Source organism: Nothobranchius furzeri, chromosome 14 (assembly GCF_043380555.1).
Source record: "Nothobranchius furzeri strain GRZ-AD chromosome 14, NfurGRZ-RIMD1, whole genome shotgun sequence".
Taxonomy (NCBI): domain Eukaryota; kingdom Metazoa; phylum Chordata; class Actinopteri; order Cyprinodontiformes; family Nothobranchiidae; genus Nothobranchius; species Nothobranchius furzeri.
Window position 1 is genome coordinate 35989405 of NC_091754.1, and position 445000 is coordinate 36434404.

The 445000-nt window shown below is 44.5% G+C and overlaps 10 protein-coding genes and 2 long non-coding RNA genes across 30 annotated transcripts in view; 6 read left to right on the forward strand and 6 right to left on the reverse strand.

The window, feature by feature from the left end:
* Positions 1-500, forward strand: part of dbr1 (debranching RNA lariats 1) — a 10180-nt gene extending 9680 nt beyond the window's left edge. For all 3 annotated transcript variants that reach the window (XM_015965783.3, XM_015965781.3, XM_054746572.2), the window contains exon 9: positions 1-500. This exon is cut by the window's left edge and continues 405 nt beyond it. In XM_015965783.3, the coding sequence (XP_015821269.1) occupies positions 1-310 (310 nt within the window). In that variant the 3' untranslated portion in view covers positions 311-500.
* Positions 501-1859: 1359 nt separating this feature from the next.
* rab5b (RAB5B, member RAS oncogene family) lies at positions 1860-11210 on the reverse strand. 2 transcript variants are annotated; one of them, XM_070544089.1, is made up of 6 exons: positions 11132-11210; positions 4291-4588; positions 4064-4215; positions 3790-3912; positions 2329-2422; positions 1860-2247 (listed from the first exon to the last, which is right to left on the reverse strand). In XM_070544089.1, exons 2-6 carry the CDS (start codon positions 4454-4456, stop codon positions 2132-2134), a joined length of 651 nt encoding a protein of 216 aa, XP_070400190.1. In that variant the 5' UTR covers positions 4457-4588; positions 11132-11210; the 3' UTR covers positions 1860-2131. The 2 variants fall into 2 exon arrangements, with proteins under 2 accessions (XP_070400190.1, XP_054602552.1); XM_054746577.2 differs by lacking the exon at positions 11132-11210 and adding an exon at positions 6204-6296.
* On the forward strand, positions 6290-15421 carry lcmt2 (leucine carboxyl methyltransferase 2). 5 transcript variants are annotated; one of them, XM_015965775.3, is made up of 15 exons: positions 6290-6429; positions 11694-11794; positions 12289-12413; positions 12521-12602; positions 12674-12854; positions 12926-13082; positions 13147-13336; positions 13519-13626; positions 13720-13807; positions 13878-14144; positions 14215-14424; positions 14530-14627; positions 14745-14932; positions 15005-15140; positions 15208-15421. In XM_015965775.3, the coding sequence occupies exons 2-15, from the start codon at positions 11744-11746 to the stop codon at positions 15400-15402; spliced, it is 2076 nt and encodes a 691-aa protein (XP_015821261.1). In that variant the 5' UTR covers positions 6290-6429; positions 11694-11743; the 3' UTR covers positions 15403-15421. The 5 variants fall into 5 exon arrangements, with proteins under 5 accessions (XP_015821261.1, XP_015821262.1, XP_054602545.1 ...); XM_015965776.2 differs by having other exon boundaries at positions 6291-6429; positions 11691-11794; XM_054746570.2 differs by lacking the exon at positions 6290-6429 and having other exon boundaries at positions 11600-11794.
* A 2976-nt stretch (positions 15422-18397) lies between these two features.
* On the reverse strand, positions 18398-38280 carry ankrd44 (ankyrin repeat domain 44). Of its 3 annotated transcripts, none has more exons than XM_015965773.3 (28): positions 38052-38280; positions 35075-35158; positions 30065-30143; positions 29770-29840; positions 29430-29630; positions 29030-29117; positions 28727-28869; positions 27119-27331; positions 26941-27019; positions 26748-26862; positions 26589-26671; positions 26177-26240; positions 25907-25975; positions 25695-25835; positions 25444-25509; positions 25110-25221; positions 23638-23709; positions 23347-23548; positions 21579-21666; positions 21374-21491; positions 21067-21289; positions 20868-20955; positions 20710-20793; positions 20488-20633; positions 20328-20410; positions 20152-20234; positions 19988-20079; positions 18398-19017 (listed from the first exon to the last, which is right to left on the reverse strand). In XM_015965773.3, exons 1-28 carry the CDS (start codon positions 38076-38078, stop codon positions 18758-18760), a joined length of 3174 nt encoding a protein of 1057 aa, XP_015821259.1. In that variant the 5' UTR covers positions 38079-38280; the 3' UTR covers positions 18398-18757. The 3 variants fall into 3 exon arrangements, with proteins under 3 accessions (XP_015821259.1, XP_054602544.1, XP_015821260.1); XM_054746569.2 differs by having other exon boundaries at positions 26177-26285; XM_015965774.3 differs by having other exon boundaries at positions 18660-18920; positions 26177-26285.
* A 2947-nt stretch (positions 38281-41227) lies between these two features.
* sf3b1 (splicing factor 3b, subunit 1) lies at positions 41228-57433 on the reverse strand. Of its 4 annotated transcripts, XM_015965769.3 has the most exons (24): positions 57190-57433; positions 56087-56259; positions 55845-55946; positions 55622-55736; positions 53613-53692; positions 52599-52778; positions 52048-52510; positions 51854-51975; positions 51561-51758; positions 51366-51467; positions 50522-50701; positions 50364-50450; positions 49759-50029; positions 46493-46638; positions 46096-46242; positions 45799-45924; positions 45452-45673; positions 45194-45376; positions 45009-45120; positions 44483-44603; positions 44281-44412; positions 43890-44162; positions 43331-43547; positions 41228-41740 (listed from the first exon to the last, which is right to left on the reverse strand). In XM_015965769.3, exons 1-24 carry the CDS (start codon positions 57215-57217, stop codon positions 41582-41584), a joined length of 3939 nt encoding a protein of 1312 aa, XP_015821255.1. In that variant the 5' UTR covers positions 57218-57433; the 3' UTR covers positions 41228-41581. The 4 variants fall into 4 exon arrangements, 3 of the variants coding, with proteins under 3 accessions (XP_015821255.1, XP_015821256.1, XP_054602541.1); XM_015965770.3 differs by lacking the exons at positions 55622-55736; positions 55845-55946; positions 56087-56259; positions 57190-57433 and adding an exon at positions 53997-54170; XR_008564379.2 differs by lacking the exons at positions 41228-41740; positions 43331-43547; positions 43890-44162; ... (13 more) ...; positions 51854-51975; positions 52048-52510 and adding an exon at positions 53997-54051 and having other exon boundaries at positions 52606-52778.
* A 3001-nt stretch (positions 57434-60434) lies between these two features.
* LOC139062640 (uncharacterized) lies at positions 60435-60724 on the reverse strand. The gene is made up of 2 exons (XR_011516211.1): positions 60606-60724; positions 60435-60517 (listed from the first exon to the last, which is right to left on the reverse strand). It is a non-coding gene; the product is annotated as an uncharacterized lncRNA (long non-coding RNA).
* A 1929-nt stretch (positions 60725-62653) lies between these two features.
* On the forward strand, positions 62654-104310 carry coq10b (coenzyme Q10B). The gene is made up of 5 exons (XM_015965768.3): positions 62654-62821; positions 91359-91514; positions 97008-97200; positions 103695-103796; positions 103913-104310. The coding sequence occupies exons 1-5, from the start codon at positions 62724-62726 to the stop codon at positions 104078-104080; spliced, it is 717 nt and encodes a 238-aa protein (XP_015821254.1). The 5' UTR covers positions 62654-62723; the 3' UTR covers positions 104081-104310.
* A 3135-nt stretch (positions 104311-107445) lies between these two features.
* Positions 107446-111591, reverse strand: hspd1 (heat shock 60 protein 1). Its single transcript, XM_015965762.3, has 11 exons — positions 111458-111591; positions 110335-110510; positions 109570-109905; positions 109388-109483; positions 109208-109301; positions 108962-109130; positions 108754-108853; positions 108420-108665; positions 108173-108347; positions 107921-108099; positions 107446-107832 (listed from the first exon to the last, which is right to left on the reverse strand). The coding sequence occupies exons 2-11, from the start codon at positions 110506-110508 to the stop codon at positions 107674-107676; spliced, it is 1728 nt and encodes a 575-aa protein (XP_015821248.1). The 5' UTR covers positions 110509-110510; positions 111458-111591; the 3' UTR covers positions 107446-107673.
* Positions 111592-111985: 394 nt separating this feature from the next.
* On the forward strand, positions 111986-128046 carry LOC107389570 (MOB-like protein phocein). 4 transcript variants are annotated; one of them, XM_015965767.3, is made up of 9 exons: positions 111986-112124; positions 115404-115559; positions 118016-118078; positions 120221-120321; positions 123105-123147; positions 124172-124258; positions 124354-124433; positions 126685-126796; positions 127213-128046. In XM_015965767.3, the coding sequence occupies exons 1-9, from the start codon at positions 112122-112124 to the stop codon at positions 127345-127347; spliced, it is 780 nt and encodes a 259-aa protein (XP_015821253.1). In that variant the 5' UTR covers positions 111986-112121; the 3' UTR covers positions 127348-128046. The 4 variants fall into 4 exon arrangements, with proteins under 4 accessions (XP_015821253.1, XP_015821252.1, XP_015821251.1 ...); XM_015965765.3 differs by lacking the exons at positions 111986-112124; positions 115404-115559 and adding an exon at positions 117139-117428; XM_070544092.1 differs by lacking the exons at positions 111986-112124; positions 115404-115559 and adding an exon at positions 117139-117428 and having other exon boundaries at positions 123105-123141; positions 124166-124258.
* Positions 128047-129135: 1089 nt separating this feature from the next.
* On the reverse strand, positions 129136-144478 carry rftn2 (raftlin family member 2). 3 transcript variants are annotated; one of them, XR_011516209.1, is made up of 10 exons: positions 144158-144478; positions 134741-134921; positions 133990-134098; positions 133736-133910; positions 131318-131536; positions 130154-130260; positions 129954-130057; positions 129794-129875; positions 129633-129696; positions 129422-129547 (listed from the first exon to the last, which is right to left on the reverse strand). XR_011516209.1 is itself a non-coding variant. In XM_015965764.3 (9 exons), the coding sequence occupies exons 1-9, from the start codon at positions 144294-144296 to the stop codon at positions 129350-129352; spliced, it is 1314 nt and encodes a 437-aa protein (XP_015821250.1). In that variant the 5' UTR covers positions 144297-144478; the 3' UTR covers positions 129136-129349. The 3 variants fall into 3 exon arrangements, 2 of the variants coding, with proteins under 2 accessions (XP_015821250.1, XP_070400192.1); XM_015965764.3 differs by lacking the exon at positions 129633-129696 and having other exon boundaries at positions 129136-129547; XM_070544091.1 differs by having other exon boundaries at positions 129545-129696.
* Positions 144479-145542: 1064 nt separating this feature from the next.
* On the forward strand, positions 145543-147094 carry LOC107389445 (uncharacterized). 2 transcript variants are annotated; one of them, XR_001573431.3, is made up of 6 exons: positions 145543-145681; positions 146208-146300; positions 146433-146596; positions 146671-146742; positions 146817-146885; positions 146981-147094. It is a non-coding gene; the product is annotated as an uncharacterized lncRNA (long non-coding RNA). The 2 variants fall into 2 exon arrangements; XR_011516210.1 differs by lacking the exon at positions 145543-145681 and having other exon boundaries at positions 146117-146300.
* Positions 147095-183164: 36070 nt separating this feature from the next.
* Positions 183165-411281, forward strand: plcl1 (phospholipase C like 1). The gene is made up of 12 exons (XM_054746563.2): positions 183165-184157; positions 342141-342215; positions 342794-343081; positions 343173-343469; positions 358206-358597; positions 384271-385375; positions 385706-385882; positions 388975-389337; positions 392299-392502; positions 396517-396592; positions 400802-400911; positions 406305-411281. The coding sequence occupies exons 1-12, from the start codon at positions 183768-183770 to the stop codon at positions 406491-406493; spliced, it is 3666 nt and encodes a 1221-aa protein (XP_054602538.1). The 5' UTR covers positions 183165-183767; the 3' UTR covers positions 406494-411281.
* Positions 411282-445000: the final 33719 nt, after the last annotated feature.

Here is a 445000-nt window from a genome sequence, read left to right on the forward strand (position 1 = left end):
CTCCAAAGTAGTCACGGAGGCAGATAAACCTTCTGACCTACATACGCCCAGCCGATTAGTTCTCCCTGAACCCAAATCTGGTATCTCACCCACACCTCCCTCCCACTCAACCCCAAAGTCCCACGAATATCGGTCAGATGAACAGAAAGGAAGGTGCGACAGTGGTGATGAAGATGTCACATCTCCACGCATTCTGAAACGAGGCGTCACTGAAAGCGAGGAGAAGGGTGGCAGAAGCACGACGCTTAAGATCAAACGCAGGAATCAGGTGATCTACCAGAGCCATGATGATGATGAGTGTGATGCGTAAAGCTGAGGAAGAGGCAGCAGGTCCGCGTGGACTCCCGTAGCTCCTTGTGGTCAGTAGAACATCACTTTGGTTTTACTACAAACGCCGTCTCAAGGGAGGCTCCGTACTACAAATGAACCCAACAAAGGGTCACAGTGACGTTTCTGTCAAGTTTCATTTTTTAGAATTTTTATCAACTCGACCTTTTTTAAACCGAATGATTTTTTTGTATATTTGGGTTTTATTGCATTGTTTAATGAAGCTTGAATATAAGCAGCTTTTCCTAAATCAACTGTCATTTCAGTTGTTCGAGCAAATATGCAAACGTAGCTCCACTCTCACGACCCGGCCCGTGTTCGTCTCCTTGAATGGGAGCAGTCGGAGGCTGTCGACCCCCGCCGAGGCTTCATAGGGTCTAAACTTCAGCGTTATGGTTCAGACCGGGCTTTTCTTCACAGGGCATCCTCCATTCATATAAACATATTTTTTTGTAAAAGTGTTATTTTCCAGTTTTTTCTCCTGTAAATTTTATGTACTTTTGCTAAAAAAAAAATCCTCTGGACACAAATATTTGTTTAAATCAAATAAATTTATAACACTGATTAGAGTCCTTTAAATGATCCATTCCAGGGTCACAGGTGTGCTCTGCTAGAACAAACATACATTTGTTAAATTAAGACAATATATTACAGTGTTTGACAACATCTGTTCACATCCACAGAGCCAGCGCGGCGTAGCCCGACGTCAGGGCATCATGTTCATGTCTACAGAGCTAGAGAAAACTGGGAGTAGGCACTTCTGTTTTTCTCTTTCGTTTTCTTCGGCCGAGCCTTCTGACAGCTACACCACACCGCCAACGAACACCTAACCCATCCAACATCACCACAGCAACCCGGCCTTTGGACGCAGAGTTAGAGACATTAACCAAAACAAGAACAGAAGAGATCCAACGGGTTTATTGTGAGCCTGGAGTTTGAGTCTTTTGTGCACCAACAAAACCTCTGAGCCTCAGAAAATCAGTATTCTGATCCTTTACATGCAAAAGAAATAGGATCTTACCTGCAATAAAACCACTCACTTCAACTTGTAACCTGCCAGATCAGGACGTCCACTTAAAGTAGGAAACCAGATGTTCACACACTTCATATCTATAGTGTTTCTGTACAAGAAGCCCTCATCAACACTCATGCAGCATTCCCAACTGTTTAAATCTGGACTACAGGGCAGGCTCTAGGGATGCTGGAACACCTCACAGACAGGCCAGAGAGTCTAAGCTGTACATATTCACCACCCGGCGTGATCGACAAACTGAGCTTTAGTTCTGGGAAGGTCGAGTGTGACAGGGGAATCCCAGAAGTGCAAATGTGGCATTGTTCACAGCGAGTGAGGCAAAGCCAGCTTCAAGACGCCAAAAGCAACCTTCATGTTGGGTTCTGTTCCTACTTTCTGTCCACTCGCCAACACGCGCTGTTCAGTCGGTTCTTTATGCAACACGGCTGTAACTAAAATAATGCAAGGCTGACAGGAACAGAAATTTCACAACCGGTACTAAATACTACAACAGGCTTGCCACCATCTCCCATGTTCTTTATTTTCCATCTCCGTCTTTGCTTGGTTTTTAAATGCACACACGCACCATGTCTCTGTCCTCCAGCTGCCTCATCTTTCTCCCTCCTTTGGGTGTCAGTGTGCTCGGACAGAAGGATGAACCCAGTGTACAGGGGTGAGAGGACGCCAGGTTTCCCCCTCATACGGCTCACCCCGGTGCACGGGTTGAAGGAGAAAGATGACGGAGGAGCTGTGGCTTTGTGGATGGGGAAAGCAGGCAGAGCTTGTAGAGGTCTAGTTCCCTCCGCAGCAGGCTCGGGTGGATTGAGCATCTGGGTCCTGCAGGTTGACTCCGCGATGCCGCGCTGCATGTGTTGGGTTCTGGGTGTCTGTTTTAGGCATCTTTTTAGCTGAAGAAGAGAAAAGGAAGTGTGATTAAAGAAAGACTCGTCTCCCCTCAGAGCAAACAAATGACACTCAAAGAGTCTCACCAATAGCCAAGAAGATCTCGTTCACATTCATGGCCGTCTTGGCGGATGTCTCCATGAACAGTAAACTGGTGTCCTCAGCGTATGCCTGAGCTTCCTGCATCACATGTTCATTGGAAAAAGCATGAAATGCTTCCTGGGGCTGGCAACTCTCCTATTCAAATAACCCCGCCCCCTGAGAATTCCAAACAAGCCAATCGGCACTGAGCAGCATACGTCACACACCTCGACCCTCAAAGATGGCGTCTGAAGTGGAGTTCGCTGCGGCTCTTTCCTCTGCTCTAAATGACTCGGATGTCTTTAAAACCACAACAAGAAGAAGCGCTAAAAGACTCTTTTAAAGAAAGATGTTTGCGGCTTTGCGCCACCGCCAGATGCCAAAAACTACAGTGTGGCACGGTTCAGTCGGCATTTCTGCCTTTTTTCTGATTGGTTATTTTTGAGCTGGCTAGTCCCGCCCCTCATGTGCCTCTCTGCCTGTGAGTTACCAGACTCGTCTCTGTGTAGGTGAAGATCAGCACCTCCAAATCGGAGACCATGGTTCTCAACCGGAAAAGGTGGCTTGCCAACTCCGGGTCGGGAGAGAGGTCCTACCTCAAGGGGAGGAGTTTAAGTATCTCGGGGTCTTGTTCACGAGTGAGGGTAGGAGGGATCGGGAGATCGACAGGCGGATTGGTTCGGCGTCTGCAGTGATGCGGACGCTGAGCTGATCTGTCGTGAAGAGGGAGCTGAGCCAGAAAGCCAGGCTCTCGATTTACCGGTCGATCTACGTCCCAATCCTCACCTATGGTCATGAGCTTTGGGTAATGACCGAAAGAACGAGATCGCGGATACAAGTGGCCGAAATGAGTTTCCTCCGTAGGGTGACCGGGCTCAGCCTTAGAGATAAGGTGAGAAGCTCGGACATTCGGGAGGGACTCGGAGTAGAACCGCTGCTCCTCCGGATCGAAAGGAGCCAGTTGAGGTGGTTTTGGCATCTGGTCAGGATGCCTCCTGGACGCCTCCCTGGGGAGGTGTTTCGGGCATGTCCTGCCGGCAGGAGACCCCCGGGTCGACCCAGGACACGTTGGAGAGGTTACATCTCCAATCTGGTCCGGGAACGCCTTGGGGTCCTGCTGGTGGAGCTGGTGGAGGTGGCTGGGGAGAGGACGGTCTGGAACTCCCTAGTTGGGATGCTGCCCCCCGCGACCCGGATAAGCAGAGGAAGACGACGACAACGTCTCTGTGTAGAACAGACGAGTCTGGCAGGCCAGTGCTCTTTATGCACAAATACAATTTCTCCAACTTGTCATGGAGTGGGAGGTTATTGCACAGTTTCCCTTTTACAGAGAATAATACGAGAAGAACTTCAGTACGTGGAAGAACCAGCCATAGCCGGCCTGACAGCACAGTCCTTGAGCTTTAAAAAGATGTAATCTGCAAAACAACCAAGCTAAGATCTGATGGGGTTTAGGAGTGTGTTACCTCATACTCCACAAGTCTCTTCTCAGCCAGGTCGGCTTTGTTTCCAGCCAGGGCGATAACAATGTTAGGACTAGCCTGTCTCTGCAGCTCCTTAACCCAGGCCTTGGCTCTCTCAAAGGTCTCCTGCACAAACACATCCAGAGGTCAAAGATGCCCAGTGTGAACTGTTCATACGTGTAGTATCATAACACTGTCTAGAATTGGTTTTCCCAGCATAAATTCACTAAGAATTTCATCTGTGGAAGGTAGGCATCAGTCTCAGTCTGACCCGTACCGGTTTGGTGATGTCAAACACAACGATGGCAGCCTGAGCTCCACGGTAGTACATAGGAGCCAGGCTGTGGTACCGCTCCTGGCCTGCAGTGTCCCAGATCTCAAACTTCACTGTGGTATCATCTAGACACACCGACTGAGCCAAGAACGCAGCTGGACACGTGGAAAAGAGCAGCAGGTCAACATGTTTCTATAAACTAGACAATAATCACCTGATCAAACTCTCACCTCCTATGGTCGTCTCCTGAAACTCATCAAACTGTCCCTTGACGAAGCGAAGGACCAGGCTGGACTTGCCCACGGCCATGTCTCCAAGCAGCACCAGCTTGAACTGGCAGATCTTGGTCTGCGGTAATGCGCCGTTGGAGCGGCCACCACTCCCTCTGGAGCTCATACTGACCTGTGCAGGAGACGGCTGGGGAGATGGGCCTCCTCCCTCAAATGGGGGGGGGGGGGGGGGTGATTGGTCACTCAAGTAGCCCCCCAAAGCTGGGCTGTGTTAATGGAGACTCGACTTCTGTTGTCTCTGGTTGGAAACAAAGGAAGCTACATGATATCTGAAATGCAGTGAATAAACGCTGCGGATCCAGCTGTCCCTGTGCGGACATCACACTTCCTTTCCAACTCTTACATCTGTGCAAACTGCTTTCTTCATCTGCAGTCATGATACAGCTATAGCTTAAAAACAAAAGCACAAGTTGATTGTTCAGCTTTAGAGCTGCTTTATTTAAAGGTGATGTGAGGCAAGGTCCAAATGTTGTTAAACACAGTCCAAGGTCTGTTCTCAGAATTTAGCAGGTTTATAAACAACAACCAAAACTTTCAGCTGCCTTCAAAAAATCACATAAGAGCCGGCCCTGCAAGTCATACCTGCTCAGCCAGGTCTCTGCAGCTTTATTCGACTGCTCTTCCTAGAACTACCAATCAAACATAAACTGTACTGCAGTATTTATGTGGATGTTGTTTAATTTCTTTACTTCCAGTAGGATTAAGCCTTTCACAAACACCCAGAGAAATCAGTTTCAGTATGTGCTTGTTTTGCTTTTTAGCTTCTCTAGACTTTTTAGCCTGAAGTTCAGCAAACAGTCAGATTACAGTCACCTGTTCTCACAATGTGCAGGAATTCCAACTCTCTTATTCTTATCCAAACAACAGAAGCCGATTTCTGTGCACCTCTGGTTCGGTTCTGGACTCTGACTCTCCGATGACAACACCTCAAATCTTTTTTCCAACCATTCTGTTATAGACTTGCCTCTTTCTGTGATTGAGTCACTGTCCTGCTGCTTAACCCACATTGGTCTGAGCTTTAGTGATTTGACTTTAGTATTAAGAGGCAGTCATGGTTGACTCAGGCTAGGTTGCCAGGTTGTGTCTGTAAACAGGCCCAAATCATTAGCCCTCCACCACCTTGCTGTAAGCTGGCATGTACTAGTTTTATTCAGACTTGGTGTTGTATTAATGGACAAACATTCCCAGTTTACCCCAGTCTGTTCAGAGAATAACATTTAGAAATCTCGCAGTTTGTTTAAAGTCTAAAGAAATCTAGGCCAAACTACTGAGAACTTATTCAGGAAGAAGGACCCTGCACCTTCAGCCCTTACATGTCCTGTAACGGTATGGGCATGCTACCTGGGCTGTAAAGTCTGGATGGCTTTTCACCCCAACCAGACCTTGATCTCATCCACTCGTGAGAAGGCTGGGAAGCAATCGTTAATGACATCACTCCTCCTTACTGTTAACACACGCATGTTCCGTAGGAGTCCACCAAAGCTTGTACCGATTACCTGTGTGTCAGTAAATGCGTGTGATTAGCAGCTCCATAACCAAAACACGGAGCGAGAATCTCGGTCCGTAGGTAAAGGCTAAATGTTTAATAAAAGTCAGAAAACAGCAAAGGTCGGACATGGTCGCTTTAGATGTACCGTTGAGACGTGTGCGGGACTACGGGCCCAACACCACGGTTCCTCTGTCAATGATCGGTATCGTATCTGTCACAGAGAGCTAGCTAGTCTCCGCCGGTGGCTTTACACAAGACGACATTTAAAATTACGCTTTATGTTTCGACGCCCAGTGAAACACACCGATCTCGGACGGTTTACCGGAATAACATGCTCCCCTTAAGGGAAAAACGTGAGTTTTACCGTCCGAGGAGCTGTTCCAGCGGTAGCAGGTGTCGCAGCCTCTCTGTTGACTATCAGCTGGTTACACTTCCGGTACCGCGGCGCATGCGCTCTGAGTGCTTCATTGTCAAAACCAGGCGCAGCAAACGTCAATAATGGTTGACTTTTGGATTTTTATGTCGACGTGCGCATCATGGGGTGGAGGGATCCTCGCGTGTGTAAACTCCATCCACCCGGTTCTCAGCAAGTATGTGTTCGTTTCCAGACATTGTTTTAACACTGTTAGCTCTAATTGTTGCTCATCACCACGAACTTCAGTCTGCTGGAGAGAGAACCTGAACACTGCCGTCTGCTTTATTCTAGTAGTAAAACGCGTTTCTGTAGCTAGTGGGCAATATGAAGAAGATCAGACAAGTAGTAAAATATCAACTAATTAAAGTAAAAAAAAATAAGCCCAGTCTGCTGCTGCTCTGTTATTTCTAGACGAAATTCCTCAGGATTTCGCCTTAAAACTCGGCATATTTAGCAATATGGACATTGAGAAAGCAGATTACCTCGTCCGGTACTTACAGATGTTTATCGCGGATATTAGTTTTTTTTCCAGTTCGGAAGTTGTTTTAAGTGTTGCTATTTGTCTTAAACGTTCACAATGAGGATATATTAATCCTTTTTGCAATATTTGCGATTGAAAGATGGTTTGTGGTAAGAACTGGCTATCTTTATGTTACAGCCTTGATACTGAAAAATTAATAAACAGTGTAAAATGACGTCCTGTATTGAATGTAAAGTCAAACGTTGTATAAATGGAAATAACCATCGATTAGATTTTTTTTTCCCCTTCCTTTCTTTAGTCCACATGACATGGAGCCACAGTTAACTAGTTTGGGGCACATTTTTACTTGATTTAACTGATCAAGCTTTGGCTTTATAATGACGCTGTGTAATCAAATCAAATCAACTTTATTTATATAGCACTTTTCATACAAAAATATGCAACTCAAAGTGCTTCACAGATTAAAATGGCCCCATTGATCCCATATTCCCATCCCAGCCCCCCTCCCCAAGTATAAAACAATTGACAATTACGGTTCCCCTCCCGCACCCAACTTCCAAAGTGGACATACAATCACCCGCACACTCGTCCAAGCACGCACGCACACACACGTGAACAACAGAGGAAACAATAGGCTGAGTTCAGATGGGTCAGGTAATGAACGACACATCATCAGCGGAGCCATCTGCCCTGACAGCAACAGATCCACGGCAGCAGCCAAGACACCGGCCCATGGCGCCCCGGCCGCCGCCGCCGACCACCGGCCCCAAGGCAAAGGGCTCCGCAGAGGAAACACTGGAGGATTAAAATATATAACTGTAAAATAACAAAAGCTAATATGGATAAAAAGTAACTGATAAAAAGTGATTATAAAGATAGTAAAAGAAAACAATCATGTAAAAACACTAAGATGTAAATAAAATGATTAATTAAAAGAGATAAATATGTATGTGTGTGTATATATATATATATATATATATATATATATATATATATATATATATATATGACAGATGATGCAGTTAAACAGACTAGATAAATGTAATCAGTTACAAGCTAAGCTAAAAAGGTGGGTCTTGAGCCTATTCTTAAAAGCCTGGACGTTCCCTTCGGCCCTGAGGTCCTCCGGCAAACCGTTTCAAAGGCGAGGGCCGTAGTACTTGAAGGACGCCTCGCCATGGGTGTGAGTCTTAACTTTAGGGATAACTAGGAGACAGCTGCCAGAGGAGCGCAGAGACAGTGAGGGTTAAAAGCATTTCTGAAAGATAAGAAGGCCCAAGACCATTAAGACACTTAAAAACCATTAAAAGAACCTTAAAATCGATCCTGAAACATACGGGGAGCCAGTGCAGTGATTGTAAAACCGGAGTGATGTGCTCCCGCTTCCTGGTCTTCATCAGGACACGTGCTGCTGAGTTTTGTAAGAGTTGTAAAACTGAGATGCTCTTTTTGGGAAGACCAGAAAGCAGGGCATTGCAGTAATCAATTCTACTGGTTATAAAAGCATGCATCAACGTCTCCGTATTGGCCCGAGAGAGAATGGGGCGGACTCTGGCGATATTCTTAAGATGGTAAAAACCTATTTTTGTGATGTTTTTAATGTGGGGGATAAAAGTCAGTTCAGAGTCGAAAATAACGCCCAGATTCTTCACTTGTAGTGATGGATAAAAAGACATTGATTGTAGTTTAGGTAAAAGTTTCTCTCTCTGGGCCTCAGGACCGATAACTAAAACTTCAGTTTTGCCCTGGTTGAGCTGGAGAAAGTTTTCAGTCATCCATGATTTAATACCTAAAATGCAGTTAAAAAGTGTTTCCATTGGCTGTGCGTCATCAGGAGACACGGAGATGTACAACTGTGTATCGTCAGCGTAACTGTGGAAATTCACCCCATGTCTCCTGATGACGCTGCCCAGAGGGAGCATATAGAGTTTAAAAAGCACTGGGCCTAGAATTGAACCCTGAGGCACACCGCATGTGATGCTTTGGACTCCAGAGGAACAGGTATCCAAACTCACGATAAAAGTCCTATCTGTGAGGTAGGAAGTGAACCGCACCAGAGAGGCCGATCTGTTTTAAACGGGTTAAAAGAATAGTGTGGTCTACTGTATCAAAGGCAGCGCTTAGATCCAGCAGAACCAACACTGTTGCCCTCCGAGCATCATAATTTGTTCTACAATCATTTAAAATCTTCAGAAGGGCCGTCTCAGTGCTGTGGTTCACCCTAAAACCAGACTGAAATTTCTCTAGGACATGTTGGTGGTTGATAAAATCATTAAGTTGTATTAAAACAAGCTTCTCTAAAATTTTGCTTAAAAATGGTAAGTTGGATACCGGACGAAAATTGTTAAAGTCATTAAAATCTAAATTGCTCTTCTTCAACAGGGGTCTGACCACCGCCCGTTTAAAAGCAGCAGGAAAGACCCCCGTCTGAAGGGAACAGTTCAAAGTTTAAATCTCATTTCTAAAAGAGTCATAAAATTGTTTAAAAAACCTTGTGGGAATAGGGTCCAGAACACATGTGGTGGGCCTCACTGAGGAGAAAACTTTATCAATAATCTCAACCAAGACAAAACTGTCCAGTGTTTCCTCAGGTAGACACACACTCTCAGATTGATCGGGAGTAGCATGACATTGGGAGGATAAAATGTTACGTCTGATGGTGTCTACCTTCCCTCTGAAGTGGGCTGCACACTCCTCACACAGAGCATCCGAGGGGGTTTTCTGGAGAGAACTAAATTCACGACCCAAAATATTTGTAATTGTAGAAAACAGAATTTTGGGATTATTTTTGTGTTCAGAGATGATTTTAGAAAAGTAATTATTTCTGGAATTTCTAACTGCTTTGTTATATGATTTTAGGTTACTATCTATACATTACTTTGCTCTATTTAAAAGAAACAAGATAAAAGCACTTCAGCACATAAAATTAAGATTGTCACCTGCCAAATAGAGACTACACCCTCCTGTTTACCTATAAGAAATGCCTCAAAATATCTTTAAATTCTTTATTGATGGTTTAATTGTAGACACCAAAAATGGCATTTTACTTGCCAAAAAGTGATTGAATCGCTCAGTTTTTCATGGAGGCTAAAATTGACCAAATAAGGGTTTTATGTATTATCTGTTTATTGTACTCATACTGTCTACTGTAAGCAAGTTCCTAGTTTGTGAATTGTTTGTTCACTGACAATGGCAATAAGCCTAATGTGATTCTGATTCTGATTGTGATAAACACCCCAAAAATGGCAAAAAAATAATAATAATAATTTTCCTTGCCAATAATTGATTACAGGGTCTTGGTCACCTGCAATGTGTTAAATTAAATGGTAAATGGCCTGTATTTGATATAGTGCCTTCTAGACTCCTGGAACCCCCCAAGGCGCTTTACAACACAATCATTCACCCATTCACACACACATTCACACCCTGGTGGGGATGAGCTACGATGTAGCCACAGCTACCCTGGGGCACACTGACAGAGGCAAGGCTGCCGAGCACTCGCGCCACCGGTCCCTCCGACCACCACTAGCAGGCAACGTGGGTTATCAACTCAAATCAAATCAACTTTATTTATATAGCACTTTTCATACAAAAATATGCAACTCAAAGTGATTTACAGATTAAAATGGCCCCATAGATCCCATATTCCCATCCCAGCCCCCCTCCCCAAGTATAAAACAATTAAAAATTTCAGTTCCCCTCCCGCACCCAACTTCCAAAGTGGACATACAATCACCCGCACACTCGTCCATGCACACACACACGCACACACCCACACACACACACTCGTGAACACCAGAGGAAACAATAGGCTGAGTTCAGATGTGTCAGGTAATTGCCCAAGAACATAACGACAGCGACAGACTGAGTGGGGCTCGAACCTGCAACCTTCCGATTACGGGGCGAGAACTTAACTCCTGTGCCACCGTCACCCTCATTATTAACCTAAATATTACTTTATTTATTATCTCTTGATGTTATTAGTCACATCACAGGATGCTGGGTGTCTTCCACATAGGAAACTTTAACTGATTGGCTTAATGAACTGACCTGTATTGGAATGTTTACTGTGTGAAGTGCCTTGAGACTACTTGACGTGATTTGGCGCTATATAAGTAAACTTGTATTGAATTGAATTGGATAGAATTGAATTGAATTGGATAGAATTGAACATATTCAGCCTGAGCCTTTGGTTGGAGCAGGTCCCCATCCTGTGGAGGACCACTATAGACCAGTCGCCTTAACCTCCCATCTGATGAAGACAATGGAAAAAAATCACCCTTACCCATCTACGTTCAGTCGTGACCCCCGAAATAGACCCACTGCATTTAGCATATAAACCAAATATGGGGTGGAGGACGTGCTCATCTACCTGCAGCACCGGGCACTGACTCACCTCGAGATGCAAAAAAGCACTGTGAGAATCGTGTTCTTCAACTTAAGTGCCTTAAAAACCATCCAGCCATGTTTACTGCAGCAGACGATGAGGGGTGCAGGGGTGAACATACATCTGACTGCATGAGCCATCAACTACCTCACCAACAGGCCACAGTATGTGAGGCTGCATTACTGTACATCTGAGGTGGCTGTGTGAGGTACTGGAGCTCCACAGGGTACGGTGCTCTCTCCCTTTCTCTTCACCTTCCACACCTCAGACACCAGCAGCTGTCACCTCCAGAAGTTCTCTGACTCGGCCGTTGTTGGGTGTGTGTCTGGAGGGAATGTACATGGTCGTGAAATTAAGTTTTTTGATTATTTCACTGTGCAATTATTACATATTGTACCCTTGATATTGTCTTTACTTCTTCTTCTATTACTATTATTATTATTATTATTATTATTATTATTATTATTTCGCCTCCAGGCCACCAGAGGGCGCCCAAGACTGGCACGTTAACAACCCGGAAGTTTAAGCGCACGTAAAGGGTTTTAATTTATGTTGATTTTCCCACCAGCAGAAAAATAACGGACGTTTTTGTTCTGCTGTGTGTGATAACTCGTCTACAACATGCCAAGAACGAAGACAAAACAGCAGCATAAGAAGGGGAGCGACACGGCGGTAAGTTGTAGTTCCGTTCAGTTCAAATAAAAATCTCAGTAGAAATCTTCTACTCTTTCCTGAAGTAGAAAGTAAAGGTGTTTAAAGTTATTCAACCCGGAACCTCTTTTATTCGAGACTATGTTTACATCATCACTAATGCAAACAGCCCAGCACAGTTCAGATTAACCTAAACCAGGGGTCTAGTTTAAATAAACTACTTGCGATCACTAGTAAGTAGTTCTGATTCGTTCCCTCCTGACTGCCAGTGGCAGTAAACAGAGTGGATGTATCTCCTCGCGCTCTGCGCAGGTCGAGTACTAATGTAAACAAAGTCACGCACCTGGTCGCGAGTCTTTAAATTACGAGCCAATAGTTTCGTTCGGGTCTCCCGGGATCTTCTCGCCCGAGAAGTTCCGAGTGACCCCTGTGACTGGCAGTCATCCAGGAACTCACAGAACCATAGTTACACCGTAACTTCCGTTTTCATCTGTGTTGTTCCTGGTTTGTTGCAGGTGCAGGGAACCAACGACAGCAGTGTGGTGAGCAAGGCTTCTGCTGCAGCTCGGGGCTACTTCAGGGACGCCTTCCTCCAGCATTTTGTGTGCAGGGTGGCCAGAAGGGCGCCTCTCATCAACAGGTGATCACTGACTGTTGTGCACCACTAAATCTAAATGCTTCGGAGTTGTGAGTCCTGTCATGCACAAGCATTAAAAAAGCAGACGAGTTTCTGTTGGAATGTTTTAGGGGCTACTATGTCCGCTGGAGAGCTGTGGACCACTGTGTCAGAAGGTTCCTGCAGGTCACTGCAGGCTGCCCTAAGAGACAGGTGAGCCGAGGTCAGGCTGCACTTTGTTGTCTCTGGAGCTTCTCTAGGACTTCCTGTGTGATGTGCTGCAGATCTTGTCGCTGGGTGCTGGGTTCGACTCGCTGTATTTCCGCCTGCGTGCAGATGGAGACTTGGATAGAGCTGTCGTGTATGAGCTGGATTTTGCAGATGTGGCTCAGCGTAAAGCTGCTCTGATAGCTGCTAATGAAACTCTGGGAGGAATGTTAGATTCTTGTCTGCCTTCATCTCCAGGTTTGTCACAGCGCAGCTCAACATAAATAGCTCTTTAATATACACAAGTGGATAACTGATTGTGTCCTCAGGGCCCGTTTATGTGTCCAGCAGCATGTACCAGCTGCTAGGGGTGGACATTAGAGAGGAGGCCCAGGTAGAGGATGCTCTGAGTGCAGCCGGACTGCACTGGGCTGCCCCTACCCTGGTTCTCTCTGAAGTGGTGCTCACCTACATGGAAACAGACAGGTACAGCCGATTACAGCACTTACAGGTGAGTGAGTGGTTCAACCTTCTGTGGCTGCTCCTGCAGGTCCGACGCCACAATCAGCTGGGCAGCAAAGCTCCTGCCACAGTCCGTCTTTGTGATGTACGAGCAGATCTGTCCACACGATCCGTTCGGTCGCATCATGCAGGAACACTTCCTGAAGCTGAATTCAACTCTGCACGCCCTCCGACAGTACCCGGACACGAGAGCGCAGAGACACCGGTTCCTTACCAAGGCCAGTCAGATTTACTGTCCAGCAGTCCCCGGTTCTGTTTCATGAACGTAAAAGTCCTCCTTCGCATCAGATCTCAGCTTTTATTACGTATTTGTCATCACTTTCATAAGTAAACTGGTGCAGTCGTTTTAGATACGGTTAGGGCATGTTACTGACGCGTGTGTGTGTGTGTGTGATCTCAGGGCTGGGACTGCTGTGTGTGTCTGGACATGAATGACTTCTACTTGAGGCTAATCCCAAAGGAGGAGCGGGATCGTGTGGAGAGCTTGGAGCCGTTTGATGAGCACGAGGTGTGCCGGCCTGTGGATGCTGTGTTTTTCGTGACGTCCAGGTTTTAAGGTCGTAACGGAAAAGCAGAATAATTCTGATGTGTCCACCTTTAGGAGTGGCACGAGAAGTGTTGCCACTACTTCATCCTTACGGCATCTCGAGGCTTACTGATGGAACAGGCTCTGCTTCCTGCTCCTCCAGGTAGTAAAACCACAGCATCCGCCTCAGCCTGTCCTTTACCGCCGTGTGTCTGACCTGCTTCTCGTCTCAGTGTCCTCGGCGCCGGTCATCAGCTGGAGTCCCACAGTGCTGCCGGTACGCCCTATTCCCGTGAGTTTAGAGGGGTTGGGGATGGCTTCCACTCGGCTGGGACCTGAACAGGTGATGCTAACTGGAGGCTCCAGCAAAGGAGGCCGGCTGGCAGAGACCAGAGCGCTCCTCAGAGGTCAGGAGGGCTGGAGGGCTGTCGTGGAACCATTCGTCGATCTGGGTCAGATAATTTCCTCCACGTCAAATGGAAGTGTTAGAAGATTTACTGGTAAAGAATCAAGTGTTTCCTTTATCAATGGCAGGCGTGCGACTCCATCACACAGTCACCTGTGTTCCAGGAGGAGGAGTGGTGATATACGGAGGTCGCTCCTCACCACTCAACCCCATCAGGGACATTTTCAGAGTGACCTTTAACCCCGGTGGTGTGTCTCCAGCTGCAGACCCACAGAGCCAAGCAGCAGAAACGATTCATGTGGAGTCGATGATCTGCTCAGGAGATCCGCCTCCACCAAGATGGAGGCACACTGCCTCTGTGGTCAGTCTCAGAGGTGACGAGCAACACCAGCGGTGTTAGCGCTGAAATGATTTATTCTATCTTTACCATCTTTTCTTTTTCCAGTATTCAGTAAATCTGTTTCTGTTCCTGCCTGTAGGCCGAGACTTCCTGTTTGTGTTTGGTGGAAAGAACCAATCAGAATCTGCTCTGGGTGACGGTCACTTCCTGAATCTGGGCCAGCAGATCTGGACTGAGGTGTGCGTGTGTGTGTGTGTGTGTGTGTGTGTGTGTGTGTGTGTGTGTGTGTGTGCGTGCGTGCGTGTGTGTGTGCGTGCGTGTGTGCGCCTCAGGTTCACGTTTGTGTCATCATAGATGCCAGTAGAGGGCGCAGCACCACCAGCTCGTCACTCTCACTCAGCGTGTCCCTATCAGGGGGGGGTGCTGCTGTTCGGGGGACTGAGCAGAGAGGGGTGGCCCCTGGGGGACACGGTGCTGCTGAGGCCGACTGAAAGAGGCTTCTGCTGGGAGAAGCTAGACGTTCAACCCCTTCCTGTTCCCAGGTCAGTTGGTGCTCAAGTTTAAAGTTTTCTAAGTAACTGTGATGGTGATCTGTGTGTGTGTGTGTGTGTCAGATACGGTCACCGTGCCCATGTGGTCGGGGAGTGGCTAGTTGTGGTGGGTGGAGTCTGGATGCACGCAGAGGGGGTGCCAGGCGTTGTCGTGATCAGCCTCACCTCCTACAGCAGCTTGGAGATCCGTTTGGACACGGTCAGGTTCTGATTTACTGTGGCTGTCGTGGTTCTGCCGGGTTCATTGACATCTAGTTGTGTTGTAGAGCTCCGTGCCCTGGCCTTTGATGCTGCACTCCTTCTGCTCTGAGCTGATGAACACAGAGGAACCACAGCTGCTCTTGATTGGAGGAGGAGGAAACTGTTTCTCCTTCGGGACTCATCTGAACCCCCAGCCGGTCTCTGTAGACCTCAGACCGGTGCTGGACTCAAAACTCCTCTGGTGTACCCAGGTGTCATAATAAAATGTGTATTCAGAAAGGGTCCGTCTCTGGGCTGTCGTCTCTCTCTCGACCAATCAGAGGGCTGGAAGCATCAACGCTCCGCTTTAGGTCATCAGCAGATGATTTTGATTTAAAACGGTTAAAAATAAGCAGCCGAGAGTTTTAGTTGTTTTTATTGTACAGCTTTTATAAAAGGTGACAAGCAGCCCTCGGCTTGTGGCGCTGCGTCAGGAGCGGGTCTGGAATCCAGACACCAGATTGTCAGGACTGCTGAAGCTCAGAGTCGGGCAGAAGGATAATACTGGCAGACTTTACTGTGTGCTTATGAGACCGGTTCAGTTCAGCAGCGTGCACGCCTCACGCCAACAAACCCTCCACAGCGTCACCCACGCTGACCTGCCTTTACCACCCGTTCATAGTTCAGTTCTGAAAACGGTCGGTGACGAATACGAAAAGGAAAAGTGTCCAACCTCGACATTAACGGGCCAGTTCACACAATAATGTTCTGATGGCAGTTTGTTTCCCAGCGAGTCGTTTTCTATCAGTCATTATAATGTTAACAGTTAAAACGGGGTATCTGCAGGTTTACGGGCGCCAAATGTAAGACTTTTTAAGACCTTTTTTAAGGCCACTTTGACCAAATTTAAGCTATTTTTAAAATTAAATTTAAGCTATAATTTCCAGCTATTGCCTGGAACCGGCGCTAACCACGTCGCGAACGTGAGATTAGCCATCCAGTTACCATTAAACTTGCCCTTCCCCACTAGCTTAACCAGCTAATGTGCTCATCTAAAAATAGCCCCCTTTAACAACCAACTGCATGTGTACGGTTCCGCTTTTGCCAATATCATACACAAAAAACGCTGAACACTTAACTAGAAATTCACGAAAATTTTATAGAAATAAAATCTTGTTTATTGGGTCGTTGGCAGTGTTGGGTAAGGCAAGTTACTTCAAAACTATAATGCATTATTTATTACTTGTTACCCTCATTTTAATTTAGTTGATTACATTACAATATTACTGATTTCAAAATGTAAGGCATTACACTACTTTTGCATTACTTTAAGTTACTTTCACCAAAACAACTTCAATATGAATTAGGTCATGTGACGCTCAGTGAGCTCATGACACATCCAGATTAAGGTGATGTGGTGTCTGAGCTAGGATTGCTGTTAAAAACAGTCAGATATAATAACAGTGCTTTAAAATGATTGTTTATTAAATAAAAGCAACAACAATCTGTACTCTCAGCACGCTGCCATCTTATATTAACTGAGCAGGGAGTGAGGTGGTGGGGGCTCCAAGCCTATATTTGCCTTGGTCCCCAAATGCCTTGATACGGCCCTGGATGTGGGACTGGCTTCTGGGGTGATCTGATTCTATCACATGTATAAATATTAAATGCTTATATATTATTGCTTTTCACTGGTAAAAATGTGTATTGGGGATAAATCTATCTACTTTTTTCTTTTCAAGCACTTTGTTTTGTTTTCTTTATTTTGTTTGAATAATTTCCTGCCCTTTCTCTCTTTCTTTCCTAGATTACCTACTTTCCAACTAATCAGCCAAAGGGATCTACCGAACGCAAAAAAAAAAAAAAGCTTAATATGCGGCAATGAGTTGAAATAACCGGGGCACAGATTATGAACTCAGCTGAGGCAAAGCACGTCAGAAAAGTACACAAAGTACCAGAGAATATGGGCTGATATGACCAATCACAAGTGAATTATTTGGTTTTGGTGGAGCGATTTTGTGGATATAACAGCGGCCGCGCGCAGGACGCAGCTGGAGTATTTGAGCCGTTACCGCTGCGTCCTCTCTGCTCATAGAATGCCCGCAAAGCTGAGTCTATAAATGACGTCATATATGTGGATACTGGACCTTTTCTTGGGCTTCCCGTAATTTTAATTTTTAGGAAAGCCACATCTTGATTCTGGGTTTAAAAATGCATTGTAATTACCGCGTTACTGACAATTGTACCGAGTAAATATTACCATTTTCTTTCCCTGTAATGCCTTACATTACCACATTATAGCAAAAAGCAATGCAGTACAGTAATTAATTACTTTTGTATCACATTACTCCCAACACAGGTCGTTGGTAATTTAAGACCTTTGGAAACTGTATTAAAGGATTGTCATTTTTAAGGATTTTTAAGGCCTTAAATTTGGAAAAGCCAATTTAAGACTTTTTAAGGACCTGCAGATACCCTGTAAAATGGCAGAAGGTGAACATGTTCAGGAACTTGCTGGGTAACTTTTGGGCATTGACACTAGATCTTCCACAGAAACAACAAATGAAGACAAATAATCACCCCAGAGCAACAAATAAACTCATCTGTACCTTCTCCAGTAAACCATGGTTTCTGATGAGTCATCAGCAACCCTCCATCTGGTCCGAGGTTCGTTTTTAATAACCGAACAAACCTCCACGTTATTCTGTGAACAAATCCTTTAGAAATCTGGATATCAAAACACACGTGGAAAATGTTAAACGTCATCATCAAGGCACTGGACATGTTCGTTAGATGTTGGCACGGCGCAGGGCTTGGTGGTGGGGGTGGGAAGGTAGTTTAAATTGAAGTGCTGGAAGTACTGGTACCATCAATAAATAAAGAAGTGAGCTCTTCACCACAGGGCGCCTAAGACCTGCTGCTCTGGGCTGCAGGGTGAGAACGTGCACCACAGAGGAGAAGAAAAAGTGCAGGAAAACATTTCACATCTCATAATCTCCTAAAATACTGCGTTGACCCAACGGCTCCAGACCCCGCCCATCGCCATCACCCCAGTGGGAGGATGTGCGTGGGGCAGAGATGTCCCCGCTGGACCACATGGTGAACCTCTACACTAGTGAACATCTCTGTGACTCACACTCCAGGACCAGTTCCATCAGCTTTTCCAACCGTGTAAAATGTTCCTGTCCGTGTTCCGGTACAGGGTGGTACAACACCAGGAAGTCGGACGTTTGGTGAAACAATGCAAACGTTAAAAAGTCGAAAATTACACGCAGCTTTCTAAATTATCTTCATTTTGTACAAACGGGTAAAAATGGCTTTTAAAAAGGAAACTTGAGCATTAGAGCGGCGATGCTAGTACCAAGGTGGGCCTGGGTATGACCAGTACCAGTACCCATCAGTGAGCCGTCTACAGCCACTGCTCCAGGACAGTACAAGGGGGGGGGGGTCCTTGTTACCCAAACTTGTTTGTTATTTAAAGATTTTTTTTATGTTCTGGAGAATTTATTTATTTGATTTGAATCCTGAATCCCCCAGAGCTCCAGGAGCCACTTCCCACCCGCCTCCACGCAGACGAGCATCCTTTCAGGAGGAAGTTCTGTGCTTGAGGTAATCGACCAGAGTTTGTTGTGGAGGTCAAAAGGTTTCAGAGTCCTCTGAGTCATTTTCAGTGGTTCCTTCGCTGGAGGGTCCTGAGGGGTTCCTGGGGCTGCGTGGCCCACGGGGCTCAGAGGCCACGCCTTTACTGCCCTGGTGGGGCAGCTGCCTCAGCAGGGAGCCTGGGGAGGGAGCTCCGGAGCTGCAAGGGGAGCAGAAAGGCATCATGGTAGCCAGAATGAGAGCCAGACAGTCAGCCACCTCTCTGCTAGGAGCACAAGCCAGAGCAGGGGTCAGTCCTGAGGCAGAGAGACAGAACAAGGCGGGGGAGGGAGAAGACGGGGACACGGAGGACGCAGGGAAGGTGACGCAGAAAACAAAGACGGAGCAGCATTCCATTAGTTTTCAGCCAGCTGACAGTTCAAACACGAGGAGAGACACATCAGGCACAAAGACCAGTCAGGGCTGGAGACAGTCACCAAAATAAAAGTCTGCGCTGAATCGGGACCTGATCCTGTTTTACTGAAGCAGCGAGCGGGTCGAATCCTGAGATAAATATCACCAGCAGCCCTTCCAGTTCATCCAGGGCTCAGGTCTGTTAGTTCATCAGAGCTACAACTCTATTTCTCCAAACAGAGGCTGTTCAGGACGAACGGCAGTGACTATTAAACTTTACACAGAAATTAACTTAAAAGCACGCTTTAGAGGAGTCGGGTGAAGCTTATCGCACTGTTTATCTCCTGGTTAATTAGGCTAACCAGGCTAATTAAGCTAATTTGTCGGCTTCAGTGAACTTTGGGCTTTTTTTTATTTCAAAATGACATCCAGCCCTGAGTTTAATGAACACACAGAAAGTAAACAGTCAGCATGAATAGTGAAGAGCAGCTCCAGCTGTGAGCCTCATAGGTCTCTAGTAGACATAATACAAAAGGCAGAACATTTACATAAAACTCCTGTCCTAAAGCCTAGTTTATGCATCTGGAGCTGCGGTGCAGACGTGCACCACCATGATGCATCTACACAAGACCGGTCTGAAGGGGAAACGCCTCCATCGGTGCATGTGCACGACTCACCCGGATGGAGATGTTTAAACTAGGCTTTAAAGTCTCAACACTGATGCAAGCATAGAGATGCACGTTTCAGTTCAACTCCACGTTGGCTGTGACCAGTGGGAATCGCTTAACGGGCCCACGGCTGATGTCCCAGCACCAGCGCGGCGTTGACGCTGCAGCAGAGAAAGCATTCATGCAGGAGGCAGGCCTGTCCTACCGTTCTCGTCCACCGTCTGAACGCTGGCTCCTCGAGACAGCAGCTCCTGGACGACTTTCTTCAACCCGCTTCGGGCCGCCAGGTGGAGCGGACTGAGGAACAGTGGGTTTTAGATGTTTGTTCTTATCAAATGAAAGCCCTAATGTTCAGATTCAGAAACTCACGTTTGCAGAGCTGCATTAGTGGCGTTTATGAGGGACGCATCGGACAGCTTCTCCAGGATCAGCAACACACACTCTTCTTTTCCCTAAAGCAGGAACAAACTTCAGCTCAGCCACACAATCCGGATACTTCAGTTAAATAAGAGGCCAAAAGGCACTGCCCTGTCACGGCCACCTACATTACTGCAGGCCAGATGTAGAGCCGTGTTGCCATCTTGGTCTGCGAGACTGAGGCTGGCACCGGCGCTGGTCAACAGCACCTCTGGAGCACAAGAACACACTCAGAAACGTACAGCGGGCACAAGAAACAGCCTGCAGCAGATCTACTTCCCACCGTACCGACAGTCTCCGCCCGACCCTTTTCTGCTGCCATCATCAGTGCTGAGCGGCCCGACTGGTCCACCGAGTCCACAGGTGCATCATGGGAAAGGAGCAGGTTGACGCAATCCACATGTCCAGCGAACGCTGCGGCATGAAGAGGCGTCCTGCAAGAACAAAACCTGATAATGCGGTGGAGACCAACAGCTGCAGACTCAAACCGCCAAAGTGACAGTGTCGCACCTGCCCTTGGCGTCCCCACAGCCTGCGATATCTGAGCCCATGGCCTCCAGCAGAAGCGACGCACACGGCTCATGATCATTCAGCCTGACAGGTAAGCACAAACGGAAATTCAGCTATCTGCTGTCAAAAAGACTCGTCTGAGACCCAGAGGGACTTACACGGCGCAGTGCAGAGGGGTGAAGGGATTCCCATCAATACAGCGACAGCCCTTCTGCTCCAACAGGACCTCAACACATCCCTCATGGCCTGCACAGACAAACCATTTTACTGAGACCCAGCGTGCTTCGAGTTCAGTTTGGCTCTTGAATACAAAACTAATCAGTGAAAGCATGTCTGATGGGTTGTGCTGCCACGGACCGTAATAGCAGGCCCAGTGCAGCGGCGTGTATCCACCGTGGTCCCTCAGAGGCGGAAGAGAGGGCGACTCGGAGCAGGCGATGCTCAGGAGCTCGCTAAGCCAGGAGGCGTGGCCTCGTGAAGCAGCCAGGTGGATGGCTGTGCGACCCCGAGAGTCACCGAGCAAAACCGAAGCTTCGTGCTCCAGCAAGCACTGAACGCACTCTTCCTGACCACACAGCAGCTGGTGCAGACACGGCATTCAGATCCAACCAGGTGAGTTCACACACGATCAACAACAACTCAAAACAACCGATTAGGGCCTCACCCCCAGGTGCAGCGCAGTAAGGCCGTGGCTGTTGGCCATGTTGACATGAGCGTCCCGCTCCAGCAGCAGTGACACAGTGTCTAGGTGACCTCCCGCCACGGCCAGCATCAGAGGAGTCCTGCAGAGGATGAAGGCGTAGTTTTATAGCATAAACACAAAGAATCGTTGAGATAAGAAAACAGCAAGGAGAGAAAAAAAAACTCACTGTCCCTGAAAATCTGCAGCATCTATGAGGTCTGAGCTGTCGGACTCCTCCAGCAGGAGACGCACACATGTCGTATGGCCGTTCATCACTGAGCACACAGACAGAAGTGTGTTTATGTGGTTGGATAAATGAAAATGTGACAACTACTTCACATCAGCAAACAGCAGAATAACCACCTACAGGTGTTCACTACACAGTAGTCAGAGGAGGAGTGCGAGTCATGAAGGAAAGCTGTCCTTTTCAGAGGGCTACAGTAAGTTTTTATACACCAGTGTTTAAAGTCATTCAGTCTGAGTGACCCGCTATCTGAATAACACACATTATGACATTAGTTGTTCCAGAAGACATTTCAAGGCATCCTAAAGGTTTTTTGGGTTGGTTGTGGAGCGTGGTTATGCAGACAAACCAGGAAATGGACAAGGGCTTCAAGCTGTGGATCTATCTGGAATTAATTCATGGATAATCCCAGTACATCCTGGAATGTCAGTGGTGCTCCAATATTCTTTCTTTGTTTCCGGTCATCCAACAAGGACATTAGCAGAAGCTTGGATTAGCACTGGCAGTGACGTAGGCTAATGTTAGCAGTAGCTTGGGAAAGCGTTGGCAGCAAGCCCCCACAATGCGGGTGAAAAATTGAGGCAAACCCGGAAATGAAATGAATTGCAGTTCCACCGTCATCCACTAGGGGGCTGGTGTCAGAAGCGAGCAAATCCTCATTGACTCCCATGTTAAAAATACCAATTTCACAGCAGAAATAAACATGTTTACAGCCTGTTACCAAAACATGTTTTTGGTTTAAATGATCTAGTTTACACTCATGACAACTCTGAGGGGGGTGAATTTTTTTCTCACTCTTCTGTTTAAGTGTATTAAAAGCCTAAAATTCTGTATACTTAATGAGCATTAGACCCACGAGACCACAGAGCTAGCTCCGTGGAAAGGCCTCAGTAGAGCCTCGGTCTCGCCTGAAAACTGTTCCAGGATTTTGAGTCTCTGTGATTGTGTATTCTTTTTTGGATATTATTTGTGCAATTGTTGGACAAAATGACTTGCTGTGGCATTAATTGCACTAATAGAGCGTCCAAGGAGTCTCCACTTCATTTTGCATTTAACACAATGCTGCACTTTAGAAAATGGGTTGAAATATAACATGTTGGTGGAGCTGGGTTCCGACTATCGGCTTGTGGAGCTCTCGGGAGACCGATGTTTTCCACCCTTATCCCCCCCCCCCCTTGCATTAGCAATAGCTGGCCAGCATTAGCAGTAGCTGGGGTTAGCATCAGGAGTAGCTTGAGACAGCATTAGCAGTAGCTGGGGTTAGCATCAGGAGTAGCTTGAGACAGCATTAGCAGTAGCTGGGGTTAGCATCAGGAGTAGCTATAGATAGCTTTAGCAGTAGCTCAGGCTAGCATTGTTCTGCAGTTTGCAAGGCCATGACCAGTGTTATAAAGTACTTAAGCTGAAATGAGACATGCAAATGTAAGGAGGTGTGTTTTACATATTACATACTCATGATGAAGTGCTTCTCCCTCTCCTTTACAACAGACTTTTGGTATGCTACATTTGACCACCCTCGATGCCTATATTCTCTATACTGCTTATCTCTTATTTTTATCTTTCTTTTTGCACCAAGTACCGCAGCAATGTCGTAATGTGATCTCTCACACATATGGCAATAAAACCCTTCTGATTTTGATTCTATATTCAACAAGGTAAATGTGGATTCAAATTCTAGGACCGCTTCAAAACGTCAAGTCTCTGTGCCCACCTGCCAGATGCACAGGCGTGCGTCCATACTGCTTATCGGTGGAGTGTGGTGACGCCCCCTGGCTGAGGAGTGTGTGAACGCAGTCAGTGTGGCCCCGTAAGGCTGCCAAGGCCAGAGGGGTCCTCCCGGCCTCATCCCCCTGATCCACCTCTCTCTGACCCTGCAAGAGCACCTCCAGAGCCTGAGCATCACCGTGGTACGCCTGAGGAGAAACAAGCAAGTGTGTAACCGACCCCTAACAGACGAATAAATCCAGAATGAGGTCACATTCGTCTGCATGTTTGGACTCACAGCGAGATGCAGCGGGCTCCTGGATTTAGGAGATTCAGAATCGTCATGGTGACAATCCTCTCTGTTTAAGAGCTGCAGGTCACAACAAAACCAACAAGACAGGGATGATAGGGATGAGACAAGGATCAGATGGGGATTTTCTACATCACATGTTTTTGCCCCACTGCAAAACTTTAGGAATAGAACATAGCAACACATTCTTTAGGTGTTTATTATCTTTTATGTTGTTTTCTCTCTCTATTTATGTCATTTCTACATTCATCTGCATAAAACATTGCATGTTCAGGAAGTACATTGATAATAAACAATGTAATGAATGTATTTAAAAGTAGCCTCATCGCTCTCATTTCAGATCATTTACTCAATGTCAAGTTTATTTATATAGAACATTTCCAACGATGAAATCAGTTAAAAGCAAGGGTAAAAAGGTAGGTTTTTAAAAGCGACTTAAAGGCAGAAAGACTGTTAGCAGACCTAATCTGTAGGGGAAGGCTGTTCCAGAGCTTGGGAGCGGCCACAGAAAAAGCTCTGTTGCCTTTGGACTTCAGCCTAGACTTGGGAACAGATAATAGATGTAGAGAGGATGATCGGAGGTTTCGTTTGGGGACATGAGTGTTTAAGAGTTCGGACAGATATGGAGGGGCCAAATTGTGTTGTGCCTTAAAACAGATCAGTAGCATTTTAAATTGAATCCTGTAAGTGATCGGGAGCCAGTGAAGAGCTTGTAAGACCGGCGTTATGTGATCACTGCGCCTCCTACCTGTCAGCAAGTGAGCTGCCGCATTCTGAGCCAGCTGCAAGCGGTGAACTGATGACTGCTCCAGTCCATGGTAAAGAGAGTTGCAGTAGTCGAGTCTCGACATGATTAGCAGGTGTACTCAGGGTCCCCAAAAATGACAATTTCCATCTTTTTGTCATTTAAATTGAGAATGTTCAGTTGTAGCCAGTTTTTAACATCTTTTAGACAATTCAGTAATTTGTCAAATGATGAACGATGGCCTTCGAGAATGTAGTGGGATATATATCTGCACATCGTCCGCAAAGAAGTGATACGAGATGTCATGCTTATGAAAGATGGCGCCAAGAGGCAACGTATACAGCGAGAACAAGAGCGGGCCCAAAACTGAACCTTGAGGGATACCACAACTAAGTTTCGCTGGAGACGAACAGCACTGCCCCATATTTACAGTAAAGGTCCTGTCTGACAGGTAGGACTTAAACCACGGCAACACTGAGCCCCGGATGCCAACGTCATGCTCTAGGCGTGATAAAAGGATCTGATGGTCCACTCAGTATGTGGCTGTGATTGGTGATGTGCGTTCCCGCGACAGGGCAAGCACGTCTAGGCTGGTGATGTCATCCTACTGCAGCTATGCATCATTCAAGAGAATAAAAACTTACACACTTAATACAAGCTCGATCTTCACATGCGGTGTGTGTGTGTGTGTGTGTGTGTGTGTTAGGGAGCTAACCAGTTCCAGACAGTGCCTGTGCCCAAAGGCAGCAGCGTAGTGGACCGGACTGTAGCCCTGCTTGTCCTTCAGCGAGGCCGTCGCTCCGCTCTGAAGCAGGAACTCTAAACATCTGCAATGCAAACAAAACTCTGACTGACATGACCGCCATGCAGGTGAGGCCAGATGTGGTGGCACGCTCAACTGGAGCAGTTCTGCAGATTTTAAGTGAATCTGGTGTTTTCCAGAGTCCGCGGGCTGCTTGTACTGTTCCAAGGACCACACTGCATCAGCGGTTATACTAGGTCTGTGAGGGTCTGACCCAAACGTTCCCTGTTTATTTTGATGAACTTACAGCGCTGCCTCCTTCTCCCTCTCAGCCTGGACTCCTTCACTTTCTGGCTCCAGAGCAACGCGACGCCTGTTGGAATGAAGAAGAGGAGGGTTTAAAAGTGGAGCAGTGCAGCTGCACAGATATTATGTCTCCAGTTCACCAGAATCACCCCTCGGTCCAAACACCTGTTCAGTCTGGTGACCTGCCAGGGTCATGTGTATTGGCTCTGTATGCATAGCTAAAGAGGAAAGGCCCAACAGCTCCGGTCTCACCTCCTGTCCAGGTCTGAGGCTGCAGCGTAGTGCAGGGCAGAGCGCCCCCACTGGTCAGTTGCATTGATATCAGTGCCACAAGCCACCAGAGTCTCCAGACACTGGTAGTGACGGCTGGCAGCAGCATAATGGAGAGGAGTCCTGAAGCAGAGGCCGGGATAATCAGCATAAATAATAAACCCTACAGGTTCTTAGCAGACTCGAGTCTTTACCTGCCACACTTGTCTGCCTTGTTGTGTTCTCCTCCACTACTCAGGAGCAGTTTGACACAGTCCACATTGCTGCACAGGGACAAGAGGAGGAGACATGAGCAGGGTAATTATTACAATAGTGTTTGTGAAATCCTCTGAGCTACACCTGCTAAACTCAGAGTGGGCATGTCTCAGGCTCATGAATCGTGTAGGACAACGTCCTCGTGGGCTGCAGGTTAATGTGTATTGTCACCTCTGACATGTCATGTATAACGTAAGAGTGGGACAAACCCTCCAGCAGCCGCAGCGTGCAGGCACGTCCTCCCGAGGCTGTCTGGGGTGTCTATCTGGAAGCCTGCGGACAGGACCGAGTCGTTACACATTATGCTAAACCTCCGACCTGAAGAGGGCAGCACAGGGAGATGGAGGGAGGCCAGACAAGACACAGCAACAGCCACCACGGAGGGAAGTGTGGAGAGAAAGACAGGTTTTAGTGCGACAGGTGAGGGGAAACGAGGGTCAGATCAAACACAAACGGATAAAAGCTGCCGACACAGAAAGCCAGGTACGTTGCTATAGAGACAGGAGTCAAACAGGCTGCTAAACCTTTTAAGTTTAAACTAAGACCATCTCATGCATAAAGACAGCAGCTAGAACAGCTTGTGTTGTGAAGTCTTCCCGTTACGGACTGGTGCTGGGTTACCTGAGGACAGAAGCTTCCTGCAGCAGTCAGAATGAGCATTCAAGGCAGCCAGATGGAGAGGAAACATGCCATGGATTCCTCGTCTTTAGAGAAAAATGTAGAAGTTTAGCCTCTGGTTAAATGTTGCATCTGTCACGAGTAATCAGGTGAAGGCCACACCTTGTGCAGTCTGCTCCACTTGTGATGAGCGTGTTGATGAGGAGCTCGTGGCCGTAGCGGGCAGCAACGTGGAGAGGAGTGTTGCCATCTTTATCCATGCTGTCGATCTCTCCACCTGAAACAAAACGTGAACGCATGAAGACGGCACGTAGCGTTAAAAGACCAGGAGACAGCAGCAGCACAGGAGACCCACCGTTCTGGATGAGGGTCTGCGAGCGGGTAAAGCGCCCGTGAACGGCCGTCATGTGGAGAGGGCTCTTCCCATCTCGACTCTGACAGACGCAGAGTCAAAAAGATGATCAGGATTTGGGTCTAAATCAGACCTCAGGTCAGTTTTTAGTCACCTCCCTGAACTGTCAACACTCCTGTACCTGAACGTTGACGTCTGCCCCGTTGTTGACCAGGAACTCCAGACAGAGGGCTCCGTGGGTGGAGGCAGCAGCAAAGTGCAGCGGTGTGAAGCCTTTGTTGTTGGACTGGCTGACGTTGGCGCCATAGTCGATGAGTTCACTGACGACGGCGTCCTGACCGTTGAAACAGGCCACGTGGAGCGCCGTGTTCCCAAACGCGTTGGGCTCGTCGATCTGTCACCATGGAGAGTGATGCATGACAGTGGGAGAATGTGTGTGTCAGAGCTGTGTGTGTGACTCAACGTTGGATTAAGATCCCCTGGGTAGAGATTTCCAACTAGATACCGCCACAAAAACTCACACTCCACTTGTATTTCTATACTTGTGGGGACCCTTTGGTGACTTCTACTAATTTTAGTGACTGCCCTAACCCTAACCCCAACCACACGGTCATTCACACCAAACTTCTGAAACCAATATTAGAGCTTTTTGCACAGTGGGGACCAGGACTGTCATCACGATGTGGAAATGTTCATGTTAAGTCAAAAATGTATTACCCCTCTATGTACTACACACACCCACACCCACACCCACACACACATACACACACACACGGACACAGGAGAGTCTGTACATCAGATTTGTCTTGCTCGGCTGCTGCGCATCTCCCTGGCCTGTGACTTTTCATAATGTCTCTTATCACCTATATGCAGATGACATTCAGCTGTACTGCTCCTTTAAGGATTCTGAGTTCTATAAACTGTCTGAATTACTGGAGTGTCTATCAGCGATCACCAGCTGGCTAGAAGAAAACTTCCTTCAGTTAAACTCTGAAAAGACTGAATGTCTGATCATTGCCCCTGAGAGCACGGTTCCCCTGATTAGTCTAAAACTTAATAATAATAATACATTTTATTTCAACAGCACCTTTCTCAACACTCAAGGACACTTTACAGACAGAGATAAAATACACAACAATAAAAGATAGAACAGCATAAAACAAACAGACGGATTGGAGCAAAGAGAGTAACTATTGGAATGCTAGACGGAACAGGTGGGTTTTGAGTCTGGTTTTGCTGTGTGTCTTTGAATGTCTCCGTGTGTCTTATATGTCTCATGTCTTTGTGTGTCTCTGTGTGTCTCTGTGTGTCTTTGTGTGTCTCCCTGTGTCTTTGTGTGTCTATGTGTCTCCCTGTGTCTTTGTGTGTCTCCCTGTGTCTCCGTGTGTCTCTGTGTGTCTCCGTGTGTCTCCGTGTGTCTCCGTGTGTCTCCCTGTGTCTCTGTGTGTCTCCCTGTGTCTTTGTGTGTCTCCCTGTGTCTCCGTGTGTCTTTGTGTGTCTCTGTGTGTCTTTGTGTGTCTCCCTGTGTCTCCGTGTGTCTTTGTGTCTCTCTGTGTGTCTTTGAATGTCTCCATGTGTCTTATATGTCTCATGTCTTTGTGCGTCTTCCTGTGTCCCGTGTCTCTGTGTGTCTTTGTGTGCCTTTGTGTGTCTTTGTGTGCCTCTGTGTGCCTCTGTGTGCCTCTGTGTGTCTCTGTGTGTCTCCCTGTGTCTTTGTGTGTCTTTGTGTGTCTTTGTGTGTCTCCCTGTGTCTTTGTGTGTCTCCATATGCCTTCCTGTGTCTCCTCACCTCCACAGCCAGGTTGAGGAGATGCTTGACCACGGTGATCTCCCCCCTGGCGGCTGCGGCGTGGAGCGGTGTGTATCCTCGTTTGTCCTTACAGCTGACCTCGGCGCCCTGACTCAACAGCAGACACACCACATCCAAGTGTCCTGCAGGGGGCAGCAGCACACCAACAGTCACGAAGATCTTAGCACAACACCAGTGTGAACGACCCTCACATAGCTGTGCTGTAGTCTACCCGGGCTTCGCAGCAAGCATGCACTGTGGGTTGTAATCTGTGATAATCTCTGTTGTTGTTTTGTGTCTCACCCATGAAAGAAGCCCAGTGCAGCGCCCGGCCGTCCTTCTTATCAAAGGCATTGATATTTGCTCCTTTAGCGAGCAGAAGGCTCACCATCTGACAGACACAAGAGGAGGAGGAATTAGAGGAGTTATGGGGGTGTCTCCTGTGTCAGCAGCAGGACCGGTGAGTGGGACGGCCTTTATGCAACGGAACGTTAAACCCAGCTCAGCTCTTGTTGCATAAAGAGTGTGGAGCACAGAGTCGGAGAGCTGCCCATTCATCTGTTGCTCTTTATGATAATTTTAGATCTGGCACTGTTGTGAATGATTGTGTCAGCTTCAAACTGCACAGCCCACTAACAGCTGCGCCTGCCCACCCGTTTCCTCCCGTTACATCACCCAGCAGAACCCGTCCTGTCTGCAGTACCTCAGTGTGGCCGTTGAGAGCAGCGTGGTGCAGGGCCGTGCGTCCACCGCGGTCCGACACGTTCACGCTGCTTAGCAGAGGAATGATGACCTCAGCGCATCGGATTGCGTTATTTGCTGCAGCCACATGCAGCGGCGTCTGCCAGTTCTTGTCCCGGGCATTCACATCCGCTGAGTGGCGGATCAAAACCCGCACAGCATCCTGGGAAAGAAGGTCAGAAAGCACCTTTAGGAGGGCGCCCAGCAAGGCTGTGTGCCGCCTGCAGGAGCCGCTGCTAAAGACTAGAAGCTTTAGTGTTTAATACTCAAGGAATAAAGAACGGAAGTCTCAGTGGGATTACCTCGCTCCGGGACGCCACGGCGCGGTGCAGAGGGGTGAGCCACATGTTGTCTTTGGCATTGACCCGGGCTCCTGCAGCGTGGAGACAGCAGCGTGGACGTGTGTGTGATACAAGCTACTAAACCAGACTGTTCACCAGCAAACAGCACAGATCATACACTCAGAAAACCTCAACACTGAGCAGATATACAGTTAAAATGATCTCCACGAGGATGAACTTCTTATTAGTTTTGTGATTTATTCACATCCAGAGTCTCCATCTTGGCTCTGCTTGTGAAGAAAACAGATTATTTTACCGGAGAGGATGAGGAGTTCGGTGATCTCTGCGTCTCCCAGGAAGGCTGCTGCATGCAGCGGGGTGCGCTTCTCTGCATCCTGCAGGAGAAAGAACCAAACATCTGTCCCATCAGCAGGAATGATCTCAGACCAGAACCAGAGCTGTTGTTCTTCTGGACTTTAGACTGAACCAGCTGTTGCGTTTCTTCCTAAAGCAGTTGTGCACCTCTTTGGTTTGTTTGAGTTTCACTAATGCTAGACTGCTCTCCATCCTCATCCTCCTCGACTTGAGTTCGGCCTTCGATACCATCTCTCACACCATCCTCCTCCATAGATTGTCTTCCCTTGGCATTTCTCATACCCCGCTTGATTGGTTCCGTTCATATCTCTCTGGCCGTACTCAGTTTATTCAACTCAAATCCTTCACTTCCCATCCTTCCCCTGTCACTACCGGCATCCCCCAAGGCTCTGTTCTCGGTCCACTCCTTTTCATCACTTACCTTCTTCCCCTGGGAAATATTTTCCGTAAATCTGACATCCATTTTCATTGTTACGCGGATGACACACAGCTCTATGTATCCTCCAAACCCTCCTCTTCACTCCCTCCTTCCTCCCTCACCAATTGTTTACCTGAAATCAAAGACTGGTTCACATCAAACTTCCTCAAACTTAACAGTGATAAAACAGAAATGTTACTTGTCGGCACTAAATCCTTACTATCCAAAATCCACAGCTTTACACTTCCTGTCGACAACTCCTTAGTTTCCCCCTCCCCTCTGGTCAAGAGTCTGGGTGTCATCCTCGACTCCTCACTATCCTTCCAGTCCCACATAAACAATATCACCCGGTCTGCCTACTTCCATCTACGTAACATTAACCACCTACGCCCCTCCCTCACTACTCACTCGGTCGCCATCCTTGTCCACAGCCTCATCACTTCCCGTATTGACTACTGCAACGCTCTCCTCTTCGGTCTTCCTCACAAATCCCTCCGTAAACTCCAACTTCTCCAGAACTCGGCAGCCCGCATCATTACCAGAACTCCCTCCTTCCACCACATCACCCCTGTTCTTCAGCAGCTCCACTGGCTCCCAGTCACTTCCAGAATCCAATTCAAAATTCTGCTATATACATTCAAAGCCATCCATAACCTAGCTCCCCCGTACCTCTCACACCTCCTTCATCCTTCAACTTCAACCCGTTCCCTCAGGTCCTCCTCCTCCATCTACCTCTCTGTCGCACCTTTCCGTCTGGTCACTATGGGGAGCAGGGCCTTCAGTCGCTCTGCTCCCCAGCTCTGGAACTCACTCCCTTCTGACCTCCGTAACACTGACTCCCTCACTCTCTTTAAAACCAGACTCAAAACCCACCTGTTCCGTCTAGCATTCCAATAGTTACTCTCTTTGCTCCAATCCGTCTGTTTGTTTTATGCTGTTCTTTTATTGTTGTGTATTTTATCTCTGTCTGTTAAGTGTCCTTGAGTGTTTAGAAAGGCGCTGTTGAAATAAAATGTATTATTATTATTATTATTATTAAAGTTGTGCTGATGCTCTCTACACCGTTTTTAACCCCATTGCACTTCCTCATGCGGCCGTTGTGTCTCGTGTACGTGAGCACTTCGTGATTGGTCTCTGTTGTTGGTTTGATTTGTTTTAAATCCCTTTGTTTAAATAAAGGTTGGTTCATTATTCCAAGGGCTTCATGGGAGCACTTTTGCCTCACAGCGAGAAGGTTGCAGGTTTGAATCCCAGCAGAAGCCTTTCTGTGTGGAGACGGCACGTTCCCCATGCATGTGTGGGTTTCCTAGCTTAGCCACGAGTCAACCGAGTTGTGGGGGGAAATCTATGGGTGTCTTTCAAACTGTCTGCACACGGCACTTAGACCATTCAGAGCAACAAACATCGTGTTGTACTCATCGCCATTGAGTCAGTAAACAGGGCAGTCCACCATATGCTGTAGAAGAAGACACAAGTGCATCCTTTAGCTAAATAAAGATACCTCCATGAGCTACGGACTCATCCAAAGTTGATGCCAAAGCCGTTCCTGAGCCGACACCATCTTTGTTGTTTTTCTCCATTGCAGCTCTAGCGGAGAAAACACCCCGCTGAGCTTTCTCCGCGGGGTGGCCGGGCTCAGCCTTAGGGATAGGGTGAGGAGCTCGGACATTCGGGAGAGACTCAAGAGTAGAGCCGCTGCTCCTCCATATCGAGGACGAGGAGAGTCAGTTGAGGTGGTTTGGGAATCTTGTTAGGATGTCTCCTGGACGCCTCCCCAGGGAGGTGATCCAGGCATGTCCTGCCGGCAGGAGGTCCCCTGGTCGACCCAGGACACGTTGGAGAAAGTACATCTCTGAACTGGCCCAGGAACGCCTTGAGGTCCTACTGGAGGAGCTGGTGGAGGTGACAGGGGAGAGGACGGTCTGGAACTCCCTAGTTGGGATGCTGCCCCTGCGACCCGGACCCGGATAGGCAGAAGAAGACAAGACGAGGCAGCTCTAGCATTAAACCCCCCTAACAAACATAGAGCGCTGTGATTGGCCAGACCTAAAACAGTTTGGGTCAATGGTAGACCTGCTGAGGTGGACCGTGGCTAAACCGACCTGCAGAGCTAAGTCTAGCCTAGTTGTTTCCACCCTAAACCAAAACATGAGTGTTGGGTTGGAAAAGCTAACTTGTCCTATGCATGAGTGACAGCTAGATGTCTTGCTGTGTCCCTGTGGTGGAGTCCTGTGCATGGTGTCACCTGGTGACTGATGGAGATGGACACCGTCTCCATCAGGAGGATTTGTGATCTACCCACAGGTAGGAGGTGTGTGAGGTTTTGTGGTTAGAATTTGAAACTCCTTCATGGTTCAAAGAGATGGAGCCGGACCTAAATGTAAGGTTAGTCAGCTGTTGAGATGTTCCTCTGCCGCAGAAGCCCAGCGGAGAACAGGGACGTCTCCATTCCCACGTAAGTATGGCGCGGTATGGGGGCCAAAATCCTATGGTGCGGTATGGGGGCCAAAATTAAGACTACTGCCCAGCAGCAGGAGGCCATATAAATTCCGAAGCAAACTACTGATCTGATTAATGATAAGCTGGTGCCGGTAACTAAGAGGCTGGCGCTGCTTACTGAGGAATAGCACCTTTACTGGCGTTACTAATAGATACGCTAGGGACTAGCAGCCCTCGGCTGGTTATTGACTGGTTCACACACTCCCTCTGCTGTCTATTAGCATGGATAGGCTAACGTTAGCCTGGACGGGCTGGTGTTAGCATTGGAGAGCTTTGCCATTAGCGTGCCTAGACTGGCCACTAGACGGATTTCCTACCTCCTCGATGGACCATTAGCATGGATAGTCTGGTGTTAGCATCAGAGAGGCTAGCCATTAGCTTGCCTAGGCATGCCACTAGCTGGATTTCCTATGCCCTTGACGGACCTTAAGCATGGATAGGCTGGCATTAGCATAGGAGAGGCTAGCCATTAGCATGTCTCGGAGAGTCACTAGTCAGCTAGTGGCCAGCCTAGGCACGCTAATGGCTAGCCTCTCCGATGCTAATGTCAGCCTATCCATGCTAATGGTCTGTCAAGGGGGTAGGAAATCCAGCTAGTGGCCAGCCTAGGCACGCTTATGGCTAGCCTCTCCAATGCTAACACCAGCCCGTCCTGGCTAACGCTAGCCTATCCATGCTAATAGACAGCAGAGGGAGTGTGTGAACCAGTCAATGACCAGCCGAGGGCTGCTAGTCCCTAGCATATCTATTAGTAACGCCAGTAAAGGTGCTATTTCTCAGTAAGCAGCGCCAACCTCTTAGTTACTGGCGCCAGCTTATCATTAATCAGGTCGGTAGTTTGCTTCGGAATTTATATAGCCTACTGCTGCTGGGCAGTAGTCTTAATTTTGGCCCCCATACCGTGCCATAAAATTCAGACTACTGTCCAGCAGCAGGAGGCTATATAAATTCTGAAGCAAACTACCAACCTGATTAATGATAAGCTGCCACCGGTAACTGAGAGGCTGGCGCTGCTTACTGAGGAATAGCACCTTTACCGGCGTTACTACTAGATACGCTAGGGACTAGCAGCCCTCGGCTAGTAATTGACTGGTTCACACACTCCCTCTGCTGTCTATTAGCATGGATAGGCTAGCGTTAGCCTGGACGGGCTGGAGAGGCTAGCCATTAGCGTGCCTAGGCTGGCCACTAGCTGACTAGTGACTCTCCGAGACATGCTAGTTGCTAGCCTCTCTGATGCTAATGCCAGCCTTTCTATGCTTAAGGTCCGTCAAAGGGGTAGGAAATCCAGCTAGTGGCATGCCTAGGCATGCTAATGGCTAGCCTCTCTGATGCTAATGCCAGCCTATCCATGCTAATAGACAGCAGAGGGAGTATCTGAACCAGTCAATGACCAGCCGAGGGCTGCTAGTCCCTAGTGTATCTAGTAGTAATGCCGGTAAAGGTGCTATTTCTCAGTAAGCAGCGCCAGCCTCTCAGTTACCGGCGCCAGCTTATCATTAATCAGGTCGGTAGTTTGCTTCAGAATTTATATAGCCTCCTGCTGTTGGGCAGTCGTCTTAATTTTGGCCCCCATACCGCGCCACACATAAGCACATATGTAAATAAACACACCAGATGGAGGCTCCACTGACTCTTGACCTGCAGTCCTGAAACAGGAAGCAAAGGCTGAACTATTTTATACGTACAGCTGAGAAAGACAGAGTATTGATGCTGCAGCTTTCCAGACAGAAAGTGTGTAAACTTTCTCCAGTTTCTGTCTCAAGCACGGTTCTCCCACATGAGTTCACATCTTCCCCGATAATGACGGACTCTAGCAAGGTTTACAGGGTGCTGGTTTGACGGGTGCAACTGTGTGTTTATGTGGACATCAGATGAATCGGGAACAATCTTGATACAGTAAGCAACATGTAAGTCAGCATCAGTGGCCATTAAATGTGTAAATAGTAAGACTGAGGGGCTGAGTTTGCAGCCTACTTCAGGGACTGATGAAGTCAAAAGTTTCTTTGCAAGAACAAAAGTTTGTGTCCTCACCAGAGCATTGATGTCTTCAGACTTGTAGATGAGCATACGGATCTCCTCGGGGTCTCCGCTAAAGATCGCCTGGATGAGAGGAGGCTGGGGAGAAGTAAGTAAAGTTAGAAAAGACAAAGCGTGACAGTATTTCATCAACAGTTCCCTGGGGCTTCATTCCTTTCATGATCTGAAGTGCTGCCTGAGCACAACTTGAAGCTGCAATGTTCACAAAAGCATCAGACTCAGTTTTATCTGTTGCTACACAGACAAGCAGCTCTGGAAAAATCTTGTTAGATACCGATCACCTTTGTGCAGAGAACCGGGCCCAGCATGGAGGTCACCCTTACTGATGTTTCTACCATCACACACACGAGATAAATACGGGATCTGGGTTTCTTGCACCAGTCAGAAACCATGGTTAGTGTTAGGATGATAGAGCATCATCATCATCTCACCCTGACCAGATCTGACCATCACCACCACCGGGATGGCTCAGGACAGTGGGACGACCACACAGGAGATGGTTTGGGACATTTGGGTCAACATCCTGGTAGTTTTAACACAAATCTGTCCATTTATAACAAACTGGACAAAGATCATGAGAATAACCCTTATCTCAGATCAGAGGAGTGTTGAGGCTGCTGAGCAGAACCTGGGAGGCTGGAAGATCAGATTGTGCAGAGCAAGCCACACTGCACTTCCTGTCGAGTTTCTGCTACCTCCTGCCTCACTTCCTGTTGCAGTCTCTCCTTCTCAGAAACACAAGAGAGGAACCAACCACAGAGCAGCGTTTCACTTCTGCTTTACAAACACGGCGTAACTTCCTCATCGGACCAATCCTGTTATAAGAAACCATCATCGGCCTCTTATCTGAACGCAAATGTGCAAAAAGCCTAAATCAGGTTAACAAGCACGACAATGATGCTGCCAACTCCGTGCTTCACAGCAGGGGACGTTCATCACCAGCAGTTTCTGTTTCATCAAGTCGGAGAAGAAGGGAGCGGTTTGGTGCAGCTCAAACAGCGTTTAACTGTCCAGACTGGGTCAGTGCCGCCACAGGGAAACAGGAAGCCAAACACACCAATAACGAAAGAGTCAGAAACTATTCGGATCTACAGCTGCAGTTTCATAAGCAAACAAAATGCTTGATGTGAGGGAGAGCAGAGGCCAGGCAGGAAGTGACATTTGGTCTTTCTGCTGGTCGTCCTGGAGTCTGATCCCTGCAGGGAAACTCAAGCATAACCAGTCTTTGTTAGAGCACAGACACACGCACGCACACACACACACACTGTGACCCAGATCCACGAGAAACCACAACAATGAGAAAGTGTTCTTCGGGTCATTAGAATCGGGCTAAAGTCAATAAGTGAGTTTACTTCAAATTCCTCGATAAGTCTAAACTATGCTGGCCGCATTTAAAATACCTCTTTAAATTAGATGAACCACAAAATGGGAATATAAAGTGAGTACTGAGAGGACCGGGGCAGACGAAGTAGAAACTGTTGAGAACTAGAACCATAAATCAGTTCAAATGTCAGGATTTGTCTTTTCTCCATTCATGTGTAACATGAAGGTTCACCTGCTGACATAAAAGGAGTTCAGCCCTCGTTTAATCTCTGGAGTAGTTTAAAACATGATCCTTCAGGGGAATACGTTAGTGCTCCGAGAAGCTGCTAGTCGTGACTCTCAGCTGCAAACGTGTGAAATATTACATCCAAGTCTGTACGTCCAGCCGAGCCAGAGCCCTGGGATGTGTCTTCTACGGTTAGATGGCCGTGGAAGCCATCAGGTATGTGGTCAAGGACCAGAAACCAAAGTTATTCTACACAATCCTCCCACATGAGATTAAATCTGCTGTCATTCCTCAGGCATGCAGTAAACACACACACACACACAGAGAGAGCCAGGAGACATGGCTCTGTGACACGCCTCACAGAAACATGAAAGGCTCAGCTTTAAAATGGTGAATGAAGTTGTCCAGAAATTGCTGTAAATATAATCTGTTGGTGCTCTCCTCCGGTAAAATAAATCTGTTATAAACCAGAGGGTTCTGTGCTGAGTGGAGGCATCCAGTTATCAGTCATCGTCAGCGTGTTGTCTGAAAATAACAGGAAGTCCTATAGTTGTGGGACACACACACACACACACACACACACACACACACACACATCTGATACAGACTGAAGTTTCTCTAGCCAGGAGAGATGTCTGCTCGACAACAGAACATTAAGGTGGTCCAGATTAGACGCCATAAACCTATTAAACAGCTGTGGTATTAAAAACCAACAACTTCGTCAAATCCCAGAGTTCAGAAGCTCCAGAGCAGAGCAGAATGAAATGTTTTAGCGAGGCTGGTGGCAAAGTATTTCTCCTTGAGACCAACATCTTATCAGAACAGGATCTTTGTTGCATTTCTCTGGTTTTAAAGGTGAACACTTGTGCTGTAAGAATATTCACATTTAACATGGTCCCGGCTGGGCCCCACCTGGCTGTGTACTATCCCACTGCAGGTCACCACGAGAGGATGCCAACAGAACCACATCATCTGCAAAAAAGCAAAGGTCTCCAACCCAAACCCTCCCCTCCAGGCTGAGACCTTGTCCCTGGATCGGGACTGGACAGGGACAGCCCAGACCCCCTACAGACCCGGTCCAGGGCTTCAGAAGAGACCAGACTGTGGTTCATGAGAGGAAAGGCTCTCATTCAGGTGAGCTACAGTTAAAACAAACGCTGCTAAATGTGCGTAAAGCTGAATGAGATTGAACACGGTGAAGAACTCCCTAACCGTTAGCTCTAGTGGAGGTGAGACACGTCTGCTTCCTCCTCTGAGCTGAGGAGCAAGCATCAGAGTCCTGCTTTAGACACAAAACCCACTCGTGTTTGCAGCTTTGGGGCAGCGGAGCTCGTGTGAATGCGCTCTCTGCTGTTATTACGACAAAAACACATTTAGAGCAGGGATGCTGATGCTAAGCTAACAGCGGCTAGCGGCTCCTACCTGGTCGGCCAGCTTCAGAACAGCCATCTCCGGGTCTGCACATCCACTCTGCGCGTCACCGCAGCACGGTGCACGGTGCGCGCCTTTCCCGTCTCCTCTCCCCGCAGCTCTACGCGCGACTGGGCGGAGAGGCTTTAGCGCTGGAAGATGCACACAGGCGGGTGATGAAGGCCGGGCCGTGCACAGCGGCCATCAGCCCCGCTTCACTGACGCGATCCGGGGCGACGCTGCTCAGCTGAGGCAGCCGCGCGGAGTCGCTAAGAACCGGAGAAACAGGAAAAGCTGGACCCGCCGGTGTAAACAATGCGCACTGATGGCTGCTGCTCCTACACGGAGGTTCCCGGCGCCTTTTGGAGCTCCACACCACCCCCAGAAGCCTCTCCTTTCCCCGGTCCGCAGAAGCAGGGATCTCCCGGAGAGGCAGGCAGGCTGAAGTCAGCTGAGCAGAGATCACACAGGAAGTCGCGGCTTCTCTCCTCCTTTCCGATGTGCGGAGGACAGAGCGAAGCATCACTATTGATCCATCTGCCTCCGTCGGTGCCACCTAGTGTTCACACCACACACTGCAAAGTGCGCACGCTAGAGCAGTGTTTCCCAATGGGGTCGGGGGCCCCTAAGGGGGTCAGAGGTTAGAAAAAGTGTATTTGTAAAAAAAGAAATTATGATTTATAAAATCTCAATAACACAGTGTAATTAAAACTTCATATAAAAGTTATAACTGCATAAAGATTGCAAAAGATCACACTTAACATGTGCATGTGTGTAGGAGTTGGGGTCCTGGCTCCTGGCTTATGTTGGACATGGGCAAGGGGGTCCTCAAGGAAAAAGGTTAGGTAACCAGTGCTCTAGCAGGGTGCAAGGAAAATACCGCTGGTCCAAACAGCACCAGATGTGTCTGAATGATGTCTGCATCCAGTGGCGCCCCCAGAACACTTTCATTGGGGGCCCACATGAACGTTTTAAGGTAACTCTGGGGGTGTTTAGGCTTTAGCTGTGCTTTTTGTAAACTCCTTTGTCATTAAAAAAGCTGCATTCAAAACATTTACTTCAAATTTTAGAAACTAAAGTTTCTCTGAAAATAAAGCATTTCAGTTATTTTGATCATTTCAACACGTTTTACAATTTAGGACTAAAGTTGCCATCGTAAAAACATGTTTGTACCTTTTTCTGAAAATGGTGAGCAGCAGCAACATATTTTTAAACTGTGATTTCTTTATTTACTCATTAAGTCTTACATTTATGTCTTGAGTAAATGAGATGTGAGATTTAAGAGAACATGAAGTTGTATTCAAGTGGGAGAGGTCTTCCCCTGAGGCACTGAGGTGGCCACCCCTCTAAGGCTCCAGTTGTCAGCGATCCCACTGGGTTTAGATTCACATCTGCCTCTTGTTCTTTACCCAGCTGGACCAAAGCCACAGAAAATAAACAAGAAATCAGAATCAAAACAAGCCCACAACCCCAGAAAGAAAAAGAATACCATCCATCCATTTTCTTCCGCTCCTCTGGAATTGGGTCTGAGAGACCCGGCGCAGCTGAGAGACATTGTCCTTCCAGTGTGTCCTGGGTCTTCCTTTAGGTCTCCTCCTGGTTGGACGTGCCCAGAAAACTTCACCAATAAGGCATCCAGACCAGATGCCCAGACTGGCTTCTCCTGATGTAGAATAGCAGCAGATCTACTCCGAGCCCCTCCCGGATGACCGAGCTTCTCACCTCAACTCTAAGGGAGAGCTCATTTCTGCCGCTTTTACCTTTGCCTTCCGGCTCAGCTCTCTTCACCACGACCCGCAGACACAGCACCAATCCACCTGTCGATCTCACGCTTCATCTTTCCATCACTTGTGAACAAGTACCGGAGATACTTAAACTCCTCCACTTGGGGCAGGACCTTATCCCTGACCTGGACGAAGGCATTCTACCCTTTTCTGACTCATAGCCAAATAACACCACCAGAGCCTAAATCTACACTGGTAAATCGTAAACCTACACATGCTAACTCGAGTGCAATAATCACTGTGTATTTGCTGTACTTGTGCAATACTCAGATGTACGTTTTGTCTGTATCTTTTACGCATTATTTTGGTTTTTGTAGTCTCTTTAAACTTGACTCAAGTTTACATTAATGGCCTTTTTTCCTATTCTCTCTTATGGGCTGGCTAAACTAGTTCTTTTTCCCACGGTGAGATTCTCTTTTCATTCATTACTTCTCCACATAGCTGTGTACCTGCTCCCTGTTCACAGGTGTAAAAAACCCTTTTGTCTGGATAATTATCCAAACCCTTCCTGTGTCTCCTTCCATCACACACCCATAAGGATCTACCGTACGGGGCTTTGGTCTCCAGCATCGGTGTGTTCCTTCCGTCTTCATTGTGCATTCCAAAGTTTATTAAGGAGGGAAACAATTGCAAGGGTTTACCAGTGTAGTATGTTTGTGGATTGCTGGAGTTAAGATGGATCCTAAATGCCCCAGAGCAGCTGTGCCTACACCACCAGAGGCTAGCGTGTGCCTCGGGAAGGTGGTATACAATACGGGCCATTCTTAAAGAGCAAGTCACCCCCAAATCAACCTTTTTTGGCAGATAAACTGTATAAATTAGTGTCTAATCGTGCTGCAGACACGTGTGGTCAATAATTTTGCACTTTAGTGCATCTTAGTTAAAATAAAAATTTTCTGCCTAAAACTGTCAGTGATGTGCCGTCGTTAGGTGAAAACTACACTGCATTTGAATTTAAATCCGCCATCGCTATTGGCCAACAGGTTCACTATGACTTAAGCTGGTACATTATGATGTCACAATGTCGTGAGTCTGTTTGTATTTGTTAGCAGCTCCGCCCTCTCGGTCTGCCAGGCAACAGCATTTGTTGCATTTTTCAAACAGGAAGTGGGAGTGGGGTAAGACTCTGGTAGGGGGTGACTTGCTCTTTGAATCTAAAGCAGCGCTACATGTTTATACGAAAGCTAATCAAGTGCGACTATGAAGAATCCTTTAGCCCAGCAGCTTGCTGGAGAATCTGGGTCAGAAGATCTGCTGAGCAGCACTGAGCTGAGTGCAGGTTTGTCTCTGCTTTCCTCTTAATGACGTTAAATTTCCTACAGAAAGAGGGTCGGGACATGAAAGTCCTTCTAGAAGAAAGGAAGCATTAGAATGCTTGAATAAAGAAAAGCTTGCACAACAACGGTCTATACACAAACCTTTTATTTGGTTAAATAAAGCATTGATCCAATAAGAACAGGGATGGTGTGAAAAAAGGAGATGTGGGCGATACAGAGGTCTACAGGTGATCATTCACTCAAACAAACGGATGCAAATATTTAAAAGGGATTGTGATGATAGCTCTGCTTTTCTAAATCATCCGACATCAACTGCTTCTTACAGCAAACACAAAGTAAATAGTAAAAAATACATACAGACTCTACAGGCTCATTTATGCTCCCACGGAGAAGCTGGGTGTGAGCGACACACTGCCACTAAATGAAAATGGACTCGGAGGCGATAGAGAAACAATAAGAAGGGGAAATGATCTGTGTGTATTTACAGGACATACTCGAGCTCGTAGCGGACGTACACATTCTTCTCATCGTTGTAGACTTGTGGGTAATGAGCAATCAGGGCATCCTGAGAGCCGATGTAGATGGAGTTGTAAATCTTCCAGTAGACATCCCTCACCTTCCTGGCAGGGTGAAACAGGCCCTGTGCAGATCAAACAAAATGTAAATGTTGGGATTTCTCTGAGATGATTTGGAGGAAGAGTAGAATGTACAAAGTGTGCAGCTGTGTGTAGGCGGTGTGTCACAGGTTCAAAAATCACTTTACACATGTAAGCAGTTCATTTACCGAGCTTAAAGCTGCTATAGCGAATCTACATAACAAGCTAGGTTTCAAACGCAAACATGGTCACAGAACAGTCGTTCCTCCCTTGGTGAGATGCTTCTGCCAGAACTGGAAACCTGCGATTCCCGTGTGGTCAGAGGAAACGAGATGGTGCTAAACACCAGTCTAGGGCTGCAGTTACAGAATATTTCAGTATTGGAATATTGGTAACGCTTCCTTTTACAGTTCCCTAATTACTAAGTACATACATGGTAATTACATAGTAAGTAAAAGTGTATTATTGTTTCTGAGTTCTTAAACAGTTATTACCATGCAACTCAGACTTAATTCTAGTTTTTATTTTATTAATCTATCAAGTGACTACTGCTTTATACAATAACTACACCTTAGTACAATTATACGCTTTAATTACAAAATAACACACTTTAACTTACTGTGTAATTACCATGTAAGTACTTAGTAAGTAGGGGACTGTAAAAGGAAGTGTTACCACATTATTTTATCGAGCCCTCCATCGATTAATGGAATATTCTGTTTGACGACAGTTCAAGTGGAACGAGACAGTGGTCTGCTGCTAAGAATATGAAAATAAAACAACTAAGCTATAAAAGGCTCAATAATGTGTATTAAATTTGTGTTGTCTAGTTCCGTTTTTCCCCAGCTGATATTTATAATCTTCTTCTGCTTGTAGAGTTTAGTCATCCAAAACCAACGTGTTTTTCTGAACCCCACTTGATCACGATCATGCTACGCACTAGCTTAGCATTAGAAATTCTGCTCATAGTTCAACTCGATCCCAAACTTTGGGAGCGTTTCTGCCTTTGCTGATTATCCATTTCCCTCCACTGCACCTAGATTACCACATTGTACACTAGTAACATGTGTTCAGACTGTGGTGCGCACATTTAACGAAGCTTCGAATTAGTATAAAAAAAATAAATAAAAAAGAATTGAGGATTTCAATGAACTGAACCATTGAAAGATTCATGTAAGCCTATACCTGTCACCCTTTTCTAGGTCCAAATGCCTTTTGTTGTCCGTGACTTTAAATGGTGCTTTTTTCCTTTTTGGGACTCTGGTAGTTTGTCCTAAAGGTGAAGTGGTAGCAGCTGGCCGTTTCTCTTTCTCTGATATTAATGAGCGGAGAGCGTCTCACACCAGTGGTGTTCTGCTGCTAAATATGAGAGTGTGTGATGAGTGGAGGACCCAGGGAAGTGTGGCGGATTGGTGAGACCAACAACCAGATGGTCCAATAGTTGTTTTCAGTCTGAGCCGTGTTATTGGTGGAGGTTTTTAGACAAAAGACAGAACCGCTTTACCATTTTTAATGTCTACAATATATTTCTCGTTAAACTATGTTAGATCGTTGTTAAGAGACATGAATAAACCAACTTAAGTTTGAGTAAAGATTCTATGCATAGTTCTGTAACTGAAGCCCCTCCTCCTTACCTGTAAGCAGTACTGCAACATGCGGCAGGGTCCGATGGCGACTCTCAGCCCCTCCAGGGCACCCATGACAGCCTGGATGACATGAGGTGATGTCTCAAAGACGTTGGGCCACACGTAGTTTAGTAAATGGTTAAGAGAGTCCTCACAACCAAAACCGTAGACACCCAGAGACATGTGCTGAACCACAGCACTGGCGGTCTGTCTGTGGACCAGGTCCCTGCAGGGTGAAGAACAGAAACTGGTGAGATTGCAACTCCACAGTGAGGCCCTCAGCCGTCCCGGTTCTCTGATTAACTTTACATTCGTTTTCAGTGTTTCTATTAGCAACTACTTCTTTTCAGTAACATGAAACGTCACTGATCAGAATTCTAGAAAACAGATTTTGTTCCTCATACTTCTCAGAGTAACTTAAGTTCAAAGTAATGTCTAGTGTCTCAGAACAGAGCTGCTGCTGCGTGGCATTAAGCACTTCAGGATGAGGATCAGGCTCCAGCGCTGGATCAACCAGCTCCTAACCTTCAAACAATCATTAAGTTTTTCCCAGAACGCGGGGTCTTACCTGTCCATGAGAGCATCCTCCAGCAGTGGTGTGACAGCGTAGATGTAGTCTTTGCCCATTTCACCAATGTACTCAAACAGGAATGAGAGAGACTTGAGAACACCGTTTTGCACATTGAGCTCAGGCACTCTGTATTCATTCATCAACGCTGGCAGCACAGTGAAAGGAGAGCAGGTCTCTGCAACAATGGCAATGGCCACAGTCGTGCACACTCTGTTCTGACGCTCCTGAACCTTCAGGTTGTTGAGCAGAGTGGCCAACACGTCATGAGGCCTGCAAAGAGACGGGACCAAAGATCAGCCATGTTTGTTCATTTAGCAGACACTTTTGCCTGAAGACTAAATTGCATGTTGTGGGACTCAAATGCATCTCCAAAATTTCATGTTCTCACCCAATGGCTTTGGCGATGTAACCAAACGTGTTGACGGTGGCTCTGCGAATAGCTTTTTTGTGAGCTTTGAGTAGCTCCAGCAGTTCAAAGCAAATCCTCATCCACTCCCTGGCTGACACATATTCAGCTCCCCTTGAAAAACAATCAAGAAGCAATGAGACTCAGTGGTGGACCAGCTGCTCAAGCCTGAAACTCCACTGACCTGTCGGCGATCCTGCCCACCAGATCGATGCAGTTCTCCTGCACTTTCTCATGTCTGTTCTTTAGGATGGGGGTCAAACGTGGAAGCAAGTCTTTGATTGGGGGAGTCATCTTGTGCATACCTGCAAAAACATCAGTGCAAATGCATCATGTTCCACGGCCCAAACAGCAGCAACCAAACACCAAACACTGAGCTGGAAGGCAGTGAGTCTAGGGATGGGTACCTTTGACATTTGAATCGATTCGGTACTAATTCCCGGTACCTAGGAATCTCATCTCTTATGAAGGATGGGTACCGAAACGAGGCACCGTTTCAAATGACGGGAATCGGTGCTCAGTCGGTACTATGGAATTCGGTTGGTACCTTAAAAAGTACAGAATTCGGTACCCATCGCTAACAGTGACACACATTTCTCTAACGTGAATTTGTGTCTAATGAACCGGTTTGAATGAAAGAAAAAAAAAAGAAACCAAAAACTAGAACCAAATATGAACTTCTGGCTATGGCAGAAGTATTCCCAACATACCAATAACGTTAACGATGGCCTTCAGAGCTCCCAGGATGCTGCCCAGCACCTCCGGGTACTCCTCTCCCAGGTACTCGTACAGCACCACACCCAAGTGACCCATGAGTTTCTCCTGCAGAAACAGAAACAAGGGTCAGTCTGTGTGCCACGTCACATGTGGCTCTTTGATGTCCAGTGTAGCCCACCTCCTGACAAGTCTTCATCACCACTGCGGTGCGAGAGATGAGGTCTGCTGCCTGCTGACGAACTTTGGCTGACTTGTTGTTGAGACGCCACAAGACTGTACCGCAGATCTGAGGCAGGTATGGCTTGACACGCTTCCCGAGGGCATTCACAACCGTACCAAAACCATTCAGCATCACAGAGTCCTGCAGACAGAAATGGAGGTATTTAACTACTCATGTTTGGAAAGAAAACTTTCCCACGACGGCGCTTTGTCCTACCTCTGTGGTCTGTTCCTGGAAAGCGTACAGAATCCCATCAATCAGCTGCTCCTCCAGTTTGTGGTCGATGTCAGCTGCACCCAGGTTTCCCATGATCTTTTCAATAGTCTCCATCACCATCTTCCTGTACTGCTCTGCCTCATCCTTCAGGTCATCAACAATGCGAGAGATGATCTCCGCTGCTCCAACTTTGTTAGCCAGCTCCACAGTGGTGTCCACCAGCTGAAAAAAGGTCAAGTAAAGCTCTAATGATTTCACAAGTTCCAATGCTACCGATGCTAAACTGCAGAGAAACTTTGGCATCTGCTCTCAGACGAACTACATCTAGTTTACTACCACTCACTGACCTGTCTATAGTTGCGTCTGTCGAGAGCCATCCTGTGCTGCCAGAAGTGCTTAAAGAAAGGGGGAAGGATCTCGGTCTTGATGTAGTTAGCTTCCACACCATCAGTGCCACAGCACTGCTTCACCACCTAGGAGACAACAAAGCATCGTTAGAAATGCATTTAGACATCCTTCAGTTTTAGACTGTCCACGGTGAGTAGGGCTCAAGAAGGTGCTTTACAAATACATTCAGCACTTTTCATCTGGACCAATAGCCCTGCGACGAGCTCGACAGGCAATAATAAAGAACTGCTCATTACCTTGAGTACGATCTTCTTCATCTCCTCATCTGGAGACTGGAACTCTCTGATAAGGATCAGCATCACCTCCCTTGTGTAGTAGTTGGCATACTCAGCATCCATCAGTGGGATCAGGTACCCGATAGCTTTGAGGAAAGCAGCCAGACCCTGATGACCAAACAAGCAGTTTACACTCTGAACTTGTTCACAAGTTCTTGTTTGTAAATATTAACGTTGGATTTTTTTGTCTGCTGCTCCCAGTTGTGAGGGGTCTTCTACTGGACCTAAACTGGGAGCAGCAGCTCCTACTGGGAGATGATTTAGCAAGCAAGTATTCACACTGCAGCCACGAGCAGACTCAGTGCTGGGTGTTGATCTTGCAGAGGACTTTTGATACTCTCCTGAGTGAGCTTCTTACCTTTCCTCTGTGCTGCCGGATACCCTTCCACAGAGGCTTCAGCACCGAGTCAAAGGACTCGATACCGTAGGGTGTAGCAGCTTCAGCCAGGGCAGCTATGGCCAAAGCACTGATGGTCCTCACCTTCTGCTGCTCATCCACCAGACCTGATAATCAAAAGAACTCAATGATCAGTACCCGGTATGAGAAAAGAGTAATGTTCCTAAAAGAGCACGTCTAACAGAATCAAACAGGACTCTAAAACCCAAATGTAATAAGATGATAAACATGTAGAAAAATAAAATCTCACTGCTGCCTCCTCTACGTCTGTAGACTCTACGGCTGAAATGTAGTTTTTCCTCCAGAAAGAGGACCCGCTACAGCACCACTCGGTGGTGGTGCGAGTTCCTGAGCTAAACTTTCTCTAGAGAAATGGACATGTTTGACCCAAAACAAGCGTCACCTTTCAGATGTTTGCTCTGACCTCCACTAGAGCTGAAGCGTCAGATCCGGTAGTCGACGCACCACACCCACTTGTTGCATCCCCAGGAGTTTGTAAATAGAGGAGGAATCTGCCTGTTTTTCCTCTAGCTCGCCCTCTTCTTCGCCTTCACTAACATCTCCACCAAATACTGAAGACCCGGAACAATGTCCGTCTGCTACTAGATTCCTTTCCTGTTTTGCCCGCCTTCGTTTCACGGCAACGGACAACAACTTCCGGGGTCAGATGCGCTGCTTCGTGTCTACCGCAGATGTAGAAAATCACCGGGAGCGTTTCTCCCTTCATAAAGGAGCGTCTTTCAGACATTAGGAGAGCTGTTTTGGTGGTAGCAGTCTCTCCTCCATGCTGGTCTGTTTGCCGCTGGGTGTTTTTGGTTTATTTAAACTTGGTAACTTGAGCTTAACGTTGGTAAAGCTACTGTTAGCATTTTCGCTAACAGCTTCTTGCGTTTGGATAAGCCGTTACGTTTTGGTTTAGAGTTCATCGTTTTTGTGGTGTAGATCTCCCTTTTATTACATTTAGAGTGTTGTGGGTTTTTGGTTTAGTTTAAGATATCACCGTGAGTTTGGTTTAACCGCCCAGTTTAGAGTTTGGACCTTTGCAGATCCTTATTTTGGTCCAGAACCCTGTAATCTTTGCCCAGTGGGACATCCCTACTTATTTGTACTTTTGTTTTAATTCCCCACGGGCAGAATTAGTTTTATTATTCCCAACCTGTGGATGGAAAGATTTATGTTTTTTTGTAGTTGTAAAGAACCCTGATCATCATTTTAACTTTTAAATCCCGCTATTGTCCCTTCCTTTTTGCACACGAGCCAAACTCCCCAGGAAGGGTCATAACACCACTCGCCTCACACACATAAGTGACCAAAACAAAGCAGCATGGAGACACTCCTTCTCCAACCACCTCTCAGGCAGCAGGCTGCATTCCCAAGTTCTACACGTCACCAGAACATAACCAACCGCAACACAATAAAAGCAGTGTTATACAAAATGGAAGGTCTGTAGCGTTTATTCTATTACAGTAACAATTGATCAATTTCTTGGAGGAATTTATTAAGAGATTTTCTTGTTTTTATTAATTATGCAATAAGAAAATAATTACTAGATTAATTGTCTAAATCGGGGGTCGGCAACCCGCGGCTCTGGAGCCACATGTGGCTCTTCCATCCATCTGATGCGGCTCTCTATGCTTGTAAAATAATGAATGGATATTTAAATAAAATGCTTTATATTTTACTGCATTAATTTTACATCTGTAAGCTAATTCTAAATGTAAAGGTTGTCTGCGTAAACCTGAACAGGTCCAACCCAGTCTTACTGTGAGACCGGGTTGACGCGTCACGCTTGTGCGTAATCATAGGCACTTTCCGAGCTGAAGAGGATGTGAGATTCTGGGATTCTCCTCAGACAGGCTCCTGGATGTGTCGCCACATTGGAGACAGGAACAAGCGCTATTCAGCCAAAGTTTCATAATCAGGGAACATTTTCTAAGTGACAAGTCTCGCTTCAGTGGGAGGAATCTTCACGCATGCGCTCTGGTTCTGCGACGCGCTCCAAGCCCCTCTCCACATCTTCAGCTCGCTGTGTACCATACGTATGCGCTGACAGTGAGCTGCGCTGAGCAATGTCCAGCTCAGATGTTCAGATGGGAATCTTTTCTTGAGTGATTTAGCTACATCTGCGATGTGTGTAGAATAAAATGTCAGTTTGTCTGCATGCGTCGGGGTAATTCTTTCTATTCTTTCTCCGTCAAAATAAACGGTCAAATACGGGAACTGTCCGGTCAACACAACACAAGCCCTGCTTTTAACTGTTTTGTTTTCTTGTGAAAATTGTTGCAAAGAGATATAATTTAACTTGATTAACACCAGAGCCAGGCGCACTGCGTCGTTATCTCCGCTGCTGTAAATGAGGGAAAAACAAACTGATCGGATCCTTTTCTGACCTTCCCCACCTACAAAGTTTAATTACAACAATCAAACGTGACAGAGCCTGGATTTGTATTCTGAACAGTCTAAACATGTTGTAAAAAGAAACGTATGACAAAAGTGGCACCTGCTCAGTAAAACCAACAGGGTGAAAAATATCAAAATATTGTAGGCAGAGACGGGCTACAACTTCTGGATCCACTTTATATAAATCATTTTATTGATTATCTTTTTTATGAAAGATAACTTTGACGTACACGAGCGACCGGTACCGACTGCTGTCACCTGTTGTGATTGGTTAAGGCAGCGCTCTGCTGTCTGAGGGTAGGCCCCGCCCACAACGCCGCGGCTGCTGTGGCTCCCAGTGTTTTCTTTACTGTGGGAAACGGGTAATAATGGCTCTTTGATGGGAACAGGTTGTCGACCCCTGCTCTAGTCACTAGAATAGTTGACTATTCGATAAAAAATCGTCAGGATAATCGTTTTAAAAATAATCGTTTACCCCCAGCCCTAACCTCCACAGAAACTACTGCAGATCGTTATGGTTACCGTTTTGGTAAGAGGACTGTATTTACAGAGTTCCAGAACCTCACAAGGCGCTTGACAACAGTCTTTCACCTAAATCTCAGGGTTAGTTTAAAAGGTTATGCTTGCTGATTTATAAGGTTGTATCTGATCCTTTTCACCCAATGTGATGGAACGTCCCCACTAATAATAATAATGTCATTTATAAAGGATTAAACCTTTTCTTTTTTACTCAGTGTAAAACACACCGAGTCATGGCTTTAACGCGATCACCTGTAACAGAACGTGATTGGTGCTTTAAAAGATTTGTGGATGAGGGTCCGACTGACCGTGTTCGATAATCTCCACCAAGCTACGCAGATGAGGCAGAATGGCGCAGCCCATCAGGATGGCGATCTGCTGTACTATCTTGATGCCCGTGTGTCGCGCCTGCCACGACTTCTTGCTTTTGCACACAGCTTTGAGGAAGGGCAGGAGGGAGGGGATACCAAGAGCCGAGGCCACCACCGCGAAGGCTCGAGCAGTCGTGTTTCTGACATACTCATCCATGTTGTCAATATCAGGTCGCATTGTGGAAATCATTGTAGCCAAACCAGCAGCCTTAAAAACATGAGAAAAACAAGTTCACAGGTTACTCTGATTACCACTGAAAGCCCAAACACAGCATCAGTCAGCAGAACAAACACTTTATAACTATGACTGTGCACTCATGCTGAAGTATTTAACAGATGCTGCTTCTTTGCAGAGGAACTGTAACCAACGGGTGCAGGTTGAGAACAGACTAGGCATTAAGGTCAGGTCTGCATGCTCTCATGTTGGTATCAATCTGGCGAACAACTAGCCCTGATCAGACCACAAACTGGTCAACCAGGCGAGAAAGGTTCGCGTCATTTCTCTGTTACATCAACAAAAGCAAATGGCAGCTAAACAATACCTTCGCTAAATTAGAGATGATCTCTCTGCCTTCAACTCGAGCATAGTAGTCCTCATCAATGAGCAGAGGCTCAATCACCACGAGAATCTGAAGAGAAAAGCTCAGGTTAGAGCGCCAACATCCATAGAGACAAATGCACGTCTCCGCAGTGAACCCACCTTGTGCACATACGGCCGAACCAGGTCATCCAGTTTGTAGAGAATCCTGTCGATAACTTTCACCAGCAGGTGGCGCTCCTGGTCTTCCAAGGTAGGCGACATGAGCAGCGGCAGGATCTGATTGAACAGGGGACCAGCTCCAAACTCACGGGCTTTGTCTGTGATTTGACGCAGAGCCGCCTGATAAAGAAAAGAGACGCGTCAGATAAAAGCCTCACAAACACACAGAAGTACTTTGGTTTAGCGGTTGCACCAACTGCCTGCTGAAGCAGACCTTTTCTCTGCTACGTGGAACAAACTGGCACCTGCTGATCTTTTTATTTGCACTTTGTGAAAAAAAAATACTAGCTGTAGTTTATAAACCTAAACAAACGAACATCACTATACAGAAGGTCACAGCAAAAAGTCTGTGGGGGTCAAAGGTCACTGTCCGATTTGTTGTTAGACGCAAAAGCATCAGGACAACAAGAACCAGTAGGCATTTCCCTCTGGTGTTCACCAATAAATGGACATTTGTTTAAGTAGTGTGCTGCTTGTGCACGCGCGAGGGAATGAGCTGAGGCGTAACGAAAGTGAAACAAGGAAAAGCTGTGTGTAGCCAGAGTAAATAAAAGATATGGGAGCACATCATGTCTGCACTGCTCCATGCTAAAGCATGAGGGCAGGTATCTTTACAACAGGGAGATGATGGGATGAGCCTGAAACTGCTCCCAGGTCAGCAGCTGAGCTTAAGGACATAACTCCTGGGGAGGAGCAGATATGCATTCAGGTTCAACCACAGGTACCTTTATCGTCTCACGGATTAGCAACAACAAGCTCCAACAGAACAAACACCAACACTAACCTTCCTCATGGGAGGGGTTCCATTTTTTATCTTCAGCAGCAGCTTCATGATCTTTCTTTCCTTCTGCTCCTCAGGGCTCAGCGTCGACTCGTCCACCTCAACCTAATGGGACCACAGCGGGGTGCAGGCACATTTAGCTCCAGACATGACGTGCTAGTGTGACTGCTCTAGAACCTGTACAGATGCACGGCTCACCAGCAGTTTGTCAAAGTACTGGATGTCATCTGGTTTGAGGAAGGGCAGGTTTCCTGAGGGCTGGTCGTTCATCTGTTTGGTGGTGCGGTCCTCGGCCTGCATGTGGAAGCCCGTCATACCCCCAATAGGAGTGGGAGTGGCTGACAGCTTACGGGCCGGAGTACGGATCGGGACGTAGCCTGCTGGAGGAGGCAAGACCTGCGGACAGAGCGAACAAAAGGTCAAATGGAAAATGAGTCTTTTTTTTTACTCAACGTGTTAAAACTAGAAAATGAAGCATTAAAGCATCACACCTTGTATCCCTCTGGAAACATGGCATCGAGCTCGTCGTCGGTAAGAGGCCGGTTCCTCTCATCAATCTCTCTCTCCCATCTCCATGCTTGGAGCTGCTCAGGAGTCATGCTCATCAGATGCCCTGAGGAGAACATCAGCTCAGTCTGTGCAACAAGAGCCCCAAGACAACAGGTTCAACAACACGAGTTATTACCAGGTGTTGGTGTAGCCATGTTCATTGCTGGTGTTCCCAGTGGCGTTTTTCCTGGAGTCAGTAGTGGGGTTGAAGATCCCATCTGACTGGCGGGGGTTTCGTCCCACCGAGACTTCCTCTTACTGGCTCCTGGGGTTGGGGTCTCACCCACCGACTCTTCTCCTCTGTCTGTTCGCGGGGTTTCGGCCCAGCCACTCCCGTGTCCTGGCGTCTCCCTCTCTGTCTTTGGGGTTTCATCCCAGCGGTTCTTGCGAACACTTCCTGTGGCTCCACCATGACCAGGTGTGGCATGACCAGGTGTGTCTCTGCCAGGAGTGGCAGCACCAGCGGGGGTGTGGCTGGGAGTAGGGTCCCACATACGGGTACTGGGAGTGGCTCCTGGGGTTTCACTGCCTTTGGGGCGACCAGGAGTTTCATCCCACCGGCTGTTTGATGGTGTGTGTGCAGGGGTGTGTCCTGGAGTCTGACCGCAACAAAAACAATCTATGAATTAAAACACTTGTTCTGAAACATCACCCAAGGGTTCCCACCAGTCAAACCCAGTGGCTCACCTCGGCACTGGCGTCAGCTTGGTCCCAGCTGGAGATCTTTTTGGGTGTGGCGTTGGATGGGGTCTGGTCAGCTGTCTGGTCCCAGCGACGCTTGCGTTTAGCTTGAGCAGCAGCAGAGCCATTAACAGCTTTCAGATCCCCTGATTTGGCCTTCTCTGCCAACTGCTGACGAATCTCTCTCTGCAAACAGAAACACGCCACGGTCAGGATTAATGTAGACTGTGTGTAAAAACACAGCAGCTTTCTGTTCACTGAACATCCAACAATTGCTTCCTTTCAGTCTATTCACTCCGTACACACACATCCTGAGCTCTCACGCTCTTGCTTGGTCCGACTGAAGACACCTTCATTCACGCCTTTAGGATACATCATCTGTGACATAGGAGGCAGGCTCCGCCTTCAGCTCGTATGGTCTGTCCCTCGCTGATGCATGCCCAGAAACCCAAAACCTTGTGCTACCTAGCTGCTGCTGGTTCGCACTGCCTCTTTTGATCCTCTAATCAGAGCTAGCTTAACGGCTCACGTTGGGAGTCAGCTCGCTGCCTGTTGGTTAGCATGCCTGCCCACCAGGCGCTAGTTTTGCTGCTATCATATCATCTGCTTTTATAGCCAAGCAAAAAGCAGCAGCTCAGAAGGATGGCTTCTTCATGAACAGGCTCTTGGGACAGGCTACTGTCTGACAGCAGAACCTCCTGTGCTCCGGCACTAGAGCCGCTGGGTGGACCGCATGGATTCTAAGAACAGTTTAGCCAAGGCACAACACCTTCTCACCCTGCCTCAGCTCTAACTGGGCCCTCAGGACAAAGGCGACCAGGTGGACATCAGTCTGGGAGGTCAGTTTGTCCAGGGATGAGCATTTTTCATTGGATTCGACCACCTACACTGCCCAGTGCACCAGGACGGGTTCTCTTTGAGTGTTCTTGCTACTTGGCTTTCTATAGAAATCTCAGTTTGTCACTTTAGGTTGAACATTACAGACTAATACCATCTGGACACCAGATAACAGAATTTTACCTCCTCTTTAGACAGGTTCTGCTCCATCATGACGTCCACATATGACCTGACCTGGATCTTAGGGTCCGGAGTTTTGCCCCCTGCGCGAAAGAGCACCAACAAGAACAAAGAAGACACATCAGAATACAGAAATCCAAGCTACAATACACAGAAAGCTCAATCACAAAGGCTAACTGTTTACTTTTTTCCTGCTAAGTTTAAGTTTTAAAACAAACTCCTACTGTATTACATACATAAATATACAGTTTGTTACATAGAATCATAGCAGTCTAATGAAAAGCAAGCAGATACATAAAGAGCTGAGGTTGTGGTGCTTTAAGTGGATTAAGAAGTATAGCCATCACTGATGCAGGGCTCCTGGGCTGTGCTCCTCAGAATACGTACACTTTCAGTGCCAAGGGTCCATCTGCAGTCAGACTTCAACCGGCAGAAAAGAAGCCTAGAAAATTTCTCTTTACCATTAGTAACACTTTGGAAAAGGGTTTTAAGTCACACACAACAGTATACCACCTGTGTAGTAACGATTCCCAACGCTCAAAAGCACAATGCATCTTCTTGGGGCACAACCACTAAAATAGGAATAATTTCATCTAGTTCTGGAGTGCACTTTCCCCAAACGTTTATTTTAGCTGAAAGGTTGAGATTTCCAGGTTAGGTTTTGTAAAGTAAACTACATTCCAATATAAATCTGCATAAACAAGCATGAATAGATGCTACAGAGAAAACGTCTGTTGCACTGACAGCACAGATCATGATCTTTTCTTATTTAGATCTCAACTTCCTTGCAAGTACAAAAGTAAAAACATGTAATCATGAGACTGTATTTTTGATGATAGGAAATAAAAGAGGCTCTTTAGGTTTAGGATTACGGTAGCTGTGCTGCATCCCACCCCCAAACAAGCAGCCAGTGGGCCCTGACCAAACTGACAAGTGCACTGTGTTCCCCATAACCTACACAGGATGAGTTGCTGCACCCTTAACAGAGTGCAGTACAGGACTGGCAAAGCAGTACTGCTGTAGGAGAGAAATTAAGGACAGTTAGTATGGGCCTGTGGTATTTTGGCACACAACTTTTCTTTGATAACATATTTCTATTTTACAGAGAGAGCTGTAAAATAAAAATATATTTACACAACAACTATGTACAAAGAGCTCTCTCTACATGCAGGTTTCAGATAAACCCTGGAGCTGTCAGCCTATCTCAGCTGTTATCATCAAGGGAAGTAAAGAGGCAAGTACCACTAAAGCATACGCCTTCTGGGCATTGCCACTGGTGGGTTACTTCCAGCAGCAGAAAATTACAACAAGCTACAGATGTTTAAATGTTGTTTAAAGTAAAAATTATTCAGCTAGCCTACTCAGCCCGGAGGCTGCAGATTATTTCAAATCTAACGAGCTAGCAGGTGACAAACGCAGCGCCAGACACTAAAGTGTGATCATTTACAACAGGGTTCCTGAGGGCTTTTATGAAGCCCAAATCCACCAAGTTTCTGTGACTCTAAAATGCTGATCACATCTTCATGCCTCTGATTATTTATCCTTCTCAGTCTGCCTGAGGATCTACAGCTGCTGTGCCTAGTATGAAAAAGCACAGTGCATCAGCAGGCCAGTTGAACCATAACTAAGTCATATTTTTATGTTTGCCGTCAAGGATCTGCCAACCCTTCGACCTACACACAACCCATCTGCAACCCACGCATGTTAGGACACACCCAACAACCTCTCCCACTCAACAGGATGGTTAACCCTACAATGGTTTTCAGCACAAATCCAGACTTCCCAATGAGCCCACACTGACGTTTGTAGAAAAATTGTAAAACAATGAGGAAAAATGTTTTTTTTGGCCACAGAGGATTTACCACAGGGAAGGTATCAAGTCTGGGAGGCAATCTATTGCACTGTGGTCGAAGGGTTCAAAAATAAAGCTAGAAACACTCATGGGGTGGCATCTTAACAACAGTAACAATGGGGGAAAGTGGAACTAGGACAAAAAATAAGACAATTTTTACCATCTGCAAAAGGGTCAAGACGCTCAGGTGAGATGATCCTCTGTCTGCGTCGGCCTTTGTAATCATCCTCCCGCTCTGCAATCTTCTGTGGACGATGCTCAGCAAACGGGTCGTACTATAAATCCAAAAACCAAGCAGATTTTAGGTTAATGTCTGTATGTAAAAACATTTTCTAGACAATGTTAAAAAGTTTATATCTGTGACAATTTAAATGAACACATACTTGCTCATCTGACTGAGGAATGGCGTTGAGTATCGCTACTGGAGCGTGGTAACCTTGTTTCTTTTGTCCCAACAAGCTTGTTGATGTATCCTCATCATCGTCCTGTGGAAGAAAGGAGAAACACGAGTCTAGTCAAGTCCTGCTAATCCAGCAAGACTCTCCTAGCTCATACACAAAACACAAACACATAGGAGTACTCAAACTCCACAAAAAAGCTTGACTCAAGTCTAATAAAAACTTACATCCTCTTGCTCATTGGCGGCGATAGAGGTGACATAACCAGCAAAACGGCTGTCACTGCCTCCGTAGATCTCCTGGTCATAAAAGCCAGTGGAGTCCAATCCCACCCCCTGATCTCCATTGTCCACCAGGGAGGCCTTCATCCCCTGGATCTCGAGGATCTGGGCCTCGATATCTGAAACGAACAAGAACAAACAGGATAAGATACATTCCTCCCAGGAATTCTAATGAACCTAAATCTGGGCAGGCACATCAGGCATCAAACAGGAGATAATGAATGGTAGAATAATTGGCTAATCTCTATCCGCCCCATGCTAAACTTTTCTCAGTTTAGAAAAAGTTTAGAAAGGTGATATCTACGCATGCGTCATCTGATACGCTTGTACCAATGTTCAGTAAAACGTTTTGATTCTTGATATTGTTGGAAGGCGGCATTCTTGATAACGAAACATTAACATGGTCATAATAAAGGCCAAACAAAATACATTTAAAAAATGGCCTAAAGGTTCCAGATGGGATTCGAATAAATAACGTAGCACTTTTCGTAACGTTAATTTAAAGTTACAACCCCCGATAGTACACTTATCTCAGAAGCAGCTTTTAACCTCATCTGCAAACAGGTTTTTCTTTATTACAGCCGCGATGTTTACCCACACAATCTACGCGATTCCTTACCGGTGGTTGGGCTTTGTAGCATGGGGATGGTGTTAAAAGTGCTAGTTGCGTCATACGACGGCCAAAATCACGTATTATTATCCGAACAAAAACACATGATTAAGACAATAGAGCACAGTACAACACTTAATTGCGATTAACTAAAACTCATTAGTACGTCTAATATCATTTGCTGAAGTGTATACATCGTCAAAAGGAAGACAGTCTAAGCTAACAAGCTAGCAGCAGCGCTAGCAGCAGCGCCATTATGTAAACGGCCCGCGTTGTGTCGCCGCAGCAGGCCTGCTACTTCTCCCCTTTAAAACCATACATTCATACAGGAATACGCGCTGTCCACATTATAGTTACATAGTAAAAACATGTCTCGACACAACAACACAAACAAAACAATAAAATATAGAACTGATATGAGATTTCTCCAATAATCTACCTTCGTGGGTTTTGGCGATCTTCGCCATTTTGATGGTGGTTGTTGAAGACTAACACCGGAAGTGTGTTTATTCACTGTTCTTCTTCTTCCTCTTCTTCTTCTGAGTTTTACGGTGGTTGGTAAGCAACTTTAAGGTGCATTACCGACACTTACTGGGCCTGGACCGGGAAACTAACCACCAACAAATCCCAAAAGAATCCCCCTTACCAACAGCTACAAAAAACCCGAAACAATAATAATAATAAAATAGAACAATAGAATAGAACAGAATAAAATAGAACATTCTAGAATAGAAAAGAATAGAATAGACGTTAAGAAAGCAAGAAAGCAGGAAAGCAAGAAAGAAAGAAAGAAAGCAGGAAAGCAAGAAAGAAAGAAAGAAAGAAAGAAAGAAAGAAAGAAAGAAAGAAAGAAAAAGAAAGAAAGAAAGTTATCTTTTGTATAGAGCCTCTCAAGATAAACATTATGAGGCACTTCAAAAGAACAAAACATTCAAAATACAAAAAATCTTCAAAAAGTCATTAAAAATATGATGAAAATTAGAAAAAATAAATTACATTCCGATCACGATGGGGAACTCATGTCACTTCCTGGGCACCACCATCACCCAAGACCTCAAGTGGGAGCCCACCATCACCTCTATCATAAAAAGGCCCAGCAGGATGAACTTACCGAGGCAGCCGAACAAATTCAACCTGCCAGCACAGTTGATGAGGCAGTTCCACACCGTAGTCATTGAGTCCATCCTCACTTCAATCACTGTGTGGTACACTGGAGCTACCATCAGGAACAAGAAGAAGCTGCAGCATGTTGTGTGATCTGCTGAGAAGGTGTTCCTGAAGTGCCGGGTGATTACAACGCCAAGCTTCACAAAACCCAAAATCCTTTATACATTATCAGCTGACTGACAAATATGAAAGTTTGAGCATCTGTTAGATTTGTCTAAGTCAGGATTAGGGACCTGGTTGAAATCCCCTCCTACCATGTGTGAGAGTGAGCTGAAAGTGTTGTAAAAACCTGTCCTCAGTGTTTGGACCAAACATTAGCAATACTTAATTTTATATTTCTTAATGTAATTGTAAATCTTCCATCTGGATCTGAAACAGTTTCCTTACGTGTAAAATGTAACGTCTATAAAATAATTTCAGCAGGGATGAGTAATAAGTGGAGGGTTGCAAAGAGAAAACAGAATGCAGCATAAAAGGAATGAAAATCCTGATACTTCTAAATCTGTTGTTATGAACGTAATTTGGTCTATCAAAGTTGGAAAACTATTCTCTCAAATGTTTAATATTTATTAGTTTATGTGTGTTAAGTGTAATGTGGTAAGGACAAAGGACTAGCAAACATCCAACCATTCTCTTCCGCTTATCTAGAGTCGAGTCGCGGGGGCAACAACCTAAGACGAGAAGCCCAGACTTCCCTCTTCCCACCCACTTGGACCAGCTCTTCCGGGGGAATCCCAAGGCATTCCCTGGCCAGGTGAGACATAGTCCCTCCAGCGTGTCCTGGGTCTTCCTTTAAGTCTCCTCCTGGTTGGACGTGCCCAGAAAACCTCACCAGGGAGGCGTCCAGGAGGCATCCTAACCAGATGCCCGAGCCACCTCAACTGGCTCCTCTCAACGTGGAGGAGCAGCGGGTCTACTCTGAGCCCCTCCCGGATGACCAAGCTTTTCACCCTATCTCTAAGAGAGAGCCCAGAAACTCTTTCGGTCACTACCCAAAGCTTGTGACCATAGGTGAGGGTAGGAATGTAGATCGACCTGTAAATCGGGAGCTTTGCCTACTGGCTCAGCTCTCTTTTCACCTCGACAGATCAGTACAACACCCGCATTACTGCAGATTCAGCAACAATCCGCCAGTCGATATCGCGCTCCAGTTTTCCCTCACTCGTGAACAAGACCCAGAGATACTTAAACTCCTCCACCTGGGGCAGGATCTCATCCCTGACCCGTAGAAGGCATTCTACCTTTTTCCGACTCAAGTCCATGGTCTCGGATTTAGAGGAGCTGATTCTCATCCCAGCTGCTTCACACTTGGCCGTGAATCGCTCCAGCCAGAGATTGTGTTCTGATGAAGCCAACAGGATGACATTCTCTGCAAAAAGCAGAGACTCAATCCTTGGGCCACCAAAGCAGATCCCCTCCACACCTTGGCTGTGCCTAGAAATCTAAAAGTTATGAACAGAATCGGTGATAAAATTGAGCCTTGGTGGAGTCCAACTCTCACTGGAAACAAGCTCGACTTACCGTTGGCAATGCGGATCAAGCTCTGACACCGGCCCTACAGGGACCTATCAGAGGGCCTGGTACCCAATAGGGAGCCTAAGTCATGCCCATACTTCCAGTCCATGGGTCCTCAGAAGAACAAAAAAATGAATGCAAGTCAATGGAGCTAAAAACGCTATTTTCTAATTCCGCTTGTTATGTGACACGAATTTCACATATGATGTCCGTGAATTTTAAAAACGCATTTTGATACCAAGAAAGCACTTATTTTCGAACAGGTGGAAACATTTTAGGTTTTGTGTGAAAATAAGTCCAGGACTACAAATGCGCATCATGAAAGTGATGCCATCAAACCAGACACGGAGAAAACTGAGGGAAAATGGCTGTAAAATAAGCAAACTTCAAAATCCTTCCTTCAGGAGGAAAGAACCACCATTTATCTGGCCATGTGTTAAGTAGCAGCTATGCTAGGGGAGAGGAAATTATGTGATGACATCATATATGAGACGTGCTGACATCTGATTTGTATTCATGCCAACTACCAATGTTTACAAGCTGATTAATCTCAAAGTACATGACTGGCGTGGTCGAAACACCCATCATTAGTTTTCATTGAAATTGCAGTACAACATATGCGATTCAGCGCATAAAGCAAAGCGGATTAGCCCCGTTGATTTGCACTCATTTTTTGTTCTTCCGGGGACCCATGAGCCGACAGAAAACGGAGACTTAGGCTCCCTCTATTCCCACAGTACCCAACACAGGGCCCACTAAGGGATGCGGTCAAACGCCTTCTCCAAATCCACAAAACACGTGTAGATTGGTTGGGTGAACTCCCACGCACCCTCCAGGACCCTCCTAAGGGTACAGAGCTGGTCCAGTGTTCCACTGCATGGACGAAACCACATTGTTCCTCCTGAATCCGAGTTTTGACAATCTGATGGACCCTCCTCTTGTCATGTTGTGGGCAAGCCGTTTAACCCAGGACATGAAGAACCACACGACAAAACAGGTAAGTAAAATAGTAAAATTATTTATTAACCGAGAAGGAAAACTAAAGGCGCTGCTCCAGAAAAACAGGAACAGGACGGGACTGGATTCTAAAACGAAAGAATGAACAATTGTGAAACTTGTGCCAGAACCAGATGACCAAGAGAATAATCCATTTCTGGGTAGAATTGTTCTTACGGTCATAGACCAGGGCTTGGCGGTGGTGGACTGGGTGAAGATCAGTTGAGGAGAGGCAAGAGGACCGATGACTGAAGAGGAGGTGGTCAGGAGATGGTTGTATGAGTCCAGGGTGTAGGTTGGCAGGCAGGCGAGCGATGGAGAGTGGAGGCCAGAGGATCCTGAACGGCGGGACGAGGAATACAACTCAAGGCGTGGTTAGAGGATGCGAGGCCAGATACTGGAACAAGAACACACAGGATTTCATAGGACAAGTTCGCAGGAATTTCAGGAGATATACTGGGCTAGAAGCTACCCTTGGTGAGAGTATCAACCAGCACTGGAGTTGTGTCACACCGCTCCTTAAATCCCCTGGCCCTCTGATTAGCAGGATCAGGATCAGCTGGAGCTCGTTGCCACGCCCACCTGCAACACAAACAGCTGACTGCCAGGTCTCCTCTCCTGCTGATTGAGGCAGACCGTGACACCTCTCCAGGACCCCTAAATAGACCTTACCTGTACTTGCAACACACTCTGTGGTCCCCCTTTTTTTAAATAGGGGGACCCCCCCCCCCAGTCTGCCAGTCCAGTGGATCTGCCTCTGATCACGCAATATTGCAGAGCGGCGTCAGTCATCCCAGCCCTATGACATCCAGAGCCTTAAGGACCTGGGCGGATTTCATCCACCCCGGAGCCTTACCACTGAGGAGCTTTTTGACCACCTCAGTGACCTCAGCCCCAGAGATAGCAGAGTCCAGCCAAAAGTCCCCAAGCTCTGCTTCCTCACTGGAAGACGGCATTGACATTGACAAGGTCTTCGAAGTATTGCACCCACCGATCCACAACTTCCCAAGTAGAGGTCAGCAGCACACCATCCCCACTATAAATAGTGTTGGTAGTGCACTGCTTTCCCCTCCTGAGGTGCTGGATGGTGGACCAGAATCTCCTCAAAGCCACGTGGAATTCTTGCTCCATGGTCTCCCCAAACTCCTCCCATGCCCGTTTTTTTTCCTCCGCGACCACCCGGGCTGCACTAGCAAACATTATGTCTTTTTAAAAAGATCTAAAAACAGAAATACACCAATATCCATAAGATAATTCAACAAACATTAACTTGGTGTATTATGCCCACAAAGATACTGTTATCTGAGCACTCTGATATTTCCTGTCCAAACGCAGACTAGAATTGAACCTGAGCCACATGGTGATAACTGTTTAAGAACTCAGAAAAAATAATACACTTTAACTTACTATGTAATCACTATGTAAGTACTTAGTAATTAGGAGACTGTAAAAGGAAGTGTTACCAATACTTCTCTACATTTATTTTACGTATATGCAGACATCATACATACACCGAATAACAACAACAGCAATAAAAAAATATTGATAATAATAATAAAAATCACTTATGTGCACCTTTCACACCCAGTTGTTATAGATTAGAAAAAACATGATGGCATGTAACTTTTTTCAATGATTTCTTGTTTTCACAGGTAGAATTTTAAAAAACATTTTGCTTTGAAAAAGAAAAACAAAGAAAGAAAATTAAAATACGCCTACGGTAGCATAAGGTTACATGAATAACTTTAAGTTAATCAGTTTCCATTGAAGTAATAAAATACGTGGGAAATTAAATTACTGCTTTTTTACTGAATTTTTTTACTGAATTTCCCTCTGGGATTAATAAAGTGTTTTTGAATTCGAATTGAATTTAATTGAATTGAAATGAGCCCCTTTGAACCGCAGTTCCAAGATGCGCACTAAAACGTCAGCTAACAGCTGTTTTTGTACCAATGCAGACATCATTAACTGCAGTAGAAGGTGGGAAACGCACCAGCGTAGCGTATGGGTATGCGTAGTTTTAAAAACAGCCTGTGAACCTGCGCGTGAGGACCACGGTGAGGACACAGAAACCGAAGCCAACATCTCGTGACTGCTCTGCGCGCGCACAAGCGCGTGCTCAGACGTCAGTATTCGGTTGATGAGCATTCGGACTAGCCAATGAATACTCACACTGGAAGTCAATCGACCAATTGCAGGCATGAAAAGAAGTGACGTAAGCGTGGCCAGCATACCAAAGCTGTCTTCCAGTGAATTTGTAGCAACCAACGAAAGAAGAAACCGTCAAAAGAGAAGATGGCGAGGGGTGGTCGCAGCTTGAGGAGAGTAGCAGATTACCTGAAGCAGTTACCAACCACAGCCAGCTGGGAAATAAAGAACAGGAACGCCGTCAGGTACAGAAGTTACCTTTTTACTGTCGACCAAACCTGAGAGATGAATAAAAACACCCACAGGCATCAACCAAGATATTTACAAGGGCTGTACCGAAATGTTCCGGTTACATTAGTTAACGGACGAATTGTTCGGTGTTGTATTATTTAAATGCTTCAGGATTAAACCCGTCGCACACTTTACGTCCCTGACCCGCTTTGGACTTGGTTTGATTACAGGGAACTTGTGTTTTGAAAGGTTAAAACCCAGGGGCGTAGCTTACCGTAGAGCAGAGTGGGGCCCAGCTCTGAATTACCTAAACCAGTCTGATGATATCTAGCTAGGTTTGGTATGACATGAGTTATGTGTATGCACATGATGTATGTTCTGTATTTAAGTTGTGTTACTTCTGCTAAAACACAATTAATACCAGGAGTTTAACTGGCACAGTATAATGTGGTCATACATAAATAGTAGCTACTATTTATGAATGACCACATTCTGAAATATTACCTTTACTGTACTAGTACAGTAATAGCTATAATAGATAGTATTTTAAAGAAAAATGTCAGTAAAGAAAAATGTCAGTAAAGTTGCAATTGGTGATAAAAATAGAGTTAAGTGTGAGATTTTTTTCTGGAACTTTTTGCCAAATTGCTTGAAATGCTATTCACATACCAGTGGCAACCCAAAAATTCAATGTTTTGTCAGAAGAAAAAAGAAAAGAAACATTTTGATCACCTCTGAAACGTACAAGATTGCAGAAATTCATCCAATCCAGCGCTGGTCCCCCTTGTAAACGATTGGAGTATGACCCGTCCATCAAATTACTCCTCTGAACGTCTCACCCTGCTGCACATAACACCATCTGAGCTCTAAAACCTTGTTCTGGGCCGAGCAGCCAAACAGAAAGTGAAACCAGAGCTAAGCTACCTTGTGTCATGGATTGAATGTCCTGTTTGGTTTGCAAATGTCATTTTAAGGAGTAGCTTTACATGTTCTGTTTAGAGTCAGATGCTGTTCTTGTTGGGAAATGTTTAGGTGACAGAGTTATTGTCTTAGAATGCTAGACTAGAAATCTAGACAGACAGTAGCACAACCAAAAGGTCTTTCCTCTGCATGTCAGTCTAGCCACGCACCATTAGAGTCCCAGCTGCCCTCTATCGATTTGGTGGGCATGATATTACTGGCACTGAGCAACAAAGCAAAGATGATCAACTTTGAATAATTTAGACTTTTGACTCAAGAGCAGATAGAGGTACTTAAGCCTTTTATTTAGAAAAAGGCTGTATTTGGCATGGTGGACTACTTCGTTGGTTAACAGTGTTATCAGTAGTGGTGAGTTCGGCACGTTGTTTGTTTTCCAATAGCATGTAGAGACCGTTTGAAAGACAACCATATATCCCACCCCACAACTGAACTTTGTTCATGGGTGGTGGCCAGACTATATATTCACGGATATAGGACAGCTTGCCATGCTATGGGAATGCAGCTAACTCTCAGCTCTGTTGGTAATGCAAGAATGAGTGTGTAAAGCCGGGCGTGCACTGTGCGACTTTTTCACTTTTTTGAGCCGATTTTCCACTCGTGCGAGAATCCACGAGATCGGGGCGAGTTTTGCGCCGAGCGTGGTGTAGTATACAGGGGGTTATGAGAGGCGATTAACACCATGTGACCAGCTACCGATCAGCAATCGTGAGCTCGCACAAACTTCTGGCGTGTTTGAAATTTTGCTCGTTCCTCGTGAGGGTATCGCCCTGTTGAAGCGGCGCTGCAAGCAGCTGCGACCCAAAAAGTACCAGAACCGCTCACGGCGCATGCGCAATCCTGCATCAACACCGCTCGCCCGCTATTTCCCTAATAACTCACGTTGTTCGTTTTTGTTTCTACATGTTTTTTTTTTACTCACAAAGATTGTCAAGAAAGCGTGTTTGTCGTGTTCATGTCAAATTAAACTGGTCACTGTCACGCGAGGGTACACAGGAATAAACCCAAATGCAGGAGACAGGATGACCAGATCCGATACTGATTACTTTTAATAACAAAAAGTCACCACATAAGTGGGAAAAGGACTTCACGGGTAATACAAAACAAAACTACCACAGACTCGAAACAAAGCTATGCTCTGAACACCAGAAACTCTTCACAACAACGCCACACCATGCACAGGAAGCAGCTGCTTAAATACATGGTGTGGCAATCAGGAAATTGCAGTCAGCTGTGGCATTCCCCGATGCTCCAAAGAGGGGCAGGAACAGCAGGAAGAGCCACAGCCAACCTACACAGAGAAAGAAAAACACGCATTACAACAATCAGGAGGAGTAACCCATAACATAACCCCCCTCACAAGGTCCGGCTTCCAGACGGACGACGAGGCTGATCAGGGTTGTCCCGGTGAAAACGGGTGATCAGGTCACGGCACAGGACGTGGCGTTCGGGGACCCACTGGCGGTCCGCCGGGCCATAACCCTCCCAATCCACCAGGTACTGGATGCCCCCGACCCACCCTCCGAGAGGCCAGGAGCTTGTTCACCTTGAAGACCGGGCCACCTTCCACAAGGCGAGGAGCAGGTGGAGCCGCAGGGGGCGGATGCAAGGGGCTAGTCACAAAGGGCTTAAGCTTGCTCACGTGGAAAACAGGGTGGATCCGCAGGGAGCGAGGAAGGTCCAACCTGACCGCCACCGGGTTGATGACCCTGGACACTGAATAGGGGCCGATGTACCGAGGAAGGAGCTTTCTCAAACCCCCTTTCAATGGCACATCTGTCGAGGCAAGCCAAACCTTGTCTCCCACCTTGTAGTCGGGTGCGGCTGATCTCCGACGGTTCGCCACTGCGGTGAACCGTTCCTGATTCTGGACCAGACGAGAGCGGTAATCCACCCAAGTGCGCCGACAGCGTCGTACAAACGCGGCGGGGCCGGAGGCCGATGCAGACCTCTCCTGATGGGGGAAAAGTGGGGGCTGATAACCATAGGCAGCCTGAAAAGGGGAGAAACCGGTAGAGTTCACAAGAGAATTATGGGAATATTCTGCCCAAGGGAGCTGTGAGGACCAGGTCGGGGGGTTCTTAGAGCACATAGCTCGTAGGGTGGTCTCCAAGTCCTGATTAAACCGCTCCACTTGCCCGTTGGTCTGAGGATGGAAACCAGAACTTAAACTGACCGTTATCCCGAGGAGCTTGCAGAATTCCCTCCAGAATGCTGCCACGAACTGTGGACCCCGATCAGAGGTAATGTTCTCAGGAAGCCCGTGCAGTCGAAACACATGTCGTGCCACTATCTCGGCCAGTTGTTTTGCCGAAGGCAGTTTCTGTAGGGGCACAGCATGAACCAACTTCGAAAACCTGTCCACGATAGTCAGAATGACAGTGTTACCTCTTGAACGGGGCAGACCCGTGATGAAGTCCATGGCTATGTGGGACCATGGTCTTGAGGGGATAGGTAAAGGCTGTAGGAGACCTGCAGCAGGGGTTCTGGGCACTTTAGCACTGGCACACACAGGGCACGAGGAGACGAAAGCTCGTATGTCAGAGGACATGGTGGGCCACCAGAAACGCTGAGCCACCAGGAAGGCAGTCCTTGTCATCCCGGGATGGCAAGCCAGGCGTGACGAGTGCCCCCACTTCAGCACCGTGGGGCGTAGACTCGAAGGTACAAACAAGCAGTTAGGGGGGCATCCATCAGGGATTGGGACCGTGCCTGACACTGCAGACTTGACCCTATGTTCCAAGGCCCAGCGGTTAGCCCCAAGTACCAGGACAGGAGGAACGATGGTGGTGGTACCCGGGACCTCTGTCGACCTGCAGTCCTGCTGATATTGTCGGGACAAGGCGTCAGGTTTGATGTTTTTGCTGCCAGGGCGATAAGAGAGGGTGAAGTTGAAACGGTCAAAAAACAGAGCCCACCGGGCTTGGCGTGGATTAAGTCGCTTAGCCGTGCGAATGTACTCTAGGTTCTTGTGGTCTGTCCACACCAGAAAAGGCTGTCTTGCACCCTCCAGCCAGTGGCGCCATTCATCAAGGGCTAGCTTAACAGCTAGCAATTCTCTGTTCCCTATGTCGTAGTTTCTCTCTGCAGGATTGAGCTTGCAGGAGAAATACGCGCAGGGATGAACTTTGTTATCAGACGCTCTCTGTGACAACACGGCCCCCACCCCAGACTCAGACGCATCGACCTCCACAATAAACTGTTTGGAGGGGTCAGGCTGTGTCAGGATAGGAGCCGTAGAGAAACGTCTTTTAAGCTCAGTAAAAGCCCTATTGGCTCCAACGTCCCAGACAAAACGTACCTGAGCTGAGGTGAGTTTATGGAGAGGTGCAGCCACGCCACTGAACCCTTTGATGAAACGTCTGTAGAAGTTAGCAAACCCCAAGAAGCGCTGGAGTTGCTTACGATCCGCGGGGACAGGCCAATCGAGAACAGCTTGTACCTTAGCCTCGTCCATCTGCACTGAACCAGGAGAAACCACATGCCCAAGGAACTTGGTTTGTGTTGTGTGGAACTCACATTTCTCCGCCTTGCAGAACAGCTGGTTCTCGAGAAGACGCTGCAATACGGCTCTGACGTGCTGCACATGAGTGTCTCGGTCTGGGGAAAATATCAAGATATCATCCAAATAAACAAACACAAATTTGTTGATCATGTCCTTGAGAACGTCATTTATGAGGCATTGGAAAACTGCGGGCGCATTGGTGAGACCAAACGGCATGACCAAATACTCAAAATGGCCATTGGGAGTATTGAAAGCAGTCTTCCACTCATCTCCCTCACGGATACGAACCAAATGGTAAGCGCTCCGCAGGTCCAGCTTTGTGAAGATCTGAGCCCCCCTGAGAAGATCAAAAGCAGACTGTAACAGAGGCAAAGGGTAAGTGTTCCGGACTGTAATACCATTCAGCCCTCTGTAGTCAATGCAGGGCCGTAAGCCCCCATCCCGCTTGCCCACAAAGAAGAATCCCGCCCCAGCTGGCGATGAGGAAGGGCGAATGATCCCAGCCTGCAGGCTCTCCTGTAGGTACTCCTCCATGGCTGCACGCTCAGGGATGGCGAGGGGGTAGATGTGGCCCTTAGGAGGCTGCGTTCCAGGCAGGAGGTCAATGGCGCAGTCATAAGGACGATGAGGGGGCAGGGCCTTGGCTCGCACCTTGCAAAACACAGCGGCCAAGTCTGCATACTCGGGGGGCACCGAACTTAAGTCTGGAGGTTCAACAGGAGGGTTAGAGACAGAGGAGCGTGTAGCAGCAGCCGTTAAACAGTTCAGCAAACAGAAAGAGCTCCAGGAGAGCACACGGCCTGAACACCAGTCAATGTGAAGAGAATGTTTACACAACCAAGGAAAACCTAAAATAACCGGAGGCCTCAGGGAGTCCACTACATAAAAATCCATAAGTTCAGAATGGTTTCCAGAAACAGTTACCTTAATAGGAACCGTGCGTGCTGTTACTCTGTGGATGATGGAACCGTTTATGGCACGGATGAGCAAGGCAGGGGATAAGGGTATTACTGGAATAAAAAGTGCGCTTACCACTTCCTGGGATATCAGATCACCATCTGAACCAGAGTCAATCAAAGTCTCATAAGCATTCTGCATCTGGCCATAGGTCACCAGCACATTGACAGGGGGTCGAGAGGGTGGGGAGGAAGATGAAAACCGATTCACTAGGTGCCCCCCCCGCTAGTGAGCCCCCCCGTTTCCCGGACAGTGACGCACCTGGTGACCGGGACGAGCACAGTACAGACACAGCCCCTCCCTCATCCGTCTCCGTCGTTCAGATGCAGGGAGCCGTCCCACTCCCAGCTGCATGGGTTCCACAGGAGACGGAGCCTCACGAGCGACTGGAGGCTGTGACAAGGCCCTGAGGGGTGCGTGGTTAAAATCCGGTAGACGGTGTTCCTCTCTGCTTCGCTCCATCCTCCGACGATCGATGCGGGTAGCCAGCTCGATTAGCTCCTCCAGATCCTCCGGAACCTCCCGTGCAGCCAGCTCGTCCTTCAGAGTGCTGGAGAGACCTCGAAGGAAGACGTCGATCTGCGCCTCTTCCGGCCAGCGAGTGTTAGCTGCCAAGGTACGGAACTCCACTGCATAGGCAGAGACGCTACGTCCGCCCTGCCTAAGGCAGAGTAAGTCAGCAGCAGCAGTTCGGTGAGGAGTGGATGGATCGAACACCATGAGCAGCTGGCGAGAGAATTCCCGAAAAGAGCGGCGGAGGTCCGAGCCTCGGTCCCATTCCGCCAGGCCCCACCTCTTAGCTTGTCCAGTTAAAAAGCTCATGGCGAAGGCTACTTTACTTTCTTCAGAGGGGAACTCACCGGGGTTAAAGTCAAAATGCAGCCTGCAGGAGGCGAGGAACGGCCGGCAGTCCACAGCCGTGCCATTGAAGAGCTCGGGGGAATCCAGGCGGACCTGACGAGGCGGAGTGGGAGCCTGTGGAGTGGGAGCCTGCTCCAGCCTAGAGAGGCGTCCATGGAGTTGTTGCATTCCGGACAGGCAGCCGCGTAACTCCCGAGCCAATACAGCAAGTTCACCTCCACTTGCCGCGTCCTCATCTGACCAGGTAAGGGAACGTTGGCAGCTGGTATTCCTTCTGCTGGGTTGGTCATGGTGGCGTTGTAATGTCACGCGAGGGTACACAGGAATAAACCCAAATGCAGGAGACAGGATGACCAGATCCGATACTGATTACTTTTAATAACAAAAAGTCACCACATAAGTGGGAAAAGGACTTCACGGGTAATACAAAACAAAACTACCACAGACTCGAAACAAAGCTATGCTCTAAACACCAGAAACTCTTCACAACAACGCCACACCATGCACAGGAAGTAGCTGCTTAAATACATGGTGTGGCAATCAGGAAATTGCAGTCAGCTGCGGCATTCCCCGATGCTCCAAAGAGGGGCAGGAACAGCAGGAAGAGCCACAGCCAACCTACACAGAGAAAGAAAAACACGCATTACAACAATCAGGAGGAATAACCCATAACAGTCACAAAACACAGATTTACTTTCTTTATTTTGTTTTCCTCATTCAACCCCCGTAAATCCCTGTGTGTCCTCCTGCAGCACTCCTGAAGGACAACAGGCAAAACAAGACAAAAAAGTCTGACGTGTTGTGTAAAAACCGCTCTATTTAGCATATTTTTAGGGCCGACGTGTTGCTATCAGACGTACAGTGTGAGCAGTCAGGTCGCAACCGAGAACTGGGTCGTACAGTGTGAGCACATGACTCGTGAGATCTGCCCTGCGAGGAAGTCGTACAGTTTGAGCTGAAGCTGAGTGCTACGAGTGAAAAAGTCGCACAGTGTCCGCCCAGCTTAAGTGTGTGTGCGAGCGTGTCATTGTGAGCAGGCAGAAAGGAGAGTTCAGTTGCTGGTGTTACCCCAGATAATCAGTGCTCTTGTGATTGTATAATTAGAAATAAACCAAGAAAGCTAAAAACTGCCTAGTTTTTCCACCATTAAAACAAAACATGCTATATATGCTAGCAAGCTACGTAAGGGGGTGAGGGTTTGGGTTGTTTCTGGAAATCTTGATTGTAGCAGCTCAGCAGAGCTGTGTTTTTGCTTGTGCGAGCAGGTGTTGTACCATATTCTGCAGCCATCAGATTCTGTGACTTTAGAGCAGAGGTAGACAACTCCCTCTCCCAAGGGTCTGTATCCAGCATGTTTTAGTTGTTTTTCTGCTGCAACACAATTGATTCACATGTTCAGCAGCTCATCAAGCTCTGCAGAAGCTCCTGCTGATTCAGATGTGTTGAAGTAGGGAAACAACTAAAACATGCTGTATGCCAGCCCTAGGGGGAGGGAATTTTCTAAGGCAGGGAAGGGGGAAGGGGAGGACATACCAGTGCACCAGTGGAAGGAATTTGAAGTTGGCCACATCAGAGGAGATCTTCAGACAACAGGATTTGGACTCCTTTTTCATGATATATGGACATCTCTGCACTCATCACAGAAAGAGAATCACATAGTGCTTCACAGAGATCAAAAACAAAACAAATCACAAGGTCATAAAATCATAATGAAACTAAACATAACAGAAGTAAATACCCTACCACTGACCCTGTTTACTCTGCATCACTGATGTTTATCTCCACAAATACAACCCAGAAGGAGTTCTGCTGTGTGGTGGAGTTGCTAATGCTAACGGTTAGCTTCTAATAGCAGAGATGTTCTCTGCAGTTTCCTGGACGCTAAAGAGTGCTCAGTGCAGAATACAGTCAGTAAAGACGGCTCTCCCTTAATCTGTCTCCAACATGCATCCATCTAAAAGGCTAGGTTATCCAGAGTTATCTCTGTAGTTATGCTGCTATAGGCTTAGACTGCTGGAGGACATACTGACCACTTTCCACACACACACACACACACACACACACACACACACACACACACACACACACACACACACACACACACACACACACACACACACACACACACACACACACACACACACACACACACACACCCACACACACCCACCATATATACCAAGTAATGTTTCTATGGTTACATTGGGATTTCATTGTAAATATTCTATTTGGTGAGAGATAAACTTTATTGTATTTGTCCTAGTGAATCTATAATTAAACAGGTAAACTTGTAGTAGCGCATTCAGTGTCAAAGAAAGTAAAATGTTATTATCAGGAGAGGGAGAATGTTTAAGTGGTTAGCAGCAGTGTTCAAGCCGATAGCCCCCTCCATGAGGCCACTAGCCTGGCAAGCCAGACTAAATAAATGTATTATTTAGTCTGGCCACGCTCCATTGACGGCTCTCCGTTGTGGGGCGGGTTCTACCGTTGTCTTTCAAATGATCTCCGCATTCCACTGGACAATGAATGTGACATACTCTTGTTTCATTCTGTTGCATCATCCCACCCACCAGGCTTATAGAGTGCCCTGATTGGCCTACAAAGTGGATAAAGCTCTGTGATTTGTTCACTAAGCAGATGGAGCACTATGATTGGCCCACCAGTATGGACCAATCACAGCTCTTAATGTGTTTGAAACTAGGATGAGCCGGATACTCGTTTCAGACGAGTATCCGGTAAACGAGTATCCGGTAGAGTATCCGGTACGGATAAAGCATTTTTGACGAATACGAGCATGAAACGAGTAAACCTCGTAAATATCTGTAATCGTGCTGAAGGAAAATCCTCATTGGGTAACTGACTGTCTTCACGCTCTGTGATTGGCCAGGCACATAGAGCGCCCGCCCCTCCCTACACGCAAAACTCTCTAGCCGGCCGGGAGCGCAGTCCGTCCGGCTCATCCATGCACACACACAGATAGTAACGGATCTCGCTGTGATTGCTTCACTGTTGCTCACGTTTCTTCAGTTTTCCCTAGGTTTTCTTCAGCTCGCCTCTTTTTCGGTTGAATATTTAAAGTGCCTTTTTCGTAACTTACATGGTGCATTTGACAAGACAGAGCTGGCGTGCTGCATCAGTCACTCACTATCTCCGCTCTGGTCGGGTTTTTATTTTTTTAACTCCATCTCTCTCCCTCTCACCCTCTCTATCTCTCTCAGACACACACACACCTTAATCAACATTGTTTTGTTTAACTTTGTGTGGGGCAAAATGCCAAGAACGTTATGAAAAAAAATCAGTTTAATCAAATTAAAATAAAAAAATATACATAAAGTTGTGTCTGGTTCTAGCATTTCATATTTCCTAGTTCGTACTGCACTAGTTAGATGCATTAATTCATGCACTTAAATATTAATGTTCTGATTTTATTGAAACACTTGTTCTGTAATAGTTCCTTTACTATTGTGATCAAAAATATTTAATCTCTATTCTGAGGCTGCACTGTAAATATTTTTCAAACAAACAATACACATAACTTCTGATCATTCCATATCAATTTCAGACTTAAAATAATATATTGATGTAAACCACACCCACTTCCGGTTAAACCACGCCCACTTCCGGGTTATGCCACGCCCATTCAGAGTACAGATACAGATACAGATAATTTAGTTGGTTGAACAGATACAGATACAGATACAGATAGTGGTGTACTCGCTCATCCCTATTTGAAACCCCTCTAGAGAGCTGTGATTGGCCAGCCAGAGTCCTGGTAGGAGCTGCGGAGGTTCCAATGGAGCATGCCTAGACCAAACTTTGCAAAGCAAGAATTTGATCTAGTTCACTAGGCTATGAGGCCACCACAGCTCAGCGGAACATCATTGTAGCTTCTTCTGGGGAGAAAAAACACTTAGAGAAAAAATAAGCTGAATAGCAGGAAATATTACAGTTAAAGAGCAGATTGTAGAAGAAGACGAAAATATAATTTAATAGCGCCTCTCAAGATAAAAATCACGAGGTGCTTCACAAAAACAAAAAATGTAAAAATTTTAAACAGTAATTTAGAAAATGGTTAAAAATATATTTAAAATGAGCAAAAAATAGACAATTGTGATTAAAAACAAAATGTTAAGAAAGAGAGATAGTGAGTAGGAAAGAGGGAAATCAGTGGATCCTGAGGAAGGTGGAATAGGTGGGGAGAGCAGAATAAAGAGAGAGTGGTGAAGAAGGTCATACAAAAGCCATTTTGAACAAGTGAGTCATCAGCTGCTTTTTAAAGAAGTCCACTGAGTCCACTGATCTCAGGCTCAGGGGGAGAGAGTTCCAGAGTCTGGGGGCCACAGCAGCAAATGATCAGTCACCTTTGGTCTTTAGCCTGGTGCTGCACAACCAGTAGGCTTTGATCACTGGACCTCAGGGACCTGCTGGGGGTGTAGGGACTAAGAAGATCACCAATATATGGTGGTGCTTGTCCATGTAAGGCCCTATAGACCAGAACCAGGATCTTGAAATGAACCCTGAAGTTGACTGGCAGCCAGTGAAGCTGGAGGAGAAGCGGGGTGATGTGTGTGTGTTTTGCGGACTTAGTCAGAAGCTGAGCACAGGCATTCTGAACGACCTGCAGATGGTTCAGGGAGGTTTTGCTCAGACACGTGAAAAGAGAGTTGCAGTAGTCTAAGCGTGAGGAGATGAAGGTGTGGATAACTGTCTCAAGTTCAGAGCGAGACAGAATGGGACTCAGCTTAGCAATGTTCCTGAGATGGAAGAAGGAAGAGCGAACAAGAGAACTGACATGAGAATCCAGGGCGAGAGCTGGGTCAAAGGTCACGCCAAGATTCTTGATGGAAGGTTTGGTGTGAGAAGCAAGCTGACCAAGAGAGTCTCTGACTTTGGGAACCAGCTTGTCCAGGGCACAGATTAGGATCTCAGTCTTATCTTCATTCAGCTGTAGAAAGTTCCCAGCTATCCAGGTTTTGATAAGAGTCTAAGCAGGTGTGTAACTGCTGCAGCCTAGACATCTCATTGGGCTTAAAGTAGATGTACAGTTGGATGTCATCTGCATAAAGATGGTAGGAGATTCCTTTGAAGGAGCTCAGGATGTGCTGAAGAGGAAGCAGATAGAGGAGGAAGAGCAGAGCCCCCAGCACAGAACCTTGTGGGACACCATGGGTAAGGGAGGTGGTGGAGGACCTACACTTGGAGACGGCCACAGAAAAGGAGCGCTCAGAGAGATAAGAGGAGAACCACTCCAGAGCAGTTCCTGATAGGCCTACCCAGTCTCTCAGCCTCTCCAGTAGCAGGTGATGGTCAACAGTGTCAAAGGTTGCAGTCAGGTCCAGCAGGACCAGAACAGAACAGTCCCCTGCATCACTGTGACTCATAAGGTCATTAGAGACCCTAAAGCCGGGCGTACACTGTGCGACTTTTTCACTTTTTTGAGCCGATTTTCCAGTCGTGCGAGAAGCCACGACATCGGGGCGAGTTTTGTGCCGAGCGGTCGTGTAGTGTACAGGGGGTTACGAGAGGCGATTAACACCACGTGACCAGCCGCCGATCAGCAGTCGTGAGGTCGCAGGGACTTCTGGTGTGTTTAATATTTCGCTCGTCCCTCGTGAGGGTATCGCACTGTTGAAGCGGCGCTGCGAGCAGCTGCGAGCAGCTACGATCCAAAAAGTATCAGAACCGCTCACGGCGCATGCGCACGCAATCCTGCATCAACGCCGGCCGGTCGCTCGCTATTTCCCTAATAACACACGCTGTTCGTTTTTGTTTCTACACGTTTTTTTACTCACAAAGATTGTCAAGAAAGCGTGTTTGTCGTGTTCATGTCAAATTAAACTGATCACAAAACACAGATTCACTTTCTTTATTTCGTTTTCCTCATCCAACCCCCATAAATCCCTGTGTGTCCTCCTGCAGCATGCCCGAAGGACAACAGGCAAGACAAAAAAGTCTGACGTGTTGAGTAAAAACTGCTATTTTTAGCACATTTTTAGGGCCGACATGTTGCTACCAGACGTACAGTGTGAGCAGTCAGGTCGCATGCGAGAACTGGGTCGTGCAGTGTGAGCACATGACTCGTGAGATCTGCTCTGCGAGGAAGTCGTACAGTTTGAGCTGAAGCTGAACGCTGCGAGTGAAAAAGTCGCACAGTGTACGCCCGGCTTAAGAAGAGCTGTTTCAGTAGAATGAGCTCTACGAAAACCTGACTGGAAGCTATCATAGATGTTATGTTCATCAAGAGCAGCTGTGAGTTGTTTAGCCACAACATTTTCCAAGATCTTGGAGATGAACGGAAGTTTAGAGATGGGTCTGAAGCTGCTATGGAGAGAGGGGTCGAGACTCAGTTTTTTAAGAAGCGGGTGGATTAAAGCAATCTTAAAGTAAGCAGGGACCTGTCCGGAAACCAGAGAAGCATTAATTATAGAGAGCACGCTGGGACAGATGGACTGAAAAGCACTTTTAAACAAAGATGAGGGAAAGATGTCGAGGGGGCATGCAGAGGTCTTCATAGAGTTAACTATAGGGCTGGGGGTAAACGATTATTTTTAAAACGATTATTCTGACGATTATTTTATCAAATAGTCGACTATTCTAATGACTATTTAGAAAATTAATCTAATGATTATTTTTCTATTGCACAATTAACAAAAACCAGAAAATCTCAAATAAATTCCTCAAAAAAATTGATAAATTCTTACTGTAAGAGAATAAACACTACAGGCCTTCCATTTTGTATAACACTGCTTTTATTGTGTTGCGGTTGGTTATGTTCTGGTGACATGAAGAACTTGGGAGTGCAGGCTGCTGCCTGAGAGGTGATCGAAGATGGAGTGTCTCCATGCTGCTTTGTTTTGGTCACTTATGTGCGTGAGGCGAGTGGTGTTACGGGTTAAACCAAACTCAGGTGATATTTTACACTAAACCGAAAACCCACAACACTCTAAATGTAATAAAAGGGAGATCTACACCACAAAAAAGATGAACTCTAAACCAAAACGTAACAGCTTATCCCAACGCAAGAAGCTGTTAGCGAAGATGCTAACAGTAGCTTTACCAACGTTAAGTTCAAGTTACCAAGTTTAAATAAACCAAAAACACCCAGCAGCAAACAGACCAGCACGGAGGAGAGACTGCTACCACCAAAACAGCTCTCCTCATGTCTGAAAGAAGCTCCTTTATGAAGGGAGAAACGCTCCCGGTGATTTTCTACATCTGCGATAGACACGAAGCAGCGCATCTGACCCCGGAAGTTGTTGTCCGTTGCCGGGAGACGAAGGCGGGCAAAACAGGAAAGGAATCTAGTAGTGGACGGACATTGTTCCGGGTCTTCGGTATTTGGCGGAGATGTTAGTGAAGGCGGAGAAGAGGGCGAACTAGAGGAAAAACGGGCAGATTCCTCCTCTATTTACAAACTCCTGGGGATGCAACAAGTGGGCGCGGTGCGTCGACTTCCGGATCTGACGTCGACAAATTTTTAGAATCGAGCCGTCGACTTCGTCGAGGCTTCGCTACAGCCCTAGTTAACTAGTTTGGTTAACTCAGGCAAAGAAACAGGAGCAAAGCTATCTAGGATGATGGGCCTGGTTGGAGTCGGGAGAGGCAGCGATAAGGCTGAAGGAGAGATGCTAGATCTAACCTTATTGACTTTGTCCACAAAGAAAGACAGAAAGTTCTCACAGTCTGCAACAGAGTGGATGGAGGCTGTAGGAGAGGCAGGAGAGACGATGCTGCTGATGGTATTAAACAGCACCTTGGGGTTCCCTTTGCTCTGGGACACCAGGTTGGAGAAATAGGAAACCCTAGCGTCTCTGACTGCAGAGTTAAAGGATGTCAGAAGATCATTTAGGTGCAGCAGATGGACGTGGAGATGGGTTTCCTTCCACAAGCTCTCTATTTTTCTACATTGGCGCTTTAGGCTGCGAAGGCTGTCATTAAACCAGGGAGTAGGGTTCACTGCAGGAACTGATCTGGTTCTGACAGGACAGTAGAGGTGTGAATCTTCACTTGTCTCCCGATTCGATTCGATTACGATTATTGGGTCAACGATTCAATTCGATTCGATATCCCAATGCATCCCGATGCATCCCGATTATTTCATATGGATTTGTTTTCATCGATAAATAGAAGATGTCAGATAATTGCTTTTTATTTTTTATCAAAAATGTAAATGACACAACCTGCCATCCCTCAAAAGCTCTCCATCCACAACAGGTTAGGACAAAACATTTAAACATTTAAGTAGATTTAACTAAGTAAAACATCTGTTTCCTCGTTCAACACCACACCTCAGGCTGAGAAAAACACGCTTTGCAAAAACTCACAAAATGTAAAAAAGTACCGAAAACCTACAGGACACATAATGTAATAATAAAATCCATAATGGGTTCATATATGAGTGTTTAATGTCTCTGAGCAGCTCTAGAGTCAAATATTTATGCCACAGTTGAAGGGTGTCAGAAATAACACCAAATGAAATGTTTGACTTAGTTTATTTTATTTGAACCCAGTGGTTCATTTGTGATATGTTGGAGAATGAATCAAGTTCTGTTTGATGCAGAAAATAAAAAAACATAAAACTAATTCTACACTTCCAATAATATTAAAGATGTGTGCTTTATTCTTTCTGATAATAACACCAGCAGAAGGCTGTGGGCTGGATTAGGATTAAATTACCCAGCTGATGGATCTCTTTCACTAACCAGCTAACTACAAACCTTTCCACTAACCTGTCCTGTGGGACCCTCACCATGTGACCCTCATGTCCATGCTGTCTCTGGAGGAGCAGATAGGAGACGAGATCTCCTGTAACCTAAAATGAACCAAAGCTTCCTCCCAGCTTCTTTTTAAGATGAATTTAACATCAGTTTATTATCATGAAACAAAAGAATAAAGTGGAACAAGAACTTCTATCATCTATTTCTCTCTCCTTTTAACTTATCTGTGTCCCTAAATAAAAGAGACAGACGATCACGCTGCAGCCGTCGTCACTGACCCCGCCCCCTCCCCAAGACCGGATCTCCCTACATTACAACAAGCAGTCTGACTGAGCACTTCCAGGAGAAATAATAATTGAATTATGAAAATAACGCGTGTTTGGAGGACCGTCCTCCGATCGTCTCTCTTGTGTGAGCAGACAGTCTCTCTCTCTCTCTCTCTCTCTCTCTCTCTCTCTCTCTCTCTCTCTCTCTCCTCTCTCTCTCCTCTCTCTCGCTCTCTCTCTCTCTCTCTCTCTCTCTCTCTCTCTCTCTGTGTCGCTGATCGAGCGAGCGGAGCGCGCTGCACGACAACCCGCTCAATTAACTTAATTCACGGCCCAAATCCAACAGAACCGGTCGGGCTGATTCGGTTCTCTCTCTCTGTCGCTGATCGAGCGAGCGGAGCGCGCCGCACGACAACCCGCTCAATTAACTTAATTCACGGCCCAAATCCAACAGAACCGGTCGGGCTGATTCGGTTCCGGTTTGGTCTCGGGTGACAACTCCAGCGCTCAGCCCTGCAGTACCACATTAAGGCGGAAGTAAATGTGGAGGACGCTCACTCTGACAGATTTGGATGCAGCGCTGGTGCTGCTGTTAAAAAAAAACAAAACTACATTCCACTATAATTGTGGCGTACTCTTCTACGATGCAGAATCGTTTGTGTCCGCATCCCAATGCATCGATTATTTGATTATTTTCCTCAGCTCTACAGGACAGATATTGTCCAGAATGGCAGTGCTTGTTAAACTGAGAAATTAAGGAATCTGGGTCGTTATCAGAAGAACAGGGTGGATCAAAAGCAGCAAAAAAAAAAAAAAAAATGCTAGCTGTGCTCTCATTAACAAAATGAGAACTGACCACACGGCGAGCAGGAGGTGGGGACGCAGAAACTGACAAGTTGAAGAAAATGCAATGGTGATTTGAAACATAAACGTCCTCAGGACAAACACTGTCAGCATTTAGACTCAGGGTAAAAACAAGGTCTAGAGTGTGCCCCCTGGTGTGTGTGGGGCCAGAAACATGCTGGGTAAAGCTGAAGGAGTCCATAAGGCTCGAGAAATTCATGGCAAAGTGATCAGAGGGATCATCGACGTGGATGTTAAAGTCATCCACAATCACCAGTCTGGACAGCTTCACAGAGGAGGATAGAAAGTCACTAAACTCCTGAAGGAAAGAACTGTTTGGACCAGGTGGACGATAGACCACAGCACAGTAGAACGGGTCCTTACGCCCGACTTTAATCAGCTGCAGTTCAAAGGATGCAAAGTGACCAGAGGTTGTAGAGCTACATGGAAGATGGTCTCTGTAAACAACAGCTAGGCCTCCACCACGACCAGAACCCCAGGGCTGGCTAAGAAAAGAATAACCACTCGGGCAGAGTTCAGTCAGACCAGAATAATCAGATGTTTGCTGCCAAACTTCAGTCAGAAACAGAAAATCCAGATTTTTAGAGAGAATTAAATCACTGAGCAGAAAGGACTTATTGTTAACAGAGCAGGTACCATGCTGAGTGAGGTGGAGGAATCAGAAATTACAGAAACAGCTGGAGTTAGTGGGCATAAATTAGCAGGGTTAGATCCACGGTGTTTATAAAAACCACTTATGGAGGGAACAGGAGGAGAAACCACTGAGTAATGAGGATATACCGACCTTAAAATACTTGGACGGAGAAACCGCACCACAACGCGGCCTGGCAGGAATGCAGAAGTGGTGCTCAAGTCGCCAAATAAAGGACAAGAAGCTAGAAGGTCACGCCGATGTTCACTAGATAAACCACGCTTTAAGAGAAGTCTTATTCTCACATGGATTCCTTCTTGTTTACCTCTTTTCCTCCGACGTTTTCCTGGGACCGGATAAACAACGCTGGAAGCGCCATGATTGGAATCGTTATTTGTCTCCGGGCCAGTGTGCCACTCAGGTAAACAAACAGGAATGTACGTCCTCGGTGCATCTTGGGCGATCGTGAACGAACGGAAGGACAAAAGAGTCTGACGATCATAGGAGATGGTAGCAGGGACACCACTGAAGAGGATCGCAGACAGGAGCAAGGTGGAAAAGAGGAGGTTAGTGAAGAAAAGTTTGAAAAAGTGGCCAAGCACAGGCGCCATCTTGTTACCCACCGCCAAGAAGAAGAAGAAAGTAGTAGAGTGTGGAAAGTGGTCAGTGTGTGCTCCAGCAGTCTAAGCCTACAATATAGTAGCATAACTACAAAGATAACTCTGGATAACCTAACCTTTTAGATGGAGGCATGTCAGAGGCAGGGCAAGGGAGAGTCGTCTTTACCGACTGTACACTCCACCTCCCTCTACTCCCCCACTTGTCCAGATCTGGGCTAACATCAGATTTTAACCATAGGCCCTATCAAATAAAAATGATTCAAGCCTAGTCTTAAAAGTAGACTAGAGGTGCTTTTATAAGACACACCATGCCGGCACATCGGCGTAATTTTACCGCAATGGTATGTCTATAAATGCGCCATGCCGGCATGGCGTTGCGCGAATATTGCGGCATTCGTTCCGCCTCGCTTGGTAGTAATTTTGCCGCATCATCCCCTCGCCTCTGACTGCTAAACGCGTGTCAGCCCCGCTAATCCATTTGGAGCGACGGTGGGAGCAACACCCCCACCCCCCACAAAAGAGGGTGGTCGCGTTAGTCATGTATACTGCGCGTTGGGTGCCGGCCAGAAGGAAAGCTGGCTAGACTCCCGCGGAGACCATGGAGCTTTTGGCCGTGCGAGCGGACGAACAGATTAGTCGCCTTTTTATGGGGCAGAGTGGTGAAAACACTGGCTGAGCGGGGCATCAAGCGGGACAAAAAACAGGTCACATCAAAGCTAAATATCCTGAAAAAAAAATTCATCAGTCTGTAGAGCTGTAGCGAAGCGTCGGTGACGTCGACGGCTTGATTCTAAAAATTCGTCGACGTCAGATCCGGTAGTCGACACACCACGCCCACTTGTTGCATCCCCAGGAGTTTGTAAATGAAGGAGGAATCTGCCTGTTTTTACTCTAGTTCGCCCTCTTCTCCGCCTTCTCTAACATCTCCGCCAAATACCGAAGACCCGGAATAATGTCTTAGGTGTGTTCTTGCTGTGTCATATCTCTAATTCCATGCTGTAGTTATTTTTTAAAACACAGAACAGTTTTGTTACCTGTTTTCCCGCTACGTTTCGTTTGCGGCTGCAAACTTCCTCAGGCTGACGCTGATGGTGGCGTCACTTGATAAATGGAGAAGGAAGTGACGCCACCATCAGCGTCAGCCTGAGGAAGTTTGCAACCCAGCGACCTTCCTATATCCCGTCTTGGTTGGAGAGGTGTCCGATGGCAGCATATTCTAGCTTCAGCTTTGCTACTATAAATGCCAAAATCCTCCCCAGGGTGCCACGGCAAATCCCGTTTTGAAAACGCTTTGGTCCTATAAAAACAGCTAAGGTGATTGCCTCACGGACTAAAGCTGGGAGTTGGTTCCACAAGAGAGGAGCCTGATAGCCAAAAGATCTGCCTCCCATCCTATTTTTAGATATTCTGGGAACCACCAGTAAACCTGCAGTCAGAGCGAAGTGCTCGGTTAGGAACGTATGGAACAATCAGATCACTGATGTATGATGGAGCTTGATTATTAAGAGCTTTATATGCGAGAAGCAGGATCTTAAAATCTATTCTGAATTTAACAGGTAGCCAATGTAGGGAAGCTAAGACAGGAGAGATATGATCTCTCTTTTTAATTCTCATCAGAGCTCTAGCTGCAGCATTTTGGACAAGCTGAAGACTTTTAACTACATTCTGTGGACTTCCTGAGAGTAATGAATTACAGTAATCCAGTCTTGATGTAATAAATGCATGAACTAGTTTTTCAGCATCACTCCTGGAGAGGATGCTTCTAATCTTAGCAATATTCCAAAGGTGGAAAAAGGAAATCCTACAAACCTGTTTAACGTGGGATTTGAATGACATGTCCTGGTCAAAGATAACACCAAGGTTCCTTACTTTGTTCTCGGAGACTAATTTAATGCCGTTCAGGTCAGGTGGTTGACTAAGCAATTTCCTTTTCTGAATTTCAGGTCCAAAGATGAGAACTTCAGTCTTGTCAATATACTGAGCCAGGATCCTCTGGAGGTTTCTTCCTCTTAAAAGGGAGTTTTCCTCTCCACTGTCGCTAAATGCTTGCTTAGTATGAGGATTGCTGTAAAGTATGGAATTTGCTGGGTTCTTCATATAGGAAACATTTTACTGATTGGCTTAACCTCCTGAGATCTGGACCTGTATTTGATGTGATTTAAAAGAAAAAATACATCTAAATATTACAGAGTAGTCTACTCTCATTAATGGAAACAAAATTACAAATATTACAATAAAATGAAAATTAAATTAAATTATAAATTTGTCTAATTTCCTATAAAAAAGATAGAAAACAAAAACATTTAAGTCAATATCATGTGTCTATAAATAATAACAAAAAGGTCAAAGATGATAAAATTTTAAAAGTGCAAGGAGCCAATGTCCACATATGTGGGCACAGGGCCCTAGGAGGTTAATGAACTGACCTGTACGGGAATGTTTACTGTGTGAAGTGCCTTGAGACGACTTGCTGTGATTTGGCGCTTTATAAATAAACTTGAATTGAATTGAATTAAACCAACCACAGTCTTCCCCGTCATGAGTCAAGATGGGTGAGTCCATGAATGTTAAGTGACAGTGTGACGTAGATCTGTCAGGCTTTTCAACTCTTAGCGTTTCACCGCCCATTTCCTATCAGAGGCTAATGCAGGAGATAGGTGTAGGAGACTATTTTCATGTTCAGCCTTCATGAAAAACTCAGAGTGACCTGTTAGAATCAGAAATGATCATTATTTATTTGCAGTGTTCCACACCTTTAAGAATGCTCCCCCTGAGTTTGGACACAGCTTGTTTTTGTGACTCCATCTTGTTCTCTGTGGTGTAATGGTGGTATATTCTCAGCAGTAACACCAACTGCATGGAAGAAAGACTGCGGTGAATGTAGAATACACTGATAGATCACAGATTGCTTGTCATGACCAGTGAAACACTTAAGTCATGTAATTGGATACATAAGCAGATCTCCTTCGTCTACAACATGTATGAGATTTCTCGGTTCTTTGGTGAAGTGGATGGTTGCTGCTACACTGCCTTACCAGTTTTCTTGTTCTGTGCGAGTTCCCAGTGTGAAGTCCAAATAAAGCATCCGTTGTACACGTTCAATAGGGACTCTGCCCCTGTTGAATCCAGGAATGGGTCAGGAGTTCCAAACAGCACATCGCCGAAGCACAGGCAGTTCAAGCTGATAAGAACATAATAATGTTGTTTTAATAATTCCATATCTAATGAATTATTGACCCATTCTAAGAAAATTATGTGCAGGGAAGGTTAGTTTCTGAGGCCCTAAAGCTACAGATCAGGTTCTCTCTGTGAGGCTTGGAGAATCTCAGCTTGTCATGTTTTTCAGGCTTTTGTTTTGTTTGCTTTGTTCCTGGTTTCTACCTTTTCTAACAACTTTTTCATGTCTTTATGTTAAGTTTCTTTTTTCTATTTGCAGTAATTTTATGTCTTTATTTTCAGTTAATGTTTTATTTTGTATTTCTTTCCATTTGTTGCTGTTTTGTTGGTTTGATAGTTTTCTGTTGCTGATGTTTGCTGTCATTGTAAGTTGTTTTGTCTTTGAGTTTTCTCTGATCTTTTAAACATCTTCCAACCATCAGCTTAACCTCTGGTGCCAGGGCCATTGTAGAACGGGGAACCACAGGTGGTGGGGTGACTGCCAGACCGCGCAAGCCAAAAAAGGCATCAGACACATCCCTCAGCAGCGACCAATCACAGCAGCCCTCCTGACCTCCCCCGTCACGAGTAGCAGGATACGGTTTAAGTTGCCAGTAGCCATATGAATTGCGAGTCCCCATTCATGGTGTCAGGAGGAATCCCAGTATGCGTTAATCCCACATGGGAACTTAGTTTTGTCAGTACTGTAGATGGATTTAAGGCTACCCAGTTGTTAGTAATCACATTACACATGGATCAAATCAGGTAATCAACACATCCTTGAAAATGTCCGACATGCTGAAAAAATACTCTCAAAGTCCTGTAAGCATGACGATGTGAAGCAGTTTGAATAGATCGTGGTCCGTGATGACCATCTCACATGCTGTTGCATTATAAAAGAAAAAATGTGGAAACTCATTGAGCGTGTTTGATGTTATCGTAGTGGGTTGTTCTTCTTTTGTGTGAACATTTTTGTCATTACTTAGCTAGTCACCTTTTGACCATGCAGATCAGGAGCTGACGTTCACAAACTAAAACGATCAGTGTGCCTGGGAGTTGGGACTCTAGAAAAATCAGAATTATCTTAGCTAAAACTTTGAATAGTCTCTGTGGAGCTCAGCCTCTCAAACCTGGTTTTAAACTGTGGTCAGTTTTGAGTTATTATATATATATATATTATGTTTGCAGTTAGCCAAAGCCCAATTATTAATCCACCATTTAACCTTCCAGGTCAGGCAGAGCACAGCAACTGTATGGAAAAGCTGTCTGGTGTTGAGAATAGTGCTGTGCTTCACAGGGCTGCCACGCTGTTGCTGCTTAATTTACAAGAATTACACGATCATCTCTGTAGGCTGTATGAATGTGAAAGGGGGGCAACATGTCTTAACTTCGGAAACAGATTAGAATGGATGTGAGGACCAACAGTTCCTAGAGGAGAACACAAATGGAAACACAAACATCAGAAACAATTCTAGTCATTGTGACACTAATGCTTTGTGTCTTCTGGAGATGTACAGTTCCTGTCGCAGGTCTGTTTATGCTGACATTCCCACTTCCTAGAGGACAAGTTCTGGTAGTTACACCTGAATGGTTTAGTTGGTTGTATGCAGACTGCTGCATGGGTTCTGGGCCTACATCAGGACCACACACACATTCAGTAGTTGTTCAGGGTAATCTGCACTCCACAGTTCTCTTTACTGGCCTTTGGACCGAAATTTCAGCCACCAAAATGTTTCAGCCCAAAACGACCCAAAAATGCATTTTCAGTTTTTGGACGAAAGAAAAAAAGCACCAAAACAGCACGCCCTAAACAGGCCACCAGTTTTCGGTTCACCCCGCTCTGCCCTCGTGTGGCAGTTTGGCCTTTGCTTCATATAAACGGTACATTCTGATTTCAGAAGTAAAGTTTGCCCCCGTTTAGTCACGCTGTTTTATTACGGTCGCTGTTCATATCAATCATGAAACACGTTTTCTTCTTTTACATTCCTGCTACGTCTGTCACTATTAGCAGTGTTTTTACCATCTTTTCTACACCCTCCATGTCCTGAACACGGTGAAATAAGCTTTGGATCACGCGTGTGAGGCGTGTTTACTCTCAGGAAGCACACAGACCCTGTTGCTGCTGCAGCGTCACCTTCTTCCTCACTGGATGAGTGAATATCTTCAACAGAGGGTGAATATTACTCTTCAGAATCAGAGTCAGCCTTACCAGACAAACAGCTTTGATGAACAGACCTGTCAGCATTGTCAGTTTCTCCTCTCTAATATGTAATAATAATCTCCCTCTGTGAGCTCCACTCATCTCCTCTCATCAGTTAGGAGCCTCCCGACGAGGGGCAGTTTCAATAAACTCCGGAAATGTCCATAGAAACACCAAAAGTGTTGCTCTCATCTCCACTATCTTCTGGTGTAAAATAATAATTTTATGAGGAATTATATTTGCAGCTGTAGCTCATTAAACGCAATATTGAGACTTTGGGGTTAATTTTGCAGTCCTCAGCAGGTATTTCAGTTAAAAGCCTGTGCATTTATAATTAATTAATTATTATTTAGTGAACAGGAGTGGGGTCAAGAGAAACATTTTATTTTTGGTTGATTTACCGTAATTTCCGGACTATAGAGCGCACCTCAATTTAAGCCGCACCGGGGTAAAAGCCGCAGATGTCTACTGAATTGAAAACGTAGTTTAACTGAACGTAACTGAGCTGGTCAGTATCTAACAAAACAGAAAAGTTATTGATTAGTTTATTCATCGTCCTCCTGCGCACTGAAACCACTGAAGTAATCTTCTCCAGTGTCGGAGTCGAACAGCCTCAGAAGAGCTTCGTCACACACCTTTTCTATGGCGATGTCAGTGTCGCTATCCGTGTTGCTGTCGTCATCCCGGGGTGAAGCTGGGAAAACAAGCAGCGCCGTTTTAATGTGAAAAAAATCCTCCTGGGCGCTTTCCGTAGCACTCCTTAAACCATTCCTTCATTAGACTTTCCAGCATCCATCCTTTCTGGTTGACTAAAGCCGCACCTCATTATAAGCCGCATGGTTCAAAGCGTGGGGAAAAAGTAGCGGCTTATAGTCCGGAAAATACGGTATATTCTGTAGGGCTGTAGCGAATCCTCAATGACGTCGACGGCTCGATTCTAAAAATTTGTCGACGTCAGATCTGGTAGTCGACGCACCACGCCCACTTGTTGCAATCCCAGGAGTTTGTAAATAGAGGAGGAATCTGCCTGTTTTTCCTCTAGCTCGCCCTCTTCTCCGCCTTCACTAACATCTCCACCAAATACCGAAGACCCGGAACAATGTCCGTCCGCTACTAGATTCCTTTCCTGTTTTGCCCGCCTTCGTCTCCCAGCAACAGACAACAACTTCCGGGGTCAGATGCGCTGCTCCGTCTCTACCGCAGATGTAGGAAATCACCGGGAGCGTTTCTCCCTTCATAAAGGAGCGTCTTTCAGACATGGGAGAGCTGTTTTGGTGGTAGCAGTCTCTCCTCCGTGCTGGTCTGTGTGCTGGGTGTTTTTGGTTTATTTAAACTTGGTAACTTGAACTTAACGTCGGTAAAGCTACTGTTAGCATTTTCGCTAACAGCTTCTTGCGTTTGGATAAGCTGTTACGTTTTGGTTTAGAGTTCATCATTTTTGTGGTGCAGATCTCCCTTTTATTACATTTCGAGTGTTGTGGGTTTTCGGTTTAGTTTAAAATATCACCGTGAGTTTGGTTTAACCACCCAGTGTAGAGTTTGGACCTTTGGAGATCCTTATTTTGGTCCAGAACCCTGTAATCTTTGCCCAGTGGGACATCCCTACTTATTTATACTTTTGTTTTAATTCCCCACAGGCAGAATTAGTTTTATTATTCCTAACCTGTGGATGGAAAGATTTGTGTTTTTTGTAGTTGTAAAGAACCCTGATCATCATTGTAACTTTTAAATCCCGCTATTGTCCCTTCCTTTTTGCACACTAGCCAAACTCCCCAGGAAGGGTCGTAACACCACTCGCCTCACGCACATAAGTGACCAAAACAAAGCAGCATGGAGACACCGTCTCCAACCACCTCTCAGGCAGCAGCCTGCACTCCCAAGTTCTACACTTCACCAGAACATAACCAACCGCAACACAATAAAAGCAGTGTTATACAAAATGGTAGGTCTGTAGTGTTTATTCTCTTACAGTAACAATTTATCTTTTTTTTTTGAGGAATTAGAGATTTTTTGGTTTTTATTAACTGTGCAATAGAAAAATAATCATTAGATTAATTGTCTAAATAGTCATTAGAATAGTCGACTATTCGATAAAATAATCATCAGAATAATCGTTTTAAAAATAATCGTTTACCCCCAGCCCTAATATTCTGTATTGTTGTGTCAGTGATACATCAATCTTGTGATGGTTTTGTAATTGATTACAATTACACTTTCTTGGTTTTAGTGAGGTTTGTGCACATCATAGCCATAAATGCTTTGGTTCTAATTATTGACAAAGAAGTTTATTTCTGTGTTTCAGTTTTCAGCCAAGAATTTCATTTGGGTGCTTCCCTAAATTATACAGATGTAAGTTAAGGCACCGCATGTGGTTGTTAGAGGATGTTTATGTTAACCATGTACAGGGTAGATTTATCATGGAGGACTCCTGTTGGTTACCACTAATGATGGAGTTACTGCCACCTAGGCGTCATGGCTGAGGCGATGCTGAAACTGTGACCTGAAATGAGAGCCGACAGGTTCTTCTGAGCCTTCTCTCTCACGCTTGTCTTCATGTTGCACAGTGGCGGACGTGAGGGCTGTTTCCTATGTAACGTGATGAAGGTGCTATTCCTCCGAAGGTTATTTAACCTCTCTCCACAGATGCCTCTGACACAGTTCTAAGTGCATGAGACTGCCTCAAGGTCATGCATTCGCTTCTAAAACTCCTTTCTTTCCAGCTCAAGAGCAGATTGAAGAAAGAACTCTTTCCTCTTAATAAATCAAAGAACTCTATTTTTAATTAAGCTAATCAAACAAAGTGTTAGTCAATAATATGTTGACCGATCTGTGAAATGACAATGTTATGATTAAATGTTTGAACCAAACATTTATCGCTGTTTTTGCCGTGTTTTGCGATGGGCCTATCGCACGTCCTGTTATCGCGATGACGATAATTTTTCGATATATTGTGCAGCCCTAATTAATATGCTTTAATAAGTAATATGACTTTAATCTAGTGCACTAGACATGCTGACTACACGTAATGTAAACACACAACACATTGCTGTCACTGATCCAATCAGAACCTTCCTAGTCTGAAGCGTGGCATAGTCTCTATGGTGTTTATAAATCTGCCAACTTTGATTCGACCAGAAATCAAAACATTCAGATTAATAAAACCAGTCCCCACGCCATCTTAAGTTCAGTTCTCAAGATCTCACTGGAGTTCACCGCATGCTAAGCGAAGTATCGGACCGGCCATCTGGACTTCCTTTTTAAGCTGAGAACCAATAAGCTGGATAAAATCTGTTGCATTTTACCAACCAAGCAACAGTTCCTTTCAGAATAAAAGCTGAACTCACTGACCCAAGGGGGGTCTATCTGACGCTGTGAACCACCTGTCGCTTTTTACCTGGAGACAATCCAAAGACTAGTTTGTCGTACTGCTGACGCTGTTTCACCGGCTCCGGTACCGAAAGGGGAATCAGAGGACCTGGCATTCTGGATCTGTACTGAGGTCTCATCAAGGGTATGTGTGGAGCGACAAAATGGCGTCTCATGTGTTTATGAAACTCTGATCATAGCTTAAGAGCAAAACATTACAACATCATTCAGACTTGCTTCTCCGGATACGAGAGTTCTGATGACAACATCACTCACTCATACACCATCCATCTCACGTCTCATTACACCAGATCCATCCATCATTTAGAGTTAGTCTTGTTTAAAATTGTTTGAATTGTTAAGAAATAAATCATCTTAAACGTTTTAAAGGACTCACTCTTCTCTTCTCTTGTCTCTCAGTTAATACAAGTGTTGCATAATCCCTGCAATAAAAAGTTCCAATCTTCTGGTTGATTTCATATTCACTATGGAGTCTTACGTCTCACGGGTCGTTAATTAGATGTAAATTAACTTCTTTTACACCTACTTTTAAAACACGTTTCATTCAGATGTAACTTTTGTATGGTTCCTTCCTTCTTGGGCTTTGACTTTGTCTAGTCTATACTTCTATAACTGGTTGTAGACTTTTGCCCAGCCCGCTTGCTCATTGGCTAGTCTCAGTGTCAGAAAGCATTCATACATTGGGATCCACACTCAGTGTCTTTGGTCTGGGTCGTTTGTCAACTACTTTTTAAAGATGTTCTCTGTCTCTTTTCTAAAAGGTTTGTGGTGTGAAACAGACATTATTTACAGAACAAGAGTCCACATTTGCAAGGGTTTGATTTTAATGTTGCTGGGAAATAACTTGTGGTTTGAAAATTGCTGGGGACAACTATTATTAATAATTCATATATAAGTGTTCGCCCATTTAATGTTTCATTACGATATGCACGTGTGTTAATTCAATTAAATTCAAAGATACTTTATTAATCCCAGTTTCAGTACACACAATTCAGAGATCAGACATACATGGGCAAGACACATGACAAGAATTGGTGACTGTGGTCTTTCGCAACCCTGAGTCGCGCTACCTTAATAGAGATAAGAGGGTTATATGAGGATCGGTTCAGGTGGAGGGAAAAAAAGGCACTTCAGAGTTAGGGGCTCGACACACGGGAGGCGAAAAATGACCGCGTTCAGCGAAATTTGTCACCGTCGCTTTTATTACCTGACACACGCGAGGCGATCCGCGGCAGCGGCCAGCGGCAAAGCGGTCTATGTGTTCTGTTCCATGGCGAAATCGAAACTTCCGTTGTTTTGTTTGTCTGTGTCAGGTTGGAGGGAATTAAGGTTATTTAAACGGTTCAGAGTTAATAAAGCGGTAGATATGACGTTTCACAAGGTGCTGCTAGAGTTATGTGAAATTTTACTTCTGATTTTACTATATAAAACATAATAATAATCAACTTCTCCTTCATGTTTGCTCGGAGATGTACGGAGCATCCTGTCCGCTCATTGGTCAGTGAATGAAACCTCCGTTGATTGGTCCTCGTCCGAGCGACAGCGATGAAAAGTTGAAAATGTTTCAACTTTCTGGGATTGCATCGCTGGGTCGCCTGTGCACGACACGTGCACGAGCGCAAAATTTCACACGCATGTTTTTCACGTTTCGCTTAGGAGGGAGACCCGCGATTATCGCTTCGTTGCGTATGTCTCATTGAAAATGAATGGAGGAGAGGCGATGTCGCCTCCTGTGTGTCGAGCCCATTACCCTCCACCGGGAGGGCAGCTTTGCTCTGCAAAAAACCTCTAAATAAACCTCAACTTCAAAATCTGAGATTTTTTCACTAAATAAAAGTAAAATTTGGGGTTCAGTCTCGCAAACCATTGATTAAGGGAGCAGAGCGGCTCGTTAACACGGTCATTTTACTGGGAAAGTATTGAAATTTCCCACCAGTGCCAGTTCCTACTCAGTGCTTTCATTTTCGGTCCCCAGCCCTAGTGAATCTGTTGACCTCTCACACAAAAGGATGTAAAGTTCAACTTTGCTTTCTGACAAACCTTCAAACTGTGTTAGAGTGACAAAGGTGATGCTTGTACTGCAGCCAGCATCATATTAAACCTCCTTCCAGCTGCTTGTGGCTTTACAGCTCTACTAAAAAAAGGAAACAAAACCTATTCAAAGATGATTTGGATAGATGCAAAAGCAACAATAATGCTCCTCCATAAACGGTGATTGTGCAACAGTGGAGTTTATGATGGAATGAAACTTGAGTTTCCACTACTTGTTTTAGCTGGACGGACATTGATTTGTCTGCCGCTGGACCGGGGTCAAATCAAACAAGGTTTGCCGACTGTCACTGTCAGCAGCTTTGTGCATCAGCTCTGAGCCTCATCTTGTGCCCTTGTTGTGTTTCTGCTGGTGATCAGATACCTGTCGTCATGTGGGATCCTGATGACGCGTGTGCCCCCCATGCTGGGTGCAGCCATGCCAGGGCGCGCTGTCGTACTTCCTACGCGCAACTTCTTCAACCTCACCGACTCTTTCTCCAAAAGGAAGGAGTACTCAGAGAGACGCATCATTGGGTATGTCCAGCTTTCAGTTGTTATGAATGTGATGTCTGGGAGGACTTAGCCATCATCAGGTGTAATCTGATTACACGCGGACAGCTCTGAGTACACGTAAAGGGGTTTTATTAACACTCGGACTCCCAGAGGCACAGTGGTTAGAGCTGTTGCCTTGCAGCACGAAGGTCCTGGGTTCGCTTCTCATCCTGGGGTCTTTCTGCATGGAGTTTGCATGTTCTCCCTGTGCATGCGTGGGTTCTCTCTGGGTTCCTCTCACAGTCCAAAAACATGACTGTTAGGTTGATTGGTCTGTCTAAATTGTCCTTAGACGTGTATGTGTGTGTGTGTGTGCGTGCGCATGATTGTTTGTCCTGTGTGTCTCTGTGTTGCTGTGTGATGGACTGGCACTCTGTCCAAGGTGTACCCCGCCTGATTGCCTATAGACCGCCGGAGATAGGCACCAGCCCCCCCCCCCCCCCGCGACCCTATGTGGATGGATGGGTTGTGAGAGCTAAAGGTAGAAAATAACCACATTTTGGCATTCAGACTAGGGCCGGCCGATATTATCGGCCGATATAGGGGTCATTAACACTATCGGCTATCGGCCAAAAAGACGGCCGATATGGCCGATATTGCGCTACCTATCCAGCAGATGGCGCCAGCTTTATAAACTCATGTTGTGTGGCTCCACTCCTCGGGGGGTGGAGCCACCGTCACAGCACACATGCAGCGGAGCAGCAGAAGCAATTCAGTCAATCAGAGACGACGGTGATGAGGAAGTAGGAGGTAAGTCATCAGTTTTAAGCATATTTGTTGTGTCAGTGGTAAGTTGAACGGTAAAATAAGCAATGACAAAAGTATGTTTCCCCTCAACATGCTTCCTAAGTTTATTGTGTGCCTCGTGGCCTCGGATTGAAAAGTTAAACTGAAAAAATAAAATAAAACTGCCGCAGCATTACGCTCTATGCAGAGCTCACGCTGCTTCCCCTTTTTCTGCTGGCCTTTTTCTGGTAGACATTCTGGAATATTCTCAGACAATTCCCTCCGCTCTTCAGCAGTCTTTTCAAACTCACGCGGTTCACCCGCGGCTCGCGAAAAAAATATTGCAGACGCCGAAACGATCGCTGCACGGCACGGGCTGGAGCGCCGAAGCCCTGCAGAATAGGATAAAAAGGGTGACGAATGAAGGCGGCCCCCGTTTCGCGGCGCTTCGGTGGCACACGACCATTGTCGCAGCTGAGGATGGGCGAGGGGGGGTTGGCAACAAAGCAGTGAAACACTTTGCAGGGAGTCCCCCCTCCTCTCCCTAGCTGGGAGAGGAGGGGGGGCGGTAATACGAGAAAAGAAACATTCCTCTCTACAATAGAATAAATCTATTGTATTTTTCAGCCTTATATTTTACATAAGGCTTATACATTGCCACATACTAGTCATTTAACGTATCTTATTTTTATTTTCCTAATACTGTCGGCTTTGGAAAGGATCAAAACACAAAAGTATTTTAATGCCAAAAATCAGGTAGCTAGGACGGTGAAACCAGCAGAGTATGACTGAAACTGAACCGTATGCACTGAGGAGTGAGAGATGAGAGGACTAGTTATGAGGAGGAGCTGTGAGTGGGAGCAGAGGACAGCAGGGGAACATAGGAGGAACTATAAATGAAAATATTTTTAAAGAAGAAAGAATCCTAAAAGGGAAAGAAGAATAACTAGAAAAAAAACCTGACAACAAACGGAGTAGAAAATTCAGTGGAAGGAAAAAAAAAAGACTTGAATACTAAATGAGAAAACCTTAACAGCTGGGGAACCAAACAAAAACAGAGCCATTGGTTTTGAGCCACAATGTCTGATATCATTTATTTACATGATCATTTTAAAACTTTTAAGTATAAAAATGCCACATTTAATGTATTTTACTTTGTCTTGGTATCAACAGATATATAACTGTACTTTTATGCTGATTAATTTATTACAGATGGAAAAAGAGGGTCGTAGTAAGGTGTGGGCCTACTTCACTAAAGATCCATCTGGTGATGTCATCTGCAGCATCTGCTCATCTTCAGTAGTAGTTTGTGTGTTCTGTTGTTTTTGAGATTGCTAAATAAATCTTATTTACATTACTTGGAAACCCTAGTGAGTTATTGAGACAGTTCTTTGGTGTGTAATATAGAAATAAGTTAGCATCAAAAAGGCAGAGAATGAAGGGTTTAATCTTAAAAACATTTGTATTTATTTTTTTGTGAGGGAGATTTATCGGCCATTATGTCGGCCTTTGTTAAAAGTTTTATATCGTATCGGTCCCAAAAAAAGCATATCGGTCGGGCCCTATTTCAGACATCATAATGCAGCAGTATGGAGGAGAACAAGCACGCATTTGGACTGCTATTCAAGCAACACGTTTAATTCAACATTTCCTTGGTTTTTCCTTCTTAAAATCACGTTTAACACAAGTAAGACTGTTTTTTTTGACTGAACAGTGGTGAGAAGATGTTTGTGTCATTGGCTTGCTGTTGATAACATCTGGAAATGACCATAAACAGGCACAGGTTTACTGAGGAAACAGACTCCATTTATATTTGTATGACGCACACGCACGCACGCACGCGCGCACACACACACACACACACACACACACACACAAACACACACAAAAGTTTAAAAAAACATCTGCTCACAATAAATAGGGACTATGGTGGCTGTTGTCTGGTTTTATAGTGCTGTAAAGGTTTACTGCTGTCCTGACGACGTCTTTGCTCCCCTCTAGCTTTACCATACATTCTTCTGCAGCAGGGCACTGGATTGTGACCAGTTTGTTTGCAAATGCAACCCAATTTCTCAGTAGTGCACCTGGAAAAATGTTTGAGGTTGCACCAGTGGGGCTGTTCGTTCGAGGTAACATAAGCAGTAACACTGTGGTGGTCTAAGCCAATCAGAGGTGGTAAAGGGCTGGACAACAGCCAGCCCTGTGCGTGCTTATGTTTGTGTGTTAGGCTACGCTAGTTAGGTAAACAGAGTGGGCGTAGCATGGACGAGCTTTCTTGTCAAGTTATGGCCCGAGCTGCCAGTAACCCACTGCCAGAGCTGTGACACAGAACCATCAGCCGATACGGCACCAGACAATGAGCTGCATACGAGAGAGCCCCAGAGCTGCTGATAATAAACAGTAAATGTGTTCATTTCAAATGAGAAGCTGGAAAAGCACAATAAACATATAAAACATGTCACATGCTGTGATAAGTGTCCCCTCTCCCACCGCTGCCTCTCAGGGGCGGGTAGCAGGAAATATCATCAGCCAAGCCCCAAATAATTCTTCAGAATTTAATATTTAATAATAATAATAATAATAATACACGACGTGCAGCAGTGATTACACACTTAACTCCAACGCAGTGGCGCGTCTGGTCTTCAATCAGCCAAAAAGAGCACACGTCACCCTTCTGTTCATTGAGCTCCACTGGCTACCGCTAGCAGCGCGCATCAAATTCAAATTGCTAACACTAGCATAAAAAGTCAGAGATGGTACGGCTCCCATCTACCTGAATCCTCTTGCAAAGGCTTACGTCTCGGCCCGGCCGCTCCGGTCATCACAGGATTGTCGGCTAGCAGTGCCTACACCACGCTCAGGACAATCCAGACTCTTCTCTTGCATCGTTCCACAAATGTGGAATGACCTACCAAGCACTACCAGAACAGGGGCTTCCTTTTCAATTTTCAAGAAACTCCTGAAGACCCTGCTCTTCAGAGAGCATCTTCTAAACTAGCACCCTCCCTGCACCCGTCCCCCCTCTCTACTGTCCACTCCTTGTTCCCTCCTCTCCATGACTGATGTCAAGTTGTTGTTATTGTTGTTGTTGTTAGCCTCAAGGGCAACATGCCGATTATCACTTGTAAGTCGCTTTGGACAAAAGCGTCTGCTAAATACATAAACATAAACATTACGTCTGTGTGTAAACTGGTATTCCTGATCAACAGACTCGGGAATTATTTAAGCGGATAAATAAATAAAGCAGATGAAAGCACTCTGTGTTTTTGTCTGAAGCCTCACTGCTGCATTCACCGTATGTAATATTCTCATTGAAAAGAAAAAACAAATGGAAAGATCTAGAAGACCAAACTACAGGGGTCAGCCATCTGAGGGACAAGTGGCTACCATAGGTGATGGTCCATAAGACACTTCTACTTAGAATAATATTATATTACGATCTTTAATTCAGATTTCTTATTTTTCATTTATCTTTGACTTTAAGCTTCAGCTCTTAAAAGCACTTAAAACACTTTCTTTAGTTGTACAATTCAGCCTCATATGAGGAACTTAGTTTATTAGATGGTTAATCAATCGTTTACAAGTCAATGTTGCCTGCAAGGATCGTGAAAGGTGGGCTAGTAAAACTGGAACCAGTGATAACAGTTAAGCCTAGTTTATGCTTCTGCATCAGCTCCACGAGGGAGAGACACGCACTGACAGATGTGTTACTCTCGGACTTCCCCGTCTCCCGGGGAGTGTTGCAAAGCAGTTCCCCGCCAGGACAACAGAGGGCGTAGCGCTGTCCTGTGGTATCCTGTCGTCCGGTCCAAGATGGTGTGTTTATATTGTGTCTTTTGTATTTCAGAGACTTTTTACACAGATAAATGTGTCCCTCATCCTCCTCCACCTTCACGCACTCACCACCTCTAAACCCACGTTTCCCATCATTTCCGTCCACGAATAAAACGCTTGCTGCGTCTCTTTTTACTCAAGTTACACGTGAATAAAACATTCATATTTTTAGTTCTTCCATGAGGTATTCTTCAAGCCGCCATGTCTGCTGCTAGATATCTTCGTCTCTCTTTATGTTTTTGAGGACGCAGTGGTGGTGCTGTTGACAACAGCGGCGTCCTGACCAATCACAAGCTTGCGTCCTCCGTCTAGTTGGATGGATGTTTAGAAAAGTGGGCTCTGGAATAATGGCATTGCAGACGTCCGTCCCGACGCTGGGCTTTAGTCCAGAGTCCTGCAGCGCTGTGTTCAGGCACCGGTTCAGAGGGAAGGACACGTGTGTGGCTTGCCTCCAAACATTTGGAGGGACGGTGACTCCAAGGACGGGGCAGATCTGAGGAACATTCAGATCCGGAATGTTTGATCCTTTCAGGCACATTATTCACCCTGAATATTAAGTCCTGTGCACGTGTCTGAGTGACGCAGTTAATGTCCTCCAGTGTTCCACAGAGAGGTCATAATCACTAAATCTGCAGGTATAAATAGATTCAAGAGGTGGCAGCTGTTTTCTCTCAGCTGGAGGTCAGCAGTCTCCATCTGACCCTCACTCGGCATGTCCTACCTCTGCTGCCCAAGTGTTTTTGTGGAGCCTCAACATGATTGGTTTTATTGGTGTTCAGTGTGTGTTGTCCCACTCTCCTCTGAACTCATTCAGAGATCTGAGTCATGAGTCTTGCTCTGTGACAGTTCTGTTTAGTGTTGCGTCACATGCGACCTGGTCTCTGACCTTCAGTGCCTCCCCTCCCTGTTCTGCAGGTATTCCATGCAGGAGATCTATGACGTGGTAGCTGGTGTGGAAAACTACCGCGACTTTGTTCCCTGGTGCAAGAAATCTGACGTAGTGTTCAGGCGTTCTGGTTTCTGTAAGGCCAAGCTAACGGTGGGCTTTCCCCCTGTGGTGGAGAACTACACATCCCTCATCACGACAGTACGACCTCACCTGGTCAAGGTAACCCACCGCTTCCATCTCACTGAGGCCAAGGGAAACTCTTCTGAATCAATGTTAATAAATGATTTCAGAGTTTTGTTTGTTTCTATAATGTGAAAAAGGTGTTTAAAAGCAAACAAATAGATAAAGTTCCACAATCACTATAAGAAGAAAAGTACTTGTCCCAGCGTCTGTTCACAGGATAAACAAACTGTGTTTAGTTCTCCATGTGCAAATGTTGACACTTCATTAGACCATGAAGGCTCAAACACTAAATCAGGGGTAGATCGTTTAGTTAGGCCTTAGGATAATAACAGCGCCACTTTGAATTCTGTTAACATAAATCTCAGATGATGATATTCTGTCTGCCTCTAATAAACTTCAAAAATCACAGAAAAGTAAAGCAGACGGGCTGAAACACTAAAAAGAGCAATGGTGCAGCAGGTGGTGACACCACTGAAGGAGGAGCTGGCCACCTGACTGGTTGTAGTGGAGAACCACCATGCTAATGCTAATGCTAGTGCTAGTCTGGAACCAGTGATTGTTCAGCTCCTTTGTTTTGACCAAAGCACTGACTGTCACTAAAACAATAGCCCTGCCTCCATTAAAGGACTTCTGGGAAACCTCTGGGAGGGGAAAACTGATTGGGACTCTGTCCTCTCAGCTGTTGTGTGTCTGTCAGGACTTTGCTCAGACTTCAGCATATCACGACTGTTTCTGCGTTAAAAATGTTATTCTGCCAAAGTACACCATGCTTTAATCCATTTCAGGAGTAGCTGTGCGATGTGAAATGTGGTGTTTAAAGGGACACTTTGCCACTTTTTCATATTTTTCAATCGTTTTCTTGAGCCAGTGTGTGCAAAAATAACCCTTTACAACAGGGGCGTCAAACTCAAATTCACACTGGGCTGGAATGAAAATCTGGGACGAAGTCGCGGGCCGAACTTCATATATTTTTTTAAAATGACGGCAAATTTGCACATTTTCTTTATCAACATATATGCAATTTTGAATCTTTTAATTTGGAAACAAACTTATTTTTGCAGTAACACTGAATGTGGAATAACTAAATTACACACGATCAAGTCCAGTTTAAATAAAAGGCATCAGTGGTATTCATTACTTGTGGACTATTCAGCATTTTTAAAATCTATTCAGGATTTATGTTTTCTTGTTGTTTATTAATTTTTCTTTTTTTTTATTCTCCTTTTTTCTCCTGTAATAAGTGTCATCGCTGCTGTGACGTCTAGCTTTCCCCACTGAGGAACAATAAAGGGATTTTCTATTCTATTCATCTATCTGCAGCCTTTCCACTTCCTGTTTTACTGTAGGTTAAATCTTTTCTCACGTGCCAACAACAAAATAAAATATCATTTTATCTTAAATGAAAATGCAACATCTCACCTGTTAACTTTCATGTTTTGGAGCAGAAAAAGAGCATAAAACCAACATATTTAAAGCTCAGTTTGCTCCACTGGTTTACTGTGATGCTCACCTGTTCCAGCCAGATACCTGCATCATGGGGTTGATCTGAGCTGAGGAGGAGACTCCTGTTGTTTTGTTCATCTTCATCATAATAATGACAACATTAGATGACAACAGGTGCTCACATAGGTTTGTGCTGCTGAACATGTCTGAGCAGCTTGACCACGTTGTTGTGTGTCAGGGAGGAAAAATAACAATTACAGCAGCCACAGAGTCGTGCTGGTTTGAGCGTGTTGCTGCTCGCTGGAGTTATACCAGCTCTGTCTGGATGTTAGTTGGAAAACTTTTTCTTTCAGTCGTGAACACGTTACTGAGCGGTTAAAATCTCCGTTTCTGGGCTTCAACGTTGGCAAATAGCTGAGTGAACTCGGCGCTGAGTGAGAGAAGTGTTTAGTTTGTCCGAGACAGCAGAGCTGCAGACACCGGCAGCAGACGCTGGAAAAAACACAAAGGAGGGGGCGCTTAGGCTCAACGCTAACGCCGCAAAGCATCATGGGAGTTGTAGTCTTTGCTGTAAAATCGGCCAGCGGGTCAGATTTCATATATTTTTGATATTTATCTCACGGCCCACATAAAAATGCCCCTTGTGTCTGTCACATGTGCTTTACAGGCTAAATGAAAGGCCACCTAGCCCCTATCACCCCATGTGGCCAGAATATTCCACTTGCAACTTCAGAGTGCCGGTCCGGTATGTTGGACTTGAGCTGACGTACCTGGTGCTGCAGTCTAGTTGCAGCACATTTCCTGCATGTTAAAGGTCATGAACACAGCTGATTTGATTTTGGTGATGAATCGCTCCTGTAGAGACTAAGGAAGGCTGGGAGATGTTTCAGCTGTTGGATCAAGGCAGAAGGATTCAATTCCGGACCTGGAGGGCCGGTACACAGCTTGCTTTAGTTTTAACTTTGTTTCAACACACCTGAGTTCAATCAGCACTGCAGGTAATTAGCAGGCTTCTGCAGAGCCTGATGAGCTGCTGCACAGGTGTATCAACCACTGAATCAAGTGTGTTGGAGCAGAGAAACCACTAAAACCTGCTGGATAGCGGCCCTCCAGGACCCGGGATTAAGGTGTTAAAAAGACGAACGCACAACAAGGAGATAGATTTTGCTTTTGGTTCTACAAATGAGCACTGGGGGTGCTAAAAGCAAACCAAAGCTGCCTAGTCCCCCTTTAATGTCCAGAAGTGCTGCTTTTACAGGGTTAGGTTTCGGCCCTGTGTAGACACGCACAGACTGTAAAGTTTTAAATGGTAAAATGGTAAATGGCCTGTATTTGATATAGCACCTTCTAGAGTCCTGGAACCCCTCAAGGCGCTTTACAACACAATCAGTCATTCACCCATTCACACACACATTCACACACTGGTGGGGATGAGCTACGATGTAGCCACAGCTGCCCTGGGGTGCACTGACAGAGGTGAGGCTGCCGAGCACAGGCGCCACCGGTCCCTCCGACCACCACCAGCAGGCAATGTGGGTTAAGTGTCTTGCCCAAGGACACAACGACAGCGACAGACTGAGCGGGGCTCGAACCTGCAACCTTCCAATTACGGGGCCTGCATTTAACTCCTGAGCCACCGTCGCCGTTTTAGTAAAATTTCCCAGAAGTTCCTCAAGTGGAATGGTGCCTTATTCTCCACTGAGCCAGAATAAAGAAGCACATTTCTCAGGGCTGGAGGCGGGCTCATGAAGACCAACAACCAATAGAAACGTTTTGCTCTCAGGGGGAGCACAAAGTGAATTCACACACCGCTATTGAACGTGCCACAGCTGGGACACCACGGACAGAGTTAGGGTGGTTCTGTTTTAGCATGTAGCATTTAGCTCTGTCAACTACTGTATGTGATTTGAAAACACTTTCTAGCTTTAGTCTTATGAATAACTTTATCTATCCTGCTGCTGTGGAAAACTTAATAAACCTGTATTTTATTACATGAAAACAGGTATACTGCATAATTAACAAGGTGTGTAAAGCCTGGGGCACACAGAAGACACATGCGCTGCACCACATCACGCCTGCGCCGTCATTTTAGAATGAAGACATTATAGTTACTGAGGGTAGCTACAAGGGGAGCTACAAGGGGAGTGCAACGCCACGTCACAGAAACACCGGTCCACACGGAGGTGCTGATTGTCGGTGCCAGTTTTATTTCAAGCGCAGCTGTTTACAACATTGTGGAGTACTTTACAACAGACGTTGCAACGCAGAACGGCTCTACGGCACAAACCCAGCTGTCAAAAACTGATGAGGAGCTTATAAATGCTACTTGATTACAGTATTGATAACTTTAAAATACTACTACAGTCTTAACATATTCTAATAAATGGCGTACTTGCCCATTTTTAATGAATTAGAGTTTCAAAAAACATGACGGCAAGTCTGATCCTGTTCTCAAGTCCCACGTGATGTTGTGACTATCGTGCAATTTTCCAAGAAGCACTCAGCTGCCTAGCGAGCCCGGTGCGACCATTTCACTTCCCAAAACCGTGATGCTTCCGTGGTGCAGCACATCTGTCTTCTGTGTGCCCCAGGCTTACAGCTCCTGTTTATCGTTGGAAACAGTCAATCCACTGCCACAAAGCTGTGTCAGATGCATGAAGAGTCAGCATGCTGACCTGTACCGTTAAACAACAGCAACAATATACCAGCTCAGTGACCTAGTGGTAGAGTGTCCGCCCTGAGACTGGGAGATCAGGGTTCGATTCCTGATCGGGTCATACCAAAGACTTTGAAAAAATGGGACCCAATGCCTCCCTGCTTGACACTCAGCATTAAGGGGTTGGATTGGGGGGCGTTAAACCACCAAATGGTTCCCGAGCGCGGCTGTGTCTGCAGCTGTGTCCCCCAGGGGATGGGTCAAATGCGGAGAGCAAATTTCGCACACACATCAGTGTGTGTGACAACTAATGGGACTTTAACTTTTTTAACTTTAATTTCTCACTTCGTTTTTCTTAGTTTAATGCTGCAACATGAGGTCAATAGATCCTACCAGAAACGGTGTGTGTGGTGGTGTTTTCCAGGCTGGTTACCATCCACAGGTCTGAGAGAGCGTAAAGAGCCCTCGCACACATGGTTTATAACGCTGTTTATAAACTACGCACAGGTTGGCCTTAAAACATTACAAACTACGTAATCTGTGTAGATGAGCTGTCTTCCTGCAGAACATCAGAAAACAGGAAGCCATTGTGTTTTTGCACAACACTGATAACAAGTTACACATGATCTATAAACTCCAGAGAAACCAGTTTCTGGGATGTCCGCTGCACTGGAGTTCTGGGTGAACAGCTCGCTGTTAGCAAAGCTGGAGGCATTAAGGAACTTTATTATCATTTAAAAAGGAGCTTGTTTTCCCGACAGGCTTCACAAGGAAAACTGAGATTGCTGAGTCACAGTGTTTGTGCAACAGCGAGAAAAGAGACCCTGGGAAGGGAAACTGTTCTGCATGTCATCCCAGCTCAGCAGGAAAGTCCTACAGGGGCGGAGAATGTTTTCCTATGCTCACAGCTGACATGCTATGAGATATCCTAACGCTGAAGCCCAGCATGTTTCTGTTTACAGCCTGATGAATACCACATGATGCTAAAGGAGCACTAAAAAGTGCTGCATTAAATAAATGTTATGGCTGTTGGAACACTCCACCTGTTAGTGCAACTGTGTTTACACTCTTATCTTATTTTGTGTGTATTTATTATTCTTCTGTGTGTGATTGACACCAACGGTGCTACAGATGGAAATCCCGACATGCTCTCCTGTGGTTTCATATTACAACATTAATGTGTGTTGTCTGGTTTTTATAAATAAAACTGATGCAGCAGTTTAGGATCTGCGCACAGAGCGTGATGCTGGAGCACATGTGGGTCATAAAACATGTCTGTTGTCCTGTTGAGTAGACGTTTAAGTTTTCCCAGTGTTAAAGGGGTATTCCACCCAAAAATTAAATTTTGTCTGTTGACGAATTTCCCAGCATTTGGTAAGTGGGGAAAAAGTCATTTTAACCAGCCCAGTCATTCTCCTGACCCGGTGTCGGTACAGGGTCGACCCGGGGTCCTTCGACTGCCGATGACGTCAAAGTAGTTGATTGGCTGAACATGAAGCTTACGGAAGTGACGTTATCACGTTATGATTTTGATTGGTCAGAACAAATTTGCGGTTGTATTAGCGGTTGTAGTCCTGTAGTCCAAAATCAACACTTTTTGGAGGAAATATGTTTGAATTTCTAAATGAAATGTAAAATATAAGCAAATGATAAACGGTGACCCTCAACAGCTCTTGATGTTGATGAAATGGGGCAAATTATTATATAAGAACTTTATTGAAAGACACCAAGCAATATTTTGAGTCAAAGAATGTATTTAGATAACAACTAAGGAAATATACAGACGAACTCCACATTCATACAAACAGATATGGCTTCACATGTAAGAACTGTTCTATTGTTTGTCAGTCCGATGTTGGTTTTATGCAGTTTCACATTCTTTATAAAACAAAGATAATATGGTGTTTTACTAACAAATTACAATTATAAAGAAAACATTTAGGTGTTAACAAACAAGAATTTATTAACAAAACTGCTGATGTCTTTCCAAAACGTATGTCTGAAAGCCGAGTAGATTCGCAGTAATGTGACGTCATCGGCGGTCGAAGGACCCCGAGCCGATCCTGCACCGCAGATCCTGTACCGACACCGGGATCACTACTGAGTGATTTTTAAGGACAGTTTTACTTCCAATGCTAGTTGGATCCATTCCCTTACTGTGTTTTAATGCTAAGCTAAAGCTAAAGGGTCCAGAGAATGACTGGGCAGGTTTAAAACAGTTTTCCCACTTATTCAACTCTGGAAAATTTGTCAGCAGATAAATTTTCATTTTTGGGCATCACATCTGTGTTTTTAGCTTTTGGGATGTTGGTGTTTAGATGGATGTAAATCACGTTTCTAGCTTAATATGTTATTTTCTACATATTCTGAAACTATTCCAGTTGAGGTTGAGTCAACTTGTGACATTGCAGTGTGTCTGTTGGCCCCTCAGGCATCCTGTTCAGAAGGTAAGCTGTTCAACCACTTGGAGACGGTTTGGCGTTTCAGCCCGGGCCTGCCTGGTTACCCCCGAACCTGCACTGTGGACTTTGCTGTGAGTATTACCGGTAGTGGTCTCAGCGTGGCATACCTGTAGTGCTGCGTTTCATGCTGCCACGCACAGCTCGGCTGCCAACTTTAACTCGTCTCTGTCCTTCCCTCCCTCCTCAGATCTCTTTTGAGTTTCGCTCCCTCATTCACTCCCAGCTCGCCCACGTTTTCTTTGACGAGGTAGTGAAGAAGATGGTGTCGGCATTTGAACGTCGTGCCTCCAAGATCCACGGAGCAGAGACACCCATCCCTCGTGAGCTCATGTTCCACGAGGTTCACCACACGTAGCAACAGTCGCCTGACAGCGTGAACACAGACACACAAACACAACGCCAAAGAGACAGAAGACACTTCCTGTGCTCGAAGTGAAAACTGCAGTGCCTTTCCTACGACAATGTAATTAGTTTATAGAGCCAGTGTTGATCTGGCAGCTGATTGTCACCTTGGTGCTAAACTCCTGAAAAGTCTAGTGTCAGAGTTTGATCTGGCCCTGAACCCAGCTGTGTGACATCACATTAGGGACGTCCCCTCTCCCTGTCAGCCAGTTACAGACACGACTGAAAACCGAGACGAATCGGTGCTCCACCAGCACTGTGTCACTCACTGCTAGATTATTTGCACAGTTCTGACATTTGACATTAGATCGTCAAAGAAGATGCCTTCGTATCTGATAAAAGGCAAGTGAAAGTCCTGCTGGATTCGGTGTGTCAGTATTTTATATGTTTTTAAAATGCTGAATGGTTTTCTACAGATTTTTTAAAATACCCTTTAAGGGTTTTTTGACACTTTTCAGCAAACTCCTGCTAATTCCAGCGCGTCGGGATTTGATCCCCTTCCTTACAAGTCATTGGAATAGGTCATAATGCACTGAGAGAATTATTACTGGGCATTTCTGAGCTTTTCATCAACAGGTAGCAGTTTTTATTTTGGTCACTATGAAACATTTTCTAATCTCTGGCTTTATGTATAAAACAGAAAAGGGTTAGAGAATTATATTTTAAAAGTCTAAATCAAATAAGAAATTTTAAAGAACATATAAGCTAACCATTAGCATAGTAGCGATCTAACATGACTAAAGTAATCGGGGTGGGCTGGGGTGTTTATAATGTAAAAAGGAGATGATATAAAACCAGAAGCACTGATAATCAGTGACCCTTCATCTGAAGCATCCCAAACATCAGGTCCACGTGGCGTTAAGGTTCAACTGGAACCTGGATGCTTATCTGGGTCATCTTGTACTCCAAAGGGCACAAAAATAAAGTATTAAGCCCCCCTCGACCCCCAGACACACCATCTGAACGGTTGTTACTTGATGTTCAAGTGGAGGCAGTTTGTAACGCTCTGTACTCCAAAGCTCATGATTATCAGTGTTGGATCCTGGAGCTGTTAGATCATGCACCATGAGGTGTGTGTGTGTGTGTGTGTGTGTGTGTGTGTGTGAGTGAGTCTTGTTCTGTTAGGTGTTATGTATCTAATGTCTAAAGGTTCAGCCAAGCAAGCAGCCCCCACCCCAGTCCATGTGTTGGTGTCAGGGTCCAAACCAGCAGCTGGTCAGACACCACGGGCTGACATTTGTTAGACTCCAGAGGGCGGATGCTTTAAACGTCTGCTTCCAAGTCTTTTAGCTTAACTAAGCTTCAGATGTGCTTCGTCAGTCTCGGTGGAGCTTAGATGAATTCAGTCACAGCAAGACGACAGGTTTCCTGTATCTACAACCTCCCCTTGGATGCTGGGATTCTTCCCAACAGAAATATGACCGTCACCGACTGACCCGAGTTTTAGCATCCGTTTGATAAATGTGGGCCCAGACCTCCCATCACCGTGATCATGTTTCCATGACAACTTGAGAAACGGTCACAACTTTACCTGTTGGACCTGCTCTTTGCCTCCAGGCAGTGAATTTATCCAGTTTTAAAGGAACATTACTCATTTTATTTATTTTTTAGTTTAAATGTAATCTTGCATTAGAAACTGCTAGATGACACCTATGTTGTTAAACACAGGTGGTTTCTGCCTTGTTTGTATTTCACATATGCTGCAGTTTTCTGTCCCGTCTCCTTTATCTGCTTTATAGAGACTGATTGTAAATGTTAACTCAGGCGGCTTGGTGTGTATATATTAGTTTTGCTATTACTTTTATCTGTACTCTGTAGATGACTTGTTTCATGTCTGCTTTCGAGTTTGTGGAAAGAATTTGGGATATAATTGTCTGCTGACTGATGTCATGTGCCAGCTGCATGCTGTATAAACTATTTTTTTTCTAAACAATGGTGTTTTTCTTCTCACAGTGCTTGTTTAACCACCTGTAGTCATTCTGCTCCCTCAACTTTTAATAAGGACATTAATGAATCCAGATAAAGGATGTGAATTAAAATCACATCTGCCTATCAGATGTAACCAGATCACCACAGCTTAAAGGGACTTTTGAATTTTTATGCTCGCGATTGCCCCCTCAGGTCAAAAGTTTCAGCTTCAATTGTAGGCTCGTGCACGAGGCGCGCATGCTGTACGTGCACACTCCTTAATGAAAATAACACCTGAGACAGTCCTGTGTGTGTGTGTCCCAGAGGACAGAACACGCATTTAATTAAATTATTTGGTTCTGTACCTTTCTCTTCAGCACAGCCGACAAAGGTTTATGATGGGTCAGTCCTCCTGCATGCTCAGATCATTCCCTTCCCTTGCTTCCAAAATTGTTTCAAAATGAAAGTTGAACCCACATCTTATCTGAATTCAATGCCGTTCGGCGAGTCTCAAATAAAAATGTGGGCATTTTACTGTAAAAAAAATACCATTAATGTAAAAAAGAAACTAAAACTATGTTCATATCCAGAATCAAACCCAGGTCTCCTGCATGGGAGTCACATTTTTCAAGGTGAGCTACACTCTAGTAACAGTCAAAGGATCTATTTTGTTGCTAATTTGCAGGAAATATCTAGAAGAAAGTTCTACAGAAAGTAGCTAAGGGTCCTCAGAAATGTAGCTAGCTTTGTCATTAGGAACAGCGACAAAGTGGCACTGCCTCCCTCTCTGCTGCTAAAGCTACAGATAGCAAATGCTACGGGCTATGCCTGAGCGTGAACGCGCATGAAGCAGCCTGTTCAACCCGAGCATCTCTCTTTTTCTGTGATTTTACAGAAAAACAGGCAGTCACAGTAAAAATGCCGGGCTCATTCTACAGGACCAGGGCATTGCAGGAGAATGTATGAAGAAGAAATTTATTTCTATGCATGTTTTGGCTGTCAAACTTCCATAATGCCCCTTTAAAGAAGTTCTCTAAACTGAGGCTCCAACAGGTAAATGGCCTACTCATGCCACACAGGACCAAAACTCTCAGTCTAACAAAAGCTGTTTATTCAAATTACCAATGACAATTATATTTATAAAAACAAAACAGAAATGATCACTACAACACAGACATGGGTGCTAAAAGCCTTCTCTGGTCCAATAAACGACTGTTTCACTGTATTTCAGCCTGGGAGTTGCTGTGGAAGTGAGCATGTGGGACACTTCTGCACCAACTGAACTGTGGCTTGCTTTGTTAGCATGATCAGATGTTGCATACACACCAAAAACAGGCATGTGTTCAAATGAACACAGGTGGGAAATTTCAAGGCCCCCCCCCCCCCCCCCCAGGCTGAAACAAACTGGTGTTATCTATTCAGATGAATCCTGTTAGCGTTTCCCTCAGTATTTTACACGATGAGTGATGTCGGCGTGGAGTATTGAGGACTCTGGTGTACCATCTGGGCTCAGCTCCATCTTTTGGGCCGTCAACCATTTGAAGCTTTAACATAATCATGGTCGGTTTCCCTGGAGGCAGCTCTGCTCCACCTCCAGCAATCTGATAACTCAGTCTGTACAATGTCAGGAGGGCTGGCTTAGAAACCCATACCACCTCCCATTCCTCCCATACCACCCATTCCACCCATGCCTCCAGGCATCTCCTTGTCCTCCTTGGGTATTTCCGTGACAACGGCCTCTGCAGTTGAGAGCAGAGATGCAACTCCCGCAGCATCCAAAAGCGCTGTTCTCACCACCTGTAGGAAGGAGAAAGAGGTCAGCTCTTCTGCTGAACACCGCCACCTGCTGCCATGGGGAGAGATGACCGTAATTTCTGTTGCGTACCTTGGTAGGGTCGATGATGCCTTTCTCTACCATGTTGACAAACTCTCCTTGCATGGCATCATAGCCTATTTCTGGTGGTCCCTGCAAGATCTTCTCCACCACCAGAGAACCCTCCACTCCAGCATTTTTGGCGATGGTCAAGGCAGGAATACGAAGCGACCGTCTGATGATGTCCACACCTGAACGGAAGACACAAACTTAGGACCGTAGCAGTTCCATGAACACACGAAGAGCCAACTGCACTCTACTCACCGATCTTCTGGTCACTATTGGCAGTTTTGAGGGCATCAAGTGCAGGAATACAGCGCAGCAGAGCACAGCCTCCACCGAGCACGATGCCCTCCTCCACTGCAGCCCGCGTGGCGTTCAGAGCGTCGGTCACACGGTCCTTCTTCTCATTCACCTCTACGTCACTTGTTCCTCCCACCTAAAGAGCAACAAAGGTGTCAGTTTTGTTGTTCCTGCAGAAAAAACATCTGTTAGCAGCAGCAAGTCAAACCTTCAGCACAGCCACACCATCCGATAGCTTCGCCAGCCTCTCATTGAGCTTCTCCTTTTCATAGTCACTGGTGGTGTGCTCCAGCTGCTCAGCAATCTCTGCTGCGCGTTTCTCTATGTCAGCAGGGTTGCCTCCACCCTTCAGTAGCAGGGTATCATCTTTGGTGATCTGCACCTCACCGACTTTGCCAAAGTCATGAGCCTGGATGTCCTCAAGAGCCAGACCCAGAGCTTCATCACCAAACACCTGCAAAAGGGAGGAGAAAATCAATAACATACAGCGAGGATCGAACTCCAGCCTTAAAAATAACGCTGAATCAGAGAGTTGGACTAACAGTGCCCCCGGTGGCGATGGCCATATCCTTCAGCTGATTCTTCCTGTTGTCACCGAAGCCTGGAGCTTTAACAGCGACCACCTGAAGCCCAACCTTTAACCTGAAAGGCACACCAATGATAAGTAACCATCTGTTTAAATCCTTACGCCATGACGAGGTCCAACACTTCACCAGGTTCTGCTGGGATCATGTAACAAACAAGACGCACCTGTTAAGAACCAGGGTGCTCAGGGCTTCTCCGTCCACATCCTCAGCAACAATCACCAGAGGTTTACGATGCTGGTTGGCGATCTCTAACGCTGGCACAATGCTCTGGACACTGGAGATCTTCTTTTCACTAAGCAACAGGTAAGCATCCTGGAACTCACACTTCTGGCCTGAGCAGAGAGAGAACACACATGAGATCAGTTAAACATCAAAAACCACCCCTACCACGAAGACTGATTTGCCTTACCTTTTGCGGTGTTGATGAAGTAAGGCGAGATGTAACCACGGTCAAACTTCATACCCTCGATGATCTCCAGCTCGTCCTGCAGAGTCTTCCCGTCCTAATTTGAGACACGTGAAACATTACCCATGGCCTGTATGCGTTTTAAACCTGATGACCAGCCATCAAAGGGAGTCAATGACCAACCTTTACTGTGATGACTCCTTTGCGACCAACTTTCTTCATGGCGTTGGATATAATGTTACCGATCTCTACGTCTCCATTGGCAGAGATCGTAGCAACCTGAAATGAGATTTCACATTTAACCATCAGGTTTACTTTCCAGACACTCAGGTGAGCATGAACAATTAAGCCCAACCTCATCATACCTGTGCTATCTCCTCTGGAGTCGTAACAGGCTTGGACAGATTCTTCAGCTCGTTGATGACAGCTTCCACAGCCATCATGACCCCACGGCGGATCTCAACAGGGTTTGCACCTTTGCTGATGTTATCAAAGCCTTCCTTAGCAATGGCGCGAGCCAGCACCGTAGCTGTGGTTGTGCCATCGCCAGCCTCTTCATTGGTGTTGTTAGCCACATCCTGCACAAGCTTGGCTCCAATGTTCTTGTACTTGTCCTTCAGGTCAATACTTTTGGCCACCGTCACTCCATCCTTGGTGACCTTGGGACTTCCCCAGCTCTGCTCAATGATCACAGTGCGACCCTGAAATGAGAAAAGTGGAGAAAAACTTTATAACAAACACCATGGTTAAACATCTTTATACAATGTCGCTTTTGCCTAAAATATTTGTTGGCAAGAAGATAAATTACTATTCTTTTAGAGGTCTTAATATTTTTTTCTGTGAATGTGCTGTGGTCTCTAGAATGAACGCCTTGTGAGGTCTTCTGTGGAATAAAAGCTCTCAGACTTCTGTTTTAATGGTTAGCATCTACTAGCCGAGATGTGCTCTACTCTCTCCTGGCCACTAAACCAAAACAGCCTTCCCCAGCCTTTTTCTCAGTAAATGCAGAAAACTTTTGGTTTAAGACTATTTTTATGTTCAGACTGCATGCAAATCTCAGTGACTGATCATATTTCAAAAATAAAAGACAATAAAGCAATACATGTTAGAATTTTTATTTTTTTTTTTACCTTCGGACCCATTGTGACAGCCACTGCATCAGCCAGCAGGTCCACCCCCTGCAGCATGAGGGCACGGGCATCAGCCCCAAACTTCACATCTTTGGCGTAGGCTCGTGTGAGGTGAGGAGCTAGAACCCGACTCAAAGGCCTGACCTGCTTCATAATTGTGGGTAAACGAAACATCTCTTAAAAAAAGAAAAGAAAAAAAGATTAATAAAGTTGCACTTCAATAATTGACCAACTGTGATAAATGGTATGGACCAAATTATACAGAATAAATGGATAACTAAAGTATCTGGTCCTGGAATAAATACATATTTCACGTGTAACAGCTAGCCATGAGAGTTTATGTTCTTAGAAATGTAATGGCTTTAAATGCTTGCCTAATGATTTATCCACCTAACAGTTAAACATGAACACAGCTCCTAATCATTCCTGATTCTGATCACCATTTTTGTCATCCTATTTGAACTTATTCCCCATCTCCTGCTATTATTCAACACACTGTCAGATTGATGATGGAACATTTTAACTAGTCTGGTAGTTAAACTGATCACGTGACATTTATCTGTAGAACCACTCAGAAAGATTTCAAAGTTCTCTGAAAAGTTCAAAGAAAGTTCTTAGAAAATAATTTTATGTTAAACAAACGAGAACGTGTAACGAAACTTTAGAGAATTTCAAAATATATATATTTTTAAATATTTTTTGGTTGTTGCCCCCACGTGCGCTGCAGCTCGTGCCTGACAAGGTCAAAAGAAGCACGCCGCACGCGCAGAGCAGCCTCCTCATCCCTACACCTTGAAGGGGAGTATTAACTCCTGCCGCGAGTACAATCACGTGGGCCAAATCAAACTGATCCAATTCATTATGAAATAGAAGAAAACGGAATCCGTTACAGTGGAAGGGTTAGCATTAAACAACGCGGTTACGAGGATATTCCAAATGTGTGTTAAAGGCCGTAGAGCCGTTTCAACCAAAATGTCCTTGTAGTTTGGCCGGAGTGCAGCGAGCTCAGATGAACAGCTATCTCACTATGAGTTAACATTAAGACAACATATGCAGACGGAAGCAGCTGCCAATGAGACACACGTCGTGGTTTGGCCATTTAAAACAACTCTTTTCGACTTACCTGCGAGGTTAGAGCGTGTAACTTGCTAAGACTGTCAGGCAGCTTGGTGTACGGAGGAGAGGAGGAACAGCCGAACAGAAGAGCAAGAGCAGCTACAGGACTGCACATGGTCTACTACATCCGGGTTATTTACCGGGCCGCCCGGGACTCTGTATAAACATACCTGTGTAAACTAAGCGTTACATTTCGTTTAATGACATGATTCACATCAATAATCCTTCATTAAACTGATTTATTTTCAATGTATTCCTGCGTTCTGACCAACTGTGTGATTGTTTACTTGTCTTTTGTAGAAATAATTGTTATCTATGCTCGTTCCCGGTCTGACAGTTCCAGAATGTTCTCGTGCGCAATTGGAGGAAAAAACAAAGGTCAAAGTTGACATTGTGCAACATTGCGCCTGCTTAGAGAACTCAATTTCAATTAAATAAATGAGAAATCATTTGTGATTAACTTTACTCCATTCTAATCTACGCGAATAACGCGAGTGTTTATGAAAGAGAGTTTCGTAATCCGCCTTGGGTGTACCAGAACTTTCCATGAGGAGGGCTTTAGTGCGCATGCGTTTTCAGGATCTTTCCTCGTGTGTAGTGACTCCTTTTCAGACAGGTTCTGATTGCTGTGCTGCTCGTCTCCGGCTCTCTACCCATTCGCACGTGTAGAAATGGTAAGAACTAGCACGTAAAATGGTTTCATTCAAGCGGAATGCACAGGGACCTGTTAGAAAGGCAGAAATGGATGTCTGTGGGTTTTTTAGTCTAAAATCTCACTGCAAAAATGTCAGTAGCTAACGTAGAGAATGCTAACATCCACTCACAAGGTCACGTTGCCAAGCAGAGAGCAGTGAAGGAGCTTTACCTCATGTTTGAGTTAATGATACTCCTGAGATCGGAGGGAGACAGTTGCATCTGTATCAGGTTGGCTAGACAGCACAACAACGTGGTGCATTTCATTTACTCATATTTAAAAGTTAAATTCACCAACAAACCTGCGATCTTTTTTCTGCGGGGGTTGAAACCCCTCCGAGGGTAGTTTTAAAAAGGTGGCAAACTGAATTGCAGGTGAAACTGGACAAATTTAAACTCGGTGCAAAAGTTAATTTATTTCAGTAAAGGCGAAATGGGCCCAAACCAACGTATGCATGCTTCTTCACATGTCTGACATTTCTCAGTTTAAAATCCTTGTTTTTATCTCATGGTCTATGATTTTGAATTTGGGGTTTCCATCAGCTGTCATCATCACAAATATACCAAGTAAAGGCTTTTGCATGTAATGAGTCTATCTTGCATACTATTGTCATTTTTTAAGCTGAAGTACTGAAATTAATTAAAATTTGCACCATATTCTAAATTTTAGTTTTACCTGTACATGGGTGACCTTTGATTATTCTTAGCGTAACCATAACCCTTATTCATATAATTTTACAATATTTTCAGAGAAAAATAATGGTAAAACAACAAATGTAGGTATACTACACAGCCACAGTCTAAATTAAGCTGCTTTGTTAGCATTTAAAAAATATTTTATCTTTCCACTCATTATGTTTATGCTTTGATTAGGGATGTAAGAAAATAACGATACAATAACTATTGCAATAGTTTGTGGTATGATTCTGAATTTCTGTTAAAAGCAGTGCATCATATTTTTTTTATTAAGCATGTGCATACATAAAATCATTTACTGTCTTTCTTTTGTTGCGGTGCAATTCAAACTCTGACTGCTAGGTGGCAGCAGTTTTTACCACCGTCGTTCTGGTGGAACCATGAGATTTCACCATAACACAGGGTGTGTCTTGAAGCAGAGCTCAGCTGAGGCCTGAGTTTTCTAATTAAGTCCAGTCTTTAAAAATGCTAAATTCTTCTGGCTTTTAGCATAGTAATACGTTGTATCTTTTCTCTTGTATTGCGATGTATATCGTATTGCCAGATTCTTGCCGATGCACACCTCTAGTTCTAACAGACATGTTTGTAGACGCCCCATGGACTGGCGCTGCCGTAGTGGCCAGCTACCATGCTAGATAGGTCTCCATTCGCCCCTAGTACATTCATTTCTACCGAGGAAGGTGCTTACTCAACTAAAAACACATTTTATCAAGCTTTTTCACAAAACCAGATAATTGAAATATAAATAAACTAAATAAATGAAAGTAAATTAAAATATAAAGTCCCATCAGGTAGGTTAGAAAAGTCAGTAGTAATCCCACGTGATCTGTTTTCAACAGCACGCATGTTGTTGCAACAGTAGGCTGCCCAAAACGGGCGTAGTTGCCCATTCTGCATTGACTTTGGAGAGTGAGAAGACCCATCCAATTTGATGCTGCTATGCTCTCCAGCGCCCTATAGGGAGCCGAAGTCTCTTGCTTTTCCGGTGGGCTCATGGGTCACCAGAAGAACGAAAAAATGAGTGCAAGTCAACTAGGCTAAAACTACTTTCTAATCCGCTTTGCCTTACGCCCTGGATCGCACATATGTTGTGCTGCAATTTAAATGAAAAGTAATGATGGGTGTTTCGACCACGCCAGTCACGTTCTTTGAGATTCATCAGCTTGTAAAAGTCCGGAAGTAGATGGGCGTGGCTTAGGCTCCTTATAGGGTGTCTATGAATTCATGTCTATGGTTGTAACACTTTAAACAAGTCCTTATGGTGCGTTCCAGTTGTAGCATCACAGAAGGTGATAGCAAACAGTGTTGATTCTAGTGTGTAGTTAATCCTACATAATTGTCCTCGGAACACTTTCTGAGAAAAGTTTGCCGGAAATGATGCAATGAACTCAGAATTCCAAGCTTTGAGCTCGTAGGTTTCAGAGGGCCCTGAGATCCCTAACTGTCCTGAAAAGGTTACAGTACTTCACCAGCGTGGTGATATTTTCATTCTTACAAGTCTGACGAAAAACAAATAATGGTTTGCAAAATTTGCAGAGAACCGATAAAAACCAAGTCTGGTAACGCAACCAATTTTTTTAATCATAAAGTAATGACAAAAATGGCCAAAGCTGCACTTAAAATGTATTTTCTACATTTTTCATAGAATTTTCAGTAATTATTGATATTGATCAGTTCGATTTTTTTTCTATATTGACCAGCCCTACATGGTTATATAATTATTTTGGTTAAGTGCTGAACAACACGGCAACATTTTCTCTCAAGTTGGAAGCTGGAATGCAAAATGAGCCCGTTACGTCATTTTCTGCCCCAGAAATTCCTCGTTCCGAGGACAACTGGAACTCAGCATTACTCAGGACTCACCAAACTAGCAGCACAAGATTGAAACAACCCCAAAAAAGTTTAGTTTTAAATAATGGAAATGTCTTATTTTCTTACTTTAGTGATGTTTAGTAATATTATGTAGGTCAAAAACATGTTCTACAGTGCGGTGTTGGAGTAGTACTGTATTTAATGTGAGGCACAGACTTGGCATCTCATGATTGAGTGTTGGGTACACAAGCCAAGGAGGAAAGTCTCAAGGCAGCTTTTGAGACCAGTGTCAAGATAAGGTGAATAAATGTTCTGCGTTCAGGTATCAGATGACCTCCTCTACAGAAAACCTTGACCAAAGGTCACTGGTAATGTGTTCTCGTCGGACGTTTGGCGTTTGCTTTTGGAATCCTCTTCCACAGTTTCTGGCATTCTCTTAAATCTTTTAAAAGCTTGGGGAAAATTTAACTTGCAGTTACTAACTCACAATGGGTCAACGTCCACCCTCCTTACCTCAGTCATGAATCCCTCTTTAATCACATTTTACCTTAACTTGACCACACACACACAGAAAGCCAAACCACAATTAAGTTATCTTGTTTGTTTAAACACTTAAAACCAGAAATCTACATTCAGTATTTTGTTCCTAAAATGGAAATGCGGCGTCCACCTGTGAAACAAAAACATGGGCCTGAACATTACTGTTAGTGGTGTGTGACACTAATCTGTGTGACCGTTGTGGTTTCTCACAGGCCTTCAGGAAGTTCCTCCCTCTGTTCGACCGGGTGCTGGTGGAGCGCCTGACAGCTGACACCGTAACCAAGGGAGGCATCATGCTGCCAGAGAAGTCACAAGGCAAAGTTCTGCAGGCCACAGTGGTGGCCGTTGGACCGGGCTCCGTCAACCAGGTGGGTTCCTGCTGCATCATATGATGCTCTGTTCACCAATGTTAGAGACCAGGCCAGCTATGTGCTCTGGTGGAGTCCAAAGGGACCAAAAATAAATGATCACATCCAAGTCCTTTTCTGTAGAATCAGTGAAAATCTGCAGGTACTGACTCTGGGCTGACTGCAGGTCATGGCCTTGTTCACTGATTTTCTTTTTTTACAAAGTAAACTTTTCCTGCAACACGCTCCTCTCTCCTACATTTGGGCTGAGATATTTTTTAAATCATATTTTAGAAGTAAGGATGAAAAACTGTTTTATTGTATTCATGTGTGTTTGTAAATGAAGATTTAGGTAAAAGATGATGTAGCTGTGGTCAAGTATGCTCACCTTTTGTATCATTAATAATAATAATAATACCCTAACCATTTATCCTTTTGTGTATTATTGACCAATCTTATCATTTCAGATAAAGTAAGGATGTTTGTCATGTATTATTTTAATAGGCAGCTATCTGCTATATCTAAGGTTTATTATTATGCCTTTTTTAGAAGGGCCACCTGCAGTCGATGAGTGTGAAGGTTGGAGAGAAGGTGCTCCTACCAGAGTACGGAGGAACTAAAGTTGTTCTGGATGATAAGGTAATGCTCTGTCTCCGTTTCAGTCTCAGTCTTTGTGCTGCTCCTGGTAACAGCTCGTCTATTTTTTGTTCCTGCAGGATTATTACCTGTTCCGTGATGGAGACATCCTTGGCAAATATACCGAATGAATCTTCAGTCTTGCTTTTGTTAATGTTTGAATTTAGTCATCATTGCAAGGAAGAAATCAACTTTTGTGTTTTACTAATTGTAAATAATTAAACGTTTTGTTACAATAAAGTCGAGCTTTCAAGTGGTCATAAAAGTTCATTCTGTAGGATTCTTTTTGCTTTTATCCAGATTTTATTTAAATATCCATTAGAGGGCTTTAATGAAGGACATTTCATTTAGTATTGTGAATTAAAACAAAATACAATAAAAGTTTTATTTAGAAATATGTGCCTTACCCCTGAGACATCCCAACTCTAGCACACATTAGCTATAAACACTGCTTCATCACTAAGTATTCTCCATGTCAGACCTATGAAAATGGCTTTGTTCATTTTTTCTACATTATGCCAATAATTTTGCTAGATATGTGTGTTTATTAGCTAAATATATTTTTATGCCTCTTGAATCAGCACACAAGTTAATGTAAGAATTGCATTATTTTAATCACTTGTTTTACGGTCTGTCTCCTGCAATAACCTGGAACAGTAGTTTATCATCTTTGTAACAGCTTTTAAGGTGCATTATGTAGAAATGAAGTAAAAATTACTGTGGTAAAATTGGGTTACTGCAACCACTATAAACAACTACGGGGCTTTTTGCCAGCCATCATCAAATTACAATTGTCAGCGCTGCAGTATAAGCTTGCAGGAGACACAGAAACCTCACGCTTAAGTCCATTCTGCCTTTCTTTTGAAAGAACGAAAACTGACAATCTCTGCAGCCAGATGGATATAAAATATGTTTCAGTATAACCTTCTTTCCAAAATGACTGAAGCTTTGCACTCTTGGGATTTTCTCACTGTAAAATCTCACCATATTCATACCTGCTGCACCTTTAAATCCCTTAATAGTCTTTGATCTTTAATTTTGGTTTGTCTCCATCATGCTAGTAAGTTTCGAAGTAATATCACTCCCGTTTACAGAGCTTTTCCTGGTGTCTTGAACGCCTCTGAAAACCAGTGAGTTATTTCCGGTTCTTCTGTACAACTACGCCGCTGACGAACATCCGGGTATTCTGTCGAGATGGTCATGGCGGAGGGCACTGCAGTTCTCAGGAGGAATAGGCCTGGAACCAAGGCCAAGGTTCGTTTTAACATCACGGGAAGGCTTCGTGCTGTGCCAGAACTCACTAAGACAGGGCGAAGCCGTTTCAAAACTGTTCGGTTCGGCTTAGATCAGGACTTGAGCTGATATGTTATACAACCAGCCGTCGGTAGCTAGTGGCACCGTCTAGTTAATGGAGCAAAGCTAATGCATATGAGTCTTGGTGTGTCCTGATTGATAGAGATGTGCTCTGTGATAATTTTGGTTTGTTATTATTGCGGTAATGTGTTTGATGGTATTTTATATACTTTCATGGAACGCTTTCGCTCATCTTATGTACAGTCTATGATCTTATCACGCTTTTTAGCTTTGCAGGAAGTAGTCTTATCCTTGTTGACGGTTTAGCTAACCAGATTGCTCGCTCTGTGGCTATAAGTTGGGGAAACTTTTCCTCATTCTTGTCAACATTTGAGCTGACAGGTTAGTTTACGCATGACTAAGAATTCATTGTTTGCCACAGGTAAAACTAGGCTATTTTCTGGTGGTTTTTCAGCTAAACACTTGTTAGCTGATCTTTGTCAACTTTGTTCCCCAGAGCTGTAAACACGGATGTTTTCTCTGTGCAGGACTTCTATAACTGGCCGGATGAATCCTTTGAAGAAATGGACAGCACCCTGGCGGTTCAACAGGTGTGGTAACCCGTTTAAATCGAAATAATTTAACATCCAATTTCATTTTAGTTGCTGAAAATTCATTCAAACTTAATTTGTTTCCCCTTCATCAAGTCTTTAACACCAACGAGGTCTCCCAGATGCGCAATACGTGAACTAGGCAGGGCGTTACAGGGGAAAAACTGTTATTTACTCGAACAATCAATTTTCTTATCAGGAATGTCCCAACCACTTTTTTCTGGCCCCCAGGTCCTAGTCATTTCATTTCGAGAGTATCTGCCATGCCAAGTCCAGGTCAGATTCTTCAGCAATGCACCAAAATAGGATAAAAGGAGAACACACCCAAGTTATCATTTAAAAATATAGTTATGTATTTATGTTAGTTCCTTAATTGATCTGCCAAAAACATCACTTGTTCAGGTAGTACATTGATAAGAAATGAGCTAATACGTATATTTAACAATAGCCTTATCGCTTATATTTCAGTTTGTTCACTTCCTCAATACACAGCTGTATTGTGCAATTCATTTTCCTGAAACAGTGCAGCCAAATCAGAGCAGGCAGGCATATTCTGCACGACACCTGTGGAGCTGCATCTGTAAAATGTGGTGACTTGAAGGAAACTTGTACTGTTGTTCCAGGTGACTGGGAAACCCACGGTTTGCAACCACAGACAGTGGCTGGTCATCCATTGTGATTAACACCCAGCTGTGATCTTTTTGACCTGTAACATCAGTTAGCTCGGTGTTTTTGTCACAGTTGCTGTAGTGAACCTGGAGTTTTGAGCTGGGTGTTTGTTTTTAAGGTGGGAGACTAGAACTAAATGGAGATAGGTGATTTGCTGTGGCTATGCCTAAAGGCAAACGCCTTGAAAGAAAGAGGTTTATTTTTTAAAGCGGTAAGTCAGATTCCTATTGCCTTTTCTGTTTGGTTTAACAAAGCATAGCCTGCCTTATTTCTGTGTGCAACTGGACGGTTTTTCAGCCCTCTTCCTGAGGTGGTCTGCTTCAGGCTGACCTGGGCCAACACACCCACTGCTGACTGATAACCCGGCTCAAATTAGGGATGGGCCGATGCTAGCTTCAGAAATACTCGCCGATTCTGGCAAAAATGAGGGTATTTGAATCAGCGAGTACTTATTTCTAAACATGAACTGATACCACGTGAAAGGGATCTTCCCCTGCCCAATTCTACAACACACAGTCAAAGGTAGTGACACAATTTTGCTAGGCAGAGCGGGCCCTACAGCACGCGAGTCATTGTTTTTCTAGCACTTAGCATTAGCAGTGTGTCAGCAATATGGCGTTTCTTTTCTTTGGAAAACCCTACTAGCAGGACGGCTACATGCATAATATGCAGGGCAGAAGTTTCCAGGGGAGGTGTGAATGCTGCCAAATTCAACACGAGCAACCTTATTAAGCACTTTGGCTGTCGGCATGTAAAAGAGCATGGAGAGTTTATCGCCTTAAAGGAGGAGAGAAATGAACCACAGCAACAGCAAACCCTGTTAAACGCCTTTAAGAGCCACAAGAAATATACCCAAGGCAGCAAGAAGCCACTGCAATAACGGACAAAGTTTTAGAATTTATTGTCCTGGATGACCAGCCGCTGTCCGTTGTAGAAAACGTTGGCTTTCGCCGCCTCGTTGAACATTTGAAGCCACGTGGTTTTACGCGTCCATCAAGATTCTTTTTAACGGGAAATTCAAGGACATTGATGAAGAAGGGTCTTGTTTGGGCTCCATCCTCAGGTCTCCCAGTTAACTGGCACTATACGATCAGATATTACAAGTCTCAGCATGTAAAGTCTCTCAGGTGAATGTGAGAGTACAATTAGGAAATGACTGAAGCAAACTGCTCGGGTGAACCATTGACAGACGAGAACAAAGATGGAGATGGTTGGCTGTAATCAACAACGCCATGTTTGTAGGATGAAATGTCCTGAAATCTTCATAAAGAGAAGCAGCATTGTGAAATGGACAAAAGCAAATGTTTATGTTTAAATGATCCTAAAAAAGAAAAGTAAATGGTTTCCAGCAGGGGGAGGTTTTATGACGACCGTCATAAACTGTGAAGATGTTGGTGTAGTGGGTAGATGCAGCAGCAGAGCCCATAAAAGCACACGAGTCGTATGGTAACCTGTCTGGTATTTCTGTTGCAGTACATTCAGCAGAACATTCGGTCAGACTGCTCCAACATCGACAAAATCCTGGAGCCTCCAGAAGGTCAGGATGAGGGGGTGTGGAAGTACGAACACCTCAGGTAAAACTCATTTCATCACTTCTACAGTCAGCATGGCCTTACCATTAGGGCTGCAACAAACGATTATTTGGATAATCGATTAATCGGATGGGATCTCGACACGATTAATCGATTAATCGGATTACATAGGGACATTTTTTAAAACTGCTAGGGAAACGTTATTTTTCTCCTTCCTTCACTTTATTAAACACAACATTATTAGAAAACAGTTCAATAGCAGAAAAACAACATGCCATCACCTAAATTGTCTTATAAGGTGTATAGACAGAGACCCTAAGCTACACCTATCTGTGACCTAAAATGCTTGGTCCAAGTTAAACAGCTTAAGGGCAATTCTCATCTGTTTTGTTTGATCACATCTGTTGACATTTATTATAATTGGGGATGTCAAACAACTAATTTTTAAATGTAATCAAACATAGGCTGTGAATTAATCAAAATTAATCAGTATTTCCAAAAATGACTGAAAAAATACCAAATAAAACAAAAGTAAATGAATGCCGCCCTCCTTGTGATGATGCCCTGGGCAACTGCCATAAAGTCACATCAAGAAATGCTGCTGATCAGTCCAATGATCCCAAATAGACTCGCATTAGGCCACATGAAAGCAACTGAACCCAAAAATATATTAACCAGTATATAACTGCACTCTCACACAACACGCCTGCAGCAACAGTTAGGACTCCTCCCTCCCTTTTAAAAGCGTTTTCGCTTCTGAGGACATTGTGGTTGTAAAGCCACATGCTAGTAGTCTGGCCCCGGTGTGATCAACCAGTTTCTGCGGGAATGTGACGGCGGAACCGGTTCGCAGCGGCGCGAGGTCCCCCCCCCCCCCCCCCCCCCCCGCCTATCTAATAGCGTCGCGCTTACGATTTTATAGACTTTTTTACGAGCTTAGGGCATGTCTAGCCTGTGTAATAATCCGGAGCTTGGGTGAATCACTTTTGAAAAGTTTTTAACTTACCCGGACACCGAGCTCTCTCCTTCCTCGCTGATGATTCTGACATGCTTGCGTTTAAGACGCTGCATCATCACTGCAGCACTCCCATGCCATGAGTCTGACCTACAAACGTTGCATGTCTTCGCCTGATTTAACTGAAAATGCTCCCAAACTTCAGAAGTTTTTACTTTTTTGGGGTCTCGCTGCTTCTGCCATGTTCCTCTTACAAACACCTGCCGACTCTCCACCGGTCTGCGCGCAATGGCGGGCGGGAGGGGAGGGGGCTTTTGGAAGAGTTGCGCAACACAACGAATCGATGACGCAATTCGTTGCCAACGCTTTTAGTAATCGATTTTCATCGAATTTATCGATTCGTTGTTGCAGCCCTACTTACCATAAACCTTTTCTCTCGTTTAGGTCATTCTTGTCAGAAATTCATGGTGTTGTGCTTCTGAAGATCCCGCTGATTAGCTCTTGTTGCACCAGAACTGGTTTTAGCCCAGTGTGTTAACAGCCAGCTCTTTACATAATCAAACACCAACACCTGTTCACAACACTATCAATAACATCTCACCCGTCTGCATTCTTCTTTTGATTGTAAAAGTCAACAACTTGGCATGAAACAAAATGTTTAAACGACGCATGATTTGGTATCTAAATGGAAACCTCCGTGCTTGGCTAAAACCAAAGCTGAGTGCTGATGGAGACGATTCTGCTCCTCTGATTGGACTAATTGTTTTTGTCAAGTTCTTGTCCAGGTGTAGTGGACTGTCCCTGGATGTGCTCAGTCTTGCTTTCAGACTTTAGCTGCTTCTCAGTACCGAAGTATGTACTTGTGTACTTGGCAAGTACAGCGGAAAGTCCATTCTTTGAAGTACATGAGGAGAAGGGGCTGCATTTGTAACACCACCGTACTTCGTTACATGAGCTGACATAAAAGCAGAAGGCCTCGCTGGTTTTATTTTGATAGTTGGTTTGCTAACTAGCATTTTAAGGTATCGTGACAAATCTACAATAACATACAACTTTATATTCATTTCTTTATTTAGACTTAATTATTTATATTTTAGATACAAAGCATTAAAAGTTTTGAGCTTTGTCCTCTGGCCTTTTCTGTTCGGGGTGTATCGGTTTGTGACACAATGCATTATGGGATACCCTCCTGTCCCAAGTCCACAGAAGGATGCACTGATGCGTCAGCGATACAAAAGGTGGAGCAGGAACACATCTGTTGAAGTCTAAATAAATGTGTGTTGCAAGAATCATGACATGAGGAAATAAAAGCATGAAAAACCATCTCAGAGCCATATTTTCAACACCATCTGATTAGAAAATATACCAGTACACAAAGTTCTCAGATTTCCCTTGATGGCAGAATTTCATTGACCGATTATCACCTGATTAGAGGAACCATGCTCTACGGAGCAATGCTCAGACAACCTTTCAGAGTTTGATTTTAAGAAGTTACTGTTAAACTGTTATGGATTTTTGATCAGTACTCGAGTTGTTCAGACAGATCTCAGAGTCCTTAACACTGACGTAAAGCTTACTGTCATCTGCATATAAGTGGTAGATTTGAAATGTGTAAATTATCTGTCCAAGAGAGTGCATATAATAGGAGTAAATAGTGGGCCCAATACAGAGCCTTGGGTACCCCACATAGCAGATGTCTAAGATTATTTGGTTAATATGGGTACTGAAACATCAGTTTGAAAGATAATTCGAATCTGTTTTAATTGGAAACAATGAAGACTCGGTGTGTGTGTGCGTGTGCGTGTGCGCGTGTGCGTGCGTGCGTGCGTATAAGACTAGTCACCAGGCTAACATGTTCTTTGCTCTACAGGCAGTTCTGTTTGGAGCTTAATGGACTCGCTGTAAAACTGCAGGTGAGTTTAACATTTCCTATTTTCAGAAGAATTGAGGGCGTTTGTCAAAAATGTTTCATCTAAAGCAAAGCTCCACGGTCCATTTGGGTTGTTGATTTTATTTTTCACATGCTCATTCTTTGTGTGACATATGATGTCACACAAAGATGTCTCATTTTCTTTAGTGAATTCACACTGAACTTTTAACTTGGACTAAACAGTGTTGTAGAAACGCCTACCGGCCCAGCTAAACTTTTTGCTGCTTGCTGATTCTACGCTCCAGCTGGCCGGTGGGTTAGAGCTATCATATTTATCGTCTTGATGACGCTAAATGAACGATAACTACCCGTACAGCGGCGGTGGTGCTACATTTGTTTCAGAAGCCTGTTGCCACAAAAATCCTTCAACAGCATTTGGGTGACATTTATTATTTGGTCATTATCCTCGCTGCCCCGCCCACTGCTTCAATATTTGAATCGTGCTCCATTTCCTCATTGTTGCAGACTGGGAGGGTGGTCACATGACCTCCCAGTTGGAAGCCCAGCACCCTAAAGGAACATAAACATCGAACACCTACACTAGGGGTGGGGAACCCTGGTCCATCAAGGGCCGCTGTTCAGCACATTTTACTTTCAACACACCTGACTTCAATCAGCAGGTGATTAACAGGCTTTTGCAGAGCCTGATGAGCTGCTGAACAGGTGACTCAACCACTGAATCAGAAGTGTTGGAGCAAAGACGTGCAGGACACCGGCCCTCGAGGATCAGGGTTCCCCACGCCTGACCTACACACACCTATTCTCTTTTGGCCAAAATCCGATAGATCAAATTGACGTTGTTGTAACAGACATAAGCTTCAGGTTTATTGTCATTGAACCAGTGTCCCGGTCCAACAAGCAGGCAAGATTAGGTTAGGAAGAGGGAAAGGAGGAGCAGGGCACACAATGGGATGTACTTCTACCATTCCATCAGTGATGAATCAGAAAGGGATTAAAGTGTAGATCCTCTTTATTCTTAGAAGCATCTGTTTGCTCTTCACCTGCAGGGCGAGTGTCATCCTGACACCTGCACTCAGATGACGGCTACAGAGCAGTGGATCTTCTTATGTGCTGCCCACAAGACGCCCAAAGAGGTGAGTTCATTCCTAACCTTCTGGAACATTTTCTCTTACCGTGGCTTAAATGTGCCTCTCTCTGACGGCTGTGATGTGTGTTGCTGCGTGCACAGTGCCCTGCCATCGATTACACCAGGCACACGCTGGACGGAGCTGCCTGCCTTCTCAATAGCAACAAATACTTTCCCAGCAGGTTAGTTGGGATTTCATTCTGATTGAAGTACTTCTGATATGTTGCTCACAATAAGAATTTACACCAACCTAAATCATGTTTTGGTTTACTACAAACTGCCCGCGGCTGAACGATCAGTGAACTGGCAGAAACTTAATTTGGATTCCAGCTTCAGCATAATGATCCCAATATACAGTAATGTTTACAAACATGACAGGAAATGACATCATACATTCACAACAGTAAGCACTAAAATAAAACTGAAGGTAAGTTTTTGCTATCAGATGTATTTACTGACTAAAAACCTGCATGTAGAGTTTACCCAGCACCGGGGTGGGTCACCTGGTACCTTTAGCACAAAACACAAAATGCCCACTCCTTTCACATGCTTACTTCACCGTAACTCTGTTACAGTTTGGGCCATCAGAAAAATTAGGGCTGAACGATTCTAGAAAATATTGCAGTTGTGATTAAATTCATGGCTATTTTCTCAAAGGGCATTTCTCATTCATTTCAACTAAAGGAAGCCCATCCATCCATCCATTTTCGTCCGCTTATCCGGAGTCGGGTCGTGGGGGCAGTAGCCTAAGGCGAGAGGCCCAGACTTCCCTCTCCCCAGCCACTTGGGCCAGCTCCTCCGGGGGAATCCCTAGGCGTTCCCTAGCCAGGTGAGAGACATAGTCCCTCCACCATGTCCTGGGTCTACCTTCAGGTCTCCTCCTGGTTGGACGTGCCCGGAAAACCTCACCAGGGAGGTGTCCAGGAGGCATCCTGACCAGATGCCCGAGCCACCTCAACTGGCTCCTCTCGATGTGGAGGAGCAGCGGGTCTACCCCGAGCCCCTCCTGAATGACCAAGCTTCTCACCCTATCTCTAAGGGAGAGCCCAGCCACTCTTCGGAGAAAACTCATTTCGTCCGCTTGTATTTGCGTTCTTTCGGTCACTACCCAAAGCTCGTGACCATAGGTGAGGATAGGAACGTAGATCGACTGGTAAATCGAGAGCTTCGCCTTCTGACTCGGCTCTCTTTTCACCACGACAGACCGGTACAACACCCGCATCACTGCAGATGCAGCACCAATCCACCTATCGATCTCACGCTCCAGTTTTCCCTCACTTGTGAACAAGACCCCGAGATACTTAAACTCCTCCACTTGGGGCAGGACCTCATCCCTGACCCAGAGAGGGCATTCTACCCTTTTCCGAATCAAGACCATGGTCCCAGAAAGGAAGCAAAAAAAAAAAAAGTTTATGTATCTACATATTTATCTACATATCATTTCTACAAGTTTATTTGTCTACATAAACACTCACAAGTAAAGACAAAAGGTTGTTTAGAAGGTGCGATGCTTTGCAGCCAGGAGCACATCCCTTGAAGGAGCATAGGTATTAGCATCACCTGTGAAAATATATTAGCAGGTCAGAAATGTGTCCAGTTTATTAAAGTCTTCTGTGTTTAGAGTTTTTGTCCATGCAGAGCTTCCGTAGTTCAGTTACGTTCATAGCTGTTAGCCAAAACTCTGTGGAGTTAAAGTCTTACGATTGTCTAGCTTTACTAAAATACCTGTCTGTACTTAATTGATTGATGGCAGCTATTACTTTTTATTAGACTCCAAATGTAATAATTTGGCATGTTCCTAATTCGTAATTTGTAAGAATGTCATCTGCGATATTAGCATTAGCATCCCTATGGGTTTTTCCATGAATATTAGCATTGTGCTAACCACTCACTGCCAGTCAAATCGCAGCCTTTGCGATAAGAAAATCTCCTTTTGTCAGATCGCAGTTTAGTTGCATTTGCAATTAATCGTTCAGCCCTAAGAAAAATACAAATGGGTTTTTTTTTAAAGCAGAGTGGTTGTGCTTTCAGGCCTGCATAGTGTTATCACGTTAAATCCCTTTCTGCTGTTGCAGGAAGTGGGTGAATCCGCCTCACTGTCCCACACTAATGAATGAGGGACAGAGTCGGCGACCGATGTGCCGCAACATCGGTTAAATATCAGGCTCCTGCAACCCAAATCCGTCGCTGTGGCCACAACACTCTTAAAACCCAGGATGTGTAAAACATACCGGGTCATTTTGGAGCGCTGCAACAAACCTGTCTTGACAAACATCGCATTTTCTGAAAATCTGAATTTCTGTCTAAAACTGACTGTCACTTTGGTTTGTGGTCAGTCTCACATTCAGGCAGCGGGTATTGAAAGGGTTTTATCTGAAGTCCTGGCTAGCTGCAGGTTTTATACTGTACACTTCCTGTCTGGACTGTTTGCAGGGTGAGCATCAAGGAGTCATCAGTGGCCAAGCTGGGCTCCGTCTGTCGTCGCATCTATAGGATATTCTCTCATGCCTACTTCCACCATCGTCAGATATTTGACAAATATGAGGTGTGTTCAGACTGACCTACTGCCACTGATAAACCATGAGTTTAACCTCTAATCTGCTGAAACACAACTCCAGGAAGGCTCACATTAAGTGTTGTAGTACCTTTGTGATTATATCATTTCAAGCCAGACTAAACCTGATTCGGATAATCTGTGTCTGGATTAGAAGTCTTTGCTGTGGTTGGTTCTGAGGCACTCTGCTCGCTGACCCAACAAGAGAAACCAAAGAAGCAGCATGTCTACATTTTAATGTTGGTGTCTAAACAAACTGAGAAACTTTAAACCATTTTAAACTCACTAATAAAGACAAACTAGATGAGTTAAGTTGTTCCACCAGCTGATCGCACGGCCCGTTAGTCTAGTGTAAGCAACAGTTTGCTATGCGGCTCTGAACATCTGCTGATTGTGTCTTGGTGCAGAATGAGACATTCCTGTGTCACCGGTTCACACGTTTCGTGATGAAGTACAACCTGATGTCCAAGGACAACCTGATTGTGCCCATCCTGGAGGAGGAAGTGCAGAACACCTCATCAGCTGGGGAGAGCGAGGCCTAACACACAGCTGCTGCTGCCACACATGTAAACAGTGTCTACACAGTACAGAGGAGACCAGCTCATTCTGCACAAATATATACATACACACACACACACACACACACTACAGTGTACTAAGGCTTCTGTCTCGAGACACTGTCCACGTCCCCCGTCCGACGCTCCTGTCTGTCTTAAAGGAGCGGAGCTCAGCCAAGCCCACACTCTGATATTCTAACGGTCCGATTCCTGACCCGCCGTGTCCACAGGAACCAGCTGACTCATGCTTCTGTCCTACTGGAGACGTGTGGAAGCATGTTTAGCTCTCTAGCTTCGCTTAGGCCTCACTGAGGTTTTAGCATCAGATTTGAGATTCAGACACATTTTAACTGAACAACAACTTTGGGTCTGCCGGTGAGCAGAGAGGCTGGTGTGTGAACAGGGACGTTTTCCTGTTATGATCCAGTGGAATGGATGTGAGGACGGCTTTAGCACCACGGTTCCCGCCTGAGGTTTGATTCACCCTTTAATGAGGCCATCATTTTATTTATTGGTGCAGCTGAACTAGTTCTGCATTTCCCCCAGATCAGCCTGCTCTCCTGGGTTCCCAGGAACTCTCAGTACTTATGTGACGCCCATGAGCACTAGTCCTAGTCATCAGACGGCCTTCAGTTGTTGCTTTTAGAGCTACAGATAAAGGACGTTAGACATAACTCCTTAGATCTTCTCCCATGACTGCTACCATGAGCAGCCAGTCAGCTGACCGTCAGTGGTATTGGTGCATTGGTTGGGTGAGACACAGGGCAAAGGTGAGCCCCTACATCAGCGTCATGCTGCTTCCTGTGGACACGTTTGTTTTTTAAAGCAGCTGGATTTGTGTCTCTAATCAAGATGATGTGCGTTAATGAGCCCCCCTGTACATAACCTGATAATCTCATGATTTCCTGTTCGCTTCTCTCTCGTGTTGCTGACCCACCTGGTCTGAGGGGTGTCCTTCATCAATCTATTAACCTGCTGTCATGTCTTCACTTTTAGCTGTGTGTGTGAGTGAACTAGCAGTGGGATGTTCTTTAGTAGGGCCTCTCAGCAGACTCTGACCCGGCCTCCACTGTAATACTGTACACATGTGGCCGACGCGTCAGAGCCGCAGCAGCACCCAGATGAAGGAGAGTAATGTCCACCAACCGTGTCGGCACAGCCCACTTTCTGCCTTCTTTAACCCTCTTCCTCATTAAGTTATTATGTGGGAGGAGCCTCATCAGTCCAGCCCACTGTTTGTTTTTTAAATGGACTAAAAATTTTGTTACTGTTGACATTTTCATGATGTCTGTTAATAAAAAAGACCTATTATTGAATCGGCGGACTGTCTTTGTTTTGTAGACAAATGAAACTACATGTATATTTGTTTATTAATCAGAGTACAAATCAACAAACACACTTTTACTGTGATCAAATCTGTCCAGTGACATCATAAATACACGTATCTCCCAGGGGAAAACTAGGTATTGGTGCTAAAACGGCCTCGATCTTCATCCCTTCAGATAGACTGAGTGCTCCATGGAGATGCTTGGAATGTGCAGAACCACAGATCTCATTGTTGCAACCATAATGCATCATGTAGGCTGCATCTAATGAGCCGTCTGCTCTTTCTGCACCAGAACACAGCTGACTGCATTTGCTGGAACCGTTAAAGTTGGGCTGAAATGGAGAACTAAGCAGAACGTCTGTTAAGTTGTCATCCATGCTCATGGTTGATGGGCCGTGGTTCCACCTGGCAGTGTTCTGCAGCGGACCGTGTGGGACCCACGGTGGTGAACGTAATCGTAATGCTGAAAGTGGCACCAATGTGACCAATACCGAAAGGCAACTGGTGATTGGGTGGCAGAACATCCGTTCAGCTTCCTTTTGTGTGGAAGGCTGAAACACTGTCCCACGAGCACCTGCTCAAAGGTGGATCCAAACAAAGCTTCATCAGAAAAGTGCTGATGAAGCTTCTGAGGGAGGAGCTGAGAGTCTGGTGTTCTGCTCACATGCAGGTGACCTCTGCCTTCCCCTCCTCTTGCTCAAAGCCGCCTTCATCCAGGTGGGACAGGGAGCTGGGGTACCCGCCTCCGAACACCGGGAAACCATCGATGCTTCCCGCGGCAGGAGAGAGGTCATCTGTGGGGGTGGGGCTGCTGACCGCATGAGTCACAGAGCGACTCGAGGTGTGATCCAACGCCGACTGGAGACAACACAAACATGGCATATTATTCTACTGTGTTGGGACATTGAAAACGTGAGGTCACATGGCTCCTAATGGAACCCACTAGGGTGACGCAAAGCCACGTTTCACATGTTGACTCCAATGACCCAGAATGTCTACAATGAGAGCTGCAACATCACAGAAGAGAGGTCATTATTTCCTCCAGGACAGAAACACTGAATCATGAGTGGAGATGTTCTGCTGCAGGAGTGCGACTGGACTCACTTGGTTCCTCGGGTGTTTGGCCGCTGCACCTCGGACTGGCCTCTGCAGGAACACGACCTGCTTTGTGGCCAGATTCCCATCACTGCACAGAGACAAATAAACCCTCCTGTTGAAATGAGAGATGATGTCTCCGGCTGCATTGTGAGGGTGAGAGTCCTACCTGTCATGCCGGATGATGGGCGTAGGCAGCACGCAGGTGAGCAGCCAGCCGAACTCGGCCAGAGTGTGAAGAAGGGGCCCGTAATCTGTTTTTACGCTGGAGCCCTGCGCCAAGCGTAGCACGTGAAACACATTAGAATACGGACGTGTGTAAATATAACAGCTGATTATTTGAAAGACCGAGTTCTCAGAACCGCTCACCTCAATGACGGTCCACTGCTCCACAATTATGGCATCATTAGCTGGCGTCGAGGTGCTTCTCTCCTCATAAACAAACAGTCCCTCCAGCGACCGAAGCGCCGGCTCACCTGAAACACAAACAGCACCTGGTACATGACCCGGAAATAAAACCAGTCCGTCATCAGCGTTTACTCTGGACGCACCACAGCTAGTCCTCCCTGCTTTCATTTCTAACTCCTTTGGTGCAGTCTGGACCGGGCTGGTGTCTGAACTCTTCTGCCAGTCACTGTCGGCATGAGGAGCCTGATTTTATCAACTCTACTTGGCTTGGATCAGAGATATTTCATTTTAAAGCAACCAGCTGAACCTTGTTCCTCCATCAGGTGGCGCTGCAACATTAACATCTTCAGGACTGGCAGCAGCAGGATGGTTGCTGAGGAGACCAGACGTCGGGGGCTGATAATGACCCAGTTATTACGGAGAGGTTAAAAGCTGTGTGAGGAGGAGGAGAGATGGTTCCTGTCTACTATCCTCTGGGAAAGCTTTAGGCCTTCAGTTACCCAGAATTCACTCTGCTTTACATGTTTCATCTGTTTAAGACTGGCGCTCAGGACGTCTCATCAGCACTTTTTCTTCAAATTCCTACACAAAATCAGCCACTTCCTGTTTTGTCTTCTCTCTTTCCCACTGGATCTATATTTGGTGCGTCTTCCTGACCTCAACAACCTCACTTCCTGTTTCTCTGCAGAGCAGCTCACATTCACATCAGAGTCGCGTCGTATAACCGAGCCAGACCCTGCTGCAGTAAAGTAAACAACAGAAAAATTAACAGCAAATATGAATCCTTATGGAGCTGGGAAAACATCTGCACATCTGGGAGAGTCCGACTGCAGCCGCAAAACTACAGAGTGATGCAAAACAAAGTCCTTTTCTCATTCAGGAGGCACAACCTTGTTAAAATACCAAACGCTGGTTCTTTTAGAGGCGTCACACGGTCGTGTTCAAGGTTTCTCAAGCTCCGCCTCCCGTGCGTTCACTCACATCAACATTAACACAAACAAGTATAACGAGAACCCAACCGGTGCAACACTGAGAGGATTAGAACGGACCTGAATGTCAGAACACGGGTGTGTGCAACAGATGTGCGCCAACAGCTGGAAGTGTCAGGGACACCATCACACCAACCTTTAGGTGTGTCCCAGTACACGAAGGAGTCCACCAGAGACCAGCCTTTGCAGTAGTAAGTAGCAGTCAGCTCCAGCCAATCAGCCTCCAAGGCGCTAACCACATGGCCTTTTCTGGAAATTCGCATGGAGAGCGCCCCCTGATGGTACTGACAAGCCAGTGAGTCTAGAGGAGCACAGCCTGGAGCCCAGGAATGGAAGAAGACCAGTAGTCTCAGGTCTGGAGGAGACAGAGGAAGAGGTTTTAAACGATCTGACGTCTCACATTTGAGAGAAACGTCTGTCACTGTTTCTGTGTGAAAGTTCAAATATCCTGTCTAGTAGGGATGAGCGAGTACACCACTATCTGTATCTGTATCTGTATTCGGAGTGGGCGTGGCCTAACCCAGAAGTGGGCGTAGTTTAACCGGAAGTGGGTGTGGTTTACATCAATAGTTATTTTAAGTCTGAGCAGAAGTTGCTATGTGTATTGTTTATTTGAAAACTATTTACAGAGCAGCCTCAGAGTTGAGATTAAATGTTTTTGATCACAATAGTAAAGGAACTGTTACAGAACAAGTTTTTCAATAAAATCAGAACATTAATGTTTAAGTGCATGAATTAAGAGAGAGAGAGAGAGAGAAGAAAAGATCTTTTCTATAGCACCTCTCAAGATAAAAATCACGGGGCGCTTCACAAAAACAAAACATGTAAAATAGAAAAAAGAATTTAGAAAATGATTAAAATATATTTGAAATGAGCAAAAAATAGACAATTGTGATTAAAAAATGTAAAGAAAGAGAGAGAGTGAATAGGAAAGAGGGAGTGGATCCTGAGGAAGAGGAGAGAGAGAGGAAAAAAAAAACCGACCAGAGCGGAGGCAGTGACTGACGCAGCACGGGCCGTTTTCAGCTCTGTCTTGTCAAATGCACCACGTACGTTACGAAAAAAGTAACTTTAAATAACTTTAAAGTAAGTTTAAAAAGAAGCAAACCGAAGAAAACATAGGGCGTACTGAAGAAACGTGAACAGTGACCGGACGCGAACTGAGCTGTGAGCTCCCGGCTGCAGAGTTTTGTGTGTAGGGAGGGGCGGACGCTCCATGTGACTGGCCAATCACAGAGCGTGAAGACAGTCAGTTACCCAATGAAGATTTTCCTTTAGCACGATTACAGATATTTACGAGTTTTACTCGTTTCATGCTCGTACTCGTCAAAAATGCTTTATCCGTACCGGATACTCGTCTGAAACGAGTATCTGGCTCATCCCTACTGTCTAGTTCACGTTGGCTTGGTTCAGACAGGCCTTCTACCTGGTCCCGATCCCAGGAAAAACTAACGGTATTGTTAAATTATAATGACATTGTTTTAATGCAACCAACTGCAATAAGTGAGCTTTAAAAACTAAATAAGAATTATCAGCAAAATAACATTAACACCAGTAAATTACACAACACGAATGTCGGACCTACGGGTGAAACTGGAAAATTAGAATCTGGTGCAAAAGTTCATTTATGTCAGTAAATCAGCCTAAAAGGTGAAACTAATCTGGGATGGACTTATTCTGAATCCAGATGTTTCAGCCTTTATTTGTTTTAACTGTGATGCTTATATCCTACAGCTGATGAAAACCCCACATTCATAATCTCAGACTATCAGAATATTGTGAAAAGGTTCAATATTCTAGACTCAAAGTGTCACACTCTGATCAGCTGATGCATCCAGAACACCTGCAGAGAGCTCCTGAGCCTTTAGATGGTCTCTCAGTCTAAGATGAGTTACTGCAGCTGCTGAACAGGTGAATCAGGAGTGTTGGAGAAGGGAAACAAGTAAAACATGCTGGACCTCCAGGAGCAGGATTGGTTATCTCTGAACTAAAACATCCAGAGGTTAAATGGTGTTCCTCTGACATACTGAGAACATTAAACATGGAGCGGGTTCTTTAAGATTTGTGACACCAGCGTCTGATAAAGTCGTCGTCTTCCTCCGCTTATCCGGGTCCGGGTCACGGGGGCAGCATCCCAACTAGGGAGCTCCAGACCGTCCTCTCCCGGAGGAGCAGCGGTTCTACTCCGAGTCCCTCCCGAATGTCCGAGCTCCTCACCCTATCTCCAAGGCTGAGCCCGGCCACCCTATGGAGGAAACTCATTTCGGTCGCTTGTATCTGCGTCTGATAAAGATCCACCATAATGAAATTTACTTCCAGCTCTGGAAAACTCACTTCATTTGGAGAAAGGGCTTTTATGTCCTACAGGCCTGAGGAGTTAACAGCTAGTCTAAGGACACCAGTCAGAAGTAAAGTCCTGTTTCTCTGAACTGAGGCCGCTACAGAAGCTATCTTTGATGGTGGAGTGAGACGATGTTTACCTGATTCTTCAGGCATCATTCCTGTCTGCTCTGAGTTCACCTCTAGCACATCAGAAACCTACGTAGTGTCTCACCAGGACTGTAGGTGTTGTCCTCTGGCTCCCCGTCTCCAGTGGGGGTTTGGGGGGGTGTGTGTGACGGGGACCGCGGGCTCCGGTTTGGACTGTTCAACCTCCCGTTGGTGATGCCGCTCACCTGCTGCAGGACGGAGCCGATGAACCGAACGCCTCCACGAGCACTGCTGTTCACCTGCAGGGAAGATGCCTGAAGATAATTACATCTAAAGTGTTCAGGCTGGTTTACCGAGTAAACGTTGAACTTGTCTGACCCTGTCAATGAGCGCCCGCACGGTGTCACTGGTCAGCGAGTCTCCTGGTAAAGGCCACTCCTCCACCTTCAGCCTGGGCATGCTGGGGCACAAGGACCCCACCTGACAGCTGCAAATATAAAAACACACCAAGCCCAGGTCAGAGGGGGGCTGCCGCTCAGCTCAGATCTGTCATCAGAGTTAAGCCCCCTCCACCAAAGAGAGGCCCTAGTCTTCTATTCTGCAGAATTTCAGCTTCATGAACAGTTTTCCACCAAATCTCATCTCCTCAATGGAAAAGATGATCCTTAAGCATTTCATGTCAAGGCTCAGACATCACAGCAGAGTAGGAGTTACATCCACGCGCTACGCTGGTGCTGTAAGCCGTGGTAAGCTAGACGTACCAGCAGGCTGTGCTGGACCAGTTACAGATGGTTGGTGTTGACTCCTCGTGACCCAGCTGACCTGTTTACTGGTTCTGGTAGTTCTTGTGAGGTGTGGTGACAGTCAGCTACACTTCCACTGCGCTCAAACACAAAAGTCCCTTTTACTTCTTATTGTAGTCCTAATTTAACTTTTATTAGTAGGTCTGAGTGACAGCTATCCAGCCCATCTACAGTCAAAGGTCAGCTCAGACTAGACAGCCTTTTGCTGGGTGAAGTACTCTCCAGCAGAGTCTACAGGTCCTCTGTTATTAAATATGCAGTGACCTTGTGTGTGTGTGTGTGTGTGTGTGTGTGTGTGTGTGTGTGTGTGTGTGTGTCTGGTGTACCTAAGTTTGGGACGGGCCAAGATGGCGCGGTAGAGCAGGCTGAATGGAAGCGACCGGGTTCGGCCCACAGACAGGATGATGGGATGGAGGGCAGTCAAAACGAAGCCCTGAGTGTAGTAGGACTGTAGCGCCTGAGGGAGCTCGGAGAGCGAAGACACATACTGGACCGTGGGACGGCTACCTGCAACACACACACGCAAAGGTCTGAACACCTAAAACAACTTTTCTTTCCGATGATGATTCTGGACGTTTCTGATGTAAACTGAGCTGGAGTCTGACGGGTCCTGATGGAATTTGAGTCCTCTTCTTTCTCTTTGGACGTGTCCCTTCAGATGTCTTCCGCAGCCAATCATCTGTCTTCATTTAGTCCTGTCTTCTCCATTTTCTACCCTCACTAACTAACTTCATGTCCTCTTTCACCTCATCCATAAATCTCCTCTTAGGTCTTCCTCAGCTTCCTGCCTGGTGGCTCCACCCTCAGCATCCTTCTACTAAAACTACGAGAAGGTTCTGCAATAACTGATACCAGTGAGCAGGAAAATACATCTTCTTGTTGATCTTTTCTTTGGTTTTACTACAGGTAGGTGTAGGACATTCCCAAATTGTCCAGCATCAGTGGGACCTGGGGTTCCATTCGTACTAAAATAAATATCTAAAAAGGAGACAACTGAACAATAATCTGATCTGGATTCATCTACCGACACCCAGCTGGTTGTTGACAGGACAGGAATTTCACCTTCTTATCTCCCTTATTCTTCTGCTGCACAGGCTGCAGGCTCGCCAGGAAGACCTCTGGAAACTAAAGCATTTAGGAGGTCCTCAGAGTAAACGGCTGACACGTGTGTGTGTGTGTGTGTGTGTGTGTGTGTGTGTGTGTGTGTGTGTGTGTGTGTGATGTAGTGTGGGAGCATTCCTCACCCCAACCCCACATTTTCACTCACAAACACCCTCAGATGTGACATGACGGCGACCTCTGAATGGCTCATTTATCTTGTTTCTTATGTGGGACTGAAGAACTCCAGTGGAACCAGTAAAAACTAGAACTCCTGTGGGCTTTAATTCCACACACAACGAAGGCCTGAGGTGGACGTATATTTACTGTGTGTTGTGTGGAAATTGTGCAGGACCAGAAGCATCCGGAGAAGATGTCACTGAAACTTTACAGAAAAGACAGGATTTGTTCAGGATAGGACCCCCCCCCCCCCACCTCTAAACAAGGCTTGTGTTGTAGCCTTTTGGGCTCCTCCTCCCTACATTCAGTCAGACACCCCCTCCGCCATACACACTGAGGCTTCTGTTTGGAGCTGCGTGGGAGAAAAACAAGGAGAAGGGGGAGCTGAGCAGCTACAGAAGCAGTTTTAGGGGAGCACAGGGAGGAGGGAGGACCTTTTAGGTCAAACAGAGGAAGCTGTATATTATGGAGGTAAATGTGTGTGGAGGTGTGAGAAAGAACAAGGTGCTTAGCAACAAGCAGCAAATAAAACCAGTTCTCTTTATACGCTCTCACTGGGGTGCCACTGAATCAGCCAATCAGAAACTAGTTTATATGTACTCTGATAAAATCACAGTTTTTAGACAAAATGCTTGTGAAATTGTGCTTATTATGAATAATGTAAAGGGTTTTTATTCAAAAACAGTCAGAGACCAAGACTAACTTATCAAAACCCAAGAATACAAATACATATGTCTCTTCTGTCTTCATTATCTCAGAGGAACGTAGCAGAGGACAATATTTTCATTTCTTCTTGTTCATAATGTTACTTCCTCTTTACGTGTGGCATTAGATGATGTTGCCCCTTTAAAAAGGAAGGTAATTAGGGACAGGAAGTTGGCTCCCTGGTTTAATTCTGATTTACAAACAAAACTCTAGAAAATTGGAGAGAACATGGCGCTCTATGCACCATGAGGAGGCCTACCTATCCTGGAAAAATAGTCTTGTGCCTTATAAAAATAAGCTTCGACAAACTAGAACTGCTTATTTCTCAGGAATTTTTCACAAGTAAAATAAATTCTATTAGAAACAAAATCTTTAGCATCCTCCCTAAAGCGATTTCTTCTTCCTCAGTAAGTGAGGCAGCATCAGAGGTAACTGTAGAACCTCATCTGTGCTTGAACCGTTTTGATCCAGTTGAGCTTTCAGAGTTATCAAAAATATTAGCTTCATCTAAACCTTCAACTTGCATTTTAGATCCAATCCCAACCAAATTATTTAAAGATGCATTTCCTTTGGTTACTGCCCCCATTCTAGATATAATCAATCTATCCTTAGTAAATGGATATGTACCACAGGATTTTAAGGTTGCTGTAATCAAACCTTCACTTAAGAAACCTTCTCTGGATCCAGATGACCCAAAGAATTATAGATTAATATCTAACCTTCTGTTTTTATCCAGAGTCCTGGAGAAAATTGTGGCCATCCAAGTATGTGAGCAATTAAACACTAACGATCTGTTTGAGGAATTTCAGTCTGGTTTTAGAGAGTATCACAGAACTGAAACTGCATTAGTGAGAGTTACAAATGATATTCTCATGGCCTCAGATAAGAATCTTGTGTCTGTTCTAGTCTTGTTAGATCTCAGTGCTGCCTTTGACACAGTTGATCACAATGTTCTTTTAGAAAGACTTGAACATGTTGTAGGGATCAAAGGAACAGCGCTAGGCTGGTTTAAATCTGTCTCTCGGATAAATACAATAAAGTTTATCCCCAGCGAGTCGTGGTGGATGGCTGCTTATACTGAGCCAGGATCCTCTGGAGGTTCCTTCCTGTTAAAAGGGAGTTTTCCTCTCCACAGTCACTAAATGCTTGCTTAGTATGAGGATTGCTGTAAAGACTCTGACACTAGTCAGTGACTTGATGCAACCTACTGGGTTCCTTATATAGGAAACTTACTGATTGGCTTCATGAACTGACCTGTACTGGAATGTTTATTATGTGAAGTGCCTTGAGACGACTCTTGTCGTGATTTGGCGCTTTATAAATAAACTTGAATTTAATTTAATTGAAAAGATGATTAACACAGGTGAAACTGGAAAATGAGAATCTGGTGCAAAAGTTCATTTATGTCACTAAATCAACTTAAAGGTGAAACTAATCTGAGACAGACTCATTCAAATCCAGATGTCTCAGCCTGTATTTGTTTTAACTGTGATGCTTATATCCTACAGCTGATGAAAACCCCACATTCATAATCTCAAACTATCAGAATATTGTGAAAAGGTTCAATATTCTAGACTCAAAGTGTCACACTGATCAGCTGATGAATCCAGAACACCTGCAGAGGGCTCCTGAGCCTTTAGATGGTCTCTCAGTCTCAGCTGAGTTACCAAATGAACTTTTGCACCAGATTCAGATTTTTCCAGTTTCATCTGTAAATGAAAAAAATAAAAATAATAATAATAATAATAGTTCACTAACGGAAACAGGTGATGTTTCATTTCACTGTCAGTGCCTCTGTCATGGTCTGCATCTGCGTCTCCCTCATGTGACTCCTTGTGTTCTCCATCCCTCTCTAGGTTCTCCTTATGTGTCTCCTAGCGTCCTCATGTGTCTTTGTCTGCATCTTCCTCATGTGTCCCCTGATCTGCAGCCCCTCTAGGTCCCCCCCCTCCCCAGGTATCCCCCCAGGTCCTGTGCTCCTGTGGTCTCCCTTATTCACACCTCTGTAGTTTTTCTTTCTGTAGTTTTTTCCTACAGGTTCAGCTTTTCAGTTATTAGTCTCTTTTTAGTGTGTTTCTTTCTCCACTAGTTTTTTAGTTCTCCTCAGATCATTTGTTGTTTATTTTTATCTTCTTGTCTTCAGGTTTTGTTTTTACTCTTAGGTCAAGTTACTCTCCCCTCACTGATTAGTTAATTGATTTCACTAGGTTTCTCTCCTCACACACCTGCAGCTCATCTCCCTCTCATCCTGCCCCAGTGTATTTAACCCTGTCTGTGTCTCAGTATGTTGTTGGTTCATTGTTTGTGTCAACGTCGTCTTGTCCCTCTCTCGATCTTTTAGTATCTCTAGGTCTCTTGTGTTTTTGGATTCTCTAGGTTTAGTTATTAGGATTTTTGGATTTTGTTTTTTGGCGCCCTGCATTCTCTGGATTTACTCCTTAATAAAGGATTTTTACGTTGTTTTTTTCCCCACCTCCTGCCTCGTTATCTGGTTCTGCATCCTGGGTCCTAATCTCTCTCCAAAACCACCTCATGACAGCCTCCATCACTGTTTGGCCTAAAACCACATGTTTTGTTTTTATTCATGGCGTTAAGTGTCATTGAACTTATCTGGACATTAAAGTTGAATCATGTATCAGTCTTGGTCCTGGGAGTCCCACTAGCCTGCATGCTTTAGCTGTTTCTCCATAAGTGAAGTTGCTGCACTTTTCAACGTTCAGGATCAGTGATCGTTTACAATATCAGTTCTTATCATTCTCACCCTAACAGATTCAGAATTGTTTTGGTAAGAAATCTCCCAAAAAGATGTTTCATTAACTGAAACATTACAGGAGAAAATGATTTTAAGGGGTTCCTATAACTGCTCAGTGAGGATGAACTGAAGCTCAGTTGTTACCCTCTTTTACAGTTTTGCATGTTTAGTTTTTTTCCTCCTAATCAGTCACTCGTGGATCAAACTCTGCATGTTGTACAGTTGCTTAGAGACTCCACACATGCAATTTTGACTTCTGGAAAAAAAAACTGGTATTTTTATTTGTTGGCTGTAGATCAGTTTTTATTTCAGAGCTGAGACTCAAACAGCTAAAAGCCTTAAAATTGGAGCTCAGACTAGAGGCTGACTGATGTGGGCTTTTTAAGGCCCACAGAGATTTTTAAAGAATTTTGTTGCTGATGGCCGATATCTAAAGCCGATGATTAAGGCCGATATATAACTACGTTTTAGCAGCGTATTGATTGTGAAAGACAACTGAACACTCACTGCGTGCAATATAACTTAAATAAGTCAATAAATATCTCAATATTTATTGAACTTCAAATATAAAACAAAGACAAAACGATGTGTTGGGTCCTTTCTTCAGTCTAGTAGTGGAGGCAGTTGGCCACACAGGTGCCTGATTTGTTTATTTATTTTTAATTGGCTTTTTAAAATAATTTCGGCTGATGACCGATATAGAAAAAAATCGAATATCTCAGCCCGATATATCGGTCGGCCTCTACCTGCGAATGTGGATCGCTCCAGATGAGATCCATCTCACCAACATTACTCTCATCCACACGTATGCTGCCTTTCATTGTCCTTCATCCAGGACCAGATTTAATATGTAAACCAAATAATTTAATCTAAAATAATCCAGCTCTGGATCCTCAGATTAGACAGCAGGTCAAAATCAGCTTAAATCATCTCTCCTCCGCTCTGTTCAGTTCTAACTGCTGTAACGAAATGAAATGACTGTTTTCCACCAAAAGTCATTTCCCTCCTCTCCTCTGACACAGGACTAGTCTGCATGAGATATGGTCTCAAGGTCTCATGCATTTGCTATTAAACTGCTTCTTTCCAGATCAAGAGAAGAATGAAGAACGGACTCTCTCCTTTTAATAAATCAAAGAACTCTATTTTAATAAAGCTAATCAAACAAAGTGTTAGTCAATTATAAGATATGACCAATCTGTGAAATCAATATATTAATTACTTTATTATAATCCTATAGAATATAATAAGTAATATGACTTTAAATGTTTCCACTAGGACTGATCACACGTAGCATTAAGATGTAACACATTGCTTTTACTGATCCAATCAGAATCTGCCAGATCTGACGGAGGCGTGGTTTTGGTGGTGCTTGGTAAATCTGTCATCTTTTCATTCGACCATAAACCAAAACATCCGAAGTATAAAACTATGCCCACGTCATCTTTAACGCCAGTTCAAAGCGTTCCAGAGAAGTTGTCGGAGTGGCCAATCCGTAACTTTCCTCTTCAGCCGAAAGAACCAACGATAAGCTGGATAAAATCTGTTGCTGTTCCAACTGCTGCAACGGTTCCTTTCAGAATAAAAGCTGAACTATCACGACTCTGTTTTGGGTCTCACTGGATGCCAACAAAAATGTTGTGACCCGGAAGTATCTCAGGACTGGTGGTCGGCTGCCACGGCTGTTTCTGCAGGCTTCGGCTCCACAAAGGTCCAAGCTGGACCTTTACACCTCCTGATCTAGACGGGGACTTCCGCTAAGGGTATGTAGACCGACAGAATGGCGTCGATTGTGTTTATGAATCTCCTAATCAAAGCTTAGCGCGAAGACATCACCTTCACTTCCCACCAGAACTAATCGCTTCTTCGGATTTGCTGGTTCTGATCAACATTCCATATTACACCATTCTCTGTCTCATTCACCTTAGTTACACCAAACATTTAGTGTTAAAGTTAGTCTAGTTTTAATTTGTTTAGTAATAAATCTTTAAACTTGACTCTCTCTTCTGTTGTCTCTGAGTGAATACGAAGCTGTTACCTAATCCCTGCAATAAAAAGTTCCAATCTTCTGGTTAAACAGTACCCACAGATCCATAAGGTTGATTTCATGTTTACTATGGGATCTTATGTTTTATGGCTTATTAAATAACATGTAAATGAACTCATTACACTGCCATGGTCTTCTACACCACAACCTGAATCTATACAAAACTCTGTTTTTACAGACCAACCCTGACAGGAAAACTCTCCTCGCTACAGGATTGTCTGAAAACACAAAACAGAGCCGTAGAGGTGGAGAGCAGCTAACAGGTAACAGGTGTCACCACAGCACACCCTTCCTCTGAGCTGTCCGTGGTGCTGAACAAAGAAAAGCATTGATTATGCCCACCTGACCACTGGAGTGTTTTCAACAGTTGATGCTTTTATTGATAAAAACGTGTGCCCAAGGCTTATAATGTTCTAACAGCTAAGAAGCTGCACCTGTGCCGTTTTCTCAGGGTCAGGGTTAAGAGCTTGTGTCATGCTGGCCTCTGTGGAGAGGAGAGCAGCAAAGACAAGCACAGCCTTAAACTATATTGACTGTAGTAGAAAAGCAAATGCATGTGGTTCTTACACCATTGATGCACCGCTGTCAGGTGAAAGAGCGGGCTCCCAGAGACACTCTTTGGTTGTTTTAGTTTTTAATAGACCACCTCTCAGGTGTTGTCTAGAGATAATGCCTGCAGAAAATGTTCTACTGGGCCAAACTCCTGACACACACACACAGTGGGAAACAGTCTGAGCCTTTAAGATCCTTTTCAGATTTATCTATCCCAAATCCTCTTTCACAGAGATCCACTTTGTCAGTTCGGGCTGTAAGCTGATTTATAAACGAACATAGAGAAAGAACAAAAATACACCGAGCAACGGTCAGCAGGGAGGTCAATAACCACGAAGAGACATGAGAGCAGTAAGCAGCCCGGCCACTGCAGACGCTGTGATGCTCCAGGCCCATGTCAGTCTCCAAATGAGGCCAAGCTGCCAGAGAGTGTGACTGCATGTGTCCCAGAAATACTTCGTTGTTTCGAGGAGAGTGAAGGTGTCCTACAAACCAACAACGGGATCAAATCTGTGTCCAATCAGATGCTCCTTTCCACAGTGCTCCAATCCTTACTGCCAACCAGCTTTGTGTATATAGCCACATCAGCTCCACTCACAACAGTTTTGTGGGTCTTTGACAAACTGAAACAAATGGATGCCAACCCCCACAGGACTACTGACTGGAAGCACTCCAGTTATCTTCAGACTGCCCGTTTCAGAGCTTCACACACATAATGAGATGTGTGGAGAATTTAGAAATGACCCAAATCCAAGGAAATACAGTCACAGTCTCACATTTCCTCCGAATGACACGATTTCCTTCCTCCTGTCATGAAATCCTTCGCGTTATGAGTTTGACTGAAGGATGGAGGAGAAGGAGCGGATGGTTGTAGAAACTCTGACAAACTCAAATTGAAACACTGATCTAGCACCTTTTTTCTGACTCAATCACTCACAAATACCATAAATAGAGAGCATAATTCAGTATGGTGGGAGGAAAACAGGAAACAGTGTCCAACTCTGACTGTTGAGGCCAACAACACGTCTGCATTTATGTCTGCCCATCGGTGTGCTCTTCAGAAAACGCTTTTATTAAATATTCCCAGATCAAGGACGTGAATAATAATGAGGATGAAGCTGTGATCAGCTGCAGAGCTCCTCTGACAGGGTCTATAAGGACAGAACGTCCAGCCTCGTCTTCTTCACTGTGAGATTCACCACTGGGCTGCCTCGCGGTTCAAAGCTTCACTATACCCTACAATAACTTAATCAGTTTCCTTCCAAATAGGTCAGCGTGAAAGCAGCCAGATGAAAGGATTATCCAGACAACAGTCATGCCCAGCGTCCCAGCAGGTGGCATCTGCAACCCAAGGAAGGTGTTGGATTTAAATGACATTAAAGTGTGTGTGTGTGTGTGTGAGAGAGAGAGAGAGAGAGAGAGAGAGAGCGAGAGAGAGAGAGAGAGAGAGAGAGAGAGAGAGAGAGAGAGAGAGAGAGAGAGAGAGAGAGAGAGAGAGAGAGGAGAGAGAGAGAGAGCCACGTGGCAGGGCAGGTCAGTGATCTATTTCTGGAAAGGCTGAATGGTCGTCCTGCTGTAACACCACTGACAGGTCTTTACATACAGGGTATTGTTGCGCTACGCAGATTTCTTATTAAGTAAAGGTTCTGTGGGACCGATAAAGTGGTATAAACATGCTTATGACCTGGGGCAGCTGTGAGAACTAATGAAGATAAATGTTTAAGTCAGAAAGGAGCAAGTAGAGCTTTAAACATGAGAAAAGGACAGGGATGTGTACTGATTTAAAAGGTTTCACTGAGGCTAAATGTAGACGAGAAATAAATGAAAAGATGCAAAGAGAAGCTGCAACTATAAAATAACAAAAATGTGAAATTGCTGCTGTTTCATGTCCTGTTTAATTCTGCAGCATTAATGCTTCAACAGTAGTAGTGATGTCAAACATAAAGCATTTCAAACAGGAGAAATCAGAATTAGCCCAGGTTCAAAAACACAGAAGATGTCAATAAACTTCTTATTTTATTCAGCAAATACTCCGTTTTTAACTGAATAACAAAAACAAGACAAATGACAGCATTTCATTATTTACTTCTTATCTTCTCTTTTTGTTGCATCATCATCATCATCATCATCATCATCATCATCATCATTAATAATAATAATAATAATAATAATAATAATAATAATAATAATAATAATAATAATATTGTTGTTGTTTCATTTACTAACAAACAGTTATACAAACTCAGAATAAACTACAGCACGTGCCGATTTTAGATAAACACCAGATCTGCATCCTGACTTTACTGGACAGGTCAGGGAGTCACCTCAGAGTCTTTAGTTTAGCCATGAGAAATGTTTACCCGCATGTCTGGGGACAAACACAACAACATACGAACGAAGCAGGCCGCCTACCTTCCAGGCTGAAGTCCAGCAGCACGTACTCATACACGGCGTCCGTCCTGCTCTCCACCTGAGGTCTCTTCAGGGTGGAGTAGATCTTTCCGGGACTGCTGTCCTCCGGATCCTCTAGTTTCCGTAAGCCGCAACCCATATCCTCAGCTCAGCTAAGCGCAGCGGGAGAACCGGAGCGGTAGGGCTGAGATTTGAACTTCTAACGGGACCGCTCCATCCCGCTTCCGGCTGCGCCGTTAATCCCAAAGTCTCCGCGGGAACCGGCGACGGCTCAGCGAGGAGGACTCGTGGAAGTTTGAAAGTGTCCCCGGCCGGGGAAAAGCAGCGCGGGCTGATGAAAGAACACAGAAGCTCCTCCTAAAGAAGTTTTCCCTCACCATAGCAACAAGCTCACGCGAAACAAATCCTCTTCCGTTAAAAGTTTCAAAATTAAAGACAGCAGTCGTTAGCCAAAGTTAGCCGTAAAAGTATTTCTGGCGTTTTTTTTTATGTCAGCTGAACTAGCTAGGTAAGTGAGCTCATTTACCAAAAAGATCCGAAAAACAGTCAAGGAAAGCTTTAATTTGAGGGATTCTCTGTTTAAAGGTGCAATGTGTAAGACTGAATATAATATAGCGGTCTGCGCTGCCCTCTAGCGGGATGTGTGTGTAGCAGCAAAGAATAGTCGACAGGTAGCAGACATAGAACAATTTTAATAGCCGGATGGCTCCCCTTTTCATCCCCCCACACATACATTTAAAGAGCAAGTAACGTCTAAATTAACTTTTTTTTGCTGATGAACTGTATAAATGAGTGTCTAATAGTGTTTTAAATGTGTGTATTCATTATTTTAGCATTTTGGTGCATTTTCTTAAAAAATTAAAAATTCTGCCTAAATACCACAGTATAGCTCCACCTTCAGCTTAAAACATAGAATTTGACTCATTTTGAATAAATTTTAGCCAATGGCTAAAGAGTAAGATACTACGTAATCCAGTAGAGTACTACGTAGCAGCTCTGCGTCAACGTTATAAAAGCATCGGGAGTCTCGGCCACGCCTTGTGGCGAGTTGGGAGTTGGATTTGCATGAGAGTGTAGGAGGCTAGCCGTAGTTCAGCATTAGCATATAGCATTAGCATATCCTAGTCTTTAGCATAGCTTTTAGTATTATACATACTTATTTAGTGTTAGCTTGGCTGTTGGATATTGTAGTTTAGTTACTGTTTGGCTGTTAGTGTAATTAGGAAAGTAGTTCGGGTTTAGTGCTCCATATCGTGTTAGCATGGTGAGATGGTGTAGTGTAGTATGGTTGCGGAGCTCTGTCGGGTTGCACTCCTTTCCGCTGGACTTAGAAATTAGGCGCCAGTGGTTGCGTGTCTGGAAAAGATTCAGCTCCCGCCTGGTGCTGTAGTTTGCAACCAGCATTTTACCCGCGATTCTGCACGTCTCCGTTCCAAGAGGGAGGCTGTGCCCACCGTGGCTCTTCCGTGATTTAGATGCAGCCCACCGACTCTGCTCCCCCACCATGACGGGCTACAGTCTGAGGTGAGTAAGCTAAATAAAAGTTTTAACATCTTCTAAAGACAATTTCCTACCTAAATGCAAAGTTTGAGAGACGTGGTTCACTCCATTTAGCTAATATCAGTCTGCACTGCCTTCGGGCTATTTTGTCAAGTTCACAAAATGTGGAACGGGATGTAAGGTTAGAATCAGCGGCGAATCGGAACATATCTCGAAGCCCTGGCCGACAAAACGGTCCACATGACTGTCAGGCTCAGAGAAAATTCGGGTTGTTTTTGTGTCAGTCGGTAATTCAGCAACAGTGACTCTAAACTGACGCAGCACTAGTTGACAGACAGCATTACAGCGTGAAATCTAGCACAGCGTGACCCGGTTCCGTGAGGAATTCTGTTCAGGAGGTCGCATTTCAGGGTCTCCACATCATATGTGACTGACTTTTACTTTATAATAACATCACACACTAGGAATGTTATAAAGCGCCTATATGGGACAGTTTCTTTTGTATTTTATCTGACTTTATAAACATCAATGTGCTTCTATTTTTTTTCAGGCTAAATCTACCCAAGACACTGGCTGTCAGACTGATTTAGTAATCTGCAAGAATGCACTTGTCCAGGCTGACGTGGTGTTACCCGTAGCAAAGGTGAATTATTTTTAATAATCTTCTATGTAAACATTTTATTACCTTCTAGTTTTAATTTGTTTTACAGATTGTTACAAGTGATTTTATGCTCTTTTAAACATTTATAAATGTGCTGCTTCTTTGTTTTTATAGAGCTCACAGCCTCAGTGTCTTGTGACACAGGGACCATGACAGAAATTCATCTTCCAGAAGGTCCCAGAGCATCCACACCTCCTGAAAAGACCACGGTGTGAGGTGTCTGCTGTTGATTCCAGCTTCCACCTCAGTGACAGTGCAAGCTCAGTGAACTGTTCAAGGTAAAAAAAAATTAAAACATTTCTGAATTTTTAAGATATTAACAATTAAATAAGTATGTGATTACATCATGAAGGAGGCTACTGATTCTGGCCCTGTGACACTTGGTGGTCACCACCAGGTGGTGACGTGTGAGCTGATTCACCTGGTAAATAACTTTTAAATTAAATATTTTGTTTTTGCTATCAAAAGTAAATTAACTAATAACCTGCATTACTGCAGGACACTCAGCAAAATATGGACTCTACACCATGAGGCAGGCACACGTTAATAACTCTAAGAGCACATAAGGTAAGCAACACCACATATTATTTTTATTACTGTACACTGTCCTGGATTTGTTTTCTTTCTGCATGATTTGTTTTCTTTCTGCATCTCATCATTAGCCTGGCTGATCACCTGATAACTCCTGTCATCTGGTTATGACAGCATGAGGATGTCCTCACACACCTGTAACCTATCAGCTCATCTGGCAGAATAGAGAGAGAAGAGACAACACCACATCTCCTGTTCCTGGAAAGCCTTCAGCCATCCTTCGATGACTGAGAACCTCCATCAGCTCTGTCTCCTGTCTGCCTACAATTATTATAATAAATATTGTGTTTGACAAGTTTTTTGTGCTGCCAAATATCTCATTTTGATTCCAGTTTTGATATTTTAATGGATATTTATAAATTACATTAATTGAATTATCACATTGTCGCATGTTTAACTAGCTCTATTGTGATGAACTAAACTAGCACCTCACTGTTAAAAGCTCGTTTTAATTTCAAGCATGTTTAAGTATTTATGGACATGAACAAAAACAGGAAATATATAAATTGAGATTTATTTAATTAATATATAACAAATAAGGGGGAAAGAGTCATTGAAAGGCACATTCTTCTGGAAGTTCCTGATCCCGACGACATCAGCAGGAGACCAGCTGCAGACACCAGAGGATCACCTGCAACCAAGAGCAGCTAGTATCAGTAAATAAATAATGAAATCAGGGCAGTTTTAATGGGCTGAACACATTACAGAATAATTTTCTCATGGTATATTTTCATAACTTTATGCAGCAGACTAGCTTGAGCCCAGATCTCCTGGAGAGCTGCTATCCAGCACGTTTCAGTGGATTTTCCTGCTTTAACAGGTTAGATAAGCTGTTAAGCAGCTCAGCTGTTTGTTGCTGATTAAAACCAGGTGTGTTGATGCAGATAAATCTCTAAAACATGCTGAATACTAGCTTTTTAGGGCCATGGAGACAAACCCTGCAGCTAATCCAATGCTATGGCTAACGGCTACTTACGTTCAGAGATGGGTCTGTTGGGTCGGTTCCAGTAATTTCAGGCAACTCACAAGCTCAAAACAATAAGGCTCATGTCCGCTTGTCTCCTCCAAATAGACTTGGTCCCTTTCTTCTCGAGTGTCTGGGTAAGGAGGGGGAGAAACGTCCTCCACTTCTAATGACTGCTCAGAGTGAAGGGAGCTAGCTTCGTCTAGTTAGCCGTCTCTTCGTCACTGCCACGGCTCCGCCCTCTCGGTCCTCCAGGCAACGCCTACTAATGTTGCAGTTTTCAAAATTGATACGTGGGTGGGGTAAGACTCTGAGGCACACTTGACATGCACTTTAACTCACGGTGCCAACAGGCACCGGATAAGAACAATACAGTGTGAACACCGAACTGAAACAAACAACACTAACATAACCCCAAACAATATAACCCTCAGAACACCACAAGCGGAATAAACAAACCCAATTCACCCTCCCCCCAGAGTGCAATGCGGCCTTGCCGGCCTATCAGTGGCAGGGTCGTCACATAGCCCCCCCTCCCCAAAGGGTTAAGTGTCCCACAACCCTCAGTCTCCCATGTCAAAGTCCTGGAACCGGTCCGGCCGGAGCCAAACGCGCACCGGCCTCCCTGGTCCCACTGTTCCTCCCCCAAGTCCATCCACAGCCCCATCAGCAGCCGGTTGCCACCTGGTCTGTGGCCGGTACGGCGCCAAACGGTCCTTGTGGAGGACCACCCGCCTACCTCGTCCAGGCAGACGAACCTGGACGACCACCGCAGAGATCTAGTTCAAAATTTCTGTGGGTCCTTGCCAGTGCCTCATCAGTTTGGGGGACAGGCCCTTCTTCCGGGTCGGGCAGTAGACCCAAACCTTGTCCTCCAAAGCCAATGATGGTCCATGAGCTCTGGAGTCGTACGCCCTCTTCTGGCAAGCTCCAGCCACCATCAGGGTGGTCCGGGCCAGCTGGTGGACTTCTTCCATCCGCTCCTTTAGGCGTCACACATAATCCAGTTCGGGCCCCCCCATAATGTCTGGTTCCGGAGCCGGCCCAAACATTAGATCCACTGGCGTCCGGAGCTCCCTCCCGAACATCAGCGCCGCAGGAGTGCTCTGGCTGGACTCTTGCAGTGCGGTACGCCCACAACACCATAGACAAATGTAAATCCCAGTCTCTCTGATGTTTATTGGTGAGGATCGCCAGCTGAGTCGCCAGAGTGCGGTTAAACCGTTGCACCAGCCCGTCACTCTGGGGATGCAACGGAGTGGTTCTAGTCTTTGTCATCCCCAACCGCTGGCACACCTCACCGAACAGCTGGCTCTCAAAGTTTCTCCCCTGATCGCTGTGCAGCTCCTCAGGTACTCCAAAATGAGAGAATATCTCGTCCACCAACCGCTGAGCTGTAGATGCAGCACTTTGATGCGGCATCGTGTCCGCTTCTGGCCACTTGGTGAAGTAGTCCATGGCTACCAGAACGTAGCGATTTCCAGCCTCTGTAGTGGGAAAGGGCCTGAGGATGTCCACCCCGACCCGTTCCATCGGTGCTCCAACCAGGTACTGTTCTAGCGGCCCCCGGGAGCATTGAGTAGGCCCTTTTTGGCTGGTGCAGACGTTGCAACAGTGAACGTGGTGTTCCGCGTCCTGACGGCAGCCCGGCCAGTAGAACCTCCGCCGGAGCCGTCGCACCGTTTTGCTGTTGCCAAAGTGTCCCGTCCCTGCTACCCCATGAACCCAGTAGAGGACTTTTGCTCGAAGATTTCGTGGCACCAGCAGCTGCAGGCCTCCCGGTGCCTGCCAGCGCCGATACAGCACATCTCCATGCAGCTCCAAGCTGCCGAACTTTGAGTGCAGGTTATTTAATTCATCCCCACACGAGGATACGGCGGGCCACTCTGGTCTCCGGGTGTCCCGAACCCAGGTCTTCACCTCCGCCAGAGTTGGATCAGCCTCCTGCTGATCTTTTAGTTCCTCCATGGAGAGCAACTCCCTCTCCTGTTCCTCGGTAGCTTCCTCCACTGCAGCCGACGGTTCTTGGTGCTGCTCTCTCGCTGCTGCTGGAACAGGTTCTGGTTCTCGCTCTTTCTGGCGGAGACAATAATGACACTCAGTCACTAAACATGGGTGCCGGGATGGCGCGCCAGCGTTAACATGCTGGCGACCGGGGCGGTGCTGGATCTCAAAGTCATACTCCTGCAGAATCTCCAGCCACTTAGCCACCTGTCCCTCCGGCTGTTTAAAGTTCAATAGCCAGGTGAGGCTAGCATGATCAGTCCGAAGCTTGAAGTTGGTACCCAGCAGGTACGGCTGGAAGTGTCTCACAGACAAAACCGCCGTTAGCAGCTCCCGCCTGGTGACGCAGTAGTTCCTCTCGCTCCGATTCAGACTGCGGCTGTAATAAGACACAACTCTTTCTCCATCTTCACCTTTTTGGGAGAGCACGGCTCCCACTCCCACGTTGCTAGCATCTGTATCCACAACAAATGGTTGGGCGGGGTCCGGATACGCCAGAACCGGCGCATCAACCAACGCCGTCTGGAGCTGGTGTAAAGCTGCAGTGCTCTCCTCACTCCATTCGAACCGCCTGCCCTTCTTGACTAACCGATGCAGAGGGCTAGCCACAGTAGCAAATCCTTTCACAAAGCGGCGGTAGTAGGAGGCCAAACCCAGGAAGCTCCGCAGCTCTGAGACGCTTTTTGGCACAGGCCATTCCTTCACAGCAACAACCTTAGCAGGGTCTGTTGTTACTCCCTGCTCGCTGATGACATGGCCAAGGAAATGGGTCTGGCGAGTGAGCAGCGTGCACTTAGCAGGATTTGATCGCAGCCCAGTCTGGCAAATGGGTTTCAAAAACCTCCCTCAGGTTGCGAACAGTGTGCTCAAAGTCTTTAGTATGCACGAGCAAATTATCCAGATAAACCACACAGCGGTTGCGAGGAATCTTTTGCAGAACTCGTTCCATCAGTCTTTCAAAAGTAGCCGGGGCGTTGCATAACCCAAACGGCATCACTCGAAACTGCCACAGTCCCTGTCCAGTCATGAACGCCGTTTTGGGTTTAGCCTCCGGCGCCAGATCCACCTGCCAATATCCACAGCGTAAATCCAAGGAGCTGAACCAGCACGATCCAGCTACATGATCTAATGCGTCGTCAATGCGGGGCAGGGGGTATGAATCTTTGCGCGTCAAAGCATTAAGCCTCCGGTAATCCACACAGGGTTCCCATCCACCCCCCTTCTTCTTCACCATGACAACAGGCAGAGCCCAGGGGCTCTCTGATGGCTCAATGACCCCGTTAGCAGCCATGTCTCTGATTAATTCTTCTGCTGCTTGGCGTTTGGCTAATGGCAGGCGATGAGTGCGGAACCGTACAGGAGCGGCGTCTCCTGTGTTGGAGTTTTGGACCAAGCTAATCCGGGTGCAATCCTCTTCTCGAGCAGCAAAGATGTCCCCAAACTCTCGCAGTAATTGGCCCAACTGCTCTTGTTTCTCTGAGCTGAGGTGTTCCCCGCTGCGTTGTTCCAATGCCTCCATAGCAAGCATGGCCTCAGGTGATGGGATCACAGTAGCAGGAACCGGTTTCTGTCCAACCTCCAGGCTTTCACAGTCGTCTTCGAGCGACTGGGCGACTCTGGCTCCTTGTCGCTTCTCATGAGGGTCACTCCCCTGCTGGAGAGGAATCATCTCTGGATCTAAGCACAAAGCAGTTCCTTGGACATCAACACATGCTCCCCAGCGCGTTAATAAATCCAGCCCGATGATGCAATCATCTTGAATGGCAGCGATCCAGAACTCCTGCTCAGCTCGATGAGTTCCGACCACCACCGATAACAGTCCCTTTCCCATCATTGTGGTTTTCTCACCAGTCACGGTCAGCAATGCGGTTTCGGTGGGACTCCAGCCTACCGGGAGGGAACCCTCAGTCTCTGGCAGAAATCCCTTCCGGACCAGACAGATGGTGGACCCTGTATCCACCAAGGCTCGGCATGGTTGTCCTCCGACAACACAATCCAAATATAGCCCATGAAGCGGCCCACAGCGGCCGACGGATGGCAGGTTAACTCCAAGGGGTGACATTGCGCGAGGTGGGAGTCCCCTTACTGTCCCACCCCGCTGGCGTTTCCCACAGCCTGCGGCCTCCGCGGTCTGGACCTGGGCAGAGGACTTAAGGCTAGGCAGTCTCTGGCTAGGTGTCCCGGTTCCCCACGGCGGTAGCAGAGGCCGGTGGCTGGTCTCTGTCTCGGGGTCTGCTCCGGCCGGGCCTGGTTGACTTCTCTCCTCTTCTCCAGCACCTCCTCTTGTTCAGCCACTCTTGCCAGTGGCAACTGCCCACACTGTCCAACAGGCATCACCTCCTCCGCTTGTTCGGCTCTCTTAAGCGCTTCAGCCAAGGTGATGGGGAAGGACAATCTGATGTGTTGACGTAATGGTTCCGTTGTTAAAATAAAATGTAGAGCACAAAAAGTCTCAATATTAATACACCCCCCCCCCCCCCCCCAAGCGGTCAGCGAACTGTCCGCTCCCAATCCCATGACCCCGTCTCACTCTTTGAAATGTTCAAAAGTTGGCAGCCCTGATTTTGGACAACTTGTGTGCCAGGTCAAATTCCATTCATCCATTGACCCTGCATTGATCTATTGACTCTACACACCTGCAAGGCACCAAGACATGCACTGTTAGACTTCACCTGTCCAGTTCACAGTAAAAAACTGGCGCCACTGTTGCATGCATCATACCGTAACGCATGGTTAACGGTGACTTACTGCGGAGAGTGGCTCTCAGAATGATACTGTACATTTTATTATAACACACCCCAGGGCTGCATGATGGTAACATGCTGTAAAAACCCTGAGGTCTCACAGGTAGATCACCAGTAAGATACCATTACTGTATATATTTCTATAGTAAATATGTCAAAGTGACATTATACCATGATTTAAAAAATAGGTTTGGTTTTGTTAATCCATGTTACGTTACCATGAGCTCATTTTAAAGTATGTTGTGTCTCTGGTCAGAGAGGAGACACAACATTGCATGTGTTCCCTTTAAACAAGCCTGCCTTCACACAAGCTAGGATTCAGACTCCACAAGTCTAAATCATAACATTAACTTACTTTCCTCAAGGTCTCAGCTGCAGAAGACAGAAGATCCAGCTCAAATCAGTGCTAATGTCAAGAATGATTTTAATAAATCAATATGAACTCCTTCTATGACTTACAATCTAATAATCATTAAATAATCATTTGTTTATGACTACTCATGGTGAATATAGTATAATGAAATGAAATGCGTGAATATAGTATAATGAAATGAAATGCTTCATTAATCTAACTCACTGAGTGGATGTTGTTTTTCTACTAGACTGCAATGTGTTCCCCATGTTTTGAAGCCGGCAGCTACTTCGGGGGCCAATTTCAAGTTTACAAGTAAGTCAACTAACTTCAAATGTTTTTTTTTTAGTCCAAGTTATCTATGGTCGGTTAGTTGCTCATTAGTTGCAGCTTCAGTGGCTAGCGGGTATTAACTCATTTATATATTTCATTTAATAAACATATACACAATTAAGAAAGTAAAAGGCTCGTTCTATATTTATACTGAAACTAATACGTGTAAAATATAACGTTATCTACAGTGTCATCTGATGTTACGTGACCGCCATGAAAGCTGCGTGATGCAAGTCTGTTCCTTTTAACCGTTTTTTTAGACCAAGGAAGGACAGTGTCCTTGTAAGCAAGGTGCCTGGCCTCGCAAGGCCACGCACATTGATATTGAGGGGGGTGGGGGGTGGTGGTGGTGGTGGGGGGCATGTCCCCTCTGTCCCCCCCAAAATTACGTCCATGCTATACACTCGCAAGGCACCGCGAGAAACTGACTATGCTGGTTATCATTAAACTACAGAAAAGTGCTTTTACTAGTCTATAAATCTCAGTGACATGGGGCCAAAGTACATGTCAGATCTGCTTCCTGTATAAAAACCTAGCAGAGCTCTCAGGTCCTCAGGAAACAGTCAGCTGGTAGAACCCAAACAGGGTGAAGCTGCTTTTAGTCACTATGCTGCACACAGATGGAATCAGCTTCCCTATGACCTTGAGTGCTTAGTAACACAAGTGTGCAAATATGTTTATGTTTATGTATTTAGCAGACGCTTTTGTCCAAAGCGACTTACAAGTGATAATCGGCATGTTGCCCTTGAGGCTAACAGCAGCAGCAGCAACAACAACAACAACTTGACATCAGTCATGGAGAGGAGGGAACAAAGGAGTGGACAGTAGAGAGGGGGGACGGGTGCAGGGAACGTGCTAGTTAAGAAGATGCTCTCTGAAGAGCAGGGTCTTCAAGAGTTTCTTGAAAATTGAAAAGGAAGCAGCAGTTCTGGTAGTGCTCAAAAATTGAAGCAATCCCGGAAGAACCAAAAATTGCAGTTCCACCCTTATCCACTAGGGGCTGGTGTCAGAAGCGAGTAAATCCTCATTGACTCCCATGTTAAAAATACCAATTTCACAGCAGAAATAAACATGTTTACAGCCTGGTACCAAAACATATTTTTGGTTTAAATGATCTAGTTTACACTCATGACAACTCTGAGGGGGGTGAATTTTTTTCTCACTCTTCTGTTTAAGTGTATTAAAAGCCTAAAATTCTGTATAATTAATGAGCATTAGACCCACGTGACCACAGAGCTAGCTCCGGGGAAAGGCCTCAGTAGAGCCTCGGTCTGGCCTGGAAACTGCTGCGGCATTTTGAGTCTCTGTGTTTCTGTATTCTTTTTTGGATATTTTTAGGGCAATTGTTGGTCAACATGACTTGCTGTGTTATTAATTGCACTAATAGAGCGTCCAAGGAGTCTCCACTTCATTTTTTTTCGGTAAGTAAAATTATATTTATGTATTTTAGGTCACTGCCGAGCTGAGCTTAGATTTTAACATGTATTGTTTAACCATGAAATTTTAATGTAATAGGGTAAAACCCAGTGCATTTAACATAATGCTGCACTTTAGAAAATGGGTTGAAATATAACATGTTGGTGGAGCTGGGTTCTGACTATCGGCTTGTGGAGGTCTCGGGAGACCTCTGTTTTCCACCCGGTTTTACCCTCCCCGCAGCTCGGCGCATCTCAGTCTGATCGCGGCTTCTGTCTGCTGCGCGGGCTGCCGGCTTGTGGAGCTCTGGATGGAAATCAATGTTTTCCACCCGTTTCTCCCCTCCCCGCAGCTCGGTGCATCTCTGTATGATCATGGCTTCTGTCTGCTGCGCGGGCTGCCGGCTTGTGGAGCTCTGGGATGGAAACCTTTCACCCGGTTCTCCCCGGCAGCTCTGCGCATCTCAGATCGCAGCGGCGCTTGTCTGCTGTGCGGCTGCCGGCTTGTGGAGGTCTCGGAGACCTGTGTTCCACCCGGTTTTACCCAGCGGTCAGCCCGGCGTATCTCTGACTCAGAAGCTCTGGTGTTGTGCACAGTTAACTCCAGTTGTAGCTAGGTTGCTACCTCCGTTAGCTTAGCTCCCACCTCCACGTTAGCTTTGGGTTAGCTTCAGGTTAGCTTGTAGCTAGTTCGACCGGGTGTCGTCAGTTGATCCCAGCCTTACAGCCCCACCCTCAGCTCCACCTCTCTTCCCTTTTGTGGAATTGTCTGGGCTTGACGGAACCTGTGACACGGTCAAAATGGCGGTGGTGGCCACCTCCCATTTGGCCTCAAAAATGTGTTATTGGAGTCTATGGAAACCCATTGTCCAATATTTATATGTCAATGATTGCGGATCAAGGGTACAAAAGGGGCTTGGTCAACTTCTGCACTTCGGGACACCCTACGCACTCACACCCCTGGCCAGGATCGCGCAATTGAAGGGTGCAAGTGTTGAAAATTGAGATTGGGCCTATGTATCAGGACCTGCTTCTCAACTCCTGTCATGTTCTGTCTCGTTAGTTTTAATTTACTTAACCTACCCCTCGTTACCACCCGCCTGTTTCCCGGATTACCCTGCTGTATTTAAACCGTGCTTGTCTGTTTGCTGTTAATGCGTCTGTTTCTTTTCCTCTCTATTAAGTTTCCCTGACTGTTCTGGCTCAAATCGTGTTGATTTTAAAATAAATTCTTTAAAAACATCCATGGTTGCCTCCTGGAGAGTCCTCACTCGCCTGCATTTGGGTCGGAACCACACCTCCTCATGAGAACTTTATTTGTATTTTGTCTTTATTTGACTAATTTGAGCAGTTTATTCATTCATTGTGAAATCCAAAAAATAATCATTTTCCTGTTTAAAACAAAATATGGGCCTTTTTTCTTTTGAAAATCAATTTCTGAGTGTGGTTATTAGATGCAGTTGTTTTTTTTCTGACATGTTTGATTAGTAACTACAAACATGCTTGTAAATTTTTTAACTAAATTAATTTGTTTTATATTACCTATACCGACCAACCTACACTAATTTTAAACCCGTTTTCAAGTGGTATGTTTTATTTTGAAGGAGTCTACAGAAAGAGCCGATGAGTTTCGTCTTGTTTACTTTTATTGAATCTGCCTGTAGTAACAGATGATGGTCGCTAGAGGGCGGAAAAACCCTAAACCTTGAAAGCCAGACATTCAAGGTTTGAGTTCTCCATCCATCTTCTGAACCCGCTTTGCCCACGCAGGGTCGCGGGGGTGGGTGCCTATCTCGAGCAGTCAATGGGCAGGCGGGGTACACCCTGGACAGAGAGCCAGTTCATCGCAGGGCAACACAGAGACACACAGGACAAACAATCATGCGCGTGCGCGCGCGCGCACACACACACACACACACACACACACACACACACACACACACACACACACACACACACACACACACACACACACACACACACACACACACACACACACACACCTACCTACCTAAGGACAATTTAGACAGACCAATCAACCTAACAGTCATGTTTTTGGACTGTGGGAGGAAGCCGGAGTTCCAGTAGAGAACCCATGCATGCACAGGGAGAACATGCAAACTCCATGCAGAAAGATCCCAGGCCGGGAATCAAACCCAGGGCCTTCTCGCTGCAAGGCAACAGCTCTAACCTAATCTAAGTTTGAGTTCTCCTGTTAACCTAAATAATACATGTAAGACCCTTATAGACTGAGTTTGTGGTCATCAGTTAAATCAAAGATCATCTTACTGAAAAGTTTATTTAAGCAGAGAACAAAGAGCAAAAAAAAAAATGTATTTCTATTCTGTTTCTAGTAAATTTTGTTGTTATTGGTTTTGATCTTATTGTTATTTTTTGAGTAGTTTATACATTTATTGTTAAATTAAAATACATGAATGCTTTTCCTGTTTAAAACAAAACATGGATATTTTACAAAAAAATTCAATGTCTGTATCAATGTCTGAGTGTGTCTGTTGGATCCAGTTGGGTATTTATTGGTCTTTAAATTATAACTAATAATTTTGAATCTGATGTATTTGATTAGAAACTAAAAAGTTATACCGGTAGAAATTTGTAACTAAATATATTTATTTTACACAACCTAATATCCATCCATCCATCTGTGTGTGGCGGGGTAAACCCTGTCCATTGCAGATTACCAATTACCTAATTTAATTTACTTGAATAAGAACAAAATCACTCTTAAGCAATTGCATTTCATTCTGGTCCTGGAAAACTCTGTTTCAACACACTTGATTTCAATCAGCAGGTGATTAACAGGCTTCTGCAGAGCCTGATGAGCTGCTGCACGGATGAATCGAGTGTGTTGAATCAGAGAAACTAGTAAAACGTGCTGGATACCGGACCTCCAGGACCAGAATTGAATACCCCTGCTCTAAAGCTACTGTGGGTTTAGTTTTGTGCTGTGGCCACTAGGGGGCATATGATCTGATATGTGCTGTTAACACTTATTTTAAACGTGTTGTAATTTTCAAGTGGAATGTTTAGTTTTGAAGGAATCTTTGAGAGGGCGGAGCCACTAACAAACACACACACACACACACACACACACACACACACACACACACACACACACACACACACACACACACACACACACACACACACACACACAGAGCGACATTGTGACATCATAATGTTCCAGCTAACGTCACAGGGTACCTCTTAGCCAATAGGGATGGAGATTTAAATTCAAATGTAGTGCAGTTTTTTAACTGAAGAGGGCGCAACGCTGAAAGTTTTAGGCAGAAAATTCAAATTTTAACTAAGATGCACTAAAGTGCCAAATTATTCACTACATGTGTCTTCAGCACAATTAGAGACTCATTTATATAGTTTATCAGCAAAAAAAGTAGATATGGGGGTGATTTGTTCTTTAAAGGATTTAGTTCTTGTGTTTCCATCCAGTTGATCCACACAAATCACTTATAGACAGAGTATGTGGCCATCAACCAAATCAACAATCTAAATAAATCAACACAGAGTGCATATGTTTGAGGGAGGGAGAGAGAGAGAGAGAGAGAGAGAGAGAGAGAGAGAGAGAGAGAGAGAGAGAGAGAGAGAGAGAGAGAGAGAGAGAGAGAGAGGTCTGGCACCTTCTGTAGCAGGGGCTCTTTTGGCCAGCGCCCCACAGGCATTTAAATCCGTGATGCTGATTGGCCAACAGTTCTTCAGTAACTTGTCAGAACTCCAATGTTCTCCTTAGATCTGGATCATCACAGCGGTCCCTGAACACCAAACAGCCATTTTGGATGCATCAATAATTATTGGCAGCTTGACTTCTCTATTAAGTTACAGTAGTTTGGAAAGTAATTTTACTAAGCGGTTTAGAAATGATTTATTAAGATTTTAAGCAAAATTTTATTAAATTCATATAATAAAAATGACTTCAACTACTGTAATGAAACAACAGTAAATGTTTAATTACCTATAAGCAATGTAATAAAATACATTTCATTAAGACAGTTATCTTCTTTACATGTATTAATGTGACTGTTCAAAGAAACTAGGAGTTGCATCCAGTCTTACATCTGCCTTTATTAACTTACAGCTTCTTGTTACTCATGTAGTGTTTCACAGAACATTTAACCATTTTTAGTTGTGTTCTTTATTTGGAAGTAATGCTACTGTTGTCATGTCCTGTCTCCAGTCCATGTCACCCTATGTCCCTAGTCCATTCCATGTGTTCTCTCCTTGTTTCCTGTTCTTCAGATTCATTCATTCATCCCCAGCCTCAGTCACCTTTAGCCACTTATCTGTCCCAGTCCTGTTAGATTTGGTTGTGTATTTTCGTCAGTCATTCCCAGTAAGTGGTTTAGGATATTCTCCCATCAGTCTAGTTTAGTTGTAGTTATGTTTTTTTTTAGTTTTGTTCTGTTTAGTCATCCTTTAGTCAATGCATTCTTTCAGCATTTAGTTCTAGGGTCTTGTTATGTTTCTGTATTTTATAGTTTTATCTGGTTCAGTCCTTTTGTGTTTTTGCATTGCCTCCATCCTTCAGCTTAACCGGTCACACCTGTTGGTCAGTCTCATCAGTGCACTTGCTCCCGTTGTTTTCACTCACCTCCTCAGCAGTATTTAAACCCAGTCATGTTCAACTCTCCTGGTCTTGGGGATGTGCTAGATGCTACTCTCGTGTTTCCTCGTATGTTGACGGTGGTTTGTCGGACAAGAGCCAAGGGTGTTGAATGAGGTTTCTGTTTCTGACATGCTTTCTTCCCTGAGTGGGGCGGCAGTGGTGGCTGTTTGGCATCTGGGATGCCCGTGGATCCGCTCCACTGTTAATTACTTTTGATGCGGTGGAGCTACCTGCCTGTGTCATGTTGGGCTTTCTCGGTCAGGGCATTTGAGGAGCCTCCTCTGAGGTACTTGTCTGTTGATGGCAGCTCTGTGTGCATGGGGGTGGGGATGTACGTTTGTTTTGTTCAGCGCGTGTCAGTTGTTGTGGCAGCAATGCGCCTTTTTTGGCGTCCACCCTGCCCTTTTCAAAAACTAAAAAGGAAAAGTAGCTCCTGGTCAGTTCCTTGTGTTTGCTTGCATCCCCGTGTTTTGCTCCTCTTGTTCTTGTTCACGTTACTGTTCCTGTTCCCGTTCCACCACAAATTTGGAAAGAACTTTTGGACTGCCTGGCTGCCTCCTGAATTACCTACATTTTGGGTCCTGCTACAACCTCCAGCTGATGACAGAAGGAACCGACCACATTGGACAGCAGGTGAACAACCACAGCAGCCAGCCCAGGTTGCCACACACCCTCTCCCTGCAACCTCTCTGGATACCCTGGATCCTGTTAGAACTTTATTCTAGACTGTACTCATTGCCTCTCAACCAATCCCTTACAGACATTTATAACTTGGCCTTCTTGGTTTGTCGCCTGGCTGGTCTGGCTCTTCTATGGGCCGAGGACTATTTTTTAATACATACCATACCATACCAACTTTATTTATAAAGCACATTTAAAAATGGCATGGCAGCCGACCAAAGTGCCATACAGAATAAAAAGTAAAAACACAATATAAAACAAAACACGGTCAACAATAAAATACACAGCAAAGCAGATAATCACGGTCAATAAAAAGACACATAGTAAAATAATAAAAGTCAGAGATTTAAAAATGCCTGGTCGTAAAAGTGAGCCTTAAGTAGCGACTTGAACCGGAGGAGGGATGGTGCCAGCCTCACTGAAAGAGGAAGAACATTCCAGAGTGTCAGAGCAGCATAGACAAAAGCACGCTGCCCCCGCGTTTTGTATTTCATTGTTGGAACGCAAAGCAGCAGACTATCAGCAGACCTCAACGCCCGGTTTGGCACATAACGATTCACAAGATCAGACAGGTAATCCGGAGCCAGACCACTCAGGGCCTTAAAAACAAAAATCAGGATTTTAAACTTGACTGAAGTTTACGGGTAACCAGTGGAGCCGCGTCAGTACAGGTGTGATATGGTCTCTTCTAAGGGTGTTTGTTAAAAACCTGGCTGTCGCGTTTTGTACGACCTGAAGCCTGTTAAGAGCGGAGGCAGGTAAGCCAATTAAAATGGAATTTGCATAATCCAGTCGGGAGATGATAAAAGCATGAATTACAGATTCCAGGTGCGCTCGTTTCAGGATCTGTTTTAAGCGAACTAGTCTGTGCAGCTGGTAAAAACACGATCTGACCACTGCGTTAATCTGAGGGCCCATGGAAAAGTGTGTATCCAGTTTCACCCCCAGGTTGGTAACACACTGCTTGAGGTCATATGGGAGAGTGTCCAAATCAGAAGATAAGTGTGTGGTTTTGTTAAGGGTCATGAGGAGTGCCTCAGACTTAGATCATTCAGCTTCAGGAAATTGTTGGCAGGCCAAACCCTCACTTCAGCCAAACATTGGTCCAGAAGAGAGAGGGAGCCTGGTTTGTTCAAAGCCAGGTAGATCTGGCAATCATCTGCATAAATATGATAGCCCAGGCCATATTTCCTCAGGATGAAACCCAGGGGGAGGATGTAGATTGAAAACAGGAGAGGCCCAAGCACAGATCCCTGCGGGACTCCCCATGGAAGTGGAAGAAATGTAGAGGAACTATTACCCAACTGGACCTTTAACTCTGTTTGACAGATATGAGCAGAACCACTGAAGTGAGGTACCCCTAAGCCCTACCCACGACTCAAGTCTATCCAGCAAAATATCGTGGTCAACGGTATCAAATGCTGCAGAAAGATCTAATAGAAGGAGCAAAACAGGAGACCCAGAGTCAGAAGCCACCAGGATGTCATTGGTCACGCGAAGAAGGGCTGATTCAGTACTGTGAAGTGGCCCAAACCCAGACTGGAACACATCAGCCAGAGAAAAGCTGTTCATGTGTGCTGTAATCTGTGAATAGACGATCTTTTCAAGGACCTTAGACAAAAATGGTAATTTGGAGATTGGCCGGAAGTTGGCAAGGTTTGAGTGGTCTAAATCAGGTTTTTTAAAATTGGTTGCACAACCACCTTTTTAAAAGAAGTAGGAAACACCCCAGTGGCCAAGCTAGAATTAAAAATGTCTAAGATGGCGGGGCCCAAAATAGGGATGATATCACCCACCATCCTCGGGGGGAGAGGGTCCTCAGGAGAACCTGCTGGTTTCATATTTCCAATCAGATCTGCCAATTCACTAAGAGATGGGAGCAAAGTTAGAGAATGAGGGAGGTTCTGGTGGTACACCAGGATAGCCAGATCCTGGTTGCACGTGACTATCCCTAATGTCCCGGACTTTGTGAAGAAAGAAGGCCTGGAGCTTGGCACACAATGGGTGTGTCCGAATCCACGGGAAGGATGCTTGTAAGAGTGCATTTTGAGATCGATGATGTCACAGCGCAGCGACGAGTACTGTCCGAATTCCAAGAATACTCATTCTCGCGTCCTCAAATGCGTCCTTGCTCTGCCCACATTTCGAGGACGGGTCTGTTGTATCCTCACAGATCAAGGCTATCCCAGCATGCTTTGCGTGCCGGCTGTGGATTTTCGACAGGAAGAGAAAATGGGGAGAGCTACGAAGTTTTAAACATAAGTTTGTTAAAAACTAGCCATAGAAACCTAAAAAGCTTAAAGCGGTTCATTTTTTAGACATTTTTCGTTTGTATTTTTGTTTTTTAAATTACATTTTAGGCAGAAATCAGCCACAACCAGTTTGTCCCAAGGTCCCAGTTATTCCTGTGTGTGTGGCTAATTAAACTTGTCATTTGTTTTATGGACAACGGAGCAAAGAAGCGTTTTTACTAAGCTTAGAGGTGAAGAGTGAAGCTGTTTACACACACAACCACAGAAGTTCTTCTGTGAAAAGTAGTTTTACATTCAGGGATTTACACAGTCGACACGTTATAATGAAGTAAAAAGTTTGTGTGAAGAATATAATTTATCTTCTCATGTGGATAAATGTAAAAATGTGCTTATTGCATTTTAGTCACCTGTGTCACCTTTGTCACCGGCTTGGAACGGCAGCGTAACGTCACGGCTTCGCCTCTAAAGATAGGATCGGGTTCTAATTTTGGCCGGGCGCCGCTTCTGGGATGCGTCAATTTCCACAGTTAAAGACCAAATTGCAGGTAAAAGAAATGCTTATTGTGGATTTTTAATTTTAAAATACATAAGAGCAGTTTTTCTAGTAAAAAGTGGCCTTTCTCAGCAAAGCTTCGAAAAAGGCTCTTTTTTTTTCTAAATCTGAACCTATGACATGACCAAAGGGAGTCAGAAGCTAGGCGCTGCCTCAGCTCAGTGTGGAGAGTGGCTAGGGTAAAGAGGTCATGTGATCCAGTCAGTGTGTGTTTACTAGTGTTGGGTTGTGTTCATGTTGATGAACTATAGTGTGTGAAGGCTGTACCAACTCCAGCCTGTCTGGACATCGAGTCCACGGGTTTCCAGATAAGAGAAACAACGCCTCTATCTCCATACCTGAGGGCGTTTTGTGCAGCTGAAAAGACGGATGGCCCACATCGGTCGGTACCGGGACAGGGAGGTCTGCGCTGAGCTCCAGAGACTCATGGAGGGGTTTAGAAAATTAAATGCAGATTTCTGAAGCTCAGATCACCATAAGAACCAGGTCAGAACCGACCACCAGAAGAGATGCGCGGCTCAGCGGGCCAGCTGGTTTCTGGGTCAGAACCAGATCAGAACCACTGCGGACCTCCAGGAGAGGATTATACTCAGCTTTTAAAAATACCAGCTCGACTGGCTTGCTGGTGTCTGGGTCGGATCCAGCTCACAGAAGCCCGCATGAGCTCCAGAACCGGATGACAGGCATCTCTCTCCCTCTCTCTAAGCGCTAAACTACGCTACGTGAGCGGATATTAACGAGTATGAAACAGCTGACAGATGCTCATTATTTTATTATTGTCAAGTATTAATATTATATTAACTGACTGATACTGTTTTAACTGTCTGGTACATGATAGTAATCTGTACAATATTGTGACGTTAGCACATGAGTTTAAGCTAGCATTGTTAACTCACAAGCTGCTCCTGTGTTCTCCTCAGTCTCTCTGCTTTGGCCAATGGTTTCTCCCTCTGGTTTGTCTCTGCTCTCTGGGGGCGTGCATCAAACTCATGACTTTATGGTTTTGGTCCACCATAAGTAGAATTATAAACATTTAAAGTTTCCTCTGCGTCAGAGCCGCATTAGAGTCCATATTTTTCTCTGGATTAAGCCAACAGGACTCCCTCAGCTGAAGTCACTTGATTTGGCCAAAAAAAAAGTACCTTTCTCACAAAAATGACTCTAAAAGCCTAAATAATTTATGTACGTGTAACAAAACAAGTTTATATTATGTTTCTCTAGCCATTGGTTCATGTCTCTAACTTGCAATTTGCTCTTTAACACGGGACTAGACAGGAAATCACACATGGTTTCAGTGAAAAATCACAGGTAAATTTCAAAATAAATGTACTGCAGTGACGCAATTTCATTTATATGAAGCTTACGTGTGACCCAACAGCTTATTTACTCACAGCATCACTCCAGAAGTGCAGCTGTGTGTTTTTCGTGGCTTTAATCCTGGCAGTGGAGAGGAAAAACATCATATATGACACCAAACAGCGATATCAAACGTGTTTTCTTTCTTTTTTGGTTATGGTGGATTGCATAAACAAGCCATGATCTAAAGTCTCGAGGAATCGTGTGATCTCATGAGTCCAGCGAAGAGCACGGCGCTGTCAAGACTCTTCCAGTTTGAAGTTCACGAGTAAACCGTTCTGCTGCCGTTTCGCACCGCTGATGCTTCCAGTGTGAAACCGGGGTTATGGAGCAGCAATTCAGCGGTTTCTGAAAATCTGAAGTCATTAATATTATTATTTTGAACTTGTCTTCAGTCTAATAGTTTTAGTGATTTTGTGGTATTGATTAGGCCTTATATTACTTTCCCTATAAAGTATTTATGCACCTACAGTCAACAGATACATCAGCATTATGTGAAGTTACTAAAACAGGTTTAAAGTCTATTTTTAACCACTTTCTGGTTTTTCCAACGTCATGCAAAAATATTAGTTCTTTATTCCAGGCTGTTTTTTGAATGTTGCCAAAAATTTGAATGTGTACGTCACACCATCCTTCATCAATGGCAATGCCGTCTAATCTATGTATGTATGGTAAGAATGGTCTTATCTTGTTTATTTGTCCATATTTATATTGTATACAGCTTTTGACCACAGCAACAGTGTTTTTATTCACACTGGAAAACTGCACCTTAATTATGTTGTACAATGCCTATAGCTACAATGACAATGAAGATTTGATCCTAAAACTCGGTGTAAATAGTGATTTAATGTAAATGTGCTTAGTTCAGAAATGAGACAATTCACTCGGAAGAAAATCATCATCTGTTGATGGTTTACTGCAGACTTGGTACAGAAGGGTTTGAAATGTGTCTTTGCTCCTCACCACCATGCTGATTTTAGTCCCGACACTCTCTAATCTGATGTAAACACATGCAAAACAAACAGATTAGGGCTGATTGGCCACCCAGGTGGTGGATCACTTCAGTTTATTACAGCTGAATGTTGTTCCAGCTGTTTATATGAGTGGTGATGGAGTAAGCAGATGCAAGGAAAATGTTAACCTGACCAATCACTTAATTTGGTGACTTCAATTAGATTCTCTACATCAGGAGTTTGTTTTGATGAAATGAACAGACGACTGAGAACAGGATGAACTATTCCACCAACCAGTTTCACACACACACATCTGTCAAAGGCCTTGGCCTCTGGCTTTCACATGGAGATGGCAGTGTAGCGTGAAGGCACGAGTTTAGGCGCAAGGGTTCTCACTTTCTTCACACTCAGCTGAGTTTAAGCTGGGCAGCAACCAACAACACATTGAACCTTTATCTTCATTTCAAAATATTGTCATGTCACCAAACTAGTGTTTATGAGCTCTGAATGAAGGAAGCTCCACTTAGAGCTGAAACAAGTTCCTAAAATCATGAAGAATCGCCTCAGTTTTAGCATTTGGCGGCTTGAATATGTTTAGAACCGACAGGAAAATCACAAGCAGCCCCAACCTCACTAATAAAGAAATGGAACTGATTTGACTAGAAGATTGTTTCTGATTACAGTTGTGGCTCATTCATTTGCTGTGGTCTCTAGTAGGAATGAATGCCTTGTAAGTTGAACTCTGGAAAAAACAGCTGGTGCTCCTGTTTCAGGAAGTAGAAGTGAGCCACATCAGAGTTGACCTTCAGGACTTGGACTGTTATTTCCTGATATCCAGACATCTCTCCTCTTATTGGCTAACAGAAAAGCAACTCTACCGCTTACTCTGCTCTGCTACTTGGATGTTTAATCTCCATAAATAACACAAGCTTGGAGGAGTTCTGCAGTGTGGTGGAGTTGCTAATGCTAACAGCTTCTACTAGCTAAGACAGTCTCTGCTGTTTCCTGGACATTAAACCAACAACAACCTTCCCTGTGCTGAGTCCAGATGGGTGAGTCCAAGAATGTGAAGTGACAGTGTGATGCACATCTGTCAGGCTTCTCTAATACCTAGAGTTTCACTGACTATTTTCCATCAGAAGCTAATGCAGGAGATAGGTGTAGGAGACTATTTTCTTGTTCAGCCTGCATGAAAAACTCAGTAGCTGATTATAATCAGAAATAATGAAAAAGTGGGTTTTAAGTGATCCTAAACTTTACCTTGAGAAACTCTTCATGTTTTAAATTTAGATTCACATTTCATGCAACCTTGAACCATCACCTTATCGTGGTGGAGGAGTTTGAGTGCCCTAATGATCCTAGGAGCTATGATGTCTGGGGCACTTTGTGCCTTTGGTAGGGTCTCCCATGACAAATTGGTCTTGGGTGAAGGGTGAGACTAAGAACGGTTCAAAAGACCTTTCGTGGATGTAAGTTCAAAGAGTCGGAGTACCCGGCCTGAAGGGTCACCGGGGTTCCACGAGCCAGGCCTGGGGTTGGGGCCTGTGAGCGAGCGCCTGGTGACCAGGCTTTCGCCCATGGAGCCCGGCCGGGCTCAGCCCGAACCGGATACATGGGCTCATCCAACTGTGGACCCACCACCCGCAGGAGGAACATGAAGGGTCCGGTGCAGTGTGGATCGGGTGGCAGACCAAGGCGGGAGCCTTGGCGGTCCGATCCCCGAACAAGGAAACTGGTTTTTGGGGCATGGAACTTCACCTCGCTGGTGGGGAAGGAACAGGAGCTTGTGGCAGAGGTTGAGCGGTACCGGCTAGATATAGTCGGACTCACCTTGACACATAGCATTGGCTCTGGAACCCAAGTCCTTGAGAGGGGTGGGCACTCTCCTTTGCTGGAATTGCTCCGGGTGAGAGGGGGAGGGCTGGGGGGTGGCTTTTTGTTAGCCCCAAGACTCTCTGCCTGTGTGTTGGGGTTTACCCCAGGGGACGAGAGGGTAGCTTCCCTGCGCCTTCGGGTCAGGGAACGGGTCCTGACTGTTGTTTGTGCATATGGGCCAAATATCATTTCAGAGTACCCACCCTTTTTGGAGTCCCTGGGACGAGTGCTAGATAGTGCTCCATCAGGGGACTCCATTGTCCTGCTGGGGGACTTCAATGCTCACGTGGGCAATGACAGCATGACCTGGAGGGGTGTGATTGGGAGGAACGGCCCGCCTGATCTGATCTCGAGTGGTGTTTTGTTATTGGGCGTCTGTGCAAGCCACAGTTTGGCCGTAACGAACACCATGTTCGAACATAAGGATGCCCATCGGTACACTTGGTACCAGGACAGCCTAGGTCGCAGGTTGATGATAGACTTTGTAGTTGTATCATCTGACCTGCTGCCGTATGTTTTGGACACCCGAGTGAAGAGAGAAGTGGAGCTGTCAACTGATCACCGCCTGGTGGTGAGTTGGATCAGATGGCAGGGGAAGATGCCGCGTAGACCTGGCAGACCCAAACGCATAGTGAGGGTCTGCTGGGAACGCCTGGCAGAAGAACCTGTCAAGATGGTCTTCAACTCTCATCTCTGGCAGAGCTTTGACCGCGTCCCGAGAGCAGTGGGGGACACCAGAGGTTCGGGGAGCCGTCAGGCTGAAGAAGGAGGCCTACAGGGTGTGGCTGGTCTGTGGGTCTCCGGAGGCAGCAGACAGGTACCGGATAGCCAAGCGGGGTGCAGCAGTGGCAGTTGCCGAGGTAAAATCTCGGGCGTGGGAGGAGTTTGGTGAGGCCATGGAGAAAGACTTTCGATCGGCTCCAAAGAGGTTCTGGCAAACTGTCTGGCGCCTCAGGAGAGGAAGGCAGCAACTCGCTCACACTGTTAACAGTGGGGATGAGGAGCTGCTGACATCAACTGGGGCTATAGTCGGACGGTGGAAGGCATACTTTGAGGAGCTCCTCAATCCCACCTACGCGCATTCCGAGGAGGAACCAGAGTGGGGAGACCTGGGGATGGACTGTGCAATCTCGGGGGCAGAAGTTGCTGAGGTAGTCAAACAACTACACAGCGGCAGAGCCCAGGGGGCGGATGAGATTCGTCCTGGGTATCTCAAGGCTATGGATGTTGTAGGGCTGTCATGGTTGACACGTCTCTGCAACATTGTGTGGTCATCGGGACAGTTCCTGTGGAGTGGCAGACCGGGGTGGTGGTCCCCATCTTCAAGAAGGGTGACCTGAGGGTGTGTTCCAACTATAGGGGGATCACACTCCTCAGCCTCCCTGGAAAGGTCTACTCCAAGGTACTGGAGAGGAGGGTCTGATCGATAGTTGAATCTCAGATTGAGGAGGAGCAATGTGGTTGTCGTCCTGGCCGTGGAACTGTGGACCAGCTCTATACCCTTGCAAGGGTGATGGAGGGGTCATGGGAGTTTGCCCAACCAATCCACATGTGTTTAGTGGATTTGGAGAAGGCTTATGACCGTGTCCCCAGGGGCACCCTGTGGGAGACACTCCAGGAGTATGGGGTGGATGGCTTTCTGTTAAGGGCCATTCAGTCCTTTTACCAGAGGAGCGTGAGTTTGGTCTGCATAGCCGGTTGTAAGTTGGACCTGTTCCCGGTGAGGGTTGGACTCCGCCAGGGCTGCCCTTTGTCACCGGTTCTGTTCATTACCTTTATGGACAGAATTTCTAGGCGCAGCCGTGGTGTGGAATGAGTCGAGTTTGGTGGCAGGAGAATCTCATCTCTGCTTTTTGCGGATAATGTGGTCCTCCTAGCTTCATCCAGCTCTGACCTTCAGCTCTTGCTGGGTAGGTTCGCGGCCGAGTGTGAAATGGCTGGGATGAGGATCAGCACCTCCAAATCTGATACCATGGTTCTCGACCGGAAAAGGGTGGCTTGCCAACTCCGGGTCGGGGGAGAGGTCCTATCTCACGTGGAGGAGTTTAAGTATCTCAGGTTCTTGTTCACGAGTGAGGGTAGGAGGGACCGGGAGATCGACAGGCAGATTGGTTCAGCGTCTGCAGTGATGCGGACGCTGAGCCGATCTGTCGTGGTGAAGAGGGAGCTGAGCAAGAAAGCCAGGCTCTCGATTTACCGGTCGATCTACGTCCCAATCCTCACCTATGGTCATGAGCTTTGGGTAGTGACTGAAAGAACGAGATTGCGGATACAAGTGGCCGAAATGAGTTTCCTCCGTAGGGTGGCCGGGCTCAGCCTTAGAGATAGGGTGAGGAGCTCAGATATTCGGGAGGGACTCGGAGTAGAGCCGCTGCTCCTCCGGATCGAAAGGAGTCAGTTGAGGTGGTTTGGGCATCTGGTCAGGATGCCTCCTGGACGCCTCCCTGCGGAGGTGTTTCGGGCATGTCCTGCTGGCAGGAGGTTCCCGGGTAGACCCAGGACACGTTGGAGAGGTTACATCTCCAATCTGGTCCGGGAATGCCTTGGGGTCCTGCCGGAGGAGCTGGTGGAGGTGGCCGGGGAGAGGACGGTCTGGAGCCCCCTAGTTGGGATGCTGCCCCCGCGACCCGGACCCGGATAAGCGGAGGAAGACGACGACGACGATTTCATGCAACACTTTGATTAACTACGTTTCATTAAACCTGCAGCTGTAAATATTCAACACCCTGTGGTACTCACGTAATCTCTGTAGCTGTAACTTTACCGGTAAAGCTGGAGCTTGATTTTACTGTTTTCTTTTTTTTTCTTGGCAACTATCTTTAGAGGATGAGCTCAGCTGGTGGCATCTGCCGGATCTGCTTCGGTCCCGTTGGGATGTGAACACCTGTTAAGTGGCCCTTGAGGAGCGCTGGAGCCCCCAGATGACTCCTTTCCTCTATCGCAAGACTAAAACTTTGGCAGACTCTGTGAAGTTAGCATTCTGTCTGTTACCTGTCATCATCTGAACATTGCCTTGTAATTTAGACATTTTCAGTGAAGGTGTTTGTTATTGATGCTGAAAGTCATCTTCCATTTAAAATTTGCCTCCTGAATACATTTAACTTGCTTCCATGTGTTTTTTCAGCATTTCATGTTTGGGATTTTTCTTCTCTATTTTCTGTCCTGTTTGTTTTCATTTCAGTATATTTGGGCTAAGCAGAATATCCTGCCCCACAGCTATTTTAGTGAGTTATTAAATTTTATTTTTATCTACATCTGCGTGCCTTCTGCTAGAGTCTGGTTTTAGATCATCATACACAACCATGACACATGCTTGCACCAAACGGGGCTCAGACCTCTGCCTCTAGGGTTAAAGTTCTATAACTTCTACTACCACTACTGCTCAATGTCATCTCAACTTGTTGGATTTAGTTTTTATTCATTTAACTTCAGTTTACAACAGAAATCATCTCAGGGCCCTTTACAAGGAGAACAATTCATCTTTATACTGTGGTAAAACAAACAGCATTTAAAAGGTTTAAGTTTGTTCAGAGCAAAAGAACCTCATAGGTTTACAGTGACTGTTTCTCATATGAGCGTGCAGCTTCTTCTTCTTGGTTTCAGATTCATGTCTGATAGTTAGGCTCCGATGGACTGTCTTAGGCACTCGTGTGTATTTGAGTGTAGCTTGGTCCCAAAAGCTTTGTAGTTTCCATCTGTTAGTCTGAGGTGTATGATGAGTCCATAGTCTGACATGGCTCAGACTAGAAGAGAGACGTGATTTTAAAAAACATTGTTTTTCTTGAATGAGTGTGAAAAATAAACACCTTTAAGTTGTACTACAACACTTTTTTTAAAAAACTTGAACATTTCTTTGAGACTATCTAGCCCTTTGGTCCAAGACACCTGACAGATGGCCCAACACAATGCCATGATAAAGCTCCACAAGTGAGCCTTTGCATGTAACGTCACACCGCTCATGGGACCCCCCCCCCCCCCCCCCTACAAGCTTTATGTCACTTCTATTTAGTTGATTTGACAGTAAAATGGTAACAGTTTGCTGTGTGGTTGGCTGCACTAACAGACAAGTGTCAGTTAGGGTTAGGTTACCGCTCAGTTTGTCGCTGTCATGTCCTTGGGCAAGACTCTTAACCCCCCTTGCCTGCTGGTGGTGGTCAGAGGGACCGGTGGCACCAGTGCACAGCAGCCTCGCCTCTGTCAGTGTGCCCCAGGGCAACTGTGGCTAGTTCATCCCCACCAGGGTCTGAATGGGTGTGTGAATGGGTGAATAAGTGATTGTGTTGTAAAGTGCCCTGGGGGGTTCCAGGACTCTAGAAGGTGCTATATCAAATACAGGCCATTTACTCATTTACATAGGAAAGCAGGTTTTGCTGTCTCTTGGGACTTCTCAGTGGGACTTTACTGGAACTGTTTCGTTGGCATTCTCTCGATGAGCTTCAAGAGGTAGTCGACCGAAATGGTTTTCCAATGCCAAGAGTGTGCAAAGCAGTAATCAGAGCAAAGGTTGGCTTTTTAGAAGAAAATAGAATATAAAACATGTTTTCAGTTATTTCACCTTTTGGGTTAAGTACATAACTCCACATGTGTTCATTCATAGTTTTGATGCCTTCAGTGAGAATTTCCCAGTGCAAATGGTCATGGTCATGATAATAAAGACAACACGTTGAATGAGAAGGTGTGTCCAAACTTCTGGCCTGTACTGTAAAATTCTAATTGTCTGGCATTTTCACTTTTAAACTAAGAAATGAAATACAAGTAATTAAATTCAAAAACATAAGGTTGGAATACAAACTGAACCCTGTTTCTGTGCTGAGAACCAAATTTGTCACCACTATCTCATCAGAAGATGGTAAATATTTGTCATTTATCCCTTCACACAGACATTCAAATAGTGCTTTTTGTTGTACAAAGGTCAGTTTCAGAAGGATTTTCACTTTGTCATCTAAAATGAAGAGAGGTTTTAGGGGCAGTTTGTGGTCTCAGTGTTGAACCTTAAAGTGGCAGTGTGCCGTTTTCTGCCGCTAGGGGGCAGTACATACATTTCAGGGTGGTTCACACCATAATGCTGTGACTGTCACTAGTTTAAATATAACACTGCGGTAAATGTTGTTACTTCTGGAGCAAATATTATGCAGCCCTGGCAAGACTTCTCAGGCTTTGATGTTTCTTTCAGTTAATTCTATCAAGAGAATACAATGCTGATTGTAGTTTTCTGGCATTGTAGTTTACAGATCTGCTTGCAGGCCTGCGTTTGCAGATGATGTCATCATTCTACAGCAATGCCGTTCGGCCAAAATACATAACATTTCTTTTTTATTCTGTTCTTTCACATATATTTGGAAAGAGTATAGCAGTTTCATTAATAAATTAATGTTTCTTACTGCCTAAATCCTTTTGAACCTGGTAATATAACTTCTGTAATTCCTACGTCCAGCCCATCATCTAGTGTGATTTTGTTAACAGGCGCAGATCCCCAAGCTGGCCAGAAGGAAACATAGGGTGTTTCTCAATGCCAAGGAACCTCTCCTTGATGTCTTGGCCCAGCCCCGGTTGCCTAGGAGATACGTAGTCAGGAACGGCCAAGACGTATTCCAATGTTCATGTTCTACCGGGGCGTGTGTTCTCCGTTTGTTAGCCGTTTAGCTAGCTGAGCAAGGATACGCGGGAGGTGCCTTGTAGCCTAGCCTTGGTAAAAAAACTTCCCAGATACAGCATTGCATTTTCAAAAGCATGGTATGGTAAAAAGCTGCCAATATTTTTCCACAACTGGACATCATTTCATTTATTTTCAACATTTCGATGAATATTTCCAGAGATTAATGGTAAAAACTACACATTACCACACATCTTTTAAAACACTGATGGAAAACATGAAACATTTTCATTTTCTTCAGAGAAGGTACAAAAATACTCACATTCTCTTCTAGATTTACTTCGAAATCAAGACATCAAGACACAAAAATGGCAAATTCCTTCCCGCTACAAATGAAGCCTGGTTGCATGCATATTAACAGCAACATGAGATTGGAGATGCTCATGTGCTAATGGTCTTCACCAGTCAGCTAAATTCCACAGCTGTGTGGCTCAAGGTCCAGTGACAACACACAGACACACCTAATCTCTTGTCCAGGTGGGAATGTAGCGGACCACTAGGAGGCTCCACCCATTCCCAACACAGTGTTATGGAACGTCTTGTGAATGTGTGTTCTCCTGTTTTTTATTCTGTGTCAGTTGAAGCTGATAAAAGATTTGAACAAACCTGACTCTAACTCCTGTTTCATGATCGTTTTCTACTTTGGACATGTTTGCAACCCACAACACAGCTCCCCAAGCTCCAGTGCAGCTTGTTGCCAGCCCCTCAATTTTCTTTTGCTGTTGCTGTTAAAGCTACAAATCTCTCTCTCTCTCTCTCTCTCTCTCTCTCTCTCTCTCTCTCTCTCTCTCTCTCTCTCTCTCTCCCTCTCTCTCTCTCTCCTTCTCTCTCTCTCTCTCAACAATGAAGTGGTTCTCTCTGTCAGGGTTCAGGTTGGTCGGAACTGAATGACCAGGATTAGAGCTGTAGCCTGTTTTGGATCCCAGGAGCGGTAGATTGGGCGTTGGGGAAACTTGAACATAATATTGACCCTTTGCACGTGACGTCACGCCACTCATGTGATTGCCCCCTTCGCCATGACAGACGGCAAAAAGACCGTTTACACCCGTAGAAACTCCAGTGAAGGTAGTCAAAGCAAGCCAGTTTGTAGCCTTTTATCGCTTTTATTTAGTTGATTTGACAACAAAATGGTTTTAGCTTGCTGCGTGGTTGGCTGCACTAACAGACAAGGACGGAAACTCAACTCATTTTTTATTTTTAATAACTTTGATGGAGACTGAGGACGGAGATGAACTGCAGCGATCAATCAAGCGGACTAGCAGGCCTCAGATTTGCATCGAACATGTTTTTACCGGGTATGATTGATGTTCATTTATTTCAGGAGGAAGACAGGGACAGGGATAGATGTGATGTGTTTATACTAGTTATTGATAATCCTGATGGATGGGTATTTTACCACTGTAGTGTAAACCAAGACAATTGTTAACAATATTAAAGCTCCGATGTATGATTTTGTGTGTTAAAATTATGTTATTTATTTATTTATATGAGCGTCGGCGTTCAGAGATCTTCTCTTTCCGGTGTGAGAGCAGCAGCTGAACCCGGTAACACCACCAGCAACAGAAGCTGGTAGGGATCCGGACTTTCTAAAAATCAGCTTTGGTGTAAAGTGAAACGCTGTTTACAACATAAAGTTATAAATCCAGAGGGGTGAATTTAGGCAAAGTCAGCAACATGTTTACATCGCTGAACAGCTGCAGAGAGAACGTAAGCTAACGTTGCTAAGCTAGTTAGCATACTGCTCTCTATGAGCCCCCGCTAGATGTGCTACTTCTTCTGATAACTGAACTGGGCATGAACTAGTTGAAGGAATGCTGGAGGAGTTTTGTTTTTGTTTTGATCGCAAAAACAATTTCAGGCTCTACTTTTCCCTTTGTTTAGTACTCGTGTCGCTCACTGTTTACATGCTTTTGCCGTCCAGCATGGTGGACCCACGTGATTAGGTGATGTCGGTGCAAAGGTTCAATAGGAACGCCTGGGCGGAATTCAGATAAACACGAGACAGTGCAGGCGTTCCAGAAAAGAAAAGATAGACATGGACGTCAGTCCTTATGCTCCGGCTCCAATGACCTTGTCGTCTGTGTCTTTCCTTGACCTTTCTGTGGGTCACATGACAGTGTGTCATCCCATGTTCGTGTCTGACCTTGAATCTTTTCCTTTCCTGTTTGGCAAAGACCTGCTCAGTCGCTTTATGCCCATTGTTGACCTCTGTGGTGTTGAAGCTCTGGACTCGGTTAACTAAACCACTCCCCATGAAGCTCCCCCAGGACCTTGTTTCTTCTCTAGGTGTTTCTCTGGTCAGTGACAAGCCTAGTGTCCGCTTTGTCTCGGCACCTGAGACCCCTTGCCCTGCGGTGGGTCCCTCACCTACCAAAGAGGGGGTTGAAGGCTGCCCTGTACCGCTACAGGCTGACTCAGTTCTTTCTGGCTGCTCTCTCTTTAACTTGGGCTTCTCAGCCATCAACTTCATTGACATTGGTGCTGTTCAGTTTCACATCACCAAAGCCAATAGAGCCCTGTGATTGGCCCACCATTGCTGACCAATCAAAGCTCTCTATTGGTTTGAAACCTTGATAGAAAGCTCTCATTGGGAAGTCAGAATGCTGCTCGGGTCCGCAGAGGTTCTTCGCTCCTAGACCACAACGTTGCACAGCAAGAATTTGGTCCAGTTCACTAGACAAAATTTTTACATCATGCATTGGAGATCTAAATCTCTACACCTCCAGCAGGTCCCTTAGGTCCAGGGAACAAAACCTACTAACTAGCAAACAGGTATTTGACTCTGGTTACTGGTGTCTCTGATGCCACGGTCCCGACTATGGAGCTGCCTATTAGGGACTATGTTTCCTACGTACCATCAGCTTGTTGGCCTGAGTTCCCAGCTACTCGGGTTCTACAGGAGGAGCCCTAAGGGGTGGTTCTGATTTTATGGCAGGGGTGAGGTGGTGCTCACTCCTCACCCTGCCATGTGGACCTCAAGGGATAAACCTTCAACCCTGCTCAACAGTCACCTTTCCTGGAGGGGTCACCCAATAGGACAGTGGGAGGCTTAAATTTATTTTTTTAATGCTACCTACTCTCATATCACCTGACTTCTAGAGAAAAATAGACATGCATCAATCTTCAATCCTAGTGAGTCATTGAGCACTGCTCTACATCCCTGATAGCTTCTAGGTGCTGCTTCTTCCTTGACCCCTGACCCCTGACCTCTCCACAAGAAATGAAGCCATTCTGCTGCCACTCCAATAAATAATGAATCACACTTTTATTGCAGCTCTGCACCAATCGTTAGCGACCTGTCTGTCACCCTGGAACAACAGTGAGCAAACAATAACAAGAGCTCAGGGGTCAGATGTGCTGCTCAGCTGTAACCGTCCTCAGAGAGAAGGAGACAAAACAAAAATGATTTCAGGTTCACACAAGGGGCATCAAGGAAAGAGAGAGAGTAAGGTTTAAAATAGTTAAGAAATTTATTTCTACACAATTTGAACAAGACTAACTTTAACACTCTGTGTACTGATGGACTAAGGTGGAGTGAGACGTGAGAGGATGGTGTGTGTGTGTGTGGAATGTTCTTATCAGAACCAGCGGATCCGGAGAAGCATTTAGTTCTGAGTGGGAGTGAATGTTTCGCTCTAAACTTTAGTAGGAGATTTATAACACACATGAAACGCCATCTGTCAGTCTACGTACCCCAGGGGAAGCCTCCGTTAGATCCAGAATGTTGAGGTCCTCTTGGACCCTCCTTGGTACCGAAGCCGGTAGAAAAGCAGCGGTGCCGACCAAACTTGTCTTGGAATGCTTCCAGGTCACGACAGGTTATCACTGACGTCTCCGAGACCCTGAAGGGGTCGTGAGGTTCAGCTTTTATTCTGAAGGAACCGTTGCGGTCAGGTGTAACTTGCAACAGATTTTATCCAGCTTGTCGAGGTTCTTTATGGCTGAAGAGGAAGTCCGGATGGCCTGTCCGAGGTGGCGTGGGATAGTTTTTATAATTGTCATATTTTGGTTTACTGGCGAATCAGAATTTGACATGCAAAAGAGGGTTTGTACAAACACCACAGATAACCACGCCTAGCCAGAAACGAAGGTTCTGATTGGATCAGACAAAAGGAAATGTGTCGTGTGCATTACATGTCATCAGTGTCTAGTGCAAATGTCCAGGATTATAATAACTTGTAAAATACTACTGATCACAGGATTATAATAACAAGTAATAACATTGTCATTTCACAGATTGATTGAACATTGGGCTCACATTATTATTGGTAATAACAAGGTTGTTGATTATGTGTTTATCAAAATAGTTCTTCGTCTTCGTCTTGTAACAGAGGTGACGCAGTTCAGATGAGCAGAGTGCATGAAAGACCTTGGCCACTATCTCATGTAGATTAGGCCTGAGTCAGAGACTTTATGTCTCTGCTCGAGCAGACGCAGCAGATCATGACCTTTAGATCACAAACAGGACATTCTTGATGCTACACTGGATAGCTGTGAGATTTCGTGTCTGCAAGAAACATTTCTGGCAGTTCAAGATCTTGAAAAGTTTAACGTTCTAAATGCAGATTTTCATGGAGCTGGGGTATCCACGACTGATTTAAGTGCAGGTATTGTGAGGGGCAGAATACCTTGGGGAGTGGCTGTTTTGTGGAAAAAGAGTCTTGATTCAGTGATAAAAATTGTTCCACTTGGTGTTGTTTGGTGCATTGCTGTTCAGTTTACTAGTGGGGATAAGGAATTTATCATACTGAATGTGTATGCTCCTTATGAATGCCGTCTGAACAATGATGAGTATATAAATAAGCTGGAATTTCTAGCTTCTGCTGTGCATGAATATAATATTAACAGTGTCAATGTGGTGGGGGATATGAATGCTGACATTTCCGACAGGAAATCTATGTTCTCCAGTTATCTGTGTCAGCTGTGTGAGGATAACAACTTCATGTTTTCTAGTAAGATGCTTTTGCAGACTAATAGTTTTATGTATATAAGTGAAGCTTGGCATACAACCTCATGGATTGATCATTGTTTTACTATATGAGGAAGGTTCAGACTGCCTACAATGATGCTATGAGAACTCTACTCAAGCTGCCAAGATGGTGCAGTGCAAATGAAATGTTTGTAAATGCTCAAGTTAATTGTTTACCAGCAGTCTTAATGACCACTATGTATAAATTTATTGGCCGACTGGATAGATCTGACAATGTGATTATTATGAGCTTATCTAATGTAAGGCTCAGTGATGTCAGGTGTCTGTACCAAATAAGGCAGCACTGGTACTATTGTATTTTGTGATAGTGTATTCTTTTTTATTGTGTATCTTATGACTGTAACGTCCAGCAATGGTCAGTTTTTAGGTACTGTTTGACCATTCAACATCTGGTCAAAATGGAGACACGAGACTGCATGTGTTCCCTTTAAATCAGCCTGCTTTCTTCCCATCAGCTGGAGCTCAGAGTCTCTCTGCAGCTCTGAACACAGATAACAAATTGTCAACAATGATGTTCTCTCCTCAAGTTTCAAGCTTCCCTTATCGTCCTACAGGATTCTTCATGCCTTTGAATAAGGAACACTCGCAGCTCTGATTAGTTGCTAAATCAAAGAATGATTTCCTAAATTAAATATGAACTTCTAAAACATAAGCTAGATGATCATTAAATACACATATATTATATTGCTACTTATAATAATTATAATGAAATGCTTTCATTAAACTGTGCTCAATGATTGAAGTTTGAAATGAATGTTATGTGATGATTACATTGATTGATATATGTTTCAGCATGTTTATATGACAAGGTCATCACCATTTGCACTCACACAAGAACAAAGTAAGGTTAAGTTAAACTCTGACACATAAATAGCCTTTTACCCCAGATCAGAGCATCCGGTATCAAAGAAGGCGTGTTTCTGAGATTCTTGGTAATATTCCTCAAACTTGTCAACCTCTGGTTGGCTACACAAATCATAAGATGAAAACATTAAAACTGGATCACTCTGGTGATTCAGCAGTTCTTGAGAGAAGCTTCAGACCGGCCATCTGAAGCAAAACCCTCTTTAACCATCAAAGTTTTGACACGTCGTCAAAACCTTTTTGCACCTGCGAAGCTGATACCGCAACAGTTCCTACAGAACAAGCTGATATTGTTTAGACTTCTTAAGAGTCACAGATGCGCGGTTCCATCCATATGTCGTGACCCGAGACATCTCTGGACTGAAGAGTCGGTGCCACTGTATTCTACAACCCTCCGGTGCCAGAGGTCATCCGACCTCTCTGACCTTCGGATCCACCAAGAGGGTCTCCGAGAACAGGTGAAGTACACACACAGATAGCATTTGATGTGTTTTTGATAATAATCAACTTCATAGTTTAACACAAACCAAATTCTTTTACATCCAGAACTCAGCTCTCCTAGATACGGAAGTTCTGATAACATCACATTCACACATAGGTTCATACATCACATCTAGTTCCATCCATCACAGTAAATGTTAGTTAACTTGTCATGTTTTAATTGTTGGTAAAATAAATTCTTACTTTTATAAACCTGACTCTTTTCTGAATCAAAACGAAGTGTGTACATTCCCTTGATAAATAAAGAATCCTAGAATCTTCTGATGAACACACAAAGACCAAGCAGGGTTGATATTCTATGTTTAGATAGAGTATCACAGCGTATTGGTCATAAGTAGAGGTAATATACATATTGAGCTCTTAAAGCCCTCAATTTCCTAAACCCTACATGACAACCAATTTTTATTTTTTGTATGTACTATTGCTGTTTTAATTGTGTGTTTGTTTTTATTGGACTTCGTATCTGTATTAAATTTTCTGTTCTATTCTATTGCTGATTTATCTTTTGATGGGTCAAAATATTATGCTAATTTACATTCACTAACTCCAGCTGTCTCTGTAGTTTCTGATTACTCCACCTCCCTCAGCATGCCTCTGTTAAATACCTGCTCTTGACAACGAGTCTTTCCTGCATCATGATCAAATTTTCTCTAAAAACCTGGATTTTTCGTTTCTGACTGAAGTTTGGCAGCAAACATCTGATTATTCTGGTCTGATTGAATTCTGCCCAATTGGTTATTCATCCCTTAGCCAGCCTCTGGGTTCTGGTAGAGGCAGTGGCGGTTCTACATGGAATTACTCCCCGGGCGAGACATCCCTTGAGCGCATTGTTGTTGTTCAGGAGGCAGGTTGTAGGCTGCAGTGCACATTTAACGAATCCTCGCGCTTGAATCATTAAAAAAGGATTCAAGGAATTTATTCGAACCATTCGTTTCAAACTTTCAGCGCTATTTGCTCTGTTAGCAATTAGTTGACCGAATTTAACTGTTGAAATCCCCAGTTAACTGGTTAAAAAAAGATTTAAAACATGCATCCTAGCATGAGAACATACTGCCTTTATCTTTAGCCCATTTCTCCTCTTCTTCTTTTCCTGAATTGGGCACCTGACGGTTTTGGCCTTTTTCTGTCCATCTCGTTTGGCACTTGACTCAATAAACAGGTTTCCAATCATCAATGACAACAACCAGGAGTCATGACTAAACCATTTGACCTTTGTGGGTGACCACAAAATTGTTTTGTTTTTCCTCTTTTTTTCTGGCCATTTCACACAATCCAGAAAAACGTGAAGGATTCATAAGCCTGTATTTATAACATTATGAATTAAATGTGCATTATATGGAAGATCAACAAGGTGTGACTGACTTCAGCCGTCTCATACAGTTGATTCAGACCCCCCCCACCCCCCGTCTGTTTCAATTGGGAGAGACCCAGAGGTGAATTCCCCCGCGTCCCTCCTTATTCTCCTCTTCACACACACGGGGCTCGCCTGAACCATCTCAGTGAGCAGGAGCACCTGTAGCTCTGACAGATAGAAAACCATGTTGCGGCATAGGTTTCTTTCTTTCTTTTTTTTCACTCAGCGATTGTGTGTCCCCTTTGTGTCATGGAAAAATGCCACCCCAGGCAGCCACCCATGCCTTAAACCGCTAGTGGGTAGAGGTGGTGGCCCAGCTGTTGTTTTTAGAGACTATCTTCAGCTCTACAACCTCTGGTTGCTTTGGTTCTTTTGAACTGCAGCTGATTAAAGTTGGGTGTAAGGACCATTTTTACTGTGCTCTGGTTTATTGTCCACCTGGTCCAGTTTAGTGACTCTCTATCCTCCACTCTGAAGCTGCCCAGACTGGAGATTGTTGGTGATTTTAACATTCACATTGATGATGCCTCAGACAACTTTGCCATGAGCTTCTCCAGCCTCATGGACTCCTTCAGCTTTACTTTACCCAGCATGTTTATGGGCCCTCACACACATCAGGGGGCACACTTTGGACCTTGTTTTCACCCTGGGTTTAAATGCTGACAGTTTGTCCTGAGAACATCTATATTTCAGATAATCATTGCATTTTCTTTAAGTTGTAAGTTCCTGTGTCCCCACCCCCTGCTCGCCGTCTGGTTAGTTCTCGTTTTCTTAATGAGAGCACAGCTAGCAATTTTTCTGCTGCTTTTGATCCACCCTGTTCTTCTGATAACGACCCAGATTCCTTAACTTCTCAGTTTAACACTGCCTCTCCATTCTGGATATCTGTCCTGTCAGAACCAGATCAGTTCCTGCAGTGAATCCTACTCCCTGGTTTAATGACAGCATTTGCAGCCTGAAGCACCAATGCAGAAAAATTAAGTGCTTGTGGAAGAAAACCCATCTCCACGTCCATCTGCTGCACCTAAAGGATCTTCTGACAACCTTTAACTCTGCAGTCAGAGACGCTAGGGTTGCCTTTTTCTCCAACCTGGTGTCCCAGAGCAAAGGGAACCCCAAGGTGCTGTTTAACACCATCAGCAGCATCATCTCTCCTGCCTCTCCTACAGCCTCCATCCACTCTGTTACAGACTGTGAGAACTTTCTGTCTTTCTTTGTGGACAAAGTCAATAAGGTTAGATCTAACATCTCTCCTTCAGCCTTATTGCTGCCTCTCCCGACTCCAACCAGGCCCATCATCCTAGATAGCTTTGCTCCTGTTTCTTTGCCTGAGTTAACCAAACTAGTTAACTCTATGAAGACCTCTGCATGCCCCCTCGACATCTGACCCTCATCTTTGTTTAAAAGTGCTTTTCAGTCCATCGGTCCCAGTGTGCTCTCTATAATTAATGCATGTCTGGTCTCTGGTCAGGTCCCTGCTTACTTTAAGAACGCTGTAATCCACCCGCTTCTTAAAAAAACGAGTCTCGACCCCTCTCTCCATCGCAGCTTCAGACCCATCTCTAAACTTCCGTTCATCTCCAAGATCTTGGAAAATGTTGTGGCTAAACAACTCACAGCTGCTCTTGATGAACATAACATCTATGATAGCTTCCAGTCAGGTTTTCGTGGAGCTCATTCTACTGAAACAGCTCTTCTTAGGGTCTCTAATGACCTTCTGACTCACAGTGATGCAGGGGACTGTTCTGTTCTGGTCCTGCTGGAAGCTTACAGGTTCAAGCTCTGCTCAGTTTGTCGCTGTTGTTGTGTCCTTGGGCAAACACTACCTTGTTTGCTGGTAGTGACTCACCTCTGTCAGTGCGCCCCAGGGCAGCTGTGGCTGCAATGTAGCTCATCACCACCAGGATGTGAATGTATGTGTAAATGACTGATTGTGTTGCAAAGCACCTTGGGGGTACCAGGACTCTAGAAGGCGCTATTTCAAATACAGGTCATTTACTATTTATACATTGGCGGCATAGAGACGAGTCCGCAAACAGCAGCACGTTCATAGTAATGCCAGGGCCGAATGGTCGTCCCAGTCCACCTGTGCGCAGCAGGCCCCTGAGGTCCAGTGACCAAAGCCTACTGGTTGTGCAGAACCAGGCTAAAGACCAAAGGTGACAGATCATCTGCTGCTGTGGCCCCCCAGACTCTGGACCTCTCTCCCCCTGAGCCTGAGATCAGTGGACTGATTTCTTATTCTACCTTTGCATGATCCACTGATTTTCCTCTTTGCTGTTCATTTTTTATTACAATTTAAAATGTTTTCCTAATTTTAACCATTTTAATCAGTTTTTTCAAAATATTTTTTAAGTAAAATTTCTCGTTCTTGTGAAGTGCCTTGTGATTTTTATCTCGATAGGCGCTTTATAAAATATTGTTTTCTTTCTTTCTTATAATGTTTATCTTAGCCATCAGAACCAGGACTCTGTGCAAAATGAATTCAAATAAAGGGCAGTTATTTTTTTATTGTAGTGTAGCAATTATTGTTTGGTTCTTTTAATCTTCTGGGCTGAAAGTTTATCTGGTGTTGAAGTAAAAAATCCAGTAATGTTTATTTTAAGTATCATGTTCAACTAACATAACAAAGCAATAACATATATATTGGTTTGCAGCTGACATGTCTGTTTTCTGTTTATTCTAAATGATCAGCTCTGAGCTGGACAGAGAAACCGAGGTTATCAGGTCAGACGTGTGACGTTTACATCCGTAATAAAACTAGAAATAACCAAGCACGATAAAAATCAAGCTGAAACATTCCCTAAATCCTGGAGAGCCAGCCTTCTCGGTCCAGGACTCGAACCTCCATAGAGGATCTGGCTGCTTCCTGTAGCAGCGCGTTCATAGGCCGCCCCGCGCGTCGCTCAGGAGTCTAGCCGGATCCGGGTGGGGGCGCGTGGGGGAGGAGTGGCGCCGATAGGCGGGACGACTGTCAATTGTGTTTTTGTCCTCTTCAAAAGTCCGTGTGTGATTGCTGTGGCTGAAGACACTCGCCAGTGTCTCCTGTGTTTGAGATTCGCTCCGCGGAGACGCATGAGCGGCTCTGTGACGTGGCTGCGCGGCGCGCTGGGTCCGTTCCGCTCTGACACCAGCATGTTCCGGTGGTTCAGTGAGGCTGTAGTCGTTCCGTAGACAGCGGAGGATTCTCAAACCTTTACTTTCCTCCTTCACGGAGGATTTAGACACACCTGGATGTCTGGACCAGCTCGGACTATGGAGTCTAATCCGGACTGGATACGCTGAGGACTTGTTGCGCGTCTCCAGGAAGCGGACCGTTCCCGTTCTCATCCAGGTCTGAACCTGCCTGTGATGCTTGGGTTCAAGCGGCTTTAGATGATAGATTGTGGAGAGCTCAGACTAACAACGAGCCACGAGACTCTGCCCCTGATTGAGGAAACTGAGTTTCTTCCTAACCCGTTCTTTGGCACCCACGCTCAACAAAAGCAAACTTTATCCAGGTCAGACCCCCCAAGTTGTTTGATCCGTCTTCATCTCGCGTGTTTCGAACCGAGGCATTCATCCGTCCATCCACCCATCTCCCGCACCGACATGTCTGAGCGTGATGGATGTGGAGACGGGCTGAGCAGCGACGGAGCGCCGGACTGCATCCCTCCTAGAGCGCCTCGTGGCCGGCGCAGTGGAGTCATCCTTCCCGGACAAGAGACCGACTCCATCCTGCTGGAGAACGTGAAGGCAGCACCGCGCAGGAGCAGCATCATCAAGGTAAAGGACCCCGTCATGTTGTCAGGTTACGCACTTGTTTTTATCTGCTCAAAGCTTCTGAAGGAATGTTTATGTGAACCGCAGGAACACAGCAGGAACGCTCACATTTAACAGGAGGGATTATCCTCCACAGATCGGTGCTCTGGATCCTGGGTCAAGCCTTTTGTTCTGCATCCATCATGGTCTGATTTGTTTTGGTGCACATCTTTGCGGCAGCACGCAGACGGGTTTACTCCTGACAGAGTTCTATTTAAGGTCTTTGGGGAACAGACTGATTGAATACTAATTATCTTCTGTGATCAGATCACATAAGCTCTGGTTTCCCCCGGAGGGAACCCCTGCCCTTCTGACACCGGCAGCTGAAATCATGCTTGTCCCAGATTCACCTGTGCTCAAGTTGCAGATCAGCAGTTTGTGCCTAAGAGCGGATCGCGTTTGAGGTTTTGTTACGTTTCATGTCTAGCATGTCCTCCCAGAAGCCTCTCCACCTCAGGTGATGTGTCTCGTGTGTCTCAGTCAGACCTGCTGGAATGTAAACAAGTGGCCTAGGAGCTTTAGATGGAACTTTCTGAAGTAGGAGCTTAAAAACAAAAAATACACAACATATTTCGACTATATAGTGTCTTTTGATGAATTTGCTTCCATCCCAGTGAAATCAAACTTCACTGGGAAGGTTTTTGTAATATTGAACATCACTGACCCAAGAACAGGTTTATGACCCTCTGAGTCTGTTTCCCAGCTGATGCTGTCAGGTCAACCCCCATATTTCACATTAACTCAAAGGGCAAGGAGGTGTTTGCAGCCGTGCTCTTGTTGTTTCTCAGGTCCAGAGCTGGTTCCATCAGGAGCAGTCTGAACTCTAGACAGCTGGAAGTCTGTGCACAAAACTGCTAATTGTCCAAATTCCTCCACGTGTGCTAACTCCTGTTTATTGTAATGAGAGCAGTACAAGACAGCACACCTGCCACTGATCTGAACCAACAACAGCATAGGGACAGCAGCAGCTCAGGAGGAAGAGCAGGTTGTTCAGCAATCGGAAGGTTTCAGGTTCGATCCCGGCTCCAACCAGAGAATGCTGCTGTTGTGTCCTTGGGCAAGACCAAGACCTCTGGTGGTCAGAGGGACCGGTGGTGCCTGTGTTCATCTGGTCTCATCTCTGTCAGGGCGCCCTAGAGCAGCCGTAGCTGCATCGCAGCTCATCCCCACTCGCGTGTGAATGGGTGAATGACTGTGTTGTGAAGCGCCTTGGGGGGTTGTGGAACTCTAAGAAGGCGCTACACAAATACAGGCCATTTACCATAAATGTTTTGTCATCAACTAGTTTAGTAGTTGAGACCAAGGTGTCTCTCACAGGTCCTGTTAGCTAACCCTAACCCAATCAGAGAAGCGAACAAAGCCACCAAAAAGACTCAGAGTGGACCACGAGACACAAACTGCAGAAGAGACACAGATGAAGAAACAACTTGTGTATTTGTGACCAGATGGCAGAGAACTGAGGTGGGAGTTGAGGGGTCAGTTGCTAATTGCTATTGGCAGTCATGTGATTGGTTGTGGTCTCAGATACCGTGTGTGTGTGTGTGTGTGTGTGTGTGTGTGTGTGTGTGTGTGTTGGGGGAGGGCTAATGCTTTTTGATGCGGGGTATTAGAAGCTGTTTTTTATCCGATGATTAACCTATTTTGATAGTTGCTGTTTGGAGCCTCTGAGCGTAAACGATTGAATTTGTTCCTGCCTGCTGCTTACGAGTTCATCAAACATCAGGTTAGTTTCTAAAAGAGTCTAAGTGTTGATGAATGCCCTTAAACAAATGCAGCTGAACCCAAAAGTCACGTCAGAGCCCCGCATGGCACCACGTTCTAAATGCTGCTCCCACTGACTGGAAATTTGGGGGGAAACATACAAAACATGTCTGGATTCAATTTTTCAATTGCAAAAAAGAGCTATTAGAATAATAAATAAAGCTGGATATAGGGAGTCCACAAACCAATTTTTTGTAGTATCAGCTATGTTAAAATTTAAGGACATTATTTATCTTAAAACTTTAGAAATGATGTATAGAGTGGTGAAAAAGAATGTTCCAATTTGTATTTTAAGTATGTTTAAATTAAGAGATGGAAAATATGATTTGAGGGGGTCTTATATGTTTGAAATACCTAAAGTGAGAACTAATGCTAAGTATAGATGTGTGTCGGTTTTGGGAGTGAAGTTATGGAATGGACTTAATGATGAACTGAATACGTGTTGTTCTTTGTCATTTTTCAAGAAAAATGTAAAAATTTGCATATTCCAAAGTTATAGAAACTTAGTTTGATGTCTAACCTTGTGTTGATTTGGTTTCTTGATTTATCACTGCTTTTTCTTTAAATGTTATGCATCTTAGCTATCAGCACTATTTTTTTTCTCTCTTGGTTAAGGATTTGAGTATCTCTGTGGGAGTTAAGGATAGGCTAATTATAAGCAACTAGGCTTCAACCTATTCCTTTTTTCAGTTGCTTGATTACTTTTATGTAAAACTGATCAATTGTTGTTGACCGAACAAAATATCATATCATATCATCATCATCATATTCGGTCTGACTGACCGTGGCACATCTTCGTTGTTTCCATTTATCTTCTATTTAGTTTTATGTTGTCCATCCTTCTTTGGGCCAGAAAAAGCCAGTCTCTTCATCACAGTTAGTACGTATGCACGGCCTCCGCTACCTTGGCCCGTGAACATCCATGCTGTTGGGATTACACGGCCAGGAGGAACCAGTGAGTAGAATTAGAAGCTAACCGTTAGTAACCATTAGCATTGTTTCTGTTGGCCAGTCAGAGGAGAGACATTTTCATGTCATGAATACATATTTCAGTCGTTTTCAGCTCACTAACCTCTCCAACAAACCTCCACCCCCTGAAACAGGATCATGCAAACCCACAAGTAGCAACTTCACTGGAGTCATTTAACATTTTACTTCTACACCTTACATTTCAAGAGAAACCTTGTTATGAGTTTTATTTTTATTTGCAAACAAGCAAACAAAAAAAAAACATAAATGGCACCGTCCAGATGGAGTGAATATGATTGTGACTAGATCATTTACCCTTCTGCCACGTGATCCGTCACACACTACGCACCCTAGTGCAGCTATCCTGGATAAAGTGAGTGTTTTCATTATCTTCAAATGTAGAGGCCATATATTTTGTAATTGTAGCATATTTTAGGATTAGAGGTGACATGAGTTGCTGTTGTAAAGGCTTTGATGGGACGCTTGATGAGATACAAGTAGAAATGCACACTTGTTGCTGCATACCTGATGGAGAGACTGACGTTCATGTAGCTGATGGCTTAGACTGGCATCTCTTTGTAGCTCTACTTTGATGGTAGAGTCGCTCAACTACAGTTTCTAAATGAAGTTTCAGCTCTTAAGTGTGTTTTTATGTATAACAGAAAAGACTGATGCACTTATGAGCAGGAAGTGGTTGCATTTGGTTTAGATCTGTCAAGTTTATCTGTGGAGACTTTAGGTTCTCTTCTGTAATCAGACTCATAGACATATTTTAGAGCATGGCACAGGTTTGGATATGAGTGGGAACCTTCTGGGACTTGGATAGGATTGTGAGATTGGGCTTAACCACTCCTTTCTCAGTACTGCCTTTGAAGCAGTAGGAAGGGCGACGGTGGCGCAGGAGTTAAGTGCTCGCCCCGTAATCGGAAGGTTGCAGGTTCGAGCCCCGCTCAGGCTGTCGCTGTCGTTGTGTCCTTGGGCAAGACACTTAACCCACGTTGCCTGGTGGTGGTCGGAGGGACCGGTGGCGCCAGTGCTCGGCAGCCTCGCCCCTGTCAGTGTGCCCCAGGGCAGCGGTGGCTACATCGTAGCTCATCCCTACCAGTGTGTGAATGTGTGTGTGAATGGGTGAATGACTGATTGTGTTGTAAAGCACCTTGGGGTGTTCCAGGACTCTAGAAGGCGCTATATCAAATACATGCCATTTACCATTTTACCAAGCAGATGCGTTTTTTCACACCTTTGTCCTCACGATTCAGCAGGGACAGATTTGTGTCCATGAAGTCTCTAAAATGATCCAGCAGTCTGTCACCTTTTGACCCCTGATGCCAGGAATAATTTCCTGCTCATCTAGTTTTATAATAAGAAAATAATTGTGTGTTAAGGCCCCGCTGCTGCTGTGGGACACACAAAGACGAGGGCATTTTCTTCAATCAGAGCATCTTACTAACGAGGAGGAGAAAGTATGTTAAGCTCTGTATATTTTAGAAATTAGGTGATTCTTTGAGAGTTTCCAGATTCCCAAAAATACTTGGATACTAAAGACTCTCCACTGGTATTCAGGGTTGGTTTCCCTCACTCAGATCTTGTGATCTGGGCCTCAGTGATAGAAGCTTGAATGGGCGCCAGATGCCACATTACGTTTAAGAGGGAGTTACAGGAACGTTAATCTCAATCAAGTTAAACATATTAGGATAAGGTTGTTATTTTAATTTCCCCCAGCGACCCTCCTCTGCCATTATAGCTCACAGCTTACTGTGTAACAGGCCATAAGGCAGACATGAGGCCAAGGGGAGCAGTGTGGGATTACCGGTGAATGAAAACACACACACACACACACACACACACACACACACACACACACACACACACACACACACACACACACACACACACACACACACACACACACACACACACACACACACACACACACACACACTGGTTTGAGAATGAGGATCAGAGGACGTCCTGAGCTAGAGCGGACATCTCTGACAGGCTGATTTGTCGACCGAGCCCAGAGGGTCGTCTCTTTCCGATGCTGTTTTGTTGTAGCTCAGAACCTTGATGGCGCACAACTTAGTTGTCAGTTGTTGGAGTCACTGTAGGGATTCCAGACTTCCCCAAATGTATGGTCTAAAACAGAAAGAAAGAAAAATAAAGCCACAAAAAGCCAATCATGATGTTCTTTTAAAAATATTAATCTGTTTAATTTAAGATCTTTCAGTTTTGTAGCTTCTAAAGTCGTGACTATAGCATGTGTGAAGAGACAACGTGTAGTTTTTACTGTTAATCTCTGGAAATACTTTGGGGACTTTGGGTTGGCCTCTCAAATCTCTGGTGCTGAGGTCACTGAGGTGGTTAAAAAGCTCCTCTGTGGCAAGGCTCCAGGGGTGGATGAGATCTGCCCGGAGTTCCTTAAGGCTCTGGATGTTGCTGGATGTTGTGGGGCTGTGTTGGCTGACGCGGCTCTGCAATATCTCGTGGACATCAGGGGCAGTCCCACTGGACTGGCAGACCGGGGTGGTGGTCCCCTTATTTAAAAAGGGGGACCGCAGGGTGTGTTCCAACTACAGGGGGATCACACTCCTGAGCCTTCCTGGTAAGATCTATCCGGGAGTTCTGGAGAGGAGGGTCTGTCGGATTGCTGAACCTCAGATTCAGGAGGAGCAATGTGGTTTTCGTCCTGGCCGTGGAACACTGGACCAGCTCTATGCCCTTAGCGGGCATCCTGGAGGGTGCGTGGGAATTTGCCCAACCAGTCTACCTGTGTTTTGTGGATTTGGAGAAGGCGTTTGACCGCGTCCCTCGGGGGTCCTGTGGAGGGTACTCCGGGAGTATGGGGTGCCAGGCCCTCTGATACGGGCTGTTAGGTCCTTGTATGACCGGTGTCAGAGCTTGGTCCACATTGCCAGCTGTAAGTCGGGCTCGTTCCCAGTGAGAGTTGGACTCCGCCAAGGATGTCCTTTGTCACCGATTCTGTTCATAACCTTTATGGACAGGATTTCTAGGCATAGCCAAGGTGTGGAGGGCATCTGTTTTGGTGGCCTGAGGATCAGGTCTCTGCTTTTTGCAGATGATGTGGTCCTGTTGGCTTCATCAGAACGTGATCTTCAGCTTTCGCTGGAGCAGTTTGCAGCCAAGTGTGAAGCAGCTGGGATGAGAATCAGCTCCTCTAAATCTGAGACCATGGTCTTGATTCATAAAAGGGTAGAATGCCTTCTCCGGGTCAGGGATGAGGTCCTGCCCCAAGTGGAGGAGTTTAAGTATCTCGGGGTCTTGTTCACGAGTGAGGGAAAACTGGAGCGTGAGATCGACAGGCGGATTGGTGCTGCATCTGCAGTGATGTGGGCGTTGTACCAGTCTGTTGTGGTGAAGAGAGAGCTGAGTCAGAAGACAAAGCTCTCGATTTACCGGTCGATCTACGTTCCGACCCTCACCTATGGTCATGAGCTTTGGGTAGTGACCGACAGAACGAGATCACGGATACAAGCGGCCAAAATGAGTTTTCTCCGAAGAGTGGCTGGACTCTTCCTCAGAGATAGGGTGAGAAGCTCAGTCATTCAGGAGGGGCTCGGAGTAGACCCGCTGCTCCTCCACATCAAGAGGAGCCAGTTGAGGTGGCTCAGGCATCTGGTCAGGATGCCTCCTGTAAGCCTCCCTGGGTACGTCCAACCGGGAGGAGACCTAAAGGTAGACCCAGGACATGGTGGAGGGACTATGTCTCTCACCTGGCCAGGGAACGCCTTGGGATTCCCCCGGAGGAGCTGGCCCAAGTGACTGGGGAGAGGGAAGTCTGGGCCTCTCGCCTTAGGCTGCTGCCCCGCGACCCGACTCCGGATAAGCGGATGAAAATGGATGGATCTCTGGAAATATCCATCAAAATGTTGTTGAAAGTGAATTTAATTGATGCCCAATCATTAAAAAATATATAACCATAGAAATCAGGTCTAAAATATGTGGGAGCGGGTCTAAGTCTCTGGGTGACGGCATATTAGAAAATGATTTATTAAATTGTGCTCGTTGTAAGTGTTATAAACATCGTTACTTTAGAGGAAAGTGGGAAATGTCTGAAAGGTGACTTAGATATCGAAGGTTTTTGGTGTGCAAAACTCTAAATGGTGAAATGTAAAATCAGCTGAGCAGCAAACAATAGGTTAATTATTTCAACAACTTCAAATGTTAAAGTGAAAGTCTCATTAGTTGTCACATACTGGTGAAATTTTTTCTCCACAGTAGACCCATCTCCTGGGGGAGTGGTGAGCTGCAGACACGGCTGCACTCGGGAACCATTTGGTGGTTTAACCAAGCCCCCATAATTCAGGTCTGGATGTGAAGCAATTCCAGAAGTACCAAAAATTGCAGTTCCAACCTCATCCACTAGGGGCTGGTGTCAGAAGCGAGCAATTCCTCATTGACTCCCATGTTAAAAATACCAATTTCACAGCAGAAATAAACATGTTTACAGCCTGGTACCAAAACATGTTTTTTGTTTAAATGGTCTAATTTACACTCATGACAACTCTGAGGGGGGTGAATTATTATTAAAAGCCTAAAATTCTGTATAACTAATGAGCATCCGACCCACGTGACCACAGAGCTAGCTCCGGGGAAAGGCCTCAGTAGAGCCTCGGCCTGGCCTGGAAACTGTTTCGTCATTTTCAGTCTCTCAACTTAGACAATTAGTTGTAGCGTTTGTGCGTTCTTTTTTGGATATTTTTTGTGCAATTGTTGGACAAAATGACTCGCTGTGGCATTAATTGCACTAATAGAGTGTCCAAGGAGTCTCCACTTCATTTTTTTCGGTAAGTAAAATTATATTTATGTATTTTAGGTCACTGCCGAGCTGAGCTTAGATTTTAACATGTACTGTTTGACCATGAAATTTAAATGTAATAGGGTAAAACCCAGTGCATTTAACATGACGCTGCACTTTAGAAAATGGGTTGAAATATGACATGTTGGTGGAGCTGGGTTCCGACAATCGGTGTGGTCCCCTCCCTTCAGCGGCAGCTCGGTGCATCCCTGACCGCAGTGGCGCCTGTTGGGTTCACGGCTGCTGGCTTGTGGAGCTCTCGGGAGACCTCTGTGTTCTACCCGGTTCACCCCAGCGGTCAGCGCGGCATATCTGTGACTCAGAAGCTCCGGTGTTGTGCACAGATAGCTCCGGTTGTAGCTAGGTAGCTACCTCCAGACCCCTGAATCCCTCTGTCAGCGCTTCTCCTCAGGAACGTCAACGCACAACCTTCTCCTCCACTGACTCAGTGATGAAGGAGACGGATTTAATGCAACATGACTGTTCAGACTGTAGTCGCTTTCAAAAACATCAGATGCGTATTGGAATCAGTACCACATATGAAAGTGACATGGATTGATTTTTTAAAAATCAGATCTAATCAGATATAGATCGCATATGGGGGAAAAAAATCAGATTTGATGCGCTTTTGCCTGCAGTGTGAACATTGCCTTAGACGCCATATTTCCTTCTGTCAGCTCGGGGTCCTGCACCTGTCGATGACATCACACTAGATGACTGGCTGGACGTACGACTTATGAAAGTTTCGTTACCATGTTCAGAAACATTTAGGCAGTAGGAAACGTGAATTAAATAAAACTTTCCAAAAGATGTGTGAATGAAAAAGAGATGTAATACATTTTGGCTGAGTGGTGTTGCCGTAGTATGATGACATCATCTGCAGGTGCAGGACTGCGAGCAGATCCAGAAACTTCAGCACCAGAAAAGTACAGCGGCATTGCATTTTTCTGATGGAATTAACTGAAAGACCATCAAAGTCTGAGGAGTCACGGCGAGGTTGCGTGCTTTCTGCTTCACAGGCGACGACATTTACCATAATGTTTTTTTTAAACTAGCAGCAGTCAGTGAAATGAACATATTGCCCCCTAGCACCAGGAAGCTTCACACTGCCACTTTATTAGGAACATATTTTTTAATTCTGGGGAATGTGTAAAACTTCCTTTCTGATAAAATTCTGTTTAGATAAACTCACAGCGTGGTTCGGGAGCCGTGTTGCTATGAAGAGTTCTCCTGGCACATCTGGCAGCTTTAAACATCTGTTATGATAAGTAATCACACCAAAGGAAGAGTTATTTACACGTGGGAGCCGCTGATTGAGCTAGCCAAAGTCCAGCTAATGCCTGCTGTAAGTCCCCAAATCCTTCATGGCTTCACAAACGTCTCAGATGTAGGGCAGGAGAAACACACAGATGTTTACACTGCTCCTTCCTCCATTGTCATAGAAAATGTCGCAAATGGGGTCATTAAGATGGTAAATGAAGCACTGACAAGGACAGCAGTCTGTAGCCCATCAGGGTTTCTGCTGGAGGTTGTTCTGGAGAGATAAACCTAAGGTGAAGGTTGTAATGAATTAAATTACAGGTTATTTAATGAGCCATAAGGCGTAGGATTCCATAGGAAATATGAAATCCACCTTATGGATCTGTGAGGTTATTTGAACCAGAAGATTGGACCTTTTTAATGCAGGGATTAGATAACAGCTTTGTATTCACTCAGAGACAACAGAAGAGAGAGTCAAGTTTAAAAGTTAAGAATTTTATTACTAACAAATTAAACTAGACTGACTTTAAGCACTAAATGTATGGTGTAACTAAGGTGGATGAGACGGTGAATGGATGACGTGTGATGTTGATCAGAACCAGCAAATCCGAAGCTGTGATTAGTTCTGATGGGAACTGAAGGTGATGTCTTCGCATTTAGCTTTGGTTAGGAGATTCATAAACACATTCGACGCCATTTGCCGGTCTACCTACCCTTCAGGAAAACCCCTTTAGGTCAGGAATGTCGAGGTCCAGCTTGACCTTTTCTGGAACCGAGCTGGTAGGAAAAGCAGCGGTTGCCAATCAGTCCAGTCTGTGAGATACTTCCGGGTCGCGACAATTTGTTGGCGTCTGGTGAGACCCGAGCCTGGGTCTTGATGGTTCAGCTTTTATTCTGAAAGGAAACGTTGCAGCAGTTGGAACAGCAACAGATTTTATCCAGCTTGTCGTTGGTTCTTTCGGCTGAAGAGGAAAGTTACGGATTGGCCTCTCCGACAACTTCTCTGGAACGCTTTGAACTGGCGTTAAAGATGACGTGGGCATAGTTTTATACTTCGGATGTTTTGTTTTATGGTCGAATGAAAAGATGACAGATTTACCAAACATCACCAAAACCACTCCTCCGTCAGATCTGGCAGATTCTGATTGGATCAGTGAAAGTAATGTGTCATGTCTTTAAACGCTACGTGAGATCAGTCCTAGTGGAACATTTAAAGTCATATTACTTATTATATTCTATAGGATCATAATAAAGTAATTAATATTTTGATTTCACAGATTGGTCACATCTTATTTATTGACTAACATTTTGATGGATTAGCTTTATTAAAATAGAGTTCTTTGATTAATTAAAAGAAAAGAGTTCATTCTTCATTCTTCTGTTGAGCTGAAAATAAGCAGGTTAGAAGGAATGCATGAGACCTTGAGACCATATCTCATGCAGACTAGTCCTGTTTCAGAGGAGGGGAAAAACAGTCATTTCATTCCGTTACAAGGTGAAGCAACTGAAGAAAGAAGCAACAAACCTTTCAGAATGGCAGTTTTTCCTCTAGCTTATTGTCATTTTTTGCAATGAAACATTTTTAAGAAAGAGTAAAAGTGTTCCAGTAGAACTCACAAGGAAATGCATGTGGTTTTCCTGCCAGTCTCCTTTAGAAGGATAAATAAGCTGGATGAATATTTTTATTTCGAAACATTTGTCATGCCAGATGAAGGAGAAGAAGAGAGGAGCTTCAGGTCAGTTTGTACTTTTGTAGCTTTGGTCATTAATTTCCTGTAGGATATGAAAAGAAGCGTTCCGCTGCAGGTGACTTAAGATCCATTTCCACCAGTGATCAGCGGGAGAGCCCAGTTGTTTTCAGAATAACCCGGGATATCAAACCCACGCGCTAAGCTCCAGAAAGAATCGGACACAGGCTGGGCTGTGCTCTCAGACAAGTTTAAATAAACCAGCAGTGTGTGTCAGACACACTCGGATTTCATACGCTCAGCCTGAGTCACTGAGCACGCCTGAACACGTTATATAATAATATTGACTGTGAAATAAAGCACAGCTCGATCCTGTGCATGATAACATGGAACAGTTGCAGGGATACCGGAGGTGATTATGTGCATGGACGCAAAACGTGAAACATTTTTCTGTTCCATTTGTCCACCCCCTCAAGCTCTGTGTGAAAAATGTTAACCACGTTGGGTACGGGGGTGGGGAGTAGAATTAGGCAGAGGTGCCCCACACCCACTTAGCCAGCTACTGTAAAAGCATGTCATAAACCACCTAGACCACACCGACGTTAACAATAATAAAAAACATTTACAGCCCAGGCCTTATGTTCATTCTTCTTCCTGAAAAGACCTGAAAAAGTTAATGGACTGGGAAACTGAAGTCTAGATATTGCAGACCTGCCAAACTGTACGCATTTTTGCGTAGCCACTACGCAATTTGGCATCTATTTACGCTGGTACGACTCACCCCTATAAACTACGCAAAAAGCTGCGGATACGCGAGTTGAGTTCTGTGGCCAATATGCATGTGTGGTACTCATGTCTGACAACACGACTCAGCGGCGTGGTGAAGAAGTTTAAGCCAATCATCATAGAGAAGCAGAGAAAAACTATCCGGCCTAACCTATAGCGTAACACCCCCCGCCCCCCTCCTCCCTGCTTCGTCCTGTCCGCTGCTCATCTCTTCCTCTCAGAGGCGGAGCTGGCCTAAATGGCGCCCTGTGCGAGATCCCCCGTGACGCCCCCCCCCCCCACACACACACACACAAGAAAAGAAATTACACCTACAACTTTGTTTCAAATTGCGTGGAGTGTTTTATATATAACAACGGTTGCTAACTGAATACGACATCAAGCTCCTGGCCACCTTTTCACCACTTGTCAAAGTTCTACTGAAATAGTGATGATGACAACACCTGCCATCGCCTTCATTCCTGGGAAATATGAAAGTAGTAGGCACCTTGGTAGGTCCTCCTCGAACTAGCTCTGTGTGTATGCTGTCGGTAATTGGTGATGGCCACTTGGCTGGGTCTGAAGAAAGAGGCTCATCATCACCTTCAATGGGACTCATTGGTTGATCGTTCAGGCTTCTCTATTGACAGAAAACAGAAGCGTAACTCAACACATTGCTATGTGGACCATTTCACATATTCTATTAAAATACAATATGTGGCATTCAAATTTCTCTAATGTTTGCAGGACACACACACACACACACACACACACACACACACACACACACACACACACACACACACACACACACACACACACACACACACACACACACACACACACACACACACACACACACACACACACACACACACACACACACACACACACACACACACACACACACACTTGTGCAAAACTTACCTGACATATCTTGTTGGGGAGATGTGGCAGCTGGCTGTCCCTCATCAAGTTCACATATACTGGTAAGTCTCTCTATTGACAGAAAATGGAAGCATAACTCACCACATTGCTATATGGAACAATTCCCATATTCTGTGAAAATACTATTTAAATGTCTATAGCTAAATGTTTGCTGGACACACACACATGTGCAAAACCCACCTAAAGTATCTTCCTGCGGAGATGTGGTGCCAGCAGACTGTTCCTCAGTGGCAGCTGATGTCATCCCAAAATATCTGTGTAGGGCTCCTGATGTTGCATAAAACAAACAATACAATCTTCATGTCACGTCTGTTGCTTAAGCATTTTAATTAACATCTTACAATGAGCATTTACAGTTTTCAGCAGTGGTGGAAAGAATTCTGAAAATCTGTACTCAAGTACAAGTACTGTTACATTGCTAAAATATTACTCATTTACAAGTAAAAGTACTGGTGTTAGAGAAATATTCAAGTAAAAGTACAAATTATTCATAAAAACCTCAGAGTATTATTTATTTTTAACGGCTGATGTCACCATCACTTCTCCAGACTGGGGCTGCCTGGAAATTGTGTGTTTTCCTTTACCAAAAGTTAAAACACCAACAATCTATTATTCATTAATAATTGATAAAATACAAAACAAGTGTTTTTCCCTAATTTTTTGTCATTTTAAGTTTTTATTTCCTTATTCAGCAAATGTCTCCGGCAGACAAAGAACTAAATGACCAGAGGAGCCACAACTATTGATTAAATATCCATGAATCCATTTTAACTGGTTAAATTCTTCAACTCTCCCACGCTGCTTCAAGGTCACTGTGAGTTAACATAGCTGCGGTGTGCTGTGCAGCACACTTAACGCAACACGATGACATCATCGACTTGTACAGTGCTGAAAGGCGAGACAGTCTCAACTTTCAGCTAAAAAAGACCGCTCTAGCTATTATAGTTTTTATTTTATGGCAGTTTACAGTATAAACGGGATCTTACTAGCAGGGCACCTCCAGCGGCCCGCTGCCGCTCCGTTTTTCGTGGGGTAAATAATACGTAGCTCATTTCCCGAGTCCAAATAGAAAGGCGAATGGCGCCGGCGCGAGACCTGCTGCCCGCCGTCAATGTATTTCAGCAAAATTCTCAAAGACTTATTTTAATTTGATAGCGTTTGGTTATCATCCTTTCGGTTTTCCACTCTTAGCTTTTCATGAAAGCTCATTTGACAAAGAAAAAGTTAGCGGTTGGAAGTAGTTCTAAATACATGCAACGTAAGAAGCTAGCAAAAGACATTTGAAGGGATCAACATAGCACCATGCAAAACGTACAGATTAGAGAGGTTAGTTAATCAATAAGTTGGGGGACAGGCAAGAAAAATACCAACTAAATAATAAAGAGACGCATACCTGCATCTTTTCCTCGTTTCTCCTCCTCTTTTCTTTTTTTCCGAAATTGGGCACCAGATGGCTTCGACCGCTTCTTCTCCATCATGTTTGTGAGCGGTGATATGTGAAACGGTACCTGTATCCCTCCATCATCACTCTCCGAGATCCCTCCGCCCCCCACCTGATGAAGGGTGCTATAGAGCGCACCACAGAGGCGCGGCGGACACAAGGGGGCTCAATAAAATCCCAATATAAACGCAAACAATGACTTTGTTGTGCTTTTATTACAGAAATATTATTATTATCATCACTCATCACTATTATTATTATGAAGAACATGTGATTTCTATGTTTTGTTGATGTATCGGTTGATGGAAGAAAAAATAAATAAAATAAAAAAAAATAAATAAATAAAAGAAATTAAATGCCGCCCCCTCCAGACTGCCGCCCTGTTCGGCCGCATATGCTGCACATATCAAGCTCCGCCACTGCTTCCTCTGGTTCGCCACTTGCTGCTGTTCTGTTAAGGTAAACTGTGTGTGTGTGTGTGTGTGTGTGTTTGCCTTCATCCATTGCAGATAGATTTGGCCTGTATATAAGGAGGAATGTGATTATTTATACAGTTTAAACATGCAGCCATTATTTTCTTTCGCAGCTCGTTTTGCAACTCATGCTATGGCAGATGAGGGAGAGGCAGACAGGGAGGGATTGGTTAGCAGACCTGCCAAAAAGAAGAGGGTCCATGTGTCTCAGAAGTTTTCATCCAAATATCAAGAACAGTGGCCATGCTTGCGACCCTCTTAACAACCTCACCATGCATTTTGCACAATCTGCAATTATGGTGTTGACATAAGCCACCAGGGAGCTGCAGGTAATTAGTAAATTAGCCCTGGTGATGTGTGCAGATGTGCTTTAAGCCAATTTAATATTACATTCTTGAGAACAGAAACACTTATTGCAATTTACAAAATAAATAATTACTGTTAAATACATATAAATGTTTTTTTTATTAATTTGTATAGAAATAATTTAATGCAAGTAACTTGTATAAGCACAAATATTGTATAAGGAAACTTTAGAGTTTTACTGTTTAATATCAAAATACATGGTACTTTGGAGTCAGGTCAAACAATAAAAATGTCTATAACCTGTGTGTGTGTGTGTGTGTGTGTAAAAATTTCCATCCAGTGAATGGGGAGATTACAGCGTGAAAAGCAATGCAGTTGCAAAAGTCTGTGAAAAACGCCACACAAGTGGTACTCAAAAAATGTTGACAAGGTTGGCAGGTCTGAAATTGAAATGTTTGGTGCCTAATGACCATCACTCAGTTCTGTTTCTGACTGATGTGAGTTTCATTCTGCTCTCAGAAAGAGACTGGCCTGCTGATCCCTCTCCATGCACTTCCTTTATGCATCTGAACTCCTAAACTTCCCAGTTCTAAGTTCAGGCTGCCGTTAAACTCCACTTGGACCTGACCCTCTCTCTGTTCCCTTTTGCATTGTTCTCGCTGTGCTCTGACTGAATCATGCCGTACCAGTGTTTTGTTTGCACCACACTCCTGGAAACTGGTCAAGTGTAATGACAATGCTTCTCCTGTGATGGTGTGTTTCTGAGGGCTCTCTGTCTGCCAGTGTCACTCAGCCACTGGTGCCACATCTCACGGGGAAGTGAGCTCGTTCCAGCTGCCAGAGCAGCTCCAAAAATCAAAGTCTGTGTAGCACACATTTGTTGTTGGTGTTTCTCAAGCAGATTCTCAGCTCCAAAAATGCAGAGGTGGTTAAATATTTACACCCTCTCACTTCTCAATAGAAAATCAAAATGTGCAGCTAATAATTAAACGAATACGATACGTCAGAAGCAGGAAAATCACCAGTGTCAGATTTTTTTAAAGTGTTGTTTGTGGAAAAAGGCCTTTAACATGGCAGTCTTCATCACCATCTCCATGAACCTGTTCAGGATGGTGAGGAGCTGGTGTCTGTGTGTACAAAGACTTGCATGGATTTCCTGCTAAAAGAAGAAAAGGACATGTGGAAAAGCAAATCAAGATACTTCAAACTGTGTACGCATGAATCTATGCACAGCTCCTCTGTACAGCAGAACCATTGCGAACACACGAAGGATCATCAGAGGCCGCCCCATGACACGCCGGCATATGCTGTCATGGAATGGGGGGTGGTGTTGTAGGACCCAAGTGCAGGAAATGCAGGAGGCAACCAGGCAGAAGATGTGTGTGGAGCAGGAGCAGAAGCAGGAGCTGGCCAACAAAAACACGAGGAGCAGGCACAAACACAAGGAACCGACAGCCAGCATTAGGCAGAGCTGGGGAAGAAGAAGAAGAAGAAGAACTTTTCCATAGCGCCTCTCGAAGAAGAAGAAGAAAAATAACAACTTTTCCGTAGCGCCCCTCTCTCTCTCTCTCTCTCTCTCTCTCTCTCTCTCTCTCTAAGAACTTTTCCTTAGCGCCTCTCTCGAAGAACAAGAACTTTTCCATAGCGCCTCTCGAAGAAGAAGAAGAAGAAGAACTTTTCCGTAGCGCCTCTCTCTCTCTCTCTCTCTCTCTCTCTCTCTCTCTCTCTCTCTCTCTCTCTCTCTCTCTCTCTCTCTCTCTCTCTCTCAGAAGAAGAACCATCTCTAGGACAGAGGGACCATCAGTAAGACAGAGGGACCATCTCTAGGACAGAGGGACCATCAGTAGGACAGAGGGACCATCTCTAGGAGAGAGGGACCATCTCTAGGAGAGAGGGACCATCTCTAGGATAGAGGGACCATCACTAGGACAGAGGGACCATCTCTAGGACAGAGGGACCATCTCTAGGACAGAGGGACCATCACTAGGACAGAGGGACCATCTCTAGGAGAGTGGGACCATCTCTAGGACAGAGGGACCAGCAGTAGGACAGAGGGACCATCTCTAGGACAGAGGAACCATCTCTAGGACAAAGGGACCATCAGTAGGATAGAGGGACCATTAGTAGGACAGAGGGACCATCTGTAGGAGGTGTGTGTGTGTGTTTGTCTGTCTGTGCTGTCTCAGCAGCACATACCTTGTGGTGTACTGATCAGGGAAAACTCCTGAGACTGCTTGTCTCTGTAGCTGTTTTTACAGGACCATAGCGTTTGCAAAACGGGATTTGCCACGGCTCCCTGGGGAGGATAAAGGCTGTTTATAAGATCAGACCGTGGCGGTAATGTGGCGCAATCTTGGCAATTTTTTAAAAGAGTGGGTGATGGCGACATAAAGGGGGTATGGGGGCGGTCTCTGCGCTGCCGCAGACGTCCATTTATCTTGGACACAACTTGCTTTTTATTACGATTGAAGCCGTGATCGTTAAGTTTTTTTTAACAAGCAGCTCCTAAAGGTGTCTGTCCCCATCAGTCCCTGCGCAGTCTCTGGTGATCTGAGCTTTCGCTCTATCAGAGAGGCTTGTGGAGCACTGCGGCGCTCCAGTTTGCCATCTCAGCTGATTTTGTTCAAAAAACAAACCTTATTGCCTGTTGTTACTTTCATTTTCAATCAATTTGCCAGCCGGAGCTCAGCAATAACTCCCCACGTCATCATGACATCTGCCTCTGTTGTGCCAGGGCGCATACGACAGACTATTACCGCAATATTACTACCAAGCGAGGCGGAATGAATGCCGCAAAATTTGCGCAACGCCATGCCGGCATGGCGCGTTTATAGACATACCACTGCGGTAATATTACGTCGATTTGTCTCATGGTGTGTCTTGTAAAAAGGGCTTCAGCTGCTATCTGAGCCCAGAGGGTGTTGATGCCAAATAAGGACTTTTACTTTTGACGAACTGCATGCAAAATGTGACAATTATAATAACTAAATCAAACACAGACATGAATTTCATCACACAGAGTTTGGAATTTGTTGGTTCAATCCTGGAGCTCTTATCAGGCCTGGAATCAACAATGCCGCGACCCAGACAGGAAGTGACGGCATGGTCTTAGCTCTGTTGGGATCATCCTCTCTGATACTTTAGAAGCGCACCTGTAGAAATGATGAAACCTCTTAGTGTTGGATTGCTGAAAATGTGTTAAATGTACTGAAAGGTTTGTTAGGAACTCAGGTCTTCATTCTAGATTCACCAAACGAAGCACAAACTAAGGCGGTTAAGTCATGGGTAGACGCTGAGCTCACCTGTGTCTCTGGGTTAAGGATTCACCTGTCTCTGTAACTCCGTTAAGCCCTTTGGAGACTCAGTTTTCCAGCACTGCTACGGTTTGTGCTAAACCCCTAACCCCACCTCGCTGGTAAGCTGTCACCCTGCGACTTGACCCTATCCTCGTATAGATCCCCTCAAGCACGTGGCCACCTCCCACGCCATAAGACCAGAAATATGCAAGCATGGATCCCCCTCCAATCAAAATGTCTTTTCCTGTCTTCCGTTAGAAAATAAAATCCCACATTTGTCCATTAGTTCCAGCAGATTCATCACCTAATTCAGGACATTTTTGGAGTTCACAACGTGATAACTTGGAATATTGAATGTTAGAAACAAACAAAGACCAAACAAAACAACTCCAACAAATCCATATTTCCGGATATTTTATGGTAAGTATATTTTTTCAGTTAAACAGGGTTCCCATGAAGTCTGCTTTAATGGTTTTAATGATAGTAGAGCTGCTAGGTCACTAAATGGACATGATTGTTTTGTTGGCCCAGCAGAGCACGAACAGCTCTAATGATGTCACCATTATGCACGGTCATAAACTGTTTATCCAACCCACTCTGGTCTGAGTACTGACCTCCTGCTGTACTCGGTCGCAGTAGAACAAGTAAAGTTGAGTCTGAGACTTGCTGCCATTGCATACCAGTGTTATTTCCTTTATGGTGTGTGTGTGTGTGTGTGTGTGTGTGTGTGTGTGTGTGTGTGTGTGTGTGTGTGCGTGTGTGTATATGTGAGTGTGTGTGTATGTGCGTGTGTGTATATGTGTGTGTGTGTGTGTGTGTGTGTATATATGTGTGTGTACATGTGTGTGTGTGTATATGTGTGTGTACATGTGTGTGTGTGTGTGTGTGTGTGTGTGTGTGTGTGTGTGTGTATATATGTGTGTGTATATGTGTGTGTGTGTGTGTGTGTGTATATGTGTGTGTACATGTGTGTGTGTGTGTGTGTGTGTGTAGAGACATATTTTGCTCTTTCTGAAGGAGGAATGTTGTGTAGCTGCCAGTCAGCCTGTCTCTTTAGTAAGACTAACAGGGATGCCTGGCACCGTGTACACTTATTGCCATGGCAACCTATAGTCAGGGTAAAACTCAGCCTAATCCCACTCTTCCCAGGAGTGTGTGTGAACATGTCATACCCATGTTGGGGGGGACACAAATCCGAGGCATGCTGTGGGACTTTAGGAATCCTACAAAGGTGTAGAAGTAGATCTACGCACTGGATTAGATGAAAGCGCAGATTAAAAACATACACGTAGAAACATTTGGCAGGAGAAAGCATTAAGTTGTATCTTCAGATAGTTTTTTCTGATTATCTCCTTGTTATAAAGTTAAAGTTTGATGAGAGGTGATTTGACGTGTAGGGCTCAGGGTTAGGGTTAGACTCAACACTTTTTGGTGAAGATGAATATTTTGGTTTTGATTAGTGGAGAATGCTCCACCATTTTTTACGTAAACACACGTCACTTCGCTCATTTCTAAACCAATCATGTTTGCTGTACATTTACACCAAACTGAACCTTTCAGCTTGTGGTGGTGTGTGTCACACTTCAGCTTGAATTTGGGTTCACAGTTTGATGTCAAATGAGTTAAAACTTTTACATAAATGGGCATAAATTTGGAAGCTTAGCAAGCAAATTCACAAAGGAACATGTAATACTTGTTCTTTTTAAAATATGATGGTTACTCTTGAGTTTCACATGCTGCATGTGAAAAACGCAGTGACAGTCCACAGTCATGCACATCAGGTGGGTTGGAGGCTGGATAATTAGGCCTAGGTGTGAGTGTGTTTGTGGCCTTGGTGCTGGCCTGACTCACTCCTCAGATAGGCTTCATCAGCAGGATTAAGAGAGTACAGAAAATAGATGAATAGACTTTAGATGTGAAGTGTTGCCCTAGAAATGAAATGTAATTGAAAATTTTCATTCAACCCAAGAACATTTCCTGTTCATCTTATAATTGTGGGACTGAAAAGGGCTGGATTTCAGGATGTTTCAACCAAACAGGAAAAATAACCTTTGAAGATTTGCTAATGCGTCATGATCAGTAATGTTCTACAAAGGCTGCATTTGCTGCTGTTGTTCATCAGTTAGAAACTTGTCTTCATCCTCAGGAGCTATAATGCTTTTGCCACGTTTTCAACGCAGTTACACATCAACAGATGATATGTATGTGTTCCCACATCAAAAAGGGCATCTGTCATGATGAACGGTTGTACTGGACCCTGGAGCAACACCACTCGAAAACACAGATGAGGCAAGTAAGAAAAGGTTTATAAAAAGGAGATAGAGCTGGGTCCGGAGAGTCTGGAACTGGCTGGGATCTTGGAGAGTGGAGAGGTTGGTGAGCTGAGAACGATGCGGTGGGAATGTGTCGGGGGGGAAGTGGCTTACGGAGTCCTTCTGTGTTACTGGCCGGTGATCATGGTTGGAAGGTTGGCTGGAGGCAGGGGAGGGCGGGCCAGGTAGGTAGTGCTGGGTTTCAGAGGAACGAGGAGGGAGGACGGCACAACGCCTGGTGCAGCATCTCTGGGAGGAAAGACACAGGAATAAGTCACAAGGCTAATGCAGGTATGGGCCAGGAAGGCCTGTGAGACTACTCTCATGGTAACCACTAGGGTTGTCACGGTAACTGGTGTAGCGGTAAACCCTGGTAAAAAAGTTGACAATAATAATAATTGTCTTGTTTTTAAAAATATATATTATCTCGGTGGATTACCGTGGCTGCGGTGTAGGCGCGGTGACCCTTACCAGCCACCGTATCACCTTCTGAAGTTGCTGGTGGCACATGTACACTTTTTTGTTTACAACCAAAACTTTCTTGAAGCTAAAGCTGAAATAATGGCCAAAGGAGGAGACGGCAGCGCTCAGGACATTTATTATCCCTCAAAGAAGACAAAGTCGGAAGTACGGGCATTTTTTGGATATTTGAAGAATGCCGAGGGAGTTGATAGAAGACGGCTATCCTGTTTGCAGCACGTGCAGAAAAAGTGTCTGTGAAAGGCAGCAACGCTTCAAATCTCATGACACATCTGCGTGACCATCACCCACAACTCTACAGTCAACGCAAGGCAAGTTAACGTTAGCGTTTTAGCTAAAATGCGTGATCCGAGGATTTGGGTTGAGGGAGAATGCAACGAGTCGCTATATAAAGCAGCCGCAGCGCCGCTACCTGCATATAAACCGTGTCGCGGACACCCCCATGTTGAAATGACGCTATGCATTACGGGGCTCCCAGGGGCAGATAAGAGTTGGTCTCTCTCCGAGAATAATTATGAATTTAACAATGATTACTGCCTGATGACATTTCCCCACATCTGCAAAGCTCACTGGAAGGACACAAACCGAGGACAATATTTTCCTGATATAGGGTTTGTTACTCAAGTAAGGGTAAAAAAGTATCTGATTAGAAGGCTACTTGAGTACTGAGTATCATCTGATCTAATATTTTTAAATGATGACATCAAACAGACAAAAAATAAGAAGTTATGGGCAAATATTGGTATTTTAAAGACTAAAGGGAAAAAATGTAAACAAATAAACAACATAACTACAAAATAACACATTTTAGGCAAAATTTAGACACAAACTGAGGACAATATTTTCCTGACATACAGGGTTTATGTAGTTGTCTGAAAATGTAACACGTTTAAAAAAATATAGCGATAATACCGAAAACCGTGATAATTTTGGTCACAATAACTGTGAGGTTAACTTTTCACACCGTGACAACCCTATAGTCACCACATGAGTTTTCAACCACATGGAACGATCTGGCGCCGTCCAGGTGGAGTCCCGCTCATCTTATGCTCCCCTGATAATGCACTTGATGAAAAGCCGCTGAGGGAGCTGCCTGCCACAGCCTGCAGAGGGGAAAAAGGAGAAACAAGGAACAAGGAATACCTCCAAAACACCTGCAGGGAAGGGGAACCCTTCCTATGTAGTGTAATATTGGGACAAAGTTTTATATGCATTATTTTGAAGCTTCAAAGTTTCTGAATGTGCAAAAGCACAAACCGGAAGCCAACTTTTATTTTGAAAGCCGCAGCTCTGCCAGCAAGTGGAAGTCAGTCTGTTTGGGTATTTAGGTTAAAGCCTAATTTATACTTCTCCGTCTGCGTCAGCGCAGAGACACAAAACGCCATTATCCGTCCTTGTGAGTCTGCTGGAGAGCCCTCGCAAGGACGGACGGAGTCAAGCTCTCTTTTCTAAACATCCGTCCGACAAGACGAAGAACGCAAACTTGTGATTGGTCAGGACGCCGCCATTGCTCCCTCAAAAACATAAAGAGACCCAGGATATCTAGCGGCAGACACGGACAAACTTGAAGAATCCCTCATGGAAAAACTCTAAAATATGAACGTTTTATTCCCCCGTGACTGGAGGAGTGAAAAGATGTGCAGCAAATGTTTTATTAGTGAGTGGAAAACGTGGGTTTAGAGGTGGCGAGCGCATGAAGAGGTGGAGGAGGATGAGGAACAAATTTGTCCCTGATAAAAAGTCTCTTAAATACAAAAAAATAAAAACAATATAAACACACTATCTTGGACCGGATACATGACAGGATACCACAGAACAGCACTATGCCCTCTGCTGTCCTGGCGGGGAATTGCTTTACAACACTCCCCAGGAGACAGAGAAGTATGATGGCAAAATGTCTCCGTCCGCGTGTGCGTCCCTCCCTCGTGGAGCTGACGAAGTATAAATTAGGCTTAAAGGAGATAACATTTATTGCTGCATTAAAGATGAAATCTAGAGTTTTTTTCTCCAGACACGTCCTTCACACTGAAAAATGATTTGCACCATAAAACCCTTATCCTCCTTATTCCTATTCTCAGTGATCCGTTGCATAAAAATGTGACCGACTTCCAGTCCTGCGCTTGTTCACATTGATACGATGCAATCTGTTTGCGCCAATCCTCTTTTAAATGTCAAAATGCTGTTAACTCAATTAAAAAATACTTTATTAATCCCAGAGGGAAATTGATTGCTGTAATAGCTCAGAATAATAATAATAATCAAGTCATCAAAGAGTTATTGTATATTACAATAGCTGTTGGCAGGAAGGATCTCCAGTAGCGGTCAGTGTTGCAGCCAAACTGAAGAAGCCTCTGACTGAAGACACTCTTCCGTTGTCGGACAGTCTTGTGAAGAGAATGCTCAGGGTTGTCCATCATTTTCTTGATTCTCTGGAGAATCCTTCTTTGCATTATCTCCTCCAGCAGTTCAGAAACTGCCGAAACTCTGGCTGAGTCCTTGAAAGGGCTTGGAGTTCCTCCATCTTGTTGGCCAGTGATCTCACATCGCCCATTATGATCGATGGAAGAGATGGTTTGAATTTCCTCTTTCTCTGTCTCCGTTTTGCTCCCGCTCTGCACCCACGCTTCTTGCGTTTTAGCTCATTTGGGATTTGTGGCTTCAGTTGAGGTATTATTTCAGCCTTTCCAATGTTAATCAGCTGCTCCCGATTGTAAACCAGCTTGTTGCCATGGTTACACATCATAACAAATGTTCAAAAAGTGAAAAAAGCTAAAAAAAAAAATAACAGTAAAAATCCTCCAAGCTTCACAGCACCAGAAACAGAAAAGTAAAATGTCCAAAAAATACAGTTTTTCTTGAGAAACTAGAAGAAAAATGCCCAAGAAAAGGCAAAACTTACATATAGTCAACAGAGCTACTCCAACATGCAGCCACCCAGAGCAGCGCAGTTCCGGAAAAGAGGCACAAAAAAGAGTTTTCAGCTAATTTGTTTTCCAAATTTACTATTGCAGCTATAATCCCCTTTTCTTATTTCATGGTCACAACCAGTAGCAACACCTCTCGTATGTACGAAGCACGCACGCACGCACGCACGCACGCACGCACGCACGCACGCACACACACACACACACACACACACACACACACACACACACACACACACACACACATTGAAGACTGCAACTTTTTCGGATTTCTAAAAAAATTCATACAGACTTCCTTAAAACCCTCAGAGACCCACGGTTGTAATATTACATCATCAGATTTAAGTCTACAAAAATAAACCTTCCCCATTTTTTTTTTCTTTTTAAAACCACATTTACATTGCTAATAGGTCCTATTGTTCAGTTCTGCAACACTATTGGCTGTTAAAATGTGTAAATAGGCCCATTTATCTGGCCTCCTAGAACAACATGTGAAAGGTTAAAAAAAGATTTTGCAGTTGTTTTCTAAATTTGGATTTCTGGGGGTTAAAGGGGTCAAAGTGCATATTGCTGCTTAAACTGAATGATGAGATTTTATGCAGCCCATCTAACAATGATAACTTATGTTCAGCCATTAGCTGAACCTGAGTGAAACACCCTTCTCTGTGACGTAGCTCGGTGCGTAAGCATAAGGAATAACGTGCTGAAGGTTAGCTGTCATTCTGATGTCCTATCTTCACAGCTCTTCACATCCACTACAAGGATTTCTCATTTCTGCTTAAGCTTGTGTTGCATAATTTATCATTTCTATATAAAACCTCCAGCTAAAGCCTTCTCTGAATTCCTTATAAAATAAATACAACCTCCACACGTTATGCAGCTGTGTTCACAAAGAGGCTGTAGCGCTCAGAAGGCTTCTGTGGTGGAAGGTCGCGTAATCACAACCACTGCTTTCAGCCAAAATCAAGACAGATGTGTGTTTCTGCTGACCTGGTGGGAAAGTTGTGCATCAGCAGAGTCTGGAAGAGCTGAGAACTAGAAAATGACCTGTTCCTCAGAGTTTCCTCACAGCTGTTTCAGTGCACTTCTCAACGGTTTCAGCCAGACGTTAAAATGTTCGTTGCTTTGATGACATTTTCAAAACGGGCGTATGACCTGTCTGTGACCTGCACTCTACGAATATTGGATCACATTGGTTTCTAAAAATGCATTTTATTGTCAACAATAGATCTTTTGAATGTCATATATTAGGACATCAGCTGTCCAGAAACATTGTTTGTGTTTCATTTAAAAACAATGAAAGGAAATTCTTAGCTGTTTGACAGCTTCACAAGATGGACACAAAAACAGCATTTCTGCATGTTTCTGTCTGAACTGACTCCCTGTCCCTGTGGGTTTGGGCGATGAGGTCATCACCCTCCCAGACATGGGTAGAGTTGACACAGCTCACATAAAGTCTTCCTCATTAACCCTTTCATGCTCAAAATAAGTTTTGATAAAAGGATGAACAACTTAGTCCTTCAGGGGTACTTCTGAGTTAAAAATGCTCGTGAAATACGTATGTGGAGTAAACAGGTAGGTAGGTTTTAACTGTTGCCTCCAGAGGGTTGAAACTGCTCTGCTCTCAATCAATCAGATTTTATTTATGAAGCACTTTTCAAGCACAGTGCTTTACAGAATTAAAATTATCCCAAATTCCTATAACAGTTTGAAAACACACACACACACACACACACACACACACACACACACACACACACACACACACACACACACACACACACACACACACACACACACACACACCAGTAAAAATGTATATTCGACTGAGTCCAGATGAGCCAAGTAAGGTAAGGCAAGGAAACACCATCAGAGGAGCCATCTGCCCCGGCTGCATCAGGTCTTCCACAGCAACTAATGGGCTCGACACACGGGAGGCGACATCGCCTCGCCTCCATTCGTTTTCAATGAGACATGCGCGACAAAGCGATAATGGCGGGTCTCCCTCCTACTAAGTGAAACGTGAAAAATGTGCGTGTGAAATTTTGCGCTTGTGCACGTGTCGTGCACAGGCGACCCAGCGACGCGATCCCAGAAAGTTGAAATATTTTCAACTTTTCTTCGCTGTCGCTCGGACGAGGACCAATCAACGGAGGTTTCATTCACTGACCAATGAGCGGACAGGATGCTCCGTACATCTCCGAGCAAACATGAAGAAGTTGATTATTTTTATGTTTTATATAGTAAAATCAGAAGTAAGATTTCACACAACTCTAGCAGCACCTTGTGAAACATCATATCTACCACTTTTTTTTTAAAACTCTGAACCACTTAAATAACCTTAATTCCCTCCAACCTGGCACAGCCAATCAAAACAACAGCTGCAGTAGTGAAACAGCTCTGATTAACTACAACGGGACCGTTTTTGCTGCGGAGTTCGTGCCGGAGCGGAGCGGAGATAGTGGAATTTTGGGGTGAGGGTGGTGAATTTCCTGCCAGATATTTAAAACAGCTGATTAAGTGCTGACGAGGATAAAACATTGGAAACATCTTTGTCAAAATAAGATTTCGAGGTGTGCTCATAAATGTCGAACCCGTTTATTTCACAGTCTACTTTAGATTTTACATTCTGAAGCAGAAAATTTGTTGCAACAAGTTATTCAGTCGCTTTTGAAGAAAACAATAGTATTTTTTTTTTTTACATCAGAGCAAAATAAAGTCAGGTCAGGTTTCATATTAAACTCACAGCCTAACTGTTCTGTTTCTTCTGTGCTGGACCTGTGTTGGGATCTGAAACTTCAACCTGAGGTGTTTTGTTCATACTTTTGGTAACATTCATGCATGAGCAGGTTGCTGCAGGTTACTGAACAGATAGGGAGGTAATGCTGTTATAAAGCCGTGGTTACACTTGAGGACAGTGAGACTCATGGGACACATCTGGTACTGCACACACATGAAGACCCCAAGGGTATTCTACAAAGCTCAGCTTTGGGAATCTATTCAGATATTAAAAAGGACTAATTAATGAAAATAATTATCGCTCTACTAGCATGAAGAGGTTTTCTCCCTCCACCATTTTCTGTTTTTTTGCTGCTGCAGGAATTGGGGCATCATTGGCCGTCTGTCTCTCTTCAGAACAGTCATGGAGTCTTGTATTTTTCTATTTTTTCCCATTTAAGTTGTTTAACTGTTCACATTTACAAACATTTCCTTTTGGTCCTTATTAATCAAAGAGCACAAAGGTTACAAACATAACATAAAGAATAACTTTGGACCATAAATGAAAACTATTGAGAAGAGAAAGCTCAGTTGTGGTCATTTAAAGATAAAACACACTTGTAAGAGATGAGCGTTCTGTGTATTTTCAACCAGCTGTATAGTGAACAACGGCACTTTTCACTAGGGATGTCCTGATACAACTTTTTCACTTCCGACACGATACCGATATTGCAGTTGTCAGTATTGACCGATACTTAGCTGCTATGCAGACGACACCCAGCTCTATCTGTCATTTCCATTGGACAACCACACTGTCTCTGCACGAATATCAAACTGTCTCTCTGACATATCAAAATGGATGAAATCCCACCATCTCCAACTCAACCTCTCTAAAACTGAACTACTTGTCATCCCAGCAAAACCATCCATACAGCACAATATCTCAATCCAAAATGACTTCCTATCTCTGGCTTCTTCAAAGGCAGTTCGAAATCTGGGTGATGCGATTGATGAACACCAGACCTTTAAAGATCATGTTACCTCTGTTGCTCGTTCATGCCGCTTTGCGCTGTATAACATACGGAAGATCAGACCATACCTTACACAACATGCCACCCAGCTCCTGGTGCAATCTACTGTCATCTCCCGCCTCGATTACTGCAACGCCCTTCTAACTGGTCTTCCAGGCTGTACTGTGAGACCTCTTCAAATGGTCCAGAACCCAGCGGCACGTCTGGTCTTCAATCAGCTAAAAAGAGCACCGGTCACCCCTCTGTTCATTGAGCTCCACTGGCTACCGCTAGCAGCACGCATCAAATTCAAATTGCTAACACTAGCATAAAAAGTCCGAGATGGTACGGCTCCCATCAACCTGAATCCTCTTGCAAAGGCTTACGTCTCGGCCCGGCCGCTCCGGTCATCACAGGATCGTCGGATAGCAGTGCCTACACCACGCTCAGAACAATCCAGACTCTTCTCATGCATCGTTCCACAAATGTGGAATGACCTACCAAGCACTACCAGAACAGTGGCTTCCTTTTCAATTTTCAAGAAACTCCTGAAGACCCTGCTCTTCAGAGAGCATCTTCTTAACTAGCACCTTCCCTGCACCTGTTCCCCCTCTCTATTCTCCACTCCTTGTTCCCTACTCTCCATGATTGATGTCAAGTTGTTGTTATTGTTGTTAACCTCAAGGGCAACATGCCGATTATCAATTGTAAGCCGCTTTGGACAAAAGTGTCTGCTAAATACATAAACATAAACATAAACTTAGAATGGACCTGTCTAGATTTAACCCTCCCACTGTCCTAATGGGTGACCCCGCCAGGAAAGTTGACCATTGACCAGGATTGATGGTTTATCCCTTGAGGTCCACGTGGCAGGGCTGAGGTGGAGGGTTAACAATGGGATTTATATTGAAGAGCACACAACTATAATCACTAATATGGAAATCTTCTACACAAACTACCCAGATTCAAACAGAGTGAAAGCACAAGCTGAGATGGATGGCCCTTAGCATGTGTGGGTCCAGAATCACACTGAAAACAGTTAATAGAGTTTATAAAAGCCAGACTCTGGGAGGTGAAGGATGAGACAAGAGACACAGGTGAGCTGATTACTGATTAGAACCTGGTAGGACTAATAAGCAGCAGACCGAGGGAGGCCAACAGAGACAATGGGAAACACAGGACATGACAGGCTGGGTCCACCATGGTGAACAGATCTCTACAACAGGGATGCAACCCTCCACATCAGAGAGTCAGAGTGCCGTCAGCCAGCTCTACAACCCTGTTTCCTGCTGCTCTCTCTTCCAGAGCGCCAAGATGAGAAGAGAAGCCAGCATCCAAGTTAGGGGGAGGGAAACTCGAACTGAGGCAGAAAAGTTTGAGGGTGTTGGATGACTTTTCTATAGCCAGTTTAATCTGAAGCAATGAAAGCTGATCATAGATCAAAACAGCTGAAACACAGTAATTTAGCCACGGGGCTGCGTGACAGCATAAAAGAGAAAAACAAGCAAAGACTAACTCCATGTAGAGGGAGAAGCTGAGGCACAGCCAAACATATCTGTCGTCCAACCTCACAGTTAAATAAAAACCAGTAGCTAGTTACTTTAGGGTTGAAGTTGTAGAGAAAGAGAAATAAGAATGAAGAAGTGAGTCCAGGAGAGGTTATGGAAGATGTGGCGCCTGCAGTGTTCCTGTTATGGTTACAGCCTCTGAAGAGGAAGATGCCAGTGACGGTATGAAACTAAAGCCTGGCAGACTCCTATGTACTCTTAATTTGGTTGAGCAAAGCTTGGTTTATGCTTGACGCATCCGCGAGGTTCGCACGTCTCCGCACGGCAAAATTGCGTCATTTTGACAACCACGCCCCTCCACCGTGTCTCCGCACAGCCCAAACTTTCCGCACCGCGCACTTAGGAAATTTTCTAACCACGCGGATGGTCGGACGTAGAAAAACATGGCGGACTGGCAAGAACTAGTATGGCAGAGGTTCGTAAATACAGACATTTGTATGATTCAGCTCTCAAAGATCACCGTGATCAACATGTTATTAATAATTCTTGGAGAGAAATAGCTCGCACTGTCGGAAAAGACGAGGACGCTGTTAAAAAAATGCTGGAATGCCATGTTGTAAACAACAGTAATTTTTACTTCTACTATGGTGTAGTGTTGGATGCATGCCGTAGAGCTCCATGCTGCCCCCTACAGTTTGGGAGAATATTGGCTCACCGCAGAGACAAGCCACATGAACCATAAACGCTGCAAGTTGTGAAGCGCGTTCCATCCGCGAGCCGCATCACCAAGCGGAAAGTAAATGTGTCAAGCATAAACCAAGCTTAACTGAGCCACTAATTAGGGTACATTTAAACACGATGATGTACACAGTTAAGGCCACTATTTTTAGATTAAACACAGCTCTTAGGGACATCCTGTCGCTAATTAGTGATAATCATCTGGCTCACGTGCAGCTCCTTCTTACTTAAGGATGGTCCACTAGTGCTGCATCACAATCTTCACCTGTGGTTAAACCCCATGTTAATTCCACATAGAAAGCTGTAGCCCAAACCTTATTGCTACAAGGCAACAGTGCTATCAACTGTGCCACCATGCTGCCTAATACTTTATTTATGTTTTAAGAAATTACCTCCTGCAAAATCATCTCTTGTAGACATTAACTCATAGCATCTGGTGATAAGCACAAGGCTTTTCTCTTCATCTTCATCCCTGCTTGTTGTCGCTGCAGGCTTCAACCTTCCAGTAAAATCATACAAATAGACAATAAAACACATCTTTCTTCTCATTTCACTTCCTGTTTGCAGTCCGCTGAGTTCCACCTACTTTTTTATCCTCAAAGCCATAATCTTATCAGGAGCTTCTGTCTGTCATGCATTCCCCAACTGTAGGGAGTCGGCGCTAGACGCATGTCTCTGTCTGCACGGTGGGTTTCTGTACAAGTGGTATTCTGTTTCCACCTTTTAGATATTTAGAGTAAGTTCTTAAGTTATGGTGCTGGACAGTTACAACTCTTCGCCTGCACAGGACGACCTAACGGGATTCTACATAGCATGAGTTTATTAATAGATTCCGCTTGGTTTGTGCAGATAATTTAAAAAAAAAACTAGAAAATAGAAATAGAAGAAGAAATTCTTTTCATATAGAACATCTCAAGATAAAAACCACAAGGTGCTTCACAAGAACACAAAAAAGATTCAAAAATATTATTGAAAAATGAAAATTTGGGAGCATGGAAACATTTTTACTCAAAAATGAAGAAGAGGACAAGAATGACTAAGAAAAGCTAATACAGCATCCTGAGGAAGGCAGAACAGAAAGAAAAAGCAGAATAAAGAGAAGGTAGTGAGGAAGGCCACACCAAAGGGGATTTGGTGTGGCCTTCCTCACTACCTTCTCTTTATTCTGCTCTATCTACCAATTTTGCTTGTCCTGGGATCCACTGATTACCTCTTTATTATTCATTTTCCCTTTCCTCACATTTTTTAAAATCTTTTTTAGTTTTATAACCATCCATCCATTTTCTTTACTCGCTTATCCACGCAGAGTCGCGGGGGGCTGGTGCCTATCTCCAGCAGACTCCGGGCAAGCAGGCGGGTCACACCCTGGACAGATTGCCACTCCATCGCAGGTCAAACAACCGCACGCACACACACACGCACACGCACGCACGCGCACGCACACGCACACACACACACACACACACACACACACACACACACACACACACACACACACACAATTTAGAGAGACCAATGAACGTCATGTTTTCGGACTGTGGGAGGAAGCCGGAGTACCCGGAGAGAACCCACGCATGCACAGGGAGAACATGCAAACTCCATGCAGAAAGACCCCAGGCCGGGACGTGAACCCAGAACCTTCTTGCTGCAAGGCAGCAGCGCTAACCACTGCACCACTGTGCAGTCTCCTCATTTTTAAACAAAATTTTAAATCTTTTTAATGTTTTTTGCAGCGAGTGCTAACAACTAGCTAATGCTAACACGAGCCAACTGATAATAACCCTTTGATGCATGAATTATGAAATCTTCAACCATGATTTTTTAACACATTTTTTCATTCATCTTCAGGTGTGAATGAAAAAAATTTCAACAAATATATTTTGTAACATTTAATAATTTACTAATAATCTATTACATGTCCATCTTAGTGGACGGCGTGCATTCTAAACATGAAATGTTATGTTTATTCATTTAGTAGACGCTTTTATCCAAAGCGACTTACAATTTCTAACTTGTAGGGCATGTTGTGATCTGTGGGGGAAACCGGAGTACCCGGAGGAAACCCACTCATGCATGAGGAGAACACGCAACTCCACGCAGAAAGGCCGCAGCCGAGTTTCGAACCTGCGAGGTAACAGTTCTAACCACTGCGTCACCATGTAGCCAAATGTGTTGGCTTGACTTACTGAAGTCGAAATGGAGGGGCTCAAATGCAATAAAGTCTTCAACAGCTGTGCTTAATAGCATAAAAAAGAAAAAACTTTTTTGAGTACCTGTCCACTGTAGTGACCATTATGCATCAAAGGGTTAAATAAGCCGCAAAGTTAAATGACCCACATTTTTAGACAAAAGTATTAGTACCTATTTTCTGTGATTTCGTAGCCGCCTTCAGCTCCCTCAAACTATCGTACGCTGCGCCGATGTTCACTCTGGGTTTAGCTTTTTGCTTCTCCTCCAAAGACACCACTCTCTTACTTTTACTTCCAGGCTCTGCTATGATGCTAACAAAAAAGCAAAATTTGTCTTCTTCTTTTTATTGATGAACTAGAAAAGCCAATTGCTTGCCTTTATATTAACAGTAAACAGCTACTGCCGAAAAGCAGACGGAGACCTCCTACCGGAACCACAAACCTATTTAATGTAGTTTTTGGTCAGCAGAGGGTGACAGAGTGCTGTCTCATGTGAAGTCGGTCAGGTTTATGGCTCAAGAACCACTGAAACCAGTTTGAAAGCAATAGCTGAAAGTGTTAAAACATCTTTAGTGTTGCTTTAAGACCGAATAGTAAAAAGGCTGCTAAACATTTTCAATTTAAAATGGTTTGTAAAGAACTGACTATAACACATTCTAATATTGATCATGCTCTTACACTGCAGCTCATTTTCAGGTTGAATGAACTGTGCCAGTCATCCAGAGGTTCAAATTACACGGTTTGTTATAATGAACGAGAGTGGAGGTTCTGTAGCCTGGAGCTGGTCTTAATGTAGGCTCAGCTGAGGAACGTCGGTGGAAAGGAGCTTGAAAAAAGCAACAAGAAACATTCAGGCCGAACTGATGAGCAGCAGGTGACAGAGGAGGCTGAAGCAGGACAGACGAAACTATATTCTGTCCCACGAATCATTTTAATACACCCTAAAATTTTACACAAGCTAACCTTCTAATTACTCATAATAGTTTTGTTCTGATTCTAAGACAACAACAACAACAACAACAACATTATTATTATTATTATTATTATTATTAATAATAATAATAATAATTATTATTATTAACAGAAGTTTTGTTTGAAAGGCTAAAGTGAATTGTTAGTATATGTACTCACTTCCTCCACATCCTCAGCCTTGGCTGGATCCTCCTCTGGCTTTCCTTCATGCTCTAATAATGTGGAGCAAACAGAAGAAACTGCCTTGAAGCTTTTTTTTTACTCTTTGATCTGTTTTTGCAGAAGCTCTGCAAACGCCTGGACGCTCCTGTGTGCAAGTGAACGATTTTTTCTAATCAGGTTGGAGTAATCACCACTGAGAGGAGCTGGGTCTTATCTGAGAAGTGTGTTCAGAACTACCAGTGATGCATGAAAGTGGCCTGAATGGAATTAGTCCCACTGCTCACCTGAGAGCTGTGTCAGGCAGATAGTGTGTGTGTGTGTGTGTGTGTGTGTGTGCTCATTTTTGTTCCTACATTGTAATTGAAATTCAGATCAGCATGAGCCACGTTTTCTACATTGGATTTTCAGCAGTGCACTTTAAGCTCTCTCCACTGACTAACGTATCCTACATACATTTGCCATTTACTTGTGGTATTACAACATGATTATATCATCAGTATCATTGACTACTATTTAATCAATAATAGATATAATTCCTGTTCAAACTTGAACAGTTGCAATGACAAACACCTGCCCGTGCAAGGTATTTTTTTTAGATGTGACCAGTTGTTGTTTGATTCAGTTGTTTGTAGGATACTTTGGTTGTTTTAGCTCTCTTGCTTCTGATCCAATATCTGCATGCAGATTTTAGGAATTCAGGAAGCAAAATGGCTACTTTACTTTGGGTGAAGTCTTTCCTCTGGAGGACAGGATCAGCACATCCTTTCTCTGGTTAAAAGGAGAACCTTTGCATCACCTGAACAACAACAAAAAAATCATTCTCAGCAGCAGCAAATGTAGGTCAGGGAAAACCAAGTGAGGTACGTGGCCTCCTTTAATCGTCTTAAGGCATGTTCTGCTGTCAGAATGAACAAACAGCACCACTTACAGCATCTCACCAGGAGCTAAATATAGCTGCAGCTTCAGCATTTTGTATGATCAGATATCATATACTGATATTTTGCAGCTGATGTTTGCTTTAAAAGGCGGTGTTGCAGGCATATCAATACCTTCATAGCATTTATGGTCTCACACATGCCTAATAAAGATAATTTAGTGTGTAAAGAATGGGTAGTTTACATCTTACTTATGAACCATAAATGTGAGATTCCATAGAAATATGAAACATCAATCTGATGGATCTTTGGCTATTTTAACCAGAAGATCAGAACTTTTTATTGCAGGGATTAAGCAACACTTCGTATTAACTCAGAGGAAAGAGAGAGAGTTAGGTTTATAATAGTTAAGAAATATATTTCTACACAGTTTAAACAAGACTAACTTTAACACTCTGTGTACTGATGGACTAAGGTGGAGTGAGACGTGAGAGGATGGTGTGTGTGTGTGTGTGGAATGTTGTTATCAGAACCAGTGGATCTGGAGAAGCATTTAGTTCTGAGTGTGGGTGAACGTTTCGCTCTAAGCTTTAGTAGGAGATTTATAACACACATGAAATGACATCTGTCGGTCTACGTACCCCAGGGGAAGCCTCCGTTAGATCCAGAATGTCGAGGTCCTCTTGGACCCTCCTTGGTACCGAAGCCGGTAGAAAAGCAGCGGTGCCGACCAAACTAGTCTTGGAATGCTTCCAGGTCACAGCAGGTTATCACTAGCATCTCCGAGACCCTGAAGGGGTCGTGAGGTTCAGCAATTATTCTGAAGGAACCGTTGCGGTCAGGTATCACGTGCAACAGATTTTATCCAGCTTGATTATCCAGATTGATCACCACCAACAGGGAGGTGAGCATGCGCATGCGCTGACGGCCCGATCACCGGACACACGGCAGCTTGTCGAGGTTCTTTATGGCTGACGAGTAAGTCCGGATGGTCTGTCCGAGACTTCTCTAGAACGCTTTGAACTAAAGAAAAGGTGGCGTGGAATAGTTTTTATAATTGTCATATTTTGGTTTACTGGCGAATCAGAATTTGACATGCAAAAGAGGGTTTGTACAAACACTACAGATAACTAACAGAGTAAATCTGTAAGGCTTGTTACCAGCATTCAGACATCAATTCTGTTTGCTTCATAGCCAGACAGGACGCGGTTAAAAATATATTGTTCTTCGTATTGAGCTGTAACAAAGGTGAAACAGTTCAGATGAGCAGAGTGCATGAAAGACCTTGGCCACTATCTCATGTAGATTAGCCTGTCAGAGACTTTATATCTCTGCTCGAGCAGACTCAGCAGATCATGACCTTTAGGTCACAAACAGGACATTTATGATGCTACAAGTCTTATAACAGAATAATATCACAACACATTGGGTCAAACTAGAACTGTTGCAGTCCCTCTCACCAGTGTGGAAAACCCCAGTAATGTTTTCCTGGTGGTGTTCACTCTTGTTTTGAGGTTCATGATGAAGTAGATGTTGCAGGTTAGCCTGACTGTGTCATTGCAGCCATACGATCATAAAGATTCCCTCTGTTCTTCGCTGTGGGATCAGAGATCGGTCTGTGGTGTCGTTGTGCAAATCTTCATTTTTAATCTTTTATAGAAACATAATTTTTCGCTAAGCAACTGGTCTTCATGGAGTTCTGTCTTCCAGGGCTCCCCTCTTCGTCTGTTTTTGACTTCACCAGTCACAGAAAGTCTGACTCCAAGTTTGGAAATGGCACAGAGGCTGACTCTAAATAATGCTGCCACTCCTCACACAGCAACACCAGCTTCACTTGTCATGTTGTCCTTATCTTGAAAGGACAGACTTGGTCTGCTTGGAGCAGACAGGCACTCCACAAAGTGGAAGGACACGTGCACAAAGTGCCTCAAATATGGTGCCAATCAGGTGCCGCTCACACACCTGTCACTAGCTACGTTCATATGGGCACAAATAATCTGAATGAATGGCCCTTCACATCCAAAATTCATGTAAACATGTCAGTCGAAATATTCTGATCCTTTTCTAGATGTTAGCGATGGGTACCGAATTCAGTACTTTTTAAGGTACCGACCGAATTCCATAGTACCGACTGAGCACCAATTCACGTCATTTGAAACGGTGCCTCGTTTCGGTACCCGTCCTTCATAACGAGAACTTGCCTAGATAGCTGTGCATGCGCAAGAGCGTTATGTCGTCGGTCGCTGCGAGCGAGTTGTAAACAGAGCAGCATGGTAGAAAGAATGCATGCTAAAGCTTGGGTCCACTTCACTAAATGTGATGGGTAACTGGGTGATGATGAAACCAGCGACAACGATCTAAGTGAGACATCCTCATCTTAATCTGCTCCGGTAGGTAAATAAAATTGTTATCAGCTAATGGTGCGTTCGCTTTTTCCTCGGAAATTCTAACTTCCCAGTAGGAAAAATCAAAAGAATAAGGACGGCTAAAGGAATGAAGATACACAGTAAATCTAGTTCACAGTAAAGATGTTTGCTTCAGTTTAATTATCAGCTTATAAAACTACAAGGACGATGTTAAAATACAAACAGTTGTATGTTATTTATCGTGATATTTATCAAATATGGTTAAATATTGAGAAAAATATATATTTAATTATAAAGAGGATTAAAATATTAAACACTCAAAAGTATCTATAATTGGTACTGTTAAGTACCGATATCGATTCCTAGGTACCGGGAATTAGTACCGGATCGATTCAAATGTCAAAGGTACCCATCCCTACATCCTGATTGCATACATTTTAGAAATGGAGGAGTTAATTCCTATTTTTTCTGTGTGTAACCTGTTAGTTTTTTTTTTCTTCTTTTGGAGATTTCATTCTGTAATTCTAAAGCCGAGTCTCTCTCCCTGAAGGCATCAGGCCTTCGATCCGAGCCTGCAGAGCTGCTAACTAACTGCTCAAAGAAAATACACTTTCAGACTGACTATTTGTCTGAAGAGTTAAGTGTTTCACATCTTGGTGAATGTGTGTGTGACTGACACGACAGTGGCACCCGTTTCCATGGTTACGGTGATCTGGGCTGGCCTTTGAAAGCGTGCCTCCTGCAGACATCTTTGCGTGCTCTCATTACTGCCCTACTGTGATTCCTCCCCAGCTGAGAGAGGAGAGGAGGGTGATGCGGGTAAGGACACAGTGCTGAGACTGTGGGGGAAAATATGGGAGTACAAGTGGAAGTGTCAAGTGGAGCACAAAAAAGCAAAGTAAGTGTCAAGATGTGGGAAGACTGCTGGAGGGCGTCTCACAAGAGACAGTCGACACGACAAACGCAGATTGAAGCTGAAGGATGAAGAAGTTGATACTGCAGTTGTGACACACAGAGAAGAGATGAGAGCAGAACTCGCTGATGTTTAACTCAACAGTTCCTTCAGAGAAGTACTCAGCTCGGTTTTGTAGAATGAATTATCTGCAATGCCACAATATCAATACCAGGTCTATTTGCTGACTGGCCGTAAATGTTTCTATGTAGTGATAACATGACAGCACCTCAGTTTAGACAAAAACAAACTTACTTATTTAAAAATAAAAATAAAAACTTATCACTTACGGTATCAGTGTTTGTGACCACGACTTCTGAGCCTCCTGCTCCCAGCCCACGCTTCAGAACTTGAAGGAGCCTCGTAGATGAGAGGCTAAATGTCTGCCAGATTACCATAGATGTGCAGTTGTTTTCAGTTACAACACGAGATGATCACCAACGATCGCAGCACAAAGCAGCAACGATTCAGTCAAAAGGGAAACTGAAAAACTCTTGAATTCAGCTGCCACCAGTTACAGATGAAAGCATTACAGCTTTTAACTGGCTCAGTAGTGCAGACAGTCACACAAGTCTCATTATTTGACTTTGTTGTGAGATTTAAAAAATGGTTATGCAATGAAGTTAATTTACATCTAATTAAGGACCGTGAGACATTAAGATTGCATATCGAGTATGAAATGCATCTTACGGACCACTGGGTTATTTAACCAGAAGATTGGAACTTTTTAATGCAGGGATTATGCAACACTTTGTATTAACTGAGAGACAAGAGAAGAGAGAGAGAGTCCTTTAGACGTTTAAGATGATTTATTACTAAATAATTTAACAATTTAAACAAGACTAACTCTCTAATAATGGATGTAGCTGGTATGAATGAGACGTGAGGTGGATGGTGTGTGTGAGTGGTGTTATCATCAGAACTCTCGTATCCGGAGAAGCAAGTCTGACTGATGTAATGATGTTTTGCTCCTAACTACGATCAGAGTTTGACCAAAGTAGTTTCATCAACACATGAGACGCCATATTTGTCGCATCCACACATACCCTTGGAATGAGACCTCCTGTATGGATCCAGAATGTCAGGTCCACGGACCCTCCTCTCGGTACTGGAGCCAGTGGTACAGCGTCAGCAGTACGACAAACTAGTCCTTGGATTGTCTCCAGGTAAAAAGCGACAGGTGGTTCGGAGCGTCAAAAGGGGACCCTCCTTGGGTCAGAGAGTTCAGCTTTTATTCTGAAAGGAACCGTTGCTTGGTTGGTAAAAAAAACAACAGATTTTTCCCAGCTCGTTGGTTCTCAGCTTAAAAAGGAAGTCCGGATGGCCGGTCTGATACTCCGCTTAGCATGTGGTGAACTCCAGTGAGATCTTGAGAACTGAACTAAGATGGCGTTGGAACTTGTTTTATCAATCTGGATGTTTTGATTTCTGGTTGAATCAAAGTTGGGCAGATTTATAAACACCACAGAGACTATGCCATGGTTCAGTCTAGGAAGGTTCTGATTGGATCAGTACAGCAATGTGTCATGTGATTGTTTACCTTAACGTGTGTCAGTGTGTCTAGTGAACTAGATTAAGTCATTTACTTATTAAAACATATTAATCATAACATTGTTATTTCACAGATCGGTCACATTGTATTATTGACTAACAGTTGTTTTTATTAGCTTTATTAAAAGTAAAGTTCTTTGATTTAATAAAAGCAAAGAGTTCATCATCTTCTTTCTTCTCTTGCTGGAAAGTAAACAGTTTAGAAGCAAATGCATGACCTTGAGGCTGTTTCATGCACTCGAGCGCTGTGTCAGAGGCATCTGTGGAGAGAGGTTAAATAACCTTGGTGGAATAGCTCCTTCATCACGTTACAATTATTAGTTGATTTCTTTATTTCTTGCAGTGGGACTCCAGGTGCTAGAGCAGTGGGCGGAGCTTGGTGTCTTCCACCACAGAGAAAGGCTGCTTATCTAGCACCGTGCTGGCAGCAACACTGAGCGGACTGGGATTGTCCCGGTGATCCCGACGGCCAGTCTGCTACTGCTCATCACCACCAGTGTGTGAATGGATGAATGGTTGAACTATAAAGCGTTTTGGAGTCTCTGACCTATAAAAAGCAGTGTTATTATTATTATATTTTTAATGGAAAAGGGCCGATAACGGTTGGCGGTTGGTCAGTCGGAACACCATTAATCTATAATCAATGTTTTGCTGTGCAAAGATGACTTAATTGATAAACTTCCTGATCACATTTTTGTAAAATCATTCACATTCATCTCTGAAATCACAAAACAAACACAAACTCCATGCATTCAGTGGTTTTAGTGGGACGGTGTGATTATTTAGGTAGGAAGGCTTCACTCCAGGAGCAAATTACAGCGGTGTTCTTCAGACTCAGGGCCTGGAAAGTCCTGTTTATTTGTTTTTGTTTAAACATTTCAGTCCCAATGCATTCTGTCTTGTTGCACATCCATTCACCCATATGCTGCATTAGGTCTTAATACCATAACTGCAAATTGTTCCAGACCTGCTGCCTAACCTGCCAGCTGCACACAGAGGCTTAGTCTCCATTTGTTTCATGTTTCTAGTGGGCTAAAAATCCAAACAACAACATTTCCTTAATAAGTGCTCACTGCACAGATTTAAAAGCTTGGAAACAAATCCTGTTAAAGCTGCATGTTGTGTGAGTCCTGTCAAGCTTTTAGAAGAATACTATCTATACATTTTGCCTGAGCTCAAACATTTGCCTTCTCTGTGTATCTAGACACACACACATTTAAAAGTGGAGTGGACAGTCGACAAGCAGAGGTTGTGGGTGGCGAAACTGAGACGAGAGACCGGTATGGAGAGATGCAGCAAAAGAAACAGATTATGAAAAATGCTGTTCTATTAGTGCCAGGGTGGAATTTAGGACAGCGGCGGGATGGGGTGGGGGTGGGGGAAGGGGGGGGGGGGGGGGGCGAAGGCGCGACAGAGGAAGAGAAAGTGAGTGTCTGAGTTTGGGGGGCATGGTTGAGGTTGGTAGAGCGCTGAGTCCTGAAATGTGTCATCAAACACACATGCATTGGTGATGCTGTGGTCCCTGAGGGGTGCAGGAAGCCTGGTCAGTGACTTGTTTTCTCAGCAGGTAGTCTGTGCTATCATCACAATAGATTTATTACTGGGAGGGGAGCCTCCAACTAGGGCTGCTCGATTATGGCAAAAATAATAATCACGATTATGGTGACTGAAATTGAGATCACGATTATTTAGGACGATTTTTCAATTTATGTTGATTTTATTTGTTTTTATTCAGTCATAAAATTGCTCAGGGCACAATCAGGACAAAAATAAGAAACAAGATGATCACTAAAATAACTCCTGATTCCCAGTATAAAAAGACCAATATACTTATAGCTCATAGTTTATGACCCAAGGTCTATAGACCTTGGTTTAACTCATTTAAGTCTAACAGTACAGACCCAAATACCAATATCTTGCAAATACTGACAGCAAGAATTATACAGTGGCATTTATAACAAATACATGCAAATAAATTGATGTTCACAAAATGTTGCATAATACGTATTTAGTCGTGTCAATGTGCTGCTGGAGAGTGCACTAGCACCGTGTCCTCAGAGAGATTAGTTATTATTTATCAGCGTGAGGAACTTATTTCTACCTTATTTATAAACTATTTATTTACAAGTCCATCAATTAATGTAATAATTGTCCCAACCACAGCTGCACCCCCCACCCCCCAACCCGGTCTCACAGCAATCAGGGCAAGCTGCTCGTGTGTTTAGCACGCTGCACGCGCACATTTAGCCGTTTTAGTGGCTCAGGAGTCCGCAGGTGCGGTGTGTGTGTCACTCACTCTGGTTAATCCAACAGGGAGCCGGCTCCGAGAGCTGTCTTTAGCGACCGACACATCACTGCATCATTCCCTTTCCTAATGTCCTGAAGAACGGTCCGGAGAGCAGGCGGAGTGTTTAGCTAACCTGCAGGAAATGTCGACGACAGTTATCCAGAAAGTAGCTAAGGGTTACCAGAGATGTTTCTGAGGTGTTCGCTAGGTACTTTTAAGTTAAAAAGTCAAGAAGGGGGTCTGAAAAGCTGCTAGAAATAGCGTCAAAGTCACAAAGTTGGCAACACTGTGGGAGGAGCGCTTCATTTGCAACTCGGCGCAGCGCAGGCGGGAGGAGCAAATAATCGGCTTGTTTTGTTTTTTATAATCGTTCAAAACTCAGATCGTAATCGTGATTAAAATTCGATTAATTGAGCAGCCCTACCTCCAACTGGCGGGTAGAATCAGCTAGCGGGGCTTCTCACATGTGAGATTCATTGGCAGGCTTGATGCTGTGGGGTAAACATCTTCTCTGACTGCTCAGAGCACACAGCACTCTCGGTGAGAGAGTAGGAATTCTTGTGCTTCATGTCAGAGTCTCCAAAGGTAACACTGGCTGCTACCAAGATCATGCTAAGCCGGGCCAGATGTGAAAATGCCCTTTGTCACATATTCTCTTCATAACTTTCATGGATAGGATTTCTAGGTGCAGCCAAGATGTTGAGGGGATCTGTTTTGGTGGCCTAAGGAGCAGGTCTCTGCCTTTTTCAGATGATGTGATCCTGTTGGCTACATCTGACTTGATCACCAGTTCAGTCTGCAGCCAAGTGTGAAGCAGCTGGGATGAGAATCATCTCCTGTAAATCCACAATCACTGACCATGGTCTTGAGTCAGAAAGCGGCACAATGCCTTCTCCGGGTCAGGGACGAGGTCCTGCCCCCAGGTGGAGGAGTTTAAGGGTCTTGTTCATTATTGAGGGAGAAATGGAGAGCGAGATCGCAGATACAAGCGGCTGAAATTAGTTTTCTCAGCAGCATGGCTTCTCACCCTTAAGGATAGGGTGAGAAGCTCGGTTATCCGGGAGGGGCTTGAAGTAGATCTGCTGCTCCTCCATGTCAAGAGGAGCCAGTTGAGGTGGCTTTGGCATCTGGTTAGGATGCTTCCTGGACGGCCACCTGGTGAAGTTTTCCAAGTGGCGGGTCTCAGATGATCATGGAGGTGAAAGGGCTGGATATTGAGGTCCTGGGCTAGTGTGGTTACACATGGCCTGTGTTTGTGAGGCTGGTTGGATGAACTGCCAAATTCTCCAAAATGCCTTTGGAGAAGTAAAAAAATGAACATTCATGTCACAGGCAACAGCTCTGGTCCTGCAATAGCATGCCAATTGCACGCTCCCTCAAAAGCTGTGACATCTGTAGCATATCAAACTACACATTTCAGAGTGGCCTTTTATTGTGGCCAGTGAAAGACACACCTGTGCAATATTCATGCTGCCTGATCAGCACCTTGCTATACATATATATATATATATATATATATATATATATATATATATATATATATATATATATATATATATATATATATATATATATATATATATATATATATTCTGGGACATTTTCTTACCATGAATCTGGTGCACAAATGGAGGTGGTCAATCATGAAGTTCAGAATAGACTGAAGACAACAAGTGTTACATTTGTTTGAAATGCATCACCAACCATACCTGCCATTGTGTTCTTACACAGTTTTATTGAATTATATTTACTATGTGCAGCTAGATATGAAACAAACTCAGAATATAACACTGAATCTGTTAAATCTGTGGCAGAATGATAAATGTGTGTTGATTGGCACAGCAAGTATGGATGTGTGTTGGTTATTCAGAGGAGTGTGAGTAAGAGGAGAAAAGGACATATGAGGTGCCCAGCTGTGATTGCCTCCTGCTGCTCCCAGCATGTGCTAACTGCAGGATTGTGTGTGTGTGTGTGTGTGTGTGTGTGTGTGTGTGTGTGTGTTACCTATTTGAGAAAGTGTGTGTGTGTGTGTGTGTGGGTGTGCAGGGTATTTGGAGTGTAGCAGCATTTGTGACTGAATGCTGTTTGGGATGGAGGGTCCTAGTTATTCCAAGCCAAAACACTTTTTGTCCATTCCTTCTTGACAGACAGGCAGAAACACACACACACACACACACACACACACACACACACACACACGCACACACACACACACACACACACGCACATGCACACACACGCGCACACACGCACCTACACACACACGCACACACATTACATAATGCAATCTCTTTATGTAACATACTGAGGTCACCACACACACACACACACACACACACACACACACACACACACACACACACACACACACACACACACACACACACACACACACACACACACACACACACACACACACAGTTATTAAAACAAAGAGAAGGCTACAACGTCATGCAAAACAGGACTAAACATGAACGAGAACCAAGATGAATAACAAACAAACAGTGTTGTGCTATGCACACACACACACACACACACACACACACACACACACACACACACACACACACACACACTGGAAGTGAGACTAACTCTTCCTGTTGTCTGACCTCAGCCTGATGGCACATCCTCTACAGACAGTTTCTGACTGGCCTGCCTTGAGAGGACAGATCACCAAGGGTCACAGTTACAGCATGTTCCTCCTGTGGGAGGGTCTGATCTTCAGTGTGGACCAGCTGTGGTCACCTCCCACGGAAAACCTGCAGGATAACACTCATGCACTCCTACAAAGAGCCATGAGCATGCAGGACTATTTTCTCTAATTTACTCCCACGTTTAACCATTCATCAGTTTGAACATAAACAACAGCCTGCTGTAACAAAATGTTGCGTGACTCGTGACAGTGAAACAATGCTGACAGTGACACTTATGGAAAGTTGGTCACTCCTGCATAAACTACTTTTACTAAGTGTGATGAAGACGGCATGATAACTGATGCTAAAGTAAGAAATTAAAGCTTTTTGACACCGAATGTGGAGCAGATGTGGTCTGGCGTCTGCACGGCTTCTGCATGGATCAGAAACATTGAGTCCAATCAGAGCGTTCACACCGGCTGCGGTGCAGCAAAGATGAAATAAAACCTGTGCTGCATGATTTTGTCCATCTTTTGTTTTATTAATGATGGGGATTTCAGTTCACAGATTACCACAGCTCTTGCTATTTTCAATCAATCAATCAAATCAATCCTCATATCCTCAGAGCTCCTGGCTGGCTCGCCATTTATGTAGAGTTAAATCTGCATACTGAAATAACCTCTGTTGCTATTCAGTGGAGATTCTGAAAAGCGACCAATCAGATTAACCTATGAAGCTTATATCATATATATAAATATCCCGGATACTTATATATCGATCCAAGTTCATACATCAACCTGTTTGATCTAATTTTAAATCCAAAGATTTAATGTTTAATTTAGATAATTAAATTTAATAGTAAAAGTTATTTTAAATCAGAAGTTAGGATCTTTGCTTTCAAATAACCAGAAATCTTATACCTTTTCTGTGTTCCGTTTCAATAAGGAGGCAAGTTTAAAAATGAAAAAATTTTATTACTAACAATTTTAAACTTAGAGATTTGAAACAACAATTATAAAATGACAATTCAAGGATGACAATTTAATGACAAATTTCAACAGCTTTGATATTAAACTTGTTTTAAAACAAACCTGTGCCTGATTGGCAGCTAAATGGAAAATACGAGTTTGGATGCGTGGATGAAGTTATGAGAAGGTTTCTTTCCCAGAGAGTTGGAAGCGTTCTGGATGAAAATGATGTTTTGAGGCTAACTGAGTTATTTAGAGAGAAATCCACATCAAACGCATTCTCGTGTGCTACCTCACCCAAACAGGACCCTCTTGTGGATCCGGAGATCAGGAGGATGTGGTTCATCCAAGATGACACTCAGTCTGGTAGGGGAGACGCAAGTGTCCGATTGTCTGGTCCAGAGTTGTCCTGGGTACACGGTTTGTCAAGCGTTTGGCAGATGGACGTTCTCGTCTTAACTTAACTTCAGAAATCAATGACTCTGGGAGAGTCTTCGTTAGCTGGTTACAGTTCCTTTATTCTTTAGCTTATTCCAGTCAGCGTGACTGAACAGCAGGTGGAGATTCAGGGATTGCCGTTCCCCTTTCTCCGTGGTGTTGGTTCAAGAACTCGTTATGAAGCTGGGGATGGTTAGTTTTACCAAGCTCCAGGACACGCCCAGTCTCTCAGGAAGAAAGCTTTGATCGTGCGTCAAAAACATGTGTGAAGTATTTACCTTGAAGTGAATCCTGCATGAGCTGGACACGTGCAAAGGCATCTTCTGGTTACTGATTAAACATTACTGATTATCATAAATAATAATTATTATTAACCCAAGGTTAATAAGTCATTTCATTAATTAGAATACATTTAATGTGAAAACGATGATTATTTATGATGATTATTATAAACCTTAATAATAATAAGCTTTTATTGAGTTATTTGATAATAGTTGAAGATGTCCTTCATCTTGGGATGGACACTGATAAACAGTCAGGCTGATGATTATTCTTCAGACACTCCAGCTCCTGATGGCTTTAATCTGTGGATAAAGGTTATTTCTTGACCCAGCTGTGACCTAGCTGGAACGTGTACTTTGTCCCAGAAAGATGGTCATCCATAACGCTACAATACTTTATTAATCCCAGAGGGAAATTAGAGTCTCACTACACACAATTCAGAGATCAGACATACATGGGCAAGACTCATGATAAGAATTGGTGACTGTGGTCATTCGCAACCCTGAGTCGCGCTACCTTAATAGAGATCAGAGGGTTACATGAGGATTGGTTAAGGTGGAGGGAAAAAAAGGCACTTCAGAGTTACCCTCCCACCAGGAGGGCAACTTTGCTCTGAAAAACAACACCTAGGACAGACATGCAACAGACTTCAGACAACACAACACAAGTGTCCACTACGTGGGGTGGTGGGTTGGGACTATCCCCACTTCAGTTCCTGCAGCCACGATAAGCAGCGCATGTCACCTCAGTGTGGATAGGGGAGGAGCATTGAGGGTTGGAGGGTTGCAGTGACCCTGGAATGGTTCATCGGCCTTCCTGCAGTCCCGCCCAGGCTGGGAAAGGAGACAGAGTTGAGTTGCCATAGCGACGGCACATTCCACATATCTTCTGAGGGGGGAGTTTTCGTTGTAGCCTTGCAGGCTCAAGGGCGCCAGATTCCGATTAGAAGTTGTTTTGGGGCCAGACATAGATAATTTCCTCTCTGTTTTACAGTCTGCTGGTCCTCAACCTCTCAAAATCCCAATAATGGACGTTAATCTATCCCAATCCGTGCTGATTCGTCCACTCTATCGTTGATGGCGTCCATCTTTTGTGCCAATGAATGAATCTCTGCCAAAGTCCCAAGCTTACAATTAATCTCGACAATTATGTGAGTCTGTGAATTCACAGCGCGGTGCAAACCATCTCTGAGCTCCGGGATCAGGCCAATATTCCTCGACAGCTCGTTAATTTTCCGGTAAGCCAGGTATCCTCCAAGGCCAATGAGCAGGAAACCTGACACCAACACCACAAATATCACCTGTAGTTTCGTACCTTTTACAATCATATTTATTCCATTAAGGTATTAAGTCAAATTTCTAATAATTTGGTGCTCTTGTGGGAGCAGATACCTGCAGTCGGTGTGAAGCCGTCCGTGAGCCGTTTGGAAACTGGTTAGAAATCGGTGTGAAACAGACTTACGCCACGTGCATGAAAACTTTTTGCTTGGTGTATGAAATAAAAATGGCGCTCTAGCCTCTGGGCTATTTTACTTAAACTGGCTGTGTTTTAGTAGTCGTATTTTATTACAACACAGGGTTTGTACTGTTCAGTAGCGTTCCAGTTAAACACCTGTTGTCTTGCCTGTTGTAGACACCGTCCGTTTGGTGAAAACAATGATCACTCCTTCAGGGCCGATGTGATAAAGGTGACCACTACTTCATCATCAAATGAGTAATCTATCAATTAGAGTCTGACTTTGATGTAATTTCATGAACCCCTTGGGAAGGTTCCTCTGGGAAATCCAGTTTCCAGTAGTAGTGCACCAACACGAGCCAGGAAACATCTGGGAAGAAAGAACTGTACTAGAAAGAATAAAACAACAAGATGAGAAGCAATGGAAATGTAGCAGCAGTATTTAGACCAGGTATCATTGCACATCATGTGGTCTATTGCATAACATCATTATTATCTACTGCAATTAGTCCATCAGTTCATCAAGTACTGGATACACCTGCTGTTTCCTACTTCATCTGTTAAATGCTTGGTTGCCACTAATTCAGTTACTATCCAGCCTGTTTACTTTTATAAATCTCTCCAAAGAACATTTATCTTGATAGAAGTAAAACAACATGAGTCACTGGATCTTTGTCCAGGAATGAGATGCCAGGATGTTTGTGACTCACCAGCTTTGTGTTTGGTTGCTTTAAGGTGATACTCAGGAGGTACTCAGGGCAGAGTGAGAACTTCACCTGGAACTTTGCTTAGACTGTCGGAGTCGAACAACTTGTTCTTAAACAGTGCTAAATTTATTGTAGGAACATTTCTTTGTGAATGAATCAGTCTGAAGGCAAGAGAGCTCCTCATTATCTGAGATGTTCACAGCCTTCCATGCTGGGAAATACAGAACTCCAGCCTGCCTGTGAATCCTACCGCACCATTACCTCTGGATAGATGGAGTGATATCATTTAACCCTAACCCTCTAGTCCAGCAAGAGCTGGTTGTAGCTACTGGCACAGATTTGATGTTGGTTTTGTAGTTGGCTTCTTGTAATTTTGTTTTTTGTCCTTTTCTAGCCTGGCAAGCCATCCTATATATCAACACATTCTCACTCCCAGCGCGTCAAAAACAAACGCTTGGTCAGCCACCCTCCACGTCAGACTCCTGACGCCAAAAGTGCCCTTTTCGTTACTTATATGCGAAAAGGGGTTTTTCCCTTATTTGACTGCAGATCCCAATGCAGCATTACACTGACGCGATGGGATGTCCGCAGCCAGGATACCAAACAAGCTCATTGTACCTCACCTTAACCTTATCCTCTTATTTAACCTTCCCCTCACCCCAACCTAACCTTAACCATCTTGCCAGCGAACACGTTAGTGATGTGTCGATCGCTCTAAAAGCCGGCTCTATGAAGTGAACGGCGGGAGCCGCCTCGTCATTGGTCGAGTTTGGACCGAGCCAACGCGAGGGGGAGGTTTCAACTACCACGGTGGAGGTGAAAAATAGAGGGTATTTGTAACCTCCCCCTCGCCAGATGGTATGTTCTAACATTCCCCTTGGGCAGCAAATACGAAAATTCACAGTCAGACTCTGACTGTCAGAGTCGGAATGCATGGGAAACAAACGCTTGATCACAGTGAGAGTAACGTTTTAGGTAGCAAGAGGGTTAAGTATAGGATGAGGGTGAGGGGAAGGTTATAAATAGTGAAACATTAAGGTTTAGGTGCGGTTAAATGAGCTGGTTCTGTGCCGCATTAGCGGATATCTAATCACGTCAGTTTTACACTGCATTGGGATCTGCAGTTAGAAAAGGGAAAAACCCATTTTCGCACATAAGTAACGAAAAAGGGCACTTTTGGCATCAGGGCTCTGACATGGAGGGTGGCTGACCAAGCGTTTGTTTCCGACGCTTAGGGTGTGAGAATGTGTTGTGAGAATATATATATGTATGTATATATACATATATATATAGTATGTATATATACATATATATATATATATATATATGAATATATATATATATATATATATATATATATATATATATATATATATATATATATATATATATATATATATATATGAATGAATAGTGTGGCCACGACCCATAAACAGAGCTCAGACATGATCTACGGTTGCCTTTCAGACTGTCTCCACATGCAATTGGACAATGAACAGCGTGATGTACCCACCGTTATGGATGCCAGTCAACGGGGCAGTCAGCCATACACTGTTGAAGAAGACTCACATAATTTTTATCTCCATCTGCTCTTGACTCAAAGAAAAGCTCTAGTCTAAATAGTCAAAAGTCTATGTCAATGCTGTTTCAAATTAGCCAACGCCAACTCTTATGTTCCACTCCATCGTATCATCCCGCCCACGAAATTGATAGAAAGCGGTGATTGGACAGCCTCAAGGCTGGTTTGGCCTGCTGAGGCTCCAGTGTAACGTGGCTAAACCGACCTGCCGAGCAGGCCTGAGCTGACCTGCTTCTGCGGCAGTCAGTCTACATTTCTAATTGAGTCTTTTTCTTTTTTCTGGTGAAAACAAAACTTATTTATTCAAAACATACAAAGTAGTTTCTTTCTCATTTCCACGGGGGGCAGCCAATAACCGGTGATACAAAACTGCAAAATGTCGTCAGTCAGACCAACACCTTCAGTCCAGATCCATCCTCGTGTTTCCTTTTTACATGACAGAAAACAAATCAGAGCCATTTCTGCAGCGGTGTTGGGATGACATTTCCAACTCATCTAGTTAATATCCTGGGAAGTGTGTGTGCAGAAACTTCTCTTTGGCACATTAACAGTTAAGAGACCTGTTTCCTTCATCTCAGTTATTCTTGTTATTCTTGTTTATCTGCACAGCTGTTCCCTCTTTCTGACTTTTCTCTCTCCATCTCAAGGTCACACCCTTCTTCTCCTCACATTCAGAAACAGTAAGTCATGTTTACCCTCCTAAACCTCTCATTGCTCCTGTTGCACATATGACCAGTCTATGTGCCAGGTTTGACCACCTTGTTAAGTAGGAGAACATGTTGGAGACAATAGAAATGGAGCTCTGGATGATCCCAACTCTTACTTCTGTTGAACTTGTTCCATTACCCTGCTGTTTCCTGTCACCTTTTCCAACTTTACTCAGGTATTTATAATGGGACTCCATCTGGGTTGAATGAGTTCACTTTTCATGTCCCATTGCTAACTTATCTGTTACCAGTGCCAGTTTGTCGCTGGCCAGATCAGAAGTTGCCCTATGCCAAGGGTCAGTGTTCCTCCGGCTTCTGACTCATTCCAGTTTAGTCCAGAGAAGAGCGCCGAGCTGGCGCCCACTCTGTGTTTCTTGTAGCATTTAAGGGTAACTCATCACTGACTTCCATTCCGCCTTTGATTGCTGTAACGTCCAGCAATGGTCAGTTTTCACCTACAGATTGACCTACATGCCACCGGTCATCTGCAGACATAAAGTCCATTCTCTAAAGTGGATTTTACATCCTAGCTTCCAACAAACCCAGAAGGATACTGCAGCCTTGTTGACATTTCGGGAGGAACAAGATGTCAGACAGTGTTCCCAAACAAAGCCCTCTTTTAATAACACATTAGGATTGCTAACTCTCTGAATAAAGTGATTATTTTCAGATCAAATTAGTTAATCAATCGTGAAATGAAATGAACAAATGTTATGTGAATTAAAGCTGCAAGCAGCGTCGTTCGGCCCTCGCAGCTCTGCGCCGCTCCGGCCTCGCTGGCAGCCCGGGGCACCAGGGCACGTCCACGGAACAGAAACGTCGACCACCCCAAAACCAGAAACCGCAAGCGATCACCTCATCCGCATCTCACCCTGACTCAGCATCCCCGCTGAGCACACCATTATATTACACGTCTCACAACTAGGGCATACTCTACCTTTACGACTCTGGTGGTGTGATGACACAGACCAACTGTAATGCTTTTCTGACCACGCTGTTTGAAGTTATTGTAGGTTAAACTTATCTTGGTGCACTGGAAAGCTTTCAGATCTTGACAAATATGGGCATTTCACCATAAAACAATAGACTTCCTGTAGTAGGGGGCGGGACTTAGGGGATGTCAGCTGTCCACATTGTCATTATCTTTAGATGTGGTCAGTGATCACACAGACAAAGTTTGATATAGATCTGATCATGCACATGGGAGTTATTGTCAAGAAATGTAATGGCGAAAGGTCAAAGTTTGAGGCTTAGCCACGCCCACACCTTTCAACTTTTGAAAAATCAGACGGTTGAATTTTTTTCCCTATGTCTTAAGAGGATATAGCAGAAGTTTGAAGGCAATTGGTGAAAAGGACGATGGGGCATAATACTCCAAACAATGCCTGCGAAAACCACTAAATCGAGTACTTGGACCAAAACGGCCGACTTCCTGTACGACTTTGCACTTGGCTCCAAGAGACTTTTTTGTAGGTCCTGAGACACCACATTAGTGTACCAAATTTCGTAATCCTCAGTCAAAGCATAGCTTGGGGCTATTAGTTTAAATGGTCCTAGGGGGCGCTATTTCAGAAGTTAGGCCACGCCCACAAATTTCAGATGTCTATGTCGCTTGGGGGTCAGACTAGGATCACGCACCAGAAGTTTCGTAGCAATATCACGATAACTGAAGAAATGAGAGGCAAACATACTTCCATGGCGTGATGGCGATTTTCGCCATGCTCCTGAAGCCCCGCCTTTTTTTGAAACCTGCCAGTACTGGATACCAAGTGACCTCAAGTTGTCTACTGCTGTTTGCCAGAGATTCCTGCTGATTGGGTAAAAGGAGTCCAGTAGGGAGCTGTGAAAAAAAGAGTGGCGTGGCGACAGGTCAAAGTTTGAGGCTTAGCCACGCCCACACCGTTAAACTTTTGAAAAATCCGACGGTTGAATTTTTTCCTCTTTGTCTTAAGAGTATATAGCAGACGTTTCAAGGAGATTGGTGAAAAGGGCGACGGAGCATCACTCTCCAAACAACGTGTGCGAAAACCACTAATTCGAGTACTTGGACCAAAATGACCGACTTCCTGTGCGACTTTGTGCTTGGCTCCAAGAGACTTTTTTGTAGGTCCTGAGACACCACATTAGTGTACCAAATTTCGTAATCCTCAGTCAAAGCATGGCTTGGGGCTGACAGTTTTAATGGCTCTAGGGGGCGCTATTTAAGAAAATAGGCCACGCCCACAAACTTCAGCTGTCTATTTCTCTTGGGGCTCAGACTAGGATCTCTCACCAGAAGTTTCGTAGCGATATCACCAAAACTGAAGAAATGAGAGGCAAACGTATTTCCTTGGCGTGATGGCGATTTTCGCCATGCTCCCAAAGCCCCGCCTTTTTTCGAAACCTAACTGTACTGGATACCAAGTGACCTCAACTTGTCTACTGCTATTTGCCAGAGATTCCTATTGATTGGGTAAAAGGAGTCCAATAGGGAGATGTGAAAAAAAAGAGTGGCGTGGCGAAAGGTCAAAGTTTGAGGCTTAGCCACGCCCACACCTTTCAACTTTTGAAAAATCCGACGGTTGAATTTTTTCCCCTTCGTCTTAAGAGTATATAGCAGAAGTGTGAAAGTGATTGGTGAAAAAAGCAACGGAGCATCACTCTCCAAACAACGTGTGCGAAAACCACTAAATTGCGTACTTGGACCAAAATGGCCGACTTCCTGTGCGACTTTGCGCTTGGCTCCAAGAGACTTTTTTGTAGGTCCTGAGACACCACATTAGTGTACCAAATTTCGTAATCCTCAGTCAAAGCATAGCTTGGGGCTATTAGTTTAAATGGTCCTAGGGGGCGCTATTTAAGAAAATAGGCCACGCCCACAAATTTCAGATATCTATGTCGCTTGGGGGTCAGACTAGGATCACGCACCAGAAGTTTCGTAGCAATATCACGATAACTGAAGAAATGAGAGGCAAACATACTTCCATGGCGTGATGGCGATTTTCGCCATGCTCCTGAAGCCCCGCCTTTTTTTGAAACCTGCCAGTACTGGATACCAAGTGACCTCAAGTTGTCTACTGCTGTTTACCAGAGATCCCTGCTGATTGGGTAAAAGGAGTCCAGTAGGGAGCTGTGAAAAAATGAGTGGCGTGGCGACAGGTCAAAGTTTGAGGCTTAGCCACGCCCACACCGTTAAACTTTTGAAAAATCCGACGGTTGAATTTTTTCCTCTTTGTCTTAAGAGTATATAGCAGACGTTTCAAGGAGATTGGTGAAAAGGGCGACGGAGCATCACTCTCCAAACAAGGTGTGCGAAAACCAGTAAATCGCGTACTTGGACCAAAATGGCCGACTTCCTGTGCGACTTTGCACTTGGGTCCAAGAGACTTTTTTGTAGGTCCTGAGACACCACATTAGTGTACCAAATTTCGTAATCCTCAGTCAAAGCATGGCTTGGGGCTGACAGTTTTAATCGTCCTAGGGGGCGCTATTTCAGAAAATAGGCCACGCCCACCGGATGTTCACATCAGATCTTTTAGGGGGCCAGACTAGGATCACTCACAAGAAGTTTCGTGATGATATCTTTAGAAATGACGAAATGGGAGGCAAACGTAAGGCCACGGCGGTACGCCTGACTTCGCCGCGCCGCCACAGCCCCGCCCTCTGCCGAAAACTCACATAATGTGACACCAAGCAACCCCCACTTGTCTTGAGTTACCAGCTACAAATTTGTGGTGATTTAGTGAAATGGGGCAATTTGGGACCTTTCACAGTAAAACTTAACCTTTTTGGTCCTGAGGGGGCGGGGCTTGTGTGATGTCATCATGTGACCATTCAATTTACTTTGTGAGGTGATGACGAATGACCACAGAAAGTTTGGTAACTCTATTCCATTCAGTTATGAAGTTATAGCAATTTAAAAAATTTTGGCGAGTAGTCAAACTTCGAGGCCTGGCCCCGCCCCTTCAGTATTTACGAAAAGTCAATTTTATTGTCTCATTTTGTTCGCCCATCTCTTCTGAGCAATTTTACAGAATTTTTGAGATGATCGTGCAAAAAATGATCGAGCAATCCAATCAGAAACGGACCCTAAAAACGGCCAAAACGGCAAAAAATCGCCATTTCAACCCAAAATGGCCGACTTCCTGTTTGATATTGACCATGCTTGCAAGAGACTTTTCTGTGCGGACTATTGAGTACTATAAGTGTACCAAATTTCATAACGGTACGATAAACTAAGCTTTATGGAGAGGGTTTTTTTTCATTTTCTAGGGGGCGCTGTTCAGCCATTTTCTTTGCGATTTTTTTGGGACCTTTAAAATATCAAATTTTTCACCAGGCCTGACAAGTATGCAAAATATTGTGAGTTTTGGGGTATGTTAAGGTCCCCAAAAAGCCAGTCAAAGCGGCACCGGAATAATAAATAAAAATTAAAGCTGCAAGCAGCGTCGTTCGGCCCTCGCAGCTCCGCGCCGCTCCGGCCTGGCCGGCAGCCCGGGGCACCAGGGCACGTCCCCGGAACAGAAAGTCCACCACCCCGACACCAGAAACCGCTAACGGTCACCTTGTCCGCACCTCACCATGACTCAGCATCCCCTCTGAGCTTACCATTGAATTACACGTCTCACCACTAGGGCATACTCTATCTTTACCACACTGATGGTGTGATGACAGTGACCAACTTTAATGCTATTCTGACCATGTTTTTTTAAGTCATCGAAGGTTAAAGATATCTAGGGGGCGCTGTGACCAACTACAGAAAAGTCCCATTGAGGTCAGCGTTGGTTGACAAAGATGGTTTTCTGTTATTTTGGCATCAATCGGACGTTGTGTGCGTTATCTAAAGCCAGTGAGTGAAAGGGGCGGAGCTACAGGGATTTGAACCAACAACTCAATCAATGTGTTTGGTGCAGTCACGTGATGTCACAAGCCAAGTATAATGCCATTCTGACCTTGTCTTTAGAAGTTAATAAAGTTTGAACCCATCTAGGAGGCGCTGTGACCATTTACAACAAAATGCCATAGAGGTCATCTTTGGTCATCAAAGATGGTTTTCTGTTAATTTGGCATCAATCAAACGTTGCATGGGTCATCTAGAGACAAAAAGCTGTAAGTGGGTGGAGTTAAAGTGAATTGAACAAGTGAGCACATACATGTGTTTATTGCAGTTGTGTGATGACTCCCACAAAGTTTGATATAGTTTGGAGCGTTTTTGCAGAAGTTACAAAGGTTTTATGTATCTAGGGGGCGCTGTCTCAAATTTAGGAATTAATCAATGAAGAAGTTTATAGGTTGATAACAGTCATTTGTGTGCAGTTTGGTGTGAATTGCATCATGCATGTGTTATTCAGGGCCTAATATCTATCAGGGGGCGGAGCTAAAGGGATATCAACCAATTACCACAGGATTGTGTTGGGTGCCTTTGTGTGATGACACATAGCAAGTTTGGTGCAGTAACGACCTGGTCTGTAGGAGTTATTACAGTTTCAATGGTGTGTAGGGGGCGCTGTGGTGACAACATACAAATCTGACCAACTGTTTGTGTCTCATTCGATAAAGGGCATCATTGTTGATTGTCATGTTCAGTCTCGTGCAGATGGGAGGCTGTTTGTGGAAATTACGATCAAACGTAAGGTCACGGCGTCATGCCAGAATTCGCTATGGCATCAAAGCCCCTCCCTTTCTGGAAAGTTATCAGATCAGAATGGTCATTACAACATCATGAAGACAGTGCATGACCTTAGTGTCATGTTGACTAGATTAGGGGGGACAAATATGGGCATTTCACCATAAAACAATAGACTTCCTGTTGTCAGGGGGCGGGGCTTAGGTGTTGTCAGCTGTCCACAATGACGTTGCCTTGAGATGTGGTCAGTGATCACACAGACAAAGTTTGATATAGATCTGATCGTGCACATGGGAGTTATTAAGTCAAGTAATGTAATGGCGAAAGGTCAAAGTTTGAGGCTTAGCCACGCCCACACCTTTATACTTATTTAAAATCCGACGGTTGAATTTTTTCCTCTATGTCTTAAGAGGATATAGCAGAAGTTTGAAGGCGATTGGTGAAAAGGGCGATGGAGCATCACTCTCCAAACAACGTGTGCGAAAACCACTAAATCGAGTACTTGGACCAAAATGGCCGACTTCCTGTGCAACTTTGCACTTGGCTCCAAGAGACTTTTTTGTAGGTCCTGAGACACCACATTAGTGGACCAAATTTCGTAATCCTCAGTCAAAGCATGGCTTGGGGCTGACAGTTTTAATGGTCCTAGGGGGCGCTAATTCAGAAAATAGGCCACTCCCACAAACTTAAACTGACCATTTCTATTGGGGGTCAGACTAGGATCACTCACAACAAATTTTGAGGCGATCTCACGATAAATGAAGAAATGAGAGGCAAACGTATTTCCATGGCGTGATGGCGAATTTCGCCATGCTCCCAAAGCCCCGCCTTTTTTCAAAACCTTCCAGTACTGGAGACCAAGTGACCTCAACTTGTCTGCTGCTATTTACCAGAGATTCCTGGTGATTGGGTAAAAGGAGTCCAATAGGGAGCTGTGAAAAAAAGAGTGTTATGGCGAAAGGTCAAAGTTTGAGGCTTAGCCACGCCCACACCTTTATACTTATTTAAAATCCGACGGTTGAATCTTTTCCTCTTTGTCTTAAGAGTATATAGCAGAAGTTTGAAGGCGATTGGTGAAAAGGGCGAAGGAGCATCACTCTCCAAACAACGTGTGCGAAAACCACTAAATCGCGTACTTGGACCAAAATGGCCGACTTCCTGTGCAATTTTGTGCTTGGCTCCAAGAGACTTTTTTGTAGGTCCTGGGACACCACATTAGTGTACCAAATTTCGTAATCCTCAGTGAAAGCATGGCTTGGGGCTAATAGTTTAAATGGTCCTAGGGGGCGCTATTTCAGAAATTAGGCCACGCCCACATATTTCAGGTGTCTATGTCTCTTTGGGGTCAGACTAGGATCACTCACCAGAAGTTTCGTAACAATATCACGATAAATGAAGAAATGAGAGGCAAACGTATTTCCATGGCGTGATGGCGATTTTCGACATGCTCCCAAAGCCACGCCTTTTTTTGAAACCTTCCAGTACTGGATACCAAGTGACCTCAAGTTGTCTACTGCTATTTGCCAGAGACTCCTGCCGATTGGGTAAAAGGAGTCCAGTAGGGAGCTGTGAAAAAAAGAGTGGCGCGGCGACAGGTCAAAGTTTGAGGCTTAGCCACGCCCACACCTTTCAACTTTTGAAAAATCCGACGGTTGAATTTTTTCCCCTATGCCTTAAGAGTATATAGCAGAAGTTTGAAGGCGATTGGTGAAAATGGCGACGGAGCATCACTCTCCAAACAACGTGTGCGAAAACCACTAAATTGCGTACTTGGACCAAAATGGCCGACTTCCTGTGCAACTTTGCACTTGGCTCCAAGAGACTTTTTTGTAGGTCCTGAGACACCACATTAGTGTACCAAATTTCGTAATCCTCAGTCAAAGCATGGCTTGGGGCTGACAGTTTTAATGGTCCTAGGGGGCGCTATTTCAGAAAATAGGCCACGCCCACCGGATGTTCACATCAGATCTTTTGAGGGGCCGGACTAGGATCACTCACAACAAGTTTCGTGACGATATCTTTAGAAATGACGAAATGGAAGGCAAACGTAAGGCCATGGCGGTACGCCTGACTTCGCCGCGCCGCCACAGCCCCGCCTTCTGCCGAAAACTCCCATAAAGTGACGCCAAGCAACCTCCACTTGTCTTGAGTTACCAGCTACAAGTTTGTGGCGATTAAGTGAAATGGGGCAATTTGGGACCTTTCACAGTAAAACTTGACCTTTTTGGTCCTGAGGGGGCGGGGCTTGTGTGATGTCATCATCCGACCATTCAATTTACTTTGTGGCTGGATGACGAATGACCACAGAAAGTTTGGTAATTCTATTCCTTTCAGTTATTAAGTTATAGCAATTTTAAATTTTTTGGCGAGTAGTCAAACTTCGAGGCCTGGCCCCGCCCCTTCAACATATACGAAAACTCAGAATCCTTGTCTCATTTTGTTCGCCCATTCCTTCTGAGCAATTTTACACAAGTTTTGAGACGATCGTGCGAAAAATGATCGAGCAATCCAATCAGAAACGGACCCTAAAAACGGCAAAAACGGCTAAAAATCGCCATTTCAACCCAAAATGGCCGACTTCCTGTTTGATATTGACCATGCTTGCAAGAGACTTTTCTGTGCGGACTGTTGAGTTCTACAAGTGTACCAAATTTCATAACTGTACGATAAACTAAGCTTTATGGAGAGGGTTTTTTTTTCATTTTGTAGGGGGCGCTGTTCAGCCATTTTCTTTGCGATTTTTTTGGGACCTTTAAAATATCAAATTTTTCACCAGGCCTGAGGAGTTTGCAAAATATTGTGAGTTTTGGGGTATGTTAAGGTCCCCAAAAAGCCGTTCAAAGGGGGCACGGAATAACAAAAAATAATTAAAGCTGCAAGCAGCGTCGTTCGGCCCTCGCAGCTCCGCGCCGCTCCGGTCTGCCGTCGCACCAGTGCACGTCTGACAGAACAGAAACGTCAACCACCCCGACACCAGAAACCGCGAATGGCCTCCTAGTCTGCACCTCACCCTGACTCAGCATCCCCTCTGAGCTCACCATTAAATTGAATATTAAGATTACGGCGTTACGCCAGAATTCGCCATGGCATCAAAGCCCCTCCCTTTCTGGAAAGCTATCAGATCTGAATGGTCATTACAGCATCATGAAGACAGTGCATGACCTTAGGGTCATGTTGACTAAATTAGAGGGGACAAATATGGGCATTTCAGCATAAAAAATAAATTCCTGTAGTCAGGGGGCGGGGCTTAGGTGATGTCAGCTGTCCACATTGTCATTGTTTACAGATATGGTCAATGATCACACAGACAAAGTTCGAAAAAGATCTGATCATGCACATGGGAGTTATTAAGTCAAGTAAAGTAATGGCGAAAGGTCAACGTTTGAGGCTTAGCCACGCCCACACCTTTCAACTTTTGAAAAATCCGACGGTTGAATTTTTTCCCCTATGTCTTAAGAGTGTATTGCAGAAGTTTGAAGGTGATTGGTGAAAAGGGCGACGGAGCATCACTCTCCAAACAATGTGTGCGAAAACCACTAAATCACGTACTTGCACCAAAATGGCCGACTTCCTGTGCGACTTTACGCTTGGCTCCAAGAGACTTTTTTGTAGGTCCTGAGACCCCACATTAGTGTACCAAATTTCGTAATCCTCAGTCAAAGCATGGCTTGGGGCTGAAAGTTTTAATGGCTCTAGGGGGCGCTATTTAAGAATATAGGCCACGCCCACAAACTTCAGCTGTCTATTTCTCTTGGAGCTCAGACTAGGATCACTCACCAGAAGTTTCGTAGCAATATCACGATAACTGAAGAAATGAGACAAACGTATTTCCATGGCGTGATGGCGATTTTCGCCATGGTCCCAAAGCCCCGCCTTTTTTCAAAACCTGCCAGTACTGGAGACCAAGTAACCTCAACTTGTCTACTGCTGTTTGCCACAGAATCCTGGTGATTGGGTAAAAGGAGTCCAGTAGGGAGCTGTGAAAAAAAGAGTAGCGTGGCGACAGGTCAAAGTTTGAGGCTTAGCCACGCCCACACCTTTCAACTTTTGAAAAATCCGACGGTTAAATTTTTTCCCCTATGTCTTAAGGGTATATAGCAGAAGTTTGAAGGAGATTGGTGAAAAGGGCGACGGAGCATCACTCTCCAAACAACGTGTGCGAAAACCACTAAATCGCGTACTTGATCCAAAATGGCCGACTTCCTGTGCGACTTTGAACTTGACTCCAAGAGACTTTTTTGTAGGTCCTGAGACACCACATTAGTGTACCAAATTTCGTAATCCTCAGTCAAAGCATGGCTTGGGGCTAATAGTTTAAATGGTCCTAGGGGGCGCTATTTCAAAACATAGGCCACGCCCACAAAATTCAGCTGTCTATTTCTCTTGGAGCTCAGACTAGGATCACTCACCAGAAGTTTCGTAGCAATATCACGATAACTGAAGAAATGAGAGACAAACGTATTTCCATGGCGTGATGGCGATTTTCGCCATGGTCCCAAAGCCCCGCCTTTTTTCAAAACCTGCCAGTACTGGAGACCAAGTAACCTCAACTTGTCTACTGCTGTTTGCCACAGAATCCTGGTGATTGGGTAAAAGGAGTCCAGTAGGGAGCTGTGAAAAAAAGAGTAGCGTGGCGACAGGTCAAAGTTTGAGGCTTAGCCACGCCCACACCTTTCAACTTTTGAAAAATCCGACGGTTGAATTTTTTCCCCTATGTCTTAAGGGTATATAGCAGAAGTTTGAAGGAGATTGGTGAAAAGGGCGACGGAGCATCACTCTCCAAACAACGTGTGCGAAAACCACTAAATCGCGTACTTGATCCAAAATGGCCGACTTCCTGTGCGACTTTGAACTTGACTCCAAGAGACTTTTTTGTAGGTCCTGAGACACCACATTAGTGTACCAAATTTCGTAATCCTCAGTCAAAGCATGGCTTGGGGCTAATAGTTTTAATGGTCCTAGGGGGCGCTATTTCAGAAAATAGGCCACGCCCACCAGATGTTCACATCAGATCTTTTGGGGGGCCGGACTAGGATCACTCACAAGAAGTTTCGTGACGATATCTTTGGAAATGACGAAATGGGAGGCAAACGTAAGGCCAAGGCGGTACGCCTGAATTCGCCGCGCCACCACAGCCCCGCCCTCTGCCGAAAACTCCCATAAAGTGACGCCAAGCAACCCCCACTTGTCTTGAGTTACCAGCTACAAATTTGTGGTGATTAAGTGAAATGGGGCAATTTGGGACCTTTCACAGTAAAACTTGATCTTTTTGGTCCTGAGGGGGCGGGGCTTGTGTGATGTCATCATCCGACCTTTCAATTTACTTTGTGGGTGGATGACGAATGACCACAGAAAGTTTGGTAACTCTATTCCATTCAGTTATGAAGTTATAGCAATTTAAATATTTTTGGCGAGTAGTCAAACTTCGAGGCCTGGCTCCGCCCCTTCAACATATACGAAAACTCAGAATCCTTATCTCATTTTGTTCGCCCATCCCTTCTGAGCAATTTTACACAATTTTTGAGACGATCGTGCGAAAAATGATCGAGCAATCCAATCAGAAACGGACCCTAAAAACGGCAAAAACGGCAAAAAATCGCCATTTCAACCCAAAATGGCCGACTTCCTGTTTGATATTGACCATGGTTGCAAGAGACTTTTCTGTGCGGACTGTTGAGTACTACAAGTGTACCAAATTTCATAACTGTACGATAAACTAAGCTTTATGGAGAGGGGTTTTTTTCACTTTGTAGGGGGCGCTGTTCAGCCATTTTCTTTGCGATTTTTTTGGGACCTTTAAAATATCAAATTTTTCACCAGGCCTGACAAGTGTGCAAAATATTGTGAGTTTTGGGGTATGTTAAGGTCCCCAAAAAGCTGTTCAAAGGGGGCACGGAATAACAAAAAATAATAATAATCAGAGCAAAAACAAGAGGCCTTCGCAGCGCTTTCGCTGCTCGGGCCTAATAATAATCAGAGCAAAAACAAGAGGCCTTCGCAGCGCTTTCGCTGCTCGGGCCTAATTAAAGCTGCAAGCAGCGTCGTTCGGCCCTCGCAGCTCCGCGCCGCTCCGGTCTGCCGTCGCACCAGTGCACGTCTGACAGAACAGAAACGTCAACCACCCCGACACCAGAAACCGCGAATGGCCTCCTAGTCTGCACCTCACCCTGACTCAGCATCCCCTCTGAGCTCACCATTAAATTGAATATTAAGATTACGGCGTTACGCCAGAATTCGCCATGGCATCAAAGCCCCTCCCTTTCTGGAAAGCTATCAGATCTGAATGGTCATTACAGCATCATGAAGACAGTGCATGACCTTAGGGTCATGTTGACTAAATTAGAGGGGACAAATATGGGCATTTCAGCATAAAAAATAAATTCCTGTAGTCAGGGGGCGGGGCTTAGGTGATGTCAGCTGTCCACATTGTCATTGTTTACAGATATGGTCAATGATCACACAGACAAAGTTCGAAAAAGATCTGATCATGCACATGGGAGTTATTAAGTCAAGTAAAGTAATGGCGAAAGGTCAACGTTTGAGGCTTAGCCACGCCCACACCTTTCAACTTTTGAAAAATCCGACGGTTGAATTTTTTCCCCTATGTCTTAAGAGTGTATTGCAGAAGTTTGAAGGTGATTGGTGAAAAGGGCGACGGAGCATCACTCTCCAAACAATGTGTGCGAAAACCACTAAATCACGTACTTGCACCAAAATGGCCGACTTCCTGTGCGACTTTACGCTTGGCTCCAAGAGACTTTTTTGTAGGTCCTGAGACCCCACATTAGTGTACCAAATTTCGTAATCCTCAGTCAAAGCATGGCTTGGGGCTGAAAGTTTTAATGGCTCTAGGGGGCGCTATTTAAGAATATAGGCCACGCCCACAAACTTCAGCTGTCTATTTCTCTTGGAGCTCAGACTAGGATCACTCACCAGAAGTTTCGTAGCAATATCACGATAACTGAAGAAATGAGACAAACGTATTTCCATGGCGTGATGGCGATTTTCGCCATGGTCCCAAAGCCCCGCCTTTTTTCAAAACCTGCCAGTACTGGAGACCAAGTAACCTCAACTTGTCTACTGCTGTTTGCCACAGAATCCTGGTGATTGGGTAAAAGGAGTCCAGTAGGGAGCTGTGAAAAAAAGAGTAGCGTGGCGACAGGTCAAAGTTTGAGGCTTAGCCACGCCCACACCTTTCAACTTTTGAAAAATCCGACGGTTAAATTTTTTCCCCTATGTCTTAAGGGTATATAGCAGAAGTTTGAAGGAGATTGGTGAAAAGGGCGACGGAGCATCACTCTCCAAACAACGTGTGCGAAAACCACTAAATCGCGTACTTGATCCAAAATGGCCGACTTCCTGTGCGACTTTGAACTTGACTCCAAGAGACTTTTTTGTAGGTCCTGAGACACCACATTAGTGTACCAAATTTCGTAATCCTCAGTCAAAGCATGGCTTGGGGCTAATAGTTTAAATGGTCCTAGGGGGCGCTATTTCAAAACATAGGCCACGCCCACAAAATTCAGCTGTCTATTTCTCTTGGAGCTCAGACTAGGATCACTCACCAGAAGTTTCGTAGCAATATCACGATAACTGAAGAAATGAGAGACAAACGTATTTCCATGGCGTGATGGCGATTTTCGCCATGGTCCCAAAGCCCCGCCTTTTTTCAAAACCTGCCAGTACTGGAGACCAAGTAACCTCAACTTGTCTACTGCTGTTTGCCACAGAATCCTGGTGATTGGGTAAAAGGAGTCCAGTAGGGAGCTGTGAAAAAAAGAGTAGCGTGGCGACAGGTCAAAGTTTGAGGCTTAGCCACGCCCACACCTTTCAACTTTTGAAAAATCCGACGGTTGAATTTTTTCCCCTATGTCTTAAGGGTATATAGCAGAAGTTTGAAGGAGATTGGTGAAAAGGGCGACGGAGCATCACTCTCCAAACAACGTGTGCGAAAACCACTAAATCGCGTACTTGATCCAAAATGGCCGACTTCCTGTGCGACTTTGAACTTGACTCCAAGAGACTTTTTTGTAGGTCCTGAGACACCACATTAGTGTACCAAATTTCGTAATCCTCAGTCAAAGCATGGCTTGGGGCTAATAGTTTTAATGGTCCTAGGGGGCGCTATTTCAGAAAATAGGCCACGCCCACCAGATGTTCACATCAGATCTTTTGGGGGGCCGGACTAGGATCACTCACAAGAAGTTTCGTGACGATATCTTTGGAAATGACGAAATGGGAGGCAAACGTAAGGCCAAGGCGGTACGCCTGAATTCGCCGCGCCACCACAGCCCCGCCCTCTGCCGAAAACTCCCATAAAGTGACGCCAAGCAACCCCCACTTGTCTTGAGTTACCAGCTACAAATTTGTGGTGATTAAGTGAAATGGGGCAATTTGGGACCTTTCACAGTAAAACTTGATCTTTTTGGTCCTGAGGGGGCGGGGCTTGTGTGATGTCATCATCCGACCTTTCAATTTACTTTGTGGGTGGATGACGAATGACCACAGAAAGTTTGGTAACTCTATTCCATTCAGTTATGAAGTTATAGCAATTTAAATATTTTTGGCGAGTAGTCAAACTTCGAGGCCTGGCTCCGCCCCTTCAACATATACGAAAACTCAGAATCCTTATCTCATTTTGTTCGCCCATCCCTTCTGAGCAATTTTACACAATTTTTGAGACGATCGTGCGAAAAATGATCGAGCAATCCAATCAGAAACGGACCCTAAAAACGGCAAAAACGGCAAAAAATCGCCATTTCAACCCAAAATGGCCGACTTCCTGTTTGATATTGACCATGGTTGCAAGAGACTTTTCTGTGCGGACTGTTGAGTACTACAAGTGTACCAAATTTCATAACTGTACGATAAACTAAGCTTTATGGAGAGGGGTTTTTTTCACTTTGTAGGGGGCGCTGTTCAGCCATTTTCTTTGCGATTTTTTTGGGACCTTTAAAATATCAAATTTTTCACCAGGCCTGACAAGTGTGCAAAATATTGTGAGTTTTGGGGTATGTTAAGGTCCCCAAAAAGCTGTTCAAAGGGGGCACGGAATAACAAAAAATAATAATAATTAAAGCTGCAAGCAGCGTCGTTCGGCCCTCGCAGCTCCGCGCCGCTCCGGCCTGGCCGGCAGCCCGGGGCAATAGGGCACGTCCACGGAACAGAAACGTCGACCACCCCGACACCAGAAACCGCAAACGATCACCTCGTCCGCACCTCACCCTGACTCAGCATCCCCTCTGAGGACACCATTATATTACACGTCTCACAACTAGGGCATACTCTACCTTTACGACTCTCGTGGATCTGATGACACAGACCAACTGTAATGCTTTTCTGACCACGTTGTTTGAAGTTATTGTAGGTTAAACTTATCTAGGGCCGCTGGAAAGCTTTCAGATCATGACAAATATGGGCATTTCACCATAAAACAATAGACTTCCTGTAGTAGAGGGCGGGACTTAGGGGATGTCAGCTGTCCACATTGGCATTGTCTTCAGATGTGGTCAGTGATCACACAGACAAAGTTTGATATAGATTAGATCATGCACATGGGAGTTATTAAGCCAAGAAATGTAATGGCGAAAGGTCAAAGTTTGAGGGTTAGCCACGCCCACACCTTTCAACTTTTGAAAAATCCGACGGTTGAATTTTTTCCCCTATGTCTTAAGAGGATATAGCAGGAGTTTGAAGGCAATTGGTGAAAAGGACGATGGGGCATAATACTCCAAACAATGTCTGCGAAAACCACTAAATTGAGTACTTGGACCAAAATGGCCGACTTCCTGTACGATTTTGCACTTGGCTCCAAGAGACTTTTTTTCCTGAGACAACACATTAGTGTACCAAATTTCGTAATCCTCAGTCAAAGCATGGCTTGGGGCTATTAGTTTAAAAGGTCCTAGGGGGCGCTATTTAAGGAAATAGGCCACGCCCACAAACTTCAGCTGTCTATTTCTCTTGGGGTCAGACTAGGATCACTCACCAGAAGTTTCGTAGTGATATCACGATAACTGAAGAAATGAGAGGCAAACGTATTTCCATGGCGTGATGGCGATTTTCGCCATGCTCCCAAAGCCCCGCCTTTTTTTGAAACCTGCCAGTACTGGAGACCAAGTGACCTCACGTTGTCTACTGCTATTTGCCAGAGATTCCTGCTGATTGGGTAAAAGGAGTCCAGTAGGGAGCTGTGAAAAAAGAGTGGCGTGGCGACAGGTCAAAGTTTGAGGCTTAGCCACGCCCACACCTTTCAACTTTTGAAAAATCCGACGGTTGAATTTTTTCCCCTACGTCTTAAGAGTATATAGCAGAAGTGTGAAAGCGATTGGTGAAAAAAGCAACGGAGCATCACTCTCCAAACAACGTGTACCAAAACAACTAAATCGCGTACTTGTACCAAAATGGCCGACTTCCTGTGCGACTTTGGACTTGGCTCCAAGAGACTTTTTTGTAGGTCCTGAGACTCCACATTAGTTTACCAAATTTCGTAATCCTCAGTCAAAGCATGGCTAGGGGCTGGCAGTTTTAATGGTCCTAGAGGGCGCTATTTCAGAAAATTGGCCACGCCCACAAATTTTAGCTGTCCATTTCTATTGGGGGTCAGACTAGGATCACTCACAACAAATTTCGAGGTGATATCTCGATAACTTAAGGAATGAGAGGCAAACGTATTTCCATGGCGTGATGGTGATTTTCGCCATGCTCCCAAAGCCCCGCCTTTTTTCAAAACCTGCCAGTACTGGAGACCAAGTAACCTCAAGTTGTCTACTGCTGTTTGCCACAGAATCCTGGTGTTTGGGTAAAAGGAGTCCAGTAGGGAGCTGTGAAAAAAAGAGTGGCGTGGCGACAGTTCAAAGTTTGAGGCTTAGCCACGCCCACACCTTTCAACTTTTGAAAAATCCGACGGTTGAATTTTTTCCCCTATGTCTTAAGAGTATATAGCAGAAGTTTGAAGGAGATTGGTGAAAAGGGCGACGGAGCATCACTCTCCAAACAACGTGTGCGAAAACAACTAAATCGCGCACTTGGACCAAAATGGCCGACTTCCTGTGCGACTTTGCACTTGGCTCCAAGAGACTTTTTTGTAGGTCCTGAGACACCACATTAGTGTACCAAATTTCGTAATCCTCAGTCAAAGCATGGCTTGGGGCTGACAGTTTTAATGGTCCTAGGGGGCGCTATTTCAGAAAATTGACCACGCCCACCGGATTTTCACGTCAGATTTTTTGGGGGGCCAGACTAGGATCACTCACAAGAAGTTTCGTGACGACATCTTTAGAAATAAAGAAATGGGAGGCAAACGTAAGGCCACGGCGGTACGCCTTACTTCGCCGCGCCGCCACAGCCCCGCCCTCTGCCGAAAACTCCCATAAAGTGACGCCAAGCAACCCCCACTTGCCTTGAGTTACCAGCTCCAAATTTGTGGTGATTAAGTGAAATGGGGCAATTTGGGACCTTTCACAGTAAAACTTGACCTTTTTGGTCCTGAGGGGGCGGGGCTTGTGTGATGTCATCAACCGACCATTCAATTTACTTTGTGGGTCGATGACAAATGACCACAGAAAGTTTGGTAACGCTATTCCATTCAATTATGAAGTTATAGCAATTTAAATTTTTTTGGCGAGTAGTCAAACTTTGAGGCCTGGCTCCGCCCCTTCAACATATACGAAAACTCAGAATCCTTATCTCATTTTGTTCGCCCATCCCTTCTGAGAAATTTTACACAATTTTTGAGACGATCGTGCGAAAAATGATCGAGCAATCCAATCAGAGACGGACCCTAAAAACGGCAAAAACGGCAAAAAATCGCCATTTCAACCCAAAATGGCCGACTTCCTGTTTGATATTGACCATGGTTGCAAGAGACTTTTCTGTGCGGACTGTTGAGTACTACAAGTGTACCAAATTTCATAACTGTACGATAAACTAAGCTTTATGGAGAGGGTTTTTTTTCACTTTGTAGGGGGCGCTGTTCAGCCATTTTCTTTGCGATTTTTTTGGGACCTTTAAAATATCAAATTTTTCACCAGGCCTGACAAGTGTGCAAAATATTGTGAGTTTTGGGGTATGTTAAGGTCCCCAAAAAGCTGTTCAAAGGGGGCACGGAATAACAAAAAATAATAATAATCAGAGCAAAAACAAGAGGCCTTCGCAGCGCTTTCGCTGCTCGGGCCTAATTAAAGCTGCAAGCAGCGTCGTTCGGCCCTCGCAGCTCCGCGCCGCTCCGGTCTGCCGTCGCACCAGTGCACGTCTGACAGAACAGAAACGTCAACCACCCCGACACCAGAAACCGCGAATGGCCTCCTAGTCTGCACCTCACCCTGACTCAGCATCCCCTCTGAGCTCACCATTAAATTGAATATTAAGATTACGGCGTTACGCCAGAATTCGCCATGGCATCAAAGCCCCTCCCTTTCTGGAAAGCTATCAGATCTGAATGGTCATTACAGCATCATGAAGACAGTGCATGACCTTAGGGTCATGTTGACTAAATTAGAGGGGACAAATATGGGCATTTCAGCATAAAAAATAAATTCCTGTAGTCAGGGGGCGGGGCTTAGGTGATGTCAGCTGTCCACATTGTCATTGTTTACAGATATGGTCAATGATCACACAGACAAAGTTCGAAAAAGATCTGATCATGCACATGGGAGTTATTAAGTCAAGTAAAGTAATGGCGAAAGGTCAACGTTTGAGGCTTAGCCACGCCCACACCTTTCAACTTTTGAAAAATCCGACGGTTGAATTTTTTCCCCTATGTCTTAAGAGTGTATTGCAGAAGTTTGAAGGTGATTGGTGAAAAGGGCGACGGAGCATCACTCTCCAAACAATGTGTGCGAAAACCACTAAATCACGTACTTGCACCAAAATGGCCGACTTCCTGTGCGACTTTACGCTTGGCTCCAAGAGACTTTTTTGTAGGTCCTGAGACCCCACATTAGTGTACCAAATTTCGTAATCCTCAGTCAAAGCATGGCTTGGGGCTGAAAGTTTTAATGGCTCTAGGGGGCGCTATTTAAGAATATAGGCCACGCCCACAAACTTCAGCTGTCTATTTCTCTTGGAGCTCAGACTAGGATCACTCACCAGAAGTTTCGTAGCAATATCACGATAACTGAAGAAATGAGACAAACGTATTTCCATGGCGTGATGGCGATTTTCGCCATGGTCCCAAAGCCCCGCCTTTTTTCAAAACCTGCCAGTACTGGAGACCAAGTAACCTCAACTTGTCTACTGCTGTTTGCCACAGAATCCTGGTGATTGGGTAAAAGGAGTCCAGTAGGGAGCTGTGAAAAAAAGAGTAGCGTGGCGACAGGTCAAAGTTTGAGGCTTAGCCACGCCCACACCTTTCAACTTTTGAAAAATCCGACGGTTAAATTTTTTCCCCTATGTCTTAAGGGTATATAGCAGAAGTTTGAAGGAGATTGGTGAAAAGGGCGACGGAGCATCACTCTCCAAACAACGTGTGCGAAAACCACTAAATCGCGTACTTGATCCAAAATGGCCGACTTCCTGTGCGACTTTGAACTTGACTCCAAGAGACTTTTTTGTAGGTCCTGAGACACCACATTAGTGTACCAAATTTCGTAATCCTCAGTCAAAGCATGGCTTGGGGCTAATAGTTTAAATGGTCCTAGGGGGCGCTATTTCAAAACATAGGCCACGCCCACAAAATTCAGCTGTCTATTTCTCTTGGAGCTCAGACTAGGATCACTCACCAGAAGTTTCGTAGCAATATCACGATAACTGAAGAAATGAGAGACAAACGTATTTCCATGGCGTGATGGCGATTTTCGCCATGGTCCCAAAGCCCCGCCTTTTTTCAAAACCTGCCAGTACTGGAGACCAAGTAACCTCAACTTGTCTACTGCTGTTTGCCACAGAATCCTGGTGATTGGGTAAAAGGAGTCCAGTAGGGAGCTGTGAAAAAAAGAGTAGCGTGGCGACAGGTCAAAGTTTGAGGCTTAGCCACGCCCACACCTTTCAACTTTTGAAAAATCCGACGGTTGAATTTTTTCCCCTATGTCTTAAGGGTATATAGCAGAAGTTTGAAGGAGATTGGTGAAAAGGGCGACGGAGCATCACTCTCCAAACAACGTGTGCGAAAACCACTAAATCGCGTACTTGATCCAAAATGGCCGACTTCCTGTGCGACTTTGAACTTGACTCCAAGAGACTTTTTTGTAGGTCCTGAGACACCACATTAGTGTACCAAATTTCGTAATCCTCAGTCAAAGCATGGCTTGGGGCTAATAGTTTTAATGGTCCTAGGGGGCGCTATTTCAGAAAATAGGCCACGCCCACCAGATGTTCACATCAGATCTTTTGGGGGGCCGGACTAGGATCACTCACAAGAAGTTTCGTGACGATATCTTTGGAAATGACGAAATGGGAGGCAAACGTAAGGCCAAGGCGGTACGCCTGAATTCGCCGCGCCACCACAGCCCCGCCCTCTGCCGAAAACTCCCATAAAGTGACGCCAAGCAACCCCCACTTGTCTTGAGTTACCAGCTACAAATTTGTGGTGATTAAGTGAAATGGGGCAATTTGGGACCTTTCACAGTAAAACTTGATCTTTTTGGTCCTGAGGGGGCGGGGCTTGTGTGATGTCATCATCCGACCTTTCAATTTACTTTGTGGGTGGATGACGAATGACCACAGAAAGTTTGGTAACTCTATTCCATTCAGTTATGAAGTTATAGCAATTTAAATATTTTTGGCGAGTAGTCAAACTTCGAGGCCTGGCTCCGCCCCTTCAACATATACGAAAACTCAGAATCCTTATCTCATTTTGTTCGCCCATCCCTTCTGAGCAATTTTACACAATTTTTGAGACGATCGTGCGAAAAATGATCGAGCAATCCAATCAGAAACGGACCCTAAAAACGGCAAAAACGGCAAAAAATCGCCATTTCAACCCAAAATGGCCGACTTCCTGTTTGATATTGACCATGGTTGCAAGAGACTTTTCTGTGCGGACTGTTGAGTACTACAAGTGTACCAAATTTCATAACTGTACGATAAACTAAGCTTTATGGAGAGGGGTTTTTTTCACTTTGTAGGGGGCGCTGTTCAGCCATTTTCTTTGCGATTTTTTTGGGACCTTTAAAATATCAAATTTTTCACCAGGCCTGACAAGTGTGCAAAATATTGTGAGTTTTGGGGTATGTTAAGGTCCCCAAAAAGCTGTTCAAAGGGGGCACGGAATAACAAAAAATAATAATAATCAGAGCCAAAACAAGAGGCCTTCGCAGCGCTTTCGCTGCTCGGGCCTAATTAAAGCTGCAAGCAGCGTCGTTCGGCCCTCGCAGCTCCGCGCCGCTCCGGTCTGCCGTCGCACCAGTGCACGTCTGACAGAACAGAAACGTCAACCACCCCGACACCAGAAACCGCGAATGGCCTCCTAGTCTGCACCTCACCCTGACTCAGCATCCCCTCTGAGCTCACCATTAAATTGAATATTAAGATTACGGCGTTACGCCAGAATTCGCCATGGCATCAAAGCCCCTCCCTTTCTGGAAAGCTATCAGATCTGAATGGTCATTACAGCATCATGAAGACAGTGCATGACCTTAGGGTCATGTTGACTAAATTAGAGGGGACAAATATGGGCATTTCAGCATAAAAAATAAATTCCTGTAGTCAGGGGGCGGGGCTTAGGTGATGTCAGCTGTCCACATTGTCATTGTTTACAGATATGGTCAATGATCACACAGACAAAGTTCGAAAAAGATCTGATCATGCACATGGGAGTTATTAAGTCAAGTAAAGTAATGGCGAAAGGTCAACGTTTGAGGCTTAGCCACGCCCACACCTTTCAACTTTTGAAAAATCCGACGGTTGAATTTTTTCCCCTATGTCTTAAGAGTGTATTGCAGAAGTTTGAAGGTGATTGGTGAAAAGGGCGACGGAGCATCACTCTCCAAACAATGTGTGCGAAAACCACTAAATCACGTACTTGCACCAAAATGGCCGACTTCCTGTGCGACTTTACGCTTGGCTCCAAGAGACTTTTTTGTAGGTCCTGAGACCCCACATTAGTGTACCAAATTTCGTAATCCTCAGTCAAAGCATGGCTTGGGGCTGAAAGTTTTAATGGCTCTAGGGGGCGCTATTTAAGAATATAGGCCACGCCCACAAACTTCAGCTGTCTATTTCTCTTGGAGCTCAGACTAGGATCACTCACCAGAAGTTTCGTAGCAATATCACGATAACTGAAGAAATGAGACAAACGTATTTCCATGGCGTGATGGCGATTTTCGCCATGGTCCCAAAGCCCCGCCTTTTTTCAAAACCTGCCAGTACTGGAGACCAAGTAACCTCAACTTGTCTACTGCTGTTTGCCACAGAATCCTGGTGATTGGGTAAAAGGAGTCCAGTAGGGAGCTGTGAAAAAAAGAGTAGCGTGGCGACAGGTCAAAGTTTGAGGCTTAGCCACGCCCACACCTTTCAACTTTTGAAAAATCCGACGGTTAAATTTTTTCCCCTATGTCTTAAGGGTATATAGCAGAAGTTTGAAGGAGATTGGTGAAAAGGGCGACGGAGCATCACTCTCCAAACAACGTGTGCGAAAACCACTAAATCGCGTACTTGATCCAAAATGGCCGACTTCCTGTGCGACTTTGAACTTGACTCCAAGAGACTTTTTTGTAGGTCCTGAGACACCACATTAGTGTACCAAATTTCGTAATCCTCAGTCAAAGCATGGCTTGGGGCTAATAGTTTAAATGGTCCTAGGGGGCGCTATTTCAAAACATAGGCCACGCCCACAAAATTCAGCTGTCTATTTCTCTTGGAGCTCAGACTAGGATCACTCACCAGAAGTTTCGTAGCAATATCACGATAACTGAAGAAATGAGAGACAAACGTATTTCCATGGCGTGATGGCGATTTTCGCCATGGTCCCAAAGCCCCGCCTTTTTTCAAAACCTGCCAGTACTGGAGACCAAGTAACCTCAACTTGTCTACTGCTGTTTGCCACAGAATCCTGGTGATTGGGTAAAAGGAGTCCAGTAGGGAGCTGTGAAAAAAAGAGTAGCGTGGCGACAGGTCAAAGTTTGAGGCTTAGCCACGCCCACACCTTTCAACTTTTGAAAAATCCGACGGTTAAATTTTTTCCCCTATGTCTTAAGGGTATATAGCAGAAGTTTGAAGGAGATTGGTGAAAAGGGCGACGGAGCATCACTCTCCAAACAACGTGTGCGAAAACCACTAAATCGCGTACTTGATCCAAAATGGCCGACTTCCTGTGCGACTTTGAACTTGACTCCAAGAGACTTTTTTGTAGGTCCTGAGACACCACATTAGTGTACCAAATTTCGTAATCCTCAGTCAAAGCATGGCTTGGGGCTAATAGTTTAAATGGTCCTAGGGGGCGCTATTTCAAAACATAGGCCACGCCCACAAAATTCAGCTGTCTATTTCTCTTGGAGCTCAGACTAGGATCACTCACCAGAAGTTTCGTAGCAATATCACGATAACTGAAGAAATGAGAGACAAACGTATTTCCATGGCGTGATGGCGATTTTCGCCATGGTCCCAAAGCCCCGCCTTTTTTCAAAACCTGCCAGTACTGGAGACCAAGTAACCTCAACTTGTCTACTGCTGTTTGCCACAGAATCCTGGTGATTGGGTAAAAGGAGTCCAGTAGGGAGCTGTGAAAAAAAGAGTAGCGTGGCGACAGGTCAAAGTTTGAGGCTTAGCCACGCCCACACCTTTCAACTTTTGAAAAATCCGACGGTTGAATTTTTTCCCCTATGTCTTAAGGGTATATAGCAGAAGTTTGAAGGAGATTGGTGAAAAGGGCGACGGAGCATCACTCTCCAAACAACGTGTGCGAAAACCACTAAATCGCGTACTTGATCCAAAATGGCCGACTTCCTGTGCGACTTTGAACTTGACTCCAAGAGACTTTTTTGTAGGTCCTGAGACACCACATTAGTGTACCAAATTTCGTAATCCTCAGTCAAAGCATGGCTTGGGGCTAATAGTTTTAATGGTCCTAGGGGGCGCTATTTCAGAAAATAGGCCACGCCCACCAGATGTTCACATCAGATCTTTTGGGGGGCCGGACTAGGATCACTCACAAGAAGTTTCGTGACGATATCTTTGGAAATGACGAAATGGGAGGCAAACGTAAGGCCAAGGCGGTACGCCTGAATTCGCCGCGCCACCACAGCCCCGCCCTCTGCCGAAAACTCCCATAAAGTGACGCCAAGCAACCCCCACTTGTCTTGAGTTACCAGCTACAAATTTGTGGTGATTAAGTGAAATGGGGCAATTTGGGACCTTTCACAGTAAAACTTGATCTTTTTGGTCCTGAGGGGGCGGGGCTTGTGTGATGTCATCATCCGACCTTTCAATTTACTTTGTGGGTGGATGACGAATGACCACAGAAAGTTTGGTAACTCTATTCCATTCAGTTATGAAGTTATAGCAATTTAAATATTTTTGGCGAGTAGTCAAACTTCGAGGCCTGGCTCCGCCCCTTCAACATATACGAAAACTCAGAATCCTTATCTCATTTTGTTCGCCCATCCCTTCTGAGCAATTTTACACAATTTTTGAGACGATCGTGCGAAAAATGATCGAGCAATCCAATCAGAAACGGACCCTAAAAACGGCAAAAACGGCAAAAAATCGCCATTTCAACCCAAAATGGCCGACTTCCTGTTTGATATTGACCATGGTTGCAAGAGACTTTTCTGTGCGGACTGTTGAGTACTACAAGTGTACCAAATTTCATAACTGTACGATAAACTAAGCTTTATGGAGAGGGGTTTTTTTCACTTTGTAGGGGGCGCTGTTCAGCCATTTTCTTTGCGATTTTTTTGGGACCTTTAAAATATCAAATTTTTCACCAGGCCTGACAAGTGTGCAAAATATTGTGAGTTTTGGGGTATGTTAAGGTCCCCAAAAAGCTGTTCAAAGGGGGCACGGAATAACAAAAAATAATTAAAGCTGCAAGCAGCGTCGTTCGGCCCTCGCAGCTCCGCGCCGCTCCGGCCTGGCCGGCAGCCCGGGGCACCAGGGCACGTCCGCAGAACACAAACGTCGACCACCCCAACACCAGAAACTGCTAACGGCCACCTTGTCCGCAACTCACCCTGACTCAGCATCCCCTTTGAGCCCACCATTATATTTTATGTCTCACCACTAGGGAATCCTCTATCTTTACCACACTGGTGGTGTGATGACAGTGACCAACTTTAATGCTATTCTGACCATGTTTTTTAAAGTTATCGAAGGATAACGTTATCTAGGTGGCGCTGTGACCAACTACAGAAAAGTCCCATTGAGGTCAGCTTTGGTGACATTATATAACATTCACCAACCGTTTGTGCCTCATTGGCTAAAGGGCATGATTGTTCATTGCCATATTCAGTTTCGGGCAAATCGGAGGCCGTTTGTGGAAGTTACAGTCAAATGTAAGGTCATGGCGTCACGCCAGCATTCACCATGGCATCAAAGCCCCTCCCTTTCTGGAAAGCTATCAGATCTGAATGGTCTTTAAAACATCATGAAGACACTGTATGACCTGAGTGTCATTTTCATTAAATTAGAGGGGACAAATATGGGCATTTCACCATAAAACAATAGACTTCCTGTTGTCAGGGGGCGGGGCTTAGGTGATGTCAGCTGTCCACATTGTCGTTGTCTTGAGATGTGGTCAGTGATCACACAGACAAAGTTTGAATTAGATCTGATCATGCACATGGGCGTTATTAAGTCAAGTAATGTCATGGCGAAAGGTCAAAGTTTGAGGCTTAGCCACGCCCACACCTTTATACTTATTTAAAATCCGACGGTTGAATTTTTTCCCCTTTGACTTAAAAGTACATAGCATAAGTTTGAAGGTGATCGGTGTAAAGGGCAACGGGCCATCAATGTCCAAACAACGTGTGCGAAAACCACTAAATCGAGTACTTGGACCAAAATGGCCGACCTCCTGTGCGAAATTGCGCTTGGCTCCAAGAGACTTTTTTGTAGGGCCAGAGACCCTACATGAGTGTACCAATTTTCGTAATCCTCAGTCAAACCTTGTCTTGGGGCTGACAGTTTTAATGGTCCTAGGGGGCGCTATTTCAGAATATAGGCCACGCCCACAAATCTCAGATGCCCATTTCTATTGGGGGTCAGACTAGGATCACTCACCAGACATTTTGTGGCGATGTCACGATAATTGAAGAAATGAGAGGCAAACGTATTGCCATGGCGTGATGGCGAATTTCGCCATGCTCCCAAAGCCCCGCCTTTTTTCAAAACCTGCCAGTACTGTAGACCAAGTGACCTCAACTTGTCAGCTGCTATTTACCAGAGATTCCAGGTGATTGGGTAAAAGGAGTCCAATAGGGAGCTGTGAAAAAAAGAGTGGCGTGGCGAAAGGTCAAAGTTTGAGGCTTAGCCACGCCCACACCTTTATACTTATTTAAAATCCGACGGTTGAATTTTTTCCTCTATGTCTTAAGAGTATATAGCAGAAGCTCGAAGGCGATTGGTGAAAAGGGCGACGGAGCATCACTCTCCAAACAACGTGTGTGAAAACCACTAAATCGCGCACTTGGACCAAAATGGCCGACTTCCTGTGCGACTTTGCACTTGGCTCCAAGAGACTTTTTTGTAGGTCCTGAGACACCACATTAGTGTACCAAATTTCGTAATCCTCAGTCAAAGCATGGCTTGGGGCTGACAGTTTTAATGGTCCTAGGGGGCGCTAATACAGAAAATAGGCCACGCCCACAAACTTAAGCTGACCTTTTCTATTGGGGGTCAGACTAGGATCACTCACAACAATGGCCGAGGTGATATCACGATAAATGAAGAAATGAGAGGCAAACGTATTTCCATGGCGTGATGGCGAATTTCGCCATGCTCCCAAAGCCCCGCCTTTTTGCAAAACCTTCCAGTACTGGAGACCAAGTGACCTCAACTTGCCTGCTGCTATTTACCAGAGATTCCTGGTGATTGGGTAAAAGGAGTCCAATAAGGAGCTGTGAAAAAAAGAGTGGCGTGGCGAAAGGTCAAAGTTTGAGGCTTAGCCACGCCCACACCTTTATACTTATTTAAAATCCGACGGTTGAATTTTTTCCTCTATGTCTTAAGACTATATAGCAGAAGTTTGAAAGTGATTGGTGAAAAGGGCGACGGAGTATCACTCTCCAAACAACGTGTGTGAAAACCACTAAATCGCGCACTTGGACCAAAATGGCCGACTTCCTGTGCGACTTTGCACTTGGCTTCAAGAGACTTTTTTGTAGGTCCTGAGACACCACATTAGTGTACCAAATTTCGTAATCCTCAGTCAAAGCATGGCTTGGGGCTGACAGTTTTAATGGTCCTAGGGGGCGCTATTTCAGAAAATAGGCCACGCCCACCAGATGTTCACATCAGATCTTTTGGGGGGCCGGACTAGGATCACTCACAAGAAGTTTCGTGACGATATCTTTGGAAATGACGAAATGGGAGGCAAACGTAAGGCCAAGGCGGTACGCCTGAATTCGCCGCGCCGCCACAGCCCCGCCCTCTGCCGAAAACTCCCATAAAGTGACGCCAAGCAACCCCCACTTGTCTTGAGTTACCAGCTACAAATTTGTGGTGATTAAGTGAAATGGGGCAATTTGGGACCTTTCACAGTAAAACTTGATCTTTTTGGTCCTGAGGGGGCGGGGCTTGTGTGATGTCATCATCCGACCTTTCAATTTACTTTGTGGGTGGATGACGAATGACCACAGAAAGTTTGGTAACTCTATTCCATTCAGTTATGAAGTTATAGCAATTTAAATATTTTTGGCGAGTAGTCAAACTTCGAGGCCTGGCTCCGCCCCTTCAACATATACGAAAACTCAGAATCCTTATCTCATTTTGTTCGCCCATCTCTTCTGAGCAATTTTACACAATTTTTGAGACGATCGTGCGAAAAATGATCGAGCAATCCAATCAGAAACGGACCCTAAAAACGGCAAAAACGGCAAAAAATCGCCATTTCAACCCAAAATGGCCGACTTCCTGTTTGATATTGACCATGGTTGCAAGAGACTTTTCTGTGCGGACTGTTGAGTACTACAAGTGTACCAAATTTCATAACTGTACGATAAACTAAGCTTTATGGAGAGGGGTTTTTTTCACTTTGTAGGGGGCGCTGTTCAGCCATTTTCTTTGCGATTTTTTTGGGACCTTTAAAATATCAAATTTTTCACCAGGCCTGACAAGTGTGCAAAATATTGTGAGTTTTGGGGTATGTTAAGGTCCCCAAAAAGCTGTTCAAAGGGGGCACGGAATAACAAAAAATAATAATAATCAGAGCAAAAACAAGAGGCCTTCGCAGCGCTTTCGCTGCTCGGGCCTAATAATAATCAGAGCAAAAACAAGAGGCCTTCGCAGCGCTTTCGCTGCTCGGGCCTAATTAAAGCTGCAAGCAGCGTCGTTCGGCCCTCGCAGCTCCGCGCCGCTCCGGCCTGGCCGGCAGCCCGGGGCAATAGGGCACGTCCACGGAACAGAAACGTCGACCACCCCGACACCAGAAACCGCAAACGATCACCTCGTCCGCACCTGACCCTGACTCAGCATCCCCTCTGAGGACACCATTATATTACACGTCTCACAACTAGGGCATACTCTACCTTTACGACTCTCGTGGATCTGATGACACAGACCAACTGTAATGCTTTTCTGACCACGTTGTTTGAAGTTATTGTAGGTTAAACTTATCTAGGGCCGCTGGAAAGCTTTCAGATCATGACAAATATGGGCATTTCACCATAAAACAATAGACTTCCTGTAGTAGAGGGCGGGACTTAGGGGATGTCAGCTGTCCACATTGGCATTGTCTTCAGATGTGGTCAGTGATCACACAGACAAAGTTTGATATAGATTAGATCATGCACATGGGAGTTATTAAGCCAAGAAATGTAATGGCGAAAGGTCAAAGTTTGAGGGTTAGCCACGCCCACACCTTTCAACTTTTGAAAAATCCGACGGTTGAATTTTTTCCCCTATGTCTTAAGAGGATATAGCAGGAGTTTGAAGGCAATTGGTGAAAAGGACGATGGGGCATAATACTCCAAACAATGTCTGCGAAAACCACTAAATTGAGTACTTGGACCAAAATGGCCGACTTCCTGTACGATTTTGCACTTGGCTCCAAGAGACTTTTTTTCCTGAGACAACACATTAGTGTACCAAATTTCGTAATCCTCAGTCAAAGCATGGCTTGGGGCTATTAGTTTAAAAGGTCCTAGGGGGCGCTATTTAAGGAAATAGGCCACGCCCACAAACTTCAGCTGTCTATTTCTCTTGGGGTCAGACTAGGATCACTCACCAGAAGTTTCGTAGTGATATCACGATAACTGAAGAAATGAGAGGCAAACGTATTTCCATGGCGTGATGGCGATTTTCGCCATGCTCCCAAAGCCCCGCCTTTTTTTGAAACCTGCCAGTACTGGAGACCAAGTGACCTCACGTTGTCTACTGCTATTTGCCAGAGATTCCTGCTGATTGGGTAAAAGGAGTCCAGTAGGGAGCTGTGAAAAAAGAGTGGCGTGGCGACAGGTCAAAGTTTGAGGCTTAGCCACGCCCACACCTTTCAACTTTTGAAAAATCCGACGGTTGAATTTTTTCCCCTACGTCTTAAGAGTATATAGCAGAAGTGTGAAAGCGATTGGTGAAAAAAGCAACGGAGCATCACTCTCCAAACAACGTGTACCAAAACAACTAAATCGCGTACTTGTACCAAAATGGCCGACTTCCTGTGCGACTTTGGACTTGGCTCCAAGAGACTTTTTTGTAGGTCCTGAGACTCCACATTAGTTTACCAAATTTCGTAATCCTCAGTCAAAGCATGGCTAGGGGCTGGCAGTTTTAATGGTCCTAGAGGGCGCTATTTCAGAAAATTGGCCACGCCCACAAATTTTAGCTGTCCATTTCTATTGGGGGTCAGACTAGGATCACTCACAACAAATTTCGAGGTGATATCTCGATAACTTAAGGAATGAGAGGCAAACGTATTTCCATGGCGTGATGGTGATTTTCGCCATGCTCCCAAAGCCCCGCCTTTTTTCAAAACCTGCCAGTACTGGAGACCAAGTAACCTCAAGTTGTCTACTGCTGTTTGCCACAGAATCCTGGTGTTTGGGTAAAAGGAGTCCAGTAGGGAGCTGTGAAAAAAAGAGTGGCGTGGCGACAGTTCAAAGTTTGAGGCTTAGCCACGCCCACACCTTTCAACTTTTGAAAAATCCGACGGTTGAATTTTTTCCTCTATGTCTTAAGAGTATATAGCAGAAGTTTGAAGGAGATTGGTGAAAAGGGCGACGGAGCATCACTCTCCAAACAACGTGTGCGAAAACAACTAAATCGCGCACTTGGACCAAAATGGCCGACTTCCTGTGCGACTTTGCACTTGGCTCCAAGAGACTTTTTTGTAGGTCCTGAGACACCACATTAGTGTACCAAATTTCGTAATCCTCAGTCAAAGCATGGCTTGGGGCTGACAGTTTTAATGGTCCTAGGGGGCGCTATTTCAGAAAATTGGCCACGCCCACCGGATTTTCACGTCAGATTTTTTGGGGGGCCAGACTAGGATCACTCACAAGAAGTTTCGTGACGACATCTTTAGAAATAAAGAAATGGGAGGCAAACGTAAGGCCACGGCGGTACGCCTTACTTCGCCGCGCCGCCACAGCCCCGCCCTCTGCCGAAAACTCCCATAAAGTGACGCCAAGCAACCCCCACTTGCCTTGAGTTACCAGCTCCAAATTTGTGGTGATTAAGTGAAATGGGGCAATTTGGGACCTTTCACAGTAAAACTTGACCTTTTTGGTCCTGAGGGGGCGGGGCTTGTGTGATGTCATCAACCGACCATTCAATTTACTTTGTGGGTCGATGACAAATGACCACAGAAAGTTTGGTAACGCTATTCCATTCAATTATGAAGTTATAGCAATTTAAATTTTTTTGGCGAGTAGTCAAACTTTGAGGCCTGGCTCCGCCCCTTCAACATATACGAAAACTCAGAATCCTTATCTCATTTTGTTCGCCCATCCCTTCTGAGCAATTTTACACAATTTTTGAGACGATCGTGCGAAAAATGATCGAGCAATCCAATCAGAGACGGACCCTAAAAACGGCAAAAACGGCAAAAAATCGCCATTTCAACCCAAAATGGCCGACTTCCTGTTTGATATTGACCATGGTTGCAAGAGACTTTTCTGTGCGGACTGTTGAGTACTACAAGTGTACCAAATTTCATAACTGTACGATAAACTAAGCTTTATGGAGAGGGTTTTTTTTCACTTTGTAGGGGGCGCTGTTCAGCCATTTTCTTTGCGATTTTTTTGGGACCTTTAAAATATCAAATTTTTCACCAGGCCTGACAAGTGTGCAAAATATTGTGAGTTTTGGGGTATGTTAAGGTCCCCAAAAAGCTGTTCAAAGGGGGCACGGAATAACAAAAAATAATAATAATTAAAGCTGCAAGCAGCGTCGTTCGGCCCTCGCAGCTCCGCGCCGCTCCGGCCTGGCCGGCAGCCCGGGGCAATAGGGCACGTCCACGGAACAGAAACGTCGACCACCCCGACACCAGAAACCGCAAACGATCACCTCGTCCGCACCTGACCCTGACTCAGCATCCCCTCTGAGGACACCATTATATTACACGTCTCACAACTAGGGCATACTCTACCTTTACGACTCTCGTGGATCTGATGACACAGACCAACTGTAATGCTTTTCTGACCACGTTGTTTGAAGTTATTGTAGGTTAAACTTATCTAGGGCCGCTGGAAAGCTTTCAGATCATGACAAATATGGGCATTTCACCATAAAACAATAGACTTCCTGTAGTAGAGGGCGGGACTTAGGGGATGTCAGCTGTCCACATTGGCATTGTCTTCAGATGTGGTCAGTGATCACACAGACAAAGTTTGATATAGATTAGATCATGCACATGGGAGTTATTAAGCCAAGAAATGTAATGGCGAAAGGTCAAAGTTTGAGGGTTAGCCACGCCCACACCTTTCAACTTTTGAAAAATCCGACGGTTGAATTTTTTCCCCTATGTCTTAAGAGGATATAGCAGGAGTTTGAAGGCAATTGGTGAAAAGGACGATGGGGCATAATACTCCAAACAATGTCTGCGAAAACCACTAAATTGAGTACTTGGACCAAAATGGCCGACTTCCTGTACGATTTTGCACTTGGCTCCAAGAGACTTTTTTTCCTGAGACAACACATTAGTGTACCAAATTTCGTAATCCTCAGTCAAAGCATGGCTTGGGGCTATTAGTTTAAAAGGTCCTAGGGGGCGCTATTTAAGGAAATAGGCCACGCCCACAAACTTCAGCTGTCTATTTCTCTTGGGGTCAGACTAGGATCACTCACCAGAAGTTTCGTAGTGATATCACGATAACTGAAGAAATGAGAGGCAAACGTATTTCCATGGCGTGATGGCGATTTTCGCCATGCTCCCAAAGCCCCGCCTTTTTTTGAAACCTGCCAGTACTGGAGACCAAGTGACCTCACGTTGTCTACTGCTATTTGCCAGAGATTCCTGCTGATTGGGTAAAAGGAGTCCAGTAGGGAGCTGTGAAAAAAGAGTGGCGTGGCGACAGGTCAAAGTTTGAGGCTTAGCCACGCCCACACCTTTCAACTTTTGAAAAATCCGACGGTTGAATTTTTTCCCCTACGTCTTAAGAGTATATAGCAGAAGTGTGAAAGCGATTGGTGAAAAAAGCAACGGAGCATCACTCTCCAAACAACGTGTACCAAAACAACTAAATCGCGTACTTGTACCAAAATGGCCGACTTCCTGTGCGACTTTGGACTTGGCTCCAAGAGACTTTTTTGTAGGTCCTGAGACTCCACATTAGTTTACCAAATTTCGTAATCCTCAGTCAAAGCATGGCTAGGGGCTGGCAGTTTTAATGGTCCTAGAGGGCGCTATTTCAGAAAATTGGCCACGCCCACAAATTTTAGCTGTCCATTTCTATTGGGGGTCAGACTAGGATCACTCACAACAAATTTCGAGGTGATATCTCGATAACTTAAGGAATGAGAGGCAAACGTATTTCCATGGCGTGATGGTGATTTTCGCCATGCTCCCAAAGCCCCGCCTTTTTTCAAAACCTGCCAGTACTGGAGACCAAGTAACCTCAAGTTGTCTACTGCTGTTTGCCACAGAATCCTGGTGTTTGGGTAAAAGGAGTCCAGTAGGGAGCTGTGAAAAAAAGAGTGGCGTGGCGACAGTTCAAAGTTTGAGGCTTAGCCACGCCCACACCTTTCAACTTTTGAAAAATCCGACGGTTGAATTTTTTCCTCTATGTCTTAAGAGTATATAGCAGAAGTTTGAAGGAGATTGGTGAAAAGGGCGACGGAGCATCACTCTCCAAACAACGTGTGCGAAAACAACTAAATCGCGCACTTGGACCAAAATGGCCGACTTCCTGTGCGACTTTGCACTTGGCTCCAAGAGACTTTTTTGTAGGTCCTGAGACACCACATTAGTGTACCAAATTTCGTAATCCTCAGTCAAAGCATGGCTTGGGGCTGACAGTTTTAATGGTCCTAGGGGGCGCTATTTCAGAAAATTGGCCACGCCCACCGGATTTTCACGTCAGATTTTTTGGGGGGCCAGACTAGGATCACTCACAAGAAGTTTCGTGACGACATCTTTAGAAATAAAGAAATGGGAGGCAAACGTAAGGCCACGGCGGTACGCCTTACTTCGCCGCGCCGCCACAGCCCCGCCCTCTGCCGAAAACTCCCATAAAGTGACGCCAAGCAACCCCCACTTGCCTTGAGTTACCAGCTCCAAATTTGTGGTGATTAAGTGAAATGGGGCAATTTGGGACCTTTCACAGTAAAACTTGACCTTTTTGGTCCTGAGGGGGCGGGGCTTGTGTGATGTCATCAACCGACCATTCAATTTACTTTGTGGGTCGATGACAAATGACCACAGAAAGTTTGGTAACGCTATTCCATTCAATTATGAAGTTATAGCAATTTAAATTTTTTTGGCGAGTAGTCAAACTTTGAGGCCTGGCTCCGCCCCTTCAACATATACGAAAACTCAGAATCCTTATCTCATTTTGTTCGCCCATCCCTTCTGAGCAATTTTACACAATTTTTGAGACGATCGTGCGAAAAATGATCGAGCAATCCAATCAGAGACGGACCCTAAAAACGGCAAAAACGGCAAAAAATCGCCATTTCAACCCAAAATGGCCGACTTCCTGTTTGATATTGACCATGGTTGCAAGAGACTTTTCTGTGCGGACTGTTGAGTACTACAAGTGTACCAAATTTCATAACTGTACGATAAACTAAGCTTTATGGAGAGGGTTTTTTTTCACTTTGTAGGGGGCGCTGTTCAGCCATTTTCTTTGCGATTTTTTTGGGACCTTTAAAATATCAAATTTTTCACCAGGCCTGACAAGTGTGCAAAATATTGTGAGTTTTGGGGTATGTTAAGGTCCCCAAAAAGCTGTTCAAAGGGGGCACGGAATAACAAAAAATAATTAAAGCTGCAAGCAGCGTCGTTCGGCCCTCGCAGCTCCGCGCCGCTCCGGTCTGCCGTCGCACCAGTGCACGTCTGACAGAACAGAAACGTCAACCACCCCGACACCAGAAACCGCGAATGGCCTCCTAGTCTGCACCTCACCCTGACTCAGCATCCCCTCTGAGCTCACCATTAAATTGAATATTAAGATTACGGCGTTACGCCAGAATTCGCCATGGCATCAAAGCCCCTCCCTTTCTGGAAAGCTATCAGATCTGAATGGTCATTACAGCATCATGAAGACAGTGCATGACCTTAGGGTCATGTTGACTAAATTAGAGGGGACAAATATGGGCATTTCAGCATAAAAAATAAATTCCTGTAGTCAGGGGGCGGGGCTTAGGTGATGTCAGCTGTCCACATTGTCATTGTTTACAGATATGGTCAATGATCACACAGACAAAGTTCGAAAAAGATCTGATCATGCACATGGGAGTTATTAAGTCAAGTAAAGTAATGGCGAAAGGTCAACGTTTGAGGCTTAGCCACGCCCACACCTTTCAACTTTTGAAAAATCCGACGGTTGAATTTTTTCCCCTATGTCTTAAGAGTGTATTGCAGAAGTTTGAAGGTGATTGGTGAAAAGGGCGACGGAGCATCACTCTCCAAACAATGTGTGCGAAAACCACTAAATCACGTACTTGCACCAAAATGGCCGACTTCCTGTGCGACTTTACGCTTGGCTCCAAGAGACTTTTTTGTAGGTCCTGAGACCCCACATTAGTGTACCAAATTTCGTAATCCTCAGTCAAAGCATGGCTTGGGGCTGAAAGTTTTAATGGCTCTAGGGGGCGCTATTTAAGAATATAGGCCACGCCCACAAACTTCAGCTGTCTATTTCTCTTGGAGCTCAGACTAGGATCACTCACCAGAAGTTTCGTAGCAATATCACGATAACTGAAGAAATGAGACAAACGTATTTCCATGGCGTGATGGCGATTTTCGCCATGGTCCCAAAGCCCCGCCTTTTTTCAAAACCTGCCAGTACTGGAGACCAAGTAACCTCAACTTGTCTACTGCTGTTTGCCACAGAATCCTGGTGATTGGGTAAAAGGAGTCCAGTAGGGAGCTGTGAAAAAAAGAGTAGCGTGGCGACAGGTCAAAGTTTGAGGCTTAGCCACGCCCACACCTTTCAACTTTTGAAAAATCCGACGGTTAAATTTTTTCCCCTATGTCTTAAGGGTATATAGCAGAAGTTTGAAGGAGATTGGTGAAAAGGGCGACGGAGCATCACTCTCCAAACAACGTGTGCGAAAACCACTAAATCGCGTACTTGATCCAAAATGGCCGACTTCCTGTGCGACTTTGAACTTGACTCCAAGAGACTTTTTTGTAGGTCCTGAGACACCACATTAGTGTACCAAATTTCGTAATCCTCAGTCAAAGCATGGCTTGGGGCTAATAGTTTAAATGGTCCTAGGGGGCGCTATTTCAAAACATAGGCCACGCCCACAAAATTCAGCTGTCTATTTCTCTTGGAGCTCAGACTAGGATCACTCACCAGAAGTTTCGTAGCAATATCACGATAACTGAAGAAATGAGAGACAAACGTATTTCCATGGCGTGATGGCGATTTTCGCCATGGTCCCAAAGCCCCGCCTTTTTTCAAAACCTGCCAGTACTGGAGACCAAGTAACCTCAACTTGTCTACTGCTGTTTGCCACAGAATCCTGGTGATTGGGTAAAAGGAGTCCAGTAGGGAGCTGTGAAAAAAAGAGTAGCGTGGCGACAGGTCAAAGTTTGAGGCTTAGCCACGCCCACACCTTTCAACTTTTGAAAAATCCGACGGTTGAATTTTTTCCCCTATGTCTTAAGGGTATATAGCAGAAGTTTGAAGGAGATTGGTGAAAAGGGCGACGGAGCATCACTCTCCAAACAACGTGTGCGAAAACCACTAAATCGCGTACTTGATCCAAAATGGCCGACTTCCTGTGCGACTTTGAACTTGACTCCAAGAGACTTTTTTGTAGGTCCTGAGACACCACATTAGTGTACCAAATTTCGTAATCCTCAGTCAAAGCATGGCTTGGGGCTAATAGTTTTAATGGTCCTAGGGGGCGCTATTTCAGAAAATAGGCCACGCCCACCAGATGTTCACATCAGATCTTTTGGGGGGCCGGACTAGGATCACTCACAAGAAGTTTCGTGACGATATCTTTGGAAATGACGAAATGGGAGGCAAACGTAAGGCCAAGGCGGTACGCCTGAATTCGCCGCGCCACCACAGCCCCGCCCTCTGCCGAAAACTCCCATAAAGTGACGCCAAGCAACCCCCACTTGTCTTGAGTTACCAGCTACAAATTTGTGGTGATTAAGTGAAATGGGGCAATTTGGGACCTTTCACAGTAAAACTTGATCTTTTTGGTCCTGAGGGGGCGGGGCTTGTGTGATGTCATCATCCGACCTTTCAATTTACTTTGTGGGTGGATGACGAATGACCACAGAAAGTTTGGTAACTCTATTCCATTCAGTTATGAAGTTATAGCAATTTAAATATTTTTGGCGAGTATTCAAACTTCGAGGCCTGGCTCCGCCCCTTCAACATATACGAAAACTCAGAATCCTTATCTCATTTTGTTCGCCCATCCCTTCTGAGCAATTTTACACAATTTTTGAGACGATCGTGCGAAAAATGATCGAGCAATCCAATCAGAAACGGACCCTAAAAACGGCAAAAACGGCAAAAAATCGCCATTTCAACCCAAAATGGCCGACTTCCTGTTTGATATTGACCATGGTTGCAAGAGACTTTTCTGTGCGGACTGTTGAGTACTACAAGTGTACCAAATTTCATAACTGTACGATAAACTAAGCTTTATGGAGAGGGGTTTTTTTCACTTTGTAGGGGGCGCTGTTCAGCCATTTTCTTTGCGATTTTTTTGGGACCTTTAAAATATCAAATTTTTCACCAGGCCTGACAAGTGTGCAAAATATTGTGAGTTTTGGGGTATGTTAAGGTCCCCAAAAAGCTGTTCAAAGGGGGCACGGAATAACAAAAAATAATTAAAGCTGCAAGCAGCGTCGTTCGGCCCTCGCAGCTCCGCGCCGCTCCGGTCTGCCGTCGCACCAGTGCACGTCTGACAGAACAGAAACGTCAACCACCCCGACACCAGAAACCGCGAATGGCCTCCTAGTCTGCACCTCACCCTGACTCAGCATCCCCTCTGAGCTCACCATTAAATTGAATATTAAGATTACGGCGTTACGCCAGAATTCGCCATGGCATCAAAGCCCCTCCCTTTCTGAAAAGCTATCAGATCTGAATGGTCATTACAGCATCATGAAGACAGTGCATGACCTTAGGGTCATGTTGACTAAATTAGAGGGGACAAATATGGGCATTTCAGCATAAAAAATAAATTCCTGTAGTCAGGGGGCGGGGCTTAGGTGATGTCAGCTGTCCACATTGTCATTGTTTACAGATATGGTCAATGATCACACAGACAAAGTTCGAAAAAGATCTGATCATGCACATGGGAGTTATTAAGTCAAGTAAAGTAATGGCGAAAGGTCAACGTTTGAGGCTTAGCCACGCCCACACCTTTCAACTTTTGAAAAATCCGACGGTTGAATTTTTTCCCCTATGTCTTAAGAGTGTATTGCAGAAGTTTGAAGGTGATTGGTGAAAAGGGCGACGGAGCATCACTCTCCAAACAATGTGTGCGAAAACCACTAAATCACGTACTTGCACCAAAATGGCCGACTTCCTGTGCGACTTTACGCTTGGCTCCAAGAGACTTTTTTGTAGGTCCTGAGACCCCACATTAGTGTACCAAATTTCGTAATCCTCAGTCAAAGCATGGCTTGGGGCTGAAAGTTTTAATGGCTCTAGGGGGCGCTATTTAAGAATATAGGCCACGCCCACAAACTTCAGCTGTCTATTTCTCTTGGAGCTCAGACTAGGATCACTCACCAGAAGTTTCGTAGCAATATCACGATAACTGAAGAAATGAGACAAACGTATTTCCATGGCGTGATGGCGATTTTCGCCATGGTCCCAAAGCCCCGCCTTTTTTCAAAACCTGCCAGTACTGGAGACCAAGTAACCTCAACTTGTCTACTGCTGTTTGCCACAGAATCCTGGTGATTGGGTAAAAGGAGTCCAGTAGGGAGCTGTGAAAAAAAGAGTAGCGTGGCGACAGGTCAAAGTTTGAGGCTTAGCCACGCCCACACCTTTCAACTTTTGAAAAATCCGACGGTTAAATTTTTTCCCCTATGTCTTAAGGGTATATAGCAGAAGTTTGAAGGAGATTGGTGAAAAGGGCGACGGAGCATCACTCTCCAAACAACGTGTGCGAAAACCACTAAATCGCGTACTTGATCCAAAATGGCCGACTTCCTGTGCGACTTTGAACTTGACTCCAAGAGACTTTTTTGTAGGTCCTGAGACACCACATTAGTGTACCAAATTTCGTAATCCTCAGTCAAAGCATGGCTTGGGGCTAATAGTTTAAATGGTCCTAGGGGGCGCTATTTCAAAACATAGGCCACGCCCACAAAATTCAGCTGTCTATTTCTCTTGGAGCTCAGACTAGGATCACTCACCAGAAGTTTCGTAGCAATATCACGATAACTGAAGAAATGAGAGACAAACGTATTTCCATGGCGTGATGGCGATTTTCGCCATGGTCCCAAAGCCCCGCCTTTTTTCAAAACCTGCCAGTACTGGAGACCAAGTAACCTCAACTTGTCTACTGCTGTTTGCCACAGAATCCTGGTGATTGGGTAAAAGGAGTCCAGTAGGGAGCTGTGAAAAAAAGAGTAGCGTGGCGACAGGTCAAAGTTTGAGGCTTAGCCACGCCCACACCTTTCAACTTTTGAAAAATCCGACGGTTGAATTTTTTCCCCTATGTCTTAAGGGTATATAGCAGAAGTTTGAAGGAGATTGGTGAAAAGGGCGACGGAGCATCACTCTCCAAACAACGTGTGCGAAAACCACTAAATCGCGTACTTGATCCAAAATGGCCGACTTCCTGTGCGACTTTGAACTTGACTCCAAGAGACTTTTTTGTAGGTCCTGAGACACCACATTAGTGTACCAAATTTCGTAATCCTCAGTCAAAGCATGGCTTGGGGCTAATAGTTTTAATGGTCCTAGGGGGCGCTATTTCAGAAAATAGGCCACGCCCACCAGATGTTCACATCAGATCTTTTGGGGGGCCGGACTAGGATCACTCACAAGAAGTTTCGTGACGATATCTTTGGAAATGACGAAATGGGAGGCAAACGTAAGGCCAAGGCGGTACGCCTGAATTCGCCGCGCCACCACAGCCCCGCCCTCTGCCGAAAACTCCCATAAAGTGACGCCAAGCAACCCCCACTTGTCTTGAGTTACCAGCTACAAATTTGTGGTGATTAAGTGAAATGGGGCAATTTGGGACCTTTCACAGTAAAACTTGATCTTTTTGGTCCTGAGGGGGCGGGGCTTGTGTGATGTCATCATCCGACCTTTCAATTTACTTTGTGGGTGGATGACGAATGACCACAGAAAGTTTGGTAACTCTATTCCATTCAGTTATGAAGTTATAGCAATTTAAATATTTTTGGCGAGTAGTCAAACTTCGAGGCCTGGCTCCGCCCCTTCAACATATACGAAAACTCAGAATCCTTATCTCATTTTGTTCGCCCATCCCTTCTGAGCAATTTTACACAATTTTTGAGACGATCGTGCGAAAAATGATCGAGCAATCCAATCAGAAACGGACCCTAAAAACGGCAAAAACGGCAAAAAATCGCCATTTCAACCCAAAATGGCCGACTTCCTGTTTGATATTGACCATGGTTGCAAGAGACTTTTCTGTGCGGACTGTTGAGTACTACAAGTGTACCAAATTTCATAACTGTACGATAAACTAAGCTTTATGGAGAGGGGTTTTTTTCACTTTGTAGGGGGCGCTGTTCAGCCATTTTCTTTGCGATTTTTTTGGGACCTTTAAAATATCAAATTTTTCACCAGGCCTGACAAGTGTGCAAAATATTGTGAGTTTTGGGGTATGTTAAGGTCCCCAAAAAGCTGTTCAAAGGGGGCACGGAATAACAAAAAATAATAATAATCAGAGCAAAAACAAGAGGCCTTCGCAGCGCTTTCGCTGCTCGGGCCTAATAATAATCAGAGCAAAAACAAGAGGCCTTCGCAGCGCTTTCGCTGCTCGGGCCTAATCAGAGCAAAAACAAGAGGCCTTCGCAGCGCTTTCGCTGCTCGGGCCTAATCAGAGCAAAAACAAGAGGCCTTCGCAGCGCTTTCGCTGCTCGGGCCTAATTAAAGCTGCAAGCAGCGTCGTTCGGCCCTCGCAGCTCCGCGCCGCTCCGGCCTGGCCGGCAGCCCGGGGCACCAGGGCATGTCCGCAGAACACAAACGTCGACCACCCCAACACCAGAAACTGCTAACGGCCACCTTGTCCGCAACTCACCCTGACTCAGCATCCCCTTTGAGCCCACCATTATATTTTATGTCTCACCACTAGGGAATCCTCTATCTTTACCACACTGGTGGTGTGATGACAGTGACCAACTTTAATGCTATTCTGACCATGTTTTTTAAAGTTATCGAAGGATAACGTTATCTAGGTGGCGCTGTGACCAACTACAGAAAAGTCCCATTGAGGTCAGCTTTTGTGACATTATATAACATTCACCAACCGTTTGTGCCTCATTGGCTAAAGGGCATGATTGCTCATTGCCATATTCAGTTTCGGGCAAATCGGAGGCCGTTTGTGGAAGTTACAGTCAAATGTAAGGTCATGGCGTCACGCCAGCATTCACCATGGCATCAAAGCCCCTCCCTTTCTGGAAAGCTATCAGATCTGAATGGTCTTTAAAACATCATGAAGACACTGTATGACCTGAGTGTCATTTTCATTAAATTAGAGGGGACAAATATGGGCATTTCACCATAAAACAATAGACTTCCTGTTGTCAGGGGGCGGGGCTTAGGTGATGTCAGCTGTCCACATTGTCGTTGTCTTGAGATGTGGTCAGTGATCACACAGACAAAGTTTGAATTAGATCTGATCATGCACATGGGAGTTATTAAGTCAAGTAATGTCATGGCGAAAGGTCAAAGTTTGAGGCTTAGCCACGCCCACACCTTTATACTTATTTAAAATCCGACGGTTGAATTTTTTCCCCTTTGACTTAAAAGTACATAGCATAAGTTTGAAGGTGATCGGTGTAAAGGGCAACAGCCCATCAATGTCCAAACAACGTGTGCGAAAACCACTAAATCGAGTACTTGGACCAAAATGGCCGACCTCCTGTGCGAAATTGCGCTTGGCTCCAAGAGACTTTTTTGTAGGGCCAGAGACCCTACATGAGTGTACCAATTTTCGTAATCCTCAGTCAAACCTTGTCTTGGGGCTGACAGTTTTAATGGTCCTAGGGGGCGCTATTTCAGAATATAGGCCACGCCCACAAATCTCAGATGCCCATTTCTATTGGGGGTCAGACTAGGATCACTCACCAGACATTTTGTGGCGATGTCACGATAATTGAAGAAATGAGAGGCAAACGTATTGCCATGGCGTGATGGCGAATTTCGCCATGCTCCCAAAGCCCCGCCTTTTTTCAAAACCTGCCAGTACTGTAGACCAAGTGACCTCAACTTGTCAGCTGCTATTTACCAGAAATTCCAGGTGATTGGGTAAAAGGAGTCCAATAGGGAGCTGTGAAAAAAAGAGTGGCGTGGCGAAAGGTCAAAGTTTGAGGCTTAGCCACGCCCACACCTTTTTACTTATTTAAAATCCGACGGTTGTATTTTTTCCTCTATGTCTTAAGAGTATATAGCAGAAGCTCGAAGGCGATTGGTGAAAAGGGCGACGGAGCATCACTCTCCAAACAACGTGTGTGAAAACCACTAAATCGCGCACTTGGACCAAAATGGCCGACTTCCTGTGCGACTTTGCACTTGGCTCCAAGAGACTTTTTTGTAGGTCCTGAGACACCACATTAGTGTACCAAATTTCGTAATCCTCAGTCAAAGCATGGCTTGGGGCTGACAGTTTTAATGGTCCTAGGGGGCGCTAATACAGAAAATAGGCCACGCCCACAAACTTAAGCTGACCTTTTCTATTGGGGGTCAGACTAGGATCACTCACAACAATGGTCGAGGTGATATCACGATAAATGAAGAAATGAGAGGCAAACGTATTTCCATGGCGTGATGGCGAATTTCGCCATGCTCCCAAAGCCCCGCCTTTTTTCAAAACCTTCCAGTACTGGAGACCAAGTGACCTCAACTTGCCTGCTGCTATTTACCAGAGATTCCTGGTGATTGGGTAAAAGGAGTCCAATAAGGAGCTGTGAAAATAAGAGTGGCGTGGCGAAAGGTCAAAGTTTGAGGCTTAGCCACGCCCACACCTTTATACTTATTTAAAATCCGACGGTTGAATTTTTTCCTCTATGTCTTAAGACTATATAGCAGAAGTTTGAAAGTGATTGGTGAAAAGGGCGACGGAGTATCACTCTCCAAACAACGTGTGTGAAAACCACTAAATCGCGCACTTGGACCAAAATGGCCGACTTCCTGTGCGACTTTGCACTTGGCTCCAAGAGACTTTTTTGTAGGTCCTGAGACACCACATTAGTGTACCAAATTTCGTAATCCTCAGTCAAAGCATGGCTTGGGGCTGACAGTTTTAATGGTCCTAGGGGGCGCTATTTCAGAAAATAGGCCACGCCCACCAGTTGTTCACATCAGATCTTTTGGGGGGCCGGACTAGGATCACTCACAAGAAGTTTCGTGACGATATCTTTGGAAATGACGAAATGGGAGGCAAACGTAAGGCCACGGCGGTACGCCTGAATTCGCCGCGCCGCCACAGCCCCGCCCTCTGCCGAAAACTCCCATAAAGTGACGCCAAGAAACCCCCACTTGTCTTGAGTTACCAGCTACAAATTTGTGGTGATTAAGTGAAATGGGGCAATTTGGGACCTTTCACAGTAAAACTTGATCTTTTTGGTCCTGAGGGGGCGGGGCTTGTGTGATGTCATCATCCGACCATTCAATTAACTTTGTGGGTGGATGACGAATGACCACAGAAAGTTTGGTAACTCTATTCCATTCAGTTATGAAGTTATAGCAATTTAAATATTTTTGGCGAGTAGTCAAACTTCGAGGCCTGGCCCCGCCCCTTCAACATATACGAAAACTCAGAATTCTCATCTCATTTTGTTCGCCCATCCCTTCTTAGCAATTTTACACAATTTTTGAGACGATCGTGCGAAAAATGATCGAGCAATCCAATCAGAAACGGACCCTAAAAACGGCAAAAACGGCAAAAAATCGCCATTTCAACCCAAAATGGCCGACTTCCTGTTTGATATTGACCATGCTTGCAAGAGACTTTTCTGTGCGTACTATTGAGTACTACAAGTGTACCAAATTTCATAACTGTACGATAAACTAAGCTTTATGGAGAGGGTTTTTTTTCACTTTCTAGGGGGCGCTGTTCAGTCATTTTCTGTGAGATTTTTTTGGGACCTTTAAAATATCAAATTTTTCACCAGGCCTGACAAGTTTGCAAAATATTGTGAGTTTTGGGGTATGCTAAGGTCCCCAAAAAGCCGTTCAAAGGGGCACGAGAATAACAAAAAATAATTAAAGCTGCAAGCAGCGTCGTTCGGCCCTCGCAGCTCCGCGCCGCTCCGGTCTGGACGGCAGCCCGGGGCACCAGTGCACGTCTGACAGAACAGAAACGTCAACCACCCCGACACCAGAAACCGCGAATGGCCTCCTAGTCTGCACCTCACCCTGACTCAGCATCCCCTCTGAGCTCACCATTAAATTGAATATTAAGATTACGGCGTTACGCCAGAATTCGCCATGGCATCAAAGCCCCTCCCTTTCTGGAAAGCTATCAGATCTGAATGGTCATTACAGCATCATGAAGACAGTGCATGACCTTAGGGTCATGTTGACTAAATTAGAGGGGACAAATATGGGCATTTCAGCATAAAAAATAAATTCCTGTAGTCAGGGGGCGGGGCTTAGGTGATGTCAGCTGTCCACATTGTCATTGTTTACAGATATGGTCAATGATCACACAGACAAAGTTCGAAAAAGATCTGATCATGCACATGGGAGTTATTAAGTCAAGTAAAGTAATGGCGAAAGGTCAACGTTTGAGGCTTAGCCACGCCCACACCTTTCAACTTTTGAAAAATCCGACGGTTGAATTTTTTCCCCTATGTCTTAAGAGTGTATTGCAGAAGTTTGAAGGTGATTGGTGAAAAGGGCGACGGAGCATCACTCTCCAAACAATGTGTGCGAAAACCACTAAATCACGTACTTGCACCAAAATGGCCGACTTCCTGTGCGACTTTACGCTTGGCTCCAAGAGACTTTTTTGTAGGTCCTGAGACCCCACATTAGTGTACCAAATTTCGTAATCCTCAGTCAAAGCATGGCTTGGGGCTGAAAGTTTTAATGGCTCTAGGGGGCGCTATTTAAGAATATAGGCCACGCCCACAAACTTCAGCTGTCTATTTCTCTTGGAGCTCAGACTAGGATCACTCACCAGAAGTTTCGTAGCAATATCACGATAACTGAAGAAATGAGACAAACGTATTTCCATGGCGTGATGGCGATTTTCGCCATGGTCCCAAAGCCCCGCCTTTTTTCAAAACCTGCCAGTACTGGAGACCAAGTAACCTCAACTTGTCTACTGCTGTTTGCCACAGAATCCTGGTGATTGGGTAAAAGGAGTCCAGTAGGGAGCTGTGAAAAAAAGAGTAGCGTGGCGACAGGTCAAAGTTTGAGGCTTAGCCACGCCCACACCTTTCAACTTTTGAAAAATCCGACGGTTAAATTTTTTCCCCTATGTCTTAAGGGTATATAGCAGAAGTTTGAAGGAGATTGGTGAAAAGGGCGACGGAGCATCACTCTCCAAACAACGTGTGCGAAAACCACTAAATCGCGTACTTGATCCAAAATGGCCGACTTCCTGTGCGACTTTGAACTTGACTCCAAGAGACTTTTTTGTAGGTCCTGAGACACCACATTAGTGTACCAAATTTCGTAATCCTCAGTCAAAGCATGGCTTGGGGCTAATAGTTTAAATGGTCCTAGGGGGCGCTATTTCAAAACATAGGCCACGCCCACAAAATTCAGCTGTCTATTTCTCTTGGAGCTCAGACTAGGATCACTCACCAGAAGTTTCGTAGCAATATCACGATAACTGAAGAAATGAGAGACAAACGTATTTCCATGGCGTGATGGCGATTTTCGCCATGGTCCCAAAGCCCCGCCTTTTTTCAAAACCTGCCAGTACTGGAGACCAAGTAACCTCAACTTGTCTACTGCTGTTTGCCACAGAATCCTGGTGATTGGGTAAAAGGAGTCCAGTAGGGAGCTGTGAAAAAAAGAGTAGCGTGGCGACAGGTCAAAGTTTGAGGCTTAGCCACGCCCACACCTTTCAACTTTTGAAAAATCCGACGGTTGAATTTTTTCCCCTATGTCTTAAGGGTATATAGCAGAAGTTTGAAGGAGATTGGTGAAAAGGGCGACGGAGCATCACTCTCCAAACAACGTGTGCGAAAACCACTAAATCGCGTACTTGATCCAAAATGGCCGACTTCCTGTGCGACTTTGAACTTGACTCCAAGAGACTTTTTTGTAGGTCCTGAGACACCACATTAGTGTACCAAATTTCGTAATCCTCAGTCAAAGCATGGCTTGGGGCTAATAGTTTTAATGGTCCTAGGGGGCGCTATTTCAGAAAATAGGCCACGCCCACCAGATGTTCACATCAGATCTTTTGGGGGGCCGGACTAGGATCACTCACAAGAAGTTTCGTGACGATATCTTTGGAAATGACGAAATGGGAGGCAAACGTAAGGCCAAGGCGGTACGCCTGAATTCGCCGCGCCACCACAGCCCCGCCCTCTGCCGAAAACTCCCATAAAGTGACGCCAAGCAACCCCCACTTGTCTTGAGTTACCAGCTACAAATTTGTGGTGATTAAGTGAAATGGGGCAATTTGGGACCTTTCACAGTAAAACTTGATCTTTTTGGTCCTGAGGGGGCGGGGCTTGTGTGATGTCATCATCCGACCTTTCAATTTACTTTGTGGGTGGATGACGAATGACCACAGAAAGTTTGGTAACTCTATTCCATTCAGTTATGAAGTTATAGCAATTTAAATATTTTTGGCGAGTAGTCAAACTTCGAGGCCTGGCTCCGCCCCTTCAACATATACGAAAACTCAGAATCCTTATCTCATTTTGTTCGCCCATCCCTTCTGAGCAATTTTACACAATTTTTGAGACGATCGTGCGAAAAATGATCGAGCAATCCAATCAGAAACGGACCCTAAAAACGGCAAAAACGGCAAAAAATCGCCATTTCAACCCAAAATGGCCGACTTCCTGTTTGATATTGACCATGGTTGCAAGAGACTTTTCTGTGCGGACTGTTGAGTACTACAAGTGTACCAAATTTCATAACTGTACGATAAACTAAGCTTTATGGAGAGGGGTTTTTTTCACTTTGTAGGGGGCGCTGTTCAGCCATTTTCTTTGCGATTTTTTTGGGACCTTTAAAATATCAAATTTTTCACCAGGCCTGACAAGTGTGCAAAATATTGTGAGTTTTGGGGTATGTTAAGGTCCCCAAAAAGCTGTTCAAAGGGGGCACGGAATAACAAAAAATAATAATAATCAGAGCAAAAACAAGAGGCCTTCGCAGCGCTTTCGCTGCTCGGGCCTAATAATAAAGAAAAATAATAAACAGAGCAAAAACAAGAGGCCTTCGCAGCGCTTTCGCTGCTCGGGCCTAATTAAAGCTGCAAGCAGCGTCGTTCGGCCCTCGCAGCGAAGCTGCTCGCCCTCCTTCCGCACCCCCTCCGCTCCATCCCCGACGCTCTCCAAACCCAGCTCCGCGCTTGTCCATCCTGGACGGCAGCCGGGGGCACCAGGGCACGTCTGGCAGAACAGAAAGTCAACCACCCCGACACCAGAAACCGTGAACGGCCTCCTCGTCCACACCTCACCCTGACTCAGCATCCCCTCTGAGCCCAGCATTACACGTCTCACCACTAGGAGATACTCTATCTTTACCACACTGGTGATGTGATGTTCAGTCTCTGGCAAATCGGAGGCTGTTTGTGGAAGTTACAGTCAAACGTAAGGTCACAGCGTCACGCCAGAAATCGCCATGGCATCAAAGCTCCTCCCTTTCTGAAAAGCTATCAGATCTGAATAGTCATTAGAACATCATGAAGACAGTGCATGACCTTAGTGTCATGTTGACTAAATTAGAGGGGACAAATATGGGCATTTCACCATAAAACAGAAGACTTCCTGTAGTCAGGGGGCGGGGCTTAGGTGATGCCAGCTGTCCACATTGTCACTGTCTTCAGATGTGGTCAGTGATCACACGGACAAAGTTTGAAATTGATCTGATCATGCACAAGGGAGTTATTGAGTCAAGTAACGTAATGGCGACTGGTCAAAGTTTGAGGCTTAGCCACGCCCACACCTTTATACTTATTTAAAATCCGACGGTTGAATCTTTTCCTCTATGTCTTAAGAGTATATAGCAAGAGTTTGAAGGTGATCGGTGGAAAGGGCGACGAGACATCATTCTCCTAATAACGTGTGCGAAAACCACTAAATCGAGTACTTGGACCAAAATGGCCGACCTCCTGTGCGACATTGCGCTTGGCTCCAAGAGACTTTTTTGTAGGTCCTGAGACACTACATTAGTGTGCCAAATTTCGTGATCCTCAGTCAAAGCACGGCTTGGGGCTGACAGTTTTAATGGTCCTAGGGGGCGCTATTTCAGAAAATAGGCCACGCCCACAAACTTCAGCTGTCCAATTCTATTAGGGGTCAGAGTAGGATCACTCATCAGAAATTGTGTGGCGATGTCACAATGATTGAAGAAATGAGAGACAAACGTATTTCCATGGCGTGATGGCGAATTTCGCCATGCTCCCAAAGCCCCGCCTTTATTCGAAAGCTGCCAGTACTATAGACCAAGTGACCTCAACTTGTCTGCTGCTATTTGCCAGTGATTGCTGGTGATTGGTTAAAAGGAGTCCAATAGGGAGCTGTGAAAAAAAGAGTGGCGTGGCGACAGGTCAAAGTTTGAGGCTTAGCCACGCCCACACCTTTATACTTATTTAAAATCCGTAGGTTGAATTTTTTCCCCTTTGTCTTAAGAGTCTATAGCAGAAGTTTGAAGGTGATTGGTGAAAAGGGCAATGGTGTAACACTCTCCAAACAACGTGTGCGAAAACCACTAAATCGACTACTTGGACCAAAATGGCCGACTTCCTGTGCGACTTTGCACTTGGCTCCAAGAGACTTTTTTGTAGGACCGGAGACACCACATTAGTGTACCAGATTTCGTACTCCTCAGTCAAAGCATGGCTAGGGGCTGACAGTTTTAATGGTCCTAGAGGGCGCCATTTCAGAAAATAGGCCACGCCCACAAACTACAGCTGTCCAAATCTATTGGGGGTCAGACTAGGATCACTCACCAGACATTTTGTGGTGATGGCACGATAATTGAAGAAATGAGAGGCAAACGTATTGCCATGGCGTGATGGTGAATTTTGCCATGCTCCCAAAGCCCCGCCTTTTTTCAAAACCTGCCAGTACTGGAGACTAAGTGACCTCAACTTGTCAGCTGCTATTCGCCAGAGATTGCTGGCGATTGGGTAAAAGGAGTCCAATAGGTAGCTGTGAAAAAAAGAGTGGCGTGGTGACAGGTCAAAGTTTGAGGCTTAGCCACGCCCACACCTTTATACTTATTTAAAATCCGACGGTTGAATTTTTTCCTTTATTTCTTAAGAGTCTATAGCAGAAGTTCGAAGGCGATTGGTGAAAAGGGCGATGGAGCATCACTCTCCAAACAACGTGTGCGAAAACCACTAAATCGAGTACTTGGACCAAAATGGCCGACTTCCTGTGCGACTTTGCACTTGGCTCCAAGAGACTTTTTTGTAGGTCCTGAGACACCACATTAGTGTGCCAAATTTCATAATCCTCAGTCAAAGCATGACTTGGGGCTGACAGTTTTAATGGTCCTAGGGGGCGCTATTTCAGAAAATAGGCCACGCCCACCGGATGTTCACATCACATTTTGTGGGGGGCTGAACTAGGATCACTCCCAAGAGGTTTTGTGGCGATATCTCTAGAAATGACGAAATGGGAGGCAAACGTAAGGCCTAAGCGGTACGCCTGACTTCGCCGCGCCGCCACAGCCCCGCCTTCTGGAGAAAACTCCCATAAAGTGACGCCAAGCAACCCCAACTTGTCTTCAGTTACCCGCTACAAATTTGGGGTGGTTATTGGAAAGGGCGAATTTTGGAAAATTTCCCAGTAAATCTTGACCTTTTAAGTCCTGAGGGGGCGGGGCTTATGTGACATCATCAATCGACCATTCATTTGTCTTCGGAGGTCGACGACGATTGTCCTTAGAACATTTCTTTAACTGTAATTCTTTCATTTATGAATCTATAGCAATTTGAATTTTTTTGGCGAGTGCTCGAACTTTGAGGCCTGGTCCCGCCCCTTCAGTATTTACGAAAAGTCAATTTTATTGTCTCATTTTAATCGTCCATCGCTTCTGTTCGATCGCACACTATTTTTGAGACGATCGTGCGAAAAATGACCAAACTGTTAAAACAAATATAGACCCTAGAAATGGCCAAAACGGGGTCAAAATGGCCACTTTAGTCCAAAATGGCCGACTTCCTGTTTGATATTGACCATGGGTGCAAGAGGCTTTTCTGTGCGTATTGTTGAGTTCTACAAGTGTACCAAATTTCATCACTCTACTATGAAAAAAGGTCAAAGCGGAGGGGTATTTTTAATTTTCCAGGGGGCGCTGTTGAAACATTTTTTTACCAACTTTCACGTTGCCAGTGAAATACGTAAATTTCACGCACTTTCTATATTGGGCCAGAATTTGGTGACTTTTTGGATATGCTAAGACCCCCTAAAGGCCATCCAGAGACGCGGAAGAAAAAAAAAATAAAAAAAAAAAATAAAAAAAAAAAAATAATAAACGGAGCAGATACAATAGGCCTTCGCAGCTTCACTGCTCGGGCCTAATTAAAGCTGCAAGCAGCGTCGTTCGGCCCTCGCAGCGAAGCTGCTCGCCCTCCGTCCTTACCCCCTCCGCTCCATCCCCAATGCTCTCAAAACCCAGCACCCCGCCGCTCCTTCCTGACCAGCAGCCCGGGACAACAGGGCGCGTCAGCAGAACAGAAACGTCCACCAGAACAGAATTCACCATGGCATCAAAGCCCCTCCCTTTCTGAAAACCTATCAGATCTGAATGGTCATTACAACATCATGAAGACAGTGCATGACCTTTGTGTCATGTTGACTAAATTAGAGGGGACAAATATGGGCATTTCACCATAAAACAGTAAACTTCTTGTAGTCAGGGGGTGGGGCTTAGGTGATGCCAGCTGTCCACATTGTCACTGTCTTCAGATGTGGTCAGTGATAACACAGACAAAGTTTGAAATTGATCTGATCATGCACATGAGAGTTACTAAGTCAAGTAACGTAATGGCGACTGGTCAAAGTTTGAGGCTTAGCCACGCCCACATCTTTATACTTATTTGAAATCCGACGGTTGAATTTTTTCCTCTATGTCTTAAGAGTATATAGCAGGAGTTTGAAGGTGATCGGTGGAAAGGTCGACGAGACATCATTCTCCTAATAACGTGTGCGAAAACCACTAAATCGCGTACTTGGACCAAAATGGCCGACCTCCTGTGCGACATTGTGCTTGGCTCCAAGAGACTTTTTTGTAGGTCCTGAGACACTACATTAGTGTGCCAAATTTCGTGATCCTCAGTCAAAGCAAGGCTTGGGGCTGACAGTTTTAATGGTCCTAGGGGGTGCTATTTCAGAAAATAGGCCACGCCCACAAACTTCAGCTGTCCAAATCTATTAGGGGTCAGAGTAGGATCACTCATCAGAAATTGTGTGGCGATGTCACAGTGATAGAATAAATGAGAGACAAACGTATTTCCATGGCGTGATGGCGAATTTCGCCATGCTCCCAAAGCCCCGCCTTTATTCGAAACCTGCCAGTATTATAGACCAATTGACCTCAACTTGTCTGCTGCTATTAGCCAGTGATTGCTGGTGATTGGTTAAAAGGAGGCCAATAGGGAGCTGTGAAAAAAAGAGTGGCGTGGCGACAGGTCAAAGTTTGAGGCTTAGCCACGCCCACACCTTTATACTTATTTAAAATCCGACGGTTGAATTTTTTCATCTATGTCTTAAGAGTGTATGACAGAGGTTTGAAGGTGATTGGTGAAAAGAGTGATGGAGCATCCTTCTCCAAACAACGTGTGCGAAAACCACTAAATCCAGTACTTGGACCAAAATGGCCGACTTCCTGTGTGACTTCGCACTTGGCTCCAAGAGACTTTTTTGTAGGTCCTGAGACACCACATTAGTGTACCAAATTTCGTACTCCTCAGTCAAAGCATGGCTTGGGGCTGACAGTTTTAATGGTCCTAGGGGGCGCTATTTCAGAAAATAGGCCACGCCCACCGGATGTTCACATCAGATTCTTTTGGGGGCCAGACTAGGATCACTCCCAAGAAGTGTCGTGGCGATATCTCTAGAAATGACGAAATGGGAGGCAAACGTAAGGCCACGTCGGTACGCCTGATTTCGCCGTGCCGCCACTGCCCCGCCTTCTGCAGAAAACTCCCATAAAGTGACGCCAAGAAACCCCAACTTGTCTTCAGTTACCAGCTACAAATTTGGGATGATTATTTGAAAGGGCGAATTTTGGAAAATTTCCCAGTAAAACTTGACCTTTTAAGTACTGAGGGGGCGGGGCTTATGTGACATCACCAATCAACCATTCATTTGTCTTCGGGGGGCGATGACGATTGTCCATAGAATGTTACTTTAACTGTAATTCTTTCATTTATGAAATTATAGCAATTTGAATTTTCTTGGCGAGTGCTCGAACTTTGAGGCCTGGCCCCGCCCCTTCAGTATTTACGAAAAGTCAATTTTATTTTCTCATTTGAATCGGCCATCGCTTCTGTTCGATCGCACACAATTTTTGAGACGATCGTGCGAAAAATGACCAAACTGTTCAACCAAATATAGACCCTAGAAATGGCCAAAATGGCTAAAAATCGCCATTTCAACCTAAAATGGCCGACTTCCTGTGTGATATAGACCATGGTTGCAAGAGACTTTTCTGTGCGGACTGTTGAGTACTACAAGTGTACCAAATTTCATAACTGTACGATAAACTAAGCTTTATGGAGAGGGGTATTTTTCACTTTCTAGGGGGCGCTGTTCAGCCAATTTTTTACGAACTTTCACATCGCCAGTGAAATACGTAAATTTCACGCACTTTCTATATTGGGCCAGAATTTGGTGACTTTTTGGATATGCTAAGACCCCCTAAAGGCCATTCAAAGACGCGGAAGAAAAAAGAATAATAATAATTAAAGCTGCAAGCAGCGTCGTTCGGCCCTCGCAGCTCTGCACCGCTCCTGCCTGGCCGGCAGCCCGGGGCACCAGGGCACGTCCGCAGAACACAAACGTCGACCACCCCAACACCAGAAACTGCTAACGGCCACCTTGTCCGCAACTCACCCTGACTCAGCATCCCCTTTGAGCCCACCATTATATTTTATGTCTCACCACTAGGGAATCCTCTATCTTTACCACACTGGTGGTGTGATGACAGTGACCAACTTTAATGCTATTCTGACCATGTTTTTTAAAGTTATCGAAGGATAACGTTATCTAGGTGGCGCTGTGACCAACTACAGAAAAGTCCCATTGAGGTCAGCTTTGGTGACATTATATAACATTCACCAACCGTTTGTGCCTCATTGGCTAAAGGGCATGATTGTTCATTGCCATATTCAGTTTCGGGCAAATCGGAGGCCGTTTGTGGAAGTTACAGTCAAATGTAAGGTCATGGCGTCACGCCAGCATTCACCATGGCATCAAAGCCCCTCCCTTTCTGGAAAGCTATCAGATCTGAATGGTCTTTAAAACATCATGAAGACACTGTATGACCTGAGTGTCATTTTCACTAAATTAGAGGGGACAAATATGGGCATTTCACCATAAAACAATAGACTTCCTGTTGTCAGGGGGCGGGGCTTAGGTGATGTCAGCTGTCCACATTGTCGTTGTCTTGAGATGTGGTCAGTGATCACACAGACAAAGTTTGAATTAGATCTGATCATGCACATGGGAGTTATTAAGTCAAGTAATGTCATGGCGAAAGGTCAAAGTTTGAGGCTTAGCCACGCCCACACCTTTATACTTATTTAAAATCCGACGGTTGAATTTTTTCCCCTTTGACTTAAAAGTACATAGCATAAGTTTGAAGGTGATCGATGTAAAGGGCAACGGGCCATCAATGTCCAAACAACGTGTGCGAAAACCACTAAATCGAGAACTTGGACCAAAATGGCCGACCTCCTGTGCGAAATTGCGCTTGGCTCCAAGATACTTTTTTGTAGGTCCGGAGACCCTACATGAGTGTACCAATTTTCGTAATCCTCAGTCAAACCTTGTCTTGGGGCTGACAGTTTTAATGGTCCTAGGGGGCGCTATTTCAGAATATAGGCCACGCCCACAAATCTCAGATGCCCATTTCTATTGGGGGTCAGACTAGGATCACTCACCAGACATTTTGTGGCGATGTCACGATAATTGAAGAAATGAGAGGCAAACGTATTGCCATGGCGTGATGGAGAATTTCGCCATGCTCCCAAAGCCCCGCCTTTTTTCAAAACCTGCCAGTACTGTAGACCAAGTGACCTCAACTTGTCAGCTGCTATTTACAAGATATTCCAGGTGATTGGGTAAAAGGAGTCCAATAGGGAGCTGTGAAAAAAAGAGTGGCGTGGCGAAAGGTCAAAGTTTGAGGCTTAGCCACGCCCACACCTTTATACTTATTTAAAATCCGACGGTTGAATTTTTTCCTCTATGTCTTAAGAGTATATAGCAGAAGCTTGAAGGCGATTGGTGAAAAGGGCGACGGAGCATCACTCTCCAAACAACGTGTGTGAAAACCACTAAATCGCGCACTTGGACCAAAATGGCCGACTTCCTGTGCGACTTTGCACTTGGCTCCAAGAGACTTTTTTGTAGGTCCTGAGACACCACATTAGTGTACAAAATTTTGTAATCCTCAGTCAAAGCATGGCTTGGGGCTGACAGTTTTAATGGTCCTAGGGGGCGCTAATACAGAAAATAGGCCACGCCCACAAACTTAAGCTGACCTTTTCTATTGGGGGTCAGACTAGGATCACTCACAACAATGGTCGAGGTGATATCACGATAAATGAAGAAATGAGAGGCAAACGTATTTCCATGGCGTGATGGCGAATTTCGCCATGCTCCCAAAGCCCCGCCTTTTTTCAAAACCTTCCAGTACTGGAGACCAAGTGACCTCAACTTGCCTGCTGCTATTTACCAGAGATTCCTGGTGATTGGGTAAAAGGAGTCCAATAGGGAGCTGTGAAAAAAAGAGTGGCGTGGCGAAAGGTCAAAGTTTGAGGCTTAGCCACGCCCACACCTTTATACTTATTTAAAATCCGACGGTTGAATTTTTTCCTCTATGTCTTAAGAGTATATAGCAGAAGCTCGAAGGCGATTGGTGAAAAGGGCGACGGAGCATCACTCTCCAAACAACGTGTGTGAAAACCACTAAATCGCGCACTTGGACCAAAATGGCCGACTTCCTGTGCGACTTTGCACTTGGCTCCAAGAGACTTTTTTGTAGGTCCTGAGACACCACATTAGTGTACCAAATTTCGTAATCCTCAGTCAAAGCATGGCTTGGGGCTGACAGTTTTAATGGTCCTAGGGGGCGCTAATACAGAAAATAGGCCACGCCCACAAACTTAAGCTGACCTTTTCTATTGGGGGTCAGACTAGGATCACTCACAACAATGGTCGAGGTGATATCACGATAAATGAAGAAATGAGAGGCAAACGTATTTCCATGGCGTGATGGCGAATTTCGCCATGCTCCCAAAGCCCCGCCTTTTTGCAAAACCTTCCAGTACTGGAGACCAAGTGACCTCAACTTGCCTGCTGCTATTTACCAGAGATTCCTGGTGATTGGGTAAAAGGAGTCCAATAAGGAGCTGTGAAAAAAAGAGTGGCGTGGCGAAAGGTCAAAGTTTGAGGCTTAGCCACGCCCACACCTTTATACTTATTTAAAATCCGACGGTTGAATTTTTTCCTCTCTGTCTTAAGACTATATAGCAGAAGTTTGAAAGTGATTGGTGAAAAGGGCGACGGAGTATCACTCTCCAAACAACGTGTGTGAAAACCACTAAATCGCGCACTTGGACCAAAATGGCCGACTTCCTGTGCGACTTTGCACTTGGCTTCAAGAGACTTTTTTGTAGGTCCTGAGACACCACATTAGTGTACCAAATTTCGTAATCCTCAGTCAAAGCATGGCTTGGGGCTGACAGTTTTAATGGTCCTAGGGGGCGCTATTTCAGAAAATAGGCCACGCCCACCAGATGTTCACATCAGATCTTTTGGGGGGCCGGACTAGGATCACTCACAAGAAGTTTCGTGACGATATCTTTGGAAATGACGAAATGGGAGGCAAACGTAAGGCCAAGGCGGTACGCCTGAATTCGCCGAGCCGCCACAGCCCCGCCCTCTGCCGAAAACTCCCATAAAGTGACGCCAAGCAACCCCCACTTGTCTTGAGTTACCAGCTACAAATTTGTGGTGATTAAGTGAAATGGGGCAATTTGGGACCTTTCACAGTAAAACTTGATCTTTTTGGTCCTGAGGGGGCGGGGCTTGTGTGATGTCATCATCCGACCATTCAATTTACTTTGTGGGTGGATGACGAATGACCACAGAAAGTTTGGTAACTCTATTCCATTCAGTTATGAAGTTATAGCAATTTAAATATTTTTGGCGAGTAGTCAAACTTCGAGGCCTGGCTCCGCCCCTTCAACATATACGAAAACTCAGAATCCTTATCTCATTTTGTTCGCCCATCCCTTCTGAGCAATTTTACACAATTTTTGAGACGATCGTGCGAAAAATGATTGAGCAATCCAATCAGAAACGGACCCTAAAAACGGCAAAAACGGCAAAAAATCGCCATTTCAACCCAAAATGGCCGACTTCCTGTTTGATATTGACCATGGTTGCAAGAGACTTTTCTGTGCGGACTGTTGAGTACTACAAGTGTACCAAATTTCATAACTGTACGATAAACTAAGCTTTATGGAGAGGGCTTTTTTTCACTTTCTAGGGGGCGCTGTTCAGCCATTTTCTTTGCGATTTTTTTGGGACCTTTAAAATATCAAATTTTTCACCAGGCCTGACAAGTGTGCAAAATATTGTGAGTTTTGGGGTATGTTAAGGTCCCCAAAAAGCTGTTCAAAGGGGGCACGGAATAACAAAAAATAATAATAATCAGAGCAAAAACAAGAGGCCTTCGCAGCGCTTTCGCTGCTCGGGCCTAATTAAAGCTGCAAGCAGCGTCGTTCGGCCCTCGCAGCTCCGCGCCGCTCCGGTCTGCCGTCGCACCAGTGCACGTCTGACAGAACAGAAACGTCAACCACCCCGACACCAGAAACCGCGAATGGCCTCCTAGTCTGCACCTCACCCTGACTCAGCATCCCCTCTGAGCTCACCATTAAATTGAATATTAAGATTACGGCGTTACGCCAGAATTCGCCATGGCATCAAAGCCCCTCCCTTTCTGGAAAGCTATCAGATCTGAATGGTCATTACAGCATCATGAAGACAGTGCATGACCTTAGGGTCATGTTGACTAAATTAGAGGGGACAAATATGGGCATTTCAGCATAAAAAATAAATTCCTGTAGTCAGGGGGCGGGGCTTAGGTGATGTCAGCTGTCCACATTGTCATTGTTTACAGATATGGTCAATGATCACACAGACAAAGTTCGAAAAAGATCTGATCATGCACATGGGAGTTATTAAGTCAAGTAAAGTAATGGCGAAAGGTCAACGTTTGAGGCTTAGCCACGCCCACACCTTTCAACTTTTGAAAAATCCGACGGTTGAATTTTTTCCCCTATGTCTTAAGAGTGTATTGCAGAAGTTTGAAGGTGATTGGTGAAAAGGGCGACGGAGCATCACTCTCCAAACAATGTGTGCGAAAACCACTAAATCACGTACTTGCACCAAAATGGCCGACTTCCTGTGCGACTTTACGCTTGGCTCCAAGAGACTTTTTTGTAGGTCCTGAGACCCCACATTAGTGTACCAAATTTCGTAATCCTCAGTCAAAGCATGGCTTGGGGCTGAAAGTTTTAATGGCTCTAGGGGGCGCTATTTAAGAATATAGGCCACGCCCACAAACTTCAGCTGTCTATTTCTCTTGGAGCTCAGACTAGGATCACTCACCAGAAGTTTCGTAGCAATATCACGATAACTGAAGAAATGAGACAAACGTATTTCCATGGCGTGATGGCGATTTTCGCCATGGTCCCAAAGCCCCGCCTTTTTTCAAAACCTGCCAGTACTGGAGACCAAGTAACCTCAACTTGTCTACTGCTGTTTGCCACAGAATCCTGGTGATTGGGTAAAAGGAGTCCAGTAGGGAGCTGTGAAAAAAAGAGTAGCGTGGCGACAGGTCAAAGTTTGAGGCTTAGCCACGCCCACACCTTTCAACTTTTGAAAAATCCGACGGTTAAATTTTTTCCCCTATGTCTTAAGGGTATATAGCAGAAGTTTGAAGGAGATTGGTGAAAAGGGCGACGGAGCATCACTCTCCAAACAACGTGTGCGAAAACCACTAAATCGCGTACTTGATCCAAAATGGCCGACTTCCTGTGCGACTTTGAACTTGACTCCAAGAGACTTTTTTGTAGGTCCTGAGACACCACATTAGTGTACCAAATTTCGTAATCCTCAGTCAAAGCATGGCTTGGGGCTAATAGTTTAAATGGTCCTAGGGGGCGCTATTTCAAAACATAGGCCACGCCCACAAAATTCAGCTGTCTATTTCTCTTGGAGCTCAGACTAGGATCACTCACCAGAAGTTTCGTAGCAATATCACGATAACTGAAGAAATGAGAGACAAACGTATTTCCATGGCGTGATGGCGATTTTCGCCATGGTCCCAAAGCCCCGCCTTTTTTCAAAACCTGCCAGTACTGGAGACCAAGTAACCTCAACTTGTCTACTGCTGTTTGCCACAGAATCCTGGTGATTGGGTAAAAGGAGTCCAGTAGGGAGCTGTGAAAAAAAGAGTAGCGTGGCGACAGGTCAAAGTTTGAGGCTTAGCCACGCCCACACCTTTCAACTTTTGAAAAATCCGACGGTTGAATTTTTTCCCCTATGTCTTAAGGGTATATAGCAGAAGTTTGAAGGAGATTGGTGAAAAGGGCGACGGAGCATCACTCTCCAAACAACGTGTGCGAAAACCACTAAATCGCGTACTTGATCCAAAATGGCCGACTTCCTGTGCGACTTTGAACTTGACTCCAAGAGACTTTTTTGTAGGTCCTGAGACACCACATTAGTGTACCAAATTTCGTAATCCTCAGTCAAAGCATGGCTTGGGGCTAATAGTTTTAATGGTCCTAGGGGGCGCTATTTCAGAAAATAGGCCACGCCCACCAGATGTTCACATCAGATCTTTTGGGGGGCCGGACTAGGATCACTCACAAGAAGTTTCGTGACGATATCTTTGGAAATGACGAAATGGGAGGCAAACGTAAGGCCAAGGCGGTACGCCTGAATTCGCCGCGCCACCACAGCCCCGCCCTCTGCCGAAAACTCCCATAAAGTGACGCCAAGCAACCCCCACTTGTCTTGAGTTACCAGCTACAAATTTGTGGTGATTAAGTGAAATGGGGCAATTTGGGACCTTTCACAGTAAAACTTGATCTTTTTGGTCCTGAGGGGGCGGGGCTTGTGTGATGTCATCATCCGACCTTTCAATTTACTTTGTGGGTGGATGACGAATGACCACAGAAAGTTTGGTAACTCTATTCCATTCAGTTATGAAGTTATAGCAATTTAAATATTTTTGGCGAGTAGTCAAACTTCGAGGCCTGGCTCCGCCCCTTCAACATATACGAAAACTCAGAATCCTTATCTCATTTTGTTCGCCCATCCCTTCTGAGCAATTTTACACAATTTTTGAGACGATCGTGCGAAAAATGATCGAGCAATCCAATCAGAAACGGACCCTAAAAACGGCAAAAACGGCAAAAAATCGCCATTTCAACCCAAAATGGCCGACTTCCTGTTTGATATTGACCATGGTTGCAAGAGACTTTTCTGTGCGGACTGTTGAGTACTACAAGTGTACCAAATTTCATAACTGTACGATAAACTAAGCTTTATGGAGAGGGGTTTTTTTCACTTTGTAGGGGGCGCTGTTCAGCCATTTTCTTTGCGATTTTTTTGGGACCTTTAAAATATCAAATTTTTCACCAGGCCTGACAAGTGTGCAAAATATTGTGAGTTTTGGGGTATGTTAAGGTCCCCAAAAAGCTGTTCAAAGGGGGCACGGAATAACAAAAAATAATTAAAGCTGCAAGCAGCGTCGTTCGGCCCTCGCAGCTCCGCGCCGCTCTGGCCTGGCCGGCAGCCCGGGGCACCAGGCTACGTCTGCGAAACAGAAACATCGACCACCCCGACACCCGAAACTGCTAACGGCCACCTCGTCCGCACCTCACCCTGACTCAGCATCCCCTTTGAGCCCACCATTATATTTTATGTCTCACCACTAGGGAATCCTCTATCTTAACCACACTGGTGATGTGATGACAGTGACCAACTTTAATGCTATTCTGACCATGTTTTTTAAAGTTTTTGAAGGATAACGTTATCTAGGGGGCGCTGTGACCAACTACAGAAAAGTCCCATTGAGGTCAGCTTTGGTGACATTATATAACATTCACCAACCGTTTGTGCCTCATTGGCTAAAGGGCATGATTGTTCATTGCCATGTTCAGTCTCGGGCAAATCGGAGGCCGTTTGTGGAAGTTACAGTCAAATATACGGTCATGGCGTCATGCCAGCATTCACCATGGCATCAAATCCCCTCCCTTTCTGGAAAGCTATCAGATCTGAATGGTCATTACAACATCATGAAGACAGTGTATGACCTTAGTGTCATGTTCACTAAATTAGATGGGACAAATATGGGTATTTCACCATAAAACAATATACTTCCTGTTGTCAGGGGGCGTGGCTTAGGTGATGTCAGCTGTCCACATTGTCGTTGTCTTGAGATGTGGTCAGTGATCACACAGACAAAGTTTGAAATAGATCTGTTCATGCACTTGGGAGTTATTAAGTCATGTAATGTAATGGCGAAAGGTTAAAGTTTGAGGCTTAGCCACGCCCACACCTTTCAACTTTTGAAAAATCCGACGGTTGAATTTTTTCCTCTATGTCTTAAGAGTATATAGCAGAAATTTGAAGGAGATTGGTGAAAAGGACGATGGAGCATCACTGTCCATACAATGTGATAGAAAACCACTAAATCGAGTATTTGGACCAAAATGGCCGACTTCCTGTGCGACTTTGCGCTTGACTCCAGGAGACTTTTTTGTAGGTCCTGAGACACCACATTAGTGTACCAAATTTTGTAAACCTCAGTCAAAGCTTGGCTTGGGGCTGACAGTTTTAATGGCTCTAGTGGGCGCTATTTGAGAAAATAGGCCACGCCCACAAACACAGCTGTGAATTTCTCTTGGGGGTCAGAATAGGATCACTCACCAGAAGTTTAGTAGCAATATCACGATAACTGAAGAAATGAGAGGCAAACGTATTGCCATGGCGTGATGGCGATTTTCGCCATGCTCCCAAAGCCCCGCCTTTTTTCGAAACCTGCCAGTACTGCATATCAAGTGATCTCAAGTGGTCTACTGCTATTTGCCTGAGATTCCTGGTGATTGGGTAAAAGGAGTCCAATAGGGAGCTGTGAAAATAAGAGTGGCATGGCGAAAGGTCAAAGTTTGAGGCTTAGCCACGCCCACACCTTTCAACTTTTGAAAAATCCGACGGTTGAATTTTTTCCCCTACGTCTTAAGAGTATATAGCAGAAGTTTGAAGGAGATTGGTGAAAAGGGCGACGGAGTATCACTCTCCAAACAACGTGTGTGAAAACCACTAAATCGCGCACTTGGACCAAAATGGCCGACTTCCTGTGCGACTTTGCACTTGGCTTCAAGAGACTTTTTTGTAGGTCCTGAGACACCACATTAGTGTACCAAATTTCGTAATCCTCAGTCAAAGCATGGCTTGGGGCTGACAGTTTCAATGGTCCTAGGGGGCGCTATTTCAGAAAATAGGCCACGCCCACCAGATGTTCACATCAGATCTTTTGGGGGGCCGGACTAGGATCACTCACAAGAAGTTTCGTGACGATATCTTTGGAAATGACGAAATGGGAGGCAAACGTAAGGCCAAGGCGGTACGCCTGAATTCGCCGCGCCGCCACAGCCCCGCCCTCTGCCGAAAACTCCCATAAAGTGACGCCAAGCAACCCCCACTTGCCTTGAGTTACCAGCTACAATTTTGTGGTGATTAAGTGAAATGGGGCAATTTGGGACCTTTCACAGTAAAACTTGATCTTTTTGGTCCTGAGGGGGCGGGGCTTGTGTGATGTCATCATCCGACCATTCAATTTACTTTGTGGGTGGATGACGAATGACCACAGAAAGTTTGGTAACTCTATTCCATTCAGTTATGAAGTTATAGGAATTTAAATATTTTTGGCGAGTAGTCAAACTTCGAGGCCTGGCTCCGCCCCTTCAACATATACGAAAACTCAGAATCCTTATCTCATTTTGTTCGCCCATCCCTTCTGAGCAATTTTACACAATTTTTGAGACGATCGTGCGAAAAATGATCGAGCAATCCAATCAGAAACGGACCCTAAAAACGGCAAAAACGGCAAAAAATCGCCATTTCAACCCAAAATGGCCGACTTCCTGTTTGATATTGACCATGGTTGCAAGAGACTTTTCTGTGCGGACTGTTGAGTACTACAAGTGTACCAAATTTCATAACTGTACGATAAACTAAGCTTTATGGAGAGGGGTTTTTTTCACTTTGTAGGGGGCGCTGTTCAGCCATTTTCTTTGCGATTTTTTTGGGACCTTTAAAATATCAAATTTTTCACCAGGCCTGACAAGTGTGCAAAATATTGTGAGTTTTGGGGTATGTTAAGGTCCCCAAAAAGCTGTTCAAAGGGGGCACGGAATAACAAAAAATAATAATAATCAGAGCAAAAACAAGAGGCCTTCGCAGCGCTTTCGCTGCTCGGGCCTAATAATAATCAGAGCAAAAACAAGAGGCCTTCGCAGCGCTTTCGCTGCTCGGGCCTAATTAAAGCTGCAAGCAGCGTCGTTCGGCCCTCGCAGCGAAGCTGCTCGCCCTCCTTCCGCACCCCCTCCGCTCCATCCCCGACGCTGTCCAAACCCAGCTCCGCGCTTCTCCATCCTGGCAGGCAGCCGGGGGCACCAGGGCAAGTCTGGCGGAACAGAAAGTCAACCACCCCGACACCAGAAACCGTGAACGGTCTCCTCGTCCACACCTCACCCTGACTCAGCATCCCATCTGAGCCCACCATTACATGTCTCACCACTAGGAGATACTCTATCTTTACCACACTGGTGATGTGATGTTCAGTCTCGGGCAAATCGGAGGCTGTTTGTGGAAGGTACAGTCAAACGTAAGGTCACAGCGTCACGCCAGAAATTGCCATGGCATAAAAGCCCCTCCCTTTCTGAAAAGCTATCAGATCTGAATGGTCATTACAACATCATGAAGACAGTGCATGACCTTAGTGTCATCTTGACTAAATTAGAGGGGACAAATATGGGCATTTCACCATAAAACAGTAGACTTCCTGTAGTCAGGGGGCGGGGCTTAGGTGATGTCAGCTGTCCACATTGTCACTGTCTTCAGATGTGGTCAGTGATCACACAGACAAAGTTTGAAATTGATCTGATCATGCACATGGGAGTATTTAAGTCAAGTAACGTAATGGCGACTGGTCAAAGTTTGAGGCTTAGCCACGCCCACACCTTTATACTTATGTAAAATCCGACGGTTGATGTTTTTCCTCTATGTCTTAAGAGTATATAGCAGGAGTTTGAAGGTGATCAGTGGGAAGGACGACGAGACATCATTCTCCTAATAATGTGTGCGAAAACCACTAAATTGCGTACTTGGACCAAAATGGCCGACCTCCTGTGCGATATTGCACTTGGCTCCAAGAGACTTTTTTGTAGGTCCTGAGACACCACATTAGTGTGCCAAATTTCGTGATCCTCAGTCAAAGCAAGGCTTGGGGCTGACAGTTTTAATGGTCCTAAGGGGCGCTATTTCAGAAAATAGGCCACGCCCACAAACTTCAGCTGTCCATTTCTATTAGGGGTCAGAGTAAGATCACTCATCAGAAATTGTGTGGTGATGTCACAATGACTGAAGAAATGAGAGACAAACGTATTTCCATGGCGTGATGGCGAATTTTGCCATGCTCCCAAAGCCCCGCCTTTATTCGAAACCTGCCAGTACTATAGATCAAGTGACCTGAACTTGTCCGCTGCTATTTGCCAGTGATAGCTGGTGATTGGTTAAAAGGACTCCAATAGGGAGCTGTGAAAAAAAGAGTGGCGTGGCAACAGGTCAAAGTTTGAGGCTTAGCCACGCCCACACCTTTATACTTATTTAAAATCCGACGGTTGAATTTTTTCATCTATGTCTTAAGAGTGTATAGCAGAAGTTAGAAGGTGATTGGTGAAAAGGGCGATGGTGCAACACTCTCCAAACAACGTGTGCAAAAACCACTAAATCGAGTACTTGGACCAAAATGGCCGACTTCCTGTGCAACTTTGCACTTGGCTCCAAGAGACTTTTTTGTAGGTCCTGAGATACCACATTGGTGTACCAAATTTCGTAATCCTCAGTCAAAGCATGGCTTGGGGCTGACAGTTGTTATGGTCCTAGGGGGCGCTATTTCAGAAAATAGGCCACGCCCACCCGATGTTCACATCAAATTTTTTGGGGGGCCGGACTAGGATCACTCACAAGAAGTTTCGTGGCGATATCTTTAGAATTGACGAAATGGGAGGTAAACGTAAGGCCACGTCAGTACGCCTGACTTCGCCGCGCCGCCACAGCCCCGCCTTCTGCAGAAAACTCCCATAAAGTGACGCCAAGCAACCCCAACTTGTCTTCAGTTACCTGCTACAAATTTGGGAAGATTATTTGAAAGGGCGAATTTTTGAAAATTTCCCAGTAAAACTTGAACTTTTAAGTACTGAGGGGGCGGGGCTTATGTGACATCATCAAACGACGATTCATTTGTCTTCGGGGGGCGATGACGATTGTCCATAGAAAGTTAAGTTACCTGTGATTCTTTCATTTATGAAATTATAGCAATTTGAATTTTTTTGGCGAGTGCCGAACTTTGAGGCCTGGTCCCGCCCCTTCAGTACTTACGAAAAGTCAATTTTATTGTCTCATTTTAATCGACCATCGCTTCTGTTCGATCGCACACTATATTTGAGATGATCGTGCGAAAAATAACCAAACTGTTCAACCAAATATAGACCCTAGAAATGGCCAAAACGGGGTCAAAATGGCCACTTTAGTCCAAAATGGCCGACTTCCTGTTTGATATTGACCATGGGTGCAAGAGGCTTTTCTGTGCGTATTGTTGAGTTCTACAAGTGTACCAAATTTCATAACTCTACTATGAAAAAAGGTCAAAGCGGAGGGGTATTTTTAATTTTCCAGGGGGCGCTGTCGAAACATTTTTTTACCAAATTTCACGTTGCCAGTGAAATACGTAAATTTCACGCACTTTCTATATTGGGCCAGAATTTGGTGAGTTTTTGGATATGCTAAGACCCCCTAAAGGCCACCCAAAGACGCGGAAGAAAAAGAAAAAATAATAAACGGAGCAGATACAATAGGCCTTCGCAGCTTCACTGCTCGGGCCTAATTAAAGCTGCAAGCAGCGTCGTTCGGCCCTCGCAGCTCCGCGCCGCTCCGGCATGGCCGGCAGCCAGGGGCACCAGGGCACGTCCCCGGAACAGAAACATCGACCACCCCGACACATGAAACCGCTAACGGTCACCTCGTCTGCACCTCACCCTGACTCAGCATCCCCTCTGAGCCCACCATTATATTACACGTCTCACCACTAGGGCATACCCCATCTTTGCCACACTGGTGGTGTGATGACAGTGACCAACTTTAATGCTATTTTGACCATGTTTTTTAAAGTTCCCGAAGGTTAAAGTTAACTAGGCGGCGCTGTGACCAACTACAGAAAAGTCCCATTGAGGTCAGCTTTGGTGACATTATATAACATTCACCAACCGTTTGTGCCTCACTGGCTAAAGGGCATGATTGTTCATTGCCATGTTCAGTCTCGGGCAAATTGGAGGCTGTTTGTGGAAGTTACAGTCAAACGTAAGGTCATGGCGTCATGGCAGCATTCGCCATTGCATCAAAGCCCCTCCCTTTCTGGAAATCTTTCAAGTCTGAATGGTAATTACAACATTATGAAGACAGTGTATGACCTTAGTGTCATGTTCACTAAGTTACAGGTGACAAATATGGGCATTTCACCATAAAACAATAGACTTCCTGTTGTCAGGGGGCGGGGCTTAGGTGATGTCAGCTGTCCACAATAATGTTGCCTTGAGATGTGGTCAGTGATCACACAGACAAAGTTTGAAATAGATCTGATTGTGCACATGGGAGTTATTAAGTCAAGTAATGTAATGGCGAAAGGTCAAACTTTGAGGCTTAGCCACGCCCACATCTTTATACTTATTTAAAATCCGACGGTTGAATTTTTTCCTCTATGTCTTAAGAGTATATAGCAGAAATTTGAAGGTGATTGGTGAAAAGGGCGATGGAGCATCACTCTCCAAACAACGTGTGCGAAAACCACTAAATCGAGTACTTGGACCAAAATGGCCGACTTCCTGTGCGACTTTGCACTTGGCTCCAAGAGACTTTTTTGTAGGTCCTGAGACACCACATTAGTGTACCAAATTTCGTAATCCTCAGTCAAAGCATGGCTTGGGGCTGACAGTTTTAATGGTCCTAGGGGGCGCTAATTCAAAAAATAGGCCACGCCCACAAACTTAAGCTGACCATTTCTATTGGGGGTCAGACTAGGATCACTCACAACAAATTTCGAGGTGATATCACGATAAATGAAGAAATGAGAGGCAAACGTATTTCCATGGCGTGATGGCGAATTTCACCATGCTCCCAAAGCCCCGCCTTTTTTCAAAACCTTCCAGTACTGAAGACCAAGTGACCTCAACTTGTCTGCTGCCTTTTACCAGAGATTCCTGGTGATTGGGTAAAAGGAGTCCAATAGGGAGCTGTGAAAAAAAGAGTGGCGTGGCGAAAGGTCAAAGTTTGAGGCTTAGCCACGCCCACACCTTTAAACTTATTTAAAATCCGACGGTTGAATTTTTTCCTCTATGTCTTAAGAGTATATAGCAGAAGTTTGAAAGCGATTGGTGAAAAGGGCGACGGAGCATCACTCTCCAAACAACGTGTGTGAAAACCACTAAATCGCGCACTTGGACCAAAATGGCCGACTTCCTGTGCGACTTTGCACTTGGCTCCAAGAGACTTTTTTGTAGGTCCTGAGACACCACATTAGTGTACCAAATTTCGTAATCCTCAGTCAAAGCATGGCTTGGGGCTGACAGTTTTAATGGTCCTAGGGGGCGCTATTTCAGAAAATAGGCCACGCCCACCGGATCTTCCAATCAGATCTTTTGGGGGGCCGGACTAGGATCACTCACAAGAAGCTTCGTGACGATATCTTTAGAAATGACGAAATGGGAGGCAAACGTAAGGCCACGGCGGTACGCCTGAATTCGTTGCGCCGCCACAGCCCCGCCCTCTGCCGAAAACTCCCATAAAGTGACGCAAAGCAACCCCCACTTGTCTTGAGTTACCAGCTACAAATTTGTGGTGATTGAGTGAAATGGGGCCATTTGGGACCTTTCACAGTAAAACTTGACCTTTTTGGTCCTGAGGGGGCGGGGCTTGTGTGACGTCATCATCCGACCATTCAATTTACTTTGTGGGTGGATGACAAATGACCACAGAAAGTTTGGTAACTCTATTCCATACAGATATGAAGATATAGCAATTTAAATTTTTTTGGCGAGCAGTCAAACTTCGAGGCCTGGCCCCGCCCCTTCAACATATACGAAAAGTCAGAATCCTTGTCTCATTTTTTTCACCCATCCCTTCTGAGCAATTTTACACAATTTTTGAGACGATCGTGCGAAAAATGATCGAGCAATCCAATCAGAAACGGACCCTGAAAACGGCAAAAACGGCAAAAAATCGCCATTTCAACCCAAAACGGCCGACTTCCTGTTTGATATTGACCATGCTTGCAAGAGACTTTTCTGTGCGGACTGTTGAGTACTAAAAGTGTACCAAATTTCATAACTGTACGATAAACTAAGCTTTATGGAGAGGGGTTTTTTTCACTTTCTAGGGGGCGCTGTTCAGCCATTTTCTTTGCGATTTTTTTGGGACCTTTAAAATATCAAATTTTTCACCAGGCCTGACAAGTGTGCAAAATATTGTGAGTTTTGGGGTATGTTAAGGTCCCCAAAAAGCCGTTCAAAGCGGACACGGAATAATAAAAAATAATAAACAGAGCAAAAACAAGAGGCCTTCGCAGCGCTTTCGCTGCTCGGGCCTAATTAAAGCTGCAAGCAGCGTCGTTCGGCCCTCGCAGCGAAGCTGCTCGCCCTCCTTCTGCACCCCCTCCGCTCCATCCCCGACGCTCTCCAAACCCGGCTCCGCGCTTTTCCATCCTGGCCGGCAGCCGAGGGCACCAGGGCATGCCTGGCGGAACAGAAAGTCAGCCACCCCGACACCGGAAACAGTAAAAGGCCTCCTCGTCCACACCTCACCCTGACTCAGCATCCCTTCTGAGCCCACCATTACATGTCTCACCACTAGGAGATACTCTATCTTTACCACACTGGTGATGTGATGTTCAGTCTCGGGCAAATCGGAGGCTGTTTGTGGAAGTTACAGTCAAACGTAAGGTCACAGCGTCACGCCAGAAATCGCCATGGCATCAAAGCCCCTCACTTTCTAAAAAGCTATCAGATCTGAATGGTCATTACAACATCATGAAGACAGTGCATGACCTTAGTGTCATCTTGACTAAATTAGAGGGGACAAATATGGGCAGTTCACCATAAAACAATAGACTTCCTGTAGTCAGGGGGCGGGGCTTAGGTGATGTCAGCTGTCCACATTGTCACTGTCTTCAGATGTGGTCAGTGATCACATAGACAAAGTATGAAATTGATCTGATCATGCACATGGGAGTTGTTAAGTCAAATAAGGTAATGGCGACTGGTCAAAGTTTGAGGCTTAGCCACGCCCACACCTTTATACTTATTTAAAATCCGACGGTTGAATTTTTTCCTCTATGTCCTAAGAGTATATAGCAGAAGTTTGAAGGTGATCGGTGGAAAGGGCGAGGAGATATCATTCTCCTAATAACGTGTGCGAAAAACACTAAATTGAGTACTTGGACCAAAATGGCCGACCTCCTGTAGGACATTGCTCTTGGCTCCAAGAGACTTTTTTGTAGGTCCTGATACACTACATTAGTGTGCCAAATTTTGTGATCCTCAGTCAAAGCATGGCTTGGGGCTGACTGTTTTAATGGTCCTAGGGGGCGGTGTTTCAGAAAATAGGTCACGCCCACAAACTTCAGCTGTCCAATTCTATTAGGGGTCAGAGTAGGATCACTCTTCAGAACTTGTGTGGCGATGTCACAATGACTGAAGAAATGAGAGACAAACGTATTTCCATGGCGTGATGGCAAATTTCGCCATGCTCCCAAAGCCCCGCCTTTATTCGAAACCTGCCAGTACTATAAACACAGTGACCTCAACTTGTCTGCTGCTATTTGCCAGTGTTTGCTGGTGATTGGTTAAAAGGAGTCCAATAGGGAGCTGTGAAAATAAGAGTGGCGTGGCGACAGGTCAAAGTTTGAGGCTTAGCCACGCCCACATCTTTATACTTATTTAAAATCCGACGGTTGAATTTTTTCATCTATGTCTTAAGAGTGTATAGCAGATGTTTGAAGGTGATTGTTGAAAAGGGTGATGGGGAATCCTTATCCAAACAATGTGTGCGAAAACCACTAAATCGAGTACTTGGACCAAAATGGCCGACTTCCTGTGCGACTTTGCTCTTGGCTCCAAGAGACTTTTTTGTAGGGCCTGAGACACCACATTAGTGTACCAATTTTCGTACTCCTCAGTCAAAGCATGGCTTGTGGCTGGCAGTTTTATTGTTCCTAGGGGGCGCTATTTCAGAAAATAGGCCACGCCCACAAATTACAGCTGTCCAGTTCTATTGGGGGTCAGACTAGGATCACTCACCAGACATTTTGTGGCAATGGCACGATAATTGAAGAAATGAGAGGCAAACTTATTGCCATGGCGTGATGGCGAAATTCGCCATGCTCCCAAAGCCTCGCCTTTATTCGAAACCTGCCAGGACTAAAGACCAAGTGTCCTCAACTTGTCTGCTGCTATTTGCCAGTGATTGCTGGCGATTGGTTAAAAGGAGTCCAATAGGGAGCTGTGAAAAACAGAGTGGCGTGGCGACAGGTCAAAGTTTGAGGCTTAGCCACGCCCACACCTTTATACTTATTTAAAATCCGACGGTTGAATTTTTTCCTTTATGTCTTAAGAGTGTATAGCAGAAGTTTGAAGGCGATTGGTGAAAAGGGCGATGGAGCATCACTCTCCAAACAACGTGTGCGAAAACCACTAAATCGAGTACTTGGACCAAAATGGCCGACTTCCTGTGCGACTTTGCACTTGGCTCCAAGAGACTTTTTTGTAGGTCCTGAGACACCACATTAGGAAACCAAATTTCGTACTCCTCAGTCAAAGCATGACTTGGGGCTGACAGTTTTAATGGTCCTAGGGGGCGCTATTTCAGAAAATAGGCCACGCCCACTGGATGTTCACATCACATTTTGTGGGGGGCCGAACTAGGATCACTCCCAAGAGGTTTTGTGGCGATACCTCTAGAAATGACGAAATGGGAGGCAAACGTAAGGCCACATCGGTACGCCTGACTTCGCCGCGCCGCCACAGCCCCGCCTTCTGCAGAAAACTCCCATAAAGTGACGCCAAGCAACCCCAACTTGTCTTCAGTTACCTGCTACAAATTTGGGGTGATTAGTTGAAAGGGCGAATTTTGGAAAATTTCCCAGTAAAACTTGACCTTTTAAGGCCTGAGGGGGCGGTGCTTATGTGACATCATCAATCGACCATTCATTTGTCTTTGGGGGGCGATGCCGATTGTCCATAGATAATTACTTTAACTGTAATTCTTTCATTTATGAAATTAAAGCAATTTGAATTTTTTTGGCGAGTGCTTGAACTTTGAGGCTTGGCCCCGCCCCTTCAGTATTTACGAAAAGTCAATTTTATTTGCTCATTTGATTCATCCATCGCTTCTGTTCGATCGCACACTATTTTTGAGACAATCGTGCGAAAAATGACCAAACTGTTCAACCAAATGTAGACCCTAGAAATGGCCAAAACGGGGTCAAAATGGCCACTTTAGTCCAAAATGGCCGACTTCCTGTTTGATATTGACCATGGGTGCAAGAGGCTTTTCTGTGCGTATTGTTGAGTTCTACAAGTGTACCAAATTTCATCGTTCTACTATGAAAAAAGGTCAAAGCAGAGGGGTATTTTTAATTTTCTAGGGGGCGCTGTCGAAACATTTTTGTACCAACGTTCACGTTGCCAGTGAAATACGTAAATTTCACGCACTTTCTATATTGGGCCAGAATTTGGTGAGTTTTTGGATATGCTAAGACCCCCTAAAGGCCACCCAAAGACGCGGAAGAAAAAGAAAAAAAAAAAAGAAAAAAAAAAAAGAATAAACGGAGCAGATACAATAGGCCTTCGCAGCTTCACTGCTCGGGCCTAAAAATAATAATTAAAGCTGCAAGCAGCGTCGTTCGGCCCTCGCAGCTCCGCGCCGCTCCGGCCTGGCCGGCAGCCCGGGGCACCAGGGCACGTCTGGCAGAACAGAAACGTCAACCACCCCGACACCAGAAACCGCAAATGGCCTCCTCGTCCGCACCTCACCCTGACTCAGCATCCCCTCTGAGCTCACCATTAAATTGAATTGCAAGGTTACGGCGTTACGCCAGAATTCGCCATGGCATCAAAGCCCCTCCCTATCTGGAAAGCTATCAGATCTGAATGGTCATTACAGCATCATGAAGACCGTGCATGACCTTAGTGTCATGTTGACTAAATTAGAGGGGACAAATATGGGCATTTCAGCATAAAACAATAGACTTCCTGTATTCAGGGGGCGGGGCTTAGGTGATGTCAGCTGTCCACATTGTCATTGTTTAAAGATATGGTCAATGATCACACAGACAAAGTTCGAAAAAGATCTGATCATGCACATGGGAGTTATTAAGTCAAGTAAAGTAATGGCGAAAGGTCAAAGTTTGAGACTTAGCCACGCCCACACCTTTCAACTTTTGAAAAATCCGACGGTTGAATTTTTTCTCCTATGTCTTAAGAGTAAATAGCAGAAGTTTGAAGGCGATTGGTGAAAAGGGCAACGGAGCATCACTCTCCAAACAACGTGTGCCAAAACAACTAAATCGCGTACTTGGACCAAAATGCCCGACTTCCTGTGCGACTTTGCACTTGGCTCCAAGAGACTTTTTTGTAGGTCCGGAGACACCTCATTAGTGTACCAAATTTCGTAATCCTCAGTCAAAGAATGGCTAGGGGCTGACAGTTTTAATGGTCCTAGGGGGCGCTATTTCAGAAAAATGGCCACGCCCACAAATTTTAGCTGTCCATTTCTATTGGGGGTCAGACTAGGATCACTCACAACAAATTTCCAGGTGATATCTCGATAACTTAAGAAATGAGAGGCAAACGTATTTCCATGGCGTGATGGCGATTTTCGCCATGCTCCCAAAGCCCCGCCTTTTTTCAAAACCTTCCAGTACTGGAGACAAAGTAACCTCAACTTGTCTACTGCTGTTTGCCACAGAATCCTGGTGTTTGGGTAAAAGGAGTCCAGTAGGGAGCTGTGAAAAAAAGAGTGGCGTGGCGACAGGTCAAAGTTTGAGGCTTAGCCACGCCCACATCTTTCAACTTTTGAAAAATCCGACGGTTGAATTTTTTCCCCTATGTCTTAAGAGTATATAGCAGAAGTTTGAAGGAGATTGGTGAAAAGGGCGACGGAGCATCACTCTCCAAACAACGTGTGCGAAAACCACTAAATCGCGCACTTGGACCAAAATGGCCGACTTCCTGTGCGACTTTGCGCTTGGCTCCAAGAGACTTTTTTGTAGGTCCTGAGACACCACATTAGTGTACCAAATTTCGTAATCCTCAGTCAAAGCATAGCTTGGGGCTATTAGTTTAAATGGTCCTAGGGGGCGCTATTTAAGAAAATAGGCCACGCCCACTAAATTCAGATATCTATGTCGCTTGGGGGTCAGACTAGGATCACACACCAGAAGTTTCGTAGCAATATCACGATAACTGAAGAAATGAGAGGCAAACATACTTCCACGGCGTGATGGCGATTTTCGCCATGCTCCTGAAGCCCCGCCTTTTTTTGAAACCTGCCAGTACTGGATACCAAGTGACCTCAAGTTGTCTACTGCTGTTTGCCAGAGATTCCTGCTGATTGGGTAAAAGGAGTCCAGTAGGGAGCTGTGAAAAAATGAGTGGCGTGGCGACAGGTCAAAGTTTGAGGCTTAGCCACGCCCACACCGTTAAACTTTTGAAAAATCCGACGGTTGAATTTTTTCCTCTTTGTCTTAAGAGTATATAGCAGACGTTTCAAGGAGATTGGTGAAAAGGGCGACGGAGCATCACTCTCCAAACAAGGTGTGCGAAAACCAGTAAATCGCGTACTTGGACCAAAATGGCCGACTTCCTGTGCGACTTTGCACTTGGGTCCAAGAGACTTTTTTGTAGGTCCTGAGACACCACATTAGTGTACCAAATTTCGTAATCTTCAGTCAAAGCATGGCTTGGGGCTGACAGTTTTAATGGTCCTAGGGGGCGCTATTTCAGAAAATAGGCCACGCCCACCGGATGTTCACATCAGATCTTTTGGGGGGCCAGACTAGGATCACTCACAAGAAGTTTCGTGATGATATCTTTAGAAATGACGAAATGGGAGGCAAACGTAAGGCCACGGCGGTACGCCTGACTTCGCCGCGCCGCCACAGCCCCGCCCTCTGCCGAAAACTCACATAATGTGACACCAAGCAACCCCCACTTGTCTTGAGTTACCAGCTACAAATTTGTGGTGATTTAGTGAAATGGGGCAATTTGGGACCTTTCACAGTAAAACTTAACCTTTTTGGTCCTGAGGGGGCGGGGCTTGTGTGATGTCATCATGCGACCATTCAATTTACTTTGTGAGGTGATGACGAATGACCACAGAAAGTTTGGTAACTCTATTCCATTCAGTTATGAAGTTATAGCAATTTAAAAATTTTTGGCGAGTAGTCAAACTTCGAGGCCTGGCCCCGCCCCTTCAGTATTTACGAAAAGTCAATTTTATTGTCTCATTTTGTTCGCCCATCTCTTCTGAGCAATTTTACAGAATTTTTGAGATGATCGTGCAAAAAATGATCGAGCAATCCAATCAGAAACGGACCCTAAAAACGGCCAAAACGGCAAAAAATCGCCATTTCAACCCAAAATGGCCGACTTCCTGTTTGATATTGACCATGCTTGCAAGAGACTTTTCTGTGCGGACTATTGAGTACTATAAGTGTACCAAATTTCATAACGGTACGATAAACTAAGCTTTATGGAGAGGGTTTTTTTTCATTTTCTAGGGGGCGCTGTTCAGCCAATTTCTTTGCGATTTTTTTGGGACCTTTAAAATATCAAATTTTTCACCAGGCCTGACAAGTATGCAAAATATTGTGAGTTTTGGGATATGTTAAGGTCCCCAAAAAGCCATTCAAAGCGGCACCGGAATAATAAATAAAAATAATAATTAAAGCTGCAAGCAGCGTCGTTCGGCCCTCGCAGCTCCGCGCCGCTCCGGCCTGGCCGGCAGCCCTGGGCACCAGGGCACGTCCGCAGAACACAAACGTCGACCACCCCAACACCAGAAACGGCTAACGGCCACCTTGTCCGCACCTCACCCTGACTCAGCATCCCCTTTGAGCTCACCATTACATTTTATGTCTCACCACTAGGGAATCCTCTATCTTTACCACACTGGTGGTGTGATGACAGTGACCAACTTTAATGCTATTCTGACCATGTTTTTTAAAGTTATCGAAGGATAACGTTATCTAGGTGGCGCTGTGACCAACTACAGAAAAGTCCCATTGAGGTCAGCTTTGGTGACATTATATAACATTCACCAACCGTTTGTGCCTCATTGGCTAAAGGGCATGATTGTTCATTGCCATATCCAGTTTCGGGCAAATCGGAGGCCGTTTGTGGAAGTTACAGTCAAATGTAAGGTCATGGCGTCACGCCAGCATTCACCATGGCATCAAAGCCCCTCCCTTTCTGGAAAGCTATCAGATCTGAATGGTCATTAAAACATCATGAAGACAATGTATGACCTGAGTGTCATTTTCACTAAATTAGAGGGGACAAATATGGCCATTTCACCATAAAACAATAGACTTCCTGTTGTCAGGGGGCGGGGCTTAGGTGATGTCAGCTGTCCACATTGTCGTTGTCTTGAGATGTGGTCAGTGATCACACAGACAAAGTTTGAATTAGATCTGATCATGCACATGGGAGTTATTAAGTCAAGTAATGTCATGGCGAAAGGTCAAAGTTTGAGGCTTAGCCACGCCCACACCTTTATACTTATTTAAAATCCGACGGTTGAATTTTTTCCCCTTTGACTTAAAAGTACATAGCATAAGTTTGAAGGTGATCTGTGTAAAGGGCGACGGGCCATCAATGTCCAAACAACGTGTGCGAAAACCACTAAATCGAGTACTTGGACCAAAATGGCCGACCTCCTGTGCGAAATTTCGCTTGGCTCCAAGAGACTTTTTTGTAGGTCCAGAGACCCTACATGAGTGTACCAATTTTCGTAATCCTCAGTCAAACCTTGTCTTGGGGCTGACAGTTTTAAAGGTCCTAGGGGGCGATATTTCAGAATATAGGCCACGCCCACAAATCTCAGCTGCCCAATTCTATTGGGGGTCAGACTAGGATCACTCACCAGACATTTTGTGGCGATGTCACGATAATTGAAGAAATGAGAGGCAAACGTATTGCCATGGCGTGATGGCGAATATCGCCATGCTCCCAAAGCCCCGCCTTTTTTCAAAACCTGCCAGTACTGTAGACCAAGTGACCTCAACTTGTCAGCTTTTATTTGCCAGAGATTGCTGGTGATTGCGTAAAAGGAGTCCAATAGGGAGCTGTGAAAAAAAGAGTGGCGTGGCGACAGGTCAAAGTTTGAGGCTTAGCCACGCCCACACCTTTATACTTATTTAAAATCCGACGGTTGAATTTTTTACTTTATGTCTTAAGAGTATATAGCAGATGTTTGAAGGCGATTGGTGAAAAGGGCGATGGAGCATCACTCTCCAAACAACGTGTGCGAAAACCAGTAAATCACGTACTTGGACCAAAATGGCTGACTTCCTGTGCAACTTTGCACTTGGCTCCAAGAGACTTTTTTGTAGGTCCTGAGACACCACATTAGTGTACCAAATTTCGAAATCCTCAGTCAAAGCATGGCTTGGGGCTGACAGTTTTAATGGTCCTAGGGGGCGCTATTTCATAAAATAGGCCACGCCCACCGGATGTTCACATCAAATTTTTTGGGGGGCTGGACTAGGATCACTCACAAGAGGTTTTGTGGCGATATCTTTAGAAATGACGAAATGGGAGGCAAACGTAAGGCCACGTCGGTACGCCTGACTTCGCCGCGCCGCCACAGCCCCGCCTTCTGGAGAAAACTCCCATAAAGTGACGCCAAGCAATCCCAACTTGTCTACAGTTACCTGCTACAAATATGGGGTGATTAGTTGAAAGGGCGAATTTTGGACAATTTCCCAGTAAAACTTGACCTTTTAAGGCCTGAGGGGGCGGGGCTTATGTGACATCATCAATCAACCATTCATTTGTCTTCGGGGGGCGATGACGATTGTCCATAGAAAATTACTTTAAATGTAATTCTTTTATTTATGAAATTAAAGATATTTGAATTTTTTTGGCGAGTGCTCGAACTTTGAGGCCTGGTCCCGCCCCTTCAGTATTTACGAAAACTTAGTTTTATTTTCTCATTTTAATCGTCCATCGCTTCTGTTCGATCGCACACTATTTTTGAGACAATCGTGCGAAAAATGACCAAACTGTTCAACCAAATATAGAGCCTAGAAATGGCCAAAACGGGGTAAAAATGGCCACTTTAGTCCAAAATGGCCGACTTCCTGTTTGATATTGACCATGGGTGCAAGAGGCTTTTCTGTGCGTATTGTTGAGTTCTACAGGTGTACCAAATTTCATCACTCTACTATGAAAAAAGGTCAATGCGGAGGGGTATTTTTAATTTTCCAGGGGGCGCTGTTGAAACATTTTTATACCAACTTTCATGTTGACAGTGAAATACGTAAATTTCACGCACTTTCTATATTGGGCCAGAACTTGGTGACTTTTTGGATATGCTAAGACCCCCTAAAGGCCACCCAAAGACGCGGAAGAAAAAAAAAGAAAAAAAAAGAAAAATAAACGGAGCAGATACAATAGGCCTTCGCAGCGCTTCGCTGCTCGGGCCTAATAAACAGAGCAAAAACAAGAGGCCTTCGCAGCGCTTTCGCTGCTCGGGCCTAATAAACAGAGCAAAAACAAGAGGCCTTCGCAGCGCTTTCGCTGCTCGGGCCTAATTAATAATAATGTCTTGATTAATCTGTGCTTGAATTGCTGGTTTTAAATGAATGTTATTATTACATAGAAAGATTTACGTATGTATGATGATCAGTAATGTTTGATATGACAAGGAAATAATTATCTAAACTCAGACACAAGGTTCATCAGAGATAAATTAAAGTTAATTTAAATGTTATGACACACAGATATTTTCTTAGCCTGAAATCAGAGCATCCTGTATCTTGACGCAAGGCGTGATGTTCTGAGGTCTGCTTGTGAACACCCTTTAACATGGCACGTCCCGACTGGACAAGTAAACCATAACACGAGAATATTAAAACAGAGCTCACTAGACGGTGAGTCAGTTCTAGAGAAAGCTACGGACAGGTCATCCAGAGCGAACCTTCATTAACCCAGAGCTTTCGACGAGCTAAAAGCTGCCTACAGCTGACACAGCAAAACGGTTCCTTCAGCTATTCAGAAACAGCTGTTCTAGACCCAAACGATTTCATCTATCTGTTGTGATCCGGGAGACGACTCTGGACCGACCTGGTCGTACTGTGGTCTTTTCTACAACTTTGGTACCTTGGGGTCACCCGACCCCCCCAGACATCTCGGACCCAAAAGGGAGTTTCCTCAGGGGTACGTAGAACACAGCCAGATTGCTTCTGATGCTGTTTTGATAAGAACCAACTTCATAGTTTAATGCAAACCAAATTCTTTTTACACCCAGAACTCAGTTCTTCTAGATACAAGGTTCTGATGAACACACACCTATAAGTCCCCGTACATCCCATCCCATCCGTTTATATTCATCCATCACATTCGTCTTATTTATAACTTGCCTTGTTTTAATTTGTTTAGAAAATACATTTCTTATCTTTTATAAACCTGACTCTGTCTGAATTGAGACGAAGTGTGTTTGATCCCTGAAAATGCAAAGAATCCTAGAATCGTCTGATTAAACATCCAAAGACCAAGAAGGTTGATATTCTACATTCATATATAGAATCACAGCTTATTGGTCATGAGTGAAGGTAATATATTAAGCTTAAAAGCAACAACATTTACCCTCTACATTGCTCACCAGCACTTTTTCAGCCCTGTACCGATAAGTAAACCCTCATTTAGGATAAATAAATCCATTTTTACTGACAGCTGGTTCACTTTTGGGAGAGTCTGAGATAAACCACAACATTTAAACGAGCAGCTGCCGGCTGCACTGGAGGTGTTTAGACAAACAAAACAGGTGAGCTGTGATTAAACTGTATATTTGGTGGATTACAGAGAGAGCTTTATTCTGATCAGTGAACAAACCACCTGCATGTAAATGTTCCATCTGTGTAACAAAGGGGCGTTTCACTTTACTGAGCACAGGTATCAGAATCATAAGTACAAGAACCAGGATGGCCTCTACACACGTCTCAGTTTCTGAAAACACAAATTAGCAGAGCGCAATTACACATGCTAGGTCACGGAAATCCTCTCAAGCTGAGCCACAGGAAATGGGTGTGACAGCGCTGCACAGGAGAGACTTATGTGTGTGTGTGTGAGACAGCACTGTGCTGTCTCAGCCTGTGTTGAGCTTGTCTGTCAGAGTAGTGTTTGAGTGTCTGCTGCTCAGCTTTCTGGAGATGCTTCTGCAGAGTTTCTTCCAGTGCACACACACACACACACACACACACACACACACACACACACACACACACACACACACACACACACACACACACACACACACACACACACACACACACACACACACACACACACACACACACACACACACACACACACACACACACACACACACACACACACAGAAGTATTTTCCTATCTTGCGCCTTGTCTTCTTCCTGTCCAGCCATCGTCAGACGGTCTCTAAAAGTGATTTCTACATCCCTGAGTGCTTAGATCACCTGGCAGCTACTGAAAGTGAAAGCTCGAGCCTTTTTTTCTCCTCCAACTTCCCTTTTGTACTCATGATTCATCAAGTTGTTGCTGAAGGTGTCTCTGTAGGAGCCACACAAGGCTGCTTTCCAGCCATCTCCTCCTACCTCCCTTTTTCTGCTTTGTCTTTCCTCCTACAGCGGGGAGGGGTGTTTATTGTTTCTTTTCATTCTTAGAGCTTCTAGATATCTTCACCTCCTTCTTCTGCTCTCCCTTTTCCCTGTTCTTTCTCTTCTGCTCTCAGCCCTTCTCTCCTTCCCCCTGTCCTTTTCCTGCTGTCACTCCTCCCTCCTCTTGAGCTCAGCCTCAGCGTAATCCCCCCACCCTGTCCCTGAGTGTGTGTTTGTGTTTATTTGTGCATGCATGCATGTGTGTGTGTTTGCGCACGTTTGTGGATATCAGTAGGTTGTGATGCCCATCAGACAAGCTTGAGCATTAAGCTGATACACATCAAATGTCCTCTTGACCCAGAAGTGTGCCATTGCTCTGGATAAGGGTCCCAGGTGTCCACAGCCTGAAGACACTTGCAGGCTTCCCCTGATAGCATTTGATGCCTGGACAGAGGGGGCTGGGGGGGAATGGTGAAGAATGGCAGTGATTGGAAAGGGGATGGAAGGAAGGCAGAGATAAAACAAGAAGGGGTGATGTACCATGTAGAGGCCCCTACTGGTGCTATTAAGGGGTGGTAGAATGGAGATGAATTCATTCTGACAGATGAGAAAAACAGAGAGAATGAGGCTGGTTTAGAGGTGAAACGGAGGACTGGTGTGAAGAGGAGGTTGTCTGTCTGGGTGGGGTGGGGGGTCATCCTCTTAATGCCATGATACTTTAATTTATCTGCTACAGAAAGTATTGGGAATGATGCGCATCTGAATATAAACAACAATCAGTGTGTTGATCTCATGCTTAAATAAGACCATTATAAGGTACAAATGTTATTTTATATCATAAAACCAGTGATTCCTAATACATAATCATCAGAACATGTCACAATCATTTTTTTGAGACAGTTCTCGAGGTTATGTTCTAAAAGTAACCCGCAAAAGGTGAAATCTGCGAACTAGCCAGCTTTATTTTTTACAGTTATTCTAGAGGTTTTAAGGCTGTGAAAACCCCTCACTACACACTTTATACACTGTTCTCAGACAGGCATCATCATTTTCACACTTTTCTCTCTAAATGTGCTGCTAAATTCTGCTAAAGGTAAGAAATGTTTCCAGGTGTATTTATTAGTTTCCTCTAAATTAATGAACTAAAGTGAGCTGCCTGAATGTTGTTTCTCACAAAAACACCAAACGCTGATTATATTACTGTAGCAGCGCCACTAAAACAATAACACAACCACATGTGTCACATGTGTGTTCGGTTTGATTTGGGTCCAGCATTCATCTCCTGCCCTGCTCGCTGCTACCGCTGTAACTTCTAAAGCCAGGAGAGACCCTGATGTGTACTCACCACGCAAACACTTGTCACATGGTCACATCTAATGATTTTCCTCCCCCCGGAGGACATTTTCTCCTTTTAGACATAAACTGTTCCACTGTTATATACCAGCAAATATGGTTACCACTAGCTTGTGCAAACAGCGGCCGGATCCAACACTGTGATTGGTTCTTTTCTCCTCTAGTCCTACCTCTCCCAATTGCTGATTGGTTCTTTTTTCTGTTCGCCTATCGTTTCCGTTTTCTGATTGGATTTTTGTTAATGCCAATTATCGTTGATGCTGTTTATTTATTGACAGAAAAAAAATCAGCGAGGCTGGGAAGGGTGAACCACATTATAGCGAGGTATTACTACATGCAGGAGCATTAGTCCTAATTTAGACATTTCTATCAAGAAATAGAACATTAATGAATGCCGTACTGTAAATAAAGTTGCACTGATAGTGTGGTAATTTGGGGCTTCCAACGCCATTTCCCTGAAAAGTAAAAAATGAAGCATCTAAGTGGCATAAAGCAGCATTCAGGTTTCTGGATTCCTTAAGTGTTCATACATCTTACAGAGTAAAGCCTCATACTTCCAGATGTAGGAAGCAAAAGTGTAAGAGAGCTCATTAATATTATTACTGTCCTTAAAAGACTGCTCCTACATACACTGGTTACTATGGTCGCTCAACAGTTTGGGTCATTTTCTGATCTTGTCATTTGGTCAAATGTAATGTAGAAGGTATTGAGTTGTATATTTCTGTAATACATTGTGTAGCATCTGCAGCATCAATGATGGATTGGCCTCAGAACACTTTTAAATCACTGACAATCAAAAATACTTGACACTGGTCGAGGTAAGGGCATGGAGGGGTTCCGCAATCTTGATGAACCACCGGTAGAAGTTTGCGAACCCCAGGAAGTGTTGGACCAGCTTTCTGTCTTTAGGAGTGGGCAAGTCGACGACAGTGGCTACCTTGACGGGGTCCATCGAGATCCGATTCGGGGCCAGGATGAATCCGAGAAAGGACATGGAGTCTTTGTGGAAGTCACATTTATCGGGCTTAATGAAGAGGTTGTTTTGTAGCAGACGGAGGATGACTGCCCTGACATGCTTTCTGTGGGTGTCAAGATCAGGAGAGGACACTAGAACATCATCCAAGTACACAAACACGTATTTGCCCACCATGTCACATAAAACATTGTTGACGAGGGCGAAAACAGCGAGTTAGTGAGCCCAAAGGGCATGACCAAGTACTCACATTGTCCATTAGGGGTGTTAAAAGCCGTCTTCCACTAGTCCCCTTTTTGAATACGCACCAGATGGTAGGTATTGCATAGGTCGAGTTTGGTGAAGACCTGGGAACCATGAATAGAGTCCAAGGCAGAGTTGATAAGTGGAAGAGGTTAGCGATTCCTTACCGTGATGTTGTTTAATTCTCTGTCATTAATGCAGGGTCGTAAAGAGCCGTCCTTCTTGCCAACAAAGAAAAATCCAGCACCAGCTGGAGATGAGGGGGACGAATGATTCCTGCTTGTAAGGACTAGTGAATGTATTTCTTCATGGCTGTTTGTTCTGTAAGAGACAGAAAGAATCAACGCCCTCTAGGGTTGAAGTCCCAGGCAACAGGTCAATGGCACAGTCGTAGGGCAATGTGGAGGTAATCTGCTAGCCTGGTGTTTGCTAAACGCTTCCTTGAGGTTGTGGTATTCAGAAGGTACTGTGGAAAGGTCAGGGTAGGTATCTGATGATTCAGGTGAACATGGGAGATCAGGAGAGGCGTCAGCCAGACATTGAGACAGGCACTGGTCGGACTACCCCACGATTTCCCCTTTAGTCCAGTCCAGCTGTGAATTGTTGGCGCGAAGCCATGTAATTCCGAGAACGACAGGAGTGTCAGAGGAGGGTGTGGCCAGGAAGCACAAGGTCACCACATGGTTCCCCCTTAGCCTCATGGTGATGGGGTTAGTCTTGTGGGTTGCTTGGTGGATAGTATGCCCATCGATCACCTACACCTCTCAGGTCCGAGCGATAGGGGGCAGGGGCAGGTCAATCAATCTTGTGAATATAATGTCCATAAAATTATCATCAGCTCCTGAGTCAATAAACACAGGGCCTCTGTGTTCCTGTTGGTTGATTACGAACGTGGCGGAGGTAACAGATCGTTCAGGAGGTTTGGGGGTTACATGACCCAGTGGGACCTCCTACCGGGTCTGGTCTTTTAATGGACATGCTCGTACGCTATGATCAGCACCTCCACAGTAAAAACATAAATTCAGCGACCTTCGTCTAGTTCTCTCCTGCTCTGAGAGTTTTGTCTTTCCTATTTGCATGGGTTCCACTTGAGAGGATAGTGAAGCAGTGTGGTTACTCACAGTTAGTTGACCAGTGGGGTTGTGGGGCCGGACGGCACGGAACGGGAACTGGTGGGTGGAGTGGATCGCCCGGAACCATCTCTCCGTCTTTCCATCAGTCGAAGATCGATGTGGCTGGCGAGATTCTCAAGATCCTTCAGACTCTGTGGAAACTACCAAGTTGCCAGCTCATCCTTGATCTCGTCCGAGAGACCCTTATAAAATATATCCATAAGTGCAGCCTCATTCCAGTCGCTGCCCGTACCCACTGCATGAAAGTCAATAATGTAGTCATTGACCCTCTGGGTACCTTGCGCCAGAGTTAATAATCTTCGGGAGGCCTCTCTACTCGGTAAAACGGGGTTGAATATCCTTATGAGTTCGGCAGCAAAAGCTCGGTAGTTGTAGCAGATGGGCGAGTCTTTAGTCCATTCAGCAGTTCCAAATATCTTGGCTTGATCAGATAATAATGAGATTACGTAAGCTACTCGTGACTGTTCAGTTGGGAATGCTGAAGGCTGCAGTTCAAAATGTATTTCACATGGGATGTGAAACGGTCAACAAAGTTTGGGCTCACCTTTGAACACTTTCGGCGGAACCAGTCGGGGTTCGTTGACAGGCGAGACCCGGAACTGAACAGGGGATGTGGAAGTACTGCGTGCCTGCATTACGGGACGTGATGGGTCGCTGGAATGGAGTAAATCCAGAAGTTCGGACATCCTGGTTTCCAAGCCAGCAATGAAACGTTCCACTCTGAGCCGCCAATCCTGTGTCTGTGTCGGGTCCATGCTGGCCAGATTATTCTGTTATGATCGGACTTGGAGACCCGTGAGGACAAGTGCCTTAAGTCTTTTATTTACAGAGGTGTAGCGTTACCTGAAACTGATGGGGCTGAGGCTGAGGCAGGGTGGTGAGGAGGCGTGGGTCAGAGCCAGAGAGATCCATAATAAATCCAAGGGGAAAGGCGAGAGGCAAAATCCAGAGACAAGACGGCGTTCGGTAAACCAGGTAGACTGAGAGGCAGAGTCACAGACAGGGAGCAGACAGTAGGCAAGGTCAAGAAGCAGATCTGTATACCAGGCAGGCTTGTAATCAAAGCAACAGGATCCAAACAGGAACGAGGCAAGGTGGAAGGTCTGTGAGACAAAACAAGGTCAGGATACGTGGTTCAGGCAATATAGAAGTGCTGGAGAATTTACTTGCTTTAGGCGTTCAATAGTCTGGCACTGGCTTGGTGTTGGTCCAGGTGTTTTATAGAGCGTTGGTGGAGCTGATGAGGAGTTAAGCTTGGTTTATGCTTGACGCATTCACTTTCCGCGCGGTGATGCGGCTCGCGGCTGGAACGCGCTTCACAACTCGCAGCGTTTATGGTTTGTGCGGCTCGTCTCTGCGGTGAGCCAATATTCTCCCAAACTGAACGGGGCAGCATGGAGCTCTACAGCATGCATCCAACACTACACCATAGTAGAAGTAGAAATCACTGTTTACAACATGGTATTTCAGCATTTTTAACAGCGTTCTCGTCTTTTCCGACAGTGCGAGCTATTTCTCTCCAAGAATTATTAACAACATGTTGATCACGGTGATCTCTGAGAGCTGAATCATACAAATGTCTGTATTTACGAACCTCTGCCGTGCCGGTCCGCCATGTTTTTCCGCGTCCGTCCGTCCGCGCAGTTAGAAATTTTCCGAGGTGCGCGTTGCGGAAATCTTGGGCCATGCGGAGACGCGGTGGAGGGGCGTGGTTGTTAAAATGACGCAAAATGACGCAACTTTTCCGCACGGAGCCGTGCGGACCTCGCGGACGCGTCAAGCATAAACCAACCTTTAATGTGAGACAGGTGGTTTGGATGAGGTTTATGGTGAGCCGGTAGTGGTTGCTGGGGAAACGGGGCTTGGCTGGAGCAGAGGCATGACAATTCCAGGCCTTGAGGGCTGGTATCCAGCATGTTTTAGTTTTAACCCTGCTTCAACACACCTGATTTCAATCAACAGGTGATTAAGAGGCTTCTGCAGAGCCTGACAAGCTGCTGCACAGGTGACTCAACCACTGAATCAAGTGTGCTGGAGCAGAGAAACCCCTAAAACATGCTGGATTGTGGCCCTCAAGGCCTGGAATTGAATATCCCTGATTCATAGTGAGTGAATTAAGCTTAGTTTTCTTGGTATAGGTGGGATCCAACAGTGATTAAGGAACCAAAGGTGCACGTACCAGTATTAGTGCGCAAAATGGATGTCATCTCGGAGAGGGTCACCGGACGGTATGGACAGGTTTAAAAACCCAAAATTGGCTTCACTGAAGGACTGGAATGATCAGTTTAAAAACTGAAGGCAGAGAGGAAAATTATCTCAGCCTGACCCAAGCAAATTCTTGTTACCCGAATCTGACGCCCTGGTAGCTTTGAGCGGCAACAAACTCCCACAAAGGAATGCAGACAGATGCTGTGAAAACCCGACCCCCCCCCCCCCCCCCCCCGCCTTCAGATTGGTGGACTTCAGCCTGGCGAGGTCATCAACCTGCAGGAGTCAATGTGCTCTGTGCCTCTCCCAAGATCTCCCTCCCACCTGTGACTGCACAGTGGCTGAGTGCCGTAGATGGCTGATCTCGCTGGGGGAAACAGGATCCCCCCCCCCCCCCCCCCCCTTTCTATTGGAGTCTCATGTTGTGTTGTCTGAATTCTGTTGCATATCTGTTGAGGTGTTTTTTTGCAGAGCAAGGCTGCCCTCCTGGTGGGAGGGTAGCTGTGAAGTGCCTTTTTTTTCCCTCCACCTGAACCAATCCTCATGTAATCCTCTTATCTCTATTAAGGTAGCGCAACTTGGGTTGCGAATGACCACAGTCACCAATTCTTGTCATGTGTCTTGCCCATGTATGTCTGATCTCTGAATTGTGTGTACTGAAACTCTAATTTCCCTCTGGGATTAATAAAGTATTGATTGATACACAGAGCAGTTGACTGGTGGAAGGAGGAGCAGCTGGTTTGATGAACAGCAACATGTGTGAGTGGAGTGCCGAAGTATGCAGCAACCAACAGTAGAGAAACACCTAAACCTCTATAACCAGGACATGAGAAGGGCCAGAGTTGCTGCCTTTTCAGGGCTCTGGACTTGACTGTATTGTTACAAATGGGTAACATACAGAAATCAAATATGGCTGTCTGATTTTGAATAGCATTAGTCAGCTCCTTTAGCCTGTAACACGTAGCACTACATGGGTTTATCTAACTCTAAATCTGGAGATGATTTAGTGATGTCCAAATTTACCCCACTTAGAATTCCAAGATGGTGGCCGTAACGTGAGTTCTCTGTTGACAAATATAAGAATAAGCTCTTCGCTCCAAATTTTGGGATCCTGTCCATTGTTTTTGCCAGTCTCAGTGCATTCACCAAAGGGAGTTCTTTTCTTGGGCCTCATGTACAAAGGCTTGCATGGGTTTCTTGTACGCTCAAATCAAGAAAACTGCTCATGCACAGAAGAACCAAGTTCTTTACATCCCACAGCCACAGCTAGTCTGTTCCCAACCTGCTTTTTTGTACAGCAATGAACTTGACACTGGCTGTAGGACACATCTCCATCATCACATCACCACAATACATTTCTCTCCTGTTTAAAACCTATTTTTTGTATCATGGGGATTTTAACATGCATGGCTGTGTATTAATCATTAATGTTCAACTGGGAATATGGTATATATTTCTGATGGTTGAATGCTGTGACCCAGAGTCATGGGAAAGTCTGAATGTTGTTACATTTTCTAAACACATGCCTGATGTTTCAGGCCTCCGGTTTGCACAGAGATACCTGCATTTGCCAGAAGATAAGGCACAGTCAGTAGATATCAAACCAAAACCTCACCTGTGATTGACAGGAAGGTACAGATTGGGATCTGACCAGCAGCATCAGATTTCTCCCATCTCCTGTCCCTGACAGGTATTCATACCCTGATACATGATGGGCACTCCCCCAAGTAGCTCCTCTTTCAGAGATGTTCTCAGTTCTTCATAAAATCCTGGAGGATATCTGTTCTGAACTGGTTTGGCTGTCTTACAAACCTGTGTTCCTGATCTTGATAGGACAGGGGTTTACAAGTCCAGTCCTGGAGGTCCGGTATCCAACACGTTTTAGTGGTTTCTCTGAATCACCTGTGCAGCAGCTCATCAGGCTATGTAGAAGCCTGTTAATCACCTGCTGATTGAAATCAGTAGGGATGAGCGAGTACACCACTATCTGTATCTGTTCAACCACCTAATTCCATGTGTGCAGCAGAGTAGCTAAGAGCAGCTTCACCCTGCTTGGTTCTGACCCGGGTTCTACCAGCTGACTGCTTCATAAGGATCTCCAAGCTCTGCTGGGTGTACAGGAAGGAGATCTGACGTGTATTCTGGCCCCAAGCCATTGAGTGATTTATAAACTAGTAGAAGTACTTTGAAATGGATTCTGTAGATTACTGGTTAAACTATATCTAATCTATAAAATAAGAAAGAGCATATCCTCATGATGTCATTGACTCAGGAAGTGAATAAGAACATTTATTGGGTATCGTGTTTTGCTGTTCTGAGTGGTTCTTCATTTTCTGATGGCAGAATGGCCAGAAAGAGAGCAGACAGACAGACTCTGTTCACTGATTTGTGGATGTGTGTGTCCATAGAACATAACCACTGTTTGCACTATTATTACATAAAATCAATTCAGTTAAGTTTATTCACGAAGCTACAAATGATATCAGGTCCAGGTTGTTTGCAGAAAGCTAACTTTGTAATGAAATTAGATTTACAAGATTAGAAAATGCCAAATATTTGACTTGTTCCTAAAAAAAGGAACCAGCAGCTTGGATTAAATCATCATTCTGTCACAATCCTGCATGAGCAGCAAATTATGAAAGGCAACAGCGAAAAGAAAATCTTCCTTCAAACAGGAAGACACCTCCAGCAGAACCAGAACATGAACTGGGCTGAGCATGGTCATCCTTCTGCATCCCTGTTCAATTACCTGTTTTTGTTGGTCGACTGATGGAAAGCGTGTGGAGAGAAACAGAGGGGTTGTTACAGATCCTGAGACCAAATTAGTATCACTAATAAAAGGAAATCTAAAACGTGTCACATCATGTAGAAATAACGAACACTCTGCACGCTATCCCACTGGATGCCAGTGCTCGATGGCTGTGGAACACCAACTGAGAAAAGTGTTTTACTTGATGCAGAGAAAAACTAACATTTCAACACTAAATGGTGTCTCTGCCACTAACACTCGGCACTAGTAATGTATCGGTCTCAAACGAAACAGCTCTTTATAGAGCCGGCTCTAGAGAGAATCTCACTGAGAGAGAGAGAGTAGTGTCTTTCGTCAGAAGTCTCCAAAAACATCACAGCTCACGGCCACTTTGATCTCCAACTAAAGGACAGCACGGACGTCTCCATGCATATTATGCCCCGCTCACATGCTCGGAGATTTCCTCGTTCCCAAGAAGTGAGTGTGAACATGTGGAAAGCCAAAGGTGACCCGAAGTGGGAAGAGCCGTAGTGAGTGACACACACACAGACGCTGATCACCGTGAGAAAGGGTGGCGCCTGTGTGGAATGCCAGGACCAATTATTAGATTAATGTGAAGGACCTGTAAATATTGGTGTTGTCAAATCTGTAAAAGGAGAAAAAAATAAATAATGTTACAGAAAAGTGAGGAAATGAGTGAAAACAGGATGGTATGAAGTCATTTCCTGTCATGGTTGTAAATTTCCCAGAATAATCTGCTGCAACTGAACCTTGATTTGAAGAAAATCATGAATTGAACTTAAGTTTCAATTTCTGCTAGAAAAACCAAACAGAGCTTAATCTTTTCCTGAAATTCTTCAGTCCTAGTAAAGTAAACATGTTTAAAGGGACTTTACAGACTTTTGAATTTTTATGCTCGCTATTGCCCCCTCAGGCCAAAAGCGTAACGGCAGCTTCAATAGTAGGCTCGTGCACGAGGCGCACATGCTCTACGTGCACACTCCTTAACGAAAATAACAGCTGAGACAGTCCCGTGTGTGTGTGTGGCCCGAAGGACAGAGGACAGGAGAACGTGCAGCTAATTAAATAATTTGGTTCTGTACCTTTCTCTTCAGCACAGCTGACAAAGGTTTTTTATTTTTTAATTTGATTTTTTTACCGTGTCCTGTCTGGCTGTGAAACAAACAGAATTGATGTCTGAATGCTGGTGACAAGCCTTACAGATTTACTCTCAGGTGGAGCATCAAAGCGTCTGCTTTTAATGTCACGCCTGATACTTAAAACTTTATTGTTATTGTTTGTGAATGCTTTGTAATTCCGACCAGACACGGAGTCAGAGGTGAAAGAGAAAGGAAAAGACAAAAGGTGGGGAGAGAGGGGGCAAGGGAGGGGGGGGGGGGGGTCCACAAAAATAAACAATAATGAACAAGAGTCTGCTTCTAGACCTGCAGAAAGAGACAAGAAAAAAAGCAAAAAAAAAAGGGACACAACAACAATACAACAAGATCAAGCTATCACTGCGTCAACTTGATGAAGAAATATATAATCAACATGGTTTAACTGAACAGTCACACGATAATAAATCACAGTGCATTAAGTGCCCACCATAGTCTTAACACCTGTGTTGAACGTGCCCAAGTCCATACTTTTGAGAGCACCATGTGAGCACCTGTGTGTGTACACGTGCTTGTTTATGTAAGGTTTATCTATAGGAGCGTCCAATAGAGAGTGTGAGGGACCACAGATCTGCCCCCCAAAGATGCGTAGAGGACGGGGGAGCTCCAAGTCCCAGAGATCCAGGCGCTGCTCCAGAACACAGGAACCCCAAAGAGACTGCAACCAGAAAGGCCCCCGCCCCCTCGAGAGGCACAGAGGATCGCCCTGGGGGGCCACAACCAGCAGCCGGCAGAGTCCCGGGAGACATCAGCGGCAAGCCCTCAGGCCCGCCCGCAGCCTCCCACCCCCTAGCCGGCCGAGCCCGGGACCCAGCGACCTGGGACCCAGGGGCGACCACCACCCCTGACGGGGACCCAGCAGATCCCAGGGACCCAGACCCCACCAGGCCGCCACCGGGATTGATCAGGCAGACGCCAAAAATATTAAACCCCCTGACCCGGTGTCGGTACAGTATCTGCTCGGGTGCAAGATCGGCTCGGGGTCCTTCGACTGCCGATGACGTCAAAGTACGGCAAACCCACTCGGACAAAATACACTACACATCTATACTGTTGGAAAGAATTTAGCAGTTTCATTATTAAAATAATGTTTCTTAAGACGTAAGTTTGTGTTTATAATAGTATTTGTAAAATAAAACACTATATTTGATTCATGTTGAGCTCCTCTTTGAGCACATCTCTTGAAGAATCATAGGTATTAGCAACACCTGTGAAATTGTATTTGCAGGAAAGAAGTGTGTCCCGTTTATTGAAGTATTTGTGTTGAGTTTTTGACGTCTTGTCCATGCGTAGTTCAGTTACGCTCATAGCTGCTAGCCAAAGCTCTGGAGTTAAAAGTTTTCTGGCTTTACTAAAATACCTGTCTGTACGTATTTGATTGATGGTAGTTTTACTTTCTATTAGACTCCAAATGTAATCATTTGGCATGTTTCTAATTCATAATTTGTAAGAATGTAATCGGCGATATTAGCATTAGCATTCCTATGGGTTTTTCCATGTATATTAGCATTGCGCTAACCACTCGCTGCCAAATTGCAGCCTTTGCCATTAGAAAATCTCCTTTTGTCACATCGCAATTTAATTGCACATGCAGTTAATCGTTCAGCCCTAATATACTTGCAGCTCTATGCTAAAAGTGTATTTTCAAAGAGGTAATGATGGATTTCTTTGTAAAAGTTGTCCATCTTTCCAATAGAAAAAATTTGCCTGGACCAACGTCACGTGATAACAACGTTACGTGATTACGTAATTCCGTAAGGTTCATGTTCAGCCAATCAACTACTTAGACGTCATCGGCAGTCGACGGACCCGAGCCGATCTTGCACCCGAGCAGATCTTGTACCGACACCGGGAGCCACGAACACTCAGGCAGACCAAGGCACCACACCCCACACCAGGTGTGGCAGGGGGAGGGGAGAGGAAGATCTATATCATCAAAAGAAGTTCCAGGAGAGGGGAGGACCCAAAGGCCCCACCTGACATATACAGTCATACACAAACACAGTCACACACTCCCTCCCTCATGCTCACACATGCACATACAACCAAGACAAAAATGCACGCCGGACACCCACTCATGCTCCCCATACACACCCTATTCACTCTGGTCCTGGTACTGCTTCACATGGGGTACAACCATCACCGGTTACCAGAGTTTGACCCTTTCTGCTGGGGTGCTGATGAGCAGGCTCCCCCGCCCAATGCTGAGCACAGCAACCCACCACCCCAGACCCCAACCAGACGGCCAGATCTCCTTCCTAGCCTCCAGCCCCAGGAAGCCTAGCAACAACAGAGGTGTGCTAAGACCCCTAGTCTCCCTCCACCTGCTCCAATATAGTGTGGTGTGTTGATGAGGTGTATTCTATGGCTGTGGTGAGCGGGCAGTGCGGGCATTGTCTGGCCTATGCCAGCTGATGCCACCGCACCACCCCACTTGCACCAACAGCCCTCGGTGTCTAAGGGCAGTTTAAAATTGTAAGTGGGAACCGGCACTCGGGAGGAGGCTGAGAAATCCCCCTGCCAAGTGCCGTTGAATGTGCTCACTCCCAAGGCCCTAAGTGTGTGTTTGTGTGGAATGTTGTTGGTGGAAGTGTATAAGGTGCAAATAAAATTGGGGGGCAGGTTGCCACAGGAATGCGGAAATGGGGTCCATACACGCACTCCCTGACTTGTCCACCCCCCAAGGTCCTATGTGCATGTTTGTGTGATGATGTGAGGGAGCAGGAGGAGAAAAATATGCGGGGATGGGGAGGAATGGCTGGTTGGGCTTAGCCCTCCAGGGAACCAGCTCCCACACTGGCCCCAATAGGCACCTCTGTTGTCAAATTGCCGCCCAGGGCATGGAGACCCTAGCCCATCCTGCCAGGGCCCAAAGTAGCAGCATTACAGAGCCTCACGGAGTCAGAGGGCCCCAACCCAGCCCCACCCCAGCAGAATATCTATGCCCATCCCTGCATTTGCACAACTTCCAGAATATATAAGACATAAGACCTCCAGGTAAGGTTGGGTCCTCCCCTCCTGGACCTCCCCCTCCCATGTGATGGGACAGCAGAGGAGCCAAGGTCTACCCGAGGCCCCTGAACCCAGGCCAGGCACTGCTGCATGTTCCTGTCTTCTTCCCGGCAGCTTACATGTCAGGACCTGACCCCCAAGGCCCCGCCCAGATCCCCACACGGGGCCGGCCACCCCCACACGGGGCCGGCTACCCCCACACCCTGAGCCCCCAGGCCCCCACCCAGACCTGCCCAGGGGCAATGCAGCTGCCAGGCAGTGACCCATGGCCGCCGCCAAGACCTCCAAGGAGCCCCACTCACAACCGCCACTAGGCCACCCCCAGAGGCAACCCAAGCACCTCCAGAGGGGGGCAACGGCCCCCCAGTCCCAGACATCCCCAGTGAACCCACCCCCAGGGAACATCCGGATACTCCAAACTCAGACCCTCCACCCCCCCCACCCACATCATCCCGCAGGACAACATCAACGGCCCCCCGTCATCGCTATGTGATGGAACCGATCAAAGGAGCCCAGATAGATTGATTTGAAGTGGAAGCAGAGGCTAAATCAAGTGTAATATGATCTAACAAAAGATTTCTATACTGGTTAATGCAGAGTATCTCTATTTTTCCATTTCAAGAGGATAGTTTTCTTAGCAATGCATATGGCAGTCAGAACCACGTGAACCAAAGATGTTTCATTCGGAACATCGTCCAGGTTTCCCAGTAAACAAAGAGAGGGGGTGGTTGGGATATGACATTTCAGAGACTTTGAAAGGTCTTCACATACTCTACCCCAAAATTCCTGGACAGGTGGACAGGACCACAGTGCATGAATGTAATTCCGATGACCAGTATAGTGTACTCTGTGTAGAATTTTGTACAGAATTAATTGTAAATTGGAGTGTCTGATCATTTTAAAAGTTTTTAAACAAGTTTGGGACCAGAAGTTCTGGTCAAAGCTGACTGATAGATCCACCTCCCATTTTTCAATAGGGATTGCTATTCTATCGTCTATTTTGGACAGTGTCTTATATACTTTAGACAGTAGTTTGGGGGGTTTGAGATTATAGAAGTCTAATACCCTTGGTGGTGTTTGTAATTCTATTTTATTGAGCTTAAATTTTTGTTTGACTACGGATTTAATTTGGTGGTATTCTAAAAAGCTATTCTTATCTATTGCAAATTGGGAGACTATTCTATTAAATGGGATGAAGTCCAATCCTTCATATAGGTGTTCCAGGTATAGGATCCCTTTATTTTTCCAGTCCAGAACGTTCATCATTTTATTATTTTGCAAAATATCAGGATTATTCCAGATAGGTGTGCATCTGCATGGTACTAGTGAAGACTCTGTCAATTTTAGATACTCCCACCATGCTGTCAGAGAGGTGCTGATACTAATACTTTTGAAGCTTTCATGTTTTCTTATGCTTGAGCTTATAAATGATAAGTCTGAAAGCTCTATCGTATTGCAAAGTGTCTGTTCTATGTCTAACCAAGACTCATCTAGTGGGTTATCTTGCAACCATCTTGGTATATATTGCAGCCTGTTGGCTAAGAAATAATAATAAAAGTTGGGTAGATCCAGTCCTCCTCTGTCTTTGGTCTTCTGAAGCGTTTTTAAGCTAATTCGTGGAGGTTTATCCTGCCAAAGGAATTTGGTAATTGAGGAGCCCAGAGATCTAAACCAGTCAGCTGGTGGTTTGTTTGGGATAATTGAAAATAAGTAATTTATTCTGGGTAAGACCATCATTTTAATTGTAGCAACCCTCCCCATGAGTGATATCGGTAAGGATTTCCATCTTGCAAGATCATCTTCCACTTTCTTTAAAAGTGGGATGTAGTTTAGTTTGGTTAGATCTGCTAACTTGGGAGAGACATTAATTCCCAGGTATGTGATATTCCCTGACTCCAATTGTGTATTAAGTAAATTGACAAAAGAGAAATTAATTGGTAGAACTGTGGATTTTAACCAGTTTATAGAGTAATCTGAAACTCTTGAAAAAAAGTTAATCAGTTCTATTGAATGAGAGAGAGATGATTGAGAATTCTGGAGAAAGAGTAAAACATCATCTGCATAAAGACTGATCTTATGTTCTATTTTCTTACACTTTATCCCTTTAATACCTGTTGTTTGCCTAATTGCTGCTGCTAGTGGTTCAATAAAGATAGCAAACAGTGAGAGGGAGAGTGGGCATCCCTGCCTGGTCCCCCTCTGAAGACAGAAGCTAGCTGACATTTGGTCGTTCGTCCTGACACGTGTAGTTGGTGAACTGTATAATGTCTGTAGCATGTTTATGAAGAAGTTCCCAAACCCAAATTTATGTAAAGTTGCAAATACGAACTTCCAGTTAACTCTATCAAAAGCCTTGTCTGCATCTAGAGATAATATACTAGTTTCTATGTTTCTACTTTAAGAGAAATCTATCAAATTAAGTAATCTACGTGAGTTAGTGGATGACTGTCTACCCTTGATGAAGCCAGTTTAGTCAGGGTGTATTATGAAGGGTGTTACCTTCTCTAATCTTTTTGCCAGGGCTTTACAAATTATTTTGAGTTCAACATTAATAAGAGAAATTGGGCGATAGCTGGTAGGAAATGCAGGGTCGTTGCCTGGTTTTAACAAGAGACTAATATTGGCTGAATTCATGTTTGGCTGTAATCTGCCGCTCTCTTCGATTTCCCTCACCATTATGAAAAATATTGGAGCCACAATGATCCTGAATTCTGTGTAGAACTCTACTGGGAACCCGTCTGGACCTGGAGCTTTCCTATTAGTCATGGATTTAAGGGCTTCCTGGAGCTCCGCTGATGTTAGTGGCGAGTCCAGCACTGTAACTTGGCTGTCTGGTAATTTAGGAAGTGTTATCCTATCAAGGAACTCATTGATCTCGTTATCTGATGGGTTTATCTGTGGTGAGTAAAAAGTTTGGAAAAAGTCTCTGAAAGTGAGTCAGACATCTTACAAGGTGAGCTACAATCTAGTAACATTCATTGTATCTGTAACTTTTATATCCTTGATGACAGCTGAAACAACGTCAAACCAAAGAACGTTCAGAGCAAAAATGGCTATTTTGTTGCTAATTTACAGGAAATATCTAGAAGAAAGTTCTACAGAAAGTAGCTAAGGGTCCTCAGAAATGTAGCTAGCTTTGTCACTAGGTGTAGGAACAGCAACAAAGTGGCACTACCTCTCTCTCTGCTGCTAAAGCTACGGATAGCAAATGCTACGGGCGATGCCTGAGTGTGAACGCGCATGACGCAGCCTGCTCGACCTGAGCAGCTCTCTTTTTCTGTGATTTTACAGAAAAACAGGCAATCACAGTAAAAATGCCAGGGCTCATTCTACAGGACCAGGGCATTGCAGGAGAATGTATGAAGAAGACATTTATTATTTCTATACATCTTTTGGCTGTCAAACTTCCATCATGTCCCTTTAAAAAAATACTGAATTTAGTCAGTTTTTTCTGATCTTTATTGAAAGTAGTTAATTACTGATTAAATAGCACAAAACACACACACACACACACACACACACACACACACACACACACACACACACAGATGAATCTGTTCTAGTAAATGACGTGATGCATTCACAGACCAGCAGCGTCTATTCCATGTAGGAAAAGACTTTCACACGTGTAGGAATTATAGGGTTGAAATAACACTTGTTTTTGAGCAACACAGTTAAGTAGAGTCTCTCAGGAATGTACTGTCATATCTCTAAAAACTCCCACACAGTCATTTCCACACATGGATATCAATTACTCATTCTGCTTTCACACTACTCCTTCAAAGTGTTAATCAGATTTATTTGCTTTTTGTTTCTGTTTTTAGTTTTGTCCACACGGGCTCCATTTCCTTCCCCAGCACACTCTGCCTTATCCACCAAGCTGCCTCTGTGTTGTGTGTATGTGCTGAAGTAAAATGATAGTATGATGTTGAAGTAAAAGATGAGATTTTGGTAGTTTAAAGATGTCCTAGGATTTAAACCACTTTTACTTTGTAGTTGAGGAAAGGCAGCTTGGGTTGTCTAATGTAGCAGACCAGAAGCTTCCGCCGTCTCTGATTCTTTCCCGTGTTGTATCGCTGCACGGCCACCGAGAAACCGTTAGCTCTGAGAAAAGTCAGTTTAACCCTTTAAACCGGCGGGAGCGCCTGCGCTCCCATTTGCATATCTGTGTTCAAATGCTTGTAAAACTGAAACAACATAAGTTAGAACAAAAGGTTTTTTTTTTTTTTTTGCGTATTAAACCGGTGTAGTTGCACTTAAATTTCACACAATTTTGACAGTGGAATCGATTCGGTACTATTTCCCGGTACCTAGGAATCAAGACCAGTACATAACGGTACCAATTTTAGATACTTTTGAGTGTTTAATATTTTAATTCTCTTTTATAAATAAATATATATTTTTCTCAATATATAACCATATTTGATAAATATCATGATAAATAACATACAACTGTTTGTATTTTAACATCGTCCTTGTAGTTTTATAAGCTGATAATTAAACTGAAGCAAACATCTTTACTGTGAACTAAATTTACTGTGTATCTTCATTCCTTTTGCCGTCCTTTTTCATCTGATTTTTCCTACTGGGAAGTTAGAATTTCCAAGGAGAAAGCAAACGTACCATTAGCTGATAACATTGGTGGCAATGGAAGCTAATTTATCAAGCTAACGTTATCTTAAACAGTTTATTTAACTGCTGGAGCAGATTAAAACAATGATGCCTCACACTTAGATCGTTGTCGCTGGTTTCATCTTCACCCAATCACCCGTTGCATTTAGTAAAGTGAAGCCAAACTTTAGAGCGCGTTCATGTTCTTCAAGTCGGAAATTCGGAGTTCCGAGGACAAAGCGAACGCACCATTAGCAGAACGGAAGCTAGCAAATCAAGCTAACGTTATATTAAACATTTTATTTACCTACCGGAGCAGATTAAGATGAGGATGTCTCACTTAGATCGTTGTCGCTGGTTTCATCATCACCCAGTTATCCATCACATTTAGTGAAGTGGACCCAAGCTTTAGCATGCGTTCTTTCTACCATGCTGCTCTGTTTACAACTGGCTCGCAGCGACCGACGACATAACGCTCTTGCGCATGCGCAGCGGTCTAGGCAACTTCTTGTTATAAAGGACGGGTACCGAAACGAGGCACCGTTTCAAATGACGTGAATTGCTGCTCAGTCGGTACTATGGAATTCGGTCGGTACCTTAAAAAGTACAGAATTCGGTACGCATCACTACTGAACATGTCCAGAGAGCTGCGTATTTCCGCTAATGAGTTAGCAAAAGACAACCAAAATGCGCAAATAAGAACAGCACACAGATGCTCGTGTCGTTCTGATCTGCAGCTCACAGGGCTTCACATGCTAGAATAAACGTCATCACATTGTCAACTTGAACTTTCACATGATTATGAGCCACCCAATCACCTGCTTTGATGTCATTTTCCCGCAAATTGTAGTTCTTTGTAGTCCCAGTCTTTTGGCTTTTTCTTGTGCTTTGTCACAATAATACATGTAGACAAACACATCCTACACACATCAGACACCCACTACAAACTTCCGACACACACACACACACACACACACACACACACACACACACACACACACACACACACACACACACACACACACACACACACACACACACACACCACCACGAACATTTTGATGAATCACGGACCTGCCAAATGGTATGCAATATTCTTTGTTATTGTTATTATTATTCGTGAGAGAAAAGGAAAACTTTATACTACTGAAGAATTAGCTACAAATATTCAACATTATAATTTTAGACTGCTGCTGATTATTATTTATGTTTTCGTTTTTTTTACAGATTATTTAAATGAGTGTATCTCAAAAAGTAAATTATGGAAGCACTTCAAATAAATTTGTTGTTGTTTGAAAGGATTGTGTGCAATTTTTTTCATTGACAATTTTGAGGGATAAAGGTGTGACCTTTCTGTATAATCAAAAACGTGTAAAAACATTAAATTATTTTTTGTTTCTGTATGGATAATTGCACTTTTTAGTCAAGTATTTTGTTGCTATGAACACTTTGAATATATATTATTAAAATTTAGAATGTAAGGGTTGTATTGATGTATAGCAAGTTGAAATACTCCAAAAAATGGCATTTCAGCCTGTAAAAATGTAAATATAAGGTCTGGCAACTTGTTCTATGGCAGGTCTTAAATGGTTAACAGGTCATAAGCCTAGACACCCCCCCTTAAATTTGTATGTCCAAACCCACCTCAGCATCAGTAATTTATAAACGTTGGTCACAGTTATGCTAACCACTGAACAATGGTGAGGGGACCCACTGATAATGCTAGCCTGACCTGCTAACGGGTTTTTGATAAGAAACCATCAAGAAGAATGTTGGAGTACCACTCACATTCCAGTATGTACTAGGAACATCCATGCTATGAATGAGTGAATGAACGAACGAACGAACGAACGAACGAACACCATGGCTTGTGGTCCTTGCCCTTGTCATTTTGTCCCATGCTTGTCTTAACCCTAGTAGGTGCATTTTCAGGGTAAATTTACAGGAACTTCCTGACAGGGCCGGTGTCGGTACAAGATCTGCTCGGGTGCAAGATCGGCTCGGGTGCAAGATCGGCTCGGGGTCCGTTGACTGCCGTTGACGTCAAAGTAGTTGATTGGCTGAACATGAACCTTACGGAATTATGTAATCATGTTACGTTGGTCCAGGCAAATCTTTCTGTTGGAAACATGGACAACTTTTACAAAGAAATCCATCATTACCTCTTTGAAAATACACTTTTAGCATAGAGCTGCATGTATATTAGGGCTGAACGATTAACTGCATGTGCAATTAAATTGCGATGTGACAAAAGGAGAATTTCTAATCGCAAAGGCTGCAATTTGGCAGCGAGTGGTTAGCGCAATGCTAATATACGTGGAAAAACCCATAGAAATGCTAATGCTAATATCACCGATTACATTCTTACAAATTATGAATTAGAAACGTGCCAAATGATTACATTTGGAGTCTAATAGAAAGTAAAACTACCATCAATCAAATAAGTACAGACAGGTATTTTAGTAAAGCCAGAAAACTTTCAACTCCAGAGTTTTGGCTAGCAGCTATGAGCGTAACTGAACTACGCATGGACAAGACGTCAAAAATTAAACACAAAATACTTCAATAAACGGGACACACTTCTTTCCTGCAAATACAATTTCACAGGTGTTGCTAATACCTATGATCCTTCAAGGGATGTGCTCAAAGAGGAGTTCAACATTATGAATATAATATAGTGTTTTATTTTACAAATACCATTATAAACACAAACTTACGTCGTAAGAAACATTATTTTAATAACGAAACTGCTAAATGCTTTCCAACGGTGTAAAGATGTGTAGTGTATTTTGTCCGAGTGGGTTTGCCGTACTTTGACGTCATCGGCAGTCGAAGGACCCCGAGCCGATCTTGCACCCGAGCAGATCCTGTACCGACACCGGCTGAACGGCCCTTTTCAGGACCTGATGGGGGTAAGTACTTGAAACAGCCCGGGGGCGTAGCTGGGTGGAACTTTTGGTTAACTCACACGGATTGGAAACAGATGCCGTGCAAAATAACCAGCGTTAGTAAAGCTCCTAACACCGGGCCAAATTTCTCCATAACAACGTAGTACATGGGTCTTTGTTATTTCACAGTGCGCCGGAAAAAAACGGAGCTTTTTATGGTCACTAAAGTAGCTTTCTGGAGTTTTCTACTTTCAGAAATTATGAATGGTTTTTCAGAAATTCGTAAAAGTGATTATCTTATCATGTACTGTGATATAATATAAGCAATATGGCTTTTTAGAAATTTTTGCTCACCACGCCCCCTGTCTCGCAGAGCTCCGTGCAATAGGAAACTGAGCGCCTTCCAGAACTAGCCAACAGCGTTAGACTACCACTTACATGCTTCAAATTTAAGGAATACCTCGGCTGATGCAGAGTTGGTGAACCTTTCACGGACAAGAAAGTCTTTAAAATATAAATATATGAAAACACAGCATGACATGAGAATAATACTCGTACAACAAAACAACATGTTTTAGCTCTGTTTGTCGGCTACAGAAGTACAGAAACGTGAAGTCGCCATCCTAAAAAAAGAGCGACAGACTTTTTGTGTGAAATGCTTGCCAGCCACTAGATGGTGCCATCGGATGAGAGAAATACTCTGGAAAGAGACTTTAAACGCCACATTTTACATTACGCAGCTGCCGTTTCATTAAGTTATGACGTAGTTTGACAGAATTAAACTTTTAATGTTACTGTGGATGCTTTTTGCCACTGATCAGTGACATCACTCCCCGCTGAAGCAGTCGTGATATGCGTACGCCTGTGCAAAGGCCTGAAAGGGCTGAATTTCAATGGAGCCAAAACAGCTGAGAGGACCAATGCATCTAGTCTCCAGGTCAATTTTCCCAGAATTTTCCCCGAAATTCTGACAATGGAAACACGTCTATTGAGAATGTTCGGGATGTGCTCAAGAAGGCTTTGTTCTGGTGAAAAATAATGCAACACTGGGTGGAAATGAATCTTGTGACATTGCAGAAGCTTATCGAAACAATGCCACATAGAGTATGTGCTTTATTCAAAGGTGATCCAACAAATTATTAAATTGTGTCATCATACAAATTGTGTGCATTATACTAATATCATTTTCACAAATTTATTGTGTTGCCAACAGACTTTCTGTCATTTAGACTCCATTTAGGTTGTTAGGTGTTTGTCAATGTGCCTATTTCCGTTCAAGTGCCTTTTATGTCTTTTATGACGATTTTCAGCACCTTGGGCTTTTGAGAAGTGTGTGGAAGGTGCTGTAGAAATAAAAGTGAATTGAATTGGACAATTCATCAAAGTCCTTTAGACCAATAAAGTTGATGAAACATCAATTTTAAAGAAGTTAAGTATGCTACAAAATTTTACTTTCTGTCTTCAGAGCAGTTTTTTTTGTGTCATGTCACACACGTGTATTTTTGCAAACCAGGCCTGTGCTGTGCTCTGGATTAGACTGAATGTTGTGGCAGTGCAATAATCTGTTGTGGTAACCTATTGCCAGTGAGCTGGCAGATTATTAGCCAGATCATTGGATCAGATTGAGGTTGGATTTATGATACCAGGTGTTCGTGAGCACTAGGTGAGTGCATTGCTCACTGGATTAAACCAATGAGCTGTAAGTAACAGCAGAGCATGTGCAGGTCAAAAGTGGTTTCAGTGGATTTTTATATAAATGTCCCAGTTTGTCATGAGCTTCAGAAGGACACCATGATGGACTAAAGCATCCTGATTTCTGCACAGGTTTATTAGATTATAATGTTGAATGCTCAGACTTAGCTTCTAAATTCACTGGACACTTTATGTTTATGTTTATGTTTATGTATTTAGCAGACGCTTTTGTCCAAAACGACTTACAAGTGATAATCGGCATGTTGCCCTTGAGGCTAACAACAACAACAACAACAACAACAACTTGACATCAATCATGGAGAGGAGAGAACAAGGAGTGGACAGTAGAGAAGGGGGACAGGTGCAGGGAGGGTGCTAGTTTAGAAGATGCTCTCTGAAGAGCAGGGTCTTCAGGAGTTTCTTGAAAATTGAAAAGGAAGCCGCTGTTCTGGTAGTGTTTGGAAGGTCATTCCACATTTGTGGAACAATGCATGAGAAGAGTCTGGATTGTCCTGAGCGTGGTGTAGGCACTGCTAGCCGACGATCCTGTGATGACCGGAGCGGCCGGGCCGAGACGTAAGCCTTTGCAAGAGAATTCAGGTAGATGGGAGCCGTACCATCTCGGACTTTGTATGCTAGTGTTAGCAATTTGAATTTGATGCGTGCTGCTAGCGGTAGCCAGTGGAGCTTAATGAACAGAGGGGTGACGTGTTCTCTTTTTGTCTGATTGAAGACCAGACGCGCTGCTGCGTTCTGGACCATTTGAAGAGGTCTCACAGTACAGCCTGGAAGACCAGTTAGAAGGGTATTGCAGTAATCGAGGCGGGAGATGACAGTAGATTGCACCAGGAGCTGGGTGGCATGTTGTGTTAGGTATGGTCTCTTTCGTATGTTATACAGCGCAAAGCGGCATGAATGAGCAACAGAGGTAACATGATCTTTAAAGGTCAGGTGTTCATCAATCACAACACACAGATTTCGAACTGCCTTTGAAGGAGCCAGAGATAGTAAATCATTTTGGATTGAGATATTGTGCTGTATGGATGGTTTTGCTGGGATGACAAGTAGTTCAGTTTTAGAGAGGTTGAGTTGGAGATGGTGGGATTTCATCCATTTTGTACTGTATTAGGTGCACCAGTCCAACTGGTCGATAACACTAAAACAACTAACCAGCCAGTCACATGGTGGCAACTAAGTGCATTAAGGCATGTTGACATGGTCAAGACGATCTGCTGCAGTTCAAACTGGGCTTCAGAATGGGGAAGAAAATTAATTTAAGTGACTTTGAACATGGCATGGTTGTTTGCGCCAGACGGGCTGGTCTGAGTATTTCAGAAACTGCTGATCTTCTGGGATTGTGACGCACAACCATCTCAAGGGTCTACAGAGAATGGTCCAAAAATGGGAAAACATCCAGTGAGCGGCAGTTCGGTGGGCAAAAATGACTTGTTGATGCCAGAGGTCAGAGGAGAATGGCCAGACTGGTTCGAGCTGAAAGGCAACAGTAACTCAAATACAACCAAAGAATGCAGAAGAGCATCTCGGCACAACATGTCGAACCTTGAGGCAGATGGGCTACAGCAGCAGAAGACCCCACCAAGTGCTGCTCCTGTCAGCTAATAGGAAACTGAGGCTACAAGTCACATAGGCTCACCAAAATTGGACAAAAGAAGATTGGAGAAATGTTACCTGGTCTGATGAGTCTTGATTTCTGCTGCGACATTCAGATAGTAGGGTCAGAATTTGAAAACATGAAAGCATAGGTCCATCCTGCCTTGTATCAAAGGTTCACACTGGTGGTGGTGGTGTAATGGTGTGGGGAACATTTTCTTGGGCCCCTTAGTACTAATTGATCATCGTTGCTACTCCACAGCCTACCCGAGTATTGTTGCTGGTCATGTCCATCCCTTTATGACCACAGTGTACCCGTATTCTGATGGCCACTTTCAGCAGGATAATGCACCATGTCATTAAGCTGGACTCATCTCAGACTGGTTTCTTTGACATGACAATTAGTTCACTGTACTCAAATGGTCTCGACAGTCACCGCATCTTAATCCAGTAGAGCACTGGTGCCAAACTCAGGCCTTCGGTCTATTTATATATGACCCACAGGATCAAATACCAAATACTGGCCCGCAAGCCCATTTGGCCACAAAGACTACAAATCCCATAGAGCTTTGCAGCGTTAGTGCGTCAATTGAAGCACCCCCTACTACCCTACAGTGACCAAAGCCTACTGGTTGTGCAGCACCAGGCTAAAGACCAAAGGTGACAGATCATTTGCTGCTGTGGCCCCCAAACTCTGGAACTCTCTCCCCCTGAGCCTGAGATCAGTGGACTCAGTGGACTCCTTTAAAAAGCAGCTGAAAACTCACCTGTTCAAGCTGGTTCTTGTGTGACCTTCATCACCCTCTCCTTATTCTGCTCTTATTCTGCCTTTCCCAGGACCGACTTGATTTTCCTATTTCCTATTCATTTTCTCTCTCCCTTTCCTTATGTTTTTTGTTCTTTTCTCCTTTTAATATTTTACTCATTTTAAAAATCTTTTTATACTTTACTATGAATTTATTTTTATAATTCTTTTTTTTTTTTTTGTGAAGCACCTCTTGATTTTTATCTCGAGAGGCATACAGATTGTCTTCTTCTGAGAAGGTCATTGGCTGCAAACTCCTCTCCATACAGGACCTGTACACCTGCGGGACATTGAGGGGTGCAGGTCTGATCACAGCTGATCCGTGTCACCCTGGAAACAGTCTTTTTGACTCTCTCCTATCTGGCAGGAGGGTCAGATCCATTCAGACCAGAATGTCTCGCTACAAGAACATGAACGACAATCCTAGGGCTGCCTACTCCTGTCGCTTGGTTAGAGTCACATGACCCGGTGTTGTGTTTGTACCTGAACTGATCCGCTTCGACTAGTACCTAAACAGTAGCCGTTTCTCTAAGTATTGCCACTTTATATGATAATTTTATCATGATTATTTTCTTACTTCCTATATATTTGCTCATCTCTTATTTTTATCTTTCTTTTTTTGCACCAAGTAATGCAGCTATTTCCTAATGTTGTGATTCTCCCACGTATGGTAATAAAACCCTTCTGATTCTGATTCAGAAGTCCTTGTTCATGCTTTTGTCACCACAGTGATTGAATATTGCAGTGCACTCTTCTCTTGACTTCCCATGGAAAGTTTTTAACTTCTCCAACTAGTGCTAAATGCAGCTGTTTACATTTCCGTGATTGAAATGGCAAACTTTAGGTATGGTTTTGCTATCCATGCTCCGTTCCTATAGCACTTTACCTCAGGACATCAGACAGGAATACTCGGTTGATGAGTTTAAAGCTAAACTGAAAACCAATTTTTTAACTCAGTCTTTTAAATAGACAATGTGTAGTTTTTCCATTAATCTCTGGAAGTATCCATCAAAATCTTGGTGAAAAAGAATTGTTTGATGCCCAGTTGTTAGAAAATGTTTGCAGCTTAGTAACATAAAACCACGGGTCTAAAATACATGGGAGCGGATCCAGTCTCTGGGCAGTGCCATATTAGACGCCATGTTTACATTTGGGGAACCCGTGAGGACAAAACGCTTATACTGATTTGTAACAAACGGTTACAGAACGTTCACCATTCATCAACGCTGTTTTACACGTTTACCTCTTCACTCGTTGCCACTGATGAAAGGGAGTCTGGTGTGCTTCTCATTTAGCTGGAGGTTGCTCTCCCAGGGATTTTTGACCCTAATGGCCATCTGTTGGTAAGGTCTTACTCAAACACAAAAATACTGAGATACTGCCCCCTTTCGCCAGGGGAAATACACACTGTCACTTTAAAGGTTAAATTGTTATGGACAGATGACAGTTTTATGTCTTATCTACCTTTGTTTAACTGTTCTCTAATGTGCTTTTTAAATTGATAATCTTTCCATGATGTTTATGTTTTTATTGCTTCTTGTTGTTTTTAGACTTTGTCTTCTGTGACTGCAGCGCTTTGTATACAGCTGCTATAATAATACCCATACTAATAATAAAGATGTGCATGTAGAGATGTTACAGAAGGGTGTCATGTGCAAACACAGATCATTTATTGTTGTATTCACTCTGTATGTAGTTTTTCAGATTTTCTACCCAGCCTTCAGGAAAATGTCCAGAGGACTAAAGTGTGCAATTGTAGCGGCCTTTCTTCCAGAGTAATTACTGCTAGTGTGAATGCTGACAGGAGCTGCTGCTCATTTTCCTTTTTCATATTTTATTCTTTTGTACTATTTTCTTCAGTCAATATTAAACTGATGAAAAATATGAGCACTACAACAAAAATGGACTGATGAAAAGAACATTCATGACAGAAACCAGGTTTGGGAAAAAATGGTTGTGGAAGTTGTCCATCTTCATTTGGTCAGGTTCTGTTTACAGAGAGCAGTCAGCCCGGTTCCTTTCCTCGCCAAAATGCTTCAAGCCTCTTTTAAAAGCCTCTGCAGGCTTTTTAAAGCACCTCACACGTGATTTTCAGTTAAGTCTGCTCTCTTTCAAACTTGCTGTTTGAGACACCAGCTGAATCCAGTCCTACCATCTTTAACATTGGGCGACGGTGGGCACAGGAGTTAAGTGCTCGCCCCATCATCGGAAGGTTGCAGATTCGAGCCCTGCTCAGTCTGTCGCTGTCGTTGTGTCCTTGGGCAAGACATTTAACCCACGTTGCCTGCTGGTGGTGGTCGGAGGGACCGGTGGGGCCAGTGCTCGGCAGCCTCGCCTCAGTCAGTGCGCCCCAGGGCAGCAGTGGCTACATCGTAGCTCATCACCATCAGTGTGTGAATGTGTGTGTGAATGGGTGAATGACTGATTGTGTTGTAAAGCGCCTTGAGGGGTTCCAGAACTCTAGAAGGCGCTATATCGAATACAGGCCTTTTAACATCATTCCATATAAAATCTATGCAACTCTGCTAGAAATGTGTATCAAAGGTGGTGTAACAGGTTTGGAGCCAGCAGGTGGTTGTGTTGTCTATACCTCACACCAGGAGGGCAGCTAAGACACTTGGAGGAAAGGCATAAATAAAACCACAGTCTTTGTCCATGCTAAAGGGAAAAATAACAAAAATAATATTTTATTTTTGCCATAATTCTTCAATTGGGCGAAAACACACTTTAGAAAACAGAAGAAACATTTATTGTTTTTGCTGGTCGGTCTTGGTGTGCAACTTGAAAATGCACATTTTATTCCTTTACGCCACATGAAAGCAGTCCAGCTGCCTCCAAAACAACATCTTCTGACTGTCATGTTAACATGTTTAGACATAATTAGTACAAAAAGTCTGCTTCCAGTCGTCGGGAGTCTTGGGGAGTGGACATAATTATTTAAATTAAGAGTGACTTTTTCTGTTTTTAATCAAAATAATCTAATAATAAAATAATAAATGGAAGAGAACATGGTACCCAGCCACCCTGCGGGCCCATCTGTGCTGCTGTGATGACCATACTAATTTCTTTGGAGCAGCAGTAACTTAACAGGTTGAGCGGGTTATCCAGTAATCGGAAGGTTGCAGGTTCAATTTCGGCTTCGGACAGAGAAATCTGCTGTTGTGTCCTTGAGCAAGACACTTAACCCCCCTTGCCTGCTGGGGGTGGTCAGAGGGACCGGTGGCGCCTGTGCTCGGCAGCCTCGCCTCTGTCAGTGTGCCTCAGGGCAGCTGTGGCTACATCGTAGCTCATCACCATCAGTGTGTGAATGTGTGTGTGAATGGATGAATGATGCACTGTAGTGTAAAGCATTTTGGAGTCCTCTGACTCTGAAAGGCGCTATACAAGTGCGGATCGTTATTCATTCTTGTACTGCCGCCTTGTGTGTGTGTGTGTGTGTGTGTGTGTGTGTTTTATTCTCCATATCCACTCATGGCTCTGCTTCAACCATCCTTTGCACTGTTTGAATAGTTTACCCATGCAGGTGAAGAGCCAGCTGCCACAGCCACTCCACTAGCTGAGCTCCAGCACAATAACCTTGTTCATTTGTTCTCTTTCATCCTTCACTCTTACATCTATCATCTGTGTTTTATTTTTCTCATTCAGTCCCAGGGCTACAGTCTTCATTTACTCTGGATTGGTTGTTTCTCCAACTTTCCTTTCAGGCTCATTCTCTTAATTTGCCTTGTCTCGCTTGTCTTCCTTTTCCAGCTTTTGAAGTAATTGAATTGGAAATCAATCAGTGTTTGTGTAGCAAAAGCAACGAGCCACCAACTGTCAACCTTTCCTCTTTTTTTGACAGTCTTTGCTTCTTTTTCAAGGGTAATTACTGCTAGGTTTCTGCACATTTGTGTGCTGTATAATGTTCTTATCTTGGTTTTTCTGCCCACTGTAGAAACATTCTTCAAAAGGTTTCTGTAAATTTTACATTATGGAAATCAAAGGTCTTGTTCAATGAGAAACTGCGTAATATTTGAAATTACGATTGGTCTCTGCATGCTGAGCGTGACCCCCCCCCCCCCCCCCCCCCCCGTATTAGGCACAGACAGGAAATAGATGAGAAAATGGTTGGGTCAAAAAGAGACAGTCTCTTCTATGTCACTGGGAAATTTAGTGTTCATGGCCCCGCCCTCCCTTGCAGCCAAGGCCACACAGGGGCGTGTCCAGGTAGTGGCCTGGGGTAGCACATGCCACCCTTGGAATCTGATTGGCCACCCCAGGTGCCACCACACTAATTTACCTTTAAATAGGCTTTTCATTGTCCACAAAGGCTTGGGGGTAAAGCAAAAAAAGCATAACCATTGGTGCCACTCATGCACAAAGTTGTGCCTCACCTGGGCCACCCCATTTTAAAAGATCTGGACACGCCACTGGAACTCAGATTAGTAGATAATAAGATCTTGAGATGTTTCATGGCATTCTGGAAATGTCTTTGGGCAATTTTTCACCAGCAGTCCCAGCTTCTGATAAAATATTATTCTATGATGTCAAAGTTTTCTTATAAGTGCAATCATTTTAAGATTCTCAGGTATCTTTCTTCTTACTTAGCAAATGTATGGCCTACATTTCTAACAGTATGAATTCAGAGCTTTTTTCTCCTCATGTCCTTTGCCAGTTCTTTGTTAGGTCCGTATTCTACAAGATGAACAAAACATTCTATTAGAACGTTTCTGGTTCTGCACTTGCACGGTCAACTTGGATCAATACTTTTATCTTGTGGTTTAGATTATGAATCAGGGATTTGTCATGACTGACCTGCTGCTGCTTTGTTTGTCTTTGTGTTCCCAGGATCCTTCAGCGCAGAAAGTTGGTGGAGGCAGGAAGAAGACCGTGTCCTTCAGCAGCATGCCATCTGAGAAGAAGGTACTCTCTCTCTTTCTCTCTCGTATATAAATCCAACACTGAACCCGTTTCACAAAACTTAGCAAGCAGTTTGCTAACTGTAGAATGCAGATGGGTGGTCTCGTAGGGTGTCTTGCATTGAAATCCTCTGCAATGACCCGGTTACTGTGTTCACTAGAAATCAACACAATTTCAATTCACTCTTTACGTGTTAACCCCTTCATCATGTCAATGGCTGGGAACAAAGAGAAACTTGTTAATAACTCGTGAAAGAATAAAGTAATGTTAAAAGCAAGCACACCATTGGTTTTTATTGTGAAATTCCCAATGAGTTTGATGTGTCACATGACCCTCTTGCTCTTGAAAAAACAAAAGTTGGATCCAAGATGGCTGACTTCAAAATGGCCACCATGGTCACCACCCATCTTGAAAAATTTGCCCCCTCACGTAAATGTATATGTGTGTGTGTGTATATATATATATATATATGTATCTATGTATATATATATATATATATATATATATATATATATATATATATATATATATATACAGAAACAGCCTTTGTTGTTAACATTGTGGATACTTTGTTATTTCAGGTGAGCAGTGCAGCTGACTGCCTGGCATTTATGCAAGGCGGGTGTGAACTAAAGAAGATCCGACCCAACTCCAGAGTTTACTGTCGTTTTTACACCTTGGACACAGACCTGAGCTGCCTTCATTGGGAGCCATCTAAGAAAGACGCAGACCGGGCACGGCTGGACGTTTTCAGTATTCGGGAGGTCCGCACAGGAAAGAGCACAGAGACTTTCCTCCATAATGGTCCTCTGTCTGATCACTTGGCGGAGGAAGCAGCTTTCTCCATAATACATGGGGATGACTACCAGGTAACAGCTCCATTATTTACAAGAGGTGTATCGTACAGAAAATCTCACCATTCTGCTCTAGAAACTGATCCTTTTGTATCACTTCCTACAGTCTCTAGACTTGGTAGCACTATCAGCAGATGTGGCCAACATCTGGGTGACAGGCCTGCGTTACCTTCTTGCCCACCCTTCAATCATTGGAGGGGCTGGGGGAGGAGTTGGGGGAGTGGGAGGAGGACCAGGTGATGGAGGAGGTGTGACAGTAGAAGGCAGCCTTGGAAACAAGATGAGGATGGAGTGGCTGGCAGCAGAGTTCTCACAGGTGGATGAAGATGGGTATGGGATTGTATCGGAGGATGTGGCTGTCACCACCGTCTGTAAACTGTGTCCAGGCATCAAGGAGGCTAAGGTAAAGTTCTTGTCTTTTATTGGTTCCCCTCATTCAGGTTGGTTCCCCTCATTCAGGTTAACGTTTATAACGTTTATGTCTTCAACATAACTTATCCATAAAAATGTGGGGTTGCTGTTTAAAAATGCATAATTCCACAAACTTTTATCTCAGCGTGACTTTTACAATGACTAGTTGTGTTGTTGCTGTGACTAGGTGCCCAAGTCAAAACATTGTAGAAGTTATGTCTTCAACCATCCATCCATCCATTTTCTGAACTCGCATTGTCCACACAGGGTCGCGGGGGGGCTGGTGCGTATCTCCAGCGGTCAATGGATGACGGTGGCACAGGAGTTAAGTGCTCGCCCCGTGATCAGAAGGTTGCAGGTTCGAGCCTCGCTCAGTCTGTCGCTGTCGTTGTGTCCTTGGGCAAGACACTTAACCCACGTTGCCTGCTGGTGGTGGTCGGAGGGACCGGTGGCGCCAGTGCTCGGCAGCCTCGCCTCTGTCAGTGCGCCCCAGGGCAGCTGTGGCTACACTGTAGCTCATCCCCACCAGTGTGTGGATGTGTGTGTGAATGGGTGAATGACTGATTGTGTTGTAAAGCGCCTTAAGGGTTTTCAAGAACTCTAGAAGGCGCTATATCAAATACAGGCCATTTACCATTTACCATTTCAATGGGCAATCAAGCGGGGTACACCCTGGACAGAGAGCCAGTCCATCGCAGGGCAACACAGAGACACACAGAGACACACAGGACAAACAATCACACACACACACACACACACACACACACACACACACACAGTTAAGACAGACCATTCAACCTAACAGTCATGTTTTTGGACTGTGGGAAGAAGCCGGAGAACCCGGAGAGAACCCACGCATGCACAGGGAGAACATGCAAACTCCATGCAGAAAGATCCCAGGCCGGGAAGCGAACCCAGGACCTTCTTGCTGCAAGGCAACAGCTCTAACCACTGCGCCATTGCTCAGCTGTCTTCAACATAACAAACAAATTGTACATAAATATGCCCCCTTAAACCTAGGGTACATAGTTGAACAGTTTTAACCCTCCTACTGTCTTTGTGGGTGACCCCGCGAAGAAAGTTGGCCATTGAGCAGGGTTGATGGTTTATCCCTTGAGGTCCACGTGGCAGGGGTGAGGTGGTGCTCACTCCTGGAGGGTTAAAGTAACTTTAAAAATGCTTAAATTTGACTATATGATCCTGCCCAATGATATAAAGTAGGTCAAGTTTTGTAATTCATATTTCTCCCAAGTCCCTCCCCTGACCTCCACAGCAAAACAAATCATTCAAGTGAGCCTAGAGTGTTGACCAATAGATTTGTGTCGGTAAGAACGCACCCCAGTTCCCAGCATGCATTATGAGATGCACACCAACCTAGCATGAATGCTAACTTGACCTGTACTGAGTTAATGAAGTTAATGAAGTTAACTTGAAGAGGTGGGAGGGAAATGAAAACCCATTTATCTTTTGTGTATTGGAGCTAAGTGATAGTGAAGTATTCAACCTTGTGCTACACACTATAAAAAGCAATCTACAGAAACTACTCAGAAAAATTGAGGTAACAATTTGATCAGTGAATTTATACCCCATAAATGTGTGTAAATAGTACCTAATGTTCAAAATTAAGAAAAAACCTAAAGGAATTGGATGGAATCTAACTGGCATGTTTAGGTAAATTTTCTAAGCTAGAAAATAATGAACTCATTGGACACACATGCTGAAGCTGGGATCGACCCTACAACCCTTCGGTCACTGGACTAGACCTGCTCTACCTTCTGAGCTATCCCAATGCAATACTGTTATAAGTAAGAATTTATTCAGCCAAAAGCAATACAAAAGTAGGACATTTCTTTTTAGCAAAGGCTGAACTAAAACTGCATTCACTGTTGCTCAACATTTTTTTAAACATAATGAAAAATTTCCCTAAAAAATTTGTGTCCGTGACTATAACTACACGAATGGGAAAGCCAATACAGCGCATAACTGTACACAGATACGCTGGCCAACATGTGCAGTTGTTCTATTTGGTAATTAAATAAAATAGGTAGGATTAATCATTATAATTTATTTAATTCTTTAACAAAAATATTTAGTCCCATTTTAGACGATTTATTGGGTATTTAGAAAAAAATCTTTTTTTTTCAGCGCGAATAGACTATTGTTGTAGCCCATTGTAGCTAAAGCAGGGAGGGCTACACTCATGACTGCGGGTTTTGTGTGTTTCCCTGCTTTAACACTGCAGCTTTGATTAAAATGAGTGATTAGCAAATGATAAATGATAATTGCCTCGCACTTGTATAGTGCCTTTCAGAGTAAGGACTCCAATGCACTTTACACTACAGTGCATCATTCATCCATTCACACACACATTCACACACTGATGGTGATGAGCCATGATGTAACCACAGCTGCCTTGGGGCACACTGACAGAGGTGTGGCTGCCGAGCACAGGCGCCACCGGTCCTTCCCACCACCACCAGCAGGCAAGGTGGGTTAAGTGTCTTGCCCAAGGACATAACAGCAGAATTCTCTGTCCTACAGAATCTGATGAAGGCTGAGGAGATAGTTCAGCTGCTATAACCACATGTGGAAACACAGAAAAATGAAAACATTACCTCTTTGTTAGCATTACAAGGCTATTTGTGTGCATGTGCGCAGCATCATGCTTGGTTTCCAGCTACAACCAGAAAGGTAGGGGGAGGAGAAGTGGGCTCTCCTCCTCCTCTACTTGATGACATCATGCTACGAACACTAGCTTTAGTGTGATTTAAGATAAACCCCAAGCTGGCAGACACCATACATATAGAAACTGGTCTTGGCCAAACCTAGAAAAACAGGTCATCTCAGTGACGGCTTCTTTTCAGACAACTAAGAAACAAATTCACCTTTCATCAACAAAGTTAAGGTTGAATATTGTATATCTGTCACCACTGATACTCTAATTCACAGAAACCATTCAATCTCACAGCGAGCAAAAGCTGCCATGCTTGACCCATCTACGTTTACAAGATTCTGCCTCTGTTTATGATAAGATGAGAAACTATGAGCTGCTTCATCAAACACTTCTGACTCTGTTTGGTTCTCTAGGACAGGTTTCAGAAAATGGTGCACAGACCTTTCACTGTTTACTGGTTTGTGTAGGAAATTACCAAAGCCCTTAAAGCATTCAGTCATAGAACATTTTCTGGACCGGGTTTACTAGATCCTTACCTTTTGAAACTGGCAGCTGATTTTGTGGTGGAGCTTCTCACAAACAAATTTTACATCACATTAGAGAAAACTGAAATTCCCTCGGTATGAAAATCAGCTCTTGTTGTTCCTTTATTAAAAGAAGGTGATCCCAGTGGTTTTAACTAACTACAGACCAATATCTAATCTCTGTGCTGGCCCAAGTTCTTGATGCTTTTGTGTGGGAGCAATATCAATAGCAAGGACACAGGAACTGACAATTACCGTGAACTTCTAAACCAAACAAATGAACGGCACTGCAGTCCCATTCCTCCAAATGGAACTGCTACTCACAATGCAAAATTAACACCAAATATATCACCAGCAGAACATTAACCGACACATCCCTGGTAATGGGAACCCAAGGTGAACATCCCAAAAGACCTGAAAACACACCAAAATAGAACAAAATAACTGGTAAAGATTGCTGCACCCAAAAGGAGCAGGAAATACTTCACAGGACAATTTGGTTGCGGTAAAAGTGTGACATAACATTTTTATACTGTAAACTCAGATTATACACAGCCTTTATAGTCTGTATGATGTAGAGATTGTTCAGTTAGATTTGTATGTAGTTTTTTAATATATTGTGATTCCTATCTTCTTCTTCCTGTGAGACTGGTTGGAAGGCACCCTAACGCCCCCCTATAGATGAGCCCCCAGCGATAACCAATAGTGTTAGACTACCGCTCGGCAACCTGGTGAGCTCACAGATTAGACATGGTAACCACGTCCCTCCTTTGTGTTTTTGGAAAGGAGAAAAACCAACAACGGCCCAGCCAGCTGAGAAGGAAACCTTCTTCCATGTAACCGTCCTTCCAAGATGATGGAGACATTAGACTGTTTTGTGATTACTGTAGAATTCTTACACATTGCACCTTTAAATATCTGGTGTCTGTGTAGCAATCAGCTGTCAGAAATATATGATTTAAGTCTTTCATTTAGTCCGTTTTCCCTGATCCTGATCAGGGTCACAGGGCACCAGTGTTTGTCTTCAGCTGTCACTGAGTGAGGGACAAGGTCACACCTGGACAGGTCACCATTCCATCACAGGAATATACAGCACAGATAAACCAGCACGCACATCTGTTGAAAATGAATTGGGAATATTGCTAACGATACAGGATTTAGAACACATGGTTGAAAAATGATAATATAAATCCGTTACTCTTCCTTTCTCATGCTAATGGCTAGTGATGCTGGGCCATAAAACCCCAGTACAGTGTTTGGTGAAACACATTATATCCTTAATCACAGGATTCAGCTTCTTCTTTATTCACTATAGTGTGCAGGTTAAGAGGAATTTCTATGGGATTAGATTCGTGCCAATAATTTCAAGAAAAACCCTTAGAAGATCAAACAAAAATTAAGAATGTGAGAGAAAAAAATATATAATGCAAAAAACAAAAAGTTTCAAAAGTTAAACTTACTACGTATCTGAATCAGCTTATTCAAATGAGTAATAAAAGTCTTTGTATTTTTTATGTTTGACTCTATGTATTTTTGAATATTGAGACAATATCGCTGGAAAAATATACCGCAATATATTGCCATATTTAGATTTTCTTACATCTCTAGTCTGCAGTGCACTTTGGGTACACTATGGTGTGTCTTAGCTCACCAGCTGCAGTTGATGCATGTGGCCGTGTTGCACGTCCATTGTAATGCAATGCAGTAGTTTTCAATCTATAAAGAAAGAAAAACAAAGAAACAAAAGAAATAGCTTTTAGACAAAAATATACAGTTCATGTAAAGATTTAAATAATTAAAAGCATTTATCTGTCCTGGATGACATTCCTTTGATGGAGAATACAGAATACATGTGACAGAAAGCACATTGAATCTGATTTGGAATAATCTGATTTGTCCTGTTCCGACAAACAAATGTTAGATCTGTATACTGGTAAGAAATTTATTTCCAAACATACTCACCTAGATAATTATTCAGTCAGAGTTACATTATACAAACCATCCGTTTGACTGAAAAAGGAGCAGGCAGAAGTATGAACTTGTTTAGCCCGTCTAAGTAACATGGAATAAAAAATACATGTATCTGTATGTAAATGCAGTTTAAATGTCTTCCCACAATAGTTCATGTAGATTCTGTCTGAGTTAAACTATAAAAATCCTGCAGTTCCACTAAAAGAGTATTTACCTGTGAACAGCGCCCCTTGACCACCTGTTAGCTCTGCTCCCTGCTCTTCCTCTGTAGCAAGTTAGCTGTACACAGGTTAGCTCCAGTAGCTGCAAAGTCTAAAGATGAATACGTTGTTTCAGATAGTAAGTTTAACTTTTGAAACAATTTTTATATTTTGCAATATATTTTTTCTCTCACATTCTTCATTTTTGTTTGATCTTCTAAGGATTTTTCTTGAAACTATTGGCACGAATCTAATCCCATTAACTTACCCTAACCCTAGTACACAATAGGTGTGTTTCCTTTAACGAAAATTCAGGGTAAATGCAGCAAGGGGCAAATTCACTGGGACATCCGATAACTCAGTCCCCTTATCAGTCACATCTCCATGGCCCTGTAATCACATTGCGACTGCTGCGTTGTGAGATACGTTATCGATTGGCGCAAAACACGCAGAACACACCAAAAGCAGTGAACAAAACAGTGTTTCTGACTGAGTTACAGCTAATTGGCGCTGGGCCACTCCGAGTACCTACCCTTGATCAGGTACTCAGGAGGTTCCTGAACATGGCCGTTCTGCCGGCCCGGTCAAGTGGAAACACGCACATGTAAGTAGGTTAGTGTAAATCTACCCTGAAGCTCCAGTAATGGAAACGCACCTAATGTTGGTTTTCTGAAATACTCAAACTCACCATGACAGCAAATATACTAAAATTATGTAACCTGGGAAGAAAGAAACAACTCTCATGTTTATTGTGATGTAGTCTGAATTGTATAAAGTATGGAAATAATACATATATTTAAATTATTGATATATCTCTTGAGTTTTCCATTTTTCAAGAATTATGGTTGATGAATTGTATATGGTCTGTATAAAGTTTGTAGTTGACCATATGTAATGTGTGTATGTGTGTAGGGGTTGGGGGTCCTGGTTTGTCTTGTACACGGGCAAGGGGGTCTTCACAGAAAAAGGTTTGGGAACCACTGCTGTAGAGCCCCATGCAATTTTACTTGACCACTGCTCAGCATTAGCCAGTAGCGGTAGATGTTCCCCTTCGTACCGAGTCCTAGACTGAGCAGCTTTTTGATTTTTTTTTACCAAGCTGTGAAGTCAGTCATGGAGCAGCTACAACCGCCTTCACAGCCACAACGAAATAAAGATTCCATGTCTAACTGCGTCTACTGAAAAGCCCTTTTTACAAGACACACCATGCCGGCAAATCGGCGTAATATTACCGCAATGGTGTGTCTTTTATAAATGCGCTGTGTCGGCGTGGCGATGTGCAAATTTTGCTGCATTCGTTCCACCTTGCTTGGTAGTAGTATGGTGGTATATTGTCTGACTGATAAACGGCGATTGTGCCTTGGCGCAACAGAGGGAGGTGCCATGATCATGTGGGGAGTTGCTGCTGAACTCCGGCCGGCAATCATATTGAAAATGAAAGTGAACACGGCCGTAAGTTTTGCTTTTGTAAACAGAATCATGATACAGCAAACTGGAGCAAAGCAGCGCTCCTGGAGCTTTTCTCTGTTAGAGCTGGAGGTCAAATCAACAGAGACTGCACGGGGACTGTGGAGGACAGACATGCTTGAAGGCTTGAAGGACTGGCAAAAATTTTTCCATGGGCCTACTTTTCAACTTTGGAAGGATCTCCGTGTTGTAAAGTACCAAGTGGTCAAATGTTCACCTAGAAATTGACCAGAAAGTCTCCTTTCACTTGCAGACACGAAAACAACATCTGCCTGGCCTCCAAGGCCAGAACTCTGCCACCGCTCTTGTTATCGGACAAGAAGCCATAACATATTTGTTCAAGTCTCATGCAGGGGCCATAGTGCTGCATTCCTCACTCTGAATAAAAGTTAATATCATTGAAGTTCCTACGTGACTTTAAAACTTATAAGACGGAATAATCATATGTGTTGAATGAACAAGATGTTTAAATCAAATGTTTGAATAATCTGTGCTCTAACCAATCACAGTATACACATACACATTATAATAAGTATCATTCACTTCACATGAATGTTTTAAAACATTCTCATTCCCACAAAGAGTTAACCTCTTTGAGTAGCTGAAGGAATTTAATTCAATTCAAGTTTATTTATAAAGCGCCAAATCACGACAAGAGTCGTCTCAAGGCACTTCACATAATAAACATTCCAATCCAGGTCAGGTCATTAAGCCAATCAGTAAAAAGTTTCCTATATAAGGAACCCAGCAGGTTGCATCGAGTGACTGACTAGTGTCAGTGACTTTACAGCAATCCTCATACTAAGCAAGCATTTAGCCACAGTGGAGAGGAAAACTCCCTTTTAACAGGAAGAAACCTCCAGAGGATCCTGGCTCAGTATAAGCAGCCATATGCCACGACTCACTGGGGATCGAGAAGACAGAGCACACACACACACACACACACACACACACACACACACACACACACACACACACACACACACACACACACACACACACACACGTGCGCACATCCACACACACACACACACACACGTGCGCACATCCACACACACACACACACAAACAACATATATACCAAGTAGTGTTTCTATGGTTACATTGTGATTTCTTAGTAAATATTCTATTTGGTGAGAGATAAACTTTATTGTATTTATCCTAGTGAATCTATAATTACACGGGTAAACTAGCAGTAGCACATCCAACGTCAAAGAGAGTAAAAAGTTATTATCAGGAGAGGGAGAATGTTTAAGTGGTTAGCAGCAGTGTGCTAGAAGATGGCTCCCTCCATGAGGCCACCACAGCTCAGCAGAACATCATTGTCGCTTCTTCTGCAAGTCTTTTTTTCCTTCTCCAAAACATGTTTTTGCTTAAATGAAGGTGATGTTGTTGTTCATAGAATAAAAATTCATGTTGAAGTAAAGATTATTTCATCAAGTAAGACCTGTGGTTAGCTGGCTCATGTAAAACATGTCATATCTTGAAAGAATCGGAATCGGGAATTGATAGGAACCTGAATCGAAACGAGCAATTGGAATCGGAATCGTTCAAAATCAAACGATTCCCAACCCTACTCCTGATAACTAAAAGATCTGCCTCCCATCCTATTTTTAGATATTCTGGGAACCACCAGTAGACCTGCAGTCTGAGAGCGAAGTGCTCGGTTAGGAACGTATGGAACAATCAGATCACTGATGTATGATGGTGCTTGATTATTAAGAGCTTTAAAAATCAAATCAAATCAACTTTATTTATAAAGCGCTTTCACATGGCCAAAATGGACAAACAAAGCGCTGTACACCAATAAAAAGCACCACAATAGGACAGACATGTAACCATTTAAAATACAATGAGCAATCCATTAGAAATACAATAAGAAATCCGTTTAAAATACAATAAGAAATCCTGAGTGCAAGTTCGCAATCCATATCCGTCTACTTCCCCCAACTTCAATGTCCAAACGCCAGCGAGAACAGATGTGTTTTTAGTCTGCTTTTAAAGGTTTCCAATGATTTGGCCTGCTTTATATGTGAGAAGAAGGATCTTAAAATCTATTCTGAATTTAACAGGTAGCCAATGTAGGGAAGCTAAGACAGGAGAGATATGATCTCTCTTTTTAATTCTCATCAGAACAGCAAGTAAGGCAGGACATCTGAGAAACGTTTTGATAAAGCCCTCAAACGTGTCAAATTCTCATTTGCCAAATTAATCAACGATGTGGTTTTAATAAAACAGGAATCACTTCCTGATTAATTCAGTTTCCAGCTGACTCCCAATTCAACCAAATCAGGGAAAGAATGTTAAAAACATATGTTGACATCCAGTCAAAAGCCTCTCTGCAATTCTGCGAGTGATACATACACCAAATGGCTCTTCTAAGAGCCAACAGCAGCCTTAGATGCAAACAAGCATTCCAGCTTCCTGTTGTGACCTGGAGATATCTCAAGACTAGACGAGTCGTATCAAAGCTAATTTACGGGTTCCTGGTACCTCAAGGTCCAAGTCCATCCCAACCTCGTGACTCCCAAGATTTGAACAGGGATCTCCACAAAAAGGGTATCATAGGCTCAACAGATTGCTTCAGATGGTTTTTGTAAACAAATCTGTAGTTTAACAAACATACAGCCAGATTCTTTTACAACCCAGGCTTCACAAATTCTCTCAGATACTTAAGAAAGATTTTGCTAAAACAATCTAGTTCCATTATAACATGTCACCCATCACATTAATTCATTACCTTCCATCATTTCATTCATACCTTGTCTTGTGTAATCATTAGTTTAGGGAAATAGAAATAAATTCATTTTTATAAACTAAACTTGACTGTCTGAATTAATACGAAGTGTGTTTATGGTCCCTGAATATGCAAAGAAAACTAGAATCTTCTGATTAAACATTCAAAGATCACTCAGATTAATATTTCATATTTATGTGGGATTAACCCATTTTATTGGTCATTTTAATTAAAATGTAGTCAATCATCAACACTACATAAATGGCGAGCCTATCCAGTCTTTTCAAATCATAACACCTTGTGTTTGTTCATATTTCTAAAGTAAAAACACTCCTTCTGGGTTTCTGTTCTGTGAAGCGAGATGGAGCAGCCGTCTCTTTTTCTCTCCTTATCAGACAGCGTGGTGCTGACTCCTCTCACACAACCAAGTCTGCATCAGCTCTGAGCATCTGTTCACTAAATTCTTTACCTTCACTGGGAGTGAATGTGTTTATTTGTTCATATATTTGTGCATATTGTCACATGTGTTTCTTCTTGTGTAATGGGAATAGAGAAATGTCTAAATCTGACGTTGCCAAAAGCTACAATCCTAACTGGGACTAATCACCCGTGTTTTATTCCACTGAAGCAATAATTCAAGCAAAGCAAACTCATCTCACGATTCGATTTCCTGATCCACCTGGGTCAGACATGGTTCCGATTTGAACCAAGAATGCATTCCCGCATTGATCATTCCTGTAGCAAAGCTAAGCTACCTAGCACCATAGCTTTCCATACGAACAGTGCCAAGACGTTCATTCCGTGCACAGACATTATACCGGCGATAATTATGAGAGCCTAGACTAGGTCTGCGTAGTCAATGTTTTTTTTTTTTACTTGATCATACTTTAAACTAAAATTTTGGGACCGTCCAGAAAAGCTAACGTAGCTAAGCTAAGTTGCTAAGATTATGTTAGGCACGTGTTGATAAGAGCCACTGAATCTGCTTTTGTGCTTTTCTATCCATCAGCTGACGTGGCGATGGATAGAAACTCAACAGTCCCTTCGGGGTTAAGCTTTGGCTAATCAAACTGCTGCGTTTGTGCCACTAACATTAAAATAGCCCTCATCATTTTGGTTACTTGCCATATTGACAAACTTGTGTAGAAGAATCGTCTCTTCTTCTCTTACCAAATAACTACCACCAGCCCAATACAGCCACCATCTGGCGTGTTTTAATCCGGCTGCTTCATTTGTTTTCTTTTCAGTCTCTGATGCCTGAGATGGCTGAGTTTATTTCACACTTTGAGCTCACACTGGGGAAATTTTTTATATTTTATCATATTTTAAAGAGATTGACTGTCACCTTGAACAGTTTCCAACCTTTCCTATTTCTGATAAGATTTTCATGATCAGACTCACCTCTTCCACTCACTCTGGTGAGTGATTTCATTGATTGCCAACTTCCTGAAGTCAAAAGTGACTACTCCCTCCTCTGCAAAGCTTTGAAGGAGGAATTCTCAGGAAGAGCAGTCACAGCAAGTTTAAGACTTGCCATGTCAGTTAAACATCTTGCATTTGAAGATCCAAATTTCTTCTACAGACGCCTTTTCCATGCTTTCTTTGGTTATCGAAAGATCCAGGTATGGAAGAAAATGGCAACTTTAAAGAACTTTTTCTTGAGAATCTAGATCTCTCCATTGGTGTGCAGATGAGCACAGTCGATGTGGGAAAAACAACCATGATACAACTCAGAAAAATGGCAGGTAATGTTTTCAGAAGGAATACTCAGGACACCACTGACCCTTTCGAGTCCTCTACAGGTCCGGCTTCCCATGCCGAGTCCTCTCTTTTGGTTCAAGGTGACCCATCTGAGACTGACCCCAGCTTTCCACCGGAGTTGTCAGCAGCACGTTACTGCAGCAGCACGTCTTGCTCGTGTAAACTGCTGCTTGGCCCTTCCCACGAGACGCGAAGCAGCAGGGGAGCAGCTGTCACCGACCGAGCACGAAGTCACACGAGTGACTTCGTCAGTAAACACAACAACAAGCAGGAGAAAATTACAACATCGCTCCAAAAGGTTTGTGTTTTACGTTCTGTCCGTTTTATAATCTCCAATACGGACCTGAAAAACAAAGGAGTCCGCTAGCTAGGTGATAACTTCTCACGGGGCCGCACAGTTAGTAACATTTTTTAAAAGTAAAGCAACCAGAAGGCAGTACGTTTCTTTATTCTGAAAATCTCGGGGGCTTCTCTCCATTTCCGCGTCCGATTTCCTGTCTTTCCTTCCCCAAAAATGTCGAACTTGACCCGTTTGAGAGGCGTCGCGCGTAGAAAATAGAACCGGCGCGTAAGGGCCGCGACATGCTGCTCCTGAGATGCGGCCGACTCACGCTGCTGACGGCTGCCGACGGCTCCAGTGGAAAAGGTTCTGTTGACCACAGCGGTTCCTATCAGCGGCTATGACGTGCTGCTGCAGTAACGTGCTGCTGACGGCTCCTGTGGAAAGCTGGGGTGAGGCTCAAAATGCTCTGTCACAAGCATCTCCAAAGTCACAGTCCATGAAGCATCATCTGGGATTGAAGTATCCAAAACCTTCTCGGTTCAAACACTCCCCCTCTGCTAAAGATTCAGTGAGTACTAAAAGGAGTCCATGTTCTGCACGTTGGTGCTCATGGATGGAGTCTCAAGAGGGGGGGTCGTCCCACTCAGGTGCCCGCTACCCTCGCTGCGACCATGCTGACCACAGCCCTGCTGCCCCAATGTCAAGAGCTGACTCCGGTAGCAGGCTTCCCGAGACCATCCGTGAAGTGTTAAGACATACCCTTCGTGTCTTGGATGAAGACCCATCAAAGACTAACAGAGTTCTACTCGTCGTGCACATCCTACTGCACCTGTTAAACCTGCACATGACTCAGTCGTACCTACCATACCATACCATACCATACCATACCATACCATACCATACCATACCATACCATACCATTCCATACCAAGTTTTTTTATGAAGCACATTTAAAAACAGCATGACAGCTGACCAACGTGCTGTACAGTAGTAATAAAAGGAAAACCCCAAGATAAAAACAAGATAAAGATCATAAAAGAGATAAAAGGGATAACCTAAAAATTTAAAGGAAACATACTAGAGTAAAAACAAAGTCACAATAAAACATAACGCTAAAAGGTTAGCACATTTCAACAGGGAAGATTCTAAAACAATAAAAGCTTGGTCATTGATCAAAAGCTAAATAATAGATGTAGGCCTTCAGTACAGACTTGAATCGACCCAGTTCTGGGGCCTGTCAAACACTAAGGGGGAGAGCATTCCAAAGTTTAGGAGCAGCGAACGCAAAGGCCCACTCCCCACGAGATTTGTACCTCATTTTTGGGATGCACAAAAGCAAGTGACCTGCTGATCCGACGAGTCCTCCAAAACTTGGACGTCGAAGAGTTTTATTTTTTATTTGTACCTCCTCCTTTAGGGGCACTTTGTTTTTATTTCTTGTACTTTATTGAACTTATTTGTGTTAAAAAAAATACTCAATCAACTAACTGCCTTCAGATGTACACACCTGTGCCCGTCTCCCAGGGATTCTATCTCTTTCCTCAAAGACTGTCTCTTACGACCCTGTATGACTTATCTCTGCCGTCACTTTCTGACTGCATGGTTACTTCTAAGCAACAATCCGGACCACTGACATCAGTAAATGTATTTGTTCATTCTGGGTAAAAAACAGACAATTATTTTGTTTTGCTTAAAAGTCATCCACCTGTTCTGTCTGCCGCTCTGAGCTCCTCCTTCTCTCCACCTGTCGGATTCTGTCCTCCACGGCGTGCTGCCTTGTCCTCTGTGATCAGCTTGGTCCAACGTTCTAAACTAATTAGAAGAAATCTGTCAGCTTTGAGTTTTGGAGTTGTGTGCTGGTTGCCTGCTCAGCAGCAGCAGCAGAATCCTCCTGGAGCTGCACCAGAATTACGCGGCGTAAAACAAACACTGGGTTCTCGCGGCTCTGCGACCTACTCGGAGCCCGGCTTCACCCTTTTTTCCAGGACCGGGTCCTGAACCGCACATGGTGCAGTTCTGTTCAGGAGGAGGAGGCGTGCCGGGCACTGTAGCACCCTGTGACCTCTGCTTTACATAAACACTCACTGGCTACTTTATTAGGTACACCCTGCTAGTACCGGGTTGAACCTTTGCCTCCAGAACTGCCTTAAACCTGCCCACGTAAAACGCATTACACTACAATATATCACACATCGTATTAACACAGCTGAAACAGGTTAGCAAACAGCAGCTACAGCATTAAGCACCGGCGTTACTGCCCCGTAGGTAAATGATCCCAGCAAACATTCAGACGTTTGATGACCATTGAAACTACGTCAGTCTGAGACGTCCCGTTATGGTTGAAAAACAGTTCCAAAATGGAAGTTGAACAGACGTTTTTCTGGCTGTGATTTCCACGTTTTACAGCACATCTTTTTCTAACGTTAATTAAAATGTGAGCATCTTATGTGAGTGTGTTAATGTGAAAAAATCAAAACTTAGACAACTGAGCCAAAATGTCACATGTTCCAACCTGGATTTGAACTCACATCCTCTGCCTCTGAGTCAGGTGTCTTACTACTTGAGCTATCCATTTGGTATTTAAATGTTGATAATACTCCTCAGGACCTGAGGGAGCAGAGCGGAGTGGCATTTGTGCTCCTCCCAGTGGGTTTGTGACGTCACAAACCCAGTCAGTTTTATCACAAACCCAGTCTGCTGCCGATTCACAGTGGTTTGAATGCAGAAATACTCGGAAATACAAATTTGAGTTTAAATTTCTTTAGATGTGTCCTGTAGCATAAGACAATGCCTCAAGAATATGTCAAAAAAAGAAAATACATGATTTTCATTGGAGCGGGTCTTTAATGTCATTGCTGGTAGACGCGCAGGACCCTAGCAGGCGTTGCCCCTCAGCTTGTTCCCATGTGCCATTGGATATTCCTGCCTTGCTCACCATAGTGAAGTTTACTCGTGGGGGTGATGCCTGCCCCACCCATTTAGTTCCTACAAGCACAGGCAAAGCAGACAGTTAGCCGTGTGAATGTTGTCTCACCAGTTAAACTAGCACAACTGATTCACCTTCCACCTGTCCGATCTGAAAAATCTGCTCTCTATTTTTGCTGCCTTTAGGTTCGTCTGCGTTTTAAGGAGATCCAAAGCTGTAAGGAGAAGCTCACCTCACACGTAACACGTGAAGAGTTTCAAGAGGCCTTCTGCGAGCTTTGCACCCGGCCCGATGTCTACTTCTTGCTGGTGCAACTGTCCCAGGACCGTGAGTGTCTGGATCCCCAGGACCTCCGCCTCTTTTTGGAGACAGAGCAAGGTTTGTCTCTGGCTACAACTGAAGGCTGCTGGGAACTCCTGAAGCGCTACGAGCCATCAGCTCAGGGCAGGGAGAGAGGACTGATGGGTCTGGATGGATTTGCACGCTATCTTCAATCCTCTGAGTGCCAGCTGCTTGACCCGGAGCACCTGGGAGTTTGCCAGGACATGAACCTGCCTTTGTCCCATTATTATATCAGGTTTGTTTTGCATGCCAGCACAACCACTGATTTATTGTGTTTATTTCTGCTGACACCTTCGATCACAAAAATCTAAAAGGAAACAAACAAAAGAAACAGAACACAACAAATGTGTCCTAAGAGCACACTGACAGCAACTTCTGGTGTAAATGAGATAAAAATGCTGTTTGGTTTACATTTTATACTTGTCGACACACTAAACCTAAGGATGTACTCTATAAAAATTGTTATTTTTCAACCAGAGTCATAAAGTGATCAGTCTCTGGGCACTCATCCGTCCATCCATCCATTCATCCACCCATTTTCAGACTTCCCAGTTCTCCCTGTAGGAGAGCAGATAAACACAGGTAGTTTTCCCATTACAGCAGAGAATCTACTCAAGTGGCTGGGAATGTCATAGTGAAATGACAACCCGACACAAAAGTATCTGGAGGTTATCTGTACCCAACATATAATAGTGCACGGTGATGCAGGGCTGACAACCTTTAACTTTTCCACATGTGAGAGTGCAGGGGTCGGGGTGGTGGTGGGCTGTGCACACACTGTTTCACTTCCTTATGCTGTCTGTGAGAGGGGGTGAGGTTGCAGACTGTTTCTCCCCGTCCGTTGTCCAGTCGAGGGTGGGGCAATTCTTCAGCATGATGAATTGAAGGTTTAAAGTGAGTGTGTGAAGAATACCAGATGCATGTGTCTCACGCTCAGTGCGTGGGAGTTGGTAAGCTGGTGATCCATGTGTGACCTAAAAACTCAACACAACACAATGATGGCAGACATGGAAGCAATCTTGAATATTCTGTTTAGTCAGTGGCTTTTTGTGAGACTCTGAAGAGAAAAGACCCATAAAACTCTGGATCAACCAGTCATTCCAGCTCTTCGCCAGTTAGCCTCTAGGGTTTTGGCTCAATTCAATACACTTTTGCAACCTTAGACTAATGGAAATGGCTTAAAACCAGTAGGTTCTAATAGAAAGGACGCTATCTTCCTCTAGTTCAGGGGTAGGAAACTCCAGTCCTAGAGATCCGCCATGCAGCACGTTTTAGAAGATTCCATGCTTCAACACACCAGATTTTATTCAGTAAGAGATGAAGAGGCCTGATGACCTGCTGAACAGGTGATTCAACTTTGTTCGGGCAGGGAAAAACAAACATGCTAGATAGCAGCTTTCTAGGACCAGGAATCCCTACCCCTGCTGTAGTTACATCTGGTAGAACATGCTTGGAAAACCTCGCCTGCACATACAGAGTCTTGCAAAAGTATTCATACCCCTTGAACCTTTAAACATTTTCACACCTTACAATTCCAAACTTAAACATATTTCTAGAGTTTTGCTGTAATGCTATGAAAGTAGAACGAAACACAACCCTGAAAACACCATCCCCACTGTGAAACATGGCAGTGGCAGCATCATGTTTTGGGGATGCTTTTCTGCAGTAGGGACAGGGAAGCTGGTCAGAGTTGATGGGAAGATGGATGGAACCAAATACTGAATTAATCTGGAGTAAAACCTGACTGTAAAGGACTTGAGACTGGGAAGGAGATTCCCGATCCAGTGAGACAATGACCCTAAAAACACGTAAGAGCTACAATGGTTTAGATCAAAGATTGTCCATGTGTTAGAATGGCCAAGTCAAAGTTCAGAACAAAATCCCATCCCAGCATTTTTGGTAAGACATGAAAATTGTCATCCATAGATTCTTTCCATCTAATCTGGGTGAGCATGATCTATTTTGCTAGGCTGGTTAGGATCAGTAGATTAGTAGATTAGTACTCAGTGATCACCCCCTGAATCAGTCGTAGACAGAAACAATTTACTTAGGGTGACCCCGGCAGTGCACGGGCCGTCGCATGTCCGTTAGAAACTCCACTCCAGTGTTGGTTCATTAGAGAGAGAGAGAGAGAGAGAGAGAGAGAGAGAGAGAGAGAGAGAGAGAGAGAGAGAGAGAGAGAGAGAGAGAGAGAGAGAGAGAGAGAGAGAGAGAGAGAGAGAGAGAGAGAGAGAGAGAGAGAGAGAGAGAGAGAGAGAGAGAGAGAGAGAGAGAGAGAGAGAGAGAGAGAGAGAGAGAGAGAGAGAGAGAGAGAGTTAGGGTTAGAGACAGAAAAAGAGAGAGGGGGGGCGAGAGAGGGAGAGAGCGAGAAAGATAGAGACACAGAGAGAGAGAGAGACTGAGAAAAAGAGAGAGAGAGAGAGAGAGAGAGAGAGAGAGAGAGACAGAGAGAGAGAGAGAGAGAGGAGGCCAGGTGACATAACTAGAGACATGAATACGTCCTATCCACAACCGAGCCGGACTAGGCTTGCCTGGGTCCCCCAATCCCGCTCCTATAGCTGGGAGAGGGAAAGGGAGATGATAAGAAAAGGGCACCGGGGTCTAAGTTAGGTGGAGTAGATGGAGTAGATAAATCTCAGTGAGTTCCCCCTGAATCAGTAGCTTAACCGAAACAGTTGAATAGGGAGTCACTGGCAATGCACGGGCCGTCGCGTGTCACTCTAGAGCTCCCCTCCAGTTGTTGGTTCGTCTTAATGAACAGTAAAAGAGTAGAGTAGAAAAACATGAAAAAACAGAATCAAGAAGAAAGTGAGAAGAAGAACAGAATAGAGAACCAGAGAGGAGGTCAGGGTGAAGGTTAGGGTTGGGGTTGGGGTCAGGGGAAAGAGTAGAAGGAAGGATAGGGTCATAGACTAAGGACACAGATCATGGGTAAGGTCACAGCCATTTATAAAGGTCAAATATACAGGTCAGGACACAGACCACCATTCAGATTAGAGTCCAGAGCAAGCCAAAACTAAATAACAAAAAAAGTGTCAACCCACGATATAGCTAATTTAATATTAATTTAATATTAAACTAATATTAAACTGGAGGGGAATTTTGGACACATCGTCAGTAGTCGACCTCAGGATCACAGGATGTTTCGGCCATTATCACTAGACACCCTCACCCAAGGAAGGCCCAGCCAGGGTTGATCAAATCATGGTGTGTGTCATTTTACCAAATTAAATGTTAAAGTTAAGTATTAATGCGAATGAACGACTCAATTCAGTAATTGTAAGGCTCATCAGCAGTGAACATGCACTTTTAAAATCCTATTTTGGGTTTAAACAGTACATTATAAGTTTTTAGTCTGAAGTGAACTTACACTTAGGGTTAGGGTTAGGGTTGTGTGGTATGTGAATATATAGTCCAGCCATTACCCATGGACAGAGCTCAGTTGTGGGGCAGAATCTACGGTTGTCTTTGCCTGTCTTTATCTGCATGCTATTGGTCAACAAATGCTGCGAATGTAAAGGGGCAGCCCTTCATACACTGTCGAAGACACATCCTTTTTCTAAACAAAGAACTTAAGTACTTCTATCTGCTCTTGACTCAAAGAAAAGACCAAAGCTGATGCCAAAGCTGTTTCAAACGCCATCTTAGGTGTTTCACTCTGTTGCATTTTTCCGCCCAATGAAACAGTAGAGAGCTGTGATTGACCCACCAAACAAACTGTGATTAGCGAGACAAAAAATACTCAAGCCAATGCTAGACCTGCTGAGGCATGGCTAGACCAACCTGTATGGCAAGCCAAATGAGCATTTATTCTGATATCAGGATATCAGCCAGAATTGTCATGAACATGTAAGCCATTTCTGTCCACTAGTTAACTAGTTAGACATGTTTGTGTCAACTAGTTAAATATCGAGGGTGAAAATGTGCCCACTAGTTAACTAGTGACAGCAGAAATGCGCACTAGTTAACTAGTGAACACATTTAGGCTTCAGTAGTTAACTAGTTGACACAAAAACTGCTCACTAGTTAACTAGTAAAAGCAGAAATGCATAGCAGTCAGCTACTTGAAGGTATTTGTCTCACTAGTTAACTAGTGAGGGTCAAAATGTGCACACTAGTTAACTTGTGGTAGAGATAAATGCGCACTAGTTAACTAGTGAACATATTTTGGCTTCACTAGTTAACTAGTTGACACATAAATGGCTCACTAGTTAACTAGTAAAGACCAAAATGCATACCAGTCAGCTAGTTGAAGGTTTTTGTGTCTCACTAGTTAACTAGTGATGGCCAAAATGTGCACACTAGTTAACTTGTGGTAGACATAAATGTGCACTAGTTAACTAGTGAACACATTTTGGCTTCACTAGTTAACTAGTTGTCACATAAATGGCTCACTAGTTAACTAGTAAAGGCCAAAGTGCATACCAGTCAGCTAGTTGAAGGTTTTTTGTGTCTCACTAGTTAACTATTGATGGCCAAAATGTGCACACTAGTTAACTAGTGAAGGCTTAACTCCTAACTAGTTAACTAGTTGGAGTAGGTCAGTGCCACTAGTTAACTAGTGAACCATTAATGGCTCACTAGCTAGCTAGTTGATGGCAGCAGGCTCACTAGTTACCTAGTTGATGCATCCATTGTCCAAACTAGTTAACTAGTGAGGACATAAATGTATACTAGTAAACTAGTTCAAGTCTACATTCACACTAGCTAGCTAGTTGCGCAGAATTCTAATTAGGAGGCGGAGAATTTCTCAAATTAAGACTCTCTATTGGCTCCCTGTGTCAAAATAAAATATGACAACCAATCACAGTGCGGAATTTCGTAAAATCCCACCCCAAACATTTGCATGCGGCACACAAGTTAACATGCTGGCCAGAGGAACCTCAGCTAGTGAACTAGTAGTGGCTTCAGTGTGACACTTACATGTAAACTTGTGAAGGCAGAACTGCTCACTAGTTAACTAGAGAGGGTACAAATGTCCACTAGTTAACTAGTGAGGTGCAAAATAAGTGTCACTAGTTCACTAGTGGGCCCCAAATCGCCCACAAGTTAACTAGTAAGGTGCGGATATGCTCACTAGTTAACTAGTGAGGTGCAGATTTGCTCACTAGTTAACTAGTGCGCCCTAAAGCGCCCACTAGTTAACTAGTAAGGTGCAAAAAAGCATCACTAGTTAACTTGTAAAGTGCAGATATGCTCACTAGTTAACTAGTGGGCCCCAAAATGTCAACATGTTAACTAGTAGGGTGCGGATTTGCTCACTAGTTAACTAGTGAGGCACAGATATGCTCACTAGTTAACTAGTGATGTGCGGATTTGCTCACTAGTTAACTAGTGAGGTGCAGATTTGCTCACTAGTTAACTAGTGTGCCCTAAAGCACCCACTAGTTAACTAGTAAGGTGCAAAAAAGCATCACTAGTTAACTTGTAAAGTGCAGATATGCTCACTAGTTAACTAGTGGGCCCCAAAACGCCAACTAGTTAACTAGTAGGGTGCGGATTTGCTCACTAGTTAACTAGTGAGGCACAGATATGCTCACTAGTTAACTAGTGAAGTGCGGATTTGCTTACTAGCTAACTAGTGAGGCGCGGATTTGCTCACTAGTTAACTAGTGAAGTGCGGATTTGCTCACTAGTTAACTAGTGAGGTGCGGATTTGCTCACTAGTTAACTAGTGAGGTGCGGATTTGCTCACTAGTTAACTAGTGAGGTGCGGATTTGCTCACTAGTTAACTAGTGAGGTGCAGATATGCTCACTAGTTAACTAGTGAGGTGCAGATATGCTCACTAGTTAACTAGTGCGCACAAGACGCACACTAGTTGCTGTTTTTGGAGCAATCTAGTTTACTTGTTATGTAAAAATGTGTTCTTACTAGTTAACTAGTGACAAATTTACCTTCACTAGTTAACTAGTTGACATATTTGGCCTTTCTAGTTCACTTGTAATGGGACAGGAAGCACTCACTAGTTAACTAGTGAGCATATCTGCATTATAATTTTTTCTCACTAGCTTATAGAGGGCAAACTGAGCCTTACATGTTAAGTAGTGAACACAAAACACTGTCACTAGTTAACTAGCTGCAGAAAAATGCCCCTAAAACTAGTAAATTTGTGGAATTTGAATAAATACACACTTGGCTGGCATTCTGTGTAACATGTTAACTAGTTCGACCGCTGTACTGCTCACTAGTTAGCTAGTGAGCAAATCCGGCCTTTACATGCAAATGAAGAAATGCAGAACAGCTATGTGATTGGTCCATGTAGGACTGAGAAACAGAGAAAGTATGGCGGACTCTGTTCAGGCTGTTCTAAGAGAAAATTTGATAAACTAAGATCGTTTGAGCACATAAATATGTTTTGACGATATTTGTAGCGAGAAAGTTGTGGTGTATTGCTGTAATCTTTGTTCAGTTAACGTGTGCAGTCTTTAGTTTTCAGTTATTAGTCTGAAAAAGCCTGGAGGCGGAAGGCAGCGGCAGACAGCATGTCTGTTTCTGTTGACAGGAAAGTGCAGAAACTCCGCAGAAATCTCCGTCAGATATATTGTTTCACATTTGTACGGAAGCGACAAGTTTATAATAATAAAAAAGGCTCTATTTTACATACGTTGCTGTAAAGCCTCCAGCACTCATAGTGTTTTAAAGGTATGAATTTGCAAGGAGATGTAGCACCTAGTGCCGGTGGTCTAGTGACTAACGCGTTCGCCTGGAATGGTGAAGGTCACGGGTTCGATACTGGATCATACACTTTAGTTGTGTACATTATTTCACTTCTTTTCTTTTGCATAATTTTTGTATTTATGTCAACAAGAAACAAAATACGTAACGGATTAGTGGGCAGAGTTACACACACACACACACACACACACACACACACACACACACACACACACACACAAAACATGTTAACAAGTATTTTATGAGTATGAATCTGATTATTGCCGACAGTCGATATTTAAGCATGTGTGTCCCCCTTCCTCAATCCATCCTCGCAAAATAAAATCATCGGCACAGCACAGCAGGCTTTCTCTTGATCCAGAACTAGCACTTCGAAATTGATCATGTCCGCGGCCATCTGCTGCACAATCAGCTGCTCGCATCGCGGGAAACATTGAAAACAGCTTCATGAACTGAGACACAACAGGGTTAACATCGACAAAAAAATCCACAAATAAATCTAAATAATTAATGCCATTTCCGTCTTTTTCGTTGAAATATACAAATAGCAGATCATAAATCTAGAGCAGAAAAAGCTGCTGCAGGAAGCAGGGTTTGTAGTTATTCATGCACCAATTCATCAATGTGATTATTGATCAAGATCAGGTAAACTGATATTAATGTTGCAACATTTCATTTGATCATCTGAATGATACCACACAACTGAATGACCTGTTGAGTCTCTGCATATTCAGGTATTTACTACGGAAAACAAACAACAGCAGGCAGCAGCAGGACTCCCCATGTTATTTCTCGGGTCGCTGGCCCGCGGTCGTCGGGGCCGCTGCGGTCAGCTCTTAGCCGGGAAGCCCTCGTTCGGCTGCGTGGGCTGCTTCACCGTGGACCAGCTCCCAGCAGCCGCTGGTCGGGCAAAACGCTCTGGCTGCAGCTCCGATCAGACCCTACCAACACCTCGCCACAGACAGCACCGCATTAAAAGCCCACAATTACGACCCGCTCCCCAAAGTTACAGTTCTCAAGCACTGATGAACACATAAATAACCCACAACAGCTATGCTCTATACCCTTGCAAGGGTGATGGACGGAGCATGGGAGTTTGCCCAACCAATCCACATGTGCTTTGTGGATTTGGAGAAGGCTTATGACCGTGTCCCCAGGGGCACCCTGTGGGGGACGCTCCAGGAGTATGGGGTGGGTGGCTTTCTGTTAAGGGCCATTCAGTCCCTTTACCAGAGGAGCGTGAGTTTGGTCCGCATAGCCGGTAGTAAGTCGGACCTGTTCCCAGTGAGGGTTGGACTCCGCCAGGGCTGCCCTTTGTCACCGGTTCTGTTCATCACATTTATGGACAGAATTTCTAGACGCAGCCGTGGTGTGGAGTGTGTCGAGTTTGGTGGCAGGAGAATCTCGTCTCTGCTTTTTGCGGATGATGTGGTCCTCCTAGCTCCATCCAGCTCTGACCTTCAGCTCTTGCTGGGTAGGTTCGCGGCCGAATGTGAAGCGGCTGGGATGAGGATCAGCACCTCCAAATCTGAGACCATGGTTCTCGACCGGAAAAGGGTGGCTTGCCACCTCCGGGTCGGGGGAGAGGTCCTACCTCAAGTGGAGGAGTTTAAGTATCTCGGGGTCTTGTTCACGAGTGAGGGTAGGAGGGATCGGGAGATCGACAGGCGGATTGGTTCGGCGTCTGCAGTGATGCGGACGCTGAGCCGATCTGTCGTGGGGAAGAGGGAGCTGAGCCAGAAAGCCAGGCTCTCGATTTACCGGTCGATCTACGTCCCAATCCTCACCTATGGTCATGAGCTTTGGGTAATGACCGAAAGAACGAGATCGCGGATACAAGCGGCCGAAATGAGTTTCCTCCGTAGGGTGGCCGGGCTCAGCCTTAGAGATAGGGTGAGGAGCTCGGACATTCGGGAGGGACTCGGAGTAGAACCGCTGCTCCTCCGGATCGAAAGGAGCCAGTTGAGGTGGTTTGGGCATCTGGTCAGGATGCCTCCTGGACGCCTCCCTGGGGAGGTGTTTCGGGCATGTCCTGCCGGCAGAAGGCCCCCGGGTCGACCCAGGACACGTTGGAGAAGTTACATCTCCAATCTGGTCCGGGAACGCCTTGGAGTCCTGCCGGAGGAGCTGGTGGACAAGGCCGGGGAGAGGACGGCCTGGAGCTCCCTAGTTGGGATGCTGCCCCCGCGACCCGGACCCGGATAAGCGGAGGAAGACGAGACGAGACGAGCTATGAAATGTGTGTTATTTACGGCAAAAAGGAGATATTTTTCAAGCCGACGTGCCAATGTTAACCGCAGTTGGCTTGGAAATGTGCTGATTTTATTATTTTTGTCAATTAAAATCCCCCTTGTTTGCTCTTACGTTTTACGAAAACGCAATATTAATTAAAGCACGCTTTAGTGATCAGCATGTAAAGCAAAGAAGAAATGTGAACATTTCAACCCATTTCGAACCAACCAGTAATATCATTTCTTAATACGGTGCAGCGGCAGCATTTAAAAACCAAAATATAGTTTTTACTCTCCAAAAAAAGGAGAAGACAGTCACGGTGCAGCAACCCATTTTAGTCCATTAATCTCCACAATAAATATCCAGACAGAGAATTTCTACGGCCTCGCTGTAAACTCCAATGTCACCCAGGACCAGTCTTAAAGAGACAACGCGCTTAAAGGGAAAGTGTGTAGATTTCTGGCAATAGGGGGTAGTAAATACCAAAGTCACTGCAAACAAGCTGTATTTTTTGTTCAAGTGAGGACCTTACTAACTAATGCTCATAAAGCCAACAAAACTCTCTGGACTCTAGCTGTAACTCTCAAATTAGGATATGAGATTAATGACTCAGGTTCACGCTCCAATACATTAATTGTTTGAGAAATGCATCTTTTTATGTTGAGTGCCATCCGCCAAATAACACACGAGAAAAGGAAGAAGAAGAGTGTTGTTGCACAGTTTTCAAAGGAGTCAAAAACCACCAGCAAAACCATAAATACAGCTAAATAAACATAGAATCCAACATGGCGTCCTCCAGAGAGTCGGACCCTCGCCTGTGTATTTTATTACTATGAAGGGTACATGAACTGATTAGGAACACAATGTAATAGGGTCAAAGGTCAAGGTTGTGTGAGGTCATATATATATCAAAAATTGCCTGAACGGGTTGAATGATTTTGACCAAATCAGAGGTGATAGCTCCCTATCAAAGGTAGATAAACTGATCAGGTCACAACCTCATAGGGTCAAAGGTAAAGGTCGTGTGAGGCCGTATATATGAAAAATTGGTTTTTGTGTGCAATATCTTCTGAACAGGTTGAAATACTTTGACCAAATCGCAGGTGAGAACTCCCTATCTAAGGTAAATAAACTCATGAGGTACAAAACCTCATAGGGTCAAAGGTCAAGGTTGTGTGAGGCCGTATATATGAAAATTTGGCTTTTGTGTGCAATATCTCCTGAACGGGTTGAAGGATTTTGACAAAATCAGAGGTCATAACTCCCTATCAAAGGTAAATAAACTCATCACATACACAAGTTCATAGGGTCAGAGGTCAGTGTCATGAGAGGTAATATATATGACCAGTCAGGCATATCCCGCGACGCTCTGCATCGATTTCCAGGGCTTTCTTGTTTCTACAGAGTTTATGTAGGGTGCTGCTGGTTTGGGGTGTTATGTCAGCAGGCAGAGTTTAGGAGTCTGACAGCTGTGGGGAAGAAACTGTTTCGGGACCTGGTAGTCTTAGTCCATAGGCTCCTGTAGCGCTTCCCAGAGGGCAGGAGGGTGAAGAGTCCATTCGATGGGTGACTGGAGTCTGATGGTTTTCCCTGCCCTTTTCAGACACCAAGAAAAAAGGAGAGTAACTTTATTTTGTTTGTGTGATTTTATTTTGTTGTGTGACTACTGGTTGCAGTTCCCTGTTCAATTGATTGCTGTTCCCTGTTAAATTTAAAAAAGAAAAAAGTCTAAAGTTTTGTTTTGACTGGAGAGAACTAAAAAAGGTTACACTGTCTTCTGGTACTAGCTCAAAATAACAAGTGGTGCTTGCTGCAGAACCACAAAGGCGGAGCTGCACCAGAAGGTGGAGCTGCACCAGAGTCAGCGCCGCCCATTCCAGAATCAGCCCCGCCCATTCCATTAGAGTCAGTCTAATTCCTTCCAGTTGTCAGACTTGATAGCATTCTGGAACCAAAGAGGGTGTTGTAGCTAAAAAATGCGAGATTGAGGACGGAGTTGAGAAGTTAATTGAACAGTTTTTGTAAAGGTTCCATATAATTAAAAATCTAACTTTTGGAACTTTTAATCATGTTATATTGTCATTTCCTCATAAGAAACACGCCAAAGCCATTTTTAGCCTCATTCATGCATTTTCCTCCCATCTCAGCTTCAATTTGGTCTCCTCCCCCGAAGCGGGTCTGGTCTTGGTTCTCAAATCTGGATATTCTGTGAATTTTCTGACAAATTATTTCTGAAATGACTTCTACTGAGACACCGCCAATAAACCATACATCCCATCTCAGAGACACACTGGGCAGCACAATTACATGTAACGCCACTTGATTTATAACAGATGTGGTGGTGTAGTGGTTATGGAGTCAGGTTGACATGCTGTTTCGCCTCCCAGTAGTGTAAGTTTTAGGTAGTTTACAACCTCTTTTCTTCATTTCTAGCTACACTTGCCAGTACTATGTTTACAACAATTTACTGGTATACCGTTTAACATATAATGTGTTTATTTATTTATTTATTCGTTTATTTAGCCAGTGTGAGTCCATTTGTGAGCAGAGTTTCAACTAAAATGCTGTTTAGGAACGACCAAATTCAAAGAACTTTTAGCGACATAAATATTTTGCTGAAAAGAAACATTACAACTAAAATATAAACAAATTGAATGTGGCTAAATAGACTGCTGATGACCCCACCGAGAATCGAACCAGCATCAGCTGAGGGGAAAGCAAAAACCAACTCAGACGATTTTACCACTAGACTACCAGAGGCCATTCAATAGACTGAAGTGCTGTTGTACACCACTTTTATTAGACCAGCTGTAGGCAGATATTCGTTTTCATTTCGAGATATATTCAGTCTTTGTCATGTAGCAAGTTATATTTATCTTGTTTAATTGGAGTATAGAACATAGCATTAACGACTGTAAACTAGTAACAGCCGTAATTCATGTGGGTCAGGTCAGTTTGCGATAAAGTTGAAAACAAAAACGGAAGTCAGTGGGCTAGGCTGAGTTTGCGTGAATGGGCGGGGTGCAGCTCCGCCTTTGTGGTTTTGCAGCCAGCACCCTCTCCAAAATAACCACAGTTTTTTCCCTCAGTGTCATTTGATCTATTTCTTGGGAAGATGGATGGATGGATGGATGGATGGAGATATATATATATATATATATATATATATATATATATATATATATATCAATAATTATTTTTAATATAGCCTTTTTCAATACCAAACTTTCAATACCAAACAAAAATGAACTACAATAAAATTACTGGCACACTAAATTCCAATTCTCCTCAATGGGACTTGAACTCGCCAACTGATCTCCCTTACACGACACCAAACGAGGTGCTTTACTTGATTTGGGAGGGGGGAATAAAAGCAGTAAAACAATAAAACTTTGAACATTACAACACAAAGAGAAAATAAATAATGTTACAGCAATTGCGGAATGCCATCTGCGGGATTCGAACCCGCCGCAACGACCAACCAGTAGGTGTCAAACCATGACTAATGAGTGCAAGCCTTGGCGCTCAGGGACACCCATCAGATTGTGAGGCCACAGCACATACGTTTTAGACTGGGTGGGATTCTTATACCCAACAGGAGTCTTCTGCCCGCCTTCTCATTAGAATATGCATAATTTATGTTTCAGGCACTAGTTAACTAGTGAGCTGCTGCACTCCCACACATGTAAACTGGTGAAATTTCAATTGTTCCACTAGTTAACTAGTGGACAAAAATGGTCAGCTTGTATGTGTTTTTAGATGCAACTAGTTAACTAGTGAGCAAATCCGCACCTCACTAGTTAACTAGTGAGGTGCAGATATGCTCACTAGTTAACTAGTGAGGTACTAGTGAGGTGCAGATATGCTCACTAGTTAACTAGTGAGCATATCTGCACCTCACTAGTTAACTAGTGAGCAAATCCGCACCTCACTAGTTAACTAGTGAGCATATCTGCACCTCACTAGTTAACTAGTGAGCAAATCCGCACCTCACTAGTTAACTAGTGAGCAAATCCGCGCCTCACTAGTTAACTAGTGAGCAAATCCGCACCTCACTAGTTAACTAGTGAGCATATCTGCGCCTCACTAGTTAACTAGTAAGCAAATCCGCACGTCACTAGTTAACTAGTGAGCATATCTGCGCCTCACTAGTTAACTAGTGAGCAAATCCGCACCCTACTAGTTAACTAGTTGGCGTTTTGGGGCCCACTAGTTAACTAGTGAGCATATCTGCACCTTACTAGTTAACTAGTGATGCTTTTTTGCACCTTACTAGTTAACTAGTGGGCGCTTAATGGTGCACTAGTTAACTAGTGAGCAAATCTGCACCTCACTAGTTAACTAGTGAGCATATCCACACCTTACTAGTTAACTTGTGGGCGTTTTGGGGCCCACTAGTGAACTAGTGACACTTATTTTGCACCTCACTAGTTAACTAGTGGACATTTGTACCCTCTCTAGTTAACTAGTGAGCAGTTCCGCCTTCACAAGTTTACATGTAAGTGTCACACTGAAGCCACTACTAGTTTACTAGCTGAGGTTCCTCTGGCCAGCATGTTAACTTGTGTGCCGCATGCAAATGTTTGGGGTGGGATTTTGCAAAATTCCGCACTGTGATTGGTTGTCATATTTTATTTTAACATAGTGAGCCAATAGAAAGCCTCAATTTGAGAAATTCTCTGCCTCCTAATTAGAATTCTGTGCAACTAGCTAGCTAGTGTGAATGTAGGCTTGAACTAGTTTACTAGTATACATTTATGTCCTCACTAGTTAACTAGTTTGGACAATGGATGCATCAACTAGGTAACTAGTGAGCCTGCTGCCATCAACTAGCTAGCTAGTGAGTCATTAATGGTTCACTAGTTAACTAGTGGCACTGCCCTACTCCAACTACTTAACTAGTTAGGAGTTTTGCCTTCACTAGTGAACATGTGGACACTTTGAACTGTCACTAGTTAACTAGTGAGACACAAAAACCTTCAACTAGCTGACTGGTATGCATTTTAGCCCTTACTAGTTAACTAGTGAGCCATTTTTGTGTCACCTAGTTAACTAGGAAGCCAAAATGTGTTCACTAGTCAACTAGTGGGCATTTCTTCTGTCACTAGTTAACTGGTGTGCACATTTTGGCCATCACTAGTTAACTAGTGAGACACAAAAACCTTCAACTAGCTGACTGGTATGCATTTTGGCCTTTACTAGTTAACTAGTGAGCCATTTTGTGTCACCTAGTTAACTAGTGAAGCCAAAATGTGTTCACTAGTTAACTAGTGAACATTCACTAGTTAACTAGTGAACATTTCCGTCTCCCACTAGTTAACTGGTGGGCTCATTTTGACCCTGACTAGTTAACTAGTGAGACACAAATACCTTCAACTAGCTGACTGGTATGCATTTTGGCCTTTACTAGTTAACTAATGAGCCATTTTTGTGTCAACTAGTTAACTAGTGAAGGTCAAAATGTGTTCACTAGTTAACTAGCGTGTACAGTTTGACCCTCACTAGTTAACTAGTTGACCTGTTGACAAGATATCAGAATTAATGCTCAAGCGGCTGGCCAAATTGGGCAAAGTTAACAAGTGGGATTTTTACATTCAGTAGTCAGCTAGTACGAGTTTTTGTACCTTACTAGTTGACTAGTAAAAACTAAATGTGTTTTAACTAGTTAACTAGTGGACATTGATCTGTCCACTAGTTAACTAGTGAACACACTGAGCAATACTAGTTAACTAGTAAGATATGAAACATTTTAACTAGTTAACTAGAGAGAATTTAGGCCTTACTAGTTAACTAGTTGACATTTAGGCTGTCACTATTTAACTAGTTGACACAAACATGGCTAACTAGTTAACTAGTGGACAGAAATGGCTTACATGTTCATGACAATTCTGGCTGATATCCTGATATCAGAATAAATGCTCATTTGGCTTGCCATAAACCTGCAGAGCAAAATCCTTCTGCTACTACTATGGTCTGTCCAGATCTCTAGGCTACTATTTTGCTGCTTGAATGTGCAAAATGTTCAGGCTCTAGATGTGCAAAGCTGGTAGAGACATGCCTCAAAAGATTTGCAACATTTTGATGCAGGGGGGCTGAATACAACGAATGCCAAACTTTTCGTCGTCATCTCGTCGTCGTCGTCTTCCTCCGCTTATCCGGGTCCGGGTCGCGGGGGCAGCATCCCAACTAGGGAGCTCCAGACCGTCCTCTCCCCGGCCACCTCCACCAGCTCCTCCGGCAGGACCCCAAGGCGTTCCCAGACCAGATTGGAGATGTAACCTCTCCAACATGTCCTGGGTCGACCCGGGGACCTCCTGCCGGCAGGATATGCCCGAAACACCTCCTCAGGTAGGCGTCCAGGAGGCATCCTGACCAGATGCCCAAACCACCTCAACTGACTCCAAACTTTTCATTCTTAAAATTTAGAAATTCATATATTAGTTTTATTCCACTTCACAATCCACTTTGTATTGGTCTATCACAGAAAATCACCTAAAAAACATTTAATTTTGCAGATGTAATGCGGCCAAATGAACAGGAAGCTAAGCCTGTTGAGCTGTTATTTCGAACCAAGAAAGCTAAAAACAGCCTAGCTTTTCACCATCAAAACATTATAATAGCTAGCAATATGGTTATGTAGGTGTAGGAATTATGGCAGAAACAATGTCAATGGCTCAAAAACAGTGTACAAAAACTGTTTTATGGTTGTTTGATCATTGTCTCACCAGATTAGGAAAGTTTGTTAGAGAAAGAGGATTGGGGAGCTTAGAATTCGTTTCACAAAATGTAGCTTGCAAGATCAATTAATCTACCTTTAAAAGATAATGATTAATAACTTTGCTCTGCAGGCGCCTATGAGTTAATCAGTGTTTGAAGAAGCAGCCTTAAGTTCAAATCAATAAAGAGAACATAGATGTTCCTCATGGATTGTAAATTATATTAACACACAAAAACAAAGAAGCTCAAACGTGTCATGTAAAGTCCCTCAGATTCTCCAGCTCCATACAGATCCATGCATGCTATGTAACATTCGGGCTTGTAGTTGATCCATGCTTAATTTGAAAGTGAAGTAAAATGTATTTTTCTTTCTTTCTTTTTTTTTTTTAAATCAGCCATGGGGCGACGGTGGCACAGGAGTTAAGTGCTCGCCCCGTAATTGGAAGGTTGCTGGTTCGAGTCCCGCTCAGTCTGTCGCTGTCGTTGTGTCCTTGGGCAATACACTTAAGCCACGTTGCCTGCTGGTGGTGGTCGGAGGGACTGGTGGCGCCAGTGCTCGGCAGCCTCGCCTCTGTCAGTGCGCCCCAGGGCAGCTGTGGCTACATCGTAGCTCATCCCCACCAGTGTGTGAATGTGTGTGTGAATGGGTGAATGACTGATTGTGTTGTAAAGTGCCTTGGGGGGTTCCAGGACTCTAGAATGCGCTATATCAAATACAGGCCATTTACCATTTTACCATCAGTCACAGAAGCTTTAGCTGTATTTCTGAGCTGTCACAAATTATCAACACATCACAGAATAATTTAACTGTAGCTGTTTTTTTTATCTATTCTGCCAGTGGTCCGGTTTACTCACCCCATTTGGGCAACGATCCACGAACGGCCAAAGAACTAGTGATGTGTTGGTCGCGAACAAACCGGCTCTAAGAGCCGGCTCTTTGAAGTGAACGACGGGAGCCGGCTCGTCATTGGGAGCCGTCCCCTCCCCTCCCCACTCCCCCCTTGCTTTGGTGAAAGCTACAGGCGATTGGTCAACATGTGTAACTGTGTGTCCAGACTGTCCACACACAGAGCAGTAGGGGCGGGGAAGAGGGAGGATCAGACTCAGACACACAGCAGAGCACATGCGGGTGGAGGGAGATGAGAGGGAATGAGGAGGAGGAAAAAGGCGAGCGAGAGAGAGGAAAGTGCGACGAAGACGGTGACAAAATGAGCGCCAGCAGTCGGAAAGTTGAGATTTCTTAAAGTGTTCAGTTATTAAATCCATAGAAATGATAAATATTTGATATATTGCATTTATTTTACATTAGAAAATCATTTTACATATAGTTTTGCATTATTTTGGTTATAAATGGACTCTACGCAACAGGAAATCTGAGGAGCCACTTGGGAGCCAAAAGAACCGGCTCTCTAAATAGAGCCGGAATTCCCATCAATACAAAGCATATGTGCATTATAGTGGATATATTGTGTTAGGTATATGTTACATCCTTTGATGTTGTGTTTTTAAAAATCAATGAATCACTTGCCTTTCATCAAAAAATAAGATATATTTTATTTCTGAGGGCTGACTCATGTGGCAAGATTTAAAAATGGTTGAAAGATTATAGTAAATGAGAGACCCTACATGTGGTTATTGAAACACCTTGGATAGAATGGCTTCTGTCCTACTGTGTGTGGTGTGCGGCCACACACAACACACTACACACAAGCTGATTCCAGCTGTGTGCAGCATAGTAGCTAAAAGCCGATTCACCCTGTTTGGTTCTGACTCGAGGTTCTACCAGCTGACTGTTTAGGATCTCAGAGCCCTGCTGGGCGTGTATACCTGAAGGAGATCTGACATGTATTCTGGCCCCATGCCATAGAGTTATTTATTTACTAGTAGAAGCACTTTGAAACTGATTCTGTAGTTTACTGGTAACCAATGGAGAGATTTAAGAACAGGAGTGATGTGCCCGGTTCCCTTGGTTCTTGTTAAGACTCTAGCAGCAGCATTCTGAATGAGCTGCAGTTGCTTCATAGCTTTTTTGGGAAGACCAGTCAAAAGACCATTACAATAGTCCAGCCTGCTGGAGATGAATGCATGAATGAGTTTATCTAGGTAAGGCATGGGGAACCCTGGTCCTCGAGGGCCGGTATCCTGCAGATAATTTTGCTGTTGTGCCTGTAGCGGAGGCAAATGTATTATTTATTTGATATTCTGTATAAATATACAATATTACCCTGCTTGATCTTTATTGTAAATATCAGAAGATTATAGGATTTTGCTTTATTAAGTAATTATACACACTTTGTTTTGATTCAGAAAAGAGTCAGGTTTATAAAGTAAGCAATTATTTTATTACAATTATAACATGATAAGTGAACTAAACATTTTCTGTGATTGGATGAAGGTAAATGTGATGAAGGCTATGTGTCAATGTGTTGTTGATCAGAACTTCCGAATCTCGGAAAGTGACGTCTCCTGATGAAAAATAATTTGGATTGCTTAAGCTATGAAGTTGTTATCATCAGAAGTACATTCAGACGCAATCTCTCTGTGTTCTACCTCACCCTTTTGATGACCCTCGTCACGGACCCGGAGGTCAGAGAGGTCGGATGACCTCGGGGCACCCAGGTCCAGTAGATTTACCGCAAGCACCGACTTCTCCAGTCCAGAGTTGTCGCCAGGCAGCACAGGTTGGAATCAGCTTGCGTTCAACTTAAGGAGTTGGACAATATCAGCTTGTTTCTGCAGGAACTATTTTGCCGTCTCAGCTTTGTAGGTGCAAAAAGGTTTTGACGACGTGTCAAAATCTTTGATTGTTAAAGAGGTCTGAAGCTTTCTCTTGAACTGGCAAATCACTCAAAGTGATTTAATTTTAAAGATTTGATATTATGATTTTCACAGCCAATCAGAGGCTGACAGGTTTGAGAGATGTTACCAAGACAACTCAGAAACACGCCTTCTTTGATCCGGCGGCTCTGATCTGGGTAAAGGTTAATTATGTGTCATGGATTTAACTTTACCGTACTTGTTATTGTGTGGATGCAGGTGTGGGACCTTGTCGTCATAACATGGTGAACACATTGCAGTGTTGTCTAGTAGACCACATAATATAACATCCATTCAGTATGCACAGATTAATGAAGCATTTCATTACAATATAATGATTGTAAGTAGCAATAAACAAACGTTTATTTAATGATTATCTAGATTATAAGTCATAGAAGGAGTTCATACTGATGTATTAAATTATTCTTGAATTTAGCAACTGATTTGCTGGAGTTCTTCTTTCTTCTGTAGGCAGACAGATGGGGCCTTTGGGGAAAGAAAGTTATTGTTTATCTTTCAGACTAGCAGATTCTGAATCCCAGCTGGTGTGAAGGCAGACTAATTTAAAGGGAACACAAGCAATTTTGTGTCTCCTTTCTGACCAGATGTTGAATAGATGGTGAAAGGTCAAGCTGTACCGAAAATGATCATTGCTAGATGCTACATGTACTTGGTCAAGACACTTAACCCACCTTGCCTGCTGGTGGTGGTCGGAGGGACCGGTGGCGCCTATGCTCGGCAGCCTCGTCTCTGTCAGTGCACATGGTTTGATCCAGTTGGTTTTAGCGAGCGGAGGTTTTGAAGGTTTCAAAAGCGGTTTGCTGTGTGTGACCGTCCTCTGGAACCAGTAATCACAGGTATAGGATAATGGCACATTTTGCAAGGTGGCGATGGAACAGCGTCTGGGTCAAGTTTGTTTGCTCTGTGTACCTGCTCTGTGGACACGCGCAGGTAGACACGTAAGTCTGTACCCCGGAGGGGCTGAGACACAAGGGCTGACGCTTTCGCTGATGCTTCAGTTATGCCACCAAACTTATGCTGTGCTACTAATTGGAAACAGGTGTTCATGCAGCAGCTGATTGCAATGATTAAGACCTAGATCACCTGATGAGTGTTTTCAGGGAGGGGAGAAAGAGCTCGCTCATAGCCCCTGATTGCACTTATTGTTTTCACTTGGCCCAAACCGGAGCAACTAGACAACAGGATAACCCACAGATGAGTTTCCTTCTCTTTTCCCAATGGAAGATAGCGCAAAGCAAAAGTTTAAGAAGACAAAAACAAGCACTAACAGACACTCAAGGCCCTTCGGTGTGAGTCAAGTGTGTGTGGCCCAGAGGACAGAGGACAGAAGAACACTGGAAATTAATAAAAATAATGTGCCTCTGTCTCTGCAGCTGCACTTTCTTGTCGGCCGGCTGAACGTGCAGTGTGTGTGTGTGTGTGTGTGTTGCCTGGAGGACAGAGGACAGGAGAATGTGCAGCTAATTAATTAAATAATTTGGTTCTGTACCTTTCTCTTCAGCACAGCCGACAAAGGTTTATGATGGGTCAGTCCTCCTGCATGCTCAGATCATTCCCTTCCCTTGCTTGAAAATTTGTTCCAAAATGAAAGTTGAACCCACATCTTTTTTATCTGTGAATTCAATGCCGTTCGGCGAGTCTCAAATAAAAACTTGGGTGTCTAATTACTGTAAAAAATATATATCATTATTGTAAAAAAGAAACTCTAAATAAACTATGTTTACATCTGGAATCGAACTCAGATCTCCTGAATGAGAGTGAGACGTCTTACTAGGAGAGCTAAAGCAACAGTGACGTTCAATGTATCTGTAACTTTTATATCCTTGATGACAGCTGAAACAACGTCAATCCAAAGAACGGTTTGGAGCGAAAATGGCTATTTTGTTGCTAATTTGCAGGAAATATCTAGAAGTTCTACAGAAAGTAGCTAAGGGTCCTCAGAAATGTAGCTAGTGTTACCATTAGGCGTTAGGAACAGCGACAAAGTGGCACTGCCTCTCTCTCTGCTGCTAAAGCTACGGATAGCAAAAGCTACGGGCTATGCCTGAGCGTGAACGCGCATGAAGCAGCCCGCTCGACCCGAGCATCTCTCTTTTTCTGTGATTTTACAGAAAAATAGGCAATCACAGTAAAATGCCAGGGCTCATTCTACAGGACCAGGGCATTGCAGGAGAATGTATGAAGAAGAAATTTATTATTTCTATACATGTTTTGGCTGTCAAACTTCCTTATAGTCCCTTTAAAGTCTCTTTATAATACTCTCTTTTAAATACTCTTTCAGAGTATTTCTCTTATCTGATGGCACCATCTAGTGGCTGACAAACATATCACACAATAGTCTCTCGATTCGTTTTTTTTGAAGATGCGACTTCACGTTTCTTGTTTATAAATGTGCTTCTGTAGCCGACAAACAGAGCTAAAACACGTTGTTGAATAAGTATTATTCTCATGTCACGTTGTGTTTTTATATATTTTTATTTTAGGGACGTACTTGTTCGTGAAAAGTTCATAAGCTCTGCATACGCCGAGGTATAGCATGCAAGCGGTAGTCTAACGCTATTGGTTTGTTCTGGTTGGCGCTCAGTTTCCTATTGCTTGGGGCTCTGCGGGGCAGGGGGCGGGCTTAGCAAAACAAACCTTACATTATATCACATGATAAGATAATCACTTTTACGGATTTCTGAAAAATCATAGATCATTTCTGAAAGGGGAAAACTCCGGAAAGATACTTTAATGTGAACAGTGAAGCCCAGGTCTGAATTAATCACGACACCAAGAGGAGGATTTGCATTTTTATTGCTCCATTCAGCATGATTCTGATATCCGATAAGATCATCTTTAGAGCCAGTACGATAGTTGGGTACATTCTTAAGACTGTTGGATGGGGAGGATTTGGTCTGTGAAATATTTGTAGATGTGAAATAGAAGGATTACACAGAAATGAACCCACCGTGCTTCACCAGATTACGAGAGGAGGTGGTCTCTGAATTCCTGTTCGTCTGACAGTGAAAAACAATGCTTCATCTCTTAAAGCATTTGGTTGTTGGTGGTCTGTTTCTTAGCATTGTTGGATGGATTGATTATTGAGTAAATATTCATTTTTACTGATTCTATGGGGGATAATGGGGATAGTTCTAGTAAACACAACAGGGTGCAATTTGGTGGGGGAAATTAGAGGCAACCATGTACCCCACCCCCTAGTCATTTTTATGTCCCCCTCTTCATATTTTATGCCCTTTATCTTTATTTTATTTTTACAGGGACTGTACAACAAAACATTATCACCATAAGCAACAGATTAAGTATACATGATGCTTCTAGCCAGAGGCTAATTTACAGCCTTGTCCCTGGTTAGGCATTTACATCTAAACAGAATTAAAATAACAGATATCTAAATACAGTGCAGTTGCAAGTTACACTATTGAAGTACATAAAAACGATATAAAAGTACCTTAAAACTACATATTCAGATTAAACTTCAATGGTCACAGTGCTGTTGCTCTTGAAACCAGTGCTTCAGGTTTTTGTGAAATGCCTCAAGTCTGTTAGTGAATTCAGGTCCAGAGGTAACATGCTCCATAACTGTGACCCTTTGACTGAAAACGATGAGTCATTCTACACCTTTGACCCTGCAGTTCCCACTGACCCCAGCTCTTGTTCTCACCTCTACATTATTGTATTTTTCTATTAACTGACAGATTACTTCAGGGGCAAGACCATTAATGCATTTGAATATTGCTTTCATAAAAGAAAAATTAAGAAATCTGTGAAAACTCAACAAGTGGTATTTTTGAATAATTTGGCAGTGGTGCCACTTTACTGGTTTCTGATCATAAACCTTCAGGGTTCGCTTGTATGATGGCATTAATGGCTGTATAACAGATTTGGAGGCCTGACCCCAGATAATTGAGCAGTATGACATATGAGAACATATCATTGCATGCGTATACATTTGAGCTAGATACACAGGGTCTTATCAAACAAAAACAGTTCATGTTAGTCTTGATGGTCTTGGACATTTTCTTAACATGCGATTCACCCCCAAATGAGGGGGATAGTATTTATTTATTTATTTATTTATTTATTCATTTATTTATTCCTTCTGGTCCAACAAAGTAATATTCCAGTTTTGGGTTGAATAAGATGAAACAATCTATATAATAATTTAATTATATATTCCTGTCAGTTTTGAAAGGGGAAATCTGCAGGCAAGTTACTCTGCAGCCAGCTTCGGTGATGCCAGTGGTGTTGTTTTGAAATGTCTTACTCTAATCTCATTTATCCGTCAACTAATTAAACACAGTACAGTTTTGATTTGAGTAATGAGATTAAAGTCACAGGTGCATTGGAGGTGTGTGTCAGCAAACATGGAAGTGTACGGCTGGTCTTTGGCTGAGCGGTTGGGAGGAGTGTGAGACAGTGATGTCAAGCAGCAGCTGTAGTTGAACTATTTTGTTGTTTTGAAAGGTTTTAATCATGCTGTTGTTCCTTACTGTTAAACACTAAACTAGCAAAAATAAATATTTAATATAAGGTGAAATTAGAATATTTTCATTTAAACATTATTAGCATGTTACTCTTCTATAATTAAAACTGAAAATCTTGCTCAAACTTACCTTTAAGTCAATGCACCCACCCGTCATTAATATCTTATTACATAATAACTACTACAGCACCTGAAATGTTGTATTATTCTCTCAGTGGCTCAGTGGAGCCCCCAAGAGGTGGACATGGAGAATTGCTGACCACCCCACTTGCCACACTACAGCCACTTTAAAAAAACATTGCCATTAATTTGCAGCAACGCCGTGGCGGCATCAGGGGTGTTTCTCAATGTCAAGGCGCCTGGGGATTCATTTATTTTGATAAATTGGGTAGAATCGTTACTAAAACCGTACTTAAGCTCAGCAAAAAAAAGTACTCACGCCAAGTAGGTTTGTGATCTATCAAACATGGAGCACACACAGCTGCACGCAATCTCCGCTTCATAAATCAGAGACTAACGAGAATGTTTCTCAGCTGCATCCCGCCCTCACCACGCCCACTTACTGCCATAAATAGTCAATGCAAAGTGCCTTGTGGATCTCATGCATATACATAAGCCGGCTTGTTGCAGCATTTCAATCACGACCGCAGATCAAGGAAGCGCTATTTCACAGAAGCAGAAGTTGAGGTACCTGTGGGTGAGGTGGAGAAATGAAAGGAAGTGCTTTTGCAAAACAAATAAGAGAAAATCCACGGAGTGGCACAGCGTTGCTGAAACCGTCAATGTTGTGAATTCTTCAGAGAGATCTGTGGCGAATGTAAAAAAATGGTCCGATCAGGATTCGATCCCCAGACTCCCAGGTGAAAGTCACATGCACTAACCAGTCACTCAAACAGAGATCGTCCTTGTCCAAGTAGCCAGGGTACATGATCGATCGGGTCACGGTAACAGGACACACACTGTCACAGACGCATGACATTCTGTCTCAATCTGTCCCCCTGCTGATATTCTGCTTTCCATATTCTGCGCTTCAGGCTGTGTGTGTGTGTGCGCGCGCATGCATGTGTGTGCGTGTGGGGGGTCTTGGTCTGTGTGAAAACGAAGCAGTACAATTGATAATGCTGCAGGATTTCATAATTTTATCCTTCTCAGCAGCAGCAATGCAGGTGCTCTCCATGTCCAACATGTGCGTAAGCCAGGTCCTTAGTCAACTTAAAGTTGCGCACATTTTTCCGCTAAGTTTTCTTTCATCTATCCCAAAGTTTGCGTGGAAAGTTGCTTACGTAGTTTTCTGACCCCATTTTGTGCGTAAGCAAACTTGATAAATGAGGCCCCTAATCTTGCGAGGCGATGTCTTGTGAGGCCAGGCACCTTGCTTACGAGGACACTGTACTTCCTTGGTCAAAGAAAACGGTTTAATGGAACAGACTTGCATCACGTGACCGCGGCTTCCACGGCGTTCACGTAACGTCACGTGACACGGGAGATAATGTTATATTTTATAGTGATTAGTTTCAATATAGATAAAGAACGAGCCTTTTACTTTTTAAATTGTGTATATATTTATTAAATTAAATAAATAAGCGAGTAACTACCCGCTAGCCACCGAAGCGGATACTAATAAGCAACTAACCAACCATAGATAACTTCTTTGGATCTAAAAAAAAAACATTTTTAATTAGTTGGCTTACATTTAAACTTCAAATTTGCCCCCGAAGTAGCTGCCGGCTTCTGATCCACCATCCTTTTGAAAATACAGCAGTGTATTCTGGGTAATTTTTGACCAAGGCTATGCTATGAGACACCTCTCGTATATCCTTGCTCAGCTAGCTAAACGGCTAACAAACAAACACACGCCTCGGTAGAACATGAACATTGGAACACGTCTTGGCGGCTCCTGATGACTTATCTCCTATGCAATCGGGGCGGGGCCAAGACATCAAGGTGAGGTTCCTTGGCAATGAGGAACTCCCTAGGTCTATGGTAGAGATTGCTGTGCCCAAAAGTAACAGGAAATATGTCACAAGACGATTCAGGTGTTAAAAATGTAAATAACATTTTAAAAATACACTTTAATGCAGATTATACACAGCACTTATAGTCTCTACAATGTGGAGAGTGTTTAGATACATTTTCATGGTGTATCTATTTATATTGTGGAGGGGGGGCTGGTGCCTATCTCCAGCGGTCAATGGGCAATCAGGCAGGGTACACCCAGGCCGTCGCAGGGCAACACAGAGAAACACAGGACAAACAATCATATGCACACACACACACACACACACACACACACACACACACACACACACACACACACACACACACCTAAGGACAATTTAGACAGACCAATCAACCTAACAGTCATGTTTTTGGATTGTGGGAGGAAGCCGGAGTACCCGGAGAGAACCCACGCATGCACAGGGAGAACATGCAAACTCCATGCAGAAAGATCCCAGACTGGGAAGCGAACCCAGGACCTTCTCGCTGCAAGGCAACAGCTCTAACCACTGCGCCACTGCGCAGCCCCAAAACGGTACAACCAATGTATAAATAAGTAAAATAAACATCAATGTGAGTAGATGAAAGACACACATACAGGTCTTTAGGAGGGTTGTTGGAATGTATCTGAAAACTTTCCAACATAAAAGTTCACTTTTCTCTGATTGCTGAAATCTGGAGGGCTGCTCAGACTAAGCTGTTCTTTGAGAGACTGTCTGTGTTTGCGAGTGTTTTCCTGTAGCAGACACCTGCACAGGTAAAGCAAATAAAAATGGAAAATGTTGCATCTAAAACGGTCTGAAGCATGGGTCCATAGGGAGTACTTCTATGTTTGTGTTGTCGTTTTTTAATCGAGGTCATGAACATTTTACTCTGAAACATGATAATTTACTCGTACTGTAACAAATACTAAAAAAAACATGGAAAACCCTGTTAATCTCCTTATTTTCCTCTCCTCAGCACCTCCTATCGCTCCTACCTGCTAGATGACCAGGTCCATGGCAAAGCAGACCTCGGAGGGCTGATCAGGGCCCTACAGACCGGATGTCGGTGTCTGGAGTTGGGGGTGACTGATGGCCCAGAGGGTGAGCCTTTGCTTGGGGTAGACTGTGGGTCTGAAATCTCTCACCACCATCATCATCACCACCATGCACCTGTTACCATTCGTTCTGCACTGGAGGTAGTCAACAAATATGCCTTCTTGACTTCTCAGTACCCCCTGCTGTTGTACTTGTGTCAGCGCTGCTCTCCGGCTCAGCAGCGCTCCATGGCACATCACCTAAAGAAGGTGTTTGGATCCCGTCTTTACACACCAGACGCATTACCAGTGAGCCTGGGAGGACGAGCTACGACCTTACCCTCCCCTGAGCAGCTGAAGGGACGCGTCCTCATAGTGGGGAAGAAACTCCCTCCAGAGCAAGAAGGCTCTGACGGGGAGGTGTCTGAGGAGGATGAGGAGATAGGTGGAGGGGGCCCCCTGGCTGGGAGAAGAATGACCATCCCTGGTGAGGAGGAACTGGGTATGGTCTTAGTGGTGCCTCCTCCCTCTCAGCCCAGGAAACTCCAACTCCACAAAGAGCTCTCGGACGTGGTGGCCATTGCTCGGACTGGAAGTCGCAGCTTCTATGTCCAAAGAGGCAATTGCAAGCAGCATCAGTCTCCCCCCAGCAGTCCATCGTCTCCTAGCTCACCAAATCCTCCTGAGCTGCCTTACTGGACCATGTGCTCATTGGGTGAAGGAGAGGCTGGGCGATTGACCAGCGAGAGTCCAGAAGACCTTGTTATGTTCACCAAGCGCACCCTAACCAGGGTACGACCCAGCTCCGTGCGTTTAGACTCCAGCAACCCCAACCCCCAAGGGTACTGGAAAGGAGGGGTCCAGCTTGTGGCCTTAAACCAGCAGACTCCAGGTGCCATGCTGGACCTTCACAGAGGCCGCTTCTCCCAGAATGGGGGGTGTGGTTATGTCCTTCGGCCTGCCGTGATGAGGAATGAGGTGTCCTATTTCAGTGCCCACACTCACGGCTGCGTGCCAGGGGTTCCTCCCCAAACTCTGCGCATCAAGGTTTGGATACTTTTTACTTTAAAAAATTTCAATTTCCTCCCAGGTATAAAATAGGGTGTGTCCTTAAATCCATCCTGGTGGAGTCACCAGGATTTCAGCTTTAGGTGCAGCAACACCACCGTTTGACCACCTTTATTCTTTACTAATGAATGAAGCTGAAATATCCAAAGGTGCTTTGCTGCATGTTCAACCTGTTTATTTGTGCATGACATAGTTTAAGCTTTTGAAGGGAAGTAGGTGAAAAACTATCAAATAAAAGAAGCATCATCACATTCAGCATAAGTGACCCACGTGAGAGTTGTTTTAGTAATAAACTATTCTGTTGGGCAGGTGATCAGTGCCCACAACCTACCCAAGCCTCAGGGATCAGGAGCTAAAGGGGAGGTCATCGACCCGTACGTGGTTCTGGAGCTGCATGGCGTCCCGGCCGACTGCGCAGAGCAACGAACTCGCACTGCAGCTCAAAACCAGGATGACCCGTTGTTTGATGAAACCTTTGAGTTTCAGGTGAGATATCATACTGCTGCAGCGCCTAAAGGCAGTGGTGGCTGAGGAGTTAAGGGCCCTGCAACCGGAGGGTTGCAGGTTCGAGCCCCTGTCGCAGTCTTTGAGCAAAGACACTTCATCCCTGCTGGTGGTGGTTGGAGGAACCGCTGGTACCTGTGGCGACCTCACCTCCATCACGCCCACCAGTGAAATACTGAGACAAAAGTTCAAGCATGTTACTCAAGTGTGTGACGGCTCCTTAATACTCCTGTCTCAGAACTGATCAACACCTGCTATTCCATTCTGTTGCTGTTCTTCTCCTTTATAGGTTCCAGTAGTTAAAACCTCCAGGAAAGTAACTCAGCACCTGTTTTATAGTCTGAATTATAACATGGATTTGAATGTAAACCTGGTTCAACGTGTAAAGAAGAATGAGGGTAACGTGCATATGGTCTGTGTGTTTCAGGACAGATCTCTGGCCGCGGCGCACCTGCATGGAAATAGAACCCTAATCCTTAATTGAAGTTGTTTTAAGACCATTAAGATTCAAATTAGGTGCTCCTGCGAATGTACTGACTTCATTACATGAGACGAGGTTTGATGACTTGCTGATTGAGCTTTTTTTTACCTGTCCCTGGCAGTCTTGCATGAGTGTTGCTGAGTGACAAGCTGCTGCAGCTGTATTGTATTGTATGTGTGTGTAACGCTCCCTGGAGACAGAACGTTTCTCTGTAAAGGCTGGGAGAGACTGGAATAATACCTGTAATCAGTAGACTGTAATTGCTCTGCTTGTTTGGCAGGAGACAGACTTTTAAAAGCTTGGAGTGGATAATGTGTCTTTTTGATGCGTGTGTGTATTTGTGTGTGTGTGTGTGTGTGTGTGTGTGAGAGAGAGAGAGAGAGAGACTGTTCCAGTAGAAGTAAACTCAACTGTATTCACATCCTTCATTAGACTTTTTAATGATGCACATATTTGTTTTTCGTTTGATCTCTTCTGTAGGATGAGATTATCAGTCTGAGCAGCTCATGGATTCCACGCACCATAAAATTTCATCATAATCTTCAAGAAGCGTCTTAAAAATGAAACTTCAGATGTTGACCACAGTGGGCTTTTTAACTGTGACTTTATATAACTGGTGTGGTCTTATTGTCACACAAGAATATAACTGAGGATTTTATTGGTCAGCACGGGGTCCCCTTGTGTACAACAGTATTAAAAAGGCAGCTCTGCTCATCTCATTCGGCTCGGTACTGTAACCTGAGGCTGAGTGGGGAAGTAGAGGGCAGTGTGTCATGCAACACAAATGTAGGAAACCTGCACACACTGAAACACAAGCTGTCAGGCCAACGCTGCACTTCACATTTAGACACACGACCCTCACCGGGTCATGCAGTTTGGTATAGGAGTGCGTGGCAGCCTTGTGAAATTGCCATTCAAACCTCTAAATTGTCTGCCCTTCAGGCTCCCACGTAATGGACAGACTCAAACACAAACACACTTCAAAGAATTGCGCTGTCCAAACTGTTGGCACAAAAGAAGTTATTGAATGGGTGTGACCGGATATGTGCAAATGTAAATCCTTGTAAAAAACCTCATATGGAAATACATAATTTTATGAAACATAATTATGTTTTATGATTTGACTTAGAGGTGGACTGTCCCTTTAAGTATTTAAGCACAATAAATGTTTCAAAGCAAGGTATCCTTACAAAGGCTCAGTTAGAATGAAACAACTGCGAATCCACGAGAAATAGTGTCCAGTCTTTGCAGCATTTGGTGTAAACATGATTTATTTACCGTCACCAAATTGCTGTAAAACAACTGAAGATTTCTAGAATGATCACCCACTTATTATTCAAATCCATGTACTCGCCCAAGTTACTTTAGGAACTATATTTGCACACGTCCAATCACTGCAGCTGGCTGGAGCTGTCTGACTTGTCCATGCGTGACGCTTCAGCTGCCCCTCCCACCAGCCTTCACTCAAGTCCTATGGGACACACACACTCACACACACTCCTACCCACGCACACATCCACACACATGCATGGAAGGATGCATGCCCGCACACACGCACACACACACACACACACACACACACACACACACACACACACACACACACACACACACACGCGCACACACACGCGCACACACACACACACACACACACACACACACACACACACACACACACATGCACGCATGCACACACATACATGCACAAGCACACACTCACACTCCCACCCATCCACACACACACACACATGCATGGATGCACACACACACATGCATGGATGCACAGAAACACACATACGCACACACATGCATGGAAGCATGGACACACACACACGCACACACATATGAATGGAAACATGCACACACACACACACACACACACACACACACACACACACACACACACACACACACACACACACACACACACACACACACACACACACACACACACACACACACACAGGCTCTTTCTCCAGTTATAACAGTTCTCTGGTTGATACCAAACAGGTTAATAAAGTTCTTTGCACTCGATCTCTCACACAAAACAGTTTCAGCAGCTTTCTTCTTGATGGTTTCAGTTCCTTCCAGAATGAGTCGTTTCAGAGCTCTGTCGCTTTAAGAAAAACAAGTTGGTGCTGGCCACACTCACCCACCCCCGTTAAGGCTGCTAAAAGCTGAGAAGCTCTGCTATCTGGGAGGGGCTAGAAGTAGAGCTGCTGCTCCTCTAGCAGAACCTCTCATCCAGGTGAGAGGTTCTATACTAATGTGATATCACAGACAGGGACCTTTTGAAACGGCTTGTTTTAGGGACATAATCCCTAAAACCAAATACTGACAAATGGACGTGATTTTGTTTCATGTTTGGAGAGGCAGTACAGACCCACAGAAAGTCAGTTTTGCATAATAAATCCCCTTTGATGTAACGTTGGTAAGGACTGGACCATTCTTCAGGCACTCCCAATCAAAATCAGGAGATAAAATGTATTTAAGATAATCACTTCTCTTAACATCCTCGGTTAACTAAGTATGCTCACATTTCACTGGAAAGATCCTAAAGGTTGAACACTATTGTTCAACTTCCTGTGTGCAGGTGAACATGCCTGAACTGGCCCTGCTACGCTTCGTGGTGCTGGATGATGACTACATCGGAGATGATTTTATTGGCCAGTACAGTGTGGCCTTTGAGTGCCTTCAGCCCGGCTACCGTAATGTACCCCTGCTGGGCATGGCAGGAGACCCCTTACCACACACAAGTCTGTTTGTACATGTGGCCATCACCAACCGAAGAGGAGGCGGAAAGGCTCAACGCAGAGGGCTGTCTGTGAGAAGGGTAGGGCGGCGTGGGAGGGAGTATGTCACGCTGAGGCACACCGGCATCAAGGTGTTGGACGAGGCTTTCAAACAGGCCAGTGGTCCCCTCAAAGAAGCAACAGACCTACGAGAAGATGCTCAGGTAAGGACAACTGTGTATGAAAAGTAAGGACGGATTTGGGCTGATTCTGAAGGTTTCAGAAAACCGAGACCAGTATTCTGAACAATGAGTGATGCGTGCAGCACTCCTAATCAGATGTGAATCAGATCTAAATTAGATGTGAATTCTACTTATGAGCAATCATCCGCTGGGCCTGAAGAGTGTGACCAAAATAAAAATCGATGAGGTTTTCAAATGATAAAAATTCAATAAAATCTCAGATATCGACTGGCTGAAACTATTGCTAATTGCAGTTGAAGGTGTTCCACTTCTCAGAAAAACGACTTTCTTGTTTCTAAGATGTGTCTCTCTTTTATCATCTTGCCTTATTTTGATAAGTGCCACCTTCCCAACATCACTCAGTCTCATCCAGTGTACCCTGGTCCTGAGGGCACACTGACCTGCATGTTTTCCATGTCTCTACTTCAGCACACCTGATTTACATCACATCCTCAGGAGGACATCAAGGGCTGCAGATGCCAGTCAATCACTCATTCATTTAAGTCAGGTGTGGCAGGAGGAAAACATGCAGGACAATGTGCCCTGAGGACCAGGGTTGGGAAACACTAATCTCAAGTTTTATTTTTATTATCCTCACTTTATATTCACTGCATGCTGAGGTTGGCCCCCTGCCAGCCCTGTGAGCTGCCCTGTGTTGTAGGGATGTGTGGTAAGTTTGGTTACCTGCCTTCATCAGAGATGTGTCTGTAGGGTAAATACGAGAGGAGGAGGAAGAAGAGGTGTCACAAAAGAAGAGTCAGCTAGAGTGTGGAGGAGGACAATAAAACATCTATGAATACCATGAGAAGTGGAGGCTGGTCGCATGGCGCTCAGTGAATCCTAACGCGTCCGGGTCGGTGAAAGCTCGTGTTCTTAAAGCAGGAGATGATCCTGCTGAGCAGCAAGCATGAGGATGCTTTTACTTCTTGTTTATTTCTAAACCACAGAACTCCTGTACATAAAAACAAGTTCTGGTGTATCAGACCTAAAAAGAAAGAATAAAAGGAAAAAAGAAAGAAAAAATGATCTTTTCTATAGAGCCTCTCAAGATAAAAATCATGAGGCGCTTCACAAGAACAAAAAATTCAAAATAAAAAAAGCTTTAAAAGTGATTAAAAATAGTGTTATAATTACAACTGGGGGGGGGGGGGGGGGGAGTAATTAATATTGCACCCACATTTTCTAAATTAAACATCTCTTTTAACAACGGTAGTTTCTGCCCCCCCACCCCCCGCAGCGGTGCAAACTCACTGATGCGCCTGCAGCCTCTCGGAGTTTCTGCTTCACTAAACATTAAAATAATTGTTTAATTTTCTGTTCCTCACTTCTGATTACCTTCAATGGTGTTTGTTTGTTGCAACCACCAGGTACAAAAACTAATTTGTTTTTATTTGACTATTTTTCTGTCCCGCCTGTTTATTATCTTCCTGCATCTCCTCTCAATCCTAAAGAAAAACTGCTACCTGCCTTCATATATATTCACCTTATGAGTTACCTTAGAACTGCAGTTCTAAAAGATCTACCGACCGCAAAAACAGCGGGGTGAGCGCCGGCCGCACTGGTGAGGTGCGTCACCCGAGGACAAAACAGGTGTGCTCTGCTCTGACGTCTTTTAACAAGTTTCCTCTACGCTGCAGGAGTTAAAGTTTACATCACAGAATAAAAGTTCTGTAGACGCGTTTGTTTATATCGGGGGGGGGGGGGGGGGGGGGGGACCTCATGCTGCACACATACAGCTGGTGTGATCGGCTCTGAAGAGCGTTGATCACAATTTGCAGATTACATTTATTTTTCACAGAGATCGGCTCCGGATTCCTCTTCCGTTGGCATTCTAGGAATTGAAACTAGGAATCGAAATAAAAAACTTTGAATGATTCCAGGAAAAACTAACTGTTGGTCCTGGTCCCAATCGATGCTCGATGCCCGACTCTACCGCTTTTAAAATTGGAACAGTAACATTTGCGACCCGATCCATCCTATTCCATGCCAGTTTGGGTGGTGGAGACAAAACAGGAGTAATGCTGCTGTGAGTTGGTTTTCTGTGTTTCTTCAAGAGTTTGTTAAAAAGACTTAAGTGTCTCGTGTTTCAGAACCTAGTCAGGACACATGTTCACTCTTAATTTATTCAATTCAAGGTTATTTATATAGCGCCAAATCATGACGAGTCGCCTCAAGGACCTTCACACAGTAAACGTTCCAATACAGGTCAGTTCATGAAGCCAATCAGTAAAATTTTTCCTGTATAAGGAACCCAGCAGGTTGCATCGAGTCACTGACTATTGTCAGAGTCTTTACAGCAATCCTCATACTAAGCAAGCATTTAGTGACAGTGGAGAGGAAAACTTCCTTTTAACAGGAGGAAACCTCCAGAGGATCCTGGCTCAGTATAAGCAGCCATCCACCACGACTCACTGGGGATCGAGAAGACAGAGCAGACACACACACACACTCACACTCACACACGCACATGCACACGCACGCGCGCGCACACACACACACACACACACACACACACACACACACACACACACACACACACACACACACACGATCTTTTGCATGCCTTATTTGGTCTCTCAGTGAATGAGAAGTAACGATTTTGCTTTTTGAGTTCTTGTAACTGATAAGTGACGTAACGGCTTGTTATGGGGCGAGGCAGGATGGGAGATCTACAGATGACTCAGTTCTAAACACCCTAAAGCCTTTAAACCTTTTCAGCTCCAGGTTTTTGCCATATTGTCCCTCCCTTTGTTTAATGCGCTTAAGTCAAGCCTGCTCCCACTGGATTAAATAACTGCTGTACTGATTTATATCAAGTAAGGCACGCATGCATTTTCTGTTTGGTGAGAGCTGAGCTTTTTCAATAGCCAAACATAGTTTTACAGCAGAAAATGCTCATCTAATCCGACTCTGTCCCTCATTTGGCTTGTTTGTTATCCCTAGAGCTCAACAGCCAGCTTCAAGGACCAGTGTGGGCTCCCCAGTGTGGCCAAACTCAAGCAGTGCATCCAGAGTCTGGCTACGAGGCTTCAGAGCTCTGATGGAGCCATGGGAGCCACCATGGTGCTGAGGGAGGGCTACCCCTCTCTTGAGCCACTTGTCAGCCTCTCAGAGATGACTCGCAAACTTCTTGCTGCCTACGACTCGGTCAGTATGTCTGCATTTCTGTTTTGACGTAACACTTAACACAACCTGTTCATCAGAAAACTGTGGTGCTCTGTGTTTTATTTGTAATTCCTGTTCTCTGTGACCTGGACCTGGGTAAAGAAACAAAAACGCATGTGTGGTTGATAAGTTGAACATCCTCAGACTGGAGTGACTGCACACACCAGTCCACATTCATGTACTCTGCCTAAAGACAGCAGTAACAGCATCATCATGCATTTGACAGTCGCCCACATGTTTCTTCACACAGTGAACGACTGCCAGCTGTGCCTCTTCCCTCTCGGTGTCCTGCAGCAGAGTCTCTCCCACCTTTTATTTACACCTACACATACCTCAGAATGCACAACAGTTCTTCACGTCTTTGTTCTTTTAGTGAGAGAAATGACGACCGGGTCAGTAACAGCTAGTCTCATCTTCACTCACAAAAATCACCCCTTCGTCTTCTCTCGGAGCACACCCAGCTTTAGCTTAGCGTCAGCTGTCTGACTGACGGCGTCACACCCCACTTTATAAAACTCTTTTTAGACGTATCAGCAGGCTATTCAAATATATTGGGACTGTTCCTATAGTTGCTTTGTGGGCCAAAGTCACTGAGTGTGTCATGCGCCTTACTGAAAGAGCTGGTAAAGCAGCCTTTGTGTAAAGGTCACACTGAGTACAGACGTTTGTCCCTTTAACAAACCGTGATGTGATGCGCTACACATGATCAAGGGATTTCAAGCAGGTTGTTGACACATCTGCATAGTCCAAAACAGGTAAAAAGGTTATATGCACCAGAAACCTGCTAAGTGAACGCAAGAACGGTTTGTTAGTAAGCTGTTTTATACGTGTTCCAACTGAAAGTTCATCATAGATAATACCAAATACTTTAAATTAGATGTCTGCTCTATGTTCGTCATGGGGTGCTAATTATTATTAATATTATTAAAGATGAACTGGCAGATTTTTCGTCATTTCAAACAAATTTTAGCTTTTTTGTTCGTACCCGTAATTCATTGACTTCTTTGCATGATCAATTGAATTGGCAAAACAACAAATCACATAACGATCAGCATAAAAATAACAAGAGATAAGTACAATACCTGTACAAAAGACTAATATAGAGAGTAAAATCAGACCTAAAATAGAGCCTTGTGGTACACCTTTTTTAACATGAACTAGAGTCTCCTGTATGAACACGTTGTGTAGTGTTTAACAGATGCTGCTTGGTTAGAGAAGCCTTTATTATACAGACTCTATTTGGAGTTGATGGTCCACTGTATAAAAAACGTCTGACAGCTTGATAAACACGGCAAAACAGGAGTTCCTAAAAGTCCAAAGCTTCGTGAGGGTCATTTAAAACTTACAAAACCATTTTCATTGCACAATGTTGTCTACTTAAATTTGATCCAAACTGATTTTATATGATATTTACTATTAAATAATCCAGCAATTTGATGCAAGTTAAGCATTTGAGCTATAATTTCACTAGTTTAGCTTTGAAACAGCTACTTACTCACTTTTAATTGATGCCCTCCCTTCAAAGAAGGAAGAACTGATTTAGGGTCATTTATGTGAATTAAGACAAATAAAAAACGTGGCTCTGCAGTAATTTAAAAAAAAAATCCAATCTGTGAGTAGAGAAAATTGAGAAAGGTCATAGCAAAAGACTTTTGGTTGGTTTTACAGAAGTTCTGGTAAAGCGTGGAGGAAATGGGGTTAAGGTTTTTGTAGGGACCGGCTTACACAGACCTGGAAATTTGTTTGTGCAGTAAGGTGACATGATGACTTAATTCTGCTCGGCTTCATGAGTGGCGAGCGTGGCATTGTGAGGTCCACGTTGACAGCCACTCCCACAACCTCTGGATGTCGCCCAGAGGAGTGACAGATCCTAGATAGGCCCCCTCATCTTTGTTGAGAGTCCATTTTTCCTGTTTCTTTGTCTCTATTACTTATTTTAGCCATCTTTTGTAACAGTTTCTGTCTTAGGGTAAAAAAACAACACAGATTTCTATTTTTTGTCTGGATAAGAAGAAACATATAGTGCTTAGTTTGCCTAAGACATAATAAATGTTCTAAAGACACAAGTGAGTGTTTACAGACAGAAGAAGGCCTGAGTGTTTGTGTCAACCCCAGACAAGTGAATGAAAATTGATCAACAACAAAAATGTCTAAAACTTTTATTTATTTATTTTATAGTGCTTCAGAGGGAGCACCCTTGATTGTGCTGTGCCTCAGAGAATAATAACAGTAAAGACTATTCTGTTCTGTCCTATTCTATTCGAAGCTATGATGGCTAACATTGTTATTATATCTATATATATTTTTTACTTTAATGTAAAAAAAATGACTGTTGAATCTGGAATCTCTCAGAGAGGCTAATCAAACCTTCTTAATAGCTTCGCCGGGGACACACCGGCCGCCAAAGCGCCGGGAGGCGAAGCGCCGGGAGGCGAAGCGCTCACGAAATTCGGCCGCTGCTCGCTGCTCCTCAGTTCAGACCAGACGCTTGTTTCTCCGCTCCAGTCGAGGCGCGCCTCGTAGTTTTTCTTTTAACCACTTGGTGTCCTCCATTTCCTCTCTGCCTTTTCTCTGCTCTTTTCCTCGACACCTCCCTCCCCCCTGCTGTTTGTGTGTGTGTGTGAACCTATGGTGTGAACCAGTTGTTAATAGCTGGCCTACGACTTTCTGCCTCTCTGTCCTGTTTGCTCCGGTTGAAAGACACCCAAAACCACACCCCCTTCACGTGGTCACACACACACACACACACACACACACACACACACACACACACACACACACACACACACACACACACCTACACACACACACACGCACACACGCACACACGCACACAAGGTTCGCTCTGTGTGTGTGTCTGTGGTTTTTATGCAGCGTCTGTTTACGAACACATTTGACTATCTCGGAATTGTATTTTGAAATGCTTTATTTTGTAAAATTTACCGGCCTGCCTCTTATGTCTAGGTTTGACTTCCTGCCAGAATTGATGCGGTTCACCCGTGGCTCGCGAAAAGAATAGAGCAGATGCCGAAACGATTGCTGCACGATGCGGGCTGGAGCGCCGGGGCGCGGTGCTTCGGCGGCCCATGTGGTCTATAGAATAGGATAACAAGGGTGCCGAATGAAGGCGGTCCCCGTTTCGCGGCACTTCGCAGCGCTTCGGCGGCCGGTGTGTCCCTGGGCACTGGATCGTTTCAGCGTCTGCTCTATTTTTTTCGCTAGCCGCGGGTGAAAAAAGGGGACAAAAAACTCCTATCAAAACCAGAACTTTATCATAAGTTACTCTCAGCTAGTCTTTTTCAGAAGGCACATAGCCAAATGCTCAAGGGGACAACCAGAAAACCAGATCTGTTGCCCCTGAACCACAGGATCTCAACTAAACCGGCCAACATATTCTCACACCCAAGGTGTCAAAATATGACGCATGTGACCAAGCCTCAATATATGACTATTCGGGACGTCCCGGCGCGTCAGGAGATGACGATCAGGGACAAACAGCTGACGCAGCATCCCAGAGCGCCGGTATCCAACGCCGGTGGTGAGATGGGCGTTAGAACTACTTTTGAACTACTTAACCTTCCCCTCACCCCATTCCTAACCTTAAGATCACAGTTACTGACCTTAAGGTTAGGATTGGGGTGAGGGGAAGATTAAATAGTCGAATAATGTCCGCGTGACCTCGCACGTCAAACAGTGACACTAGCGGAGCCACGTGAACCAGTGTGTCCCTGATCGTCGTCTCCTGATGCGCTGTGGCATCCCTAATTGTCATAAATTGAGGCTTGGTCACACGCGTCATATTTGATGCCTTGGGTGTGAGAATGTGTTGTACTGGCTGCTGTCCATGGTGCAGAAGTGTAGTACAGCACAGGAGGTACTCAGAGGATAAGGTGGAACTGTACAAGAAGAGGGAACTGGAAGCTGGCAGGTGTAACATCTGTTTAATGACCAATCAGTAAATACTTATGTAAAAATTCTGAATTCCTCCCTATTCAGATGATCGCATCCCAGAAACACCTGATTGAGAATGCAGATGGTGTTCAAGAGAGGATCGACCAGGTGCACAGAGAAGGTGAGTATGAGGAGGTGATGATTGGCTGTACAGGTGTGTCTGGAGCAAAGGGAGTAGAGGTCAAATGATGTGGGCTTTTCTATTGCCAACACCAAGGCCCATATGTAGAGGGCATGGCCAACCGATGGCTGGTATGTCCTGCTGACTTTCGCGTCTGACTAGATGTTTTGCACCTTCTTTGCATGCTAAAAGATCCTGATAACAACTGTTGTTGCACAACATTTCTGAACCTTTCCAGTTTTTAACAGTGAATTTAACCATCTGATGAATCTTATATGCACTGCTAAGGCAAGGCAGCTTATTTTATAAGGCACATTTCATACACAGAACCAATTAAATGTGCATTCCAGGTGCAAGACCAACAAGAACATAAAACATGGTCAGGAATCTTGGTGTGACCTTTGACCCAGCCCTCATCCTGGATTCTCATGTCCGTTCTCTTGTTCGCTCTTCCTTCTTCCGTCTCTGGAACAGTTGTTTATATTCTTTCTTAGGCAAATTTAAATAGCCCAAATCTGCCTCTTAATTGCCCCGCCGTACCTTTGCTTATTTGAGTGAAAGATGGGTATGTCATGACTCGAGGAAGGTGTTTAACCCAAGACATGCAGAATCGACTCAACACCACTGGGTAAGTTAAATAAAAGTTCTTTATTTTAAACCGGGAACAAAAGTTGCACTGGGAAGTCCAGTGGAGGGTGTGCCGTACGGTGTTTGTCCATGTAGTAATCCGTGAAGTGCGAGGAAGGTGGGGAGCCAAGGTGAGCACTGGTGGAGGACCGGCTGGCCGAGGTGGGTGAGGCAGCGGAGAGAATCAAGGCAGGCGCAGTGGAGGAGGATGGGACGTGGTTCTGGTGATCCGGGGTTCAAGCGGCGAGGGTAATGAATGAAGTGGAGTTTTCCTGAACAGAACAAACAAACAGGGGTTCAGAGGAGAATCCAAAAACTTAATCCAAAAACAGTCCGTTGTCCTAAATCCAAATAATCCATAAACGAGTTCAAGCGAGCAAACAAACACGAGGCTACCTAAACTAGAGCAATCATCCGGCGTAGAGTGGTGTCTCCATCCTCCCTTTATACCAGACTTCCTGATTGGAGATTCAGGGCAGCTGCTGCCCCCTCCGCTCCTCAACTGTGGGAAATTGACTCAAAGGTTATAGAAGAAGAAGAAAATATCATTTCTATAGTGCCTTTCAACATAAAAATCAAGAGGCGCTTCACAAAAACAAAAAATGTAAAAATATAAAAAAGCATTTAGAAAATGTTTAAAATTATATTTAAAATGAGCAAAAGAGAGAATTGTGATAAAAAATGTTAAGAAAGAGAGAGAGTGAACAGGAAAGAGGGAAATCAGTGGATCCTGAGGAAGGTGGAATAGGTGGGGAGAGCAGAATAAAGAGAGAGTGGGGAAGAAGGTCATACAAAAGCCAGCTTGAACAAGTGAGTCTTCAGCTGCTTTTTAAAGGAGACCACTGAGTCCACTGATCTCAGGCTCAGGGGGAGAGAGTTCCAGAGTCTGGGGGCCACAGCAGCAAATGATCTGTCACCTTTGGTCTTTAGCCTGGTGCTGTACAACCAGTAGGCTTTGATCACTGGACCTCAGGGACCTGCTGGGGGTGTAGGGACTAAGAAGATCACCAATGTAAGATGGTGCTTGTCCATGTAAGGCCCTATAGACCAGAACCAGGATCTTGAAATGAACCCTGAAGTTGACTGGCAGCCAGTGAAGCTGGAGGAGAAGCGGGGTGATGTGGGTGTGTGTGGAGGACTTGGTCAGAAGCCGAGCACAGGCATTCTGAACGACCTGCAGACGGTTCAGGGAGGTTCTGCTCAGACACGTGAAAAGAGAGTTACAGTAGTGTAAGCGTGAGGAGATGAAGGTGTGGATAACTGTCTCAAGTTCAGAGCGGGACAGAATGGGACTCAGCTTAGCAATGTTCCTGAGATGGAAGAAGGAAGAGCGAACAAGAGAACTGACATGAGAATCCAGGGTGAGAGCTGAGTCAAAGGTCACACCAAGATTTCTGACAGATGGTTTGGTGTGAGAAGCAAGCTGACCAAGAGAGTCTCTGACTTTCGTAACCAGCTTGTCTGGGGCACAGATGAGGATCTCAGTCTTATCTTCATTCAGCTGAAGAAAGTTCCCCGCCTTCCAGGTTTTGATGAGTCTAAGCAGGTGTGTAACAGCTGCAGCTTAGACATCTCATGGGGCTTAAAGGAGATGTACAGTTGCATGTCATCTGCATAAAGATGGTAGGAGATTCCTTTGAAGGAGCTCAGGATGTGCTGAAGAGGAAGCAGATAGAGGAGGAAGAGCAGAGGCCCCAGCACAGAACCTTGTGGGACACCATGGGTAAGAGAGGTGGTGGAGGACCTACACTTGGAGACGGCCACAGAAAAGGAGCGCTCAGAGAGATAAGAGGAGAACCACTCCAGAGCAGATCCTGATAGACCTACCCAGTCTCTCAGCCTCTCCAGTAGCAGGTGATGGTCAACAGTGTCAAAGGCTGCAGTCAGGTCCAGCAGGACCACAACAGAACATTCTTCTGCATCACTGTTGGTCAGGAGGTCATTAGAGACCCTAAGAAGAGCTGTTTCAGTAGAATGAGCTCTACGAAAACCTGACTGGAAGCTATCATAGATGTTGTGTTCATCAAGAGCAGCTGTGAGTTGTTTAGCCACAACCTTTTCCAAGATCTTGGAGATGAACGGAAGTTTAGAGATGGGTCTGAAGCTGCGATGGAGAGAGGGGTCAAGGCTCGGTTTTTTAAGAAGCGGGTGGATTACAGCGTTCTTAAAGTAAGCAGGGACCTGTCCAGAGACCAGAGAAGCATTAATTATAGAGAGCACGCTGGGACAGATGGACTGAAAAGCACTTTTAAACAAAGATGGGGGTAAGATGTCGAGGGGGCACGCAGAGGTCTTCATAGAGTTAACTAGTTTGGTTAACTCAGGCAAAGAAACCGGAGCAAAGCTATCAAGGATGATGGGCCTGGTTGGAGTCGGGAGAGGCAGCAATAAGGCTGAAGGAGAGATGCTAGATCTAACCTTATTGACTTTGTCCACAAAGAAAGACAGAAGGTTCTCACAGTCTGCAATAGAGTGGATGGAGGCTGTAGGAGAGGCAGGAGAGACGATGCTGCTGATGGTGTTAAACAGCACCTTGGGGTTCCCTTTGCTCCGGGACACCAGGTTGGAGAAATAGGAAACCCTCGCGTCTCTGACTGCAGAGTTAAAGGATGTCAGAAGATCCTTTAGGTGCAGCAGATGGACGTTGAGATGGGTTTTCTTCCACAAGCGCTCAATTTTTCTGCATTGGCGCTTCAGGCTGCGAAGGCTGTCATTAAACCAGGGAGTAGGGTTCACTGCAGGAACTGATCTGGTTCTGACAGGACAGATGTTGTCCAGAATGGAGAGTCAGTGCTCGTTAAACTGAGAAGTTAAGGAATCTGGGTCGTTATCAGAAGAACAGGGTGGATCAAAAGCAGCAGAAAAATGGCTAGCTGTGCTCTCATTAAGAAGACGAGAACTAACCATACGGCGAGCAGGAGGTGGGGACGCAGAAACTGACAAATTAAAGAAAATGCAATGGTGATCTGAAATATAAACATCCTCAGGACAAACACTGTCAGCATTTAGACTCAGGGTAAAAACAAGGTCTAGAGTGTGCCCTTGGTGTGTGTGGGGCCAGAAACATGCTGGGTAAAGCTGAAGGTGTCCATAAGGCTGGAGAAATTCATGGCAAAGTGATCAGAGGGATCAGCAATGTGGATGTTAGTGGGAGAGGAGCACTCACCTCGGCTTGTGCACATGACAGGGTAGTTGGTTTTGGTGGGTGATGTTCTGGGTTCAGAGATCCGGTTAGAGATGCTCTTGTTCTTCGCTTATTCATTAAAGCTTGTTGGCTCGGAATATTTTTCTCAGAAAATATGACATTTATTGTGACACCTTTACAGTATTTACATAAAACTGAATGTGTGTTGCTCTCAGCAAGATTGTTGTGCTTTTAAACAACTCACCATCGTAGGTATTTACTGACCTTTACTGGTAGCTGTTTGCCTTATGCATACATATTCTGTCCTGTAAGTAACAACATGACCATCAACATACCCTGTTGTTGGTCTGAAGGTATTTAGCAAAATCCAGTTGAGTCATCACATATGTGAGCAGGTCCTGAGCAGAATGGTGCATGTGCTTGTTTGTGATTGGCAGGGATGGATTTCCACGAGGATCTCTCTCGGCTCGGCGAGAAGGAAGGACTGAAGGGGCGAAAGCTGAACAAGGCTGTGGAGAGTTTCACCTGGAACATTACTGTGCTCAAGGTACTCAAATCCAGAGGTGTAGCTGTAGACCACCAGCTTCCGGCAGGGGGGGGAACAAACTCCATGCATTTACTTGGGAGTCTGTAAGGCATGGTACACACATAGCAGGATTTCTAAACTGTGGCATGATTTTCAAAGCATGAGAGAGTATACACGTGGCCATGGAACATTAAGGATATACCACTGTTGATCCTACATTGTGCAGTGTTTTGCAACATCACAAAAACTACACACAAACGGATTTCATGGGAAAATCACAAGTTCAAATGTCACTTTGGAGTAAAAACATGGAGGAGGGGGAGTGTGCCACATGCGTTTGTCACCATAATTATCTTTAGAGCCATTACGGTAAATGCGTGCGTCCATAATAGTGTTGGAACAATTATCCTGCCATGAGAACCAGGCTTAACAGGAACAGCAACTTCACTTCCTACTAAAGCTGCTATAGAAAAGTTAGAAAACAAATTAGCTCAAATCATTTTTTTCATGCATGGTAAACTCATTTCTAGCATCGAATAGCTTAAAAAAACAACAATAAAGTAGTTATCTTGCATTTGTCTAAAAACCTCACCAATTACACGTTTCAGACTGAAACCAACTATTGGACCATTTGGTTGTTGGTCTCGCCAAATCCCCAAATCGCGCTCACTCCTCACCCCTGTCACATGGACCTAAGGGATAAACCATCAACCCTGCTCAATGGTCAACTTTCCTGGCGGGGTCACCCATTAGGACAGTGGGAGGGTTGAAGGTGCAGTATGTAAGAATATAGTGAGAATTTTACAATGAGAAAATCCCTAAAGAGTTAAAAGTTTCTGTCATTTTGGAAGGAAAGTTATACTGCATTATGGCTGCAGGGATTTTCAGTTTTGTCCTTTTCAAAACAAAGGAAGGAGGAACTTAACTACTGTTTACCATCAGTGAGTGTGGGGGTGCCGTGTCTCCCACGAGCTAATACTGCAGCGCCCACATTTGTAATTTGACAACAGCCAGCAGAAAACTCCAGAGTATTTTGAAGTGGTTGCGGTCAGTGGCGACTCGTCCATAGGGGGCATAGGGTGCCGCCCATCGACATAAATATACTGGACATCTCCTTTCCATAGGCTCCAATATCACGTTTTTGAGGCCAGATGGGAGGTGGCCACCACCGCCATTTTGACCGCGTCACAGGTTCCGTCAAGCCCAGACAATTCCACAAAAGGGAAGAGAGGAGGAGCTGAGGGTGTGGCTGTAAGGCTGGGATCGACTGACGACACCCGATTGAACTAGCTACAAGCTAACCTGAAGCTAACCCAAAGCTAACGCGGAGGTGGGAGCTAAGCTAACAGAGGTAGCAACCTAGCTACAACCGGAGTTAACTGTGCACAACACCAGAGCTTCTGAGTCAGAGATATGCCAGGCTGACCGCTGGGTAAAACCGGGTGGAACACAGAGGTCTCCAGACCTCCACAGAGGTCTCCGAGACCTCCACAAGCCGGCAGCTGCACAGCAGACAAGTGCCGCTGCGATCTGAGATGCGCAGAGCTGCCGCTGGGGAGAACCAGGTGGAAAGGTTTCCATCCCAGAGCTCCACAAGCCGGCAGCCCGCGCATCAAACAGAAGCCACGATCAGACAGAGATACGCCGAGCTGCGGGAGACCCAGCCGGCATTCCACGCAGCAAACAGAGGCCGCGATCAGACAGAGATGCGCCGGGCTGCGGGGAGGGGAGAAACGGGTGGAAAACAGAGGTCTCCCGAGAGCTCCACAAGCCGATAGTCGGAACCCAGCTCCACCAACATGTTATATTTCAACCCATTTTCTAAAGTGCAGCATTATGTTAAATGCACTTGGTTTTACCGTATTACATTTAAATTTCATGGTTAAACAGTACATGTTAAAATCTAAGCTCAGCTCGGCAGTGACCTAAAATACATAAATATAATTTTACTTACAGAAAAAAATGAAGTGGAGACTCCTTGGACGCTCTATTAGTGCAATTAATGCCACAGCAAGTCATTTTGTCCAACAATTGCACAAAAAATATCCAAAAAAGAATACAGAAACACAGAGACTCAAAATGCCGGAGCAGTTTCCAAGCCAGACCGAGGCTCTACTGAGGCCTTTCCATGGAGCTAGCTCTGTGGTCACGTGGGTCTGAGGTGGCAGTCACATGTGTCGAATGCTCATTAATTATACAGAATTTTAGGCTTTGAATTTTAGGCTTTTAATACACTTAAACAGAAGAGTGAGAAAAAATTCACCCCCCTCAGAGTTGTCATGAGTGTAAACTAGATAATTTAAACCAAAAACATGTTTTGGTACCAGGCTGTAAACATGTTTATTTCTGCTGTGAAGTTGGTATTTTTAACATGGGAGTCAATGAGGATTTGCTTGCTTCTGACACCAGCCCCTAGTGGATGAGGGTGGAACTGCAATTTATTTCACTTCCGGGTTTGCCTCAATTTTAGAGCCTCATTGTGGGGTCTTGGTTTTACCACAGTTTTACCACAGGATGTTATTTCTACATAGTGAACCTTTAAATTAATTTTTTTGTCTTCTTTTCAATGTGAGGTACTGAGACATTGGTGCTACTATTTCGAAGATGAATAAGACAAAAGTAGCCACTAGTATCTCGTGAAACTTTTAAAATGTTTTAATAAACAAATCCACTTTTATGGTGCTCTTACACACCAAACCAGCATTAAGTGGCTATGAAAGGCTCCTACAGTGAATCTAATCACATCAATTATCCCTGTGCAAAATAAAGTTAGCACATAGACACAGCAGCAAGTCCATCCTTTTGCTGAACTACATGTGCTACTTTAATTTACATCACACCATCATATATATATATATTGTTGTTTGTGCTTATGGGCCAAATATCAGTTCAGATTACCCACCCTTTTTGGAGTCCCTGGGACGAGTGCTAGATAGTGCTCCATCAGGGGACTCCATTGACCAGCTGGGGAACTTCAATGCTCACGTGGGCAATGACAGCATGACCTGGAGGGGTGTGATTGGGAGGAACGGCCCACCTGATCTGAACTCCAGTGGTGTTTCGTCATTGGACTTCTGTGCAAGCCGCAGTTTGGCCATAACGGACACCATGTTCGAACATAAGGATGCCCATCGGTACACTTGGTACCAGGGCAGCCTAGGTCGCAGGTCGATGATAGACTTTGTAGTTGTATCATCTGACCTGCTGCCGTATGTTTTGGACACCCGAGTGAAGAGAGGAGCGGAGCTGTCAACTGATCGCCACCTGGTGGTGAGTTGGATCAGATGGCAGGGTAAGATGCCGCGTAGACCTGGCAGACCCAAACGCATAGTGAGGGTCTGCTGGGAATGCCTGGCAGAAGAACCTGTCAAAACGGTCTTCAACTCCCACCTCCGGCAGAGCTTTGACCGCGTCCCGAGAGCAGTGGGGGACATTGACTCCGAGTGGGCCTTGTTCCACTCTGCGATTGTTGAGGCGGCTGTTGCTAGCTGTGGTTGTAAGGTGGCCAGTGCCAGTCGTGGTGGCAACCTCCGTACCAAACAGGCACAGGTTTCATACCAAGTGAGTAAAAAACAATGAGATTGACATTTTGTACATGCAAGTCTTCATAATTGTCTGTGTGGAACAGTGAAATATTTTCCATATGTATTATTGGTTCTGTGAGAATAAGCATTGTTTTCTGCATTACTGCTAACAGAAGGCTTTCAGACAGAAATTGTTTGCAAAACACTTTGAAGTTTTCTATTATCTCTTCAGGTTTAAGACCACATTGTTGTGGAATTTCATGTTCCAGCTTTGTTTTTGAAGTGGACATGTTAAGTGCACTTTCTATTCAAAAGAAGAAATAAAAAGATGATTAAAATACTTTTTTGTGTTTAATTGATTCTAATTCAAGACAAAATGACTATATTGTTAATAATACAGGCGGCTACAGAGTATCATATTTTTGTTTTACATTTTTGGTTGGTGGTGCGCTTTGGCTCAAAAAAGGTTGAAAAACACTGCCCTTCTCCACAACTGCTGACCTCTCCACCTTCACAACTCTTCTCAAGTTTCATTTGAAAACAGTTTAAAATCTGCTTCTGATAGTTGCGTAATCTGCTTGTTTTAACTGGGTTTTTGCAGCAAGTCTGAGTGTTTAGAAAAGCACTTGATGAATAAAATGTTATTATTCTATATCATGACCCTAAGACCTGCCCTACTGTGGTGTCCCACCTGAAGGCTGAACTTCTGCAGCTGCAGCTCTCATGTAACGTAATGTATGTTTTTACCAGACAATTTCGGAGCCGTCTGGTCCGAGTCTGGCCGGGTCAGACGGACCAGAACCTCTGAAGATACAGCTGTTATCCCTCCGGTAACTTGAAGTGTGGAGTTGTGACACACGTCTCTTGTATCCTTTAGTTTGAGCTCCGAACATCAGTACTGAACTAAGAGGCTTTAGCTTTTCTCCACTAAAATGAAGCTAAACTAGAACTTGTTTCATCGGTGATGACGTTTAACAATTAAACCGATTGGATCAACAGACTTGAAATAAAATGTTGTGAAATTATCAACATTTTATTCATTTTATTATATTTTTACCTGACAAAAACTGTTGTCCAGAGCACCTCCTCCTCCACCCACCTATTCATTTCAAGTTTCCTCAAATTCAGAGGAACACATCCTGAAATCATTGAAATTGTTTGATTGGTGGGCTCATGGTTCAGAGGTCACATGGGTGAGTAGGTCACTTATACTTTGGATCAATCAGCATCCTTAAATGAGCATCTAAGATGATTGATTGACTGAAAACCTGACAAATAATAAAACTGTGCTTTTTTTTTTTGGTTAAACCTGAAATGATAGACTCCTAAACCTCAAAGGCCCCTGGCCACGGCCCCGGTTGGCCCGTGCATTAAGGTGGCCTTACACGCACTAACCAGTCAGCCAAAGGGAAATCCCCTTGGCCAAGTAGCCAGGGCGCATGATCAATCAGGATACCCTGTCACATTAGCAATATTCTGGAGGTGGATAAAGGAAATCCTACAAACCTGTTTAAGGTGGCATTTGAATGACATGTCCTGGTCAAAGATAACACCAAGGCTCTTTACTTTACTGGGCAGCAGTAGCTCAACAGGTTGAGCGGGTTGTCCAGTAATCGGAAGGTTGCAGGAGATTGACTGAGCAATTTCTTTTTGTGAGGTTCTGGACCAAAGATGAGGACTTCAATCTTGGCTGGATTTAACAGCAGAACGTTTTGAGTCATCCATTTTTCAAGAAAAGCCTGTAATCTAACTGATTAGGTTCCTGTTACCAGCTACCTAAAACTGTCCCATTCCGAGACTTGTTTAACCACATCATCACATTTAAAACCAGTTTTGAAACCTCTGAATTCTGTATGTTTGAGTCTGATTGATGGGTCTTATCTGCTTCAGGGTCAGAGTGATCTGCTGCGCGGTGCCAAGATGGACTCTCTGGATGCCTTGCGGCAATTGGCTCTGGCTTGTGAGGCATGCGGACTTACCTCCTCCTGCAACTCCTCGTCCAGCTTCTCCAATGCCGAGCTGCACTTCTCCACATCAGGCCGGCGAAGCAGCACACACAACAACAACGGGCGCATCTGACACACACATCTGAGCTGCCACAGCAATTACAGAGGAGTAAAATGATGAGATGGAAAGACAAATGGGTTGAGACAGGAGGTTTGAGTGTATCCCTTTATCAGTACAGTAAAGCCTAATGATGAGTTCTAATGCAGTGTGTCGGTCAAGCCTGTGGAGAGCTGGGAAACTGCCTTTCCAGTGTTCTCCTCTGACTGTGATTCTGGGGTGGGGTGGGGGGTGTTAGGGTGCAAAACAGAAGGAAATGAATTTAGATTCAATTCAGGTCCTCTGTGTTTATGTTGGAGACGTTTAAAACAAGAGCCCAGAAAGACTCCATACAGGACGAAGGCAACACATTCTGTTGGGTTTATCCTGCTTTTGCTGTCTGATAAATAACAGCAAAGTGCACAAAGGTTTAAACTCACTGATGAACACAGATGAAGCCACACAAACAATAAAAACCAGAAAGTGTTACTTATATTATCCTTGTTTACCTGTAAGGCTGGTGTCTCTGTCCTTTCAAGGCTTTAATAACATTTGTCTAGATTGTCCAGAGCTTAAAAAGAACTAGATTCACACTAAAGATTTCATAAATAAATAAAACGGTCTTTCCAATCTTACGTGGCTCGTGAAGACAATGAATGGCGGAGCCACTTAGCTTGTGTTATTGTGCAGGAGGGGCAGATTCCTGCAGCGCCCATCAGGTAATCTGTATCTGTGCAGCAATAATTAGCTGACAGCAAATCAATGAGACTGGAGGTGGGTAGGGAGGAAGAAGACAGATGGGCCTTTGTGTGTAAGCGTGTGCATCTTAATGCAGGATCTCACGTGCGTTCGCTGCTTTAACTTCTAACACTTCTAATGCTCGTTCTCTTGTGTTTTAACCAAACTCAATCACAAATATTTCTACAAAAACAGGACCAGACCTTCTCACGATTACATCCTCACTGTCCTCTGGGACCAAAGGGCCCAGCAGATATGTTTTTATTTATTTATGTATTTATTTTCACTGTCTTATGTTGAGTCCTAAGAACAAACAAGGTTGAACAAACTGAAATGGCAGCTCGATGACAACTGGGGTCTCAGTGTGTTTGTGACTGATAGCTCCAGTGTTTTCTACCTGCTCACTGATCAAATGCAAACACCTCACCCGAGGGGGAAGTCACAGGTTTCTTCTGCATGAGTCAGGTTTCAGTAATAAGATTGTTCTTTGCTACGTTGGAGTTCAGTGTCATTAAACCTCCAGGGAAAAAATGACTGTGTGCTCTGAAATAAAGTCTGCACGTAGCAGAGAAATGTCAGTTTGTTAAAGATGTGAGGCGCGGGTCACCCTAAAGGTCTGAGGCTTTGGTTAAAACATTTCCTCACGCTAAATCATCTGAGGCAAAGCATTTCACAACACTGGAAATTGAATGTATTTGAGTGTCATTGTATAGCTGTTACTTTTAGTTGGTTGAGTCAGCACGTCAGTTTGCTGAAGTCACTTCAGTTTCTTGTTGACTTTTACAGTAACCAAAAATCTGTTTGTTCTGTCAAAAGAGCGTCGAGGGACCAAGCCAAGTTTTCATCTTTCTAACAAATGTATACAGTGGTGTGAAAAACGATCTGCCCCCTTCTTGATTTCTTATTCCTTTGCATGTTTGTCACACAAAATGTTTCTGATCATCAAACACATTTAACCATTAGTCAAAGATAACACAAGTAAACACAAAATGCAGTTTTGAAATGATGTTTTTTATTATTTAGGGTGAGAACAAAATCCAAACCTACATTGCCCTGTGTGAAAAAGTAATTGCCCCCTGAACCTAATAACTGGCTGGGCCTCCCTTAGCAGCAATAACTGCAATCAAGCGTTTGCGATAACTTGCTATGAGTCCTTTACAGCACTCTGGAGGAATTTTGTTCCACTCATCTTTGCAGAATTGTTCTAATTCAGCTTTATTTGAGGGTTTTCTAGCACGAACCGCCTTTTTAAGGTCATGCCATAGCATCTCAATAGGATTCAGGTCAGGACTTTGACTAGGCCACTCCAAAGTCTTCATTTTGTTGTTCTTCAGCCATTCAGAGGTGGATTTGCTGGTGTGTTTTGGGTCATTGTCCTGCTGCAGCACCCAAGATCGCTTCAGCTTTAGTTGACGAACAGATGGCCGGACATTCTCCTTCAGGATGTTTTGGTAGACAGTAGAATTCATGGTTCCATTTATCACACCAATCCTTCCAGTTCCTGTAGCAGCAAAACAACCCCAGACCATTACACTACCACCACCATATTTTACTGGTGGTATGATGTTCTTTGTCTGAAATGCTGTGTTACTTCTACGCCAGATGTAACGGGACATTTGCCTTCCAAAAAGTTCAACTGTTGTCTCATCAGTCCACAAGGTATTTTCCCAAAAGTCTTGGCAATCATTGAGATGTTTCTTAGCAAAATTCAGACGAGCCCTAATGTTCTTTTTGCTTAACAGTGGTTTGCGTCTTGGAAATCTGCCATGCAGGCCATTTTTGCCCAGTCTCTTTCTTATGGTGGAGTTATGATGAGTTGTCTCTGCGCTCTTGGGGTAATTTTGGTCGGCCGCCGACTCCTGGGAAGGTTCACCACTGTTCCATGTTGTTGCCATTTGTGGATAATGGCTCTCACTGTGGTTCGCTGGAGTCCCAAATCTTTAGAAATGGCTTTATAACCTTTACCAGACTGATAGCTCTCAACGACTTTTGTTCTCATTTGTTCTTGAATTTCTTTGGATCTTGGCATGATGTCTAGCTTTTGAGGTGCTTTTGGTCTACTTCTCTGTGTCGAGCAGCTCATATTTAAGTGATTTCTTGATTGAAACGGGTGTGGCAGTAATCAGGCTTGGGGGTGGCTACAGAAATTGAACTCTGGTGTGAAACACCACAGTTGAGTTATTTTGTAACAAGGGGGGCAATTACTTTTTCACACAGGGCAATGTAGGTTTGGATTTTGTTCTCTCCCTAAATAATAAAAAACATCATTTCAAAACTGCATTTTGTGTTTACTTGTGTTATCTTTCTTGACTAATGGTTAAATGTTTTTGATGATCAGAAACATTTTGTGTGACAAACATGCAAAAGAATAAGAAATCAGGAAGGGGGTCCTACCTCAAGTGGAGGAGTTTAAGTATCTCGGGGTCTTGTTCACAAGTGAGGGTAGGAGGGATCGGGAGATCGACAGGCGGATCGGTTCGGCATCTGCAGTGATGCGGACGCTGAACCGATCTGTCGTGGTGAAGAGGGAGCTGAGCCAGAAAGCCAGGCTCTCGATTTACAGGTCGATCTACGTCCCAATCCTCACCTATGGTCATGAGCTTTGGGTAATGACCGAAAGAACGAGATCGCGGATACAAGCGGCCAAAATGAGTTTCCTCCATTGGGTGACCGGGCTCAGCCTTAGAGATAGGGTGAGGAGCAGGGACATTCGGGAGGGACTCGGAGTAGAACCGCTGCTCCTCCGGATCGAAAGGAGTCAGTTGAGGTTGTTTGGGCATCTGGTCAGGATGCCTCCTGGACGCCTCCCTGGGAGGTGTTTCGGGCATGTCCAGCCGGCAGGAGGCCCCCGGGTTGACCCAGGACACGTTGGAGAGGTTACATCTCCAATCTGGTCCGGGAACGCCTTGGGGTCCTGCCAGAGGAGCTGGTGGAGGTGGCCGGGGAGAGGACGGTCTGGAGCTCCCTAGTTGGGATGCTGCCCCCGCGACCCGGACCTGGATAAGCAGAGGAAGACGACGACGACAACACCACTGTAATTGGTGCAAACTTGTGCAGATGTGTTGGAGCCTGTTTGTCCACAGTCTTAGAAAGAAGAGTCACACCAGCTAAAGCGTTTTCTGTTTTAAGAAATACAGCCTTCACAACCAGAGTTCACTTAGCAGTATTTTTTAGGTGTTTACCTTTACAGAAGACCCTAGGTTCAGCCACTCACCACAATCTTCAGTCACTTTTAAATCACTTCTGCATAATGATCTTGATTCAGATTTAATGCTTTCCCTGTGATGGTGTTTTAGAAGATTTCACTGCTTTCTTTGTCATCTATGATAAATCTTGTCACTTCTTCAATTCTAAAGAACCAATGAAAAGACGCCAAATAATGCAAAACTGCAAATGTCTGAGCAAACAGCTTCATAGTTGATGTTGAGACTTCAATAGAGTGAAGCTGTTTCCTGACTACACCAAGTGTTGTGTGTTGATAAGTGTGGCTCTAGGTGAATCTGGTGTAACACACGTGGAGAGTGCAGAATTTAGATCAATCCATAGAGACACTTCAGGTGCAAAGAAGGAAATCACAACAGTAAACTACAAAGATCCTTTGAGTTTTGAGCAGTAGTGAACCGTTTCATGTTGGAGTTTAGGGTGCTGTAGAGTCTCTGTTTCCCATGTGTCTTATGGAGCTCGCTCTGTTGTGCTCTTCAATGTACAGTATGATGGTTCCTGTCCGTGCAGTCTAGTGGCTGAATAGAGTTATGGGAGAGTTGTTCTATTGCTGCAAACGTGATGTGGATCTGTGGAAATTTGTAACGGCTCTAGTGTGTGCATCTCTTTGGCATCGTTTGTGTAGACTTGCATCTACAGTTCTGATCTGACCTGCTATGTTGTTCCCTCAGTCACTTGTATTTTTGTATGATTGAACTGAATCAGAGACAAAGAGTAAAACTATTTATTAAAGTGTGTTTAAGCTCTGAATAAATATCACTAATTCACTGAACCTTGCTTTTATTTTGAAAAGCTACTGTGTTTTCTATCATATAATTTAACAAAAGTATGTATTCCGTATTAAATAAAGTTATCTTTTCCTGAGTTAATTGTTTTGTTTATGACTTGTTCAGTTTCTTTTTCTAATGAAATGTTAATAAAAGATTTTGTATTCTTCCTCATAGCGTGTGGAACACCCATACAGCTCACCCCCTCACCCTCATGCTGGTTGCTGTAGAATGTCCACAAGTGTGCTGATGTTGGTTACTCCAGCACATGGGTGGGTAGCATTATTTCCCCAAGGGCTAAAGTTATATGAAAATAACTGAAGGACAGCATCAGGGTTCAAAACACAGGGAAGCTAAGGGGAACCAGGGGAGAGACAAGTCTCAAAAGACGTGTGTATTTGTAACTAGATTTGTGCATGTGTATGTGTGTGTGTAACTAAATCTGTGTGTGTTTCACACTTTCTACACATGCACAAAGGTTCTGTGCATGGCCACGTATCATTTACAGAGTCTTGCCACCAAAAGACAACAATGGTAAGACTTTACAATAATGGTCCTTGTATTAGCCTCTTCCCGGGGTGCCCCAAGGCTCAATTCTGGGTCCTTTAGTATTCTCATTCTACATTCTACCTCGTAGCAGCATCTTTGCCAAATTTCACATCAACTACCACATCTATGCTGACGACTACCACCCTTGGAATCTGATTGGCCACCCCAGGTGCCACCACACTAATTTACCTTTAAATCGGCTTTTCATTGTCCTCAAAAGGCTTGGGGGTAAAGCAAAAACGCATAACCATTGGTGCCACCCATGCATAAAGTTGTGCCTCACCTGGGCCACCCCATTTTGAAAGATCTGGACACGCCACTGTTTGGCTCTAAACCCTCTCAACTCATTTCAGTCATTGGTTTTCCTACAACTTCCTTTGTAGTGACCTTTAAAAGTCAATGTCTGTAAAGGCTGCATGGAGACAGGTCGACACGACCAAGTTAAACCTTTCAACAGTTTCATCTACCACTCTGTGGAAAGTTCCAAGATTTAGTAAGAGTTGGATCATTTGTTCTTGTGTTGTTGTTCTGTCGAGGCCATCACCATTTTTAGAAGTGGTGCAAGCTTATCCAAGGTCCACATCTAGCTGTGTGTCTGTTCACCACACGTCCTCAGAACATTAGAAAAGCTGCAACCCAGTTTCATTCGGGGGGCTTTTACTCTGATGGCTGTCTGTACGAGCTGATTGTCAAACATGTTACCTGGTGGGCAGATGACATCACAGCTGCTTTTTCAAGTCATAGATTGCATAAATGCCAGCAGATGGCAATGTTGCACCATGAATGGCTTTTTATCAAAATCCAACTGAATTGAAAGATTTTAATTCTGCTTACTTGACAAAGGCATGCCAACCAAATGCTCTGACTTTTTAAGTTACTTTTACCTTGTATTAGTAGCTCCAATGTATCATACCTTCTCCTGTGTACTTATTGTGACTTTGTACTGGCTGCTTTACCCTAAAGTTACTAAGGTTTAGCGGTCAGCTGCTGCTGAGAGGATGACAGGCTGCTCCTGGAGCAGAACTCTGATGGCTGGGAGAGAAGCAGAAGAGGTGAGAGAGGCTAGAAGTGGAGGTGACTGCTGGGAGCAGCCCATTGTTGACCTCCAGACTGCCAAGGAGGGATGTGTTGGCAGAACTAACCCGCACTGCACACGGGAAGCATCAGCGGTGCGGAACATCACTGCATCAAATAGAATCCATTACAGTCTTTGGAGTGTTTCAAACCAGCCGTGAAACGGCGATATTCAGACGCATCCCAGAAGTGATGTGGCGTGGGTTCTATTATTTCCACAAGCTGCTCCTGAGATGTGCCAAATTTTGCAGCTAACAAAGGCCTAGACAGGAAATCACACAGTTTCAGTGTAAAATCCCTGGTGATTTTCAAAATAAAAGTATTACAGCACTGCAGTTTTATATATCTGAAGCTTATGTGTGACTCAATGGCTTATTTGCTCCCAGTATCATTCCAAAAGTACAGCGGTGTGTTTTTCATGCCTTTGATCCTGGCAGTGGAGAGGAACAACATCATATATGACACCAAACAGTGATATGTGATTTCCTTCTTTTTGGTTTAATAACAGATTGCATAAACAAATCACAACCTATGAAGTCTCGAGGGATCTTGAGATCTGGCAAGATGAGTGAGTAGCATGGCAGAGAAGCTGCACTGGAGTTCACCGCGGACGCTTCCAGTGTGCAATGCGGGTTAGTTCTGCCAGCACATCCCTCCTTGGCAGTCTGGAGGTCAACAATGGGCTGCTCCCAGCAGTCACCTCCACTTCTAGCCTCTCTCACTCCTCTTCTGCTTCTCTCCCAGCCATCAGAGTTCTGCTCCAGGAGCTGCCTGCCATCCTCTCAGCAGCAGCTGACCGCTAAACTTTAGTTGGCCCCGCTCTGCCTTAAGACGACTTGGCAGAAAGATTTGGTACCACACAAGTCCGTTGTCCTGACCCCATTTGGTCGCGGTTCCCAGCCGTCATGAATTATTAGGCTAAAGCTTCAGCTGAGCCTGCCAAGCTCAAGTTCCGTATCTCCACCTATGTCCCTGTAACTAAGGTGGAAAGCTTTTCTGAGTGGGGCAATCATCCCACTACTCCTTTAGAACAAGACCTGGTATTGTTGTTCAGGAGAAAGAATCTGCTAGCTAGGCAGCATGCTGTTCCCACCTCCAAACACGATCAGTTTCTGACGCGGCTCACCGACGCTTACACCGCTGTGATTTCCAGATGAGCACTGCAGGTAACATTGCCCTTCTCACCTCCAGCGTTCTGAAAAAGGTTGTAAGTAAGCAGTATGTAAATTTTAATTATATAGCACTCATCACAAACAGAAAATCACAAAGTGCTTCACATAGTCAATAACATCATAAAATCATAAAGATGAAAACAGTCATAAAATGACAAAATACCATCAAACAAATGAAAGATGATCACAAATTTGAGTTAAAATAAGAAAATAAAAGATGTAGGTAAAAGCGGCTTTTAAATAAAAGGATCTACAGCTGTTTTTTAAAAGTCTCCAGACTGTCAGTGCTACATAAGGATAAAGAAAGAGCCTTCAAAGTCGGGGTGCAACAGTCTGGAAGGAGCGATCACCTCGACTTTTATATCTGGTCTTTGGAACTTCTAGAAGGTTCTGGTGTGTGGACCTGAGGGCTCGGGTTGGAGCATGAGGCTTTAACAGTTCAGTAATATAGGGAGGAGCTTGATCATGTAGAGCATTGAAAGTTATAGTCAGGGTTCTAAAATGAACTCTAAAGTTAACGGGTGTAAGAATTTAATTTACATATTATTTAATGAACCATAAGACATGAGATTCCATAGTAAATATGAAATCAATCTTATGGATCTTTGGGTACTTTTAACCAGAAGATTGGAACTTTTTATTGCAGGGATTTTGTAACACCTTCGTATTCACTCAGAGACAAAAGGAGAGTCAAGTTTTAAAAGTTAAAGATTTATTACTAAACAAATTAAAACTAGACTAACTTTAACACTAAATGTATGGTGTAACTAAGGTGAAGTGAGACGGAGAATGGTGTAGTGTGGAATGTTGTTCAGAACCAGCAAATCCGGTGAAACGATTAGTTCTGATGGGAGTGAAGGTGATGTCTTTGCGCTAAGCTTTGATTTGGAGATTCATAAACACATTTGACGCCATTCTGACGGTCTACGAACCCTTTCGGAAGTCCCCGTCTAGATCAGGAGGTGTAGAGGTCCAGCTTGGACCTTTCCGGAGTCGAAGCCTGTAGAACAGCCGCGGCCGCCGACCAGTCCTGTCTTGAGATACTTACGGGTCACAACAGTTTATCGGCATCTAACAAGACCCAAAACGAGGTCGTGATGGTTCAGCTTTTATTCTGAAAGGAACCGTTGCAGCAGGTGGAACAGCAACAGATTTTATCCAGCTTGTCGTTGGTTCTTTCGGCTGAAGAGGAAAGTTATGGATTGGCCACCCCGTCAACCTCTCTAGAACGCTTTGAACTGGCGTTAAAGATGACGTAGGCATAGTTTTATAATTCAGATGTTTTGATTTACGGTCAAATGAAAAGATGACAGATTTACCAACCACCATCAAAACCACGCCTCCATCAGATCTGGCAGATTCTGATTGGATCAGTAAAAGCAATGTGTGATGTGGCTTAACATTACGTGTGATCAGTCTCTAGTGGAAACATTTAAAGTTATATTACTTATTATTTTCTGTAGGATTATAATATCAAGTAATGAATATTTTCATTTCACAAATTGGTTCACATTTTATTATTGACTAACACTTTGTTTTATTAGCTTATTAAAAATAGAGTTCTTTGATTTATTAAAAAGAGAGAGTCCTTTGTCTTCATTCTTCTCTTGGGCTGGAAAGGAAAATAGTTTAGAAGCAAATGCATGACCTTGAACAATATCTCATGCAGATTAGTTCTTGCTGAGGAGAGCGGGGAAATGACTTTTGTAGAAAACAGTCATTTCATTCCATTACATATCCCCCCCTTTTCAAAGGTACGGTGGTCCGTACAGGGACCAACTGGCGTTGAATAAACCAGAGTCTAAAGGGACTCCGACAATAGGGGAAGGTGCAGTTCCCTAGGAAGAGGCCAAAAGTGGTGAGGTACGAACCCCACTCTGAAGAACAGTACATGGTTTCAACAGTCTCACATGATCCCTTTGGAAGCACACAAGTCAGCAGATTATTAAGGTACCCACGTGGGGATAATAATTTGAAGCAGGAGCAACTTTATATATCCATGGGTAGTGATCCAGTGCAGGAAAGAGCAGCAGGCAGGTCAGGTCCCAACGAGCGAAGTATCCCAGCAACCATGCCTGAATCCACGGACGACCAGGTCCTACGAGCCGAAACACCAATAAGGAGTAGAATCCGATGACGAATCATAGGTCCACCCCCAGGAATTGAGGATCATCAGCGAAACCCAGAAGAGGAGAGAGAGCACAGCACAGGGCACTTCAATGTAGACACAACAAGATGGCGTCTAATGCAAATTAATAAACAAAAAGAAACCTAGCACTGTGAGTACCTGCATGTACTATGTGTAGCAATTATGTGAATTAGCGTTTTGAATGAAGAAATTGATTCAATACACTACGTGTAGTGGAAAAAGTGGTGCAAAAAGAATAAAGTAATAAAACCCTATACTGTGTATGGGAAAAATCATTGCACTAAGTAAAAATGTAATCAAAATGAAGGGCAAAAATGGTTGTAGCCCATAATGGTAAATTAACAAGTTAATCATAAAATTTTCTAAACTTAATCACTGTAGTAAAATTCTATAAAAAGATAGATATATGAGTGCCAAAGAGCACTAAAAATGTAAATCAGTGAAGTTAGTAATCAACCTACATGTGAATGTTCCCATGAGGAATTAAGATTAGTGAAAATAAAACAAATTTGGATAACAGTAATATGTGGACTAAACCCATCTACTGTTAACTAACTGTCATGATTCGCCCCGGCCTCCCTGACTGTGTCGCTTCTTCCGTAATTAGCCTTATTGTTCTCACCTGCCCCTCGTTAACCTGCCCATGTGTTCCCTGATTGTTCTGTGTATTTATACCTCCCTCTTTGTTCCTGTCGTTGTCGGATCATTGCGTTGTCTTCGCTGTGTTCGTGCTTGTGCTGCTACCATTAAATCCATTTTTATTTTTTCATCCGTGCCTGATCTTCTGCCTCCTGAACCCTCCATCACACATGGTCTGCCATCTCCACCCTCACCTCATGACAGAATGATCCGACCAAACCTGGACCTGCGGTGAGCTAACACCTGTTTCTGGAGGATTTTTTTCTTTTTTTTTTTCTCCCTTTCAGCAGAGGGAGATTTCGGCCTGGAGTTTTTTGTTTTTTTTGGCGCATCCTACCTGTCTCGGGGTGGTCGAGCCCTCTGGGAGATCCTGGCGCATCCTATTTGTCTTCGGGGTGGTCAGGGTCATTCTCCTCCTGCTGTTTTTGCCCTGTCCTGTTTTTCATGGAAGCTGCTGTTTTCTGGAGTTTTTTATGGAGGTAAAACCCCCTGCGCACGCCAGCGTTCTTCGGAGTGGCAGGGCTGGTCTTCCGCTCCATGTCTGCTTCCCTTCACCTGAGCCTGCCTGTGGATCCATTCGAGTCATGGTGTGCACCTGCTCAGGACGATTTGCCGAGTACCTGCTATACCGCTCCTGGTTTCCTCCCGTCGCTCCTGCTGTTCTTCCGCTTCCTGGATCACGCCTGCGGGGTCTGTGCCTGTGGATCCTTCATGCTGCGGTCTCTACTGGGTCCTGCGCCTGCTGCTGCAGTTCCTGCTGGGTTCCACGCCTGCTGCTGCGGTTCCTTCGGGGTCCCATCCCTGCTGCTGCAGTTTATGTTCCTGTCCAAGTCAAGTCAAGTGTTCCTGTCCAGTCAAGTCAAGTGTTCCTGTCCAGTCAAGTCAAGTGTTACTGTCCAGTCAAGTCAAGTGTTCCTGGTCTCAAGTCAAGTCAAGTGTTCATGTTCCTGGTCTCAAGTCAAGTCAAGTGTTCGTTTCCTGGTCTCAAGTCAAGTCAAGTGTTCGTGTTCCTAGTCTCAAGTCAAGTCAAGTGTTCATGTTCCTGGTCTCAAGTCAAGTCAAGTGTTCATGTTCCTGGTCTCAAGTCAAGTCAAGTGTTCGTTTCCTGGTCTCAAGTCAAGTCAAGTGTTCGTGTTCCTGGTCTCAAGTCAAGTCAAGTGTTCGTGTTCCTGTCAAGTCTTCGAGTCCCTGCTCCAGGTCAAGTGTTCCTGTCAAGTCTTTGAGTCCCTGTTCCTGTGTCCAGGTCAAGTGTTCATGCATCAAGAAGTCCTGGGTTTGAGTCAGGAGTCCGAATTCGTGTGTCCAATCCGAGTTTCCTGGTCCAAGCTCAAGAGACCCTCGTCAGTCAAACTTGAGCCACCTAACTGAGAGGCCCCTGCTCTGCAGCCCCGGACTGATTTGTGTGTTTCCAGTTTTCGAGTGTCCTGTCGATTTCTGGTGTCCCGTGCCTGCTGCTGTCGAGGTCCAGCGTAATGCTGTCGAGTTCCGGTGTCCCGCGCCCGCTGCTGTTGAATTCCAGAGACCAAGTTCCCATGTCCAGTCTTCCAGTTTCCCGAGTCATGTGTTCCCGGGTCATGTGTTCCCGAGTCATGTGTTCCCAAGTCTGGTGTTCCAGTGTTTTCAGGGTCTCCTGTGTTGTGTGGCTTTGTGGGCTTCTCGTATCCGCCATTTGGGGGGGGGGGGGGGGGGGGGGGGGTACTGTCATGATTCGCCCCGGCCTCCCTGACTGTGTCGCTCCTTCCGTAATTAGCCTTATTGTTCTCACCTGCCCCTCGTTAACCTGCCCATGTGTTCCCTGATTGTTCTGTGTATTTATACCTCCCTCTTTGTTCCTGTTGTCGTTGGATCATTGCGTTGTCTTCGTTGTGTTTGTGCTTGTGCTGCTACCATTAAATCCATTTTTATTTTTTCATCCGTGCCTGCTCTTCTGCCTCCTGAACCCTCCACCACACATGGTCTGCCATCTCCACCCTCACCACATGACACTAACTGATTATCTGACTTCAGGAACCCACAGCATGTTCATCTCAAATCACCCAAGTCTGCACGTCATGCATGAACAGGAAAGACAACCATGCACGCACACAAACATAGACAAATTGTGTAACTCGAGATAGAGCTATGGAACCGACGAGGCGCGAAATCACCCCCCTTTCGAAGTCGGTAAGTTGTTAGTGGTAGCATTGACCAAATTAGTGGAACCCTTGTGTGGTTTGATTTGGTCCCTGTGAACCCATTTATGGACGGGCTCCTTGTTTGTTTGGGTAATCTTGATCTGATACACGACTGGAGAGAGCTTATCAGTTATCGGGTATGGGCCTGACCACTTCGGCAAAAGTTTCTTACCCAGCTTCCCAGAGGTGTTCTTGATGTTACCAGTTTTAGGAGCGAAAATGTAGAACCAGGCCTCATCACCTATGTTGAGTTCAGAATGTGAGGCCTTCTGATCATGAGGAGTCATACTGCCCCCTGCTGGTTTCTTCAGACTTGTCTGTGAAAAAGAAAACACAGCATGCAGATTGTCTTTGAGGCTCTGCAAAACCCGCTTACTAATAAAAGCCACAGCGCCACCAGACTGAACTGGCTGGAACAGCAGGCGATGGTTAAACATTAAGAGATCTGGGGGTCTTCGGAGAGAGATCAATGAAGAGAACACAGATTCATACGGTCGTATTAGAGGAGGCTGAGGAGGAAGCACAGCCACGTTTAGGATCAGACAGAAGCATGTGACTAGCGAGAAACACATTGTCTGTCCTGAAGACTGAAAACAAGAATGATTTAGGCTATAAACAGGTGCAGCCTTACAAGGGTCTGGAGTAGATGTGCTCTCTGGAGGGCCCCCGGTCGACACACAGGTGCGATCAGAGAGATCAGAGAGGGTCAGCCAGTAGAGGTACAGGACGACATTCGACCCCGCCTTTGGTAGGTAAGTCACACACATGAGGTTTAGAGGTCATCAGCGGAAAACCAGTGCAGGGACATCAGAATAGGAGTGATGCGTGCTCTTCTGTTTGCTCCAGTTAGGAGCCTCGCTGCAGAGTTCTGGACCAACTGAAGGAGGTCAAGGGCTTTTTTGTTAAAACATGTGAAGAGTGTGTTATAGTAATCTAGATGGGAGGAGATAAAGGCATGGAGAACCATTTCAAGTTCATGTTTTGACACCAACCTTCGCAGTTTAGATATTTCTTGAATGATAAAAACAGTTTCAGACCAATGTTTTTGAGTGACCTTCAAGAGATATTGATTGGTCAAAAACACCAAAATTCCTCAAGTTTGTCTTGACGGCAGAGGATGAATGACCAAGTTTTAGACTAATCGGGGAACCATGCTCTCAGGGGCAATGATCAGACATTCAGTCTTTTCAGAGTTTAACTGAAGTACCGGTAAGTTATCTTCTAGCCAGCTGGTGATCGCTGATAGACACTCTAGTAATTCAGACAGTTTATAGAACTCAGAATCCTTAAAGGAGCAGTACAGCTGAATATCATCTGCTTATAGGTGATAAGAGGCATTATGAAAAGAATCAATTATCTGTCCAAGATGGTGTTTGTACAGCAGAAACAACAGTGGACCCAAAACAGAGCCTTGGGGTACCCCACAAAACAGATCGGTAGAATCTGACATGATGTCGTGAGGATTGGCGGAGGACCACAAGGACACCAGTGCATAGTAGGCAGTAGAAAATAGTTTTATTAGCCTGAAGCTAAGAGGAGATGTTACCAGAGTGGGGTTCTGGTAAAGGCAGAGTCGAGGGCAGGCGTGGGTCAGAACCATGATGATACGAAGCAGGTTCGAGGAGCAGGCAAGAGACTTGGTCGAGGACAGACGTGGATCGGAACCAGGCTGAGACGAAGCAGATACGAGGAGCAGGCGAGAGACGTGGTCAAAGACAGGCGTGGATCAGAACAAGGTAGGTTCAGGACGTGGTTATCATATATGTAATGATCCCAGACACATATCAGCACGTGTGAATGCTTAGACCCCGATTATAAGACGATCCCACATTTAAAAATTATTTTCAATTAAAATTCATTAATCATGGATATATATATATATATATATATATATATATATATATATATATATATATATATATATATATATATATATATCCATGATTTTTATCATCATTATCAATCATTGGTTGTTAAGAGAAAAAAATTTCAGTTCAGTAAATCATGTAGGAGACACCCTCAGTGATATTTGAGAAGTGAAACTAAGGCCTAGTCCACACGTAGCCGGGTTTTTTTTAAAAACGAATATCCGCCCCTCCAAAAACTTGCATCCACACCACCGCATTTTAAAAACAAACTCTGTCCACACGTACCCGGATAAATACGTTGTTAAGGACATGCCAGACCTGTAGGCGGCAGTACTTCCCCCAGTTCTTAACCTCGTCCTTCGTCTGTGGTCTTCCGCAAGGAGCAGTAATTCCGCTTGCAAAAACAAACAAGCAAAAAGCGCTTGGACAATTGATGGATCAGGTAGTGACAGAGCGCAGCTCTGAAGGCTTCCATGATGCCAGCTAGTGTAAACACAGGTCGCACACGTGATGTCAGCATTTTTTTGTCGCAGCTCTGAAGGCTTCCATGATGCCAGCTAGTGTAAACACAGGTCGCACACGTGATGTCAGCATTTTTTTGTCGCGGAAAGTGACGTTGCGGACCTTAAAACTCCGGTTTTGTCTGTCCACACGCAGACACCCAAAACGCAGAAAACGCAGATCTTCACTTTGGCCGGAGTTTTTAAAAAGATCCGTTTTCGTGTGAAAAAACTCCGTTTTTGTGTGGATGACAGGTCAAAACGTAGGAAAATATCTACGGTTTGGCAGATCCCCGGCTACGTGTGGACAGGGCCTCAGTTTATAGGATTTACAGAAAGTGTGCAGTAATTGTTTAAACAAAATTAGACATGTGCATAAATTTAGGCACCACATTAAAGAAATGAACTCAATATTAAGTTGATCCTCCATTTGCAGAAATAACAGCCTCTAAATGCTTCCTATAACTTCCAATGACTGTCTGGAATTGGACCATTCTTCTTTACAAAACATCTCTAGTTCATTCAGGTCTGATGGCCTCTGAGCATGGACAGTGCTCTTTAACTCACACCACAGATGTTCAATAATATTCAGGTCCCTGGACTGAGATGGCCGTTCCAGAACGTTATACTTGTTCCTCTGCATGAATGCCTTAGTAGATTTTGAGCAGTGTTTAGGTTCGGTGTCTTGTTGAAAAATCCAGACCCGGTGCAGCTTCAGCTTTAGCACTGATTCCTGGACATTGGTCTCCAGAATCTGCTGATATTGAGTGGAATCCATGTGTCCCTCAACTTGAACAAGATGCCCAGTCCCTGCACTGGTCACACAGCCCACAGCATGATGGAACGTTGGTTATGAATTGTAATTCCAGACTCTACAAGTATGGCGTAGCCCTTTAAGCCATGCCTATTGGGTTTGTTCTTGAACAACTGACCTATCACTGAAGAACTTTTAATGTACACACGCCTACAGGAGGGCCCTGGTCCTATTAAGGAGATTGAGGACCATAGATCATCTCCAAAGGCTCAATGAGACCCCGCAACAAGTCAGGTAAGGGGTTTAAAGGGCTACCATACTCATAGAATCAGGGGTTACAATATGTAACCAACGTTCTATGTCATATGGCTTTGCCCTTTAAGCCACACGTATTGGGTTAAAGGCGGAGCAGGATGTAGTAAACGCCTCACTGGTGAAAATAACAGGAAGCAAAACATCCAGACATAACCAAAATCACACCTCCACACAGCTGTCGGCAGGCATACGAGAAAGACGAACAGCTGGAATGAGATGTGATGACAGCTATAAGACAAAGATGGTAAGAGCTGGTAAGACACCAGGTGGTCAACCAGCACAGGCATGAGAATACACAACCACCAAGAAAAAAATGGATGATAACAGAAGTCGTTAAGAGGTGATTATAAGAAGTTGGTCTGTGAGGTCGAGAAGTTTCGACTAGATATAGTCGGACTCACCTCAACGCATGGCTGTGGCTCTGGAACCAGTTTCCTTGAAAAGGGTTGGACTTTCTACCACTCTGGAGTTGCTCCCACTGAGAGGCGCCGAGCAGGGGTGGGCATACTAGTTGCTCGGGGGAGAGAGGTCCAGAATCTGGGGGTCACAGCAGCAAACGATCTGTCACCTTTGGTCTTTAGCCTGGTGCTGCATGTAACAGAATGAAATGACAGTTTTTCCCCCTCCTCTGACACAGGACTAGTCTGCATGAGATGTGGTCTCAAGGTCTCATGCATTTGCTTCTAACCTGCTTATTTTCAGCTCAACAGAAGAATGAAGAATGAATTCTTTTATTTTAATTAATCAAAGAACTCTATTTAAATAAGCTAATCAAACAAAGTTTTAGTCAATAAACAAGATGTGACCGATCTGTGAAATCAAAATATTAATTACTTTATTATAATCCAACAGGATTTAAAGGTACTATGACTTTAAATGTTCCAACAGGACTGATCTCATGTAGCGTTAAAAGACATGACACATTGCTTTCACTGATCCAATCAGAATCTGCCAGATCTGACGGAGGCGTGGTTTTGATGGTGTTTGGTAAATCTGTCATCTTTTCATTCGACCATAAACCAAAACATCCGAAGTATAAAACTATGCCCACGCCATCTTTAACGTTAGTTCAAAGCATTCTAGAGAAAGTGTTGGAGTGGCCAATCCGTAACTCTCCTCTTCAACCAAAAGAACCAACGACAAGCTGGAAACTTTGTTGCTGTTCCAACTGCTGCAACGGTTCCTTTCAGAATAAAAGCTGAACCATCAAGACCCAGGCTCGGGTCTCACCAGACGTCAATAAAATTGTCCTGGCCCGGGAGTATCTCACAGACTAGTCTGGTCGGCAACCACTGCTTTTCCTACCGGCTGCGGTTCCAGACACAACCAGTAGGCTTTGATCACTGGACCTCAGGGACCTGCTGGGGGTGTAGGGACTAAGAAGATCACCAATGTAAGATGGTGCTTGTCCTTGTAAGGCCCTATAGACCAGAACCAGGATCTTGTAATCAACTTTGTAGTTAGAGATGTCCTTTATGATGGACATGTGGAGATCCTTATTAGGAATGCTTGATATTGGCTTTTTCACCGATGTCCGATATACTGATATTGTCTTAATTTCCAATACCCTTATAAACCAGTACCGATATATGCCATGTCATCCCCTCATAAAACAGTCAAACTAAAACAGTTAGGTTTCTAATATCACATATCTCCTATTATGCTTACATTTGAAAAACATTTCTGTGCAAAATGACAACTTCTGTTTAAGTTAGTAACAGAAAAATTAGTTTGTCTCCAACAGTAACTGAATCCCATTCTCCTTAAGCGTGACTCTAAAATATGAGTATCAATCAGTAATGTATTTTTTGCTTTGCTGCATATGCAGTTATGGTGAGAAAACATTTATAAAGATCTCTTCAGATAAGAGATAAGAGGGCCTTGGGTGAAGATTATTTTTAATGTTTTAGTGGTTTGTTGGCTGTCGAGCGACACGTAGCTACATGCTGTGAGGACAGTGTATGTTCACTACACACAGAAAATTTCTACTTCACAAGTTGTGCCAAATAAACTAAAATATTCCAAAAACTTTACCTCAGATCTGTCATATTTTCAAATTTTGAAAGAGAGGAGACGTAGCTGAAGAGTTTGATGTATAATATCCATCCATCCATCCATCCTCTTCTGCCTTGGGAGCCTTCCTTTAGGCCTCTTTCTGATAGGATTTAAAAGCCTCACCAGATGGGCATCCAGGAGGCATCCTAACCAGATGCTGAAGCCAACTCAACTGGCTCCTCTCGATGTGGAGGAGCAGTGGATCTACTCTGAGCCCCTCCCGCTGACTGAGCTTCTAACCCTATCTCTAGGGGACAGACACCCTGCATAGGAAACTCATTTCAGCTGCTTGTGTCAACAATCTCATTCTTTCTGTCACTGCCCAAAGCTCGTGACTACAGGTGAGGGTAGGAAAAGTAGATCAACAGGTAATTTGTGTCACACCCTGTCCTGTCTCCCCATTTGGTTCAGCCTGTGTCTCTGTTGATTGCTCCCACCTGCCTCTCGTTTCCCAGTCACCCAAGCTCCCAGCCCTCCTGTATTTAAACCCCTCCAGTTCTGTGTCTCTTGTTGCCTCATTGTTTCCATGTCCTGTGTCCTGTGATCAGGGGCGGCGTTAGGCCCGGCTACTTGGGCTGAAGCCCCGGATCTTTCATGATAAGCCCCGGATCTAAATCGCGGAAGTAACATGCAGTACCAAAGTCCAACAGAGAGAGCACAGCTGGCAGTAGTTTGTAAAGTCCCATTTAGTCTCCGCATTTGACCCATCCCCTGGGGGAGCGGTGAGTTGCAGACACGCCGCGCTCGGGAACTATTTGGTGGTTTAACCCCCCAATCCAACCCCTTAATGCTGGGTCCCATTTTTCTCAAAATCTTTGGTATGACCCGACCAGGAGTATAACCCGTGATTTCCCGATCTCAGGGCAGACACTCTACCACTAGGCCACTCAGTCGGTATACAGCCTGCCTGTGCCTCCACCACTGAAGAAAAGCCCTTCAGCAGCTGGCTTCTTCTACAGTCTTTGTCTGAAACGCATGAGTGAAGATGGACATAAGGACGTTTTTTTAGACCAAAAGTACAACGACAGAACCCCAGCTTTGATGAGACTGGTGCTGACTCAGGTTTGTGAGTCTTATTTGAAAATATTTGTTGTGCTGCTGGTTTGCCTAAAGTTAGCTTACTATCAGGTAAAGTTGTTGGAGAAAGAAAGGGAATATTTACTATGATCTCACACTAAACACTAACAGGAACAATACTCTGCCCTGAATATGCTGAATATGTAGCTTCAGATTAAACATTACGTGGTAAGAGCCGGATTAACGCAAAGGCAAAGTAGGCACTTGCCTAGGGCCTGATTGGCTGGATGGGGCCCAGACAGAGGAACAAAATTATAAATAAATAAATTAAAAATTAAATGTACAAATGTCCTATGATAGAATTTGTAGCTAGGACTCCTATCTACAATTTGTTTCAATAATTTATCAATTAACTAAAAATAGTGACAATGTTTATCATAACCATAGACCGTTTCATTGGCTACGTCACATTAAACCTCTGGGGTCCATGGACAAGTATACGCGTCTTTTGAGCAGGTCTGATTTGGGACGCTGTAGCAGCAAGACTCCGCCTCCCTGGGTTTCGGTTTCAATTCAGCTTTAAAAAGAAGATTATAAACTACACCCCAGTTTTTAAATTTTGTTAATAGGCCACGTAAAAGCGGAGTTATACTAAACTAAAAAATGACCTATTTTTAGACAATCTGATAACTTGTCAAAACAGCAGTTTAGTAATCCGTGAGCGAATGTGCTTGTGAACATTAAAAACCCACAAAAACACGAGATCCTTTTGCTGTTGGTGGACGTCTCACATATTCAGTTGATAAAAAGCATCATTATGTAGCTGAGAGAGAGAAAGGAAGGCTGCACGAGTAAAGAGATGTGCGCAACGAGCCGCTTCGCGGGGAAAGGAGTGGCGCGACCGGAGTAACAACAAACAATTAGACAGATATTGACGGTAAACTTTGTATTTTGAAGCGATCCGGACAGATATATTGTCTCTGCAGTTTAGTAGGCTTTTATTAGGCTTATATAAAGGAGGATGAGAAGGATAAATGTCCACCAGGCAGTTCAGATAGTACGGCTGTTTTTTGAACTGGAAGCGGAGGAAGTGGACGGAGACTCACAGCCGGAGTCTGAGGCAAACAGCGAGGATGTTGATGATGATGTGGCAGATCCATCCTTCCTCATAGAAGAGTTGGGTCATGATGAGGTAGAGGATGAAGGAAGAGATCCAGCTCCTCAGAGATCCAACAAGAGGAGTGGGCGGCGCCACGCAACTGTCAGATCTCGGCGTGAGACGGAGCCACTCTTCTCTCTCCAAAATCCATGTATATTATTGCCAAATTAATAAAATAAGTATAAATTCAGATAGTCCAGGTTGTCCTGAAATTAATGATACCCCATAAGGCGATATTTATTGTTTTTATTAGAAAATACAAAAGAAAAACCAAAATGAGTCAAAAATGGTGATTTACACTCTGGATCCCAGAGAGCTAATAATTTTTTTAAATTAGTTATTTGCTATATTTAATCATATTTTTTATAAATGTACAGTCTAGATTACCAGTCTAAATGATAAAAAACATTCGTCATAAATGTTTGTTGGTTTCACAGTAAAATAAACAACTTTTTTCCTATTCAGATTTTATGTTTTTGAGTGATTTAAGGTCTAATATGCAACCCCTTTATGTCCAAATATAAAAAATAAGTATAGATTCATAAAGTCCAGGTTGTGCTGAAAAGATTGATACCACATAAGGCAGTGATTATGGTTTTTATTTTGGAAATACAAAGGGAAACTCACGGCAAATTACACCCTGGACCCCAGAGGGTTAAGGCGCCACCCAATTAAGGACATCAGAGAAGCGGTCAGAGTTAGAGCGGGACACAACAAAGCTAGCAGGTGTTTTTGAGTAGGCTAACTTTCACGATGCTTTCGGGTGCGGCAAAACGTAAAAAAGAAAAATATTTAAATGAAGAGGAACTAAAGAAGAGACAGCGGGGGGCTTTACAGAAGTTTCTGTCGGGCTGCTCGGGCAGCCGTCCGACAGCTGTGAACATGCTCGAGTCAGCAGAGCCAGAGGCCGGGCCCAAAGTCAGACCCGGAGGAGACACGACCCGAAGACGCAGTGGAAGATGCGGCGGAAGACGATGTAGCGCCAACGCCGTCAACATCAGCGCCTTCACAGAAGGACAAACTGGAAGAGCAGCAGCCAGCCAGAAGTGAGCCCAATATACAGGTGCTGGCCAGTAAATTAGAATATCATCAAAAGGTTGAAAATATTTCAGTAATTCCATTCAAAACGTGAAACTTGTACATTATATTCATGCAATGCACACAGACCAATGTATTTCCGATGTTTATTACGTTTAATTTTGATATTTATAGGTGACAACCAATGAAAACATCAAATCTGGTATCTCAGAAAATTAGAATATTCTAAAGGCCAATGAAAAAATGTTTGTTTCTCTAATGTTGGCCAACTGAAAAGAATGAACATGAAAAGAATGTGCATGTATAGCACTCAATACTTAGTCGGGGCTCCTTTTGCCTCAATAACTGCAGTAATGCGGCGTGGCATGGACTCGATCAGTCTGTGGCACTGCTCAGGTGTTATGAGAGCCCAGGTTGCTCTGATAGTCGTCTTCAGCTCCTCTGCATTGTTGGGTCTAGCGTATTGCATCCTCCGCTTCACAATACCCCATAGATTTTCTATGGGGTTAAGGTCAGGCGAGTTTGCTGGCCAATCAAGGACAGGGATACCATGGTCCTTGAACCAGGTGCTGGTGGTTTTGGCACTGTGTGCAGGTGCCAAGTCCTGTTGAAAGGTGAAGTCTGCATCCCCATAAAGTTGGTCAGCAGCAGGAAGCATGAAGTGCTCTAAAACTTCCTGGTAGACGGCTGCATTGACCCTGGACCTCAGGAAACAGAGTGGGCCAACACCGGCAGATGACATGGCACCCCACACCATCACTGACGGTGGAAACTTTACACTGGACCTCATGCAACGTGGATTCTGTGCTTCTCCTCTCTTCCTCCAGACTCTGGGTCCTTGATTTCCAAAGGAAATGCAGAACTTGCTTTCATCAGAAAACATAACTTTGGACCACTCAGCATCAGTCCAGTCCTTTTTGTCCTTGGCCCAGGCGAGACGCTTCTTGCGCTGTTTCATGTTCAAGAGTGGCTTGACACACGGAATGCGACACCTGAATCCCATGTCTTTCATGAGTCTCCTCGTGGTGGTTCTTGAAGCGCTGACTCCAGCTGCAGTCCACTCTTTGTGGATCTCCCCCACATTTTTGAATGGGTTTGTCGTCACAATTCTCTGCAGGGTGTGGTTATCCCTAGAGCTTGTACACTTTTTTCTACCACATTTTTTCCGTCCCTTCGCCTGTCTGTTAATGTGCTTGGACACAGAGCTCTGCGAACAGCCAGCTTCTTTAGCAATCACCTTTTGTGTCTTGCCCTCCTTGTGCAAGGTGTCAATGATTGTCTTTTGGACAGCTGTTAAGTCAGAAGTCTTCCCCATGATTGTGGTGCCTTCAAAACAAGACTGAGGGACCTTTTAAAGGCCTTTGCAGGTGTTTTGAGTAAATCAGCTGATTAGAGTGGCAGCAGGTGTCTTCTATATTCAGCCTTTTCAGAATATTCTAATTTTTTGAGATACCAAATTTGGAGTTTTCATTAGTTGTCACTTATGAATATCAAATTTAAATGTAATGAACATTGGAAATACATTGGTCTGTGTGCATTGCATGAATATAATGTACAAGTTTCACGTTTTGAATGGAATTACTGAAATATTTTCAACCTTTTGATGATATTCTAATTTACTGGCCAGCACCTGTAGTCTTACAGGAGCCTCTAGACCCAGACAGGGTATTAACAACTAGCTACCCATCTGATCCTGCAAAGTGGTACCAAACTGATGAGTACTTTGCACTAAACTATCCCTCTCAAAATATTGGATATTCTTCTGCATCACAGAGGAAATCTGGAGACATAGACTGAAGCTTAACCAAGGAACATTTCTTTAGACGTGTTTCTGCTGTGATTGAGGCCTGTGACAGTAGCGGTTTTAGGCACGGGCAGACAGGGCAGTTGCCCGGGGCGGCATTTTTTCATGACACAAAAGGGGCGCACAAGCGCTGAGTAAAAAAAAAAAAAAAAAGGAAATCTGCGCCGCACCGAGGTTTTCTATTATCTGTCATATGACAGTGTCTGGATTGGAAACTGCAAGTTGGCGCCCCCTGCAGCTGCAGACGCTCCGTGCACCGTGTGTGTATGAAGAAGAGGAAGGGGAGGGGTGCGGCGGGGGAATTCACCTCTGGGTGGGTCCAAATGAAATGAGCAGGTAGGGGCTGAATCAACTATATCAACATGGCTAAAGTTGATCACATCTTGATGTTCTTCCACATTTCATTCATAATATCATAAACACAGGCCTATCATTCTTTCAGGTTTCTCTGAATAGTGTGAAATGGCCGAATAAAAAAAGGAAAAACAAAACGATTTTGTGGTCACACCCCCATCAAGGTCAAATTGTTTAGTCCTTACTGAAGGAAACTTATCGAGTCAGGAGCCAAACAGAAGAGATGAACATAAAAAGGCTAAAACCACCAGGTGCCCGATTCAGGAATAAAAAAGAAAAAAAAGAGGAGAAAAATAAAGGTATGTACGCTCTCATGATGAATGTTTTCAATTTTTTGAACCAGTTAACTGGGATTTTAACGGTTAAATTCGGTCAACTAGTTGCTAACAGAGCTAATAGGGCTGAAATATTGAAACGAATATTCAAATGGTTCGAATAAATTCCTTGAATCGTTTTTTACTGATTCAAACTAGGATTTGTTAAATGCTCGCTGCAGCCTGTGGCCTGCCTGAACAACAACAAACACATGTTGATCATGTTCACATAATAATAAATAAAACAACTCTACAAGCAGAAGAAAACTCCCCAGTCACCACTAACCATCCTGTTTATTTATTGCAGATGGCTGCACTGATTATTTTTTACCTGGTTTGTTCTGTAAAAGTTGGCATTTTTGGTAGTCTCCAGTTTTTTTTTATGTCAGTTTAAATTACAATTTCAGGGGCAATTCTAAAATATTATGGATCATGATAAAGATCTATTGGAGATCTACCCCAACTTTTGGACTGCTCTGCCAGTCACTGTGGCTCAAGCTGAGAGGAGCTTTTCAAAACTTGATCAAGTCATACCTGAGGTCAGCTATGTTTCAGGGGCGGCTCACTAACCTGGCTCTGATTAGTATCAATCACTCAGTAGGGGAGCAGATTTCATATGATGACATTATTGATGACGTTGCATCAAAGTTAGGTTTTAATTTTAGTTTGTGTTTTCTATTCTAAGTGCAATGCTGTAGTGATTATCTTTAGTTTGTTATGTGTGAAATATTTTTGCTATTTAGAATATTTATTATATATTATGTTCATATATTCTTAATATTTAGTTAGTTTAGTTGTTTTTGTATATTTGATTCTATATATTTTGATACAGTGTATAATGTATATTGCCTTACATTCTGACAACTTCATAGTAATTAATGTAAATATGTGCAACTTAGAAAAATGAATGTTCAATAGTCGTTCTAATAAAACATGCCTGTTTGTAGAAAACATGCGTGTGTTCGTGCAGGTGGGGTGGTGGGGGTGGGGGCGGTTGGGGGGGCGCTCAAAGGGGGCCTCGCCCAGGGAGTAATTCCATGTAGAACCGCCACTGCCTGTGATGTTGGAAGGCTGAAGATTATCCCGGAGTAGATAATGCTAAATGGTTTCCTTGGTAAGTGTTGCTGGTTTTATTAATTATTTGTCAAATAATTTTATTAATGTTCAAATAGCAAAACAATAAGTTCACACTCAGAAAATTGACAGAATTTCTGATTCAGCAGAGGCAACAGCCTACAACACATTACTTATTTTGGCATACAAACAACCAATTTGTAACCAAAAACTAGGCTATGTAAAATGTGAATGAACTTTTATAAGTAAATTTTGTAAGTTTCAGATTTCAATTCATTACATAACATCGATGGAGGGGGGGGGGGGGGGGGGCTAAAAATGCAGCCTGCCTAGTGTAGTCCATTTATTTAATCCGGCTCTGGATATATATATATATATATATATATATGATGTTGACTAGTGCGTGTCACGTGTGTGCGCGCATGCGTGTGTGTGCGTGTGTGTGCGTGCGCGCACGTGTGTGCGCGTGTGTGTTAAGCCCCGGAACTTCTTCAGTCCTAAATCCGCCCCTGCCTGTGATCATTAAAAACCTTTAAAGTTTTCCAGTTTGTCTGCCTGCCTGATCCCTCCCCAGCGTTTGGATCCTCACCTCCGCTCCACTCACCAGCGCGTCGTGACAATTTGAAAGCACCCCTGGTCAAACATTTGACTGCACAGACCCTTCACAACCCTGAACTGGAATCAGACAAGTAGAGAACGTGGATTGGATAAGTGTGTGGCATGTTAAGGTCAAGTCCATTTCAATGTTCTGAAAGTCTCCCAGCAGAACAAAGGGGGAATTACCTTGCTCCTGTGACACTACATATTTTAACCAGGAGAAGGAGCAAAACACCAAGAAATGGACTCCCTGAGTCTCAAAGTTGCAGACATTTCTTAACTTGCTTTGATCTTGTGCCGGGTTGCAGGGTGAGATCATTGGGTGAGAGATGGAAGACACTCTGAAATGGTTACAGTCCCTCTCAGGGCTAGAGACAACCATTCATGCTCACATCCACACCAAGTGCCCATTTATAACCTCTAATTTAACAAACATGTATGTTTTGGGTTTATGGGAAGACCTGGAGAACCTGGCATGCACAGAGAGAACATGCAACCCACAAATCCATTCAGGAGTCAAACCATCAACAACCTACCGTACCACCACTGCAACTCACTGAGATATTTACAGGTCAGATGTTTCTTATTGCTTTATTAATAATATTGTTTTGTTTTTTGTCAGACTTTGGTCAAGACAGTTCACCTGCCTTGCCTGCTGGTGGAGATCAGAGGGACCTGTGGAGCTTATGTACGGCAGCGTTGCGTTTTAGTGCGCCCCAGGGCAGCTGTAGCTACATTGTAGCTCATTACCAACAGCGTGTAAACATGTGCATGCATGGGTGAATCACTGGTTGTGCTGTAAAGCATCTTGGGGGGTTGTAGAACCCATGAATGTGCTGTATCAAACGCAGGCCACGTGCTGTGTTCATCCTGTAGAAAACTGTTTCAGTTGTAAATGGTACGACAGCAAATGTAGTTAAATGAACATGTTTTATTCCTAAGATTTGTGAGCAGTTTTACTCCAGATGCAACACCAGCTGTTTTATGATCATCTTTTGCAAGAAATGAAACAGAAGAAACCAATATGTCATTTTTAGATTACTTTTATTTCAGCTTCTCAAATGCCAGTAAAGTTTCCAGCTTCAGTGAAACGAGATCTGTAACAGATTTTGAACAGCCAGTCCCAAAGTTTGATGTGAAATGACCACTTCAGGTCATGACTTCTCTGGAGTTAAGGACAGACTCTGCTAGTGGATGAAAGCTGCTCTTGGTGCTCTCTGCAGGTCTGGGCCCATCATCCTGCAGCTGAATGAATTTAGAGCCAATCGGATGTGTCATGGTCTGCGTCTGAGTCTTCCCTTCATGTGTCTCCTGATGTTTCTCCATCCCTCTTCCCTTCTGTGTCTCATAGCGCCCTCATGTGTCCTTTGTCTGCGTCTCATTTATGTGTTCTCTGTTTGTAGGCCTTCATATCATCCCCTCAGGTCCGGTGTTCATTTAGTCATCCTCAGCCTCCTCCAGTTTGTAGCTCCAGCCTATTGTTCCCCAGCTCAGTATATATGTGTGTGTTAGTGTGTGTATGTGTGTGTGAGTTTTATGTGTGTGTCAGTGTGTGTATCTTTAGATATTGTTGTTTAGTTTTGTGTTTTAGGTTTATTTGCCCTCCTCTGTTTCTCTTTTCCCAGTTAGATAATTATATTCACCTGTCTTCCCTCCAGCCCTCACTCCACACACCTGCTGCCATGTTCCCTAATTACTCCTCCCGGTGTATTTAAGCCCTGTCTTGTCTCTGTGTTGTGTTGGTCCATTGTGGTTATTCTGTCAGTCTTCTCTAGTCTCCAATGTTTTTTGTCTCTAGTTTCGATTTTGGATTTTGGACTTTTGGCTCCCTGCCTTGGATTTATTCTTTGGTTCATCCTTCAAAATAAAGGATTTTTCTTTATTTTATCACCTGCCTTGTGTCATCTTGGGTTCCTGCATTTTGGGTCCTACCAACCTCCAGCATATCGTGACAGGATGTTTCTCTGACTGTTTCTGGTGACGGATAATAATCTAAACATGCGCAAATGTGAACATACAGTTCACATGAGATAAAAGCATAGCAAACATGGCACCTGCCTGTCAGTGTTGAGATGTTTTTCTGAGGGAAGATGAGCAGAAAATCCACTTTCTCCCCAAGGAGGTGTTTGCCAGCAGATGGAAAGTGATGGAACTCTGTCGTAGCGTAGGCGGATACACGACAAGCTGTCAGCCCCTAATGCATGCCAACATCTGGAGGTAGTGGGCCATGCCACTTCAGGGTCCTCTTGCCTGGGGCATCAGGGCACCCAGAGGGACACACACACACACACACACGGATAAAGCTGGCTGCCCAAGACAGGAAGCAGCAGCATGGAAAGAAAAAGGAATGTGCAGGGAGTGATAAGGACGGAGCTGCATCCCAGTGTCAGAATAGGCGCTGGTCTAAGTGGGTCTCAATGTACATGGTGCTGAAAGTCTATGAGAGTAATGTGTTTAAGATCCATGTGGCTTTCCTTACGTCCAGAGCCATCTCTCTGTAATTATCAAACTAAAGCTACAAATAGGCCATCATGAGAGATCCTCTGTGAGCAGGAGGTGGAGGCACAGCAGGATAACACAGTCCATTAAAACTCTTAACGCTATCGAGGCACTTTGCTATTAGCGCTTCATGCTTGCCTTGAGCATCCAAGAAACAAGTGGCTCTTCTGTTTTAATGACAGCCCTCACCCAGAGGTAATTTGACAGTGATTAAGGCAGGAGGAAAAAATTGTGTCTTAAAAGTCTCTAAATTGCATCTTATCCTCCTTTTAACTAACTACAAAAGGCAGACAGACAATGGCACGGCATGGCTCTACCTCTCCTGGTGAACAATTATACCGCAGACATTATCGGCTCTATTGTTGGATATTAAGTATGGCACCCAGGAGATAGCAGAGAGTGTTGCTTTGATGGAAAGGTTAAGATGAAAGAAATTAGAATTATTTTTGGTCCAACTTCTATTATGTATTTTATTTTTGTTTTTTCTTTCAGGACACATTTTGAGCCTGCCTCATGGAAACAAACCACCTGAAGCAAACTCGATCTCACTGAAAACCCACCATGTTTGCACAGATGGAGTAGCATGTTGGCCGAGGGTCATGTTGAAAATGTAATTTTGTTATTTTAAAGGGACATTCCACCCCTGTTGCCATATTCCCCAGAGTTAGAAAATGGGATCTAGCATTTTGTGACCAGCCTAGTCATTCACCTAATCTGGCAGCATTCCATTAGCTTTAGCTTAGCATAAAAATGGAAGTGAATGGTAACAGCTAGCATTTGTTTGAAAAAAAGTCAGAAGTGTTGACTTGAGTCACATGACTTGGACTCGAGTCAGAATCGAATAATTGATTTGATGACATTAAACTTGACCTGAAAACACGTTCAGACACTTGGACTTGAATTGGACTCGTACACCAGTGATTTGGGACTTGACTGACTTGAAATTTTTGCTCATATTTACCCTTATTTGAAAAGTCTTTTATTTCGAAATTGCCCACTTTTAAGTCATTTATGCATCCAGTACTAACAAATGTAGAAATCCCTTTATAGGCTAGTATGTATGTGAGAGCTGCACTACAGCCAGCCAGATTAACCAGATTTGAGCTGACCAGTGACAACATGCTGTCCTTCAACCGCTGGCTGTCTAGGTGGTGTCCTGAAAACAACGTGGGCTACATTGATAATTGGAAAACTTTTTGGGGAAAACCTGGTCTGATACGGAGAGACGGCATCCATCCCTCTTTGGATGGAGCAGCTCTTCTTTCTAGGAACATGGCCAGTTTTATTAGTCCTCCATGACAACCCAGGGTCCAGACCAGGAAGCAGAGTTGTAGTTTAACACACCCCTCTGCAGCTTCTGTACTGTTACCCACCCTCTACCCCATAGAGACAGTGTCCTGCCCACGGCCAAAATCACACAGATTAAATATCAGGCTTAATAAAGCAAATCATGGAAATCTCATAAATATTAGAACAAGTTCAACTGAGCAGAAAACTAGAAAAATTAAATGTGGGTTGTTGAACATTAGATCCATTTTTTCTAAGACTTTGTTAGTTAATGACTTGATTTGTGATAATCAGATCTCTTTGTTCTCTCTCACAGAATCCTGCTGCAGCAAGAGGACTATGTTAGTTTAAATGAGTCGATTCCTTCTAATTATTTAAATCATGTACAGCACATTTTCATGGTTTCTCTGGTCCAGCACACTAGATTCAGTGATTGAGTCACCTGTGCAGCAGCTCATCAGGTTCTGCAGAAGCTTGTTGATAGCCTGCTGATTGAAATGAGGTGTGTTGAAGTAGGGTCAAAACTAAAACGTGCTGGATACCGGCCCTCGAGGCCCGCAATAAAATAGCCCTGCTCTATGGTCTCACTGAACTTCTCTCAAATCTGTGTTTTTTCTTCCACAAACACCTAAGCCGCATTCCGCCTGGACCGCCGGTACCTATCAGCTGCCTCTGGAGTCCCACAGACCACAAGGACCCGATAGGACTCTTTCTTCTGCTCGGGTTGCTGCCATGACAGACACCAACAACCCCGCGGCCGCAGCTCCAGTTGGCTGCCTGAACCATGGAGGCAAGGTACACGGCCCATTCAAACATTATGTACACTGCTTCCCCCGCAACATTTTGGAAGTTTTGTCGGAGGTGGAAATTGAAGCTCCATCTAACAGGAGACCCTGCCAGACGTTCCCAGCAGACCCTCAGAGATTAACATGCTTTCAAATTAGCAGTTAACCACATAAAGAACACAACCTAAGTGAGTTCTGGATTGAAATCATTTGGATGTGACACACTTTATAACGCTGGGAGGCAGGAATGTGACCAGCATTCCCAATAAATGGCCAACCAGGACATACCTGTCAAGTTCTGGATTTGAACATAAAGAAAATAGCGTCCCTCTGGTCCGTGTGTGTGTGTGTGTGTGTGTGTGTGTGTGTGTGTGTGTGTGTGTGTGTGTGTGTGCGTGTGCAGGTCTTTTGACTCATAGATACTAGACTTTAAATCTTTTGTTTTGTGTTTAGTTTTTGACACAGTTTCATGTATTTTATTCTCTGTAACTGTGGCTTTAACCCTCCCACTACGGGTGACCCCGCGAGGAAAGTTGACCATTGAGCAGGGTTGATGGTTTATCCCTTGATGTCCACGTGGCAGGGGTGAGGTGGTGCTCACTCCTCACCCCTGCCACGTGGACCCAAGGGATAAACCATCAACCCTGCTCAATGGTCAACTTTCCTCGCGGGGTCACAGGCATTAGGACAGCGGGAGGGTTAAAATGTTATGTTAATAACAGCCTGATGTCAGCAACAATCAGCCGGGCATCGAATCCCGTCTCTTGACTGAGAGTACTGTTACCGGTGCCTGTTACATTGCATGGCATGTTGTTGGTGACTTGAGTGGCTAAGGAAAACCAGCATCACTTACATTTGTGTAGCTGCAAAGTGCATGTTTATTCTTCTACAGATTAACACAAATGTGGTTGATGCAGGAAAAAGAGCCGGAGTCCTGCTTTGGTTTTGGATACGTTTTTTTAGATAGGAATTTCTCCACCGTGCAGCCAATTAATTAATGAATGATTAAGAACTTGTTTGTTTTCCCATATGTGTTTATGAATATATTAATTAATTCAGTTTAACAAATAGTTTCTTAGTTGGTTTTCATTTATTTGTTAGTTTGTTAATTAATTAATTAATTAATTGGTGTTTAAATGTGGTTGTTTGTTTCTTTGGGATTTTCTTTCTTCATGTAAAGTTTTTCTTTCATCTTGGAGGATGAAAGGGTTGGGGGATTTTTTTTTGTGAATCCTGACTACATGCTCGACCCACCTCACCTGGCTTCTCTCGATGTAGAGGAGCAGAGGTTATACTTCCTGTTCCTCCTGGATGTCTGAGCAAAGTTGTTATATTGGTTCATGCAAGAGGCTATTTCAAAAAAGTGGTTATTTGATATTTGTGGTTGAAACACAAAGAACAAATAAATTTATAAAACTGTGTTTGCATGAACCATAAAGAGTTGTTGACTGAGGAGCTGTTTTAGGGTGGTGGAAATCCACATTGATACTATCCATTGGCTTGTCAATCCATTCATTCATCCATTATAACCAGTAGGGTCACTGCTGGTTCCTTCCACCATAACTAACCTAACCTGTATGTTCTTGGTGTGTGGGGGGAACCCGAGCAGCGGAAGAAAAACCACACATGCATGGGGAGAACATGCTAACTTCACACAGAATGGATGCAGCCAGGATTTGAACCTTCAGCCTTATTGAACGAGACAACAGTACTAGCAGCATGCAGGTGCTTTTCTTTTCACTGATCTTGTTATCTTGTAATCCAAAGGGTTCAAATGAAGGCAACTGGACTTGAAGACATCTCAAGAAACCAAAGAAGTCCAGTTGCCTTCATTTGAACCCTTTGGGTTACTATGACCTGCATGACTGAGAACCTTCAGCAGCATCTTCTTTTCTTGTATTTGTGGTTTTCGTCATCTTTAGGGCTTATTGTTTCCTCTTCTTTGGAGATGATAGGGTTGGAGGATTAATTTCTGGTTCTTTGGACATTTGTGGTTGTTTATTGTAGGGGTGGATAGGGGATCTGACTTTAATCACTCTCCTTAGACGAGCCTTTAGCCGTTTTTACAAAACAGTGCCGTCAATTTGCTGCAATGCCGTGGCGGCATCAGGGAGCCTAAGGTCATTCATAAGTGGTCAGACTGTGGCGGTAATGTGGTGCAATCATGTCCTTTTTATAAAAGATTAGGCAATGGCGGCAAAAAGGAGGCAGAGGGGCGGTCTCTGTGATGCCACGGACTTCCGTTTCTCTTTGACATAACTTGCTTTTATTGCAGTTGAAGTTGATTGTTACATTTTTTTTATCAAGCCACTCCCACAAGTGTCTGTCCCCATCAGTCCCCGTACAGCCTCTGGTGATCTGAGCTTCAGCTCTAACGGAGAGAAGCTCACGGAGCGTTGCAGCGCTCCAGTTTGCCATCTCAGCTGATTTTGTTCAAAAAGCTAAACTTATTGCCCATGTTTACTTTTATGTTCAATATATTTGCTGGCCGGAGCTCGGCATTAACTCCCCGCGCCATGATGGTACCTCCCCCTATTGCGCAATGGCTCAATAGCTGTTTATAAGACAGAAAATTACCGCACTATTACTACCAAGCAACGCGGAATGAATGCCTCAAAATTCATGCAACACCAGCATGGCGCGTTTATAAGACACACCGTTGCGGTAATATTACACTGATTAGCCGGCATGGTGTGTCTTGTAAAAAGGACTTGTATTTCTTTTCCACCACCTCTCAGAAAGCATCTCACTTGTATCCAAACTGAAGACTTGTTTTTCTTCGGCTCTGAGTTGTTTCTATGGACTCAGGATCAGAGATGAATGTTTCCGTTTGGAGGGCGTCTTCTCTGAGTTCAACTACTTCCACAACTTCAACAGGAGTCTGCTCCTGGATTGGTTCCTCCTGGCGAACACGTTTCCTTTGACGAGGACCAAACTCATCTCTGTTCCTGCGATGAGGTTCTCGTTCAGTTCGACCTGATTCTTGAGCTGGATTTCCAGTTTTTTCACTCCAGCTTTCAAGTCTTCCTCTTTGTCTCTTTGGGGCGGCGGTGGCACAGGAGTTAAGTGCTCGCCCCGTAATCGGAAGGTTGCAGGTTCGAGCCCCGCTCAGTTTGTTGCTGTCGTTGTGTTCTTGGGCAAGACACTTAACCCACGTTGCCTCCTGGTGGTGGTCGGAGGGACCGGTGGCGCCAGTGCTTGGCAGCCTCGCCTCTGTCAGTGTGCACCAGGGCAGCTGTGGCTACATTGTAGCTCATCCCCACCAGTGTGTGAATGTGTGTGTAAATGGGTGAATAACTGATTGTGTTGTAAAGCGCCTTGGGGGATTCCCGGAATCTAGAAGGTGCTATATCAAATACAGGCCATTTACCATTTTTGTCAGAAGACGCTTTGTGGATAACGCCGATTTCCTGAGTTAAACATAATTTTTTTAACCCTCAGATTGCTAATTTCGGTCCCACTCTTAGCCTGTGCTTCAGAGTGAGACCTCACCTCTGTTGCAGTTTCCTCTGCAGATTTTCTGTTTGCTGTTTAAACTCAGAGGATGTTAAGGCACCAGCCTCCGGCCAAAGGAAACACATTTGGGGCCTACAAGCCTGGAGCCGCCAGCCCAGTGCAGTCGCCCCGCTGATACCGGCCAGCCCACAGCGAGAAAATCCCAGGGCCCACCCCATCACTGGAGCAACCAAGATTGAGTGCCAGCCCACCAACTGTGCCCCCAACCCAGGATAGTTTGTGGCTATCAAATCACCATCTATTGTGTGAGCTGATAGAGATGCACATGTGGATAATTACACTCACCAGAGTGGCTTGTGTTCCCCTGCCATTCCTCCGGAGCTGAGATGTCCAGCCTCCCTACCTGAGCAATCATGCTCCATCTTCAGACTCATTGTATTATAATCACAGCCATTCACTACCTGTTAAAGTTAAAGTTAGAATTTACATCTCCTTTTTACTCTTGGATTACCCCTCCCACCCAACTCTGTTCATTCACTTGTTTTGTGCACTTGTCGACCACATCACAATGACTCAAAGTAAGCTCAGACTCTGAACACACCGATCCAAGAGAGGCTAGGCAGTGCCGTCCCTTGCATCGCTGCAGCTCTCTGCTTTCACTCATGCAGAGGAGAAGGACAGGCAGAAGTATTCCACGTTGAATCCGCTACATGAACACAACACAGACCCCACTGCTCTACACGTGACTAAAAATGAAGGTGAACTTTTCGTTTCTTGACTCTCAGACACAGCTAGCATTGCTAATGTTAATAGCCTGTGCTGCTTTAATTGGCTCCTAAACACTGCAAGCAGGGGTCCCACTGTGTGTTTAATGAACAGGTAGCACTCCGTGATTATGGCAATCTCCACCCACCACCCTGCTGCTACAGGCTCCCTTCGCGTGCACACATGAACACAGCGCACACATACTGTCACCGAACCTGTACGCAAATGGACAAAGGCAATTTGAGCTGCTCCTGAGCTCTGCAGGATGCTGGCTAAATTAGAGACAGGGACGAGAGGGCGAGAGAGACAACAAAAGAAAATGAGAGGAGATGAGAGCAAAAAAATGATAACTGGTTTTTGTGAAGTGAAGAGGAGATGGAATCATTTCATAGCACATGGCTGTGTGAGCAGTGGGCGTCAAGCTGCTGAAAATGTGCAGAGAGGAGGCTCTGATAACAGAAATGGTGTCTCTAGCATGTCACTCTTCTCCCTTTTTGTCATCTTCTTTTTCTTCCTCTCTGTTTGGTACTCTGTTTACTTTTTTCCTTTCTGAGTTTCTTTATTGCATCACGTGATCTTCTCTATTGAATGTGTTCATCTATGTAGCTTCATGTTCATCTTTTGTATTATACCTGGTTCTTTTTTCCTTACTGACATCTCCTTTCCAGTTTTCCTTCTATTAGCTTTTCTTGTTTGTTTTTTTACCTTATATCCTGACATCCTTCCCCACTTCATGTGTTCGGATTTTTCTTCCCACATTTGCCACTTTGTTCAGTTTCCTGTCATTTGTTTGTTGTTGTCATATCTCCACCTTTGCTTTTCTTTTCCTTCTGCATTCTCTGTATGCTAGTTCTTGTCCATCTCAGAGCACTCAGTGGGAGCTTCTGGTCCTGATGAGCAGTTTCCTTCCACTACAGAGCCACTCTATGGTGAATATGAACAGAGGGTCCCACTGGAGGCCGTATATGTGCAGAGCTGGGCGGCAAACCTCGTGTTTTATACATATTTGTTCAAACGTGTGCAGCAATTCTCCTCACTTGACTCAACCTCTTACACACATGTAAACAGGCTGTCCCGATGGACGCAATCAGGGTTTCACCCATGTTAGGGGCGATGTAGGGTGAGGGTGGGGAGGTCTGGTCTCTATGTGCCTGGTGTGGACACAGAGTAGCTGTGGGTCTAATTCATTAAACCAGCCTTCTAATATAAACAGCCATTCATTTCACTGCCTGACACTGGGCCGTCTGGACAATGTGAAGAGTCCCAATAGAACTGCCATAAACCTGTGAGTGTGTGTGTGTGTGTGTGTGTGTGTGTGTGTGTGTGTGTGTGTGTGTGTGTGTGTGTGTGTGTGTGTGTGTGTGTGTGTGTGTGTGTGTGTGGCATCTCAGAGAGCCTGTTAGGTACAGTGAGAAAAACCAGAGGCGTTTGCTGGTCTTAACACGGTTCACAAAGCAACAGAAATTCACATTATGCTAATTAAAAAGTCCCATTATTTCAAATCCAGTGAAATTGTTGCTTTTATTTGTAAAAGTTATGGTCAGTAATTAGTTATTCAAATCTTTTCAGCTGATCAAACTGACTTTTTTAAAAACTAAACCAACTGAATGAGACATGTTAGTTGTCAGAAGGTTTATACATGCCCTGAAGTCAACGTGTGTCGAGGATTCTGGTGAATATCTTTCTTTAATCATTTTCCAGAAACATTTGAAGCAAGATATTCTCACAGTCCTACTTTTCATTCACATTTGCTGTAGACTTGCTGCCGTCTGATGCTGGGTGTTAGGGTGTTTGTGTTAATATTGGTAGCTCATCCCCATCGGTGTGTGAATATATGAATGACCAGCATATTACTTAAAAATAGTAATTAGTTACAGTTACAAAATATTTTTTCCACAGATTAGTTGAATTAGTAACGCAGTTACCACACTGTAAATGTAGTTAGTTACATAACAAAGTAGCTGACATTATTTCATGTTCTATAATGCAGTTACGTTCTAGCTATAACATCAAATGGTAAATGGCCTGTATTTGATATAGCACCTTCTAGAGTTCTGGATCCCCTCAAGGCGCTTTACAACACAATCAGTCATTCATCCATTCACACACACATTCACACACTGGTGGGGATGAGCTTCAATGTAGCCACAGCTGCTCTGGGGCGCACTGACAGAGGCAAGGCTGCCGATGTCATGGTCTGAGTCTGCGTCTCCCTCATGTGTCTCCTTGGTTTCCCCATCCCCCTCTAGGATCCCCTTATGTGTCTCCATGTGTTCCTCATGTGTCCCCTTTTCTGCAGCCCCCTCCAGGTTCTCCCCCGAGGTACCGTAAATCCTCTAATACAGGCCCAGGCATGTATTTTACTCAAGCTCATCAAGCTCCAGGCCTTTATTGGAAGGAGGACCAGAATTAGAGGCAGGCCTCAATTTCTATTTGAGCAAAATGAACTAATGGTTCGCTGGAGTTTTTGACAATTAAAATTGTGCCCACATTTTCAAAGTTAAACACATTTCTTTTAACAACGGTAGTTTCTGCTTCAGCCATCTCCCCCCTCCCCCGTGCAGCGGCCGCAAACTCACTGATGCGCCTGCAGCCTCTCGGAGATCCTGCTGCTCTAAACATTAAAATAATTATTTCATTTTCTGTTCCTCACTTCTGATTACCTTCAATGGTGTCTGTTTGTTGCAACCACCAGGTACAAAAACAAACTTGTTTTTATTTGACTATTTTTCTGTCCTGTCTGTTTATTATCTTCCTGCATCTCCTCTCAATCCTAAAGAGAAACTGCTACCTGGGTTCATATATATTCACCTTATGAGTTACCTTTGAACTGCAGTTCTAAAAGATCTACCGACCGCAAAAACAGCGGGGTGCTCGCTGCCTGACGGCCACATCAGTTAGGTGCGTCACCGAGGGCAAAACACGTGATGCGCCCCGATCCACAGCAGCGAAAAGCATCAGGCACAAATAAAAGAATAAAAGACAGAAAACATAAAAGGAAATGAGCCGACATGAACGATTGCGTGTTAAATTGGTTTTTGAGGTGGCGACACCTGATTTGATAATGTTACTGTGGCCGTGCTCAGGACGCAGATGTCTGGAGCGCGTCAACAATCAGAGCTTTGCATGCGCAAGCTGGTTAAGGTTAGGATGGGGGTGAGGGGAAGGTTAAATTGCAAGAGGGTAAACGTCACAATTTGGTTAAATGTCCGTTTTACGGCGGGTGTCAGTACCGACGCTCTGGCACAGCGCGTTGCCTCCAGATGTGCAGGAGCTTGTCACCTGCTGACAGCAGGCTGCTGTCTTTTCTTAGGACTGCATCTTGCCGGTCATTATCATGTGACAGCGACTAGTCGATGACAGGCATACAAAGTCACTATAGAGCGGTGAAGTCGACTAGTGACTAGTTCATACAACCCCTACTGCTCCCCAGAGTGTTCTGCAGCATAATCAGCACGTTCTCTTTGAACTTGACATCAAATTTTCGCCTCCTCTTCGTCACCGCACGGTTAAAGTTACCCTCGCAGTCTATCACTGGCAAATCAAAAGTGAGACGGATGACACAACCGCCCCCCGTACTTGCTTGTTACCACATTCCACCCGGCCACAATAAAAAAAACTGGCCATTATTCACCTCCGCCGACTCTGACACCGGCCAAAATGTGATAACCGGCCTTTAATTGAATACAGGCCAATATTAGAGGATTTACGGTATCCCCCCAGGTCCTGTGCTCCCGTTGGTCTCCCCTAGTCACCCCTCTGTAGTTTTTCTATAGGTTCGGCCTTTCGTTTACTTAGTCTCTTTTAGTGCGTTTCTTTCCCCACCGGTTTTTTAGTTCTCCTCCCTCCTTAGATCATTAGTTATTTATCTTGCCCTTCTAGTGTTTAGGTTTTGTTTTTACTCTTAGGTCATGTTATTTTCCCCTCGTCGGCTCACTTTCTTCTCCCTGATTAGTTAATTGATTTCACTAGGTTACTCTCCCCACGCACCTGCAGCTCATCTCCCACTCATCCTGCCCCAGTGTATTTAACCCTGTCTGCGTCTCAGTTTGGTGTTGGTTAATACTCCCCACTTCAACTCACACTCCCATTCAGTAAGTGGTGGAAATGCACCTGAAAGTTGGTTGCCACCCACCAATTAAACGACAGAAGAAGTGTAGTGTTGGTTCATTGTACGTGTCAGCGTTGTTTTGTCTTACCCCCCCAGGTCGCTAGGACTTTTGGCTTTTGCCCTACCAGGTTTTAGTTGGCTCTGCCCTTCTAGGAATTTTTGGCTTTGTGCCCCATTTAGTTTTCTTGGACTCTTCATCTTAATAAAGATGTCTAATTTTACACCCTCTCCTGCTCCGAGTCGTTCTGGGTATCTGCATTTTGGGTCCTACTCCTCCTCCTCCAACCCTCACCGTGACAGCTGAGCA

Bases quoted from the DNA above. Each gene is read 5' to 3' on its own strand.
- rab5b (XM_070544089.1), bottom strand. From the start codon at position 4,456: ATGAGCTCCAGAGGGAGTGGTGGCCGCTCCAACGGCGCATTACCGCAG. The intron at 2,423-3,789 runs GTAACACACTCC...CATGTGATGCAG, and splicing joins AGAGACTTGTGGAGTATGAG to GAAGCTCAGGCATACGCTGA. The intron at 2,248-2,328 runs GTGAGACTCTTT...TCTCTTCTTCAG, and splicing joins CGAGATCTTCTTGGCTATTG to CTAAAAAGATGCCTAAAACA.
- lcmt2 (XM_015965775.3), top strand. From the start codon at position 11,744: ATGCCAAGAACGAAGACAAAACAGCAGCATAAGAAGGGGAGCGACACG. The intron at 13,083-13,146 runs GTACAGCCGATT...CTGCTCCTGCAG, and splicing joins ACCTACATGGAAACAGACAG to GTCCGACGCCACAATCAGCT. The intron at 13,627-13,719 runs GTGTGCCGGCCT...GTCCACCTTTAG, and splicing joins AGCCGTTTGATGAGCACGAG to GAGTGGCACGAGAAGTGTTG.
- ankrd44 (XM_054746569.2), bottom strand. From the start codon at position 38,078: ATGGCTGTTCTGAAGCTGGCCGACCAG. The intron at 27,020-27,118 runs GTACAGGAGTGT...TGCGTCTGTCAG, and splicing joins GGGCAGACGTCAACGTTCAG to AGTCGAGATGGGAAGAGCCC. The intron at 20,411-20,487 runs GTACGGTGGGAA...CTTGTGCTCCAG, and splicing joins GGGTCGGGCGGAGACTGTCG to AGGTGCTGTTGACCAGCGCC.
- sf3b1 (XM_015965769.3), bottom strand. From the start codon at position 57,217: ATGGCGAAGATCGCCAAAACCCACGAAG. The intron at 55,947-56,086 runs GTAAGTTTTTAT...TTTCTTCCACAG, and splicing joins CCGCCAATGAGCAAGAGGAT to GACGATGATGAGGATACATC. The intron at 45,674-45,798 runs GTCAGTGAGTGG...ACCTTTTTTCAG, and splicing joins ACAGACGCAACTATAGACAG to CTGGTGGACACCACTGTGGA.
- coq10b (XM_015965768.3), top strand. From the start codon at position 62,724: ATGGCGAGGGGTGGTCGCAGCTTGAGGAGAGTAGCAGATTACCTGAAG. The intron at 91,515-97,007 runs GTATGTCCAGCT...CCTGTTCTGCAG, and splicing joins TCAGAGAGACGCATCATTGG to GTATTCCATGCAGGAGATCT. The intron at 97,201-103,694 runs GTAACCCACCGC...TTGGCCCCTCAG, and splicing joins TACGACCTCACCTGGTCAAG to GCATCCTGTTCAGAAGGTAA.
- hspd1 (XM_015965762.3), bottom strand. From the start codon at position 110,508: ATGTTTCGTTTACCCACAATTATGAAGCAGGTCAGGCCTTTGAGTCGG. The intron at 109,302-109,387 runs GTTGGTCATTGA...GTCTCAAATTAG, and splicing joins AAGGAGTCATCACAGTAAAG to GACGGGAAGACTCTGCAGGA. The intron at 108,348-108,419 runs GTTTGACTTGCT...GTTGCTCTTTAG, and splicing joins ATGGTGTGGCTGTGCTGAAG to GTGGGAGGAACAAGTGACGT.
- LOC107389570 (XM_015965767.3), top strand. The intron at 120,322-123,104 runs GTAAAACTCATT...TTTGCTCTACAG, and splicing joins TGGAAGTACGAACACCTCAG to GCAGTTCTGTTTGGAGCTTA. The intron at 123,148-124,171 runs GTGAGTTTAACA...CTTCACCTGCAG, and splicing joins GACTCGCTGTAAAACTGCAG to GGCGAGTGTCATCCTGACAC.
- rftn2 (XM_015965764.3), bottom strand. From the start codon at position 144,296: ATGGGTTGCGGCTTACGGAAACTAGAGGATCCGGAGGACAGCAGTCCC. The intron at 130,261-131,317 runs GTTGGTGTGATG...TTTGTGTTTCAG, and splicing joins GTACTGGGACACACCTAAAG to GTGAGCCGGCGCTTCGGTCG. The intron at 129,548-129,793 runs GTGAGTCCAGTC...TGTTGTCTCCAG, and splicing joins CCAAACACCCGAGGAACCAA to TCGGCGTTGGATCACACCTC.
- plcl1 (XM_054746563.2), top strand. From the start codon at position 183,768: ATGATAGATTGTGGAGAGCTCAGACTAACAACGAGCCACGAGACTCTG. The intron at 184,158-342,140 runs GTAAAGGACCCC...TTGTGTTCCCAG, and splicing joins GCAGGAGCAGCATCATCAAG to GATCCTTCAGCGCAGAAAGT. The intron at 343,082-343,172 runs GTAACAGCTCCA...CACTTCCTACAG, and splicing joins TACATGGGGATGACTACCAG to TCTCTAGACTTGGTAGCACT.